The sequence below is a fragment of the Bombina bombina genome, chromosome 2 (genome assembly GCF_027579735.1).
Source record: "Bombina bombina isolate aBomBom1 chromosome 2, aBomBom1.pri, whole genome shotgun sequence".
Classification (NCBI taxonomy): domain Eukaryota; kingdom Metazoa; phylum Chordata; class Amphibia; order Anura; family Bombinatoridae; genus Bombina; species Bombina bombina.
The window spans coordinates 555,810,396-556,387,111 of NC_069500.1; the positions used below are offsets into that span (position 1 = coordinate 555,810,396).

General features: G+C 40.2%; 2 protein-coding genes across 2 annotated transcripts; one reads left to right on the forward strand and one right to left on the reverse strand.

Moving 5' to 3' along the window:
* Positions 1-53,289: 53,289 nt before the first annotated feature.
* Positions 53,290-486,438, reverse strand: ERCC6L2 (ERCC excision repair 6 like 2). The gene is given in 22 exon segments (XM_053702417.1): positions 53,290-55,777; positions 72,958-73,103; positions 101,855-102,009; positions 103,550-104,498; positions 139,038-139,118; positions 163,885-163,941; positions 163,943-164,038; positions 176,475-176,537; positions 176,539-176,575; positions 216,631-216,726; positions 250,077-250,222; positions 262,485-262,556; positions 292,666-292,785; positions 349,866-349,982; positions 350,775-350,915; positions 354,118-354,325; positions 365,309-365,470; positions 374,320-374,513; positions 448,598-448,720; positions 469,613-470,037; positions 472,065-472,131; positions 486,316-486,438. Coding segments are annotated over 21 exon segments (4,269 nt in total). The 5' UTR covers positions 472,090-472,131; positions 486,316-486,438; the 3' UTR covers positions 53,290-54,921.
* Positions 409,392-410,308, forward strand: LOC128649256 (ubiquitin-conjugating enzyme E2 variant 2). The gene has a single exon (XM_053702418.1). It carries the CDS (start codon positions 409,420-409,422, stop codon positions 409,855-409,857), a length of 438 nt encoding a protein of 145 aa, XP_053558393.1. The 5' UTR covers positions 409,392-409,419; the 3' UTR covers positions 409,858-410,308.
* Positions 486,439-576,716: the final 90,278 nt, after the last annotated feature.

A 576,716-nucleotide genomic window follows, 5' to 3' on the forward strand; every position in this document is an offset into this window, starting at 1 on the left:
ACTGACAATTCTTCATACTTATTTAAAATGGAGTATATTCGTTCCTTATTAAGAGGTGTTGATTGCATTAGATATGGAGGAGACTAGTCCTCTTGATATTAAAACTAGTAAATGTTTAAATTCGGTTTTTAAACCTCATGTAGTTATTCCAGAGGTTTTTCCAGTTCCTGATGCTATTTCAGATATGATTTCTAGGGAATGGAATAGACTGGGTACTTCTTTTACTCCTTCTTCAAGGTTTAAGAAACTGTATCCTTTGCCGACTGATTGGAGTTTTGGGAAAAGATCCCCAAAGTTGATGGGGCCATATCTACTCTTGCTAAACGTACTACTATTCCTACGGAAGATAGTACTTCTTTTAAAGATCCTTTAGACAGGAAACTTGAATCTTATCTAAGGAAGTCTTATTTATGTTCAGGTCATCTTCTTAGGCCTGCTATTTCTTTGGCTGATGTTGCTGCTGCTTCAACTTTTTGGTTGGAAACTTTAGCGCAACAAGTACCAGATCATGTGTATAGCATTGTTAAGCTAATTCAACATGCTAATAATTTCATTTGTGATGCCATTTTTGATATCATTAGAATTGATGTCAGATATATGTCTAGCTATTTTAGCTAGAAGAGCTTTATGGCTTAAATCTTGGAATGCTGATATGACTTCTAAATCAATGTTGCCATTTCTCTCTTTCCAAGGTAATAAATTATTTGGTTCTCAGTTGGATTCTATTATTTCAACTGTCACTGGGGGGGAAGGGAGCTTTTTTGCCTCAGGATAAAAAATCTAAGGGTAAATTTAAAGCTGCTAACCGTTTTCGTTCCTTTCGTCAAAATAAGGAAGAGAAACCTGATCCTTCCCCTAAGGGAACAGTTTCCAATTGGAAGCCTTCCCCAGTCTGGAATAAATCCAAGCCATTTAAAAGGTCTAAATCAGCCCCCAAGTCTGCATGAAGGTGCGGCCCTTATTCCAGCTCAGCTGGTAAGGGGCAGACTAAGATTTTTCAAGGATGTTTGGATCAATTCAATCCAAAATCATTGGATTCAGAACATTGTTTCTCAAGGGTACAGAATAGGTTTCAAAGTAAGACCGCCTGTGAGAAGTTTCTTTCTCTCACGCATTCCAGTGAACCCAGTAAAGGCTCAGGCTTTCCTGAAGTGTGTTTCAGACCTGGAGTTATCTGGGGTAATTCTGCCAGTTCCTTTTCAGGAACGGGGTCTGGGGTTTTATTCAAATCTGTTCATTGTTCCAAAGAAGGAGAATTATTTCAGACCAGTTCTGGATCTAAAAGTTTTGAATCGTTATATAAGAATACCAACTTTCAAAATGGTGACTATAAGAACTATTCTGCCTTTTGTTCAGCAAGGGCATTATATGTCTACAATAGACTTACAGGATGCATATCTTCATATTCCAATTCATCCAGATCACTATCAGTTCCTGAGATTCTCTTTTCTAGACAAGCATTACCAATTTGTTGCTCTTCCTTTTGGCCTAGCGACAGCTCCAAGGATCTTTTCAAAGGTTCTCGGTGCCCTACTCTCTGTAATCAGAGAGCGGGGTATTGCGGTGTTTTCTTATTTGGACGATATCTTGTTTCTTCAAAGACATGGTTGGAGGATCAATTTACCAAAAAGTTATTTGATTCCTCAGACAACGGTAACCTTTTTAGGTTTCCAAATATATTCAGTATCCATGACTTTGTCTCTAACAGACAAGAGATGTCTGAAATTGGTTGCAGCTTGTCGGAACCTTCAGTCTCAAATCATTCCCTTCAGTAGCTATGTGCATGGAGGTTTTAGGTCTCATGACTGCAGCATCGGACGCGATCCTCTTTGCTCGTTTCACATGAGACCTCTTCAGCTTTGTATGCTGAACCAATGGTGCAGGGATTATACAAAGATATCACAATTAATATCCTTAAATCCCAATGTTCGACTATCTCTGACATGGTGGTTAGATCACCATCGTTTAGTTCAAGGGGCCTCTTTTGTTCATCCAACCTGGACTGTGATCACAACAGATGCAAGTCTTTCAGGTTGGGGAGCTGTCTGGGGATCTCTGACAGCGCAGGGGGTTTGGAAATCTCAAGAGGCGAGATTACCAATCAATATTTTGGAACTCCATGCAATTCTGAGAGCCCTTCAGTTTTGGCCTCTTCTGAAGAGAGAACCTTTTATTTGTTTTCAGACAGACATTGTCACAACCGTGGCATATGTCAATCATCAAGGTGGGACTCACAGTCCTCAAGCTATGAAAGAAGTATCTCGGATACTTCCTTTGGCGGAATCCAGCTCCTGTCTAATTTCTGCGGCCCATATTCCAGGTATAGACAATTGGGAAACGGATTATCTCAGTCGTCAGACTTTACATCCGGGAGAGTGGTCTCTTCACCCAGATGTGTTTTTTCAAATTGTTCAGATGTGGGGGCTTCCACAAATAGATCTGATGGCATCTCATCTAAACAGGAAACTTCCCAGGTATCTGTCCAGGTCCAGGGATCCTCAGGCGGAAGCAGTGGATGCGTTGACACTTCCTTGGAATTATCAACCTGCTTATATTTTTGCGCATCTAGTTCTTCTTCCAAGAGTGATTTCCAAAATCATAATGGAGCGTTTGTTTGTACTGCTGGTGGCTCCAGCATGGCCACACAGGTTTTGGTATGTGGATCTTGTTCGGATGTCCAGTTGCCAACCTTGGCCACCTCCGTTAAGGCCAGACCTTCTATCTCAAGCCCGTTTTTCCATCATTATCGAGTTTGGAAGACTTACATTTCATGGTGTTCTTCTCATAAATTCTCTTGGCATTCTTTTAGAATTCCTAGAATTTTACAGTTTCTTCAGGATGGTTTAGATAAGGGTTTGTCTGCAAGTTCCTTGAAAGGACAAATCTCTGCTCTTTCTGTTCTGTTCCACAGAAAAATTGTTAATCTTCCTGATATTCATTGTTTTGTACAGGCTTTAGTTCGTATCAAGCCTGTCATTAAATCAATCTCTCGTCCTTTGAGTCTTAATTTGGTTTTGAAGGCTTTACAGGCTCCTCCGTTTGAGCCTATGCATTCTCTGGAAATTACTTTCTTGGAAAGTATTGTTCCTTTTGGCCATCTCTTTTGCTAGAAGAGTTTCTGAATTATCTGCTCTTTCTTGTGAGTCTCCTTTTCTGATTTTTCATCAGGATAAGGTGGTTTTGTGGACTTAATTTACATTTTTACCTGAAGTTGTGAATTCTAACAACATTAGTAGAGAAATTGTTGTTCCTTCGTTGTGTCCTAATCCGAAGAATTCTCTGGAGAGATCTTTACATTTTTTGGATGTGGTAAGAGCTTTGAAATATTATGTTGAAGCTACTAAAGATTTCAGAAAGACTTCTAGTCTATTTGTTATCTTTTCTGGTTCTAGGAAAGGTCAGAAGACTTCTGCCATTTCTTTGGCATCTTGGTTAAAGCTTTTGATTCATCATGCTTATTTGGAGTTGGTTAATTCCCCGCCTCAGAGGATTACGGCTCATTCTACTAGGTTAGTTTCTACTTCCTGGGCTTTTAAGAATGAAGCTTCTGTTGATCAGATTTGCAAAGCAGCAACTTGGTCTTCTTTGCATACTTTTACTAAATTCTACCATTTTGATGTTTTTTCTTCTTCAGAAGCAGTTTTTGGTAGAAAAGTACTTCAGGCAGCTGTTTCAGTTTGATTCTTCTGCTTATAATTTCATTTTTTTTCATTATAAAGATTAAAACTTTTTGATTTGGGTTGTGGATTAATTTTTCAGCGGAATTGGCTGTCTTTATTTTTATCCCTCCCTCTCTAGTGACTCTTGCGTGGAGTTCCACATCTTGGGTATTTGCTATCCCATACGTCACTAGCTCATGGACTCTTGCCAATTACATGAAAGAAAACATAATTTATGTAAGAATTTACCTGATAAATTCATTTCTTTCATATTGGCAAGAGTCCATGAGACCAACCCTTTTTATGGTGGTTATGATTTTTTTTGTATAAAGCACAATTATTCCAATTCCTTGTTGATGCTTTTGCTCCTTTCTTATCACCCCACTTCTTGGTTATTCGTTATTCGTTATTTCTGGTCAGGAAGACAGGAGAGAGAGGAGGAATCTGCCCTTGGGTGGCTGAGACTTGAAACCTATCTTGTAACCCTGAGCTATGACCTCCAGGACCCATGGATCCTGCACATCCCTGAACCAAGCGACTGAAAAGAGCGACAGTCTGCCCCCTACACGATCCAGAAGATGACCAGGGACCGCCCATTCATGTCGACTTAGACTTGGTGGGCTTCTTGCTCTGCTTGGATTTATTCCAGGACTGAGCCGGCTTCCAAAAACTCTTGTTTTGCTGTGGCTTAGCGGAGGACTGCTGACATGGGCTTTATTAGAACGAAAATTGTCCCTTAGACTAGTTCATATTCTCTTGCGGTAGGAGGGCACCCTTGCCCCCTGTGACCGTGGAGATAATTGAGTCCAGGCCTGGACCAAACAAAATCATTCCCTTAAAGGGGAGGGAAAGAAGGCTAGACTTAAAAGTCATATCCACAGATCATGACTTTAGCCAGAGCCCAATGGGCTTGAACAGAAAAAGCTGAAGCCATAGCATTTTGGCGAATAATCTGCTTATTAGCATCACAGATGAAAGAATTAGCAACCCTCAAGGCCTTAATTCTTTCCTGAATAATGTCAAGGGGACCCTCCCCCTCGATCAAATCCCATAAGGAGCTGCACCAGTAGGTATCTGCTCCAGCAACCGCGGCAACAGCCGCCTCCGGTTGAAACAAATATCCGGTATGCTGAATCATCTTTCTTAACAGAGTTTCCATCTTTTATCCATGGGTTCTTTAAACAAAGAGCTATCCTCAAGCGGGATAGTAGTCCATTTAGCAAGGGTGAAGATAGCGCCATCCCTTTTAGGGATGGAACCCTCACAATTCAATTGAGAGTCCATGACCGGGAACAATTAGTTAAAGGGAGAATAGGGGAAAAAGGAATCCAATCCTGTCCCATTCATTCTTAATATTGTTTGCCATCTAACAGGAGCAGGGAAGGATAAGGTACCACCCTGTCCTCAAACTCTATCCAATTTAGAAATCAAAGGTTCATCAGGCAATTAGGCCTCTGGAACCTCTGAATTCGCCAAAAACTTCCTTTAGAAGAAAGCGCACATTCCTAAAACTAAAAACTAAAGTCTGGCTCCTCCGCAGCCGGAGGTTTAGAGGCAGTAGACTCCGACCCAGAATGTTCATAACTCTGAAGTCTCAGAAGGAACTTCATCCTCGGATAACCCTATCAGTTAAATCCAATAAATAATCTGATGTACTCTGGGAAGGAGTGCAATATGTAACCTTTCGCTTGCGCTTAGCAGGGCGAGGTAAAGCATTAAAGGCCACAGACACTGTCGTCTGAACTGCGCAGTAACGTCTGGGGAAAAAAGGCCCCCTTCCAGATGGAGGATCAGCAATGTTACGGGAAACTGCATGTGTAGAGGGATAAGAATGTAGGGAACGCACCTCACTGGATGACAACTCCTTAGAGGTGGACGGCTCCGTGATATCAAACATGTTTGATATCACATTATCAAGGCATATGGAACATAATTGAGAGGGCGGATCTAAGGCCTCCTCACAATATAAACAGGAATTACTCTTTAGGAGTAGAGGGAGTTCCCTCTAAAGTAACAGAATCCTCCATCGGTAGTGCAATAACAGGAGAACTATAGAAATAAAACAATCTAATTTTATTTAAAAAAACGGCACCTTATGCCTTATTGAGACTTTGGCGACCAAAATTAGATCTAATAAAAACATACGAGGTTTGGTCGTAGGAGACGAGGAATACAAGATGTCACTCTTCGCAGATGACATCATGTTCTCCTTAACAACCCCATCCGAGTCAATTCCACATCTCCTTGTGGAACTAGAGACATTCCGGGATCTTTCCAACTACAAAATCAACCATGACAAATCCGAGATGCTAGGAGTGGCTATTAGCCCCCCTCTGGCAAACATGATCTCTAAAATATGCCCATTTAAATGGAACAAAGATTCCCTAAAGTACCTAGGGATTCATTTAGCAGACAATTTCGATTTAATGTTCAAGCTGAATTACTCAGCTATAAAAACTGCTTTAGTACGGGACCTTTCGTCATGGACAAGGAACCGTTTATCCTGGCTTCCCTAGACTGATATATATTATGCAGACCCTTCCCATTCAACTCCCTAGCACATACATACCACAGATGCAACAATTGTTTAGTTCATTCATCTGGAATAGGCGTCCCCCTAGAATAAATAAACTCGTGATGTCTCGCTCCATGACTCAGGGAGGTCTGGGGGTCCCTGACATTGACTCGTACCATAGATCAATATTTCTCCAGAGGGTTCTTGACTGGAGGATTCATGGGGGCCACAAAAGGTGGGTTTCACTAGAAGAAAAGCTTAACCCAGACTTTAATCTTCCCTCCTTGTGCTGGAACCCAGGCTTCCAAACTTCACTCAAACTAATTAAAAACCCGATCACACAAGAAACTCAGAAAATTTGGGATTCCACTAATAAGACAAACCCATATGTTTCCTCTTGTCCGGGCCCTTTAACATCACTGCATCACAATAATGAGTTCACCCTGTTACCCCTATCGGGTGATGCAGGGACACTCTACAAGAGTCATGATATCCCCCTGTGGTCTTTGACTAATAACGAACAGATAAAGACACGGGAGCTATTGCTAGATTCCGGTCAGAGCTGGGCCAATAACTGGTTTTCATACAGAAGAGTACACCATTATCTCACAACTCATCCACAACGTTTGAACATGTTGCGACCGCTTACTAATATTGAGAAACTATACACATTCTCCCCGCCGGTTAGACACAGCCTCTCCCATATTTACAACATTATCACCCAACCACCCCAGGTAACCTGCCTCGCTCCATAGAAATGTGGGAAAGGGAACTAGGAGTTATCATAACACCCCAGTCAGCAACTAACATCTTTCACAATATCAAATCTGCATCCATATCTGCCTCCATTAAAGAAATTAACTATAAGATTTTACACGGCTGGTACCTGACCCCCAGGAGAATCCACAAACTCTTTCCGCGGTCCAATAACCGCTGTTGGAGGTGTGGACACTTCGGTAGCGGAATGAGTCATATGTGGTGGTGGTGCTCCCGGATTCACTGGCTATGGCGTTCTGTGATCTCAGAGATAGAACAAATTTTTCAATTTTGCCTCCCGCTGGACCCCCTAGTCTGGCTGTTAAACAAATCTATTAAACTACCGCAGTCCCACTTTACCCCCCTGTTAAAAATTATGAGAAACAGCTTAAAGGTTTTAATTGCACTAAATTGGAGGTCTCCCGATGTCCCCTCAGTGGCCAACTGGCGCAATAAGGTCTCAGACTTGATAGAACTGGAAGATTATGGTTCCTTCTTAACAGGTAAGAGGGATCAATTTATAGAGCTTCAATTAACTTGGGAAAATTATATTAAATCCAACAAGCCCTAAAACAGGCCGCTTGACAATGTCTCGAGTTTTCTTTATATAATGCCCTGATAGACTTTATCCATGTTTGAGCGCAATCCATGAAAGATGTTTCCAGGTAGACACGAGCACACCACAGGCTGAGCATTGAGATGGTATTACTAATGTTTGCATAGGCATATTAGGTTTTTTCAGTTAAGTAAAAGTTTAAAACAAGATTCCAAGATGCACTATTCGCACACTGTATTTTTCTTGTAAGATTGACTATGTGATTATTATCATTGTAGTTTTCATGTTTTGTTGATCTATCTGTATCATGGACTCTTAATAAAAATATTTTGAAAAAAAACAAAAAACGGCACCTTATACCCCAATGGCTGGGGCACTCACCACATCCTATGATAGACACTCGGTCAGGAAAGAGGGAATGAATCACATTTGTGCACAATGCAGGACCATCCCTAATAAGAGAAAAAGCATGCTAAGCTTGTAAGCTGCACAGCTCTCAAAGTGAAAGTGAAACCTGTATATTCCATAACAGCCTATGATCCCATAATCTCACACATAAAAGCAGCATACAATCAAATAAACATATAAGATTATTCCCCACTGTTCAATAATCCCTCTCAGGAGATATTAACCCTTGATTACACTGTGACCCTGTCTTCTTGCGTTATCATACATGTATAAAAAATTAAACAATATTACCAGAATCTATGCTGTGGAACAGTAACACGGTCCTTCAAGTTTGACAGATAGTAGCGTTGCTTCTGACATGGACTTGAGTAAAGAAAGCAGGCAGTGAAACTTGTCAACACCGATTGCTTATGAAGCTGTTAATATGAGTCGGGATGGTTTCGCAGAAAGACTCTCCCTGCATCTGCACTGAGAGGCTGACAGGACTACTTAAAACTCCAGACCCATCTCGAAGAGTACTACCCTCCATAAGAGACTACTCCAAAATCTTCTAACACTTCTCTGCCAACCTCCTGTGATGAAAGGCAAAGAATGACTGGGATTATGAGGAAGTGGGGGAGGTATATAAGCCTTTGGCTGGGGTGTCTTTGCCTCCCCCTGGTGGCCAGGTTCAGTATTTCCCACAAGTAAGGAATGCAGCTGTAGACTCTTCCTATATTAAGAAGGAAATTATTAAACTGAACATAACAAAATTATTTAACTTAACTAAGTTGCCAAAACCATAATGATTTATTTAACTAATGAAAACGAAAACAGAATTTATGTTTACCTGATAAATTACTTTCTCCAACGGTGTGTCCGGTCCACGGCGTCATCCTTACTTGTGGGATATTCTCTTCCCCAACAGGAAATGGCAAAGAGCCCAGCAAAGCTGGTCACATGATCCCTCCTAGGCTCCGCCTTCCCCAGTCATTCGACCGACGTAAAGGAGGAATATTTGCATAGGAGAAATCATATGATACCGTGGTGACTGTAGTTAAAGAAAATAAATCATCAGACCTGATTAAAAAACCAGGGCGGGCCGTGGACCGGACACACCGTTGGAGAAAGTAATTTATCAGGTAAACATAAATTCTGTTTTCTCCAACATAGGTGTGTCCGGTCCACGGCGTCATCCTTACTTGTGGGAACCAATACCAAAGCTTTAGGACACGGATGATGGGAGGGGGCAAATCAGGTCACCTAGATGGAAGGCACCACGGTTTGCAAAACCTTTCTCCCAAAAATAGCCTCAGAAGAAGCAAAAGTATCAAATTTGTAAAATTTGGTAAAAGTGTGCAGTGAAGACCAAGTCGCTGCCTTACATATCTGATCAACAGAAGCCTTGTTCTTAAAGGCCCATGTGGAAGCCACGGCCCTAGTGGAATGAGCTGTGATTCTTTCAGGAGGCTGCCGTCCGGCAGTCTCATAAGCCAATCTGATGATGCTTTTAAGCCAAAAAGATAGAGAGGTAGAAGTTGCTTTTTGACCTCTCCTTTTACCAGAATAAACAACAAACAAGGAAGATGTTTGTCTGAAATCCTTTGTAGCATCTAAATAGAATTTTAGAGCACGAACTACATCCAAATTGTGCAACAAACGTTCCTTCTTTGAAACTGGATTCGGACACAAAGAAGGCACGACTATCTCCTGGTTAATGTTTTTGTTAGAAACAACTTTCGGAAGAAAACCAGGTTTAGTACGCAAAACCACCTTATCTGCATGGAACACCAGATAAGGAGGAGAACACTGCAGAGCAGATAACTCTGAAACTCTTCTAGCAGAAGAAATTGCAACCAAAAACAAAACTTTCCAAGATAATAACTTGATATCAACGGAATGTAGGGGCTCAAACGGAACCCCCTGAAGAACTGAAAGAACTAAATTGAGACTCCAAGGAGGAGTCAAAGGTTTGTAAACAGGCTTGATTCTAACCAGAGCCTGAACAAAAGCCTGAACATCTGGCACAGCCGCCAGCTTTTTGTGAAGTAAAACAGATAAAGCAGAAATCTGTCCCTTCAAAGAACTTGCAGATAATCCTTTCTCCAAACCTTCTTGAAGAAAGGATAGAATCTTAGGAATTTTTATCTTGTTCCATGGTAATCCTTTAGATTCACACCAACAGATATATTTTTTCCATATTTTATGGTAGATTTTTCTAGTTACAGGCTTTCTGGCCTGAACAAGAGTATCAATGACAGAATCTGAGAACCCTCGCTTTGATAAAATCAAGCGTTCAATCTCCAAGCAGTCAGTTGGAGTGAAACCAGATTCGGATGTTCGAACGGACCTTGAACAAGAAGGTCCTGTCTCAAAGGTAGCTTCCATGGTGGAGCCGATGACATATTCACCAGGTCTGCATACCAAGTCCTGCGTGGCCACGCAGGAGCTATCAAGATCACCGATGCCCTCTCCTGATTGATCCTGGCTACCAGCCTGGGGATGAGAGGAAACGGTGGGAATACATAAGCTAGGTTGAAGGTCCAAGGTGCTACTAGTGCATCTACTAGAGTCGCCTTGGGATCCCTGGATCTGGACCCGTAGCAAGGAACCTTGAAGTTCTGACGAGAGGCCATCAGATCCATGTCTGGAATGCCCCACAATTGAGTTATTTGGGCAAAGATTTCCGGATGGAGTTCCCACTCCCCCGGATGAAATGTCTGACGACTCAGAAAATCCGCTTCCCAATTTTCCACGCCTGGGATGTGGATTGCAGACAAGTGGCAGGAGTGAGTCTCCGCCCATTGAATGATTTTGGTCACTTCTTCCATCGCCAGGGAACTCCTTGTTCCCCCCTGATGGTTGATATACGCAACAGTCGTCATGTTGTCTGATTGAAACCGTATGAATTTGGCCTTTGCTAGCTGAGGCCAAGCCTTGAGAGCATTGAATATCGCTCTCAGTTCCAGAATGTTTATCGGGAGAAGAGATTCTTCCCGAGACCAAAGACCCTGAGCTTTCAGGGGTTCCCAGACCGCGCCCCAGCCTACCAGACTGGCGTCGGTCGTGACAATGACCCACTCTGGTCTGCGGAAGCTCATCCCCTGTGACAGGTTGTCCAGGGTCAGCCACCAACGGAGTGAATCTCTGGTCCTCTGATCTACTTGTATCGTCGGAGACAAGTCTGTATAATCCCCATTCCACTGACTGAGCATGCACAGTTGTAATGGTCTCAGATGAATTCGCGCAAAAGGAACTATGTCCATTGCCGCGACCATCAAACCTATTACTTCCATGCACTGTGCTATGGAAGGAAGAAGAACAGATTGAAGTACTTGACAAGAGCTTAGAAGTTTTGATTTTCTGGCCTCTGTCAGAAAAATCCTCATTTCTAAGGAGTCTATTATTGTTCCCAAGAAGGGAACTCTTGTTGACGGAGATAGAGAACTTTTTTCTACGTTCACTTTCCACCCGTGAGATCTGAGAAAGGCCAGGACAATGTCCGTATGAGCCTTTGCTTGTGGTAGGGACGACGCTTGAATCAGTATGTCGTCCAAGTAAGGTACTACTGCAATGCCCCTTGGTCGTAGCACCGCTAGAAGGGACCCTAGTACCTTTGTGAAAATTCTTGGAGCAGTGGCTAATCCGAATGGAAGTGCCACAAACTGGTAATGCTTGTCCAGAAAGGCGAACCTTAGGAACCGATGATGTTCCTTGTGGATAGGAATATGTAGATACGCATCCTTTAAATCCACCGTGGTCATGAATTGACCTTCCTGGATGGAAGGAAGAATTGTCCGAATGGTTTCCATTTTGAACGATGGAACCTTGAGAAACTTGTTTAGGATCTTGAGATCTAAGATTGGTCTGAATGTTCCCTCTTTTTTGGGAACTATGAACAGATTGGAGTAGAATCCCAGCACTTGTTCCAGCCTTGCATTGGCCTCCAGGCTGGCTTGGTTTGAGAAGTATTACCCTCTTGCTTAGAGGATGTAGCACTTGGGGCTGGTCCGTTTCTGCGAAAGGGACGAAAATTTGGTTTATTTTTAGCCTTGAAAGACCTATCCTGAGGAAGGGCGTGGCCCTTACCCCCAGTGATATCAGAAATAATCTCTTTCAAGTCAGGGCCAAACAGCGTTTTCCCCTTGAAAGGTATGTTAAGCAATTTGTTCTTGGAAGACGCATCTGCTGACCAAGATTTTAGCCAAAGCGCTCTGCGCGCCACAATAGCAAACCCTGAATTTTTCGCCGCTAATCTAGCCAATTGCAAAGTGGCGTCTAAAGTAAAAGAGTTAGCCAATTTGAGAGCATGAATTCTGTCCATAATCTCCTCATAAGAAGAATCTTTATTGAGCGACTTTTCTAGTTCATCGAACCAGAAACACGCTGCTGTAGTGACAGGAACAATGCATGAAATTGGTTGTAGAAGGTAACCTTGCTGAACAAACATCTTTTTAAGCAAACCCTCTAATTTTTTATCCATAGGATCTTTGAAAGCACAACTATCTTCTATAGGGATAGTAGTGCGTTTGTTTAGAGTAGAAACCGCCCCCTCGACCTTGGGGACTGTCTGCCATAAGTCCTTTCTGGGGTCGACCATAGGAAACAATTTCTTAAATATAGGGGGAGGGACAAAAGGTATGCCGGGCCTTTCCCATTCTTTGTTTACAATGTCCGCCACCCGCTTGGGTATAGGAAAAGCTTCGGGGGGCCCCGGGACCTCTAGTAACTTGTCCATCTTACATAATTTCTCTGGAATGACCAAATTCTCACAATCATCCAGAGTAGATAACACCTCCTTAAGCAGAGCGCGGAGATGTTCCAATTTAAATTTGAATGTAATCACATCAGGTTCAGCTTGTTGAGAAATTTTCCCTGAATCTGAAATTTCTCCCTCAGACAAAACCTCCCTGGCCCCCTCAGACTGGTGTAGGGGCATTTCAGAACCATTATCATCAGCGTCCTCATGCTCTTCAGTATTTTCTAAAACAGAGCAGTCGCGCTTTCGCTGATAAGTGGGCATTTTGGCTAAAATGTTTTTGATAGAATTATCCATTACAGCCGTTAATTGTTGCATAGTAAGGAGTATTGGCGCACTAGATGTACTAGGGGCCTCCTGTGTGGGCAAGACTGGCGTAGACGAAGGAGGGGATGATGCAGTACCATGCTTACTCCCCTCACTTGAGGAATCATCTTGGGCATCATTTTCTCTAAACTTTGTGTCACATAAATCACATCTATTTAAATGAGAAGGAACCTTGGCTTCCTCACATACAGAACATAGTCTATCTGATAGTTCAGACATGTTAAACAGGCATAAACTTGATAACAAAGTACAAAAAACGTTTTAAAATAAAACCGTTACTGTCACTTTAAATTTTAAACTGAACACACTTTATTACTGAAAATGTGAAAAAGTATGAAGGAATTGTTCAAAATTCACCAAAATTTCACCACAGTGTCTTAAAGCCTTAAAAGTATTGCACACCAAATTTGAAAGCTTTAACTCTTAAAATAATTTTATATTTAACCCCTATACAGTCCCTGGTATCTGCTTTGCTGAGACCCAACCAAGCCCAAAGGGGAATACGATACCAAATGACGCCTTCAGTAAGCTTTTTCTATGTATCTGAGCTCCTCACACATGCATCTGCATGCCTTGCTTCCCAAAAACAACTGCGCAATAGAGGCGCGAAAATGAGGCTCTGCCTATGATTAGAGAAGGCCCCAGTGAAAAAGGTGTCCAATAGAGTGCCTGCCGGTTATTTTACATAATTCCCAAGAATAAAATAACTCCTCAAAGCTATGAAGTATTAAAAATGCTTATAAATCAATCGTTTTAGCCCAGAAAAATGTCTACCAGTCTTTAAAGCCCTTGTGAAGCCCTTTATTCTTATTTAATAAAAATGGCTTACCGGATCCCATAGGGAAAATGACAGCTTCCAGCATTACCAAGTCTTGTTAGAAATGTGTCATACCTCAAGCAGCAAAAGTCTGCTCACTGTTTCCCCCAACTGAAGTTAATTCCTCTCAACAGTCCTGTGTGGAAACAGCCATCGATTTTAGTAACGGTTGCTAAAATCATTTTCCTCTTACAAACAGAAATCTTCATCTCTTTTCTGTTTCAGAGTAAATAGTACATACCAGCACTATTTTAAAATAACAAACTCTTGATTGAAGAATAAAAACTACATTTAAACACCAAAAAACTCTAAGTTATCTCCGTGGAGATGTTGCCTGTACAACGGCAAAGAGAATGACTGGGGAAGGCGGAGCCTAGGAGGGATCATGTGACCAGCTTTGCTGGGCTCTTTGCCATTTCCTGTTGGGGAAGAGAATATCCCACAAGTAAGGATGATGCCGTGGACCGGACACACCTATGTTGGAGAAACAAATTTTTCGCTGTGCACATGTCTAGAGTAGATTAAATTGTTGACGTGTACATGGAGGCTGCTAGGTAACCTCAGATCCCCTCCCAATCATACTACTGGGCTTGGAGCCAAATATCAATTCAGCATCTACACATTCAGTTCCCCTCATTGTCTTCTTTATTTTTATGGGTGGACTTAGATGACCATTACTGCTACTAGTTTTGGAACCGGTTGGCCCTGCATATCCTGGTGGACATGGGATTGCCTGCAAAAGCAGGTGTTGTAGATAACTCTGCTGCTGATGCCACTCTTCTAGTTATTTGAGCCAGCAGCAGATAATTGCCTTAAAATTTTTATTTAACTCTGTAAAGCAGAGGCAACAGTGCTTGTCCCACTTCTGCTCATTAGACAAGTAGAAGCAGACACAGACTTTGCAACGGTAGTGACGGTGCTGGTGGCAGTGGGACTACTGGTGGCGGCAGCTGGAAATATAGACAAATTAACAATTTTATGACTGAATATTACAATTATATATTCTTAGCTACTAGTTTTTGTCTTGTTTGTTGCCTCCACTGCAATAACAAATAAATCAATCATTTGATATATATATATATATATATATATATATATATATATATATATAAATATATATATATATATATATATATATATATATATATATATACTGATAGTGTACTAAGACTGAAACTGCCAGGTACCCATGGTCCCCCCATTGCTATAAAAATATAGTTTCAGTTAGATGAGGGGTACACCGTACTATGATATATGTAATACTGATAATATACTAGTAACAATATAGGCAACAGACATGCACTGTGTGCAGTATTGCCAGCCATTGAGAAATGGTTGTTATTAATTATTTATGTAGTATATTATACACCCAAATGAAAAGCTATGCATTGTAACTACTATGGTGCTGTAGAGAGGCGATAGCAAACTGCCAGAAACCCATGGTGCCCCCACTGCAATAACAAAACTATTGTTTCAATTAGATGAGGGGTAGTAGTAATATTTATATAATATCCCTAATTATATATATAAATAAATTATATATATTTGCTAACTAAAAAAAAAATGCATTGATGTGCACTTACTGCAACAACAAAAAAAATGATTCTATATGCAAGGTTTAAAGTAAAATGTCCCCCCCCCCCCAAAGAAAGGCAGGAGACTTACCTACCAGTCCCAGCTATTTCCCCCACTGCAATATATATTAAAAGAACAGTATACTGTAATATATATCTATACAGTCCTCCGGCACTGTTCGGTTCCTCTTCCAGTGTTCGCACACAGACTCAGGATGGAACACAAACTATGGAGGCTAAATGGGGACACTGTAGTGAGCACTGTAAGAGGAACCAAGCAGTGCCAGAGCACTGTAAACATAAGGAAAAGAAACTACACATAGTCGGTGTAAGTAAGAAAACGCACCTTCTATTTTGCAATTTGTTCTTCTTGTAAAAGGATTTTTTTCTTGCTATATATTTTACAGCGACTCTGTTTCTGTGAATTATCGCTGCTTTATAATAACACCAAGGATCTCATGTATGAACTTTCATGTTTGTTATACCGCTATAAACAGACGCCTAGATTTAGAGTTCGGCGTTAGCCGTCAAAACCAGCGTTAGGGGCTCCTAACGCTGGTTTTGGGCTACCGCTGGTATTTAGAGTCAGTCAGGAAAGGGTCTAACGCTCACTTTGCAGCCGCGACTTTTCCATACCGCAGATCCCCCTACGCCATTTGCGTATCCTATCTTTTCAATGGGATCTTTCTAACGCTGGTATTTAGAGTCTTGGCTGAAGTGAGCGTTAGAAATCTAACGACAAGACTCCAGCCGCAGAGAAAAGCCAGGAGTTTCTGGGCTAACGCCGGTTCATAAAGCTCTTAACTACTGTGCTCTAAAGTACACTAACACCCATAAATTATCTATGTACCCCTAATCCGAGGCCCCCCGACATCGCCGTCACTCTAGTAAAATTTTTTAACCCCTAATCTGCCGACCGCACACCGCCGCAACCTACGTTATCCCTATGTAACCCTAATCTGCTGCCCCTAACACCGCCGACCCCTACATATTTACTAACCCCTAATCTGCCGCCCCCAATGTCGCCGCTACCTACCTACAATTATTAACCCCTAATCTGCCGACCGGACCTCACCGCTACTATAATAAAGTTATTAACCCCTAATCCGCCTCACTCCCGCCTCAATAACCCTATAATAAATAGTATTAACCCCTAATCTGCCGACCGGACCTCACCGCTACTCTAATAAATGTATTAACCCCTAAAGCTAAGTCTAACCCTAACACTAACACCTCCGTAAGTTAAATATAATTTTTATCTAACTAAATAAATTAACTCTTATTAACCCCTTAACGACCGAGGACGTGCAGGGTACGTCCTCAGAAAAAAGGCAGTTAATGCCTGAGAACGTACCCTGCACGTCCTCGGTGTGGAAAGCAGCTGGAAGCGATCCTGCTCGCTTCCAGCTGCTTTCCGGTTATTGCAGTGATGCCTCGATATGGAGGCATCCTGCAATAACCTTAAATGGCCATCCGGTGCAGAGAGAGCCACTCTGTGGCCCTCTCTGCACCGGACATCGGTGGCCGGTAACGTTGGTGGGTGGGAGCTGACTTGGGAGGTGGGTGGGCGGCCATCGATGGGCCGGGTAATGTAGAGGGGGGCGGGATGGGGGGCGATGGGGGCGCGCACAGGCGCGCGCGCGTGCACGCCGGGCGGCGCGCGGGCGCGTGCACGGGGCGGGAGCGGGTGGGAACCGCTACACTACAGAAAAGACTGCTTTAAGTTTCAGTGTAAAGCTTTTTATTAAAAAAAAAAACAACAGTCAAAGGTATCTAGGAGGGGGTGGGGGTTTGTTCTTTGGTGGGTAGGGGAGCTACACTACAGAAAATGGGGAAAAAATAAAAAAGCAACTGTTTTTTTTATAAACTGGGTACTGGCAGACAGCTGCCAGTACCCAAGATGGCGGCCATTAAGGCAGAGGGGGAGGGTTAGACAGCTGTTTGGTGGGGGATCAGCCAGGTTGGGGGCTAAGGGGGGCTCCTACACAGCAGCATATGTAAATATGCTTAAAAAACAACAACCAAAAAGCCTAAATATATATTTTATTTTAGTACTGGCAGAGTTGCTGCCAGTACTTAAGATGGCGGGGACAATTGTGGGGTGGGGGAGGGAAGGGAGCTGTTTGGGAGGGATCAGGGGGTCTGATGTGTCAGGTGGGAGGCTGATCTCTACACTAAAGCTAAAATTAACCCTGCAAGCTCCCTACAAACTTCCTAATTAACCCCTTCACTGCTAGCTATAATACACGTGTGATGCGCAGCGGCATTTAGCGGCCTTCTAAGTACCAAAAAGCAACGCCAAAGCCATATATGTCTGCTATTTCTGAACAAAGGGGATCCCAGAGAAGCATTTAGAACAATTTGTGCCATAATTGCACAAGCTTTTTGTAAATGATTTCAGTGAGAAACCTAAAATTGTGAAAAATTTAACTTTTTTTTTAATTTGATCGCAATTGGCGGTGAAATGGTGGCATGAAATATACCAAAATGGGCCTAGATCATTACTTGGGGTTGTCTACTACACTACACTAAAGCTAAAATTACCCCAAAAAGCTCCCTACATGCTCCCTAATTAACCCCTTTACTGCTGGGCATAATACACGTGTGGTGCACAGTGGCATTTAGCATCCTTCTAATTACCAAAAAGCAACACCAAAGCCATATATGTCTGCTATTTCTGAACAAAGGGGATCCCAAAGAAAAATGTACAATCATTTATGCCATAATTGCACAAGCTGTTTGTAAATAATTTCAGTGAGAAACCAAAAGTTTGTGAAAAAATTTGTGAAAAAGTGAACGATTTTTTGTATTTGATCGCATTTGGCGGTGAAATGGTGGCATGAAATATACCAAAATTGGCCTAGATCAATACTTTAGGATGTTTACTAAAAAAAAATATATACATGTCAATAGATATTCAGGGATTCCTGAAAGATATTAGTGTTCTAATGTAACTAGCGCTAATCTTGAAAAAAAAAATGGTTTGGAAATAGCAAAGTGCTACTTGTATTTATGGCCCTATAACTTACAAAAAAAGCAAAGAACATGTAAACATTGGGTATTTCTAAACTCAGGACAAAATTTAGAAACTATTTAGCATGGGTGTTTTTTGGTGGTTGCAGATGTATAACAGATTTTGGGGGTCAAAGTTAGAAAAAGTGTGTTTTTTTCCATTTTTTTCTCATATTTTATAATTTTTTTTAAAGTAAATTATAAGATATGATGAAAATAATGGTATCTTTGGAAAGTCCATTTAATGGCGAGAAAAACGGTATATAATATATGTGGGTACAGTAAATGAGTAAGAGGAAAATTACAGCTAAACACAAACACCGCAAAAATGTAAAAATAGCCTTGGTCCCAAATGGACAGAAAATGGAAAAGTGATGTGGTCATTAAGGGGTTAAATAAATTATTCCTATTTAAAGCTAAATACTTACCTGTAAAATAAACCCTAATATAGCTACAATATAAATAATAATTATATTGTAGCTATTTTAGGATTTATATTTATTTTACAGGCAACTTTGTATTTATTTTAACCAGGTACAATAGCTATTAAATAGTTACCTAGTTAGTTACCTAGTTAAAATAATTACAAAATTACCTGTAAATTAAATCCTAACATAAGTTACAATTACACCTAACACTAATTAAATAAAATACCTACAATTATCTACAATTAAACCTAACACTACACTATCAATAAATAAATTAAATACAAATAAATACACTAACTAAAGTACAAAAAATAAAAAAAGAACTAAGTTACAAAAAATAAAAAAAGAACTAAGTTACAAAAAATAAAAAAATATTTACAAACATTATAAAAATATTACAACAATTTTAACCCCTTAGTGACCGGACCACTTTTCCATTTGTTGACCAAGGCTATTTTTGCATTTCTGCGGTGTTTGTGTTTAGCTGTAATTTTTCTCTTACTCATTTACTGTACCCAAACATATTATATACCGTTTTTCTCACCATTAAATGGACTTTCTAAAAATACCATTATTTTCATAAAATCTTATAATTTAATATAAAAAAATATATAAAATATGAGGAAAAAATGGAAAAAAACACACTTTTTCTAACTTTGACCCTCAAAATCTCTTACACATCTACAACCACCATAAAACACCAATGCTAAATAGTTTCTAAATTTTCTCCTGAGTTTAGAAATACCCAATGTTTATATGTTCTTTGCTTTTTTAGCAAGTTATAGGGCAATAAGTACAAGTAGCACTTTGCTATTTCCAAACCACTTTTTTTCAAAATTAGCGCTAGTTACATTTGAACACTGATATCTGTCAGGAATCCCTGAATATTCATTCAAATGTATATATTTTTTAAAAGAAGACAACCTAAGGTATTAAACTTGGGGTATTTTGACTTTTTTCATGCAACCAATTTACCACCAATCTATGCTAAATTTTGAGAATTTTTTTTTTTTGACAAAATAGCAATTTAAGAATACATTTACTGAAAATTGTAAGGGTTACTGCCAAATAACACCCCAATATGTCTTCAGCAGCATCTCCTTAGTACAGAAACAGTCCCCAATGCAGAGTGCAGGCTGTCCAGGGCAATCAGGACAGTGATATATGGTGTCCCTTCTCTTCCACCTCTTGGTACAGGCTCTGCATTTTTTTTGTGGTTTCTGCTTTGCGGCAGTAGGGGGGATTTTAAAAATAAAATGGGTAGCCCCAACTCTGCTCTCTCCCATCACCGCCCGGGGAGCAGGTGCATCATGGTACAAAATCCCCGAAATGATCTGGAGCTGAAACTGTAAAAAAGTCTGTTTCATTCTGGGGTTTGCTTTTTTGAACAACAAAAAAGCAATGTGGGTTGCAATCTGCATTAGGTAAATTGCAACCTTTTTGTACCAGGCCCTTGTCTTCCGCATAATTAGGTAAGGCTGCAGCAGCTGATCTGCCAGATCAACCCCACCCATATGCCGGTTACAAGACTTGATGCACGCTGGCTTCCTTATGATCTCAGCTCTGCCACGTACAGAGACCGCCACTGTCCTCTCATTGTGGATGGTGGTAAGAAGGTATACATCCTTCTTGTCTCTGTACTTAAGTGCCAACAGCTCCTCTTGGCGCAGAGCTGAGGTCTCCCCCCTTTGTAGCCGGGTGCGTACAAGTTGTCCTGGGAAACCTGTGCGGTTCTTTTTAATTGTACCGCAAGCTACTGTATCAAAGCAATACAGTAGCTTGAACAAAAGGACACTTGTATAAAAATTGTCTAAGTACAAGTGATACCCTTTGTTCATTAGGGGTAATATCAGGTCCCAGACAATCTTGCCAGTGGTTCCCATATGTTCTGGGCAACCTGGAGGGTCAAGGTGGCTATCCTTTCCCTCATACACCCAGAAGGCCTGAGTATACCCACTGTCGCTCTCACAGAGCTTATACACCTTTACCCCATACCTGGAACGCTTGGAAGGAATATACTGCTTGAATCCCAGCCTTCCCTTATACTTCATCAGGGATTCATCAATGCATATATTCCTTCCAGGTGTATAAGCCTCTGCAAACCTGGCAGAAAAGTGGGTAATCAGGGGGCGGATTTTATACAGCCTGTCAAATTGGGGATGCTCCCTAGGGGGGCACAGGCTGTTGTCGCTGAAGTGCATGAAATGCAGAATCATTTCATACCTCTGCCTCGACATACTCTGGGAGAAAATGGGGGTAGAGCAGATGGGGCTACTGCTCCAGTAGGAGCGAACAGAGGGTTTCTTTATGATGCCCATCAGCATAGTCAATGCCCAGAATTTTTTAAATTCTGTCACATCGACGGGGGCCCATTGCTGCTTTGCCAAATATGTTTCAGGCTTTGCAGCACTGTACTGATGGGCATATAAATTAGTTTGGGCGACAATGTTCCCCAATACATCATCGCCCAGAAACACCTCCAAAAACTGTTGGGGGCTAAAACCTGCCACATCTATATTTATTCCAGCATTTGCTGTGAAGGGTGGGATATCTGGCCTCTGGAGATGAGGCATTACACACTCTTCAGCGGCAATGGCAGCAACACGCCTCCTTCTGGCAGGGGGGCTAGAGGGGGGCTGGTAGGGGGGGTAGCAGCCACAGATACATCACTATCAGTTGAGACTGCATCTAGTGATGTATCTGAGCATATGGCAGGGTCAAAATTGGGGTCTGAGTCAGACATAGAGACATCTGACTCTGACGCAAGGATGGCATACGCCTCCTCAACACTATATGTTTTCTGTGACATTATTGTATCTGTCACAGAAAAACAAATTAAATTAAATTAATTAGCTAAATGGCAAGCTAGGGGTTAATGGCTCTGAAAATTAAATTAACTAAATGGCCTTTGGGTTTTTAAAAAATTCTAACAAAAAAATGAACCCCTAAAAAAATGCAGACAGCAAAAAAGTACAGCTATGCTACTGCCAGTGATTTATAGCAATCACTGGCAAGCTAGGGGTTAATGACTCTGGAAAATAAATTAAATTAACTAAATGGCTCTGAAAAGGCCCTTTGGTTTTTTAAAAATTACAACAACAAAATTAACCCCTAAATAATGCACAGACAGCAAAAAAGTACAGCTATGCTACTGCCAGTGATTTATAGCGATCACTGGCAAGCTAGGGGTTAATGACTCTGGAAATTAAATTAATGAAATTAACTAAATGGCTCTGAAAAGAGCCTTTGGCTTTTCTAAAAAAAATTACAACAAAAAAATTAACCCCTAAAAAAATGCACAGACACCAAAAAAAGTGCAGCTATGCTAATGCCAGTGATTTATAGTGATCACTGGCAAGCTAGGGGTTAATGGCTCTGAAAAGAGCCTTTGGATCTCAATTTTTTTTAACAAATATAATAAATATAGCTCTCTCTGCTAAATACAGGTCTCTCTCTCTCTCCAACAAAATCGCAAGTGAGGAGAGGGAGGGAGATCCACACTGATCAGTGTCAATATTTACAAATATTGACCTGATCAGACAAATGGGAGATTTTATTTTTTTATGGGTGGGAGGCTCAGATTGGGTGACCCTAGCTTGCCCCTATGATGAGGCAGGCTAGGGACACCCCCAGAGGCCCCATGATGCACTTGGATGCCCTGTGAAGGGGGAGGGGGGCTATTTAGGGCTGTTTTTTATTTTCTGCCGTTTTTTTTTTTATATTTTTATTTTTTATTTTATAACTAAGTGCCTCGACCCACCGAGGCACTTAGCACACAAGCAGAGCATCGGAAGCGTGTCCGATCGCTTCCGATGCTCTGCTGAACTGCCGGGCTCCACGTGGAGCAAAACCGGAAGTGATCACTCGTGGGGAAGTGATCAATCCGGTCCCGGTACTCGTAAACAGTATTGCAGGGATGCCTAGACATCGAGGCATCCCTGCAATACTGTAAGAGCGTCTGGAAGTGATCTTGATCGCTTCCAGGGCTCAGTTTAGCCAACGACGTACGCCATACGTCCTCAGGCGTTAACTGTATTTTTTTGCAGGACGTATGGCGTACGTCGTTGGTCACTAAGGGGTTAAGCTAATTACACCTACTCTAAGCCCCCTAATAAAATAACAAAGCCCCCCAAAATAATAAAATGCCCTACCCTATTCTAAAATAAAAATAGAAAAACTCTTTTACCTTACCACCGTTTTTTAAGCTGGCCGTGTCCGTAAGCACCGCTGGTATTGAGAGTTGCAGTGACGGTAAATATGCTCTATGCTCCCTTTTTGGAGCCTAACGCAGCCCTTCTGTGAACTCTAAATACAAGCGGTATTTAAAAGGTGCGGGGAAAAAAAAGCACGCGTAGCTAACGCACCCCTTTGGCCGCAGAACTCTAAATCTAGCGGAGAGAGAAGTCATTTATTTTTAATGTAATTTATTTTTAATGTAATATACTAATGCAATATATTGTTTTTTCTTTGTGTTTTTATCACCAAATATGTTTTTTAACTAATGTCAATTAAATATAACTTATTTGAAAATTTTTAGTCTTTTAGTTCTCAGCCAGATACTATACTATATATTCAGCTGCAGCGTAGTAGCATTTGTTCGAAAATATCTTTGTATATTTAGATACTTTGTATTTAGAGCATATATTCTGTTTGATAATATTTTATTAAGGGTTCGGGAAATCCCTTAATTTATGCTACAGTTTTAAATAGTGTATTTGCTTATAGCGCTGTGACATACAATTTTTTTTGTCCAGAATCAATTAGTAATGCATTGTCATGATTGGACAGGGAAGTTGTACACATGAATTGTCAAACCACCTGTACATCACTGCAAACAAATTAGCTGATTTGTCAAATGATCTAAGCTCCGCCTCCTTTCCTGTGTTTTCTGCCCTTTTTTGTGACAAATGTGATGAACGAAAACACAACTAATGCTACTAATAAAAATGTTGTTACTCATTTCGGTCCCTGGTCCATTCATCTACTCGTTATCCGGACTAATGAGCCAAAATGCACATCTCTATTAAATAGTCACTTCACATAACAGTTAAAAAAAGTGATTGGCAAACAGAGGCCTAGATTTGGAGTTTGGCGGTAGCCGTGAAAACCAGCGTTAGAGGCTCCTAACGCTGGTTTTAGGCTACCGCCGGTATTTGGAGTCACTTAAAATAGGGTCTAACGCTCACTTTCCAGCCGCGACTTTTCCATACCGCAGATCCCCTTACGTAAATTGCGTATCCTATCTTTTCAATGGGATTTTTATAACTCCGGTATTTAGAGTCGTTTCTGAAGTGAGCGTTAGACATCTAACGACAAAACTCCAGCCGCAGGAAAAAAGTCAGTAGTTAAGAGCTTTCTGGGCTAACGCCGGTTTATAAAGCTCTTAACTACTGTACTCTAAAGTACACTAACACCCATAAACTACCTATGTACCCCTAAACCGAGGTCCCCCCACATCGCCGACACTCTAAAAAATTTTTTTAACCCCTAATCTGCCGACCGCCACCTACGTTATACTTATGTACCCCTAATCTGCTGCCCCTAACACCGCCGAACCCCTGTATTATATTTATTAACCCCTAACCTGCCCCCCACGTCGCCTCCACCTGCCTACACTTATTAACCCCTAATCTGCCGACCGCAAAGCGCCGCCACCTACGTTATCCTTATGTACCCCTAATCTGCTGCCCCTAACACCACCGACCCCTATATTATATTTATTAACCCCTAATCTGCCCCCCACAACGTCGCCTCCACCTGCCTACACTTATTAACCCCTAATCTGCCGACCGGACCTGAGCGCTACTATAATAAAGTTATTAACCCCTAATCCGCCTCACTAACCCTATCATAAATAGTATTAACCCCTAATCTGCCCTAACTAACATCGCCGACACCTAACTTCAAACATTAACCCCTAATCTGCTGACTGGAGCTCACCGCTATTCTAATAAATGTATTAACCCCTAAAGCTAAGTCTAACCCTAACACTAACACCCCCCGAAGTTAAATATAATTTAAATCTAACGAAATTAATTAACTCTTATTAAATAAATTATTCCTATTTAAAGCTAAATACTTACCTGTAAAATAAATCCTAATATAGCTACAATATAAATTATAATTATATTATAGCTATTTTAGGATTAATATTTATTTTACAGGTAACTTTGTATTTATTTTAACCATGTACAATAGCTATTAAATAGTTAAGAACTATTTAATAGCTAAAATAGTTAAAATAATTACAAATTTACCTGTAAAAGAAATCCTAACCTAAGTTACAAATAAACCTAACACTAGACTATCAATAAATTAATTAAATAAACTACCTACAATTAACCTAACACTACACTATCAATAAATTAATTAAATACAATTGCTACAAATAAATACAATTAAATAAACTAGCTAAAGTACAAAAAATAAAAAAGAACTAAGTTACAAAAAATAAAAAAATATTTACAAACATAAGAAAAATATTACAACAATTTTAAACTAATTACACCTACTCTAAGCCCCCTAATAAAATAACAAAGCCCCCCAAAATAAAAAAATGCCCTACCCTATTCTAAATTACTAAAGTTCAAAGCTCTTTTACCTTACCAGCCCTGAACAGGGCCCTTTGCGGGGAATGCCCCAAGAAATACAGCTCTTTTGCCTGTAAAAAAAAACATACAATACCCAAGCCCCCCAACATTACAACCCACCACCCACATACCCCTAATCTAACCCAAACCCCCCTTAAATAAACCTAACACTAAGCCCCTGAAGATCATCCTACCTTGTCTTCACCTCACCGGGTTCACCGATCGGTCCTGAAGAGCTCCTCCGATGTCCTGATCCAAGCCCAAGCGGGGGGCTGAAGAGGTCCATGATCCTGCTGAAGTCTTCATCCAAGCGGGGCAGAAGAGGTCTTCCATCCGATTGAAGTCTTCATCCAAGCGGCATCCATCCGGAGCGAAGCGGCAGCATCCTGAAGACCTCCACCGCGGAACATCCATCCTGGCCGACGACTGAACGATGAATGACGGTTCCTTTAAATGACGTCATCCAAGATGGCGTCCCTCGAATTCCAATTGGCTGATAGGATTCTATCAGCCAATCGGAATTAAGGTAGGAATATTCTGATTGGTTGATGGAATCAGCCAATCAGAATCAAGTTCAATCCGATTGGCTGATCCGATCAGCCAATCAGATTGAGCTTGCATTCTATTGGCTGTTCCGATCAGCCAATAGAATGCAAGCTCAATCTGATTGGCTGATTGGATCAGCCAATCGGATTGAACTTGATTCTGATTGGCTGATTCCATCAGCCAATCAGAATATTCCTACCTTAATTCCGATTGGCTGATAGAATCCTATCAGCCAATCGGAATTCGAGGGACGCCATCTTGGATGACGTCATTTAAAGGAACCGTCATTCGTCGTTCAGTCGTCGGCCAGGATGGATGTTCCGCGGTGGAGGTCTTCAGGATGCTGCCGCTTCGCTCCGGATGGATGCCGCTTGGATGAAGACTTCAATCGGATGGAAGACCTCTTCTGCCCCGCTTGGATGAAGACTTCAGCAGGATCATGGACCTCTTCAGCCCCCCGCTTGGGCTTGGATCAGGACATCGGAGGAGCTCTTCAGGACCGATCAGTGAACCCGGTGAGATGAAGACAAGGTAGGATGATCTTCAGGGGCTTAGTGTTAGGTTTATTTAAGGGGGGTTTGGGTTAGATTAGGGGTATGTGGGTGGTGGGTTGTAATGTTGGGGGGCTTGGGTATTGTATGTTTTTTTTTACAGGCAAAAGAGCTGTATTTCTTGGGGCATGCCCCGCAAAGGGCCCTGTTCAGGGCTGGTAAGGTAAAAGAGCTTTGAACTTTAGTAATTTAGAATAGGGTAGGGCATTTTTTTATTTTGGGGGGCTTTGTTATTTTATTAGGGGGCTTAGAGTAGGTGTAATTAGTTTAAAATTGTTGTAATATTTTTCTTATGTTTGTAAATATTTTTGTATTTTTTGTAACTTAGTTCTTTTTTATTTTTTGTACTTTAGCTAGTTTATTTAATTGTATTTATTTGTAGCAATTGTATTTAATTAATTTATTGATAGTGTAGTGTTAGGTTAATTGTAGATAATTGTAGGTAGTTTAATTAATTTATTGATAGTCTAGTGTTAGGTTTATTTGTAACTTAGGTTAGGATTTCTTTTACAGGTAAATTTGTAATTATTTTAACTATTTTAGCTATTAAATAGTTCTTAACTATTTAATAGCTATTGTACATGGTTAAAATAAATACAAAGTTACCTGTAAAATAAATATTAATCCTAAAATAGCTATAATATAATTATAATTTATATTGTAGCTATATTAGGATTTATTTTACAGGTAAGTTTTTAGCTTTAAATAGGAATAATTTATTTAATAAGAGTTAATTAATTTCGTTAGATTTAAATTATATTTAACTTCGGGGGGTGTTAGTGTTAGGGTTAGACTTAGCTTTAGGGGTTAATGCATTTATTAGAATAGCGGTGAGCTCCAGTCGGCAGATTAGGGGTTAATGTTTGAAGTTAGGTGTCGGCGATGTTAGGGAGGGCAGATTAGGGGTTAATACTATTTATGATAGGGTTAGTGAGGCGGATTAGGGGTTAATAACTTTATTATAGTAGCGCTCAGGTCCGGTCGGCAGATTAGGGGTTAATAAGTGTAGGCAGGTGGAGGCAACGTTGTGGGGGGCAGATTAGGGGTTAATAAATATAATATAGGGGTCGGCGATGTTAGGGCAGCAGATTAGGGGTACATAGGGATAATGTAAGTAGCGGCGGTTTACGGAGCGGCAGATTAGGGGTTAATAATAATATGCAGGGGTCAGCGATAGCGGGGGCGGCAGATTAGGGGTTAATAAGTGTAAGGTTAGGGGTGTTTAGACTCGGGGTACATGTTAGAGTGTTAAGTGCAGACGTAGGAAGGGTTACCGCATAGGAAACAATGGGGCTGCGTTAGGAGCTGAACACGGCTTTTTTGCAGGTGTTTGGTTTTTTTTCAGCTCAAACAGCCCCATTGTTTCCTATGGGGGAATCGTGCACGAGCACGTTTTTGAGGCTGGCCGCGTCCGTAAGCAACTCTGGTATCGAGAGTTGAAGCTGCGTTAAAAATGCTCTACGCTCCTTTTTTGGAGCCTAACGCAGCCTTTATGTGGACTCTCAATACCAGAGTTATTTTTATGGTGCGGCCAGAAAAAAGCCGGCGTTAGTTTTTCGGGTCGTTATCGACAAAACTCCAAATCTAGGCCAGAGGTTTTACTGATCATGTCTACATAAAAAATCACCACCTAATGCTTACTGAAATTCCTAGGTAGCCAATATAAAGCCAGCTTGGTACATACATCTGTTTTTTTTAGTGCGCACTGGATTTTTTACATTTATTTCTCATTTTGCAAGTTGTATTTTTTAGGGATTATGATACCTCCAAATTTCATAAAAACAAACACAACAATTCCCCCTATTTTTTCTTGATTCGAAGCTTACCCCTGGATAAGTTAGGTTTGCCTATCTTTTTAGTATTTAGGGGTAACCTTAAATCCACTTACATAGGCCTAGATTTGGAGTTTGGCGTTAGCCGTGAAAACCAGCGTTAGAGGCTCCTAACGCTGGTTTTAGGCTAACTCCGGTATTTGGAGTCATTCATAAAAGGGTCTAACGCTCACTTTTCAGCCGCGACTTTTCCATACCGCAGATCCCCTTACGTCAATTGTGTATCCTATCTTTTCAATGGGATCTTTCTAACTCCGGTATTTAGAGTCGTGTCTGAAGTGAGCGTTAGAAATCTAACGACAAAACTCCAGCCGCAGAAAAAAGTCAGTAGTTAAGAGCTTTTTGGGCTAACGCCGGTTCATAAAGCTCTTAACTACTGTACTCTAAAGTACACTAACACCCATAAACTACCTATGTACCCCTAAACCGAGGCCTCCCCCACATCGCTGCCACTCGATTAAATTTTTTTAACCCCTAATCTGCTGACCGCCACCTACGTTATACTTATGTACCCCTAATCTGCTGCCCCTAACACCGCCGACCCCTGTATTATATTTATTAACCCCTAATCTGCCCCCCACAACGTCGCCGCCAGCTACCTACAATAATTAACCCCTAATCTGCCGACCGCAAAGCGCCGCCACCTACATTATAGCTATGTACCCCTAATCTGTTGCCCCTAACACCGCCGACCCCTATATTATATTTATTAACCCCTAATCTGCCCCCCTCAACGTCGCCTCCACCTGCCTACACTTATTAACCCCTAATCTGCCGAGCGGACCGCACCGCTACTATAATAAAGTTATTAACCCCTAATCCGCCTCACTAACCCTATAATAAATAGTATTAACCCCTAATCTGCCCTCCCTAACATCGCCGACACCTAACTTCAATTATTAACCCCTAATCTGCCGACCGGAGCTCACCGCTATTCTAATAAATGTATTAACCTCTAAAGCTAAGTCTAACCCTAACACTAACACCCCCCTAAATTAAATATAATTTTAATCTAATGAAATAAATTAACTCTTATTAAATAAATTATTCCTATTTAAAGCTAAATACTTACCTGTAAAATAAATCCTAATATAGCTACAATACAAATTATAATTACATTGTAGCTATTTTAGGATTAATATTTATTTTACAGGCAACTTTGTAATTATTTTAACCAGGTACAATAGCTATTAAATAGTTAAGAACTATTTAATAGTTACCTAGTTAAAATAATTACAAAATTACCTGTCAAATAAATCCTAACCTAAGTTACAATTAAACCTAACACTATACTATCATTAAATTAATTAAATAAAATACCTATAATTACCTACAATTAAACTTAACACTACACTATCAATACATTAATTAAATACAATATCTACAAATAACTACAATGAAATAAACTAACTAAAGTACAAAAAATAAAAAAGAACTAAGTTACAAAAAATAAAAAAATATTTACAAACATAAGAAAAATATTACAACAATTTTAAACTAATTAGACCTACTCTAAGCCCCCTAATAAAATAACAAAGACCCCCAAAATAAAAAATGCCCTACCCTATTCTAAATTACTAAAGTTCAAAGCTCTTTTACCTTACCAGCCCTGAACAGGGCCCTTTGCGGGGCATGCCCCAAGAAGTTCAGCTCTTTTGCCTGTAAAAAAAACCATACAATACCCCCCCCAACATTACAACCCACCACCCACATACCCCTAATCTAACCCAAAACCCCCTTAAATAAACCTAACACTAAGCCCCTGAAGATCATCCTACCTTGTCTTCACCTCACCAGGTATCACCGATCCGTCCTGGCTCCAAAATCTTCATGCAACCCAAGCGGGGGCTGGCGATCCATCATCCGGTGGCTGAAGAGGTCCAGAAGAGGCTCCAAAGTCTTCATCCTATCCGGGAAGAAGAGGCGATCCGGACCGGCAACCATCTTGATCCAAGCGGCATCTTCTATCTTCATCAGATGACGACCGGCTCCATCCTGAAGACCTCCACCGCGGACCCATCTTCTTCCGGCGACGTCCAACTGAAGAATGACGGTTCCTTTAAGGGACGTCATCCAAGATGGCGTCCCTCGAATTCCGATTGGCTGATAGGATTCTATCAGCCAATCGGAATTAAAGTAGGAATATTCTGATTGGCTGATGGAATCAGCCAATCAGAATCAAGTTCAATCCGATTGGCTGATCCAATCAGCCAATCAGATTGAGCTCGCATTCTATTGGCTGTTCCGATCAGCCAATAGAATGCGAGCTCAATCTGATTGGCTGATTGGATCAGCCAATCGGATTGAACTTGATTCTGATTGGCTGATTCCATCAGCCAATCTGAATATTCCTACCTTAATTCCGATTGGCTGATAGAATCCTATCAGCCAATCGGAATTCGAGGGACGCCATCTTGGATGACGTCCCTTAAAGGAACCGTCATTCTTCAGTTGGACGTCGCCGGAAGAAGATGGGTCCGCGGTGGAGGTCTTCAGTATGGAGCCGGTCGTCATCGGATGAAGATAGAAGATGCCGCTTGGATCAAGATGGTTGCCGGTCCGGATCGCCTCTTCTTCCCGGATAGGATGAAGACTTTGGAGCCTCTTCTGGACCTCTTCAGCCACCGGATGATGGATCGCCAGCCCCCGCTTGGGTTGGATGAAGATTTTGGAGCCAGGACGGATCGGTGATACCTGGTGAGGTGAAGACAAGGTAGGATGATCTTCAGGGGCTTAGTGTTAGGTTTATTTAAGGGGGGTTTGGGTTAGATTAGGGGTATGTGGGTGGTGGGTTGTAATGTTGGGGGGGGTATTGTATGTTTTTTTTTACAGGCAAAAGAGCTGAACTTCTTGGGGCATGCCCCGCAAAGGGCCCTGTTCAGGGCTGGTAAGGTAAAAGAGCTTTGAACTTTAGTAATTTAGAATAGGGTAGGGCATTTTTTATTTTGGGGGTCTTTGTTATTTTATTACGGGGCTTAGAGTAGGTCTAATTAGTTTAAAATTGTTGTAATATTTTTCTTATGTTTGTAAATATTTTTTTATTTTTTGTAACTTAGTTCTTTTTTATTTTTTGTACTTTAGTTAGTTTATTTCATTGTAGTTATTTGTAGGAATTGTATTTAATTTATTTATTGATCGTGTAGTGTTAGGTTTAATTGTAGGTATTTTATTTAATTAATTTAATGATAGTATAGTGTTAGGTTTAATTCTAACTTAGGTTAGGATTTATTTTACAGGTAATTTTGTAATTATTTTAACTAGGTAACTATTAAATAGTTCTTAACTATTTAATAGCTATTGTACATGGTTAAAATAATTACAAAGTTGCCTGTAAAAACGTAATTTATGCTTACCTGATAAATTTATTTCTCTTGTAGTGTGTTCAGTCCACGGGTCATCCATTACTTATGGGATATATTCTCCTTCCCAACAGGAAGTTGCAAGAGGATCACCCAAGCAGAGCTGCTATATAGCTCCTCCCCTCACATGTCATATCCAGTCATTCGACCGAAACAAGACGAGAAAGGAGAAACTATAGGGTGCAGTGGTGACTGGAGTTATAATTTAAAATTTAGAACCTGCCTCAAAAAGACAGGGCGGGCCGTGGACTGAACACACTACAAGAGAAATAAATTTATCAGGTAAGCATAAATTATGTTTTCTCTTGTTAAGTGTGTTCAGTCCACGGGTCATCCATTACTTATGGGATACCAATACCAAAGCTAAAGTACACGGATGATGGGAGGGACAAGGCAGGAACATTAAACAGAAGGAACCTTTCTCCCAAAAACAGCCTCCGAAAAAGCAAAAGTGTCAAATTTGTAAAATTTGGAAAAAGTATGAAGTGAAGACCAAGTTGCAGCCTTGCAAATCTGTTCAACAGAGGCCTCATTCTTAAAGGCCCAGGTGGAAGCCACAGCTCTAGTGGAATGAGCTGTAATTTTTTCAGGAGGCTGCTGTCCAGCAGTCTCATAGGCTAAGCGTATTATGCTACGAAGACAAAAAGAGAGAGAGGTAGCCGAAGCCTTTTGACCTCTCCTCTGTCCAGAGTAAACGACAAACAGAGAAGAAGTTTGTCGAAAATCTTTAGTTGCTTGTAAGTAGAACTTCAGGGCACGGACCACGTCTAGATTATGCAAAAGACGTTCCTTCTTTGAAGAAGGATTAGGGCATCACGATGGAACAACAATCTCTTGATTGATATTCCTGTTAGAAACAACCTTAGGTAAAAACCCAGGTTTAGTACGCAGGACTACCTTGTCTGAATGAAAGATCAGATAAGGAGAATCACAATGTAAGGCAGATAACTCAGAGACTCTTCGAGCCGAGGAAATAGCCATCAAAAACAGAACTTTCCAAGATAAAAGCTTAATATCAATGGAATGAAGGGGTTCAAACGGAACACCCTGAAGAACTTTAAGAACCAAGTTTAAGCTCCACGGAGGAGCAACAGTTTTAAACACAGGCTTAATCCTAGCCAAAGCCTGACAAAAAGCCTGGACATCTGGATTCTCTGCCAGACGCTTGTGTAAAAGAATAGACAGAGCAGAAATCTGTCCCTTTAGTGAACTAGCGGATAAGCCCTTTTCTAAACCCTCTTGTAGAAAAGACAATATCCTAGGAATCCTAACCTTACTCAATGAGTAACTCTTAGATTCACACCAATATAAATATTTACGCCATATCTTGTGGTAAATTTTTCTGGTAACAGGTTTCCGAGCCTGTATTAATGTATCAATAACCGAATCCGAAAACCCACGCTTTGATAGAATCAAGCGTTCAATTTCCAAGCAGTCAGCCTCAGAGAAATTAGGTTTGGATGGTTGAAAGGACCCTGAATTAGAAGGTCCTGCCTCAGGGGTAGAGACCATGGTGGACAGGACGACATGTCCACTAGGTCTGCATACCAGGTCCTGCGTGGCCACGCAGGCGCTATCAGAATCACCTATGCTCTCTCCTGTTTGATCCTGGCAATCAGTCGAGGTAGCAACGGAAAAGGTGGAAACACATAAGCTATGTTGAAAACCCAAGGGGCTGCTAGTGCATCTACCAGCACCGCACCCGGGTCCCTGGACCTGGATCCGTAACAAGGAAGCTTGGCGTTCTGGCGAGATGCCATGAGATCCAGATCCGGTTTGCCCCAATGACAAATCAGTTGAGCAAATACCTCCGGGTGGAGTTCCCACTCCCCCGGATGAAAGGTCTGGCGACTTAGAAAATCCGCCTCCCAGTTCTCCACGCCTGGGATGTAGATCACTGACAGGTGGCAAGAGTGAGACTCTGCCCAGCGAATTATCTTCGAGACTTCCAACATCGCTAGGGAACTCCTGGTTCCCCCTTGATGATTGATGTAAGCCACAGTCGTGATGTTGTCCGACTGAAATCTGATGAACCTCAGTGTTGCTAACTGAGGCCAAGCTAGAAGAGCATTGAATATTGCTCTTAATTCTAGAATGTTTATCGGGAGGAGTCTCTCCTCCTGAGTCCACAATCCCTGAGCCTTCAGGGAGTTCCAAACTGCTCCCCAGCCTAGTAGGCTGGCATCTGTTGTTACAATCGTCCAATCTGGTCTGCGAAAAGTCATTCCTTTGGACAGATGAACCCGTGACAACCACCAGAGAAGAGAATCTCTGGTCTCCTGGTCCAGATTTAGCAAAGGGGACAGATCTGAGTAATCCCCGTTCCATTGACTTAGCATGCATAGTTGCAGCGGTCTGAAATGTAGGCGCGCAAATGGCACTATGTCCATTGCCGCGACCATTAAGCCGATTACTTCCATGCACTGAGCTACTGATGGGCTTGGAATGGAGTGAAGGACATGGCAAGCATTGAGAATCTTTGATAACCTGGACTCCATCAGGTAAATCTTCATCTCTACAGAATCTATAAGAGTCCCTAGAAAAGGGACCCTTGTGAGTGGTAACAGAGAACTCTTTTCCACGTTCACTTTCCACCCATGCAACCTCAGAAATGCTAGAACTATCTCTGTATGAGACTTTGCATTTTGAAAACTTGACGCTTGTATCAGAATGTCGTCTATGTACGGAGCCACCGCTATGCCTCGTGGTCTTAGTACCGCCAGAAGTGAGCCCAGAACCTTTGTAAAAATTCTCGGGGCCGTAGCTAACCCGAAGGGAAGAGCTACAAACTGGTAATGCCTGTCTAGAAAGGCAAACCTTAGGTACCGATAATGATCTTTGTGAATCGGTATGTGAAGGTAGGCATCCTTTAAGTCCACTGTGGTCATATATTGACCCTCTTGGATCATGGGTAGGATGGTCCGAATGGTTTCCATCTTGAACGATGGAACCCTTAGGAATTTGTTTAAGATTTTTAAGTCTAAGATTGGTCTGAAGGTTCCCTCTTTCTTGGGAACCACAAACAGATTTGAATAAAACCCTTGCCCCTGTTCCGTTCGCGGAACTGGGTGGATCACTCCCATCACTAAGAGGTCTTGTACACATCGTAGAAATGCCTCTTTCTTTACTAGGTTTGTTGATAACCTTGACAGATGAAACCTCCCTTGTGGAGGAGAAGTTTTGAAATCCAGAAGGTATCCCTGAGATATAATCTCCAACGTCCAGGGATCCCGTACATCTCTTGCCCAAGCCTGGGCGAAGAGAGAAAGTCTGCCCCCCACTAGATCCGTCTCCGGAAAGGGGGCCCTGTCTTCATGCTGTCTTAGGGGCGGAAGTAGGCTTTCTGGCCTGCTTGCCCTTGTTCCATGACTGGTTGCCTTTCCAACCCTGTCTGTAACGAGCAGTAGTTCCTTCCTGTTTTGGAGCGGAGGAAGTTGATGCTGCTCCTGCCTTGAAATTATGAAAGGCACGAAAATTAGACTGTTTGGCCTTTGATTTGGCCCTGTCCTGAGGAAGGGTGTGGCCCTTACCACCAGTAATGTCAGCAATAATTTCCTTCAAGCCGGGCCCGAATAAGGTCTGCCCTTTGAAAGGAATGTTTAGTAGTTTAGACTTAGAAGTTACATTTGCTGACCAGGATTTAAGCCATAGCGCTCTGCGCGCCTGTATGGCGAATCCGGAATTCTTAGCCGTAAGTTTGGTTAAATGCACTACGGCATCCGAAACAAACGCATTAGCCAGCTTAAGGGTTCTAATCTTGCTCAAAGATTCATCCAATGGTGCTGTGCGAATCGCCTCTTCCAGAGACTCAAACCAGAATGCCGCTGCAGCAGTGACAGGCGCAATGCATGCAAGAGGCTGTAATATAAAACCTTGTTGAACAAACATTTTCTTAAGGTAACCCTCTAATTTTTTATCCATTGGATCTGAGAAAGCACAGCTATCCTCCACCGGGATTGTGGTACGCTTGGCTAAAGTAGAAACTGCTCCCTCCACCTTAGGGACCGTCTGCCATAAGTCTTGTGTGGTGGCGTCTATAGGGAACATTTTTCTAAATATCGGAGGAGGGGAAAAAGGCACACCGGGTCTATCCCACTCCTTGCTAATAATCTCTGTAAGCCTCTTTGGTATAGGAAAAACGTCAGTACACACCGGTACCGCATAGTATTTATCCAGCCTACATAATTTCTCTGGGATTGCCACCGTGTCACAATCATTCAGAGCCTCTAACACCTCCCCTAGCAACACGCGGAGGTTCTCAAGCTTAAATTTAAAATTTTAAATTTCTGAATCCGGTTTCCCCGAATCAGAACCGTCACCCACAGAATGAAGCTCTCCGTCCTCATGTTCTGCAAATTGTGACGCAGTATCAGACATGGCTCTCGTGTCATCGGCGCGCACTGTCCTTAACCCAGAGCTGTCGCGCTTGCCTCTTAACTCGGGCATATTGTATAATACTTCTTTCATAACATTACCCATATCATGTAAATTGATTTGTAAGGGCCTTGATGTACTTGGCGCCTCAATCTTACGCACCTCCAGAGCGGGAGACGAAGGTACTGACACGGCATAACTTCCCCCTCGTTGTCTGGTGATAATTTCTTTATCGGTACAGATTGACTTTTATTCAAAGTAATATCAATACAATTGGTACACATATTTCTATTGGGCTCCACATCGGCTTTTAAACATAATGAACAAGCAGATTCCTCTGTATCAGACATGTTTAAACAGACTAGCAATGAAGCTAGCAAGCTTGGAAATTACTTTCAATAAGTTTACAAGCAATATAAAAAACGCTGCAGCGCTTTTTTTTTTTTAAAAAAACACAGTTGAATAACAAAGAACTAATTCAGTTATAGTCAACAATTCTTTAAATGTATTAATTAGCAGAGGATTGCACCCATTAGCAAAAGGATGATTAACCCCTCAGTACCCAAAAACGGATATCAAATTAAGATTTAACGCTTTTATCACAGTCAAACACACTGTCACAGGTCTGCTGTGACTGATTAACTCCCTCAAAAATGACTTTTGAAGATCCCTGAGCTCTCTGGAGACGTCCTGGATCAAAGAGGAAGAAGCAGGAAGACTGTGCTAGAATTCTAACTGCGCAACAAGGCGCTAAAAAAAGGTCCCTCCCACTCCTATTACAACAGTGGGAGACCTGATATAACGGTTTCTATGCAGAAATATACGTTAGCCATGTGGAAAAAAATCATGCCCAAAAAGATTTATCACCAAAGTACCTCACAAAACGATTAACATGCCAGTAAACATTTGAAAAAACAACATTTCAGATGCTGTGTAAAGTTATTACTAAGCCTGCTACCAGTCGCTTCTACTGCAGTTAAGGCTCACACATTATATCAGTATTAACAGTATTTTTTCAGTCAAATTCTAGTCCCTAGAAAATAACTCTACTGTGCATACATTTATCAGCCTGATACCAGTCACTACTACTGCATTTAAGGCTGTACTTACATCATACAGGTAACAGCAGTGTTTTCTTAGTCAATTCCATTCCGAGAAAATATTGTACTGCATATACCTCATTTGCGGGAGACCCCGCATGCTATTCCCATTTTCTGAAGTTACCCCACTCCTCAGAATGTCGAGAACAGCCAGTGGATCTTAGTTACGCCTGCTAAGATCATAGAAAACGCAGGCAGTTTCTTCTTCCAAATACTGCCTGAGATAGAAAAAACAGCACACTCCGGTGCCATTTAAAATAAACTTTTGATTGAAGAATAATTAAGTAAAAACTCCAACTCCTCTCGCGACCTCCTTCTTTGTTGAGGGTTGCAAGAGAATGACTGGATATGACATGTGAGGGGAGGAGCTATATAGCAGCTCTGCTTGGGTGATCCTCTTGCAACTTCCTGTTGGGAAGGAGAATATATCCCATAAGTAATGGATGACCCGTGGACTGAACACACTTAACAAGAGAAATAAATATTAATCCTAAAATAGCTACAATATAATTATAATTTATATTGTAGCTATATTAGGGTTTATTTTACAGGTAAGTATTTAGCTTTAAATAGGAATAATTTATTTAATAAGAGATAATTAATTTCGTTAGATGTAAATTATATTTAACTTAGGGGGGTGTTAGTGTTAGGGTTAGACTTAGCTTTAGAGGTTAATACATTTATTAGAATAGCGGTGAGCTCCAGTCGGCAGATTAGGGGTTAATAATTGAAGTTAGGTGTCGGCGATGTTAGGGAGGGCAGATTAGGGGTTAATACTATTTATTATAGGGTTAGTGAGGCGGATTAGGGGTTAATAACTTTATTATAGTAGCGCTCAGGTCCGCTCGGCAGATTAGGGGTTAATAAGTGTAGGCAGGTGGAGGCGACGTTGTGGGGGGCAGATTAGTGGTTAATAAATATAATATAGCGGTCGGCGATGTTAGGGCAGCAGATTAGGGGTACATAGGGATAATGTAAGTAGCGGCGGTTTACGGAGCTGCAGATTAGGGGTTAATAATAATATGCAGGGGTCAGCGATAGCGGGGCGGCAGATTAGGGGTTAATAAGTGTAAGGTTAGGGGTGTTTAGACTTGGGGTACATGTTAGAGTGTTAGGTGCAGACGTAGGAAGTGTTTCCGCATAGCAAACAATGGGGCTGCGTTAGGAGCTGAACGCGGCTTTTTTGCAGGTGTTAGGTTTTTTTTCAGCTCAAACAGCCCCATTGTTTCCTATGGGGGAATCGTGCACGAGCACGTTTTTGAGGCTGGCCGCTTGCGTAAGCAACTCTGGTATCGAGAGTTGAAGCTGCGTTAAATATACTCAACGCTCCTTTTTTGGAGCCTAACGCAGCCTTTATGTGGACTCTCAATACCAGAGTTATTTTTATGGTGCGGCCAGAAAAAAGCCGGCGTTAGCTTTTCGGGTCGTTACCGACAAAACTCCAAATCTAGCCGTAAGTTTGCCAAATAGGATAGACATGTCTGCTACGATTACAAACTCCTGCTTAGGCTGTGTATATAGGAACAACCTGTTCTACTACAACTATTTGGGTTTGGGCTCATAATACAAATACAAACATAAGCATCACTGCTTACTGATTTACTGAGCTGTCGCGGCCGAGGCAGCATAACATGACTTATATTATGTGAAGTGTCCGTGATGTTTAGACAGTATTGGAAAACCGCAAAGAGTTTCTTATCAAATGTGTAACCTTTCCTATATATGCTTTAAACCTAATCCCAGTGTTAGGAAATTGACAAGCCATGTTTTCCGATACTGATAAGTTAAGTGATACCTGATAGTAATCCACATACATAGTAATACCTGATGCTACCTATTGTGACCATAGCCTTATTTTTGATTGTCTTCTATCTGTGCTGCTTATGAGCAAATTTGATTGCGATTCCCAGCTGGTTAGAGTACTGATAGAATATAAATCTCATATCTCTGCACCTAATACACCATGCTTATAAGGCACTGAATTCCGGTATTTTACCTTAATTTGCTTGGAATGCCCAACTTACAAAATTCCTAGTTTTTCTGAGAGGGGCAACTTTTTGTATAATATCTTCCCTCTCGTTACGTTAAATTGGTATTACGGGACTATAGGGTCTATTAAGATTGTTCATTACCCTGGTTAAATGTTCCGTTAACTTTCTTACTCAAGCATCTCTGCGTTCTCCCCCCCCCCCCCCCACTCCCTTGGTTTTACATCGTAAGCGTAAGAAAATAAATCCTATAGCGATTTCACTTCTATATGCCTTTATGTGTTATATACCCCCTATTATACCCTCAAGTCATTATATAATAATACTAGAGGTCCAAGTGCGACCACTACCTTCTACATGAGGTATAACTTTTTCTAGTTTATCTTTTCATTCTACACTAGGGGGAACTGATAAGATCTACATTATTTTGAAAACTGTGACCAAAAATAATTGGAAAGAGGTTTGACTGAGAGCATATAAGTTACCTACCTAACAATGATTATGTTTGCGTGTTAAAATGTCATATTTTACCTATAAGATATGCACTTTGGTGACAGTTTGTACCATTGAGATGTTAATACTTGGACATATGCTTATGTCACTGATTATATTGTAACCTTATTGCTGTGTACATATTATATAACCTCAAATAAAAACTTTTTTGGGAAAAAAATATATATATTATTTGTTCTCAGTCATCTTTTTTGCACAGTTTATAATAGGGTGTTGACTATATGCTAAAGCCTTTATGTTATTGAGCAAATTGCTTAAAGAGTAAAAGTGTGCACATCAAACAACACTTCTTTGCAATATCTCTTGTAAATGGGACACAAATAAAAGGAATCAAAGGCAAAAAAAATAAAAAAAAAAAACAATGCAGCACAGATAGGTATAATTTACCCATTATAGAAACATAGATTTTGACGGCAGATAAGAGCCATAAGCCCAGCAAGTCTGCCCGATATTTCCTAAAAGTATAAACTTATCTAGTTTGTAGAATAGCCTTATTCTTGTCTCTGGCATTCTGAATCCTGTGAGTATCTTGTCTTTATTGCACATATGTCTCTATTAAATATTGTTTTGTTTGATTCACAGTTTGTGATATCCTGTTTTAGACAGGTTGAAATAAAGCAGTATTCATTTATAATAGGGTGTGTGTTGCTCTTTAAATGTCTAAACCAGGCAGCAAGGATTATGTGTTACCTGTTCTGACACAAGTGAGACAGTTATCGGCAGGTTGATGACTGCACTTATTATGGTCAGTAACTTATGATACAAGACCAAAAATAAGATTACAGAGAGTACTGGTTAGAAACTTTTGGCAAATATCAGAGTTCACATATCAGTAATGCAAGCAGATAATCAGATTGGAGATTCAGAGAGTTTGTCCCTTTAAATGTCTTTTATCTGGTTTTCACGCACTCACACACTCTCACATAAAATATATACAGTTCTCACACAAACGATTAGCTCCCCATATATGGATGCACAGCAAGAAGATATGCCCCAATTCATTACATCAATACGGTTCGTTTGTAGGAAGTCAAGTAATAATACCAGCGTTTGTAGATAAGAGAATATAAATTACCATAAGCGAGAATTGAAACCATGGTGCAGTGATAGAGCTTGGAGCATTTACTTACACGTCAGACTGAGACCTCCGTGTAGCGGTGTGAATGTGACTTACTTCTGGGAACGCTGGGTATGTAGATCCGGCGGCTCCGGGATACAGCAACGAAGTTGCAGAGAGGATATGTACTAGAGATCAGCAGGTAACAGAAAGGTGTTATGAAGTGCTGCAAGGACAAAACAAGTTAGGGTAGATGAAAAGGAGGATGATTGTAGAGTAAATCCTTAGATTTAGACCGGAGTCCAGGGAAGAACTTGTTAACCAACAGGTCTAATATTCCACAAGAAAAACTTAAATTTCCAGACAAGGAATAATTGCCACTAGCTGCCTTAAATAGGGAGGATCAGTTACCTGGGCGGGGATATACCTTAACGGTATATCACATACTCCCTTCCTCAAGGATACACCCTTAAAGTGTCGAGAGAAGGTTTCATAGGATACCTACAATGAAAAGAGCGAATCAATCGGGGAGCATGCACATCAGATTGTAAATGCCAGGAGTTTTCCTCAGGACCAAATCCTTTCCAATTCAGTAGGTATTCAAGTTTATTCCTCCAAATTCTAGAGTCTAGAATGCGTTCCACTTCAAACTCCTCTTGATCGTCGATAGTCATAGCCGGTGGATTTATAAGGTTTGATTAGGGATACATGAAATGTGGGGTGGAATCTGTAATCGTCTGGTAAGGTCAACCTCACAGTAGTAGGGTTAACAATTGTATTGATCACAAATAGTCCTATGAATTGGTTTGCTAATTTTTTGGTGGGCACATGAAGTTTAAGGTTTTTTATAGATAGGAGTACCCGATCTCCAATTTTGTATACAGGGCTAGGTCTATGACGCAAGTCATAGTAATGTTTTTGATATTCCTTTGCTTCTGAGAGATGTGTTTTGACTAATGACAGCCTTTCTTGTAATTTAACTGAGAAATCTTTGGCATTGGCTGAATTAACCTCCAAGTTTGACAATGATATAGTGCTAGGATGATACCCTTATGTTACATAAAAAGGTGTCATCTTAGTTGATGAGGATACTGAGTTGTTGTATGAGAACTCCGCCATAGGAAGGTAATCAATCCCATCATCCTGGAGATGTGATATATAGCACCGTAGGTACTGCTCTAGGGTTTGGTTTAGTTTTTCGGTCATCCCGTTAGTTTGGGGGTGAAAGGCTGTGGAATACCTAGAATTTACCTTCAGTAGTTTGCATAATGACCTCCAGAAAGCAGAGGTAAATTGTGTGCCCCGGTCAGTGATTATGTTAGTAGGGAGTCCATGTAAACTTACTATGTGATTCAGAAATACATTGGTAGTTGTGTAAGCTGTCGGAAGTCCTTTTAAAGGTATGAAGTGTCCTAGTTTTGTTAAGTGGTCTACCACCACGAGTATTGTATTGTAGTGTTGTGAGTCCGGTAACTCAACTATAAAATCCATCGAAATCGTGGACCAAGGCTTATCAGGAACAGGAAGGGGAGTTAACAGTCCTATGGGTCTTTTGTGGTCTATTTTATTCCTGGCACAGATGTCACAGGCAGTGACATATTCATAGATAGTGTGATCCATTTGAGGCCACCAAAAGTTCCTTCGTGTTTTTTCTATGGTTTTCTGGATGCCAATATGCCCAGAAAGTGGTTCATCATGAGTATGTTTTAGAATCTGGTTCCTTAGTAAGTTTGGTATATATAATTGGTCCTTATGATATAAGAGACCGGTCTTTGGATATTCTTTGCATGACTTTGGATGTATGCTTTCCTTCCTTAAGACTTTTCTAACCTCCTATTCCAGAGGTGAAAGTACACCGATGAATTTCTCTAAGGGTATGATTGGATTTAAAGTCTCCTGATATGATTGTTCTTGAAGCCTTGAGAGGGCATCTGCCTTGATGTTCTGATATCCAGGCCTATATGTTATAAGGAAATTAAAGCGGTCTAGAAAAAGTGACCATCTTACTTGACGGGCTGTTAGGGTCTTACTTCTTTTTAAGTATTCAAGATTCTTATGATCAGTGAATACTATGAATGGATCTTGGGTACCTTCTAATAAGTGTCTCCACTGTTCCAATGAGGTTTTTATAGCTAGTAGTTCTTTGTCACCTATGCTGTAGTTGTTTTCAGCTGTGGTGAGCATTCTGGAATAGAATGCTACTGGGTGTATCTCTGTCTTATCTTTGTTATACTGTGATAAGACTGCTCCAATTCCTGAGTTGGAGGCATCTACTTCCAAAATGAACTGCAGGTTTGAATCCGGCATGAGCAACACAGGTGCTGTAGTGAATTGTTCTTTTAAGTGGTTAAAAGCTAATTGAGCTTGTTCAGACCACTTGAATCTTTTTTTTTTTACTGGTGAGTTGAGTTAATGGTTTTACTATAGTGGAAAAATTTCTAATGAACTTTCTATAGTAATTCGCAAAACCTATAAATCTCTGTAAAGATCGTATAGAAGTTGGAACTGGCCATTTCGTTATTGCAGAGATTTTTTTCTGAATCCATTTGGATCCTATTAGGAGTTATGATGTATCCAAGAAACTTGATTTTATCCACATGGAAGTGACATTTTTCTAATTTAGCATATAGTTTATGCTCTTTTAGCCTAGTAAGGACCCAGCGTACATGTTTCTCATGCTCATGTGGAGTTTTGGAGTAGATTAAAATGTCATTGAGGTATATGATGACACAAATGTCCATAAGATCACAGAATATTTCGTTTATGAAATGTTGGAATGTTGCTGGGGCATTGCTTAGACCGAATGGCATAACATTATATTGGAAAAGTCCATATCTGGTCCTAAAGGAGGTTTTCCACTCGTCCCCTTGTTTCATTCGAATCAGATTATAAGCCCCCTTTAAATCCAACTTTGTGTATATAGTAGCTCCATTAAGACGTTCGATCAACTCCGGTATGAGGGGTAATGGGTATCTGTTTTTTACAGTTATGGTGTTTAAAGCCCTGTAATCAATTATTGGCCTTAATGTGCCATCTTTATTTTTTTTTTTTTCAAAAGAGCTTTATTGTTTAAATCACAGGTTTACAATCTTTACATCAAATTTTTCATTACATCGGTGAATAACATATAGTTGTGCAAACCTATTTATACATAAATATGACACTCTTTTTTTCTTTTCTTTTAACAATTTTTTTGCTTTGTAGAATTAAATAAATTGAACTATAATCTTCAAGAATCATAAGGTTTTAAATGTGTAATGTATACAACATATGTGGTGATACCTATATTGTTACCATGGCCACAAACTCAGCTGATGCACGTGAAGAAAGCTATATGCGACAGAATAGAAAGATTAAATTAGAAAAAAGAAAAAAAAAAAGGTGGGGGGGAGGGAAGGGGGTGTAGGATATATTTTTTTTAAATAGTACCGTTCCAGATTGCCTGGATCATCTCATGTGTGTCAAGCTTATTTATTTTAAGGTAATGATATCTCTCTAAAGTAATAAGATCCCGGACCTCCCTTCTCCACTCATCCACCGTTGGGACAGTTTGGGTTTGCCATCTTTTGGGTATAAGTTTTTTAGCGCCTGTAATTATTTTTAACAGGAGAGCCAATTTAGCCGGTTCTTTGATAGTGGGTAGAGAGCAAAACAGTATACCTTCTAGGGTATTTGGTACGGGATTTTCAGAACATTTGATATGATAGGAAAAATTTTTGCCCAATAATTACCCAGTATGGGGCATGACCACCATATATGTGACAAAGAGCCTTCTCCGCCGCAACCTCTCCAACAAGAACTGCTCAAGGAGGGGAAAATTCTATGAAGCCTAACCGGAGTGAGGTACCAGCGACTCAAGAGTTTAAAGTGTGTCTCCTGTATGGTGGCTGAGACCGAAGAACGCTTTGTGAGTTCAAAGGCCTTCGACCATGTGTCTGCCTCTAATTCTCGGGGTAACTCCTTATTCCAAGCTAGAGTATAAGTGGGAAGAGGTGTCTCAGCGTCAGAGGATATTATTTTATATAAAATGGATATGAGATGTCCTGGTATGTTCGGGAGGGTGCAAAGACCCTCAAAGGTTGTGGGTTCTCTGCCCAAGTCTTCCCTGTTTTTGTGGTGGGAGATGTAGTGAAGCAATCTGTTAAAATTGAGCCAAGAGGTAAAAATCTCCTTATGGGCCTCTGCTACCTGTACCTGCGATTTAAATATATTATTTTCCTTAAGGAATTGCATGGATCCTACTCTTAGACTATAGGGGTGTTTAATACGATAGCCCAACTTCCAGTATGGGAGGTCAGGGTTTTCAATAATCGGTGTGAGAGGCGAGTTTCTGGATGAAATATGAGTGCTTGTTGCCAGTGTTTTATCCCATTCCGCTAGCGTTTCTGCGGTTATAAGGTATTTAGAAAGATGCTTCGGCCTACCTACAGGAGGGATCCATGCCATCGTCCCTACGTTATTCAGTGTGAATATTTGCCTCTCTAGGTGTATCCAAGCTTTGTCCGTGTTGTTATGCGACCATTCTATAACCCTTTGTAAAAAATCGCTTTTCTGTACGCCACTAAATTTGGCAACCCCAAGCCCCCTCTATTCCTAGGTAAGTACATTGTTTTCCTCGGGACCCTGGGTCTGATGTTTGCCCAAATGTAGCGCTCTATTGTGGTTTGCAACTGTTTAATGTACCCCTCATGAAATGGTATTGGTAGAGCTTGAAGGAAGTAAAGAATTCTGGGAAGGATATTCATCTTAAATACCCCTATCCTCCCCAACCAAGAGATAGGCTTATTCTTCCAACTGCATAGGTCTCTAACGATATCCTCCTTTAAGGGAATATAGTTATACCTAAAAAGATCCTGTACACATGGCGTAAGATGTATCCCCAAATACTTAAGTTTATGTCGAGCTATTGGAATCAAGTATTTTTCAGGTAGGGCAGTTATGTGTTGTGGGGGGGTGTTAATGTTCATAAGTTCGGATTTATTTAAATTGAGGAGAAAGTTGGATACTGCATAAGAGTCTAGTTCTTTCAGTAATTCTGGGATAGATGTTTCGGCCCTAGTTAGGGTAAAAAGTACATCGTCTGCATATAGCACTTGTTTATTCTCCAGGTCTCTGACCCTTATACCTGATATTTTGTCATTGAGCCTAATTTTTTGGGCTAGGACCTCTATAGAAATGGCGAAAAGTAAGGGCGAGAGTGGGCACCCCTGCCTTGTTCCATTGCTAATGTAAAAAGTGTCGGAAAGCGTCCCGTTTACCCGGACCCGTGCATTCGGGGCCGAATACAGTGCCATTGCCATATTCGAAAAAGCTGGCGGTATACCCATCTCGCTCATTGCCTTCCGAAGGAAGGTCCAGCTCACCCTATCGAAGTCCTTCTCCGCATCTGTTGCGAACAAGACCATGGGAGTACCAGACACCTTTGCGTAATTGATCAGTTGGATTACTTTGGTGATGTTATCTCTCGCCTCTCTGCCTGGGATAAATCCTACTTGATCCCTATCAATCAAATCTGGGAGAATTTTGTTCAATCTATTAGCTAGAATCTTGGCCAGTATTTTCATATCTGTATTAATTAGAGAAATGGGTCTGAAGTTACCTGGGCTTGTGGCTTGTTTACCTGGTTTAGTTAGTACTGTTATATGTGCTTCTAATAGTGTTCTAGTCAAAGTGGGGTCGTCCCTCAGTTTATTGAACAGCTGTAACATATGTGCGGCTAAAACTCCCTCACATTTTTTGTAGTATGTGGACGTAAGTCCATCAGGGCCAGGGCTTTTCCCAGAGGGGATATCTTTTATAGCCTGTTGGAGTTCTTCTACAGTTATATGAGCAGCCAGGGAGTCAGCTGTTTGTTTATCTACTGTTGGGAGTTGTAATGTTTGAAAATATTGATTCAAACCTTCTTCAGATGTGGGATTATCTTGGGCGCTATCACCTCCCAGATTATAAAGTTTGTTGTAATAATTTCGGAAGGTTTCAGCAATTTTGGAGTTATCTTTCACTGTTTTACCCTCTGTGTTCGCAAGGGAGTGTACGTATGTGTTCAGTTGTTTTCCGTTTTAAGTTTCTAGCTAAAATTTTCCCTGGTTTGTTTCCCCCCTCGAAGTAATATTGTTTGAGAAATAATGCCTTACGCTGGCAAGTCTCAGTTAAGTGTTGTTTGAGCTGTTGTCTAGTATCTGAGAGTTCAGACAAGATGTGTTCATTGTTTGGATGTTGTTTATGGGCCGTTTCTAAAGAAGATCGTTTGTAAGACTGCAGTATGTTTATCCCTGGCTAACCGATTTAGTTTAGACTTTTGTTTAATTAATATACCTCTTATCACGGATTTGTGGGCTTCCCATTCTAGTTGTCTAGACTAGAGGATGAAGAGCATTGGTTTAGGGAGAAGTATTCGGTGATTTCCTTTTGAATTGAGTCTAAGAATACTGGATCGTTCTGTAAAGAGTCCTCCAACCTCCAAATTTTGTGAGATATTGGGATATCCGGCCAAAGTATTCTACACGTTACAGGGGCATGGTCAGACCAAGTGATAGGGCCAATGGAACAATCTCCTGTGATAGAGAGGCCCTGGGAATCAGTATATATATGGTCAATTCTTGTGTAGCAAGTATGTGGATTAGAATAAAAGGTGTAATCCCTATCTAGGGGGTGCAGAGTCCTCCATATATCATGGAGTGTAAGGCCGTGTAGTATATTTTTAATGACTTTAAGTTTCTTAGATGCCACGCAGGAAGTCCCTCTTGATGAGTCTAAGTGGGGTTCCAAAGAGAGATTAAAATCTCCCGCCATAAATACTATTCCTTGGGAATGATCGAGGATTAGGTTAGCTATTTTTTTGAAAAATCCGATTTGCTCCTGATTTGGAGCATAAATATTAATCAATGTTATATGATGACCATACAAAGAACCCTTCAGCAAAATGTATCTGCCTGCAGTGTCCCTTTCTACATGTAGAATTTGTATGGGTAAAGTTCTATGAAATAGAACCCCCACTCCCGCTTTTTTGTTTGGCCCGGAGGCAAAGTACGCAGGGGGGTATTGTTTGTTATACCATTTAGGTTCTTTGCCCTTCTGAAAGTGAGTTTCTTGTAGCATAAGTATGTGGCTGTTAATTTTATTCAGTTCTCGGAAAGCTATAGAACGTTTCCCGGGATTATTTAACCCCTTAGCATTAATTGTGGTTATCTGTAGTGTATGATTTTGAAATTTACTGATTTTGGGAGACATCTTGGTACTATGAGGAAGGGGGGAGTGAGCGGAGAGAAAAAAAAAAGGGGGGGATTAGGGAAGATCGATAAAGGGAGGGAGAAAGAGTAGTGGAAGGGAGTTTAACGGAGAGTCGTAGAGAGGAAAAGGAGCTGAAGAATAGGTAAGTATAAGAGGTGAAGCTGAGGCTTTCTTTCTAATATAGACTATGCAAATTAGTGGTACAAGTAACTGAGAGTTCCTTAGGAACAAACACAACAAGTGTGGCAACAACAATGAGAACGAAAGCAAATGGTAAATGGGGGTAATACACCCATGCACAGCAAACAATAAACATAGTTATGTCTCGCAACAGGAAGTGGAGTCCCACTTTAAAACCCAACCTGTAAAGCAGCCAAGGAGGGAAAACGACGGGAATCGGAGCTATGGGTTTCGGGGCCATCCAGAGGGAATAGATAGGGTTCACAGAATTGAGGCAGGGAAGCAGGGGAGTCAGGGAGTTGGAGGGGAAGGAAGGGAGAGAGAAGTTGGGAAGGGGAGCAAATAAGGAAAAGCAATACTATAGGATAAGAGGAGAGGTGAAACACTTGGAACCAAAATATAGCGAAAACATTTTTCTGGGAAGATATGCATCTCCTATGACACCCTTTTTATCTATTAGACTTTGACACTAGACCAGCATGTAAGGGCGTGAATAACATCTGAAGGTCACATAGAAGTCCCAGAAGGGTCATGGCGGGGTTGGGGGGGGGGAGAATGGGAAGAAAAGGAAGGATGGGGGATAGGGGTAGTGGTTAGTAAGGGGGAGGAGAGGTGAGGTGCAGGAAAGAAGAGGGGAGGAAAAAAGGTATAAGGCAGGGGAAGGATAAGAGAGAATGAAAGGGTGTGGGGGAGAGGGAGATTAGGGAAGAGGGGAGGTTAGGGAGGATGTGGAATGGAGGGAAGGAGGGGAGGGAGGGGGTACATAATGAATGAAGAGGGACAAATGGTTACTTAGTAAAATCACATGACAATTAGATTTAACAACCCAAAACATAATATGCAGCCACACAACAAGTGAATATACAATATTAGGTAGATAACTGTTATGAGTCTCTGCAGGTCCAATATGTGACTTTGTCCTATCACTCCTATGAAATGGACAAAGTACAGTAACATACTGCAGAGTGAGGTTGCTTTAGGACTGGTATTATAGTGATTAAAATGTGCCTCACTCTACTTAGTGCCTCATGTGAATGGGGCACTGCCACAGCGAGATCCATACCACTCCTTGTTCCCTTTAGAGAACAGTGCCATGTTGTACGCTAACACAATTCCCATATCATCATAACCGGCAATAGGCTTATCCGCACATCTGAGGTAGTTTTGTCCCAGGGGTGATGGGCGGTGAGGGGGAGGGGGGTTATGGTAAGGGAGGAATTGAGGGAGGGAGAAGGTATGAGGGAGGGTAGGGATAGGGAGGAGAGAAAAGGAAAAATAGAGAGGGAAGGTGGGAAAAGGGAGAATTGGGGAGAAAGGGGAAGGGGAGAGAGGGAGGGGTGCATATGGAATTAAGGGGAGTATTTGCTTACTTAGTGGTTTCACTCGACAACTAAATGTAACAGTCGATAACAAAAAATGCAATCATACAACAAGTGAATTTACAATATAAGATGGTTAACTGTTTTAAGTCTCTGTGAGTCCAGCACGTTTATACGCCCTATCACTCCTATGAAATGGAAAAAGAACAATAACCTACTACTAACTATAGAAGCTGTAGGAATGAAAAGTTGGTGAGAGATAAGTCCCAAGCTTTATATAGTCCCTCGTGTGAATGGGGCACTGTAAAAGAGAGATCCATAGCAGTCCGTATTCCCCTGAAATAACAGTCCCGTAATAACAGCTAACATAATTTCTATACCAACATAACAGATAACAGGATTATCTACTCATCTGTGGTGGATATGTCCGTGGAGGCAGCGGGTCTTGTGATGTCTCCTTTGGGTGGGAGGTGAGGAGCATGGTCTTTGCTTCCCTGTAAACCTAGTTCCTTGTAGAACAGCTGTGGATCAGATCCCGGTCTGTATATCAATGCTTTATTATTGTGAGTCACAATGATAGAAACTGTGAAGCCCCAGCGGTACGGAATTTTGTTCCTGCGGAGGTGTGTGGTAATATGAGAGAGCTCCTGTCGCTTCTGCACTGTGACCGGAGAAAGGTCAGATAATATTTGTATTTCTTTCCCTGCATGAGAAATAGGGTGTTTAGCCCTAGCGCCTCTGAGGATGTCCTCCTTATCTTTATAACTTAGAAATTTAACTATGATGTCTCTGGGTGGAGCCTTTGGAGGTGGTTTGGGCCTGAGTGCCCTGTGGGCTCTTTCTATCTGGATCTCCTTCGCAGAGGGGGTATCCTTTATCACCCTAAAAAGGGCCTGCAGGTAGCCTTCTATTGCAGGGGGGTGAACAGACTCAGAAATCCCGCTAAACCTGAGGTTGTTGCGCCTGCAGCGGTTATCAAGTCCTCCATTTTATCCGTTAAATAAAAGATTTGTTCAGACTGACTCCTTAAATCTTCTTCATTGGGTTTGACTTTATCTGTGATGGATCCCTGTTGCTCTTCTATCTTTAGCACCCTATTATCTAAAGTGCCAATGTCTTTCCTAAGATCCACAAAGAGTGATCTCATCTCCCTGAGCACACCCTGTATTTCTTCTTTTGATGACAGATTTTGTAAGTCATTTTTTGTAATGTAAGGTGTCTGGGAAGCATCAGCCTGTATAGCCTGCGGCATTGTGACATTCTGCTTGTTAGACATATTTTCACTAGTAGTTTCAGACCTGGGTTCAACTGGTTTTAGGTATTGGCTTAGGGGATTAGAAGACCCAGATTGTCCTGTTTTATTCTGTTTTTTACAAGGCATCACATAAGGCAAAGGCACCTATGGTAAACAAAGATGAATTTGATGAATTTATGCTTCTTGCATAAAGCGCTTCCAGGCCAGAGGAAAAAGAAAAAAGAAGAAGGGGATTAGTTATTTCACTCCCCTTATTCTAGCTGCCTGTTTGACACAGTGAGGGGAGACCAGAAAGAAAGGAAATATGCAGGGGTTTGTTAAATATATTATATCAGAAGGAGCTAGATGGACTCAGTTCGTGTAAGGAGTTTTTCTGTTACCCACGTGGGCGCTGGGCCTCTACTATGACTGTCTCCTCCGCTCTCTGGTCTAATGAGTAAGCTCCTATACTTTGAGACACACTGGGTTAGATTAATTTTTTTTGGGACAGTGAGCCATTAGCTTGAGCTCTAATTTTGCTTGGGTCTTACATGCCGGTCCACAGAGCCTCTCTGACGGCTGATCTTTGGAGCGCTCTTACCTCAGCAAGTATATCTTCCTTTGCGCTATAAGCATCCCAACGCTGGCCGAGGCCCGCTTGAAAATGAATCCGATCTTACCAGAGATCCGTCCAGACGGTTAAACAGGCTAGTCCGCGGTGGGTCCGGGTGAGGTCTGTATGTGGAGCGACCCTCCTGTATAGAGATCCGTGCTCTTTTTCTCTTGTTCTTGCGGCCTACCGGCCCTGCAGATTGTAATAGATCTCCTGCTGAGTTGTTCGCCTCACATCAAATCTTTGTTTAAGTTTCGGGAGATGCGTCCCGGTTTCTGCCCTCCTCGGCCACTATTAAAAATTAGAGTTGCGAGGTTTGAGGTAGTAATTGTGCTGTTTTTGCTGGCATGGGAGTTTGGAGCTCTTTCAGTGTGCGGCCATCTCCCTGTGTGGCCAGGATCCGCACCAACATCTTTATTTTTAACCAGAAACATCCCGGCTGCAGCAGGTGATGTTGAGTGAGAAATTAAACCCTTTCTCAAGTTGTCATCCAAATATGACCTTAAATATGTTAATTCATTTTGAGAAAGTGGGTACATTTTCCCATGTGGAATTTGTGACCCTGGAATTAGATCTATAGGACAATCGAATTTTCTATGGGGAGGAAGACTTTCAGCCTCCTTCATGTCAGTACTTTTTGCAGACATGCAGTCGTTGACTATAGCTTTTAATGCAGAGTTCTCAGCTTGAACTTCTGTTAGTCCATGAGCCAGATAATCCAATTTTTGGTGAATATTACTAAATTCATTCTTTATTTCATTAGGATCCATTTTCAAAAATGGAAGAAGGTATACTCCCCTATATTATGTGTGGTCTGGAAATTATGTGATATCCTGTTTTAGACAGGTTGAAAAAAGCAGTATTTATTTATAATAGGGGGTGTGTTGCTCTTTAAATGTCTAAACCAGGCAGCAAGGAGTATGTGTTACCTGTTCTGACACAAGTGAGACAGTTATTGGCAGGTTGATGACTGCACTTATTATGGTCAGTAATTTATGATACAAGACCAAAAATAAGATTACAGAGAGTACTGGTTAGAAACTTTTGGCAAATATCAGAGTTCACATATCAGTAATGCAAGCAGATAATTAGATTGGAGATTCAGAGAGTTTGTCCCTTTAAATGTCTTTTATCCAGTTTTCACGCACTCACACACTCTCACATAAAATATATACAGTTCTCACACAAACGATTAGCTCCCCATATATGGATGCACAGCAAGAAGATATGCCCCAATTCATTACATCAATACGGTTCGTTTGTAGGAAGTCAAGTAATAATACCAGCGTTTGTAGATAAGAGAATATAAATTACCATAAGCGAGGATTGAAACCGTGGTGCAGTGATAGAGCTTGGAGCATTTACTTACACGTCCGACTGAGACCTCCGTGTAGCGGTGTGAGTGTGACTTACTTCCGGGAACTCTGGGTATGTAGATCCGGCGGCTCCGGGATACGGCAACGAAGTTGCAGAGAGGATATGTACTAGAGATCAGCAGGTAACAGAAAGGTGTTACGAAGTGCTGCAAGGACAAAACAAGTTAGGGTAGATGAAAAAGAGGATGATTGTAGAGTAAATCCTTAGATTTAGACCGGAGTCCAGGGAAGAACTTGTTAACCAACAGGTCTAATATTCCACAAGAAAGACTTCAATTTCCAGGCAAGGAATAATTGCCACTAGCTGCCTTAAATAGGGAGGATCAGTTACCTGGGTGGGGATATACCTTAACGGTATATCACACAGTTGCACTCTCTCTACTTTCTTTATGTTACTGACTTTGCTGTATTTCTTGGAACAAATCTGTTCCTATATTGATTAAGGCTTTTATTGGCATTAGATGTAAAATACACTGACATTAAAGGAGCTAATGTATTCAAAGTAAAGGGTTGCTGGGGGTTCTGGGTACATTTTGCAAATCAGAAAAATAATTTTGAATTAATGGGAAGACTGGAGTCTACTCCACAGTAGTTTATCAGCAACAAATTGCATAATAAATCAATTTCACACACATAACCCACTTTAAAGTTTATTCATAAAAACGTTTATTTACAAACATACTATTCACAAATAAAACTAAGGTTAACACAACTAACACAAATAGTGCCAAATATATATAATATTTGTCAGCACAATGTCAGCATTCCTTATTATTATTATACAAAATCCAGTTAGCTTAAAATGAAAGAACAGTAAAAACACATTAATTACAAGTAAAGAAACCTTATATAAATTTAGATTTTACTAACTGCAAAATAATGAACGATGAGTCTAATATCAGTGGGCATAAGATCAGGTAAAATTTTAACTAAATACATAATAAATAACTGTCCATACTGTATCAATGTGATACATTTAAAAACATTAAATGGATATTCTAATGAAAAAATGACATGTTCTAATTAAATTATATAAATGTACAGTACTAATCCTAGATAACAATGCGTTTAACCCCCTACAGGGGTTTAATGTATATGTAAATTCCTGCTCAGCAGGACATAGACAGTAACTGGTCGGGTGGTGAGACTGATGTTCCTGCTTTGCTGACTGTCTGACAAGGTTTGCAGCTCTCATTCAGGACGTCAGTAATACAATAATTACATGCTATAGTGAACTAGAGCATGTCAATTTGCACTGGAATATCCCTTTAAATCATCAATCAAATCATAGTAAACATATTTCAAATAGCTTAAGTACCAGAAAACTAATACAGTATGGTCGCAATATAGTAAAATAAATTAAAAAAACATATATAAAAGGAATTTTGAAGTAGAATGCAAACCAATGGTTTATATATAATTCTACAGAGAATGAATGGTCCTTATTTTAACAAAGATAATATTCAGCAGGAACATTAAATACACAGCCACAAGTATTAGAGAGGTATAAATGAAGTATATATTATGGCTAGCAAAAAAACGGCAGTAACTCAGCCGTAAAGATCATGCTAATTACTGCTGCTGTTAGCAGAACTGTAAACAGGCATATATGCAATGCCAACAGCTTCTAAGACATTACTTGGTTAGTATTTGGAGATACAGCTGAATTATTAGTGGAGGGAGTTTCCATATCAATTCAAATTTAAATTGTGAGCAGATTATTACCATCTCTATTTAAAGCACAGGTTAATGGCAATCAAATTGGATAATTTACCGCCAGCATTTTGGATTTCACCATTCCTATATGTTGCCAGAGTCAAATATTATACAATGTTTATATAAAGTAGAGATTAATGGATCTATCCATTTAGAAAAAAAACTCAACATTTCATAAGTACTTAATTATATATTATGATTTTTTTGTGTGGGATCTCTAAGCAATATCTTTCTTTTGCCATTTTCATACCTAAAAATTGTAATTTGTACTATGATTCCTAAATGGTAGAATTTTGTTTTTTTATATTCCCTGATCTTGGAGCTGCTCATTGTGTAAAGGTTGCCATTAATTTGATGCCAAAATGGTCTTTTAAGAATTTGTTAGTGTGAAAATACTAGAGTGTAGAATTCAAGATCTTATTTTTTTTAACATACCTGTTCACTTATCAAAACATAATCAACAAATGTCTGATACTGTAAAGAACTGTAATTTGTCATTAATTTTGAGAGTGAATATTTATACATCAGGTGATTTGACTGGTACAGTATACATTTAATCGTGATTTTGGTAATGTTTTCGCCATAAAAATTTGTCATTCTTCATCCAAAGCGTATTATCCCAATTGGCTTTCTCCTTTGATGATGATGATGATGATGATGATGATAATACTGTACTTTCACACACTTTTTCTATTACAGACAAGTCAGTGAGCCGGCTGAGACTATCATCATTTTGTTCATTGAGAATATCCCAAAAATCTTTAGAACGATGTTTCACCTTGGTTACTGGTACTTCACATTGATGCCTCGCTGGTTGTTCTATATGACGATTCGTCTGACTACTAAACAGGTCATCAAGAATAGATGTATCTCCAAGCAAGTCTGTAACACAGTCTGTCTCTTTAGCCAGCTTTTTAGTTGTAGAGATTTCCTCTTTAAATAACCGGTGTTCCATTGTTTGTTTTTGTATATTAACAGCTTTATATTCTTCAGTATTTATCACACTACTTTTCACAAGATCTTGATGATTTTTAGTGACATTCTCTTGCTTGGCTAAATTTGCACACTTGTTCACATTGTTATTTATACAACAATAATTACTATCAGTTTCTGGGGACTGTATAATGTTTAAGTATTTTTTATGTTCTGTTTTTTCAGAATATCTATTTCTTCTTTTTTTCACCGGTGACGTGTGTTTTGCTTTTTTAAGTGCTGTTTCTCTTTCATGCTTTACTGGCAATAGAACTGGAACAGTCACTGGATATAGATCTTTAACATCGGAATACTGGCTGCTATAGAATTCTCTTAGCATATCCTGCCGAACGTCTGACTTTGCAGTTAAGACATAACGAGCAAATTCTTCAGTTGAATCCATATTAAAGTGCTTAACCATTTCTTCAAAATGCTTCCTACGAAATAAACACACACAGATAAAAAATGCTTAAATATTATGACCTAGATTACAACTGGAGCCCAAACACGTTCATGAGGTTGCAATTTTTTACTGCTGGAACCAACATTACAAGTAACACATTTAAAAAATGTTGTGACCTCGCTAGCTAGCAGTAACTAATGCCCCCTATACTTTCAATAACAGAACTGAAACTCACTCTTGTATTACAAATCCATGGTTAAAGAGACATAAACCACTAAATACTTTTAATAGACCCCCCCCCCTCTAATTATGCTGCCATTTTGGAACCTAGGTTACACAGCAGGTATCCGAAGGACAGCTACTACACATGTGCAAACACGTCACCACTGAAATGCAGTGAAAAGGAAATTTATGCTTACCTGATAAATTTATCTATTTTACGATATGATGAGTCCACGGATTTCATCCTTACTTATGGGATTACGCCTCCTGGTCAGCAGGAGGAGGCAAAGAGCACCACAGCAGAGCTGTATATATAGCTCCTCCCTTCCCTCCCACTCCAGTCATTCGACCAAAGTTAGGAAGAGAAAGGAAAAGCCAAAGGTGCAGAGGTGACTGAAGTTTAACAAAAAAATACCTGTCTTAGAAATGACAGGGTGGACCGTGTACTCGTCATATCGTAAAAGAAATAAATTTATCAGGTAAGCATAAATTTCCTTTTCTTTTATAAGATATGACGAGTCCACGGATTTCATCCTTACTTATGGGATACAATACCAAAGCTATAGGACACGGATGAAAGGGAGGGTCAAGACAGGAACCTAAACAGAAGGCACCATTGCTTGAAGAACCTTTCTCCCAAAAACAGCCTCGGACGAGGCAAAAGTATCAAATTTGAAAAATTTGGAAAAAGTGTGAAGAGACGACCAAGTTGCAGCCTTGCAAATTTGATCAACAGAAGCATAATTTTTAAATGCCCATGAGGAAGCCACAGCCCTAGCAGAATGAGCCATAAATCTTTCAGGAGGCTGCTGTCCAGCAGTCTCATATGCAAAACGGATGAGAGGTAGCCGTACCTTTCTGGCCCCTACGTTTTCCAGAAAAAACAACAAATAATGAAGATGATTGACGGAATTCCTTAGTTGCCTGCAAGTAAAACTTCAGGGCACGGACCACGTCCAAGTTATGTAACAGACGCTCCTTCCTAGAAGAAGGATTAGGACACAATGAAGGAACAACAATTTCCTGATTAATATTCTTATTAGAAACAACCTTAGGAAGGAAACCAGGTTTGGTACGTAACACCACCTTATCAAAATGGAAAATAAGATAAGGAGAATTACATTGTAAAGCTGAAAGCTCAGAAACTCTGCGAGCAGAAGAAATAGCAAGCAAAAATAAAACTTTCCAAGATAACAACTTAATATCTATGGAATGCATGGGTTCAAACGGAACCCCTTGAAGAACATTAAGAACTAAATTCAAACTCCAAGGTGGAGCAATTGGTCTAAACAGAGGCTTGATTCTAGTCAGAGCCTGACAAAATGATTGAACGTCAGGAACATCTGCCAGACGTTTGTGTAGCAAAATAGACAAAGCAGAAATCTGTCCCTTTAAGGAACTCGCTGACAATCCTTTCTCCAATCCTTCTTGGAGAAAAGATAAAATCCTGGGAATCCTAACCCTACTCATGAGTAGCCCTTGGATTCGCACCAATAAAGGTATTTATGCCATATCTTATGGTATATTTTTCTAGTAACAGGCTTGCGCGCCTGAATCAAGGTATCAATGACCGCATCAGAGAACCCCCGTTTAGATAAAATCAAGCGTTCAATCTCCAAGCAGTCAGCTGCAGAGAAATTAGATTTGGATGATGGAAGGGTCCCTGAATGAGAAGGTCCTGTCTCAATGGAAGCTTCCACGGTGGCAGAGATGACATGTCCACCAGATCGGCATACCAAGTTCTGCGAGGCCATGCAGGAGCGATGAGAATCACCAAGGCCTTCTCCTGTTTGACTCGAGCAATCACCCGAGGAAGGAGAGCAAACGGAGGAAACACATAAGCTAGGTTGAACGACCAAGGCACTGCCAAGGCATCTATCAGTTCGGCCTGAGGATCCCTGGACCTGGATTCGTATCTTGGAAGCTTGGCATTCTGATGAGACGCCACCAGATCCAATTCTGGTCTGCCCCATCTGAGAATCAGTGTGTCAAAGACCTCCGGATGAAGTTCCCATTCCCCCGGATGAAATGTCTGTCTGCTCAAAAAATCCGCCTCTCAGTTGTCCACTCCTGGGATGTAGATTACTGACAGATGACAAGAGTGAGCCTCCGCCCACCGATTTATCTTGGATACTTCTGTCATCGCTAAGGAACTCCTTGTTCCTCCCTGATGATTGATGTAAGCCACAGTCGTGATGTTGTCCGACTTAAACCGGATGAATTTGGCCGAAGCCAACTGAGGCCAAGCCTGAAGCGCATTGAATAGTGCTCTCAATTCCAGAATATTGATTGGAAGTAGAGACTCCGACCGAGTCCACACATGCTGAGCCTTCAGGGAATTCCAGACTGCACCCCATCCTAGTAGACTGGCATCCGTTGTCACTATCACCCATGAGGGTCTGCGGAAACCAAGTCCCTTGGGACAGATGATCCCGCGACAACCACCAAAGAAGAGAGTCCCTTGTCTCCTGATCCAGATATATCGGAGGAGACAAATCTGCATAATCTCCATTCCACTGTCTGAGCAGGCTCAGTTGTAGAGGTCTGAGATGAAAGCGAGCAAATGGAATGATGTCCATTGCCGCCACCATCAATCCATGGTGGCGGCAATGGACATCAATAACATTCTGACTTCCGTCAAGAAAATTTTCATGGATACAGAATCTATTAGAGTTCCCAGGAAAGGAACCATTGTCTGTGGAATTAGTGAACTCTTTTCTAGATTCACCTTCCACCCATGAGCCCTTAGAAAGGACAGAACCATGTTGGTATGAGACTGTCAGTTGGTAAGACGACGCCTGGATTAGAATATTGTCCAGATAAGGCGCCACTGCAATGCCCCGTGGTCTGAGAACCGCTAGCAAAGACCCTAGAACCTTCGTGAAGATCCTGGGTGCCGTGGCCAGCCCCGAAAAGGAAGAGCCACAAACTGAAAATGTTTGTTCAGGAAGGCAAACCTTAGAAACTGGTGATGATCTCTGTGGAAAGAAATGTGTAGATATGCATCCTTTAAGTCCACGGTAGTCATATATTGACCCTCCTGGATCAATGGAAGAATTGTCTGAATCGTCTCCATCTTGAAGAATGGGACTCTGAGAAACTTGTTTAGACTCTTGAGATCTAAAATGGGTCTGAACGTTCCCTCTTTTTTGGGAACCACGAAAAGATTTGAGTAAAACCCCTGCCCCTGTTCCTGTATTGGAACGGGACGAATTACTCCCATAGTGGAGAGGTCTTTTACACAACGTAAGAACGCCTCTCTTTTTATCTGGTCTACAGACAATCGTGAAAGAAGAAACCTTTCCCCTGGGAGGGGATTTTTGAACTCCAGTTGATACCCCTGGGACACGATTTCTAGTGTCCAGGGATCCTGAACGTCTCTTATCCAAGCCTGGGCAAAGAGAGAAAGTCTGCCCCCTACTAGATCCGGATCCGGATCGGGGGCCGCCCCTTCATGCTGACTTGGGAGCAGCAGCGGGCTTCTTGGGTTGTTTACCCTTGTTCCAAGACTGGTTGGGTCTCCAGGCGGAATTGGCTTGTGCAAAATTCCCTTCCTGTTTAGCGGAAGAAAAAGAAGGGACTCCCTTGAAATTTCGAAAGGAACAAAAATGACTCTGTCTACCCCTCTGCTTAGATGCTTTATCCTGAGGTAGGAGATGACCCTTACCTCCCGTAATGTCAGAAATGATCTCTTTCAAGTCAGGCCCGAATAGAGTCTTCCCCTTGAAAGGAATAGCCAAAAGCTTGGATTAGAGGACACATCTGCAGACCAAGACTTTAACCATAAGGCTCTGCGTGCTAGAATGGAAAATCCTGCATTCTTAGCCGCCAATTTGGCGATCTGAAAGGCGGCATCCGTAACAAAAGAATTAGCCAGTCTAAGGGCCTTATTTCTATCCATTATTTCCTCTAAAGAAGTCTCAGTCTTAAGAGACTCCTCTAAGGCGTCAAACCAAAAGGCAGCCACAGTTGTTACTGGTACAATGCATGCCATCGGTTGTAATAGAAACCCTTGATGAATAAATAGCTTTTTTAGAAGACCCTACAACTTTTTGTCCATAGGGTCCTTGAAAGCACAGCTGTCCTCAATAGGGATAGCCGTACGCTTAGCCAGGGTAGAGATAGCTCCCTCCACCTTAGGGACCGTCTGCCAGGAGTCCCGAACGGTGTCAGCTATAAAATTAGGGGAAGGTGAGAACGGGATACCTGGTCTTTCCCACTCCCGAGAAACAATGTCCGAAATTCTCTTAGGAACCGGAAAGACATCAGAATAAGAAGGAACTTCTAAGTATTTGTCCATCTTACACAATTTCTCTGGCGGGTACCACGATAGAGTCACAGTTGTCCAGAGTCATCAAAACCTCCCACAGCAACAGACGGAGGTGTTCAAGTTTAAATCTGAAGGATATGACATCCAAATCTGTCTGGGGCAAAGCACTCCCTGAGTTAGATAGTTCCCCCTCGGACAGGATCTCCCTACCCCCCAACTCAGAGCCCTGAGAGGGTACATCGGATAGTCATCAAGGCATCAGAAGTCGCAGGGACCACATGGGTTTCTGCCATGCTACGCTTGCCTTGTAACACTGGCAACTTAGATAACACTTCTGTAAGGGTGGATAACATAACTGCAGCCATGTCCTGCAGGGTGAATGAAGTGGACGCCGTTGAAGAACACAGCGTCGCTTGGGCGGGTGTTAGGGGTTGTGACGCTTGGGGTGACCCTGAGTCTCATCAGTCTGAGAAATATCTTAAGATAATTTTGAATTAAAAAATATCTGGTCTTTAAACTGTAAAGCCCTCTCAGTACATGAGAGACAAATAGTAAGAGGGGATTCCAGAGTGGCATCTAAACACATAGAGCATGTGACCTCCAATAGATCAGCCATGACAAGGCAAATTGGTCCTGGTATTCAATTTAAAAAATAAAAAATAACGTTTGAAAAATAATTTTGTAAACGAGTGTACTGTGTCTTTAAATTTTAAAACTCTTAGAATTTTATGGTCTATAAACCAACTTATGCAATACTAGCAATCACTATAGGGGACTTTCCTCCCCTTATAAAAGTACACTCTAACTTTCTTTTGCCTTTACACCTATGACAAAATAAAACAAAAAAATTACTGCACCACGCCACAGCTCTGCTGTGGCACCTACCTGCCTCCACGTGCCAACCAAGGATACCTCGTGACTGCGTGCCTAAGACCGCTTGTCAACTCTGTTGAAATACAACAAGCGGACCTAGGGACACCATAGCCTCGATGAGCACTGACGGGACCTGGATACCAACTGCGTGGGCGGTAGTCTAACTCCCAACAAGGAGAACCACATGGCCTGCACCTGTCGTAGTAAAAAACGACTAAGGCAGTAAAACGGTACACAAAAAAATGACCCCCTTGTCTTTTTGTTACGGAATAAACAAATAAGCCCCAATTGACCCCAGCGCACAGCACAACAATGTACCCCGCAATGTGACCGGGCAAGTGATTAAAAGCCTGCGAAGTCTCACAACTGAATACAGCTAATATATCACAGGGGGAAAAATGATCATGCACACCATCACACTTGCAGGTCGATTACCCCTTCCTGTTGCAGCACAGTATGGCCAGTCTGTTCTGAGCTTGCATCGCATCCCCAGAAAACAGTAAAAAACTGCACATACCTCAATGCTGGTGCAGTCTGCACTGGTCCCACACGAATAAGAGGTCCTTCTTTCATCTCCTCTTGCACATCTGTGGGGACAAATAGGGTCTCAGATAACAGTCGCTAAGACCATCAGTAGGGCAGCAACAGAATGGGAGACACGGAACACAGCAGCCTCTATCTCTGTGGATAGGTCTCAATTCCCATCGTTGAAAAGCTTGTAGCTTTGCCCCTGAGTAAAATAGTATTCACTGGTACCACTGTAAAATAATAAACTCTTGATTGAAGAATCAAAATTAACACCTCACTTTACCTCACTCCTATTACTAACACAGGCAAAGAGAATGACTGGGATGGGAGGGAAGGGAGGAGCTATATATACAGCTCTGCTGTGGTGCTCTTTGCCTCCTCCTGCTGACCAGGACGCGTAATCCCATAAGTAAGGATGAAATCCGTGGACTAGTCATATCTTGTAAAAGAAAACTAGATTCAAACATGAAGGCAACCATGACAAGAGGTAGGTGGAGAGTAACTTCAAAAATATACTTATAAATTTGTATTTAGTGTTTAATGTCCTTTTATTCCTTGCACTCGAGCAATCATTACATTAATGCCTGAAAAATTAACCAAAGTAAATAGCTCTGGTAAAGGCATTGGGGGGTAGTTATCAAGCCGTCTACTTTTCTGCCTTCGCCGGCCCAATACGCCGCCTAAGCTCGCCTACCTTCGCCGCCGCGGACCTTGAATACGTTCGCCTAAGTTATCAAATAAAGCTGTCAAAAAGCCGCGGGGCGATGAGCAGCGGACTGTGAGAGTTATCACTCATCCGATCTCGCTGCTCTTCGGCTTTTTCCCAGCTTTATTGCTAGCTCTCACTAAGCACCCACACTAAACTACACTGTTCTATCCCTATACCGGCGCCCTCGGAGCCTCCCGCAACTCAATAAAGTTACTAACCCCTAAACCGCCGCTCCTAGACCCTGCCGCAACTCTTATAAATGTATTAACCCCTAAACCGCCGCTCCTAGACCCTGCCGCAACTCTTATAAATGTATTAACCCCTAAACCGCCACTCCCGGACACCGCTGCCACCTACAGTATACCTAGTAACCCCTATCCTGCCCCCCCTATACCGTCGCCCTCTATAATAAAATTATTAACCCCTATCCTGCTGATCCCGCACCTCGCCACAACTAAATAAATTGTTTAACCCCTAAACCGCCGCTCCCTGAACCCGCCGCAACCTATATTAAACCTATTAACCCCTATCCAGCCCCCCCTACACCGTCGTCACCTATAATAAATTTATTAACCCCTATCCTGCCCCCCACTACACCCCCGCCACTGTAATAAAATTATTAACCCCTAAACCTAAGTCTAACCCAAACCCTAACGCCCCCCTAACTTAAATATTAATTAAATAAATCTAAATAATATTTCTATTGTTAACTAAATGAATCCTATTTAAAATTAAATACTTACCTTTAAAATAAACCCTAATATAGCTACAATATAAATAATAATTATATTGTAGCTATTTTAGGATTTATTTTTATTTTGCAGGCAACTTTCAATTTATTTTAACTAGGTACAATAGCTATTAAATAGTTATTAACTATTTAATAGCTTACCTAGCTAAAATAAATTGGAATTTACCTGTAAAATAAATCCTAACCTAAGTTATAATTACACCTAACACTACACTATACTTAAATAAATTATTCCTATTTAAAACTAAATACTTACCTGTAAAATAAACCCTAATATAGCTACAATATAAATAATAATTATATTGTAGCTATCTTAGGCCTAGATTTAGAGTTCGGCGGTAAAAGGGCTGTTAACGCTCCGCGGGCTTTTTTCTGGCCGCACCATAAATTTAACTCTGGTATCGAGAGTTCAAACAAATGCTGCGTTAGGCTCCAAAAAAGGAGCGTAGAGCATTTTTACCGCAAATGCAACTCTCGATACCAGAGTTGCTTACGGACGCGGCCGGCCTCAAAAACGTGCTCGTGCACGATTCTCCCATAGGAAACAATGGGGCTGTTTGAGCTGAAAAAAAACCTAACACCTGCAAAAAAGCAGCGTTCAGCTCCTAACGCAGCCCCATTGTTTCCTATGGGGAAACACTTCCTACGTCTGCACCTAACACTCTAACATGTACCCCGAGTCTAAACACCCCTAACCTTACACTTATTAACTCCTAATCTGCCGCCCCCGCTATCGCTGACCCCTGCATTACACTTTTAACCCCTAATCTGCCGCTCCGTAAACCGCCGCCACCTACGTTATCCCTATGTACCCCTAATCTGCTGCCCTAACATCGCCGACCCCTATGTTATATTTATTAACCCCTAATCTGCCCCCCACAACGTCGCCGACACCTACCTACACTTATTAACCCCTAATCTGCCGACCGGACCGCACCTCTATTATTATAAAGTTATTAACCCCTAATCCGCCTCACTAACCCTATAATAAATAGTATTAACCCCTAATCTGCCCTCCCTAACATCGCCGACACCTACCTTCAATTATTAACCCCTAATCTGCCGACTGGAGCTCACCGCTATTCTAATAAATGTATTAACCCCTAAAGCTAAGTCTAACCCTAACACTAACACCCCCCTAACTTAAATATAATTTACATCTAACGAAATAAATTAACTCGTATTAAATAACTTATTCCTATTTAAAGCTAAATACTTACCTGTAAAATAAATCCTAATATAGCTACAATATAAATTACATTTATATTATAGCTATTTTAGGATTAATATTTATTTTACAGGCAACTTTGTAATTATTTTAACCAGGTACAATAGCTATTAAATAGTTAAGAACTATTTAATAGTTACCTAGTTAAAATAATTACAAATTTACCTGTAAAATAAATCCTAACCTAAGATATAATTAAACCTAACACTACCCTATCAATAAAATAATTAAATAAACTACCTACAATTAACCTAACACTACACTATCAATAAATTAATTAAACACAATTGCTACAAAGAAATACAATTAAATAAACTATCTAAAGTACAAAAAATAAAAAAGAACTAAGTTACAGAAAATAAAAAAATATTTACAAACATAAGAAAAATATTACAACAATTTTAAACTAATTACACCTACTCTAAGCCCCCTAATAAAATAACAAAGACCCCCAAAATAAAAAATTCCCTACCCTATTCTAAAATACAAAAATTACAAGCTCTTTTACCTTACCAGCCCTGAACAGGGCCCTTTGCGGGGCATGCCCCAAGAAGTTCAGCTCTTTTGCCTGTAAAAGAAAACATACAATACCCCCCCCCCCAACATTACAACCCACCACCCACATACCCCTAATCTAACCCAAACCCCCCTTAAATAAACCTAACACTAATCCCCTGAAGATCTTCCTACCTTGTCTTCACCATACCAGGTTCACCGATCCGTCCTGGCTCCAAGATCTTCATCCAACCCAAGCGGGGGTTGGCGATCCATAATCCGGTGCTGAAGAGGTCCAGAAGAGGCTCCAAAGTCTTCATCCTATCCGGCAAGAAGAGGACATCCGGACCGGCAAACATCTTCTCCAAGCCGCATCTTCTATCTTCTTCCATCCGGTGCGGAGCGGGTCCATCTTGAAGCAGGCGACGCGGATCCATCCTCTTCTTCCGATGTCTCCCGACGAATGACGGTTCCTTTAAGGGACGTCATCCAAGATGGCGTCCCTCGAATTCCGATTGGCTGATAGGATTCTATCAGCCAATCGGAATTAAGGTAGGAATTTTCTGATTGGCTGATGGAATCAGCCAATCAGAATCTAGTTCAATCCGATTGGCCGATCCAATCAGCCAATCAGATTGAGCTCGCATTCTATTGGCTGTTCCGATCAGCCAATAGAATGCGAGCTCAATCTGATTGGCTGATTGGATCGGCCAATCGGATTGAACTAGATTCTGATTGGCTGATTCCATCAGCCAATCAGAAAATTCCTACCTTAATTCCGATTGGCTGATAGAATCCTATCAGCCAATCGGAATTCGAGGGACGCCATCTTGGATGACGTCCCTTAAAGGAACCGTCATTCGTCGGGAGACATCGGAAGAAGAGGATGGATCCACGTCGCCTGCTTCAAGATGGACCCGCTCCGCACCGGATGGAAGAAGATAGAAGATGCGGCTTGGAGAAGATGTTTGCCGGTCCGGATGTCCTCTTCTTGCCGGATAGGATGAAGACTTTGGAGCCTCTTCTGGACCTCTTCAGCACCGGATTATGGATCGCCAACCCCCGCTTGGGTTGGATGAAGATCTTGGAGCCAGGACGGATCGGTGAACCTGGTATGGTGAAGACAAGGTAGGAAGATCTTCAGGGGATTAGTGTTAGGTTTATTTAAGGGGGGTTTGGGTTAGATTAGGGGTATGTGGGTGGTGGGGTGTAATGTTGGGGGGGGGTATTGTATGTTTTCTTTTACAGGCAAAAGAGCTGAACTTCTTGGGGCATGCCCCGCAAAGGGCCCTGTTCAGGGCTGGTAAGGTAAAAGAGCTTGTAATTTTTGTATTTTAGAATAGGGTAGGGAATTTTTTATTTTGGGGGTCTTTGTTATTTTATTAGGGGGCTTAGAGTAGGTGTAATTAGTTTAAAATTGTTGTAATATTTTTCTTATGTTTGTAAATATTTTTTTATTTTCTGTAACTTAGTTCTTTTTTATTTTTTGTACTTTAGATAGTTTATTTAATTGTATTTCTTTGTAGCAATTGTGTTTAATTAATTTATTGATAGTGTAGTGTTAGGTTAATTGTAGGTAATTGTAGGTAGTTTATTTAATTATTTTATTGATAGGGTAGTGTTAGGTTTAATTATAACTTAGGTTAGGATTTATTTTACAGGTAAATTTGTAATTATTTTAACTAGGTAGCTATTAAATAGTTCTTAACTATTTAATAGCTATTGTACCTGGTTAAAATAATTACAAAGTTGCCTGTAAAATAAATATTAATCCTAAAATAGCTATAATATAAATGTAATTTATATTGTAGCTATATTAGGATTTATTTTACAGGTAAGTATTTAGCTTTAAATAGGAATAAGTTATTTAATAAGAGTTAATTTATTTCGTTAGATGTAAATTATATTTAAGTTAGGGGGGTGTTAGTGTTAGGGTTAGACTTAGCTTTAGGGGTTAATACATTTATTAGAATAGCGGTGAGCTCCGGTCGGCAGATTAGGGGTTAATAATTGAAGTTAGGTGTCGGCGATGTTAGGGAGGGCAGATTAGGGGTTAATACTATTTATGATAGGGTTAGTGAGGCGGATTAAGGGTTAATACATTTATTATAGTAGCGCTCAGGTCCGCTCGGCAGATTAGGGGTTAATAAGTTAGGCAGGTGTCGGCGACGTTGTGGGGGGCAGATTAGGGGTTAATAAATATAACATAGGGGTCGGCGATGTTAGGGGCAGCAGATTAGGGGTACATAGGGATAACGTAGGTGGCGGCGATTTGCGGTCGGAAGATTAGGGGTTAATTATTTTAAGTAGCTTGCGGCGACGTTGTGGGGGGCAAGTTAGGGGTTAATAAATATAATATAGGGGTCGGCGGGGTTAGGGGCAGCAGATTAGGGGTACATAAGTATAACGTAGGTGGCGGTCGGCAGATTAGGGGTTAAAAATTTTAATCGAGTGGCGGCGATGTGGGGGGACCTCGGTTTAGGGGTACATAGGTAGTTTATGGGTGTTAGTGTACTTTAGGGTACAGTAGTTAAGAGCTTTATAAACCGGCGTTAGCCAGAAAGCTCTTAACTCCTGCTATTTTCAGGCGGCTGGAATCTTGTCGTTAGAGCTCTAACGCTCACTGCAGAAACGACTCTAAATACCGGCGTTAGGAAGATCCCATTGAAAAGATAGGCTACGCAAATGGCGTAGGGGGATCTGCGGTATGGAAAAGTCGCGGCTGAAAAGTGAGCGTTAGACCCTTTAATCACTGACTCCAAATACCAGCGGGCGCCAAAAACCAGCGTTAGGAGCCTCTAACGCTGGTTTTGACGGCTACCGCCGAACTCTAAATCTAGGCCTTAGGATTTATATTTATTTTACAGGTAACTTTGTATTTATTTTAGCTAGTTAGAATAGTTATTAAATAGTTATTAACTATTTAATAACTACCTAGCTAAAAGAAATACAAAATTACCTGTAAAATAAATCCTAACCTAAGTTACAATTAAACCTAATACTACACTATCATTAAATTAATTAAATAAACTACCTACAAATAACTACAATTAAATACAATTACATAAACTAACTAAAGTACAAAAAATAAAAAAAGCTAAGTTACAAAAAATAAAAAAATAAGTTACAAACATTTTAAAAATATTACAAAAATTTTAAGCTACTTACACCTAATCTAAGCCCCCTAATAAAGTAACAACCCCCACCAAAATAAAAAAAATGCCCTACCCTATTCTAAATTAAATAAAGTTCAAAGCTCTTTTACCTTACCAGCCCTTAAAAGGGCCATTTGTGGGGGCATGCCCCAAAAAGTTCAGCTCTTTTGCCTGTAAAAGAAAAATACAACCCCCGCCAACATTAAAACCCACCACCCACATACCCCTAATCTAACCCAAACCCCCCTTACAAAAACCTAACACTAATCCCCTGAAGATCATCCTACCTTGAGTCGTCTTCACTCAGCCGAGCAGCGATGGAACCAAAGTGGACATCCGGAGCGGAAGAAGTTAATCCTCCAAGCGGCGCTGAAGAAATCTTCCATCCGATGAAGTCATCATCCAGGCGGCGCTGAAGAAGTCTTCAATCCGGGCGATGTCATCTTCCAAGAGGCGCTGAAGAGGTCTTCTATCCGGGGCGATGTCATCTTCCAAGCCGGGTCTTGAATCTTCCTTCCGCCGACGCGGAACATCCTTCTTCACCGACGGACTACGACGAATGAAGGCTCCTTTAAGGGACGTCATCCAAGATGGCGTCCCCTCAATTCCGATTGGCTGATAGGATTCTATCAGCCAATCGGAATTCAGGTAGGAAAAATCTGATTGGCTGTTCCGATCAGCCAATAGAATGCGAGCTCAATCTGATTGGCTGATTGGATCAGCCAATCGGATTGAACTTGAATCTGATTGGCTGATTCCATCAGCCAATCAGATTTTTCCTACCTTAATTCTGATTGGCTGATAGAATCCTATCAGCCAATCGGAATTGAGGGGACGCCATCTTGGATGACGTCCCTTAAAGGAGCCTTCATTCGTCGTAGTCCGTCGGTGAAGAAGGATGTTCCGCGTCGGCGGGAGGAAGATTCAAGACCCGGCTTGGAAGATGACATCGCCCGGATAGAAGACCTCTTCAGCGCCTCTTGGAAGATGACATCGCCCGGATCGAAGACTTCTTCAGCGCCGCCTGGATGATGACTTCATCGGATGGAAGATTTCTTCAGCGCCGCTTGGAGGATTAACTTCTTCCGCTCCGGATGTCCACTTCGGTTCCATCGCTGCTCGGCTGAGTGAAGACGACTCAAGGTAGGATGATCTTCAGGGGATTAGTGTTAGGTTTTTGTAAGGGGGGTTTGGGTTAGATTAGGGGTATGTGGGTGGTGGGTTTTAATGTTGGGGGGGGTTGTATTTTTCTTTTACAGGCAAAAGAGCTGAACTTTTTGGGGCATGCCCCCACAAATGGCCCTTTTAAGGGCTGGTAAGGTAAAAGAGCTTTGAACTTTATTTAATTTAGAATAGGGTAGGGCATTTTTTTATTTTGGGGGGGGTTTGTTATTTTATTAGGGGGCTTAAATTAGGTGTAAGTAGCTTAAAATTGTAATATTTTTAAAATGTTTGTAACTTAGCTTTTTTTATTTTTTGTACTTTAGTTAGATTATGTAATTGTATTTAATTGTAGTTATTTGTAGGTAGTTTATTTAATTAATTTAATGATAGTGTAGTATTAGGTTTAATTGTAACTTAGGTTAGGATTTATTTTACAGGTAATTTTGTATTTCTTTTAGCTAGGTAGTTATTAAATAGTTAATAACTATTTAATAACTATTCTAACTAGCTAAAATAAATACAAAGTTACCTGTAAAATAAATATAAATCCTAAGATAGCTACAATATAATTATTTATATTGTAGCTATATTAGGGTTTATTTTACAGGTAAGTATTTAGTTTTAAATAGGAATAATTTATTAAAGTATAGTGTAGTGTTAGGTGTAATTGTAACTTAGGTTAGGATTGATTTTACAGGTAAATTTCAGTTTATTTTAGCTAGGTAGCTATTAAATAGTTAATAACTATTGAATAGCTATTGTACCTAGTTAAAATAAATTGAAAGTTGCCTGTAAAATAAAAATAAATCCTAAGATAGCTACAATATAATTATTATTTATATTGTAGCTATATTAGGGTTTATTTTAAAGGTAAGTATTTAGTTTTAAATAGGATTAATTTAGTTAATAATAGAAATATTATTTAGATTTATTTAATTAATATTTAAGTTAGGGGGGCGTAAGGGTTAGTGTTAGACTTAGGTTTAGGGGTTAATAATTTTATTACAGTGGCGGCGGCGTAGTGGGGGGCAGGATAGGGGTTAATAAATTTATTATAGGTGGCGACGGTGTAGGGGGGGGCAGATTAGGGGTTAATAAGTTTAATATAGGTTGCAGCAGGTTCAGGGAGTGGCGGTTTAGGGGTTAATACATTTATTATAGTTGCGTTGGGCTCCGGTTGTTTAGGGGGTAATAACTTTATTTAGTTGCGGCGGTGTAGGGGGGACAGATTAGGGGTGTTTAGACTCGGGGTACATGTTAGGGTGTTAGGTGCAGACAGCTCCCATAGAAATCAATGGGATGTCTGTCAGCAGCGAACTTGTACTTTCGCTATGGTCAGACTCCCATTGATTCCTATGGGATCCGCCGCCTCCAGGGGTGGCGGTTTGAAAACCAGGTACGCTGGGCCGTAAAAGTGCCGAGTGTACCTGCTAGTCATTTGATAACTAGCAAAAGTAGTGAGATTGTGCCGCACTTGTGTGCGGAACATCTGGAGTGACGTAAGAATCGATCTGTGTCGGACTGAGTCCGGCGGATCGAAGTTTACGTCACAAAATTCTACTTTTGCCGGTCTCGAGCCTTTGATAACTAAGGCGAATCAGCCTCGCCACAAATACGCTGCGGAATTCCAGCATATTTGAGGTTGACGGCTTGATAACTACCCCCCTTAGTGACTGCTCTTACAGGACTCTTAGGTTTCATTTTCACACTTTTTAAATATTTATTTTTTACAAAGAACATTGCTTTTGTGCATAGACACACTAATGTCATGAACTGAAAGGGACAGTGTACTGTTAAATTAGTTTCCCCTTGATGTGTTTACAATGACTTGTTATACCAGCTGCAGAGTTAAAAGCGATGGGAAATTGCTGATTTAGGTATATTTTCAATATGAAATAGTTGTCTTTGCTTATTCAAACCACAACATAACCTAACTGGCTGAGCTTGGAAGGAACGTTTCTCTCTATATTTACCTGAAATTCTTCTATTTTTTTCTCTTACTGTATACACAGTGAGATCAGTACTTGGAACAATTGAAGAATTAACATTTTACTATATCTGTTCTAAATATTCTATACTTGTCTATTATCAGTACATAAGTATTGAAATGAACAGTATAGAAAGGGATATAATAGGCAAGGACACCTATTTCAAATGAAAAAAAACCCAAAACAAATTAAAACAATTAAAAACACTCCAGCTGATAAAGTGGATCATTGGAAACACATTAAAGGGGAGAAAAAAATGGTGTACACTGTCCCTTTGATAAACACTGGTCTAGATTCAATAAGGCTATTTCTGAAAGATTAGTATGTCTTGTTGTGAAGTTGAGACAATAACATATATATTTAGAGGTTGTAAGATCAATGGTATTTGTTTATTAAAGGGACACTAAACCCAAATTTTTTATTTTGTGATTCAGATAGAGCATGCAATTGTAAGCAACTTTCTAATTTACTCCTATTATCAAATGTTCTTCATTCTCTTTGTATCTTTATTTGAAAAGCAAGAATGTAAGTTTAGATGCCGGCCCATTATTTGTGAACCACCTAGGTTGTTCTTGCTGATTGCTGGATTAATTTAACCGACCAATAAACAAGTTCTGTCCAGGGTCTGAACCGAAAAATAGCGTAGATGCCTTCTTTTTCAAATAAAGATAGCAAGAGAAAGAAGAAAAAATGATAATAGGAGTAAATTAGAAAGTTGCTTAAAATTACATGCTCTATCTGAACCACAAAAGAAAAAATTTGGATTCAGTGTCCCTTTAAAGTAAAAATAAACAACACTACTGTTAAATCCATTTAAGCTGGGGCATGATTGGTACACAGTACATGTGTGTATGAAGTATAATATATATTAGAGTTCTTCATAGGACCTTTTTAATGGGTGCCCCCCTCAGCCTGATTTTAGTGGCACTGGCAACCTGGCTGAAATATAAGTCAATATTAAGCTAAAATGAACTAATACTAAAACTGTTCAATGCTTATTGAACAAATTCATTATATACATTTATGTTAAATTATGCAATGAATTTGTAATTTGGATAGCAGAAAATGTTAAAATATTACAAAGTAGTACACTGCCCTACCCTGCTACTTCATAATGTCACCCGGCTGGCAACATTTTCTGTGGAGTTCACTGTATGAGTTACACTGTAAAAATGTTACTTATAAGTTTTCAGAAAGTCGTTTATTGTAAAAAGATGTATTTTGTATTTTAGTGTTTTTGGTTTAGCAGGAAGATTAAAACATAGTCACGGCTGGACACTTAAATTTCAATTTTTTTTTTAAATCCTTCAGGGTTAACTAAATATAAAAGGTGTCCTATTCGTAAGTGCATTACAATATGGAGAAGATAGAAGTGAGGGGCAGTCAAGGGAATTAAATTACTTATGTTTATATGTTTTACTTTCAACCAGAGGTACAATTATTAATGTATATGTTACTGCCAGCCAAGGGGTAAAATTACTTCTGTTTATATGTGTTACTGGCAACCAGAGGTACAATTATTATTGTATATGTTACTGCCAGCCAAGGGGTAGAATTACTACATAGTTGTGAAAAATATACATTGTGGGATAAAGAGTGGGGGCTTTTTTTTGGGGGGTGGGGGTGGTTGTGTGACTCCATCTACAATTAAGTCCAGTCACCGGCTAATTGTACAGTAGAACCACTGGCAAACCTTATGACAGTAGGTTCTAATGGAAATGATAAAGGCTAATTCATAAAACCCAGATAAATTGATACAAAATCTTGTGATAACCTTTGCAGTGAGATTTTACATTGGGTAAAAGAGAATATAAGAGAGTTTTCTCGTTACCTTTGCATTGCTTTTGGAGTCTCTCCAATCAGATAAGTTATTTCATTAGTGTGATGAACCTTCTTTTGTTTCTGAGTTACAGGATCCTGTAACAGGTTGGAACTTGTTGTTGCTGCATCTTCTGTTGGGTTTTTATGTTTAAATGTCTATGATGAAAAACACAAGTAGTGAAACAAGTTATTTTTAGTTCCCATTAGATGATAAGTGTAATATACACTCAATTTTAATCTATGTTAAATGTGTGCAACTTACAGCTTGCAAAGGATATAAAAGTCAAAATTACATTTTTGTTATGATTTAGATCAAGCATTTAAATTTAAAACATTTGAAATAACATATCAAATTGACTTTGTTCTTGGTAACCTTTGTTAAAAAGCATATGTACATATGCTCAGTAGCACAAATTCACTGCTGGGAGATAGCTGGTGATTGGTGCCTTTTCATTCGCTCACCAGATGTGTTCAGTTAGCTCAAGGTAGTGCCATTGCTTTTCTGAAGCTGACTTTAACTATGTGCTTAAACATTTTGAAAGGGTTAAATACTCACTGTACATTACTAAATTAGCTTTGCTATGAATAAAAGGAGGAACAACTAATGATTTTAATGGGGAATTTAAGAAGTGGACTAAAGCAAGCAGAAACCATGGAAAGTAATGATCTCTGACGCATACCCCAGTCTGCTTATCAAAGATAAGCTATCCACAGGGATCCTTATTAACACCACCACAGTGAAACTGCACCTTAGGGACATTGTTCACTAGATTTTTCTTTGCATAAATGTTTTGTAGATGATCCATTTATATAGCCGAACTGGGAGTATTTTTTTTTATTTGTAAATAACATTGTCCTAACCAAGCCCCAAAGTTTTAGCTGTATACTGATGTTCAGACTCCTGCTGGCTCCTGTTTGTCTGTCTTTTCATATGCAGGGAAAGGGGGAGGTATCTGCTCATCCTGATTTCCCAGCCCCTTTCAGTGTGTGTCCCAGGCTAACCTCAACAGTGCTAAACTGGGAGCTTCTAAGGAATTTTGTAAAAGGTTTTATAGTGGATTTTTATATCAGCATCTGTGCATATTATTCTTTATAGCAGTGTCTATTACATGCAGTTATATGAAAATTGGTGTATACTGTCCCTTGAAGGATACTCAGAAAAAGAAAATAAACAATTAAAGAAGAGGAACAGAACCTTTGACCAGCTTGCGATTCATTTTTGAAAAAGGTTGTAACAGACTGGTTAAAGCCTTACTCCTTTAGACTTGACATAAAAAACCTAAAGGGTATTTAAAGCTGACACCATCAGATTTAAGGTAAAAATAGCTGCTTGTATCATGATCACACTACAGCATTGTGCCAAGATGACTTGTAGTGTAGTCTGTATATGTCACTGGCATGGGGTGGCTATCTAGGCTGGGCATTACAGATGAAGTAGATGCCACTTTATGTTACACATTTTACTATTTGTAGATTTATAGTTCTTAATAAGATAGCATTACTGAATATTATAACAAGCTCCCTCAGTGATTTCACAAGATTGCTACACCCTTATCCCATTTCTTTATACATCTGTTTGGCAAAGAAAGGTACAAGCTGAGGTTAGCTCTACACAGGCAGTAATCATGTAAATGTATTCATATAAACCCAGACCAACAATTTACTGCAAGGAGTTCTATCATATCACCAGTCTATAGATTTTATCTTCTTAATCTTAGTCAAAATTAGACTTTCCCAATTCAGATAGAGCATGCAATTTTAAGCAACTTTTGAATATACTCCTATAATCAATTTTTATTCGCTGTCTTGGTATCTTTATTTAAAAAAGCAAGAATGTAAGGCTTAGGAGCCGGACAATTTTTGTTTAAATGTAGCCACCTATCAGCTAACGCAACCCAGGTGCTGAACCAAAAATGTGCCAGCTCCTAAGTTTTACATTCTTGCTTTTTCAAATAAAGATACCAAAAGAATGAAGAAAAACTGATAATAGGAGTAAATTACAAAGTTGCTTAAATTTGTATACTCTATCTAAATCATGAAAGTTTAATTTTAAGTAGACTATTCCTTTAAGAATATTTTATCTTCACCCTTATGCTAAAAGTACTGTGAAGTGCACTAGACAACAATGAATCTGTTTACACATCTGCTAAAATTCAAAAGATAAAAACAAAGTTGCTGGGATACATCCAGATAATCTTGTAAAGGTTACTCTCTTTTTTTTTGCAAAGCAAAAGAACCAAAAACAAAAACAAGTCAGCACAGATGACACAAATAACTCAAAACACCAAAACATGTTTTAATTGTATTTGTAAAAACGTTTAAAAAAAAAATCTTTTTAAATTGGCTGTTCAAGGATTTTGCCTGGCGGCATGAAACGTTACAGTAAATACTATTTTCTGAGATTCAACTATAAATTACAGTATCCTTGAATTGTCTAAAATCAGCATCCTGGGAGCTGTGCCAATCAGTTATAAGACCTACCGCACGCTGAAACTGAAAGAGAGCTTGTTTAACTGTCTAAATTGTTCAGTGTAAAATAGATGTTCCCAATATCTTCATTTTCCATTACAAAACTTAAAATTGTCTGTAGTGTAATTAAGAGTTTCAAACATATTTGGACTACATTCTTGGGAAATAAGGATTGAAAATATCCTTTTTGTAGTTTAATAGAACAATCTTATTCTGTCATGTGATATTTTCTTATTTCAGTGGATTTAATAAAATATGCAAACTATTTTTGCGCTACATTACAAAGAAGAATCATATCCTAGATATCCATCTTACTTTTTAATGACTAAATAAGCCTGATTTAGAACTACTGTTGCTAAACTATTAGGATTACTAACTGAAAAGAGCAGCAATGTTACAGTATTTTGTTGCCTAAAATTATTTGCCAAAAATTTAAACAGACTCCAAATATTTAAGTCATTATGTGAAAGAGCAGCGGCCAAATATATATATATATATATATATATATATATATATATATATATATATATATATATACAGTATATATATATGCAGTTTTTTTTTAAATGTATAACAGATACAATATCATGGTTTAAAACAAATTAAAAGCCCATTGTAAGATGCAGGATTGTAGAACGTAACTCTTTTTCTCATGGTATAGATGTGCTCAACACACACGCAAAAAGATTTCCCCTCCATGCCCTTCACAGATATAAAATACACACCACTGCTCTCTGAGCTTAAATACTGGTGCATGGACCCTCACAGCATATGTGCGTATGCTGCTTAAATATGGTAATAACAATGGAAGCAAAATATATACAATTATCTCTAGAATACTGTAATGAAGACTTCAATGAAATTTGGCAATTGAGCGGAGCATTTTTTCCTATCATTAAAAGAGGAGCATCTGCTGTTTCCAACAGACACTGCATAGCTCTTTTACATGCAGCAGTGCAGCAACAAGTGATCCCAATTTCATGAGGGAGAATTTTTTTTTTCAAACCATAGTTAATTTTCTCCTAGGATACAGATGAACACAGTGTTAAACATGGCGAACAGCTGACCAACAGGACATCAGGCAGATTATCTAGGGAGGCAGGGCTATTTCTGAGCCCCTATCTTTTCCTATGATTTAATTAGAGTGCAAAGAGATCCGTCATTTGAATAAGGGGTTACATACAGCTCTATAGCTTTGTAGGTTATCACTATGTTCATCTGTGTCAGCTGAAATCTCTGAAGCACAAAAAAAGAGTTCATGGTCAACTATAAGTTTAAGCATGTCTTTATTATAAATAAGGTTAAAATAGCAAACACATGAGCGGACACATAGCACTACGAGTACACTGACGCTGGACCCACCCCCAGGTGGGCGGTACCTTACACGTTTCGGCTTAGCGCTGTAATCATAAGCACTAAACCGAAATTCGTCAAGTACCGCCCACCTTGAGGCATTTTCAGCATCAATGTATTAGTAGTGCTATGTGTCCGCTAAATTTTTAATTTTTTTACAATAAAGACTTGCTTTTACTTATAATTGTCCGTGAATACTTTTTGTGCTTGGGGCCCTACTGCTGCAGTTAAGTGATACGTCAAGTTGGATCATCTGATTATCAGATGCTGCTGTCAATCACCTTTCTGCATTTTCTGGAGTTTGCTACCAGAAGCAGTTAACCTGACCTCACATTCATTATCGCAGTAGGTAGAAAGGAGGCTTGGAACAGCATTTCGGCCACATAGAAAGTGAAGCACCATTATACACTATTGTGTTTAGTCCTCATACTATTGATTTAACTTTTTTTGTGACAATGAGGAGAGGTGTCTATACGTTACAATCTAACACATTTGAGCAGGTTCATCAACTGTGGCCCTCCAGAGGTTTTGGCACTACATTTCCATGATGCTCAGCCAGCATTTCCCATGATGCTCAGCTTAAATGCTGGCTGAGCATCATGGGAAATGTATTTCCAAAACCTCTGGAAGTCCACAATTGATAGCCCCTGTTCTAATGCATTTGCTATGTTTATTTGAAGCAATTGTTATTTTTGTATTATATTTTTATTTTAAAGGGACAGTATACTCTGAAATTTAAACTTAAAATTTACATTAGCATGATGTATTTAACCTAAGTTTCATTCATCACTTTTTCAATAACTTTTTTTTATTATTTATTCAATCTCAAAACTTAGCCCCCTTGTAGTGTTACTGTTTGCCTACCAATCTGCCGCATTTTTTTTAAGATTCACAAGAATTTGCCATCCACCTATAGTTATAATACCTGTTGCTCTATGTAAAAGATTACTGAACGCGCACACAGTGACATCATTAACTCCTGATTTTTTTCTTTACATAGGTATGCGCATGCGCAACATTCGTCGTTCACGTGAAGCGACCGATGCTTAAAAGCTCATATATAATAGAGCTACGATACTGACGCATGCACTACAGTAATTTCATACAAAGCCGCTCTGTAGAGACATAAGCGTGAGTGAGCTTCAGTGGGAGGAAATCTGGGCGTTACATAATTAGCATGTGGGAAGAACAGATTTGATCTATGCCGCCCATATTAGAGATGTCATTGAGGGGTTGGAGAACGAACAGCCATCAACAGTTAAACTGCAAAAAGTAAGATTAAATAAAATATTTCTTTAAAATAAATAATGCGGTTCAAATGTAGTGTTAAAGAGGAACATTGCCGTAGATTTTAGATACTGTGAATTTACTGACCCTTTAACTGTTTTCTTTATAATACAATGTCATAAAACATTGGCTTGGAGAAGCAAATCATTTAGGGGCAAAGGTTGACAACATCAGACTCTTAGAGATCGTAGAGGTGGTTTATAAGAGCTCACTTCACACAACTGGAAACGGTATTAAGGAGACTTAAGGAGTTGTACATTTCATTATTTAGGGAGTCTTATCAATTTACAAATTGATCTATGTTATGGATATCTAGTCCACTACAACTATTGTATTTTTCTCTCCTATTACATGTAATATTACATGTCCTATTACATGTAATATCTTTATTGTTTGATTTTTTTCCTCTATATGTAATAAATGTCAATAAACATAATAAAAAGGGAGAATATATATATATATATATATATATATATATATATATATACACTGTATATGTATATATAAATATGTATAAATAAAAAGAGAGAAGCGCTCAACCTGGGAACGAACAATAGCATAATAGCTTGTTCTATGGCTAGTTACCACCCTAGAAGCAGCCTCTTTTTGCTCAATATGTGCCTTTCACAGAGAAGAACTTTCCTGAAGCATATCAGTCTGATCCTGACTTAACAGTGCAGTCCAGCCCCGAAATACCAGGCAATCCCTCTCTGAACGAGATAAAGGCACATATTGAGCAAAAAGAGGCTGCTTCTTGGGTGGTAACTAGCCATAGAACAAGCTATTATGCTATTGTTCGTTCCCAGTTTGAGCGCTTCTCTCTTTTTATTTATGCAAATTATGACACTTAGGGAAGTCTCCCTAAGTGTGATGCGGGAATCCAGACGTGGACCCATTGCTCAGTGTGCCAAGAGGGATATGGCTGCACCTCACTAACGAGGCCCACAATAGGCCGAAACGTACGTCTGGGGTTTTGCCGTTTCTCTCGTTCAGAGATGGATTGCCTGGTATTTCGGGGCTGGACTGCACTGTTGAGTCAGGATCAGACTGATATGCTTCAGGAAAGTTCTTCTCTGTGAAAGGCACATATTGAGCAAAAAGAGGCTGCTTCTAGGGTGGTAACTAGCCATAGAACAAGCTATTATGCTATTGTTCGTTCCCAGGTTGAGCGCTTCTCTCTTTTTATTTATATATAAATATGTGTGTGTGTGTGTGTGTTACATTTTAATTTTCTGTTTTAAAACTATAGTTATTGTAACAAATTGCGCAAACAAAATTACAATCCACAATATTGAAAAAAAGCCTTTTTGAGTTTTTCTTAGACAAATATGTTATAAAGGTTTTCTTGATTCCTAAATAGTTGTATTTACAGTATTTAGTGCTGCACTTTATATACAATGCTGACAGAAAGCTTAGGACTCTCATTTACACTACATTGCAATAACATAAAGAGGGCTTTACAATTAATCCGGGTTTTAATACAAAGCATCCTGTTCTGCCTCTGTCAAATATCACAAAGTGTGCCAAGTGTCTGTCATCTTATGTGAGGGATTAAGCTCTTCTTTTATAGTGTAATACTTGTACCAATTTATAAAAAATATAGATATGGTTTCTTAGTGCTGATACCCGTCTCTATTTTGTCTCAGACTCTTGCCACAGAGGTTGTTTGTGACAGCTGGTAGGAAACTGAAAGGAGCAGAACCTTCCCCTTCTCAGTCACCACATTTCAGTTGCTATAGTGACTAATCCAGAAGTGAATAGATGTCTTTGTGAACTTCTTTACAGCAAAACTTTATGTAAAACTGATTGAAAAATCTGCCTATATGTAACAGGTATAGTACTAGACAATTTTTACACAAAAAAAAGAGAATCAAGAATCATATCCGCTTTTTTAAAAAAAAAAAAAATCTAAATTCTGAGATTTATTATTCAGTGGAAACCTATTTTGAGGCTGAATCAACACACTTCCAAAAGTTTCATCAATTTTTCAATCAGTAAGACAAACTTTGAGAAATGTAAGCAGGGGAATGAAACTGTCATATACCTACTAGTGTTTATTAATTGAAATGATATAAACGTCTGTTTATCAGTCATACAGTGCTTTAAGGAGCATAAGATTGCAAGCATGATTTAAGCAATGGTAAACTCAGCGCACTAGCTACAACAAAAGTGCCATATGGGGAGAGCGCTGATTGGCGTACAGTTCAAACCTTTAGCTCACAGAAAAATTGACTTATGAAGTGAGCGGTAGAGCGCGGGGTATATCAATTTTATATCTATATTATTAAGTGAGTTATAGTGCATCTTCATAACAACTGATGAATTAAACTCCATCTAAAAAACAAAATATATGCTAACCCGATAAATGTCTTTCTTTCCGGATATGGTGAGTCCACGGCTTGAGTAATTACTGTTGGGAATATCACTCCTGGCTAGCAGGAGGCGGCAAAAAGCACCACGGTTAAACTGCAAAGTATCACTCCCTTACCCACAACCCCCAGTCATTCGACTGAAGGGAAATGGAGAAAAAGGAGTAACACAAGGTGTAGAGGTACTTAAAATAAAGGGTGGGGCCGTGGACTCACCATATCCGGAAATAAATAAATGTATCTTTCCTAAGATATGGTAAGTCCACGGCTTGAGTAATTACTGTTGGGAACCAATTCCTAAGCTAGAGGACACAGATAAATAGGGAGGGACAAGACAGGCAGTCCTAAACAAAAGGCACCACCACTTGAAGAACCTTTCTCCCAAAAGAAGACTCAACCGAGGCAAAAGTATCAAATTTGGAAAAAGTATGTAGAGAAGACCAAGTTGCAGCCTTGCAAATTTGTTCCACAGAAGCTTCATTTTTGAAAGCCCAAGAAGAGGAAACAGCTCTTATGGAATGAGCTGTAATTCTCTCAGGAGGCTGCTGTCCAGCAGACTCAGAAGCCAAACAATTATACTTCGTAACAAAAAAGAAAGAGTAGTAGCAGTAGCTTTCTGACCTTTACGTTTCCCAGAGAAACAGAGAAAGAGGGCAGAGGACTGGCGAAAATCCTTAGTCGCCTGTAAGTAGAATTTAAGAGAACGTACAACATCCAAATTGTGTAACAAACATTCTCTGGTAGAAGTATTAGGACACAGAGAGGGAACAACAATTTCCTGATTAATATTTCTATTAGAAACAACCTTAGGAAGGAAACCTAACTTAGTACGAAGAACCGACTTATCGGCATGAAAAATAAGATAAGGGGAATCACACTGCAGAGCTGAGAGTTCCATGACTCTTCGAGCAGAAGAGATAGCAACAAGAAATAAAACCTTCCAAGATAACAACTTAATGTCTATAGAATGCAACGGCTCAAACGGAGCCAGCTGTAAAACTTTAAGAACAAGGTTAAGGCTCCAAGGAGGTGCAAATTTAGCGCTGCGGAATCTGTTGGCGCTCTACAAATAACCGATAATAATAATAACAGACTTAAAGGGATAAGAAAGTCAAAATTAAACTTGCATGATTCAGATAGAGCATGTCATTTTAATACACTTTTAATTTCACTTCTATTTTCAAATGTGCTTCGTTCTCTTAGTATCCCTTGTTAAAAAATGAATATGCACATATCATACACTAGTGGGAGCTGCTGCTAATTGGTGCCTGCACACATTTGTCTCTTGTGATTGGCTAAACAGATATTTTCAGCTTCCTGTCAGTAGTGCAATGCTGGCCCTTCAGCAATGGATAACAAGAGAATGAAGAAAAATGTATAATAGAATTAAATTGGAAAGTTGTTTAAAATTGTATGTTCTATCTGAATCATAAAAGAAAATGTATGTAGTAAAACTGATAAAGCAGAAATCTGACCCTTCAGGGTACTGACTAACTATCCCTTCTCCAGGCCTTCCTGAAGAAAAGATAAAATTCTAGGAATTCTAATTCTACTCCAAGAGTAGCCCTTGGATTCACACCAATAAAGATATTTACGCCATATCTTATGGTAAATCTTTTTAGTAACAGGCTTGCGAGCCTGAATCATGGTCTCAATGAACGACTAACCACACTTAGACAGAATAAAGCGTTCAATCGCCAAGCAGTCAGCTTCAGAGAAACGAGATTTGGATGAAGGAAGGGACCCTGAATCAGGAGGTCCTTCCTCAGAGGTAGTCTCCAAGGTGGGAGAGATGACATTTCCATAAGGTCTGCAAGCCAGATCCTACGAGGCCACGCAGGGGCTATTAGAATCACTGACGCCATCCCCTGTTTGATATGAGCAATGACTCGTGAAAGGAGAGCAAACGGAGGAAACGGGTATGCCAACTTGAAAACCAAGGAACCGCCAGAGCATCTATCAGAACGGCCTGCGGATCTCTTGACCTTGAAACGTACCTTGGAAGCTTGGCGTTCTGACGGGACGCCATCAGATCTAACTCCGGCACCCCCCATTTGAGGACTAAGCTGGAAAACACCTCCAGATAGAGTTCCCACTCCCCAGGATGAAAAGTCTGTCTGCTCAGAAAATCCGCTTCCCAGTTGTCTACTCCTGGAATGTGGATGGCAGATAGACAGCAATTGTGGGTCTCTGCCCACTAAAGAATCCGAGTAACCTCCTTCATGGCTAAGGAACTCCGAGTTCCTACCTGGTGATTGATGTAAGTCACAGAGGTTATGTTGTCTGACTGGAACCTGACAAGTGAGACCAAGCCAATAGAGCATTGTAAATAGCCCTCAACTCCAAGATGTTGATGGGAAGAGCAGACTACTCCTGAACCCTGAGCATTTAACAAGTTCAAGACTGCTCCCCAGCCCAGCAGGCTGGCGTCTGTGGTCACGATCACCCAGGAAGGTCTGCGAAAACATGTGCCCTGAGAGAGATGTTCCTGAGAAATCCACCATGGGAGAGAATCCCTTGACGACTGATCTAACTCTACTCTCTGAGATAGATCAGCATGGTCGCCATTCCATTGTTTGAGCATGCACAACTGGAGAGCTCTCAAATGGAATTGAGCAAAAGGAATGATGTCCATGGAAGCCACCATCAGACCGATTACCTCCATACATTGAGCTACTGAAGGATGAGCAGTAGCCTGAAGAGAGAGGCAAGAGGAAATAATTTTGTTTTTCCTGTTCTCTGTCAGAAAAATCTTCATCAATAGAGAATGTATTATGGTTCCCTAAGAACACTACTCTTGTAGCAGGGGAAAGGGAGCTTTTTTCCAGATTCACATTCCATCCATGGGAACAAAGAAAAACAGAATTTATGTTTACCTGATAAATTACTTTCTCCAACGGTGTGTCCGGTCCACGGCGTCATCCTTACTTGTGGGATATTCTCTTCCCCAACAGGAAATGGCAAAGAGCCCAGCAAAGCTGGTCACATGATCCCTCCTAGGCTCCGTCTTCCCCAGTCATTCGACCGACGTAAAGGAGGAATATTTGCATAGGAGAAACCATATGATACCGTGGTGACTGTAGTTAAAGAAAATAAATTATCAGACCTGATTAAAAAACCAGGGCGGGCCGTGGACCGGACACACCGTTGGAGAAAGTAATTTATCAGGTAAACATAAATTCTGTTTTCTCCAACATAGGTGTGTCCGGTCCACGGCGTCATCCTTACTTGTGGGAACCAATACCAAAGCTTTAGGACACGGATGAAGGGAGGGATCAAATCAGGTCACCTAGATGGAAGGCACCACGGCTTGCAAAACCTTTCTCCCAAAAATAGCCTCAGAAGAAGCAAAAGTATCAAACTTATAAAATTTAGTAAAAGTGTGCAGTGAAGACCAAGTCGCTGCCTTACATATCTGATCAACAGAAGCCTCGTTCTTGAAGGCCCATGTGGAAGCCACAGCCCTAGTGGAATGAGCTGTGATTCTGTCAGGAGGCTGCCGTCCGGCAGTCTCGTAAGCCAATCTGATGATGCTTTTAATCCAAAAAGAGAGAGAGGTAGAAGTTGCTTTTTGACCTCTCCTTTTACCAGAATAAACAACAAACAAGGAAGATGTTTGTCTAAAATCCTTTGTAGCATCTAAATAGAATTTTAGAGCACGAACAACATCCAAATTGTGCAACAAACGTTCCTTCTTTGAAACTGGATTCGGACACAAAGAAGGCACGACTATCTCCTGGTTAATGTTTTTGTTAGAAACAACTTTCGGAAGAAAACCAGGTTTAGTACGTAAAACCACCTTATCTGCATGGAACACCAGATAAGGAGGAGAACACTGCAGAGCAGATAATTCTGAAACTCTTCTAGCAGAAGAAATTGCAACCAAAAACAAAACTTTCCAAGATAATAACTTAATATCAACGGAATGTAAGGGTTCAAACGGAACCCCCTGAAGAACTGAAAGAACTAAATTGAGACTCCAAGGAGGAATCAAAGGTTTGTAAACAGGCTTGATTCTAACCAGAGCCTGAACAAAGGCTTGAACATCTGGCACAGCTGCCAGCTTTTTGTGAAGTAACACAGACAAGGCAGAAATCTGTCCCTTCAAGGAACTTGCAGATAATCCTTTCTCCAAACCTTCTTGAAGAAAGGATAGAATCTTAGGAATTTTTACCTTGTCCCAAGGGAATCCTTTAGATTCACACCAACAGATATATTTTTTCCATATTTTGTGGTAAATTTTTCTAGTTACAGGCTTTCTGGCCTGAACAAGAGTATCAATGACAGAATCTGAGAATCCTCGCTTTGATAAGATCAAGCGTTCAATCTCCAAGCAGTCAGTTGGAGTGAGACCAGATTCGGATGTTCGAACGGACCTTGAACAAGAAGGTCTCGTCTCAAAGGTAGCTTCCATGGTGGAGCCGATGACATATTCACCAGGTCTGCATACCAAGTCCTGCGTGGCCACGCAGGAGCTATCAAGATCACCGATGCCCTCTCCTGATTGATCCTGGCTACCAGCCTGGGGATGAGAGGAAACGGCGGGAATACATAAGCTAGTTTGAAGGTCCAAGGTGCTACTAGTGCATCTACTAGAGTCGCCTTGGGATCCCTGGATCTGGACCCGTAGCAAGGAACCTTGAAGTTCTGACGAGAGGCCATCAGATCCATGTCTGGAATGCCCCACAGTTGAGTAATTTGGGCAAAGATTTCCGGATGGAGTTCCCACTCCCCCGGATGAAATGTCTGACGACTCAGAAAATCTGCTTCCCAATTTTCCACTCCTGGGATGTGGATTGCAGACAAGTGGCAGGAGTGAGTCTCCGCCCATTGAATGATTTTGGTCACTTCTTCCATCGCCAGGGAACTCCTTGTTCCCCCCCCTGATGGTTGATGTACGCAACAGTTGTCATGTTGTCTGATTGAAACCGTATGAACTTGGCCTTTGCTAGCTGAGGCCAAGCCTTGAGAGCATTGAATATCGCTCTCAGTTCCAGAATATTTATCGGTAGAAGAGATTCTTCCCGAGACCAAAGACCCTGAGCTTTCAGGGGTCTCCAGACCGCGCCCCAGCCCACCAGACTGGCGTCGGTCGTGACAATGACCCACTCTGGTCTGCGGAAGCTCATCCCCTGTGACAGGTTGTCCAGGGACAGCCACCAACGGAGTGAATCTCTGGTCCTCTGATTTACTTGTATCGTCGGAGACAAGTCTGTATAGTCCCCATTCCACTGACTGAGCATGCACAGTTGTAATGGTCTTAGATGAATGCGCGCAAAAGGAACTATGTCCATTGCCGCTACCATCAAACCTATTACTTCCATGCACTGCGCTATGGAAGGAAGAGGAACAGAATGAAATATTTGACAAGAGTTTAGAAGTTTTGTTTTTCTGGCCTCTGTCAGAAAAATCCTCATTTCTAAGGAGTCTATTATTGTTCCCAAGAAGGGAACCCTTGTTGACGGAGATAGAGAACTCTTTTCTACGTTCACTTTCCATCCGTGAGATCTGAGAAAGGCCAGGACAATGTCCGTGTGAGCCTTTGCTTGAGGAAGGGACGACGCTTGAATCAGAATGTCGTCCAAGTAAGGTACTACTGCAATGCCCCTTGGTCTTAGCACCGCTAGAAGGGACCCTAGTACCTTTGTGAAAATCCTTGGAGCAGTGGCTAATCCGAACGGAAGTGCCACAAACTGGTAATGCTTGTCCAGGAATGCGAACCTTAGGAACCGATGATGTTCCTTGTGGATAGGAATATGTAGATACGCATCCTTTAAATACACCGTGGTCATGAATTGACCTTCCTGGATGGAAGGAAGAATTGTTCGAATGGTTTCCATTTTGAACGATGGAACCTTGAGAAACTTGTTTAGGATCTTGAGATCTAAGATTGGTCTGAATGTTCCCTCTTTTTTGGGAACTACGAACAGATTGGAGTAGAACCCCATCCCTTGTTCTCCTAATGGAACAGGATGAATCACTCCCATTTTTAACAGGTCTTCTACACAATGTAAGAATGCCTGTTTTTTTATGTGGTCTGAAGACAATTGAGACCTGTGGAACCTCCCCCTTGGGGGAAGCCCCTTGAATTCCAGAAGATAACCTTGGGAGACTATTTCTAGTGCCCAAGGATCCAGAACATCTCTTGCCCAAGCCTGAGCGAAGAGAGAGAGTCTGCCCCCCACCAGATCCAGTCCCGGATCGGGGGCCAACATCTCATGCTGTCTTGGTAGCAGTGGCAGGTTTCTTGGCCTGCTTTCCTTTGTTCCAGCCTTGCATTGGTCTCCAGGCTGGCTTGGCTTGAGAAGTATTACCCTCTTGCTTAGAGGACGTAGCACTTGGGGCTGGTCCGTTTCTGCGAAAGGGACGAAAATTAGGTTTATTTTTGGCCTTGAAAGACCTATCCTGAGGAAGGGCGTGGCCCTTGCCCCCAGTGATATCAGAGATAATCTCTTTCAAGTCAGGGCCAAACAGCGTTTTCCCCTTGAAAGGAATGTTAAGCAATTTGTTCTTGGAAGACGCATCCGCTGACCAAGATTTTAACCAAAGCGCTCTGCGCGCCACAATAGCAAAACCAGAATTTTTCGCCGCTAACCTAGCCAATTGCAAAGTGCCGTCTAGGGTGAAAGAATTAGCCAATTTGAGAGCACGAATTCTGTCCATAATCTCCTCATAAGAAGAAGAATTATTATTGATCGCCTTTTCTAGCTCATCGAACCAGAAACACGCGGCTGTAGTGACAGGAACAATGCATGAAATTGGTTGTAGAAGGTAACCTTGCTGAACAAACATCTTTTTAAGCAAACCTTCTAATTTTTTATCCATAGGATCTTTGAAAGCACAACTATCTTCTATGGGTATAGTGGTGCGTTTGTTTAGAGTAGAAACCGCCCCCTCGACCTTGGGGACTGTCTGCCATAAGTCCTTTCTGGGGTCGACCATAGGAAACAATTTTTTAAATATGGGGGGAGGGACGAAAGGTATACCGGGCCTTTCCCATTCTTTATTTACAATGTCCGCCACCCGCTTGGGTATAGGAAAAGCTTCGAGGGGCCCCGGGACCTCTAGGAACTTGTCCATTTTACATAGTTTCTCTGGAATGACCAAATTCTCACAATCATCCAGAGTGGATAACACCTCCTTAAGCAGAGCGCGGAGATGTTCCAATTTAAATTTAAATGTAATCACATCAGGTTCAGCTTGTTGAGAAATTTTCCCTGAATCTGAAATTTCTCCCTCAGACAAAACCTCCCTGGCCCCCTCAGACTGGTGTAGGGGCCCTTCAGAACCAATATCATCAGCGTCCTCATGCTCTTCAGAATTTTCTAAAACAGAGCAGTCGCGCTTTCGCTGATAAGTGGGCATTTTGGCTAAAATGTTTTTGATAGAATTATCCATTACAGCCGTTAATTGTTGCATAGTAAGGAGTATTGGCGCGCTAGATGTACTAGGGGTCTCCTGTGTGGGCAAGACTGGTGTAGACGAAGGAGGGGATGATGCAGTACCATGCTTACTCCCCTCACTTGAGGAATCATCTTGGGCATCATTTTCTCTAAATTTTGTGTCACATAAATCACATCTATTTAAATGAGAAGGAACCTTGGCTTCCCCACATTCAGAACACAGTCTATCTGGTAGTTCAGACATGTTAAACAGGCATAAACTTGATAACAAAGTACAAAAAACGTTTTAAAATAAAACCGTTACTGTCACTTTAACTTTTAAACTGAACACACTTTATTACTGCAATTGCGAAAAAGTATGAAGGAATTGTTCAAAATTCACCAAAATTTCACCACAGTGTCTTAAAGCCTTAAAAGTATTGCACACCAAATTTGGAAGCTTTAACCCTTAAAATAACGGAACCGGAGCCGTTTTTATATTTAACCCCTTTACAGTCCCTGGTATCTGCTTTGCTGAGACCCAACCAAGCCCAAAGGGGAATACGATACCAAATGACGCCTTCAGAAAGTCTTTTCTATGTATCAGAGCTCCTCACACATGCATCTGCATGTCATGCTTCTCAAAAACAAGTGCGCAATACAGGCGCGAAAATGAGACCCCTAGAGAATAAGGTGTCCAATACAGTGCCTGCCGGTTATTTTACAAAATTCCCAAGATTAAAATAATTCCTCAAGGCTATGGAGTATAAAATATGTTTATATATAAATCGATTTAGCCCAGAAAATATCTACAGTCTTAAAAGCCCTTGTGAAGCCCTTTTTTTCTGTCTGTAATAAAAATGGCTTACCGGATCCCATAGGGAAAATGACAGCTTCCAGCATTACATCGTCTTGTTAGAACGTGTCATACCTCAAGCAGCAAAAGTCTGCTCACTGTTCCCCCAACTGAAGTTAATTCCTCTCAACAGTCCTGTGTGGAAACAGCCATCGATTTTAGTAACGGTTGCTAAAATCATTTTCCTCTTACAAACAGAAATCTTCATCTCTTTTCTGTTTCAGAGTAAATAGTACATACCAGCACTATTTTAAAATAACAAACTCTTGATTGAATAATAAAAACTACAGTTAAACACTAAAAAACTCTAAGCCATCTCCGTGGAGATGTTGCCTGTACAACGGCAAAGAGAATGACTGGGGAAGGCGGAGCCTAGGAGGGATCATGTGACCAGCTTTGCTGGGCTCTTTGCCATTTCCTGTTGGGGAAGAGAATATCCCACAAGTAAGGATGACGCCGTGGACCGGACACACCTATGTTGGAGAAATCTGTGTGAGATTTTGCTTGTTGAAAAGATGGCACCTGAACCAGTATGTTGTCCAGGTAGGGTGCCACAGCAATTCCACGAGAACGGATCACTGCCAAAAGAGCCCCTAGAACCTTTGAAAAAATTCTGGGAGCTGTGGCTAGACCAAATAGAAGGGCCATGAACTGGAAATGTTTGTCCAGAAAGGCAAATCATGGTCCCTGTGAATAGGAACATGAAAATATGCATCCTTTAGGTCTATGGTTGTCATGAACTGACCCTCTTGTACTAAAGGAAGAATGGAGCGTATAGTCTCCATCTTGAGGGGTGGAACTTTGAGAAACTTGTTTAGACACTTCAAGTCTAGAATGGGACAGAAAGTTCCCTCTTTTTTGGGAACCACAAATAGGTTGGAGTAGAACCCGAGACCCTGTTCCTGCACTGGAACTATTACTCCCAGGGAGTTGTTGTATACATTTCAAGAGTGCCTCTCTCTTTATCTAGTCTGCAGATAATCTTGAGAGATAGAATTTGCCTTTGGGAGGAAAAGTCTTGAATTCCAATTTGTAACCCTGGAATACTATGTCCACAGTCCAGGGATCTGGGACATCTCGTATCCAGGCTTGAGAGAACTGAGAAGTCTACAAAGAAAAATGTATATCTGGCAGCGCTTGACCTAGAGTCCTGTAGCTCCTAAAGGGATTGGGTCCCTAGCCACCCAAGAGATAGATACAGAGAGATAAGATCTGAAGGAGCGCCTATAGTAGGCAAGGACTTATCATATATGATAAGTCCTTGCCTACTATAGGCGCTCATTCAGATCTTATCTCTCTAGAACTGAGAAGTCTGCCCCCACCTGATCCTATCCCGGATTGGGGGCAAACCCTTCATGCTGATTTGGAAACAGCTGCAGGTTTCTTTGATTGTTTCCCCTTGTTCCAAGACAATTGATTGTGTTTCCAAGAAGACTTGGATTGTTCCTGCTTGGAAGAAGAAGGGGAAGGCTTTCCTCTGAAGTTACGAAAGGAATGAAAATTTCTCTGACGTCCTTTAGGCCTATTCTTCTTATCTTTGAGGTAGAAAAGACCCTTTTCCACCTGTAATATCAGAGATAATTTCTGCCAAACCGGATCCAAACAAGGTTTTCCCCTTGTAAGGAATCGCCAGAAGCTTGACTTTAGAGGAAACATTCGCAGACCAGGATTCCAACCATAACGCCCTGCGGGCTAGGACAGCAAATATAGAAGTTTTAGCTCCTAGTCTAACAACCTGTAAAATGGCATCTGCAATAAAGGAATTCGCCAACTTAAGACATTTAATCCTATCCTGAATTTCATCCAAGGAAGTCTCTACTTGAAGAGAATCGGACAAGGCGTTAAACCAATAAGATGCCGCACTTGTCACGGTGGCAATACACACCGTAGGTTGCCATTGGAGACCTTGATGAACATAATTCTTTTTCAAATAAGCCTTCAGCTTCTTGTCCATCGGATCCTTAAAAGAGCAGCTATCCTCAATAGGAATAGTGGTTCTTTTAGCCAGAGTGGAAATGGCCCCTTCAACTTTGGGTATAGTATACCAAGGGTCTTTAATGGAGTCCTCGACAGGAAACATTTTCTTAAAAATGGGAGACGGGGAAAAAGACACCCCTGGTTTCTCCCATTCCTGTGAGATAATCTCCCTAGCACGGTCTGTGGAAGGTTCATCAAATAAACTATTAAGTTTACTAGATTTCTTAGGAGTGACAACGACATGGGTATCGGAGTCATCTAAAATAGCTAAAACCTCCTTTAACAATACACAATGGTGTTCAAGCTTAAATCTGGAGAATACCACCTCAGTCTCAGAAGAAGGAATTATACTGTCCGAATCTGAGATTTCACCCTCAGAAAGTCCCCATGTATCTTCCGTATCAGACTTATGAGAAAGGGCAACTTGGGAAGCAGAACTGAGGACAGGCACCTTACTTTCTGAATTTCTAGATTTCCTCTTGCGTTTTCCCTGTAATCTGGGAATGGCAGCTAATGCTGCAGAAACAACTGAAGATACTTGGGCAGCAATTTCTGCTTTTAAATAAACTTCACTATGAGTTATAGATGGCACCGCAGGGCACTGCATGTGACGCCATTGAGGCTTGGAACGTAGCAGGAGAAAGCTGAGGTATTATTTTAACAGCATCATCCTGAGAGACATTAGGCTCAAAAATGTTACCTTTATTTTGCAAGGTTTTCTTGACACATGAAAAACGAAATTGCATAGGAGCTGCAATTTGTGCATCTAAATATAATAAGCATGATTTCATGAGAGCATGAATTTAAATACAGTTTAAATTTTAACCCAAATTTGGATCGATCCCCAGCTAAAATTATGTGAGAAAAGTTAAGAAAAAACTTTTAAGAAACATCAAATAAACTTCTAAAATACCCCTCAGGCAACCCCACACCTCAATTACTGAGGTGCCTTACCGCTACCAATTTAGACCGGATCACCCAGAAATGGAGAAAAACAACTTTTTCCTCAGAAAAGTATGAAGTAAAGCCAGTCATGTGACTGCAACTGCCGAGCTCAAATTACTGCTGCGACACAGAGAGGCACTAAAAATAGCTTCTTGGTACACTGAGTACCAGAAATAACCATTTTTTCAAACCGGACAGTTTAAAATTTTGCATCATTTCATTTTAAAGCAAATTCAGCCTTACTTTCAGTTTAAACTTGAATTGTTTTATCAAGTAAATATGTGTCAGAAAATAAAGCCTAATAAAAACATTTTACCCTTTCATTTTAAAAGAGTTTAAAATGTTAGTCTCACACATGCTACAGTGCCTGCTTCATGCCCCAGTGTAACCATACAACAGGATTATCTATGTCCCAATAAAAAAGCAGTGTCTTAATTTTTCACGTGCATGGTCTCCCTAACTGGAAGAAAAAGCACTTACCTGCTCCGCTGTCCGTCATGTAGACAGTTACAAGGTACGAGAAGACACAGTTCTTCACAGAGACCTTTGAAAAAAGTAAATTTATGCTTACCTTATAAATTAATTTCTTCTACGATACGACGAGTCCACGGATTTCATCCTTACTTGTGGGATATTAACCTCCTGCTAACCACAGCAGAGCTGTATATATAGCTCCTCCCTTCCCTCCACCCCCAGTCATTTGACCGAAGGTTTAGGAAGAGAAAGGAAAAGCTAAAAGGTGCAAAGGTGACTGAAGTTATAAAAAGAAAATATAATTTAAATCTGTCTGAAAAAACGACAGGAAGGGCCGTGGACTCGTCGTATCGTAGAAGAAATTAATTTATCAGGTAAGCATAAATTTACTTTTCTTCTACAAGATATGACGAGTCCACGGATTTCATCCTTACTTGTGGGATACAATACCAAAGCTACAGGACACGGATGAAATGGGAGGGACAAAACAGAGACCTAAACGGAAGGCACCACTGCTTGAAGAACCTTTCTCCCCGAAACAGCCTCAGAAGAAGCAAAAGTATCAAATTTGTAAAATTTGGAAAAAGTATGAAGAGACGACCAAGTCGCAGCCTTGCAAATCTGCTCAACAAAAGCATCGTTTTTAAAAGCCCATGTGGAAGCCACAGCCCTAGTAGAATGAGCCGTAATTCTTTCAGGAGGCTGCTGTCCAGCAATCTCATATGCCAGGTGGATCATACGCCTTAGCCAAAAAGAAAGGGAGGTAGCCGTAGCTTTCTGACCCCTACGCTTTCCGGAATAAACAATGAAGATGATTGACGGAAATCCTTAGTTGCCTGTACGTAGAATTTCAAGGCACGGACCACGTCCAGATTATGTAACAGACGCTCCTTCTTAAAAGAAGGATTAGGACACAATGAAGGAACAACAATTTCCTGATTAATATTCTTATTTGAAACAACCTTAGGAAGGAATCCAGGTTTGGTACGCAAAATCACCTTATCAGAATGAAATATAAGATAAGGCGAATCACACTGTAACGCTGAAAGCTCAGAAACTCTATGAGCTGAAGAAATAGCAACCAAGAACAAAACTTTCCAAGATAATAATTTAATATCCATGGAATGCATGGGCTCAAACGGAACCCCTTGAAGAACTCTAAGAACTAAATTCAAACTCCAGGGAGGAGTAATTGGTCTAAATACAGGCTTAATACTGGTTAGAGCCTGACAAAAAGACTGAACATCTGGAACATCTGCCAAACGTTTGTGAAGCAAAATTGACAAAGCAGAAATCTGTCCCTTTAAGGAACTCGCTGATAACCCTTTCTCCAATCCTTCTTGGAGAAAAGACAGAATCCTGGGAATCCTAAATTTACTCCATGAGTAACCCTTGGATTCACACCAAAAAAGATATTTACGCCATATCTTATGATAGATCTTTGTAGTGACAGGCTTACGTGCCTGTATCAAAGTATCAATGACTGAATCTGAGAATCCCCGCTTAGATAAAGTCAAGCGTTCAATCTCCAAGCAGTCAGCTGCAGAAAATTTAGATTTGGATATTGGAAAGGTCCTTGAATGAGAAGGTCCTGTCTCAATGGAAGTTTCCACGGTGGCAGAGAGGACATGTCCACTAGATCCGCATACCAAGTCCTGCTTGGCCACGCAGGCACGATCAGGATTACTGAAGCTCTCTCCTGTTTGATCCGAGCAATCACGTGTGGAAGTAGAGGAAACCGTGGAAACACATAAGCTAGGCTGAACGACCAAGGCACTGCTAAGGCATCTATCAGTTCTGCCTGGGGATCCCTTGACCTGGATCCGTATCTTGGAAGCTTGGCATTCTGACGAGACGCCATCAGATCCAATTCCGGTCTGCCCCATCGGAGAATCAGAGAGGCAAACACCTCCGGGTGGAGTTCCCACTCCCCCAGATGAAAAGTTTGCCGACTTAGAAAATCCGCTTCCCAGTTCTCTACTCCTGGGATGTAGATTGCCGACAGATAACAAGCGTGGGCGTCCGCCCATCGAATTATCTTGGATACTTATATCATCGCTAAGGAACTCCTCGTTCCCCCTTGATGATTGATATAAGCTACAGTCGTGATATTGTGCGACTGGAATCTGATGAATTTGGCCGAAACCAACTGAGGCCACGCCTGAAGCGCATTGAATATTGCTCTCAATTCCAGAATATTGATTGGAAGTAGAGACTCCACCTGAGTCCATAAACCCTGAGCCTTCAGGGAATTCCAGACTGCACCCCAGCCCAGGAGGCTAGCATCCTTTGTCACTATCACCCACGAGGGTCTGCGGAAACACGTCCCCTGGGACAGATGATCCATTGACAACCACCAAAGAAGAGAGTCTCTGGTCTCTTAATCCAGATTTATCTGAGGAGATAAATTTGCATAGTCCCCATTCCACTGTCTGAGCATGCACAGCTGCAGTGGTCTGAGATGAAAACGAGCAAATGGAATGATGTCCATTGCCGCTACCATTAATCCAATTACCTCCATACACTGAGCCACTGATGGCCGTGGAATGGACTGAAGGGCTTGGCAAATATGTAGGATCTTTGATTTTCTGATCTCCGTCAGAAATATCTTCATGTCTACAGAGTCTATCAGAGTTCCCAAGAAGGGAACCCTTGTCCGTGGAACTAGTGAACTCTTTTCTAGGTTCACCTTCCACCCGTGAGTTCTCAGAAAGGACAACACTGTGTCTGTATGAGATTTCGTCAGATGATAAGTCGACGCCTGAATTAAAATATCGTCCAGATAAGGCGCCACTGCTATGCCCCGCGGTCAGAGAACCGCCAGAAGGGACCCTAGAACCTTTGTGAAGATCCTGGGTGTTGTGGCCAACCCGAAGGGAAGAGCCACGAACTTAAAATGTTTGTTAAGGAAGGCAAACCTTAGGAACTGATGATGATCCTTGTGAATAGGGATATGAAGGTATGCATCCTTCAAGTCAACGGTAGTCATATATTGACCCTCCTGGATCATTGGTAAGATTGTTCATATAGTCTCCATCTTGAACAATGGGACTCTGAGAAACTTGTTTAGACACTTGAGATCTAAAATGGGTCTGAAAGTTCCCTCTTTTTTGGGAACCACGAAAAGATTTGAGTAAAAACCCTGTCCCTGTTCCAGTTTTGGAACGGGACAAATTACTCCCATGGTAGAGAGGTCTTTTACACAGCGTAAGAACGCCTCTCTTTTTATTTGGTCTACAGACAATCGTGAAAGATGAATTCTCCCTCTTGGGAGAAAATCCTTGAATTCCAGTTAATACCCGTGGGTCACGATTGCCAATGCCCAGGGGTCCTGAACATCTTTTGCCCAAGCCTGGGCAAAGAAAGAAAGTTTTCCCCCCTACTAGAACCGGTCCCGGATCGGGGGCTGCCCCTTCATGCTGTCTTTGTAGCAGCAGCGGGCTTCTTGGGTTGTTTACCTTTGTTCCAAGCCTGGTTGGGTCTCCAGACGGATTTGGATTGAGAAAAATTCCCTTCCTGCTTTGTGGAGGAAGAGGAAACAGAGGGTACTCATTTAAAATTTCGAAAGGAACGAAAATTATTTTGTCTTCCTCTCATCTTAACAGACTTATCCTGAGGTAGGGCATGATCTTTACCTCCCGTAATGTCAGAAATGATTTCCTTCAACTCAGGCCCGTATAGGGTCTTACCCTTGAAAGGAATAGCTAAAAGCTTAGATTTTGATGACACATCAGCAGACCATGATTTTAACCATAATGGTCTACGCGCTAAAATGGCAATTCCTGCATTTTTCGCCGCCAATTTAGCAATTTGAAAGGCGGCATCTGTAATAAAAGAATTAGCTAGCTTGAGAGCCTTAATTCTATCCAAAATGTCCTCTAAAGGGGTCTCAACTTTTAGAGACTCTTCTAGAGCATCAAACCAAAAAGCTGCTGCAGTAGTAACTGGAACAATGCAAGCTGTTGGTTGTAAAAGAAAACCCTGATGAATAAATAATTTCTTTAGAAGACCCTCCAACTTCTTATCCATAGGGTCTTTAAAAGCACAACTGTCTTCAATAGGTATAGTTGTACGCTTAGCCAGGGTAGAAATAGCTCCCTCCACCTTAGGGACCGACTGCCAAGAGTCCCGAATGGTGTCTGATATGGGATACATTTTCTTAAAATTAGGAGGAGGAGAGAACGGTATACCTGGTCTATCCCATTCCTTTTTTATAATTTCCGAAATTCTTTTAGGAAAAGGAAAAACATAAGTGTAAGTAGGTACCTCTAGATATTTGTCCATTTTACACAATTTTTCTGGAGGAATCACAATAGAAATAACAAATATATATATAATGTCAAGCTGCCTCTCCCAGTGTCCAGCCCTAAGCAGATATAAGTAATATGCATGCAATACAAGGATAGTCAGTAACACCCTCAGTGATACAGGTCTACTGCTTACCCCTTCCCTTGCAGGGAAATAAATAAGGATCCTCAGTAACACCCTCGGTGATACAGGTCTACTGCTTACCCCTTCCCTTGCAGGGAAAAAATGTCAGCCAATTCTGATATAACAAGTCTCCTCAGAAATAAAGGACTGAACATACCTCAATGATGCTTGTAGCATGACACCGTTCTCCACACTGAAGATTTCTCTTGCACTACCTTCAGAAGCTCTGTGGGAACCAAAATGGATCTTAGTTACAACTGATAAGTTCATCAACCTCAGGGCAGAAATCTTCTTCCATATCTCCCTGAGGAAAATAGTACACACCGGTACCATTTAAAAATAAAAAACTTCTTGATTGAAGAATCTAAAACTAACACCTCACTTTACCTCTTCCTATTACTAACACAGGCAAAGAGAATGACTGTGGGTGGAGGGAAGGGAGGAGCTATATATACAGCTCTGCTGTGGTGCTCTTTGCCACTCCTGTTAGCAGGAGGTTAATATCCCACAAGTAAGGATGAACTCCGTGGACTCGTCGTATCTTGTAGAAGAAAGAAAGAACAGAGTAGCAAACTCTGGCTTGCTAAACTAGGGCAGCAATTGTTAGGAAAACGCAGTAAGTACCTCTTTACAAGTTCCTAACTGCTTTAAAGCCACCACTAACCGACTGCAAGGAATGACGTGGAATACGGCTATACCCCAAGAGTGATATTCCCAACAGTAATTACTCAAGCCGTGGACTCACCATATCTTAGGAAAGAAATATCAACAATATTCCGGTTTCCATCACTTTAATTGACTTGCAGCTGTGAAAACTCCACCAGAGCGTGGATTTAAAGTGCTGAAGACACTGCTGCCTTAGGTGATTCTGGTGCCCTAACAGGATACCCTCCCATTTCACAACTGATAGGGAGTTATGCATTTTATGGCAACTGGAAGCCGCTGGAGTCAGACAAAGCATTTGAGGAGTATTCATAACAGCAAGTACAATGTTCATACTTGCAAAAGTATGTTCAAGAACAGCCCAGACTTTTATGTCCCCTTTGTTAGAAACAATAAGAATGTGTGATTTTCAACAAGGAACAAACCAACAGCAATTGTACAATCCAAGCATTTTATTTTAGAGTTTTTTTTTAAACCATAAAACTTTTTACAATTGTAATAACACAATACTTATCACAAGCAGGGCCTTAGAAGGACTGGCTATTGGTGAGAGGCAAATGAGGAAACCATTAAAAAGGCATAATCACACAAATGCACCTGACCCATTATATGGTACTACAATCACAAAGCACCATATTCAGGACTGGTGGGTAATTTAAAAACCAACCCATAGGAAGGCAGGAGTGGGGGGAAAAATTGACTCTAAGAATCAAAGTTCTATATACAGAGCTGAAAACTTCACAAGCATGTATTACCAATTCATTAGGAAATATGAAATATTACAATAGAAAAAAAAAAGAGAGACCTTGGAACCGGATGATAGAAAAATAAAATCCAATTTATTAAACGTAGGCTAATATATATATATATATATACGCCAAGTCAGAAAAACATAGGACAAACAGATCATACACGTTTCGACAGATGCCGTACTCATAGATCTGTTTAAGCATTGTACAGTGCCAGTTTAATAAACACCTCCTTCACAGCTATTGGCGGAAATGACAATTAAAATACACTCCCACATTAACTCCTAACACCCTGAAAATACAAACAGCAAATTAGAGGGCAATATAGACAGCTAAATGAACCTAACATAGAATATATACCACAATATACGTTGACTAATAACATCATAATCCGCTAAAAGATATATAATATAAAATATATATAATACATAATATATAATATAAGCTAAATTAGAGAACAGTCACAGAATATAAGTACATGATTAGACAAACAATATTATTGTGTATATACATATATTTTCAATATTTGTCAATTTATTAGTTAAGGAAGAGTATTCAGTTCAAGTACTGCAACCAATGATGATATAGACTATTAGCCATCAGGAATATAAACATGGAATGCAGTTATAAACAGGACAAATTCCCAGAAGTGGGAGTACCAAATCACCAAGTATATATATATATATATATATATATATATATATATATATATATAAAATGTATAGCTTTTTATATAGTTTTACTTCCTTGGCTTGTCCAGGCCAGGCAACAATACAATATAATAAAAGAAAAGAAACCATTATGAGTAAGCAGGCTACTGTCACACATTATATAACTTAATACCAATGGTTAATAATATTGAATTCCGAGGTATAACCATTGGGAAACTGGGTTTGCAATTTGTGTATCCAGTAGATTTCCTGCTTAGCCAGAAGGCCTTCTTTATTCCCTCCTCTTAGAGGTTGTCTGATTGCTTTAATGGCTCACCATCTGAATGCACTGACGTCTTTGTTAAGGACCTCCAAAAAGTGACGTGAAAGGGAAGAACATGGTTTATCATTTTTGATATACCATAAATGTTCCCGTATCCGGGTACGTACGTCTCTAGTTGTCATGCCCACATATTGACAACGATGAACAGTGCAATCAATGAGATATATCACATATGAGGTAGATCATTTTATGCAACCTCTGATTTGAAACGACTGTTGGGTAACATGGGACATAAATTCTCTCCTCTCTGTCAGATACTCACATGCTTTACATCTCGAAACTCCACACTTAAATGTACCATTAACACTTAACCATGTCGTGAGGGGTTCTTTGCGAGGTAGCTGACTGGGAGAGAGTATGTTCCCTAAGGTAACATTTTTTGAATATACACATTTGAAACCTTGTTCAACAATACTATTCAGATCCCTGTCGCCGTGTAACAATGGAAAATATTTCTTCAAAATATGGCAAATAGAACAGAAATCCGAAGAGTACTGTGTAATGAACAAGATACAATTGTCTTCTTGAGTAGATTTACATTTAGGTTGCAAAGTATCCTTTCTGTCCAAATCAGATACCGCTCTGGCTATTCTATCCAACATTTGAGGGGAATAGCCCCTGGAAATAAGTCTCTCTTTGATCACTGATTTTTCCTTTTGAAAGTCAGTAGTAGTGCTACAGATTCTTCTAGCTCTGACAAACTGACCCTTAGTGATACCCTTAAAAACATGTTGTGGGTGAGCACTTTTGTGGTGAAGCAAAGTGTTACCTGATATAGCTTTCCGATACAATTTTGTCTGGATACTTTGGCAGTCAATGTGTCCTGTTAATGTAATGTCAAGAAAATTAGTTTCTGTCTGATGCCAATCATAAGTAAACTTAACCCCATTGTCCGCATCATTAAGATATTGGATAAAAATTTCTGGGCTCTTTGTTTGTCTGAGTTCCATATAAGCAGCAAATCGTCAATGAGTCGACGATAAAAAAGAATATGATGTGAATAGAGATTACTATCCGCATAGACAAAGGACCGCTCCAACCATCCCAAAAAGATGCTCCCATGGCGGTCCCCTGTCTCTGCAGAGACTAAATACCCTCAAAGAAAAAATAATTGTGCTGTAATAAAAACCAAGAGACCCTTATAATGTATTCCACAGTCTGGGCATCCAAATAATCCTGTTGCTCCAAAAAATATTTGAGAGCCTTGATGCCCAAATCATGTGGAATACTGGAATGAAGTGACACTACATAGATTGTGAGCCAACTACAAAGTGTAGTCCAGGATAAATTACTAACTAATTGCAAAACATGTGTGGTATCCTTGATGTAAGAGGAAAGTCTAAGTACCATAGGTTGAAGGACTGCTCTAAAAGTGAGCCAATTCCTAACACAAATGGACGTCCGACCACATTGTGTAAACTCTCAACATTTACAATAGAAATACTATACAAAAACAACTTTACAACACATAAAGAAAGAGAAGAAGTCTGCCAGGAGTGAACAACAGCTCAGCGGCTTGCTGGAAGTAGCTTCACTTAGTCTAATTGTGCTTTTAATAGAGAAAAACTTTCCTGAAGTACATCAGATCCTGCCTAACAAAGTAATTCCAGCCCCTAAATACCAGGAAATTCTCCTACGAATAAAGAAAATGACAACCCCAGACGATCGTTTCGGCCTCCTTTGGGCCTCCTCAGTTAGGTGCAGCCGTATGCCTCTAAGCACACTATGCAAGGAGTCCACGTCTGGTTTTGCCCATCACCCTTAGGGAGACTTTCCCCAGGGTCATAATACAAATACATAAAGAAAGAGCAGTCTGCCAGGAACAAACAACTTCTCAGTGGCCCGGTTACCACCTGGGAGTAGCTTGTTTTAGCCCAGTTGTGCTTTTCATAGAGGAAAACTTTCCTGAAGTATATTAGTCTCATCCCGCCAAACAAGGTCAGTACAGCCACAAAATACCAGGCAGTTCTCCTCTGAATAAGGGGAATGACAATCCCAGACAATCATTTTGGCCTCCTTTGGGACTCGTCAGTGAGGTGCAACCATATACCTCCAAGAACACTGGGCAAGGAGTCCACGTCTGGTTTTGTGCATCACCCTAAGGGAGACTTTCCCCAGGATCATAACACAAATACATAAAGAAAGAGAATCAGTCTGCTGGGAACCAACAACAGTTCAGTGGCTTGTTCTATGGCCTGGTTACCACCTGGGAATAGCTTCTTTTATTCTGGGGTTGCCATGTCCCTTGTTCAGAGGAGGATTGGCTGGTGTTTCAGGGCTGGACATACCTTACTAGGCAGCATCAGACTGATATACTGCAGGAAAATTCTGTGAAAAGCACAATTGGGATAAAGAGTTTCCTCCAAGGTGGCAACTTGCCATAGAAAAAGCTACTGAGCTGTGGTACGTTCTTAGTAGAGCGCTTCTCTTTCAGAATGCATTTCAACTTTACAACCCAGATGACACATTGATCTTGATTTATCAAGCTAAGGAGGACTGAATTCCCCTGGTGGAATTTAACATTGCACACAAGCGCTATTTTGCGCTCGCGTGCAATGCGGACCCCTGCCTGTGCACAGCCAATCACGCGCGGACAGGAGCTGTCAATCTACCCGGTCGAACGAGACCGGGGAGATTGAAATTCTCTACCTAAGAGGTGGAGAAGAGGCTAGGTCTGATGACTGCTGCTTGATAAATTGTTACTGCAGGTTCTCTTGTAAGAACCTTGCATTGCAGAGAGGCGAAGGGCTTGATAAATCGAGCCCATTGGGTCGTTCCAAAGAAGAATACAAAAGAGACTAAAATGTTAAAATGTTAGCGATAACATTGTTTAGCATTAGTATAAAATAAAATCAACAATTAAAAAGAACTGAGAGTTAACCCAATTAAAAATGAAACAGAGGAGATAGGGCAACATCCAATAAAAGAATCTTTAAAATGTAAAATGATTTAATCTTACCTTAGCTCTATTGACCATAATATTAGCTGGTAGCTGGGAGAATTGATTTAATTCAAAAACATCACGTACTGCCCATCGACTCATGTCATTTTCTGCTTTGCTTGAACCAACAACATTTTGATTTGAGTGAACATAAGCAACTTCCTTAACTCCATCTAAAGTATAAAGCGGACATTGCAAATTAATTCTAAAAACACATTCACTGCTGAAATTTTTGTTTAAAATATTAAATTACTACAGCTGTATAAAAGAAGAAAGTCATGCCACACATTGCATTTTTAAATGTCTCTGATATCCCACATACTAATGTACTACAATTTGACAAACAGACTTATACTTGTGTAAAAAAATATCTTTATTGTATTCAGTAAACTGCTTTACTCATTTCAGGAATATGATATTTAGAACCTTGCAAGAAAAGCTAATTGTCCTGGCTAAATGTGCTTTTGGCCCTTTGGTTTTTATGGATTTATCTACTTTTCACCTGTGTTCTCAACCCCAGTGTGAGCTAATACTCCAACCTAACTGTGGGCCCTAAGTACAACCCAGCTGCACCCTTAGTCTCTGCTCTATGGTAGGTTTCTCTAAGCCTCTTATCTAGATTCCTGGTGGGCAGAGTTTAATGCAACACTTTTTGGATATTTTAGCCAATAAATTAACTCAAGTTTTTCCTGGTTATCACACATTTGAGTGAGCACTTAAGTCATGACTTTAACATAAATTAAAGATCTCAACTTAAAAAAAAAATAAAGCATGCTTTAATCTAGAAATCTTCTCGACATAAGTGAACATGACTTATTGGGCTACTTCTAGAGTTTATGAGAATGTTAGGACATTATAGCATGCATCCAAGCAACGGATTATTCAAATAAAAAATAATATACGTTCACCAGGTTTTCAATTGACAATGTTGCTTACAGAGCTCATTCATTTCATCCTAGGCTTCAAGTTCACTATAGATGAACTCATTTTAAATGTATTCAAGTATGCAAACAAAGAAATGAGCATTAGAGTACAAATATCAAATTAAAAAGAAAAGCTTGATACAGGGCTGAAATGTAAGAATTTTCAATTTGTAACAGGGGCGGACTGAGACCAATCAAGGCCCCGGACAAAAATTCAGGAAGGGAACCCACTGTCTCACACTGACCCAAATTTATACAAATGAACATAGTAGCCTCCCTGACCTGCCCCCACTAGGTCCCCCAAACACCAAGACCTGCCAATTTTTTTCTTTCATGATTCAGATAGAGCATGAAATTTCAAGCAACTTTCTAATTTACTCCTATTATCAATTTTTCTTCGTTCACTTGCTATCTTTATTTAAAAAGCAGGAATGTGATGCAAAGGAGCCGGCCCATTTTTGGTTGAGAACTTGGGCTATGCTTGCATATTGGTGGGTAGATGTAAGACTCCAATAAGCAAGCGCTATCCACGGTGCTGAACCTAAAATGGGCTGGCTGCTAAGATTTACATTCCTGCTTTTAAAATAAAGATAGCAAGAGAATGAAGAAAAATTGATAACAGGAGTAAATTAGAAAGTTGCTTAAAAATCCATGCTCTATATGAATCATGAAAGAAAACATTTGGGTTCAGTGTCCCTTTAATACACATACAATTTGGAAATAGAAGACAGAGTTGAGAACATGACATTATCAATATCATTATCAATAATAAAAAAATGAAAGCAATTACCTAAAACTCTATCCAAAGAACCATAAGTCTCTCCATTTTTGACACCTCTTTCATTATCCATATCCTCTTCTTGCTTTCTGAAAAGGTTTCTCTCAGCAACTGAACACTTTTTCTTTATTGGCCTATGCAATTGTGGTCTTATTTTGATTCTACCCTTCACAGATGTGTATTTCCGATCTTGCTTATTAATTTGAATATTTTTTCTTTGAAGATTGTCATCATCAGATGAAGAAAAAGCATCAATAGTCTGAGAATTTTTATCAATATCGCTTATTGTATTAAGTAAATGTTTTTCAAGGGCCTTAGTTTGTTTCAAATGATCAACACTCAGATTTTTCTTTGGTATTTCAATGTCATCTGATTCATCACTAATAAGGTCACTAGAGTTACATTGTTTTTGTCTGTTCTTTCTAGCAGGTACATCATCATCCAATTCTGACTCTTCAGAATGATTTGATTCTGTCTTGTGCCTTGAACTCTCTGCAGATCTGTCTAGTATTTGCGTTGAATATACAATGTTTTCACCATCCTCTGAGCTGATTTCTGTCTCCATAATAGAAATGTCTTTTGATGTTGGATATTTACAGTTTCTCATATTGACAGATTCCTCTTCTGAGTCAGTTGAAATGTTCCAATCTAAAATAACCAATTTTTGCTTTTCATTAACTGGTCGTGGAGCCTTCTTAACCTTATCATGACTCACTTCTTCTTTAAACACTTCTTTAGAGATATGAGCTGAAGGCTCCCTCTCCAGCAATTTAGAAAATCCACAATGTTGTAATGTCAGTTGCTTTCGAGAGTCTGTAGTTGCATTAGATTTGTTGGATAGTAGCCTTGAGCTCCCGTTTCCATCTCCATCACTATCACTGCTAAAATCAAAGGTTTCTTTTGGAAATTTTTGTTTCTGTTTTACATCAGCTGAGCTCTCATCATTGTCAGTATCAGCAGCCTAAGTATGGAATGAGAATACCACCAAGTTAGATGCATACACATTTACGTAGAAAAACAAATAAATGTTCCTTTGTTGAGTAATAGATTGGAAATAGAAAAAAAATTGAGGGTATAATCATTTAAGATCTATTAATGTTTGCTAGTATATACTATGGCATCTAAAGATAAGATTACAAGTGTTTGGATTGATTCAGTTGTGCAGTGTGCAAGACAAATAGTTCTCTAAAGAGAACATTACAGGTTGGATTAATCACTTTGTACAGTGCGCTTATAAAAGGCTTTAACTGCGAACAACTTTCTAATTAAAAAACTTACAAAAATGTGTTTTTGGTAGCGAAGTTCTTGTTATAAGGATTGAAACAAAACTGTCAAATACAATGGCGGCCATCAGGCACCTCTAAAGAGAACATTACAGGTGTTCGGAGTGAGCACTCTGTACAATATGTAAGGGATTTAATCATTTAAATATTTGACATTAACCCCTTAACGACCAACGACGTATGGGGTATGTCCTGCAAAAAAATGCAGTTAATGACCAAGGACGTACCCCGTACGTCGTTGGTCTTTGAAAGCAGTGGAAGCGATCCTGATCACTTCCAACTGCTTTCATGTTATAGCAGTGATGCCTCGATATTGAGGCATCCTGCTATAACATTTTTTAGCCGTCCGATGCAGAGAGAGCCACCCTGTGGCCCTCTCTGCATCGGCCATCGATGGCTATGTTCGTTGGTGGGTGGGAGCTGATCCAGGGAGGCGGGTGGGTGGCCATCGGTGGGAAGGGGGGCGGGATCGAGTGCACGCGCGTGCACGTGAGCTTGTGTGCGCGCGCGCGGGAGTGGGAACCCTACACTATGGAACAACAAGTAAAGTGGTACTTGGTGGGAGAGAGGGTGGGAACATTATACATTTTAAGGATCTGGGAGGGTGGGAGGTAGGGGGTTGAGGGGGGGCAGCTACACTACAGAAAATAGTAGTTTTAAAATAATAAAATAAAACATTTGATAAAAAACATTTGATTTAAAACTGGGTACTGGCAGACAGCTGCCAGTACCCAATATGGCGCATAATAAGGCAGAGAGGGGGGTTAGAGAGCTGTTTGGGGGGGGGGGATCAGGGAGGTTGGGGGCTAAGGGGGGATCCTACAGAGCAGAATTATTTTTTTTTTTTTAAATCCCCCAAAAACTCTTATTTTAGTACTGGCAGACTTACTGCCAGTACTTAAGATGGCGGGGACAATTGTGGGGTGGGGGAGGGAAGAGAGCTGTTTGGGAGGGATCAGGGGGTGTGATGTGTCATGTGGGAGGTTGATACCTACACTAAAGCTAAAATTAACCCTACAAGCTCCCTAATTAACCCCTTCAATGCTGGGCATTATACACGTGTGGTGCGCAGTGGCATTTAGCGGCCTTCTAATTACCAAAAAGCAAAGCCAAAGCCATAAATGTCTGCTATTTCTGAACAAAGGGGATCCCAGAGAAGCTTTTACAACAATTTATGCCATAATTGCACAAGCTGTTTGTAAATAATTTCAGTGAGAAACCTAAAATTGTGAAAAATGTAACGCTTTTTTTTATTTGTTCGCATTTGGCGGTGAAATGGTGGCATGAAATATACCAAAATGGACCTAGATCAATACTTTGGGTTGTCTACTACACTATACTAAAGCTAAAATTAACCCTACAAGCTCCCTACAAGCTCCCTAATTAACCCCTCCAATGCTGGGCATAATACACGTGTGGTGCGCAGTGGCATTTAGCGGCCTTCTAAATACCAAAAAGCAATGCCAAAGCCATATATGTCTGCTATTTCTGACAAAGGGGATCCCAGAGAAGCATTTACAACCATTTATGCCATAATTGCACAAGTTGTTTGTAAATAATTTCAGTGAGAAACCTAAAGTTTGTGAAACAATTTGTGAAAAAGTGAACAATTTTTTTTATTTGATCGCATTTGGTAGTGAGATGGTTGCATGAAATATACTAAAATGGGCCTAGATCAATACTTTGGGATGTCTTCTAAAAAAAATATATACATGTCAAGGGATATTCAGGTATTCCTGAAAGATATCAGTGTCCCAATGTAACTAGCGCTAATTTTGAAAAAAAGTGGTTTGGAAATAGCAAAGTGCTACTTGTATTTATTTCCCTATAACTTGCAAAAAAACCCAAAGAACATGTAAACATTGGGTATTTCTAAACTCAGGACAAAATTTAGAAACTATTTAGCATGGGTGTTTTTTGGTAGTTGTAGATGTGTAACAGATTTTGGGGTTCAAAGTTAGAAAAAGTGTGTTTTTTTCCATTTTTTCCTAATATTTTATAATTTTTTTATAGTAAATTATAAGATATGATGAAAATAATGGTATCTTTAGAAAGTCCATTTAATGACGAGAAAAACGGTATATAATATGTGTGGGTACAGTAAATGAGTAAGAGGAAAATTACAGCTAAACACAAACACTGCAGAAATGTAAAAATAGCCTTGGTCCCAAACGGACAGAAAATGGAAAAGTGCTGTGGTCCTTAAGGGGTTAAAGGTATAGTATAGTCAAAATTAAAGTTTTATAATTCTAATAGAGCATGCAATTTTAAGCAACTTTCTAATTTACTCCAATTATCAATTTTTTTTTGTTCTCTTGGTATCTTTATTTGAATGTAAGCTTAGGAGCCGGCCCATTTTTGGTTCAGGACCTGGGTAGCGCTTGCTGATTGGTGGCTACATTTAGACACCAATCAGAAAGTGATAACCAGGCACTGAACCAAAAATGGGCAGTCTTTTATGCTTACATTCTTACCTTTTCAAATAAAGATACTAAGAGAATGAAGAAAAATTGATAATAGGATTAAATTAGAAAGTTGCTTAAAATTGCAAGCTCTATCTGAATCATGAAAGTTTAATTTTGACTAGACTATTCCTTTAACCTTTAGTGTTTCAAATCCATCCAGATAAGGGTTAAGCAATCTAAATGCCATTTGTATGTAGGCATGATGGCTATACAGGGCATGTTTGCTCAATCATTTTCTTTTATTAACTTTCATTCTTTCAATATTTGAAAAGTAATTAAAAACAAATAATAATCATTGATTGAGAAAAACAGAATTTATGCTTACCTGATAAATTACTTTCTCCAACGGTGTGTCCGGTCCACGGCGTCATCCTTACTTGTGGGGATATTCTCTTCCCCAACAGGAAATGGCAAAGAGGCAAGCAAAGCTGGTCACATGATCCCTCCTAGGCTCCGCCTACCCCAGTCATTCGACCGACGTACAGGAGGAAATATGCATAGGAGAAACCATATGATACCGTGGTGACTGTAGTTAGAAAAAATAATTCAACAGACCTGATTAAAAAAACCAGGGCGGGCCGTGGACCGGACACACCGTTGGAGAAAGTAATTTATCAGGTAAGCATAAATTCTGTTTTCTCCAACATAGGTGTGTCCGGTCCACGGCGTCATCCTTACTTGTGGGAACCAATACCAAAGCTTTAGGACACGGATGAAGGGAGGGAGCAAATCAGGTCACCTAAATGGAAGGCACCCCGGCTTGCAAAACCTTTCTCCCAAAAATAGCCTCCGAAGAAGCAAAAGTATCAAATTTGTAAAATTTGGCAAAAGTGTGCAGTGAAGACCAAGTCGCTGCCTTACATATCTGGTCAACAGAAGCCTCGTTCTTGAAGGCCCATGTGGAAGCCACAGCCCTAGTGGAATGAGCTGTGATTCTTTCAGGAGGCTGCCGTCCGGCAGTCTCATAAGCCAATCGGATAATGCTTTTAAGCCAAAAAGAAAGAGAGGTAGAAGTTGCTTTTTGACCTCTCCTTTTACCAGAATAAACAACAAACAAAGAAGATGTTTGTCTGAAATCTTTAGTGGCCTCTAAATAGAATTTTAGAGCACGGACTACGTCCAAATTGTGTAACAAACGTTCCTTCTTTGAAACTGGATTCGGAAACAAAGAAGGTACAACTATCTCCTGGTTAATATTTTTGTTGGAAACAACTTTCGGAAGAAAACCAGGCTTAGAACGCAAAACCACCTTATCTGCATGGAACACCAGATAGGGTGGAGAACACTGCAGAGCAGATAACTCAGAAACTCTTCTAGCAGAAGAAATTGCAACCAAAAACAAAACTTTCCAAGATAATAACTTAATATCTACGGAATGTAAGGGTTCAAACGGAACCCCTTGAAGAACTGAAAGAACTAGATTAAGACTCCAGGGAGGAGTCAAAGGTCTGTAGACAGGCTTGATTCTAACCAGAGCCTGAACAAACGCTTGAACGTCTGGCACAGCTGCCAGCCTTTTGTGAAGTAAAACAGATAAAGCAGAGATCTGTTCCTTCAGAGAACTTGCAGATAATCCTTTCTCCAAACCTTCTTGTAGAAAGGATAGAATCTTAGGAATTTTTATCTTGTTCCATGGGAATCCTTTAGATTCACACCAACAGATATATTTTTTCCATATTTTATGGTAAATTTTTCTAGTTACAGGCTTTCTAGCCTGAATCAGAGTATCTATTACAGAATCTGAAAACCCACGCTTTGATAAAATCAAGCGTTCAATCTCCAAGCAGTCAGTTGGAGGGAAACCAGATTCGGATGTTCGAATGGACCTTGAACAAGAAGGTCCTGTCTCAAAGGTAGCTTCCATGGTGGAGCCGATGACATATTCACCAGGTCTGCATACCAAGTCCTGCGTGGCCACGCAGGAGCTATCAAGATCACCGAAGCCCTCTCCTGATTGATCCTGGCTACCAGCCTGGGAATGAGAGGAAACGGTGGGAATACATAAGCTAGGTTGAAGGTCCAAGGTGCTACTAGTGCATCTACTAGAGTCGCCTTGGGATCCCTGGATCTGGACCCGTAACAAGGAACCTTGAAGTTCTGACGAGAGGCCATCAGATCCATGTCTGGAATGCCCCATAATTGAGTTATTTGGGCAAAGATTTCCGGATGGAGTTCCCACTCCCCCGGATGGAATGTCTGACGACTCAGAAAATCCGCTTCCCAATTTTCCACTCCTGGGATGTGGATTGCAGACAAGTGGCAGGAGTGATCCTCCGCCCATTGAATTATCTTGGTCACTTCCTCCATCGCCAGGGAACTCCTTGTTCCCCCCTGATGGTTGATATATGCAACAGTCGTCATGTTGTCTGATTGAAACCTTATGAATTTGGCCTTTGCTAGATGAGGCCAAGCTTTGAGAGCATTGAATATCGCTCTCAGTTCCAGAATGTTTATCGGGAGAAGAGATTCTTCCCGAGACCATAGACCCTGAGCTTTCAGGGGTTCCCAGACCGCGCCCCAGCCCACCAGACTGGCGTCGGTCGTGACAATGACCCACTCTGGTCTGCGGAAGCTCATTCCCTGCGACAGGTTTTCCAGGATCAGCCACCAACGGAGTGAATCTCTGGTCCTTTGATCTACTTGAATCGTCGGAGACAAGTCTGTATAATCCCCATTCCACTGTCTGAGCATGCACAGTTGTAATGGTCTTAGATGAATTCGTGCAAAAGGAACTATGTCCATTGCTGCAACCATCAATCCTATTACTTCCATGCACTGCGCTATGGAAGGACGAAGAACAGAATGAAGTACTTGACAAGAGCTTAGAAGTTTTGATTTTCTGACCTCTGTCAGAAAAATCCTCATTTCTAAGGAATCTATTATTGTTCCCAAGAAGGGAACTCTTGTTGACGGGGACAGAGAACTTTTTTCTATGTTCACTTTCCATCCGTGAGATCTGAGAAAGGCTAGGACGATGTCCGTATGAGCATTTGCTTTTGACAGAGACGACGCTTGAATCAGGATGTCGTCCAAGTACGGTACTACTGCAATGCCCCTTGGTCTTAGAACCGCTAGAAGGGACCCTAGTACCTTTGTGAAAATTCTCGGAGCAGTGGCTAATCCGAATGGAAGTGCCACAAACTGGTAATGCTTGTCCAGAAAAGCGAACCTTAGGAACTGATGATGTTCCTTGTGGATAGAAATATGTAGGTACGCATCCTTTAAATCCACCGTGGTCATAAATTGACCTTCCTGGATGGTAGGAAGGATCGTTCGAATGGTTTCCATTTTGAACGATGGAACCCTGAGAAATTTGTTTAGGATCTTGAGATCTAAAATTGGACTGAATGTTCCCTCTTTTTTGGGAACTATGAACAGGTTGGAGTAAAACCCCATCCCTTGTTCTCCTATTGGAACTGGATGAATTACTCCCATCTTTAACAGGTCTTCTACACAATGTAAGAATGCCTGTCTTTTTATTTGGTTTGAAGATAATTGAGACCTGTGGAACCTTCCCCTTGGGGGTAGTTCCTTGAATTCCAGGAGATAACCCTGAGAAACTATTTCTAGTGCCCAAGGATCCTGAACATCTCTTGCCCAAGCCTGAGCAAAGAGAGAAAGTCTGCCCCCCACCAGATCCGGTCCCGGATCGGGGGCCATCCCTTCATGCAGTTTTGGTAGCAGTGGCAGGCTTCTTGGCCTGCTTACCCTTGTTCCAGCCTTGCATCGGTCTCCAGGCTGGTTTGGGTTGAGAAGTATTACCCTCTTGCTTAGAGGATGTAGAATTAGAGGCTGGTCCGTTTCTCCGAAAGGGACGAAAATTAGGCTTATTTTTAGCCTTAAAAGACCTATCCTGAGGAAGGGCGTGGCCCTTTCCCCCGGTGATGTCTGAAATAATCTCTTTCAAATCAGGACCAAACAGTGTTTTACCCTTGAAAGGGATGTTAAGCAATTTTGTCTTGGAAGACACATCCGCTGACCAAGACTTTAGCCAAAGCGCTCTGCGCGCCACGATAGCAAACCCTGAATTTTTCGCCGCTAATCTAGCTAATTGCAAAGCGGCATCTAAAATAAAAGAGTTAGCCAATTTAAGTGCTTGAACTCTGTCCATAACCTCCTCATACGAAGATTCTTTATTGAGCGACTTTTCTAGTTCTTCGAACCAGAAACACGCTGCCGTAGTGACAGGAACAATGCATGAAATTGGTTGTAGAAGGTAACCTTGCTGAACAAACATCTTTTTAAGCAAACCCTCTAATTTTTTGTCCATAGGATCTTTGAAAGCACAACTATCTTCTATGGGAATAGTAGTGCGTTTGTTTAGAGTAGAGACCGCCCCCTCGACCTTGGGGACTGTCTGCCATAAGTCCTTTCTGGGGTCGACTATAGGAAATAATTTCTTAAATATAGGGGGAGGAACAAAAGGTATGCCGGGCCTTTCCCACTCCTTATTTACTATGTCCGCCACCCGCTTGGGTATAGGAAAAGCATCGGGGGGCACCGGAACCTCTAGGAACTTGTCCATCTTACATAATTTCTCTGGAATGACCAAATTGTCACAATCATCCAGAGTAGATAATACCTCCTTAAGCAGTGCGCGGAGATGTTCTAATTTAAATTTAAATGTTACAACATCAGGTTCAGCTTGTTGAGAAATTTTTCCTGAATCTGAAATTTCTCCCTCAGACAAAACCTCCCTCCTGGCCCCTTCAGATTGGTGTGAGGGTATGTCAGAACCGTTATCATCAGCGTCCTCTTGCTCTTCAGTGTTTAAAACAGAGCAATCGCGCTTTCTCTGATAAGTAGGCATTTTAGATAAAATGTTTGCAATAGAATTATCCATAACAGCCGTTAATTGTTGCATGGTAATAAGTATTGGCGCACTAGATGTACTAGGGGCCTCTTGTGTGGGCAAAACTGGTGTAGACACAGAAGGGGATGATGCAGTACCATGATTACTCCCCTCATTTGAGGAATCATCTTGGGCAATATCATTATCTGTGGCATCATTGTCCCTACTTTGTTTGGACACTATGTCACAATCATCACATATATTTAAATGGGGAGAAACCTTGGCTTTCATACATATAGAACATCGCTTATCTGATGGTTCAGACATGTTAAACAGGCTTAAACTAGTCAACAAAGCACAAAAAACGTTTTAAAATAAAACCGTTACTGTCACTTTAAATTTTAAACAGAACACACTTTATTACTGAATATGTGAAAAAGCATGAAGGAATTGTTCAAAATTCACCAAAATTTCACCACAGTGTCTTAAAGCCTTAAAAGTATTGCACACCAAATTTGAAAGCTTTAACCCTTAAAATAACGGAACCGGAGCCGTTTTTACATTTAACCCCTATACAGTCCCAGGTATCAGCTTTGCTGAGACCCAACCAAGCCCAGAGGGGAATACGATACCAAATGACGCCTTCTATAAGCTTTTTCAGTGGTTCTTAGCTCCTCACACATGCATCTGCATGCCTTGCTTTCCAAAAACAACTGCGCATTAGTGGCGCGAAAATGAGGCTCTGCCTATGACTAGAAAAGGCCCCCATCTGAAAAAGGTGTCCAATACAGTGCCTGCCGTTTTTTAACAACAATCCCCAAGATTATAATAACTATTAAGAGTTATAATCTGCCAAGAAAAATGTCTACCAGTTTTTTAAGCCCTTATAAAGCCCTTTATTCTTTTACTTAATCTAAGAAAATGGCTTACCGGTCCCCATAGGGGAAATGACAGCCTTCCAGCATTACAAAGTCTTGTTAGAAATGTGGCCAGTCATACCTCAAGCAGAAAAGTCTGCCAACTGTTTCCCCCAACTGAAGTTACTTCATCTCAACAGTCCTGTGTGGAAACAGCAATCGATTTTAGTAACGTTTGCTAAAATCATCTTCCTCTTACAAACAGAAATATTCATCTCTTTTCTGTTTCAGAGTAAATAGTACATACCAGCACTATTTTAAAATAACAAACACTTGATTGAAGGATAAAAACTACATTTAAACACCAAAAAACTCGTAACCATCTCCGTGGAGATGTTGCCGGTGCAACGGCAAAGAGAATGACTGGGGTAGGCGGAGCCTAGGAGGGATCATGTGACCAGCTTTGCTGGGCTCTTTGCCATTTCCTGTTGGGGAAGAGAATATCCCCACAAGTAAGGATGACGCCGTGGACCGGACACACCTATGTTGGAGAAATACTGTTTTACAACTTGCCATTATTTTCATCTGAAGAACAGTGCAGGAAACATATATCTTCTATAACAGGATTTTAACAGTTCTCATTCTGTAAATCGTGAAATCACTGTTACTAGATTTTGGTTTTAAAAAACCCCCCAAAACTATTTAAAATCACCTAGTGTGACAGATTTAATATGTGATCAAGGCCAAGGTTAGCTGGCTATTAAAATGGTTTTCACTAGATAGAGCATTTTCCTCACAAATAAAACCACAGGAAATGTGGAAGACTGAAATTTAGAAGAACCTAATAGAGAATTAAATTATTTATAGTTTTAGAAAAAATAAAATTGCAGATACACAGACAAAATCATTTTTTACATTCCACCCGCCTGTCTATAATGGTCAAACGTCTACTTCTCTATTTGATCTCTTTCCAAAATTATGAACAATGAGATTACCAAGTGTCCAAACAGCACAGGAGATGGAGCACCATTCAAGTCAATTAGTAGTTTAAAGTTTTCTTTTCTCTCTCTCTTTCTTTTCTCTTTTTCTTTTTTACTAAAAGTCATGTATTAAGGCTCAGATTGAAATTTCCTAAACAAGTGACTAGATTACAAGTGCAGTACTAATAGTGCAGGGGGAGCTATCAATACCGCTGGACCACTCTAGGATTAGCACAAATCTGGTACTACAAGTTATTGGTAAAACTGAATAGCCAGACACTGTTTAGGGTGCCCAATACTTTCAATGGATATTGCGACCACGCAAAACATCACTCATATTAAATGTTGAAAATTATGTGTTGCGCTTGAGCAATATGCGCAATGTTTAGCATGGTTGCAATATACCTTGAAAGTATATAAAGTATTACACATATATATATAACATAATTTATGCTTACCTGATACATTTATTTCTCTTGTAGTGTATTCAGTCCACGGATCATCCATTACTTATGGAATATATTCTCTTCCCAACAGGAAATTGCAAGAGGATCACCCAAGCAGAGCTGCTACATAGCTCCTCCCCTCACATGTCATATTCAGTCATTCGACCAAAACAAGACGAGAAAGGAGGAACCATAGGGTGCAGTGGTGACTGAAGTATTAATTAAAATTTAGATCTGCCTTAAAAAGACAGGGCGGGCCGTGGACTGAATACACTACAAGAGAAATAAATTTATCAGGTAAGCATAAATTATGTTTTCTCTTGTTAAGTGTATTCAGTCCACGGATCATCCATTACTTATGGGATACCAATACCAAAGCTAAGTACACGGATGATGGGAGGGACAAGGCAGGCACTTAAACGGAAGGAACCACTGCCTGTAGAACCTTTCTCCCAAAAACAGCCTCCGAAGAAGCAAAAGTGTCAAATTTGTAAAATTTTGAAAAAGTGTGAAGCGAAGACCAAGTCGCAGCCTTGCAAATCTGTTCAACAGAGGCCTCATTCTTAAAGGCCCAGGTGGAAGCCACAGCTCTAGTGGAATGAGCTGTAATTCTTTCAGGGGGCTGCTGTCCAGCAGTCTCATAGGCTAAACGTATTATGCTACGAAGCCAAAAGGAGAGAGAGGTTGCCGAAGCTTTTTGACCTCTCCTCTGTCCAGAGTAAACGACAAACAGGGAAGAAGTTTGACGAAAATCTTTAGTTGCCTGTAAATAGAATTTCAGGGCACGGACTACGTCCAGATTATGCAAAAGTCGTTCCTTCCTTGAAGAAGGATTAGGACATAATGACGGAACAACAATCTCCTGATTGATATTCCTGTTAGAGACTACCTTAGGTAAAAACCCAGGTTTAGTACACAGAACTACCTTGTCTGAATAGAAAATCAGATAAGGAGAATCACAGTGTAAGGCAGACAATTCCGAGACTCTTCGAGCCGAGGAAATAGCCATCAAAAATAGAACTTTCCAAGATAAAAGTTTAATATCAACGGAATGAAGGGGTTCAAACGGAACTCCTTGAAGAACTTTAAGAACCAAGTTTAAGCTCCACGGAGGAGCAACAGCTTTAAATACAGGCTTAATCCTAGCTAAAGCTTGACAAAAGGCCTGGACGTCTGGAACTTCTGCCAGACGCTTGTGCAAAAGAATAGACAGAGCAGAAATCTGTCCCTTTAAAGAACTAGCTGATAAGCCTTTTTCCAAGCCCTCTTGGAGAAAAGACAATATCCTCGGAATCCTAACCTTACTCCACGAGTAACTCTTGGATTCGCACCAATACAGGTATTTACGCCATATCTTATGGTAGATTTTTCTGGTAACAGGCTTTCGTGCCTTTATCAAAGTATCAATAACTGACTCGGAGAAGCCACGCTTTGATAGGATCAAGCGTTCAATCTCCACGCAGTCAGCCTCAGAGAAATTAGATTTGGATGATTGAAGGGACCTTGTATTAGAAGGTCTTTCCTCAAAGGTAGAGTCCATGGAGGACAGGACGACATGACCACTAGGTCTGCATACCAGGTCCTGCGTGGCCACGCAGGCGCTATCAGAATCACTGATGCTCTCTCCTGTTTGATCTTGGCAATCAGTCGAGGGAGCAGAGGAAACGGTGGAAACACATAAGCCATGTTGAAAAACCAAGGAGCTGCTAGAGCATCTATCAGCTTCGCTCCCGGGTCCCTGGACCTGGAACCGTAAAGAGGAAGTTTGGCGTTCTGGCGAGACGCCATGAGATCCAGATCTGGTTTGCCCCAACGATGGACCAGTTGAGCAAATACCTCCGGATGGAGTTCCCACTCCCCCGGATGAAAAGTCTGACGACTTAGAAAGTCCGCCTCCCAGTTCTCCACTCCTGGGATGTGGATCGCTGACAAGTGGCAAGAATGAGACTCTGCCCAGCGAATTATCTTTGAGACTTCCAACATCGCTAGGGAGCTCCTGGTTCCCCCTTGATGGTTGATATAAGCCACAGTCGTGATGTTGTCCGACTGAAATCTGATGAACCTCAGAGTTGCTAGCTGAGACTAAGCTAGAAGAGCGTTGAATATTGCCCTTAGCTCTAGAATATTTATTGGGAGGAGTTTCTCCTCCTGAGTCCAGGATCCCTGAGCCTTCAGGGAATTCCAGACTGCGCCCCAGCCTAGGAGGCTGGCATCTGTTGTTACAATCGTCCAATCTGGCCTGCGAAAGGTCATGCCCCTGGACAGATGGACACGAGATAACCACCAGAGAAGAGAATCTCTGGTCTCTTGATCCAGATTTAGTAGAGGGGACAAATCTGAGTAATCCCCATTCCACTGACTTAGCATGCATAATTGCAGCGGTCTGAAATGCAGGCACGCAAATGGCACTATGTCCATTGCCGCTATCATTAAGCCGATTACTTCCATGCACTGAGCCACTGACGGGCGTGGAATGGAATGAAGGACCCGGCAAGCATTTAAGAGTTTTGATAACCTGGCCTCCGTCAGGTAAATTTTCATTTTTACAGAATCTATCAGAGTCCCTAGGAAGGAGACTCTTGTGAGTGGTGATAGAGAACTCTTTTCCACGTTCACCTTCCACCCATGCGACCTTAGAAATGCCAGAACTATCTCTGTATGAGACTTTGCAATTTGCAAGCTTATCGCCTGTATCAGGATGTCGTCTAGATACGGAGCCACCGCTATGCCTCGCGGTCTTAGAACCGCCAGAAGAGAGCCCAGCACCTTTGTAAAGATTCTCAGGGCCGTAGCCAACCGAAGGGAAGAGCTACAAACTGGTAATGCCTGTCTAGGAAGACAAATCTTAGGAACCGATGATGATCTTTGTGAATCGGTATGTGAAGGTAGGCATCCTTTAAATCCACCATGGTCATGTACTGACCCTCTTGGATCATGGGTAGGATAGTCCGAATAGTTTCCATTTTGAATGATGGAACTCTTAGGAATTTGTTTAAAATCTTTAGGTCCAAAATTGGCCTGAAGGTACCCTCTTTCTTGGGAACCACGAACAGATTTGAATAAAATCCCTGTCCTTGTTCCGTCCGCGGAACTGGGTGGATCACTCCCATTACTAGGAGGTCTTGTACGCAACATAGGAATGCCTCTTTCTTTATTTGGTTTTCTGATAACCTTGAAAGATGAAATCTCCCTAGAGGAGGAGAAGCCTTGAAGTCCAGAAGATATCCCTGAGATATGATCTCCAACGCCCAGGGATCCTGGACATCTCTTGCCCACGCCTGGGCGAAGAGAGAAAGTCTGCCCCCCACTAGATCCGTTTCCGGATAGGGGGCCATCCCTTCATGCTGTCTTAGGGGCAGTAGCAGGTTTTCTGGCCTGCTTGCCCTTGTTCCAGGACTGGTTAGTTTTCCAGGCCTGTCTGTAACGAGCAATAGTTCCTTCCTGTTTTGGGGTGGAGGAAGTTGACGTTGCTCCTGCCTTGAAGTTTCGAAAGGCACGAAAATTAGACTGTTTGGCCTTTGATTTGGCCTTGTCCTGAGGAAGGGTATGACCCTTACCTCCCGTAATGTCAGCGATAATTTCTTTCAAGCCGGGCCCGAATAAGGTTTGCCCCTTGAAAGGAATATTAAGTAATTTAGATTTAGAAGTCACATTAGCTGACCAGGATTTAAGCCATAACGCTCTGCGCGCTTGAATGGCAAAACCGGAATTCTTAGCCGTTAGTTTAGTTAGATGTACAATGGCATCAGAAACAAATGCATTAGCTAGCTTAAGTGCTTTAAGCTTGTCCATAATTTCATCCAATGGAGCTGAGTGAATGGCCTCTTCTAGAGACTCAAACCAAAATGCCGCAGCAGCAGTGACAGGCGCAATGCATGCATGGGGCTGTAAGATAAAACCTTGTTGAACAAACATTTTCTTAAGGTAACTCTCCAATTTTTTATCCATTGGATCCGAAAAAGCACAACTATCTTCCACCGGGATAGTGGTACGCTTAGCTAAAGTAGAAACTGCTCCCTCCACCTTAGGGACCGTCTGCCATAAGTCCCGTGTAGTGGCGTCTATTGGAAACATTTTTCTAAATATAGGAGATGGGGAAAAGGGCACACCAGGTCTATCCCACTCCTTGCTAATAATTTCTGTAAGCCTTTTAGGTATAGGAAAAACGTCGGTACACACCGGTACTGCATAGTATCTATCCAGCCTACATAATTTCTCTGGAATCGCAACTGTGTTACAGTCATTCAGAGCCGCTAAAACCTCCCCTAGCAATACACGGAGGTTCTCAAGCTTAAATTTAAAATTAGAGATCTCTGAATCCGGTTTCCCTGGATCAGATCCGTCACCTACAGAATGAAGCTCTCCGTCCTCATGTTCTGCAAACTGTGACGCAGTATCGGACATGGCTCTTGTAGCACCAGCGCGCTCTATTCTTACCCTAGAGCAATCGCGCTTGCCTCTTAATTCTGGCAATTTAGATAATACTTCTGTCAGGGTATTATTCATAATATTAGCCATGTCTTGTAAGGTGATTTGTATGGCCGTCCCTGATGCACTTGGCGCCACAATATCACGCGCCTCCTGAGCGGGAGGCGAAGGTACTGACACGTGAGGAGAGTTAGTCGGCATAACTTCCCCCTCGTTGTCTGGTGATAATTCCTTTATAGATAAAGACTGACCTTTATTATTTAAAGTGAAATCAATACATTTAGTACACATGTTTCTGTGGGGCTCCACAGTGGCCTTTAAACATAGTGAACAAACAGATTCATCTGTGTCAGACATGTTTAAACAGACTAGCAATAAGACTAGCAGACTTGGAAAACACTGTAAATAATTTTACAAGTAATAAAGAAAAACGCTACTGTGCCTTTAAGAAGCACAGAAAACTGTCACAGTTGAAATAACAATGAACCAAATCAGTTATAGCAAACAAATTTTCACAGTAAATGTATTAAGTTAGCAGAGCATTGCACCCACTTGCAAATGGATGATTAACCCCTGAAAACCCAAACGGTTTTTATAAGCAAAAAAACGTTTTTTAATACAGTCAAAAAACCACTGTCACAGGTCTGCTGTGACTGATTACCTCCCTCAAAATGACTTTTGAAGTCCCTTAAGCTGTCTGGAGACGACCCGGGTCAAGCAGAAGGAAGCAGGAAGACAGAGCCTGAATTTTTTACTGCGTCAAAAGAGCGCTAAAATAGGCCCCTTCTACTCAATATTACAATATTGGGAGTTTCAGTTAATTGTTTCTATGCAGAAATATTGTCAGCCATGTGGAAAAATGTTATGCCCCAACAAGTTTTATCACCAATGTACCTCACAAAACGATTAAACATGCCAGTAAAATCGTTTTAAACATCCCTTTTTTAATGAGCATGTATCTCTATTGATAAGCCTGATACCAGTCTTCCTACTGCATTTAAGGCTTATAACATCACTTCAGTATTAATAGCATTTTCTCAGTCAAATTCCATTCCTTAGAAAATTACTTTACTGTATATATTTAAATCAGCCTGTTAACAGTCGCTCTCACTGTATTAAAGGCTTTTACTTACATTACATCGGTATCAGTAGTATTTTCTTAGTCAATTCCATTCCTTAGAAAAATAATTTACTGCACATACCTTGTTTGCAGGGTTCCCCGCACGCTATTCCCTTTCTGAAAGTTACCTCACTCCTCAGAATATGCGAGAACAGCCAGTGGATCTTAGTTACTGCCGCTAAGATCATAGAAAACGCAGGCAGATTCTTCTTCCAAATACTGCCTGAGAATAAACAACACACTCCGGTGTCATTTTAAAATAACAAACTTTTGATTGAAGAAATAAACTAAGTATAAAAACACCACAGACCTCTCACAACGTCCTATCTTTTAAGTTGCAAGAGAATGACTGAATATGACATGTGAGGGGAGGAGCTATGTAGCAGCTCTGCTTGGGTGATCCTCTTGCAATTTCCTGTTGGGAAGAGAATATATTCCATAAGTAATGGATGATCCGTGTACTGAATACACTTAACAAGAGAAATATATATATATACATATTAAATGTAAGATATATGTTTATTATTAAAATAAATGTATAAAATGGTTTAAAAGGGATAGAGTATATGACAAGGTGTTTGACTGGGAAGGGCTCAAGTGTGTATATATATAATATATATATATATATATATATATATATATATATATATATATATATATATGTGTGTGTGTGTATAGATGTGTCTATATATATATAAACACACACACATACAAATATATACACATATATGTACACTTTTCAGCACTTCCCAGTCAAATATCTTGATTTATAAAATATCCATTATATACAAATATTTTTTTTTTTCATAATATGAAAAAATAAAATAAATATATATATATATATATACACACACACACACATAATAGTTTGCACTATCTGGCCTCCAGATGCTAGGTCTTTTGCGTGCTTTTTACATGCAGCTTGTAATACGTGCACAAGAATAGAAGTGCTATTGATTTCATTTGAGCACAGTTAATTAGATTAGAAGTGGAGCGCTAATATTTTTGCACTCCACTTCTAATCTAGGCCAAAAAAGAGATTCACTACTGATTTTTTGGGCATGGAAAAAGGAAAAGCTAATGTTCAGTGGAAATAATTTGCACAGACAAATGGCTTGTAAACCCATTGAATCTGACAGACAAAATGTTTATTGCTGTATGTTTTGTCAATAATAAAGGCCTTGTCAAAAGTCAAGATTACTCAATTATTAATCCTCTCAGAATGAATCGAACCTTCCTACTTTGCACTTTGGTTATTAAGTTTGTCCAGGTACCATTATGGATAACAGAATTTATGCTTACCTGATAAATTACTTTCTCTTACAGGTGTATTCAGTCCACGGATTCATCCTTACTTGTGGGATATTCTGAATCCCTACAGGAAGTGGCAAAGAGAGCACACAGCAAAGCTGTCCATATAGCTCCCCTCAGGCTCCGCCCCCCCAGTCATTCGACCGACGGTTAGGAGAAAAAGGAGAACCATAGGGTGCAGTGGTGACTGTAGTTATTGTAAACTAAATTTGAACCTGACTTAAATATCAGGGCGGGCCGTGGACTGAATACACCTGTAAGAGAAAGTAATTTATCAGGTAAGCATAAATTCAGTTTTCACTTACTTGGTGTATTCAGTCCACGGATTCATCCTTACTTGTGGGATACCAATACCAAAGCAATAGGACACGGATGAAGGGAGGGAACAAGTCAGGTAACCTAAACAGAAGGCACCACTGCTTGCAAAACCTTTCTCCCAAAAATAGCCTCCGCAGAAGCAAAAGTATCGAATTTATAAAATTTGGCAAATGTATGCAGTGAAGACCAAGTCGCTGCCTTACAAATCTGTTCAACAGAAGCCTCATTCTTGAAAGCCCATGTGGAAGCCACAGCTCTGGTGGAATGAGCTGTAATTCGTTCAGGAGGCTGCTTACCAGCAGTCTCATAAGCCAATCGGATGATGCTTTTCAGCCAGAATGACAGAGAGGTAGCAGTCGCTTTCTGACCTCTCCTCTTACCAGAATACACAACAAACAAGGATGATGTTTGTCTGAAATCTTTAGTTGCTTTTAAATAGAACTTTAAAGCACGAACCACATCAAGATTGTGCAACAGTCGTTCCGTCTTAGAAACTGGATTAGGGCACAGAGAAGGAACAATAATTTCCTGGTTAATATTCCTATTAGAAACCACCTTTGGAAGGAAACCAGGTTTAGTACGCAAAACGACCTTATCTGCATGGAACACCAGATAGGGTGAATCACACTGCAAAGCAGACAATTCTGAAAGTCTTCGAGCAGAAGAAATAGCTACTAAAAACAAAACTTTCCAAGATAATAACTTGATATCTATGGAATGCAAAGGTTCAAACGGAACCCCTTGAAGAACTGAAAGAACTAAATTTAGACTCCATGGAGGAGCCACAGGTCTGTAGACAGGCTTGATTCTAACTAGGGCCTGTACAAACGCCTGAATGTCTGGTACAGCTGCCAGACGCTTGTGTAACAGAATAGACAGAGCAGATAGGAACTAGCTGACAAGACCTTTCTCCAAACCTTCTTGGAGAAAAGACAATATCCTTGGAATCCTAACCTTACTCCACGAGTAACCCTTGGATTCACACCAACAAAGATATTTCCGCCATATCTTATGGTAAATTTTCCTGGTGACAGGCTTTCTGGCCTGTATCAGAGTATCTATAACTGAATCAGAGAAACCCCGCTTAGCTAGGATTAAGCGTTCAATCTCCAAGCAGTCAGTTGCAGAGAAACTAGATTTGAATGCTTGAAAGGACCTTGGATTAGAAGATCCTGCCTCGATGGCAGTTTCCATGGTGGGACCGATGACATGTCCACTAGGTCTGCATACCAAGTCCTGCGTGGCCACGCAGGCGCTATCAGAATTACCGAAGCCTTCTCCTGTTTGATTCTGGCTATTAGCCGAGGGAGAAGAGGAAACGGTGGAAAGACATAAGCTAGACTGAATGACCAAGGCGCTATTAATGCATCTATCAATGCCGCCTTGGGATCCCTGGATCTGGATCCGTAAAGGGGAAGTTTGGTGTTCTGACGGGACGCCATCAGATCCAACTCTGGAATGCCCCAAAGCTGGGTCAGCTGAGCAAAAACCTCCAGGTGGAGTTCCCACTCCCCCGGATGGAAAGTCTGACGACTTAGAAAATCCGCCTCCCAGTTGTATACCCCTGGGATGTGAATTGCAGATAGATGGCAGGAGTGATCCTCCGCCCATTTGATGATCTTGGTTACTTCCTTCATCGCTAGGGAACTCTTTGTTCCTCCCTGATGATTAATGTACGCCACAGTCGTGTTGTTGTCCGACTGAAACCTGATGAATTTGGCCTCTGCTAGTTGAGACCACGCCTGGAGCGTGTTGAATATCGCTCTCAGTTCCAAAATGTTTATCGGGAGAAGAGATTCTTCCCGAGACCATAGTCCCTGAGCCTTCAGTGAGTTCCAGACCGCACCCCAGCCTACCAGACTGGCATCGGTCGTGACAATGATCCACTCCGGTCTGCGGAAACTCATTCCCTGAGACAGGTGAACACCACATACTCTTTACCCTCCCGTGGAGATGCTACTTGTTAGAGCGGCAAAGAGAATGACTGGGGGGGGCGGAGCCTGAGGGGAGCTATATGGACAGCTTTGCTGTGTGCTCTCTTTGCCACTTCCTGTAGGGATTGAGAATATCCCACAAGTAAGGATGAATCAGTGGACTGAATACACCAAGTAAGAGAAAAAACATAATTTATGCTTACCTGATAAATTCCTTTCTTCTGTAGTGTGATCAGTCCACGGGTCATCATTACTTCTGGGATATTACTCCTCCCCAACAGGAAGTGCAAGAGGATTCACCCAGCAGAGCTGCATATAGCTCCTCCCCTCTACGTCACTCCCAGTCATTCGACCAAGGACCAACGAGAAAGGAAAAGCCAAGGGTGAAGTGGTGACTGGAGTATAAATTAAAAAATATTTACCTGCCTTAAAAACAGGGCGGGCCGTGGACTGATCACACTACAGAAGAAAGGAATTTATCAGGTAAGCATAAATTATGTTTTCTTCTGTTAAGTGTGATCAGTCCACGGGTCATCATTACTTCTGGGATACCAATACCAAAGCAAAAGTACACGGATGACGGGAGGGATAGGCAGGCTCTTTATACAGAAGGAACCACTGCCTGAAGAACCTTTCTCCCAAAAATAGCCTCCGATGAAGCAAAAGTGTCAAATTTGTAAAACTTGGAAAAAGTATGAAGCGAAGACCAAGTTGCAGCCTTGCAAATCTGTTCAACAGAGGCCTCATTCTTGAAGGCCCAAGTGGAAGCCACAGCTCTAGTAGAATGAGCTGTAATTCTTTCAGGAGGCTGCTGTCCAGCAGTCTCATAAGCTAAACGAATTATGCTACGAAGCCAAAAAGAAAGAGAGGTAGCGGAAGCTTTTTGACCTCTCCTCTGCCCAGAGTAAATGACAAACAGAGAAGACGTTTGTCGAAATTCCTTAGTTGCCTGTAAGTAAAATTTTAGAGCACGGACTACATCCAGGTTGTGCAGTAGACGTTCCTTCTTTGAAGAAGGATTTGGGCATAAAGAAGGAACAACAATCTCTTGATTGATATTCCTGTTAGTAACTACCTTAGGTAAGAACCCAGGTTTAGTACGCAGGACTACCTTATCCGAATGAAAAATCAAATAAGGAGAATCACAATGTAAGGCTGATAATTCAGAGACTCTTCGAGCCGAGGAAATAGCCATTAAAAATAGAACTTTCCAAGATAACAACTTTATATCAATGGAATGAAGGGGTTCAAACGGAACGCCCTGTAAAACATTAAGAAGAAGGTTTAAACTCCATGGTGGAGCAACAGTTTTAAACACAGGCTTAATCCTGGTCAAAGCCTGACAAAAAGCCTGGACGTCAGGAACTTCTGACAGACGTTTGTGTAACAGAATGGACAGAGCTGAGATCTGTCCCTTTAATGAACTAGCAGATAAACCCTTTTCTAAACCTTCTTGTAGAAAAGACAATATCCTAGGAATCCTAACCTTACTCCAAGAGTAACCTTTGGATTCACACCAATATAGGTATTTACGCCATATCTTATGGTAAATCTTTCTGGTAACAGGTTTCCTAGCCTGTATTAAGCTATCAATAACTGACTCAGAAAACCCACGTCTTGATAAAATCAAGCGTTCAATTTCCAAGCAGTCAGCTTCAGAGAAGTTAGATTTTGATGTTTGAAGGGACCCTGTATCAGAAGGTCCTGCTTCAGAGGTAGAGACCAAGGTGGACAGGATGACATGTCCACCAGGTCTGCATACCAAGTCCTGCGTGGCCACGCAGGTGCTATTAGAATCACTGATGCTGTCTCTTGTTTGATTCTGGCAATCAATCGAGGAAGCAACGGGAAGGGTGGAAACACGTAAGCCATCCTGAAGTCCCAAGGTGCTGTCAGAGCATCTATCAGAACTGCTCCTGGATCCCTGGATCTGGACCCGTAACGAGGAAGCTTGGCGTTCTGTCGAGACGCCATGAGATCTATCTCTGGTTTGCCCCAACGTCGCAGTATTTGGGCAAAGACCTCCGGATGAAGTTCCCACTCCCCCGGATGAAAAGTCTGACGACTTAAGAAATCCGCCTCCCAGTTCTCCACTCCCGGGATGTGGATTGCTGACAGGTGGCAAGAGTGAGACTCTGCCCAGAGAATTATCTTTGATACTTCCATCATAGCTAGGGAGCTTCTTGTCCCTCCCTGATGGTTGATGTAAGCAACAGTCGTGATGTTGTCCGACTGAAACCTGATGAACCCCCGAGTTGTCAACTGGGGCCAAGCCAGGAGGGCATTGAGAACTGCTCTCAATTCCAGAATGTTTATTGGCAGGAGACTCTCCTCCTGACTCCATTGTCCCTGAGCCTTCAGAGAATTCCAGACGGCACCCCAACCTAGAAGGCTGGCGTCTGTTGTTACAATTGTCCAGTCTGGTCCGCTGAATGGCATCCCCCTGGACAGATGTGGCCGAGAAAGCCACCGTAGAAGAGAATTTCTGGTCTCCTGATCCAGATTCAGAGAAGGGGATAAGTCTGAGTAATCCCCATTCCACTGACTTAGCATGCACAGTTGCAGTGGTCTGAGGTGTAAGCGTGCAAAGGGTACTATGTCCATTGCCGCTACCATTAAGCCGATTACCTCCATGCATTGAGCCACTGACGGGTGTTGAATGGAATGTAGGGTGCGGCAAGCACTTTGAAGTCTTGTTAGCCTGTCCTCTGTCAGGTAAATCTTCATTTCTACAGAATCTATAAGAGTCCCCAGGAAGGGAACTCTTGTGAGTGGAACGAGTGAACTTTTCTTTTCGTTCACCTTCCATCCATGTGACCTTAGAAATGCCAGCACTAACTCTGTATGAGACTTGGCAGTTTGAAAGCTTGAAGCTTGTATCAGAATGTCGTCTAGGTATGGAGCTACCGAGATTCCCCGCGGTCTTAGTACCGCCAGAAGAGCACCCAGAACCTTTGTGAAGATTCTTGGAGCTGTAGCCAATCCGAATGGAAGAGCCACAAACTGGTAATGCCTGTCTAGGAAGGCAAACCTTAGGTACCGATAATGATCTTTGTGAATCGGTATGTGAAGGTAAGCATCTTTTAAATCTACAGTGGTCATGTACTGACCCTCTTGGATCATAGGTAAAATTGTCCGAATAGTCTCCATCTTGAACGATGGAACTCTTAGGAATTTGTTTAGGATCTTTAAGTCCAGGATTGGTCTGAAAGTTCCCTCTTTTTTGGGAACCACAAACAGATTTGAGTAAAACCCCTGTCCCTGTTCCGATCGTGGAACTGGATGGATTACTCCCATTAACAAGAGCTCTTGTACGCAGCGTAGAAACGCCTCTTTCTTTGTCTGGATTGTTGACAATCTTGACAGATGAAATCTCTCTCTTGGAGGAGAGTATTTGAAGTCCAGAAGGTATCCCTGAGATATTATCTCTAGCGCCCAGGGATCCTGGACATCTCTTGCCCAAGCCTGGGCGAAGAGAGAAAGTCTGCCCCCCACTAGATCCGATCCCGGATCGGGGGCCCTCAATTCATGCTGTTTTAGGGGCAGCAGCAGGTTTCCTGGCCTGCTTGCCCTTGTTCCAGGACTGGTTAGGTTTCCAGCCTTGTCTGTAGCGAGCAACAGCTCCTTCCTGTTTTGGTGCAGAGGAAGTTGATGCTGCTCCTGCTTTGAAATTACGAAAGGAACGAAAATTAGACTGTCTAGCCTTAACTTTGGCTTTGTCCTGAGGCAGGGCATGGCCTTTACCTCCTGTAATGTCAGCGATAATCTCTTTCAACCCGGGCCCGAATAAGGTCTGCCCTTTGAAAGGTATATTAAGCAATTTAGACTTAGAAGTAACATCAGCTGACCAGGATTTTAGCCACAGCGCCCTGCGTGCCTGAATGGCGAATCCTGAATTCTTCGCCGTAAGTTTAGTAAGATGTACTACGGCCTCCGAAATGAATGAATTAGCTAGTTTAAGGACTCTAAGCCTGTCCGTAATGTCATCCAGAGTAGCTGAACCAATGTTCTCTTCCAGAGACTCAATCCAGAATGCCGCTGCAGCCGTGATCGGCGCAATGCATGCAAGGGGTTGCAATATAAAACCTTGTTGAACAAACATTTTCTTAAGGTAACCCTCTAACTTTTTATCCATTGGATCTGAAAAAGCACATCTATCCTCCACCGGGATAGTGGTACGCTTAGCTAAGGTAGAAACTGCTCCCTCCACCTTAGGGACCGTTTGCCATAAGTCCCTTGTGGTGGCGTCTATTGGAAACATTTTTCTAAATATCGGAGGGGGTGAGAACGGCACACCGGGTCTATCCCACTCCTTAGTAACAATTTCAGTAAGTCTCTTAGGTATAGGAAAAACCTCAGTACTCGTCGGTACCGCAAAATATTTATCCAACCTGAACCTACACATTTTCTCTGGTATTGCAACTGTGTTACAATCATTCAGAGCCGCTAACACCTCCCCTAGTAATACACGGAGGTTTTCCAGTTTAAATTTAAAATTTGAAATATCTGAATCCAGTCTGTTTGGATCAGAACCGTCACCCACAGAATGAAGTTCTCCGTCCTCATGTTCTGCCACCTGTGACGCAGTGTCTGACATGGCCCTAATATTATCAGCGCACTCTGTTCTCACCCCAGAGTGATCACGCTTACCTCTTAGTTCTGGTAATTTAGCCAAAACCTCAGTCATAACAGTAGCCATATCCTGTAATGTGATTTGTAATGGCCGCCCAGATGTACTCGGCGCTACAATATCACGCACCTCCCTCTGAGCGGGAGATGTAGGTACTGACACGTGAGGCGAGTTAGTCGGCATAACTCTCCCCTCGTTGTTTGGTGAAATTTGTTCAATTTGTACAGATTGACTTTTATTTAAAGTAGCATCAATACAGTTAGTACATAAATTTCTATTGGGCTCCACTTTGGCATTGCAACAAATGACACAGGTATCATCCTCTGAATCAGACATGTTTAACACACTAGCAAATAAACTTGCAACTTGGAAATACAATTCAATTAGAATAATATTAAAACGTACTGTGCCTTTAAGAAGCACAGAAGATCTATGACAGTTGAAAATTAATAAATTGAAACAGTTATAGCCTCAATCCTTGTAAACAACACAACTTTAGCAAAGGTTTAATCCCATTAGCAAAGATAACAAATTCTGAAAGCAGGAAACAAATTACAGAATAAACGTTTTTTATCTCAGTCAAACTACAATTCTCACAGCTCTGCTGAGAGAAATTACCTCCCTCAAAATAAGTTTTGAAGACCCCTGAGCTCTGTAGAGATGAACCGGATCATGCAGGGAATACAATGAGTTGCTGACTGAAATATTTGATGTGTAGTAAAAGCGCCAAAAAACGGCCCCTCCCCCTCACACACAGCAGTGAGGGAGAACAGAAACTGTCAGAAAACAGATTAAGCAACTGCCAAGTGGAAAAATAGTGCCCAAACATTTATTCACTCAGTACCTCAGTAAATGAAAACGATTTTACATTCCAGCAAAAACGTTAAACATAATCTCTAGTTATTAAACAGCTTTATGTATTTCTTACAGTGTAATTCTAGTGAAGTACCATTCCCCAGAATACTGAAGTGTAAAGTATACATACATGACATTATATCGGTATGGCAGGATTTTCTCATCAATTCCATTATCAGAAAATAAAAGCTGCTACATACCTCTATGCAGATTCATCTGCCCGCTGTCCCCTGATCTGAAGTTTACCTCTCCTCAGATGGCCGAGAAACAGCAATATGATCTTAACTACTCCGGCTAAAATCATAACAAAAACTCTGGTAGATTCTTCTTCAAACTCTGCCAGAGAGATAATAACACACTCCGGTGCTATTTTAAAATAACAAACTCTTGATTGAAGATAAAAACTAAGTATAATCACCATAGTCCTCTCACACATCCTATCTAGTCGTTGGGTGCAAGAGAATGACTGGGAGTGACGTAGAGGGGAGGAGCTATATGCAGCTCTGCTGGGTGAATCCTCTTGCACTTCCTGTTGGGGAGGAGTAATATCCCAGAAGTAATGATGACCCGTGGACTGATCACACTTAACAGAAGAAATTGTTATTTGGAAGGAAAGGATACGTTAAGGTTACATACAATGAATGGATTAAGAAAATAGTGATTGTGGATGATAATCTTCACTGTGGCAGTTGGGAGGGGTCTGGTGCAGTTCACGTTAAGTGAGGTGGTGCACTGAGGGATAACAGAGGTTAGGGTTAAGAACGGTAGGGCTATTGTTTTATAGGAAAGCCTCTGTGGTTAGGGTTGATTGCATGAGCAGGAATTGCACTTAAGCATTATTTGCATGTGTCATTTTATATCACATATATAGTATAGTACAATTCTGAACCTCAATCAACCTTTATAGACCCAAAAGGCAACATTTTAAGTATTTCCCTTCTAGGACTACTCAGTAGCTCAATTGTTGAAGCAGGGACATCATTTAAATCTGGTCTGATAGGGTTCTTGGTGGACTGAAGTTGAGAAGCACTGCTATAGTCTAACATTAATAACACTTGATTATACCATCAAGGAATCATCCCACCTCAATCCTGATTGGTTAACCAATCAGATTTCATTTGCAAATATATCTGCTCATTTATGATCCTTAGTAACCTTTGTAAATTACAGTACAAAATAATTTATTTGGCATACAGACTTTTCAAATTAGTCTAAATTATTCTATTCAAATTATTATATTATTATCTATTAAATTATCAATTAAATTAGTATTATTATACATTTTTCTAAATTATTCTATTCAGAATTCTAAACAATCAAGTTATTTTGAAGAAAAACCTACAACAATTGTAGTCAAACGCATCAGTTCAGACATTCTTTCTAAGTAACTAAAGGGCTAGTTTTTATCCTAGCATCAACTGTATTAAAGTGAAGGTCCATTTTGATGAATTAGTGCCAGTTTTTAAAAAAAAACTATTAAAAACAAGGGCACTTTAATTAATCAAAATTGACATTTCACAAGACTTGTCGGGTAACAGATACACACACCGGCTGCCTACTTTAGTGTGCAGGATATTTTACAACGATCCTGGCCACCGGGACCCCTAGATCGCAAAAGGCTCTAGGCGCCATCTTGGATTTCTTCCGGCCGTGGTTTGCCCTACAGAAGCTACATCCTAGGGCAGCAGAGAGCAGATTGCTCAAAGATGGGGCCCCATACTTGTGAGTTGCGAAGCACAGGGATCATTGCCGAATCTGGTCACGAGGGAGCGGGGGGGTCACACCAGTCACGAACCACCGCTTGTGGGCTAACTACACACTAGAGGCCCAAATATACACAGAAGAGACACTGCAGCAAGTGTTATCACTGTCTGTGTGTATAACAGCACTCATACTGATGGTTGTTGAGGAATAGGGTGTCCATTAACCGGGCTGTATATCACAGTAATCACACCAACCCACGTGGCCTAGGCATTAGCCCTGCATAACTTAATAAAAAGCAAAGCTAACTGGCAACAGTACACTTAGTGACCACATCTCACCAGACAACTGAGATTGCACAGAAACTCTAGAATAAAAGTAAAGAGACTGTTTATTTTTTTTTTTATCACTCCGTAGTCAAAACTTTTGCCATCGGTTTCCATATTGCAGAGGCTCCATCTTGTTAAAAGTTTCCAACTAGAAAGGTGAGAGAGTGTGAGAGAGACGGAGCTTCACTTTTACGCCTTGCCAAAAGACAACAGAGTGTCTGCTTAGCCTCAGCTTGCATTACTGTCACTGCAGTTTCAGCTATCTAAACCGTTGCTGAGCGCCTTCTGTAGCCACGAACAGAAAAAGTACAACTAATAGTATTCCCTATGAAAGTCGACAAATACTTTAAGGTTTCAGCATCACAGGCTATACCCATCATGGCTGGCAAACAAAAAGCATCTGATAAGGGTAAGAAACACGCTGCAGAAATACATACAGCACCTGCCTCCCCTACCCAGAGAGACACCAACTCCGAACCACCCCCTGATTTACTCCAAGATCTAAAGGCCTTCTTCTTACCCAAGATGGATACACTACAGGCGGGAATGGATACTCTCACTACCGAGATTCGCCAATACTCCGCTAGGCTGCAACATGCAGAACAAAGGATATCCGACGTGGAAGATTCCCAACACACGTCTACCGTAGCGATGCAGCGCCTAGAACGTCACAATTCACTTCTGCAGGAAAAGTTAGAAGACTTGGAGAATCGTTCCTGCCGCAAATAACCTGAAGGTTGTGGGGGTCCCAGAGTCGGTTAAAAACAAAGACCTCATGGAATTCACAGCTTACACTTTACCTAAACTGCTGAAGATGGACCAAGAAACAATGCCATTAGATATCGAGAGGGCGCATAGAATAGGCCCAGAACCGCTGCCAGCCAAAACTAACCAAAGACCAAGGCAAGTCATCTTCAAGCTACTCAGATATCAGGAGAAGTTAGCAGTCTTAAAGGCATACAGATCTCAACCTGACCTACTATATGAAGGACATAAGCTGCTTATTTTTCAGGACTTCTCAGCAGAGGTGGCTAGAAAACGGAAAGAGTTTGCCCCCCTCTGCTCCAAGTTACACTCTATGGGCCGACAAGCCTCACTTCTCTATCCTGCCAAGCTGAGGCTGATGACACCTGGAGGCCCCAAGTTCTTCCTGAACCCGCAAAAGCTGCAAGAGTTTCTAAATGCTGACATCCGTAATGGAGGGGGCTGAGGGACATGCACAGTGCACACCCACTTTCTCACTCTATCCATTTTACAGAATGGGTACTTTTTTTTCAAAGACTGCTACCACCACCTAAATCAAGGACTAAGTATCTGCTCTTGTGCATGCTAGTTTTTGTTCATGTTGTCACTGCAATGTTGAAACTGTTTATACTCGGATCCCCTGTGATCCTGCTGTTATTGAGTTTCTTTTCGCCCCATAGGCCTCACTGCACATCCATTTTCCCACCCTATCCATTTTACAGAATGGGTACTTTGTCTCCAAAACTGCTACTAATACCTAAATTAAGGACTAAGTATCTGCTCTTGTGCATGCCAGTTTTTGTTCACACTGTCACTGTAATATTGAAATTGTTTACGTTCGGATCCCTTGTGGTCCCCCCAGCCCCACACTGAATGTCAGGTTGTCATTTATTCACATCTATGTTCTTTTCTCTCTCTAGGCTGTAGGAGGAGCGCCCAGAATCCGCCCAGATCACTGACTTTAGATACCTCAAACTGTAAGTTACTAATGCATCAGACGCTTACCCACAAACTCATTGACCTTACCTATCAATCATCATACACGTCAAAAGGGAAACATGCCACCCCCCACTGCTTTAACCTGAGACAGTATGGACTCAGACTCCATCCACGCATCATACGATACTCACCAAACTTATCTCTCACCTCACAACACCATGGCACACCACCTTAAGATAGTATCCTGGAATGTGGGAGGCATTACCTCCCCGGCCAAACGCAGCATTATTCTACAACACCTAAGGCGCTTGCAAACAGACATTGCCCTCTTGCAAGAGACGCATCTCACAGAAGTGGAACATGAGAAGTTGAAATGTAGGTGGGTAGAGCGGGTTTACTACACCCCCACTGAGGGACGTAAGAGAGGTGTGGCCATTCTGGTTAGAAAGGGTCTGTCAGCCCAAATCACCCCTATTACAATAGACCCAAGAGGTAGATACATTATAGCTAGCCTGCAACTAGATAACCAATCATTCGTTATATGTAACATTTACGGCCCCAACCATCTAAGGCCCCCATTCTGGCATACCTTGCAAATCACTCTAGCCTCACTTGCTGATAAGCCACTGTTAATTGGCGGCGACTTTAACTTAGCACAGGACTTACCGCTAGACCGCAGGGTTGATGCGCACACACAGAGACAAGAAAGAACTCATGCTAAAAAACGTAAAAAAGAAACTGCGACTATGGCTGCTTTCAAAGACTCCTTAAGCCTTATCGACCCATTGCGCGCGCGTCACCCGACCAGGAGAGACTTCCCGTGTGCTTCTAAAACGCACGGGACACTCTCACGCATTGACTATTTCCTGTGCTCTAAACAACTGCATGTACAGATCCCGCAAATAGACATCTCGGATATAATAATTTCAGACCATGCGCCCATATGGCTGCATCTTGGGCTTCGGCCTAGTGCCCCCACCCAAGGAAACTGGAGATTCCCTACTTAACTATACCATAATATTGAGTTCAGGAAACACTTAAAAGCTCAGTGGGCAGAATACTACAACTTCAATGCCCACAATTTCAATAACCCTGGCACTTTTTGGGGCGCATCCAAGGCAGTTATGAGGGGGCAAATTACTAGTTTCACTGCTCACTACAATGCCCAACGGAAAAAGACAGAAACCATAACAACCGCAGAAGTAACAAATGCGTATAACCAATACCTAGCCCATCCCTCCGCCCAAAATAGGAATACGTTTTACGAGAAAAAGAAACTAAGAGAGAATGCCCTGGCCCAACAGGATTATTGTTTTCAGACACATAGAAAAGGTTGATTCTATAGATTTGGGGATAAGACTGGAAAACTACTGGCCAACATGGTAAAATTGGCCAACCCTAAATCTGTAATTCCTTCCATCCAATCACAAGGGGTACTCCATTCAGGCACCAAGTCAATCATGACAGAATTCTTAAACTATTACTCCGCACTTTACACTGCACAACCATGCTCACAACAGGTCAGGGATCAGTTTTGGAACCAGGTTGTTCCTCCCTCCCTTAGTCCAGACAGTCTGTAGCGACTCAATGCTCCAATCCTTGCGACGGAAGTCACAAAAGCTATCAAATCAACCAAACTAGGCAAGACCCCAGGCCCTGACAGGATACCAAACGAATATTATAAACTCATGCAAACAGAGCTAAGCCCCTTACTGGCTCGAACATTCACAGCATATTTGAAGGGCACGGCAACACCCCCAGTTGACTTTGCTGACGCGCACATGTGCTTAATACCGAATCTAGACAGAGACCCGACTATCCCTGCCTCCTATAGACCAATAGCACTCTTAAACAGTGAATATAAACTCTTTACAGCTATATTGGCAAGCAGGTTAGCTACTGTATTGGGATCTGTCATCCATACAGACCAGACAAGTTTCATGAAACATCGTTCCTCAGTCACCAACATACGTAAGACGCTGGCGGTCATAGACTACTATTGGCAGAGTAGGACTCAAGACAGTAATCAAAACAAGACTGATACACTTCCAGAGGCATGCCTTTTCTCTGTCGATGCGGAAAAGGCGTTCGACAGGGTAGAGTGGGATCACCTCATGACCACCCTGGAAAAATTTGGCATCACAGGAGACTTCCATAATCTATTACAAAAGTTATACCACAACCCACGCACCTCCATAATAGTGAATGGCGAGGTGTCCCAACCGTTCTTTCTCAGGAGAGGTACTAGGCAGGGATGTCCTTTGTCGCCCCTCCTGTTCAACCTGGCCATAGAACCCCTAGCCATTTACATAAGAAACACGATACCGGGGACACAAGTAGGGTCTCACTCAATGCACCTATCATTATATGTGGACGATTTACTCCTATATATAACCAACCCAAATATAACCATACCCAAAATTGTCTCCATATTCAGTCAGTTTGGAGCAATCTCAGGCTATAAAGTTAATTTAGACAAATCGGAGCTGACATACCTCACCAAACCATGAACCTCTGCCCCTACACAAACCATGCTTAAGGTCACTGACGGTTATTTTAACTATCTAGGCATCCGCTTGCACATTAACCCACACCTAATATACAAATTGAACATACCACCGGTGATTGCGCAGATCCGTGCACTGTTGACGAGCTGGTCCAAGCTACCAATGTCGCTATCAGGCCGAGTGAGCCAAGTTAAAATGATTGCGATGCTCAAAATATTGTACCCTCTCCAATTACTCCCCCTATTACTAACACAAAAGGACCTGAAGAGCATCTCTAGCGCCTTTAGTGACTTTGCGTGGAATTCGAGGAAACATAGAATTAGTAGAACGAAACTAGCTTTGCCAACTGACAAAGGGGGATTGAAACTCCCAAATGTCGAGTGGTATAATTGGGCGACACTGACAAAAATAGTTTTTGACTGGCTGGCGCGCACTTCAGTCTTTAATGACGAAAAACTTGAGAAATCGTTGGCTCACCCACTTCATTTGGCCTTTCTGCCTCATGCTCCCATTCACACACTTCCTGCGCAAGTTAAAGACAACATCCTATTCAGAGATCCACTCAGGGCATGGGTAAAATTGTGCAAGTGGTGGAAGCTTTCCAACAAGACCACTAAACATCTCCCGTTGCAGGGTAACCCCAACTTTATTCCAGGAATGACCACTCGAATCTTCGCCCTTTGGGAGGAGAAGGGGCTAAATCCAATTTCGCACTTGCTGGATCCCCTCACCGGTAAATTATTTTCGTTGGTACACATACAGAATAAATTTGACCTCCCCAGACATAGCACATTCGCATACCTCCAATCCACTCACTACGCACGTAAATTGTTGTCTGAGGGGCTTAGCAGTGGGACCACTACTCCAATAGACATTATTTGTTCTTTAACCAAACAAGGGTCACACTCTATCTCACATATATATGGCCTTATTATGGAGCGCAAATCCACTGAGATTTTACATCAGCTGAGTGCAAAATGGAAGCGAAATACAGGCCTTGATGTTAGTGAGGATACCATTTCAGACAGCTTTAAACTGGTAGCTAACAGTATACTAGCGATGCACTATAGAGAGATGCACCTTAAATGTATACACCTAAGCTATCACTCCTCACCTGAGGGCCAAATGGATCCCGGGCGCGCTGGACACATGCCTCAAGTGCTCCTCACCCAGCCCAGACACCATGCACCTGTTCTGGAGCTGTCCCAAAATAGCTCAGTACTGGAGCAAGATTAATTACTGGTTGGAAAAGGTGTATGGCACCACATTGGCTTTATCAATCCAGGATGCGTTCTTTCTCAAGGGACATGAGCAGGGTGCCCCACAAGACCGCTTTTTGAACACTGCCATCTTAATAGCCAGAAAACTAATACTAAAACAATGGATCTCTAGCAAACCACCACACATAGCACAATTCACTAATCTCTTGCACACACAACTGTTGATTGAACAGGCGGATGTTAAGGGAGACTTGGAGAAAAGAATCAAAACTTTCTATTTAAAATGGGAAACTTACTTAATGACTTTGCCTGCAAACATTTATTCACAGATATTATTACCCTTCACTAACAGCACGTACATTATGACAGAACGACTGAGAGGCAATAGATCCACAGGAAATCAAAGTGACCCCTAACCACACCAGCACTAATACTTACTAAAGACTAATACACACAAAGAGACGTATTGCACTTATAGGGGCGGACTGGGTGTCTCCTCCTCAGTGAATTCAGGGCTTTTCCCCCTTTTAAGGGTCTGGAAGCTAAACCTTGCAGCCTAAACACTTGTTGGTATATTGATTTGTTTAAATTTTGTGGCCTCTTCCCTTTCCCTCCCCTTCCCTCTTCCGCCCCTTCCCTCCATCCCTTTCCCCCCCTCTTCTCTTTTTTGTCCTGTTATAGGATTCCCCCTTCCCCCTCCTTTCCCTACTTCTGCACCCCAGACCACCTCGGTTTATCCAGAAAATGTAAAAATCAACTGGACGAGTGTTAACCACTTCGAGCTTGCACCCAACCTACACTGTTCACATGATGTAAGTTTCTCATTCTGATATCATTTTTGTGTATACTGAATTGAATTGTTGCCATCTCATGTATGTTGACTCTCTTCTCGTTGTGGTGCACCCGTTTGGGTTTCCACTAAATAAAGATATTTAAAAAAAAAAAAAAATTGACATGTCACTGTTTTCTTAAAAAACTTACGTTTTAATCCTGAATGCCGCTCCAGCGATTCCCCCGGCCGTCAGAAGCCTCTGCAGACGTCAGAAATGACGAATCAGGCTTCCTCCAATCATAGCTCCCCCCCGGGGAATCTTGGCCTGATGCAACGCTGTGATTGGAGGAAGCCGGATTAGTCATTTTGGACCTGCGAAGACGGCTTGCGACGGGCGGAGGAAGTGCTGGAGCGGCTGCCAGGATTAAAAGGTAAGTTTTTGAAGAAAACAGTGAAATGTCAATTTTGATGAATTAAAGTGCCCTTGTTTTTAATAGGTTTATTTAAAACCGGGCACTAATTCATTAAAATGGACCTTCACTTTAACCACAAGATACAGAAAAGTATCAAAGGCCTATATACAAGTTACGTACATTGTTAGAAACATACTACAGGTCTCCCTGTCATTTGAGTGGTTAAATAAATGTAACAATTTAAATTAAAAGCCATCAGCAATAACAAATAAATGACAGCCTACAGCTTTTTTTGTAAATAGAGCACATTATGTAACTCATCTAAGTCATTACATCAGAGAAATACATTCTGCGAGTTACATTTGGATAAAAACAGTCTACAAAAGTTCTTTCACTTTTCTCTTAAAGTTTCAAGCATCATATTTAAAAAAGATTTTTTTTTAAAAAAAGCAGAAGTAAATTACAATATCATTAGACGTATAAGGTATTAAATAAATATTTTTTATATAATTCAATTGTAACCAAAAAATATAAGAGGCCCATGACCCATCCGTGCTATGGATGTGACTCACCCGGGTGAGTTGGTAAAACCTCTGTGAAACAAAACTAGACAGACATCCACAAACATCTGCAAAACTGGCATAATGTTCATTTGTAGCATACTGCTGCTATAGTCACATCTATTTTCATTACCAGTGGGCCACATAAAACGTATATTTAGATTGTGGTGCAGACACAACGTAATGACCCGCAGGCGGCAGGATATGTTATGAATATGACATATTGATTAAAATAAGAAAATGTACTATTATTGTGCCATCAATTAATACCACAAGATGTTCCACATTTCCTTAATGACTTTTTTTATGAAAGCACAAACACATCTCTAATCTCCTAGGACCTAAAGACTTGAATAGCCCTTTTCAGTGAAGAGTCAAAGATCATGGTTTAAACCCTTTGTAAATTACTTATAGTTATTGCTTTATATTATTATAAAGTAAACCAAAGAGATTTATTAAATTTGGGTTAAAAAGTCTGTTTATTAATCCAACAGCCATAATAACTACAGAAAAAAATAAAAAAAATAAAATCATATTAAACACAGCTAAACCAAATATGGACATTGTAAAATAATTCTCAGGATGACAAGAATTTTTTTCTCCAAAACAAGGAAATTTCTAACAGCTATTTTCCTCCACATTCCTAAAATGCATATGTTTTTTGTTAAAAAAATACAATTTTTTCACACCTAACCAAATTTATTAAATTATGGAGAACTTTAAAAAAAAAACATTTTTATGACTCTTTCATCTTGTCAGTCACAGCATAACTGTATCATATTGTCCCTGAGTGATGTGCTACAGTTCTGTCAGATAGCTAATTATCTAGCACAACAGAAAGAAATATACTTAGCCTATATTCTTAATAATTTTATTTAAGAAAAAAACATTCTTACCAATTCTGTATTATTTGCTAAACTCCTTTGATCAATACACATGGCAGAACTTACAGCTCCAGCTTCCACATGACCTTCCCGCTATAAAAAAAAAGAAAAAAAAAAAAAGAGGAAGAATGTATAGAAGAAATATTATTATATTAATAGGACATTGTAATGCAAAGAGGTTAAACAAAAACTCCCACTTGGGAGCCACAAATGTTGCTGCTTCAGTGCTGAATACAGATGGTGACCGGAGGGGCTGTGAGACTGCCGCAGGTGACCGGCACACTGGCTGTAGCCATGCTCAAGATCTGCAATTCTCCATGGTTTTCAAGTAGGTATTTACCTTTTTTACAGGGCTTAAGCGCAGTGTTTCAGGGTCAGTAGTGCAAAAATGCCACACTATTAACAAATTAGAACATGCAATTTTTGCATGAGAATATATCTTTTAAAATAATGAATTTATTCATAAATATTAGTAAACAATAAGAACTATAAAATGTGATAAAAAACCTTTCTAAATCAGAAAAAAATGACATAAAACCAACATACAACTTCTACAAAGTTGCTTTACAGAGGAATATGGACATTTTGTGCTAGATTACAAGTGGCCCGCTAAAAAAATTTTCCCACTTGCAAACACAGTTCAAAGTATTTTTTGAATGTGGGTAGGTTAGCGCTCATATTACAAGTTCCCCTTAGACTTCAATGGAGCGTGCTTTTTTTAAAAAACAAAAAACTAACACTTTTCACTCGTGAGCATTAGACCTACATCGCTAAACTCGAAGGTAGTTATGAATATTTTAAATTCAAATATTTTTCACATAGAAGAAAATGTTATTTATTTTTAAATATATATATATATATATATATATATATATATATATATATATATATATATATATATACACACACACACATACACAAACACATACAAAGTGCCCTCCATTAATATTGGTAAATATGAACAAAAACACTGTGAAAAATTGTCTTTATTGTTTAAACTTTTGGACTTTTGTTCAAAACATACACAAAAATACTCTGCTCTCATGGATATCAAACAATTACAAACACAACACAGGTTTTTTTAAAAAAGAAAAAAACTAAAAATGTTGTTAAATACAGGCAGTCCCCGGGTTACAGACATCCGACTTAAGTACAACTTGTACTTATAAACGGAGAAAATAGAGCTTTATCACCAATCCTTCTTTCCAAGATAACCCAAAATACTCAAAATCCAATTGTCACAAGGACAGAAAGTGAAATTGTCTGAACAGGGGCACAGATAGCAAAACAAACTTCTCCCTATGCTATTCAAAACTAAAAAAATGTTTGGCTAGAGTTTCACCTAAAAAAAGTGCCTGCGCCAACTTACATACAAATTCAACTTAAGAACAAACCTACAGAACCTATCTTGTTTGTAACCTGGGGACTGCCTCTGTATGTGTGGCACAATTATTGTCACTCCTATGAATTCCCATGAGAAAAATATATTTTAAGTATTTTCCCATTGATATTTTACATTTTTTAGTATACATGGGTGACAAGGAACAGGAAATTGTTCAACCATGACTTCCTGTTTCACAGGGGTTTAAATATAAGGTATCACACGGGCCAAATTCCCTTTAGTCATTCATCACAATGGGTAAGACCAAGGAATATAGCTGTGATGTGCGGCAAAAGGTTGTTGAGCTTCACAAAATGGGATGTGGCTATAAGAAAATAGCAAAAAGTTCAAGTCAACTGGAAATGTTATAAATCAACCATGTGTCTATATTGTTTCAATGCACCGTGAAGAGTATGGTTAGAGTGGCCAAAATATCTCCAAGGATCACAGCTGGAGAATTACAATGGGATCAGGTTCTATGGTCATATGAAACCAAAATAGAGCTTTCTGACAATAAACACCAGAGGTGGGTTTGATGTACACAGAGAGGTAGCCATATGGAGAATTACCTCATGGCCATAGTTAAATATGGTGGTGGCTCTTTAATGTTTTGGGGCTGTTTTTCTGCCGGAGGACCTAGATATTTTGTTAGGATACATGGCATCATGGACTCAACAAATATCAACACCTCTGCCAGAAAGCTTAAAATGGGTCGTGGTTGGATCTTCCAGCAGGACGATGATCCAAAACCTACATCAAAATCAACACAAAAATGGTTTACTGACCACAAAATCAAGGACCACCTAAGTCCCCTGACTTGAACCACATAGAAAACCTGTGCTGTGGGGTGAACTTAGGAGAAGAGTCCACCAGCATCAACCTCAAAATTTGAAGGATTTGGAGAGATTCTGTATGGAGGAATGGTCTCAAATCTCTTGCCATGTATTCTCCAACCTCATCAGGCATTATAGGAGAAGAGTCAGAGCTGATATTTTGGCAAAGGGAAGTAGCACAAAGTATTGACTAAAAGAGTGCCAATAATTCTGCCATACATATATTTACAAAGAGGTTTTTTTTTCTTTTTCAGATAAACCTGCTTTGTGTTTGCAATTGTTTGATATCCATGAGAGCAGAGTATTTCTGGGTATTTTTTGAACAAAAGATCAAAAGGTTAAACCATAAAGACAAATTTTCACAGCCTCCTTTGCTAATATTTACCAAGGGTGCCAATATTAGTGGAAGGCACTGAATATGTATATATATATATATATATATATATATATATATATATATATATATATATATATATATATATATATATATATATATATACATATAATATATATATACATACACACACACACACACATACAGGTACAGATATATACAGATATATAGAAATATATATTTAAAAATACAAAAAGGTATGTATAAAGTAAGTTGTTCTTTTTAAAGGTACTGTTAGGTTGTTTTTTTTTTTTTTTTTAACAGGTAAGATTAGTCTGTTTTGGGGTAACTTAGGGGGTGTTAGGTAAGGGGGCTTAAGTGTTATTGGGTTACTTTGAGATGGGGGTTGTGGCAGTTTAGGGGTAAATAGTGTAGTGGGTTACTTTGCGATGTGGGGGGTGGTGGCAGTTTAGGAGTTAATAGTGTAGTGGGTTACTTTGTGATGGGGTTGTGTCTGTTTAGGGGTTAATAGAGTAGTGGGGACTTTGCGGTGGGCTATGTGGCGAGTTAGGAGTTAATAGTGTAGGGGGGACATTGCTGTGGGCTATGTGGTGGGTTAGGGATTATTACAGTATGTGGCTTACAGCGATTTTGGTTAGCACGCAAGTATGGGTGTTAGATTCCCCCCACCACCACTTTTCTCTCTACATTGAAGTCAATGGAAGAGTACATTAACGTGGCCACGATATTGTAACTTCTGATCTTTGCGTGCGTCCGGTTAGTGCATGAGCAAAAAAGATTTACTTTCAACGTGTTATATAGATGCGGAGTTAGCGTGTTAACGATAATTACAAAGATCTGATAGAAAGCCTCATAAAAAACTGACGGGGGATGTAAGTGGAGTTACTTTAGGACAGATTCTCAACTCACTTCAATGAATGGAACAATCTTGAATAATCTTACTGGTTAATGGTATGGAAGCTCTGACATGCCTTCCTTTTTTCCTGGGTCCTCTTTATCAAATGGAGATATTCTTTATATTTTTAAAGATATCTGAAGATCTCTATACCTTCTACTATGTAATGGAGAAGGGGAACAGACTGCCTATGATCTCTCAAAACCATAGGAAAAAGTTTGCTTCTAGATAAATCAATATTTGCAAGAGGAATTGTTCTGTACCTTATTAAAACCTAAGAAAACATAATTTATGTAAGAACTTACCTGATAAATTAATTTCTTTCATATTGGCAAGAGTCCATGAGCTAGTGACATATGGAATATACAATCCTACCAGGAGGGGCAAAGTTTCCCAAACCTCAAAATGCCCATAAATACACCCCCCACCACACCCACAATTCCGTTTAACGAATAGCCAAGCAGTGGGGTGATAAAGAAAGGAGTAGAAAGCATCAACAAAGGAAATTTGGAAATAATTGTGCTCATGGACTCTTGCCAATATGAAAGAAATGAATTTATCAGGTAAGTTTTTACATAAATTATGTTTTCTTTCATGTAATTGGCAAGAGTCCATGAGCTAGTGACATATGGGATATCAATACCCAAGATGTGGAGTCTTCCACTCAAGAGTCACTAGAGAGGGAGGGAATAAAAACAGCCATATTCCGCTGAAAAAATTAATCCACAACCCAAAAAAATAAGTTTATTTCATTTTTGAAAACAAAAGCAGAAGAATCAAACTGAAACAGCTGCCTGAAGAACTTTTCTACCAAAAACTGCTTCAGAAGAAGTAAATACATCAAAACGGTAGAATTTAGTAAATGTATGTAAATAGGACCAAGTCGCCGCTTTGCAAATCTGATCAACTGAAGCTTCATTCTTAAAAGCCCACAAAGTGGAGACTGATCTAGTAGAATGAGCTATAATTCTCTGAGGCGGGGCCTGACTCGACTCCAAATAAGGTTGATGAATCAAAAGTTTCAACCAAGAAGCCAAGGAAATAGCAGAAGCCTTCTGACCTTTCCTAGGACCAGAAAATAAAACAAATAGACTGGAAGTCTTCCTGAAATCTTTAGTAGCTTCCACATAATATTTCAAAGCTCTTACCACATCCAAAGAATGTAAGGATCTTTCCAAAGAATTCTAAGGATTAGGACACAAGGAAGGGACAACAATTTCTCTATTAATATTGTTAGAATTCACAACCTTAGGTAAAAATTGAAAAGAAGTCCGCAAAACTGCCTTATCCTGATGAAAAATCAGAAAAGGAGACTCACAAAAAAGAGCAGATAGCTCAGAAACTCTTCTAGCAGAAGAGATAGCCAAAAGGAACAACACTTTCCAAGAAAGTAGTTTAATGTCCAAAGAATGCATAGGCTCAAATGGAGGAGCCTGTAAAGCCTTCAGAACCAAATTAAGACTCCAAGGAGGAGAAATTGATTTATTGACAGGCTTAATACGAACTAAAGCCTGTACAAAACAGTGAATATCAGGAAGTATAGCAATCTTTCTGTGAAATAAAACAGAAAGAGCGGAGATTTGACCTTTCAAGGAACTTGCAGACAAACCCTTATCCAAACCATCCTGAAGGAACTGTAAAATTCTAGGAATTCTAAAAGAATGCCAGGAGAATTTATGAGAACACCATGAAATGTAAGTCTTCCAAACTCTATAATAAATCTTTCTAGAGACAGATTTACGACCTTGTAACATAGTATTAATCACTGAGTCGGAGAAAACTCTAAGACTTAGAACTAAGCGTTCAATTTCCATACCTTAAAATTTAATGATTTGAGATCCTGATGGAAAAAACGGACCTTGAGATAGTAGGTCCGGCCGTAACGGAAGTGGCCAAGGCGGGCAACTGGACATCCAAACCAGATCCGCATACCAAAACCTTTGTGGCCATGCTGGAGCCACCAGCAACACAAAAGACTGTTCCATGATGATTTTGGAGATCACTCTTGGAAGGAGAACTAGAGGCGGGAAGATGTAAGCAGAAGACCCCACATCCGAACAATCTGAGAAAACACATCTGGATGGAGAGACCACTCCCCTGGATGTAAAGTCTGGCGGCTGAGATAATTCGCCTCCCAATTGTCTACACCTGGGATATGCACCGCAGAGATTAGACAGGAGCTGGATTCCGCCCAAGCAAGTATCCGAGATACTTCTTTCATAGCTTGGGGACTGTGAGTCCCACCCTGATGATTGACATAAGCCACAGTTGTGATATTGTCTGTCTGAAAACAAATGAACGGTTCTCTCTTTAGCAGAGGCCAAAACTGAAGAGCCCTGATAATTGCACAGAGTTCTAAAATATTTATTGGTAATCTCGCCTCTTGAGATTTCCAAACCCCTTGTGCTGTCAGAGATCCCCAAACAGCTCCCCAACCTGAAAGACTCGCATCTGTTGAGATCACAGTCCAGGTTGGCCGAACAAAATAAGCCCCTTGAACCAAACAATGGTGATCTATCCACCATATCAGAGAGTGTCGTATAATGGGATTCAAGGATATTAATTGTGATATCTTTGTATAATCCCTGCACCATTGATTCAGCATGCAAAGCTGTAGAGGTCTCATGTGAAAACGAGCAAAGGGGATCGCGTCCGATGCTGCAGTCATGAGACCTAAAACTTCCATGCACATAGCCACTGAAGGGAATGACTGAGACTGAAGGTGCCGGCATGCTGCGGCCAATTTTAAACGTCTCTTGTCTGTTAGAGACAGAGTCATGGACACTGAATCTATCTGGAAGTCTAAAAAGGTGACCCTTGTCTGAGGAATCAAGAAACTTTTTGGTAAATTGATCCTCCAACCATGTTTCCGAAGAAACAACACTAGTTGATTTGTGTGAGATTCTGCAGTATGTAAAGACTGAGCTAGTACCAAGATATCGTCCAAATAAGGAAACAACGCAATACCCTGTTCTCTGATTACAGATAGTAGGGCACCCAGAACCTTTGAAAAGATTATTGGAGCTGTTGCTAGGCCAAATGGAAGAGCAACAAATTGGTAATGCTTGTCTAGAAAAGAGAATCTCAGAAACTGATAGTGTTCTGGATGAATCGGAATATAAAAGGTATGCATCCTGCAAGTCAATTGTGGACATATAATGTCCTTGCTGAACAAAAGGCAGAATAGTCCTTATAGTCACCATCTTGAAAGTTGGTACTCTTACATAACGATTCAAAATTTTCAGATCCAGAACTGGTCTGAATAAATTTTCTTTCTTTGGTACAATGAATAGGTTTGAATAAAACCCCAAACCTTGTTCCTGAGGAGGAACTGGCATGATTACCCCTGAAGACTCCAGGTCTGAAACACACTTCAGAAAAGCCTGAGCTTTTACTGGATTTACAGGGATGCGTGAGAGAAAAAAATCTTCTCACAGGAGGTCTTACTTTGAATCCTATTCGATACCCCTGAGAAACAATGCTCTGAATGCAATGATTTTGGACAGAGTTTATCCAAAAATCCTTGAAAAACCTTAATCTGTCCCCTACCAGTTGAGCTGGAATGAGGGCCGTACCTTCATGCGGACTTAGGGGCTGACTTTGGTTTCCTAAATGGCTTGGATTTATTCCAATTTGAGGAAGGCTTCCAATTGGAAGCAGATTCCTTGGGGGGAGGATTGAGTTTTTGTTCCTTATTCTGACGAAAGGAACGAAAACGGTTAGAAGCCTTAGATTTACCCTTAGGTTTTTTTATCCTGAGGCAAAAAAACTCAATTTCCCCCAGTGATAGTTGAAATAATAGAATCCAACTGAGAACCAAAATTATTATCTTGGAAAGAAAGAGATAGTAATCTAGATTTAGATGTCATATCAGCATTCCAAGATTTAAGCCACAAAGCTCTTCTAGCTAATACAGCTAAAGACATGGATCTAACATCAATTTTGATAATATAAAAATGGCATAAAAAATAAAATGATTAGCATGTTGCAGTAAGCGAATAACGCTAGATATATCAGAATCCAATTCATGTTGCACTAAATTTTCCAACCAGAAAGTTGATGCAGCCGCAACATCAGCCAAAGAAATAGCAGGTCTGAGAAGATGACCTGAATATAAATAGGCCTTCCTTAGATAAGATTCAAGCTTCCTATCTAAAGGATCCTTAAAGGAAGTACTATCTTCCATAGGAATAGTGATACGTTTAGCAAGAGTAGAAATAGCCCCCATCAACTTTGGGGATTTTTCCCCAAAACTCTATAGATTTTGCTGGTAAAGGATACAATTTTTTTAAACCTTGAAGAAGGAATAAAAGAAGTACCTGGCTTATTCCATTCCCTAGAAATCATATCAGAAATAGCCTCAGGAATGGGAAAAACCCCTGGAGAAACCACAGGAGGTTTAAAAACAGCATTTAAACGTTTATTAGACTGAACGTCAATTAGGACTGGTTACCTCAATATCCAAAGTAATTAACACTTCTTTTAATAAAGAACGCATATACTCTATTTTAAATAAATAAGTAGATTTGTCAGTGTCAATGTCTGAGGAAGGATCTTCTGAATCAGATAGATCCTCATCAGAAGAGGATAAATTATTATGTTGTTGGTCATTTGAAATTTCATCAGCTAAATGAGAAGTTTTAAAAGACCTTTTACGTTTATTAGAAGGTGGAAATGCAGACAAAGCCTACATAATAGAATCAGAAACAAATTCTTTAAAATTTACAGGTATATCATGCACATTAGAAGTTGAAGGAACTGCAACTGGTAATGTACTATTACTAATGGAAACACTATCTGCATGTAAAAGTTTATCATGACAACTTACAAATGACATTCGGTGGAATAATTTCTACAATTTTACAACAAATGCACTTAGCTTTGGTAGAACTGATGTCAGACAGCAATGTTTCAGCAGAAACGTCTGAGGCAGGATCAGATTGGGACATCTTGCACAATGTAAGAGAAAAAACAAGATATAAAGCAAAATTATCTATTTCCTTATATGACAGTTTCAGGAATGGGAAAAAATGCAATAGCATAGGCCTCTGATAGCAAAAAGCAAGAGGCAAACATACAAGGGGTATTGAAATAATGAAAAAAAATTGGCGCCAAGTATGACGCACAACGTAACGTAAAAATAACCGGAAATGACACACTCGCGTCACTAATGACGCCGTCGTGTGAAAGGTCTTGGTGTCACGTATGACGCTGGAAATGACAAAGTTGCGGCATAAACGTCTTTTTTCGCGCCGAAAAAAATTTCGCGCCAAGAATGACGCAATAAAGTTTAGCATTTGACGCACCCGCAGGCCTAATACCCGCAATAGCAAGAAGTAGTCAATTGAAAAAAAGACTAAACCCCAGGTAAGAAATACATTTCTTAAAATGTTTAAATTCCCCAAATATGAAACTGACAGTCTGCTGAAGGAAATACATGAACCTGACTCATGGCAAATATAAGTACAATACATATATTTACAACTTTATATAAATGCATAAAGTGCCATACCATAGCTGAGGTGTCTTAAGTAATAAAAAACATAATTACCCAAAGACACCCATCCACATATAGCAGATAGCCAAACCAGTACTAAAACAGCTATTAGTAGAGGTAATGGTAAATTGAGAGTATATCGTCGATCTGAAAAGGGAGGTAGGAGATGAATCTCTACGACCGATAACAGAGAACCTATGAAATAGACCCCCGTTAGGGAAATCATCGTATTGAAATAAGTGATACTCCCTTCACGTCCTCTGACATTCACTGTACTCTGAGAGGAATCGGGCTTCAACAATGCTGAGAAGCGCATATCAACGTAGAAATCTTAGCACAAACTTACTTCACCACCTCCATAGGAGGCAAAGTTTGTAAAACTGAATTGTGGGTGTGGTGGGGGGTGTATTTATAGGCATTTTGAGGTTTGGGAAACTTTGCCCCTCCTGGTAGGATTGTATATCCCATATGTCACTAGCTCATGGACTCTTGCCAATTACATGAAAGAAATACAATGTAAGTGGGGCATCAGTGATTAAGGCTGAATGTGTCAGCATCCTGTGATGCAAATTTACTTTAATTTTGGCTTGCATTTGTGGTGTTTCTCACCGCTTCTAACTATCCATTTGTTTTCAGAAGTACTCTAGTAGTCTCTCATTGTTGAATTTACTTCTATTGGGAGAGAAGAGATGAGGAATTTTCTTACCAAGTTCTATTTCTTCATTCACAAACCATTTACTGATCCCCCATACCAGTTGTGTTTGCTTAAAACTTCTATTCTATGATTCTAGTCATTTCTGATCTGCATTCTGGAAACGTGGTCCTCATCTGCCTACTATACATTCTGTCAATTCCAGTAGTGTATCCATTGGCCATAATCCCCTTACTATGTCTCTATCTCAGTTGATCCTTACTCATCTATGTACTGTTATCTGCCTCCTGCCTCGTGTGGCCTCATATCTCTGATCTACCAAAATTTGTAAACTGGAAACCATTATCACGCCACCTAATACTACTAACTATATTTTACCTCTGGCCCCAAGTCTATATTATTCTTTGCATGTCCAGTCTAAGACTTGTTACCCGTCCCTTGAAACTTGCTACTTCTGCTTGTATTCTGTCCAACTGCTATCCGCAACATAGAAAAAATATGTGATATCTACATTTAGTAGTTGAACATTAACTTGAATTCTTCTACTCTACTAGATTACGTTTTTGAATTACTGAGTTTACCTCATGTTTAATTCCTGGAGTAAATGTTATAACTTATGTTTTTACTTTGCAAAGATTTCCTATAAAGGTAGAATATATAGAATTATATAGAAATGTAATGTTTATATTCATACCATACTGGAGACAGCAAATTGGTATCAATATCTAAGTTTATAAACACATTAACAAAGTCTGAATTGCACAGGTTTTAGTAGAGCTAAGTAATCATATAAACATTAGCAAAATATCTAAATAGAAAGAAATTGAATAAGACAATGACAGAAAGAGAAAAAAGGTCTAGATTATGAGTGAAGTGTTATTTATCGCTCCCGCTAGCGTGGTAGCTCTTCTATAAGTAAGCTTTTTGCACGAGTCGGGTATTAAAAGCTAAAAGTAAAAAGATTTTGCTTATGCACAAAAACTAACTTCTAACATTGCAACCGCATGAACAGTTTCCCCCATAGACTTCAATAAAGCACGAAAAGTGAAAAAAAAAACAAATAATGAATACCCTATTTGCATTTTCTCAAGTGCACTAACTCGACATGAAAATATTAATATTTCACATTCCAATGTTCTTCACATAGAAGAATAAGTTATATTTATTCCTAAATATATATATATATATATATATATATATATATATATATATAATATATATATATATATATATATATAATGATATAGATATAGATATATACAGATATATATAGGAATATCTATTTAAAAATACATAGAACATATTCCCCTATGTGAAGAAATTGGAATGGTAAATATTTATTAAATATGGATATTGCATAAATATGTTTTTACATGTTTTCATCTACTTAACTGCAATACACATATATATGTATATATATATATATATATATATGTGTGACATATGTATTTATATGTATATGTTTTCTAACACCTGAGACCTCATATATTTCAGCCTTTATAACCAAAACAAAACTTTCCAAGATAACAAACTTAATATCTATGGAATGTAAATGTTCAAACGGAACCCCCTTGAAGAACTGAAAGAACTAGATTTAAACTCCAGGGAGGAGTCAAAGGTCTGTAAACAGGCTTGATCCTAACCAAAGCCTGAACAAATGCTTGAACATCTGGCACAACTGCCAGTCGTTTGTGTAGTAGGACAGATAAAGCAGAAATCTGTCCCTTTAGAGAACTCGCAGATAATCCTTTATCCAAACCTTCTTGTAGAAAGGACAGAATCCTAGGAATCTTTATCTTATTCCATGGGAATCCCTTGGATTCACACCAGCAGATTATATCTTTTCCATATTTTATGGTAAATCTTTCTAGTTACCGGTTTTCTGGCTTGAACCAGAGTATCTATCACGGAATCTGAAAACCCACGCTTTGATAGAATCAAGCGTTCAATCTCCAAGCCGTCAGCTGGAGGGAGACCAGATTTGGATGTTCGAATGGACCCTGAACAAGAAGGTCCTGTCTCAAAGGTAGCTTCCATGGTGGAACCGATGACATATTCACCAGGTCTGCATACCAAGTCCTGCGTGGCCACGCAGGAGCTATCAAGATCACGAGGCCCTCTCCTGTTTGATCCTGGCTACCAGCCTGGGAATGAGAGGAAATGGTGGAAACACTAAGCTAGGTTGAAGGTCCAAGGCGCTACTAGTGCATCCACTAGAGTCGCCTTGGGATCCCTGGATCTGGACCCCGTAGCAAGGAACCTTGAAGTTCTGACGAGACGCCATCAGATCCATATCTGGAATGCCCCATAGTTGCGTCAACTGGGCAAAGATCTCCGGGTGGAGTTCCCACTCCCCCGGATGGAATGTCTAACGACTCAAATAATCCGCTTCCCAGTTTTCCACACCTGGAATGTGGATCGCAGATAGGTGGCAGGAGTGATTCTCCGCCCATTGTATTATTTTGGTCACTTCTTTCATCGCCAGGAACTCCTTGTTCCCCCCTGATGATTGAGATACGCAACAGTCGTCATGTTGTCTGATTGGAATCTTATTAATCTGGCTTTGCTAGCTAAGGCCAAGCCCTGAGAGCATTGAATATCGCTCTTAGTTTGAGAATGTTTATCGGGAGAAGAGACTCTTCCCGAGACCACAGTCCCTGAGCTTTCAGGGATTCCAGACCGCGCCCCAGCCCACTAGGCTGGCGGTCGGTCGTGACGATGACCCACTCTGGACTGCGGAAGCTCATTCCCTGGGATAGGTGATCCTGGGTTAGCCACCAACGGAGTGAGTCTCTGGTCTTCTGATCTACTTGAATCACTGGAGACAAGTCTGTATAGTCCCCCATTCCACTGTTTCAGCATGCACAGTTGTAATGGTCTTAGATGAATTCGCGCAAAAGGAACTATGTCCATTGCTGCAACCATCAATCCTACTACTTCATGCACTGAGCTACGGAAGGACGAGGAATAGAATGAAGAACTTGACAAGCGTTTAGAAGTTTTGACTTTCTGACTTCTGTCAAGAAAATCCACATTTCTAAGGAATCTATTATTGTTCCCAAGAAGGAAACTCTTGTCGACGGAGACAGGGAACTTTTTTCTATGTTCACCTTCCATCCGTGAGATCTGAGAAAGGCCCAGAACGATGTCTGAGTGAGCCTTTGCCTTTGAAAGAGACGACGCCTTGTACTAGAATGTCGTCCAAGTACGGTACTACTGCAATGCCCCTTGGTCTTAGAACCGCTATAGAAGGGATCCGAGTACCTTTGTGAAAATCCTTGGAGCAGTGGCTAACCCGAATGGGAGGGCCACAAACTGGTAATGTTTGTCCAGAAAGGCGAACCTTAGGAACTGATGATGTTCTTTGTGGATAGGGATATGTAGATACGCATCCTTTAGATCCACGGTAGTCATAAATTGACCTTCCTGAATTGTGGGTAGAATCGTTCGAATGGTTTCCATCTTGAACGATGGTACTCTGAGAAAATTTGTTTAGGATCTTAAATCCAGGATTGGTCTGAAAGTTCCCTCTTTTTTGGGAACTACAAACAGATTTGAGTAAAATCCCATTCCTTGTTCCGCCGTTGGAACTGGGTGTATCACTCCCATCTTTAAACAGGTCTTCTACACAATGTAAGAATGCCTGTCTCTTTATTTGGTTGAGGATAAGTGAGACATGTGGAACCTTCAAGTTCCTTGAATTCCAGAAGATAACCCTGAGAAACTATTTCTAGCGTCCAGGGATCCTGAACATCTCTTGCCCAAGCCTGAGCAAAGATAGAGAGTCTGCCCCCACTAGATCCGGACCCGGATCGGGGGCTACTCCTTCATGCTGTTTTGTTAGCAGCGGCAGGCTTCTTGGCCTGCTTACCCGTGTTCCAGCCTTGCATCGGTTTCCAGGCTGGTTTGGTCTGTGAGGTATTACCCTCTTGCGTAGAGGATGCAGAATTAGAGCCCGGTCCGTGCCTGAAATTACGAAAGGAACAAAAATTAGACTTATTCTTGGCTTTGAAAGGCCTATCTTGTGGGAGGGGCGTGGTCCTTTCCCCCAGTGATGTCTGAGATAATCTCTTTCAATTCTGGCCCAAAGAGAGTTTTACCCTTGAAGGGGATATTAAGCAATTTTGTCTTGGATGATACATCCGCTGACCAAGACTTTAGCCAAAGCGCTCTGCGCGCCCACAATTGCAAACCCTGAATTTTTTCGCCGCTAATCTAGCTATTTGCAAAGCGGCATCTAAAATAAAAGAGTTAGCCAACTTAAGTGCATGAACTCTGTCCATAACCTCCTCATATGGAGTCTCTCTACTGAGCGACTTTTCTAGTTCCTCGAACCAGAACCACGCTGCTGTAGTGACAGGAAAAATGCACGAAATGGGTTGAAGAAGGTACCTTGCTGTATAAAAATCTTTTTAAGCAAACCCTCCAATTTTTTATCCATAGGATCTTTGAAAGCACAATTATCCTCGATAGGAATAGTAGTGCGCTTGTTTAGAGTAGAAACTGCCCCCCTCGAAATAGGAGGGGGAACAAAAGGTATACCGGGCTTCTCCCATTCCTTATTCACTAATGTCCGCCACCCGCTTGGGTATAGGAAAAGCGTCGGGGTGCACCGGAACCTCTAGGAACTTGTCCATCTTGCATAATTTTTCTGGAATGACCAGGTTGTCACAATCATCCAGAGTAGATAAACACCTCCTTAAGCAGTGCGCGGAGATGTTCTAATTTAAATTTAAAATGTTCACAACATCAGGTTCAGCCTGTTGGGAAATTTTTCCAGAATCTGAAATTTCCCCAACTGACAAAACCTCCCTCCATGGCCCCTTCAGATTGGTGTGAGGGAATGACAGAACAATTATCATCAGCGCCCTCCTGCTCTTCAGTGTTTTAAAACAGAGCAATCGCGCTTTCTCTGATATGCAGGCATTTTGGATAAAATATTTGCTATGGAGTTATCCATTACAGCCGTCAATTGTTGCATGGTAATAAGCATTGGCGCGCTAGAAGTACTAGGGGCCTCCTGCATGGGCAAAAACTGGTGTAGACACAGAAGGAGATGATGTAGAACCATGGTCTACTCCCTTCATCTGATGAATCATCTTGGGCAACTTCATTATCTGTGACAGTACTGTCCTTACTTTGTTTGGACGCTTTGGCACAATTATCACATAATTTAGAAGGGGAGACACATTGACTTTCATACATATAGAACATAGCTTATCTGAAGGCACAGACATGTTAAACAGGCTTAAACTTGGTCAGTAAAACACAAAAACCGTTTTAAAACAAAACCGTTACTGTCTCTTTAAATTTTAAACAGAGCACACTTTATTACTGAATATGTGAAAAAACTATGAAGGAATTGTTTCAAAATTTACCAAAATTTCACCACAGTGTCTTAAAGCATTAAAAGTATTGCACACCAATTTTCAGAGCTTTAAACCCTTAAAATAACGAAACCGGAGCCGGTTACAGTTTTAACCCCTCTACAGTCCCCAGCTACAGCCTTTGCCTGCGACTCTACCAAGCCAGAGGGAATACGATACCAAATGACCCCTTCTAGGAACTTTTCCAACTATTTTCAGGTCCTCACACATGTATCAGCATGGTCTTGCTCTCAAAAACAAACTGCGCAATAATGGCGCGAAAATGAGGCTCAGCTACAACTGGGAAGGCCCTTCCTGACTGGAAAAGGTGTCTAACATGGTGCCTGACGTTAGAAAACGTTCCCCAAGTTTATAATGTGAAATACCAGCATAAACATGTATAAAATGCCCAAATAAAGCAATCGATTTTGCCCATAAAAGTGTCTACCAGTTTTATAGCCCATATTAAGCCCTTTATTCTGCTTGAGACTAAGAAATGGCTTACCGGTCCCCATGAGGGGGAAATGACAGCCTTCCAGCATTACACAGTCTTGTTAGAAATATGGCTAGTCATACCTTAAGCAGAAAAGTCTGCTAACTGTTTCCCCCAACTGAAGTTATTTCATCTCAACAGTCCTATGTGGAAACAGCAAAGGATTTTAGTTACTGTCTGCTAAAATCATCTTCCTCTCACAAACAGAATTCTTCATCTCTTTCTGTTTCAGAGTAAATAGTACATACCAGCACTATTTTAAAATAACAAACTCTTGATAGTAGAATAAAAAACTACAACTAAACACCACATACTCTTAACCATCTCCGTGGAGATGTTGCCTGTGCAACGGCAAAGAGAATGAGCTGGGGTGGGCGGAGCCTAGGAGGGACTATAATGGCCAGCTTTGCTGGGACTCTGTGCCATTTCCTGTTGGGGAAGAGATATTCCCACAAGTAAGGATGACGCCGTGGACCGGACACACCAATGTTGGGAGAAATTAAAGTTTAACTTTAAATTAATATTATTACTTTTTCTATTATAAAGTTTAAAGTTTTCTGGTTATTTCCTGTTTTAATATAAAGTTAAAAATTGTAGCTTAAAGTAAATGTTCAATTTTCATAGTTTTGAAGGCACTTATTAATTCCTTATGTGTCTATTAGTTAAACTGCCACTTTTTTTTTATTATAAAAAAATAATTCTTGTTTATATATTTATTATTACCAATTTGCTGCTGTTTTAAAGCCCAGCTCCTCCCACCCCGCTACTTCCTTCTTTTCCTCCCTGTGACGTATAGAGCGGTCCCACCCCGCTCTATACGTATTCTCCAAGCGCGCTCCCGTCTACTCCAGCAACAGCGCATGCGTTACAAGGCGATTTCGTAGACTAGTTCATAATATTCAATGAATGAATACATTCATAGAATACTATTGTGGCATCGAGAGGGCACTCTATTGTGGCATCAAATATACTCGAAGGATTAATCCATGAAGGAATGGAGTAACCATAACAACACTGATAAGTTGTTTAGATAAGAAAACCTATTGTGTATATATTATAATCCTTTATTTTCTATATCTGAATGACTCTTTATTGAAGTATCAAAGAGTTCAAATTTTTGCTTTTTAAAACTTACACATATAATTTATTAAAATAAAATATAATTCAAACAAATGGTACCCTTTTTGTAATAAAATTATGATATCAATTCATTGAATAATACTTGTAATCAATATATCGTTGGTCTTTTTACTATAATAGTATATGTTAATATATTTTATTGCACTAATCGATGTTTGCAATATTTTGAACTAATTGAATTTATAAATTATATTACTTTAGTTAATTTAATATTAAATTATTGATTAATACTAATGACATTATATAGCTACTATAATAATAAAATTTAAAGATTTGCATTAATCTTATTCTTTTTTTTATATGCATTTGAATTATATTACCCATTTTATACATCTGTTACAAAGTCATAATAAATGTTTTAAATCAGAGCTGCTACGCATCGCTACTTACCTGCCTGTAGACAACGATGAATATTTTTTTCACACCAAAAATAAGGCTATAGCGCATGCGGGACGCGTGATCGAAATAGAAGATTTCAGGTATAACGCAGGCGCATTCAAAACAAGTGACGTTACAAAAAGGGGTTTGCCCCCCCCCGGAGGAATCAATGATTGGTAGATGCAATTTAGGAGAATCTGTCACTCAAACAGCCAAGATGACAGGTGGAGGAACAATAATTAAAAAAAAGGCTACTACAGTAAAGTATAGAAAAAGAAAAAGTAATTCTGTAAAAATGATGAATTAAAGTTCATCTGTTTTTTCAATAAGGATTACTGTGGCGTTCCCGAGAGAAAACTGACTTTACATTCACTTTAAATCACTTTTAAAGTATGCCATGTGTAGACTATTAAAATCCAGTCATCTGGATATAATTTATTACTGCAAGTGTTTGTTGCGTCACAAAATTTACAATGCAATTACCTAAATTATGAGAAATGACACATTATTAAAGGCAGTAAAGTCAAAATTAAAACTTTCATGATTTAAATAGAACAAATTTGCTTCAATCCCCTGTCCCCCCCCAGATCGCCCTCTGGCAGACAGCAATCTGCTACCAGAATTTAAAATTACACACAAGCGTTATTTTGCACTCTCGTGCAAATCCCCGCCCCCCTGCCCGTGCACAGCCAATCATGCGCGGCAGGAGCTGTCAATCTCCCCCGGAAATATGTGACTGGGGAGTTTAAAATTCTCCACCAAAGAGGTGGAGAAGTGGCTACGTTCTCATGTGAGAACCTGCAGTCACAGAGAGGTGAAGGCTTGATAAATCGAGCTCTTAATATCCTATGTTGACAGTAAAACGCAAGTGGCTGATAGGAGCTTCGGAGTGTTCACCATGTCTTTATTACTCTAAAGAAGGAGTTTTCAACAGTTTATAAACACTACTATAAAAAATTAGGGATACCAAGAGAACAAAGCAAATTTCATAACAGAAGTAAAATTGGAAAGTTGTTTAAAAGTGCATGTTCTGCCTAGCATGAATGTTTAAAGGGATACTGAAACACACATTTTTTTCTTTCGTAATTCAGATAGAGCATGCAATTTTAAGCAACTTTCTAATTTACTCCTATTATCATTTTATTTATTTGACTTCGTTCTCTTGCTATCTTTATTTTGAAAAAGAAAGTTCAGTACCCTGGACAGCACTTGTTTATTGGTTAATGAATATATCCCACCAATCAGCAAGGATTTCATCCTTACTTGTGGGATTTATCCTCCTGCTCCCTCCCTTCCCCTCCACCTCCAGTCCTTCGACCCGAAGTTAGGAAGAGAAAGGAAAAGCCAAAGGTGCAGAGGTGACTGAAGTTTATAAAAAATATAATATAATCTAAACCTGTCTTAAAAATGACAGGGTGGGACCACTGGACTCGTACTATCGTAGAAGAAATACATTTATCAGGTAAGCATAAATTTCCTTTTCTTCTACAAGATTATGGACGAGGTCCACGGATTTTCATCCTTACTTGTGGGGGATACAATACAAAAGCTACAGACACCGGATGAAAGGGATGGACAAGACAGGAACCTAAACGGAATGCCTCACTGCTTGAAGAACCTTTCTCCCAAAACCAGCCTCAGAAGAAGCAAAAGTATCACATTTCTAAAATTTGTAAAAAGTGTGAAGAGGCTACCAAGTCGCAGCCTTTGCATATCTGTTCAACAGAAGCATAATTTTTAAATGCCCATGAGGAAAGCCACAGCCCTAGTAGAATGAGCCATAATTCCTTTCAGGAGGCTGTCCAGCCAAAAAGAAAGAGAGGTAGCCGTAGCTTTCAGACCCCTACGCTTTCCAGAAAAAACAATGAATAATGACAGATGATTGACGGAAATCCTTAGTCGCCTGCAAGTAAAACTTCAGGGAACGGACCACGTCCAAGTTATGCAACATACGCTCCTTCTTAGAAGAAGGGTTAGGACATAATGAAGGAACCACAATTTCCTGATTACATATTCTTATTAGAAACAACCTTAGGAAGGAACCAAGTTTGGAACATAAAAACCACCTTATCAAAATGGAAATAAGATAAGGCGAGTCAACATTGTAACGCTTGAAAGCTCAGAAACTCTACGAGCAGAAGAAATAAGCAACCAAAACAAAACATTCCAAGATAACAACTTAATATCTATGGACTGTATGGGTTCAAACGGAACCCCTTGAAGAACATTTAGAACTAAATTCAAACTCCAGGGTGGAGCAATTGGTCTAAACACAGGCTTGATTCTGGTCAGAGCCTGACAAAAGAGACTGAACGTCTGGAACATCTGCCAAACGTTTTGTGTAGTAAATCGACAAAGCAGAAATTTGTCCCTTTAAGGAACTTGCTGCTAACCCCTTCTCCATCCCCTCTTGGAGAAAAGATAAAATCCTGGGAATCTTAACTCTACTCCATGAGTAGCCCTTGGATTCGCACCAATAAAGATATTTATGCCATATCTTATGGTAGATCTTTCTAGTAACAGGTTCTACGTGCCTGAATCAAGTATCAATGACCGAATCAGAGGAACCCCTGCTTAGATAAAATCAAGCGTTCAATCTCCAAGCAGTCAGTTGCAGAGAAACTAGATTTGGGTGTTGGAAGGGTCCCTGAATGAGAAGGTCCTGCCTCAATGGAAGCTTCCATAGCGGCAGAGAGGACATGTCCACTAGATCGGCATACCAAGTCCTGCGAGGCCACGCAGGCGAGATTAGAATTACTGAAGCCCTCTCCTGTTTGATCCTGAGACCAATCACCCGGGGCAGGAGACAAACGGTGGAAACCACATAAGCTAGGGTAGAACGACCAAGGCACTGCCAAGGCATCTAACAGTTTGGCCTGAGGATCCCTTATCCTGGATCCGTATCTTGGAAGCTTGGGCATTCTGACCGAGATGTCATCAGATCCAACTCCGGACTGCCCCATCTGCGATCAGAGAGGCAAAGACCCTAGGATGGAGTTCCAACTCCCCCAGATGAAACCGTCTGTCTGCTTAAAAAGTCCGCTTCCCAGTTGTCCACTCCTGGGATGTAGATTGCTGACAGATAACAAGAGTGGGCCTCCGCCCACCGAATTATCTTGGATACTTCTGTCATCGCTAAGGAACTCCTTGTTCCTCCCTGATGATTGATGTAAGCCACAGTCGTGATGTTGCTCCGACTGAAAGCCGAATGAATTTGGCCGAATCCAACTGAGGCCACGCCTGAAGCGCATTGAAATATTGCTCTCAATTCCAGAATATTGATTGGAAGAAGTGACTCCGACTGAGTCCACACACCCTGAGCCTTCAGCGAATTCCAGACTGGCACCCCAACCTAGAAGCGCTGGGCGTCCGTCGTCACTATCACCCATGAGGGTCTGCGGAAGCACGTCCCTTGGGACAGATGATCCTGAGACAACCACCAAAGAAGAGAGTCTCTTCTCTCCTGATCCAGATCAATTCTGAGGAGACAAATTTGCATAATCTCCATTCCACTGCCTGAGCATGCTCAGCTGTAGTGGTCTGAGATGAAAACGAGCAAACGGGAATGATGTCCATTGCCGCCACCCATCAATCCAATTACCTCCATGCGCTGGGCACTGCTGATGGCCGAGGATCTGGACTGAAGGGCTCGGCATGTATTCAGAATCTTTAAACTTTCTGACCCCTGTCAAGAAAATTTTCATGGATATGGAATCTATTAGAGTCCCAGGAAGGGAACCTTGGTCTGTGGAATTATTACCTCTTTTCTAGATTCACCTTCCACCCGTGAGTCTCAGAAAGGGACAGAACCATGTCTGTATGAGACTTTGTCAGATGGTAAGACGACGCCTGGATCAGAATATCATCCAGATAAGGCGCCACTGCAATACCCCGCCAGAAGGACCCTAAAACCTTCGTGAAGATCCTGGGTGCTGTGGCCAACCCGAGGGAACAGCCACGAACTGAAATGTTTGTCCAGGAAGGCAAAGTTAGGAAATGATGATGATCCCTTGTGGATAGGAACTATGAAGGTATGCATCCTTCAAGTCCACGGTAGTCATATATTGACCCTCCTGGATCAATGGTAGAATTGTTCGAACAGTCTCCATTTTTGAGGATGGACTCTGAGAAACTTGTTTAGACTTTTCAGATCTAAAAATAGGTCGAAACCGTGCCCTCTTTTTTGGGGACCACGAAAAGATTTGAGTAAAACCCCTGCCCCCTGTTCCAGAATTGGAACCGGGACGAAATTACTCCCCATAGTAGAGAGGTATTTTACACAACGTAAAGAACGCCTCTCTTTTTATCTCGGTCTATAGACAATCGTGAAAGAAGAAACCTCCCCCTTGGGAGAGAATTTGTGAATTCCAGTTGATACCCTTGGGACACGATTTCCAGCGTCCAGAGGTCCTGAACATCTCTCACCCAAGGCCTGGGCAAAGAGAGAAAGTCTGCCCCCCCGGATCGGGGGCTGCCCCTTCATGCTGTCTTGTAGCAGCAGTGGGCTTCTTGGGTTGTTTACCCTTGTTCCAAGTCTGGTTAGGTCTCCAGACGGACTTGGTCTGGGCAAAATTCCCTTCCTGCTTGGCGGAAGACGAGGAAAAAAGAGGGGACTCCCTTTAAAATTCCGAAGAGAACGAAAATTATTTTTGTTTACCCCTCAGTTTAGTAGCTCCTATCCTGAGGAAGGAGATGACCCTTACCTCCCGTAATGTCAGAAATGATTTCCTTCAGTCAGGCCCGAATAGGGTTTCCCCTTGAAAGGAATAGCCAAAAGTTTAGACTTAGATGACACATCAGCAGACCAAGATTTTAACCATAACGCTCTACGCACTAAAATAGCAAATCCAGCATTCATAGCCGCCAATTCAGCAATCTGAAAGGAGGCATCTGTAATAAAAGAATTAGCCAGCTTAAGGGCCTTAATTCTATCTAAGATATCCTCTAAAGGAGTCTCAGTCTTAAGAGACTCTTCCAAAGCATCAAACCAGAAGGCTGGCGCAGTGGTAACTGGAACAAGTGAGGCTGCTTGGTTGTAAGAGGAAACCCTGATGAATAAACAATTTCTTCAGAAGACCCTCCAATTTCTTATCCATAGGTCTTTAAAAGCACAACTGTCTTCAATAGGAATAGTTGTACGCTTCGCCAGGGTAGATATAGCTCCCTTCCACCCTTAGGAACTGATTGCCACGAGTCCGAACAGCGTCAGATATGGGATACATCTTCTTGAATTAGGAGAGCGTTGAGAACGGAATACCCGGTCTGTCCCATTCCCTTATAATAATCTCTGTGATTTTCTTAGGAACCGGACAAACATCAGTGTAGGCAGGTACCTCTAAGTATTTGTCCATCTTACACAATTTCTCTGGTGGGTACTACAATAGGGTCACAGTCATCCAGAGTCGCTAAAACCTCCCGAAGCAACAGGCGGAGGTGTTCAAGCTTAAATTTAAAGGACATGACGGTCTGAGTCTGTTTTAGGTAACGCACTTCCCGAATCGGAAAGTTCCCCCCTCATACAAAAGTTCCCTGACCCCCGAAATCAGATCCCTGTGAGGGTACATCGGAAATAGCTAACAACGCATCAGATGGGCTCAGCATTCAAATTGACCTCTGTCCTACTGCGTTTACCCTGTAACACTGGCAACTTAGATAATACCTCTGTAAGGGGTAGTTGACATAACTGCAGACATATCCTTGCAGAGTAAATGAATTAGACACGGTTGAGGAACCCAGCGTCACTTGGGGTGGGCGTTTAAAAGTTGTGACGCTTGGGGAGAATTTGGCCGCATATCCTGATTCTTCTCAGACCCCCCCCCTGAGAATCATCCTTAGCGCACACTTCTAGCACATAAAATATGGTCTTTACATTGTAAGGCCCTAAGACACATAGAACAAGTAGTTTCCTCAATGTCAGACATGTTAAAATACTAGCAATAGCAATAATAGTTGTTAATACCCAAAATATTGCACACAGAAGTCAAGATCTAATAAGATTTTTAAACAATGTACTGTGCCTTTAAATAATAAAGCATAAACCCCTTATTTATTTATTTTTTTCAATCTATATAAGAACAAAATAACGTTTTCCTGTTAACCAAAAAACTCCTTATAAGTCCTGAAAGCTAAATAATATTGCACCCATAGATAAGAAATATACATATCAGTTTTAAGTCAATCTTGACCAAACAACGTTACACAAGGCTATGAAAATATAATCAAAAACAGTCTCTGCACCTCGCCACAGAACTGCTGCGGCGCCTACCTGCCCCTATGTATATTCAAGCACGAGAGAATGATCTATTCCCCAACGGAGCCTCAAAACCTAGCTGCGTACTCAGAACTACACTGCGCAATGAGCGCGTGAAACTAGGCCCCGCCCACCGTGGGCGTAATATCATCCTAAGTAAGACTCGCATGGGTAGACGAAAAGAAAACATAACATGTCGGCACAGAAAAACCATGTGTAAACACACACCCAGCCTGGAAGCGCATCAGCCTTGTGAAGCACCCTTCCCCATACAAAACGCATCTCCCAGCATTAGCCCATAAATAAAGGTTTTAACCATTTTTAAGGTGATATGCTTGTACATCTTGTAAAACAAAAACACTTGTCATCATACAACCGCATCTCCCAGCGTCAGCCCACAAATAAAGGTTCAACATTTTTAAAAGTGATGTAACTGTACACTTTTATAAATAATTAGAAAATTACAAAATTAGGGAATACCAGGTACACCATTTTCTCTCTATAGTGTATACTGCTTACCCCTTTCCCAGATAGGGAATATTGTCAGCCTGTTCTGATTTAACAAGTCCTCCCCAGAAACAAAAGACTGAAACATACCTCAATGCTGCTTGTAGCATGACACGGTTCTCCACAATGAAGATATTTTCTGTACACTACCTTCAACCATTATGTGGGAACCAGCAGGACCTTAGATACTGATTGCTAAGATCATCAACATCAGGGCAGAAATAAAATGTCTCCCTGAGAAAAATAGTACTCACTGGCACCATCTTAAATAAAAAATTCTTTGATTGAAGAAAATAAAACTAACACCTCACTTTACCTCTTCCTAGTTCTAACACAGGCAAAGAGAATGACTGGGGGGTGGAGGGAAGGGAGGAGCTATATATACAGCTCTGCTGTGGTGCTCTTTGCCACTTCCCTGTTAAACAGGAGGTTAATATCCCACAAGTACGGATAAAATCCGTGGACTCGTCATATCTTGTAGAAGAAATATCTTCCCCCTTTTTATATAGAGTAGTTCAGGTGATATATTCTAGTCAGATTTTTGCCAGATATGCTGCATCACTTTCAAGTGATTTAACATTTGAGTATTATGTCCCTTTAAGTAATTCAAACAGTAGCTATTCAAAATTGAAGTGTACTGTTTTAGTAAAGAAAGCTCAAATACAGCAGAATTGCATAATTGACAAATACACAACAAAAAGACAATGCAATAGCACTTAGTTTGAATTTGAAATGAGCAGTAGAATATTTTCTGGCAAATTTCACAAATAATCCTATTCCCCCCCATATCATGTGACAGCAATTAGCCAATCACAAAATTCATATACGTATATCCTGTGCACTTTAACACATGCTCAGTAGAAGCATATAAAAAAATTGTGAATGTTTTGATATGTAAGTATATTGGATTATTTTTAAATTGCATGCTTTATCTGAATATGATACTTTCATTTTGACTTTAGTGGCTCCTTTAAGTATCACACAAGAAGCATATTATGTTTTTCGCATGGCAAAATTTAAGATTTAAGTGGAGATTTTTTGGTGTTTATTAATTAATCTCAGAACACACAATACTCCAGATAATAACAACTACAATGTATCAGTGGCTTCACCTCTAAGATCTCTCTGGTCAAGCAGGTTCCCTGTGTTCTCAGTTTGAACAGGTTTTTTGATACCAAATAATTCTCCTTTATGCTCTTTTGACCCTTGCACAGCTTCAAAGTAGCGCTTGGCATTCTCATCTCCAACAACCGCACAGTGAAGTTGCTGAAAAACATAAACATATTTTTTTTTAAAAGTCAACAGTCAGTATCAATCAACATAAAGTATTACACTGGATACTAGAAGAAATAATAGAGAGAAATTAAATGTACAGAAAATCTTGTTATCTTGATCACATCCCATAAATACTCACACCTGTTACATACTCCTCCTATAAGGGGGTGGACAGAAAAGACCATTCCTGCCATTACCATTATAAAGGTAACTCCTCTTCTCCATCCTTCCGATTTTAGTGGAATTGTCCATAACAGAATGTAAAATAAATACCAAGTGAAGGGATCCTGGAAAGCAATGTCTAGAGCAGCAGATTTCCGCTGGTGTGCCTAACTAGAAGTGTGCCACAAGCACATTGAAATGATCATGGTCGAGTTCCTATAATTTGATTTCCATTTTACCTTTTTTCACCACTTAAATTGTCACAAATTTTAATTGCACATGTTTAGTATGGACTCTGCCCCTTTAAGTTTCTTTGGCTGATTTATATGACATACACATACAACGATCAATTCTCTTCTTCGTTACAGTGAAAGAGAGATAATAGTTCCCAGAAGTAATGACTGATGAGCCAGGTTCTCAATCTCTGTACAAAAACTTTAGAGGAAGCTTTGAATATGTTTTTTTTTTATACAAAACAGGACCAACGTAAGGAAAACACTAAATGACTAACGCCTAAATTTATAGTTCTTGTTGGTAAAAACTTGCGGGGCTAACCGCTCCTTTTTTTTTTTCAGCGCACCCCGTAAGCCAACGCTGGTATTACGAGTTTTCTGAAATGGCTGCGTTAGCCCTCAGAAAAGTGAGCGTTGAGCCAAATTTAGCTCCACTTCAACCCTCAATACCCAGCGTTGCTTACGGTAGCGGTAAGCTGGAAAAACGTGCTTGTGCACGATTTCCCCATAGGATACTATGGGGCTGACCCTGGCTGAAAAAAAACCTAACACCTGCAAAAAAGCAGCGTTCAGCTCCCTAACGCAGCCCCATTGTTTCCTATGGGGAAACCACCTTTCGTAAGTCTTCACCTAACACCCTAACATGAACCCCTAGTCTGAACACACCCAAACCTTACACTTATTAACCCCTAATCTTTCGCCCCCGAAATCGCTGACACCTGCATTATACTATTAACCCCTAATCTGCGCCCACCTACATTATCCCTATGAACCCCTAATCTGCTGCCCCCAACATCGCCGACACCTATATTATATTTATTAACCCCTAATCTTCCGCCACCCAACGTCGCCCGCCACCCCTACCTACACTTATTAACCCTAATCTGCCGACTGGACATCGCCGCCACTATAATAAATGTATTAACCCCTAAACTGCCACAATCCCGCCTCGCAAACACTATAAAAAATGTTATTAAACCCCTAATCTGCCCCCCCCCAACGTTGCGCTACTATAATAAGTTATTAACCCCTAGAACCCTAAGTCTAACCCTAACCCCCCCTAACTTAAAAGTAAATTTAATGCTTACCTGATAAATTAATTTCTTCTATGGTACGACAAGTCCACGGATTCATCCTTTACTTGTGGGATATTATCCCTCCTGCTAACAGGAAGTGGCAAAGAGCACCACAGCAGAGCTGTCCTATATAGCTCCTTCCTTAGCTCCACCCCCCAGTCATTCGAACCGAAGGTATAGGAAGAAAAAGGAGAAACTAAAAGGTGCAGGAGGTGACTTAAGTTTAAATAAAAAAATATAATCTGTCCTTAAAATGACAGGGCGGGCCGTGGACTCGTCGTACCAAAGAAGAAATTAATTTATCAGGTAAGCATAAATTTACTTTTCTTCTATAGGTACGACGAGTCCACAAATTCATCCCTTTACTTGTGGGATAACAATACCAAAGCTACAGGACACGGATGAACGGGAGGGACAAGACAGATGGTTAAACGGAAGGCACCACTGCTTGAAGAACTTTTCTCCCAAAAATAGCCTCAGAAGAAGCAAAAGTATCAAATTTGGAAAATTTGGAAAAAGTATGAAGCAAAGACCAAGTCGCAGCCTTACAAATCTGTTCAACAGAAGCATCATTTTTAAAAGCCCATGTGGAAGCCACCGCTCTAGTAGAGTGAGCTGTAATCCTTTCAGGAGGCTGCTATCCAGCAGTCTCGTATGCCAAACGGATGATGCTTTTCAGCCAAAAAGAAAGAGAGGTAGCCGTAGCTTTTTGACCTCTACGTTTTCCAGAATAGACAAAAAACAAAGAAGATGTTTGACGGAAATCTTTGGTTGCTTGCAAATAAAACTTCAAAGCACGAACCACGTCCAAGTTGTGCAACAGACGCTCCTTCTTAGAGGAAGGATTAGGACACAGAGAAGGAACAACAATTTCCTGATTGATATTCCTATGAGTAACAACCTTAGGAAGGAATCCAGGTTTGGTACGCAAAACCACCTTATCAGCATGGAAAACAAGATAAGGCAAGTCGCATTGCAATGCAGATAGTTCAGAAACTCTTTGAGCCGAAGTGATAGCAACTAAAAACAGAACTTTCCAAGATAGAAGCTTAATATCTATGGAATGCATAGGTTCAAACGGAACCCCTTGAAGAACTTTAAGAATTAATTCAAACTCCATGGCGGAGCAACAGGTTTAAACACAGGCTTGATTCTAACTAAAGCCTGACAGAACGACTGAACGTCTGGAACATCTGCCAGACGTTTGTGCAGTAGAATTGATAAAGCAGATATCTGTCCCTTTAAGGAACTAGCTGATAGCCCCTTCTCCAATCCTTCGTGGAGAAAGGACAAAATCCTAGGAATCCTGATCTTACTCCATGAGTAGCCTTTGGATTCGCACCAATAAAGATATTTACGCCATATCTTATGATAAATTTTCCTAGTGACAGGCTTTCGAGCCTGAATCAAGGTATCTATGACCGACTCAGAGAAACCCTGCTTGGATAAAATCAAGCGTTCAATCTCCAAGCAGTCAGCCGCAGAGAAAGTAGATTTGGATGCTGGAACGGACCTTAAATCAGAAGGTCCTGTCTCAGTGGCAGAGTCCATGGGGGAAGAGATGACATGTTCACCAGGTCTGCATACCAAGTCCTGCATGGCCACGCAGGTGCTATCAAAATCACAGAAGCTCTCTCCTGTTTGATTCTGGCAATCAAACGAGGAAGCAGAGGAAATGGTGGAAACACATAAGCCAGGTTGAACGACCAGGGTACTGCTAGAGCATCTATCAGTATTGCCTGAGGATCCCTTGACCTAGACCCGTAACAAGGAAGTTTGGCGTTCTGACAAAACACCATCAGATCCAATTCTGGTGTGCCCCATTGCTGAATCAATTGTGCAAACACCTCCGGATGGAGTTCCCACTCCCCCAGGATGAAAAGTCTGACGACTTTAAAAATCCGCTTCCCAGTTCTCCACTCCTGGGATATAGATTGCTGATAGATGGCAAGAGTGAGTCTCTGCCCATCGAATTATTTTGGTAACCTTTATCATCGCTAGTGAACTCTTTGTTCCCCCCTGATGATTGATATATGCTACAGTCATGATATTGTCTGACTGGAATCTTATGAATCTGGCTGAAGCCAGCTGAGGCCACGCCTGAAGCGCGTTGAATATCACTCTCAGTTCTAGAATATTTATCGAGAGGAGAGCCTCCTCCTGAGTCCACAAACCCTGTGCTTTCAGGGAATTCCAGACTGCACCCCAGCCCAATAGGCTGGCGTCCGTCGTCACTATGACCCAGGCTGACCTGCGGAAACACATTTCCTGGGACAGATGATCCTGTGACAACCACCAAAGAAGAGAGTCTCTGGTCTCTTGATCCAGATTTTTCTGAGGAGATAAATCTGCATAATCCCCATTCCACTGTTTGAGCATGCATAGTTGCAGTGGTCTGAGATGCAAGCGAGCAAACAGCACTATGTCCATTGCCGCTACCATCAGTCCGATTACCTCGATACACTGAGCCATTGAGGGCCGAGGAATGGAATGAAGAGCTTGGCAAGTGGTTAATATCTTTGATTTCCTGACCTCCGTCCCAGGAATGAAACTCTTGTGAGAGGGATAAGTGAACTCTTTTTTACGTTCACCTTCCACCCGTGAGATCTGAGAAAAGCCAACACGATGTCCGTGTGAGACTTGGCTAGTTGGTAAGTCGACGCCTGAATTAAGATATCGTCCAGATAAGGCGCCACTGATATGCCCTGCGGCCTTAGAACCGCCAGAAGGGACCCTAGCACTTTTGTGAAAATTCTGGGAGCTGTGACCAACCCGAAGGGAAGAGCCACAAACTGGTAATGCTTGTCCAGAAAGGCAAACCTGAGGAACTGGTGAAGATCTTTGTGGATAGGGATGTGTAGATACGCATCCTTTAAGTCCGCGGTGGTCATATATTGACCCTCCTGGATCATTGGTAAAATAGTTTGAATGGTCTCCATCTTAAAAGATGGGACTCTGAGGAATTTGTTTAGGATCTTGAAATCTAAAATTGGTCTGAAGGTTCCCTCTTTTTTGGGAACCACAAACAGATTGGAGTAAAATCCCTGCCCCTGTTCTGCTTTCGGAACTGGGCGGATCACTCCCATGGTATATAGGTCTTCTACACAGCGTAAGAACGCCTCTCTTTTTGTCTGGTTTGCAGACAATTATGAAAGATGGAATTTCCCCCTTGGAGGAGAATCTTTGAAATCTAGAAGATGCCCCTGGGTTACGATTTCTAAAGCACAGGAGTCCTGAACGTCTCTTGCCCAAGCCTGAGCAAAGAGAGAAAGTCTGCCCCCTACTAGATCCGGTCCTGGATCAGGGGCTACCCCTTCATGCTGTCTTGGTGGCAGCAGCGGGCTTCTTGGCCTGTTTACCTTTGTTCCAAGTCTGGTTAGGTCTCCAGACTGACTTGGATTGAGCAAAATTCCCCTCTTGTTTTGCAGTAGGGGAAGAGGTAGAGGGACCACCTTTGAAGTTTCGAAAGGAACGAAAATTATTTTGTTTGGTCCTCATCCTATTTGCCTTATTCCGAGGAAGGGCGTGGCCTTTCCCTCCAGTGATGTCTGAAATTATCTCTTTCAGTTCAGGCCCGAATAGGGTCTTACCTTTGAAAGTAATAGCTAAAAGCTTAGATTTTGATGACACATCAGCAGACCAGGACTTAAGCCATAATGCTCTACTCGCTAAAATGGCAAAACCTGAATTATTTGTCGCTAATTTAGCCAGTTGAAAGGCAGGAACCTCTAGAAATCTGTCCATTTTACACAATTTCTCTGGAACTACAATAGGGTCACAATCACCCAGAGTCGCTAAAACCTCCCTGAGCAATAAGCAGAGGTGTTCTAGTTTAAATTTAAAAGCCGTCATATCTGAGTCTGTCCAAGGGAACATCTTTCCTGAATCAGAAATCTCTCCCTCAGACAGCAAATCCCTCACCCCCAACTCAGAACATTGTGAGGGTACATCAGATATGGCTAATAAAGCGTCAGAGGGCTCAGCATTTGTTCTCACACCAGACCTACTGCGCTTCCCCTGCAACCCAGGCAGCTTAGATAAAACGTCTGTGAGGGTAGTATTCATAACTGCGGCCATATCTTATAGGGTGAAAGAATTAGACACACTAGAAGTACTTAGCGTCGCTTGTGCGGGCGTTAATGTTTGTGACAATTGGGGAGAATTAGATGGCATAACCTGATTCCCTTCTGACTGAGAATCATCCTGCTACATACTTTTAGTAGCTAAAATATGTTCTCTGCAATTTATTGACCTTTCAGTGCATGAGGGACACATTCTAAGTGGGGGTTCCACAATGGCTTGTGAACATATTGAACAATGACTTTCCTCAATGTCAGACATGTTGAACAGGCTAGTAATGACTACAAACAAGCTTGAAAACACTTTATTTAGTGAAAAAACAACAATCTTAAAAAACGGTACTGCGCCTTTAAGAGAAAAAAAGCATACACGTTCTGCAAAACTGCTTTAAAATACACCAAACATTTCAAATTTTTGATAGCAGACTCAATTTGTGTAGTTAAGTTTGCCCCACAAGAAAAACAAACATTTAACCCTTTATTGTGCAAACCGGATTGATAAGGCCTAAATCCGGAAAAAAAACACCCCCAGCACCTCGCCACAGCCCTGCTATGGCGCCTACCTGCCCTCAGGGATAGTAAATATGGGGTTAAAGCTTCGATTTGGCCCAAAACTTCCACAAGGGCCCTCAAGAGTTGGAGCTTGCTGCTTGCTGAGTGAAAACAACTGCGCATCTGAGGCGCAAAAATAGGCCCCGCCCATCTCACTCGATGTCTTTACAGCCTCAAAGAACCGCACCAGAGCAGTTTTAAACTAGCCATGTGGGTTCTGAGACCCAAAAAATAAGTCAAGTGTACCCTCAATAAAGTTGCCAAAAAAAACGTTATTGCCCACAAAACGTTTACAGCACTCCCAGTTCATAAAACGTGTGCCCACAAACATTCAAAAACCAGTGTCAACCATTTTTTAATTAGCCCCTTATGCAAGCTTAGTAATGCCCTTCTAAAGCTCTTGGGATTACTGCTTACCCTTACCCTCATGGGGATACTGTCAGCCTTTCTGAAATACACAGTCTCTCCAGAAAAAATGACTGAACATACCTCACTGCTATATAGCATGAAAACGTTCCTCACACTGAAGTTTCCTGTACTCCTCAGTCTCTGTGGGAACTGCACTGGATCTTAGTGACAAATGCTAAGATCATTATCCTCCAGGCAGAAGTCTTCATCCATCTGCTGCCTGAGAGTAAATAGTACACACCGGTACCATTTAAAACAAAAAACTCTTGCTTGAAGAAATTAAAAACTAATATTTTATCACCTCTTTCACTTTACCCTTCCTAGTACTTAGAGTAGGCAAAGAGAATGACTGGGGGGTTGGAGCTAAGGGAAGAGCTATATAGACAGCTCTGCTGTGGTGCTCTTTGCCACTTCCTGTTAGCAGGAGGATAATATCCCACAAGTAAAGGATGAATCCGTGGACTCGTCATACCTTATAAAAGAAATATAATTTAAATCAATCTAAATAAATTTACTATAATTAAATAAATTATTCCTATTTAAAAATACTACCTATTAAAATAAACCCTAATATACCTACAATATAACTACTAGTTACATTGTAGCTATTTTAGGATTTATATTTATTTTACAGGCAACTTTGTATTTATTTTAACTAGGTACAATAGCTATTAAATAGTTAATAACTATTAATAGCTACCTAGTTAAAATAATTGACAAAATTACCTGTAAAATAAATCCTAACCTAAGTTACAAATACACCTACACACTACACTATCAATAAATTAATTAAATTAACTACAATGATCTAAACTAAAATACAATTAAATAAACTAAACTATCTTACCAAAAAAAAACCATTAAATTACAAAAAATTAAAAAATATTACAAGAATTTAATCTAATTACACCTAATCTAAGCCCCCTAATAAAATAATATACACTATACTAAATTACAAAAGTAATCAGCTCTTTTACCAGCCCTTAAAAGGGCTTTTTGTGGGGCACTGCCCCATAGTAATCAGCTCTTTTACATGTAAAAAAAAATACAAGACCCCCCCAACATTTTAAAACCCACCACCCACACAACCCCTTAAAAAACCTAACGCTACCCCATTGAAGATACCCCTACCTTGAGCCGTGTTCACCCAGCGGGTACCGATGGGCCAGAATAGGACATCCGGAGCGGGCAGAAGTCTTCATCCGATCGGAGGCAGAAGAGGTCATCCATCAAGCAGAGGTCTTCATCCAAGCGGCATCTTCTATCTTCATCCATCCGGCGTGGGTCCATCTTCCAGACATCCGACGCGGAGCATCCTCTTCTTCCCGACGACTAACGATGAATGAAGGTTCCTTTAAATGATGTCATCCAAGATGGCGTCCCTCGAATTCCGATTGGCTGATAGGATTCTATCAGCCAATCGGAATTAAGGTAGGAAAAATCTGATTGCTGATGTAATCAGCCAATCGGATTGAAGTTCTGTCCGATTGGCTGATTGGATCAGCCAATAGAATGCAAGGTCAATTCTATTGGCTGATCCAATCAGCCAATCGGACAGAACTTCAATTCGATTGGCTAATTACATCAGCCAATCGGATTTTTCCTACCTTAATTCCGATTGGCTGATAGAATCCTATCAGCCAATCGGAATTCGGGGAACCGCCATCTTGGATGACGTCATTTAAAGGAACCTTCATTCGCCGTTAGTCGTCGGGAAGAAAAGGATGCTCCGCATCGGATGTCTTGAAGATGGATCTGCTTTGCGTCGGATGGATGAAGATAGAAGATACCGCTTGGATGAAGACTCCTGCTGGATGGAGGACCTCTTCTGCCCCGATCGGATGAAGACTTCTGCCGCTCCGGATGTCCTATTCTAGCCCATCGGTGCCCGGCTGGGTGAACATGGCTCAAGGTAGGGGGATCTTCAATGGGGTAGTGTTAGGTTTTTTTTAAGGGGGGGTCGGGTGGGTTTTAGAGTAGGGGTGTGTAAGGGCTGGTAAAAGAGCTGATTACTTTTGTAATTTAGTATAGGGTAGGGCATTTTATTATTTGGGGGGCTTTTTTATTTTATTAGGGGGCTTAGATTAGGTGTAATTAGATTAAAATTCTTGTAATCTTTTTTTATCTTTTGTAATTTAGTGTTTTTTTTTTGTTTTTTTGTAATATAGTTTAGTTTATTTAATTGTATTTTAGTTTAGATCATTGTAGTTTATTTAATTAATTTATTGATAGTGTAGTGTTAGGTGTATTTGTAACTTAGGTTAGGATTTATTTTACAGGAAATTTTGTCTTTATTTTAACTAGGTAGCTATTAAATAGTCATTAACTATTTAATAGCTATTGTACCTAGTTAAAATAAATACAAAGTTGCCTGTAAAATAAATATAAATCCTAAAATAGCTACAATGTAACTATTAGTTATATTGTAGCTATATAAGGGTTTATTTTATAAGTAAGTATTTATTTTTAAATAGGAATAATTTATTTAATCATAGTAAATTTATTTAGATTTATTAAAATTTTATTTAACTTAGGGGGGTGTTAGGGTTAGACTTAGGTTTAGGGGTTAATAACTTTATTATAGTCAGCGGGCGACGTTGGTGGGCGGCAGATTAGGGGTAATAATTGTAGGTAGGTTGCGGCAACATTGGGGGGGGGGCAGATTAAGGGGTTAATAAAATTTATTATAGTGCTTGCGGGGCGGGATTGCGGCGGGTTAGGGGTTAATACATTTATTATAGGTGGCGGCGATGTTCGGCTGGCAGATTAGGGGTTAATAAGTGTAGGTAGGTGGCGGCGACGTTGGGGGGGGGGGGGCAGATTAGGGGTTAATAAATATAATATAGGTGTGCGGCGATGTTAGGGACAGCAGATTAGGGGTTCATAGCTATAATGTAGGTGATGGCGGTGTCCAGCTCGGCAGATTAGGGGTTAAATAATTTTATATAGTGTTTGCGATGTGGGGGCCTCGGTTTAGGGGTTCATAGGTAGTTTATGGGTGGTTTAGTGTACTTTGTAGGACTGTAGTTAAGAGCTTTATGTTCCGGCGTTAGCCCATAAAACCTCTTAAACTACTGACTTTTTAATGCGGTTTGTAGTCTTGGAGGTTAGAGGCTGTACCGCTCACTTCTTCCAAGACTCGTAATACCGGCGTTAGGCAAATCCCATTTAAAAGATAGGATACGCAATTGAGTCTAAGGGGATTTGTGGGTAGCCAAAAGTCGCAGAAGAAAAGTGAGCGGTACACCTGTACCTGCCATACTCGTAATAACCAGCGGGGCGTTAAAAAGCACGGTTAGAGCCCCCTTAACGCTGCTTTTTAAGGGACATTAAACACTTTGAGATGGTAATATTAAAATGATAAATTGTTTATATAAAACAACTCTGCAATATACTTTCATTATTTATTTTGTCCCTCTTTGCCTGTAATTCCATTCTGAAAATTGTGAGCTTTTCAGTTCTTGTTAGAAATGGAAGTGCAGAACACTGTAAAAATCCAGCCACAGCCATTGGCTGCACAGTCTACGTGACCTATTTATAACTGTTACTAATTGGCCACAGCAGAGAAGGTAACACAAGTTACAACATGGCAGCCTCCCAGTGTTTTATAGACACTAAAACTTTACACTTATTTTGTCACTTTTTAAAACAACTAATGAAATTTTAAAAAATACATCTACATTTAATCATGGGACCAATCTTTTCTTTGAATGCATCATTCTATCTAGCATGTATCGAGTGTTTAATTTCCCTTTAAGGCTAACGCAGAAACTCTAAAATCTAGGTGTATATTTTTTTTTAAAAAATCCTCCATAATTGAAGAATTTATCAGCCAATAAACTAGCTCCTACAAGAACAAAAACATGTTGATAAGATAAGCGAGCGGTATGAGGTCTTTATTTTTTGCCGGTAAGCTGTATTTCAGTAGCAGTTCTTACGTTTCTTCACAGTGCACACTATAGGCTCGGTTTATCAAGCCCTTCTCTCCCCTTTAGCCTGAGGAAACAGGCCTGTGGGTGGCTGAGAAACATGTCACTGTTTTTAAAATAAAAGTTTTTAAATATCTAACTTGCTTTATCACAATTATTCTGCTCCCTGTTTGGGGGCAGAGTGTGGTGTGCTAGTTCTATCTTCCAAAGTGGTGATTTTCTGCATCCTGCAAATTGGATTCCACAGTCCACTGGGCGGCTGAGAGGTCCCAGTACTGCTGATATTGCACACTGGTGGTGCTTGTTTCCTGTAAGTACAACCTTGAATCCCTTTTTTATCTGGTGGTACAAACGTTACTGGGCTATGTGTGTGCCTTTTTTGCCCTTATAGGCAATCATAGGATAGGCCCTCGCCAAGGATCATCTCTATCTGGCTGGAGACACCAGTGAGCTGGACCACTGTTTGATGTTCCAGGCTGCCACAATAGCACCATTTGGTGCGCTACGCTTGTGATTATATTTTCTATCCTGCTGATGTTTTGTATCTGACTGCCGTGACGTTACTAGGCCATGTTGGCGCCTCTGTGCTTCTTTCTCTTCTCTCCCCTTTGACTGCAGCTTCGCACAAGCCAACACTATGCTATGCTACAAAATCCTTTATAAAGGAAATGCAGTTATTTTTCTTGCTTTGGGATACAGATCAAGATTGGGAGATAAAATATGTGTCTGTGTTTTTCAAAATAGTTCTCAGCAATATGAATGGAATTGAGTTTGATGAATAGGATGCCATAAATATAAATCTATGTCACCATTAGTTTCCTCAGCTTCATCAATAGCCATCCCACCGAGACATGTAATTCTTACTTTTTTTTTCAAAGTAAAACAACAGAAAACCAGGGGTTGAGTTGTTTGAACACAAAAAATACAGCCCCTGAATATTGTTCTCCTAAACAGTTAAAAATTAAAAACCTCACATATAATGGGGGCGAACTAAAAACTCTTCCCTGTATGTATGATATGATTATATATAGAGAATATTTTATGCCACAAATTAAGATGTAATAAATTGTGGTTTTATACCTATTTTGTGGTATGATCATTATAAGCTGTTTTTAATGCTCCACCTTTTTAGTGTAAGTTTTTAATTTTCCTTGCTCTCAAGTCTTCCATTAATCTTACCCCAAAGTCTTAATTCCGTATCCCAAATATTCACACTTCTTGTACACTGACTCTGTTACTTTTAATTTCTACTTTACCACTACCTCTAAACTGGTATCACTATCTATTCTCTTCCATGACAGCTATATCTATCTTGTTCAGTACAGTTGCTTTAATCCCATAGTCTCACACTGTTGTTTTATTTTAATTCCACAATTTAATCATGACTCGTCTACTCCTATGTTTTCTACTTGTGATCTTTTCTCTAATTTATATAATTTTTTTTAATGTGTTTTCATATGTTATGTGATTATTTGTCACACTGATTTAAAGGGGACATTCTACACCTTCATCATCTTAAAGTCTTACCTTAGAATTAAGCTCTAAATATCCTCCTGCACCCATTCTATATCATGTTGCAGGAACAGTAAACTGTTATTTTAAATGAATAGTGTTTCTGGCCATGGCTGCCCAAGTTCAGCCCACTGACATGATCTGGGCTTCATATGGCATTCAATCACAAAAAGCTCACTTTTTGGATTCAACAGACTGTCAATGCCATTCAGCAGAGTGCCTAGCTGCAGCCAGATCGTGATGTCAATCAGTGGGCTGAGCTTGGCAGCCATTTCAAACTGGCCAGAAACAATATTCATTTTAAAATAACTTTAAGATGACTAAGGTGTAGACTGTCCCTTTAAGCACTGAAAATTTCAATAGTCAAACAATTATTAGTCTTCTTTACAATCTGTTTGTGCTCATTTGCATAATACATCACATGTTAAACATTACTTGTCTTTGTATTATGTTTTTTAGGAATATAACAATCTTACCTGTTTGTAAAGTTGTCTTAAATAGATCATTTCTTCCACAGTGCCCAAAGATATTAGCCGAAAAAACTTTCACATCTCTGCACTGTCCTATTCTGTAGGCTCTATAAAATAAAAAAAAATAAAATATTTTTTAAACATAGTAACATACCTTTTGAGATTTATTTTCTGAAAATCTACTTTATCAAAAGCAAAGCATGCAACAATCCAATCAATTAATTTGCATGAAGGAAAGGTGAATATGAAACTTTAAAAACTTAAACCACCAAAAGGGACATATTACTTTTTATTATATAGACAAAAAGACCATCAGTGAAACATATTAAAAATATTTTGTCTGCATTAAAACATGAATGTTGCTTAATTTTTAATTTTCTCTTGCAAGATGTATTGAGTCCACGGATTCATCCAATATTCTCCTTCCCAACAGGGAGTGGCAAAGAGAGCACCCACAGCAGAGCTGTCTATACTAGCTCCTCCCCTAACTCCACCCCCCAGTCATTCTCTTTGCAGGCTCTAAGCAATAAGGAAGGGTAAAGTGATGTGGTGACAAAAATGCTAGTTTTATTATTTCTCAAGCAAGAGTTTGTTATTTTAAATGGTACCGGTGCTGTACTATTTGCTCTCAGGCAGAAAGGAGATGACAGATTTCTGCATGGAGGATGATAATTTTAGCACTTTGTAACCTAAGATTCACTGCTGTTCCCACAGAGGCTGAGGAGTACAGGAAACTTCAGTTGGGGGAACGGTTTGCATGCTAAGCTGCATTGAGGTATGTTCAGTCATTTTTTTCTAGGACAGACTGTGATAATTCTAGAAAAGGCTGACAATATCCCCATGAGGGAAGGGTAAGCTGTATTCAGCAGACTTAGTGGGGAATTACCAGCTTACATAAAGGGCTAAGTTAATACTGGTTGACACTTATAAGAAAGGTCTAACGTTCTATATTAAGTTAAACGTTTTTTGAGGGATTTTGGACTTACTTAAGGGTTATTAACCCACTCATGGCTAGCTTAGAAACACTTTGGTGTGTTTCTTTTAGGCCCCACCAGACATCAAGCTGCTACACCGGAGGGTCCTGCTGTAATTTGAGGGCCTAAAGGAAGTATTTTTCCCACAAAATCTATCCCTAAGGGCAGGTAGGTAGCAGAGCTGTGGCAACATGCTGATCGTTTTTTTTTCCGTTTTTTGACGTTTTGTCAATCCGGTTTTTGCAATAAAGGGGTTAAATGTTTATTTTGCTGGTGGGGCAATCTTATTAAAGCTTAAGAATACACCTGTAACAATTTCGAAAAGTTTACTGCTTTTTTACACTGTTTGGCAGAATGTGTGCACTTTTTTTCTCTTAAAGGCACAGTACTGTTTTTTCTAAGTGTTGTTTTTACTTTGAATAAAGTGTTTTCCAAGCTTGCTTGTTTCATTACTAGCCTGTTACACATGTCCGACATCAAGGAAACTCCTTGTTCAATGTGTTTAGAAGCCATTGTGGAACCCCCTCTTAGAATGTATCTATACATTTTAAAGAGCATATTGTAGCACTTAAAAACTATAGCCCTAGATGATTTCTCAGACAGAAAGAAATGAGGTTATGCCATCTAGCTCTCCCCCAAGTGTCACAACCAGTAACGCCCCGCCACAAGTGACGCCAAGTACCTCTAGTGCGTTCTACTTCATTTTACCTTACAAGACATGACCGCATTTATGAATACTACCCTCACAGAGGTTTTATCTAAACTGCCTGGGTTGCAAGGAAAGCCTGATCAGCTCTGGGTTAAGAACAAATGCTGAGCCTTCTGACACTTTAGTAGCCGTATCCAATATACCCTCACAATGCTCTGAAGTAAGGGTAAGGGATTTGCTATCTGAGGGAGAGATTTCTGTTTCAGGGTAAGACGCTCCCTCAGACAGATTCTGATATGACAGCGTTTAAATTTAAGCTAGAACACCTCCGCTTGTTGCTCAGGGAGGTATTAGCGACTCTGGATGATTGTGACCCTATTGTGGTTCCAGAGAAATTGTGTAAAATGGACAAATACCTAGAGGTTCCAGTTTACACTGATGTTTTTCCGGTCCCTAAGAGGATTGCGAACATTGTCACTAGGGAGTGGGATAGACCAAGTATTCCGTTCACTCCCCCTCCTGTTTTTAAGAAAATGTTTCCCATATCAGACACCATGCGGGACTCGTGGCAGACGGTCCCTAAGGTGGAGGGAGCTATTTCTACACTCTCCAAGCGTACAACTATACCTATTGAGGACAGTTGTGCTTTCAAAGATCCTATGGATAAAAAAATTAGAGGGTCTCCTAAAGAAAAATTTTGTTCATCAAGGTTTTCTTCTCCAACCCATTGCGTGCATTGTTCCTGTAAACACTGCAGCTGCTTTCTGGTTCGAGGCTCTGGAAGAGGCCTCTTCAGACGGAGACCCCATTAGAGGATATTATGGATAGACTTAAGGCTCTTAAGATGGATAAATCTTTCATTACTGACTGCCGCTTTCAAGTGGCTAAATTAGCGGCAAAGAATTCAGGTTTTGCCATTTTAGGTCGCAGAGCGTTATGGCTTAAGTCCCTGGTCAGCGGATGGTCCATCACATCTAAACTTTTGAACATCCCTTTCAAAGGAAAGACCCTCTTCGGGCCTGAAACTGAAGGAGATTATTTCAGACATCACTGGAGGGGAAAGGCCATGCCCTCCCTCAGGATAAATCAAATTAAAATAAGGACCAAACAAACTAATTTTGTTCCTTTTGAAACTTCAAGGGTGGTCCCTGCTTCCTCTTCCCCTGCTGCAAAGCAAGAGGGTAACTTTGCTCAATCCAAGTCAGTCTGGAGACCTAACCAGGCTTGGAAACAAGAGGTAAACAGGCCAAGAAGCCTGCAGCTGTCTCCAAGACAGCATGAAGGGGTAGCCCCCGATCCGGGACCGGGATCTAGTAGGGGGCAGACTCTCTCTCTTCGCTCAGGCTTGGGCAAGAGATGTTCAGGATTCCTGGGTTTTAGAAATTGTTTCCCAGGGTTATCTTCTGGACTTCAAAGATTCCCCCCCAAGGGGGATATTTCACATTTCTCAATTGTCTGCAACCAGACAAAGAGAGAGGCATTCTTACTCTGTGTAGAAGACCTACATAACCATGGAGTGATTTCACCCAGTTCCAAAAGCGGAACAGGAGCTAGGGTTTTACTCAAACCTGTTGGTGGTTCCAAAAAAGGAAGTTTCAGACCAATATTGGATCTCAAGAATCTTAAACAAATTCCTCAGAGTTCCATCTTTCAAGATGGAGACGATTCGGACTATTCTGCCACTAATCTAGGAAGGTCAATATATGGACCACCGTGGACTTAAAGGATTGTCAGGCTTACACAAGAGATTCCTGTAATAAGAATGAGTTTCATAAGAAAAGGACCACAACCTGCAGATATTATGATATGTTTGAATGGGGGAATGTTGAACACTGTATATCAACAAGATTTGCTTTCTAATTGCTACAGTGTATATACATTCTCTTCCTTATAATTTTAGGCAATGCTGACTTAACAACTGAGATGGTAGACTTTAAATCTATGCACAGAGTAAGTTCAGCTAACCATGAAAAGGTAAGGTAAAAAAGTAACATGCAGCTGTTTACACTTTAGAAAAGACAGCGCTGTGATAAATAAACCGGTATTTGAGGGGTTAATCCCTATAAACATTGGTCAGGGTAACATAAGAAATTGCTGATGATGTGAATAAATTTAATGAGCTTTATTCGCATTGTTGCAAGCCTTTCCTGTAAGTAATAGGACATGAATGGTTCTTAGGTGAAAAGTTCAGTTTTTATAAATAGCCCCCTTGCGGTTGTTATGAATTTCCTTATAAGTCTATATGCAGTGGGCACTTACCGGTGTAAGCACTCCAATTGCAGGTTGGAGGAGAGGAAGGCTGCTGTAAACTTCCAACAAGCGGTTGTGCTTTGCACGGCTGAGCTTTCCCGATGTCGGGGCGAGGTTCCGGTGGCGTGTGACGTCACAGCCGAAAACTGTTACAGCCGGGAGCTGCAGAGATGCGTTCAGAGTGTAGCTTGGGGAGATGCTTGTGAGCAGGAGTAGAAAGTAGGCTGGCACAAGAATTCCAAGCAGGTGTGGATGAGTGCAGTAATCATTTATAGGGTAAGGAGGAAATGGCTTGCTATAAGGTGCAAGGATATAGAGGCCAAAGGATATATGTAGAAACAAGGGTCCGCAAGAAATATGACAGGATCCCCCCCAAATGATCAACTCCGGAGATCAGGACCAGGACGGTCAGGATTCCGTCCATGAAACTGAGCCAGCAGCCGGGGCGCAGCCAAATTAGAAGCAGGTTCCCAGGAATCCTCAGAGGCAGGGGTAACCCTTCCAATGAATCAAATACTGCAAAGGCCCCGCGGTGGATGCGGGAGTCAAGGATCTGTTGAACCTCATAAACATCCTGCGGGACTGGAAGAGTAGGTAGATGAAGATCCTGGGACGGTGTGTGGGTGACGCAAAGTTCTATAAGGTTTCAGAAGAGAGACATGAAACGTGGGGATGAATCTTCATGTGAGCAGGTAGAGTAAGAGTTACGTCATTCGGATTTACTATGTTGGTTATCGGGAATGGACCGACATAAGTAGAGGACATTTTTTGGTCGGGAAAGGCAAATCGTAGGTTACGAGTGGAGAGCCAAACATAATACCCCCACCTGGTAGTTTGGAGGATGGCAAGCGTTTTCTATCGTAGTGACCCTTTATATCTCTCCTTAGCGAGATTGATGTTTTCGGTGGCTACAACGAAAGCATCAGTGATGGTTTTTAATCAATTCGTTCACGACTGGATGGGTGTTTAGAATGCTACTCTGCCATTGGAACGAGGGGTGAAATCCATAGTTGATGTAGAAAGGAGAAGTTTTAGTGGTGTTGTGGCATGTATTATTGAAAGCGAATTCTGCTGTGGGCAGGAGATCAACCCAATCGTCCTGACGGGCCGATAAGAAGCAGCGAAGGTACTGTTCTATCCACTGGTTGGTCCCTTTCTGTTTGGCAGTTGGTCTGTGGATGGAATGAAGTGCTGAGTCGCCTTGTGATGTTGAGACTAAGGCATCATTTTTCCAGAGCTTACTAGTGAACCTGAGTTCCTCTATCCGAGGTGATGGAATGAGGAAGGCCATGAAGTTTGAAGACATGGTTCAGTAGCAGGGTAACCGTCTCCATAGTAGTGGGTAACTTTATGGAACGGGATAAAATGAGCCATCTTACTAAAAAGATCGACCACCACCAAGATAGTATTTTGTTTCTTTCGAAAGGGGTAAGTCTACAATGAAGTCCACTGCTATATCCGTCCATGGTCTATCAGGAGTGGGAAGTGGTATCAATTTACCCGTAGGTGAAGTTCTGGTGGTCTTTGATACGGCACATACTTTACAAGATTTCACGAATAACGCTGTTTCATTCAAAATAGTCGGGCCACCAAAAGAATCGAGCAACCAATTCTTGTGTCTTGTTTATACCCGGATGACCAGCTAGAACTGAGTCATGGAGGGTAGCAAGTACTTGCTGTCTGAGAGATGGTGGTACGTAAACCTGATGTTGGTGGTAGTACAACCCATTGTGATGTTGAGCCAAATCCTTTTTTTGGTAAGGTTGTATCCCGCGTTTGTTCTATCTTGAATGTGTCGACCTGGTCTAAAGAGAGACCTAAGAAGTTTTCTAGAGGTATGAGTGAACTTTCTTCAGGGATAGACTCCGGGGGTGAGAGTTGACGTGACAGTGCATCTGCCTTCTTGTTCTTTGAAGCAGGCCTGTAGGTGATAAGGTAGTTGAAATGTGACAAGAACAAGTTCCATCGTACCTGTCGTGAGGAGAGAGTACGATTACTTTTGAGATATTCCAGGTTTTTGTGGTCTGTGTATATCAGGACAGGTATGTTAGTTCCTTCGAGTAAATTGTCTCCAGTGCTCTAAAGAGGCCTTGATGGCCAAGAGTTCCTGTCCCCTATGGGGTAGTTAATTTCAGGAGTGGTCAAAAGTCTGGAATAATAAGCTATTGGATGAAGAGGTTCTGTTGGGGTTTGTCTTTGGGACAATATGGCCCCTAGTGCATAATTAGAAGCATCCACCTCTAATACATATTGATGGTTGGGCTCCGGGAAACGTAGAATGGGAGCAGATGTGAATGCAGACTTCAAATAGTCGAAAATATATTGCAAGTCATGAGTCCAAATGAATCTACCCTCCTTTTTAGTGAGGTTGCTAAGGAGGTCTAGTTAAAGCGGCAAAGTTCTTAATAAATTTACGATAGTAATTTGCAAATCCCCATGAACCTTTGGACATCCTTCTTAGTCTTGGGAGGTGGCCAGTCAAGGATAGCCAATACTCTTGTTTCCTTCCATTTGAATACCCTTTGGTGTGATTTCATAGCCAAGAAACTTAGGCCTAGATTTAGAGTTCGGCGGTAGCCGACAAAACCAGCGTTAGAGGCTCCTAACGCTGGTTTTGGGCCGCCCGCTGGTATTTGGAGTCAGTGATTAAAGGGTCTAACGCTCACTTTGCAGCCCGCGACTTTTCCATACCGCAGGATCCCCCTACGCCATTTGCGGTATCCTATCTTTTCAATGGGATCTTTCTAACGCCGGTATTTAGAGTCGTTTCTGCAGTGAGCGTTAGAGCTCTAAGCGACAAGATTCCAGCCGCCTGAAAATAGCAGGAGTTAAGAGCTTTCTGGCTAACGCCGGTTTATAAAGCTCTTAAACTAACTGTACCCTAAAGTACACTAAACACCCATAAACTACTCTGTACCCCTAAACCGAGCTCCCCCCACATCGCCGCCACGTCGATTAAAAATTTTAACCCCTAATCTGCCGACCGCCACCTACGTTATACTTAATGTACCCCTAATCTGCTGCCCCTAACCCCCGCCGACCCCTATATTACATTTATTAACCCCTAATCTGCCCCCCACAACATCGCCGCCAGCTACTTACAATAATTAACCCCTAATCTTCCGACCGCAAAGCGCCGCCAACCTACGTTATCCCTATGTACCCTAATCTGCTGCCCCTAACACCGCCGACCCCTATATTATATTTATTAACCCCTAATCTGCCCCCTCAACGTCGCCCGACACCTACCTACACTTATTAACTCCCTAATCTGCCGAGCGGACCTGAGCGCTACTATAATAAAGTTATTAACCCCGAATCCGCCTCACTAACCCTATCATAAATAGTATTAACCCCTAATCTGCCCTCCCTAACATCGCCGACACCTAACTTCAATTATTAACCCCTAATCTTCCGATCGGAGCTCACCGCTATTCTAATAAATGGATTAACCCCTAAAGCTAAGTCTAACCCTAACACTAACACCCCCCCTAACTTAAATATAATTTTAATCTAACGAAATAAATTAACTCTTATTAAATAAATTATTCCTATTTAAAGCTAAATACTTACCTGTAAAATAAATCCTAATATAGCTACAATATAAATTTATAATTATATTATAGCTATTTTAGGATTTATATTTATTTTACAGGTAACTTTGTATTTATTTTAACCAGGTACAATAGCTATTAAATAGTTAAGAACTATTTAATAGTTACCTAGTTAAAATAATAACAAATTTACCTGTAAAATAAATCCTAACCTAAGTTATAATTAAACCTAACACTACCCTATCAATAAAATAATTAAATAAACTACCTACAATTACCTACAATTAACCTAACACTACACTATCAATAAATTAAATAAACACAATTGCTACAAATAAATACAATTAAATAAACTAGCTAAAGTACAAAAAATAAAAAAGAACTAAGTTACAGAAAATAAAAAAATATTTACAAACATAAGAAAAAATATTACAACAATTTTAAACTAATTACACCTACTCTAAGCCCCCTAATAAAATAACAAAGCCCCCCAAAATAATAAATTCCCTACCCTATTCTAAATTAAAAAAGTTACAAGCTCTTTTACCTTACCAGCCCTGAACAGGGCCCTTTGCGGGGCATGCCCCAAGAAGTTCAGCTCTTTTGCCTGTAAAAAAAAACATACAATACCCCCCCCCCCCAAACATTACAACCCACCACCCACATACCCCTAATCTAACCCAAACCCCCCTTAAATAAACCTAACACTAATCCCCTGAAGATCTTCCTACCTTGTCTTCACCATCCAGGTATCACCGATCCGTCCTGGCTCCAAGATCTTCATCCAACCCAAGCGGGGGTTGGCGATCCATAATCCGGTGCTGAAGAGGTCCAGAAGAGGCTCCAAAGTCTTCATCCTATCCGGCAAGAAGAGGACATCCGGACCGGCAAACATCTTCTCCAAGCCGCATCTTCTATCTTCTTTCAACCGGTGCGGAGCGGGTCCATCTTGAAGCAGGCGACGCGGATCCATCCTCTTCTTCCGATGTCTCCCCGACTAATTGACGGTTCCTTTAAGGGACGTCATCCAAGATGGCGTCCCTCGAATTCCGATTGGCTGATCAGCCAATCGGAAATTAAGGTAGGAATATTCTGATTGGCTGATGGAATCAGCCAATCAGAATCAAGTTCAATCCGATTGGCTGATCCAATCAGCCAATCAGATTGAGCTCGCATTCTATTGGCTGTTCCGATCAGCCAATAGAATGGCGAGCTCAATCTGATTGGCTGATTGGATCAGCCAATCGGATTGAACTTGATTCTGATTGCTGATTCCATCAGCCAATCAGAATATTCCTACCTTAATTCCGATTGGCTGATAGAATCCTATCAGCCAATCGGAATTCGAGGGACGCCATCTTGGATGACGTCCCTTAAAGGAACCGTCATTAGTCGGGAGACATCGGAAGAAGAGGATGGATCCGCGTCGCCTGCTTCAAGATGGACCCGCTCCGCACCAGATGGAAGAAGATAGAAGATGCGGCTTGGAGAAGATGTTTGCCGGTCCGGATGTCCTCTTCTTGCCGGATAGGATGAAGACTTTGGAGCCTCTTCTGGACCTCTTCAGCACCGGATTATGGATCGCCAACCCCCGCTTGGGTTGGATGAAGATCTTGGAGCCAGGACGGATCGGTGATACCTGGATGGTGAAGACAAGGTAGGAAGATCTTCAGGGGATTAGTGTTAGGTTTATTTAAGGGGGGTTTGGGTTAGATTAGGGTATGTGGGTGGTGGGTTGTAATGTTGGGGGGGGGGGTATTGTATGTTTTATTTTACAGGCAAAAGAGCTGAACTTCTTGGGGCATGCCCCGCAAAGGGCCCTGTTCAGGGCTGGTAAGGTAAAAGAGCTTGTAACTTTTTTAATTTAGAATAGGGTAGGGAATTTATTATTTTGGGGGGCTTTGTTATTTTTATTAGGGGGCTTAGAGTAGGTGTAATTAGTTTAAAATTGTTGTAATATTTTTCTTATGTTTGTAAATATTTTTTTATTTTCTGTAACTTAGTTCTTTTTTATTTTTTGTACTTTAGCTAGTTTATTTAATTGTATTTATTTGTAGCAATTGTGTTTATTTAATTTATTGATAGTGTAGTGTTAGGTTAATTGTATGTAATTGTAGGTAGTTTATTTAATTATTTTATTGATAGGGTAGTGTTAGGTTTAATTATATCTTAGGTTAGGATTTATTTTACAGGTAAATTTGTTATTATTTTCACTAGGTAACTATTAAATAGTTCTTAACTATTTAATAGCTATTGTACCTAGTTAAAATAAATACAAAGTTGCCTGTAAAATAAATATTAATCCTAAAATAGCTATAATATAATTAAAATTTATATTGTAGCTATATTAGGATTTATTTTACAGGTAAGTATTTAGCTTTAAATAGATTAATTTATTTAATAAGAGTTAATTTATTTTGTTAGATTAAAATTATATTTAAGTTAGGAGGGTGTTAGTGTTAGGGTTAGACTTAAGCTTTAGGGGTTAATACATTTATTAGAATAGCGGTGAGCTCCGATCGGAAGATTAGGGGTTAATAATTGAAGTTAGGTGTCGGCGATGTTAGGGGAGGGCAGATTAGGGGTTAATACTATTTATGATAGGGTTAGTGAGGCGGATTAGGGGTTAATAACTTTATTATAGTAGCGCTCAGGTCCGCTCGGCAGATTAGGGGTTAATAAGGGTAGGTAGGTGTCGGCGACGGTGTGGGGGGCAGATTAGGGGTTAATAAATATAACATAGGGGTCGGCGATGTTAGGGCAGCAGATTAGGGGTACATAGGGATAACGTAGGTTGCGGCGGTTTACGGAGCGGAAGATTAGGGGTTAATAATAATATGCAGGGGTCAGCGATAGCGGGGGCGGCAGATTAGGGGTTAATAAGGTGTAAGGTTAGGGGTGTTTAGACTCGGGGGGTACATGTTAAAGTGTTAGGTGCAGACGTAGGAAGTGTTTCCCCATAGGAAACAATGGGGCTGCGTTAGGAGCTGAACGCTGCTTTTTTGCAGGTGTTAGGTTTTTTTTCAGCTCAAACAGTCCCATTGTTTCCCTATGGGGGAATCGTGCACGAGCACGTTTTTGATGCCGGCCGCGTCCGTAAGCAACTCTGGTATCGAGAGTTGCATTTGCGGTAAAAATGCTCTACGCTCCTTTTTTGGAGCCTAACGCAGCATTTGTTTGAACTCTCGATACCAGAGTTAAATTTATGGTGCGGCCAGAAAAAAGCCGCCGCGGAGCGTTAACAGCCCTTTTACCGCCGAACTCTAAATCTAGGCCTTAATGTGTTTGGAATGGAAGATACATTTCTCTAATTTCACATAGAGAGAATATCTCTTAATCGTGTGAGAATAATCTTTACATGTTTTATGTGTTTCTCAAGAGTGGAAGAGAAAATAAGAATGTCATCCAAATAGATAACAACAAAAAGGTCGAGTAAGTCCCTGAATATATCATTAATAAAATACTGGAAGGTGGCAGGGGCGTTACAAAGGCCGAATGGCATTACAGTATACTCATATAACCCATAACGGGGTGCGAAAAGCTGTAAGCCATTCATGTCCAGGTTTTATGCGTACTAGATTGTAGGCGCCCCTTAAATCTAGTTTAGTATAGTAGTTTGCATCTTTTAGCCTGTCTATCAGTTGGGGTATTAACGGTAAGGGTATCTGTTTTTTATGGTACGTTTGTTCAATTCCCCTATAATCTATAATTGGCCTAAGAGACTGGTCTTTGTTTTTAACAAAAGAAGATTCCAGCCCCTGCAGGAGAAGTCGAGGGTCGTATAAAGCCTTTTTGTAAATTTTCCTTTAGGTATGTCTTTAAATGTTCTAATTCGGGTTCAGATAAGGGGAAGATATGGCCATAAGGTATGTCCCACGCCTGGTAGGAGGTCTATGGGACAGTCCATACACCCTGTGTGGTGGCAATGTTTCAGAAATCCTTTTTACTGAATACATCAGAAAATGCTGTATATTCCTCGGGTATTGTGAGAGGATCTACAACAAGTAGTTGTTCGTGGTATAAACAGTTGTCCTTACAATAAGAGGAGTTAAAAGTAACTTCAGAAAGTTGACCATAGAATACTGGGGTCATGCTTTTTGAACCATTGTATACCTAAGATTACAGGGTAGAGAGGTGATGGAATCACATCAAAAGTTACAAATTCAGTATGATGAGTGTTAGTGGTAACACGTATAGGGATAGTATGGTATAGTATTGGACCAGAGGAGATCTCATTGCCATCAACAAAACGAAGGAGACTTGGTTTGAACTTTTTAATTAATGGTATTTTATTTATCCGTACATAATCTTCATCAATGTAGTTGTGGCTAGCACCGGAATCAAGTATTGCTTGACAGTCTAGTCTGAGGTGTTCCCCCACTGTAACAAAAACAGGTAGGGAGCAATGGGTTAATTTGTAACATGTTTTGATGAAAAGCAAATCTCAAATTTCCCTGTGCTTACCAGTCTTGCGTTGAAGTTGAGTGCACTCCTCTGATGGTATGGTCTAAACCTCCACAGTACATGCACAATTCATTTGCCTTGCGCCCTAAGCTTCTCCTGTGGAGTTAAGGTCCTCGGATGAAACCCAGTTCCATAGGGACTGTAGAAAGTCTTGGGTGCAGATTTATTAGTGGAGGAGGAAGCCGTATAGACTTGTGGAAATCTTTGTGTAGAGTCAGAGTAACGTCTTTCAGTACGTCGCTCTCTAATGCGTCGGTCTAAAGTGATAGAAAGATCAATAAGCTGGTCTAGTGTATCTGGTAAAGGTTGTCTGGCTAACTCGTCCTTTAAAGCATCCGATAGGCCCAAGCGGAACTGGTTACGCAAGGACAAATCGTTCCAGAGGGTATCAGAGGACCACTTCTTAAAGTCGGTTATATACTCCTCAACCTGTCTTTTATTTTGTCGAAGAGATCGCATGGCCTGTCTCAGCTGAAAGCTGTTTAAAGGGATCGTCGTAAAGCTGAGTCATCTGACTCAAAGAAGAGATTGGCCCAAATCCGTGGTTCACCACGCAAATAAGATATAGTGGTAAGGACTTTTAAATGGTCATTTAGGGTAGGTCTTAGGTTTTAACTGAAAATATAAATAACACGAATTCTTAAATTCCCTGAATTCGTTCCTTTGCCCTGTAAAAGGTAGAGGTGGGTTAGGTTGTGGTTCATGGGTGCTTAAAGTAATCTTAAGGGTATCAATTTTTTCATTGATATACTGTTTTAGGGAAGTATTTTCTGTCTGCAGGGCTGTCATTCCCTTTGCTAAGTTGTCAACAGTCTGAGTAAGAGCTTCCACATGGAGATTAGAGCTGCTGGTCCATTGGTATGGGCTTGGAATTAATGTCAGGCTTTACACAAGAGATTCCTGTAATAAGAATGAGTTTCATAAGAAAAGGACCACAACTGCAGATATTATGATATGTTTGAATGGGGGAATGTTGAACACTGTATATCAACAAGATTTTGCTTTCTAATTGCTACAGTGTATATACATTCTCCTTCCTTATAATTTTTAGGCAATGCTGACTTAACAACTGAGATGGTAGACTTTAAATCTATGCACAGAGTAAGTTCAGCTAACCATGAAAAGGTAAGGTAAAAAGTAACATGCAGCTGTTTACCACTTTAGAAAAGACAGCGCTGTGATAAATAAACCGGTATTTGAGGGGTTAATCCCTATAAACATTGGTCAGGGAAACATAAGATATTGCTGATGATGTAAATAAATTTAATGAGCTTTATTCGCATTGTTGCAAGCCTTTCCTGTAAGTAATAGGACATGAATGGTTCTTAGGTGAAAAGTTCCGTTTTTAAATAGCCCCTTGCGGTTGTTATGCATTTCCTTATAAGTCTGTATGCAGTGGGCACTTACCGGTAAACACTGCAATTGCAGGTTGGAGGAGAGGAAGGCTGCTGTAAATTTCCAACAAGCGGTTGTGCTTTGCACGGCTGAGCTTTCCGATGTCGGGCGAGGTTCCGGTGGCATGTGACGTCACAGCCGAAACTGTTACAGTCGGGAGCTGCAGAGATGCGTTCAGAGTGTAGCTTGGGGAGATGCTTGTGAGCAGGAGTAGAAAGTAGGTGGCACAAGAATTCCAAGCAGGTGTGGATGAGTGCAGTAATCATTTATAGGGTAAGGAGGAAATGGCTTACTATAAGGTGCAAGGATTTAGAGGCCAAAGGATATATGAAGAACAAGGTCCGCAAGAAATATGACAAGGATGCAGCCTCTGTGGGAACAGCATTGAATCTTAGACGCTCCCTCAGACAGATTCTGATATGACAGCGTTTAAATTTAAGCTAGAACACCTCCGCTTGTTGCTCAGGGAGGTATTAGCGACTCTGGATGATTGTGACCCTATTGTGGTTCCAGAGAAATTGTGTAAAATGGACAAATACCTAGAGGTTCCAGTTTACACTGATGTTTTTCCGGTCCCTAAGAGGATTGCGAACATTGTCACTAGGGAGTGGGATAGACCAAGTATTCCGTTCACTCCCCCTCCTGTTTTTAAGAAAATGTTTCCCATATCAGACACCATGCGGGACTCGTGGCAGACGGTCCCTAAGGTGGAGGGGAGCTATTTCTACACTCTCCAAGCGTACAACTATACCTATTGAGGACAGTTGTGCTTTCAAAGATCCTATAGATAAAAAAATTAGAGGGTCTCCTAAAGAAAAATTTTGTTCATCAAGGTTTTCTTCTCCAACCCATTGCGTGCATTGTTCCTGTAACCACTGCAGCTGCTTTCTGGTTCGAGGCTCTGGAAGAGGCTCTTCAGACGGAGACCCCATTAGAGGATATTATGGATAGACTTAAGGCTCTTAAGCTGGATAAATCTTTCATTACTGATGCCGCTTTCAAGTGGCTAAATTAGCGGCAAAGAATTCAGGTTTTGCCATTTTAGCGCGCAGAGCGTTATGGCTTAAGTCCTGTTCAGCCGGATGGTCCATCAAAATCTAAAACTTTTGAACATCCCTTTCAAAGGAAAGACCCTCTTCGGGCCTGAACTGAAGGAGATTATTTCAGACATCACTGGAGGGAAAGGCCATGCCCTCCCTCAGGATAAATCAAATAAAATAAGGACCAAACAAAATAATTTTCGTTCCTTTTGAAACTTCAAGGGTGGTCCCGCTTCCTATTCCCCTGCTGCAAAGCAAGAGGGTAACTTTGCTCAATCCAAGTCAGTCTGGAGACCTAACCAGGCTTGGAACAAGAGTAAACAGGCCAAGAAGCCTGCAGCTGTCTCCAAGACAGCATGAAGGGGTAGCCCCCGATCCGGGACCGGATCTAGTAGGGGGCAGACTCTCTCTCTTCGCTCAGGCTTGGGCAAGAGATGTTCAGGATTCCTGGGTTTTAGAAATTGTTTCCCAGGGTTATCTTCTGGACTTCAAAGATTCCCCCCCAAGGGGGATATTTCACATTTCTCAATTGTCTGCAAACCAGACAAAGAGAGAGGCATTCTTACGCTGTGTAGAAGACCTACATACCATGGGAGTGATTCACCGAGTTCCAAAAGCGGAACAGGAGCTAGGGTTTTACTCAAACCTGTTGGTGGTTCCCAAAAAAGGAAGTTTCAGACCAATATTGGATCTCAAGATCTTAAACAAATTCCTCAGAGTTCCATCTTTCAAGATGGAGACTATTCAGACTATTCTGCACTAATCCAGGAAGGTCAATATATGACCACCGTGGACTTAAAGGATGCATATCTGCACATCCCTATTCACAGAGATCATCACCAATTTCTCAGGTTCGCCTTTCTGGACAGGAATTACCAGTTTGTGGCCCTTCCCTTTGGGTTGGCCACGGCTTCCAGAATTTTCACAAAGGTGCTAGGGTCCCTTCTGGCTGTTCTAAGACCACGGGGCATAGCAGTAGCGCCTTATCTAGACGACATCTTAATTCAAGCGTCGACTTTCCAACTAGCCAAGTCTCACACGGACATCATGTTGGCTTTTCTGAGATCTCATGGGTGAAAGGTGAACATAAAAAGAGTTCTCTCTTCCCTCTCACAAGAGTTTCCTTCCTAGGGACTTTGATAGATTCGGTAGAAATGAAAATATTTCTGATGGAGGTCAGGAAATGAAAACTTGTAACAACCCTGCCGAGCTCTTCACTCAATTCCTCGGCCATCAGTAGCTCAGTGTATGGAGGTAATCGGACTAATGGTAGCGGCAATGGACATAGTTCCATTTGCTCGTCTACACCTCAGACCACTGCAACTGTGCATGCTCGAACAGTGGAATGGGGAATATGCAGATTTATCTCCTCAGATACATCTGAATCAGGAGACCAGAGATTATCTTCTCTGGTGGTTGTCACAGGTTCACCTGTCCCGGGGAATGTGTTTCGACAGGCCAGAGTGGGTCATAGTAACGATAGATGCCAGCCTACTGGGCTGGGGCGCAGTCACTCCCGATAAATATTCTAGAACTGAGAGCGATATTCAATGCGCTTCAGGCGTGGCCTCAACTAGCTGCGGCCAAATTCATCCGATTTCAGTCGGACAACATCACGACTGTAGCTTATATCAATCATCAAGGAGGAACACGGAGTTCTCTAGCGATGATAGAGGTGATCAAAATAATCAGATGGGCAGAGACTCACTCTTGCCATCTTTCAGCAATCCATATCCAGGGGTAGAGAACTGGGAGGCGGATTTCCTAAATCGTCAGACTTTTCATCTGGGGGAGTGGGAGCTCCATCTGGAAGTATTTGCCAAACTGATTCAGCTATGGGGCACACCAGAATTAGATCTGATGGCGTCTCGTCAGAACGCCAAGCTTAATATCAAAGCGTGGTTTCTCTGAGTCGGTCATTGATACCTTGATTCAGGCTAGAAAGCCTGTCACCAGGAAAATCTATCATAAGATATGGCGTAAATATCTTTATTGGTGTGAATCCAAGGGTTAATCATGGAGTAAGATTAGGATTCCTAGGATATTGTCTTTTCTCCAGAAGGATTGGAGAAGGGATTATCAGCTAGTTTCTTAAAGGGACTGCTTTTTCTATTCTTTTACACAAAGTCTGGCAGATGTTCCAGACGTTCAAGGCGATTAGTCAGGCTTTAGTTAGAATCAAGCCTGTGTTTAAACCTGTTGCTCCGCCATGGAGTTTAAATTTAGTTCTTAAATGTCTTCAAGGGGTTCCGTTTGAACCTATGCATTCCATAGATATTAAGCTTCTATCTTCGAAAGTTCTGTTTTTAGTAGCTATCTCTTCGGCTCAAAGAGTTTCTGAATTATCTGCTTTACAGTGTGACTGACCTTATCTTGTTTTGCATGCGGATAAGGTGGTTTTGCATACCAAACCTGGATTCCTTCCTAAGGTTGTTTCTAATAGGAATATCAATCAGGAAATTGTTGTTCCTTCTCTGTGTCCTAATCCTTCTTTCAAGAAGGAACGTCTGTTGCACAACCTAGATGTGGTTCGTGCTTTAAAGTTCTACTTACAAGCAACTAAAGATTTCTGTCAAACATCTTCATTGTTTGTTGTCTATTCTGGAAAGCAGAGAGGCCAAAAGGCTACGGCAACCTCTCTTTCTTTTTGGCTGAAAAGCATCATCCGTTTGGCTTATGAGACTGCTGGCCAGCAGCCTTCTGAAAGGATTACTGCTCACTCTACTAGAGCAGTGGCTTCCACATGGGCTTTAAAAATGAGGCTTCCTGTTGAACAGATTTGTAAGGTGGCGACTTGGTCTTTGCTTCATACTTTTTCCAACTTTTACAAATTTGATACTTTTGCTTCTTCGGAGGCTATTTTTGGGAGAAAGGTTCTACAAGCAGTGGTGCCCTCCGTTTAGGTACCTGTCTTGTCCCTCCCTCCATCCGTGCCCTAAAGCTTTGGTATTGGTATCCCACAAGTATTGGATGAATCCGTGGACTCGATACATCTTGCAAGAGAAAACAAAATTTATGCTTACCTGATAAATTTCTTTCTCTTGCGATGTATCGAGTCCACGGCCCGCCCTGTCTATTTAAGACAGGTAATATATTTTATTAATAAACTTCAGTCACCTCTGCACCCTATAGTTTCTCCTTTTCTTCCTTACCTTCGGTCGAATGACTGGGGGGTGGAGTTAGGGGAGGAGCTATATAGACAACTCTGCTGTGGGTGCTCTCTTTGCCACTTCCTGTTGGGAAGGAGAATATCCCACAAGTATTGGATGAATCCGTGGACTCGATACATCGCAAGAGAAAGAAATTTATCAGGTAAGCATAAATTTTGTTTTTAGACTAAAAGTAAGTGTATCATAACGTACAACTTATGCACAACTTAGTCCTGAAGCTCTACTATTCACTGGCTGTAATACATTTTTTTAATGCATAATTTTTTTTTAATTTAACAAATTTTCAGAAGAAAAAAACAGTAAATTAATAACACAGTATATAACATTCTGTTCCTTTAAACTAAATATTACTGCTTATATCTTATATATAAAACATAATTTATGCTTACCTGATAAATTTATTTCTCTTGTAGTGTATCCAGTCCACGGATCATCCATTACTTGTGGGATATTCTCCTTCCCAACAGGAAGTTGCAAGAGGATCACCCACAGCAGAGCTGCTATATAGCTCCTCCCCTCACTGCCATATCCAGTCATTCGACCGAAACAAGCCGATAATTTAGATTAAATTTAGACCTGCCTTAAAAGGCTGTGGACTGGATACACTACAAGAGAAATACATTTATCAGGTAAGCATAAATTATGTTTTCTCTTGTTAAGTGTATCCAGTCCACGTATCATCCATCACTTGTGGGATACCAAGCTAAAGTACACGGATGATGGGAGGGACAAGGCAGGAACTTAAATGGAAGGAACCACTACCTGTAGAACCTTTCTCCCAAAAACAGCCTCCGAAGAAGCAAAAGTATCAAATTTGTAAAATTTGGAAAAAGTATGAAGCGAAGACCAAGTCGCAGCCTTGCAAATCTGTTCAACAGAGGCCTCATTTTTAAAGGCCCAGGTGGAAGCCACAGCTCTAGTGGAATGAGCTGTAATCCTTTCAGGAGGCTGCTGTCCAGCAGCCTCATAAGCTAAACGGATTATACTCCCGAAGCCAAAAAGAAAGAGAGGTTGCCGAGGCCTTTTGACCTCTCCTCTGTCCAGAGTAAACGACAAACAGGTTAGATGTTTGGCGAAAATCTTTAGTAGCCTGTAAGTAAAACTTCAAGGCACGGACTACATCTAGATTATGCAAAAGACGTTCCTTCTTTGAAGAAGGATTAGGACATAATGATGGAACAACAATCTCTTGATTGATATTCTTGTTAGAAACCACCTTAGGTAAAAAACCCAGGTTTTGTACGCAGAACAACTTTATCTGAATGAAAAATCAGATAAGGAGAATCACAATGTAAGGCCGATAACTTCGAGAGTCTTCGAGCCGAGGAAATAGCCATCAGAAAAAGAACTTTCCATGATAGAAGTTTGATATCAATAGAATGAAGGGGTTCAAACGGAACCCCTTGAAGAACTTTAAGAACCAAGTTTAAGCTCCATGGAGGAGCAACAGGTTTTAAACACAGGCTTAATTCTAACTAAAGCCTGACAAAATGCCTGAACGTCTGGAACTTCTGCCAGACGCTTGTGTAAAAGAATAGACAAGAGCAGAAATCTGTCCCTTTAAAGAACTAGCTGATAATCCTTTGTCCAAACCCTCTTGGAGAAAGGACAATATCCTAGGAATCCAAACCCTACTCCATGAGTAATTCTTGGATTCACACCAATGAAGATATTTACGCCATATCTTGTGGTAAATTTTCCTGGTAACAGGCTTTCGTGCCTGTATTAAGGTATCAATTACTGACTCGGAGAAGCCACGCTTTGATAGGATCAAGCGTTCAATCTCCATGCAGTCAGTCTCAGAGAAAGTAGATTTGGATGATTGAAAGGACCTTGTATTAGAAGGTCTTGTCTCAGAGGCAGAGTCCATGGTGGAAAGGATGACATGTCCACTAGGTCTGCATACCAGGTCCTGCGTGGCCACGCAGGCGCTATCAATATCACTGATGCTCTCTCCTGTTTGATTTTTGGCAATCAGACGAGGGAGCAGAGGAAACGGTGGAAACACATAAGCCAGGTTGAAGAACCAAGGCGCTGCTAGAGCATCTATCTGTGCCGCTTCTGGGTCCCTGGACCTGGATCCGTAACAAGGAAGCTTGGCGTTCTGGCGAGACGCCATGAGATCCAATTCTGGTTTGCCCCAACGGAGAACCAATTTAGCAAACACCTCCGGATGGAGTTCCCACTCCCCCGGATGAAAAGTCTGACGACTTAGAAAATCCGCCTCCCAGTTCTCTACACCTGGGATATGGATCGCTGACAAGTGGCAAGAGTGAGTCTCTGCCCAGTGAATTATCTTGGAGACTTCTGACATCGCTAGGGAACTCCTGGTTCCCCGTTGATGGTTGATGTAAGCCACAGTCGTGATGTTGTCCGACTGAAATCTGATGAACCGCAGTGTTGCTAACTGAGGCCAAGCTAGAAGAGCATTGAATATTGCTCTTAACTCCAGAATATTTATTGGGAGGAGTTTCTCCTCCTGAGTCCATGAACCCTGAGCCTTCAGGGAGTTCCAGACTGCACCCCAGCCTAGAAGGCTGGCATCTGTTGTTACAATTGTCCAATCTGGTCTGAGAAAGGTCATACCCTTGGATAGATGGACCAGAGATAACCACCAGAGAAGAGAATCTCTGGTTTCCTGATCCAGATTTAGTAGAGGGGACAAATCTGTGTAATCCCCATTCCACTGACTGAGCATTGCATAATTGCAGCGGTCTGAGATGCAGGCGCGCAAATGGCACTGTGTCCATCGCCGCTACCATTAAGTCGATTAATTCCATGCACTGAGCCACCGTGGGGCCCGGAATGGAGTGAAGAACACTGCAAGCATTTAGAAGTTTTGATAACCTGGACTCCGTCAGGTAAATTTTCATTTCTATAGAATCTATTAGAGTCCCTAGGAAGGAAACCCTTGTGAGAGGAGATAGAGAACTCTTTTCTTCGTTCACTTTCCACCCATGCGACCTCAGGAATGCCAGAACTATCTCTGTATGAGATTTGGCAATTTGAAAGCTTGACGCCTGTATCAGGATGTCGTCTAGGTAAGGAGCTACCGCTATGCCTCGCGGCCTTAGGACCGCCAGGAGTGAGCCCAGAACCTTTGTAAAAATTCTTGGGGCTGTAGCCAACCCGAATGGAAGAGCTACAAATTGGTAATGCCTGTCTAGAAAGGCAAACCTCAGGAACCGATGATGATTCTTGTGAATCAAAATGTGAAGGTAGGCATCCTTTAAGTCCACTGTGGTCATGTACTGACCCTCTTGGATCATGGGTAAAATGGTTCGACTAGTTTCCATCTTGAATGACGGAACTCTGAGGAATTTGTTTAGGATCATTAGATCCAAAATTGGTCTGAAGGTTCCCTCTTTTTTGGGAACCACAAACAGATTTGAATAAAACCCCTGTCCTTGTTCCGTCCGCGGAACTGGATGGATCACTCCCATTACAAGGAGGTCTTGTACACAGCTTAGGAATGCCTCTTTCTTTATCTGGTTTGCAGATAATCTTGAAAGGTGAAATCTCCCTTGTGGAGGAGAAGCTTTAAGGTCCAGAAGATATCCTTGAGATATGATCTCCAACGCCCACGCCTGGGCGAAGAGAGAGAGTCTGCCCCCTACTAGATCCGTTGTCGGATAGGGGGCCGCTCCTTCATGCTGTCTTAGAGGCAGCAGCAGGCTTTCTGGCCTGCTTGCCCTTGTTCCAGGACTGGTTAGGTTTCCAGGCCTGCTTGGATTGAGCAAAAGTTCCCTCTTGTTTTGAAGCAGAGGAAGTTGATGCTGCACCTGCCTTGAAATTTCGAAAGGCACGAAAATTAGACTGTTTGGCCTTTGATTTGGCCCTGTCCTGAGGAAGGGTATGACCCTTACCTCCAGTAATGTCAGCAATAATTTCTTTCAAACCAGGCCCGAATAAGGTCTGCCCCTTGAAAGGAATGTTGAGTAATTTAGACTTTGAAGTCACATCAGCTGACCCGGATTTGAGCCATAGCGCCCTACGCGCCTGGATGGCGAATCCGGAATTCTTAGCCGTTAGTTTAGTCAAATGAACAATGGCATCAGAAACAAATGAGTTAGCTAGCTTAAGAGTTCTAAGCTTGTCAATAATTTCAGTCAATGGAGCTGTATGGATGGCCTCTTCCAGGGCCTCAAACCAGAACGCCGCCTCAGCAGTGACAGGCGCAATGCATGCAAGGGGCTGTAAAATAAAACCTTGTTGAATAAACATTTTCTTAAGGTAACCCTCTAATTTTTTATCCATTGGATCTGAAAAAGCACAACTGTCCTCAACCAGGATAGTGATACGCTTTGCTAAAGTAGAAACTGCTCCCTCCACCTTAGGGACTGTCTGCCATAAGTCCCGTGCAGTGGCATCTATTGGAAACATTTTTCTAAATATAGGAGGTGGGGAAAAGGGCACACTGGGTCTATCCCACTCCTTACTAATAATTTCTGTAAGCCTTTTAGGTATTGGAAAAACATCAGTACTCACCGGCACTGCATAGTATTTATCCAGCCTACACAATTTCTCTGGCACTGCAATTGTGTCACAGTCATTCAGAGCAGCTTTGTGTCAGAGTGAAAAAAATCAGAGATGAAGTTATTCAAAAAAAGACAAAAAAACTCTTGAGAGAACTGGAAAGTAAGGAAATAACTGTTGAGGAACACACGAATACTGTGACAACAGAAACTACAGATACTAACACAGAGGGAGATATAATAAACAAAATTACGCCTGTAGAATACACTAATGAACACACACAGAACTTAGACTATAACTACGAATATAAAAAACAAACAAAGAGACACCATGGACCCAAAAATCAGGAACAATACACACCATATCGAAGACGATTTACACGACAAAATTACTATATTCAAACACCTTATGCGAACAATAGGTTCAGATCTTATCATGATAACAGGTGGCAAAACAATAACTACCGAAGGGACTATGAGGATGAAAGGGATTTTAGACATAGGGAGGAATACAGACCTGAGAGAAGGAGAGATACTGGGTATAACAGATGGGATTATACACGAGACAGAAGACCAGAGTACCCAGAAAATAGGGGAGAGTACCTACACCAAGACTCATCGAGAGGACACTACTACGAGAGGGGATCGAACCATCACAGACAGAACGAACCTAGACCCAATTATGGGATCTATAGAGCAAACGCACCTTTTGAAAGATATAACAAAAGGGACGAATTTTACCAAAACAATGCGCACAAAACACCAAAGAGGAAAGAAGGACAGATCCCTCACAAGAATATTGAGGATGATAAGAAGGATGAATGGAAAATCCAACAACGCCCCAGAAAAATGGAGCCATATAAGGATCAACACAAAGATTACCTTATATCAACATCTGCTACAAACACACCATCATCATCGTCTTTTTTAGGACCAGATCTCCCACACAACAGGGAGAGAGACAGATCTGCCAAACAACAGAGAGAGATAGGCCCATGAAGACTGATGATACCAACAAGAAGAAGAAACATCGAGGAAGACGAGGAGGAGCAAAAGTAAACAAAAGAAATAAAAACAAAGACGAGGAGACCACTATGGAAGACAACAAGGGTATATTTAACCTCAGTTCTCACACATTGACCAAGGAAGAAAACTCCATATTGAAACTGGGCCTCTCATTTGCTCCAAGTAGAAGCCTGGACAAGTTCCAAACCTTCATCAATACCAAAGAATTTATACGAAAGTTGACATTAAAGAGATTCTTCGCCAAATCAGCAATCGAGAGAACCGTATATAAATCATACGAATACGATGATGTCTACAGACACACAGACTTGAAGCCTAAGTCTACATTTAACCCCACAAACAGCAAAGGAGTAGCCATAGAGGCCTTTGAAACAATTGTATGCAAAGAAATCAAAGATCTACACTCTAAGAAATTGAGACTAAAAACGCAGAATCTCTCTAAACAACAAATTGCAACCATAAAAAATTTGGAAGAAAACCATAACTTGATCATCAAACCGGCTGATAAGGGGGGCGGGATCGTCATCATGGACAAAAGGGATTACAAATCCGAAAACTCCAGAATCCTGAATGACCAAGAAACATATCGAAAACTACCTTCAAATCCAGTAGAGATTTATAAAAAGGAATTATTACAAATATTGGATCCAGCCAAAGAACAAGGAATACTAACCACTAAGGAATATAACTACATTAACATCAGTTATCCAATCACACCGGTACTATACCATCTGCCAAAGATTCATAAATCTCTACAGAAACCACCAGGTAGGCCGATTATTTCAGGTATCGGCTCTTTGAGCAGCAACCTATCTGAATACATTGACCTTAACCTCCAGAGATATGTGAAACAATTACCCTCATACCTCAAGGACTCTACCCAGATATTACATCTCTTACAAGAAACCCCATGGGAAGATGGCTATATTTTAGCAACATGTGACGTGATGTCACTATATACATGCATCCCCCATGAGGACGGACTAGAAGCAGTAAAATTCTTCCTTGATAAAGATCTGGAAATACCTGAGGCTCAGAAAGACTTCATTTTGGATGGAATCAAATACATCTTGACCCACAATTACTTCCATGATGATGGAAACTTCTACCAACAGATTTGCGGTACGGCGATGGGGACCAGGTTCGCGCCCAGCTATGCAAACCTATTCATGGGAAAATGGGAAAACATCTTCTGGGACTCATGCCCGGCAAGCGCGGACCTGGTCCTCTATCGCCGCTATATAGATGACATCATTATCATCTGGAAAGGGACCCAGGAGGACCTGAACTACACCATTGAAGTCATGAACAGAAGCACCAACAGTCTGAAATTCACTCATTCATGGAGTAAAACTGAACTCATCTTCCTGGATCTAAAAATAGAGGTCATAGACGGTAAGATCGAAACCTCTACTCACTTCAAAACAGTAGACAGTAACACATACATCAACAACATGAGCTGTCACCATAGAAATTGGAAGGAGAACATACCAAAAGGACAACTGGTAAGGATTAAGAAGAACTGCTCGACAGAAGAAAAATGGAATGAGCAAGCCAAAATCATCAAAACAAAGTTCCTGGAGAGAGGTTACAAGGAGAGTCTATTGGAACAGAAAAGTGAAGAAGTAAATAACATCGATAGAAATGAACTTTTGAAATATAAAGAAAAAACACCACGGACAGAAGATGACTCCCTCAATGTATTAATGATTACAGAATACAGCGAGAATAAGAGCATCATCGAAAAAATATTTCAAAAACACTGGTCAATTTTAAAAGAAGATGACCTGATTGGTGATAAAATTCCAGAAAGACCCAAATTTGTATACAGGAAAACCAGGAACTTACAGAATAGACTAGCTCCCAGTATAGAAAAAAAGAAGAATCTGGGTATCAGAGACACATTCGGAAAAGAAGTGAAAGGCTTCTTCCCTTGCGGATCTTGTAAAGCCTGCAAAAACGGTAGTAAATCCAACACATTTTACAGTTTCAACACAAAACAAAGATATAAAATACATGAACTGATCAGATGTCAGGACAGCGGAGTGATTTACATACTGCAATGTTCATGTGGTCTACAATACGTGGGCCAAACCTCGAGGTCCTTGAGAGAAAGGATACGTGAACATCTACGACTTATCGAAAAACTAAACACAGATACCGCTTTATATAGACACTTTACAAGCAAACACAAGGGAAATATAAAGGACTTGACATATATGGGCATACAGAAGGTACGAAAAAATTGGAGAGGCGGCAATTACACAAAAAAATTACTAACCGCCGAGTCAAAGTGGATCTTTAATCTGGACTGTCTGTACCCTAAGGGGTTAAACAATAAAGAAGACCTCTCTCATTTATTTAATATGATATAACATCTCTACACCCACAAAAGAATCCTATCCCCTCGGGGTACTTTTCCCTAAGGCTGACTCTCCACTATTTTTCCTGTCTGAATGTCTGAATGTCCACCACCAAGGTTCCTCTCCCCATAATGAAGGAGATAAACTCTGTTGATCTAAAAGCACAGAAGCTTTTATCAGAAACTATCTACTAAAGACTCCAACCTCATTATAATCCTTACCCTTCAATCTCCTTCTCTAAGGCACTGGTCCCCATATGGAATCAATTTATATTAAGAAGAATAACAACAATCTTCTATATGAAGTTTCAAAACTCAAGTTAACGCAATTTGATGCAATCAAATCCCTCAACCAAGTATAGGAAACCGAGCCATACACTAGATACCAGGCCTCCTTTTATTATTTCATTCCTCCCACAGTCCCTGAAAACAATTAGCAATATTTTGTGTAAATACAAAGATACGCTAACAAAATCCGCTTTCCCTGCATGCTCAGCCAATTTGATCACGTTGATATTTCAACCAGCATCGCACACAAGTCTATACTTCAGTCTATGAAAATAGCTAGAAATAGCACAAATTCTCAAAAGATAGGAACATTTTCATATCTGACTAACATTCAATCCAACATATTCCATCCAGTACACTGGTATTAAAAATTTCGTTAACCTATCATATCTCTGAGATCCAATAAACAAAGATTTTCCCCAAGTCCACACCAACCCCCTAAATGATGATTCACTATATCTAAAACATAATTAAAATACACGACAAGCATAAAAGTCCAGTTTAGTTTATTTTAGTTTATATATATATGGTCAATTTCTATTTTAATTTATTTTATTTTTAATTTTTGTACCTAACTAATTCAAATAACATTCAACCTTATGAGGGATTACACATAATATACAAGACTGAAACTACTCTAAAGATCTGAACTATTTGGTGTTTAACCTTTTACCCTTTTGCTCCAACCCTCTATGGAGATATTATCCAATCCAGTTATATAGTAGTCCCCAGATCAGCATATAACTTTAACACAGTTATAAAATACACTGATCATTAAAGGCTCATCGCCAACTCCCTAGGGATAAATTTAGCGCATAAATGATTCGAAAGAAATACTCATCAAGTACACTGGAATTTATTGATGTCATATTTTTATTAAACAAACAGACTTATATTGACAATAGGAAGTGACGCCATAGATAATAAGGAGGATTCATACACAAACGACAGATCACATCTATCGATCAAACTGCCATAATAAAAATAAGATAGATCATTTATCTATCTATTAACTGCTATAATAATAAAAAGGCTAGTAGACTTATTTACTTATTTACATCTTGTGACCAATACAAATAACGTCAAACCGGATATAGTTAAACCGGAAGTTACGTCATAAACAAACAAGACGTATTTACACATATGAGAAAAAGTATAAATAAAGACCTTTGAAATGCCAACAACACAAAACATCAACCTCTAATATATTAGGTATGATAAAAAATAACCTATCTGATTTAGTTCTACTACTTAGGATAAAAATGAAAATCGGCAAACCGGAAGTACCCAAACCGGAAGTGACGTCACAAACAAATATAGCGCATTTACAAACACATAATCAAACTGTAAACAAGGACCTTTCAAAATACTAATAATAGAATACAGCAGCAACTTTTCATGTACCAACCAAGTTAAGGAATAACATATTTGATTAATTTGGTGAGAAATACAAAAATAGTCAAACCGGAAGTAGCTAAACCAAAGCACTTCCGGTCACAATTACACATCCCCTATATAAGGCCATCAGTAAGCAACATACACCAGTCTTGATAAAGGCCCAGAGAAGGCCGAAACGCGTAGACAACACTGGTAAGCCTTATTTCATTTGAGGAATATATTGTGATTATTCTACACATTGTTTTTATCTTTCTTTCCACAGGTTTTATACATTTTTTTTCCCCCTGATTTTTTAATATTTTTTTTTTTTTATTTTATTTTTGTAATTGTCTGCACTGTGTCATTCAGTGTGCTCTTACCTTCACCACCCCAGCCACTCCAGGCTGGCCACATCTACACTAACATTCTACATTTTTTCTATCCCTTTCTTTTGGAAGCACACCAAAGAGGAGTATCACATTGGATTTATTTTGGATCAAGGTATAAATTTTTGAAAATTTTGGAAATTTTCTCACATATTGACTACCTCTTGCACTGACTTTTTAAGGACACATTTTTTCACTTTGGACATTTTGATATTTGATTTTTTGAATTTTTTATCTTTTGAAAGATTTTTTCACTGTTTTTATAGGCCTTCCATATTGCAACCTTTGATGTAATCACCCCAGTTTTAGCTTACTTGGAGTATCACCCCAAGTCACTGTGTAGCACTACTGTTTATATTTTATTGTATACTGTTATTTTCGACTATTAATATCTTTTATTATATAGCGTGGATCCATGCTTTTTAGCCTTGTATTTCAACTACATTTTTAACATTACATGACGAGCTGTATTAAACATTTTTAACACTTTAAACCTTAGCCATTTATTGGCGCCTGGGATTTACCTTCATATTTGCTAAAGTAGAAACTGCTCCCTCCACCTTAGGGACTGTCTGCCATAAGTCCCGTGCAGTGGCATCTATTGGAAACATTTTTCTAAATATAGGAGGTGGGGAAAAGGGCACACTGGGTCTATCCCACTCCTTACTAATAATTTCTGTAAGCCTTTTAGGTATTGGAAAAACATCAGTACTCACCGGCACTGCATAGTATTTATCCAGCCTACACAATTTCTCTGGCACTGCAATTGTGTCACAGTCATTCAGAGCAGCTAATACCTCCCCAAGCAATACACGGAGGTTCTCAAGCTTAAATTTAAAATGAGAAATCTCTGAATCAGGTCTCCCTGATTCAGAGACGTCACCCACAGACTGAAGCTCTCCGTCCTCAGGTTCTGCATATTGTGACGCAGTATCAGACATGGCTCTTACAGCATCTACGCGCTCTGTATCTCGTCTAACCCCAGAGCTATCGCGCTTGCCTCTCAATTCAGGCAATCTGGATAATACCTCTGACAGGGTATTATTCATTATTGCAGCCATGTCCTGCAAAGTAATCGCTATGGGCGTCCCTGATGTACTTGGCGCCATATTAGTGAGCATCCCTTGAGCGGGAGGCGAAGGGTCCGACACGTGGGGAGAGTTAGTCGGCATAACTTCCCCCTTGACAGACCCCTCTGGTGACAATTCTTTTATAGATAAAGACTGATCTTTACTGTTTAAGGTGAAATCAATACATTTAGTACACATTCTCCTATGGGGCTCCACCATGGCTTTTAAACATAATGAACAAGTAGTTTCCTCTGTGTCAGACATGTTTATACAGACTAGCAATGAGACTAGCAAGCTTGGAAAACACTTTAAACCAAGTTAACAAGCAATATAAAAAACGTTACTGTGCCTTTAAGAGAAACAAATTTTGACAAAATTTGAAATAACAGTGAAAAAAGGCAGTTACACTAACGAAATTTTTACAGTGTATGTAACAAGTTAGCAGAGCATTGCACCCACTTGCAAATGGATGATTAACCCCTTAATACCAAAAACGGAATAATAAATGACAAAAACGTTTTTAAACACAGTCACAACAACTGCCACAGGTCTACTGTGGTTGTTACCCTCCTCAAAAACGACTTTTGAAGCCTTTTGAGCCCTTCAGAGATGTCCTGTATCATGCAGAAGGAAGCTGAATGTCTCTGTCTGTAATTTTAGCTGTGCAGAAAAACGCTAAAATAGGCCCCTCCCACTCATATTACAACAGTGGAAAGCCTCAGGAAACTGTTTCTAGGCAAAAAATCAAGCCAGCCATGTGGAAAAAAACTAGGCCCCAATAGGTTTTGTCAACAAACATATATAAAAACGATTAACATGCCAGCAAACGTTTTATATTACACTTTTATAAGAGTATGTATCTCTGTTAATAAGCCTGATACCAGTCACTGCATTTAGGCTTAACTTACATTAATCCGGTATCAGCAGCATTTTTCTAGCAAATTCCATCCCTAGAAATATGTTAACTGCACATACCTTATTGCAGGAAAACCTGCACGCCATTCCCCCTCTGAAGTTACCTCACTCTTCAGAATATGTGAGAACGGCAGTGGATCTTAGTTACTTCTGCTAAGATCATAGAAATCACAGGCAGATTCTTCTTCTAATGCTGTCTGTGATAAAACAGTACACTCCGGTACCATTTAAAAATAACAAACTTTTGATTGAAGTTAAAAAAACTAACTATAATACACCACTCTCCTCTTACTACCTCCGTCTTTGTTGAGAGTTGCAAGAGAATGACTGGATATGGCAGTGAGGGGAGGAGCTATATAGCAGCTCTGCTGTGGGTGATCCTCTTGCAACTTGGGAAGGAGAATATCCCACAAGTAATGGATGATCCGTGGACTGGATACACTTAACAAGAGAAAATTCCTTTTATACCTTTTTTTAAATGTCCCCATACAGAACAAAAAGAGGACCAAGGGAGAGGTTCTTATTCAAAGCTATATTCTCCCACTAATACTAAATGTTGCACATATTTGGATTTATGGAAGGGGGCAAATAATTTTGTCTGTGCCTCTTTTGGAAGGGAGTGTATTATTCCATCCCATTGTTTAAAAAATTATGTTATCCCTTTTGTCTGAAGCAGTAGACATATCATATTGTTCTATTGTCAAAAGGGTTTCCATTTTTATTTATTTTTAGCAAAAAGAGCTATAATAAGAGGCTTCCGTGATTTCCACAGGCTAAGAATAATATTACATCTTATCGAAATAGCAAGGTTAATCAATTAGTACAATATCTTGTTGTTTAACTAAGAATAAAATAGATTTTTTAATATTTTAAATTTGTTTTCTACCTTTTTATTTATCCAAATATTTACTTGGGACCAAAAAGCATTTCCAGATCTACCTTACCTGCACAATATATGGGACATATAACATAATTAGTTCTATTCTAGTTATTTAATATATATAAGGAGTAATATAAGATTTTTTTCTGTAATCGTACATGCAATTCTCTAAAAGCCCTGAATCTAGTTGCTTTTTCTACCAAGTTAAAACTCAGCTCCAATTCCTATATATTTATATTATTCCATAATACTGTTTTCCCAGCCAGTCTGAAGCTCTTGTGAGTCTGCCCTTGTTTAGGCAGGAGGAGTCTATACCAAGCTGCAATTTTATGTTTCTCGGCTTTGTATGCCAATATACGGGGATCTAGCTCTGACCAATTCCATATTGTGCTATATATATATTTTATAAGAACAGACAAGAAATGTCGGATCTGTAAGTATGCATAAAATTCTTTATTCTGTAACGAAAATTCAGTCTTAAAGCTCTCAAGTGATTTAGCTAAGCCATTTTCCTCTAATTTGCTCTATAAATATCAAACATTTACCCCTCTATTTTTTTTAAATACTTTAGAATAGAGTCCTTCTAAAAATTCAGAATTACCAACTATGGGAAGAAATTGGGAGACTTTGCTCATTTTCTGCCATTATAGCATTACTGATGACGCTCATATTTTTCATTTCCATGGGAATGTAATCAAATGATCTATGTAATAAAGCTTTAGGAGAAAATGGATAGAATAACTTATTTTTAAATTCAAACTAAGACATATATTTTGCTTCTGTTAACCAGTCTATTGTGATTAACCTAGTGCACACTCTATTAAGTTCTGACAAATCCTTCTGTGTGATAAGTAAGTGGTAAGTTCATCATCAGATATAAAAGGCTGGGTAAAATTTTATTCATATTAAAGGGATATGAAACCCAATTTTTTTCTTTTATGATTCATATATGGGTTGGCTCCTAAGCTGAACATTCCTTCTTTTCAAATAAAGATAATAGGAGTAAATTAGAAAGTTGCTTAAAATTGTATGCTCTCAGTGTTTCCCAAACACGGTCCTCACTTACCCCCAACAGACCTGGTTTTCATTATAGCTGAACAAGTGCACAGGTGAAGTAATCAGCTGATCAGTAACCATGGTTACTAACCTGCTCTCACCCATCAGCTGATTATTTCAACTGTGCACTAGTTCAGCTATAATGAAAACCAGGCCTGTTGGGGGTTTGTGAGGACCGCGTTTGGGAAACACTGCTCTATCTGAATCATGAAAGAAAAAATTGGGATTCATATCCCTTTAACCCTTGAGGATAATGAAAAGGCAAACCATTTATTAAGATCTGATTTAATTTTAGTAAGAAGAGAAGAATAGTTTATTCTATACCATTCATTATGATTCTTCCCCAACTTGAGACCTAGATAGGTAATTTGCTCTTTGGCTCTTTCTTTACACTATTTGAATCTTTAAAAATCTTTAATCGCATTACCAGCAAAAGAGCTGAAATCTTCTATTATTTGTAAGCATAAAGAAATGTTGAATTTAGAATTACACATGTATACCAAAAGATCATTGGTGTACAATGAAAGATTTAATTTTCCCCTCCTAACTTTACTCCTTCTAATTTTTCTCTAATACATAACACAAAGGTTTTATGATTAGATTGAAGAACAAGGGTGAAAGGGGGCAACCTTGTCTTGTACCTTTAAATATATGAATTTTAGGAGAGGGGACTCATTTAATCAGAATTTATATAGGAGGATTATTATATAAAAATCTAAGAAATTGGTTAAAATGACCTGTAAATCCAAAATTACTAAATTATGTAAAAAGGTGGTCCCATAAGATGGAGTTGAATGTCTTTTCAGTATATATCGTTATCATTGACAGATCTGCCTTGATCTTATTTTTCTGCCAAAAAATATTCTAGTAATAGTAAAACTTTCCTAACATTTAAAGTGGCCTTCCAACCACACATAAAGCCAGTTTGATCTGCATGTATTACAAAATGTAATATAATTTTAAGTCTGTTTTCGATAATACTAGTTTATAAGCTTATAATCACTATTGAGAAGTGAGATAGGCCTATAAGAATAAATATTTTCAGGATCTTTTTTTAGGAATAATTGTGATTAAAGATGTAGTAAAGAAGTTGGACTGCTAATCTCTTCTGTTGTAATTTCCGAGTTCAGAAATTTTAAACTCTCTGTTGGAATTTTAGGGATTGTAAAATAATTCCAAAATCTCTGTTTGATAACCTCATTCACCTATTTGGACATATACTCTTTTTAACAATTCAAGTATTTACTTACTTATTTTGCATTGTTTTATAATTCTTGTATTAGAAATTTGGAATGCTCCTATAGTATTCTTGCTTATGCAAATTTTACTATGTATTTACTATTTTTTGCCCCAAATTTATCATTTAAATCTCATATATTCTTGTGCTATTTTTTGTCCTAAAACAAATTCTCTTTCTTTTTAGCATTAACTTATTTTTCAAAATTATCTTTACTTGGAATATTTATGTAGCGACTGTATCTATTTCTTAATTGATTTGAAAATTGTATTTCTCTAAACAGAACTTTCCTCTTTAAATTAACCAGATATGCTTTAATTTCCCCTTGCAATACTGCCTTCACCGCTTCCCAAAATATTTCTGTTTTTTGAGAATGATTAAATTTATCATATTCTTTCAATTTCTCCTTAAGCCAATGTTTGAAATTAATATTATTGATTAGATATCTAGGGAAAACAAAATTTATGCTAACCTGATACATTTCTTTCTTTCTGTAAACTATTAAAACTTAAAGACCCATGCAGATTGTAAAATCCCAACCATAGAATATTTTTGTGTGTTTCTAAATCATGTAATACTATGTCTAGAATAGATTATTTTCTTATTGAAGTGAAAAACATAATTTATGCTTACCAGATAAATTCCTTTCCTTCCGGATAGGGAGACCACGGCTTCAAAGATTTAAATATCCCTCCCACTTCCTCATTACCCCAGTCATTCTGCCAAGGGAACAAGGAAAAGTAGGAGAAACATTAGGGTATAAATGGTGCCAGAAGATAAAATAAATAATTGGGGAACGCCCATAGAAAAAAAAAAAAAAAGCGGGGGCCGTGGACTCTCCCTATCCGTAAGAAAAGGAACTTATCTGGTAAGCATAAATTATGTTTTCCTTCCTAAGATAGGGGGAGTCCACGGCTTCATTCCTTACGTTGGGAAAACTATACCCAAGCTGCAGAGGACACTGAATGAATAACGGGAGGGAACAAAAAGGAATAGGCGGACCCTATTCTGAAGGCACCACAGCCTGCAAAACTTTTCTCTCAAAAGCTTCTTCACCCAAAGCAAAAACATCAAACTAAAATTTTGAAAAAGTATGTAAGGAGGACCAGGTAGCCGCATTACAAATCTGATCCATAGAGGCCTCATTCTTAAAGGCCCAAGAGGAAGCCACTGCTCTAGTGGAATGAGCTGTTATCCTCTCAGGAGGACAATGTCCCGCTGTCTTGTAAGCTAAGCAGATGACACTCCTTAACCAAAAAGATAGGGAAGTCGAAGTAGCCTTCTGCCCCTCCCACTTCCCCGAAAAGACAACAAACAAAGAGGAAGAATGTCTAAATTTCTTAGTAGCCTGAACATAGAACTTCAAAGCGCGAACCACATCCAAATTGTGAAGTAAGCGTTCCTTCGATGAAGAAGGATTAGGACACAAGGAAGGAACCACAATCTCCTGATTGATGTTGCGATCTGACACAACCTTAGGAAGAAAACCTAATTTAGTACGTAAAACTGCCTTATCTGCATGAAAAATCAGATAAGGGGGCTCACATTGCAAAGCAGAGATCTCAAAAACTCTGCATGCAGAGGCAATAGCCAATAAAAAGAGAACCTTCCAAGATAACAATTTAATGTCAATGGAATGCAGAGGCTCAAACGAAACCTGTTGCAAAACCCGAAGAACAAGATTTAGGCTAGAAGAAAGAGCCCCAGATCTAAACACAGGTTTGATCCTAATCAGAGCCTTAACAAAGGACTGCACGTCTGGAAGCTCAGCCAGTCTCTTGTGCAATAAAACCGACAGGGTCTAAATCTGTCCCCTCAGGGAACAAGCAGGAAGGCCCTTCTACAGCCCATCCTGGAGAAAAGATAAGATCCTGGCAACCTTAACTCTGTGCCAGGAAAAACCATGCTCTTCACACCAGAATAAGTAAGTCTTTCACACCTTGTGGTAGATAAGTCGAGTAACTGGTTTACGAGCTTGAATAAGAGTATCAATGACACTCTCAGAGAAACCTCTCTTGGCTAAGACTAAGCGTTCAATCTCAACGCAGTCAGCCTCAGAGAATCTAGATTTTGATGAACAAATGGACCTTGTATCAGCAGGTCTCTGCGACAAGGTAACTTACACAGAGGAGATGAGGACATCCCCACTAGATCCGCGAACCACATCCTTCGCGGCCACGATGGAGCAATCAGGATTACTGATACCCGCTCCTGCTTGATACGGGCCACCAATCGAGGAAGAAGTGGTAATAGAGGAAAAAGATATATGAGTTTGAACCTCTAGGGCACTGCTAGTGCATCTATTAGATCCGCTTGGGGATCCCTCAACCTGTACCTGGGTAGCTTGGCATTGAGACGGGACGCCATGAGATCTATCTCCAGCGTCCCCCACTTGCTGCATATCTTTGCTAACACCTCGGGATGGAGAGACCATCCCCCTGTATAGAAGTATTGACTGCTGAGAAAATCCGCCTCCCAGTTGTCCACACCCGGAATGTGGATCACTGACAGCAAACCGCTGTGGGCATGCCCACTACAGGATCTGAGATACTTCCTTCATCGCCAAGGAACTTCCCGTTCCCCCTGATGGTTAATGTAAGCCACCAAGGTTATATTGTGTGATCGGAATCTGATCAACTGGGATGAACCCGGAAGTGGCCAAGCCTTCAAGGCATTGAAAATTGCCTGTAGTTCCAAAATATTGATCAGGAAGGAGAACTCCTCCGGAGTGCACAACCCCTGTGCCTTCCTGGCACCCCAAACGCTCCCCATCTGTATAGGCTTGCGTCCGTAGTCACAAGCTCCCAGGATGATCTTAAGAAGCATGTCCCTTGGGACAGATGATCTGGACAGAGCCACCAAGAGAGCGATTCTCTCGACCGGCTATCTAATACAATCTGTTGAGACAGATCTGAATGATCGCCATTCCACTGCCTCAGCATGCACAGTTGTAAAAGTCTGAGACGGAATCTGGCAAAGGGAATGATGTCCATGCAGGACACCATGAGACCAATCACCTCCATACACTGAGCCACAGACGGACTCAAGGAGGTCCGGAGGGCAAGACATGCCAAAGTAAGCTTGCAACATCTCTGGTCTGTTAGAAATATCCTTATGGATATGGAGTCTATTATACAGGGAGTGCAGAATTATTAGGCAAATGAGTATTTTGACCACATCATCCTCTTTATGCATGTTGTCTTACTCCAAGCTGTATAGGCTCGAAAGCCTACTACCAATTAAGCATATTAGGTGATGTGCATCTCTGTAATGAGAAGGGGTGTGGTCTAATGACATCAACACCCTATATCAGGTGTGCATAATTATTAGGCAACTTCCTTTCCTTTGGCAAAATGGGTCAAAAGAAGGACTTGACAGGCTCAGAAAAGTCAAAAATAGTGAGATATCTTGCAGAGGGATGCAGCACTCTTAAAATTGCAAAGCTTCTGAAGCGTGATCATCGAACAATCAAGCGTTTCATTCAAAATAGTCAACAGGGTCGCAAGAAGCGTGTGGAAAAACCAAGGCGCAAAATAACTGCCCATGAACTGAGAAAAGTCAAGCGTGCAGCTGTCAAGATGCCACTTGCCACCAGTTTGGCCATATTTCAGAGCTGCAACATCACTGGAGTGCCCAAAAGCACAAGGTGTGCAATACTCAGAGACATGGCCAAGGTAAGAAAGGCTGAAAGACGACCACCACTGAACAAGACACACAAGCTGAAACGTCAAGACTGGGCCAAGAAATATCTCAAGACTGATTTTTCTAAGGTTTTATGGACTGATGAAATGAGAGTGAGTCTTGATGGGCCAGATGGATGGGCCCGTGGCTGGATTGGTAAAGGGCAGAGAGCTCCAGTCCGACTCAGACGCCAGCAAGGTGGAGGTGGAGTACTGGTTTGGGCTGGTATCATCAAAGATGAGCTTGTGGGGCCTTTTCGGGTTGAGGATGGAGTCAAGCTCAACTCCCAGTCGTACTGCAAGTTTCTGGAAGACACCTTCTTCAAGCAGTGGTACAGGAAGAAGTCTGCATCCTTCAAGAAAAACATGATTTTAATGCAGGACAATGCTCCATCACACGCGTCCAAGTACTCCACAGTGTGGCTGGCAAGAAAGGGTATAAAAGAAGAAAATCTAATAATATGGCCTCCTTGTTCACCTGATCTGAACCCCATTGAGAACCTGTGGTCCATCATCAAATGTGAGATTTACAAGGAGGGAAAACAGTACACCTCTCTGAACAGTGTCTGGGAGGCTGTGGTTGCTGCTGCACGCAATGTTGATGGTGAACAGATCAAAACACTGACAGAATCCATGGATGGCAGGCTTTTGAGTGTCCTTGCAAAGAAAGGTGGCTATATTGGTCACTGATTTGTTTTTGTTTTGTTTTTGAATGTCAGAAATGTATATTTGTGAATGTTGAGATGTTATATTGGTTTCACTGGTAAAAATAAATAATTGAAATGGGTATATATTTGTTTATTGTTAAGTTGCCTAATAATTATGCACAGTAATAGTCACCTGCACACACAGATATCCCCCTAAAATAGCTAAAACTAAAAACAAACTAAAAACTACTTCCAAAAATATTCAGCTTTGATATTAATGAGTTTTTTGGGTTCATTGAGAACATGGTTGTTGTTCAATAATAAAATAAATCCTCAAAAATACAACTTGCCTAATAATTCTGCACTCCCTGTAGTACCAAGGAATTTCACCCTGGTACTTGGGATAAGAGAACTCTTTTCCAAGTTTATCTTCCATCCATGTGATCGAAGAAGACTGAGAAGAGACTCTGAGAATTCTTCCGCAAGACGAAAGGATGTTGCTTGCACTAGAATATCACCCAAGTATGGGGCTACTGCAATACCCTGAGTTCTGGCAACGGCTAGAAGAGCCCCCAGAACCTTTGTAAAGATTCTTGGATCAGTAGCTAGGCCAAACGGAAGGGCAATGAACTGGAAGTGCTGGTCCAAGAATGCAAAACTCAGGAACTGAAAGTGTTCCCTGTGGATTGGAACATGAAGGTAAGCGTCTTTCAAATCTATAGTGGTCATAAACTGGCCTTCCTGAATTAAAAGGAAGGATGGACCTTATTGTCTCCATCTTGAAGGAAGGGACACTGAGAAATTTGTTTAAGCACTTTAGGTCCAGAATTGGGCGGAAAGTTCCCTCCTTCTTTGGGACCTCGAAAAGGTTTGAATAAAACCACAAACCTCTTTCTTCGGTAGGTACCAGGACAACAATTCCTAAGGAGGATAGATCCCAAACGCACCCTAGAAAGGCATCCCTCTTTTCTGGTCTTGTAGACAGATTTGAGAAAAGGAATCTGCCACTTGGTGGATGATATTTGAAGCCTATCTTGTATCCCTGAGATACCACATCCAGGACCCACAGAACCTGTAAGTCCTTGAACCAGGCATCTGAAAAAAGAGGCCGCCCCTTCATGCCGATTTGTTTTAGGCGGGCTTCTTATGCTGCTTGGATTTATTCCAGGACTGAGTCGGCTTCCAAGTACTCTTGGGATGCTCGGGCTTGGAGGAGGATTGTTGTCGTTGGGATTTGTCAGAACGAAAATTAGAAGATTGTCGTCCCTTATACTTGTTCTTCTTATCTTGTGGTAGGAAGGCACTCCTTTGGTAGAAATACGGACCAAATAAAATCTTTCCCTTGAAGGGAAGAGAAAGGAGTCTGGACTTAGAAGTCATATCCGCAGACCAAGACTTCAACCAGAGCGCCTAGTGTGCTAGGACCACAAGGCATTTAGGCAAATAATTTGCACGTTCGCATCACAGATAAAGGAATTAGCAATTCTCAGAGCTTTAACTCTAAAACATAGTATTTATATTTTCATCTCGATCAAAGGAATTTTTATGTTTTGAATTTAAAGGGACAGTATACAGCAATTTACATATAACTGCATGTAATAGACATCACTATAAAAAGGAATATGCACAAACACTGATCTAAAAATCCAGTATAAAACCTTTTTAAAAACTTACTTAGAAGCTACCAGTTTACCAGTTTAGCTCTCTTGATGAGGTTAGGCTGGGACACCCACTGAAAGGGGCTGAGAAGGCATGAAAGCAGACCCCTCCCCTGCATATGAAAAGACTCATTACACAAACAGGAGCAAGCAGGAGTCTGTAGATTTGGTTCTACATTTGATACTTTGGGGCTTAGGAGTCTGAAAATAAGCACCATGTAAATAAAAAATAATCAAAACTATACATTGTTACAAAAAAAACTCCCAGATGGGCTATATAAATGGATCTTTTTCAAAACATTTATGCAAAGAAAAATCTAGTGTACAATGTCCCTTTAAAGAGGGAATTCAAAATTGAGATATGCTGTTGAATAGGAAAGTCAAAAGGAGTTTAAGAAATATTTGATATTTTGATTCTGAACATTTAAATTTCAAATTTTTTCAAATGGTATAAAAAATATATTGATATTGCAGGCTGATTCTATTTTATTTAGTCATTTTGGTTTATAGATCCTGAAAATAACACAGATGTTGACTGGCTGATATATGTGACTGCCTCTCGTTATTGGTTATATCAATTATAAGCATTTAAATAATATGTCACTAATGAATCAAAAAATACAAATATTTTGGCGTTGGACTATTTAGATCAGGCAATGCTTTACTGTAGTGTTGCATCTATAACAAAAGGTGCTTGGTAATGGTCATGGGCAAAAAGGTGTATCTATTAGACAGCTGCTATATGAAGATTAAAGGGACACGGAAACCAACAATTTTCATTTGTGATTCAGACAGAGCATGTCATTTTAAAAAAAGTTTCCAATTTACTTCTATTATAAAATTTGCTTTGTTCCCATAATATTCTGTGTTGAAGAGATACCTAGTTAGGTCTCTGGAGCACTACATTGCAGCTGCTCTTGCAACTTGATAACATTCCTGCTGTTGTTTAAAATCAAATGCTCTATCTGAATCATGAAATACATTTTTGGGTTTCATATCCCTTTAAGCAGGGTTTATTCAGAAACTGTTAAACTACAGTATCAGTACTGGTGATCCTGGTCTGTGATTGGTAATAATTGTCAACAGCAGAAGGACATGTTTTGGTTGTGTTGCAGCTTGATCTAACGTAATTATATGTAACTATGTTATTGTAAGTGTAATGCGTTTTGCTATTTATGAAGATGTATAATGTAATCAGCTAAGCCCATGTAGAGAGGGGACTTTCCATCTGTTTATGTGTTTGAGTGACCATATAAATCATACATTTCCTGGCTTCTGTTCATTAAGCTGTATGAACCAAATGCTTTTCAAACAGAGGAATGTATTTATTGGTAGATCTACTAAGGTCTGAGCAAAAAGTCAGTGACGCTGGAAAAATAGTTGTGTGAATCATCAAAATATTGTAAATGTTTATAAATCATTCACATTAGGCAGACTAGGGTGTCTCTATAAAGGATTATATTAATATAACACTGTGGCAGATATATACGTCCACACTATTATATTACTTGATCTATAATCTTTCATAAATGTTTACTTTATTATTTTATTGTGGCCATTTACGGTGTTATGTATATTAAAAATATTAACACTGTAAACTATACAATACCTGTCAATGGCTTGAAGATCATTAGCAGGATTCCACGTAGGATCAAAGACAACTACAACATTAGCACCAACAAAATTGAGCCCTAGTCCACCAGCCCTAAAAAAGCAACAACAAAAAACCCTTATATTTTGTTTAACAATGAGAAACATCACATTACATTTAATCACAGCTGCACAGTGTCTGGTTACTGAAACTACGTAACAAAATCCTGGTGCCTCCTTTTCAAAATTTGAAGATATATTTTTATTCTCAGGATAAAATGCATTAAATCGATATACCAAACATATCTATACTTTATTTATAGATTACTTTTTTGTAAACTCAAATATATTTTTTCACCTATGGGGCACTGAATTGCCATGGTCCTTCCAACCTCGTCTTAGTGGATAACCTTATTTAGGACTAGATTACGTATGGATCGCTATAAAAAAATATATAGATATGTTTGGTATATCATAAAACTTCATAAAAATTAATTCCTTACTGTTGGGAAATACTGAGCCTGGCCACTAGAAGGAGGCAAAGACACCCCAGCCAAAGGCTTAAATACTCACCTTACTTCCCTCATATCCCAGTCATTCTGCCAAGGGAACAAGTGACAGTAGGAGAAATATCAGGGTATAAATGGTGCCAGAAGATAAAACCTAATTTTGGTCCGCCCATCGGAGTATACGGGCGTCGGCAGTGGACTCTCCTCATACAAAAGGAAATGAAATTATCAGGTAAGCATAAATTATGTTTTCCTTCTTAATATGAGGAAAGTCCAGGGCATCATTCCTTACTGTTGGGAAAACTATACCCAAGCTCTAGAGGACACTGAATGATAACGGGAGGGTAAAAGAAAGGCGGACCCTAATCTGAGGGCACCACAGCCTGCAAAACCTTTCTCCCAAAAGCTGCTTCGGCCAAAGCTAAAACGTCAAACTTGTAAAATTTAGAAAAAGTATGTAAGGAGGACCAGGTAGGACCAGGTAGCCGCCTTACAAATCTGATCCATAGAGGCCTCATTCTTAAAGGCCCAAGAGGAAGCCACCGCTCTAGTGGAATAAGCCGTAATCCTCTGAGGAGGTCTAAATCCCGCTGACTCATAAGCTAATCATATAACACTCTTCAACCAAAAAGATAAGGAAGTCGAAGAAGCCTTCAGACCCTTACGCTTCCCAGAGTAGATAATAAACAAGGAAGACATTTGTCTAAAATCCTTAGAAGCTTGAAGATAAAACTTCAAAGCTTGAACCACATCCAGATTATGAAGTAAACGTTATGAAGTAAAAAGGATTAAGACACAAGGAAGGAACCACAATCTCCTGATTAATGTTGCGATCAGACACAACCTTAGGGAGAAAACACAAGCTGATACCTAGGACAGCCTTATCAATGTGGAACACCAGATAAGGAGGCTCACATTGCAAGGCAGCTATTTCAGAAATCTGCATGCCGATGCAATAGCCAATATAAAAAGAACCTTCCAGGACAACAACTTGATGTCAACCGAATTCATAGGCTCAAACGGAGCCCGCTGCAAAAACTTAAAAGGATAGAAAACCCCAAAATTTTCTTTCATGATTCAGATAGAACATACAATATTAAAAAAACATTTCAATTTGCTTCTATTATCAAATTTACTTAATTCTCTTGTTATTCTTTGCTGAAGGAGCATCATTGCACTACTGGCATCTAGCTGAATACATCTAGTTAGCCAATCACAAGAGACAAATATGTGCAGGCACCACTCAGCAGCTAGCTCCCACTAGTGAAGGATATGTGCATATTCATTTTCAACAAGGGATAACAAGAGAACGAAGCACATTTGAAAATAGAAGTGAATTTAAAAGTGTCTTAAAATTGCATTCTCTATCTGAATTATGCAAGTTTAATTTGGACTTTTCTATCCCTTTAAGAACAAGATTAAAGAAAAGGTGGAGCATTATATCTAAACACAGGTCTGATCCTAATCAGAGCCTTACTATTATTATACTTTATTTATGAAGCGCCATCATATTCCACAGCGCTGTCCATGGATACAGTTAATTTAAATAAAACAATAATATAAAACTTCTAAGAGACAGGACAATATTTACAAACACATAAAGGAGGAATTGAGGGCCCTATTCCCGTGGGAACTTACAATCTAGAAGGGTAGGAGGTTGAGAAACAGGAGGTGAGGACTGCAAGATTGAGTAAGATGTTAATGCAGAGTTAGATAAGGGAAATGTTGTTAGGTAAGAGAAATATTATTGAGTTGGGTGGTAGGCTTCTCTGAACAGAGAGCATTTAAAGGAAGAAAGATTAGGGCAAAGCCTGACAGCACGAGGGAGAGTGTTCCAGAGGGTAGGTGCTGCACGACAGAAGTCCTGCAGCCTAGCATGAGAGGAGATGATAGTTGCAGATGAAAGGAGCAGGTCATTGTTGGATCTTAGTGGGCGGGCTGGAGTATACTTGTTGATTAGAGAGGATAGGTAGAGGGGAGCGGTGTTGGTGAGCGCTTTGTATGCAAGGGTGAGAATTTTTAATTTAATTCTGCTGTGAATGGGGAGCCAATGAAGGGACTCGCAGAGAGGTGCAGCAGATACAGAGCGATGGGAAAGGTGGATCAGCCTGGCAGGCATTTAGGATGGATTGAAGGGGGGAGAGGCAGGAAAAAAGAAGGCTAGTAAGTAGGTTATTGCAGTAGTCAAGTCGGGAAATAACAAAGGAGTGGGTTATTTGCTTTGTGGTGTTAGCGCACAGAAAAGGTAGAATCTTGGAAATATTGCGGCAGGATGTAGAAAACCATTGGATATGGGGGGCGAAGGATAGATTTGAGTCAAGTGTAGCCCCGAGGCAGCGGACTTGGTGCGATGGGGAAATGGTGATGCCGTCAACAGGGATAGATAAGTCCCAAGTCGGCGTAGAGCTTGAGGGGGGGATAAGAATGAGCTCAGTCTTCGACATGTTAATCTTTAGGTGGTGAGAGGCCATCCGGGAAGAAATACCAGATAAGCAGTCGCTGACATGAGAAAGGACAGAGGGAGAGAGAGCAGGGGTGGAGAGGTAGATATGGGTGTCATCAGCATAGAGGTGATATTTGAAGCCATAACTGTTGATAAGTTTACCCAGCAAAGAAGTATAAATGGAGAAGAGTAGAGGACCCAGAACAGATCCTTGAGGTACTCCAACAGACAGAGGCATTGGAGAGAAGGAGTCGCACATGACACAGAAAAAGACCTGTGAGAAAGATAAGAGTAAATCTAAGAGCAGTGTCACAGAGGCCAAAAGAGCTAAGGGTCTGTAGGAGGAGGGGGTGGTCAACTGTGTCAAAAGGCAGCTGAGAGGTCAAGTAAGATGAGTAAAGAGTAGTGGCAAATATTTTTAGCAGAGAGAAGATTGTTAGTAACCTTAACGAAAGATTGCACGTCAGGGAGCTCTGCGAACCTCTTGTGCAGCAAAACAGATAGGGCCAAAATCTGTCCCCTCAGGGCAGAAAGGTCCTTCTCCAGACCCTCCTGGAGAAAAGAAAGTATCCTGGCAGCTTTAACCTTATGCCAGGCTAAACCACGCTCTTCACACCTTTTGATAGATGCGACGAGTAACAGGCTTACGAGCCTAAATGAGAGTATCAATAACCCTCTCAGAGAAACCTCTCTTGGCTAGGACTAAGCGTTCAATCTCCATGCAGTCAGCCTCAGGGAATCTAGATTTTGATGAACAAAAGGACCCTGTTCCAGCAGATCCCTGCGACAAGGTAACTTCCACGGAGGAGATGAGGACATCCCCACCAGGTCCGTGAAACCCCATTATTCGCGGCCACGATGGAGCAATCAGTATCGCTGATGTCTGCTCCTGCTTGATGCGGGCCACTACACAAGGAAGAAGTGGTAACGGCGGGAAAATGTAAATCAGGTTGAACCTCCAAGGGCACTGCTAATGCATCTATTAGCTCCGCTTGAGGATCCCTGGACCACATCCCATATCTGGGTAACTTGGAATTGAGCCGGGACGCCATGAGATCTATCTTCGGCCTCCCCCAATTGTTGCAAATCTCCGCAAACACCTCGTGATCAAGAGACCATTCCTCAGAATGAAAGGATTGTTTGCTGAGGAAATCCGCTTCCCATTTGTCCACACCAGGAATGTGGATCTCTGACAGCGAGCAGTTGTGGGTCTCTGCCCACTCCAGAATCCGAGAGACTTCCCTTATTGCTAGGGAGCTTCTCGTTTACCCCTGATGGTTGATGTAAGCCACCGAGGTTATGTTGTCTGATTGGAATCTGATAAACTGGGACGCACCCAGAAGAGGCCAAGCCTTCAGAGCATTGAAGATTGCCCGAAGTTCCAGAATGTTCATCGGGAGGAAGGATTCCTCTCGAGTCCACAGGCCCTGTGCCTTCCTGGAACCCCAAACAGCTCTCCATCTTGATAGACTTGCATCCGTAGTCACAATCACCCAGGATGGTCTCAAGAAGGATGTCCCTTGGGACATGTGATCTGGACAGAGCCAACAGGAGAGCGATTCTCTCAACCGGTTGTCCAGAGAAATTTGTTGAGACAGATCCGAATGATCGCTGTTCCACTGTCTCAGCATGCACAGCTGTAGTGGTCTGAGATGGAATCTGGCAAAAGGAATGATGTCCATGCTGGACACCATGAGACTAATCACATCCATACACCGAGCCACAGAGGGCCTTAAGGAGGTCTGGAGGGCAAGACAAGCGGAAGTTAGCTTGTAACGTCTTTGGTCTGTAAGGAATATCCTCATGGATATGGAGTCTATTACAGTACCCAGGAATTCGACCCTGGTACTTGAAATAAGAGAACTCTTTTCTAAGTTTATCTTCCATCCATGAGATCGAAGAAGAAACAGAAGAGATTTTGAATGGTCCTCTGCCAGACGACAAGACAGTGCTTGAACCAGAATGTCATCCAAGTATGGAGCTACTGCTATACCCCTGGTTCTGGCAACTGCAAGCAGAGCCCCTAGAAACTTCGTAAAAACTCTTGGAGCAGTAGCTAAACCAAACGGAAGTGCAATAAACTGGAAGTGCTGGTCCAGGAATGTTTCTTGTGGGTTGGAAAGTGAAGGTAAGCATCCTTCAGATCTATAGTGGTCATGAACTGTCCTTCCTGAACTAAGTATCAGAAGTATCAGAGGCGCCTTCATCATCGGATAATCTTGTATCAGATAAATCCAACAAACTAGTTGATGACCCCTGGGAAGGATAGCAATATTTGACCTTTCACTTGCGCTTAGCAGGGAGAGGTAAAGCACTAAAGGCCGCAGACACCGCCGTTTGTAATTGTGCAGTAAAGTCTGGCGGCAAAAGGTCCCCTCCAGATGGAGGATTAAGAGTGCTACGGGAATCTGCATGTGTATTAGGAGATGACTGTAGGGTGCGCACCTCACGGGATGGAGACTCCTCAGAGGTGGATGGCTCAGTGGTATCAAACATATTAACCTTCTTTGACATGATTACTTTATCAAGGCATGTGGAACATAGTTGAGTGGGCGGGAATCCCACTGCCGCCTCACAATATAGACAGGTATTCGACTTAGGTAAAGAGGGAGTACCCTCTAACGCATCAGAATCCTCCATAGCTTGCGCTTACAAAGCAGACTATTGATTAATAAGAAAAAACGTCACCATTATACCCCCAATGGCTGGGGCACTCACCACCTCCTATGACCCAGGCCAAACAGAGAAACCGCTTCTTCTCCTCTAAACCGCACGGTCAGGAAAGAGGAAATAAGTGTGACTAAACCCGGTCACATGGTGCGCAATGCAGGACCACCCCTGCTATACTAGCAAAAAAAAAGCACCCAGCCTTTCAGGTTGCACAGCGCACAAAAACGAAAGCAAAAACCTGTACGTTCCAACAACTGCCTGAGCCCAAAAACATGTCGCATCATAGGCAAATAAACTTATGTTATTAATCCCCACTGTTCAATAATCCCCCTCCAGAGAAATTAACCATTGATTCCATACAGATAAAAGGAGCCACACTGTGACCCTGTCTTCTGGCGTTATCATATGTATTAAAAAAATTAAATGATCTTACTGGAATCTATGCCGTGGAACAGTAACACAGCCTCTCAAGTCTTGTAGCATCGCTCCTGACATGGACTTGAGTGATGGAAGCAGGCAGTGAAACTCGTCAACACTGATTGCTTAGGAGCTGTTAATACAAGTCTGGATGGGTTAGTAGAAAGACTCTCCCTGCATCTCCAGACTCTAACTTTCATCAATGCTCTCACTGAGAGACTGACAAGACTACTTAAAACTCCAGTCCCATTTCGAAGGGTAGATACCCATCATAAGGAACTACTCCGAATCTTCTGACACTTCTCTGCCAACCTCCTGTGACGAAAGGCAAAGAATGACTGGGATATGAGGGAAGTAGGGGGAGTATTTAAGTCTTTGGCTGGGGTGTCTTTGCCTCCTCCTGGTAGCCAGGTTCAGTATTTCCCAACAGTAAGGAATGATGCCAAGGACTCTCCTCATATTAAGAAGGAAATGTTCTATTTATTCTTAAATAAATATTCCTATATTTATCTGTAGACAGCAATCAGCAAACGCTATCCAGGGTGCTGAACAAAAATGGGCCGGCTCCTAAGCTATCATTTCTGCTTTTTCATATAAAGATACCAAGAGAAGAAAGAAAAATTGATAATAGGAGAAAATTAGAAAGTTTCTTAAAATTGCCTGCCTGCAGAATCATAAAAGAAAACAATAGGGTTTGGTATCCCTTTTAAAGTGGGTGTGAGTAAGGGACCCTATAAGGAAAAAGGAGCCCATGACTTACAGTACCTATGTGTAAAGCTTGGAGTAAGGTATAGGAGGGAGGAGTTTGAGAGAGCATGAAAGGATAGGTGAAACAGGAAATAGGTATCACTAACCTTTTTTCTTTTTACTCCCTTCCTCTATAGAATCAATAGGAATCATTGACGAGAACACCGGAGGGTTCACGGCGAGAGATGGAGCGATCATTGCATGGCTATGGGCTAGAGGTTGGCTATTTAGTCATATCTTTGTAAGACTGCCCGTTCTGCCCCTTAAGGGCCTGTAGCAACTGCTGCTGACAACAGCTGGTGATCTTTGGTCAAAGCTGTTGATTTTTTTTTTTAGCAAGTAATTGGAAGTAGTTGCTAGGTAATTGGGGTCTGGCGCGTAGGTGCAGTGGTGTGGGGAGGATCCCGCGGCATACCTTGAACAAGCTGGTGCATTTATTGTGGTGTTTGTGAAAAAATAATGAAAAATTGAGCTGTGATGTTGGGTCACTAAAAAATGTTTCAGCCATAAAGGCTTAATGTTTACATTCATTAAAACCGTGACCTTTCCATTTTTACACCCAAGAACTGTATCTGTGTGGTTATTGGGGTGTTAAGCGAGGTAAGAGGTAATTTGAACACGTGAGAGTAGTTTTTTGCGGGTAAGCAAGATGGTTTATATAGTGTTTTTTTTTATTTGTTGGACTTTAGGAGCTCCAGACCTTAACATTCTATTTTGTAACGCTACATGCACACCCATAGAACATATTACCAATCACCGGCACTACACACTTGTAAATGCCGCTGATTTTTTATTTTTTTATTTTATAAACACTGTATTATAGAAGCTGCTTCTAGGTAGTATGCTGGGGATGTACTGTCCCAGTTAGCAACCAACTTTTTTGAATTGCTTTAAAAAACTTATGCTTCTTGTGCTGTGCCAGACATACTTGAAAGAAAAGCAGGGGTTAATATATTTTTTTTTTTTTTTTTTCAAATAGTTTTTATTTGTTTTTTAGCAATATATAACAATAAATGGGGACTCGCAGGACCCCTGCAAATTTCAGTGCAAAACATGTAAAAAGGTGTTAAAGAAAAATTACAACTGAGGTATTCAAGACTCAGAAATGATGCCAGTACATTTTCCAAACAGCTGTAAAAGATGGATAAAAGGGAGGGGGGGGGTGGGGTTCATCTGAGAGGATGGGAGGGAGAGGGGAGGGGAGGAGGGGCGGGGGGGGGTATACTACAGGGAGTCGCTAGGAGCACCTGGTGCAAGGAATCTTAATCTCTAACCTGGGGGAGCCATGAGGTGTTATGTATATCTGTCCAGTCCGCCCAAACCATTTCAAAAAGGTCACTTTTATCCAGACTGTAAAATATGTCCTTTTCCATGGCGTGTAAGTAAGCCATTGTTTTGAGGGTATCAGGCCAGCTGGGGGGGGATATTTGTTTCCAGTGCCTGGCGATGTTAGTTTTGACCGACGACAGGAGATAAACGCAGAGAATCTGCTGGTGTTTAGGAAGGGCCTGTAAGTTTAGGTGCAGAAGTGCAGTGGCAGGGTTTTTTGGCAGCTGAATCCCTAGAGAAGACAGAGTACGAAAGCAGATATTCCACAGGGGGATCAATTTGGGGCAATCCCACCATATATGAAGCATATTTCCGTGGGAGCCACATTTTCTCCAGCAATGCGGAGAAGATGTCGAGAACAACTTAGATAACCGAGCAGGGACCAAATACCATTGGGAAATGACTTTATAATAGGTTTCGAACATTGTCACACAATGTAATGATTTTTTAGTTAAGGTAAGGGACCTCTGCCAGGCATCTGCCGGGATTCGGGAGTGAAGAATAGTGTCCCACTTACGTAAATGTGGGGCCAAGTCTGGGGGCATATTACCGTCCAGCAAGCAATAGTGTCTTGAAAGAGGTTTGTGGAGTCTGCGTCCACTTTTCCAAACAGTCTCCCATGGGGTAAGCTGACGCGGAGCGGAGGGAAAGAAACCCCAGCTAGAGAGGAAACTCTTGATCCTTGTGAACTCAAATAAGAGGTAGGGTGGGATGTCTTCGCCTGATCTGTCTTTAGACAACGATAGATATCCGTCCTCATTAGTCTCTGACCAAAAGTCTGAAACAAGTTTTACACCCAGCCTAGCCCACGTATTGGGGTGTGTTTCTGCTAGACCTGTAAAGAGGCCTGGAATGGAAGTAATCGGGGAGGGGTGCGGCGCTATTAGTTTACGGTGCCGGATCTTATCCCATACTGCCAGGCATTCCAAAACTACAAAGTTATGTATCTGTAGGGTTCTGCGGCTATGGACCGGAGTCCAGATGAGGTCTTTTAGGTAGATATCGAATGGTAATGAGGCTTGCTCAATGTCTCTCCACCTGTCTTGCGAGTGAAGCACTCCCCACTGGGAGATGTGCGTGAGCATGGCACCCTCATAGTACTTTACTATGGATGGGGAAGCCAGACCACCAAGTTGGACAGGGAACTGCAGAGTTCCGTGGGCTATTCTAGGTGTTTTATTTTGCCAAATAAATTTTGTGCATTCACTTTGAAACTGCAACAAAAGATGGGTGGGAATTCTGATTGGGAGGCATCTGAAGATATAGGTGAGCCGAGGGAGAAACGACATCTTAAGGGACGCTATGCGGCCCATCCAAGAGATGTTCTTATGATCCCAAACATGCTTTAGCCCTCTCAAGTCCGCCAAGAGGGGTAAATAGTTATCCTTCACCATCTGCTTCAAGTCGTTATAGATTCGGACTCCCAGGTGAGTAATCCCTTTTCTAGACCATTTAAAGTCAAACTGACTTTGGAGGGCTGAAACATATGTTTGTGGGAAGCCCCATAAGTAAATTTCCGTTTTGGGGGTGTTCAGCTTGTAGAAGGAAAGGGAGCCAAAGACCTCAAGAATCTTCAGGAGTCTAGGTATTGTGCGGAGCGGATCTGCAGAGAATACGGTCACATCATCCGCAAACAGGGCGATGTTATGTTTGGAGCCCGAGAGTGTGATTCCTACTATGTCCCTATCAGTACGTATTGTTTCCGCTAGCGGCTCGATTGCCAATGCAAACAGGAGCGGAGAAAGTGGGCAGCCTTGCCTCGTGCCATTAAAAATGGGGAACGAGGACGAGTGGAACCCTACTCCCCTGACCGTTGCCGTGGGGTTGGAGTATAAAGCTTGGATCGCGAGGCAGATGTCTGATGGGAATTTAAAGGCGACAAGAGTTTCCCACAGGTAACTCCATCTAACCCTATCAAAAGCCTTCTCGGCATCCAGAGAGATAACCGAGAAGGGCTTGTTCATTCTTGTCGATTCGCAGGTGATATTGATAAGGCATATAAAAAGAAATTCCTGAGGAGGAAAAAACTTAAGAGGATGCGCTTGGAACACAGGTTATCAAAGTGGGACCTACCACTTTATGATTGGGTTTGTACCCGTATGCATAAATAAAAAAAAATATTTTTATAAACAGCACAGTGTTTGGTATGTGTAAAAAATTTATAATAATGACGAAAATAAATTGTGTGTAAAACAAGTGCTCAGGACAATTTGTGTATAATATTAGTGATACATTGAAATAATCAGATATCACAGATAAACAATGATATTTGTGGCGATTAGTAAAATATATAAAAAAAGTACTTATCAATGTCCCAAAAATTGCTGTGATGTAAAAAATAAGTGTCCAATCCTAATATGTGAACGGTGATGTGTTCAGGTGTTTGGCGTGCTCCTCTTGTGTCCCGCGGTGCGATGGGTCAGGGTGTCTAGAATGGAAGATAAACAAGGGGCGCCAACATAGTGTGAATCGTTCAAACAACAAATATAAAAGTGATGTGCAAAAAACTACTCACAAGGAAAGTGGCACCTTAAATGAATAAGGTGCGATAAAGCAGGCTGACATTCAAATTCCAGCAGTCAGTACGCTGGAGGTCTCACCCAGAGGACCTGTGGAATCCAGATAGGCGTCTAGAAAGTAGCACCCACGTTTTTTAGGGCCAATGGCCGGACCAGGTGAGCTGCAAGCTGATAGGTGTTCTCCTGCTGCACTCACGCCACCGAGACTTTTCTCCAAAAACGACAGTGTCAGTGTATGAAAGGTTCCGTGGTAAAAGTCCTGTTTCAAAAACAAGTGGATCGTGGAAAGAAGCAAAAATACCGGGTCGTGGTATAAAACAAACAGTATTTATTTTGCAACGCGTTTCTCAGTCTATTCCAGACCGTTTCATCAGGCATAATCATAGTTAACAATAGAGATCTATTTAAACCCACAGTGACCCGGAATTGAAACAAAAGGTCAACTCTATTAACAATGTTGCAATTGCAAAAACATTTAACTTTTGATACATTGTATAAATTGGTTTGAACAATTGTGACCACACAGATAACACTTAAATAAAAAGTATATAAAAAACCCTATTCGCAATTACCAAATATATCTGGAAAAAAATAAAATATCTCATAGTAAACTGGACATATATTAACATGTGTGTATATGTATATCTCATCTCCTGGTTGGATTCGAACCCAGGACCTAATGTGTGCTAGGCAATGGAAAAATCAAAAGGCTACCTTTATGTCTTGTTTGAATTTCTTGCAAAAAGGATTAGTATTGATACAAAATATATAAATTGATCTACATGTCTCACAATGTCTAGAAGATAATCTTATTTGGTCTTTTTAATAAATGACTCTAATTTTTAAAACCAAACTAAAAGGAATTTTCTTATAAATATAAAACTAAAAAAGAAATGTTCGTGACAAATGCTTACTATAAATAAGTGACATATAAAAATTGTAAAAAATATATATGTATATATATATTTTATTTTATGGCTCCACTGGACTTGAACTTGGGACCTTCTGTATGTTAAGCGAGCATGAAATTGATAAGGCTATCTTGAAGGGCTATTTTTATGTTATATATTGGAGCAGAAATATGTTAGGAATTATGTGATTAATAATATGTATATATATATTTGGGACTCCACTGGACTCGAACTTGGGACCTTTTGTATGTTAGGCGAACAAGAAATTGGTAAAGCTATCTTGAAAGTTTATGTTATATATTGGGGCGGAAATATATTTGGGAATTATGTTATTAATTGTTTCCAATCATATACAACAACCAAATAGACTAAAAAGTGTATCCAGAATGTATATAAACAATTGTAGGTGTATGTATTGATGAATAATCAAACATTCAAAAAGATGAAATGTGCAAAATAGTGTATCGTAGAAAATAATATAAATCAGGTATGTAAAATATAATATAATATGAAACTATATAGGTGCTTGGACTATTAGGTTTAGAACCGGATAGACAAGTGCATACATATACACAACTATGTGGACATGCTCATCATGGGCATATACACATAAATATAAGTGTATGGAAACATAACATATTCTATATGTGTCTAAATTGCATTAATGCAATATATTATTGAAGACTGACAAAGAAGAGAAAAAGAAATAAGAGAGATATAATGTAGTGGTATCAACATATGGTAGTGTTTGTTAATGTATATCAAAAAATATAAGAAAATATGATGTACTAGACCCTAAAAGCTAAATCTCATATTAGATATAAATGTAACCTGTATAAAAGTGATAATTTATGTGAAGGCTGCCAAATCTACATTGGCGTTTAAGCCTAATGGATACAAGGTTTTGAGTTTGTGTATCCAATATGTTTCTAATTGCCTGAGTTTAATCAGACGATCATAATCTGTGGAAGGTGGTACATGATCAATAGGGATAATTTTATAGATATCTGAACTCCCGTCGTGTATCGTTTCACAATGGTTGGGGACACTATGGTTGGTTTTAGTTTTTTTACAATTTTTACAATTTCGATGATGTTCACCCCAACGGGTACGGAGATTTCTAATAGTGCGCCCTACATACTGGACGCCACAAATACAATTAAGGAGATACACTATATATTTAGATTCGCAATTGAGACGATGTGTGATTTGATAAGTTAAACCAGTAATATTGGATTTAAAAGATTTTTGTGAAATTGTAAATTTGCACATGTTGCAACCTCTTTTGCCACATTTAAATGATCCATGGGAAGCTAAAAAGTTTAAAGTTTTGGTTTGTTTATTGGACCGAAATTGGCAATGTTTTACTCTTTTACTGGGGGCTAATTGATTCCTTAAAGTGGGAGCTCGTCTATATACAATTTTGGGTTTTTCACCGACTATATCTTTAAGGAAAGGATCCTTTTGGATAATGTTCCAATGTTTATGTAGTATGTTTCGAATTTTGTAGTGGTTGTTATTGTATTGTGTAATGAAAAGTGGTTCACAAACAACGTTGTTTGTGGATTTCTTTTTGGTTTGATTGTTGGTGCTATTTTGGACTTTTTCAAAGATTAATTCTCTATCTAGATTGCGTGCTTTTTTAAGACATTGATTTAGTAGATCTATAGGATAACCTTTGTCTACAAAGCGTTGGTAAAGAACCTTGCTTTGAATGTCAAAAGATTCTAAATTGGAGGAATTCCTGCGTATTCTCTTAAATTGGCTGTATGGGATGTTTCTTTTCCACCCTATATGGTGGTTACTAGAGAAGTCTAGATAGCTGTTGCTATCGACTTTTTTGAAAAAAGTTTGAGAAATGATGTTACCTTGATTATCCCAACTTAGTAATAGATCCAAGAATTCTATTGAAGATTTTTGTATATTAGCTGTGAAGGTTAAACCCATCTGATTCTGATTTAAATGTTCTATTAGTGTGTTAGCTAGCTCGTGGCTCCCTCTTAAAATAAAAATCAGGTCATCTATATAGCGGCCATAGTATACCAGGTTCGCCCAAAAGCTTGAGGAATAAATATATCGGTCTTCAAAGATTCCCATAAACAAATTTGCAAAGCTCGGGGCGAACCTGGTACCCATGGCCGTCCCCTTGACCTGTAGAAAAAATCTATCTTGAAAAATAAAATAATTGTGCTTGAGGATGTATTCTATTCCTTCCAATATAAATTCTTTTTGGATGTCTGGCATATATAGGTCCTTTTCCAAAAAGATGGAAACTGCATTAATACCCATGTTATGGCCAATGTTAGAATAAAGGGAGCCAACATCACAAGTGATCCAAATTAGATCATCGTTAGTAGAAATGTTTTTAAGTTGATATAGTAAATGTGTGCTATCTCTGATATAGGAGGGTAAAGTAACAACATATTTTTGTAAAAATTGATCTAAATAAAAAGATAAATTGTATGTGAGGTTACCAATGCCTGCTATAATGGGGCGTCCAGGTGGATTAACTTGATCTTTGTGGATTTTGGGCAGGTGGTAATAGTGTGCCACACTAGGATTTGTGACTTTGAGAAATTCTTTCTCTTCTTTATTTAGAATACCTGTGGATATGCCCTTTTGTATTAGTGTACTGTACCCTTTTAGGAAAATACTTGTTGGATTGAAAGAGATTTCCCTATAATATTCAGTGTCTGTTAAAATTCTATTGGCCTCTTTGAGATAATCTCCTAGATCTTGTAGGACAATACCACCGCCCTTATCTGCATCCTTGATTATCAGATTTTTATTGTTGGCTAGCATACGTAAAGCTGTTTGTTCGCTTTTGTGTAAATGGTACTGTTTTTTGTGATCTTTTGAAAGTTTTTCAAGATCCTCAATGACTGATCTTTGATATAATTCTATATAGTGGTTTGTTGAAAAAGATGGTGTAAATTGGGATTTTACCTTAATATCTGTATGAATATAATCATCAAATAAATGGGTAGTTAAGCTTTCTGTTTCTGCAAATATGACCTTCATATTCTTATTAGGGGTCATATTATTGACTAGTATAGTCTGTGTATTTTCAGGTTGTATATATTTTTGTTGTTTTAGTTTCTTTTGTGCAAAGAATTTCTGCAAGGATAGTTTCCTTGTAAATTTATTAACATCCACAAATAGATGATATAAGTTGTGAGGATTGGGTGGGCAGTATGAAAGGCCTTTGTGGAGTACTCTTTTCTCATTAGTTGTTAGAATGTGCGATGATAAATTGAATATACCTTGTTCTAATTTGGATAATTTTTCTTTTTTGGCTGATAAACCCCTTCCTCTAGACCAGTGCTTTCCAAACTGTGTGTCGGGACACACTAGTGTGTCGGCAGCAGTGTGTAGGTGTGTCCCTGCTTCAGCACAAATTTTTTTAAATTTATTTATTTTTTTGGTTTCTGACTTTCTGCCTGCCTGCTACGCATATCACATGGTTGACACGTGATTGATACCTTATGGGTCACAGATCATCTTAACCAATTGGCGCAGCTCAATGGGAACTGAAACTATTCCCATTGGCGGCTTTGGCGGCACATTGGCTCCTGACTGCACGTGTAGTCTCCTTAATTGGCTTGTGACTGCATGTGTAGTCATTGAGTGGGACAGCAGTGTGTTTGAAGCACGGGCAGTAGTCAATAGGACTCGCCGAGGGCGGCAGCTTAAACGCTGAGCTGAAGTCAGAAGTCAGTGGGGTTTTTTTGCAACAAACTCCCAGTAGTGCATTGCTGCTCTAGCTCTTGATATATGGATAGGAAGTGGAAACTTAAAAATGCTTGATGATGAAATGTGAGTGTCTTTATCTAATATTCCACCAAATATTCAGAAATTGTGTTCATCCCATCAACCTCATACATCACATTAAAATAGTGAGTAGCTATTGGTGTTATTAAACTTTTTTTAAATTCTTGCACATGCATACTGTTACTTGTAAATTTCATTATTATATAATTTATGTATGTGTCCGTATCTCTTAAAACAAGCTAGTTTAACCTCCTTTTTGCTAGTACAACTGAATTAATTACTGTGTCGCAAAATTATGTAGGTCTAAAAAGTGTGTCACCAACATGAAAAGTTTGGAAAGCTCTGCTCTAGACCCTCTTGGTCTGAAGTGTACGGTCTTTTTCGTTGTTTTTCTACACTTAGGTTGCTGTTTGGAAAGGGATGTCTGTTGTGATTTTGGCCATTCTCTAAAAAAGAAGAGGAATGTTCATATGAGGTGCCTGGTGTGTTTTCTTGATCTGGCAAAGATGCTAAAATATTGAATCTATTTGTGTGTTCTAATGGATTGTTTGGTTTGAGTATATGCCCATGGGGTCTCTCCAAAAGTGTTCTATTAGGTTGTTGTGTATGATAATTTGTTGTAACCTGATTGTGAGAAGTAGGATGATTGGAATGAGGCCTGAAGCCATGCTGGGGTGAAAAATGTTGTTGATATGTGTTAGAATGGTTATCACGCTTTGTAGACAAAGGTTATCCTATAGATCTACTAAATCAATGTCTTAAAAAAGCACGCAATCTAGATAGAGAATTAATCTTTGAAAAAGTCCAAAATAGCACCAACAATCAAACCAAAAAGAAATCCACAAACAACGTTGTTTGTGAACCACTTTTCATTACACAATACAATAACAACCACTACAAAATTCGAAACATACTACATAAACATTGGAACATTATCCAAAAGGATCCTTTCCTTAAAGATATAGTCGGTGAAAAACCCAAAATTGTATATAGACGAGCTCCCACTTTAAGGAATCAATTAGCCCCCAGTAAAAGAGTAAAACATTGCCAATTTCGGTCCAATAAACAAACCAAAACTTTAAACTTTTTAGCTTCCCATGGATCATTTAAATGTGGCAAAAGAGGTTGCAACATGTGCAAATTTACAATTTCACAAAAATCTTTTAAATCCAATATTACTGGTTTAACTTATCAAATCACACATCGTCTCAATTGCGAATCTAAATATATAGTGTATCTCCTTAATTGTATTTGTGGCGTCCAGTATGTAGGGCGCACTATTAGAAATCTCCGTACCCGTTGGGGTGAACATCATCGAAATTGTAAAAATTGTAAAAAAACTAAAACCAACCATAGTGTCCCCAACCATTGTGAAACGATACACGACGGGAGTTCAGATATCTATAAAATTATCCCTATTGATCATGTACCACCTTCCACAGATTATGATCGTCTGATTAAACTCAGGCAATTAGAAACATATTGGATACACAAACTCAAAACCTTGTATCCATTAGGCTTAAACGCCAATGTAGATTTGGCAGCCTTCACATAAATTATCACTTTTATACAGGTTACATTTATATCTAATATGAGATTTAGCTTTTAGGGTCTAGTACATCATATTTTCTTATATTTTTTGATATACATTAACAAACACTACCATATGTTGATACCACTACATTATATCTCTCTTATTTCTTTTTCTCTTCTTTGTCAGTCTTCAATAATATATTGCATTAATGCAATTTAGACACATATAGAATATGTTATGTTTCCATACACTTATATTTATGTGTATATGCCCATGATGAGCATGTCCACATAGTTGTGTATATGTATGCACTTGTCTATCCGGTTCTAAACCTAATAGTCCAAGCACCTATATAGTTTCATATTATATTATATTTTACATACCTGATTTATATTATTTTCTACGATACACTATTTTGCACATTTCATCTTTTTGAATGTTTGATTATTCATCAATACATACACCTACAATTGTTTATATACATTCTGGATACACTTTTTAGTCTATTTGGTTGTTGTATATGATTGGAAACAATTAATAACATAATTCCCAAATATATTTCCGCCCCAATATATAACATAAACTTTCAAGATAGCTTTACCAATTTCTTGTTCGCCTAACATACAAAAGGTCCCAAGTTCGAGTCCAGTGGAGTCCCAAATATATATATACATATTATTAATCACATAATTCCTAACATATTTCTGCTCCAATATATAACATAAAAATAGCCCTTCAAGATAGCCTTATCAATTTCATGCTCGCTTAACATACAGAAGGTCCCAAGTTCAAGTCCAGTGGAGCCATAAAATAAAATATATATATACATATACCCAGGAGCAGAACTTTTGTTTACTTTCTGCGATGAGTTTTTTTTTAGTTCAAAATTTTCTGCAGGTCATTTTGAAATAGAAATCGGTTTTAAATCGTTCATAAACAATATTTATTTCAAACATAATGAACAAAATTGTTTTTATTTTTTTTAAACGAACTTTAACTTATGTAATGTAACATCAGAAATCTTTCATACAACTTAGATTAAACATACATGGATGGTAAAAAACACTTACATGTAGCAGCTGCATCACAAATTTTACATGTGTGTCTTAAAAAAAACAAAACAAAAAAACATTCACATGTAGCATCAGCATTGCATCACAAATTTTGAATATATATGACTTAAGTTATGTAAAACATGGTAAACATTCACATGAACCATCACGAATTTTACATACAACTTTTGATGTCACATTTTCAGAAATTTTTTTACAAGATGCAGATTTAAAGTGTCTGTAGTAAGATGGACCATATTTGCTTAGGAGGGCTGCTTTCAGAAATTTACGTGTTCCTTTGTATCCAGATGGGGGACCATTTAAAATGATGAATGTTCTTTGATCAGTTGTGCCGATTTCATCCCAGCTTCCATCACTTGCTCCTGGTCTGCTTGCCATTACTCTGGTAATTGTTGATCCCCAACTCTCGCATACTGCTTCAGATACTGGAATGGTTAATACAAAGGTTAGCAACTTTATGGCAAGAGCATACTTGTTTTTGCATTGTGCCACAATCATTTTAAACAGATTTTTCAGCTCATGAATGTTATGTTCTTTTCTCGAAGCAGTGATGATATTTATCATGCAGCTTAGAAGTTGTCTATATTCAAAAAGCAGTTGATCTTTATTGACCGTTTTTAAAAACTGAAACGAGAACACACTGACATAATATAAAAAACTGGCTGAACTGGTGAAGTATTTTTCTGCCTGTTCAAGTGAAACTTTTGTGCTTGGAAATGTTAAATAATCTAGGTTGAACAGGAATTCTGCCCTATCAATCATAGTTTTTAAGCCCACTGTAGCAGATTCATTAGATTCATCATAAACTTCAATCTGTTCTAAAAGGGACGCTAGAAATAGTTGAAAATCACTGCAAATGTTTGAAAGCAGTACACAATCATTCTCCTGTTGTGAACTTGTTTTTGCAAATGATCTTAAAAGCTTTGAACTAACAGGAAGCTCAGTCAATGGAACTCCTTTAAAAACACCTTTTTTAAATACTTCAGTACTCATTTTTATATTTCTGAAATAATCATCAGGAAGAGCATCTATTTTAGTGCACAGTTCTTCTTTTGTCTGCACGTTTGACATCAGATTTAATAAAAGGTCTTTCTGGATGTCTAAACCATTTTTCAGACTACTCATATAATGGAAAGTGTCCCATGGTAGATTATAGCTGGATTGCACAAGCTTTGAAATACTAGAAATAAAGGAATATATATCGCTCAACAAAAGCACTGTGAAAATGTTTGATTTTAATATAAGTCTGTCTCTTAAGGCAAACAGATCTGGGCTTTTTTCACAGGCACTAACAAATGATCTGTAATCAGCAAGAAATGTTTTAAAAACCGAATCGGAGTAACTGGCAAACTTCATTGTCTTGAAAACTTTTGGTTTGTAAAAATAATCAGAAAATTCAGCAGATGACTGCAGCAACAGCTCATACTTTTTACCAGTTGAAAATTCTTTCATACTTTCAGCAACAAGACTGTGTCCTTTGTAAATAAGGTCTGGAACAGTAGCGTGCTTTTGTATAATTTCTATGCGGTGCATAGGATCCCACGATACAGGAACTTTATCCAAGGCTAGTTCCTGCCTAATATGATCTGCTACTCCAAGTTTTATGTACTGACCATCGACTGCCAGACCAACAAAATTGTTTCTCAAGAAATGCGCATCAAAACCAAACTTACTACAGGTGTTAATTATGCTGTTAGCTAAACCTTTTCCTGTGAAGTTCTGTACAAAATTATGCTCCAAGTACACAGTGTTGTACAAATATTTATTGTCCATTTCAAAAACTGGTATACGTAATCCAACTATATGTCTACTTCGATGATTTACTGTAATTTTGTCTGCCACAATGCCCACAGGAAGGTCACTAGTTATTATGAAGGAGGCTATTTCTTTTTTTAGACTAGAATGAACAAATGGAAGAAACAACCTTGGAAATTCTTTAGAATGATTACTTACTCCTATACTACAACCACTGTTGTACATTTCTGCCACAATCGTTTCATAAGCCTTGTATGAAAGATTTAATTTGTAGGTCATATATGCTGAAGCTGCACAATTAAGAGCATTATCTTTCCCTGATCTCATTAACTCTTCATTTTCTTTTTTTCTCTTTTCACTAACGTTTACATTTTCAATATGTTTTTCTAGCAAAATGTGTCTTTTAACACTGTACTTTAGATGGCAAAATGCAGAGGGCAACGACTCCTCGGTAAAGGACTCACCAAGTCTGAAATCATATTGCAGAGTAGTCCCGCACGCTGTGCACAGAATGCCAGCTTCACTTCTCACAAAAGTGAAACTGGATGCCCATTTAAGTAACCCTTCAATTGATCGGGCACTTGTTATGAGGTCAAGCTTCTCTTCAATTGTTACATCAACAGGTCCACTGTTCCTTACTGGTAGCTCTTTTACACTTAAAGATTTTTGCTGGGCTGTTTCAATTAATGCTGAAAAAGAGAAAAAGCCATGATTAGGTACAAGACAGAGTAGCTGACATGTAAAAGCGTTATCTACATTCTATTATCCATTATAATTGATACTTACATTTCATTTTGGATAATACATCCTGTAAAACATGTTGTTGTTGTTGATGTCCAGATGTGCTGACGGAGGAACCAGAGGCTGACGAGTGAGTGGTTAGTGCTGCTGCTGCACTGCTTGTTTCTTGAACTTCTAACATAGGCGCCGGCGGTATATCAAACATTGTCACGTTATATTCAATTGTTTGTTCTTTTGCGCTTGTTGTTGAAGTATTTTCATTATCAATCTCTGCTCCTGCAAGGGGCTGAATATGCACCTGTGCACTTTCTATATTTTCACTCTGTCTCTTTTTTTTTGGCGGCACGGGCCCACTTAAAAAGCTCTTTATCAAATTACTTGTAGTGGATGTGTATTTCACAGTATGTCCTGGATGATGACGTGAAAAATGAGTTTTTAAGTTTTTTAAAATAATTCGTTCTTCACACAAGCTACAACTCACGCGTTCACTGGAGGTCGCCATGTGGAAGAATTTCTCTCTTTCTATCTTGTTCTTCAGTAACGCACTACACCTTTCAACTGTTAAATATACGCCTGAAAAATTTAAAGAAGTTTCCTTTCTATTTAACATGAAAACACAAGTTAGCAAAAATAATATCCTCTTAAATGACGACACAGCGCCTTTTGCACAGAAATCAAAAGTAACAAACGTGCACGGTGCATGACCTTTCTGAATCATGAAAGTTTAATTTTGACTTTACTATCCCGTTAAGAAATTTAAATTATTTTTTATCATGAAATAAAGTTTGTTCTTTTGACCACCTTTTTTGAAAATCATATGTTCATATCGGCATGAAATGCAGTTGTCTGAACTAGCAGAGGTGACTGATGTGATGTGTGGGTGGCTAATGTCACACTGTCTCTTGTCAATGGCTCACCACAGCAGTGCATGCAGTAATAGAAAAGCTAGTACACTTACAGGAGGGAGGGGTGTGTAAATTTAAAAAAAAAAAAACTACTTGTCCAAGGAGGGACTAAAGTACGAGCCATATCTACTTGTCTTTGTCTCTCGTGACAATCTACTTGTCCTGATTTGCCAAAAAAATGTTTATTACCAAGTTTTTCTCTAAGGGACGGTGTCTGACAGACAGTATTACAGTCAGGGATAGGCACACAGTCAGACAAAGGCTGTGGCGGACATTTTCCAAAGTACAGACCTTAGTGAAGGACAATCTACAGCCTACATGTGAATGTTTTTTTTTTTTTTTTTTTTTTGTCACATGTAAAATTTAAAAAAAAATATTTTATAGTGCACTGCTTGGTGTACTGTTTTATACTGATGCTGCGATGCAGATACCACTGATCCTATAACCAGCCCTCCTCTGGCTATACGCATGAGCCAGTGTCACTACTGTGTCATTATATAGCGCCGGGTGTTATTATACTGATGCTGCAGATACCACTGATCCTATAACAAGCCCTCCTCTGGCTATACCCATGAGTCAGTGTCACTACTGTGTCATTATACAGTGCTGGGTGTTATTATACTGATGCAGATACCACTGATTCTATAACCAGCCCTCCTCTGGCTATACGCATGAGCCAGTGTCACTACTGTGTCATTATATAGCGCCGGGTGTTATTATACTGATGCAGATACCATTGACCCTATAACCAGCCTTTGTCTGGCTATACCCATGTGCCAGTGTCACTACTGTGTCTGTATAGAGCTGGGTGTTATTATACTGATGCTGCAGATACCACTGATCCTATAACAAGCCCTCCTCTGGCTATACCCATGTGCCAGTGTCACTACTGTGTCATTATACAGTGCTGGGTGTTATTATACTGATGCAGATACCACTGAATCTATAACCAGCCCTCCTCTGGCTATACGCATGAGCCAGTGTCACTACTGTGTCATTATATAGCGCCGGGTGTTATTATACTGATGCAGATACCACTGATCCTATAACAAGCCCTCCTCTGGCTATACCCATGTGCCAGTGTCACTACTGTGTCATTATACAGTGCTGGGTGTTATTATACTGATGCAGATACCACTGATTCTATAACCAGCCCTCCTCTGGCTATACGCATGAGCCAGTGTCACTACTGTGTCATTATATAGCGCCGGGTGTTATTATACTGATGCAGATACCACTGATCCTATAACCAGCCCTCCTCTGGCTATACCAATGTGCCAGTGTCACTAGTCTACTGTGTCATTATATAGTGCTGGGTGTTATTATACTGATGCAGATACCACTGATCCTATATAACCAGCCCTCCTCTGGCAATACCCCTGTGCCAGTGTCACTACTGTGTCATTATGTAGTGCTGGGTGTTATTATACTGATGCAGATACCACTGATCCTATAACCAGCCCTCCTCTGGCTATACCCACGTGCCAGTGTCACTACTGTGTGTCATTATATAGCGCTGAGTGTTATTATACGGTCGGTCGGTGATGCAGATACCACTCCTATAACCAGCCCTCCTCTGGCTACCTATACCCATGTGCCAGTCACTAGCACACTACTGTGTCATATAGTAGTGCTTGCTTGGTGTTATTATACTGGTGATGCAGATATACCACTGATTGTATACTAGCCCGAGCCTGAGCCCTCCTCTGGCTATACCATCTGTACCAGGCAGTGCAGTGCTGTGTCACTCACTACTGTGTCATATATAGTGCTAATACAGTATATAGACAGACACACATATAGATTATAGCTTGAGATTTGCTAATATATCTATCTAACTATCTCTAACATAAGGATCATGGGCAGGAAAATATATGAACCGCCGGAATAAATACTGGCATCACACCTTGTAAAAGTAAAATATTGAGGGGAAAAATATGGGGAAGTGATACAAAAAGAGCAGAGGGAGAATTAGCAGGTTACAAGAGAATGATGAAAAAGGGGAAAGAGGTGTAACAAAGAATGGAGCTAACTTAAAAAGAGAGTGGGTGAAAATGGGAAGAGATGAGTGAGGGGGAGATAGAGCTGAGGCAGATAAAGAAAGATAAGTGAGAAAGATGAGAAAGGCAGAAAGAGAAATTAGTTGCATGAGAGATGTGAGACAGATAATGAGAATGAGAGAGTGAACATACAGATGAGAAATTCATGTTTTGTTTCATTATATATCAGGAGGTCATATCATGTTTCTTTATTCAGACTTCCTCATTGACTTGCCAAATACCAGCAAGGGGTCAGGTTCCTTGCCCAATGCCCACTAAACTAATATACCAGTGTTGTACTTAACAATAATATTATATAACTAAACTGCAATTTAAATATAAAGTCTCTGTTTCTGATGATGCTTTGCTCTGACTTTGGCATCATTTCATTATAGTTGTATCATGTATGTTTTAACCATTACAAACAGCCCCAGGGGGTATATAATACATCTGCTGCCTGTGACTTTATATGGTTTATGATATCACAGAAAACATAGCCCTCCAGTGTCGCGCTATGGAGGGAGGGGCGAGTGTCAGTGTGCAGGTCTGCAGGAGCAGAACACCAGTACATAAGAGACGTTTAGAGATCCCCCCAGCTGCCTTTTCTGCAAACTCTTGTAACCCTTCTGCTCCCCGGCTCAAAGTGTTAATAGCACCGCACAGGTGAAAAAAATGTTATCCCTGCTGCGGTCTGCTTGTGCAGACTGTTAGATTAAAAGTGATGTGTGTGGGCGGAGTTTTGGGAATAGCCGATTCCCACTTTTGAAAATCAATCACAATTGAGAAATTAGACTTATAGACACACAATCAACCGGTATTAGCTTTCACAGTAGTGTTGTACAAAAAAGAACATGAAGGCTGAAGCTAGCACTGCTTAAAACTGAGGCGGTCCCCCCCCCCGTCCCCCCCCCTCTCTACTGAAGCCCGCACCCAGGCTGTAAACATTTTTTTGTGAATGTGAGCGCAGCCTTCATGTTCTTTTTTGTACAACACTACTGTGAAAGCTAATACCGGTTGATTGTGTGTCTATAAGTCTAATTTCTCAATTGTGATTGATTTTCAAAAGTGGGAATCGGCTATTCCCAAAACTCCGCCCACACACATCACTTTTAATCTAACAGTCTGCACAAGCAGACCGCAGCAGGGATAACATTTTTTTCCCCTGTGCGGTGCTATTAACACTTTGAGCCGGGGAGCAGAAGGGTTACAAGAGTTTGCAGAAAAGGCAGCTGGGGGGATCTCTAAACGTCTCTTATGTACTGGTGTTCTGCTCCTGCAGACCTGCACACTGACACTCGCCCCTCCCTCCATAGCGCGACACTGGAGGGCTATGTTTTCTGTGATATCATAAACCATATAAAGTCACAGGCAGCAGATGTATTATATACCCCCTGGGGCTGTTTGTATGTTTTAACCTTTACAAACAGCCCCAGGGGGTATATAATACATCTGCTGCCTGTGACTTTATATGCTTTTATGATACCACACAGAAAACATAGCCCTCCAGTGTCGCGCTATGGACAACCGCTGTAGTGTAACCCTTCTCCTCCCCGGCTCAAAGTGTTAATAGCACCGCACAGGGGAAAAAAATGTTATCCCTGCTGCGGTCTGCTTGTGCAGACTGTTAGATTAAAAGTGATGTGTGTGGGCGGAGTTTTGGGAATAGCCGATTCCCACTTTTGAAAATCAATCACAATTGAGAAATTAGACTTATAGACACACAATCAACCGGTATTAGCTTTCACAGTAGTGTTGTACAAAAAAGAACATGAAGGCTGCGCTCACATTCACAAAAAAATGTTTACAGCCTGGGTGCGGGCTTCAGTAGAGAGGGGGGGGGGACGGGGGGGGACCGCCTCAGTTTTAAGCAGTGCTAGCTTCAGCCTTCATGTTCTTTTTTGTACAACACTACTGTGAAAGCTAATACCGGTTGATTGTGTGTCTATAAATCTAATTTCTCAATTGTGATTGATTATCAAAAGTGGGAATCGGCTATTCCCAAAACTCCGCCCACACACATCACTTTTAATCTAACAGTCTGCACAAGCAGACCGCAGCAGGGATAACATTTTTTTCCCCTGTGCGGTGCTATTAAGACTTTGAGCCGGGGAGCAGAAGGGTTACACTACAAGGGGTTTTCTGCTATTATTAACGCGCATCCCTGGCTGCACACTTACCTCAGCCGCAGAAGAAGCAGTTCTGGCGGCTAAAGTAACAAATTTAAGTTATAAGCAAAGCATCTAATAAAATGTAGCAATTTGATGAGCAGCAGCCAATAATTTGAAAGTAAAAATGTGCTGGTTGCTATGCGCAATAATAATTATTTAAAAAAAAAAACTGTTGAAGAAAATGAAAAGCTTAACAGAACTGGCCATTCTTTCTGCAGGCAGGCTCCACTTTCTGCGATATTATCGCAGATCGCACTATGTTCTGCCTTGGGGTACATATATATTTTTTACAATTTTTATATGTCACTTATTTATAGTAAGCATTTGTCACGAACATTTCTTTTTTAGTTTTATATTTATAAGAAAATTCCTTTTAGTTTGGTTTTAAAAATTAGAGTCATTTATTAAAAAGACCAAATAAGATTATCTTCTAGACATTGTGAGACATGTAGATCAATTTATATATTTTGTATCAATACTAATCCTTTTTGCAAGAAATTCAAACAAGACATAAAGGTAGCCTTTTGATTTTTCCATTGCCTAGCACACATTAGGTCCTGGGTTCGAATCCAACCAGGAGATGAGATATACATATACACACATGTTAATATATGTCCAGTTTACTATGAGATATTTTATTTTTTTCCAGATATATTTGGTAATTGCGAATAGGGTTTTTTATATACTTTTTATTTAAGTGTTATCTGTGTGGTCACAATTGTTCAAACCAATTTATACAATGTATCAAAAGTTAAATGTTTTTGCAATTGCAACATTGTTAATAGAGTTGACCTTTTGTTTCAATTCCGGGTCACTGTGGGTTTAAATAGATCTCTATTGTTAACTATGATTATGCCTGATGAAACGGTCTGGAATAGACTGAGAAACGCGTTGCAAAATAAATACTGTTTGTTTTATACCACGACCCGGTATTTTTGCTTCTTTCCACGATCCACTTGTTTTTGAAACAGGACTTTTACCACGGAACCTTTCATACACTGACACTGTCGTTTTTGGAGAAAAGTCTCGGTGGCGTGAGTGCAGCAGGAGAACACCTATCAGCTTGCAGCTCACCTGGTCCGGCCATTGGCCCTAAAAAACGTGGGTGCTACTTTCTAGACGCCTATCTGGATTCCACAGGTCCTCTGGGTGAGACCTCCAGCGTACTGACTGCTGGAATTTGAATGTCAGCCTGCTTTATCGCACCTTATTCATTTAAGGTGCCACTTTCCTTGTGAGTAGTTTTTTGCACATCACTTTTATATTTGTTGTTTGAACGATTCACACTATGTTGGCGCCCCTTGTTTATCTTCCATTCTCGATATTGATAAGGCGTCTAGTGTTATCCGGGCCTTCACGATTAAGTACAAATTCCACCTGGTCTGGGTTGACTAGGATGGGCAGAAGTTTGCATAATCGATTAGCGAGAAGTTTGGAATAAATTTTTATATCAACATTTATAAGCGAGATGGGCCTATAATTGGGGCAGAAGGAGGGGTCCCTATTTGGCTTGGGAATCATGATGATTTCAGCCTCCAAGAATTCACGATTGAAACTACCCTCTTGCCTGGCAGTGTTAAAAAATCTAAGAAGAAGCGGGATTAGTTCTTGACTATAAGTTTTGTAGAACTGTGCGGGGAACCCGTCTGGGCCGGGGGCCTTAAGAGGTTTAAGGCGCTGGATGACCTGCTTGATTTCCAGCTGGGTAAATGGGTTGGACAGTGACTCTTGTTGTTCCGTGGTTAAGGACGGCAACTTTAGGGACTCTAGAAATGTTTTAATCTGTTGAGTGGAGGCAGGGGCTTTAATTTCATTGCCCTCAAGATTGTAGAGTTTAGAATAATAGTCTGAGAAACATTCCCCTATCTGTGAGGGTAGTTTATGAGTCTTGTTGTTGTGAATGATTTGGTGTATGCGGGAAGAGCTATTCCGCTGACGCAATTTGTGTGCTAACAGAGTGTCGGCCCTATTGCCCTTATAATAAAATAATTGCTTAAGTTTTGTAAGGTTCTCTTGGGTGCGCCTCAACTCTAGCTGGTTAATATGTGCACGTACGGCTGAGATCTGGGAGGTCAGTACTTCCGAGACTTTAGCTCTATTGGAGGATTCAAGTAGCCGAAGCTTGCAGTGGGCTTGGGCTAAGGAGAGTCCAGCAATTTTCCTAAGGCGAGCTTGCTTGCGGATAATATAACCTCTGGAGACCGCCTTGATGGCGCCCCAGAGGGTATCATCAGATGTCTGACCATTGTCATTAAGTCGGATAAGTTCTATAAGATCTCTGCGTAGTTCTTCCCTGAAGGGGATGTCTGTTAGGATGTTGTGTGGAAGAGACCACCTACTTTTATGAAGACAGGGTTCACTAGTGTGAAGATCTACAAGCACAGGGTCATGATCTGACCAAGAGCAGAGGGGAATACTAGATTGGAGTACTGAGTCCAGGGTCGTTGCCGAACAGAAAATATGGTCTAACCTAGAATAGGTTTTGTGTACCTGGGAGAAGTGGGTGAAGTCCCTGTCTGTGGTGTGTAATGATCGCCAGATGTCAAAATAACCAAATTCAGACATGATGGATTTAAAGCGTGTGGAGAGGAGAGTTAGTTGGGGGGTGATCTTGGTTGGGGATAACGTCTTGCGGTCAAGTTTAGTGTCCCAAATCATGTTGTAGTCTCCCGCAATTATAACTCTGCCCTGTTTGTGGTGGTCAATTAATCTCAGGATTTTTCTAAGGCAAGCAGGCTGTTGGGTATTGGGAAGGTATATAGAAACTAGGGTGTGCATGACGTGATCAAGCTTGCAGATTACTATGGTGTATCTAGCCTGGGGGTCCCTTATTACCTCAATTTCCTCATAAGCTACCCTTCTGTGAATCAGGACCGCAGTCCCTCGAGCTTTTTTTGTAAATGAAGAGCATTCTATTGTCGTGTATGAGCGAGAATGAAATCTATGGGGAGCATCTAACAGCCAGTGCGTTTCTTGAAGAAACACTATATCGGGGTTATGATGATTAAGCATGCGAGTGAGTAAGCTCCTTTTGAAGGGAGAGTTTAAGCCCCTGGAATTATGTGTGCATACTCGTAGTCGGGACATAGTTCACTTCTAGCCCAGGGGGGTGGGTGGGCAGCGGGGGTATCTGGAAGGTTTAGGCTAAAGGTTTGGACAAAGGTATATAGGGAGAATGGGAGGGGGGGAGGGTTATTCAGAATGTGAGGTGGAAATGTACTGACAACACAGGTGGAAATAGTCCACCTAGGCGGAACCCTGGTGTGGGTTAACCTATGGGGGGGGGGGGCTAAGAGCAAATGTGTGAGAGGAGCTGGAAGGTCCAGCCCCACTCCGCTGACTAAGTAACTAGATAATGAGGAATGAAACAAGGTGCAATAAAATGTAAACCTGTGGGCCCCAAAAGGGGGCGTGACAAAAGCGTAATTAACTAAAATGAGTACAGGAACCTGATAGGAATCATTGGATACAATAAGCTAACAACATGTACATGCCACCACAGAGCAAAATAATCTGGTTTCATATAATTAAAGATTGCATAATTTGGATAATGCGGACCCCGTTCAAAGGCACAACATAATAACAACAAAGGGTGAGAAGATTGGGGTGAGGGCATTTTGTCCAGTCGTACCTGTAGAAATATATAGCATAGTGAGCTCAGAGGGCTGACATGAAACGACAGAATGTGACAAACGAGATGGAACTCGTATTTGCAGTTAATGCAGGTCTCACTCAGTAACACGTCTGCGTGTCAGCATAAAAAAAGGATGAGCAGAGGTGAGGACATTATATCGTGTCACGTCAGTATTATGTAAGACTAGGTGGGCTGAAAGAGCTAACATGAGACATCAGGAGGCAATGGACAGTGAAAACACATAAATCAAACATGAAACACTAGCAAGTGGGGATATATGAGTGAGAAGTCACAATTTTCAGACACTATGGCTCCTACTCCGTTACTTGTTAACACATCAATACGAGGCAATGAGAGTAGGGGAGGCATATCGTATCCTATCAGACCTGTAAAATATAACAGAAGTTGTCTCATGTTCAGGTGGGTGAAGACTCTAGTTGGGTTTCATCGGTAGATTGCTGAGTTCTCATCCTCTTAGGTCTTTGTTCCTTAACCGACCATTCGGGGGCTGTGACTCTCAGCTTAGATTGTACAACTGGAGGTCCCCGTGGGTCTATTGCCATGAGGCCCCATTGGCCAAGGAGGGAAGTCCCTTGAGAAAGAGAGGTCACGGTGATTGACTTGTTGTCTTTTGTGATTATTAGTTTAGTAGGGTAGCCCCACCTGTACTTGATGTTCTCCCTGCGAAGAATCTGTGTGACTGGCTGGAAATATCTCCGGTGTTGGAGGGTGTGTGCGGATAGATCGGGCAGCAGTTGTATGTCCTTAAATCTTTCTGATGTTTGCGGCTTCTGAAAGGCCGCCTGCATGAGTCTGTCCTTAAAGATAAAACTGTGGAAACAGACTATGACATCTCTCGGCTTCTCCTGAGAAACAGTTCTAGGGCGAAGGGCTCTATGGGCCCTTTCCATGGTGTCTGTCAGCCCCTCTGTTGAACCCAGCAGTTCTTTAAAAAGATCTTTCAGGAAACTTTGTATCTCTGCCGGTTGGATATCCTCAGGTATTCCTCTAAACCTTATGTTGTTTCTGCGTGCCCTATCCTCCACATCGGCCAGTTTGAACTCCAGCTGGCTGATTTGATCCGCAAGAGATTCTGAGTAGGACAATAAATTTGTATGGTCAGTGGCAAGATCGTCCTGTTTTCTTTCCAGGGAGTCTACTCTGTCCCCTATCTCAGAGATGTCTTTACGGAGTTCAGCATGATTGCGTTGGATTTCTTTGGTTATGGAGATAGTTTGGTTTGCAAGCATTTTTTTAAGTGTTGCTTCCGTTATTAGGTGTTGTGATTTCACTTGAGGCGTGAGGTCGGGTTGGGAACCATCTCCCAGAGACTCCGACTCACTCAGACCTTCGTTGGAGTCCTCATTCTGGTCTTTGGGGTGTTGCGTGAAATGATCCAGGACTGTTTTTTTCACAGAACCTGGCGGCTTCGAGTGCCTCCTGGCGTTGCGTGGCATTTTCATAAGAGGAGAGAGAGCCTCTGGTTGAACCAGTGAGCCCGAATTGGGGATAAATGAGAGGGCTATTGGACCCCACAGGCTAATAAGAATAAAAAGAGGATAATACACATGCACAGTAGTGTTACGTAACAGAGTAGGGCCAGCCGTCCACCCGTAACCTCTATCTCCCCATAGCGGCGTTTATGGGCCACATACTGCCCCACAAGACTTTGTATGTATCAAAAGATGCCGACTAAGGTGGAGAGAGAGGCCAGGCAGGCGTCTTATTAATATTACCCTTATACTTATAAAGAGATGCTGCTGAAATTCTGAAGGGGGGGGTAAGCCCCCCGGACTCGGGGAAGGAGGGATACGACCCGGAGGAAGGGGAAAAGGAGAGTGGTGGTGACCGGCCCGCGTAAGCAGGCCGGAAAGGAAGAGTCCGAGAGGAGGGGGTCAGTGGTAGAAATTGAAAACAACACACATATGGGCGACTAAGCCCAGAGTACCTAAAACAGTTATTTCTGTCAGTCAGCGCACAGGGTGAGAAGCAAAATATACTCTCACTATTATTCAAAGGGTTACATAAGTGCGGCAAACGGGCAGGAACAACTGGATCCAAACAAGTTAGATATCAAACGTCCTGTGAAAGGAAAAGAGTAAGTTAAGCAAGGTCACCACACTAAATAGTACACAACAAGACACTCCACTCTGAGCTGGGCTGCAGAGAAACAATAGCTGACGCAGCAGCACAGTAAGACACAATTCAACAGCAGTGGCCTCAGTTCGTGAGAACAGCATTAATTAAGATCAAGGTTTGTCACCTAGTAGGTTCTGTGCTTTAAGGGACTTGAAAAGAGTCCTGGGGTGAAGCCTTGCAATTGTGATCTTGGATAAAACCTCCAGGCCACACTTTAGAAAGTAGATCCAAATACAGGTTCTTTAGAGCCAGCAGGCTGCTTGAAATAACCACAAACAGGGTTCAAATAGAGGAAAATATGTAAGATTTATCTTTGGTATTGCTTCTCAATAAAAGTTTGTGTTAGATACCTGCCCTCTTGCCAGTGTGTTGCTCCTTCCTTAGGTAGGATCGCTAAGATGTGGAATTAGCAATGTGAGGTAGGCTGATAGGGAGATTATTGATCCAGTTTGCTGTCACGTGTGAGTAAAACTGCCCTGAGTGGGATATCTGGCTTCCAAAATTAGACAGAAAAAACTTAGTTGTGTGGTAACTAGCTAGAGTAGGAGAGATCACAATATATCCTAGATTGTTTTTGTACGCAGCTAAAGTCTGTATTGGGCTATGCTGCCTGTGCTAGTAACAGGCTGTTGAAAATTCTACTGCAGTTTCTTAAGTTTTTTTTTTTTTTTTTAATCTAGTCGATGGCAAACCAAATGTCCTTTTCCAGAGAAAAAAGAACTCTCCATGCTGCAATTTTAAAAGTTGAGCGGCTTATGTTTCAGTTTAATCTGATTGAGTCATGCTGTGTTGTAGTGGTGCGCTAAAATGGCGTTTCGCGCCACAACCTAAAAAGTCTATCTCTTCTCATGTACCTTCTGCTTAGTTTAGGGTGGCCACAGCAATTGAAAAGAGAAAGTGTTCGTGCAGATTGATAATTGTGTTAAGTCAGTGCCTACTCACTGTGTCCCAGTTGCTTGGTCAATTTGAGAAAGACTCTCCCTGCAGCGTGTCCCGCAGCTCTCCAGTGTTTGCCGTGAGCTGAATTGCTGTGTTGCTGCTGCGCTTGGTTAGCTGGGCACCGGAGCGGATCCCCGACCCTCCGGTGCTGATGGAGATTGAACGTCTCAGTTGTTGTGAGCTGGAGTGCTGCAGGAAGTACACGAGACTATCAGGCAAGGTCTCTGTGTGATCCCAGTAGTTAGGCCTCCAAACCGGACTGGCGAGCCAAAGTGCCCTAGTAAGTCACGGAAGTTTCGTTCTCCAGCCACTAAGTGAGGATAATACTCAGAGAGCCTTCCCTAATAGAAAAAGCCAACTTTTTTGGCAGATATTAGTAGCTGTTATGTAAATTATATATTGATTACGGAGGAGCTCCGTTATGCTGCGACTGATCTGTGCGGCTGCTAGCTCCGCCCCCCGGGTTAATATATTTTTGTTGTTTCACTTTTACTTTTCCAAACTGGCAGAAACATGAAAATTAAACCTTCATGGTTCACAGACAGCATATAATTTAACAAAAAAGGATTTTCAATTTACTTCCATTATCAAATTAACTACTATTAATACCCTTTGCTAAGAAGCATATCTAGGTAGGCTCATGAGCAGCAATGCACTACTGGGAGCTAAATGGTGATTGGTGGCTATTCACATATACCTCTTGTCATTTGCTCACCCTTTTCAGAGGTTAAACTTAGATATATGCAAGCAGCAGTCCAATAAAAAAATGCAATGCTCTAACACATTTCTTTTTACATTTTTATATCCCTTTAAGTCCACAGATATAATTAATATCTTAAAAAAAAGGGGTATCATTAGATGTGATTGACAGTAGAACCACTAGACTAACCAGAGGGTATTGCAATAATTCTGGCAATTCAATATATTGAATAAAAGGGACATGGAACACAAAATATTTTCAACTTTTCATTTTACTTCTGTTATCTAATTTGTTTTGTTCTCTTGGTATCCTTTGTTGAAAAGGATACCTAGGTAGACCCAGGAGCTGCTGATTGGTGGCTGCACATACAGTATATACATGTTATCATTGGCTTACAGATGTGTTCTGCTAGCTCCTAGTAGTTAATTACTGCTCCATCAATAAAGGACACAAAGTGATAATAGAAGTAAATTGGAAAGTTGTTTAAAAGTGAATAATATAAGAACATTTGTTGGAACTTACATTGTAGAAACAAGGCAGATGTTTACATCTTGTAATCTGTTAAATTCCTTTACAATTTTAACTCTTTCTTCTGCTTTAGTGGCTCCATCAAGTCTTCGATAATCCAGCCCAGATGCCATACAGTATCTCTCTAAAACATCCAGCAACTGTAACGACAAATAGACATAATTAACTGATTATGGCTGACAAGGCAGATTGCTAAAATCTATAAGACATTTGATGTACTGCTGTATACAGAACATTAGAGAAATGTTGCATCTAAGGGGTGGCATATTAAAATACATTACACAATTAGAATTTTTTAAAATAGATGTTGCTGCACTGAGAAAAAAAAACACATTTATTTTTTTGATGGTGATGTGTCCCGGCTTCACCAGTAAAGCAGTGGGGTCCTGCTTATCACCTAGTGAGCATCCGGCCTTTACAAGAATATATATATTATTCACTCCTTGAATATAAACTTCAGAAATCAGACAACAATTTGGCTTCAGAAATCAGACAACAAAAATATGAGACACTTCCCTCATGGCTAGGGAACTGTGAGTTCCCCTTGATAATTGATGTAGGCCACCACTGTGACATTGTCTGAATGAATACGGAGATGAAAATTCCTTTTCAGTAGAGGCCAATTCTGAAGGGCAGTGAACATAGCATGTAGTTCTAGAACATTTAATTGGCAATCTCACCTGCCGAGGAGATTAAACCCCTTATGTCTTAAGACCCCCCCAAACCTGAAAGACTTGCACCTGTAGATGACAGTCCAAATAGGATGAGCAAAAGAAGCACCCTAGATAAATCATTTGGGACAGCTGAGTATGATCCCTGCACCATTGCCAAAGCATACCAAGCTAAGGAGGCCTTATGTGGAAACAAGCATCCGAAGCAGCAATCATTAGACCTAACACCTCCATGCAACGAGCAACTGAGGGAAAATGAAAGAGACTGAAGGTTTAGACAAGCTGACACTAGCTTTAACTTCTTAGATCTGTTAAAGAAAGTCTAATGGAAACAATATTTCTGAACCCCCAGAAAAACAACTCTTGTCTGAGGAACTAAAAAATCTCTTTGGAAAATTGATCTTCCAACCATGTTGTTAAAGAAACAACAACAGTATGTTGGTGTGAGATTCTGCTAAATGTAAAAATGGAACTTGAACCAAGATATAGTCCAGGTAAACACAAACAGATCACAAACAAAAGCATACCCAGAATTTTTGAAAATATTCTAGCCAGATTAAACTGTAGAGCAACCAACTGAAAGTGATTGTCTAGAAAAGCAAACCTTAGAAATTGATAATGTTCCCTGTGAATAGGAACATAAAGATAAGCATCCTTTAAATCTATTGTGGACATAAGCTGACCTTGCTGAACAGATGGAAGCATAGGCTGAATAGTCTCCATTTTGAAAGTGGGAACTCTGAGACTCTTGTTTAGTGTTTTTCAATCCAGAACTGGTCTGAAAGTTCCTTCCTTCTTTGGAACAATTAAGAGATTTGAATAAAACCCCATCCACTTTTCCTACAAAGGGATAAAAACAATCACTCCCATAGTTTCCATACTTGAAACTGACTGAAAAAAAGGCTTTTGCCTTCACTGGCTTTTTCAGAACATTGGACAGAATAAACATCCCTCTGGGAGGCCTTGTTCTGAAACCAATTTAGTATCCCTGAGAAACTATATTTAGAACCTCTGGATCGGGGGACATTCCTTAATGCAGACTTGTATGAGGGAGTGATTTTTTTGTATTGATTAGACCTGTTCCAGTTTGAACTTGGCTTCCAGGCAGAGCCCGAAGAACCTTGTTTCTGAGAGGAGGAATCAGATTTTTGTTCCCTGTTCTGACGAAAGGAATAAAAATTATTAGAAGGTTTAGATTTACCTTTGGACTTCTTGTCCTCAGGAAAAAAAGTTCCCTTACCTCCAGTCACAGTAGAGATAATAGATTTCAACTAGATCCAAAACAACATCTTTACATGAAAAGAAAGAGATAAAATCCTGGATTTAGAAACCATATCAGCAGACCAATAATTCATCCATAAAGTCTTTCTGAAAAGTACTGCCAAAGACATAATTTTAGAAGTAATCTTAATAATGTCAAGGACAGCATCACAAAAAAGAGCATTAGCACATTTAAGTAATTCCAAAAGGTTAAAAAAAAATCTTCACTAGCAGAATCATCAGACTAGTACCAGAGCCAGCCCTCCTGACATCCAACAAGCAAGGGGGAAGAAAAGAATCCTCGAACGAGAAGATAAGGACCCACAGGGTCTCCATGGAAACTATATACTTCCAAATCCTCCCCAAAAGGACAAAAGCCAAGGGGACCACTTCCCCAGCCGTAGGCAAGGAGAAGAAACAAAAAAGAATGGTAAAACACTACCATTGAGTAATGACCCAACAGTCATTACTACCAGCTCAGTTGAGACAACCTCGAGCCCGCCTTAAATGCAAAAGTTGCCACTGGCGACAACCGCAGATCCACCTGAAAGGCAGCAAACAAACCTTCAGGCCGATACCAAATCTCCCATAAGAGATAAAAACCAACCCCTGAAGGGACAAGCGGACGTTCTAAACCCTAAAGTTTGAAAGAGAACCGCTTAGGACCCCAAAATCTCAGACAAGAGACATGGCCCTAAGCCAGACCCTCCCGAAACCCAGGACAGGCCGTATGTCCTGAGGAACCACCAAGTTGCCCTATACGGAGAAGGGCACTCTAGGTAGTGCATTCCACACCCCAATAGTCTTAAACATTGGAGGCTGGCAAGAGACTCTGACCAATATAAAAGAAGACATCTAGACAGGCCTCAGAGATGGCAAGTCGCACCCGTAGGTGGAGCTGAACCCTGGACCCTCCGCTTGCAGCCCCAGAAACCAAGAGCTCCTAGAGGTTCTAGTGCAACACTCCAAGCCCAGGGACCCTGGAGTTTACCAGGGACAGGGCTCCATATAACGGCGACAATAGTGGGATTCAACACGCAACCTTAACCATGTGGCCCACTAGGCGACCCACTAGGCTACGTATCAAGCCTCTTAGATGGTGAGTCAAAGATCCTCACAGGATCAGCCTCCCAGAAATCCCTGTACCGGGAATAACATAGACAACCCCACAATCCCGTTGAGAAGCGAACCAGAGGCGGTTGCCGAGGAAAAGAGAGGAATAATCCAACCCCTGTGCTCCCACTTATGAGAGTGTGCAATAAATTGAAAAAAAGAGAAGACAGACATACCCGAACCCCCGGACTCAGATGACCAGACCCTCAAGAAGGGAGAAACCAGTCCCAGCTACCTCAAGGGGTACCTGCGACTAGGCCACAAGAAAAAACAGCCACCCCGAAAATACCAAGATTGAAACAAAATCATCATCCAAACTGGTACCCCAACTGTCCTGCAGTCATCCAGACCTCCAAACCCCTTGGGAATGGAGAACCTCAGTTCTGAGGCCAAAAACCTCCAGAACCCAAGAGGAGTCATAGACAGATCCCCACATAAGGGACGGCAGAGGTCGGACACTCCATTCATCGAGGACGAGGAGCCAGTTGACGTATAATAAACGCAAACAACCCCTCAAATAATGGATAATTAAACATAAAACGCTCCTCATAATAACACTCCAACAAGTGAACGACTCAACACCCAACAGGATAACAAGCACACCAACACCACGTGGGTGACATGAACCCAAAGGAACAGTAGCTATCACCCGACCAGTACCTGCCTGGTACCAGAAACACCTGAACTGTCCAAGGTCCAAGAAAAATCGAATCCCCAAAGGGATCAAAAACAAGCTATAATCATAACTGAGTTCAGATATAGAAAACGTGCAGCTTCCAACGAAGTGTGCATGCGACTATAAAATCGTAAGTATCAGTTCCAGAGAAGAAATGTTCCCAAATGGAAAATTAGAGCAGACATGAGCTTCCTAAAACAAATCAAATATATCCTAACCGGATTTAAATAAAATGAAGGCAGCACCCGAAGGTGAATGCACAAGGAAAATGGCACGCCAACCGGACCAGCGGATTAGAGGCCCAAGCTCAGAACTGGAACAGATACTAAGGAAAAGAAAAACGGAGACATTAAAGAGATTACTTCATCCCCACACGTCTAATCCAGTTCGCCGTCCGGCACAGAAGACCGAGATTCCCTCGGCCCAGTAGGGCTGGAATCCTCCAGCACCGCCAAAACATGCCTCAATAAAACACGAACACATGCCAGTCTATAAAGGAAGACAAAATGTTACCCCGCCAGATCAATGGGGGACCCCGGCTCCGAGGGTGGGGCCCCTGAAGCCTCAGAGGCCATCACTTCCCCAGAAAGTCTAACTGACTAAGGCAATCCCATGCCCGACGAACCCCAGTTAACAGAACACGGACAGTATCTTAAAAATACCTCTCTAGGAAGATATAAATGTGCCAGCGCCATAGATATGGCCATGTGGAACCGTGCTGTAACCTCTGGAGTAAACAAGCCGCCTTCAAGAGAAGGAGTAACGGCCATAGGGACACCTGCTTGCGTAGCACAAGAAGGTTCTGGGGCACGCACCTCACGGGACATGGAATCCTCAGGGGCGGATGGCTCAACGCACTCTAAATTCCCTGATTCGGGGGAAGAGTACTCTAGAACAGCAATCGGAACATAACTGATGGGCATGGATAACCCTGGTCATTTCATACTCTTCGCAAGACGTATACTCCGAGTAGGAGATATCCATCTCCAAAAAATCAGAATCCTCCATAACTTGGAGATTGCAATTATGAACAAACACTAACGGCACCTTACACCTCCAATGGCTGGGGCATTCACCACCTCCTCCTGTGAACCAGACAACTAACGAACAGACTCTCTCCGTTGCCACTCGGTCAAGGTGCAGAAATGGAGTACAACATGACCACACCCGGTCACAAGGCGCATCGTGTAAGCCAAAAAAACACGCCAGTCCCTAGGACCACGCAAAATCATGAAATAAGGCCGTTATGTCTGAATAGCCATGAGCCCAAGTATCCCTACACAAAAGCAGACAAAATCACATAGCAAACATGATTAAAGTCCCCCCTGTTCAATAACCCCCATCAGAAGATATTAACCCTTGATTCCATAAGATAAAGGAGTCCCACTGGAGCCCTGACTTCTTTAGTTTAACATTATATTCACATATCGAAATAAAATTAAATAATCTTACCGGAATCCACGCCGTGGAACAGGAACACGGCCCTTCAAGTGTGACAGATAGTAGCATTGCTTCTGACATAAAAGACAGGCAGCAAAAATTGTCAACGCTGATTGCCCAGGAGCTGTTAATATGAGTCGGGATGGTTTCTCAGAAAGACTTTCCCTACAACTCCGGACTCTAACTTTAACCCATGCTCTCACTGAGAGGCTGACAGGATTACATAAAACTCCAGTCCCATTTCAAAGAGTACTACCCTCCATTAGATACTATCTTCAATCTTCTGACACTTCTCTGTCAACCTTCTGAGACGAAAGGCAAAGAACGGCTGGGGGATGAGGGAAGTGGGGGAGGTATTTAAGCCTTTAGCTGGGGTGTCTTTGCCTCCTCCTGGTGGCCAGGTTCTGAATTCCCAAAAGTAATGAATGCAGATGTGGACTCTTCCAGTTTAAGAAGAATGTATATATATATATATATATATATATATATATATACATATAGTATATAAATATATCTATATATACAAAACACGGAAGGGGAATGCACTCTCATACCGGACTGGATACACATCCCATTACCCTGCAACATGCTCAGCCCTGGGTGCTCACGGGCACACACAGGAAGCTGTGCTGTCCACAGAGTCACTCAAAAAGTTTGGAAAACAGCACACCTTTATCTTTTTCTTTGTGGGGCACGGAATAAAAGGACCTGCCAAGTCCCAATGTACAATCCAAAAACAAAAAGTATTCCAGCCTCCAAAATTATTTAAAAGAACCTTTAGTTCCACATGGGGTCCTCAGAAACAAACATACAACGTTTCAAGCCTATTAAAGGCTCTTAGTCACAGGTAGTTAACCCCAGACAGGTCTGGGTGCAAGAAACATAGGGAAAATTACAAAACAAATTAATATAACACACAGAGAAAGTCCAGCACTCGCTTACAAGCTCTCAGCTAAGATTTAAAAGCAAAAATGGAAAGGTTAGTTACCGCATTTGGCAAAATGGGACAAGCCCAGGTACCACATCAAGGTCCTTTCCAATACCTGGGACCCTAAAACTGGCACACAATGCAAGCTCTCAAATCCAAACAAACTGGGAACAAGGGAAGGGTGCACAGGCTTATGTAATCACCCCAGACATATACAAAACACGGAAGGGGACTGCACTCTCATACCGGACCGGGTACACATCCCATGACCCTGCAACATGCTCAGCCCTGGGTGTTCACAGGCACTCACAGGAAGCTGTGCTGTCCCCAGAGTCACAGGCAGTTAACCCCAGACAGGTCTGGGTGCAAGAACCATAGGAAAAATTACAAAACAAATTAATACAACACACAGAGAAAGTCCAGCACTCACTTACAAGCTCTCAGCTAAGATTTAAAAGCAAAAATGGAAAGGTTAATTACTGCATTTGGCCAAATGGGACAAGCCCAGGTACCACATCAAGGTCCTTTCCAATACCTGGGACCCTAAAACTGGCACACAATGCAAGCTCTCAAATTCAAACAAACTGGGAACAAGGGAAGGGTGCACAGGCTTATGTAATCCCCCTAGACATATACAAAACACGGAAGGGGACTGCACTCTCATACCGGACCGGGTACACATCCCATGACCCTGCAATATGCTCTGTCTAGATTTGTTTTTGTTGATTTTTTCAATACAGTGATTATTTCTGACATACTTTTATATATATATATATATATATATATATATATATATATATATATATATATATATATAAATATATAAAAATCAGACCTATTTAATGAGCACACCACCCAGCTGATTTTACTGACCACCCAGCTTAAAATTAAGCCAATATTACATTTCCTCAATGTTTGTTACACATATTATCATTATCAGTTTATGTAAAAGTTAATGAAACTCATTCTTCTTGTATTATTCAGATAGAGCGTACAGTTTTAAATATCTTTCCAATTTACTTCTATTATCAAATAGAAGTGCACTTCTAGAAGCTAGCTAAACACATTATTTGAGCCAGAGACAAGAGGCATGTATGTGCAGCCACCAATCAGCAGCTAGCTCCTTGTAATAAATTGCTGATCCGGAGCATACCTATGTTTTCTTTCAATAAAGGATACAAAGAGAACAAATTAAATTATATAGTGTAAGTAAATTGAAAAGTTTTTTGATTAAAAATGCATGCTCTATCTGAATCTTGAAAGAAAAAAAAACTTAAAATATGCTTACCTGATAATTTTCTTTTCTTCAGATGGAAAGAGTCCACAGCTGCATTCATTACTTTTGGGAATTCAGAACCTGGCCACCAGGAGGAGGCAAAGACACCCCAGCCAAAAGCTTAAATACCTCCCCCACTTCCCTCATCCCCCAGTCATTCTGCCGAGGGAACAAGGAACAGTAGAAGAAATATCAGGGTGAAAAGGTGCCAGAAGAACAAAGATAACAGACGCCCCACAGAACAATACGGGGAGTTGTGGACTCGTTCCATCTGAAGAAAAGAAAATTATCAGGTAAGCATAATTAAAAAATTTCTTCGTAAATGGAAAAAGTCTACAGCTGCATTCATTACTTTTGGGAAAACAATACCCAAGCTATAGAGGACATTGAATGCAAACGGGAGGGTACAAGAGGCGGCCCATTCTGAGGGCACCAGGCCTGAAAACCCCTACCCAACAACATCCCGCTTCGTCAAAAGCCGAGAACAAGTTTGAAAAAGAAAAGGAAAAGGCCCAAGGACCCTGACCGTAGATAGTCCACAAGCCTTGCTAGAGACCGCACTCGACTGAGTCAACAGCCTCCAGGAGACACCGTCGCCCAGTAGTCGGTCTCCAAACAACACTCCCCTTACTAAAGAAAGGGCACAAGCTACAGTTTTCTTCCACAAAAAAGAAAAGACACGGAGACAACATGAATGTTTTGGTAAAGCACGGCTAATCCCCCTTAAGGGACTCAAGGCGCTGTTTATCTTATCAACCTCAAAAGGAGGAAGGCTGAGTAGACCTCGCCGGGGATTGAACTTGCAACCCTCGGTTTGCTACAGTGCATTAGTATGCTGAGCTAGATGTCCAGCTAGCATAAGGAACTCCAGACCAACAGAGACCCACCAGTCTCATAGAAACAAGGGGAGGCAACGCCCAGAAAAATATAGAAACCACGGGATAAGGCCGGGAGTCTGAAACAGAGAGGATCTTCCTCTAACACTGTGCAACCACACTCTAAAAAGCAACTGAAGATGAAGGTTCCCAAGTCGCAAAAAGGTAGCTCAGAATACCGAAATATTAAGAAACGAAACCTCATACAGCAAGCTCAGATAGGTCTGACGAACAACACCTGAAGCAAAAACACTGTATGCTGCAGTCATGTAAAAATTACTCTGAAACTTAAATAGTTGCAGGGCAACCAGAAAGCAGCTGAAGATAGGATCCTTTAGATTGCCAACTATTCACTAACCAGCAGATAATGTCGCAGAGCCACCAGTCCTTCCCACAAACCTTGAACATAAGGAAACCTCAAGAGGCTTACCGTACCTCAAATGCTCCGAGGACGAATTTAGCAGAGCAACAGATCTTAGATCCTGCTCCAACACTGGACCAGCCCAAGCGACAAACATGTCTGTTAGACAGAAGGGACAGAAAGACCCCCACCACCAGTCCTCAGGGAATGGAAAGAACAAGGGGGAACTCACAAACCCCAACAGAGCTCGGGTGCCAACCCAATCCGCTCCTCCAAAATAAGGCACTCCCAAGGAGAACCCCCTGGGACCTGGAACAGAGAAAAGTGCAATAGATCCGTAGGAAGACCTGTCACAGCTCTCTAAAACAGTATTTAGGAAGAGAGATCAAATTCCAAAAGGTGGAATAGAGCCCATAGAGCAGCAGATGCTGCCCCTTACAGAAATAAGCCACCTGATCCAACCTCCTACACACAGGGCAGGGCAAAGACCCTCCAGAGAGAGGAAACCCCAGCTCATAAGGAAGACAAAATATCCCCTCAAAAGGGAAGGGCACAGATAAGAACAGCGTACATGTCCACAAGACATGAAGCCATAGTATGATCAAAACACAGACCGAATGAAAAAATCATCCAAACACCACTGTTGACCTAACAGAGAAAAAACTCCCCATGAAGAGGAGCACACTCCATCCGAAGGACAAGTCATGCCTTAAAGTTTATAACCAGTATCCGAAGGTGGATGTAAACTCTGGCCTTCCTGCTTGCAAGCCCAATGAGCTAGCCCCTTTGTTGCAACATAGGGTCTCTGAAATAACTGGGTCGTCCCGAACCAGTCCACAGGATCATAAGTCTCCAGACATCCAAGAAAAATCCAAGACAAGAACCCTGGACCCAGAATTGTCCTAGAACGACACCCCCAGGGAACACAAGATACCCCGTCTGAAGCAATCAGACTCACAGGGGATGAAAACCGGGAAACCCGGAGAATGGGTACAAGACTTACTCGTAATTCCCAGCCCAAAGGGAAGAAAACCTGAGGTTGACACCCCCCCAACAAGGTTCTAGGCCGTGACAAAGTCACGCAATTTCTCTAGAGCTCAAAGGACCCAAGGGCAACACTAAGGGAAATGAGAACGAGAACAGTCACCCGAAAGAGAGTAAAAAGAAAGGCTAGTCTCTATAATCCTTTCAGATTAACGTTCCAGAGGTCCACACCCAAGGGAGAAGAATGCAAAGCATCCCGAACTCAGAAAGAAAAACATCCCCTTGAGCAAAAAGTTTGGAAAAAGAGAAAAACACCTCCTATCTCCCCTGATATGGAGACGACTAACTCCAGAAGGAAGACAGAGCCTCACGGCCTTCACTTCCTAATTAAGTGGCCAAAGCCGCCAGAAAAACCGGACAAAGTCCAGAAAATCTCGACTCAAAGGAAGAAAACCTCTAAAAGGAACAAGTCCTAAAAGGACACTTCCAAAGAGACAATGAAAGGCAAAACCGTAAGAACGGCGGTATGAAGGACCTAAATCCTCCAAGCCTCCAACCCACAATGGAAAGGAACACTCTAGTTCCCGGAAAAAAAACGACTGAGCATGTCGCTACAGGACAGAGTCCCGTCCCACTAGCTTGAAAGGCGAATGAGGACTGAACTAACCCCCCATGCCCCTAAGCAACCACGGACCCTCAAGTCCTCTCAGGATGCTAGTTGAAGCTTGTAAAATAAAACAAGTAAACACAAATCATATTGTGATCACTAGGCACCCTCACTGGACCAACCATACATAAAAAGGCGCCACCTGTCTGAACTATGCCTCAAAGACAGAAGGATTTGTACCCAGTCAGGACCAGCCTGAAACCAAGGGCCCCATAGAGTCTCCACCGAGATGAAGGGATAAAGAACAGCCAGACAGACTTTTGTAAACAGTGCAACCACAAAATCGGGAGTAACAATTCCAGAGAAGAAATTTCCCGAAGGAAACATCACACCACAACATGAGCTTTAGACCAAATAAAAATCATCCTCACCGGATGAAAATAAAAGGTAAGGCAACCTGTAGGTTATCGCCCAGGAAGAACGGACAGACCCGCAGGACAAGCCCAACAGGGGTCCGAGACTTCCAAGCTCAGAACTGGAAAAGGATACAAAAATAACAAAGACTATAAGAAGATTACTTCATCCCCTTATGTCTATGCATGCAAGCCAGTCGAAGATTAAGACAGAATCCCCAGACCCAGTGGGATCCTCTAGCAAAGGCCAAAAACGTTCCTTAGTAGAACACGAAGGCTCGCCAGTCTATAACGAAAGGCGCAACATACAGTACCTCTGCCAGGACCAAAGAAAACACCGGCCCCAAAGGTTGACCCCTGAGGCCTCAGGGGCAGTCGCTCCCCTGAGGCCTCAGGGGCAGTCGCTCCCCCGGAGAGCTGAACTGGACCAGGAAAACGGACAATATCGTAAGCACACTCCCGGGAGGTGCAGATGCGCCAGCACCAAAGATATGGCCATGCGGAACCGTGTCATAACCTCTGGTGGGAACAGGCTACACTCCCTAGAAGGATAAGTAGCATTTGGGTTACCTGCATGTGTAGTAAGAGTTGGAGGTAGGGAACTCGTCTTGTGAGAAATAGAATCCCCAGAGACGGATGGCTCAGTGGGCACCTGATTCCCCGATCCTGAGGAACAGAGCACTCTAAAACGGCATTCGGAACATAACTGATGGGCATGTATCACCCAGGCCAAATCATATTCTTTGCAAGAAGTAGAGTCTGAATCAGAGACTTCCGTCTCCAAAAAAATCAGAATCCTCCATAACTGGAACACTGAATAAAAATTGGACCAATAAGACAAATATAAACGGCACCTTACACCCCCAATAGCTGGGGCACTTACCACCTCCAGAGAACCAGACACCAGGGGACCAGGATTTCTCCGTCTCCACACGGTCAGGAAAGCGTGCAGTCCATGCAAAAGCATGCCCGAATGTAAAGGCCTCTTCACTAGACATAGGCCGTTATGTTCCAAAATAGCCATGAGCCGAAGCAACACTACACAGTAGTAGATAGAATCACATAACAAACATGATTATAAACCCCCCTCATTAATAACCCCCCTCAGGAGATATTGATTCCTAGATACAAAAAGGAGCCTCACTGAGACCCTATGTTAAAGTTATCCCCGAAAGGTTGTAGCCCCTCTCGGATAAACAGTTGTAATTACAATACATCCATGATGAAAGTAAAATTAAACGATCTTACCAGAATCTATGCCGTGGAACAGGAACACAGCCCTTCAAGTGTGATAGATAGTAGCGTCGCTTTTGTCATGGATTTGAGAGAAAAAAGCAGGCAGCTAAACTCGTCAACGCTGATTGCTTGTGGAGCTGTTAATATGAGTCGGGATGGTTTCACAGAAAGACTCTCCCTGCATCTCCGGACTCTAACTTCTACCCAATGCTCTCACTGAGAGGCTGACAGGACTACTTAAAACTATAGTCCCATGCCGAATTATTACATTGCAAATTATTACATTGTCCACAACCGGCTACTTTATAATGTCCACTAATAATGTCTTGCCTAAAGATTAAATATACAATACAATTAATTATTTTATTTTAAAAAAAAAAAAAACACTATACATAAATCTATTAAAGAAGATGGAGTATGATTTTATGGTAATGTAGATGCTTATGTGAATGACAGTTTTCAAACTGTGTTTACAATTCTGAAAAAAATGTGTTGCACATCTGTTGAAGGAGAATCTTTTGCTGTATTGCTCAGTTAAGCATGAACGGCATACAGAACTCACCTTTGTAGAGAAGGAGAAAAGAAGAACCTTATCCTTGTTTTTTCTGCAATGATTTAGAAGCTGTTGAAGGACCTGGAAATGAACCACAGTACAGCAATGAACCAATCTATCCAGCCATTGTTGATATAACTAGAAAATATTACGTAAGACCAGAGGCATAGGCAATGATGCAAGAAAAAAAGGCAGAAAGATTATAAAACAGTTTAAAAGCACTGAATATTTTTTTACAAATCATCTAGAATCAAACTCTATTAAACCACTGAATTATTTCCTACAAATAAAAAAAGAAAGAAAAGAGTAGTTCATAGAGATCAATAGTATCAAAAACATATATGACAAAAAACATACAGTTAGAAATACAAATTAATGCTACTATGTGATATTAAAAACATATATGGGAAAAATAATGTATGGCAAATATCTTTTTTTCACTTATTCATTAATTAGATAGACACACTCCATTGAGAGGTAATCTTATTTCAATCCATCAGGATACCCTTTTCAGACATCTTTTCACATGACTTATATAGTCTTCTATTTCAATTGACTTGACCTCTTAAAATATCAGCTTGCCTTTGTCCAATGTTCAAGGGGAGTGAACAGTGCAAGAAAGGGGATTGCGTAGTGCAATGAAGTGGAGAAAAACAAAATGATCTACAAACACAAATTTTTGCATATGTCGTATATACCATGATAATAAACAGAGTCCTAGGATTTTAATAGACCATACACATCTTCATACTTTTATCCAAAATGTATCATCTTTCAATTACAATGAATAGTGCAGAGTACAAGGACAGGGCTTGTGGACTCTTATCATCATAAAATTAATTTTATCAGGTAAGCATAAAATGAGTAGAGTCTACAAACACATTGCATGTGAGTTCCAATAGTAAAGCAAGTCCACAAGACAACCATCAAATATGGTGAGAAAATACAGGTAAGCAGGTGTGTTACTGATCCATAATTCTTTCCTGCCAAAGGCCCCCTAAATAGAGGCATAACATCAAAATGACATAATTTGGCAAGCAAGACTAAGTAGCTACCTTTTAGATTCAATACAGAGAAGCATCATTAGGAAAGGACCAAAACGTAGCCACTGCTGTGGTGGAAAGTGAAGTTATATGCTCAAGAGGGTTTATTTCCTGCTACCAAGAAAAAAAGGGCTAGCAGATAAAGAAGCTTCTACAACAAAAGTTGAAGGCATACTCCATGCATTGGTTCAAATGGAGGAGCTCAAATTACCCTCAGAACCAAACTGACACTCCAAGGAGGAGTAGCTGGACCAATAAACGTTTTGAGTCTTATCAACGCCTTTAGCTATCTTTCAGTGATACAGAACACATAAGAGGTGAATCTAAACCTTAAAGAATTAGCTGACAAACTGTTCTCCAATCTGTACTGGAGAAATTCTAGGACACTAAAATCTTTCCAACAGTACAGGCTTTATAGCTTGAATCAATGACAATGTCAGACAACACTTTTAGAAAAAATCAGGCAATCAATCACCAGGCCATCAAACCTCGAGTTCCTGATAAAAAAAGGGATCCTGGGAAGATCATTTCTGAGAGGAAGACACAATGGTAAGGACATCTGAATGAGGTTTGCAAGGTCACACTGGAGCAATCAAAAGCAATAAAGCCTGTTATTGCTTGATTCAGGTTATTACTCTGAGCAGCATTAAATATTAAAGATGTACATCAGACTGAACACGCATGGCACCCCTAAGGCATCCATTATATTCGCTTGAGGATCTTGAGATCTGGCACAATAAACGAAAGCTTGTGATTTTGGGGACTGGTGGTGTTCTGTCTACCTGATTACAGCTGTTACATTGTCCAATTGAAATCAGATAAACAGCTCCTGTCTTAGGCTAGACAAACTCTGAAGAGCCTTAAATATAGGTAAATGTTTATTAGTAACCCCATGTTCTGAGAATACTAAATAGCCCCATAGGCTGGCATTTATAATGATCACTGCCAAGACTGGACGATAAACTATGTCCCATGAACAATGTAGTGGTGATTCTGCCACCAAGGAACTTGCTTGTCTTCAGATCCAAAAGGATTAACTGAAACAGATCTTCATAATTTCAGTTCCACTGATATAGAAGAGACAGCTTCAGAGGTCTCAGATAAAAATGGGCAAAGGGTATTGTATTTAAAGTAGCAACCATTAACCCAATATTTCCAAGCGCTGAGCAAAAGTAGGAAGAAAGGTGTGCTATAGAGGAGTACACAATTTCTGTAGCTTGATCTTGCAGATAGTCTAATGAAAGCCAAGTCTATAATAGACACAAGAAAAAAACTCAAATTTGAGGAACAATAGAGCTCTTTGGCAAATGTATGGGTTAGATTACAAGTGCAGCGCTAATGATAGCACAAAATGCGATATAGATGGACCGCGCTTACATTAACATGCAACTTGATAGTCCATGTTTAACCAGAGAAGGATATTGTAAATGGATATTGTAAACTCACTAACTCATGCTCATAATACAAGTTGAAAGTTATAGTTTGTGCTCGAGCAAAAGTGCTTGAATATTTAGCTTGACTTAAGATCTGAAGTAAACTGTAAGGGTTAAAAAATATATAATAATATATAATAAAAAATATATAATTTAAATATTAATAGAAAGGTTTTAAAAGGGTTAAATATGTCTAAATATATGTATGTTTATGTCTGTATATATATATATATATGTGTGTGTATACATGTGTACCTGTTTATATGTGTAAATATATATGTGCACACATACATACATATAAACAAATATACACACACATATATATATATATATAAGAACATATAAATGTAAAGTATTCCTAACACTTTCGGCTGTAGCGTAGTTGGTCTAGTGCAGTGGTGAGTTAGCACACATGCAAAAAAAATTGTTTTTGTAGCGTGCCCCATAGAAGTCTATGGGAAGAGGTAGCTAGCGCGGCCGCGATATCCGAAGTCCTGTAGTTAGCGTGGCTCAGTCTTCTGCTAGCGTGCTAACATTTTAACTTGCAATATGTGCACTAATGCAGCCGCGTGGTTATTACACAAACGGGAAGGGGGTGGATAGCTTGCCACTTGTAATCTGGCCCTATATCTGCTAAGCAAATGTAGCAAGGCCTGCTGAAAAGGTGATATCACATGAATATTGTCCAGATAAGGTGCAACTGAGATGCCCAGAGCCACCATCAATAGGGCTCTGAGTACCAGAATCTGAATAGAAAGGCAAACTGAAAAACTCCACATAGTATTTTTCTATTGTGAAATAATTATCTTTTAAATCTATTGTAGATATAAACTGACCCTCCTGCACAAATGGAAAAATAGTGCAAATTGTTTCTAGTCTTAAGGCCGGAACCTTTTCAAAATTGTTGAGAGACTTGGGATATAACATAGATACAAAAGAATACTGGAGGAGAACCCCTGACCCTGTTTTGGTACAGGAAAAAGGGTGATTACTCCTTTACCTCTAGGTCCGCAAGTATGCCAAAGTGAAGAACTATCCAAAATGGTTCAAAAATATTGGCATATTTTAATGGGGGATGACCAACTAAGATCACTATTACCAGATAGACCTTTGTACACTTTTAAAAGAGCAAGAAACCTCAATGATCGCCTCACTACGAGCCACTTCAATAGGAATGCTAAAAAAACACCTTTATTTAGGGTTCCATCCCATGTGGGGACTGTAAAGTGTGCCAATACATGGTTAAAAAGGAAGTCATGACTGATAGATTTAATAAAAATTGGAAAATAAATACACACATTATTTAATTGCCAGAGTACAAATGTCATCTACTGTATATCATGTTTATGTGACCGCTTTTATGTGGGTATGACCACTAGGAAGTTGGGTACAAAAATAACTGAACATCTAAGCAATATCCGTAATGCACTTAAAGATCTTGACAAAGGCAAACAAATAACGAGTGTGGCAAGACATTTTATACAACACCATGATGGCAAAACTGGGGCATTCAAATGTTGGGGTTTGGAAAAGGTCAAACCTGGGATCAGAGGAGGGGTGTGTGAACAACTATTGCTTTAAAAAGAAACCAACTGGATATTTAGACTAAATACAGTCATGCCATATGGAATGAATGAAGCTAATAATTACTTGGTCTATCTATAAACAAGTAATCGTAAATACATGTGATCATACTTGTAAATAAATCTCTGTATCTAAATGGGTATATGATCACCATATTAAGGGATATATTATTTGTAGCTAATAGTGGTATCAATCCATACAATATTGCAATGAGAAGTATGATATATATATATATATATATATATATATATATATATATATATATATATATATATATATATATATATCTCATGTGAGTACACACGTGATATTATGCAGATATCACATCTTTCAAAATTTTGACCTAAGTAGATATATTATAATACATAATTACTCAATATATCAGTATCATTTATTGGATAAGTCCACTTATGTGTGTAACATAAAACATACATATATTTTGATGCAATATGTTTACTCTGTTGTTTCTGGTTCTTTCTCGGAAAACGTCCTAGTAATTAATTCCTCTTCTGATACAGATATTGAGGAAATAGAAAATGGTAACAAACCTTTTGTGCTAAACTCAGTACAGGTAGCCCTCAGTTTACGCCGGGGTTAGGTTCCAGAAGGAATGGTTGTAAATTGAAACTGTTGTAAATTGAAACCCAGTTTATAATGTAAGTCAATGGGAAGTGAGGGAGTTAGGTTCCAGGCCCCTCTCAAAATTGTAATAAGTAACACCTAATACATTATTTTTAAAGCTTTGAAATGAAGACTTTAAATGCTAAACAGCATTATAAACCTAATAAAATATTCACACAACACAGAATATATCATTAAACTAAGTTAAATGAACAAAAACATTTGCTAAACAGCATTATAAACCTAATAAAATAATCACACAACACAGACTTCACTTGCATTTTTCTGCAAACAGTTCTTTCTATGTATTCCAATCTGGACTGATTTATAGACAGGAAGATCTTGTTCCTTTTAAATCTGCTCAATAGCTCAGGTCTGGTTAAACTGAATAATTTCAGCTTGCTTGGCTTTGCTACAACACAAGCGGATAGCTCCACCTACTATCTATTTTAATAAATGCACTGCTTCTCAATGCTTTTCAATAGCAGTCACATGACTGGAAAAAAAGGTTGTTATTCTGAAACGGTGTAAATTGAACCGTTGTAAAACGAGGGCCACCTGTACTTAATGCCATTCCAAGTTAGGACTACTACACACAATATTCAAATATGCGCAACTCAGAACCCCAAACATTCCATTCATCACATCATTAGGCACCAAGTATGCTTGCATTATCCCTATACAATACATACTATGATCTTACCCATTTATAACTGCCGCCCAGTACATTTTAGTTGATTACCGTCCTAACCGATTACTGTTAGAAGGAGATTCATGTAATATTGTAAAATGTTCATGATCAGTTGGTATATTGTAGCATGTGCCATTATGGGCATCAACACTATACATAGTATAAAGACTATAATATGAGTACCAACACACATAGCTCTCTAACATGATGATATACAGATGATTATATTTTAGAGATTCTTTTAGGCATGCCATCTTAGTGTGCAGTACGTGTGACTAAGGTGCTCTTGTTTCACAATGTATATTTTGATTAGACTCCGTATTTTACTGTGTGTTGACCATGCATTGATATCATCATGGAAAGTGATTGGTTTTGGAGAGACTGGAAGTTTTGTTGTCATTTTCATTGAATGTGTTCTGTGGCTGATCTTTTGTTGCATATCGTGGTGATGGACTTGATGTGTGCGATCACTCGGTGCGCTCAGCTGTCAGACCTCAGCCTGGACCATCCCACTTTCTGACATCATAGATGAAGTTCAGCCAACGATAATCCAGGTGCATTATACGCCCACACCAATACTACATGATCAGTTTTGATTGGTTCTGTGGTGGGCTTGCATACCTTTGAATAGTGATTGGAGGATTAAGGTCTTAACAGACAGTACTTAAAAGGGTGGCACTTGGGCTTCGGCTTGTCCTCATTTACATTGAAAAAGGCCACTAGTAAGGCCAAAACGCGTTTGTGTGTCATTTTAATACTTGGTTCATGTATATCACCCCTGGCACCTGATGCCGACGACTGCAGATATCGGCCAGGAAACAGGGGGGTGATTTCATGAGTTGATTTTAGTATTTGTTGGCTAAATAGGTACTATTTACTTCATAGAGGGATTTCCCTCATTTATCTTAAATATATATAATTAAAGTTATTGTGTTTTAAATTAATTCACTCAATTCTAGGAAATAGTGCTAACTGAACCCCCTTTGTTCTCTTTTTTGTTGTTGTTTAATGTTAAATGTATTTGTGGTATCACCAGATTGATATTTTGTATCAGTTCATTTTTTCCTATGCTCACTAGGTCCTAGTGCCAGTATATTTGTTTTTGTCAATTAGAGTTAGCACACGTGCAATAAAAAATTGTTTTTGTAGCGTGCCCAATAGAAGTCTATGGGGAGAGGTAGCTAGCTTGGTCGCGATATCCGTTGTCCTGAAGTTAGAGTGGCTCAGTCTTCTGCTAGCGTGCTAACATTTTAACTTGCAATATGTGCACTAATGCAGCCGCGTAGTTATTACACAAGCGGGAAGGGGGCGGGGGGATACCTTGCCACTTGTAATCTGGCCCTATATCTGCTAAGCACCTGTAGCAAGGCCTGCTGAAAAGGTGATTTCACATGAATATTGTCCAGATAAGGTGCAACTGAGATGCCCAGAGCCACCATCAATAGGGCTCTGAGTACCAGAATCTGAATAGAAAGGCAAACTGAAAAACTCCACATAGTATTTTTCTATTGTGAAATAATTATCTTTTAAATCTATTGTAGATATAAACTGACCCTCCTGCTCAAATGGAAAAATAGTGCAAATTGTTTCTAGTCTAAAGGTTGAAACTTTTACAAAATTGCTTAGAGATTTGGGATATAACATAGATACAAAAGAATACTGGAGGAGAACCCCTGACCCTGTTTTGGTACAGGAAAAACGGTGATTACTCCTTTACCTCTAGGTCCATAAGTCCCTTGCACATGATAAGATAAATCTGTTTAGATGAGATCTGGATCAAAAACTGATTCTGTATTCTTTAGACAAAATCTCTTAGATAATCAAGGGTTTGAAATTGACTTTCCCACACCTACCAAAATAGTTGTAATCTGCCTCCCACTGAAACTATGTACAGGTTTGGGGGGACACCTTTATGCTAACTTAGAAGTGTGAGTATTCTTCTTTGCCTGTTTGGTCTTAGACAATGATGATTTAGGCCTCCAGGAAGTCCTGGGTGAACCCACTTACAGGGTTGTAGCAGAACTGTTCTTTTGGAACTAGATTGCGGAAAAGGAATGAAAGTCTAATAGGCCTATTCTTGCCATTAAACTTCTTGTCCTGCAGCAGAGAAAAACCCTTACTACCAGTGGCTGTAGCAATAATAACATCGAGTCCCCAGCCAAATAGGGTTTTAACCCTAAAAAAGAATCGCCAACAGTCTGCTCTTGGAAACCATATTAGTAAAGCCATAAGGCACATCTGGCTAGAACAGGGATAATTACGCTCTCAGCATTAATGTTAACCATCTCCACAGCAGCATCACAAATGACGCTGTTAGCAGTTAGCTGAACACACTCCTGGATATCTTCAAATGATGTAGCTCCAGCCACGCACGCAACATGCCAGATGAATAGTGTCATTAAATGCCCTTAAGATTTGTGCCCATTGGCTCTTTAAAAAGGTACTGTCCTCTAAAGGAATTGTAGTTTTGTCTAGCTAATGTGGAAATGGCCCTGTCCATTTTAGCTTACTTCCAAAATGTATTCTAACCTGACATGTAAAGACACATCTTATTCCATGGCACTTAATGGGGGTCCTAAGACTGAGAAAGCAAGTCCTCAGTGGACGAACAGCTTGAATCTAATGTAATCTTCCTTGTTAAAGGAAAACTAGTTAAAGGTGAACTAGAAAGATAACTCAGCAGTACATAATGTGTTAGTTATACTAGTACAAAAGACAAGTTGCAAAAACTGCTTATAAGCACATAAAGAGAAATAGAAAAACAAGAGAAATAGAGAGCGAGAGAGAGAGAGAGAGAGGGGGAGGAAAAAGAGAGGGAATAGAGAAAGAAAGAGAGTGAGTTTTAAGTTTTAATAACATATTTAACCCCTTGAATATGACACATCATTGATATAACCTTTAACTGCCCGGAACACACTAGGCAACAGTTAAAGTTTTTTTGCTTTACATTTAACGACTTATCAATAAAAGAATTTGACTTTCTAGATTTTTGCTTTAATTGGATATATTTAATACTTGTCCTTGGAAAATGTTTGATTGGTAGAGAACTAAATAATCTGTGGAATAATACATATAATACTAGTTCTGTTTATTTTAAGAAAAAGCATATCGACATCTGGCAATGTAAGTTCCAAGCTATTTTGCTAATGTAATGCACCAAGGGAAAAAATGGAATTTCACACACAAACTCTACTGGTTGCTCCCTTGTGGCAATAAATATTTGAACAATTTTATTTAGTAATAAATATTTAAAACATCAATGCTGCAGCCTAATAACTTATATAACTTATAGCGTACAATGTACAATATAAGCAATAAAAATCAAGTGTTAACAACAGTTTAACAACAAAAATAAGCCAATGCAACAGATAAGTCATTTATCACAAGTTTTACAAAAGCACTTGTGGCAAAAAATGTTATACCTTACACAATGTAGACAATTCAAAAGCAGTATTTTAATCTATTAGAAAATAATCCAAAAGCCATGATCTATTGAATACCTTTTTCTGTCAGTTTTGAGCAACATTTATGTGTATGCACTCCAGCAACACTAATTTCTAGTAAAAGGAAGTAAATTCAAACTTGTTTGCATAATTTAAAGAGTCTTGGAGTACCAATAAAAGCATAAACAATAACCAATGTTAACAGTTATTTATGAAGGGGAGAGATTTAGTCTGACCTGTCACTATGACCAGCAAACCCTGTTGATATTTACACCTACATTAAAAAAATTAGTACAGACAGTTCAGACATAATATATCAGCTGCACTGAATGAATATTCTAACGCGGTACTAGTATATTCCTTACATTAGGTTATACTCTTATTGATGTGGGAGTCTGGAGCATCAAATCATCAAATCAAATCAAGACCCCTCTAACCACAGTAAATGCCAACTGAAAAACCTCCAAAAACGATAATCTTTACAACTAAACCATACCTTCCACCCCAGTTCTATTATCCCTAAACAACCTCCCTACACACAATTATCACTTTTAACCTCTGCAGTTAAAGGGCCACTAAACCCAAAATCTTTCTTTCAGGATTCAGATAGAACATACAAATTTAAACAACATTACAATTTACTTTTTATATTATTTATTTTGCTTCATTTTTTAGATATCCTTATTTGAAGAAAAAGCAATGCACATGGGTTTGCCAATCACATGAGGCTTCTATGTGCAGCAACCAATCAGCAGCTAGAATATTAAGAGAATAAAACAAATTAGAATAATAGAATTAAATTAGAAAGATGTTTAAAAACACCTTGTCTTTCTAAATCATGAAAGAAAAAAAATGTGGGTTTCTTGTCCCTTTAACTAGAACTGTGCAATTACACTTATTGTGACACACCCAACCACAATAAAGCCAAATAACTTGAGCCCCCACTAACATCTCCAGTTCCATTATCGTTACAAAACCCCTCCAGCACAGCACCACCATATCACCCAGGGGACCACCAATACATAACTAAGCAGAAACATATCTACTATACAAGGGAGCCATCTATATAATAATAATTTGCGATTTATATAGCGCTTTTCTCCCTGTGAGACTCAAAGCACTTTACAAATATACCAACATAAGACATAAAAGTTAGGAGTTTCTGAAGGTCAGATAAGCGGACTGAATGCCTGATGGAAGAGGTGAGTCTTTAGCTTTTTTTTTAAAGTCTGTAAGGACGGTGCCTCTCTGATTGCGCATGGTAAAGAGTTCCAGAAAGTAGGGGCAGCGTGGCAGAATGCTCTGGAGCCTGAGTTTGTCCTTATTCTTGGCACTGAGAGGAGGGATGTGTTGGCTGACCTAAGTGAACGTGATGGGATGTAGGGTTTCAGGAGCTCTTTCAGGTACTGTGGGCCTTGGTTGTTTAAGGCTTTGAAGGTCAGCGGGCCAATTTTAAAATATGTTCGCCATTTAATTGGAAGCCAATGGATATGATATACTTCAGCTTAATCTCCTTTAGGAAACCCCTTAAGCTCATAAGACCTCTACAAAAATTACTATTATATTGCAATGTCAATGCCTTTCCTGATGTCACTCCAGGTTCTCCTTCTAACCTCATATTAACAACTCTCCTTTGTCAAGTTTGATTCCTCATCCACACTCTTGTTATGTCCTCAACTGGCTATAAAAGCTTTCTACTAACTAAAACCCCTAACCATCCACCTCTCCTCTCTGCAACCCTAAGTTGTTATCATCACATCTCGCATATCATCTGCTGCACCTCTTTGCAAATTACCTCCCCCTCTCTTTTACAATTGTTTCCAATGTATTTGTTCTTACGTTTAAAGCCCTCTACAAGCAAGAAAGCTACATTTAACTCGCTATTTTCATCTGAGCCATCTGCTTCTATACCAGGAACTCTGTTCTATAATAAGACTCTCTTCCGTTCATTCCTTATTGTTCAGGTACGTCCCTCGTTCCTTTCAACTAAAAAGCATTTATTGTTCAAAGTTCTATTTAACTTCACATTACTCTGCCTTGTATTTAATACAAAATTCTGTATTCTAGGTAATCCAGTACTTTGTATCCCGTTGCTACTTTATAGTGAAGCGATAAAAACATAAATTATGCTTACCTGATCAGTTAATTTCCATCGTGGGGAGGAGAGTCCACAGCTTCATTCATTACTTATGGGAATTAAAGGACCTGGTCAACAGGAGGAGGCAAAGACACCCCAGCCAAGGGCTTAAATACCTCCCCCACTCCCCTAGTAATTCTGCCGAGGGAACAAGGAACAGTAGGATAAATATCAGGGTATAAATGGTGCCAGAAGAAAATATTAAATGTAGGGCCGCCCACCGGAGATACGGGCGGGAGCTGTGGACTCTCCTCCCCACAATGGAAATTAAATTATCAGGTAAGCATACTTTATGTTTTCCATCTAAAGGGGAGGAGAGTCCACGGCTTCATTCATTACTTATGGGAAACATATACAGTTGTGCTCATAAGTTTACATACCCTGGCAGAATTTATGATTTCTTGGCCATTTTTCAGAGAATATGAATGATAACGCAAAAACTTTTCTTTCACTAATGGTAAGTGTTAGGGTGAAGCCATTTATTATCAATCAACTGTGTTTACTCTTTTTAAATCATAATGACAACAGAAACTACCCAAATGACCCTGATCAAAAGTTTACATACCCTGGTAATTTTGGCCTGATAACATGCACACAAGTTGACACAAAGGGGTTTGAATGGCTATTAAAGGTAACCATCCTCACCTGTGATCTGTTTTCTTGTAATTAGTGTGTGTGTATAAAAGGTCAATGCGTTTCTGGACTCCTGACAGACCCTTGCATCTTTCATCCAGTGCTGCAGTGCCAATTCTGGATTCTGAGTCATGGGGAAAACAAAAGAATTGTGAAAGGATCTGCGGGAAAAGAAAGTTGAACTGTATAAAACAGGAAAGGGATATAAAAAGATATCCAAGGAATTGAGAATGCAAATCAGCAGTGTTCAAACTCTAATAAAGAAATGGAAAATGAGGGGTTCTGTTGAAACCAAACCACGGTCAGGTAGACCAACTAAAATTTCAGCCACAACTGCCAGGAAAATTGTTCGGGATGCAAAGACAAACCCACAAATAACTTCAGGTGAAATACAGGACATGTGGTGTGGCTGTTTCAAGATGCACAATAAGGAGGCACTTGAAGAAAGATGGGCTGCATGGTCGAGTCACCAGAAGAAAGCCATTACTATGCAAATGCCACAAAGTATCCAGCTTACAATACACCAAACAGCACAGAGACAAGCCTCAAACCTTCTGGCACAAAGTCATTTGAAGTGATGAGACCAAAATTTAGCTTTTTGGCCACAACCATAAACGCTACATTTGGAAAGGAGTCAACAAGGCCCATGATGAAAGGTACACCATTCCTACTGTGAAACACGGAGGTGGATTGCTGATGTTTTGCGGATGTGTGAGCTACAGAGGCACAGGAAATTTGGTCAGAATTGATGGCAAGATGAATTCAGTATGTTATCAAACAGAACGCCTCATTTTCCACTTCCTGATTAGAGTTTGAACACTGCTGATTTGCATTCTCAATTCCTTGGATATCTTTTTATATCCCTTTCCTGTTTTATACAGTACAACTACCTTTTTCCCACAGATCCTTTGACAATTCTTTTTCTTTCCCCATGACTCAGAATCCAGAAACATCAGTACTGGATGAAAGATGCAAGGGTCTGTCAGGAGTCCAGAAACTCACTGACCTTTTACACACACACATTAATTACAAGCAAACAGATCACAGGTGAGGATGGTTATCTTTAATAGCCATTCAAACCCCTTTGTGTCAACTTGTGTGGATGTTATCAGGCCAAAATCACAAGGGTATGTAAACTTTTGATCAGGGTCATTTGGATAGTTTCTGTTGTCATTATGATTTAAAAAGAGTAAACACAGTTGATTGATAAAAAATGGCTTCAGGAGGCGGAGCTTGGCTGCGCAAGTGAATGGCCGCAAATTAGTAAGGCTCCAAACCCTGGACTTGTTGCAACGAATATAGATGGCCCCAGAGACCCCAAACAACATCTACACCAAAGAATAAGGGGTCTGAAGCAACCTAGCATTCATCTAATAACTCGCCTGACACGATCTGCAGGGAATGCTGTGCATAGCAGACACGCTACCAAGAAGGCCCTGCTCGCCGCTGCACCGGGCGCCATTTACAGCGCATTTCCCGCCGATGAAGCAACAGAGAGGCTGAACAGCTTTAATCTAAAGCGCCACATACCTTCCCAGCTCCTCTCACACCGCAAGACCTAGCAGTGGACTCCGGAGCAGATTACCGCCCATCCTCAGATCCCTCTCGGTGTTCCGGCGGACATCAGCCATAGACACGTGAGTGCAGTGTCTCATCTCCCCCTTCTATCCCCCTCCGCAGCAAACAAATTACATAGAGGGGGGCACAGACCTTAGAGTGCATTAGATAAAGCGCCTCACAACACGCACTGTAATCAAAATAAGCAGTAAAAGCCTGTGACCTCTGACCTGGTGGTGGCTGCACAAAGCGCATATAAACTGTGAGCGCAGCGCTTCCTTAACCCTCTTACTCTGGCAGCAGTTTCTACAGTACCGCAATTACCACTTTACAAAGTAAAAAGCACAGACAACAAGGCGCTCCATAATAAGAGACTAACAGCAGAAATAGCAAATAATAAAGTTGGGGGTAGAGGCCTGTGGATCCAGACTGGGTGGTGGGTTGCATATACTATACACAAATTGGGAATTCCTGTCCTATGGTAGTGACACCCGGATTATAAGGGCAGTACTGAACTCACATCAGATGCTGAATTATTTACCTATTAATGCAGGGAATGCCTAATATAAAGCAGTCAAGATCAGAAAAAGGATCAGCCCAAAAACCCCTGAACAAATTCCTAAGGCCCATAGAACAGCATTCCACCCAAGATAAAGGGAACATGGAGGCACATCTATCTGCGCCTATCACCCAGAACCCCCTTGATGAATCACATCTAAGAGCAAATGTCACTAAAGGGGACCTCCAGAACCTCTCTTCCAAAGAAGACATACAAAATGTACTATTGGAAATGCGCAGTTTATTTCAAGATCTTCGCAAGGACATTAGCTCCCTAGAAGGAAGAGTGTCAGTAGTAGAAGAAAAACAGGCCTCCACTAACGCCAACTTACAGTCCAACACCATTGAACTACAGGAGCACAGGGCGTTGATACAATCTATGTCAGACAAATTGGAAGACTTAGACAATCGGGGACGCCGAAACAATTTGAGAGTCAGGGGGGTCCCTGAGACCGTGTACCCTCCTGCTATAGAGGGCTACTTACAAAGCTTGTTTCGCACGGTTAAAGGTACACCAACATCTGCCGAGGTCGTAATGGAACGTGCACACAGAGCTTTGAGGCCTAGACCCCCTCCTAAGGCGCCCCCACGAGATATTATAATTAAATTTCTCAATTTTAAAGATAAGGAAGAACTCTTACGCTGTGCTAGAACTAAGGGCCTTATCCATCACGCAAGTAATGAAATACAGCTGTTTTCTGACTTATCTCCAACCACACTGCAGAAGAGGCGCGACATGGCTCCCATCACAGTGCAATTGAGAAATCGCAAGATCCCTTACCGGTGGGGATTCCCGGTATCCTTAATAGTCAACCACGGACACAGGTCACTGATCTATAGGCCAGGGGCAGACCTGCAGGCGTTCCTAACAGACCTGGACGAGATACAGGCCTCCTCACAAAGGGGCAATACTGCGGATTCTGCTAATCCCGGGAACTCCCAGGACTCTTCAAGGAATAGCTTCACAAACTAAAAATTACTTGAGACACCTGACTTTTCTTGCCTGGCGAGAGCTGGGACTCCATTTTCTAGAGTCCACATCCTCTTCTAAGCAAAATGAGGGGATTCGATAGCCAAGACTTACACTCAGTTAGTCACTTCCATGCAAAAAATTTGGCTCACTCTGTTGCCCTACCTGAACAGAACTTTTGTCTGCACAGCTTGCTACAGAATCTTGGGCCCTAAGTGACTCATATCCTCAGTAAAAATCATCCTGCTACATTTGAATAGATGCAGGACAGGCAATGACATTGTTACAGTTTTCTGTTTATTAGTTCATGTTTCCTGTGGTCACTGTTTTCTATGTATCCCAGTTTGCTGTTGATTGGCGAGAGCTGGGACCCCATTTCCTAGAGTCCACGTCCTCTTCTAAGCAAAAATGAGGGGATTTGAAAGCCAAGACTATTACTCAGTTATTCACTTCCATGCAAAAGACTTGAACAGAACATCTGACTGCACAGCGTGCTACAGAATCTTGGGCCCTATGTGATTCATGTCCACAGTAAAAATCAACCTGTTACATTTGATTAGATGTAGGACATGCAATGTCATTGTTACAGTTTTATGTTTATTGGTTTATGTTTTTCGAGGTAACCGTTTTCTTTGTGTCCCAGTTTGCTGTTAATTACCTCATTGTTTACTATAATCTTCAAGCCTCGCCGCAGGATGGGGCTTCATCCATTCTGAGGTACTTGCCCCTAGAACGATGCCCAATTATGATAATCGCCTTCTTCAGAGGAACTGCCGCCCCCTGCCCAACTTTACCAAAATACAAAGAATCTAACTAATCAGAATTTCAATATAATCCCCTGTCGCCTTGACCTTGGCGCCCCCCCCCCTTTCACGGCCTGGTAATCATGGTATACACACTTGACCTAACCCCCCCTCCCGGTACTCCCACCTGGGCAATTAATTAAACTTAAGAAACGGGCCCTTGGTCTATAAGACCTTATATGACTGCCTAAATGAATATTCCCTTAATTATTGAACAACTATATTCCCAAACCCCCCCCACCACTACATATCTCGGTCCCTGGGGCCACTCCATCGCCTGGATCCTCTATAAGAGGATTTACAGGTTCAGTAATACTCCTTGTCGTTGCTCCATTTCCAGGGTTACTAACCTCAAAGTCACCTTCTAGAACTTTTAATTCCTGTTCTTGGTTTCTCTTTTTTCTTTTTCCTGTTTAACACTTTGTCTTTTTATTTTTCAATCTTGCAGAATTATTGTTGAATTTTGTGTACTACTCAACTTGCTTATATAAAGTATTGTGTTTGCTTAGAGTGTTAGGCAACAGTTTAATTTTTTTTTTTTTTTTTTTTTTCTTCCCCCTCAATTCCCCTAAAACCCCACCTTCCCCTGACTCATTTCCAACCCTATACCCTCCCTTCTCTATCAGCAAGATGTGTGGACGAGCCAACAAATTCCACACCCATAGCCTCATCTTTACCACAATTAACGCTAAGGGGCTTAATAGTCCGGGTAAGCGCTCTATCGCCTTTAGAGATCTCCAAAATTTACACAGCCATGTTTTGTTCTTGCAGGAAACACACTTCCAGAGAGGCAAGGAACCTAAATGGTATAATAGACAATATCCCACTGCCTTTCTGGCGTCCGGCACGACAAAGAGAAATGGGGTAGGCATACTGCTACATCACACCATCCCTTTTAAACCTACACACATAGAAAGGGACCCGGAGGGGCGCTTTCTGATACTGACAGGTACCCTCTTTGAACACCCGATCACTCTTGTATCGGTGTATGCGCCAAACACGAATCAGCATTTATTTTTTAAGCGATTGTCAAAGTCCCTATTGGACAATGCAAAAGGCCCTATCTTTATGTCAGGAGACATCAATGTTCCTTTGGAACCACTACTTGATACTTCTAATGGCAGTACAAGCATAGGTGGCAAAACACTTAAATCAATTAGAAAAACACTTATGGACTTACATCTCCATGATACGTGGCGGGTGATGAATCCAACATCAAAAGACTTTACCTACTACTCCCACCCTTTCGCCAAATACTCGCGCCTAGATTACATATTTACAGACTCAGTGGGTCTAGACATGATAGGTAGCTGCAAAATAGGACACATCACTTGGTCAGACCATGCCCCGGTCACGTGTGAGGTACTCTGGCCAGACATCCCACCCACATCATTCATCTGGAAATTAGACGACGCTCTCCTAGAAAACCCTATAGTTAAGGCAGAACTACACAAATCACTAGCTGAATACTTCTTACATAATCCTCCTGATCTCACATCAGCAAACACTACATGGGACGCTCATAAGTGCGTAATACGCGGTGAATTCCTAAAACACGCTGCTAGACTGCGCAAACAGTACAGAGCCAAACACATAGCCCTTCTGGAGGAGATATCAGAACTAGAATCCCGACATAAACAAAACACTACACATGACGAGACGATACAGAGACTTAATAGCGTCAGGGCAGACCTTAAACAGCTACTTACCGGAGCTTATCAGAATAAGATGCTATCCATTAAGCAACGCTACCATGAAAATAGCAACAAACCAGGGAAGCTCCTGGCCCGCTCTATAAGACGGCAACAACTCCGCTCCCACATCCACAGTATAACGAGTAGAGATGGTACCAAACTAAAAAGCAGCAGGCAGATAGCGGGTGCATTTCACACCTACTATACAGCCCTATATAACATTAATAAAAATTATGACACCTCAGCTCAAGTGTTAGAGAGGGAGAGGCAAATAGATGACTACCTAGCCCCTTTAAACATACCTTGTTTATCTAACGAGGACTCAGACAGACTTGACCTTCCTATAACTTTAGAAGAACTTTCACATGCTATCAAAGATCTCCCCAATGGAAAGAGTCGGGGCCCAGACGGGCTCACCATTAAATACTATAAAACCTTCCTCAGTATACTCGCCCCAAATCTGATCCAACTCTTTAATAGCTTGATTGAATCTCCTCAACTGTCTTGTTCAATGCTAGAGGCACACATCACTGTAATACCTAAACCTGGCAAGTCCCTTTCTTCGCCAGAACACTTCAGACCGATATCGCTGTTAAATGCCGATGTAAAGATACTGGCCAAAGTGCTTTCCCAGCGCCTCAACAAATATCTCCCAGCCCTTGTCTCCACTGACCAGGTGGGATTTGTCCCAGGAAGGGAGGCAAGGGATAACACCTGTAAAATCTTGCAATTGACTCAATACGCCCGTAATGAGGGGATACCCATGGTGCTTTTTTCGACCGACGCGGAGAAGGCCTTCGACAGGGTCGACTGGCTTTTTCTGCGTCGGGTCCTGAAGGTCATGAACTTCGGGAGCGTTTTTACGAACCTGGTGTTCTCCTTATACTCGGAACCAAATGCGAAAGTAAGAATTAACGGCACACTCTCTGATACTTTCTTTATATCAAATGGGACGAGACAGGGGTGCCCCCTTTCCCCATTGCTATTTGCCCTCTCTATAGAGGCGCTGGCTCAAAAAATTCGAAACAACCATAGAGTCTCGGGCATAAAATTAGGGGGGTCCGAGTACAAGCAAGCCTTGTACGCGGACGACATTTTATACACACTGACCAACATAGACACCTTTATCCCAGCACTTCTGCGGGAACTAAAGACATACGGCTCCCTGTCAAACTTCCATCTCAATATCACGAAATCGGAAGTCCTAAACATTACTGCCCCAGATGACCACCTGCAGACATTATGCGAGGCTTTTTCAATACCTTGTGCGCAAAAAAGCCTACGATATTTAGGGGTTTCTCTTACTAAAGACCCTCGTGACCTATTTAAGCTAAACTATGTCACACTGAAAGAAGAAATAGTTAAAGATCTTTCCTCCTGGAGGAACAAGCCTTTATCATGGTTGGGTAAAATTGGGATTATTAAAATGAATATCCTCCCCCGCATTTTATACATCCTACAGACACTCCCAATCCCCATCCCAAAGGACTACCTTCAACAGCTCCAAAAGCTACTAGAGCAATTTATTTGGAACAACATCAAACCACGCATAGCCAGAAAAACTCTTTACATGTCAAGAGACAAGGGGGGTTTGGGTTTCCCGGAGTTAGCAACATACAGACGAGCTATTTTTCTTCAAAGGATTGTAGAATGGGCACACAACTCCCCTCACAAAGCATGGGTACGTCTTGATGGGCAAATACTCAATCTCAACAATGTAGGCACACTGGCATTTATGTCCCCATTGCACCGACCAAAAATTATAGGCAGGTTTGGCTGCCTTGCAGAAACACTCAGGGTGTGGGATGGTGCAATTAATACTTGTACACATATATCCCCGGGGCAATCCCCCCTTTTACCTATAATTGAAAACCCGGAACTCCCATATTCGTGCTTAGGCACTCAGTTGAGCAAACCTTACCCTTTGAGAGAAGGCACCCTATGCTCCGCAGTAGTGAATGGTAAACTACTACCCCTGCACGAAATGGTAGAGAAATTTGGAAACCTGTTCCAATCATGGATGAGATATAACCAACTACAACATTACCTTACATACCACAAGAGCAGAGCACATTTCATGCGAGAACTCACGTCCTTTGAGAGTTTGTGCACGACTCATAACCCATCCAGGCATCTAATATCACTGATATATAGGCTCCTTACCACCCCTCCCGACGCAACCCTCCCCTCCTACACCTCGGCCTGGAACAGTGAGCTAGGCAGGGATATAGATGATGACACCTGGCTCAGATCTTTTTCCCTCACTAAACGTTCTTCTATATCTGCCAACGTGCAGGAAATTCACATAAAATTGACAAGTAGATGGTATCTGACACCTACTGGACTGCATAGGTGCTTCCGTGCAGTCAGCCCTGTGTGCTGGAGGGGCTGTGGCGAGCTTGGCACGCTCTTGCACATCTGGTGGGCTTGCCCAAAAATATTAGACTTCTGGCGAGTTGTCATCAGTACCATATCAGACAAGTTGCAACTAGCAATCCCACACACTCCAGAAGCTATCCTTCTTTTTCATTTGCCCAAGGTCAAAGCTGCGCACACCCAGGCACTACTGCTCTTAATGCTCACGGGAGCCAAAAAACTGATACCAAGGAGGTGGAAATCGGGAGTAGTACCGACAATTGAGGAGTGGGTGCACACGGTAGAAGAGTTGCTTGCACTAGAAAGATTTCATTACTACAAAACTAACAAGTTAGGTACACATGAGATGATGCTGGCAGTCTGGAGAGGTCTAGAAATTTAACAAATTGAGACTAACCTGAAGGGACAACCACAGTTCCCCCAGCCCTTCCCTCCTTACCCTATGAGTGATCCCTTCCCCCCCCCATTTTTTTTTTTTTCTGTATTGTTTTGTTTTGTTTTGCTTTGCTTGTTGACACACAACATTACAATATTCATTTCCTATCTTGTTTGGGAGAGAGAGGAGTAAAGAAAGAAAAATTCAAAAACACCACAAGCTCAAAGTTTATCAAGACGTACAGCGAAGTCCCAAAGATGGGAGTTTGTATAGATTGGAGTAGCATACACTGTTTTATGTGAACTATACACTTTTCTTAATGTCTGCTATGTAAAGATTATTTAAAGTTTATCACTGTATGTATGGAACTTAATTTTATTTTGATTTAATAAAGCTTGTTTGAAAATAAAAAAAATAAAAAAAAAATGGCTTCAGCCAAACACTAACCATGAGTGAAAGAAAACAGAATTTATGTTTACCTGATAAATTACTTTCTCCAACGGTGTGTCCGGTCCACGGCGTCATCCTTACTTGTGGGATATTCTCTTCCCCAACAGGAAATGGCAAAGAGCCCAGCAAAGCTGGTCACATGATCCCTCCTAGGCTCCGCCTACCCCAGTCATTCGACCGACGTTAAGGAGGAATATTTGCATAGGAGAAACCATATGATACCGTGGTGACTGTAGTTAAAGAAAATAAATTATCAGACCTGATTAAAAAAACCAGGGCGGGCCGTGGACCGGACACACCGTTGGAGAAAGTAATTTATCAGGTAAACATAAATTCTGTTTTCTCCAACATAGGTGTGTCCGGTCCACGGCGTCATCCTTACTTGTGGGAACCAATACCAAAGCTTTAGGACACGGATGAAGGGAGGGAGCAAATCAGGTCACCTAAATGGAAGGCACCACGGCTTGCAAAACCTTTCTCCCAAAAATAGCCTCAGAAGAAGCAAAAGTATCAAACTTGTAAAATTTGGTAAAAGTGTGCAGTGAAGACCAAGTCGCTGCCCTACATATCTGATCAACAGAAGCCTCGTTCTTGAAGGCCCATGTGCAAGCCACAGCCCTAGTGGAATGAGCTGTGATTCTTTCGGGAGGCTGCCTTCCGGCAGTCTCGTAAGCCAATCTGATGATGCTTTTAATCCAAAAAGAGAGAGAGGTAGAAGTTGCTTTTTGACCTCTCCTTTTACCGGAATAAACAACAAACAAGGAAGATGTTTGTCTAAAATCCTTTGTAGCATCTAAATAGAATTTTAGAGCGCGAACAACATCCAAGTTGTGTAACAAACGTTCCTTCTTCGAAACTGGTTTCGGACACAGAGAAGGTACGATAATCTCCTGGTTAATGTTTTTGTTAGAAACAACTTTTGGAAGAAAACCAGGTTTAGTACGTAAAACCACCTTATCTGCATGGAACACCAGATAAGGAGGAGAACACTGCAGAGCAGATAGTTCCGAAACTCTTCTAGCAGAAGAAATTGCAACCAAAAACAAAACTTTCCAAGATAATAACTTAATATCAACGGAATGTAAGGGTTCAAACGGAACCCCCTGAAGAACTGAAAGAACTAAGTTGAGACTCCAAGGAGGAGTCAAAGGTTTGTAAACAGGCTTGATTCTAACCAGAGCCTGAACAAAGGCTTGAACATCTGGCACAGCTGCCAGCTTTTTGTGAAGTAACACAGACAAGGCAGAAATCTGTCCCTTCAGGGAACTTGCAGATAAACCTTTTTCCAATCCTTCTTGAAGGAAGGATAGAATCTCAGGAATCTTAACCTTGTCCCAAGGGAATCCTTTAGATTCACACCAACAGATATATTTTTTCCAAATTTTGTGGTAAATCTTTCTAGTTACAGGCTTTCTGGCCTGAACAAGAGTATCGATAACAGAATCTGAGAACCCTCGCTTCGATAAGATCAAGCGTTCAATCTCCAAGCAGTTAGCTGGAGTGAAACCAGATTTGGATGTTCGAACGGACCCTGAACAAGAAGGTCTCGTCTCAAAGGTAGCTTCCAAGGTGGAGCCGATGACATATTCACCAGATCTGCATACCAAGTCCTGCGTGGCCACGCAGGAGCTATCAAGATCACCGACGCCCTCTCCTGATTGATCCTGGCTACCAGCCTGGGGATGAGAGGAAACGGCGGGAACACATAAGCTAGTTTGAAGGTCCAAGGTGCTACTAGTGCATCCACTAGAGCCGCCTTGGGATCCCTGGATCTGGACCCGTAGCAAGGAACTTTGAAGTTCTGACGAGAGGCCATCAGATCCATGTCTGGAATGCCCCACAGCTGAGTGACTTGGGCAAAGATTTCCGGATGGAGTTCCCACTCCCCCGGATGCAATGTCTGACGACTCAGAAAATCCGCTTCCCAATTTTCCACTCCTGGGATGTGGATAGCAGACAGGTGGCAGGAGTGAGACTCCGCCCATAGAATGATTTTGGTCACTTCTTCCATCGCTAGGGAACTCCTTGTTCCCCCCTGATGGTTGATGTACGCAACAGTTGTCATGTTGTCTGACTGAAACCGTATGAACTTGGCCCTCGCTAGCTGAGGCCAAGCCTTGAGAGCATTGAATATCGCTCTCAGTTCCAGAATATTTATCGGTAGAAGAGATTCTTCCCGAGACCAAAGACCCTGAGCTTTCAGGGATCCCCAGACCGCGCCCCAGCCCATCAGACTGGCGTCGGTCGTGACAATGACCCACTCTGGTCTGCGGAATGTCATCCCTTGTGACAGGTTGTCCAGGGACAGCCACCAACGGAGTGAGTCTCTGGTCCTCTGATTTACTTGTATCTTCGGAGACAAGTCTGTATAGTCCCCATTCCACTGACTGAGCATGCACAGTTGTAATGGTCTTAGATGAATGCGCGCAAAAGGAACTATGTCCATTGCCGCTACCATCAAACCTATCACTTCCATGCACTGCGCTATGGAAGGAAGAGGAACGGAATGAAGTATCCGACAAGAGTCTAGAAGTTTTGTTTTTCTGGCCTCTGTCAGAAAAATCCTCATTTCTAAGGAGTCTATTATTGTTCCCAAGAAGGGAACCCTTGTTGACGGAGATAGAGAACTCTTTTCCACGTTCACTTTCCATCCGTGAGATCTGAGAAAGGCCAGGACAATGTCCGTGTGAGCCTTTGCTTGAGGAAGGGACGACGCTTGAATCAGAATGTCGTCCAAGTAAGGTACTACAGCAATGCCCCTTGGTCTTAGCACAGCTAGAAGGGACCCTAGTACCTTTGTGAAAATCCTTGGAGCAGTGGCTAATCCGAAAGGAAGCGCCACGAACTGGTAATGCTTGTCCAGGAATGCGAACCTTAGGAACCGATGATGTTCCTTGTGGATAGGAATATGTAGATACGCATCCTTTAAATCCACCGTGGTCATGAATTGACCTTCCTGGATGGAAGGAAGAATAGTTCGAATGGTTTCCATCTTGAACGATGGAACCTTGAGAAACTTGTTTAAGATCTTGAGATCTAAGATTGGTCTGAACGTTCCCTCTTTTTTGGGAACTATGAACAGATTGGAGTAGAACCCCATCCCTTGTTCTCCTAATGGAACAGGATGAATCACTCCCATTTTTAACAGGTCTTCTACACAATGTAAGAATGCCTGTCTTTTTATGTGGTCTGAAGACAACTGAGACCTGTGGAACCTCCCCCTTGGGGGAAGCCCCTTGAATTCCAGAAGATAACCTTGGGAGACTATTTCTAGCGCCCAAGGATCCAGAACATCTCTTGCCCAAGCCTGAGCGAAGAGAGAGAGTCTGCCCCCCACCAGATCCGGTCCCGGATCGGGGGCCAACATTTCATGCTGTCTTGGTAGCAGTGGCAGGTTTCTTGGCCTGCTTTCCCTTGTTCCAGCCTTGCATTGGTCTCCAAGCTGGCTTGGCTTGAGAAGTATTACCCTCTTGCTTAGAGGACGTAGCACTTTGGGCTGGTCCGTTTCTACGAAAGGGACGAAAATTAGGTTTATTTTTTGCCTTGAAAGGCCGATCCTGAGGAAGGGCGTGGCCCTTACCCCCAGTGATATCAGAGATAATCTCTTTCAAGTCAGGGCCAAACAGCGTTTTCCCCTTGAAAGGAATGTTAAGTAGCTTGTTCTTGGAAGACGCATCAGCTGACCAAGATTTCAACCAAAGCGCTCTGCGCGCCACAATAGCAAACCCAGAATTCTTAGCCGCTAACCTAGCCAATTGCAAAGTGGCGTCTAGGGTGAAAGAATTAGCCAATTTGAGAGCATTGATTCTGTCCATAATCTCCTCATAAGGAGGAGAATCACTATCGACCGCCTTTATCAGCTCATCGAACCAGAAACACGCGGCTGTAGCGACAGGGACAATGCATGAAATTGGTTGTAGAAGGTAACCCTGCTGAACAAACATCTTTTTAAGTAAACCTTCTAATTTTTTATCCATAGGATCTTTGAAAGCACAACTATCCTCTATGGGTATAGTGGTGCGTTTGTTTAAAGTGGAAACCGCTCCCTCGACCTTGGGGACTGTCTGCCATAAGTCCTTTCTGGGGTCGACCATAGGAAACAATTTTTTAAATATGGGGGGAGGGACGAAAGGAATACCAGGCCTTTCCCATTCTTTATTAACAATGTCCGCTACCCGCTTGGGTATAGGAAAAGCTTCTGGGAGCCCCGGGACCTCTAGGAACTTGTCCATTTTACATAGTTTCTCTGGGATGACCAACTTGTCACAATCATCCAGAGTGGATAATACCTCCTTAAGCAGAATGCGGAGATGTTCCAACTTAAATTTAAACGTAATCACATCAGGTTCAGCTTGTTGAGAAATGTTCCCTGAATCAGTAATTTCTCCCTCAGACAAAACCTCCCTGGCCCCATCAGACTGGTTTAGGGGCCCTTCAGAACCATTATTATCAGCGTCGTCATGCTCTTCAGTATCTAAAACAGAGCAGTCGCGCTTACGCTGATAAGTGTTCATTTTGGCTAAAATGTTTTTGACAGAATTATCCATTACAGCCGTTAATTGTTGCATAGTAAGGAGTATTGGCGCGCTAGATGTACTAGGGGCCTCCTGAGTGGGCAAGACTCGTGTAGACGAAGGAGGGAATGATGCAGTACCATGCTTACTCCCCTCACTTGAGGAATCATCTTGGGCATCATTGTCATTGTCACATAAATCACATTTATTTAAATGAATAGGAATTCTGGCTTCCCCACATTCAGAACACAGTCTATCTGGTAGTTCAGACATGTTAAACAGGCATAAACTTGATAACAAAGTACAAAAAACGTTTTAAAATTAAACCGTTACTGTCACTTTAAATTTTAACTGAACACACTTTATTACTGCAATTGCGAAAAAATATGAAGGAATTGTTCAAAATTCACCAAATTTTCACCACAGTGTCTTAAAGCCTTAAAAGTATTGCACACCAAATTTGGAAGCTTTAACCCTTAAAATAACGGAACCGGAGCCGTTTTTAACTTTAACCCCTTTACAGTCCCTGGTATCTGCTTTGCTGAGACCCAACCAAGCCCAAAGGGGAATACGATACCAAATGACGCCTTCAGAAAGTCTTTTCTAAGTATCAGAGCTCCTCTCACATGCGACTGCATGTCATGCCTCTCAAAAACAAGTGCGCAACACCGGCGCGAAAATGAGGCTCTGCCTATGATTTGGGAAAGCCCCTAAAGAATAAGGTGTCTAAAACAGTGCCTGTCGATATTATTATATCAAAATACCCAGATTAAATGATTCCTCAAGGCTAAATATGTGTTAAAAATGAATCGATTTAGCCCAGAAAAGTCTACAGACTTAATAAGCCCTTGTGAAGCCCTTATTTACGATCTTAATAAACATGGCTTACCGGATCCCATAGGGAAAATGACAGCTTCCAGCATTACATCGTCTTGTTAGAATGTGTCATACCTCAAGCAGCAAGAGACTGCTCACTGTTCCCCCAACTGAAGTTAATTGCTCTCAACAGTCCTGTGTGGAACAGCCATGGATTTTAGTGACGGTTGCTAAAATCATTTTCCTCATACAAACAGAAATCTTCATCTCTTTTCTGTTTCTGAGTAAATAGTACATACCAGCACTATTTCAAAATAACAAACTCTTGATTGAATAATAAAAACTACAGTTAAACACTAAAAAACTCTAAGCCATCTCCGTGGAGATGTTGCCTGTACAACGGCAAAGAGAATGACTGGGGTAGGCGGAGCCTAGGAGGGATCATGTGACCAGCTTTGCTGGGCTCTTTGCCATTTCCTGTTGGGGAAGAGAATATCCCACAAGTAAGGATGACGCCGTGGACCGGACACACCTATGTTGGAGAAAAGTATTTGTGTTCTCATTTAAATTCTCTGAAAAATGGCCAAGAAATCATAAATTCTGCCAGGGTATGTAAACTTATGAGCACAACTGTACCCAAGCTCTAGAGGACACTGAATGAAACCGGGAGGGTAAAGGCAGACCCTTAAAAACAGCTTCCGAAGAAACAAAGACGTCAAATTTGTAAAACTTTCTGAAAGTATGCAAGGAGGACCAGGTAGCCGCCTTACAAATCTGCTCCATAAAAGCCTCATTTTTGAAGGCCCAAGATGAAGCTACTGCTCTAGTGGAATGAGCCGTAATCCTCTGAGGGGGCTTGTGTCCCGCCGTCTCATAGGCGAGGCGTATCAAGCTCCTCAGTCAAAAAGACAAAGAAGTAGCAGAAGCCCGCTAACCCCTGCGCTTCCCTGAATAGACTACAAAAAGAGAGTTAGATTGTCTGAAATACCTAGTCGTCTGAAGATAGAACTTCAAGGCACGAATCACATCCAGATTATGAAGCAGTCTCTCCTTAGAAGAAGAGGGGCTAGGACACAGAGAAGGAACAACTATATAGTTTTGGTCAGACACCACCTTGGGAAGAAATCCCAAACCGGTGGAAGAACCGGTGGAAGAACAAGGCTGCCAGTTCGGAAATTCTGCGGGCCGATACAATGGCTAACAAGAACAGCACCTTCCAAGACAGGACCATTATGTCAAGAAAATGCATAGGCTCAAACGGAGCCCTTTGTAAAACTTTAAGAACCAAATTCAAGCTCCACGGGGGAGCAGACTGCCTAAACACAGGCCTGATTCTAGACAGGGCCTGAACAAAGGATTGAATGTCAGGGAGCTCAGCGAGCTTCCTATGCAACAACAATGATAGAGCCGAGATCTGTCCCTTCAAGGAACTAGCGGCAAGACCCTTCTGCAAACCCTCTTGTAGAAAAGACAAAATCCTGGATACCTTCACCTTGTGCCAAGGATATCCATGTCTCTCACACCAGCACAAGTAAACTCTCCACACCTTATATGGTAGATGCGTCGATTGACTGGCTTCCTTGCCTGAACTAGAGTGTAAATCACGGTTTCAGAAAAACCTCTCTTGGCTAAGACTAAGCGTTCAATCTACACGCAGTCAGCCTCAGAGAATCTAGATTCTGATGTTGAAAAGGACCCTGTTCCAGCAGATCCCTGCGACAGGGTAACCTCCACGGCGGAGAGGATGACATCTCCACCAGATCCGCAAACCACGTCCTCCGTGGCCACGAAGGAGCAATCAGAATGGACGACGCTCTCCTCTGCTTTATGTATGCCACTATACGAGGTAGAAGTGGTAATGGAGGGAAAATGTACACTAGACTGAACTCCTAAGGTACCACCAACGCATCTATCAGCTCCGCTTAGGGGTCCCTCGACCTCGATCTGTATCGGGGAAGTTTGCAATTTAATCGGGATGCCATGAGATCGATCTCTGGCGTCCCCCATCTGAGACAAATCTCCGCAAACACCTCAGGGTGAAGAGACCATTCTCCCGGATGAAATGTTTGCCTGCTGAGAAAGTCCGCTTCCTAGTTGTCCACTCCAGGGATGTGGATCGCTAAGAGCGAACAGCCATGGAGCCGTGGGTCTCCGCCCACTCCAGAATCTGAGACACCTCCCTCATCGCAAGGGAGCTCCTCGTACCCCCCTGGTGAATGATGTAAGCCACCGAGGTAATGTTGTCCATCAGGAACCTGATGAAGTTGCATTCACCCAGACAGGGCCACACCTTCAGAGCGTTGTAGATTGCTTGCAGTTCCAGAATATTTATCGGAAGAAGAGACTCCAGCCGAGACCATTTTCCCTGTGCCATCCTGGCACCCCAAACAGCTTCCCATCCCGTCAGACTCGCGTCCGTGGTCACAATTTCCCAGGACGGTCTCAAGAAGGATGTCCCCATGGACAACTGGACCGGACGGATCCACCAAGAGAGGGAAGACCGAGTCCATGCATATCAGCTGTGACAGATCAGAATGATCGCCGTTCCACTGCCTCAACATGTACAGTTGAAGAGGTCTGAGATGAAATCTTGCGAATGGAATGACGTCTATGCTGGAGATCATGAGCCCAATCACCTCCATACACTGAGCCACTGAGGGACTCCTTGAGGACTGAAGGGCAAGAGAGGCGGACGCAATCTTTCTGTGTAGCTGATCTGTGAGGAATATCTTCATGGACACAGAGTCTCGTATCATGCCCAGAAACTCCACCATGGTGCTGGGAACCAGGGAGCTCTTTCTGGAGTTGATCTTCCAACAGTGAGATTGAAGTAACAGAAGCAGAGCCCTTGAGTTGACCTCTGCCAGGTGAAAGGACGGCGCCTGAACCAGAATGTCGTCCAGGTAGGGCGCCACTACAATACCCCTGGATCTGGCCACTGCAAGCAGTGTCCCCAGAACCTTCGTGAAGACTCTCTGAGCCATTGCCAGACCAAAGGGAAGGGCCACAAATTGAAAAATTTTGGTGCAGAAACGCAAATCTGAGAAACTTGAAGTGGTCCCTGTGAATTGGAACATGCATATTTTAAACCTCTAGCCAGGCTCCTCAGCCGGAGGTCTGGATGACACAGACTCTGAACCAGAAGGAACCCCCTCCGAAGCGTCGGAGTGGGCCTCATCGTCGAATTACTCCACAGGAGTTTCCGACATGGATGAATCCTGAGTCGGGCCGCTCTGGAAAGCTCTACGCTTGCGTTTAGCAGAACGCGGTAAAGCATGGATCACTTTAGAGACTGCCGTTTGAAGTTGGTCCGCAAAATCTGGAAGCCAGCAAATCTCCCCCGAAGGGCTCAGTAGTACTAGACATTCTCTTATTTTTAGATGTCATAGCTCTTTCAAGGCATGTGGAACATAGTTGCGCAGGTTGGTCTACCGTAACCTCACAATAAACACAGGTAAAAGACTTAGATAAAGAGGGAGTACCCTCCAACGCATCTGAATCATCCATAGCTTTTATCTTAATTAGCAAAATTAAAAACAGACACCTTTATAACCGCCAATGGCCGGGGCACTCGCCACCTCCTCAGACCCAGACTAGAGAAACCGCTTTGTCTCCTCCGTCGCAGATCAAACCGGAAGTGAAGCCCTAACAGGACCGCCCCTGCCTAAAGGAGAAAACACACCAAAAAAAGGGCGCGCAAAAACTCCCGGAAATGAACCTGTCAGTTCCACCACATTGCCAGAGCCTCATCCCACACATAACACAGCAATGAAACAATAAACTGAATGTATAAACCCCCCCTGTTCAATAATCCCCTTACCAGGAATATTAACCCTTGATTCTATAAAGATAAAAGGTGCCATACTGTGGCCCTGTCTTCTGTGTTTTAAAAAGAATAAAAAATGAAACGATCTTACCAGAATCCACGCCGTGGAACAGGAACATGGCCCTTCAAGTTTGACAGGTCGTATTATCGCTCCTGACATGGACTTGAAAGAAGAAAGCAGTCTGCGAAACTCGTCAATGCCGATTGCTGTAGGAGGTGTCGTAGAGGAGAGCTCTCCCTGCATCTCTGGACTTTAACTTTCACCCATGCCCTCAACTGAAAGGCTTGTTAGGGCTACTTAAACTCCTGTCCCATAGCTGAGAGTAGAACTCCATAAGAGACCTCCAAAACTTCTGCACCTCTCTGCCATCCTCCTGTGACGAAAGGCAAAGAATGACTGGGGGATGAGGGGAGTGGGGGAGGTATTTAAGCCTTTGGCTGGGGTGTCTTTGCCTCCTCTTGGTGGCCAGGTCCTTAATTCCCATGAGTGATGAATGAAGCCGTGGACTCTCCTCCCCTTTAGATGGAAAGTAATATTAATCATACTGGTTCCTCTTCAATCGGCACTAATTAAAAACCATATACTCAGAATGTGAAGTTGTTAATAATCATAATAATAATCATAATAAAAATTGTGTGAAATTAAATCAAGTTTTAATATTTACCTTCATTTTTCCGCTATATTTTGGATCAGAAATAGTTTCAAATGCAGCATCCTTGCTCTGCTGGACAAATTCTGGAAACTTTGAAAATACTTCACTGCAAACACGATTGATGTGAGCTTTCTAAACATAAAGAACAGAAGAAATAATTTATGTATCACTATACATCGTAATCGTCAAATAAAACTACTATTATTGATTTTCTTCATATTCTCAAGATGACAGAGATACAGAATGTTGTGGCACTATATAAAAAAATTATAATAAAAATGATGTCATATTCAGTATAAGTGCATATTGTGTGTCTTTTTTTCTAGTAGATAGAACCTCCCACTCCTTAGACTGCCACACTTTTCTATATATAACCCTTTTCCCCAGCACAAACTAATACCATTCAAAAATTATTATTGGTGGTCAGGGATTATCCAATAACGAGAACCCAGTTACTGTATACATAATAAACATTTTGTTATATTCAATACATAATAAAATTAATAATTATGAATTATTCCCTACACAGACAACAAATGTTTACCAATAGACAGTCTCTGCTTAAATAAATGCCACGGTAATCCCAAAGAAAATGTTCCAATAGTTACCATGAAAAAGTAATTCCTTATTAGATGTCACAATTTGTTCGATGATTACTTGAATTGGGTACCCTTATATTTAGCAGAAATCCACAATGGCCCTGTATGCAATGTAACAATACATCTCTCAGAAAGTCTTCCTAGAGTACCACTATGGTGTCTTCTTTGTCATGTTCTGCTGATAACCGAACTGTGCTGAGCAATGGTCGGGAGTGACATCTTACTCAACCTTACATTCCCTATATAAGTTGCTGCATTTAACGATCCTCATAGAGCTTGTACACTGACCGGATAGCATATTTCATTTTGTTGTCTGTTTTGCACATAAGCAAACAGGGCTCATACTGGGTTGTCCTTACTACAAACACCACTCTCACGGCACTCCAGTAGGAGTGGCTAGATACTAGACTGCTACACGTGTTTCACCCACAATGGCTTCTCATTTGGCTTTCTCAGGCAAGTGATCATTCAATGCATTCTATTGTTTTTATATTTACTACTCTGAGTGAAATGCTAACTGTTTTCTGTCTGTGACACTCTTTCTTAAATCCTTAAAACTTTTTTTACATTCTATATATGACAACAGTTTTCTATTTATCTATCTACATATATTTATTTATTTACTTAGAAACACTATGTGGCCCAAAGTATGTGGATACTTGACCACTGTACCTTGTGAGCTTGTTGGACATCCCATTCTGAAACCATGGCCATTAATATGAAGTTGCATCCCCCCCTCTGCGGCTATAACAGCCATCACTCTTCTTTGTCTGTGGAAATTTGTGCCCATTCAGCCAAAAGAGCATTTGTGAGGTCAGACACTGATTTTGGATGAGAAGGTCTGGCTCGCAATCTGTTTTCAATTTATCCCAAAAATATAGCTAGTTGCTGCAAGATATTTCAGTACTCTGGGTATATTGGAGTTTTCCATCTTGGAGTAGGTAGAGATGTGCACCACTCCTTTTTCTTTCATGGTTCAGATAGAGAATACAATTTCAAACAACTTTCCCAGTTCATATATGTTATCTAATTTGCTTCATTCTCTTGGTATCCTTTGTTGAAGAAACAGTGATGAACATGGATTAGCAAATAACATGAGGCACCTCTGTGCAGCAACCAATCAGCAGCTCTTAAGCAACCTAGGTATTCTTTTTAACAAAGGATACAAAAAGAACAAAACAAATTAGATAATAGAAGTAAATTAGAATGTTGTTTAAAATTACATGCTCCATCGGAATCATGAAAGACAGACATTTTGAGGTGCAAAGACATTTTAATACAAAAAATAGGTAAAACCACAGCATCATGACACACAAATATAAATAATCATAAATATAAAACTCCCACATAAAGATGCAAAAAAAGAAAATTTATGCTTACCTGATAAATGTATTTCTTCTTAGACACGATGAGTCCACGGATCATCTTCATTACTTATGGGATATTCACTTCCTGGTCAAGAGGCAAAGAGCACCACAGCAGAGCTGTTAAATAGCTCCTCCCTTCCCTCCCACTCCAGTCATTCAACTGAAGTTAGGAAGAGAAAGGAAAAGCCAAGGTGCAGAGGTGACTGAAGTTTACAATAAAAAACATCCTGTATAAAAATGACAGGGCGGGCCGTGGACTCATCGGGTCTAAGAAGAAATAAATTTATCAGGTAAGCATAAATTTTCTTTTCTTCTTAAAGACACGATGAGTCCACGGATCATCTTCATTACTTATGGGATTCAATACCCAAGCTAGAGTACACGGATGATACGGGAGGGACATGACAGGATACCTAAACGGAAGGCACCACTGCATGAAGAGCCTTTCTCCCAAAGGCCGCCTCAGCCGAGGCAAAAGTATCAAATTTGTAAAATTTTGTAAAGGTGTGAAAAGACCAAGTTGCAGCCTTGCAAATCTGTTCCACAGAAGCTTCATTTTTGAATGCCCATGAGGCAGCAACAGCCCTAGTGGAATGAGCCGTAATCCTCTCAGGAGGCTGCTGTCCAGCAGTTTCGTAAGCCAAACGTATAATACTCTTCAGCCAAAAAGAAAGAGAAACAGCCGTAGCTTTCTGTCCCCTACGTTTGCCTGAAAATACCACAAACAAAGAGGAAAACTGGCGAAAGTCTTTATTCGCCTGTAAATAAAACTTTAGAAAGAAGAAAGATTAGGACACAAGGAAGGTACAACAATTTCCTGATTAATGTTCCAATCAGAAACAACCTTGGGAAGAAATCCAAATTTCGTACGTAAGACAACCTTATCCGCATGAAAAATAAGGTAAGGGGGCTCACAATGTAATGCTGAAAGCTCAGACACTCTACGAGCAGAATAAATTGCTACCAAAAATAAAACCTTCCAAGATAACAACTTGATATCTAAGGAATGCATAGGTTCAAACGGTACTCCTTGAAGAACCTTGAGAACTAAATTAAGACTCCATGGAGGAGTAACTGGTCTAAACACATCTGTAAAGGAAGGTACCTCATAATATCTGTCTAATTTGCAAGACCTTGGGGGGACAACCATCACTGTGGAGTCACTATCATCTAGGATAATTAAAACCTCTTTAATTAAGAGACGAAGATGTTCCAGTTTAAACCTGAAAGATACCACTTCTGAGTCGGTCAAAGGTAGCACCTCCTCCGAATCTGAGATTTCTCCTTCAGATGCCAGAGCAGGAACCTCTTCCTCAGATCTGTGAGACTTCTGAGATAGCTACCACAGCATCAGAAACCTCGCTAACTGCAGAAATGGACTTTCTCTTGCGATGGCCCTGCAACATTGGAAAGGCAGAGCATCAGAGATAGTAGTAGACATAAGAGAAGCTATGTCCTGTAGTGAAATTCCAGAAGGAACTACAGTAGACGTGCAGGGCACTGCTGGTGAGGGCGATCATTTTTGGGACACTTGGGGAGAAAGTTGCTGCAGAAATTGACCCTCATCAGAGGACTCTTGGACAACATCTGTCTGAGAGGAGATTGGCTCAGCAAAAATGTTATCCCTAAAATTAACAGTCCTTTCAATACATGTAGGACAGAAAGGGATTGGTGAAAATAAACTTAGCAACATAACTCCAGCCCCAGTGCCTGCACCTAATCACTGCCCAAGTAAGACTTATTTTCTGAAAGTCTGAAACTGTCCCCACATAAGTAAGGTTTACCATTAACCCCTTATGTACCGTAGTGCTAATGAAACAAACACTGAGACTCCTTAGATCCCAGAAAAAGGTAGCACTTACCTCAAACACTGCCTGGCAGTAGGGCAGTTCCCAAGCTTGAGAGGTCCTCTCCCTCACATTGGCCTGAGAGATAATCAATGCTGAGTCAGTAATAATCTCAGGCTGAAGGATATGGGGCAGCTGAAAATGGGAGGCGCAGTGAGAATTATGTCCCACCAGTTCCCATAGCTCTAAAGCCTCCAGAGCTCTACTGTAGAGACTGATATTTACTAGGCTACACCCCAGAACAAAGTAGCACTCTCTGGCACTACTCATAAAACAAAAAAACTCTTGATTGAAGAATCTAAACTAACACCTCATTTTACCTGCTGCCTATCACTAACGTAGGCAAAGAGAATGACTGGAGTGGGAGGGAAGGAAGGAGCTATTTAACAGCTCTACTGTGGTGCTCTTTGCCTCTTCCTGCTGACCAGGAAGTGAATATCCCATAAGTAATGAAGATGATCCGTGGACTCATTGTGTCTTTAAGAAGAAACATATTTATCTACATGGTAATATCACATCCTTTAAAAATCCACAAAAATTCTAATCATGTAACAAATTACACCTTATAGACATCACATGTCTTAGTTTAACGGTCACTATATAACTGGAATAATAGCAAAATAATTAACTATGGCTTAATAATCTCAAATAAACAGGGACAATAATATACAATGATACTTTTTATTTAGGCTAAATATACAGTCCTCATACTTAAAAAAAAAATTTTAAAAAATGTAAGTCCTTTCCATAGAACTTAAAACCGAAATAGGAAATTTGGTTAAACATAAACAAAAGAAATAGTCGATTGACTTCATTAAGGTGAAGGGTAATAGAATATCAGACATACAAAAGATAAGTAATTATATAAGAGACTATTTTGTTCAAGTCTTCTCTGCTACCTCGATTAACCATCAGGCTAAACAAACTTTTTGGGATAAACTTGAAATACCACAAATTCCCAATGAACATCTGACCAAGATTAATGCCCCAATTACGGAGGAATAAAGCCCCTGGCCCAGACCAATTGCCCATAGAATTATATAAACTACTAGGGGAAGATATTCACCCAGTTCTAGAGAAATTATTTAACCATTATTATAGTTTAGGTATAATGCATTCTCCATTTTTTACATCCTCCCTAGTCTCTTTAATACTTAAGAAAGACAAGGACCCGGAACAAATTGATTCTTATAGGCCCATTTCATTGTTAAACAATGATTACAAACTCCTAACAGGAATAATAGCACAGCGATTAAAACCCTTTATGCATTTACTGATCCATAAAGACCAAACTGGGTTCATGACAGGGAGAAATTCAACTAATAATTTGAGGAAATTGCAGAACGTAATAGAATTCTTCTGGGAAAAACAGGGAAAAGAGAGTGTAAAATTATCAACTGATTATGCTATTTTAACGATCGATGCAGAAAAAGCGTTCGATACGGTTACATGGGATCATTTGACATTCTCGTTAGAAAGATTCGGACTAAAGGGTGCATTCCTGAATTTTATATGACTGATCTATAAACAACTCTAAAGCCTCTTTCCTAGTTAATGGACTCCCAACAGAACCTATTCTTCTTCAAAAAGGGACTAGGCAGGGTTGTCCACTCTCCCCCTACCTATTTAATCTTGCTATTGAACCCCTGGCAATACTTTTAAGAAAAGAACTAGAAGGAATCTGTATAGGGCTTACTCAAGTAGTACTCTCATTGTATGCAGATGACCTATTGATTTTTTTAAAAGATTCAAAAAAGAATATCCCACTTATTTTAAAAATCTTTGAGGATTTTGGCTCGTTTTCGGGCTATAAGGTCAATCGCAAAAAGTCTGAAATATTATGGCTAAACAAACATAACAATGGTTTACAGGAAATTCCCTTTTCAACAGCAAGTAACTATATTAAATACTTACGCCTAGATTTAGAGTTTTGCGGCCAAAGGGGTGCGTTAGCTACGCATGCTTTTTTCTGGCTGCACCTTTTAAATACCGCTGGTATTTAGAGATCACAGAATGGCTGCGTTAGGCTCCAAAAAAGGAGCGTACAGGCATATTTACCGCCACTGCAACTCTCGATACCAGCGGTGCTTACGGACGCGGCCAGCTTCAAAAACGTGCTCGTGCACAATTCCCCCATAGGAAACAATGGGGCAGTTTGAGCTGAAAAAAAATCTAACACCTGCAAAAAAGCAGCGTTCAGCTCCTAACGCGGCCCCATTGTTTCCTATGGGGAAACACTTCCTAAGTCTGCACCTAACACTCTAACATGAACCCCGAGTCTAAACACCCCTAACCTTACACTTATTAACCCCTAATCTGCCGCCCCCGCTATCGCTGACCCCTGCATATTTTTTTAACCCCTAATCTGCCGCTCCATACAGCGCCGCCACCTACATTATCCCTATGTACCCCTAATCTGCTGCCCCTAACACCGCCGACCCCTATATTATATTTATTAACCCCTAATATGCCGCCCCCAACGTCGCCGCTACCTAACTACACTTATTAACGCCTAATCTGCCGACCGCATCTCACCGCTACTATAATAAAGTTATTAACCCCTAATCCGCCTCACTCCCGCCTCAATAACCCTAAAATAAATAGTATTAACCCCTAATCTGCCCTCCCTAACATCGCCGACACCTAACTTCAATTATTAACCCCTAATCTGCCGATCGCACCTCACCGCTACTATAAAAAATGTATTTATTTTAACCAGGTACAATAGCTAAAATAGTTAAAATTACAAAATTACCTGTAAAATAAATCCTAACCTAAGTTACAATTAAACCTAACACTACACTATCAATAAATTAATTAAATAAAATACCTACAATTATCTACAATTAAACCTAACACTACACTATCAATAAATTAATTAAATAAAATACCTACAATTATCTACAATTAAACCTAACACTACACTATCAATAAATTAATTAAATAAAATACCTACAATTATCTACAATTAATTACAAAAAATAAAAAAATATTTACAAACATTAGAAAAATATTACAACAATTTTAAACTAATTACACCTACTCCAAGCCCCCTAATAAAATAACAAAGACCCCCAAAATAAAAAAATGCCCTACCCTATTCTAAATTTAAAAAGTTCAAAGCTCTTTTACCTTACCAGCCCTGAACAGGGCCCTTTGCAGGGCATGCCCCAAAGAATTCAGCTCTTTTGCCTGTAAAAAAAAACACATACAATACCCCCCCCAACATTACAACCCACCACCCACATACCCCTAATCTAACCCAAACCCCCTTAAATAAACCTAACACTAAGCCCCTGAAGATCTTCCTACCTTATCTTCACTATGCCAGGTTCACCGATCCGTCCTCGGAAGTCTTGATCCAAGCCTCGGAAGTGTTGATCCAAGCCCAAGCGGGGGGGGCTGAAGAGTGACGTCCATCCTCGGGCTGAAGTCTGGATCCAAGCGGCGGCTGAAGAAATCCATCATCGGGCTGAAGTCGGAAGTCCATCATCGGGATGAAGTCTTCTATCAAGCAGCATCTTCAATCTTCTTTCTTCCGGAGCGGAGCCATCTTCTTCCCAGCCGACGCGGATCCATCCTCTTCTAACGACGCCTACTAGCCGAATGACGGTTCCTTTAAATGACGTCATCCAAGATGGCGTCCGTTGAATTCCGATTGGCTGATAGGATTCTATCAGCCAATCGGAATTAAGGTAGGAAAATTCTGATTGGCTGATGGAATCAGCCAATCAGATTGAGCTCGCATTCTATTGGCTGATCGGAACAGCCAATAGAATGCAAGCTCAATCTGATTGGCTGATCGGATCAGCCAATCGGATTGAACTTGAACCTGATTGGCTGATTCCATCAGCCAATCAGAATTTTCCTACCTTAATTCCGATTGGCTGATAGAATCCTATCAGCCAATCGGAATTCGACGGACGCCATCTTGGATGACATCATTTAAAGGAACCGTCATTCGGCTAGTAGGCGTCGTTAGAAGAGGATGGATCCGCTCCGCTCCGGAAGAAAGAAGATTGAAGATGCTGCTTGATAGAAGACTTCATCCCGATGATGGACTTCCGACTTCAGCCGCCGCTTGGATCCAGACTTCAGCCCGAGGATGGACGTCACTCTTCAGCCCCCCGCTTGGGCTTGGATCAACACTTCCGAGGCTTGGATCAAGACTTCCGAGGACGGATCGGTGAACCTGGCATGGTGAAGATAAGGTAGGAAGATCTTCAGGGGCTTAGTGTTAGGTTTATTTAAGGGGGGTTTGGGTTAGATTAGGGGTATGTGGGTGGTGGGTTGTAATGTTGGGGGGGGGGTATTGTATGTGTTTTTTTTACAGGCAAAAGAGCTGAATTCTTTGGGGCATGCCCCGCAAAGGGCCCTGTTCAGGGCTGGTAAGGTAAAAGAGCTTTGAACTTTTTTAATTTAGAATAGGGTAGGGCATTTTTTTATTTTGGGGTCTTTGTTATTTTATTAGGGGGCTTAGAGTAGGTGTAATTAGTTTAAAATTGTTGTAATATTTTTCTAATGTTTGTAAATATTTTTTTATTTTTTGTAACTTAGTTCTTTTTTATTTTTTGTACTTTAGTTAGTTTATTTCATTGTATTTATTTGTAGATATTGTATTTAATTCATTAATTGATAGTGTAGTGTTAGGTTTAATTGTAGATAATTGTAGGTATTTTATTTAATTCATTTATTGATAGTGTAGTGTTAGGTTTAATTGTAACTTAGGTTAAATAATTTTGTAATTATTTTAACTATTTTAGCTATTAAATAGTTATTAACTATTTAATAGCTATTGTACCTGATTAAAATAAATACAAAGTTGTCTGTAAAACAAATATTAATCCTAAAATAGCTACAATATAATTATTATTTATATTGTAGCTATATTAGGGTTTATTTTACAGGTAAGTATTTAGCTTTAAATAGGAATAATTTATATAATAAGAGTTAATTTATTTCGTTAGATTTAAATTATATTTAACTTAGGGGGGTGTTAGTGTTAGGGTTAGACTTAGCTTTAGGGGTTAAAAAATTTATTAGAATAGCGGTGAGCTCCGGTCGGCAGATTAGGGGTTAATGTTTGAAGTTAGATGTCGGCGATGTTAGGGAGGGCAGATTAGGGGTTAATACTATTTATTATAGGGTTATTGAGGCGGGAGTGAGGCGGATTAGGGGTTAATAACTTTATTATAGTAGCGGTGTGGTCCGCTCGGCAGATTAGGGGTTAATAAGTGTAGGTAGGTGACGGCGACGTTGGGGGGGCAGATTAGGGGTTAATAAATATAATATAGGGGTCGGCGGTGTTAGGGGCAGCAGATTAGGGGTACATAGGGATAACTTAGCTGGCGGCGCTTTGCGGTCGGCAGATTGGGGTTAATTATTGTAGGCAGCTGGCGGCGACGTTGTGGGGGGCAGATTAGAGGTTAATAAATATAATATAGGGGTCGGCGGTGTTAGGGGCAGCAGATTAGGGGTACATAAGTATAACGTAGGTGGAGGTCGGCAGATTAGGGGTTAAAAAAATGTAATCGAGTGGCGGCGATGTGGGGGGGCCTCGGTTTAGGGGTACATAGGTAGTTTATGGGTGTTAGTGTACTGTAGAGCACAGTAGTTAAGAGCTTTATGAACCGGCGTTAGCCCAAAAAGCTCTTAACTACTGACTTTTTTCTGCGGCTGGAGTTTGGTCGTTAGATTTCTAACGCTTACTTCAGCCAATACTCTAAATACCTGTGTTAGAAAGATCCCATTAAAAAGATAGGATACGCAAATGGCGTAGCGGGATCTGCGGTATGGAAAAGTCGCGGCTGGAAAGTGAGTGTTAGACCCTTTCCTGACTGACTCCAAATACCAGCGGGCGGTAAAAACCAGCGTTAGGAGCCTCTAACGCTGGTTTTCACGGCTACCGCCCAACTCTAAATCTAGGCCTTAGGTATTAAAATATCTAGAAATCCCAATGAGTGGTACAAACTAAATTATACACAACTATGGACCGAAATACATAAAGATCTTGTCAACTGGTCGAAATTCCCTCTATCCCTTATAGGGAAGGTTAATCTAATAAAGATGATGATTTTTCCTAAAATCCTTTATGTAATGCAGAGTATTGCCCTATTTATTACTAGGAAGGATCTTGTATTTTTTAGACGAATTTGTACAAAGTTTCTTTGGAATAATAAGAGGACAGCTTTATCCCACCGCAGACTAACGCTACCAAGAGATAAAGGTGGGTTAGCACTCCCGGATATCGAAACTTATAATTGGGTCTGTATGGGTAAGATCGCTCTCGACTGGATTACGGATTCTGATTATTATACGCCCTTGTCTCTGGACCAGCAATTAATTAAACCTTATTCGTTGAAAGCTTTGCTTCATCTGAAAAGGAATAATTTTCCAGAAAAAATTAAAAAATTCCTAACCAAAAAAATATCATTACTGCCTGGGGGAAAATATGTAACTGTCTGGAGATTGACTCTTCCTTTTCCAATTTCCTGCCGATTATCGGAAACACTGAATTTTCGTATGCCCTAAATTCTAAAATTTTTCAAAGCTGGCAAGAAAATGGTCTGGTTTATATTTCCCAACTACAAGATGCTGAGATGGTTTGCAAATCTTTCACCGAGCTTAAAGAGGAATTTAATATCCCTAATAAACAATTTTTTGCGTACTTACAGGTAAGACACTATCTCAATGAGTTAATGAAAAACCAATCTAATCTTGAAGCTTGGGACAAATTATCCCCTATTATCAAATTTTATAGAAATGGGAGAAAAGCGATATCCATTTTATATAGAACGATAAAGGATTATCAAGTTATGGATAATTTAAGTAGAATTACAGATAAGTGGCACTTTTTAAGTGTAACCCCCAAATAGATACAATTCAGACCAGCTTTGCCATGGTAGATTCTTCTACGACTTCTATCTCCTGGAGAGAATCACATGTAAAGATTGTGAATAAGCTATATGTTACACCAGCAATAGTAAATAAATGGGAGAAAAGATAGATAAATGTCTGTGTCAAGTGCGGGTTTCCTGCGGCTGATATATATATATATATATATATATATATATATCATTATTTCTGGAAATGCGCCAAAATTCAAAAATTCTGGCTTAAGGTCAACTTCTGGCTCGAAAAATTATGCCAGTGCATATTTAAACTCCAAGATGTTCATATATTTTTCCTTGTGGATAATTCTGGTCCAATACTTGCTAATGTTTTTTTAAACATCATAATCTTAACAGGCAGGAACTTAATCCTGAAACATTGGATTTCTAAGAAAAATCCACAATTGTCAGAGTCCAAAAATATATTGTTAAATCAAATGACCCTAGAACAATATGACACTACCTGTAACTTAGAAAAAAAAGTAAGCGTTTTTTCCATAAATGGTTGCCCCTAATTTCCTCTCTGCCTAAAGAAAGCCAATTTCAGATAATGTACCCTTTTCGTGGCTCATTATTTTTGAAGGAAGCCATGTTAAGAGGCGATTTACCCAGTTTATATAGCTAGGAAGGGAGGGATAGAGGAGTGTGGGAGATGGGGGCTTGATCGTCTGTTGTCGGTGGTAATTTTTTTGCCCTTTTTCCTTGTCTTGTTTTGTTTTGCTTGGTTTTGCTTTATTGTGTTTCATTCTGTTTCATTATGTTCTGCTGATGGATTGGAGATATTCTATTGATGGAACTGTAATATGACTTATGCAATTGATTATTTTTTATGTTGTTGTTATAAGATGGAAATTTAATAAAAAGATATATATATATATATAAAAAAAAAAAAACGAAATAGGTATGGTCGACTATACCAACTACTCATATTTTACATAAATATGTGACGTAAAACTAGATTATGGTTCTTCTAAATTCATAAAATTAAAGTGAAATATGATAAGATGATTAAGATCTAAAATATACTCCATCTGGTAGCTACTTTGAAAAATTATATAAAACAAAATTGATGAGGTGATTTAAAAACTACCCAACCAGGAAATTCTACAAAATGAGCGGTAGTGCTATATTGAGAAGTCCAATGTACACAGAATCACAAGACCCACAGTCTTTCTAATGTAGAGTTCTTAAAGGGACATGAAGACCAAAATGTTTCTTTCATGACTCTGACAGAACATGCGGTTTAAAAAAACTTTCCAATTTACTTCCATTATTTAATTTGCTTTGTTCCTTTGGTACCTAGGTAGGCTCAGGAGCCGATATGCACTACTGGGAGCTAGCTGCTGATTGTTGGCTGACCATATGTGTCCCTTCTCATTGGCTCACTCAATGTGCTCAGTTAGCTCCCAGTAGTGAATTGCTGCTCTTTCAAAAAAAGGAAACCAAGAGAATGAAGCAAATTTGATCATAGTAAAGTTCTCGAAAATTGTATGCTTTATCCGAATAACGAAAGAAAAATGTGGGGTTGAATATCCCTTTAAGTATACAGCATATTTAGGCTATGAAGATAGTTTAATTAAATGTGCCCAATAATAAACAGACTTGTAAATGGTTTCTAGAAAATGCATTAAATCATGAAATTGCACATGCACTGCTCCGGTAACAACTGAATAATCAACTCACTCTAGCTCTCCATCTCAGTGTCAGAGGTCTGTGGTGCAGATCTTCCTTTGGGTGGAGCAAGAGTCAGAGCTCAAAAAGCATACAACTTATGGAATATTTTACTCTCCTCCTAGCACAATCACTTCTAATCAGGATCTCATCTTTCAGCATATCTTCAAGATCCTAAATTAACTTTATACAGACAAGAAGCCCTCCTGGGGCATAAGTGAAGTTATTTGCAGGCTAGGAAGAATCTCTCCATACCTATCAAAGCACTGTAGACTGGAGATTGCAAGCAAACACTTTGAAGCAAGGCACCTTGTAGACCAGACTTCAGTCATGATACTGATGAGGATTGGAATGTGCAGCTGCCGAGTGACTAAGAAATCTTTCTTCTGCCTCATAAAGACCAAGTTCCCCTTACTCCATAACCACCAACGTTCACCAATGGGTTACATCCAAGCAACCACTTATAAAAGGCCTTAACAGGAAACCCCATGAAGCCATTATGCACATCCACACAGTCAAGAAGATCCAATGGGTAGTATCAGTCCATTTATGATTTCCGCGTACACTATCTCTTGAATCAGCAGTAAGTGCTAGTATCCAGAATATGGCAGAACTACTATTATTCTGAGCAGCCACTTGTAACTAAGAGGTCTGACCATGATCTCAAAGATATGTCCCCTACAAATTCAGGGATGATAAGCTGGGTTGCAATTGCAACTGTCACTGGAGCTGCACAACACATAGAATCCCAGGTCGGAGATTCTCCAAACAGCCAGGAGGTCTTTTAGTACAGCCATAAAGTCCTAACTAACAATGGCCATAGTGATCAGACTTACATTTTGTAAACTAAAAGCCACAGTAAAAAGCCATTTTCCGTTTAAAACACCTTCAGGGCAAAAGCAACAATGGAGAGCAGTAGTAAAATGAATTACAGTTGAAGCACACACTGAGAAACAACAGAGATCTTGGTGTACTTTGCAGAATAGTATGGCTGAAGGCCTGTGCCTCAAGAAGTTCTCTGGAATACTGAGGCTGACAGCAGTAACCATAACTATACAATAACTTAAGAACTAAGTATTAGCACAATTAAATTTAGTTATCATAGCAGAGATGAGGGGAGTAGAGCTGAGGGGATAATGAGGGAAGCTGCAGCAGGGAAAATAGAGAAGCACAAAGAAAAAACATAATTTATGCTTACCTGATAAATTCCTTTCTTCTGTTGTGTGATCAGTCCACGGGTCATCATTACTTCTGGGATATAACTCCTCCCCAACAGGAAATGCAAGAGGATTCACCCAGCAGAGCTGCATATAGCTCCTCCCCTCTACGTCAGTCCCAGTCATTCGACCAAGAATCAACGAGAAAGGAGTAACCAAGGGTGAAGTGGTGACTGGAGTATAATTTAAAAAATATTTACCTGCCTTAAAACAGGGCGGGCCGTGGACTGATCACACAACAGAAGAAAGGAATTTATCAGGTAAGCATAAATTATGTTTTCTTCTGTTATGTGTGATCAGTCCACGGGTCATCATTACTTCTGGGATACCAATACCAAAGCAAAAGTACACGGATGACGGGAGGGATAGGCAGGCTCATTATACAGAAGGAACCACTGCCTGAAGAACCTTTCTCCCAAAAATAGCCTCCGAAGAAGCAAAAGTGTCAAATTTGTAAAATTTGGAAAAAGTATGAAGCGAAGACCAAGTTGCAGCCTTGCAAATCTGTTCAACAGAGGCCTCATTCTTAAAGGCCCAAGTGGAAGCCACAGCTCTAGTGGAGTGAGCTGTAATTCTTTCAGGAGGCTGCTGTCCAGCAGTCTCATAGGCTAAACGTATTATGCTACGAAGCCAAAAAGAGAGAGAGGTAGCAGAAGCTTTTTGACCTCTCCTCTGTCCAGAATAAACGACAAACAGGGAAGAAGTTTGGCGAAAATCTTTAGTTGCCTGCAAGTAGAACTTGAGGGCACGAACTACATCCAGATTGTGTAGAAGACGTTCCTTCTTTGAAGAAGGATTTGGACACAAGGATGGAACAACAATCTCTTGATTGATATTCCTGTTAGTGACTACCTTAGGTAAGAACCCAGGTTTAGTACGCAGAACTACCTTGTCTGAGTGAAAAATCAGATAAGGAGAATCACAATGTAAGGCTGATAACTCAGAGACTCTTCGAGCCGAGGAAATAGCCATTAAAAACAGAACTTTCCAAGATAACAATTTTATATCAATGGAATGAAGGGGTTCAAACGGAACACCCTGTAAAACGTTAAGAACTAAGTTTAAACTCCATGGCGGAGCAACAGCTTTAAACACAGGCTTGATCCTAGCTAAAGCCTGACAAAAGGCCTGGACGTCTGGATTTTCTGACAGACGCCTGTGTAACAAGATGGACAGAGCTGAAATCTGTCCCTTTAAAGAACTAGCTGATAGACCCTTTTCTAAACCTTCTTGTAGAAAGGACAATATCCTAGCGATCCTAACCTTACTCCAAGAGTAACCTTTGGATTCGCACCAGTATAGGTATTTACGCCATATTTTATGGTAAATCCTTCTGGTAACAGGCTTCCTAGCCTGTATCAGGGTATCAATAACCGACTCAGAAAAACCACGTTTTGATAAAATCAAGCGTTCAATTTCCAAGCAGTCAGCTTCAGAGAAGTTAGATTTTGATGTTTGAATGGACCCTGTATCAGAAGGTCCTGTCTTAGAGGTAGAGACCAAGGCGGACAGGATGACATGTCCACTAGATCTGCATACCAAGTCCTGCGTGGCCATGCAGGCGCTATTAGAATTACTGATGCTCTCTCCTGTTTGATTTTGGCAATCAATCGAGGAAGCAGCGGGAAGGGTGGAAACACATAAGCCACCCCGAAGTTCCAAGGTGCTGTCAAAGCATCTATCAGAACTGCTTCCGGATCCCTGGATCTGGACCCGTAGCGAGGAAGTTTGGCGTTCTGGCGAGACGCCATGAGATCTATCTCTGGTTTGCCCCAACGCCGAAGTATTTGGGCAAAGACCTCCGGATGAAGTTCCCACTCCCCCGGATGAAAAGTCTGGCGACTCAAGAAATCCGCCTCCCAGTTCTCCACTCCCGGGATGTGGATTGCTGACAGGTGGCAAGAGTGAGACTCTGCCCAGCGAATTATCTTTGATACTTCCATCATTGCTAGGGAGCTTCTTGTCCCTCCCTGATGGTTGATGTAAGCTACAGTCGTGATGTTGTCCGACTGAAACCTGATGAACCCCCGAGTTGTTAACTGGGGCCAAGCCAGAAGGGCATTGAGAACCGCTCTCAATTCCAGAATGTTTATTGGCAGGAGACTCTCCTCCTGATTCCATAGTCCCTGAGCCTTCAGAGAATTCCAGACAGCGCCCCAACCTAGTAGGCTGGCGTCTGTTGTTACAATTGTCCAGTCTGGCCTGCTGAATGGCATCCCCCTGGACAGGTGTGGCCGATAAAGCCACCATAGAAGAGAATTTCTGGTCTCTTGGTTTAGATTCAGAGTAGGGGACAAATCTGAGTAATCCCCGTTCCACTGACTTAGCATGCATAATTGCAGCGGTCTGAGATGTAGGCGTGCAAAAGGTACTATGTCCATTGCCGCTACCATTAAGCCGATCACCTCCATGCATTGAGCTACTGACGGGTGTTGAATGGAATGAAGGACACGGCATGCATTTTGAAGCTTTGTTAACCTGTCTTCTGTCAGGTAAATCTTCATTTCTACGGAATCTATAAGAGTCCCCAAGAATGGAACTCTTGTGAGAGGAAAGAGAGAACTCTTCTTTTCGTTCACTTTCCATCCATGCGACCTTAGAAATGCCAGAACTAACTCTGTATGAGACTTGGCAGTTTGAAAGCTTGAAGCTTGTATTAGAATGTCGTCTAGGTACGGAGCTACCGAAATCCCTCGCGGTCTTAGTACCGCCAGAAGGGCACCCAGAACCTTTGTGAAGATTCTTGGAGCCGTAGCCAATCCGAATGGAAGAGCTACAAACTGGTAGTGCCTGTCTAAGAAGGCAAACCTTAGATACCGGTGATGATCTTTGTGGATCGGAATGTGAAGGTAAGCATCCTTTAAATCCACAGTGGTCATGTACTGACCCTCTTGGATCATGGGTAAAATTGTCCGAATAGTTTCCATTTTGAACGATGGAACTCTTAGGAATTTGTTTAGAATCTTTAAATCTAAGATTGGCCTGAAAGTTCCCTCTTTTTTGGGAACCACAAACAGGTTTGAGTAGAACCCTTGTCCTTGTTCCGACCGCGGAACCGGATGGATCACTCCCATTAATAACAGATCTTGTACGCAGCGTAGAAACGCTTCTTTCTTTATCTGGTTTGTTGACAACCTTGACAGATGAAATCTCCCTCTTGGGGGAGATAATTTGAAGTCTAGAAGGTATCCCTGAGATATGATCTCTAGTGCCCAGGGATCCTGAACATCTCTTGCCCAGGCCTGGGCGAAGAGAGAGAGCCTGCCCCCCACTAGATCCGGTCCCGGATCGGGGGCTCTCGGTTCATGCTGTCTTTGAGGCAGCAGCAGGTTTCCTGGCCTGCTTGCTCTTGTTCCAGGCCTGGTTAGGCTTCCAGCCTTGCCTGTAACGAGCAACAGCTCCTTCCTGTTTTGGTGCAGTGGAGGTTGATGCTGCTCCTGTTTTGAAATTCCGAAAGGGACGAAAATTAGACTGTCTAGCCTTAGCTTTGGCTTTGTCTTGGGGTAGGGCGTGGCCCTTACCTCCTGTAATGTCAGCGATAATTTCTTTCAAACCGGGCCCGAATAAGGTCTGCCCTTTGAAAGGTATATTAAGTAATTTGGACTTAGAAGTAACATCTGCTGACCAGGATTTTAGCCACAGCGCCCTACGTGCCTGTATGGCGAATCCTGAGTTCTTAGCCGTAAGTTTGGTTAAATGTACTACGGCCTCCGAAATGAAAGAATTAGCTAGTTTAAGGACTCTAAGCCTGTCCGTAATGTCGTCTAGCGTAGATGAACTAAGGTTCTCTTCCAGCGACTCAATCCAAAATGCTGCCGCAGCCGTAATCGGCGCGATACATGCAAGGGGTTGCAATATAAAACCTTGTTGAACAAACATTTTCTTAAGGTAACCCTCTAATTTTTTATCCATTGGATCTGAGAAAGCACAGCTATCCTCCACCGGGATAGTGGTACGCTTAGCTAAAGTAGAAACTGCTCCCTCCACCTTGGGGACCGTTTGCCATAAGTCCCGAGTGGTGGCGTCTATTGGAAACATCTTTCTAAATATTGGAGGGGGTGAGAACGGCACACCGGGTCTATCCCACTCCTTAGTAACAATTTCAGTTAGTCTCTTAGGTATAGGAAAAACTTCAGTACTCGCCGGTACCGCAAAGTATTTATCCAACCTGCACAGTTTCTCTGGTATTGCAACGGTGTTACAATCGTTGAGAGCTGCTAAGACCTCCCCTAGTAATACACGGAGGTTCTCCAATTTAAATTTAAAATTTGAAATATCTGAGTCCAATCTGTTTGGATCAGAACCGTCACCCACAGAATGAAGCTCTCCGTCCTCATGCTCTGCGAGCTGTGACGCAGTATCAGACATGGCCCTAGCATTGTCTGCGTACTCTGTTCTCACCCCAGAGTGATCACGCTTGCCTCTTAGTTCTGGTAATTTAGACAAAACTTCAGTCATAACAGTAGCCATATCTTGTAATGTTATCTGTAATGGCCGCCCAGATGTACTAGGCGCCATAATATCACGCACCTCCCGGGACGGGAGATGCAGGTACTGCCGCGTGAGGCGAGTTAGTCGGCATAACTCTCCCCTCGCTGTTTGGTGAAATTTGTTCACATTGTACAGATTGACTTTTATTTAAAGTAGCATCAATACAGTTAGTACATAAATTTCTCCAATCCCACAAAAGACAGCGCAATCTGTGAAGGCAAACAGATAGACTCCAATAGTGCAATATTGTATGTAAAAAAACAGCACTTTATTGACAAACACTTTAGCCAGAATACTCACAATATGCGAGATAAAAACATGCACAAAAAGGTATCTTTGTGTAGCGATATAGCCCGGTGATTGTGTGGTCAAAGGAAGCTTGGGAGAAAAGCAGCAGATTTTCCGGTCGGCGTGTGACGTCAACACCCGACAAACAGCTGATCGATGTTTCCCTTAGTCCCAATACACACAGGCTTGCCGAGCTTGCAGAGCTTGTTGCCTCAACGCGTTTCTCGCCCCCTACTGGGCGCTTTCTCAAGAGGAATAGTGATCTACCGGACTGTCTCTTCCTTGTTAATTTATATCCAGTGCAACAGCACCATCTATCTAAAGAATCAATTATTGCACTTAATATTGGAATAATATTAGATGAAAATTTGTAACCACTCAATATATTATCCTATTCTAATATCCAAAACAGTTAGTAGTCTAAATTTTTTTAAAAGTAATAATTTAACATGAGTAGACATATATTCTTATATACACAAGATTAATAAATACATGATTAGTTGGGTCCTAAAAACAGTATATTATACTTATTACTAACTTAATTAAAAAAAAAAAAAATTTTAAAATACATTTTTTTAAAAATAAATACATAATACATTAATATAAAAAATTATTCTTTTATATCCATTTTCAATTCTAAAAGTTAAATTAAATTGCTTGAAAACCTTTATTATTATTAATAATATTATTAATTGTTCACTAATGTTACAATTTATGTTATGTATGCTGCCACATCTAAGTCGACATTTAGACCCCTAGGCGCAAGAGTTCCCAATTTGTATATCCAGAATGTCTCTCTGCGCCTAAGGGCCAAAAGTCTGTCACCACCCCTGGAACTTGGTTTAATCATTTCTATGCCCATCACAGTAAGGCATTTCGGATCACAAGCATGTTTTTGAGAGTAGTGAATTGGTACACTATGTTTTAAGATAGGCTTCTTTATATTATAAATATGTTCACTAAATCTCTTGGATAGGCATCTCTTCGTACGACCTACATATTTCAATCCACAGCTACACTCTAAAAGATATACTACATAAGAGGTTTTACACGTAATAAATTGTTTGACTGTATATTCCTGTCCTGATGTTGATGTGAAAGCTGATCTTTCTTTATTAATACATTTACACATGGGGCACCTAGCTTTGTGACATCTATAGGTACCTTTTAAATTTAAAAAATTGATATTATGCTTGACTGGTTTTAGTTCCTTCAACTTACTTGGGGCCAGTATGTTTTTCAAATTAGTATTTTTTCTATATACAACATTTGGCTTTGTATCTAATTCATTTTTTATCAGAGGGTCCCCTTTTAGAATAGGCCAAAATGTATTAAGTATTTTTTTAACATTCATAATACCTTCTCCATATGTAGTAATAAATTTAACTGTTTGTGTATTTGATTTTAAAGCTATTTCTTTTTGTTTGTTTAATAAGCATTCTCTATCTATCTGATCCACTTCATTCATAATATGTGTTAAATGATCTCTATTATGTGATTTGCATATCAATTTTTCTTTTAAAATTTCTGCCTCACTATTATAGTCATCTATTTTCGAACAATTTCTTTTTATCCTAACAAATTGACTTTTGGGGATATTTTTAACCCATTTTTTATAATGGCCACTAGTGGCGTGTAATAGACTATTGCTGTCTACCGATTTTCTATAATTTTTGGTGTATATATTATTGTCCTCTATAAACACCAATAGGTCCAAAAATTCAATTTTCTGCTGTTGGATATTGCCCACAAACTTTACATTAAAATCATTGGTGTTAATAAATTCAATAAAATTGATTGCTTCAGTTTCAGGGCCCTCCCAAATAATAAAAACATCATCTATAAAACGTCTATAAAAAATTAAATTGTTTTTGAAATGGCTGTCTTTCCAAATAAAATTCTCTTCAAAAAGACCCATAAATAAATTGGCATACGATGGGGCAAATTTCGTCCCCATCGCCGTGCCACATATTTGGTGAAAAAAATCCTTCTCAAAAACAAAATAATTATGTTCTAACACAAATTTAATACAATATTCTAAAAATCGTATTTGATTGTCTGGAAACATCCCCTTTTCCTTTAAAAAATGAGAACAAGCTTTAATTCCAACTTTATGTTGGATAATTGTATACAGTGAGGTTACATCACAAGTGATGAACCTCATCTGACTGTTCCATTTGATATTTTGAAGTTCATGTATTAGGTGTACCCCATCTTTTAAGTAAGATTTTAATTTCACAACAAGGGGTTGAAGGAAGTAATCAATATAACTCGACAGATTTGCTGTCAATGAGTCGATACCCGAAATAATGGGTCTTCCTGGTGGGTTTGAGATCGACTTGTGTATTTTTGGCAAGTGATACATGATTGCCAGTTTGGGATGTTCATTATATAGGAATTTATACTCATCTTTAGTTAGAATATTCTCTTCCATCCCTACATTCAACATATTTTTTAACTCATGTAAAAAGATCTTAGTTGGATCACCTTTTAATTTAATATAAGTAGATGAATCACTTAATAATCTCAATGCCTCATTTATATACACTTCTCTGTCTTGAATTACTATGCCTCCACCTTTATCCGCTTGGCGAATAGTAATATTATTATTATTAGTTAAAGAATTCAACGCTTTTCTTTCAAAGGTGTTGAGATTATCTTTAAAATCAATATTAGCAGGTAATGTTTCTAATTCTTTTTCAACCAAATTCTTAAAACTTTTAATATATTCTCCCTGTGCACTGATCGGATAAAAGGTAGATTTGACTTTCTTGTTACTATGTATATAGATATCATTTAATGTATGTGAGTCATCATCATCTAGTAGAGAATTCATATTTTCCAGAGCTTCAAGATCATCAATTTGTAATACACTCTTCTGTCTATTCCCTGATTGTTTTTCATTGGAAGCAAAAAACCTTTTTAAAGTTAGATTTCTAATAAATCTTTGGAAATCTATAAACACTTGAAATTTATCTAAATTCTTTTTAGGGGCAAAGGATAGACCTTTACTCAATAGTGCCAGGCTTCCACTATCAATTACATATGATGATAAATTGTAAATGCTTGCCTCATTTTTCTCTCTTATTGAATTCTTGCACTTTTGTAATTGCTTTCTCTTCCCTGATCTGCATCCTCTCTTTCGCTGAATCTTCTTTTCCGTTGATTGTACCCCTCCACTGGCATTTGTGGTTCCCTCTCTATTCTCCAGTTCTGATTCCACCTCTGGTTCCTGTCTTCCCTCTCTATTGAGTGGGGTTTCCATCTCGTTTGTCTCCATGGAGATTCTAAAAAATTAGGTTCAGAAGCTCTACAATGATCATTCTCAAAAGAATTTCTTGATAATGATTGGTCAGAAGGAACCTTCGGTCTAGCTCCTTCAATTCTTGGATCTCTCTCTCTAATTTCTAATACTTCATACCTATTTGTATGATTGTAATTTGAATGTTCTTTATGTTTATTTTCTCTTTCAAATCTATCATAATAATAGTCATCTTTACTCTTTTTTGTTTCAATAAATTTTCTATTATTAGAATTAAAGTTATTAATACCTTTACTTTTATTATAAGGTTGCGGTTGATAATGGGCTTCTACATCATTCTTGTTGGTACTTAAACTATTATTGGATTTTGGATCTTTCTTATCGTTATTGTTATTACTTTCAATAGCATAATATTGATTAACTTTCCTATTATAGAAAGTTCTAGGCTTCCAATTGTATTTCTGTTCATTCTTGTAGTCTAACTTATCTCTTCTTAATTTATTTGATTTACTTATACTTAATTCCTTTGTTAGTTTTTCAACACCTTTAATAATGTTATCATAAAGTTTTTTATATTCTTCATTTATTAAGAAACTATTAACTTTAGTTTCAATTTTTTCAATCGCAATCTGAGTTGTTTCTAATCTTCCTTCCCTGTATTTGATTAATAACTTAATTAATTTGAAGGAGCAATCATCTAGAGCTGCCTCCCACTCTGTCATAAACTCCACCTCATCTAAAGCAAAGGCTGGCTTTTTTAATAACCTTAACCCTCTAGGAATAATTTTATGCTTGATATAATTTTCTAATAATATTATGTCCTGCCAATCCTTAGCATCCAAAATTAATAACTTTTCATATTCCCTTAGGGTATCCTGTGGGTTCTCATCACATGCACCCTCCATAGTGTCAACTTCTAATAAATCAAAGGATCTTCTCCTATTTGTTCTGAAATTCAAACTACTCATAATTGCCAAGTGGTTAGTGCAGCTGATCTAAAACAATTACTACTAGCACACAAATCACCAAAAACAATCAGCGCAACAGTCACTCAGCAAATATATGAATATGTGTATGGGAGATATTAACTAAAGATATATATAGCAATAGAATGGACACAGCACTAAAATAGCACAAAAAATGGCAATAAATATGGATCTAAATATTACTTAATAAAGGCGTTATATCGGTAGCGAATAGTCCAAAATAATAAAAGTCCAAAACAGGTTATAAACTCAAATTGAGAACAGTCTTACTAATACTGAAAGATGGTGTCTGGAGAATTCTTTTTGAAAACGCAGTTGCAGCTGCTTGAAAAACACTGCTTGTCCTGCAGCTGATACACAGTAACTCCAATCCCACAAAAGACAGCGCAATCTGTGAAGGCAAACAGATAGACTCCAATAGTGCAATATTGTATGTAAAAAAACAGCACTTTATTGACAAACACTTTAGCCAGAATACTCACAATATGCGAGATAAAAACATGCACAAAAAGGTATCTTTGTGTAGCGATATAGCCCGGTGATTGTGTGGTCAAAGGAAGCTTGGGAGAAAAGCAGCAGATTTTCCGGTCGGCGTGTGACGTCAACACCCGACAAACAGCTGATCGATGTTTCCCTTAGTCCCAATACACACAGGCTTGCCGAGCTTGCAGAGCTTGTTGCCTCAACGCGTTTCTCGCCCCCTACTGGGCGCTTTCTCAAGAGGAATAGTGATCTACCGGACTGTCTCTTCCTTGTTAATTTATATCCAGTGCAACAGCACCATCTATCTAAAGAATCAATTATTGCACTTAATATTGGAATAATATTAGATGAAAATTTGTAACCACTCAATATATTATCCTATTCTAATATCCAAAACAGTTAGTAGTCTAAATTTTTTTAAAAGTAATAATTTAACATGAGTAGACATATATTCTTATATACACAAGATTAATAAATACATGATTAGTTGGGTCCTAAAAACAGTATATTATACTTATTACTAACTTAATTAAAAAAAAAAAAAAAATTTAAAATACATTTTTTTAAAAATAAATACATAATACATTAATATAAAAAATTATTCTTTTATATCCATTTTCAATTCTAAAAGTTAAATTAAATTGCTTGAAAACCTTTATTATTATTAATAATATTATTAATTGTTCACTAATGTTACAATTTATGTTATGTATGCTGCCACATCTAAGTCGACATTTAGACCCCTAGGCGCAAGAGTTCCCAATTTGTATATCCAGAATGTCTCTCTGCGCCTAAGGGCCAAAAGTCTGTCACCACCCCTGGAACTTGGTTTAATCATTTCTATGCCCATCACAGTAAGGCATTTCGGATCACAAGCATGTTTTTGAGAGTAGTGAATTGGTACACTATGTTTTAAGATAGGCTTCTTTATATTATAAATATGTTCACTAAATCTCTTGGATAGGCATCTCTTCGTACGACCTACATATTTCAATCCACAGCTACACTCTAAAAGATATACTACATAAGAGGTTTTACACGTAATAAATTGTTTGACTGTATATTCCTGTCCTGATGTTGATGTGAAAGCTGATCTTTCTTTATTAATACATTTACACATGGGGCACCTAGCTTTGTGACATCTATAGGTACCTTTTAAATTTAAAAAATTGATATTATGCTTGACTGGTTTTAGTTCCTTCAACTTACTTGGGGCCAGTATGTTTTTCAAATTAGTATTTTTTCTATATACAACATTTGGCTTTGTATCTAATTCATTTTTTATCAGAGGGTCCCCTTTTAGAATAGGCCAAAATTTATTAAGTATTTTTTTAACATTCATAATACCTTCTCCATATGTAGTAATAAATTTAACTGTTTGTGTATTTGATTTTAAAGCTATTTCTTTTTGTTTGTTTAATAAGCATTCTCTATCTATCTGATCCACTTCATTCATAATATGTGTTAAATGATCTCTATTATGTGATTTGCATATCAATTTTTCTTTTAAAATTTCTGCCTCACTATTATAGTCATCTATTTTCGAACAATTTCTTTTTATCCTAACAAATTGACTTTTGGGGATATTTTTAACCCATTTTTTATAATGGCCACTAGTGGCGTGTAAATTTCTATTGGGCTCCACCTTGGCATTGGAACAAATGACACAGATATCTTCCTCTGAGTCAGACATGTTTAACACACTAGCAAAAAACTTACAACTTGGTTATAATCTTTTTAGCAAAAACGTACTGTGCCTCAAAGAGGTACTAAACGGTTAAATGACAGTTGAATAAGGAACTGAAAAACAGTTATAGCATCAAACTTTAAAACAACACAACTTTTAGCAAAGGTTTGTTCCCATTAGTAAAATAACAATAATTAAATTTGACATAAAAAATACAAAGCAACGTTTTTATTCCCAGTCACTATAAGAATTCTCACAGCTCTGCTGAGAGAATTTACCTCCCTTCAAAGAAGTTTGAAGACCCCTGAGATCTGTCAGAGATGAACCGGATCATGCAGGAAAAATAAAAGTAACTGACTGGAATTTTTTGATGCGTAGCAAAGAGCGCCAAAAACGGCCCCTCCCTCTCCCACACAGCAGTGAAGAGAAACGAAACTGTCACAAATAAAAACAAAAAAGGCTGCCAAGTGGAAAATAATGCCCAAATATTTATTCACACAGTACCTCAGCAATGTAAACGATTCTACATTCCAGCAAAAACGTTTAACATGATAAATAGTTATTAAAAGGATTAGTGACCTTTAACAGAGTAGTTCCGGTGAAATACCATCCCCAGAATACTGAAGTGTATACATACATGTCATTTTAACGGTATGGCAGGATTTTCTCATCAATTCCATTCAGAAAATAAAAACTGCTACATACCTCAATGCAGATTCATCTGCCCGCTGTCCCCTGATCTGAAGCCTTTACCTCCCTCAGATGGCCGAGAACAGCAATATGATCTTAACAACTCCGGTTAAAATCATAGTAAAAAACTCTGGCAGATTCTTCCTCAAACTCTGCCAGAGAAGTAATAACACGCTCCGGTGCTATTGTAAAATAACAAACTTTTGATTGAAGTCATAAAAACTAAGTATAATCACCATAGTCCTCTCACACATCCTATCTAGTCGTTGGGTGCAAGAGAATGACTGGGACTGACGTAGAGGGGAGGAGCTATATGCAGCTCTGCTGGGTGAATCCTCTTGCATTTCCTGTTGGGGAGGAGTTATATCCCAGAAGTAATGATGACCCGTGGACTGATCACACATAACAGAAGAAACATAATTTATGCTTACCTGATAAATTTATTTCTCTTGTAGTGTGTTCAGTCCACGGGTCATCCATTACTTATGGGATATATTCTCCTTCCCAACAGGAAGTTGCAAGAGGATCACCCAAGCAGATCTGCTATATAGCTCCTCCCCTCACAAGTCATATCCAGTCATTCGACCGAAACAAGACGAGAAAGGAGAAACTATAAGGTGCAGTGGTGACTGGAGTTATAAGTTTAAAATTTAGAACCTGCCTTAAAAAGACAGGGCTGGCCGTGGACTGAACACACTACAAGAGAAATAAATTTATCAGGTAAGCATAAATTATGTTTTCTCTTGTTAAGTGTGTTCAGTCCACGGGTCATCCATTACTTATGGGATACCCATACCAAAGCTAAGTACACGGATAATGGGAGGGACAAGGCAGGAACATTAAACAGAAGGAACCACTGCCTGTAGAACCTTTCTCCCAAAACCAACCTCCGAAGAAGCGAAAGTGTCAAATTTGTAAAATTTGGAAAAAGTATGAAGTGAAGACCAAGTTGCAGCCTTGCAAATCTGTTCAACAGAGGCCTCATTCTTAAAGGCCCAGGTGGAAGCCACAGCTCTAGTGGAATGAGCTGTAATTCTTTCAGGAGGCTGCTGTCCAGCAGTCTCATAGGCTAAACGTATTATGCTACGAAGCCAAAAAGAGAGAGAGGTAGCCGAAGCCTTTTGACCTCTCCTCTGTCCAGAGTAAACGACAAACAGAGAAGAAGTTTGTCTAAAATCTTTAGTTGCCTGTAAGTAGAACTTCAGAGCACGGACCACGTCTAGATTATGCAAAAGACGTTCCTTCTTTGAAGAAGGATTAGGACATAATGATGGAACAACAATCTCTTGATTGATATTCCTGTTAGAAACAACCTTAGGTAAAAACCCAGGTTTAGTAAGCAGTACTACCTTGTCTGAATGAAAGATCAGATAAGGAGAATCACAATGTAAGGCAGATAACTCAGAGACTCTTCGAGCCGAGGAAATAGCCATTAAAAACAAAACTTTCCAAGATAAAAGCTTAATATCAATGGAATGAAGGGGTTCAAACGGAACACCCTGAAGAACTTTAAGAACCAAGTTTAAGCTCCACGGAGGAGCAACAGCTTTAAACACAGGCTTAATTCTAGCCAAAGCCTGACAAAAGGCCTGGACGTCTGGATTCTCTGCCAGACGTTTGTGTAAAAGAATAGACAGAGCTGAAATCTGTCCCTTTAGCGAACTAGCGGACAAACCTTTTTCTAAACCCTCTTGTAGAAAAGCCAATATCCTAGGAATCCTAACTTTACTCCATGAGTAACTCTTGGATTCGCACAAATATATATATTTACGCCATATCTTATGGTAAATTTTTCTGGTCACAGGTTTCCGAGCCTGTATTAATGTATCAATAACCGAATCCGAAAACCCCCGCTTAGATAGAATCAAGCGTTCAATTTCCAGGCAGTCAGCCTCAGAGAAATTAGGTTTGGATGGTTGAAAGGACCCTGAATTAGAAGGTCCTGCCTCAGAGGAAGAGACCATGGTGGACAGGACAACATGTCCACTAGGTCTGCATACCAGATCCTGCGTGGCCACGCAGGCGCTATCAGAATTACCGATGCCCTCTCCTGTTTGATCCTGGCAATCAGTCGAGGTAGCAACGGAAATGGTGGAAACACATAAGCTATGTTGAAAACCCAAGGGGCTGCTAATGCATCTACCAGCACCGCTCCCGGGCCCCTGGACCTGGATCCGTAACAAGGAAGCTTCGCTTTCTGGCGAGATGCCATGAGATCCAGATCCGGTTTGCCCCAACGAAGAATCAGTTGAGCAAATACCTCCGGGTGAAGTTCCCACTCTCCCGGATGAAAAGTCTGGCGACTTAGGAAATCCGCCTCCCAGTTCTCTACGCCTGGGATGTAAATCGCTGACAGGTGGCAAGAGTGAGACTCTGCCCAGCGAATTATCTTCGAGACTTCCAACATCGCTAGGGAACTCCTGGTTCCCCCTTGATGATTGATGTAAGCCACAGTCGTGATATTGTCCGACTGAAATCTGATGAACCTCAGTCTTGCTAACTGAGGCCAAGCTAGAAGAGCATTGAATATTGCTCTTAATTCTAGAATGTTTATTGGAAGGAGTTTCTCCTCCTGAGTCCACGAACCCTGAGCCTTCAGGGAATTCCAGACTGCTCCCCAGCCTAGAAGGCTGGCATCCGTTGTTACAATCGTCCAATCTGGTCTGCGAAAAGTCATTCCATTGGACAGATGAACCGGTGACAACCACCAGAGAAGAGAATCTCTGGTCTCCTGGTCCAGATTTAGCAAAGGGGACAGATCTGAGTAATCCCCGTTCCATTGACTGAGCATGCATAGTTGCAGCGGTCTGAGATGCAGGCGCGCAAATGGCACTATGTCCATTGCCGCGACCATTAAGCCGATTACCTCCATGCACTGAGCTACTGATGGGCTTGGAATGGAATAAAGGACACGGCAAGCATTGAGAATCTTTGATAACCTGGACTCCGTCAGGTAAATCTTCATCTCTACAGAATCTATAAGAGTCCCTAGAAAAGGAACCCTTGTGAGTGGTAACAGAGAACTCTTTTCCACGTTCACTTTCCACCCATGCGACCTCAGAAAAGCAAGAACTATCTCTGTATGAGACTTTGCATTCTGAAAACTTGACGCTTGTATCAGAATGTCGTCTAGGTACGGAGCCACCGCTATGCCTCATGGTCTTAGTACCGCCAGAAGTGAGCCCAGAACCTTCGTAAAAATTCTCTGGGCCGTGGCTAACCTGAAGGGAAGAGCCACAAACTGGTAATGCCTGTCTAGAAAGGTAAACCTTAGGTACCGATAATGATCTTTCTTTGTTGAGGGTTGCAAGAGAATGACTGGATATGACATGTGAGGGGAGGAGCTATATAGCAGATCTGCTTGGGTGATCCTCTTGCAACTTCCTGTTGGGAAGGAGAATATATCCCATAAGTAATGGATGACCCGTGGACTGAACACACTTAACAAGAGAAATAAATGTAGTTATATTCTTCAGATAAAATATTAAGAACTAAGCCACAGCTTTGCAAGTGGATGTTTGCAAATCAGATTAAGGGTCCGATGATCAAAACTCGCCGACATGGGGAAAAATCACATTAATCTTTGGGTTATTTTTAGCATTATATTGTAATGTAGGTGTTTCTCCTTCAGAACAGTGCATAGTGAGAGTACCCTTAGATAATCTGAGATCTTTAGATCATTAGGCACTAAGTGGCTAACTTGTACAGTTCTTCATTATATCTAACGCATGCTGAATCAATAGCCATGATAAAATGTGCTCTCAACTTATATGTTATAGACTTGTCCTTAGCTGAAAAGCCATAAGGATCCCACAGCAAAACTAGGAGGCCAAACATGTTTTAGGAAGTGTCTGAATCATCTAGGAACCACAGTAAAGAATAAAGATATATTCAAATTTCCTGACACCCTTAAAGGGACACAACCCAAATTTTTTCATTCGTGATTCAGATAGAACATGCAATTTTAAGCAACTTTCTAATTTACTCCTAGTATAAAATTTTCTTCATTCTCTTGGTATCTTTATTTGAAAAGCAAGAATGTAAGTTTAGATGCCGGCCCATTTTTGGTGAACAACCTGGGTTGTTCTTGCTGATTGGTGGATAAATTCAAATACACAAGCAAGGAACCACAATCTCTTGATTGATGTTGCGGTCTGACACGACCTTAGGAAGAAAACCTAACTTAGTATGTAGGACAGCCTTATCAGAATGGAACACCAGACAAGGAGGCACACATTACAAGGCAGCAATCTCAGATACTCTGCGCGCAGAAGCAATAGCCAGTAGAAAAAGAACCTTCCAGACAACAATTTAATGTCAATTTCATGCATAGGCTCATGAACAAGGTTTAGACTACAAGGAGAAGCCTTAGATCTAAACACAGGTCTGATCCTAGTTTGAGCCTTAACAAAGGACTGTACATCTGGAAGCTCCAAGAGCCTCTTGTGCACTACAACAGACAGGGTCGAAATCTGTCCCCTCAGGGAACAGGCAGAAAGGCCCTTCTCCAGTCCATCCTGGAGAAACGACAGGATCCTGGCAACCTTAACTTTATGCCAGGAAAATCCAGGCTCTTCACACCAGAATAAGTAGGATCTCCACACCTTATGATAGATGCGACGAGTAACCGGCTTACTAGCTTGAATGAGAGTATCAATAACTCTCTCAGAAAAACTTCTCTTGGCTAGAACTAAGCGTTCAATCTCCACGCAGTCAGCCTCAGAGAATCTAGATTTTGATGAACAAAAGGACCTTGCAGATCCCTGCAAAAAAGTAACTTCCACGGAGGAGATGATGACATCCCCACCAGATTCGTGAACCACATCAATCGCGGCCACGATGGAGCAATCATTATCACTGATGCCAGCTCCTGCTTGATGCGAGCCACTACACAAGGAAGGAGTGTTAACGGCCGGAAAAGGTCAATTAGACTGAACCTCCAAGGCACTGTTAATCCATCTATTAGCTCCGCCTGAGGATCCCTGGACCTCGACCCATATCTGGGTAGCTTGGTATTGAGACGGGACACAATGAGATCTATCTCCGGTGTCCCCCCACCTGTTGCATATCTCACTTCGGGATGGAGAGACCATTCCCCCAGATGAAAGGATTATCTGCTGAGAAAATCCGCTTCCCAGTTGTCCACACCCGGAATGTGGATCACTGACAGCGAACAGAATCCGAGATACTTATCTCATTGCTAGGGAACTTCTTGTTCCCCCCTGGTGGTTGATGTAAGCCACCAAGGTTATATTGTCTGATTGGAATCTGATAAACTGGAACGAACCCAGAAGGGGCCAAGCCTTCAGAGCATTGAAGATTGCTCGAAGTTCCAGAATGTTGATCGGGAGGGAGCATTCCTCCTCAGTCCACAGGCCCTGTGCCTTCTTGGCACCCCAAACAGCTCCCCATCCTGATAGACTTGCGTCCGTAGTTACAATCTCCCAGGATGGTCTTAAGAAGGATGTCCCTCGGGGCAGATGATCTGGACAGAGCCACCAAGAGAGTGATTCTCTCGACCGGTTGTCCAGAGATATCTGTTGAGATAGATCTGAATGATCGCCGTTCAACTGCCTCAGCATGCACAGTTGCAACGGTCTGAGACGGAACTTGGCAAAGGGAATGATGTCCATGCTGGACACCATAAGACCAATCACCTCCATACACTGAGCCACAGAGGGCCTTAAGGAGGTCCGGATTGCAAGACATGATGAAGCTAGCTTGCAACGTCTCTGGTCTGTTAGAAATATCCTCATGAATATAGAGTCTATTATAGTACCCAGGAATTCCACCCTGGTGCTTGGAATAAAATAACTCTTTTCTAGGTTTATCTTCCATCCATGGGATGCAAGAAGAGGGGGAAGAGATTCCGAATGGCCCTCCGCCAGACGAAAAGATGGTGCTTGTACCAGAATCTCGTCCAGGTCTGTTAGAAATCTCCACATGGATATGGAATCTATTATAGTCCCCAGGAATTCCACCCTGGTGCTTGGAATAAAATAACTATTTTCTAGGTTTATCTTCCATCCATGGGATCGAAGAAGAGAGAGAAGAGATTCCGAATGGCCCTCCGCCAGACAAAAAAAATGGTGGTGCTTGTACCAGAATCTGGTCCAAGTAGGGAGCTACTGCTATATCCTGGGTTCTGGCAACGGCTAGAAGAGCCCCTAGAACCTTAGTAAAAATCCTTAGAGCAGTAGCTAGACCAAACGGAAGTGCAATGAACTGGAAGAGCTGGTCCAGGAACGCAAACCTTAGGAACTGGAAGTGATCCTTGTGGATTGCAACGTGAAGGTAAGCATCCTTCAGATCTATAGTGGTCATGAACGGTCCTTCCTGAGCTAAGGGAAGGATGGACCTTAACATCTCCATCTTGAATGAGGGTACATTTAGAAATTTGTTTAAGCACTTTAGGTCCAGAATCGGACGGAAAGTTACCTCCTTCTTTGGGACTACGAAAAGGTTTGAATAGTATTCCAAACCTCTTTCTGCAATAGGTACCGGGACAATGACCCCTAAAGAGGACAGATCCCGCACACACCCCAGAAAGGCTTCCCTCCTTTCTGGAGAGAGGAGAAATCTGCCCTTGGGTGGATGAGACTTGAAACCTATCTTGTATCCCTGAGCTATGACCTCCAGGTCCCATGGATCCTGCATGTCCCTGAACCAAGCATTTGAAAAGAGCAAGAGTCTGCCCCCTACACAATTCAGCGCCCGATTGGGGGCCGCCCCTTCATGCCGGTTTAGTCTCAGCGGGCTTCTTGCTCTGCTTGGATTTATTCTAGGACTGAGTCGGCTTCCAAGTACTCTTGGTTTGCTCGGGCTTAGCGGAGGGTTGCTGTCTTTGGGATTTATCATAACGAAAGGAAAGAAAATTAAAAACTTGCCCCTTCGACTTGTTCGTTTTATCTTGCGGTAGGAAGGCACCCTTGCCCCCTGTAACCGTTGAGATAATGGAGTCCAGGCCTGGACCAAATAAAATCTTTCCCCTAGGGGAGGGAAAGAAGTCTGGACTTAGAAGTATATCCACAGACCAGGACTTCAGCCAGAGCGCCTGACGGGCCTGAACCGAAAAGCCAGAAGCCTTAGCATTTAGGAGAATAATCTGCATGTTTGCATCACAGATAAAAGAATTAGCAATTCTCAAGGCTTTATGTCTTTCCTGAATAACGTCAAGGGGACCCTCCACCTTGATCAATTCCGACAAGGAGTGACACCAGTAGGTAGCTGCTCCAGCAACCGCGGCAACGGCCGCTGACGGTTGAAATAAATATCCGTATGTTGAAACATATTTCTTAGAAGAGTTTCCATCTTCTTATCCATCGGCTCTCTGAACGACGAGCTATCCTCAAGCGGGATAGTAGTACGTTTGGCAAGCGTGGAGATAGCGCCATCCGCCTTAGGGACGGAACCCCACAACTCCAATTGAGAGTCCGGGACCGGGAATAATTTTTTAAAGGAAGACGAAGGGGAAAAGATCCAATTCTGTCCCATTCGTTCTTAATAATATTCGCCATTTTTACAGGGACAGGAAAACTTAAAGGCACTACCCTGTCCTTGTAAACTCTGTCTAATTTAGGAATCAAAGGTTCATCAGGCAGCTTGGCCTCTGGAATCTCTAATGTAGACAGGACTTCCTTTAGAAGAAAACATAAGTGTTCAATCTTAAATCTAAAGGCTGGTTCCTTCGCAGCATGAGACTTAGAGGCAGCAGACTCCGTCCCAGAAAGTTCACCCTCTGAAGCCTCAGAGTGTGACTCATCCTCAGATAACTGAGACAGAGCAGAGAAATCCAATAAATTACATGATGACCCCGGGGCAGGAGAGCTATGTTTAACCTTTCGCTTGCGTATAGCAGGGCGAGGTAAAGCACTGAGGTCCTCAGACACCGCCGTTTTTTAACTGCATGGTAAAATCTGATGGTAAAATGCCCCCTCCAGATGGAGGATTAAGCATGCTACTGGAAGCTGCGTGTGTAGACGGAGATGAATGCTGGGTATGCACCTCATGGGGCGGCGAGTCCTCAGAGATGGACGGCTCAGTGGTACTAAACGGGTTGACCTTCTTTGACCGAATAACATTGTCAAGGCATGTGGAACATAGTTGAGAGGGCGGGCATACCAAGGCCCCCTCACAATATAAACAGGTATTACTATTTGGAATAGAGGGAGTACCCTCTAATATCTCAGAATCCTCCATAGCTTAAGCTAATGACAGCAGGACACAGAAAATAAACAATCTTTATTTCTCAAAAAAAACAGCACCTTTATACTCCCAATGGCTGTGGCACTCACCACCTCCTAAACCCAGACAATGTAGAGAAATAGTGTCTTATCCGACAGCCATCTCGGTCAGAAAAGAGGAAAAGAAAGCGAGACCACTCCCGGTCACATGGTGTGCAAGGCAGGACCGCCCCTGCTATGTGAAAAAGCGCACCAAGCTACAAGCTGTGCAGCACTCAAAGTGAAAGTAAAAACCTGTGTGTTCCAGCCACATAACAAACAGCCTATGAGCCCAATAAAATTTCACACATCAAGCAGCATAAAATCAAAGCATCACATTTGATTAATCCCACCTGTTCAATAATCCCCCTAAGGAGATATTAACCCATGATTCTATTAAGATAAAAGGAACCACACTGTGACCCTCTACAAAGACAAGAGAAGACAGATGCGCCACATGGCCCAATATTGTTTGGTCCAGATACAAATTGATAGGTGTACAGGGATTGAACTCACATTTGTGAAAGCACCTCAATTAGTGCTATGGAGACAGTCTGGGATCTCTTACAGTCACCCAGGGGACCAACCTCCGGTATTGGTATGATGTCTGTATCAAAACGACATAAAGAAACACAGGTGCCTATATGGCCTAGTATTGTCTTGACACAGGTAATCAATGTGATAAAGTGAAATGGTACTCACAATAGTTGTAGCATCTCCTTTGATGCTATAGAGGCAGGATGGGATCAATATAGTCACCCACCAGACTTATACAGAGGCCCACTGGATACAGATGAAAGTCAGGAACCATCAGTTGTCAAAAGGACCCCGGAAAAAACTCCCCTCTCAACCAGAGGGATAGAAGACAAGCGTACAGGATGATAGCAAGTGTTCAGGATATAAAATAGTTTTATTAAAATAGTAAAAACAAGGCAACGCGTTTCATCTATTCTCTGAGGTCCAAGAATAAATTGAGGGACTGCCAGTGAAGCAAGCTTAAACTAGGTGAGTTACCAGTCACTTTTTAATTGCTGCATTCAGCTGTGGATTCCACATCAAGTTGTGAGCTCATGCTGGTTATGCAGTAGAATCACTTGGTTTGGCATGTGTGTTTACATAAAGTTGAAAAGATCTGTAATCTTGCTGAAGGTGTCACATCAAGTATGACATACATTTTGTCGTCATGTACCATCTGCTCATTTACCAGGACATTTCCTATAAATACTTGAACTACAACTACTTTCCTGTCTACTTCCGTAGGCACTGAGTTTGACGGCTACTTTTACTTCAGTCCCATATCTATACTGTCTATGGAGAGCTTGGATCCATTCTGCTAAGAGATACACGCAAAGGTGAGCTAAAACCTGCAGATTTGGTTTCTGCTATTAAATAAAGGTAACCATGTACCTTTGTTGACACAAAGATCTCTAAATACAAATGCTATTAAAAGCTTGCCAATTTAAGTATTAAAAAACCCCCATAAATTATGCTTACCTGATAATTTCCTTTTCTTCTGATGAAAAGAGTCCAAAGCGGCATTCATTACTTTTGGGAAATAAGAACCTGGCCATAAGGAGGAGGCAAAGACAACCCAGCCAAAGGCTTAAATACTCCTCCAACTCCCCTCATCCCCCAGTCATTCTGCAGAGGAACAAGGAGTAGAAATATCAGGGTGAAAGGTGCCAGAAGAATATAAGGACGCCCCACATAAAATTACGGGTGGGAAGCTGTGGACTCTTTCCATCAGAAGAAAAGGAAATTATCAAGTAAGCATAATTTATGTTTTTCTTCTTAAATGGAAAGAGTCCACAGCTGCATTCATTACTTTTGGGAAAACAATACCCAAGCTATAGAGGACACAGAATGCCAAGACGGGAGGGTACAATAGGTGGCCCATACTGAGGGCACCAGACCTGAACCTCAACCCAATAAAAAAACTTGCTTCGTCCTAAGCCTAGAACATTTTAAGAGGAAAAGCCCTAATGGCACCGACTCACAGTTAGTCCAGAAGCCAAACCAGAGACCGCAAACGGACTCGACTGAGCCAACAGTCCTCCAGAAGAAACCGTCGTCCAACAAACGGTCCCCCACCGGTCATCTCAACAAATGGAGGAGACATCAGCCGAAACCCCCAGGGAAACAAGGCAAAGGAGAACCAAGGTAAACGAAAGGTCCCCTTATACAAAAAAGAACACCTCCACGAGTGAGCCCCGCTCACAGAGACCCAAAGGGGCCCAAACAGGGAAAGGAGGCCACGCCTATACCAAGCGAAACCCGTGATAAGACCGGGCACAGAGACAGAACAGACGTCTCTCTCCAACATCCTGCAAGCATGGAATGCAACTGAAGAGGCAAAGTCCTCCCAGTGTCTGACTCTAGAATGCCAAAGTATTTAACTATGAAAAAGTGTGTATTACACCCAGGAGAAAAACCCCAAGTTTGAGAACACAGAGACCATAACAGGACGACACAGAGGGTACATGCGAGGAAGAAGCAGTCAAGCAAGAAACAGACCGCAAAAGCAACCCCCAGACAAAGGGCACACTCCAGGCAACCTAAGTCGCTGGACCTACACACAGGTCCCTAAAAAGGGCAACACAAAACCTCAATCGAGGCCCCCCGAGAAGGAGAGTATACCCTCAGAACCCAAAGGAAGATTAAACCCTCTTCTAATCGATGGAGCAAGTTGAAAAGAAAATCTATACCAGATTAAGCTAACAGGATAGACTCAACAAAGCTCACACATCCAGAGGAAACTGCGACCCGAACGCAGCGCCTAAGACCGCTCGGCCATCCTGACCTGCAGACCCACACCCAGCTGGACCAACCCAGCCTCAGGGATCCAAGTCAGGGGAACAAAAGAATCCCGAAACAGGTACAGGAAAGAGCGTAAGGATAGCACAGCCATCCCCACAGAGTACAAGTACAACCCGACTCTGTAACCAGACAACAAGGCCATAGACCTACGGATCTATCAAATAACGTCCCCACAAGTCTGCTTGGAGCCAGCAAGACCCCAGGAGGAACACCCACCTTTCAGCCTCCCATCCAGGAGAAGCCCCAAGCAAGGACTCTATCTCCAAAAGGAGGAGACTATCCCCTAAAGAAAAGGGATGATGCGGAAGGGCAACAACTGTCCTCAAGGCCCGAAATCATTGGTTAATGGGGAAAAAAATTCCCAACACAGATGTCCTAGAAAAGTACCCCCTACAAGTAGCTTGCCAGGCAGAGGCACAGCCAACCCATTAGAACACTGGCAAGCTGACCAGGGGAGTGCAACCCTAAGGCGCACCAGAAATTGGATAACCAACGCCAGCAGCTGGGTATGAACCAACCACCCTTGAGTCTCAAGCCACATGGCTAACCACCAGATGACATGGGCTACTCTGTGGCAAAGAGTAAAAAATACTCTGAAAACCTGGCCAACCCTGACCAGGTTAGGTAGATGGAGCAAGGACATAGCCCAAGTTCCCACTACCGTGGAACACCCCGACCAGCCCTGAGATCCAAGATTCCAAAATCACCCAAGACTGGGTCAGGAAAAAGGCCAAGCGAAGCTTCAGCAACAGGAAGTCTCAGGGAGAAAAACAGCTCTGGGCACCTAATAGTTCAGGTAAAACTTACCCTAGAACTAAACACCCCAACTGGCCAAAAAGCCAGACACAAGGGTATGGATGCATATCCAGAGAATCCGGATAGGGAGAACTCGAAAGCCCCGACCAAAGGAAGGAACCACCCCTAGCTAAAGTTCAACGCTCCAAGTCGCATGAAGATACTTCTCAGAGCCTCGGGATATCCAAGGGATACCGCGAGGTAAAAAAAAAACCCAACCTACTAGCAGGACTAGTCTCCCTATCACCTCCGCACAAGCAGAGGACACAAGGAAGAGAAAGGCACTAAGGCTACCCAGCTCCGGAAAACCCAGAGCTAAACAAAGTCCCCGCATCGAACAACCATCATCCGGAAACACAGATCCCTAAAAAGGAGATCCACTCACCCGGAGACAATAGAAGAAGACCCAAAGGTCTCTTATAACTCAGACAGACAGTACTCGTCAAAGAGTAAGAGCTGCATCTAGATACACTATAAACAGCTTACGCGTACACCTGAAAGGTGTCAAGAGCTGCAACTTGTTTCAAACTACAAACCTTCCGCATGCAAGACAGCTATCCTGTACAAGCTGTTGGATCGAGTCCAAAAGGACAAATCCAGAGGCCAAAAAAAAATAATTAAAGGCCGCTCAATTGCGGTAAGGGGCATTAAGCCCTCCAACCCTCCACCACATGGGGGAGGAAAACTCTAAGTTCTGATAAAATCAGATGTCAGATAGAGTGAAACAGTGGAAAAACTCCCCTGCCCGGCCATCTATGACTGAAGGCTATAAGGACTGAAACAATCCTTCCCGCCTCACGGACCCATAGGTCCTCTTGAATGCTTAGTTGAACATGAAAAACAATGTTAACCTGAGCACTCCTCGCTTCTACCGAACCAGCTGAGCAGAACAGCGCCACGTGTCTGAACAGCCACAAGACCGAACGAACCCGACAGGACCAGCCTGCACCTAGGGTCCTAACCGGCAAGTTGCATAAATTCTCCCTCACAAGGGAAAAAACAGATAACAGACATCTTTAACATAGGACTAACATGTCCAAAACAACTTCCAAAGAAGAAGTAACATTGAGAATTAATCCCAGAAGGTTCCCGAAGGAAACCAAAACAAATAAAAGACATCCCATCGGATATAAATAAAATATAAGGCAACCCGGAGGTTAACGCCCAAAAAGACACAGGCCTACCCACAGGACCAGCCAAACAGAGCCCTATCTTTCAAAAACTGGGAAAGATCTCAAACAAATGACAATCAGGAGATTACTTCATCCCCACATGTCTAATGAGGTGCACCATTCGAATTAGCAGACTGAAAATCCCCGTATCTAATAACGATAGGGTCATTCAATAACTGAAAAACGTGTCTGAGCAATACCCGAAGGCGCGCAATCCTGTAACGAAAGGCACAACACTCAGGGACAGTCACACCCACGGGAAACTGTAGAGGCCCTTCCCAATGTGGAAAGCCCGGGACAATAGGGCATGAGCACATTCTCAAAGAAACGTCTGGATTCTGCAGACAAACAATCGCCAACATTATGTGGAAGTGAAAACGTGCTGCAACCTTTGGGGATCCCACGCCACCCTGCATGGAGGAATCAGAAATTGGAAATGAGGACAGGACCCCCAGAAGCGGATGGCTCATCAGTCCCTTGATTCCCCGAGCCCGAGGAACCAGGCGAAATGGCATACGGAACAAGACATGTGTCAACGAGGCCAATCCGATTTGTCACCGGACACAGAATCTGAAATCAAAATAGTCTCGGTATCAGAATGCTCCGTAACTGAATCTGAAATGGGCACAGTCTCAGCATCAGAATCCTCCATAACTGGATAGAGGAAATATCAATATGGACTAAAGTATGAAAACAAAAACGGCACCTGACACCCACAATGGCTGGGGCACTCACCACCTCCTATGACCAGACCCCTGCAGACTCTAATATCTCCTTCGCCACATGGTCAGGAATGCGGAAACTGGGAACGGAACCACGCCCGAACACAAAGTGAACCGAATAGTAAAAAAAAGCGCGCCCAACCAAAAGGCTGTGTCACTTCCAAAGGCCTCAAAGTTCCAACCACGAGCCCATAAACATAACACATAAGCAAGTTGAATCACATAACTAACATGATTATAAACCCCCCTGTTCAATAACCCCCCTCAGGAAATATTAACCCTTGATTCCAAGATACTACAAGATACTCACTGAGACCCTTATGTTATAAGTTACACCCGCAAGGTGGTAGCCTCTCGGGAAACATTCACATTACAGTACATTGCGAATAAAGTAAAATGAAACGATCTTACCGTAATCTACTCCGTGGAACAGGAACACGGCCCTTCAAGTGTGATGGATAGTAGCATCGCCTCCGCCATGGACTCGAGAGAAGAATGCAGGCAGCAGAGCGAAGTTCAACAAGGCTGATTGCTTGAGGAGCTGTTAATATGAGTCAGGGTGGTTTCACAGAAATACTCTACCTGCATCTCCGGACTCTAACTTTCATCCAAGCCCTCACTGAGAGACTGACAATACTACTTAAAACTCCTGTCCCATGTCGAAGAGTACTACCCTCCATAAGATACAAAAAACAAAAATTTAAAAATTCTGACACGTCTCTACCAAACTCCTGGGACAAAAGGCAAAGAATGACTGGGGGATGAGGGGAGTGGGAGGAGTGTTTAAGCCTTTGGCTGGGTTGTCTTTGCCTCCTCCTGGTGGCCAGGTTCTTATTTCCCAAAAGTAATGAATGCAGCTGTGGACTCTTTCCATTTAAGAAGAAAACATGCTTTAAGAGAACAGTGGAAAGTATATTCAACAACTACAGTGATAAACTTTTGACTGGTAAGTGCTTTCACTTTTCTACACTCAAACTGTTAAAGGGACATGAAACTCAATTTTTTTCTTTCGTGATTCAGAAAGAGCATACAATTTTAATCAACTTTCCAATTTACTACTAATTGGTTTAATTCTCTTGATATCCTTTGTTGAAAAGTATATATAAATTGGTTCAGGAGCTGTTGATTTGTGGCTGCACATAGATGCCTTTTGCTATTGGCTTACCCATGTGCATTGCTAGTTCTTCAACAAAGGATACCTAAAGAATGAAGTAAATTAGATAATATAAGTAAATTGGAATGTTGTGTAAAATTGGATTTTCTATCTGAATCATGAAACAAACATTTTGGGTTTCCTGTCCCTATAAGTTTAAATAACACTAGTCAAAATTAAACTTTCATGATTCAGATAGAGCATGCAATTTTACGCAACTTTCTAATTTACTCCTATTAGAAATTTTTCTTTGTTCTCTTGGTATCTTTATTTGAAAAAGCAAGAATGTAAGTTTAGGAGCTGGCCCATTTTTAGTTCAGCACCTGGGTAGCCACCAATCAGCAAGCCCTACCCAGGTGCTGAATGAAACATGGGCTGCCTCCTACGCTTACATTCTTGCTTTTTTTAAATAAAGATCCCAAAAGAACAAAGAAAATTTGATAAATGGAGTAAATTAGAAAGTTGCTTAAAATTGTATGCTGTATCTGAATAATGAAAGTTTAATTTTAACTAGACTACAATTCAAATAATATTCAGATTCAGAGGTTGTGCTCAAAGTTAACTGGAGAGTCCGAGAGTTAAAGTGAATGAAACTTTCACGAATTAGTGCCCGTTTTTTAAAAATACTATTAAAAACAGGGGCACTTTCATTCATGAAAGTTTACATTGTACCGTATTTTTACAAATACTTACTTTTATCTTCAGCAAAGCCGGGCACTAATTCCTGAAAATGTACATTCATTTTAAGGGATTAATGTGCTTGGGGTTACAGTGGAGGTGAGTAGCTTTACGTAATTGCTGTAAGAAGGACCTTACGGATAGTTTTTATGTTCAACGTTAAAGGAGCAATTGAAACTGCATTATTAGTGCACCCTCACAAGTTCATTACAAAGAAGTCTTTGTATCCGCTGTATTTGCCATTGATATGACTAAAACTGCTTCAAATTAGTGAATGGTTTAAAAGGAAAATATAGTACAACAAAATAAAACAAAAACAATCAAAACAAAACATTTTATTGTAGATTTTTTTTTTTACAAACCTTCATAGAAGCAAATGATTGTGCAAAGCAAAAAGTAAAACAGTATAATTAAATAATTCAATAATAAAGTGTCTAGAAGTGATGGAATGCTGTAACCAATATCAATTCATGATGCTTACAATTATGACATTTTCATATGTAGGGTACATTTTTGAATATCCAAACAAATTAAGTGAACATTCTAATGTGCAAATTTAAGCCGCATTCTTGAAGTAAGCTAAAATAGATTTTTTCTCAAAATCCAGAGTAAAGGTTCTGGAAAAGCGTTTCTAATGTATTGGAATACTAGTGTCAAATTGCAGGGATATTGCTGTGGAGCAAATGCATTTAAAGAGCCTGCGATTACTGGGTTATCATGAGGTTTTTAAATAGGCCTGTATTTCACATGGGAATTCTGACTGACTTGCACAGACTCTCAGAATGTCTGTATTTTCTAATATTGTTTATCAAGTGATAGTAAATTCAAAAGATTTTTATAAAGCTGTAAAGCCGAAGAGCAACATAATAAGTTTATTATAGACATTTCCTCAAAAAATGTATATAAGTAGTTATTATAACTATGATAAGTATCATATAAGGTTATTATATATGTAACATGTTTTGAGGAAAATGACTACAACAGACTTAAAGGGAATGGAAGATAAACAAGGGGCGCCAACATAGTGTGAATCGTTAAAACAACAAATATAAAAGTGATGTGCAAAAAACTACTCACAAGGAAAGTGGCACCTAAATGAAGAAGGTGCGATAAAGCAGGCTGACATTCAAATTCCAGCAGTCAGTACGCTGGAGGTCTCACCCAGAGGACCAGTGGAATCCAGATGGGCGTCTAGAAAGTAGCACCCACGTTTTTTAGGGCCAATGGCCGGACCAGGTGAGCTGCAAGCTGATAGGTGTTCTCCTGCTGCACTCACGCCACCGAGACTTTTCTCCAAAACTGACAGTGTCAGTGTATGAAAGGTTCCGTGGTAAAAGTCCTGTTTCAAAAACAGTATTTATTTTGCAACACGTTTCTCAGTCTATTCCAGACCGTTTCATCAGGCATCGGTCTGGAATAGACTGAGAAACGCGTTGCAAAATAAATACTGTTTGTTTTATACCACGACCCGGTATTTTTGCTTCTTTCCACGATCCACTTGTTTTTGAAACAGGACTTTTACCACGGAACCTTTCATACACTGACACTGTCAGTTTTGGAGAAAAGTCTCGGTGGCGTGAGTGCAGCAGGAGAACACCTATCAGCTTGCAGCTCACCTGGTCCGGCCATTGGCCCTAAAAAACGTGGGTGCTACTTTCTAGACGCCTATCTGGATTCCACAGGTCCTCTGGGTGAGACCTCCAGCGTACTGACTGCTGGAATTTGAATGTCAGCCTGCTTTATCGCACCTTATTCATTTAAGGTGCCACTTTCCTTGTGAGTAGTTTTTTGCACATCACTTTTATATTTGTTGTTTTAACAATTCACACTATATTGGCGCTCCTTGTTTATCTTCCATTCTAGACACCCTGACCCATCGCACCGCGGGACACAAGAGGAGCACGCCAAACACCTGAACACATCACCGTTCACATATTAGGATTGGACACTTATTTTTTACATCACAGCATTTTTTGGGACATTGATAAGTACTTTTTATAGATTTTACTTATCGCCACAAATATCATTGGTTATCTGTGATATCTGATTATTTCAATGTATCACTAATATTATACACAAATTGTCCTGAGCACTTGTTTTGCTCACAATTTATTTTTGTCATTATTATTTATTTTTCACACATACCAAACACTGTGCTGTTTATATTTATATATGCATACAGGTACAAACCCAATCATAAAGTGTTAGGTCCTACTTTGATAACCTGTGTTCCAAGCGCATCCTCTTAGGTTTTTCCTCCTCAGGAATTTCTTTTTATAGACTTAAAGGGACATTAAACCCAAAATGTTTCTTTCATGATTCAGGTAGAGAATACAATTTTAAACAACATTCCAATTTACTTCTATTATCTAATTTGCTTCATTCTTTAGATATTGTTACAGAAGCATTAGTTATTTTGTTGTGAAGAGCTTATTTCTCAGCAGCAATGCCTGAACCAGCCAAGCCAGCGCCTAAGAAGGGCTCCAAGAAAACCGTAACAAGTATCATTTCATAAAGAGTTAACTTTTTTTCAGCTTTTAGAAACTATTTTCTAAATGCAAGTTTGCTGGCCTCAGCTCTAATTAAGTTTAGTGATAAAACATTCCCATTGTCTAATCACCTCCGGAGTCAGACTGCTAATTGATAAGATGGACTGCATTGTTTTTTTATGTGTAACTTGTTATCTGAAGTACTGTAATCCTATTGTGGCCTGTCAAAGGACATTGTCTCTCTATCTAAATGTGTGATGGGGGATTTTATGCTTCCCCCCCTGGGAGTGCCCTGTGTGCATGTAACCTCAATAAAAAGCAGGCTGGGCATCGCAGTCCTGAGTTCTTGGTTGACCCTCAATCGCAGCGTTGACTCGTTTTTGTGGGCAGAAGGGTATCCTAGCTGTACTACAGCTAAGGGGGATTATTCTACATTTGCGAGACTCATATAGAATACTATGGAAAGCAGCTTCTCCCCTCTTCAGCAATAGGGATGCAGGCTACTAAGCGGTCCATCTCTCAGCGAGACTAAGGGTAACCGTAACATTTGGCGGCAGCGGTGGGATTTTCCTGGATTTCCTAGGAGAGGTACAGAACGGATGGAGAGCGCTTACGAAAAATTGAAGCGTACAACCCTAAAGGATTTACTTGAAAGCAGAGGGGGGTACGCCAGCAACCGGCCGAGGAGAGAGCTGATCGCAGAATTGACCGAACTGGATCAGAGCTTCACAATGGCGGAAACACCGACCACGATTAGTGACGAAAAAACCAGGATTGTTCGGGAGAGGCTCTCACTGTACGGGCCGATCCCCTCCATGGAATTGGTACAGCAGTTGATGGCGGAAGCGGACGAGGATATACGAGAGACTCGAGCCCACGAACTCAACCTAGCAAACGCACACCGCAATGCTGAAGCCCCGCAGGTAATCATCCCTGTCGGAAATGCTGGGAGGCCCAAGATACCCTATGCGGCATTTCGACCCTTCCTAGAGAGCGAGACAGGGATTGATGAATATTTGGCAGACTTCGAAAGGCAATGTGCCCTGCACCAGATTCCCAACAGAGAGTGGCCCACGATATTGTCTGGGAAACTATCCAGGCGAGCCCTGGAAGCCTTTCGTACTCTGGGTGCTGAGGAAGTGACACAGTATGAGCTAGTTAAGGAGACACTGTTGCGACGGTACGCTGTAACTCCGGACACGTATCGCCGACAGTTTCGGGGCACGAAAAAGAAGCCTAACGATACCCATATGGAATGGGCGCACCGAATGCGGAGAGCGGCAAATCACTGGATGAGCGGAAGTAAAGCAGTGACTGGTGAGGAAATTTTACAATTGTTTCTCTTAGAACATTTTTATAATGGCATGGAACAGCAAGGGAAGGAATGGCTGCGAGACAGGCGGCCTTCTACCTTAGAAGAAGCAGCCAAATTGGCCGATGAACATTATGACTCCCGTCTTCACGAACCCACGAACTACCGAGCTCCAGCACGGGTCGAACCCAGAGAGGTTTACCGTGCACCCCCTCGTGCTGAATTCCGAGCCCCGGTGCCCGCAGGGCCCGCCCGACACTCAGGACCACCCAATAACAGCTCTGAGCGTCCCAGACCGACTTGCCACCGATGTAAGCAACCAGGGCATTTCATGGCTAGCTGCCCCCTTAATACGCACCAGACACCCAGGAATTACAATTACCCCTCTGGGTCATATCGTCCGGCCCAGACCCTCTGTGTTAACCAAGAGGCCCCTATGGAGGAATATTTGGGGCCGCTTCACGAGGCGGACCCTGTATATGCTGCCTCAGATAACCGCCAGCAGCATCGGCAGAAGGTATGGCTCGAGGGGCGATCTACCGAGGGATTGAGAGACACAGGGGCTACTATCACGCTGGTACAGAGTCATTTGGTGCCGGAGCACAAGCGATCCGGACAGACTGTGGCCGTTAGAGTGGCGGGGGGGATGTGTACAAAATTCCAAAAGCTAAAGTGCATCTTGATTGGGGAGCGGTAAAGGGGGCTGTGAACGTGAGCATAATGGATAATTTACCTGCCGAAGTACTACTGGGCAACGATTTGGGCCCCATGACTTCTGCCTATGCTCCAGTATGCAACAACGAGGCGGACCCAGTGACTACACGGGCCCAAACCCGGACAGAGCGAGAGCTTTCACCAGTGGGGGAGACACAGGTAAGACCTACCCCGACCTTGCCTGACATGTTAGGCCCCATACCCTGGGACACCCCAGATGCTTTCGAGACAGAGTCTAAGACTGACCCGACCTTACAAAAGTACCGGGAACGAGCAGAGACCGGAGAGGGCGGGGCAGATAACGAAACATTCTTATGGGAAAAAGGGAAACTATTCCGCTGGACAGAGAAAAGGGGACAGCGTAGGCGACAGCTGGTAGTGCCCCACAAATATCGTCAAGAAATCCTCAAGATAGGCCACGACATCCCCTTAGCAGGCCACCTAGCCGTAACCCGTACCCTACACCGCATTACTCACACGTTCTTTTGGCCAGGGGTACACGCTGACGTTAGAACTTACTGTAACACTTGCGATGTGTGTCAACGAGTAGGAAGGCGAGGCGATCACCCTAAAGACCATCTAGTAAATATGCCCATTGTAGAGGAACCCTTCAGCCGGGTTGCTATTGACCTAGTGGGACCACTGGCTACCCCTAGTCCCTCCGGTAAGCGCTACATTCTTACCGTAGTGGACTACGCTACCAGGTACCCAGAGGCTGTCGCCCTATCCAACATGCAAGCGGATACGGTAGCGAATGCACTAGTACAGGTGTTCTCCCGGGTAGGATTTCCAAAAGAAATCCTATCCAACGAGGCACCCAATTTACGGCTGAATTGACCCAACAACTCTGGCAGGTTTGCAAAATTAAGTCCCTCTTGAGCTCCCCATACCACCCCCAGACGAACGGGCTGTGTGAGAGGTTCAATGGGACCCTCAAGCAAATGCTCAAGACGTTCACTCAGGAATACCGAGACTGGGAACGCTTCCTGCTGCACCTCCTATTTGCTTATCGGGAGGTGCCCCAGGAAACGACAGGGTTCTCTCCCTTCGAGTTGCTCTACGGAAGAAAGGTACGGGGACCCCTAAACCTGATCCGGGAGCACTGGGAGGGAGAGATGGACACTGACGGTGTCCCCATTGTGCCATACGTGCTGGAACTCAGGGATCGAATGGAGCAATTAGCCAAATCCGTGCGGGCTAATCTCCAGTCGGCCCAGAGAAGACAGAAAGTATGGTACGATCGGGGGGCCCGAAAGAGAATCTTCACCATAGGACAAAAGGTGTTAGTACTTAAGCCGGTGAAGACAGACAAATTGCAGGCGTCCTGGCAGGGTCCCTACCAGATCGTAGAGAAAAGAGGAGACACCACTTATGTGATAGCTAGCTGCCACGACAACAATCTTAGAAAGACATTCCATGTAAACATGCTCAAGGAATATTTTGAGCGACCAGAGAACGTGACGGCCGTATGTTGTTCCCCTCAGGAAGACCCCGACAGTCTACCCATTCCAGACCTATTAGAAAAGAGTCTCCCCACAGGTATAGTGGCTCAGGTTCAGATAGGAGACCGACTTAGCCCCACTGAAAGGGAGCAGCTCAACCAACTCCTACAGTCCAAACACCTCACCTTCTCCCCGAAGCCAGGGTACACTACTTTAACCACCCACCAGGTAGATACTCCGGGACAAGCTCCCTTGCGCCAGGCTCCGTACCGAATCCCCGAAGCAGTTAGGACAGGAATGAAGAAGGAGATCAATGAGATGCTCCAACTCAGGGTAATTGAGCCCTCCGATAGTCCCTGGGCCTCCCCAGTTGTCTTGGTGCCCAAGAGGCTCAATGAAAAAACCGTGACGGACGCTTACCCTATGCCCAGGGTAGACGAGCTACTCGATCGTATAGCCAGGGGAAATTACCTGACCACTATTGACCTCTGCAAAGGTTACTGGCAGATTCCCCTGGCCCCGGAGGCTATCCCCAAGTCGGCATTCGACACCCCATTCGGCTTATATCAGTTTAGGGTAATGCCGTTTGGGATGAAGAATGCCCCAGCTACATTCCAGCGCTTGGTGGATAGGCTCCTGGATGGCTTCCAGAGTTTTGCTTGCGCCTACCTGGACGACATAGCGATCCACAGTGAGTCCTGGGAGGACCACTTAGCTCACGTAGGAATGGTTCTGGATCAGATCCGGGCTGCTGGCCTGACTCTGAAGCCAGAAAAATGCCACTTTGGGATGGCCGAGGTACAGTACCTGGGTCACCGGGTGGGGTGTGGAAAGCAGCGACCAGAGCCGGCCAAGATAGAAGCTATCACCAATTGGCCCACCCCCATCACTAAGACTCAGGTCCTAGCCTTCCTTGGCACGGCACTATAGACGGTTCGTACCAGACTACAGCACACTTGCCAAACCCCTGACTGACTTGACCAAGAAGAACTTACCTCGACAGGTCCTGTGGTCTCCCCACTGTGAAACGGCTTTCCAGGCTCTCAAAAATGCTCTAATTAACGCTCCTGTCTTGGCGGCCCCAGCCCTTAACAAACGTTTTATCGTCCATACAGATGCTTCCATGTTCGGGCTGGGAGCCGTCCTCAGCCAAGTAGGCGAAGATGGAGGGGAGCATCCAGTTGCCTACATCAGCCGGAAGCTCCTGCCCTGCGAAGTCAGCTATGCAGCGGTCGAAAAACATAATTTATGCTTACCTGATAAATTTATTTCTCTTGTAGTGTAGTCAGTCCACGGGTCATCCATTACTTATGGGATTATATCTCTCCCCAACAAGAAGTTGCAAGAGGATCACCCAAGCAGAGCTGCTATATAGCTCCTCCCCTCACATGTCATATCCAGTCATTCGACCGAAACAAGACGAGAAAGGAGAAACCATAGGGTGCAGTGGTGACTGGAGTTTAATTAAAATTTAGGTCTGCCTTAAAAGACAGGGCGGGCCGTGGACTGACTACACTACAAGAGAAATTTATCAGGTAAGCATAAATTATGTTTTCTCTTGTTAAGTGTAGTCAGTCCACGGGTCATCCATTACTTATGGGATACCAATACCAAAGCTAAAGTACACGGATGATGGGAGGGACAAGGCAGGAACTTTAAACGGAAGGAACCACTGCCTGAAGCACCTTTCTCCCAAAAATAGCCTCCGAAGAAGCAAAAGTGTCAAATTTGTAAAATTTTGAAAAAGTGTGAAGTGAAGACCAAGTTGCAGCCTTGCAAATCTGTTCAACAGAGGCCTCATTTTTAAAGGCCCAGGTGGAAGCCACAGCTCTAGTGGAATGAGCTGTAATTCTTTCAGGAGGCTGCTGTCCAGCAGTCTCATAGGCTAAACGTATTATGCTACGAAGCCAAAAGGAGAGAGAGGTAGCCGAAGCCTTTTGACCTCTCCTCTGTCCCGAGTAAACGACAAACAGGGAAGAAGTTTGACGAAAATCTTTAGTTGCCTGTAAATAGAACTTCAGGGCACGGACTACGTCCAGATTATGCAAAAGTCGTTCCTTCTTTGAAGAAGGGTTAGGACATAATGATGGAACAACAATCTCTTGATTGATATTCCTGTTAGAAACCACCTTAGGTAAAAACCCAGGTTTAGTACGCAGAACTACCTTGTCTGAATGGAAAATCAGATAAGGAGAATCACAGTGTAGGGCAGATAACTCAGAGACTCTTCAAGCCGAGGAAATAGCCATCAAAAACAGAACTTTCCAAGATAACAGCTTAATATCAATGGAATGGAGGGGTTCAAACGGAACACCTTGAAGAACTTTAAGAACTAAGTTTAAGCTCCACGGCGGAGCAACAGTCTTAAACACAGGCTTAATCCTAGCCAAAGCCTGACAAAAAGCCTGAACGTCTGGAACATCTGCCAGACGTTTGTGTAACAGAATAGACAGAGCAGAAATCTGTCCCTTTAATGAACTAGCAGATAAACTTTTTTCTAAACCCTCTTGTAGAAAGGACAAAATCCTAGGAATCCTAACTTTACTCCATGAGTAACTCTTGGATTCACACCAATATAAGTATTTACGCCATATTTTATGGTAAATTTTTCTGGTAACAGGTTTCCGAGCCTGTATTAAGGTATCAATAACTGACTCCGAGATGCCACGCTTTGATAGAATCAAGCGTTCAATCTCCATGCAGTCAGCCTCAGAGAAATTAGATCTGGATGGTTGAAAGGACCCTGAATTAGAAGGTCCTGTCTCAGAGGTAGAGACCATGGTGGACAGGACGACATGCCCACTAGATCTGCATACCAGGTCCTGCGTGGCCACGCAGGTGCTATCAGAATCACCGATGCTCTCTCCTGTTTGATCTTGGCAATCAGCCGAGGAAGCAGCGGAAATGGTGGAAACACATAAGCCATGTTGAAACCCCAAGGGGCTGCTAGAGCATCTATCAGCGCCGCTCCCGGGTCCCTGGACCTGGATCCATAGCAAGGAAGTTTGGCATTCTGTCGAGAAGCCATGAGATCCAGTTCCGGTTTGCCCCAACGATTAATTAGTTGAGCAAAGACCTCCGGATGAAGTTCCCACTCCCCCGGATGAAAAGTCTGACGACTTAGGAAGTCCACCTCCCAGTTCTCCACGCCTGGGATATAGATCGCCGACAGGTGGCAAGAGTTGGACTCTGCCCAGCGAATTATCTTTGATACTTCCAACATCGCTAGGGAACTCCTGGTTCCCCCTTGATGGTTGATGTAAGCCACAGTCGTGATATTGTCCGACTGAAATCTGATGAACCTCAGTGTTGCCAACTGAGGCCAAGCTAGAAGAGCATTGAATATCGCTCTTAATTCCAGAATATTTATTGGGAGGAGTTTCTCCTCCTGAGTCACCGATCCCTGAGCCTTCAGGGAGTTCCAGACTGCGCCCCAACCTAGAAGGCTGGCATCTGTTGTTACAATCGTCCAATCTGGCCTGCGAAAGGTCATCCCTTTGGACAGATGGAGTCGAGAAAGCCACCAAAGAAGAGAATCCCTGGTCTCTTGATCCAGATTTATTAGAGGGGACAAATCTGAGTAATCCCCATTCCACTGACTGAGCATGCATAATTGCAGCGGTCTGAGATGCAGGCGTGCAAATGGTACTATGTCCATTGCTGCTACCATTGAGCCGATTACTTCCATGCACTGGGCTACTGACGGGTGTGGAATGGAATGAAGGGGACGGCAAGCATTTAGAAGTTTTGATAACCTGGCCTCCGTCAGGTAAATTTTCATCTCTACAGAATCTATAAGAGTCCCTAAGAAGGGAACCCTTGTGAGTGGTAATAGAGAACTCTTTTCCACTTTCACCTTCCACCCATGCGACCTCAGAAATGCCAGAACTATCTCTGTATGAGACTTGGCAGTTTGAAAACTTGACGCTTGTATCAGAATGTCGTCTAGGTACGGAGCCACCGCTATGCCTCGCGGTCTTAGTACCACCAGAAGTGAGCCCAGAACCTTTGTAAAGATTCTTGGGGCCGTAGCTAATCCGAAGGGAAGAGCTACAAACTGGTAATGCCTGTTTAGGAAGGCAAATCTTAGATACCGATAATGATCCTTGTGAATCGGTATGTGAAGGTAGGCATCCTTTAAGTCCACTGTGGTCATGTACTGACCCTCTTGGATCATGGGTAGGATGGTTCGAATAGTTTCCATTTTGAATGATGGAACTCTTAGGAACTTGTTTAGGATCTTTAAGTCCAAGATTGGTCTGAAGGTTCCCTCTTTCTTGGGAACCACAAACAGATTTGAATAAAATCCTTGCCCTTGTTCCGACCGCGGAACTGGGTGGATCACCCCCATTAATAAGAGGTCTTGTACACAGCATAGAAACGCCTCTTTCTTTATTTGGTTTGCTGATAACCTTGAAAAATGAAATCTCTCTTGTGGAGGAGAAGCTTTGAAGTCCAGAAGATATCCCTGAGATATGATCTCCAACGCCCAGGGATCCTGGACATCTCTTGGCCAAGCTTGGGCAAAGAGAGAAAGTCTGCCCCCCACTAGATCCGTTTCCGGACAGGGGGCCCTTACTTCATGCTGTCTTAGGGGCAGCAGCAGGTTTTCTGGCCTGCTTGCCCTTGTTCCAAGACTGGTTGCCTTTCCAACCCTGTCTGTAACGAGTAGCAGTCCCGTCCTGTTTTGGGGCGGAGGAAGTTGATGCTGCTCCTGCCTTGAAATTACGAAAGGCACGAAAATTAGATTGTTTGGCCTTTGATTTGGCCCTGTCCTGAGGAAGGGAGTGACCCTTACCTCCAGTAATGTCAGCAATAATTTCTTTCAAGCCGGGCCCGAATAAGGTTTGCCCTTTGAAAGGAATATTAAGCAATTTAGATTTAGAAGTTACATCTGCTGACCAGGATTTAAGCCATAGCGCTCTGCGCGCCTGGATGGCGAATCCGGAGTTCTTAGCCGTTAGTTTGGTTAAATGCACCACGGCATCCGAAACAAATGCATTAGCTAGCTTAAGGGCTTTAAGCTTGTTCATAATCTCATCCAATGGAGCTGTGTGAATAGCCTCTTCCAGAGACTCAAACCAGAATGCCGCCGCAGCAGTGACGGGCGCAATGCATGCAAGGGGCTGTAATATAAAACCTTGTTGAACAAACATTTTCTTAAGGTAACCTTCTAATTTTTTATCCATTGGATCTGAGAAAGCACAACTATCCTCCACCGGGATAGTGGTACGCTTGGCTAAAGTAGAAACTGCTCCCTCCACCTTAGGGACCGTCTGCCATAAGTCTCGTGTGGTGGCGTCTATTGGGAACATTTTTCTAAATATCGGAGGAGGGGAAAAAGGCACACCGGGTCTATCCCACTCCTTGCTAATAATCTCTGTAAGCCTTTTAGGTATAGGAAAAACGTCAGTACACACCGGTACCGCATAGTATTTATCCAGCCTACATAATTTCTCTGGGATTGCCACCGTGTCACAATCATTCAGAGCCGCTAACACCTCCCCTAGCAATACACGGAGGTTCTCAAGCTTAAATTTAAAATTTGAAATTTCTGAATCCGGTCTCCCCGGATCAGATCGTCACCCACAGAATGAAGCTCTCCGTCCTCATGTTCTGCAAATTGTGACGCAGTATCGGACATGGCTCTCGTGTCATCGGCGCGCTCTGTCCTAAACCCAGAGCTATCGCGCTTGCCTCTTAACTCAGGCAAATTAGATAATACTTCTTTCATAACATTAGCCATATCATGCAAAGTGATTTGTAAGGGCCTTGATGTACTTGGCGCCACAATCTCACGCACCTCCTGAGCGGGAGGCGAAGGTACTGACACGTGAGGAGAGTTCGACGGCATAACTTCCCCCTCGATGTCTGGTGATAATTTCTTTACCGGTAAAGACTGACTTTTATTTAAAGTAACATCAATACAATTGGTACACAAATTTCTATTGGGCTCCACATTGGCTTTTAAACATAATGAACAAGTAGATTCATCTGCATCAGACATGTTTAACAGACTAGCAATGAAGGCTAGCAAGCTTGGAAAAAAAAAACTGTCTCAGTTGAAATAACAATGAACTAATTCAGTTATAGCCAACAATTTTAACAATAAATGTATGAATTTAGCAGAGGATTGCACCCACTAGCAAACGGATGATTAACCCCTCAATACCCACAACCGGATAATTCATTTTAGATTTAACGTTTTTCTCACAGTCAAACACACTGTCACAGGTCTGCTGTGACTGATTACCTCCCTCAAAATTGAATTTTGAAGACCCCTGAGCTCTCTGGAGACGTCCTGGATCAAGGAGGAAAAGGCAGGAAGACTGTGCTAGAATTTTATCTGCGCAACAAGGCGCTAAAAAAAGGCCCCTCCCACTCATATTACAACAGTGGGAGACCTGTTACAACGGTTTCTATGCAGAAATAAACGTTAGCCATGTGGAAAAAAATCATGCCCAAAAAGATTTATCAACAAAGTACCTCACAAAACGAATAACATGCCAGTAAACGTTTTAAAAACAACTTTTCCAGTGTTATGTAAAGTTATCACTAAGCCTGCTACCAGTCGCTTCTACTGCAGTTAAGGCTTATACATTTATTTCAGTATTAACAGTATTTTCTCAGTCACATTCTAGTCCCTAGAAAATAACTCAACTGTGCATACATTTAACAGCCTGATACCAGTCGCTACTACTGCATTAAAGGCTGTACTTACATCATATGGGTAACAGCAATGTTTTCTTAGTCAATTCCATTCCTAGAAAATATTATACTGCACATACCTCATTTGCGGAGGACCCCGCATGCTATTCCCCTTTCTGAAGTTACCCCTCCTCAGAATGCGCGAGAACAGCCAGTGGATCTTAGTTACGTCTGCTAAGATCATAGAAAACGCAGGCAGATCTTCTTCTTCTAAATACTGCCTGAGAGAAAAAACAGCACACTCCGGTGCCATTTTAAAATAACAAACTTTTGATTGAAGAATTAAGTAAAAAACTCCTGTCTCCTCTCACAACCTCCTTTGTTGAGACTTGCAAGAGAATGACTGGTTATGACATGTGAGGGGAGGAGCTATATAGCAGCTCTGCTTGGGTGATCCTCTTGCAACTTCCTGTTGGGGAGAGATATAATCCCATAAGTAATGGATGACCCGTGGACTGACTACACTTAACAAGAGAAAGGAGTGTTTGGCTTTGGTGTGGGCATTAAAGAAATTGACTCCCTATTTATATGGGCAGGAGTTCACTCTGGTCACCGACCATAACCCGTTGGTGTGGCTGAACCGGGTCTCTGGAGATAACGGCAGGCTATTACGTTTATCGTTGCAACCCTTCAATTTCACCATTACTTACAGACCTGGGAAACAGAATGGCAACGCCAACGGGTTGTCCAGACAAACCGACCTCAGCCCCGCATAACCAGCAGTCTGGACAGCCTTAGTCTGCCCCGAAAAGGGGTCAGACCGTGTCTGCCAGAGTGTTCCACAGAAAGGGAGCACTGTTACAGAAGCATTAGTTATTTTGTTGTGAAGAGCTTATTTCCCAGCAGCAATGCCTGAACCAGCCAAGCCAGCGCCTAAGAAGGGCTCCAAGAAAACCGTAACAAGTATCATTTCATAAAGAGTTAACTTTTTTTCAGGTTTTAGAAACTATTTTCTAAATACAAGTTTGCTGGCCTCAGCTCTAATTAAGTTTAGTGATAAAACATTCCCATTGTCTAATCACCTCCGGAGTCAGACTGCTAATTGATAAGATGGACTGCATTGTTTTTTTATGTGTAACTTGTTATCTGAAGTACTGTAATCCTATTGTGGCCTGTCAAAGGACATTGTCTCTCTATCTAAATGTGTGATGGGGGATTTTATGCTTCCCCCCCCTGGGAGTGCCCTGTGTGCATGTAACCTCAATAAAAAGCAGGCTGGGCATCCCAGTCCTGAGTTCTTGGTTGACCCTCAATCGCAGCGTTGACTCGTTTTTGTGGGCAGAAGGGTATCCTAGCTGTACTACAGCTAAGGGGGATTATTCTACATTTGCGAGACTCATATAGAATACTATGGAAAGCAGCTTCTCCCCTCTTCAGCAATAGGGATCCAGGCTACTAAGCGGTCCATCTCTCAGCGAGACTAAGGGTAACCGTAACAGATATCATTTGCTGAAGAAATAACAATGCACATGGGTGAGCCAATCACGAGGCATCTATGTGCAGTCACCAATCAGCAACTATTAAGCATATTTAGATATGCTTTTCAGCAAAGGATATCAAGAGAATGGAGCAAAATAGATCATAGAAGTAAATTAGAAAATTGTTTAAAATGGCATGCAATTTCTAAATAATGAAAGAAAAAATTTGGGTTTCATGTCCCTTTAAAGGAAAAGTTAACTATCACGCTCCGCTATTCAGATTTAAAAAATAAACATAAAATTAGTGTAAGTTTAAGTCAACATTTTTCTAACATCATTATTATTAAACCTAAAAATTACCTTTTACAACGCTCGGTTCTATCGCCGTAACTCTGCCTTGCTATAAAAAAAAAATTGTTTTTGAATGACCAATACTTTGTAAAGCATTTTGATTGGTCCCCCGCTGGCGTCCCAACAGACTAGATAAAGGCCTACAATGCTATATACGCATGCGTGTCTTATTTATTTTTCGGCCGCAACATATGCGCGTTCATAAGACACGTATGCGCATTTTCGGCTAGTCTTTGATGTTATGTTAGCTTGTAATGTTGGATCTGGATAATTTGCAGAGAATAAAAGATCTATCACTGCTACGATACACAATAATGAATCTACTGATTCATTCTTTCAATGTGTATCACAGCAGCGATGTTTTCTGTGCATATGCAATGGACTACGCCTCACCAGAACGCGCAGGATTGTACACGTAAAAGCGGGTAGGACCGGTCTTACGTGTAAAGGAGATAAAACAGGAAATGATCGGGTGGGCGGAGGAACCACGGAAAAAGGTATAAGATTTACCATATAAATAACTACTAAATTTTTTTTTTTTTTTTAAAGTTAGCGACTAGACTAATCTATTGGACATTAATGGATGGCATTAATGTGGAGGCTCCAAGTTTACTTTCACTTTAAAACATTGCTCTTCAGCTAAACTATTATGTAAAAAAAATATTTTGACTTAGCAGCAGGAGTGTGTAAAAGAAGACCATCTCTGGGGTAAATTTATTCAGAAACCTTTTATTTATTTATTTTTTTTTAAAGAAAAAGAAACCTGAAAAAACATTTCTGTGATTACAGCTGTAATACCAAATGGCCCATACTATCTTATGCCCCTTTAAAGGGACATTATACACTCATTTTTTCTCTGCATATATGTTTTGTAGATGATCCATTTATATAGCCCATAAAGTTTTATTTTAAAAAAAAATGTATAGTTTTGCTTATTTTTAAATAACATTGCTCTGATTGTTTTTAGGAGAATACCGTCAGCTACCTTCTCCAGCTTGCTCCTGTTTGTGTAAATGGTCTTTTCATATGCAAAAGAAGGGGGAGGGGGGTCTTATTTCCCACTTGCAGTGGGCTTTCCAACTACCTTTTCAACAGAGCTAAACTGAAAGCTTCTAAGTAAGTCTTTATACAGTTTTATACTGGATTTTTATATCAGTATCTGGGCATCTTGTTCTTTATAGTAGTGTCTATTACATGCAGTTATATGAAAATGAGTGTATACTGTCCCTTTAACTCTGAAATTGTTCACAACACTGATATTCAAATCTACCTGTCTTTACCCATTTTAATGTAAATTAATTAAAAAATCATAAAGTCTTCTATTATGTTAAAAGGTTTTATGAAACAGACAAATTCACTTAATTCAGTATAATTAAAGGTTTGCAATATGAGTTAATCATTACTCTGACATTTATTTTCAGAATGTTCTAAAGCAGAAGCTGGCATTAAAGCTTGATGGCTATAGTGAACCAATAGACAAAGTTATTTCATGTGATCATGACATCAGTTACTAGCTCCCAGAAGCTCATAATAATAGCCTCTAGAAAACCTCTTTAGTGTAAGGCATATTATTTCTTAAGAGGGAGAAGAATAGCACCAAATAGTATCTTGTAGACTGCTACCCATTTGCAAAATGGTCATCTTCATTTATAAATCAATCTTTAAAACCTAAACCAGCCTATTAAACAAAAGTCCTATGAATGTACTACAGTTTGTACATATTACAGCACGTAATCCCTACCTGCTTTTTGCTGGTGCTGGTGTTGGACTGTAGAAGGGCAGCATGATTTGCTACTTTCCGCAGGATAGCTAGGTAACTGAAATACAGGTCCTTCACTTTTTCACCATGTTTATTTACCTACAAAATACATGGCATTTATTTATTTTTGACCCAACTACAAGACTGTAAAAGCTATATACAAATATATAAACACATGAATTAAATACATTAAAAGTTCCAGTGATTATATGTAGAAAAGTAGTAATTGGAAGAAAAAATGTCCTTCATCTTACAATCCCAATTCCGAAAAATTTGGGAGAGTATGGAAAATGCAAAAACACAAACAAAACGTACCAAGTGCTCTTTTAGAAAACGTCTGCATTGCCCAATAGCAAAATTCCTAGCTAAATGTTAAAACTGTCAGTGGAGTGAGAACAATGACTGATAAAACAATGAGCTTTCTGAAGACCTTTAATTTGGGAATATTTACCCATTGGTAAATAATCTTAGCTACACAAGCGATATTATGGTAAATCAAATAATATTCATACACACTTTAAAGCTATAACAACATTATGGTTTTGATGTTTACCCACCCACTAAGGCACATAAAACACTACTCACACCTACTAGTGCTGGCTAATTTGTCCCTGCATGCCCATCTGCAAGCACATCCTATATGGTTAAGTTTCCTTCTAAGCACACAGAAATGGGAATTCCTGTTTCCCACCTTAGCTTCTCCTATGTGCTTCTATCTACTTTTGGTGAAATTTAAGATGCATTTTCACCCTTTCTGGATGAGCGTACTGGGCTTTAGAGTACTCATGACAAGTCCAGCAGCCCTTCTACATAACAATAAAAATATTTAAAAAAAAAAAAAAAGGTTTTAATAGCACAAAAAGTAAATCAATGTAACAGCAGACGCCTTACTCTGTAGCAGCATTTTCTTCGTTTTTTCCCACTATTACAACTGCAAGGGTCACTACTTTGAAGAACCATGTTGACATCTTCAGTTTCTAACACTGTTTGGTAAACAGCTTTCTGGAACTCTGACAGTGAACAGTAGACAATCTTTAAATAAAAATATATAAATTATGGTTAATGTACATCTTAAATACATTAATAATTAGTTCAAATATGCATTTTTTTCCTCTAGACAACTTTACTAAAATTGTCTGTTTCAATGCAATTTTTTTATTAAAGGGAGATGAAACCCCACATTTTTCTCTCATGACTCAGATAGAGCATGCAATGTTAAACAACTTTCTCATTTACTTCTATTATCAAATTTTCTCAGTTCTCTTGGTATCTTTTGTTGAAAACCAGGGAGGTAAGCTCAGGTGTGTGCACGTCTGGAACACTATATGGCAGCAGTTTTGCTAGAATGTAATCCATATGCAAGAGCACTAGATATCAGCACTATTTCCTGTCTTGTAGTGCTCCAGACACCTACCTAGGTATCTCTCTTCAACAAAGAATAACATGAGTACAAAGTAAATTGTAAACTTTTTGTGAATTGCAATGGTCTGTCTGAATCACAAAATACATTTATTGGTGTTTCATATCGTTTTAATTATGTTAATGTGACCAGATAAATCTTTCCTTTTCAAAAAAATAAATAAAACAGATCAGTTGCGCTCACAGCATATCAATATTCACACTCTAGAATGATAACACATATGAAATATTCAATTTTTAATAAGAGGAAACTTAAAAGCCATATGAAAAAAACTTTCTACCACTGGGGTACACATAATATATTAAGTAAAAATGTCTATGTTATAAAAGTCAGTTTATAACATTTAAAACATGAAGGTTAATATAGAAAAAAACAGTTAATCATACAAATTAGCTGCTGAATTTAGTAAAAAAAAAAAGCTTAATGAGTTAATGAGAATGTAAATAAAATCCAGTATTTGTTCCAAACACTGCTGCTAGTATTAGTGAAAATCAATCCAGTTTTGGTTTATCAACATATGATCCAAGATGAAAGTGTAATCAAGACTTACCCCTGCCAAGCTAGACTTGTTTCGTACATGAATGGCCTTAAAGGGACAATCTATTCAAAATTAAACTTGCATGATTAAGATAGGGCATGCAATTTTAAACAACTATCCAACTTACTTTTATCATCAAATTTGCTTTGTTCCCTTGGTATTATTTGCTGAAAGCTAAACCTAGGTAGGCTCATATGCTAATTTGTAAATCCATGAAGGCCGCCTCTTATGTCAATGCAGTTTGACAGTTTTTCAGAGCTAGACAGTACTAGTTTGTGTGTGCCATATAGATAACACTGTGCTCACTCCCGTGGAGTTATTTATGAGCCAGTACTGATTGGCTAAAATGCAAGTCTGTCAAAAGTACTGAGATAAGGGGGCAGTTTGCAGAGGCTTAGAGACAAGGTAATCACAGAGGTAAAAAGTAAATTATAACAGTGTTGGTTATGCAAAATTTAGGAATGGGTAATAAAGGGATAATCTATCTTGTCAAACAAACATTTTCAAGTATACTGTCCCTTTAAGCACACACTGTTCCACGGCCTCCTCAGCTACTGCTAGCTTAGTACCTGACTGTTTTGAGATTCCTGGTTCTTGGCCGCAGACTTTGCTGTCTCAGCGTCTCCCTGCTACAGCTCCTCATCGCGGCACAGAATGGAACAAGAGAACAGAGTGTCACTTTTCTTCAGATTGTGGGACCAGTGAAGATTGAAGCCATTAAGGCAGCTCACCTATGTTGTTGACACCCATGAACAGCAGTGCTGGATCCATATACAGCCTAAGAATGTTATTTTCATAGCCTGTGTTCAACCTCTGATCCTTCATGGTTTCCTAAGGAGGAAGTGTTGGGAATGGGGTATCTTGAGAAAGGCATCCGCTGAAACGCATTGCTTATACTGATCAATACTCATTACAACGGACACAGAGAGCTCTGTCATCATTTGCGATCCATATCAGCCTTCCCACTGACAATTGGCTCACGTGATTTTGACGAAGCTGTGATGTAGTAAGGATCTGTAGCGGGGAGACGCCTGGGCAGCGAGATCTGTAGCCAAGGACCAGGAATCCCATAACAGCTGGAGCTACTAAGCTAGCAATAAATGATGAGGATGTGGAACAGTGTGTGAGTTGTACCCCGCGTTAGACCATCCATGTAAGAAATGAGTCCAGCGTGGCAGGGGTAAGTGTTGATTACAATTTAATTTTGTTTCATAATGATAAACCAACATTGGATTGATTTTCACTAATACCAGCAGCAGTGTTTGGAACAAATACTGGATTTTATTTACATGCTCATTTGGAGCATATTTTTTACTAAATCCAGCAGCTAATTTAGATGATTAATAGTTTTTTTCCACATTAATCTTAATGTTTTAAATGTTATAAACAGACTTTTATAACAGACATTTTATCAATATTTCATATGTGTTATCATCATTCTAGCGTGTGAATATTGATATTGTATTGCTTCAAATGAATGTTAAAACATAATGTGTAGTATTTGCATTAAAGGGACACTCAAGTCAAAATTAAACTTTCATGATTCAGATAGAGCATGTAATTTTAAACAACTTTCCAATTTACTTCCATTAACAAAATGTGCACAGTCTTTTTATATTTACACATATTTTTTTATAGCTCCTACTGAGCATGTGCAAGAATTCACAGAATATACGTATATGCATTTGTGATTGGCTTATGGCTGTCACATAATGTAGTAGGTGCGGAAATATACATAACTTTGAAATTTGAAAAAAATCTTCTACTCATTTAAAGTTAAGACTAAGTGCTATTGTATTATCATTTTATCATGCATTTGTTGATTATGCAAATCTACTGTATTTACTGGTCCTTTAAACATTCTTCTTGAGCAAAACTCAAATGTAAATGGAATTAAATGGATATTTAAGTTTCTAACACTGTGGTTCTGTATCCTGTCATTAATAATGAACTACAAAATCAATCATAATAAAAAACATACAGTGTAATCTAAACCTGAATATTAGATATTATTCAATCACTTAAAACTTGTATTATAGGGACAGAAGAGGGTTTTTATAATATCCACTAAAATTTAAGTACTGTATTTCACAGAAGGGATGTTGTCTGTTGAAAGAAAAACAAACTCAGATACTGACCTGGTTACAATCATTATCCCTTTTTTGTACTTTGAAAACTTGAAATTATAATGTAATTTGTCCATACAATTGTTGTATTTGTATTTCTTGTTGAAGTCTACTAAGTACTTGTTGCAAAGAATAAATAAAATTAAATACCCTATCTTCCTTTTTCGGTAACTGGCTACTTATAAGTGCCTTGGTACGTCGAAGGAAGAACTGAGACATATTCCTTGCCAGCTTTTGCATGATTTTTCGTCCTGTAGCCAACTCTCGCTTAGTTGCATTGTGCCGTTGCCCATATTCAACTGGATTTGAATATTCTTCTTTGAATTTATTTTTGCTTCCTAAACATCTTGGTACAGCCCTTAAGAGAGTAAAATCTGTATTATAGCTTTATTCATGTTATAAGGCATATATATATATATATATATATACATATTACGGGTAAAGTAAGATTTCTGGGTAATCTTAGGATTACCTGGGTAAAATGGACATTACCCAAGCAGCTGTGGGTAAAGCCTGGTGTACTGTAATGCCCCCATCTACACTATTTTTATTTTGCCTCCGCCTGGGGGTTCAAGGAAGGCACCTCGACGATCATCTGGCATCCACCCCCCTTGAACCACCCAGATGGAGGCAAAAAAAATATAGTGAAGATGGGGGAATTACAGTGCATCGTATATATGTTTGATGCAGTGACTCAATAAAGCGCATGCACTCTGAGGGGATTTATGATCTTACATCGGGACATCTTACATCCTAGGATTACCCAATATCTGACTTTACCCATAACATATATATATATATATATATATATATATATATATAAATAATTCTAAAGTGTAGATGGATTATAATTGTTATTTCAAATAATAAATGTTACAAATATCAGAAACAATGCAGCTACAGCATCACAGATGTTTTAAGATATTGACTATGAGTGTTGAAATTCACACTTGTGAAAATACCCAATTATCAACATGGCTATGTTAAAGGGATAGAAAGTTCAAAATGTATATGTACATGGGTGCATTACAATTTTAAATACAAGCATTTGTTCATTATATTTCCAGAAGTAGAAATGCTTTAATTAAAACTACTGTTTCAGCGGCATACACACATATACTAAAGGACTAGTGCATCTGGATACAAACATCATGTCTCCTGAGAAAGTTGGCGGTGCTGTGTATTGTATCAGTGAAGAGTTAATTTGAGTCATACAAGTTACTGCTGACTGAGGAGGTGTGGTGTTTTAATGCTGGTGCATAGGGCACTCACAGCATATGTGCATATACCACTGAAAAAGAACTAGAATCATTTTTTCTATTCTAAGTATACTGTAAAAATGCTTATATTTAAAACTGAAATGCACCCAAGCACATTTCAATCCCTTTCTATCCCTTAAAAAAAAAAAAAGATTAACTGTACCAAAAACTTTTCAGACATTTACACAATAACAATTAAAAACAATACAAACTTATATAAAACTAGGTGTAAAAAGCAGATTGTGAAATAATGAATTTATGCTGTTAGAGTAAATGGAAGTACTGTCAATTGGGCTTGTGAGTTTATCATCTTTTGGCCAACATCTGTAATCAAATCATCCATTTTGTTTTTAGCATTTGTTGTTTTCGGTCTATTTTGGAGTGTTTGTTTATAATTGGTTTTATCTTTGTGGATTTTGCACTAACGGTATTTTTTAACATTGCATCACTGCTGTTCTGTTTTAGAACTTAGATATCAGACCACAATAATATAAAAACACATATTAAATTGCACAGTATGTTAAAATTTCATAAAAAAATCCATTCTTTTCAAAAATGTAACCAATTCATTAGATATTAGACAAAATATACAGTGCATTGCCTTGATAATAGATAGATAGATAGATAGATAGATAGATAGATAGATAGATAGATAGATAGATAGATATAGATAGACAAGAAAAAGGGTTAAATAATTAAGTGCAAAATACACATTGACCATGTCTGAGATTTTAAAACCACCCTTCACAGCAAAGGTCAAGTAACTGATGTTTCCAGTAAGTTCATATATATTTTCCCAATATTGAACTGGGAGAGCTCTAATAATGACAGTATTTAGAATGTTATAAGCCCTGCTTACATCTAGTTAAGGTAAATATAAATCTATTTAAATCCATGTCTGTTCATAGCTTATAGTTACAGTATCCCTGCTATCCACGATTGGCTGTTTGTAGCACATGTGCTAACAGCTGCTAATTCATTTTTCACAAGCTTTCATTTCTATGAAATCCCATCCTCACAATTTCCATATTAGGTCTAATTCCTCCACACAGCACATCCATTCTACACATTCTATATACTCATAATCTCTATAATATTTTTATAGCTCATCTTTTGCTAACCACAGTTTTATAACCATGGGTTTTGAACCAAGATTAAATACCTAGCTAACTGAGCTTAAATGGACACAAAAAAACAACTTACCAATTAGCTTCTATAATCAAATTATGCATAGTAATTGTATATGCACACTTTCTGAGGCACCAACTCTACTGAGTATGTGCAAGAGATAACAGCATATACATATACAAGTCTGTGATTTACTGATGGCTGTCACATGATACAGTAGAGGCAGGGAAATGTTAGAAATTTTAAACGTGTCATTAAAAAAAGTTTTATTTGCATTGTCTTTTAATTATGCATTTGTTGATTATGAAACTCTATTTAATGGTAACACTGCTGAGCATTAGTGATGTTTAGGCTGAAAATGTTTGCACTTAAAGGGACTTTAAACACTAAATAAATTTCCTGCACATCTCTCTTATTATGGGTGACGTCATTTTGGAACCTAGGTTACAGGTAAATGAGAGTTGCTGCAAATGTGCAAACACGTCTGCATTGGAATACAGCGAAAGCTTGATTTCAACGTGACAGCACCCATGGCTAGAGTGAGGTGGGGAATAACCTCAATACTTTTCTTATAAAATTATTTTAATGTTTAATGTCCAATAAAAACACACTATATGAGTTTTCTATATCAATAAAACCTGCCCTGCTGTAAAAAAGAATTCTCTCACAGTGTCAATAAGGACCAAGACATATTAACATTTTTTATCAGCCATTCATTTTCTACACCTAAAGCAAAAGGGACAAACTTAAAATGTATATCATTATCTGCTAAAAAGTCCAACAAAGTGATGAAAATATGAAAGATAAAATACTTTATTCAACAAGCTATACATAACAAAAACCATCAAAACAAAGCAAGAGCTCTAAGAAAGACCTTTACAATTGTATAGGAAGGTTCTCTCTGCTCCCTTCCATCTCCTCCTCTTCCTGCCCTGACCAATCTATCTGTCACTACAACTCCACTCTTACATTGGTTTTGACAACTTAGCACCTCCTACCATAGCTCGGAAGTCACGTACTCATCCTCAGCCCTGGCATACTCCTATGGCACGCTATCTACGCAGATGTTCCTGCAATGCTGAGCGACAATCCAACCCCTCAACCATTTACAAATGTCCTAAACCCACAAAGCCACAAACTCATCTCTTTGCCTCTGTTACTGAGTAAGAAGTTTTAGCAATTATATCTTCCTCTTACCTCACAACCTGTCCCCTTGATCCCATTCATTTACAACTACTGCCCTCCATCTCTCCTACTCTTATTCTAATCCTCACGCATATTTTCAATTTCTCCCTCAGCAAAGGTATACTTCCCTCATCCCTTAAACATGTACTAGTCACAACTATGCTCAAAAAAGCCTTTACTTGATCCAACATCCCCATCCAACAACTCCCCTATTTCCCTACTCCCACTTGCCTCAAAACTTCTGAAAAACATAATTTATGTAAGAACTTACCTGATAAATTAATTTCTTTCATATTAGCAAGAGTCCATGAGCTAGTGACGTATGGGATATACATTCCTACCAGGAGGGGCAAAGTTTCCCAAACCTCAAAATGCCTATAAATACACCCCTCACCACACCCACAATTCAGTTTAACGAATAGCCAAGAAGTGGGGTGATAAAAAAAGTGCGAAAGCATATAAAATAAGGAATTGGAATAATTGTGCTTTATACAAAATCATAACCACCACAAAAAAAGGGCGGGCCTCATGGACTCTTGCTAATATGAAAGAAATGAATTTATCAGGTAAGTTCTTACATAAATTATGTTTTCTTTCATGTAATTAGCAAGAGTCCATGAGCTAGTGACGTATGGGATAATGATTACCCAAGATGTGGATCTTTCCACACAAGAGTCACTAGAGAGGGAGGGATAAAATAATGACAGCCAATTCCTGCTGAAAATAATCCACACCCAAAATAAAGTTTAATGAAAAACATAAGCAGAAGATTCAAACTGAAACCGCTGCCTGAAGTACTTTTCTACCAAAAACTGCTTCAGAAGAAGAAAATACATCAAAATGGTAGAATTTAGTAAAAGTATGCAAAGAGGACCAAGTTGCTGCTTTGCAAATCTGATCAACCGAAGCTTCATTCCTAAACGCCCAGTAAGTAGAAACTGACCTAGTAGAATGAGCTGTAATCCTCTGAGGCGGAGTTTTACCCGACTCAACATAGGCAAGATGAATTAAAGATTTCAACCAAGATGCCAAAGAAATGGCAGAAGCTTTCTGGCCTTTTCTAGCACCGGAAAAAATAACAAATAGACTAGAAGTCTTTCGGAAAGACTTAGTAGCTTCAACATAATATTTCAAAGCTCTAACAACATCCAAAGAATGCAACGATTTCTCCTTAGAATTCTTAGGATTAGGACATAATGAAGGAACCACAATTTCTCTACTAATGTTGTTGGAATTCACAACTTTAGGTAAAAATTCAAAAGAAGTTCGCAACACCGCCTTATCCTGATGAAAAATCAGAAAAGGAGACTCACAAGAAAGAGCAGATAATTCAGAAACTCTTCTGGCAGAAGAGATGGCCAAAAGGAACAAAACTTTCCAAGAAAGTAATTTAATGTCCAATGAATGCATAGGTTCAAACGGAGGAGCTTGAAGAGCTCCCAGAACCAAATTCAAACTCCAAGGAGGAGAAATTGACTTAATGACAGGTTTTATACGAACCAAAGCTTGTACAAAACAATGAATATCAGGAAGAATAGCAATCTTTCTGTGAAAAAGAACAGAAAGAGCAGAGATTTGACCTTTCAAGGAACTTGCGGACAAACCCTTATCTAAACCATCCTGAAGAAACTGTAAAATTCTCGGTATTCTAAAAGAATGCCAAGAAAAATAATGAGAAAGACACCAAAAAATATAAGTCCAGACTCTATAATATATCTCTCTAGATACAGATTTACGAGCCTGTAACATAGTATTAATCACAGAGTCAGAGAAACCTCTTTGACCAAGAATCAAGCGTTAAATCTCCATACCTTTAAATTTAAGGATTTCAGATCCTGATGGAAAAAAGGACCTTGTGACAGAAGGTCTGGTCTTAACGGAAGAGTCCACGGTTGGCAAGAGGCCATCCGGACAAGATCCGCATACCAAAACCTGTGAGGCCATGCCGGAGCTACCAGCAGAACAAACGAGCATTCCTTCAGAATCTTGGAGATTACTCTTGGAAGAAGAACTAGAGGCGGAAAGATATAAGCAGGATGATACTTCCAAGGAAGTGATAATGCATCCACTGCTTCCGCCTGAGGATCCCGAGATCTGGACAGATACCTGGGAAGTTTCTTGTTCAGATGAGACACCATCAGATCTATTTCTGGAAGTTCCCACATCTGAACAATCTGAAGAAATACCTCTGGGTGAAGAGACCATTCGTCCGGATGCAACGTTTGGCGACTGAGATAATCCGCTTCCCAATTGTCCATACCTGGGATATGAACCGCAGAGATTAGACAGGAGCTGGATTCCGCCCAAACCAAAATTCGAGATACTTCTTTCATAGCCAGAGGACTGTGAGTCCCTCCTTGATGATTGATGTATGCCACAGTTGTGACATTGTCTGTCTGAAAACAAATGAACGATTCTCTCTTCAGAAGAGGCCAAAACTGAAGAGCTCTGAAAATTGCACGGAGTTCCAAAATATTGATCGGTAATCTCACCTCCTGAGATTCCCAAACTCCTTGTGCCGTCAGAGATCCCCACACAGCTCCCCAACCTGTGAGACTTGCATCTGTTGAAATTACAGTCCAGGTCGGAAGCACAAAAGAAGCCCCCTGAATTAAACGATGGTGATCTGTCCACCACGTTAGAGAGTGTCGAACAATCGGTTTTAAAGATATTATTTGAGATATCTTTGTGTAATCCTTGCACCATTGATTCAGCATACAGAGCTGAAGAGGTCGCATGTGAAAACGAGCAAAGGGGATCGCGTCCGATGCAGCAGTCATAAGACCTAGAATTTCCATGCATAAGGCTACCGAAGGGAATGATTGTGACTGAAGGTTTCGACAAGCTGAAATCAATTTTAGACGTCTCTTGTCTGTTAAAGACAGAGTCATGGACACTGAATCTATCTGGAAACCCAGAAAAGTTACCCTTGTCTGAGGAATCAATGAACTTTTTGGTAAATTGATCCTCCAACCATGATCTTGAAGAAACAACACAAGTCGATTCGTATGAGATTCTGCTAAATGTAAAGACTGAGCAAGTACCAAGATATCGTCCAAATAAGGAAATACCACAATACCCTGTTCTCTGATTACAGACAGAAGGGCACCGAGAACCTTTGTAAAAATTCTTGGAGCTGTAGCTAGGCCAAACGGCAGAGCCACAAACTGGTACTGCTTGTCCAGAAAAGAGAATCTCAGGAACTGATAATGATCTGGATGAATCGGAATATGCAGATATGCATCCTGTAAATCTATTGTGGACATATAATGCCCTTGCTGAACAAAAGGCAAGATAGTCCTTACAGTTACCATCTTGAACGTTGGTATCCTTACATAACGATTCAATATTTTTAGATCCAGAACTGGTCTGAAGGAATTCTCCTTCTTTGGTACAATGAAGAGATTTGAATAAAACCCCATCCCCTGTTCCGGAACTGGAACTGGCATAATTACTCCAGCCAACTCTAGATCTGAAACACAATTCAGAAATGCTTGAGCTTTCACTGGATTTACTGGGACACGGGAAAGAAAAAATCTCTTTGCAGGAGGTCTCATCTTGAAACCAATTCTGTACCCTTCTGAAACAATGTTCTGAATCCAAAGATTGTGAACAGAATTGATCCAAATTTCTTTGAAAAAACGTAACCTGCCCCCTACCAGCTGAGCTGGAATGAGGGCCGCACCTTCATGTGGACTTAGAAGCAGGCTTTGCCTTTCTAGCAGGCTTGGATTTATTCCAGACCGGAGATGGTTTCCAAACTGAAACTGCTCCTGAGGATGAAGGATTAGGCTTTTGTTCTTTGTTGAAACGAAAGGAACGAAAACGATTATTAGCCCTGTTTTTACCCTTAGATTTTTTATCCTGTGGTAAAAAAGTTCCTTTCCCACCAGTAACCGTTGAGATAATAGAATCCAACTGAGAACCAAATAATTTGTTACCCTGGAAAGAAATGGAAAGTAGAGTTGATTTAGAAGCCATATCAGCATTCCAAGTCTTAAGCCATAAAGCTCTTCTAGCTAAAATAGCTAGAGACATAAACCTGACATCAACTCTGATAATATCAAAAATGGCATCACAGATAAAATTATTAGCATGCTGAAGAAGAATAATAATATCATGAGAATCATGATCTGTTACTTGTTGCGCTAAAGTTTCCAACCAAAAAGTTGAAGCTGCAGCAACATCAGCCAATGATATAGCAGGTCTAAGAAGATTACCTGAACACAGATAAGCTTTTCTTAGAAAGGATTCAATTTTCCTATCTAAAGGATCCTTAAACGAAGTACCATCTGACGTAGGAATAGTAGTACGTTTAGCAAGGGTAGAAATAGCCCCATCAACTTTAGGGATTTTGTCCCAAAATTCTAATCTGTCAGACGGCACAGGATATAATTGCTTAAAACGTTTAGAAGGAGTAAATGAATTACCCAATTTATCCCATTCTTTGGAAATTACTGCAGAAATAGCATTAGGAACAGGAAAAACTTCTGGAATAACCACAGGAGATTTAAATACCTTATCTAAACGTTTAGAATTAGTATCAAGAGGACCAGAATCCTCTATTTCTAAAGCAATTAGTACTTCTTTAAGTAAAGAACGAATAAATTCCATTTTAAATAAATATGAAGATTTATCAGCATCAATCTCTGAGACAGAATCCTCTGAACCAGAAGAGTCATCAGAATCAGAATGATGATGTTCATTTAAAAATTCATCTGTAGGGAGAGAAGTTTTAAAATAATTTTTACGTTTACTAGAAGGAGAAATAACAGACATAGCCTTCTTTATGGATTCAGAAACAAAATCTCTTATGTTATCAGGAACATTCTGCACCTTAGATGTTGAAGGAACTGCAACAGGCAATGGTACTTTACTAAAGGAAATATTATCTGCATTAACAAGTTTGTCATGACAATTAATACAAACAACAGCCGGAGGAATAGCTACCAAAAGTTTACAGCAGATACACTTAGCTTTGGTAGATCCAGCACTAGACAGCGATTTTCCTGTAGTATCTTCTGACTCAGATGCAACGTGAGACATCTTGCAATATGTAAGAGAAAAAACAACATATAAAGCAAAATTGATCAAATTCCTTAAATGACAGTTTCAGGAATGGGAAAAAATGCCAAAGAACAAGCTTCTAGCAACCAGAAGCAATGAAAAAAATGAGACTGAAATAATGTGGAGACAAAAGCGACGCCCATATTTTTTAGCGCCAAATCAGACGCCCACATTATTTGGCGCCTAAATGCTTTTGGCGCCAAAAATGATGCCACATCCGGAACGCCGACATTTTTGCCGCAAAATAACGTCAAAAAATGACGCAACTTAACGTCAAAAAACGGAAAAGAATTTTTTGCGCCAAAAAAGTCCGCGCCAAGAATGACGCAATAAAATGAAGCATTTTCAGCCCCCGCGAGCCTAACAGCCCACAGGGAAAAAGAGTCAAATTTTTGAAGGTAAGAAAAAAATGATTAATTCAAGTGCATTATCCCAAATATGAAACTGACTGTCTGAAAAATAAGGAATATTGAACATTCTGAGTCAAGGCAAATAAATGTTTGAATACATATATTTAGAACTTTATAAACAAAGTGCCCAACCATAGCTTAGAGTGTCACAGAAAATAAGATTTACTTACCCCAGGACACTCATCTACATGTTTGTAGAAAGCCAAACCAGTACTGAAACGAGAATCAGCAGAGGTAATGGTATATATAAGAGTATATCGTCGATCTGAAAAGGGAGGTAAGAGATGAATCTCTACGACCGATAACAGAGAACCTATGAAATAGACCCCGTAGAAGGAGATCACTGCATTCAAATAGGCAATACTCTCCTCACATCCCTCTGACATTCACTGCACGCTGAGAGGAAAACCGGGCTCCAACTTGCTGCGGAGCGCATATCAACGTAGAATCTAGCACAAACTTACTTCACCACCTCCATCGGAGGCAAAGTTTGTAAAACTGAATTGTGGGTGTGGTGAGGGGTGTATTTATAGGCATTTTGAGGTTTGGGAAACTTTGCCCCTCCTGGTAGGAATGTATATACCATACGTCACTAGCTCATGGACTCTTGCTAATTACATGAAAGAAAAGGCTTGTATATATACATTTCCTCACATTAAACTCCCTGCTTGATCCATTGCAATCTGGATTTCGCCCCAACACTCCACAGAGACAGCAATTATAAAGGTTACTAATTACCTAATTGCAACAAAATCAAAAGGCCACTTCTCTTTGTTAATCCTACTTGATCAGTCTTCAGCCTTTGATACTGTTGACTACCACACCCTCCAATTCTCTGCATCAGCGACACAGCCCTCTTGTGGTTCTCCTCCAACCTGTCTAACAGCACCTTTAGTGTAGCCTTCTCTGGCGCATCCTCTGCCCCTTTACCACTTTCTGCTGGAGTACCACAAGGCTCTGTCCTTGGTCCCCTTCTCTTCTCAATTTATATGTCATCCTTATGTTCCTTAAAAAAGTCCCATATATTTCAGTATCATTTGTATGCTGATGATACCCAAATCTATCTCTCTGCACCAGACCTATCCCCTTCCTTGCTAACTTGTGCCACTAACTGTCTTGGCTCAGACCGTTCTTTCACTCCCCACACCCAGTCTTTGGCAAATTCCTGCCGTTTCCATCTTAAAAACATCTACAAACTTTGCCACTTCCTCAAAGGCACAACTAAGATTTTAATTAACTCTCTCATCATTTCTCGCCTTGACTATTGCAACTCTATCCTCTCTGGTCACCCTAGCTGCCTTCTATCTCCTTTGCAATCCATAATGAATTCCTCTGCCTGGCCGATCTTCCTTACATGTTGTTCCTCATCTGCTTTACCTCCCTGCCAATCCCTTTACTTACCTCCAGACTATGACATACAAGTCTCAATAACATGGCTCCCTCCTTTATCTCAGACCTCATCTCTAGATACCCTACCTCCCGTTGCCTTGGCTCTGATGACCTCCTTCTCTCCTCCTGGCTAGTTAACTCTTTACATTCCCATCTACAGGACTTTTCCAGATTGGCCGTATCTTCTGGAACTCACTGCCTCACTCCACAAGACTCACCACTAGTTTTCATAGTTTCAAGTGTTCTTAAAGACTCCACTGTTCAGGGATGCATACAAGACACACTAACATTTTCTTACCTCTGTTTCTCTCCTTTTTTCCTCTCCTGAACACCCTTAGAATGTAAGCCTACGAGCCCAGCTGTTTTGTAAATCCCCTTCATGAAAGTTGATTTACAACAGTGCATCTCTTGGCAGGGCCCTCTGCCCATTTGTCTACAATTAATGCTACCTTGCATATCATACTTATGTTTACAGCGTTGTGGAATCTGTTGGCGCTCTACAAATAACTGATAATAACAATAATAAAGACTTTGAGATTGAAGATGGAACTGTACTAACAATTAGGAGTGGAGAATGCTGGGAGAATTAATTAAATCAGAAATATTCTGTGTTTAATTACGATTAGTTTTTTTGAATAAGTATAATATCAATGTTTTTAAACGTATTACAGACTACTTGTTTGTACCCCTGATGAATTAAAAGTTAATTTAAGCTTCTATGGTTTTAAAACAATATATTATGTACCTGATTGATTTCACCTTCGACTCTATCTTCTAGCTATGTCAAATAACTGAAATAATAAACATTTGAGGTAAACAAGGGGTTGCAAGGTAGTTCAGATGAATATCTAATACCATAGAGACCTAGCACATACAGTATGTGCATGTGAATTCTACACTCACCAGTCCATAACACACCACAGCTCCTCCATATTATTTTGCAGTATAGTTCCTGTAAGTCCAATACGAACTTGGCATCGTAAATCCTTCATAACCTGTGTTACTCTAGTTTTTGGATTTTTGACTCTATGTACTTCATCTACAATCACAGCTGACCAGTCTATGCTGAAAAAAGAAAAGCTGTTATTATATACACAATGTGCTGATTTTTCATATGAAGTAGAAATTGTTCAAGAAAGAGAAAAGGCTTTAATGAAAGTATCCACAAAGTTATTCAATACTCTTGCATATAGTTACTACATATATATCACCAAACAGTGGGGTTTTTGTATAACCAGTGGGTCTCTGCATCCTGGGAACTACAAAAATGTCCTCGTAATTATTTGCATATGGGAATCAATTGTATATCATTAAATCATTAATAATTATTTAACATTATTTTGGAGTTAAAACATTTAAAATATTGATCCTTGTTTACTTTATTATATGCACTGTGATTATGCTGATTATTTTTCTAATAAGAGTACAGTGAACTCAGGCTACTAGGAAACAGAGATCTACAAAACAAATGTCTAAGTACAAAATAAAGTAAGAAGTGAAAAATAAAAAAGCTTTCACACAATTGGCTAAAGCTTTTAGAATTTTCCTTCTGGCTCTTACTTTTTTGGATTGTTCTACGTAGGTTTGAACATAAACATCTTTGTCCTCATCCTCAAAATTCAAGTTGCCATCTAAATGTTTAATATATCTTACAATCCCTGTTTTATAAGACCAAAAAAAAGAGCTAACAGTTTAACCTGGACTGCAGCAATTTAGTGTTTATGGTTCATATTTTATTAAACAATTTATAAAAAAACATAATTTATGCTTACCTGATAAATTCCTTTCTCCTGTAGTTTAGTCAGTCCACGGGTCATCCATTACTTATGGGATATTAACTCCTCCCTAACAGGAAGTGCAAGAGGATCACCCAAGCAGAGCTGCTATATAGCTCCTCCCCTCTACGTCACACCCAGTCATTCGACCGAAAACCAAACGAGAAAGGAGAAACTATAGGGTGCAGTGGTGACTGGAGTATAATTTAAAATTTAGACCTGCCATAAAAAACAGGGCGGGCCGTGGACTGACTACACTACAGGAGAAAGGAAATTATCAGGTAAGCATAAATTATGTTTTCTCCTGTTAAGTGTAGTCAGTCCACGGGTCATCCATTACTTATGGGATACCAATACCAAAGCTAAAAGTACACGGATGACGGGAGGGACAGGCAGGACCTTTACACGGAAGGAACCACTGCCTGAAGAACCTTTCTCCCAAAAACAGCCTCCGAAGAAGCAAAAGTGTCAAATTTGTAAAATTTTGAAAAAGTGTGAAGTGAAGACCAAGTCACAGCCTTGCAAATCTGTTCAACAGAGGCCTCATTTTTAAAGGCCCAAGTGGAAGCCACAGCTCTGGTAGAATGAGCTGTAATTCTTTCAGGAGGCTGCTGTCCAGCAGTCTCATAGGCTAAACGTATTATACTACGAAGCCAGAAGGAGAGAGAGGTAGCCGAAGCCTTTTGACCTCTCCTCTGTCCAGAATAGACGACAAACAGGGAAGAAGTTTGTCGAAAATCTTTAGTTGCCTGTAAATAAAACTTCAGGGCACGGACAACGTCCAGATTGTGTAGAAGTCGTTCCTTCTTTGAGGAAGGATTAGGGCACAATGAAGGAACAACAATCTCTTGATTGATATTCCTGTTGGTGAATACCTTAGGTAAGAACCCAGGTTTAGTACGCAGAACTACCTTGTCTGAATGGAAAATCAGATAAGGAGAATCACAATGTAAGGCAGATAACTCAGAGACTCTTCGAGCCGAGGAAATAGCCATTAAAAACAGAACTTTCCAAGATAACAGCTTGATATCAATGGAATGAAGGGGTTCAAACGGAACACCATGTAAAACGTTAAGAACTAAGTTTAAGCTCCATGGTGGAGCAACAGTTTTAAACACAGGCTTAATCCTGGCCAAAGCCTGACAAAAAGCCTGAACGTCTGGAACTTCTGACAGACGTTTGTGTAAAAGGATGGACAAAGCTGAGATCTGTCCCTTTAATGAACTAGCGGATAAGCCCTTTTCTAAACCCTCTTGTAGAAAAGACAATATCCTAGGAATCCTAACCTTACTCCATGAGTATCTCTTGGATTCGCACCAATGCAAGTATTTGCGCCATATTTTATGGTAAATTTTCCTGGTAACAGGCTTCCTAGCCTGTATCAAGGTATCAATAACTGACTCCGAGAATCCACGCTTTGATAGGATCAAGCGTTCAATCTCCATGCAGTCAGCCTCAGAGAAATTAGATTTGGATGCTTGAAAGGACCCTGCACCAGAAGGTCCTGTCTCAGAGGCAGAGACCATGGTGGACAGGACGACATGTCCACTAGATCTGCATACCAGGTCCTGCGTGGCCACGCAGGCGCTATTAGAATCACCGATGCTCTCTCCTGTTTGATCCTGGCAATCAATCGAGGAAGCATCGGGAAGGGTGGAAACACATAAGCCATGTTGAAGACCCAAGGTGCTGTCAGAGCATCTATCAGAACCGCTCCCGGGTCTCTGGACCTGGATCCGTAATAAGGAAGTTTGGCGTCCTGGCGAGACGCCATGAGATCCAGATCTGGTTTGCCCCAATGCCGAAGTATTTGGGCAAAGACCTCCGGATGAAGTTCCCACTCCCCCGGATGAAAAGTTTGGCGACTTAGATAATCCGCTTCCCAGTTCTCCACGCCTGGGATGTGGATCGCTGATAGGTGGCAAGAGTGAGACTCTGCCCAGTGAATTATCTTTGAGACTTCCATCATTGCTAGGGAACTCCTTGTCCCTCCCTGATAGTTGATGTAAGCCACAGTCATGATGTTGTCCGACTGGAACCTGATGAACCTCAGAGTTGCTAACTGAGGCCAAGCCAGAAGGGCATTGAAAACTGCTCTTAATTCCAGAATATTTATGGGAAGGAGACTCTCCTCCTGAGTCCAAGATCCCTGAGTCTTCAGGGAATTCCAGACAGCGCCCCAACCTATCAGGCTGGCGTCTGTTGTTACAATCGTCCAATCTGGCCTGCTGAAGGGCATCCCCTTGGATAGATGTGGCCGAGAGAACCACCATAGAAGAGAATTTCTGGTCTCTTGATCCAGATTCAGCATAGGGGACAAATCTGAGTAATCCCCATTCCACTGACTTAGCATGCACAATTGCAGTGGTCTGAGATGCAGGCGTGCAAAGGGTACTATGTCCATTGCCGCTACCATTAAGCCGATTACCTCCATGCATTGAGCCACTGACGGGTGTGGAATGGAATGAAGGATCCGGCAAGCATCTAGAGTTTTGTTAACCTGACCTCTGTCAGATAAATCTTCATTTCTTACAGAATCTATGAGAGTCCCTAAGAAGGGAACTCTTGTGAGTGGTAATAGAGAACTCTTTTCTTCGTTCACTTTCCACCCATGTGACCTTAGAAATGCCAGTACTAACTCTGTATGAGACTTGGCAGTTTGGAAACTTGACGCTTGTATCAGAATGTCGTCTAGGTACGGAGCTACCGATATTCCTCGCGGTCTTAGTACCGCCAGAAGAGACCCCAGAACCTTTGTAAAGATTCTTGGAGCCGTAGCTAACCCGAAGGGAAGAGCTACAAACTGGTAATGCCTGTCTAGGAAGGCAAACCTTAGATACCGGTAATGATCCTTGTGAATCGGTATGTGAAGGTAGGCATCCTTTAAATCCACTGTGGTCATGTACTGACCCCTTTGGATCATGGGTAAGATTGTCCGAATAGTTTCCATTTTGAATGATGGAACTCTTAGGAATTTGTTTAGGATCTTTAAATCCAATATTGGTCTGAAGGTTCCTTCTTTCTTGGGAACCACAAACAGATTTGAGTAAAACCCTTGTCCGTGTTCCTACCGCGGAACCGGATGGATCACTCCCATTAGTAAAAGATCTTGTACACAGCATAGAAACGCCTCTTTCTTTATCTGGTTTGTTGACAACCTTGAAAGATGAAATCTCCCTTGTGGAGGAGAAGCTTTGAAGTCCAGAAGATATCCCTGAGATATGATCTCCAACGCCCAGGGATCCTGGACATCTCTTGCCCAAGCCTGGGCGAAGAGAGAGAGTCTGCCCCCCACTAGATCCGTTTCCGGATCGGGGGCCCTCACTTCATGCTGTCTTAGGGGCAGCAGCAGGTTTTCTGGCCTGCTTGCCCTTGTTCCAGGTCTGGTTAGGTTTCCAGCCTTGTCTGTAGCGAGCAACAGTTCCTTCCTGTTTTGGAGCAGAGGAAGTTGATGCTGCTCCTGCCTTGAAGTTACGAAAGGCATGAAAATTAGACTGTCTAGCCCTTGGTTTGGCTCTGTCTTGAGGCAGGGCATGGCCCTTACCTCCCGTAATATCAGCGATAATTTCTTTCAAACCGGGCCCGAATAATGTTTGCCCCTTGAAAGGTATGTTAAGCAATTTAGATTTAGAAGTCACATCAGCTGACCAGGATTTTAGCCACAGCGCTCTGCGCGCCCGAATGGCAAATCCGGAATTCTTAGCCGTAAGTTTAGTTAAGTGTACTACGGCATCAGAAATAAATGAATTAGCTAGCTTAAGGGCTTTAAGCTTGTGTGTAATCTCATCCAATGGAGCTGTGTCAAGGGTCTCTTCCAGAGACTCAAACCAAAATGCCGCCGCCGCAGCCGTGACAGGCGCAATGCATGCAAGGGGTTGCAATATAAAACCTTGTTGAACAAACATTTTCTTAAGGTAACCCTCTAACTTTTTATCCATTGGATCTGAAAAGGCACAGCTATCCTCCACCGGGATAGTGGTACGCTTAGCTAAAGTAGAAACTGCTCCCTCCACCTTAGGGACCGTTTGCCATAAGTCCCGTGTGGTGGCGTCTATTGGAAACATCTTTCTGAATATAGGAGGGGGTGAGAAAGGCACACCGGGTCTATCCCACTCCTTAGTAACAATTTCAGTAAGTCTCTTAGGTATAGGAAAAACGTCAGTACTCGTCGGTACCGCAAAATATTTATCCAACCTACACATTTTCTCTGGGATTGCAACCGTGTTACAATCATTCAGAGCCGCTAACACCTCCCCTAGCAATACACGGAGGTTTTCCAGCTTAAATTTAAAATTTGAAATGTCTGAATCCAGTTTATTTGGCTCAGAACCGTCACCCACAGAATGAAGCTCTCCGTCTTCATGTTCTGCAAATTGTGACGCAGTATCAGACATGGCCCTAGCATTATCAGCGCACTCTGTTCTCACCCCAGAGTGGTCTCGTTTACCCCTAAGTTCTGGTAATTTAGATAAAACTTCAGTCATAACATTAGCCATGTCTTGTAAAGTGATTTGTAATGGCCGCCCTGATGTACTTGGCGTTACAATATCACGCACCTCCTGAGCGGGAGATGCAGGTACTGACACGTGAGGCAAGTTAGTCGGCATAACTTCCCCCTCGTTGTCTGGTGAATTTTGCTTAACATGTACAGATTGGCTTTTATTTAAAGTAGCATCAATGCAATTAGTACATAAATTTCTATTGGGCTCCACCTTGGCCTTTGAACATATTGCACAAAGAGATTCCTCTGTGTCAGACATGTTTAAACAAACTAGCAATTAGACTAGCAAGCTTGGAAAATACTTTTCAAATGAATTTACAAGCAATATAAAAAACGTTACTGTGCCTTTAAGAAGCACACAAAAAAACTGTCACTTTTGATATAACAATGAACCGGTTTAGTTATAGCAATCAATTTTTCATATGAAATGCATTAATTTAGCAAAGGATAGCACCCATCAGCAAATGGACTATTAACCCCTTAATACCAAAAAACGATTGACAAATAAATACGTTTTTTATCACAGTCAAAGCACAGTCTCACAGGTCTGCTGTGAGTGATTACCTCCCTCAAACTAGTTTTGGAGACCCCTGAGCTCTGTAGAGACGTCCTGGATCATGCAGGGAGAATAAGGAAGACTGTGACTGAATTTTTAATGCGTAGCAAAAGCGCCAAAATAGGCCCCTCCCACTCATAATACAGCAGTGGGGAAGCTCAGTAACTGATTTTATTCAAAATAAACGACAGCCAAGTGGAAAATAATGCCCATAAATTTTCACCAAGTACCTCAGAGAGAAAAACGATTAACCTGCCAGTAAACGTTTTAAATATATGAACTAAGAATAAAAGCCTGTTGCTAGTCGCTATCACTGCAAAAAGGCTAGAGTTATATGTATACAGTATTTTCTTAGTGAAGTGCCATTCCCCAGAAATACTTTAGTGCCAACATACATACATAACAGCCTGATACCAGTTGCTACTACTGCATTTAAGGCTGTACTTACATTATATCGGTATTAGCAGTATTTTCTCAGTCAATTCCATTCCTTAGAAAATAATATACTGCAACATACCTCTTTGCAGGTGAACCCTGCCCGCTGTCCCCTGTTCTGAAGTTACCTCGCTCCTCAGAATGGCCGAGAACAGCAAATGGATCTTAGTTACGTCCGCTAAGATCATACACAAACTCAGGTAGATTCTTCTTCTAATACTGCCTGAGAAGAAACAACACACTCCGGTGCTGTTTAAAACAACAAACTTTTGATTGAAGTAATAAAAAACTAAATTTAATAACCACACTCCTCTCACACATCCTATCTATTAGTTAGGTGCAAGAGAATGACTGGGTGTGACGTAGAGGGGAGGAGCTATATAGCAGCTCTGCTTGGGTGATCCTCTTGCACTTCCTGTTAGGGAGGAGTTAATATCCCATAAGTAATGGATGACCCGTGGACTGACTACACTTAACAGGAGAAAAAACAGATAATGCATCCCTCTAGTGAACAGAAGAAAAATGAGCTTAGTATGTGAACAATCAGTAATCTAATAGAGAGAAGGTCATTATTTGTGGGGAAAGACAGGTATTGGCTTTGCACATAATGACAATTCTTTATAGGTGAGAAAGCTCAGTTAAAGGGACACTCAAGTCAAAATAAACTTTTATAATTCAGAAAGAGCATGCAGTTTTAAGACACTATCCAATTTACTTCCATTGTCAAATGTGCACAAGCTCACACAGGGTATACGTATACTAGTCTGTGATTGTCTGATGTCTGTCACATGATACTGGGGGCCGAATACTGGGAGAAAAATAATTTGGCAGAAAAAAAAGTCTACTACTTATTTCAAATTCAGAGTAGGTGCTTTTGCATTGTCTTTTTAATATGTACTTGTTAATTATGCAAGTCTACTGCATTTAGTGGTCCTTTAAAACACATGAAGGATAACACTTTGAGGACTTGAGCTATATAGCAAATTACTGAAGTAGATTTAATTTCTTGTTGAAAAAACCAACTCTAATATCCAACTGTTACACGGACAAGGTTTTAAATCAAGTTAAAGCACAGTTAATGTTTAAAATGCAAAGCCAAACAGAATTAAAAATAGAAATGAAAAATGTTGACAACTTATTTATTTTCACTTTATGCTTCGTTGTAATCTGGTCCATAAGAAAAAATAAATTGGTTAAAGCATATAATTATATTTATTGTGCCAAAATATCATTATTTTCTTGTTAAAAAAGTTTAAATGTCAAAGCATTTTCATGAGCATAAAATGATATCATCAGTCTTCAGCATACTTTAGAGATTACAATAAAACTTTTCCCATAGTAAGCTAAAAATGTAAATAAAGCAAATAAACTGACCTTACAATAAAATAACATTCCGCTAGATCACGAGTTTTGTCGGTAGAGCCGTGCGGTGCTAACGAGCCTTTTATTTTCACCGCTCACTTAAAACAACGCTGGTATTACGAGTTTTCTGAATGGCTGCGTTAGCCGCAGAAAAATGAGCGTTGAGCAAAATTTAGCTCTAATAACTATTTATAACTATTGTACCTAGTTAAAATAAATACAAAGTTGCCAGTAAAATAAAAATAAATCCTAAAATAGCTATAATGTAACTATTAGTTATATTGTAGCTATAATAGGGTTTATTTTATAGGTAAGTATTTAGTTTAAAATAGGAATAATGTAGTTAATGATAGTAATTTTATTTATCTAAATTATATTTAAGTTAGGGGGGTTAAGGTTAGGGTTAGACTTAGGTTTAGGGGTTAATACATTTAATATAGTAGCGGCGACGTTGGGTGCGGCAGATTAGGGGTTAATAAATGTAGGTATGTGTTGGCGATGTTAGGGACGGCAGATTAGGGGTTAATAAAATTTAACTAGTGTTTGCGAGGCGGGAGTGTGGTGGTTTAGGGGTTAATACATTTATTAAAGTGGTGGCAATGTCCAGTCGGCAGATTAGGGGTTAAAAAAAATTATTTTAGTGTTTGCGATGTGGGGGGGCCTCGGATTAGGGGTTAATAGGTAGTTTATGGGTGTTAGTGTACTTTTTAGCACTTTAGTTAAGAGCTTTATGTTCCGGCGTTAGCCCATAAAACTCTTAACTACTGACTTTCACTTGACAGGAGAGGGTCTACCGCTCACTTCTTCCAAGACTCGTAATACCAGCGTAAGGCAAATCCCATTCAAAAGATAGGATACGCAATTGACGTAAGGGGATTTGCGGTAGCCTCGAGACGCGGAAGAAAAGTGAGCGGTACATCTGTACCTGCAGGACTCGTAATACCAGCGGGCATTAAAAAGCAGCGTTGGGACCTCTCAATGCTGCTTTTTAAAGGGACACTCAGGTTAAATTAAATTTTCAGAATTTAGATACAGTATGTAATTTTAAACAACTTTCCAATTTACTTCCATTAAAAAAAATGTACACAGCCTTTTATATTTACACTTTTTGAGTCACCAGATCCTACTGAGCATGTTCAAGAATTCACAGACTATACGTATATGCATTTGTGATTGGCTGATTGCTATCACATGGTACAAGGGGAGGCTAACGCAGAACTCATGATCTAGCCGATTGTTACTATAACAGACATCTCTCATTAAATGAATGTAGATTTAAATTTACCTGTTAAGTTCATCTAGACACAAGCGAAGGGTCTCATAGGTAGTGAGAGCAATTTCATATTTTCCCTGTTTTAATCGGGAAAGTTCAAAATCCTTTTTGCTTCCGTGTATGATGGTAACTTTAAAATATCCCCACACCTGTAACTCATCCCTCCAGTTGAATAGAACAGAGAGAGGTGACACAATCAGAAACATCTGCATCAAAAGAAAGAAAAAAAATTCAATACAGTAAATACATTATTTGCTGCAAATGAAGATTCATCTGTTGGAGATTTCATAGCAGCTTTCTGAAATTCCAACAGAAGTCAACTTCACAAATATAGAACATGTCACTCTGTTTTAAATTGATTTAGTTTATTTTATTATACAAGTACATAACTAGGTTTAAGATGGATCTTCCCCTGATGAAGCAGTGTTATCCCCAGAACCTTTTTAATGAGCGCACAACCCGGGTGATTTTACCGACCACCCAGCTAAAATGTAAAATTAGCTAATATTAAAATGTTGCAATGTTTATTGCACAAATTATCATTAAATACATTTTTGTTAAATTATGCAGTTAAAAGGGACACAAAACCCAAATATATATACATTTTAAAGGGATAGTCTATTAAAAATTAAAGTTATCATGATTTAGATAGAGCATGCAATTTTAAGCAACTTTCTAATTTACTCCTATTATATTTTTTTCTTTGTTCTCTTGGTATCTTTATTAGAAATAGCAAGAATCTAAGCATAGGTACTGGCCCATTTTTTGTTCAGCACCTGGGTAGCGCTTGCCGATTGGTGGGTAAATGTAGCCACCAATCAGCAAGCGCTACCCAGGTGCTGAACCAAAAATAGTCCGGCTCTAAGATTAGATTCCTGTTTTGTTTTTTTCAAATAAAGATACCAAGAGAACGCAGAAAAAAATATAATAGTAGTAGATTACAAAGTTGATTAAGATTGCATGCTCTACCTGAATCATGAAAGAAAATAATTGGGTTTTGTGTCCCTATAATATGTGTTAAGTGTTACACTGTCCCCATCCATCTACTTCATATTGCTACCCGGCTAGCAAAATTTCCTCTAGAGAACACTATGAAGGTTCAAACATCACCAAAAAACAAGCAAAGAGTGTCATTAATTCCTATATTTGTTAATCCCATAGCAACATCAACATGGAGAAACTACATGGTCTGCGGTAATGACAGGAAATTAGAATTGTGAAAAAATTTGTTTTGGTTATTATTTTAAAGAACGAGTAACAAATTTGAACTAATTTTGTCAGAAATGTCTGGATTAACTAAGGGAACTAATGAATGAATGCAAAATTAGTTCCTTAAGTTTTTCCATTTGATAAAGGAAACTAAATGATATAATGAACCAATTTTGTAGTCATTCATTAGTTTGTTTAATTAACACATTTTGGACACAGGAACCCTTCAAGAACTAATTGGCCCAACCGGGTAATGGGACATGTTCGTAACTCGTCTAAAATTGAGGTTGAAATTGCATTAGAGTCATGGATTCAGTGACCAAGCCATCTGTGTAGGTACTATAAATATACCCGTCATGCCAGAGGAACAGGCCTGAAAAACAGATTACTCTTGTAAACGTAAAACTCTAGAAGTGATTACTACTGTTTTTTTTTTTTGGTTTTTTTTTCTATCATACAAAGAAGCAAAAAAAATCTTGGAGGAACCAAGCAATCCTTTGTTACCAAACAACTGTAAATGCTGATTTAAGCAACCATTTCCATCTTGTTTGTGCGAGAAACATAGAAAAATATAATGACAGCAGAAACAAATGGTACATCAAGTCTGCCCTAACTTTCTTCTGAAATTTAATCTGAAATTGGTGTTGCCAGATTAAATCCCAATGTCACATTAGAACAAGAAGCCTCATGTTTTTAGAGCAAGAAAGAACACTGCGTTTCAGAATGTTTATCAGAATAAATGACCGTCAGACTAAAGGGACAGTAAACCTAAAAAATAATGTTATATAATTCTGCACATAGTGCAGAATTATATAACATTATTTTAGTGTATCGTTATAAACCCTTTTATTCCCTTTTAATTTTTTTAAAATATGTCAGTTTTTCAGACCCGCTCTCTGTACTCTGCTGAGCGGGTCTGGTTTTTTTACACAGCGCATCGGGCCAGCTGTATAGTTACAGCCCGGCCCGACCGCACCATAACACTAAGTGCAGCTCGCTCCTGCTCTGTCTGACAGCAGGAGCGAGCTGCACTTAGTGTTATGGAGCGGTCGGGCCGGCTGTGACTATACAGCTGGCCCGATGCGCTGTGTAAAAAAAACAGACCCGCTCAGCAGAGTACAGAGAGCGGGTTTGAAAAACGGACATATTTTAAAAAAATTAAAAGGCATCCTCAGCAGGTCTGCAAACCAGATCCTGCAAGGCCATGCAGGAACTATCAGAATTGCAGATGCTCTCTCCTGTTTGATACAAGCAATGACTCGTGGAAGGAGAGCAAACGGAGGAAACAGGTATGCTAGACCGAAATCCCAAGGAACCATCAGAGCATCTATCAGGGCGGCCTGAGGATCTCTTGACCTTGAACCATACCTTGGAAGTTTGGAGTTATGACGAGACGCCATCAGATCCAACTCCGGCACCCTCCACGTGAGGGTTAACCTGGAGAACACCTCTGGATGGAGAGCCCACTCCCCGGAATGAAAGGTCTGTCTGCTCAGAAAATCTGACTCCCAGTTTTCCACTCCTGGAATGTGGATAGCAGATAGGAGACAATCGTGAGCTTCCGCCCACTGAATAATCCGAGCCACCTCCTTCATGGCCAAGGAACTCTGAGTTCCTCCCTGGTGGTTAATGTAAGCCATTGAGGTGATGTTGTCCGACTGGAATCTGATAAACCAGGTTAAGGACAACGGAGGCCAAGCCATCAGGGCATTGAAGATGTCCCAGACTGCTCCCCAGCCTAGCAGGCTGGCGTCCATGGTCACAATCACCCAGGAGGGTCTCAAGAAGCATGTGCCCTGAGACAGATGATCCTGAGAAATCACCTCCATGCATTAAGACAATGATGGCCGAACAGTAGACTGTAGAGAGAGGCAAGAGGAGATACAGGGAATCTATGATGGTCCCTAAGAAACACACCCTTGTAGCTGAAACAAGGGAACTTTTCTCCAGATTCAGTTTCCATCCATGGGAACGGAGAAAAGACAAGATCTCTGTATGAGAGTTTGCTAGTTAAAAAGATGGCGCCTGAACCAATATGTCATCCAGGTAAGGCGCCACTGCAATTCCCTGAGACCTGACAACTGCCAAGAGAGCCCCCAGAATCTTTGTGAAAATTCTGGGAGCTGTGGCAAGGCCAAAAGGGAGAGCAACAAATTGAAAGTGCTTGTCTAGAAAAGCGAATCTCAGAAACTGGTGATGATCGCTGTGGATGGGAACATGAAGATATGCGTCCTTCAGGTCTATGGTCGTCATGAACTGACCCTCTTGGACCAAAGGAAGAATGGAACATATGGTTTCCATTTTGAATGACAGTACCCTGAGAAATTTGTTGAGACACTTTAGGTCTAAAATGGGTCGAAAAGTTCCCTCTTTTTTTGGGAACCACAAACAGATTTGAATATAATCCTAGACCCTGTTCCCTTAATGGGACTGGAACAATCACTCCCAGGGAGGAAAGGTCCTGAATGCAGCTTAAGAATGCCTCTCTTTTTACCTGATCCACAGATAATCTTGAGAGGAGGAATCTGCCCCTGGGAGGACGAGTCTTGAATTCTATTTTGTAACCCTGAGATACTATGTCCACAGCCCAAGAGTCTGGGACATTGCATACATATCAAAGCTTGTCGTAACAAGGAAAGTCTGCCCCCCACTTGATCCTATCCCGGACTGGGGGCAGACCCTTCATGCTGAATTAGTCTCCGATGAAGGCTTCTCTGATTGCTTCCCCTTATTCCAAGTCTGATTGGGTCTCCAAAAGGACTTGGACTGCTCTGGCTTGGAGGAGGGAGAGGAAGACTTTTGAACTTTGAAGTTACGAAAGGAGCGAAAATTAGAACTTATGTCTATTCTTCTTATCTTGTGGTAGAAAGGACCCCTTTTCACCCATAATTTCAGAAATTATCTCTGCCAGACCAGGATCTTACCCTTATAAGGTAGCAACAGGAGCTTGGACTTGAAGGTAACATCTGCTGACTAAGATTTAAGCCACAGAGCCCTGCGGACTAGAACAGTGAAGCCAGACATCTTGGCTGCTAGTCTAATGACTTGCATGTTAGCATCAGAGATAAAGGAATTGGTCAGTTTGAGAGCCTTAATCCGATCTTGGATCTCCTCTAACAGAGTCTCCTCTAAAATCAAGTCAAAGCATCACACCAATAAGATGCTGCACTTGTTAAAGTAGCAATACAAACTGCAGGTTGCCATTGTAGACCCTGATAAACATACATTTTCTTTAAATAAGCCTCCAGCTTTCTGTCCATAGGATCCTTAAAAGAACAGCTATCCTCTATAGGAATGGTGGTTCTCTTGGCCAGAGCAGAAATAGCACCTTCTACCTTTGGCACAGTGCGCCATGAGTCCCGAATGGAGTCAGAAAAAGGAAACATATTTTTAAAGACAGAGGATGGGGAAAAAGGAATCCCTGGCTTATCCTATTCCTGTGCAATGATCTCTGACACACGGTCTGGAACAGAGAACACTTCCACAGAGGGAGGAACATCATAGTATTTGATAGTGTTTGTTAAGCTTACTAGTTTTTTTAGGGTTGACAGCGACAGAAGAATCAGAGTCGTCCAAAGAAGCCAGTACCTCCTTTAGAAGTAAACAAAGGTGTTCAACCTTAAATCTGACGTTTACTTCTTCAGAATCAGACAAAGGATTTATACTGTCAGAATCTGAGATTTCACCCTCAGAAGCTACCGAGGTATCCTCCTCATCAGACTTATGTGGGGGGTCAACCTTCGCAGCAGCAGATAGGACAGACATCTTACTATAAGAAAAATGTTTTGATTTCCTCTTGCGCTTCCCCATCATGGGAAAAGCAGATAAAGCCGCAGATACTGCAGAAGATATCTGAGCAGCAAAATCTATTGGCAAATACACTCCTCCAGGAGTCTGAGAGGAACTGCAGAACACTGTATGTGAAGTCGTTGAGGCTTGGGACGTTTGAGGAGAAAGCTGTGGCATTGCCTGAACAGCATCATCCTGAGAGACATTAGGCTCAGAAACAAGTAATTTATCTTTACATTTTAAGGTCTTTTCTAAACATGAGGAACAAAATAGCATAGGCAAGACAATTTGTGCCTCCAAACATAATAAGCATTTATCAAAAGGAACAAACGCCTGTTCATTATCCATAGCTGATAAAATACCCAAAAAGTAAGGAATGTCGCTTTAAGAAGGATAGTCCTTCAAAGAGTTAAACAAATTGAAAAAAGAAATACACCCCTACACCTCAGAAGCTGAGGTGCCCTACCGTAACCTGCACAAATTTAGGACTCTCTAATCGGCCAGGCGATAACCCCACAGCCGCAACTGAAGAGAAACTCACAGGAATGACACTGCTCCACTCAAAGCCGAAGAGCGGGAGGTCACATGAGCGGCATCAAAAGAAACTGTGCATTAAAGAAAAAGCACGCAATTCTACTTTGAAGCAAAAAAAAACGGAAAGTAGCCGTTTAAACATTACCTCAAAAAAGATCTTTGCGATAAATACACATAGCCATAGGGTCATTAACCATCCCATAAAACTAATGAAAGCTGTTAACCCCTAGTCTCCTCACATACAAATAGTACCTGCATACTGCCCCAAATGAATCCTCCCTAAAGGATTATAATGCCCCATTACAATTAATGCAGAATTAAATTAGATAGTGCAAGTCTCCAGTACCTAGAAGACAAAAGCACTTATCTGCAAATCTAGCTGTCGGGCAGGAAGACAGCTCACAAAGTATGAAAGGACACTCCTTACAGAGACCTGTAGAAAAAGAAAGAACAAAGTAACCAACTCTGGCTTTCTATAGCGAGGGAAGCAAATATGTTAGAAAACAAAGCAAGGACAACCTCACCACTTTCTAACTGCTTAAAAGCCACCACTACTCTTACTCAAGAGATTGATGTGGACACAGCTAAACCCAAATCCTTGCTTGCAGGGAAAAAAAAGTACCCAAAAAAGGAAAAAAATCTTCAGACACCAACTTCACGTCCTCCATTAACAGAGGCAAAGAGAATGTCTGGGGGTTATGGGTAAGGGAAGTGACACAACAGCTTTGCTGGGGTGCTCTTTGCCTCCTCCTGCTGGCCAGGAGTGAATATCCCACTAGTAATTGGAATGACGTTGTGGACTCTCCATGTCTTAGGAAAGAAAAATGCTAAATAGAATGATGCATTCAAAGAAAAGATTAGACTGAGAATAACGTGTAGAGGTATTTTTTTAAAGTTTCATCATCTGTTTAAATATTGACAAAATAAGTGTAAAGTTTTAGTGTCTTTAAAAAAAAAGGGGAGCTGCCAGTTACCTTCTCTGCTGTGGCCAATTAAGGAAAGTTATAAATAGGTCACTATAGTGTGCAGCCAATGGCTGTGTGTAATATAACAGTGCTCAGCACTTCCATTTCTTACAGGAACTGAAAAGCTCACAATTTTAGAATGGAATCACAGCAAAAGGGGACAAAATATATAATGAAAGTATATTGCAGAGCTTTTTTATATATACAATTTATCATTTTAAATGACCATTTAAAGTGTTTAATGTCCCTTTAAAGTTGTAGGCATGGGACCCATTGGTGGAAAATGTAATTTTAGGATAACTGATAGAGTAATAGATTAACTCTGATTTCAAGACCTTTACTACTTCCAACTTTAGTAGATTTATGCCAATTTCACAGGGTTTATAGTTTTACCTTTCCAAATGTTGTCAAATTCTGTTCATAAAACACAAATTCTCAGTTCCCATTTACAATTATTCAATGTTTATAATTGAATAATGCAATGCACGTTGGTGACTGTGACCAAAATATTGTATTTTAGATTTCAATACCAACCACCTGTAAGGAAAAAAATAAACATACAGTATATCGATTCTAACATTAAACTACAAATATTTTATTTTAATGTTATATTTTTTATTTTTATGGTAAAGTTTCTTTTTTGAATATTGTGTTGATTTAAAATATATACTGTGGTGTACAGGATGAAAAAGAAGAAAGTCATATATAATTCTGTAGATACCTTGGAAATAGCATAAGTGGTTCCATGCATTTAATTAAAAACTGCTTGAGTTAAGTGTTTAAAAGGATTAGCTCTAAAATATAACAGACTAAACCACACAAGATAGTCTGTATATATCAGTAGAAAGAAAGCGTCACACAAGCATATTTTAAACTATAAGCATTAGTTAATATAGTGGAAGAAACACAGGGCATTATACAGACATTGCAGGAAAAGAATTATATTTATTATTCTATCCATGGTAAAAACATAAACTCTGTGAACTAGACGTATATAATATTGTGGGGTGGTCTATGGCTTCTGAAATTATATATACAAAAATGGCAAAGCATATGAGGTTAGGAATGACGAGACAAGTCATATCCATAGCAGGAAAAAACTGCTAGAGACAGCTATTTTTTAATGATTCCCGCTACCACAAGTTTTCACGTGCCTAGTAGTACTAATGTATATGAGTGCTACAATAAACCACTCTGCCACACACCTATAAGGAAAAACTGCTATAAAGAGACATAGACCCCAACCTTTTTCTTTTATGATTCAAAGAGTTTACAGTTTTAAATAACTTTCCAATTTACTTATTTTATAAATTTTGCTTCATTCTATTTGCATTGTTTGTTGAAGGAGCCTCAATGTTCTACTGGGAGCTAGCTGAACACATGAGGTGAGCCAATTACAAGAAGTATATATGTGCAGCCATCAATCAGTAGGCTATTGGCCGGTAATGTATTTTTGCTTCTGAGTCTACCTAAATAAGTAAAAAAAATAAACGAAAAGCCTTTGGAAAGGGAACTATATATATATATATATATATATATATATATATATATATATATATATATATATATATATATATATATATATATCTCAACTGAGGTTCAAGTATTTTTATTACTTAAAATATAAAAATATACATAATATGTGGCATGGGAGAAAAAGTTTTCGTTTTGGGGTCAGCCCAAAAAAATGAAGAGTCAGAATATTTTTTTGTTTCTGCGTATCTATCTTCCAAATCAAACAAATTATTTCTGACCACTGGAGAGGTAGCCTCTGAACTCCCACCAGTACCAATACCCATCACCTGCTTGTGTCACATCACTTATAGCCAAACAAGTCTTGACTAAACAGCATGAGAGGCATAAGCACACCAAACCAATGGTTGTACTTTGAGAGTGGAGACGTGATTATTGATAAGTATAAATCAGGCTTTTTATCCCAGACAATCCAAAGGCTAGGGAAGGAAGAAAACCCTCTGCAAAAGATTGAAGAAGCTCAGTCTGTAAGAACTTTTACCAAATGCTAGTTGCACCAAAACAAAAAAACATTAAACTGGAGGTTTATCCAGGGAATGAAATAGGTCTTTTTAGGTGCAGAATGGAACTCCCTCCTCCTGCTCACTTTCTCTGCACCCTTTACACCTGGTCTTTTTCATCACCAACCTTCTCCCCCCTACTGCCTATATTATTTCTGTATCACTTATTTACCTGGCTCTATCTAGTCTTGAGACCACAGGAATCCCTTTGAGAGGGAGAGGCTGCCTCAGTGAATTTATTACTTGCTGTAATCTATATTATTTACAGCTTTTGGAGAGTGTAACCAAGCCTATAGTTTCAGTATCTGTTAGTCATAAGTGCAACTCCTGAGATGAATACATTTACTAGGACTATGTTGGCTCCGGCCAACTATCTCATTTCCCAGGCTGCACAAAACAAAAAGACATGACATCCGCTTACAGAGTCCAGACTCTTATTAAGGGGCAATTTACTTTTTATTAGAAGTTAAAAACACTGCACACATACATACATACATAAACATAGTTCTTCCCAGTCCTATCTATATCAGAAATATGTATTTGAATAATAAACCTTGATTTTGCATTTACTATCTTTAAATATAAAGTAAGTGAAATAAATAAGTTTAATAGTTTAAGTGCTTTATTATGCATTGTTAACACTTTACTTAAGGTGTCCGAAAGTGTTCAATTTTTCTGCGCAACACCTAACCTATCCCTTGTAATATGAGTGCTGATAGTGTTCCCTGCGCAATCCAGTAAAAGTATAGGGTGCACTAAGCAAATGTCAATCATGTTAAGATTCTCTTATAAAACTTTTTTACCATCCCCTTTTAAAACTAGATTGTGCTCTATTCTAAGCGCAAGGTCACCCAAAGGATAACGAAACCTGCGCTACTAATTGCACTCCACTAGTAATTTAGGCCTTTGTTGTTTTACAGGGTCTATGGATGATACTAAAGAACCTGCAGAATGATGGTTCATTGAGGATAAGACATTATTTACGCGGCTTAAACTAATGTCACAACATCAGGATGGAAGAAGAACTGAACTTTCCGATACCCAAACTTTCATAGAACGAAAGTATAATTTAATTGTCATGCCACTGTGTTGTAAATCTGAAGTCTGAAAAAAAGATTCTGAATTACAAGGCTGTTACAGGTTTGGACGTTTCAGAAATGCATTAACTACTTTTTCTGAGCAACCTGTATTACGTTACTTTTAAAAAACAGAAAAAAAACAAAGGAATATTCTTGATTTTTTTAATGAACCAACCTTTTTATACAGGTCTCTTCTTCAGATATTACCAGGTCTTGAGATATAAATACCTTGATTCACTGAATGGTATCACAATTTAATAAATATACTCTCTATGGAACTAATAAATCACAAACCTCTTTAATTAATTTGACTAGGAGTGACAAATATAGACATTTTAATTACCTTGTCTAGTGCTGGAAAACACTGTAGTTCAATAGTTTAATAAACAATTGTAATGGATTTAAACATATATGAAATATGGCATTTTTCATTAGCTCATAAATCTCACTTTTTATTCATTTCGAAACACATGTCCAAAACGCTAATATCAGCTAAAACTGATCTAATTACCTTGTCAGATCAAGGCCAAACACACAAATGCTTCCTTCTCAAATGTCAGAATAGTACAGTTGCGTTTTGGGAATAATTTACTTGACACTACAGTGCTGTCATGATCCTTTATTTCAGGAAATGTTGATTTATCTACCCCAAGATCCAAGCACTTGAAAATTATGATAAATTATGTGAGCTCCATTCAAGTTTAAACTAGTGTTTGTGTGTGTGTGTGTGTGTGTGTGTGTGTGTGTGTGTGTGTGTGTGTGTGTGTGTGTGTATGTATGTATGTATGTATGTATGTATATATATATATATATATGTGTGTGTGTATATATATATATATATATATACACATACATACAGACACACACACATATATATAATATATATATATATGTTACGTATATATGTGTGTGTGTATGCATGTATGTATGTATGTGTGTGCATATTTATGTATGTATGTATCCGTGTCTGTGTTTGTCTGTTTGTACTGTATGTGTGTGTGCGCGCGCGCGCGCATGTATGTGTGTGTGTGTGTATGTGTGTGTGTAAATGTACTCACTGTATGTGTGTATGTGCACACGTATGTATGTGTGCATGTAGGTGTGTGTGTATGTATGTGTGTGTATATATGTGTCTCTCTGTTGGTACTGTATGTGTGCATGTATAAATATATATATATATGTGAATGTATGTAGGTCTGTGTGTATTTATGTATGTATATGTTTGTATGTATGTAGGTGTGTGTATGTATGTATGTATGCAGGTGTGTGTGTGTATGTATGTATGTATGTAAGTGTGGCTACAGATATATATATATATATATATATATATATGAAGGTGTGTGTGTGTGTATGTATGTAGGTGTGAATGTGCGTGCGTATGTATGTAGGTGTGAGTGTGTGTATATATATATATATATATATATATATATATATATATATATATATATTTGCAGAGGATGTAGCAGCACTCCAGCTCTAATTAGCTTTGTTAAGCTCACCTTGCCCTGGGTGAACTTCAATAGTACATAAAGACAGCATCAAAGGAAGTCACTCACAGGGTCTTGTATAAAATACACCAAGTATTTATTTTGACGTTTCGGGTGTCACCCCTTTTTCAAAAACAGCATAATAATCAACAGTGTACTTAACCCCTTTAATACCCCTGCACAGCAAACAATTAGTGCGGCATTCACCCCGGCACCCGGAAGTCAACCGCCGTCACGTGACGCAACGTCACACGCGTCGGCATAGCAACCAGACGCTCAGCTGTGAGTGCCGAGTGTCAATTTTAAAAACATCAGTAAACATAGTAACAGGAGCAATACACTACACGATAAGGATATGATACAGTTAATGGAGGCATACAGAGGGAAATGTAAGGAGCCGTAATGCACGAGCGGATACTTATGTACAATACTCAAACAAGTGGTCTAAAACATCTTAATAGTGACCGTAACCGGCATAAAATATAACAACCTGGCCGGCATAATCAATAAGGTGTAAATAGCTACATAATGGTTGTAGGCAAATGGGGCAATACATAAAGCCTATAGAAATATACACATCTTATGTAATCAATTATTACCTTAAATAACTGCACATGTGCAAAACAACCTCCGGTATAAGTGCATAGTTAAAGACCATCCATATAAACTAGGACACTATCCCAAACTATAACAACCTAGCAAGCATAATAGTGTTAGGAACCTTTTCAGGTAACAGTTGCACATACACTTCTTCCCCTTTAATTTATTTCCCAGGTGACTTCTGCAGCCTATTTATCCAGCCCTCACCCTGCCACCTGTGCTTGGTAATTTGTTCCTGTTGGATATTTTCCTGCTCCTGTATGATGAAACAAGCGTCTTTCTAAAGAATCTAATCTGCATGACAAACGCCTTATTGCTACTCACTCAACTTACTTATTTGTTTGTCTCCTCTGTAAGGCACCCCCATCTCTTTAACGGAGCTCCGGGGAATTTGGACAGAATCTGTTTTACTATACGCCGCAGCGTGTGACGTCACCCTGCAGAGCGACACAGGAGAACCCGACGGCTTCATGTGCAGTTTACTCTGCTGAATGTTTTCCGGGTAAGATAGAGCTGCTCCCACGCTAATCTTCCATTGGATTCAACTCATACCTCTCACGGTAACCTGCCTTATCATCTGGATAATTGCAGGAGGTTCCATTTCACGGTAATGTGTGATCTCTGACGTTAATCTGTCTACACTGCCTACTCACGCTGCTTATGTCTAACAAACTAACTTTATGCTTCCCTGCTAACTCCGGACTCCTGCTGTGCAGTCAGTCAAATCTGAATAACGCTTCTGCCTTACAATATGCTTTTTCCAGTTGTTGCACACTACACCTTTTGCTAAAGCATTACCATCAAGCTTTCACATCTGTTGAATCATAACTTATGAAAAGTGTTACAGTGTGTATTTAAGTTATATCCTTGTTTACACTGATATATACTGAATTGCTTTCAGCTCTCCTGTTATCCAACCTACAGTTCATAAACTATAACCATCAGCTTAGACCTATCTTACCTCTGTGATTTATTTCACAAGTATTAACATCTAAATAACCTAATTCTGGTCACCCTCAGATCTATGAGCAAACCAGGTTATATCATCCAAGATTTAACCGCAGTGTGGTGTGAGACTGAGTGGAATATATTTTAAGTATAGTAAGGTATTTCTACAATATCCTTACATATTACCAAGCCAGTAAAGAATTTACCTTACATATATAAATATGGAGATAACTGAGCTGACTGTGTGGGAGCTTTAGCCCAAAACATGGATCTCATGATTCAGGGACTCAGAGATATGCAATCTGAAAACCAGGAGCTACGCAAGTATATACGCGAGCAAGCAGCTCTCAATCCTCCTGTAACAGAGATTCCAGTACCTGAACCACAAATTCTCTGGGGACCGTACACAGTTTTGTGACTTTAAGAATTCATGCACACTTTTTTTTTTTCGCTCAAACCTCGAAGCTACACTACAGAAAAGATTAAAGTGCTAACTGTCATTTCTTACTTGAGGGGTGAGCTAAAAAGCTGGGCTAATGCCTACTATGAAGCAGATGACCCTATTCTGAATTCTCTCGGTTAATTTTTTGACGCCATGTCTTTGCTATATGAGGATCAAGATAAACAGAGTACAGCAGAGACTGCTATTAGGTCCCTTAAACAAGCAAGACAGCCTGTGGAACAGTACATCACTGAGTTCAAAAGATGGGCACCCAATACTCTCTGGAACACACCAGCACTAAGAAATCAGTTCCGCATTGGGTTGTCTGACCCCCTTAAGGATGAGCTAGCTTGAATCTTTAATGTCTTTAGCCATCTCCATAAAAACGCCGCCTCAGGGAGAGGAAGCATGAAAGAGGTATGGTTGATCCCACATACAAAAGGTCATACACACCTGCTTCCTCATCCTCCTTGAAGGTATCAGATGAGCCTACGGATATAGCGTTTGTACGCGGTCCTCTTAAACCTGAAGAAAAGACGATGAAGACTAAATAATCTGTGTCTCTATTGTGCTGCCAAAGAACTACCGTGAAAGAATGTCCCAGTCTTCTTAAGTTAAAAAAGGGTAAGAACTCTAAATCTTTACTTGAAAACCAAATTCCTATACAGTCTTCCTCACATTTTACTCTCTCTGTCTCTCTGCAGTGGGATCATCAACGGGTGACTACACAGGTCGTGATTGACTCGGGAGCCACGAATAATTTAATTGACACTACTTTTGTTCATTCACATATGTTACCACTTATTAAAAAACATATTTCACTCCCTATTCGTGTTGTGGATGGTTCTTTGGTCAATTCTGAACCTATAACACACCATACAGCACCTATAACACTAACGTTCCAAACTGGACATGTTGAATCATGTTCCTTTGAGGTTATACACTCTCCTATATTCCCTGTCATATTAGGGTTAAATTGTTTGAAAACACATGAACGCACTATACATTGGCATTAAGGGTCTATTACCTTCAATTCCGACTACTCTCGCTCAAATTGTTTCAGCATCCCACCTCTACTTCATATTGAATTACAACATGACTTCATCGATGTATTTGACAAGAAACAGGCACAAACTCTACCCCCTCATAGGTCTTTTGACTGTCCGATCGATCTCATACCTGGTTCCAAGATACCTTTCGGTCATGTTTACCCTCTCTCCGAACCTGAGCTCTCTCATCTCAAACAATATCTCGATGAGAACATAGAAAAAGGCTTTATTCGCCCTTTCACCTCGCCTGCAGGCATGTTTTTTGTTAGGAACAAAGACAACAGTCTTAGGCCTATCATTGACTACAGGGAACTGAATAAACGCACAATCAAGAACAGGTATCCTCTACCGCTCATACCTGAATTAATCGAACGCCTACAGGGGGCCAAGATATACACAAAACTTGACTTAAGAGGTGCGTACAATCTTATCAGGGTCAGAAAAGGCGGCAAATGGCTCACAGCATTTCGCACCCGTTATGGTGTCTATGAATATGTTGTGATGCCATTTGGCTTGTGCAATGGTCCTGCAACTTTTCAGTATTTCGTGAATGACCTGTTCAGAGACCTCCTTGATTCCTGTATAGTAATCTATTTGGACGACATCCTGATATACTCGGATACTTTGGATAACCATATTAAACACGTAAGAACTGTACTTCTAAGACTCAGAGAGAACCAACTATACGTCAAACCGGAAAAATGTATATTTCATACACAGTCCATCTCATTTCTCGGATATCATATATCTCCTATCGGTATTTATATGGAACACAACAAGGTTGATGCAATAACTAAATGGCCTATATCCACTTCTAAGAAGGAGGTACAAAGATTTCTTGGGTTTTCAAATTTCTGCAGGAAATTTCTACAGAATTTTTCATCTATTGTCAAACCTCTCACCGCTCTCACTAGGAATTCTACCAAGTTTAACTGGAATCCTCAAACCAACATATCCTTCAACATCCTTAAGAAAAAATTTGTCACTGCACCCATCCTTCAGTTCCCAGACCCTGAGAAACAATATTACTTAGAGGTAGATGCCTCCGATTATGCTCTTGGGGCAGTACTGTCTCAGAAACATTCATCTGAAGACCCACTACACCCAGTCGCTTATTTCTCCAAAACAATGAACACAGCTGAACTCAACTATCCCATTGGCGAAAAGGAGTTACTAGCTATCAAAGCAGCCCTTGAATTTTGGAGACATCTCCTCGAAGGTGCTAAACATCCGATCATCATTTACACTGACCATCGAAATTTACAGTACTTGAAAACGAGTAAATGCTTATCAGCTCGCCAAGTACACTGGAGTCTTTTTTTTTACCAGATTTGATTTCATAATCACCTACCGACCGGCCTTAAAGAATACTAAGGTGGATGCCCTCTCCAGGTATGCTCCTAAACCTCATAATACTCCAAAACTAGAATCGGTGATACCACCCCATAAATTTATAGGTCTCACTATTGATAAAGTAACCAGTTTCAGCAAACATCAATCTTCTGATCCAGCACTCAAACAATTGAAATTGAATAAGGGCTCTAATGGTTTAGTCTATTATGGCCTTAAGTTATACGTACCTTCCACACTGAGAGACAAGGTACTTCATAATGCACACGATTCACCCTTATCTGGACACCCAGGATTCCGAAAGACCTTAAATTTAATTCAAAGGGATTTTTGGTGGTCTCGTTTACCCAACAGTGTTAAGAAATATGTACAGACTTGCACTACTTGTGCTAAAAACAAATCCTCACGTTCACATCCTTATGGTTATCTTTTATCTTTACCGATTGCTGACAGACCTTGGAAACACATTATCGATATATACACACAATGTAAGTCCAAGCACCAAAAGACTATCTTTATTTTTATTTTTCAACCAGCCTGTGGTCCAGGATATTCCCAAAACTTAATACAGTTCAAATGTGCCAGTGTTGCTTTACAAACGTATTCCCAATCGTTAGCTTGTAACAATATCAGTCTGCTGTGGCAAGCAATACAGTTAATGTGTTTAACATATACTTTCTTACCCGCTCCTTGCGGAAATCACTCGTCTTTTCTTACTGCTGCTTGTGCTGAATGTTGCGTCCCGTCTGTGTGTGCCGGTCCACAGGAGCCTCCTCTCCGATTGTGTTTTTATGTAACTCCGTTCTGTATGGGCCACAAATAGCCCGGGCTCCCTCCTCGATCACACCAATGACGGTTGTTAGCGCTTCAGCTCTTGCACCACGTCCTGTTGATAACCGTATGTGCCACAGCGCTTCATGGGAAATCCTTCTTCCGACCCAGGGTTTGTCACTGTTTTCTTTGGTGCCTGTGCTCACTCCAAATTCCTGTATAGTACTTTTTCACACAACGATCTTGCGATCAAGAAAGAGGAGCACTAGGCAAATTCCAATAAAATAAAACTTAGCTTTTATTTGGCTTTTAGCTCATCTTAAAAACTTTAACAATCAAACAACATTGTAACAGATAGCGTAGCACTCTCTATTGCTTACACGTTTCAGCGATAGCCGTAGTCATAGCATGAGAGATTCACATACAGAGCTTCCTTTTAAAACCCCAATACCTTTTGATTGGATAATTAAAATTTTGAATTCTGACTGCTTGCTATCTGATTGGTTGATATTTCCTGACTATGTCTTACTCTTTCAGGTACTGAACAGGTGTATGTATACCCTGATAGGGGAGGGGGTGTGTTTGTACGTTGTGGTTCTAACGTGCATGTGTTCTTCGTTACCTATGTTAACTATAGTATAATATGTTGACAACGAAGTGCGGCACAATATGTCCTCTCTAAATTCATCTGTATACACATAACTAAAATCTTTCAATACGAAAAATTATGTTACTTATATGTTTGAAAACTATTGAATAGATCATAACTTCTTAATTCTCTACTTTAATTTTTACATATGCTCAGATTAAAATAAATCTTTCTTGGTTCAAATGAGCGTGTTTACATATAAATGTTTGTAATAAAGAGAGCATTACTGAGAACTTGTTATGATGTGTTGACAGATTCAAAGTCAATTTGTTATATCTAATCTGCTCATTAACCCCGGACCGCTCTACTATAAGTTGCTGTGGGTCGGGCTGAGTGTCTTAGAAGTGTGCATACAGTGAACGTAACCACAAATCCATACACGGTGCATGTCTTCTGCACTCTGATTTTGGTAATCAATTTAAAAATTGTTATCATTATTATCTGTCTTGTGCCTTCTAAACATATCTTAAGCACAACAATATAGTGTGTTATTTTCCAAAATTTGTTTTGACTTTTTCTTTTTCTTATCCTTTTATACCCTGTGGTAATTTCAGGGGAAAGATAGGGATAAAAATAGGGGAGAAGTAGGAACTGATCCTACATGGTTAACGCTAAATTTTCGCTAGATTTTCTTATCATGTGATGACCCTACTTTACGAATGTGTCTATGCATAATAGTGACAACCTCTTAGACCTTTCTATTCATTTATTTAGTTTCATTCAAATTACAAGCATGTTTTGTTGTTCTTCTTGGTATTCTATGTTGCATATTCCAAACATTTTACCATTCTTTTGATTCAGCCTTTTGATTCAATCCTTATAAATTTATTTCTATCTTAAAGGGACCTTTTAATCATTAATTTTTCATTTTTGTTAGAAACGATTTTTACATTCATTTATTTAGTTTCATTTAAATTACAAGCATGTTTTGTTGTTCTCCTTGGTATTCTATATTGCATATTCCAAACATTTTGCCATTCTTTTAATTCGGCCTTTTAGTTCAATCCTTATAAATTTATTTCTGTCTTAAAGGGACCTTTTAATCATTAATTTTTCATTCTTGTTAGAAACAATTTTTACATGTGTATATAACACCAATCAGCCTATGTAAAGGTTAATGTCCCTATGTTCCAATCTTAAAGGGATATTTTATAGTTAAATGATTTAAAGAGACAATCTCACAATGCATACATAAATGTAAATCTCAATCATTGGTGTTTTATGATTATTTTCGTTCTTATTTGGCCATTATATCAAATTCATCTGCTATACTTTCCTATGTTATTGTTAATGAGTTATTAGTTATAATTAACAAAACTTCAGTAGTTTCGTTTTCTGATTCCCTATTAAACTTCAGCAAATTTGCATTCATTTCTGTAAATAGTCTAAATAGACTAAAAAGGAAATATTATATATTTCCGTTCTTTATATTTGTTTTTTATTTTTAATTTAGTTCTGCCAGCAATTGATTAAGTCAAATTCTGAATTCAAACCTAGTGGTATTCTGGTCTTGAGCTTATGTATCCAGAATACCTCTCTTAATGCTAGGTTGTTTTCTATATTCCAATTCCCTTTCTTTGGTTTCTCTATAATTGTCCATTTAAGTGAAGATGGATCACTATCATGTTCGGTCTTGAAGTGTTGCACTAGTGGTGTTGTCAATGTGCCATTTTTAATATTAGTGACATGTTCCCTTATTCTCTCACGTACTTCTCTCGTCGTGAGACCTACATATTGTAGGTTACAAAGTATACATGTTAATAGATAAACCACACCACTCTCTCTACAATTCAAACACATGTCATGATTGTATATTTGGCCTGTGACTGAACATTTAAAGATGTTACCTGGTTGCAAATATTCACATGGTTACTGCAGTGGAATGTACCCTTGCATGTTAACCATGAACTTTTTTTCACTTCTTTCTTTTTTAGCCTTGATGTTGCTATTCTATTGCCTATAGATTTTCCCTTTTTATAGGAAAACCTGCATCCCTGTTTCACTGTGTCTAGCAATTTATCATCCGCTTGTAACATGGGTAGATGCTTTTGAATGATGTTACAAATTTGATGGAACTGATTGCTATACTTAGTTACAAAAGTAACTCTTTCATCTTTTGCTCCATATTTCTTGTCAATTTTGGTCTTTAATAAATCGCTTCTCTTAGTTTTTGAAACTAAATCCTTAGTCTCAGTTAGTAATCTGTTAGGATAGCCCCTGTCTTTCAATTTATCTGTTAAGATTTTCACATGTTTCTCAAATAAATGGTCTGTGCTGCAATTTCTTTTAATCTAGTGTACTGTCCTTTAGCTACAGAACTGAATACCCTTTTGGGATGGTTGCTTTTTGCATGCAATAGTGTATTACCACTTATTGGTTTCACATAAACTTCTGTTTCTATCTGTTCTTTGTCTGTACCTCTCAATATCAGGGTATACATACACCTGTTCAGTACCTAAAAGAGTAAGAAATAGTCAGGAAATATCAACCAATCAGATAGCAAGCAGTCAGAATTCAAAATTTTAATTATCCAATCAAAAGGTATTGGGGTTTTAAAAGGAAGCTCTGTATGTGAATCTCTCATGCTATGACTACGGCTATCGCTGAAACGTGTAAGCAATAGAGAGTGCTACGCTATCTGTTACAATGTTGTTTGATTGTTAAAGTTTTTAAGATGAGCTAAAAGCCAAATAAAAGCTAAGTTTTATTTTATTGGAATTTGCCTAGTGCTCCTCTTTCTTGATCGCAAGATCGTTGTGTGAAAAAGTACTATACTTGGAAACACATTGCCATGGACTTTATCGCTGAATTACCCTCCTCCTTAAATAACAATACTATTTTGGTCGTTGTTGACCTCTTCTCCAAGATGGCACACCTTGTACCATTTCATGGTTTACCAACTGCTTCGGAAACAGCTGATCTCTTTCTAAAACATATTGTACGCTTACATGGTCTTCCAGACTCTGTTACCACCGATAGGGGTTCACAGTTCACCTCTAGGTTTTGGGTTCAACTTTGCAAAAGTTTGGGTATTGAACAACATCTATCTTCGGCCTATCATCCCCAGTCCAATGGGCAAATGGAGAGGACGAACCAGAACCTGGAACAATATTTATGTTGTTTTTGTAACTATCAACAAGATAATTGGGTTTCGCTTCTTCCTACTGCGGAATTCTCTTTCAATAATACAGTGAACACTTCGACTAAATTAACACCTTTTTATGTCAACTATGGATACCATCCATCCTATCACATTCTGCAACGAGATGAGTCTGCTTCACCTCTTGTTAATGATACTATCAATAGTATCAGTCAAGCCTTCACCTTGCTACAGGAAATTCTAAAAGCAGCCCAAACTAAGCAAAAACTATATTATGACCGGAAAAGATCTAAACCTCCTGCCTATAAACCAGGTGAATTAGTCTGTGTCAGGAATGCCTCAGGATTCAGCTGAGAAAGGGTTAATTCTGTTCAGCTTGTGAGCTAAAAACAGTTGTTTGTTTTTTAAAAATAGCGGTGTACTGGGTTTGTTTGTGTTTTCTTTGATGTGCCAGAACCCCTCATAAATAGTTTCTAAAAAACCCTTCCTCCAAATGTTATTGTGTATGCACTGAGTCAATCTGTCAGCTCCAGAGATACCACAGTGCTTCTCCCCCATATCCTGATGAGGTCAATAAAAGGACATTGGTCTAATGCCTATATGTGTTTAAAGACAGGGGGGTTTCTTAGCCCGCCCAGGAGGGTGTGGTCAGGCAACCTGATCTATGGAAAATAGGTATAAGAATCTTATTTTTCAGCTATGAGATGTCATTCTTACAAGGGAGGCTGTGACAACACAGAGTAAGGACCCAATTGCTTCATGCCATATCTCTGGTAACAGATTCCAAAGACTAGTACAGTGTAAGGTTTCTAATTTTCTTCTTTATATTTTTTGAAAAACTGTTTGCTAATATGTAATTTTATTTGTAACAACGTTTTATTAATAATGCATTGTGCATAAAATTTTTGGCATAATAAATAATTATTTTATTAAGTATGGCCTTTGTCTAATAAGTGAACCACGTTACTGAAAGAGACTGGAATATTAGAACTGTATAATTTAGGTTATTTTCTGCTAAATTGTACTCAGAAAGTTAATGTGCAAGGCTGGGTTTTTCCTTAGGATTTTCCCTTTAATAAATCATAAGTGATGGCAGTATTGTTAGTTTAGTGTGGGTGGCATTAAAGGGGAGTTTGGGAATTTCTTTTAAGTCTAGTACAGACTAGAGAGTGTTGTTAACCCTTGCACCCACTGAACTAAATCACAAGCTGGTCTGGTGTGGCTTGATTATGACATATTAGTGAGAGTAGAAGGGTTCTGATAACCCTTTCTGTGCCAAATAATTGACTGGCACATGGTTGGATAACCTTGGTTCGTCACAGTCTGGCTCTCCACCAAACATCTCAGACTACAGATTCCCAGCAAAAAACTTGGAAATCTGTTCATCGGTCCTTTCAAAATCCTCAGAATTGTCAACTCCAATGCAATTACATTAGATCTGCCTTCATCATATAGGATTCACCCCACCTTTCATGTCTCCCTACTCAAACCATTCCGCGCTACTGGTCTTTCAACTGACTCACATTGTAATCCCGTACCTCTGCCCGATGACACCAGTTTTGAGGTAGCCAGTATTCTTGATTCCAGAATGTATCGGCAAACCCTGCAGTATTTGGTTCGCTGGAAGGACTACAGACCAGAGAAAGACTCCTGGTAACCCTCTTCCAACATTTCGGCTCCCAGGCTTGTTTCCTTGTTTCATCGTCATCATCCTGACAGACCCCGACCTTGAGTTGGGGGAGGACTTTTGGAGGGGGTGTACTGTTAGGAACATTTTCAGGTAACAGTTGCACATACACTTCTTCCCCTTTAATTCATTTCCCATGTGACTTCTGCAGCCTATTTATCCAGCCCTCACCCTGCCACCAGTGCTTGGTAATGTGTTCCTGTTGGATATTTTCCTGCTCCTGTATGCTGAAACAAGCATCTTTCTAAAGAACCTAATCTGCATGACAAACGCCTTATTGCTATTCACTCAACTAACTTATTTGTTTGTCTCCTCTGTAAGGCACCCCCATCTCTTTAACGGAGCTCCGGGAAATATGGACAGAATCTGTTTTACTATACGCCGCAGCGTGTGACGTCCCCCTGCAGAGCGACACAGGAGAACCCAACGGCTTCATGTGCAGTTTACTCTGCTGAATGTTCCGGGTAAGATAGAGCTGCTCCCACGCTAATCTTCTATTGGATTCAACTCATACCTCTCACGGTAACCTGCCTTATCATCTGGATAATTGCAGGAGGTTCCATTTCACGGTAATGTGTGATCTCTGACGTTAATCTGTCTACACTGCCTACTCATGCTGCTTGTGTCTAACAAACTAACTTTATGCTTCCCTGCTAACTCCGGACTCCTGCTGTGCAGTCAGTCAAATCTGAATAACGCTTCTGCCGTACAATATGCTTTTTCCAGTTGTTGCACACTACACCTTTTGCTAAAGCATTACCATCAAGCTTTCACATCTGTTGAATCAGAACTTATGAAAAGTGTTACAGTGTGTATTTAAGTTATATCCTTGTTTACACTGATATATACTGAATTGCTTTCAGCTCTCCTGTTATCCAACCTACAGTTCATAAACTATAACTATCAGCTTAGACCTATCTTACCTCTGTGATTTATTTCACAAGTATTAACATCTAAATGACTTAATTCTGGTCACCCTCAGATCTATGAGCAAACCAGGTTATATCATCCAATATTTAACCGCAGTTTGGTGTGAGACTGAGTGGAATATATTTTATGTTTAGTAAGGTATTCCTACAATATCCTTACAAATAGTTAAGGGGGATACTTCATAATAGCAGAAGGCAAACTGGCACTACATATAGCCTACAGAAATATAAACACCTTATGACCATCTAATGTGTTTATTTTTTAACCAAATATCCGTACATGAGCAAACATCCATAGGTATAAGCGCATAGTTAAACTTAGTCAGTATAGAATAGGACAATATCACACAGAACTGTGTACTAGCATAATGCACAGGGCCATCAGAGAGAGATAATTCCCTTACAGACAACAGTGCCAGTCAAGGTGGACATTCAGACCCCGGGGGTCATAGTCCCAAGGTTGAAAATACATCTTGATTCTCGTTGCAGGAGAGTTTTGGCCCTATCACCCCCCTAGCCAGTGGGGGGATGTGATCAATAATAATGTACTTAAGATCAGTCACTCTGTGCCCAGCCTCAGTGAAGTGCCGAGCCACCGGCTGATCCGACATACCTTTATCCAATGCTAAACATATTGCAGACCGGTGGCTGGCCATTCTGGTCCTCAGGTCATCCACCATTTTTCCTACGTAAAACATTCCACACACACAGTGTAGAAGGTAAACAATGCACTTCGTGGTACAAGTTACTCTATGTCTGATTTTGATTTTTTTGTGGAGTATGGATGGCTGAAGAAACTGCCAGTTGTCAGGCCCCCACAGGTAGTGCATCCCAGACACCGAAAACATCCTGTTTTAGTTTTTAGCCAGGTATCACTGCTGTAACATCCCCTGGGGTCCGTTTTAATTAGATGATCTCTCAGGGAGGTCGCTCTGCGGTACCCAATTCTGGGTGGCGGCATTGATTTGAAGGGTAGTTCACTGTCAGAAGTTAACAGTCCCCAATTGTTCTTCAGGGTATCAGTGATCCCCTCTTTAAACCTTGGTGTAAGTGGTGGTGAATTTGAGTTTATCTTCCAGTGTTCTATTCCTGGAGCCATATAGAAGATCTTTTTGTGATGTGCCCACCACAGCTTCCTTGCTGGTCAACAGAATTTTCTGATTATAGCCCCTCTGTCTGAATTTTGTCATCATATCAGTCAGTTGTAAGTCCCTCCGTAGAGTTGTTCCTGGCCACCCTCTTAAATTGAGACATTGGGAGTGCCTTCTTGAGGCTAGGTGGATGGCAACTGGTGGCATGCAAGATGGAGTTCTTGTCTGTTGGTTTCCTGTAGAGGATAGTGTCCAAAACCTCTCCACATTTGAAAATTCTTAGGTCAAGAAAGTCAATTGTGTCTTTGTCATACACTAGCTTAAATTTGACAGTAGGATGCACCTTATTCAGTTCCTCAAACCAATCCAGCAGTTGCTCCTCTGTTCCTGTCCATAGGAGGAACAATTTGTCAATATACCGCTTGAAAAGTTGTATCCTGTGATCTTTAAACAGTTGAGTAACCTCATTCTCGAATTCTGCCATAAACAGGTTGGTGTATGATGGGGCCATATTTGACCCCATCAAGGATCTTTAAAAGCGGAAGTAATTGAGCTCCAAGCATAGCCTCAGCATTTCACATATGGCATCAGCAGGTGGCCCTACATATGGGTACTTGGGTAATTGTCTTCTTGTGGCCGCTATTCCCTCTTGACGGGGAATGACCGTATACAGGCTGGTCACATCTAGTGTGACCAGCCACGAGTTCTCAGTTAAATGAGGTAAATCTAAAACAAGTTTTAACATGGATGCTGAATCCAAGAGGAAAGAAGGTATATTGCGGACAATTGATTGGAGTATGTAATCTATGTACGTCGCTATTGCAAGACTACACTGATTACAAAAAAGAAGTGATGGGACAATTAGAGGATAAGGACACGTATTGCTTAATGCGGGGCGATCCAAGCAAACAATTCAAAACTATGTTGGATGAAATGATACAATTGTTACTCAAGAACAACTACATTGATACAAACACCAGTGAATACATGACTGTGAAGTTCCCTAGGACACCTGTTCTTTACATGCTGCCTAAGGTGCATAAGAGCTTAGATGCCCCCCCTGGGAGACCTATTGTGTCAGCTGTTGGCTCCCTGCTACAACCAATAGCGACATAGATTACATACTCCAACCAATTGTCCACAATATACCTTCTTTCCTCTTGGATTCAGCATCCATGTTAAAACTTGTTTTGGATTTACCTCCTTTAACTGAGAACGCGTGGCTGGTCACACTAGATGTGAACAGCCTGTATACGGTCATTCCCCATCAAGAGGGAATAGCGGCCACAAGAAGACAATTTCTCAAGTACCCATATGTAGGGCCACCTGCTGATGCCATATGTGAAATGCTGAGGCTATGTTTGGAGCTCAATTACTTCCGCTTTTAAAGATCCTTTTACTTACAGTTTGCAGGTACTGCGATGGGGTTGAATATGGCCCCATCATACGCTAACCTGTTTATGGCAGAATTCGAGAATGAGGTTACTCAACTGTTTAAAGATCACAGGATACAACTTTTCAAGCGGTATATTGACGACTTTTTCCTCCTATGGACAGGAACAGAGGAGCAACTGCTGGATTGGTTTGAGGAACTGAATAAGGTGCATCCTACTGTTAAATTTAAGCTAGTGTATGACAAAGACACAATTGACTTTCTTGACCTAAGAATTTTCAAATGTGGAGAGGTTTTGAACACTACCTACAGCAAACCAACAGACAAGAACTCCATCTTGCATGCCACCAGCTGCCATCCACCTAGCCTCAATAAGGCACTCCCAAGGTCTCAATTTAAGAGGGTGGCCAGGAACAACTCTACGGAGGGACTTAGGGAATTACAACTGACTGATATGATGACAAAATTCAGACAGAGGGGCTATAATCAGAAAATAATGTTGACCAGCAAGGAAGTTGTGGTGGGCACATCATAAAAAGATCTTCTAGGGGGGCGGAGTTAACCGCTGAACTGAGCAGCAGCGCGAGTTGGGAGCTCCGTCAGTGTTATTAATTAAAAAGACATTTAATTAGTTAAAAGCTCTGCTAAAACAGTACCCAACTTATATATAGGATCACCGGATCCAGTCCTGTATCAGTCTAAGAACTTTGGCTGCAAAATTACACGGAGATCTGATTACTGATCCGGCGCAGCAAAGCTGGTTGCTGTAGCGCAGGGAACTTGCGGCACAACATCTTCTACAGTCTCCCTAGCTTCGGAGAGCCGGGGCACCGCTCCGAAGCACTGGGGGAATTTACTACATCCAGGAGGAAGTGGAGCGATAGATCCCCGACCAAGGCTTCTCAAAGGTAACAGCCACCGCATCAGTGGCGACAGTGACAGCACCTTTAGCTACGGGGATAAAATTAGGCCCCTTACATAGAGAACGAGAGCCTCACTGAGCCATTGACCCTAATTAAGGCTGCCATTCTACTTACCGCAGCAAAGACTTTTGCAGAGACGCCACGGAATAGAGTGGCGCGAACGGCCGCCATCTTAAGCCCTTCCGACCTGAGTGACAGTGAACGCTCCCTCTAATCCCCAGGCTCCGATAATAAACTTCCACTCACTATACCTTAACAGGGCTTCCACTACACCACCCAATAAAGCCTGGCAAGGGGTTTACACCGGGAGTCCCTGCAGTGTAACTTCACCCAGTGTTATACAGGTTGATTCTGGGGAATCTCACGTGGGGGACTAGGGCCTATTGTTCCCGGCCTAGCAGGAGGGACTCTTCCCCCTCATCATTCATCGCCCAGCTTGGGACTTCATTATCCACAGCCTTATTGACGGGAGGGACCCCCATCCACCTTGTGCCTCTCTGGGTAGTGGCCCACTCCTCCTTCCATAGGCCCTCAAGTGCCTTGCATTACCTACGTTTTTGCCCCACTTGTTAAATCAAACTACGGCGGAGGGGCCCATACACCTAAGTAGGCGCTGCAACAAATGTAAAATTGAGTGAAGGCATTCACTTGCAATCCACCCCCACCTAATACTCAGTGAGTGCTTGTGACCACCATCCTGGGCCTACACACCCTTCCTATCTGGTTGCCCATCTCACTGGCTCCTATTCCCACACCGGCCTACAGTGACTGGAGGAGGATACTCTGGGTACTGGGGTGGCTCAGCTCATAGGCGCTCAGGACCCCCTCAAGCCCCAGCTTTATCCCCATCCTGAAAGCTATATTTTGTACAGCTGCCCTTAGTCCCTGCACCTGAGGGACTCGCAGAAAGTCTCAGGAAACTGCACTTACGAGTACACATCTTCTGTTTGCCTTTTGGCACCTGTCCTAAGACCTGCACAAGGAGATTGACCCGGCCTAATATCATGCCCTCTGCATTAAAGAGAGTTTTAACAAAGCCTTCCACGGGCTCCGTCTCCCCTCTTTCCCACTGGTACAAAGAACTGGTCCCTCTCCCTCCTTTCCCGCCGGCCCACTTGCCTGCGGGTCATATCCCAGACACCTTTTTCCAGCATCGCCCAGAGGGGGCAACTCCCCAGGAGAGGGGCCCAAACGCTCAAGAGTCCCTGCTTACTGTATCCTGAGAGAGCAATAAACGGACTTCCTAAGAAGGCATAGAGACTTGAGCCCCTCTTTTACTCGAAGTGTACCTCTCTTCTCTTCCTATCTCCTTTTAATGGGACTCCCTGGTGCACCACAACATGTAATCTAACCCCACAAGGTGTGCACCCCCGCCAGTCAATGAAACTCTGGTAGCATACCAAATATAAGCAGGTTCTCATCAATATAAAACAAAATCATCTGTGCTCTGAGCCGCTATCCTCTCTTTCAAGATGTCTCAACCTCAAAAAAGGAAGCAAAAACCGCACAACACGCCAAAGAGAACAGTGGTGGACCATTTCCAACACCTGGGTAAGCAGACACAGGACAGATCTGAAGATGAATGCTCGGACACAGGAAGCCTCTCAGATAATCAGCCTGACAAATCTCTCTCGCATCAGATGTCCAGACTGCCAGCTATGGACGGCAGCTCCAACAATCTGATGGACTCTATTGAATCACTGTTGAAGTCCCATCATGACTCACTGTCAAAGAAATTTGAGAGGTCTCATGCTGACTTAAAGAGGGATATTGGTCTCATTGGAGAACGCACAGATGCTCTAGAACGCAGACAAGAAGATCTCACTGTAGACCACTCCAATCTTCTGGCCTATTCGCAAAGTTTGGCAGTTCAAATCTCTGATCTCGAGCTTAAACTTGCGGATCTAGAAGACCGCTCACGCTGCAACAATATTAGGATCAAAGGGATTCCAGAGGCGGTCACCCCTCAGGACCTGGAAGAATACCTGCAGGAACTATTCAAGGAAATACTGGGCCCTGAACAGACAAGTGATGCCCTCATTGATAGAGTACATAGAGAACTCCGGCCCAGGTCGGCAGATGAGGGGAAGCCTAGAGATGTTGTGGCCAGACTACACTATTACACGTTCAGAGAAAAGATCCTTAGAGCTCTAGCTAGAGTGTAGTCCTTACCAGGTAAATTTACGGAGCTACAGATATACCCAGATCTCTCACCTCACACGCTACAGCTGCGAAGACATTACCAACCATACACCACATTGCTAAGAGAAAACAGAATTTATGCTTACCTGATAAATTACTTTCTCTTACGGTGTATCCAGTCCACGGATTCATCCTTACTTGTGGGATATTCTCATTCCCTACAGGAAGTGGCAAAGAGAGCACACAGCAGAGCTGTCCATATAGCTCCCCCTCACTCCGCCCCCCCCCAGTCATTCGACCAACGGTTAGGAGAAAAAGGAGAAACCATAGGGTGCAGTGGTGACTGTAGTTTTAAACAAAAAAATTTTTATCCTGACATATAAAAATAATAAATAATATATAAGAAATATATATATAAAAAATAAGAAATATATATATATATAAAATATGAACAACTTGCATATGCATCAAAGTCAGAATTTACATATTCAGTATGATTTTAAACCATATAATACAATAGAGATATTACGCATCAAGAAAAGACAAACTCATGTAGCTACTAGGATTGTACTTGCACTTCTTTTTGGTTATTCTACATATGATGTTACACAAAACATCTATGTCTGCCGTCTAATAAGAGTTTGATGATACCACAATATTACTGCATACTTGTCTCCTAATTTGAAATACATTACTAAATCCAATGTATACATGAAATCCAAAAACACTTTCTGCTATACTGGACCAAAATTGCCCTCCTGTACATTATGTTAGTAATAAATGATTTTACAATTTTTTATGTTTGTTCCATGTTTGCAAAATGCCTTTGTTTATATATTTGTATTCAAGGTGAACAGTGTTTGAAGAGGTGTTAAAATGGGATCCTAGCTTTTGGACGTTGGCCCAGTGGTTTCTAAATATACTAGTAAATTAGAGCTCTCTAAATTTCCCTTTGAAGATTTAGAATTTTATTATTCTCTACAAATGTTCTTTTATTAGATGTCAAGCTACAAATAGATCTTTAGTACTACCATTTTGGCTTTTGAGGAAGAACATTAAACGAGAAAAACTCTACAGTGACCAGATGAAATTCAAACAATGTTTATGAAAAACAGTAACTATTTTGATAGATAACATGCATAAAGGGCCTATTGGATATAGAAATAAAATATCCAGAAAGGTGCTAATCAAGCAATTTTTCAGGGTAGCTCAAAAATATAAACTAAGAAATAAATAACTGGCACACGTGAGACTGGCATCACTGGAAAGCAAACTTCAACACTGCTAAATAAAAAGTAAACCCCCAACTGTTTTAATACCTAAAAAGAGTCCCATTCCTTCACTGCCAAGACCACATGCTTGTGAACAATAACATAGTACATGCTGGGCAGTTATTTGGTACAGGTTCATCTGAATCCTCTGTTGCTGAGATAAATGCTATCAGCATTATGAGGACAAAGTAAATGCACTAACAATGACTCCATATGCAATGAACTGTAAAAAGCACTGGCACCGCTTCAAAGGGAACACACAGAGAAAGATTGGCTGACCAGAAGAAAAAGGCCACAGGAACTGGCAAGAAAACCACTGTACTCTTCAGCAGGACTTATTCGCCAGAGAGAAGGCTATTACAAAGCGACACAGGTCTCTGGTGCCAACAGAGGTCATTTCAGGTAAATCCAAAATGAATAAGTAACAAAAAACACAAACAAAAGCACATATATACCAATGTCCCTGATTATTGAGATTATCAAACTATCACAAAGCTATTTACATTACTAAATTATCTAACCTCTTATAACAATTACAGTCAATAGTTTACATATATCTTTAAATAAATACATTGTGAAACAATTCTAAAGGAAATGCCTTTATTTCACTAATGTATCATCTTGGCTCAAAATCTTAAAGGGACAGTAAACACCTGAGGTAACTTAAGGCCATACCATAGATCCGGAATATAAGATGCAGCTACACCGCATCAATGTAAATGAGCTCTAATGGTATTTGAGTAATCACCGAAAATACATAGGTTTATTCCTTGAAAATATGGCTGCCAAACTCCCCCCACTATTATGTATAAACCTTCTTTTTAATTGAATCCTCCAATCACAATGACATCCTCGGTCGGTTTGCGAGCGTGCAGAAGATAATGCGCATGCGCATTATCAAACAGAACCATCTTCCTTTGAAAAATGAACGAGCATCTGAAAACATCAGAGAAGGGGACGAAGGAGGAGGGGGAGGAGTTTGGCAGCCATATTTTCAAGGAATAAGCCTATGTATTTTCGGTGATTACTTAAATACAGTTAGAGGCCATCAACATAGATGCGGTGTAGCTGCATCTTCTATTCCGGATCTATAGTAAAGCCTTAAGTTACCACAGATGTTGACTGTCCCTTTAAATCACAAAGTGCTGACTAACCACCCATATATCACCTATTTACACTAGGCAAATTGACTAAACATTTTTTTTTTCAAAAAAACAAAAGTAGTAGTGTGAAACACATCCCTACTTAAACCATTTATTGAGAGTAATAGGCTTGCAAGAATCTAACTTATTACAGGCTATATTGTAGTTTTAAAGATGATCATAATCATATAAAATGTTCTCACAGTATAGAAAAAATAAATATACAATTGAAACAAAATGTAAATTTACTGATAATTTATTTTCTTTACATGCAGTGTCAACAAATGAATCTCAACAGATTTATGAGCAGTTCCACATCCCCATAAGGACCATTGGAAGTCTAGATCACAAAACTAAGCAAACAGAAAAATATGATAGCCCTCAGAATTCACATAGATGATCATGATTCCTGAACAAGTATGATGTGTCAAATCAACATGTTAAAAGGGACAGTCGTCTCCAGAATTTCTATTGATTAAAAAGATAGATAATCCCTATATTACTCATTTCCCAGTTCTGAATAACCAACACGGTTATATTAATATACTTTTTACCTCTGTGATTACCTTGTATCAAAGCCTCTGCAGACAGCCCCCTTATTTTATTTCTTTTGACAGACTTGTATTTTAGCCAATCAGTGCCCTCTCATAAGTAACTTCACGGGCGTGAGCACAATATTATCTATATGGCACACAATAACTAATGCCCTCTAGCTGTGAAAAACTGTCAAATGCATTTGAATAAGAGGCAGCCTTCAAGGGCTTGGAAAATAGCACATGAGCCTACCTAGCTTTACCTTTCAACAAATAATACCAAGAGAACAAAGCAAATTTGATTATAAAAGTGAATTGGAAAGTTGTTTAAAATGCCCTATCTGAATCATGAAAGTTTATTATTGACTAGACTGTCTCTTTAAAGATTGGCAAGGCAACCATTTTACGGCCCAAAAAAAGACCAATATACTTTAAGAAAACAGAGACAAACACAAAAGCACAAAAGAGCATGTAAGTTGACAATGTCATTTTGGCCTAATTTAAATATATATATATATATATATATATATATATATCCACAGAAAATAAATTATAATAGGCAGTCCTGTATGACATTATTATTAGGGGTAACAGAATGGTACAATTCTGACATAGCTGACAAGGGGCAAGGGAAAGTACCTAAATTAATTAAAAAGAAAGCAGATAGTGTCTCCTAAGCCTTCTGCGAAAACAATATTATCCATAAAGATTCACAAGATATCTACAATGAACATGTCAAGGTAATTGTGGGGTCTACTTCCTGAACACAGTTTTCCTCAGAATGAGTAGCCAACTTTGTTTGGGATCCTTAGTAGCTTCAAGAAATATATGGAACTCTCTAGAGGATTCAAACCATTTCCTGTTTAAAATTTTCTGCAAAAACAATATTGGAGAAAAATCATACTGGGTAAGAAGAACAGTCTAAAGACAATAGAAAGAATCTCCAGGACAAAATATTAAAATATAAGCTGAACATAAGTTCAAAGGGAGGACCTTGGAGAACAGAAAAACTAAATACAATTCCATGGAGGAAGAATAGGTCTAGCAACTGGCCTATTACTCTCCAAATCTTGAACAAACATATAAACATTAGGAAGACAACATTCTTGTGCAAAAGAGCTGGGGAAAAAAAATTGGCCCATCAAGGAGTTAACTGACAATCCCTTCTAGCAGAAACTAAATAATCTAATAGATCCTAAAGAAATGCCAGGAAAACCCTCAACAACAAAAAAAACCTGTTTGGGAAACTGGTTTCCCAGTTTGCAAGATAGAGACAATGACCCAATCTGAGAAACCGCAACGCATCAGAATTAGGCATTCAATCTCAAAGCGTTAAGATTTTCTTTATAATAGTAGTTTCAGTCCAAAAAATCATATTCTTACAAATGGGAATCTATGCCCAAGCTGTGGAGTCCAACATCAAAAAGGGGCGGGATAATAGGCAAGGAAGTTACCTAAACCCTATGCACTATCACCTGTAGAATCCTTCTGTGAATAGAGACCTCTACAGAGGTAAGGGAGCATCAAAAAGGAAATTTATGCTTACCTGATAAATTGATTTCTTCTACGATATGACGAGTCCACGGATGCATCCTTACTTGTGGGATATTATCCTCCTGCTAACAGGAAGTGGCAAAGAGCACCACAGCAGATCTGTATATATAGCTCCTCCCTTCTCTACACCCCCAGTCATTCGACCGAAGGTATAGGAAGAGAAAGGAAAAGCTAAAAGGTGCAGAGGTGACTGAAGTTTTGAAAATAAAATAAATTCTGTCTTAAAAAGACAGGGCGGGCCGTATCGTAGAAGAAATCAATTTATCAGGTAAGCATAAATTTCCTTTTCTTCTACAAAATACGACGAGTCCACGGATTCATCCTTACTTGTGGGATACAATACCAAAGCAACAGGATACGGATGAACGGGAGGGACAAGACAGATACCTAAACGGAAGGCACCACTGCTTGAAGAACCTTTCTCCCAAAAATAGCCTCCGAAAAAGCAAAAGTTTCAAATTTGTAAAATTTGGAAAAAGTATGAAGGGAGGACCAAGTCACAGCCTTACAAATCTGTTCAACAGATTTATCGCTCTAGTAGAATGAGCCGTAATTTTTTCAGGAGGCTGCTGTCCAGCAGTCTCGTATGCCAGGCGGATGATGCTTTTCAGCCAAAAAGAAAGAGAGGTAGCCGTAGCTTTTTGACCCCTATGCTTTGAAGAATAAACAATGAATAGAGAAAATATAGTTGACGGAAATCCTTGGTCGCTTGTAAGTAAAACTTCAAGGCACGAATCACGTCCAAATTATGTAACAGACGTTCCTTCTTAGACGAAGGATTAGGACACAAGGAAGGAACAACAATTTCCTGATTAATATTCTTATTTGAAACAACCTTATGAAGGAATCCAGGTTTAGTATGCAGAACCACCTTATCAGAATGGAATATAAGATAAGGCGAATCACATTGTAACGCAGAAAGCTCAGAAACTCTTCGAGCAGAAGAGATAGCAACTAAGAACAAAACTTTCCAAGATAAAAGCTTAATATCTATGGAATGCATGGGTTCAAACGGAACCCCTTGAAGAACATTGAGAACTAAATTCAAACTCCATGGTGGAGCAATAGGTTTAAACAAAGGCTTGATTCTGATTAAAGCCTGACAAAAAGACTGAACGTCTGGGACATCCGCCAGACGCTTGTGTAGTAAAATTGAGAAAGCAGAAATGTGTCCCTTTAAGGAACTAGCTGATAATCCCTTCTCCAATCCTTCTTGGAGAAAGGACAAAATCCTAGGAATCCTAACCCTACTCCATGAGTGGCCCTTGGATTCGCACCAATAAAGATATTTACGCCATATCTTATGGTAAATCTTTCTAGTGACAGGCTTTCGAGCCTGAATCAAAGTATCAATGACCGACTCAGAGAATCCCCGCTTAGATAAAATCAAGCGTTCAATCTCCAGGCAGTTAGCTGAAGAGAATTTAGATTTGGATGTTGGAATGGACCTCGAATGAGAAGTTCCCGTCTCAATGGAAGTTTCCACGGTGACAGAGAGGACATGTCCACTAGATCCGAATACCAAGTCCTGCGTGGCCATGCAGGCGCTATTAGAATCACCGAAGCTCTCTCCTGTTTGATTCTTGCAATCACACGAGGCAGGAGAGGAAATGGTGGAAACACATAAGCCAGGTTGAACGACCAAGGTACTGCTAGAGCATCTATCAGTACAGCTTGGGGATCCCTTAATCTGGACCCGTAACGAGGAAGTTTGGCATTCTGACGAGATGCCATCAGTTCCAATTCCGGTGTGCCCCATTGATGAATCAATGATGCAAACACCTCCGGATGGAGTTCCCACTCCCCTGGATGAAAAGTCTGACAACTCAGAAAATCCGTTTCCCAGTTCTCTACTCCTGGGATATAGATTGCTGATAGATGGCAAGAGTGAGCCTCCGCCCATCGGATTATCTTTGAAACCTCTATCATCGCTAGAGAACTCCTTGTTCCCCCTTGATGATTGATATATGCTACAGTCGTGATATTGTCCGACTGGAATCTTATGAATTTGGCCAAAGCCAACTGAGGCCATGCCTTAAGCGCATTGAATATTGCACTCAGTTCCAGAATATTGATTGGCAGTAGTGATGCACCGAAATGGAAATTCTGGACCGAAACCGAATCCGAAAATCCGTGATGCACTTGGCCGAAAACCGAAACGGATACCGAAAATGTATTTTTTCAAAAAAAAAATTTTTAGGTTTTTTTGCATAATTAGAGTCAATAAAAAATCCCACACTTTTATTGAAAGTAACACTAAAATTGGACAAAAATATCTTAAAACAATAATATGCTACACAATAATTTTACCAAGAAAAAAAAAACAGGCAAACAATGCCATTTTCGGCCAAAATGTTTCTGCAACCAAAATTTTGGTGCATCCCTACTTAAAACAATTATAAATATCGAGTGCGTGGGCTCCGGTCCAGGGCGGCGGAGAACATGGCGGTTTGTACAGGAATTAAGGTTCCTCGTAATTTTCGATTATTGGAAGAACTTGAAGAAGGGCAGAAAGGTGTAGGAGATGGCACAGTCAGCTGGGGCCTTGAAGACGACGAAGATATGACTCTCACTAGGTGGACAGGAATGATAATTGGGCCACCCCGGACAAACTTTGAAAATAGAATTTACAGCTTGAAAATAGAATGTGGACCTAAATATCCAGAAGCCCCTCCAACAGTTAGATTTGTAACAAAAATGAATATGAATGGAATAAATAATTCAAATGGAGTGGTGGATACACGAAGCATACCTGTTTTATCTAAGTGGCAAAATTCTTATAGCATTAAAGTTGTTCTTCAGGAACTTAGACGCCTGATGATGGCCAAAGAAAATATGAAGCTTCCACAACCTCCAGAAGGACAATCTTACAATAATTAATTAACAAAGGAAAATGTCCATTCTTCTTCCTTAGCCCCCTCCCAACACACACAAATTTTATAGGGGCTTGTAATGTTTAAAGTTGCATGCCTCTTCCACTTTGAGAGGGTTAACCCTTTCAACCCTGACCAGCCTCTTTTGGCACAATTTGCACATGACTCATTCTATGTCAGAACGTGTCCACCAGTTATGAAGACTTATTGAATGGCTGTTCATCATGGATTCTTTATACATCTGTTACTAAGTCTACAACTCTTATTGCAACCTGACTATACTGTGTCCCCAAGACACAGATACAAGTATAAAAAAATAGAGTCAGGGGTGAAGGGGTTGCAAATTCATATTATAATAGGGATTGTCTTTCACAGAGTATTTACACATGGGCATTTCTAAAGAGCAGCAGTTCATGTTCTGATATTAACTGAAAAATAAAGTCCCTCTGTTTACTTTATTATACTTTGAGATGTAGCCAATTATAAATAGAGGCCTGTTGAACATGGGATTGTTCTTACAACAATCTTATTGCTTACATTTTCTGCTCTTCACTATCTTTATTTTAAATATACTTCAGAACAATTTATTCATGAAAGCTCCAAAATGATGCATTAACCTAAATTGGTCACTTCCAGTCCATTGTGTATCATTCACAGACTATGCACACACGCAAACACACTTTTTTTTTAATCACCTAAATGTGTTTACTGTAGTAGCAGGTTCTCAAGGCTGGTCTTTGCCTAGGGAGAGATCAACACAGTGCTGTATCTAGATAATTGGCAAGAAGTAGCTTTTGGGAGCAAGTGTCTGTGCTCATATTGGCTTAAGCAGTACAGTCATTACATTTGTTACATGTAGATATACATTATCTAGGTGTAAACATGGACTGGAGGTAATAAACTGACGAGTACATCAATTCCTTTTAAGGAACACAAAATATACAGTAAACATTCAAACATAAGCATTTATTATGTCAGAATGCCTGCTCCTACACAGTCAAAGGGTTTTTTAGCATGTTTCACTCACCTACAACTCTGGATGTGTCATCTTGTATTTAAATATCAATTTGTTGTTATTTATTTTTTTTCTTTTTAGCTAGTAAACTTGATTTTGTATTTTAATTTAATTGGTTAGTGAAACATGACATTGTTTTAATATAGAAGTGATTCCACAAAACCAAGTTACTTAAAATAATATTGATCCTATGCTGAAAAGGCACACTTGCCTGGTGTGTTCTTTTTTGCAACCACAAGGGGGCTTTCTTGGTTTATCAGTCATACTTTTTTCAAAAGAGAGAAAATCATATTGTGTAGTGTCATTTGGTTCACTCAGTGTTGCAGGAACTTCAATCAGAGGATAGCAAGAACAGCGTATCTCAGTCATAATTGTGTTGATATTAATCATCTGTTTCACACACCTGTATATTCAGGCACAGGACAAAGTGGAAGGCTGTTAAACACCCTTGTGTTTCTTTACACAAAATGCCTTTTTTTTTTTTTTTTTTTTTTGTATGTCTGTCGTATAAAGGTTTCACAACATAAAGGCATGGAAGTTAGTTTGCTTTTGAGTAATTTTATGTTTCATAAAGAACTAAAAATGTAAAAAAAAAAAAAAAAAAAAAAAAACCAATTATAAATATCAATATACTGTATTATTCTTCATTTAGTTCTATGTAATAGAATCAGATTTAACAGTTTTTTTTTTACTAATTATCCAAATAAAGTATAGTCCTAGAAAACTCATTATATGCAGAACAGTAAGTCAAGTAATAAACTTAAACAGCAGCTCTAGGCTAGCATCAAATTTGAAACATGCTACACAATAATTTTACCGAAAATAACAGGCTAAAAAAACGAAAACCGAAATAGCCAAAAATGCCATTTTCGGCCGAAACTTTCTGCGGCCGAAATTTCGGTGCATCCCTAATTGGCAGTAAGGACTCCAAACACCCTGAGCTTTCAGGGAATTCCAGACTGCACCCCAGCCCAAGAGACTGGCGTCCGTCGTCACTATTAGCCATGCTGGCCTGCGGAAGCACATTCCCTGGGACAGATGATCCTGTGACAACCACCAAAGAAGAGAGTCTCTGGTCTCTTGATCCAGATTTATCTGAGGAGATAAATTCGCATAATCCCCATTCCACTGTCTGAGCATGCACAGCTGCAGTGGTCTGAGATGAAAGCGAGCAAACGGAACTATGTCCATTGCCGCTACCATTAATCCAATGACCTCCATACACTGAGCCACTGATGGCCGAGGAATGGACTGAAGTGCTCGGCAAGTATTTAGAATCTTTGATTTTCTGACCTCAGTCAAAAATATTTTCATGTCTACCAAGTCTATCAGAGTTCCCAAGAATGGAACTCTTGTTAGTGGAACTAGTGAACTCTTTTCTATATTCACTTTCCAACCGTGAGTTCTTAGAAATGCCAACACGATGTCCGTGTGAGATTTGGTCAGATGATAAGTTGACTCCTGGATCAAAATATCGTCCAGATAGGGCGCCCCGCGGTCTGAGAACCGCTAGAATGGACCATAGCACATTTGTGAAGATTCTGGGAGCTGTGGCCAACCCGAAAGGAAGGGCCACAAACTAATAATGTTCGTCCAGAAAGGCGAACCTTAGAAACTGATGATGATCCTTGTGGATAGGAATGTGAAGATACGCATCCTTCAGGTCCACGGTGGTCATATATTGACCCTCCTGGATCATTGGTAAAATTTGTTCATAAAGTCTCCATCTTGAACGATGGGACTCTGAGAAATTTGTTTAGACATTTGAGATCTAAAATCGGTCTGAAAGTACCCTCTTTTTTGGGAACCACAAACAGATTTGAGTAAAACCCCTGTCCCTGTTCTAGTTTTGGAACTGGGCAAATTAATCCCATGGTATAGAGGTCTTCTACACAGCGTAAGAACGCCTCTCTTTTTGTCTGGTCTACAGACAAACGTGAAAGATGAAATCTCCCTCTTGGGAGCAAATCCTTGAATTCTAGCTGATATCCCTGGTTCACAATTTCCAATCCCCAAGGATCCTGAACATCCCTTGCCCAAGCCTGAGCCAAGAGAGAAAGTCTGCCCCCTACTAAATCCGGTCCCGGATCGGGGGCTGCCCCTTCATGCTGTCTTGGTAGCAGCAGTGGGCTTCTTGGCTTGTTTATTTTTATTCCAGGCCTGGTTAGGTCTCCAGACTGACTTGGATTGAGCAAAATTCCCTTCCTGCTTTGTGGAGGAAGAGGAAGCAGAGGGTCCTCCTTTAAAGTTTCGAAAGGAACGAAAATTATTTTGTTTACCCCTCATCTTAACAAACTTATCCTGAGGCAGGGAATGACCTTTACCTCCAGTAATGTCAGAAATGATTTCCTTCAATTCAGGCCCAAATAGGGTCTTACCCTTAAAAGGAATAGCTAAAAGCTTAGATTTTGATGACACATCAGCAGACCAAGATTTGAGCCATAACGCTCTACGCACTAAAATGGCAAAACCTGCATTTTTCGCTGCTTATTTAGCCATTTGAAAAGCGGCATCAGTAATAAAAGAATTAGCTAGCTTGAGAGCCTTAATTCTATCCAAAATGTCATCTAATGGGCTCTCAACCTTAAGAGACTCTTCTAGAGCATCAAACCAAAAAGCTGCTGCAGTAGTAACTGGAACAATGCAAGCTATAGGCTGTAAAAGAAAACCCTGATGAATAAATAATTTCTTTAGAAGACCCTCTAACTTTTTATCCATAGGGTCTTTGAAAGCACAACTGTCCTCAATAGGTATAGTAGAAATAGCTCCCTCCACCTTAGGGACCGTTTGCCAAGAATCCCGAATGGTGTCAGATATGGGAAACATTTTCTTAAAATTAGGAGGGGGAGAGAACGGTATACCTGGTCTATCCCATTCCTTTGTAACAATGTCCGAAATTCTTTTGGGAACTGGAAAAACATCAGTGTAAGTAGGCACCTCTAAATATTTGTCCATTTTACACAATTTCTCTGGTGGTATCACAATAGGGTCACAATCATCCAGTAACAGGCGGAGGTGTTCAAGCCTAAATTTAAAGGACATCACTTCCGAATCTATCTTGGGGCAACACATTTCCTGAGTCTGAAAGTTCCCCCTCAGACAGCAATTCCCCAACCCCCAAATCAGAGCACTGTGAGGGTACATCGGAAATGGCCAATAAGGCCTCAGAGGGTTCAGTATTTACCTTAATACCTGGCCTACTGCGTTTCCCCTGTAAAACTGGCAGTTTAGATAATACCTCTGTAAGGGTAGTAGACATAACTGCAGCCATATCTTGCAGAGTAAAAGAATTAGACGCACTAGAATTACTTGGCGTCGCTTGAGTGGGCATTAAAGGTTGTGACACTTGGGGAGAATTGGATGGCATATCCTGATTCTCTTCAGATTGAGAACCATCCTTAGACATACTTTTATCACCTAAAATACGGTATGTTCTTTACAGTGTAAGGCCCTTTCAGTACAAGAAGGACATAATGTAAAAGGGGGTTCCACAATGGCTTCTAAACACATAGAGCATTGACTTTCCTCAATGTCAGACATGTTGAACAGGCTAGTAATAACCACAAAGGTCGTTAAACACTTTATTTATTGAGTAAAACAAAATTTTTGAAAAACGAGTACTGCGCCTTTAAGAATATAAAAGCGCACAATTTTTTCAAATCTGCTTAAAAATGATAACAAACGTTCAATTTTAAGGTATTCCTATCCTAAATTGCAGTTGGATATTGAACCACAAGCAAGGGCAAATTAAACCTCCTAAATGATTAATTTAACACAAAACCGTTAATGAAAAAACTTAAACAAATCCCTGCACCTCGCCACAGCTCTGCTGTGGCGCCTACCTGTCCCCAGGGATCTGACAAACTGATCAATATCACTCCGGTAGACAATCACTCAGTATGGGCCCAAACGAAGCTGAAGTTTGCTGTTCTTCATGACAACTAACTGCACATCTGAGGCGCGAAAATTAGGCCCCGCCCATCATGTACGATGTACTCTCAGCCTAAACAACCGTATGTAAAGCGGTGTAAAACTAGCCATGTGGATAAGCATTCATAAAATGTATGATTAACGCCATTTGAACCCCCAGCACAATGTACAACAACCAGCTATATAAAAGTTTTGCAATAAAAACCGTTAAGCTGTCCCAGTGTCTTAAACATGCATTTAGCCCTGATAAAAAATAAATACACAGGATTTCAGTAATGCCCTTTCTTATGTCTATAGGATTAATGCTTACCCCTTCCCTCTTTGGGAACTATGTCAGCCAGTTCTGATATATCACAGTCTCCTAAGAAATAAATGACTGAACATACCTCAATGCTTGTAGCATGAAAACGTTCCCCACACTGAAGATTTCTCTAGTATTCCTCAGCCATTCTGTGGGAACCCACATGGATCTTAGTGACAACTGCTAAGATCATCAACCTCAGGGCAGAAATCTTCTTCTATATGCTGCCTGAGGAAAATAGAATTCACAGGTACCATTTAAAATAAAAAACTTTTTGATTGAAGAAACTAAAAACTATCATTTTAACACCTCTTACTAGTATAGGCAAAGAGAATTACTGGGGGTGGAGAGAAGGGAGGAGCTATATATACAGCTCTGCTGTTGTGCTCTTTGCCACTTCCTGTTAGCAGGAGGATAATATCCCACAAGTAAGGATGAATCCGTGGACTCGTCGTATCTTGTAGAAGAAAACTGTTACGACTTTAAAAACGTATGCAAGAAGAATAGGGGGGATATTTATCAAAGGTCTGGTGGACCTGATCCGACAGTGCGGATCAGGTCCGCCAGACCTCGCTGAATGAGGAGAGCAATACGCTCTCTGTATTCAGCATTGCACCAGCAGCTCTTGTGAGCTGCTGGTGCAATGGCGACCCCTGCAGATTCGCGGCCAGCCAGCAGGGAGGTATCAATCAACCCGATCGTACTCGATCGGGTTGATTTTTGGCGATGTGTGTCCGCCTGCTCAGAGCAGGCAGACAGGGTTATAGAGCAGCAGTCTTTAGACCGCTGCTTCATAACTGCTGTTTCTGGCGAGCTTGCAGGCTTGCCAGAAACACGGCCTATCAAGTTCCATCCGGAGCTTGATTAATGGGCCCCTAGGTAGCAGCTGGCAGATCTGTTCTACCAAAACCCTATTCATGGAGACCCAAGATGCAGATACTGAACGTGAGGGAAAGACCATGATAGGTGCCGAAAGCTGCTACCATGCAAGTCCTCCGATAATAATCCTGCATCAAAAAAAAAAAGAAGTAGCTTTCTGACCCTCACAATAACCAGAGAAAAGAGCAAACAAGCTTGCAACTTATGAAAAACCTCAGTAGCAAGAAGGCAAACTTCATGCTCTTACCTGTACCTCTTAACATGCAAAGGCCTCACTGTAGAGTAGGGATATCAAACTCATTGTATCCGGGGGGGGGGGGGGGGCACTGGCCAAGTGCTCTTCTCCCACGGGGGCCACTTGACCAGAGTGAGTGCTCTGGAACTGGATATACTAGAAACTGGAAGTGACATTTACCCCTGTAGTCCACAATAGACATATACAGGGCATATTTATCTTGTGAGTGCCAAGTGAAGGGATCATTCTGGAACTGAATAAAAACATAATTTATGCTTACCTGATAAATTTATTTCTCTTGTAGTGTATCCAGTCCACGGATCATCCATTACTTGTGGGATATTCTCCTTCCCAACAGGAAGTTGCAAGAGGATCACCCACAGCAGAGCTGCTATATAGCTCCTCCCCTCACTGCCATATCCAGTCATTCGACCGAAACAAGCCGAGAAAAGGAGAAACCATAGGGTGCTGTGGTGACTGTAGTTTAATTAAAATATAGACCTGCCTGAAAAGCACAGGGCGGGCCGTGGACTGGATACACTACAAGAGAAATAAATGTATCAGGTAAGCATAAATTATGTTTTCTCTTGTTAAGTGTATCCAGTCCACGGATCATCCATTACTTGTGGGATACCAATACCAAAGCTAAAGTACACGGATGATGGGAGGGACAAGGCAGGAACTTAAACGGAAGGAACCACTGCCTGTAGAACCTTTCTCCCAAAAACAGCCTCCGAAGAAGCAAAAGTATCAAATTTGTAAAATTTGGAAAAAGTATGAAGGGAAGACCAAGTTGCAGCCTTGCAAATCTGTTCAACAGAGGCCTCATTTTTAAAGGCCCAGGTGGAAGCCACAGCTCTAGTAGAATGAGCTGTAATCCTTTCAGGAGGTTGCTGTCCAGCAGTCTCATAGGCTAAACGGATTATACTCCGAAGCCAAAAAGAAAGAGAGGTTGCCGAGGCCTTCTGACCTCTCCTCTGTCCAGAGTAAACAACAAACAGGTTAGATGTTTGGCGAAAATCTTTAGTAGCCTGTAAGTAAAACTTCAAGGCACGGACTACGTCTAGATTATGCAAAAGACGTTCCTTCTTTGAAGAAGGATTAGGACATAATGATGGAACAACAATCTCTTGATTGATATTCTTGTTAGAAACCACCTTAGGTAAAAACCCAGGTTTTGTACGCAGAACAACTTTATCTGAATGAAAGATCAGATAAGGAGAATCACAATGTAAGGCAGATAACTCCGAGACTCTTCGTGACGAGGAAATAGCCATCAGAAAAAGAACTTTCCATGAAAGAAGTTTGATATCAATAGAATGAAGGGGTTCAAACGGAACCCCTTGAAGAACTTTAAGAACCAAGTTTAAGCTCCATGGAGGAGCAACAGGTTTAAACACAGGCTTAATTCTAACTAAAGCCTGACAAAATGCCTGAACATCTGGAACTTCTGCCAGACGCTTGTGTAAAAGAATAGACAGAGCAGAAATCTGTCCCTTTAAAGAACTAGCTGATAATCCTTTGTCAAAACCCTCTTGGAGGAAGGACAATATCCTAGGAATCCTAACCCTACTCCATGAGTAATTCTTGGATTCACACCAATGAAGATATTTACGCCATATCTTGTGGTAAATTTTCCTGGTGACAGGCTTTCGTGCCTGTATTAAGGTATCAATTACTGACTCGGAGAAGCCACGCTTTGATAGGATCAAGCGTTCAATCTCCATGCAGTCAGTCTCAGAGAAAGTAGATTCGGATGATTGAAAGGACCTTGTATTAGAAGGTCTTGTCTCAGAGGCAGAGTCCATTGTGGAAAGGATGACATGTCCACTAGGTCTGCATACCAGGTCCTGCGTGGCCACGCAGGCGCTATCAATATCACCGATGCTCTTTCCTGTATGATTTTGGCAATCAGACGAGGGAGCAGAGGAAACGGTGGAAACACATAAGCCAGGTTGAAGAACCAAGGCGCTGCTAGAGCATCTATCAGTGCCGCTTCTGGGTCCCTGGACCTGGATCCGTAACAAGGAAGCTTGGCGTTCTGGCGAGACGCCATGAGATCCAATTCTGGTTTGCCCAACTGAGAACCAATTGAGCAAACACCTCCGGATGGAGCTCCCATTCCCCCGGATGAAAAGTCTGACGACTTAGAAAATCCGCCTCCCAGTTCTCTACACCTGGGATATGGATCGCTGACAGGTGGCAAGAGTGAGTCTCTGCCCAGCGAATTATCTTGGAGACTTCTGACATCGCTAGGGAACTCCTGGTTCCCCCTTGATGGTTGATGTAAGCCACAGTCGTGATGTTGTCCGACTGAAATCTGATGAACCTCAGTGTTGCTAGCTGAGGCCAAGCCAGAAGAGCATTGAATATTGCTCTTAACTCCAGAATATTTATTGGGAGGAGTTTCTCCTCCTGAGTCCATGAACCCTGAGCCTTCAGGGAGTTCCAGACTGCACCCCAACCTAGAAGGCTGGCATCTGTTGTTACAATTGTCCAATCTGGTCTGCGAAAGGTCATACCCTTGGACAGATGGGCCCGAGATAACCACCAGAGAAGAGAATCTCTGGTTTCCTGATCCAGATTTAGAAGAGGGGACAAATCTGTGTAATCCCCATTCTACTGACTGAGCATGCATAATTCCAGCGGTCTGAGATGCAGGCGCGCGAATGGCACTATGTCCATCGCCGCTACCATTAAGCCGATTACTTCCATGCACTGAGCCACCGTGGGGCGCGGAATGGAGTGAAGAACACGGCAAGCATTTAGAAGTTTTGATAACCTGGACTCCATCAGGTAAATTTTCATTTCTACAGAATCTATTAGAGTCCCTAGGAAGGAAACCCTTGTGAGAGGAGATAGAGAACTCTTTTCTTCGTTCACTTTCCACCCATGCGACCTCAGGAATGCCAGAACTATCTCTGTATGAGATTTGGCAATTTGAAAGCTTGATGCCTGTATCAGGATATCGTCCAGGTAAGGAGCCACCGCTATGCCTCGCGGTCTTAGGACAGCCAGAAGTGAGCCCAGAACATTTGTAAAAATTCTTGGGGCTGTAGCCAACCCGAATGGAAGAGCTACAAATTGGTAATGCCTGTCTAGAAAGGCAAACCTCAGGAACTGATGATGATTCTTGTGAATCGGAATGTGAAGGTAGGCATCCTTTAAGTCCACTGTGGTCATGTACTGACCCTCTTGGATCATGGGTAAAATGCTTCGAATAGTTTCCATCTTGAATGACGGAACTCTGAGGAATTTGTTTAGGATCTTTAAATCCAAAATTGGTCTGAAGGTTCCCTCTTTTTTGGGAACCACAAACAGATTTGAATAAAACCCCTGTCCTTTTCCTGTCCGCGGAACTGGATGGATCACTCCCATTACAAGGAGATCTTGTACGCAGCTTAGGAATGCCTCTTTCTTTATCTGGTTTGCAGATAATCTTGAAAGGTGAAATCTCCCTTGTGGAGGAGAAGCTTTGAAGTCCAGAAGATATCCCTGAGATATGAGCTCCAACGCCCAGGGATCCTGAACATCTCTTGCCCACGCCTGGGCGAAGAGAGAGAGTCTGCCCCCTACTAGATCCGTTGTCGGATAGGGGGCCACTCCTTCATGCTGTCTTAGAGGCAGCAGCAGGCTTTCTGGCCTGCTTGCCCTTGTTCCAGGATTGGTTAGGTTTCCAGGCCTGCTTGGATTGAGCAAAAGTTCCCTCTTGTTTTGAAGCAGAGGAAGTTGATGCTGCACCTGCCTTGAAATTTCGAAAGGCACGAAAATTAGACTGTTTGGCCTTTGATTTGGCCCTGTCCTGAGGAAGGGTATGACCCTTACCTCCAGTAATGTCAGTAATAATTTCTTTCAAACCAGGCCCGAATAAGGTCTGCCCCTTGAAAGGAATGTTGAGTAATTTAGACTTTGAAGTCACATCAGCTGACCAGGATTTGAGCCATAGCGCCCTACACGCCTGGATGGCGAATCCGGAATTCTTAGCCGTTAGTTTATTCAAATGAACAATGGCATCAGAAACAAATGAGTTAGCTAGCTTAAGAGTTCTAAGCTTGTCAACAATTTCAGTCAATGGAGCTGTATGGATGGCCTCTTCTAGGGCCTCAAACCAGAATGCCACCGCAGCAGTAACAGGCGCAATGCATGCAAGGGGCTGTAAAATAAAACCTTGTTGAATAAACATTTTCTTAAGGTAACCCTCTAATTTTTTATCCATTGGATCTGAAAAAGCACAACTGTCCTCAACCGGGATAGTGGTACGCTTTGCTAAAGTAGAAACTGCTCCCTCCACCTTAGGGACAGTCTGCCATAAGTCCCGTGTAGTGGCATCTATTGGAAACATTTTTCTAAATATAGGAGGTGGGGAAAAGGGCACACCGGGCCTATCCCACTCCTTACTAATAATTTCTGTAAGCCTTTTAGGTATTGGAAAAACATCAGTACTCACCGGCACTGAATAGTATTTATCCAGCCTACACAATTTCTCTGGCACTGCAATTGTGTCACAGTCATTCAGAGCAGCCAATACCTCCCCAAGCAATACACGGAGGTTCTCAAGCTTAAATTTAAAATTAGAAATCTCTGAATCAGGTCTCCCCGATTCAGAGACGTCACCCACAGACTGAAGCTCTCCGTCCTCAGGTTCTGCATATTGTGACGCAGTATCAGACATGGCTCTTACAGCATCTACGCGCTCTGTATCTCGTCTAACCCCAGAGCTATCGCGCTTGCCTCAATTCAGGCAATCTGGATAATACCTCTGACAGGGTATTATTCATGATTGCAGCCATGTCCTGCAAAGTAATCGCTATGGGCGTCCCTGATGTACTTGGCGCCATATTAGTGTGCGTCCCTTGAGCGGGAGGCGAAGGGTCCGACACGTGGGGAGAGTTAGTTGGCATAACTTCCCCCTCGACAGACCCCTCTGGTGACAATTCTTTTATAGATAAAGACTGATCTTTACTGTTTAAGGTGAAATCAATACATTTAGTACACATTCTCCTATGGGGCTCCACCATGGCTTTTAAACATAATGAACAAGTATCCTCTGTTTCAGACATGTTTGTACAGACTAGCAATGAAACTAGCAAGCTTGGAAAACACTTTAAAGCAAGTTAACAAGCAATATAAAAAAATGTTACTGTGCCTTTAAGAGAAACAAATTTTGACAAAATTTGAAATAACAGTGAAAAAAGGCAGTTACACTAACAAAATTTTTACAGTGTATGTAACAAGTCAGCAGAGCATTGCACCCACTTGCAAATGGATGATTAACCCCTTAATAACAAAAACAGAATAATAAATGACAAAAACGTTTTTTAAACACAGTCACAACAACTGCCACAGTCTACTGTGATAGTTACCCTCCTCAAACACGACTTTGAAGCCTTTTGAGCCCTCCAGAGATGTCCTGTATCATGCAGAGGGAAGCTGAATGTCTCTGTCAGTATTTTTATCTGCACAGAAAAGCACTAAAATAGGCCCTTCCCACTCATATTGCAACAGTGGAAAGCTTCAGGAAACTGTTTCTAGGCAAAAATCAAGCCAGCCATGTGGAAAAAAACTAGGCCCCAATACGTTTTGTCACCAAACATATATAAAAACGATTAACATGCCAGCAAACGTTTTATATTACACTTTTATAAGAGTATGTATCTCTGTTAATAAGCCTGATACCAGTCGCTATCACTGCATTTAAGGCTTAACTTACATTAATCCGGTATCAGCAGCATTTTTCTAGCAAATTCCATCCCTAGAAATATATTAACTGCACATACCTTATTGCAGGAAAACCTGCACGCCATTCCCCCTCTGAAGTTGCCTCACTTCCCAGAATATGTGAGAACGGCAGTGGATCTTAGTTACTTCTGCTAAGATCATAGAAATCACAGGCAGATTCTTCTTCTAATGCTGCCTGAGATGAAACAGTACACTCCGGTACCATTTAAAAATAACAAACTTTTGATTGAAGTTAAAAAACTAACTATAATACACCACTCTCCTCTTACTACGTCCATCTTTATTGAGAGTTGAAAGAGAATGACTGGATATGGCAGTGAGGGGAGGAGCTATATAGCAGCTCTGCTGTGGGTGATCCTCTTGCAACTTCCTGTTGGGAAGGAGAATATCCCACAAGTAATGGATGATCCGTGGACTGGATACACTTAACAAGAGAAAAGTGACATTTATCCAAGCAGTGCATAATGGGAGTCTACAATGGACAATACATGCTTTCTTTATATTTAGTGCCTAAATATTGTACAGGAACAAGGATACAACATAAAGATGGCACTACAATCTCCTGATTTATGACATCAGACGGACCTACCTTAAACAAAGAACCTGATTTGGATTTTAAAACTGCTTTTTCCAGGAAACACTCCGGAACTCCACAGGCAGAAGAGACTGTTAACAAGAAAACACTTTCCAGGAAAGAAAGCTATGACTTAGGTTAACCTTTCACACCTTAAATAAATACATTTGGTGAAAGGTTTACACACCTGGTCAGGAGAGTCAAACACAGACTCAGAGAATCTTCTCTGAGCCAGAGGAGCCGTTAAAACTTCATGCACACAGCCACAGAGAATCTAGGTCTTTATAAAAGAAAAGACCATGAGCTAAAATATCGACTCACTGAAAACCGCCTTGTAGGAGTGGACGCCATTCGCCGAGATCTGTATACCAAGTCCTGTGAGGACACATATCACAATTGCTGATGCTCTCTCCTGTAAGATCCTTGCCATGACTCGATAAGTAGCACTATCTGAGGAAAGGATAAACCAGACTATAGAGCCATGGAACCGCCAAAGCATCCACAACCTCCGCCTGAGGTCCCATGATCAAGATCTGAAACTTGGAGCCTGCAATTGAGACGTGACATTAATAGAAATATTTAGCATAAGATACACACTGTACCTTGAAGAATGCTTCGACAAACTCACCCCCCTTAACTCATCCTTGTCTCTCTCTCTCATTATGATTTTCCGGCTTTCAACATTAGCTCAGTGTGTGCACGTTTGGTTATCAACCTCCTGTCATTATGAATTTTTCTGCTGACTTCCATATATAAACCCTTTTTTTCTAATTCTTATAGATATTTGACCTTTTGCTAACTATTGTGTGTGTTTGAGGGCTGGTTAATCGTGTTGTGATACAACTTCTGCCCATAGTAGTCTCCTTGTCAAATGTTTGTCTATGTGTAGAACAGTCTCCTGTAAGTGTGTATGTGTACTCCGATTTGTAACAGTGTGCCTGCGCTATACCTAACTTGGGCATTTCTAAGATATGTTGCTATAGCATGTGTTTGGATGTCTCTGTCAGTGAGTATATATGTCCTGATTTATACTGTTAGTAGACACCACTTTTGGAAGAAAAATTGATTTTGTCAGTTACACAGAGTTTATGCTGTTGGAAGACCAAATAAGGCATTTCCCAAGAAAGCACTGATAGTTCTGACACTCTACAAGCAGAAGAAATAGCCAACAGAAAAATAACCTTCCATGAAAGAAGCTTGATATCCAATTGATGCATAGGTTCAAAAGGTGAATGTTGTAAAACCTTCAGAACTAGATTAAAACTCCATGGAAGAGAAGAAGACTTGATCACTACTCTAATTCTGAGAAAGGTCTGAACTAAAAATTGAATGTCAAACAAGCAAGACAATTTCCTGTGTAACAAAAGAGACAAAGCAGAAATTTGAACTGTTAAGGAACTAGCTGCAAGTCCCTTATTTAGAACTGCCTGTAAAAATTGGAGAATAAGAGGGATTCGCACCGAATAACAAGAATATCCCTGTTTAGAACACCAGTAGAAATAAGCTTTCCACACCTTATGGTAAATCTTCCTAGTAACAGGTTTACAAGTCTGAATTAAATTATTTATTACCAAGTCAGAAAAATCTCTTTGCGAGAGTATCAAAATTCAATCTCCAAGCAGTTAAATTGAGTGACTGAAGATTTTGATAAAAGAATGGCCCCTGAGACACAAGATCTGGCCTTGGAGGTAAATGCCAAGGTGGATCGCTGGACATCCTCACAAGGTCCGCGTACCAAGTCCTGTGAGGCCATGCTGGAGCTATAAGGATAGCTGAAACACATTCCTGCTTGAGCTGCGCCACCACCCGTGGAAGAACAACAATCACAGGGAACAGATACACTAGATTGTACCACAAGGTAGTGGTTAACATTAACTCGGCTTGAACATCCCTGAACCTCGAGCCGTACCTTGATAATTTGTGATTTAGGCGGAAAACCATGAGATCTATATCTAGCATTCACCACCTTTACAACAAATAATTGAAAACCTCCTGAGTAAGTGACCATTCACCGAATTTAAGGGTTTGACGACTTAAGTAATGCACTTCCCAGTTCTTTACTCTTGTGATGTGAATGGCTGAAATGTTGCACTTATAAGTTTCTGCCCAGGACAGAATAGGAGATACACCTGCATTGCTAAGGAACTACTCGTTTGTCTCTGGTGATTGATGTTCGCCACCGTCGTTATAGTGTCCTATTGAAAAGGATAAAAGGAACCGAGCGAAGAAGTGGCCACGCTTGTAGGCCATTGAAAATCACTCTGAGCTCTAAAATATTTATGGGTAATGAACTCTCTGGAGGAGACCAGACACCCTGGGCCCTCTGAAGACCCCAAACTGCGCCCCATCCCATAAGGCTGGCATCAGGGGTGATTATATGCAACTCTGGACAATTGAAAACAATGCCTAAAAAATTAGAAGAGGATTCAGCCACAAGCTCAGAGACTACCTGGGGAACTGATCCAATATTATTTGTTGCAATAGATCTAAATGATCCAAGCATGCACAACTGCAGAGGTCTCCTGCCAAATGGAATGGAGTCGGAGACTACTAACATGAGGCCCACTACTTCCATACTCTGGGCAACTGATGGTAAAGGAGTCTCCTGAAGGACCCTTCAACCTGCGCTGGTCTGTCAAAAACACTCTCATTGTGACTATAATCACCCCAAGAAACACACCCTTGTTTGAAGTGTGAGAGAACTTTTTGGGACGTTGATTATCCAACCATGTTTGTGAAGAAACCAGAGAAACTACTCGGTACGGATTGCAAAAAAATAAATAAATAAATACAGCGCCACTTGTAATCTTGCACAAAGTGTTTAAAAGTAAAAACAATTATAACAGTTAAAACTGTTTGAAAACAAAAATAACCCCTCAGTAACGTCCCCTTTGTGTTGCTTCCGCAACTACTGTGTTTCTGAGGGGACGGCTGACTGCTGTGAGCAGTTAAATGGCCATACAATTTTCAAAACTGAGTAAAAAAGTGAATAAAAATGCTGATGGATATTTGATATGGGTCCCAGTTCTGTCAAAGTATCCCCTAATAAAGGATTAGATCCTTTATTATGAGAAATTACCTCACAAAGTGTGTCTGCAGTATGTTGCTGTATCCATTATAGAGCCCATTCAGTGCTTGTACATATAGAGCAGGGACATGTCACGTGATGCCAGAGGGTATTTATGGCTGAAATCCCATAGGGAGATGCTGCGCACATAACAAGGCATTCCTATGCCTCTGTCTCAGTCAGTGTGCTGACATTTTCTGCCAGCTGATCTCTTCTTACTGAATGAATCTGCGCAGAGGCGTAACAAGAAACCACAGGGCCTGGCCCAGGTGCAAGAATCTAAGAAGATCCCCCCCACCCCCAAAAAAGTGAATTTGATACATATTTTTATTTATTTTTTTAACATTTAACACAGAAAAGAAAATGTGAATCAGATTACATGTCTGCAAAAGGAGGTACCCTGTGCCCACAGTCTGTGAGATGGTCTGTCCCCCTATTACTGTATATAGTGACACTGTTCAACCCACGAGTACTGTATATAGAGAGTCAGTGACACAGTCTGTATTCTGCCGGTGAGATGGCTGGCCTGACCCTACCCACCCAGTACTTTATAAAGTGACCAAAGTAGTCTGTGACATGGTCCAGCTCCCCCCCCCCATACTGTATATAGTGGTACTGTATAGTGACACTGTTTACCCCCACCCCCCATGCTGTAGTAACAAGGTCTGTAATTTGCTAGTTCCACAACACAAACATACACACATACATGCATAAATGCACACACATTCACATACACAAATACACACAAACTTACATAAACACCAATGAGTAAAACAGAAAGACTAACTCCTGTAGTCAGAAACACTAGTGAAGAATCATGTCACAATCACATGATATCAGTGCTGGCAGTGGTAGGTCAACAGCTAGCAGTGAACAAGTGCGCATGCACACGAAACATGTCTGCAGGAGGATCAGTTCACTAACCTGACTGCTCTGAGTCATTGCTGGCTTTTTATTAGGACTTTTTGTACTTGGTCCTTATTTCTATTTTTAACGTATGCTACAATAAATTTTGTTTTTTATCTAACCACCTGCCTGGGCTCATTCTACTTGGATTATACCTCAAGCTCATTGAGCGCATATCTCAGTTTTTGACTTCTACATTTGCTGTTTGCGTGTGTGGCAGACACGCTTGGAGTTGCAGCCAATCAGAGGATCCGTTAAGGGGGTGTGTCCCCCGCCCACTCTCCATTGTGCCGGGTACGTGTTACAGAGAAGACGCTCAGGGAGAGCGCAACTTCCAGCGAAACTTCCTTGTATCAGTATATATATATATATATTTAATTTTTGTAGCTATTGCGAACTCTGCACCCCCTGTAGTTTTGCCCCTGAATCTGCACTAATTTAAGGGTCTCAGATTGGTTTGAGCTCCCATAAAATCCATTTAAAAAAAATCAAATAGCTGAAGCACCTCGTTCTTCAGCCTTACCTCCTTTGAAGGCCGAGAACAAAAAGAGAAGGGAGGTAGGAAGGGATTAAAGCTCGTGTGGGCTCTCGGCCTCCTCCTAGTGGGGGGAAGTATATCCCATATGTTATGTTATAGAATTGCTTTGGACCCTTATTATTAGAAAGAAAGTACCTTTTTTACTTTCTCTGTTATACCTACAGCCATCCAAGACAAAATTCATTTTGCTCAATGAGGTGACATTTCAACCTCTATGGTGCTAGCCATATGGCACAGTGCTGCATGGCTAGCCTGTTCCAAACAAACAGTAACCACGACCCAGACCAGATAAAGAGAGTATTTACAAAAACTACATGTCATCATAATATCGTGACAAATTCCAAAACTGTCAACCTGAAGAAAATGCTTCAAACGATGCAAATAAATGGGCAAGAGGCAACAAGGAAAGAAACAGAAAGGTAGAGTTCTAGCAGAACAACTTGAAAAGGTTTATGCATGTTTTTATGAGATTTTGCACTGTCAAGCTGTGTGAGAACTTTGAGGGGCCAAAGCTATAACACTGTTATAACTTTGGGGTTTTATTTCCCTTTAAAGCTAGAGATAGAACTATGCATATACAGAGTTATGTGAAAGTGTGCATACAAAAAGAAGGTTCTGTATAACAGACTATAACTTACATGTCAGAACAGTGTTCTCCCCAGGACCTTTTTAGCAGGTGCACCACCCGGCTGATTTTACTGACCACCCAGCTAAAACTTTAGCCATATTAAGCTATTAGCTAATGTCATGAATGAATACCTCATAGATGATAATGGGTTAATTTTCTTTAGCTTGTGTGCTAAAAAACATAATTTATGCTTACCTGATAAATTCCTTTCTTCTGTAGTGTGATCAGTCCACGGGTCATCATTACTTCTGGGATATTACTCCTCCCCAACAGGAAGTGCAAGAGGATTCACCCAGCAGAGCTGCATATAGCTCCTCCCCTCTACGTCACTCCCAGTCATTCGACCAAGGACCAACGAGAAAGGAAAAGCCAAGGGTGAAGTGGTGACTGGAGTATAATTAAAAAATATTTACCTGCCTTAAAAACAGGGCGGGCCGTGGACTGATCACACTACAGAAGAAAGGAATTTATCAGGTAAGCATAAATTATGTTTTCTTCTGTTAAGTGTGATCAGTCCACGGGTCATCATTACTTCTGGGATACCAATACCAAAGCAAAAGTACACGGATGACGGGAGGGATAGGCAGGCTCTTTATACAGAAGGAACCACTGCCTGAAGAACCTTTCTCCCAAAAATAGCCTCCGATGAAGCAAAAGTGTCAAATTTGTAAAATTTGGAAAAAGTATGAAGCGAAGACCAAGTTGCAGCCTTGCAAATCTGTTCAACAGAGGCCTCATTCTTGAAGGCCCAAGTGGAAGCCACAGCTCTAGTAGAATGAGCTGTAATTCTTTCAGGAGGCTGCTGTCCAGCAGTCTCATAAGCTAAACGAATTATGCTACGAAGCCAAAAAGAAAGAGAGGTAGCGGAAGCTTTTTGACCTCTCCTCTGCCCAGAGTAAATGACAAACAGAGAAGACGTTTGTCGAAATTCCTTAGTTGCCTGTAAGTAAAATTTTAGAGCACGGACTACATCCAGGTTGTGCAGTAGACGTTCCTTCTTTAAAGAAGGATTTGGGCATAAAGAAGGAACAACAATCTCTTGATTGATATTCCTGTTAGTAACTACCTTAGGTAAGAACCCAGGTTTAGTACGCAGGACTACCTTATCCGAATGAAAAATCAAATAAGGAGAATCACAATGTAAGGCTGATAATTCAGAGACTCTTCGAGCCGAGGAAATAGCCATTAAAAATAGAACTTTCCAAGATAACAACTTTATATCAATGGAATGAAGGGGTTCAAACGGAACGCCCTGTAAAACATTAAGAACAAGGTTTAAACTCCATGGTGGAGCAACAGTTTTAAACACAGGCTTAATTCTGGCCAAAGCCTGACAAAAAGCCTGGACGTCAGGAACTTCTGACAGACGTTTGTGTAACAGAATGGACAGAGCTGAGATCTGTCCCTTTAATGAACTAGCAGCTAAACCCTTTTCTAAACCTTCTTGTAGAAAAGACAATATCCTAGGAATCCTAACCTTACTCCAAGAGTAACCTTTGGATTCACACCAATATAGGTATTTACGCCATATCTTATGGTAAATCTTTCTGGTAACAGGTTTCCTAGCCTGCATTAAGGTATCAATAACTGACTCAGAAAATCCACGTCTTGATAAAATCAAGCGTTCAATTTCCAAGCAGTCAGCTTCAGAGAAGTTAGATTTTGATGTTTGAAGGGACCCTGTATCAGAAGGTCCTGTTTCAGAGGTAGAGACCAAGGTGGACAGGATGACATGTCCACCAGGTCTGCATACCAAGTCCTGCGTGGCCACGCAGGTGCTATTAGAATCACTGATGCTCTCTCTTGTTTGATTCTGGCAATCAATCGAGGAAGCAACGGGAAGGGTGGAAACACGTAAGCCATCCTGAAGTCCCAAGGTGCTGTCAGAGCATCTATCAGGACTGCTCCTGGATCCCTGGATCTGGACCCGTAACGAGGAAGCTTGGCGTTCTGTCGAGACGCCATGAGATCTATCTCTGGTTTGCCCCAACGTCGAAGTATTTGGGCAAAGACCTCCGGATGAAGTTCCCACTCCCCCGGATGAAAAGTCTGACGACTTAAGAAATCCGCCTCCCAGTTCTCCACTCCCGGGCTGTGGATTGCTGACAGGTGGCAAGAGTGAGACTCTGCCCAGCGAATTATCTTTGATACTTCCATCATAGCTAGGGAGCTTCTTGTCCCTCCCTGATGGTTGATGTAAGCTACAGTCGTGATGTTGTCCGACTGAAACCTGATGAACCCCCGAGTTGTCAACTGGGGCCAAGCCAGGAGGGCATTGAGAACTGCTCTCAATTCCAGAATGTTTATTGGCAGGAGACTCTCCTCCTGACTCCATTGTCCCTGAGCCTTCAGAGAATTCCAGACGGCACCCCAACCTAGAAGGCTGGCGTCTGTTGTTACAATTGTCCAGTCTGGTCTGCTGAATGGCATCCCCCTGGACAGATGTGGCCGAGAAAGCCACCATAGAAGAGAATTTCTGGTCTCTTGATCCAGATTCAGAGAAGGGGATAAGTCTGAGTAATCCCCATTCCACTGACTTAGCATGCACAGTTGCAGTGGTCTGAGGTGTAAGCGTGCAAAGGGTACTATGTCCATTGCCGCTACCATTAAGCCGATTACCTCCATGCATTGAGCCACTGACGGGTGTTGAATGGAATGAAGGGTGCGGCAAGCACTTTGAAGTCTTGTTAGCCTGTCCTCTGTCAGGTAAATCTTCATTTCTACAGAATCTATAAGAGTCCCCAGGAAGGGAACTCTTGTGAGTGGAACGAGTGAACTTTTCTTTTCGTTCACCTTCCATCCATGTGACCTTAGAAATGCCAGCACTAACTCTGTATGAGACTTGGCAGTTTGAAAGCTTAAAGCTTGTATCAGAATGTCGTCTAGGTATGGAGCTACCGAGATTCCCCGCGGTCTTAGTACCGCCAGAAGAGCACCCAGAACCTTTGTGAAGATTCTTGGAGCTGTAGCCAATCCGAATGGAAGAGCCACAAACTGGTAATGCCTGTCTAGGAAGGCAAACCTTAGGTACCGATAATGATCTTTGTGAATCGGTATGTGAAGGTAAGCATCTTTTAAATCTACAGTGGTCATGTACTGACCCTCTTGGATCATAGGTAAAATTGTCCGAATAGTCTCCATCTTGAACGATGGAACTCTTAGGAATTTGTTTAGGATCTTTAAGTCCAGGATTGGTCTGAAAGTTCGCTCTTTTTTGGGAACCACAAACAGATTTGAGTAAAACCCCTGTCCCTGTTCCGATCGTGGAACTGGATGGATTACTCCCATTAACAAGAGCTCTTGTACGCAGCGTAGAAACGCCTCTTTCTTTGTCTGGATTGTTGACAATCTTGACAGATGAAATCTCTCTCTTGGAGGAGAGTATTTGAAGTCCAGAAGGTATCCCTGAGATATTATCTCTAGCGCCCAGGGATCCTGAACATCTCTTGCCCAAGCCTGGGCGAAGAGAGAAAGTCTGCCCCCCACTAGATCCGATCCCGGATCGGGGGCCCTCAATTCATGCTGTTTTAGGGGCAGCAGCAGGTTTCCTAGTCTGCTTGCACTTGTTCCAGGACTGGTTAGGTTTCCAGCCTTGTCTGTAGCGAGCAACAGCTCCTTCCTGTTTTGGTGCAGAGGAAGTTGATGCTGCTCCTGCTTTGAAATTACGAAAGGAACGAAAATTAGACTGTCTAGTCTTGGCTTTGGCTTTGTCCTGAGGCAGGGCATGGCCTTTACCTCCTGTAATGTCAGCGATAATCTCTTTCAACCCGGGCCCGAATAAGGTCTGCCCTTTGAAAGGTATATTAAGCAATTTAGACTTAGAAGTAACATCAGCTGACCAGGATTTTAGCCACAGCGCCCTGCGTGCCTGAATGGCGAATCCTGAATTCTTCGCCGTAAGTTTAGTAAGATGTACTACGGCCTCCGAAATGAATGAATTAGCTAGTTTAAGGACTCTAAGCCTGTCCGTAATGTCGTCCAGAGTAGCTGAACCAATGTTCTCTTCCAGAGACTCAATCCAGAATGCCGCTGCAGCCGTGATCGGCGCAATGCATGCAAGGGGTTGCAATATAAAACCTTGTTGAACAAACATTTTCTTAAGGTAACCCTCTAACTTTTTATCCATTGGATCTGAAAAAGCACAGCTATCCTCCACCGGGATAGTGGTACGCTTAGCTAAGGTAGAAACTGCTCCCTCCACCTTAGGGACCGTTTGCCATAAGTCCCTTGTGGTGGCGTCTATTGGAAACATTTTTCTAAATATCGGAGGGGGTGAGAACGGCACACCGGGTCTATCCCACTCCTTAGTAACAATTTCAGTAAGTCTCTTAGGTATAGGAAAAACCTCAGTACTCGTCGGTACCGCAAAATATTTATCCAACCTACACATTTTCTCTGGTATTGCAACTGTGTTACAATCATTCAGAGCCGCTAACACCTCCCCTAGTAATACACGGAGGTTTTCCAGTTTAAATTTAAAATTTGAAATATCTGAATCCAGTCTGTTTGGATCAGAACCGTCACCCACAGAATGAAGTTCTCCGTCCTCATGTTCTGCCACCTGTGACGCAGTGTCTGACATGGCCCTAATATTATCAGCGCACTCTGTTCTCACCCCAGAGTGATCACGCTTACCTCTTAGTTCTGGTAATTTAGCCAAAACCTCAGTCATAACAGTAGCCATATCCTGTAATGTGATTTGTAATGGCCGCCCAGATGTACTCGGCGCTACAATATCACGCACCTCCCTCTGAGCGGGAGATGTAGGTACTGACACGTGAGGCGAGTTAGTCTGCATAACTCTCCCCTCGTTGTTTGGTGAAATTTGTTCAATTTGTACAGATTGACTTTTATTTAAAGTAGCATCAATACAGTTAGTACATAAATTTCTATTGGGCTCCACTTTGGCATTGCAACAAATGACACAGGTATCATCCTCTGAATCAGACATGTTTAACACACTAGCAAATAAACTTGCAACTTGGAAATACAATTCAATTAGAATAATATTAAAACGTACTGTGCCTTTAAGAAGCACAGAAGATCTATGACAGTTGAAAATTAATAAATTGAAACAGTTATAGCCTCAATCCTTGTAAACAACACAACTTTAGCAAAGGTTTAATCCCATTAGCAAGGATAACAAATTCTGAAAGCAGGAAACAAATTACAGAATAAACGTTTTTTATCTCAGTCAAACTATAATTCTCACAGCTCTGCTGAGAGAAATTACCTCCCTCAAAATAAGTTTTGAAGACCCCTGAGCTCTGTAGAGATGAACCGGATCATGCAGGGAATACAATGAGTTGCTGACTGAAATATTTGATGCATAGTAAAAGCGCCAAAAAACGGCCCCTCCCCCTCACACACAGCAGTGAGGGAGAACAGAAACTGTCAGAAAAACAGATTAAGCAACTGCCAAGTGGAAAAATAGTGCCCAAACATTTATTCACACAGTACCTCAGCAAATGAAAACGATTTTACATTCCAGCAAAAACGTTAAACATAATCTCTAGTTATTAAACAGCTTTATGTATTTCTTACAGTGTAATTCTAGTGAAGTACCATTCCCCAGAATACTGAAGTGTAAAGTATACATACATGACATTATATCGGTATGGCAGGATTTTCTCATCAATTCCATTGTCAGAAAATAAAAACTGCTACATACCTCTATGCAGATTCATCTGCCCGCTGTCCCCTGATCTGAAGTTTACCTCACTCCTCAGATGGCCGAGAACAGCAATATGATCTTAACTACTCCAGCTAAAATCATAGCAAAACTCTGGTAGATTCTTCTTCAAACTCTGCCAGAGAGGTAATAACACACTCCGGTGCTATTTTAAAATAACAAACTTTTGATTGAAGATATAAAACTAAGTATAATCACCATAGTCCTCTCACACATCCTATCTAGTCGTTGGGTGCAAGAGAATGACTGGGAGTGACGTAGAGGGGAGGAGCTATATGCAGCTCTGCTGGGTGAATCCTCTTGCACTTCCTGTTGGGGAGGAGTAATATCCCAGAAGTAATGATGACCCGTGGACTGATCACACTTAACAGAAGAAACATTTGTTTTTTTCAGAAGAAATGTGTTGCTGTGTTTTCCTTTAGATAAGCCAGAACCCCTAATAAATAGTTTCTAAGTCCCTTTTTACCAAAAGTTATTGCATATCTATTGATGCATGAAGTAAAAATGTCAGCACAAGAGACAAAAAGCAGTGCCCTCTACCCAGAGCTAGAGATGGTTGATCAGAGGACACTAGTACAACTTGAGACATGCTTTTAACCATATTATGACACTAGATGATGAAAATATTACAACCATGTCATATTTGGTACCAAACTAATTATCATGATGTCACTGGGAAATTGCTAATATAGGTGTATGTGCTGAATATGTAAAACAGAAGTTATAAGGTGTTCTATAATTGGGGGCAAAATTTGCCCCCTACTACGCTAATCTGTTTATGGGCAAGGTCGGAGCGGTCCCACATCTATGGAGATAATAAATCCTTTAGGTCTCGAATCCAGGTATATAAATGTTTTATTAATAACCTGCTTTTCTTCTGGCATGTTGATCTTTGGTCTGCACAGTGCTTTTTAGATTGGATAAATGATGAGTCGGGCTTGCGATTCACCTTTGAATTCAATAAAGAAACTATCAATTTCTTGGACTTAACTTTACACGGACAATAGGCAATATTGTAAAGGAGGTGTATAGCAAGCCCATTTCAGGTAATTCACTTTTGAGAGCCAATAGCTGTCACCCCAGACATGTTCCTTATGGAGTGGCTAAAGGCCAATTTATCAGATTAAAAAGGAATTGTTCGGAACGTAGTCCCTTTGAAAAGGAGGCACAAGATTTGGCTAAATGTCTGTCCGAGAGGGGTTATTCTCACTCAGTTATCACTAAAGCTAGGAGAGAGGTTCAGGGAATAGATATATCTGTTCTTTTGAAGGATAAGGTACCGAATGATAGAGGGAATTTCAAGGGGGTCACTTTTGTAACTAAATATAGCGCCCAGTATGATTAAGTGTGCGCTATAGTCAGGAAACATTTTGCTCTTTTGGCCACTGATGACCATTTAGTGGCCACTGTTGATAGTGGTATCAGATGCTCATATCGTAGAGCTAAGACCATAGCTAACTATGTTGCTCCCTTTCAGCTACCTAACCAAATAGAGAAATTCCTCATGGTTATCCTACAAAGGTATGTTTAAGCGTGGCCATTCACGCTGTAGACCCTGTGAGTTTGTATCCATCACGGATACCTTTATATCCACAGTCACCCAAGAAACGTTTCCCCTCAAGAGTTGCCTGAATTGCAAGTCTGACTATGTAATATATCTTATTATTTGCAGTTCTTTTTCCCTGCAGTAGGTGGGTCTTACCACCAGGGATCTGAATACGAAGATACACGAACATCTATCCACTATTACTCTGGGAAAGGCTAAGACTTCACTTGTACAGCATTTTGCAAATCTGCATAACAAAAATGTTGACACACTGAATTGGTGTGCCATTGAAAGAATAAGCACTCCAAAGCGGGGAGGTGATAGAGTCAAATTATTAGGTAGGCAGGAGATGTTCTAGATCTTTAGATTGAGAACCCGTGCCCCTCATGGTTTGAATTCCAAATATGACCTCATCAACTATTGTCATTAAAGGGACACTGTACCCAAATTTTTTCTTTTGTAATTCAGAAAGCGCATGCAATTTTAAGCAACTTTCTAATTTACTCCTATTATCAATTTTTCTTCGTTCTCTTGCTATCATTTTTTGAAAAAGAAGGCATCTAAGCTTTTGTTTGGTTTCAGTACTCTGGACAGCACTTTTTTATTGGTGGATGAATTTATCCACCAATCAGCAAGGACAACCCAGGTTGTTCACCAAAAATGGGCCGGAATCTAAACTTACATTCTTGCATTTCAAATAAATATACCAAGAGAATGAAGAAAATTTGATAATAGGAGTAAATTAGAAAGTTGCCTAAAATTGCATGCTCAATCTGAATCACGAAAGAAAATTTTTGGGTACAGTGTCCCTTTAATCTGTGCCACCAATATTACTGAGTGTAATAGGTGTATATATGAAATAGAGTCATCTAAGCTTTTGCGAATAACAATGGGAATATGTAAATAATAAATATTTCTACACTCCATAAGTGAATGTTAAGTAACATGATCAGTATATCGTGGAGTGTTAGTTTGGTATTCAATTCAATAGCTTTGTTGCTGCACTAAGATGTACATTTATATATAAAGCATAAGTTGTACATATATGGATTAGGTTTATAATATTGCTTAAAGATTTTGGGTTTATAGATATTGCACTTAACAATGTTTGAAATATGTTTGTTATATTTCTAACCATCTATGGGATGTATAGCCCTTTAAGGTGGCTGAAGAAGGTGTGTATATTCTTAATCGTTTTTAGCCAATGAGAAAACAATTGTGTGCATAAATTGTATCTGTGCATTAGTTGTGTTAGGCTATGATTACAGCTCAGGCCGAAATGCGTAAGCCATCCTGATACACAGAACCTTCTCTTTTTGAAATGTCCTCCATATGGATGTATTCCTATTTTTAATTTGAAAATAAAAGATACTTTTTAGGACATAACTTTTTCTATTATTTATTCTATTACGGACTGTCGGTGTCAGTCCATACTCTCACAAGGGTAGCCAGCTGACCTGGGATTGGTTCTCCTCGACCATGTGACCTGACGTCATTATTCTATTGTAGACTGTGGCGGTCAACCATGGAGCGGCTGAGGTATAACCCGGGAGCAAGTGTAAAAGCTGGTAAGGCTCCACTGTAGAAGGATCACGGGACACGCCAGATGACACGAGGAGGGTGAGCGTTACTATTGATGTGACCGAGTGCTGTGTTTATCGCTGGCTTGAATGACAGAAAGGCTAAAGTGTGCTCGCAAGAACGCCATATTTCACACAGGTCTGCTAAGTGTACATTTACACATTTGGTTTGCTTGGACATTTGGTTATCCCCATTTTTTTGTTCTGTTCTATAATTTCAGCCACAGACTCTGAACTTTATGACATGTCGTAAAAAGAGGGGAGTGGATATGTCTGGCCCCTCTGTAAGAAGGTTGGGTCAAGCAATTTGATATCAGAGAAACAGGTATAAAATTATGTGTCTCTCAATACAAGTTCTTCATTCTACATAGGAGGCTGTGTATCAACAGAGTGAGTGACCATCTTTTCCTGCCGATCTCCAAGGTGCAGATACCTAAGCTAGGAAAGTATAGGTTTTCTGTTATTTCTCCTTTTTATTTTAAAAACTGTTTGCTTGTGTATAATTTTATTTCTTAACATCTTTTTATTAATAATGCACTGTGCATAATTTTTTGCATAATACATCATTCCTTTATTAAACTTTTGCCTTTGTTTAATATTTGAACCACGTTACTGAAAGAGACTGGTAGTATTATTACTGTGATTTTAGATTATTGTTTGCTAAATTGTATTCTGGGATTTAATTTGTTAGTCTAAGTTCCTTAAGATTTCCAATATAATAAATCTTTAGTGGTGGCAGCTTAGAGATAGTTTAGTGTGGGTGGCATTAAAGGGGAGTTTGGGCATTTTTTCTAAGTCTGGGACAGACTAGAGAGTGTTGTTAATCCTTCCACCCACTGATCTAAGTCACAGGCTTGCCTGGAGTGGCTAGACTGTGACAGATTGGTTAAAGTGGAAAGGGTATGTTAACCCTTTCTGTGCCAAACAAGTGACTGGTACAGGGTTGGTTAACCCTGGTCGTCACAGCTAATATTAAAAATGTTAAATTTTTATTGCACAAATTATCATTAATTTATGTTATATTATGCAATTAACTTGTGCTTTGCATAGCAGGAAATTATATAATATTAGAAAATAATCCACTGCCCCAACCAGCTAATAATGCCACACAGCTAGCAAAATGTTCTGTGGAGAACACTGCAGAAGAATGTAAATGACTACCACAAGATTCAAAAAGATCCTCCTAATGTATTGCATGCCCAGGTCAAGCTATATATGTATATGTATATATATATATATATATATATATATATATATATATATATATATATATATATATATGTATATGTATATATATATATATATATATATATATATATATATATATATATATATATATATATATATATATACATATATACCTATGCAAAAAGAAAAAACAAACCGTATTTTATTCATATAGATGTGTATCACACACAAACACAAAATTTGGTGTTATGCGTAAAACAATATAAAAGTTTATCTTCACATAACAACCACTTAAAAGTTTCTAATTTTCCATTAAAAGGATATAAAAGCATGCCTTTACAAACTTATAGACACACAATACTACCTGTATGGCAACAAGCCGGACAAAATGCTGGCAAATAAACTGAAAGACATCACTCGACATTCCTCAATCCCACAAATACAACAAGCTGATGGTTCAGCCACGAATGATACATTAAAGATAGCCAAATCGTTTGCCGACTTTTATAGTGACTTATACAGTATTCCTCCCTCTATGGGGAAATCTGAGCAAGAGAATAGAATTAGACAAATTTTTAGAGACATCTCAGTTACCAACTGTAACAACTACAGATAGAGACTTTTTGAATGCACCAATAACTCCTCAGGAAGTCCATTCAGCAATTAAGGAGATTTAAGAGAAATAAAACCCCAGGCCCGGATGGTTTTCCAGATCCTTTTACAAGGATCTCCAACAGATCCTGGTTCCAAAGCTAGTGAAGTTGTTTAACCTAATTATGCAAGGAAAGGAAATACCCCCGGATATGCTACTAGCTTGTATTTCAGTAGTACCTAAATCTGATAAAAGCCCCCAATATTGTCAAAAGTATAGGCCCATATCACTTATTAACCAAGATATCAAAATTTTCACCAAGATACTAGCAAACCGGTTAAATTTAGTCATCACAAAATTAGTGCATAGAGTCCAAGTAGGATTTAAAAAATGGAAATTTGGAAGCCCCAGACAATACTCGCAAGATCATAGATCTTTTGAATTATACGCAGAATAAATCTATGCCTTCTCTGTTCCTGGCCCTGGATGCAGAGAAGGCATTTGATAGGATCAATTGGGACTATCTACATGCCACCCTATATAAAGTTGGTATAATTGGCCCGTTTCATAAAGCAATATCGAAACTATACTCAAATGCAGAAGCATTTATATGGGTGGCAGGATATCAGTCTAAAACCATAAAAATCCAAAATGGTACAAGACAGGGGTGTCCTCTGTCTCCCCTCCTTTTCACCCTCAGTATAGAGCCATTATCGACTAGAATTAGAGATAATTCAGATATTGCAGCAATCCTGATTGGTTCACAAGATTATAAAATATCACTATTTGCAGATGACATTATACTAACGCTCACTAAGCCACTTCTATCACTACCACACCTATACTCCACTATTCAAAAATTTGGAACAAAGTCAGGATATAAGATCAATGAGGACAAATGTGAAGCAATAGGCGTACAGATACCATCCCAGACAAGAAAACTATTGGAGATCAATTTCTCATTCAAGTGGCCTAAAAAAACGCTAACATACTTCGGAATTAACCTGACAGCTAGGACACATAACGTATATGATGAAAACTACAATACAATGTTTAAACATATTAGAAAATGAATGGATAAATGGACTCAATTTAAAATTTCCAAGATGTCAGTTTTGCCCAAAATACTATATCTGTTTCGGTCCTTGCCAGTAACAGTACCGATACTTGAACTATGTAAAATACAGAAAGACATATTACATTTTATATGGCAGGGCAAGAGGGCACGCATAAATAAACAAGTATTGTCTTGAAATCGGAGGGAGGGAGGTATAGGTGTACCAAACATGATGATATATTATTACGCCGCCCGGATGACTGAAACGCTAAATTGGGGTAAATCTATGGGAGAGAAACAATGGGTTTAGCTAGAATCAAATCTCATTGGTACTGATCGGATAGATAGATTCTTATGGGCTTTTAAGATAGAGAGACCGCAAAGAAAGGACAGCTTTATAGCCATAGAGCATACTATACGATTATGGCACATGCTTACACACAAATTCCCCTTACTCAATCGAAAATCCACGCTAACGCCTCTAATTATTATAGGGTTATCAATGGAGGAAGCCATTGGCACAAAATAGTCAAACAAAGGCGGCCTATACAGAATAGCAGATGTGTTAGTACACAATAAACCTATATCTTATGAACATTACATAAACCTAGATAATGCAGTAGGATATCAATGGTTCCACTATTTGCAACTACTATCGAGAATAAGGGAGGTGTTGGGAGGGGAAAAAGGTTGTCCAGACACTGCGTTCGAGGGAATTTACCTATCTAAAAATAATATTAAATGTACAATCTCCAAGCTTTATTCAATATTCAACGCCTCTAGCAAATCTGACAAGCCAGCCTTTATGATAAAATGGGAAAATTAATTAAACAATAGTTGGTGATTAGACCAATGGGAAGCAAAGCTACATAGAGGTATGGCATTCTCAGTGAATGTGGCCCTAAAGGAAAATTACTTGAAGGTGGCCTTCAAATGGTATATATACCCAACAAGGTTTCATAACACACCAGACGCAAAAAGCAATCATTGTTACAGGGGTTGCGGGGAGATAAGCACATATCTTCATATGTGGTGGAGTTGCCCTAAAATTAGGGGAATATGGGAGGAATCCTCTAGATTCTCTCAAAAGACATAACACTTAAGAACAAGTACTTCTACACTTCCCGAATGAAGAAATCCTTGAACACCATCACAAATTAGTGGAAATGATCTATACTATAACTAGATTGGGTATTGCTAAAAATTGGAAGTCAGAGCCCCCTCCCTTTGCATATATCTTACGTAAGTTAGAATACCACTACCATAGAACGGCACTTACATCAAAAATATTATATAGAGAAAGCCAATTTATTGCAGCTTGGGAACCCTACATTATGTTTTATGAGAAAACTAGAAATGAACATAGAGAGGGAGGTTTTAGAACATTTGATTGGGATATCTCATGGTTTGTGAAAATAGAGGGTTTTGAAGCAAGAACTATGATTGATTATTCTATTATTATATGTCTGGATTACTGGAATTTTTCATAATTACGCAACATACCCTGTATAACTGTGCACTGTAATGTTATATTTATTTTTTGTTTGTATTTGTTCATTTTTTATTCTTAAAAATAAAAATGATTTCAGCAAAAAAAGGAAATTTATGCTTACCTGGTAAATGTATTTCTTTTACGATACGACGAATCCACGGATTTCATCCTTACTTATGGGATATTGCCTCCTGGTCAGCAGGAGGAGGCAAAGAGCACCCAGCAGAGCTGTATATATATCTCCTCCCTTCCCTCCCACTCCAGTCATTCGACCAAAGTTAGGAAGAGAAAGGAAAAGCCAAGGTGCAGAGGTGACTGAAGTTTAACAAAAATAAAAACCTGTCTTAGAAAAAACAGGGTGGGCCGTGGACTCGTCGTATCGTAAAAGAAATAAATTTATCAGGTAAGCATAAATTTACTTTTCCTTTACAAGATACGACGAGTCATCCTTACTTATGGGATACAATACGAAAGCTATAGGACACGGATGAAAGGGAGGGTAAGACAGGAACCTAAACGGAAGGCACCACTGCTTGAAGAACCTTTCTCCCAAAAACAGCCTTGGACGAGGCAAAAGTATCAAATTTGGAAAATTTGGAAAAAGTGTGAAGAGACGACCAAGTTGCAGCCTTGCAAATCTGTTCAGCATCATTTTTAAATGCCCATGAGGAAGCCACAGCCCAAGTGGAATGAGCCGTAATTCTTTCAGGAGGCTGCTGTCCAGCAGTCTCATATGCAAAACGGATGATACTCTTCAGCCAAAAAGAAAGAGAGGTAGCCGTAACTTTCTGACCCCTACGTCTCCCTGAAAAAACAATAAACAAGGAAGACGATTGACGAAAATCCTTAGTCGCCTGTAAGTAAAACTTCAAAGCACGGACCACGTCCAAATTATGTAACAGACGCTCCTTCTTAGAAGAAGGATTAGGACACAAGGAAGGAACAACAATTTCCTGATTAATATTCTTATTGGAAACAACCTTAGGCAGAACACCAGGTTTGGTACACAACACTACCTTATCTGCATGGAAAACAAGATAAGGAGAATCGCAATGCCGAAAGCTCAGAAACTCTGCAAGCAGAAGAAATAGCAACCAAAAATAAAACTTTCCAAGATAATAACTTAACATCTATGGAATGCATAGGTTCAAACGGAACCCCTTGAAGAACATTAAGAACTAAATTCAAACTCCAATTAGGAGCAATTGGTCTAAACACAGGCCTGATTCTAGTCAGAGCCTGACAAAAAGATTGAACATCTGGAACATCTGCCAGACGCTTGTGTAGCAAAATAGACAAAGCAGAAATCTGTCCCTTTAAAGAACTTGCTGATAACACTTTCTCCAATCCTTCTTGGAGAAAATATAAAATCCTAGGAATCCTAACCTTACTCCATGAGTATCCCTTGGATTCGCACCAATAAAGATATTTACGCCATATCTTATGGTAAATTTTTCTAGTAACAGGCTTGCGTGCCTGAATCAAGGTATCAATGACCGAATCAGAGAATCCTCAGATAAAAGTTTCTACTCATTTTTGTGTGCACAAGTTTGATACACTGCATGAGCCGAAACGTCGACTTTTGTGATGCTACTATGTTAATAAAAATATCACTTTAATTCAACAAAGACCTGTGAGTGCCCTCCAATCTACGTTTGACTATATATTATGGCTGCACGATTAATCGCGGATGCGGTTTCAAACCGCGATTAATTGCCGTTTGTGGGAGTCATCTGGGAGTGGTGTGAGGGTGGTCAAGAGGTGGTGTGGAGGTGGGACAGCTCAAAGTTGTGAGCAATAAAGTGAGTATTGTACAAATACTTTATAGTGTCTTACTGACTTTTTTTTTTAACTTCTTTTGTGGTATTCTTTTGTGGTATTGGTACATGTACAGTAAGATTCTGTAGTGTACAGTTACATAAACATTTCTACTATGTAACCACAGCTCAGGTAGCACTAGCTAATTTTATTTTAACTATTTTGTGGTTTGTATTTTTATGCTCCAAGAGTGTATTGGACATTGAGAAACATGTACAGTAAGAGTCTGTAGTGTTAAATAAATGTTTTATTGGAAAATTGAGGTGTTATAGTAATTTTTAATAAAATCGCAATCGATTTTTTTTTGTTCACCCATATCGCCCAGCCCTAATATATATATATATATATATATATATATATATATATATATATATATATATATATATAAATGCAAGCATACGTATTTAAATACAAAAACACACACACACATGCATATGTATGTGTATGCATATACATATTGGTCTATGAATATACTAATAAATGGATTAGAAATGTCCTTGTTTTCGAAAGAAAAGCAAATTTTTTGTGTCCATTAAAATAACATCAATTTGATCAGAAATACAGTACAGAAATTGTAAATGTTGTAAATAATGATTGTAGCTGGGAACAATGATTTTTAATGGAATATCTACATAGGCGTACAGAGGCCCATAATCGGCAACCTTCTGTCCTGTGTTCCAATGGCATGTTGTGTTTGCTAATCCAAGTTTATAATTTTAAAAGTGTAACTGATCATTAGAAAACCCTTTTCCAATTATGTTAGCACAGCTGAAAACTGATTTAAAAAGCAATAAAACTTGCCTTCCATAGAGTAGTTGAGTATCTGGAGCATCAGCAATTATGGGTTCGATTACAGGCCAGAAACAAAGAACTTTCTTTTGAAAATCGTCAGTCTATTCTTGTTCTGAGAAATGAAGGCTATTCCATGCAAGAAACTGACAAGAAACTAAAGATCTTTTACAGTGCTGTGTGCTACTCCCTTCACAGAACAGCGCAAACTGTCTCTAACCAGAATAGAAAGAGGAGTGGGAGGCTCCGGTGCACAACTGAGCAAGAGGTCAAATACATTAGTGTGTTTTGGTTAAAAACACGCCTCACAGGTCCTCAGCTGACAGCGTTATTAAATAGTACCCACAATACACCAGTCTCAACATCAATAGTGAAGATGCGACTCCGAGATGCTGGCCTTCTAGGCAGAGTTCCAAAGAAAAGCCATATCTAAGAATGGCCAATAAAAAGAAAAGATTAAGATGGGCAAAAGAACACAGAAACTGGACAGTATAAGATTGGAGTAGTGCTTGGCAACATCTGTCAAGCATAGTGGAGGCAATGTGATGGTCTGGGGTGCATTGGTTGTGGTAAAGTGGAAGATTTATACTGTGTAAAAGGGACCTTGAAGGAAGGCTATTACTCCATTTTGCGACGCCATGCCATACCCCGATTGGAGCCAATTTCCTCCTACACCAGGACAATGACCCAAAGCACAGATCCAAACTATGCAAAAACTATTTAGGGAAGAAGCAGTCATCTGGTATTCTGTCTTTAATGGAGTGGCCAGCACAGTCACCAGATCTCAACCCTATTGAGTTGTTGTGGGAGCAACTTGACCATATGGTACGTAATCCAGCTTGTGGGAGGTGCTTCAGGAAGCATGGGGTGAAATTCCTTCAGATTACCTTAAATTGACAACTAGAATGCCAAACTCTACAAAGCTGTAATTACTGCACATGGATGATTCTTTCAAAGCTTATGGGACACTCATCTTATTTCACTTAAAATTCATTATTTCTAACCTTGTCAATTAATATAATTCTTACACCAGTGTGCGTGTTTGCTATATATATATATATATATATATATATATATATATATATATATATATATATATATATATATATATATATATATAAAATAAAGAGAAAATAACTCATTGTGTAAACCATTTACAAATCTAAACAAGTCAGAAGACTTGCTTTAAACTCAGTAACTCTCTGACTACACTGTTTCCAATGCAGCAAAGGAATCTGGGTAAGATATGCAAATGAGGTTCACAATGACTCACCTTTTTACATTTAGTGGAGGATTTTAAACTCACTTTTCGCCTCCCCATAATTTTAATTGTTGTTTTATATATATATATATATATATATATATATATATATATATAAATGTAGGAGACAGCACTCTCTGGTCTTAATATAACAAAAGATTTATTTCAGTGGGTCTGATGAAGGGGAGCATTCCCCGAAACGTCACTGAAATAAATCTTTGCTGTATTATTACCCATATTCTAGCAACCTGGCATTTGTGGAACCGTTAGTGAGAGTGCACTTGTCTCCTTTTATATATATATATATATATACACACACACACACATATGTGTGTGTGTGTAATACATCTACCAGAGATGGCCAAAAGTAAGCCTTAAATTTATGGGCTGGATTTTAAATAAATTTGTTAATGACAAAACAATGAAAGAATGCAAAGGAAAAAAAAAAGGTTTTATTTGTTCATGCTGTTAAAACCGTTCCTCTTAAGGCAGGAAATGCATTTCTGCAAGTGGAAAGATTTACAGTTCTTTACTAATCAATAGCAATCCAGCAATGTCATTGACAGTTGATTGATTCCTGGGCCAGCAAATAAGAAAATAAGACTAATTTTGGGTATTGAAAATTCTGGCCCTATTAAAAAAGAAAAGTAATTTAAATCTATGCACTGCTGTTTGCTGTTGGAAATAACACTATGTATTACTATTTATGTTAAAATGTTTTTATTTGTTTCCATGAAGCAGTTATACAACCGTACATACATCCTGAGAGCAATAAACACATTGTTCCATACGATGTAACATCTCTATTGATTACAGAAACATTTTGTACATATTAAATGTTAAACAAAAATTCCAATTAACTTTGCAAGTATATAAAATCATGATAATAAAAATAAAGGAGGAAAAAAAAAAAACACAAGTAGGTAGCAAATAAATAATTTGTGGTCAGTGCTTATGTTCTAATTTATATATCTTTGTATCGCTTCTAAAAATCGTCTTCCAATTCTATTGTCTAGTATCCAGGGAAGTAATGCCTTATCAGTCCCTCTGTGTATAGCACCTATTACTTATTTTTTGAAGAGCTGTGTATTATCCAGTAAAACCATATGTTATTAAATTGTTCTATCTCCCCTTGAATCCATGCTACCCTTTCAGACATTAGATAAATATCATTAACCTTATCTAGTACTTCTTGCCATGTCGGAGGGCCTGTCTTCCAATGTCTCGCTATGCATACTCTAGTAGCCGTGCATATGATTTTGATGAGTCTATTGGTTTTAGAGTTCAAATGGGGAATCTCTCTATTCAGGAGTGCTTGAGTTATAGTTAAGACTATCTTTTCATCTAAAACCTTACTAAGCAGAACATCAACCTGCCGCCAGATATTTCTATGTATTATTATTTAAAGGGACACTAAACCCAATTTATCTCTTTCATTGTTCAGATAGAGCATGCAATTTTAAGCAACTTTCTAATTTACTCCTATTATCATTTTTTCTTCGTTCTATTGCTATCTTTATTATAAAAGCAGGAATGTGATGCATAGGAGCCGGACCATTTTTGGCTGAGAAGCTGGGTTATGCTTGCTTATTGGTGGGTAAATGTAAGCCTCCAATAAGCAAGCGCTATCCATGGTGCTGAACCTAAAATGGTCTGGCTGCTAAGATTTACATTCCTGCTTTTAAAATAAAGATATCAAGATAATGAAGAAAAATTGATAATAGGAGTAAATTAGAAAGTTGCTTAAAATTTCATGCGCTATCTGAATCATGAAATAAAAAATTTGGGTTCAGAGCCCCTTTACGATTAAGATGTTTTCAATAAACAATTCATCCAAAAAATGTTTAGTTTGTGCCAGTGTCTAGTGTTACCCATGCACAACATCTATACTATAATGGCGTGCGTTACGCGTCTGTCGCCGTCGGCTGTGCATCCTCAAAGGAATGTTGGCAGCGCGAGGCAGGTGGATTCTTTCACCACCCTGCCATTTTCGGAATCCACCGGGATGCAGTGAAGGCAAACGGCACATTACAAAAAAATAACGAAAAAAGCAGCAAAAATTATTTAAAAAGATAAAAAATAACCGCCGGAACGAAGTATTAAGAAAAAAAAAGAAAAAAATACCCAATAAAATTATTAACCCCTAAATCCACCAACCACAACATTGCAAACTACCTAATACATCTATTAACCCCTAATCCGCAACCCCCACAACGCATTAAACATAATTTACCTATTAACTCCTAAACCGCCAACCCCCACAATGCAAAAAACTAATTTAATGACTAAGCCCCCTAACCTAACACCCCCTAAATTGACCCCTTAATTATATTTAAAAAAAATACTACATTACAATTAAATTACATTAATCTAACATTACAGAAAATAAAAAAGGCTAACATTACAAAAAATAATAAACAACACTATCCAAAATAAAAATGCCCCCTCAAAATAAAAACACGCCCTAATCTAAGAATAAACTACCAATAGCCCCTAAAGGGGCATTTGTATGGGCATTGCCCTTTAAAGGGCATTCAGCTCTTTTTCATTGCCCTTAAAAGGGCATTCGGCTCTTTTGCAAATTGCCTTATAAACCCTAATCTAAAAAAACAAACACACCCCAAAAAATAAAAATAAAACTAATGCTAAAGCCCCAAATATGTACTCACGGTTTCAGAAGTTAGGCGGAGGAGGTCTTCTTCCAGACGGGTCCATCATCTTCATCCCAGATGTGTGCAAAGCGGAGGTCCGGAGCAGTCTTCCCAGATGTGGCGATCCTCAGCGGCGGTCCTCGGCGAAGGTGTGGAGGTTCCTCTTCATTCGAACGTCCACCGCACACTGAAGATTGGATTCAAGGTACCCCATATTTATTGGGGTACCTTGCATTCCTTTTGGCTGAAATGTCAGCCAATAGGATCAGAGCTACTGAAATCTTATTGGCTGATTTGAACAGCCAATAGGATTTCAGTAGCTCTAATCCTATTGGCTGTTTTGAAAAATTCAGCCAATAGGAATACAAGGTACCCCAAATTGATTGTGGTACCTTGCATTCAATATTCAGTATACAATGGACATCGGATAAAGAGGAGCCTCCATGCCGCCTAGGACCACCAACGGCACCACAGATGACCACCGCAGAGGATCACCACATCTGGGAAGTCCGCTCCGCCTTCGCTGTGGATAAAGATGATGGACCCGCCTGGAAGAAAACCTTCTTTGGGGCTTTAGTGTTAGGTTTTTTTTTTTTTGGGAGGGGGGGTTATTTTTTTAGATTAGGTTTTTTTTGGGCAATATCAAAAAGAGCTGAATGCCCTTTTAAGGGCAGTGAAAAAGAGCTGATTGCCCTTTAAAAGGCAATGCCCATACAAATGCCCGTTTAAGAGCAAAGGGTAGTTTAGGTTTATTAGTGTTAGTTTTTTTTTTTTTGGGGGGGGTTTGGTGGGTGGGGGGTTTTACTGTTAGGGGGGACTTTGTTTATTTTTAATCTAAAAGAGCTGATTTATTTAGGACAATGCCCTACAAAAAGCCCTTTTAAGGGCTATTGGTAGTTTAGTATTAGAATAGGGGGTGTTTTTATTTTGGGGTGTTTTTTTATTTTTATAGGGGTATTAGTTTAGGTTTAATTTTATTATTTTGGATAGCTTTGTTTATTTTTTTCTGTATTTTTACTTCTTTATTTTTTGTAGCTTGGGGGGTTGCATTTTTAACAAATAGACTGCTCTTTGGGCAGGCTTATCAACTAGTTCTGTATAAACTTTACATTAAACTTAACATTTCTCAGACTTTAATGTATCACATTATTTAGCGTTAATTATCATGATGATTTTTTTCACTGAAATTAAAAATAGTTATACCTTGCCAGACTGTTCTCCTAATAACATTTTATTATTTCAGAAAGGAAATATAGAAAAAAAACATACCTTTTTGGGAGCTATTGATGAGCGCTCTTTCTTCATTTTTCTCAGTAGAAATTCAGGCATATTGTTTTCAATATCCTCTCGTGTCCCCTTTTTATGTAAAACAGCAGCTAGGAATGATATAACCTAGGAGATAAAAGAAAGAAGTAAATAAAGGTATTATATACATATTACTGTGGAGAGTGCATTTTTTGGAATTGTGTAAAGCTAATATTGCTAAAAAAGGGACCCTATAATAAAGTTAAAAAAACAGCCAGTATCTATACGTAAAGTTGTACTCTAGAAAAGCTAAATCACAAAGCTAAATGATTATATACATAAGAAAGTGATGGTAGCAGCACTGTATAAAGAATACTGTATAAAAGCAGGGAGGAGAAAAAACAGATAAATGGATACCCCAAACAAACTAAATGTAAGTTTCTATACCTATGTATAAATTAGTAATTAAAAATTAGAAGATACATTTTTTTAAACTTCCTGCATTATGCAGAAATTGAGTAGAAATGAAATACACTATATGGTCAAAAGTATACAAATACCTATACTGATTTTTGAGTTCAGGTGTTTCAGCCACACCCATTGCTAACAAGCAAATAAATTCCAGTACATAGCCATGAAATCTCCAATGACAAATATTGTTGTAAAATGTCTGCTCTATTAGATCTTCCCTGGTTAACTGTAAGTGATATTATTGTGTGTAATTAAAATGTCTAAGAGCAACAGCAGCCCAGCCACAAAGTGGTAGCCCAAGCAAACTCATAAATAGGGATCACCAACTGCTGAAGCTCATAAACATCGCATATCATCTGTAACATCTATCACTGCAGAGTTCCAAACTGCCTTTGGAAGCATCATCAGCATAATAACTGTGCATCAGAAGCTTCATGAGAATGGGTTTACATGGCTAAGCAGCTGTACCCAAGCCTGCATAAATACCAAGAGTTAGAGTGGTGTAAGCACCCTGATATTAGACTCTGGAGTGACGATTAATGCTTCACTATGTGTCAGTTTGATGGAAGAATCTGGGTGCGGCAGATACAAGGAGAATTCTACCTACCGGAATGCATAGTGCCTACTGTAAGTTTGGTGGAAAGGGGATAATGGTCTGGGGTTGTTTTTTCAGGGTTTGGGCTAAACCTCTTAGTTCCAGTGCATGGTCATATTAATTCTACAGAATACAAAGACATTTGAAGCAATTTGGTGCTTCCAACTTTTTGGCAACAGTTTAGGTAAGGTCTTTTACTGTTCCAGCATGACTGTATCCCTGTGCAGGAAACAAACTCCACTAAACACCTTTGGGATGAATTGTAATGCAGACTGTGAGCCAGACCTTCTTGCCTGACCTCACAAATACTCTTTTGGCTGAATGGGCACAAATTCCTACAAAAAATCCAAAATCTCATGAAAAGCATTCCTAGGAGAGTTGTGGCAGTTATAGCTGCAAAGGAAGGGGTTCTATTTAATCCACATGGTTTTGGAAAGGGGTGTCCAACAAGCTCATACAGATGTGATGGTCAAATTCTCACATACTTTTGGCCATATAGTGTTTCAAACCATAATTATATTAGACAAACTTTTGACTTCACAGAGGAGAGGCTTAAATGCCTTTGACTATGTTGCATGCACTTACACCTATCTAAACTAATTCTGGAGCACATATCTTCCCATAATATTGATATATTAAGTATGTCACATTGCCATTAAGTTATGTGCCCCAGACGTACTACATATATCAACTATTGTAGCCAATTGTAAACGGGGCACTTTACGATTGGCTACAGCGTGATTTGTCATTTTACACAGAAAAAGACTATGCGCTGCGGGCAGAGGAACGGCGGAATGTATAAGAAAATGAAAAAGTAATAATAAGGAAAAAAAACATAAGACAGGCAAGAATTCAAGTGTGCGCACAGAGCTCTACTGCACCCTAGAAATTTGGAAGTAGACTCAGGATAACTGCAAAAAAGGCCTGTGAACTTTGATGCCAAAGTGGACAAAGCTGATTAATAAATCAATAAATAAATCTGTCAGATTTCCTGGGGGAAAGTTTCAGAGGACAAGTAGGAATCTTTACTTTTAGTTTAATCTTCAAAGTCAGTTTCAACATTTATAAACTAAAGAAGAAAATGGGTACATAAATCTCTGCCATTGCCTGTTACTTATTAATACTGAAAAAATAATTTAGTGTCCATTTATGGCTAGATTACAAGTGGTGCATTATTTAGCGCTCCCACTCGTGCGTTAAATTCAATAGAAGAAAGTGTTTTGCGTATCGGGTAGCGCACCTATTACAAGTTGAAAGTAAACAAATTTCACACAAGCTCTAAACTGACGCACACAAAAAGGTGAACTTCGAACATTGCGACGGTATTAACATATTCCCCCATAGACTTCAATGAAGAGTGAAAAGTGTAAAAAACATTCTCACTGAAATTATTTACATACCGCGTATGCAGTGATTACACATATGGATGTATAAGCTTCTCTGGGATCTCCTTTCTTCAGAAATAGCAGACATGTATGGCTTTGCTGTTGCTATTTGGCAGTAAGAAGGCCGCTAATTGCAGCTGTGCACCACACTTCTGAAATTCCTGGCAGTAAAGGGATTAATCAGGTAGCTTGTAAGGTTAAAGGGACATTAAACCCAAAAATGTCCTTTCATGATTCAGATAGAGAATACAATTTTTAAAAAGTTTCCAATTTATTTCTATTATCAAATTTATTTCATTCTCATGTTACTCTTTGTTAAAGAGATACCTAGGTTTTAAAGAGATACCTAGGTAGGTAGCGTGCACATGCCTGAAGCCCTACATGACAGGAAATAGTGCTGCCAGCTAGTGCTCCTGCTAATGTATAACATTGTTGACATACTGCTGCTATATAGTGCTGCAGACACGTGGACATTCTTGAGCTTACTGTTCTGCTTTTCAAATAAGAATAACAAGAAAACAAAGAAAATATGATAATAGAAGTAAATAAGAAAGTTGTTTAAAATTGTATGTTCTACCTCAATCATAAAAGAAAAAAACATAATTTATGCTTACCTGATAAATTCCTTTCTTCTGTAGTGTGATCAGTCCACGGGTCATCATTACTTCTGGGATATTACTCCTCCCCAACAGGAAGTGCAAGAGGATTCACCCAGCAGAGCTGCATATAGCTCCTCCCCTCTACGTCACTCCCAGTCATTCGACCAAGGACCAACGAGAAAGGAGAAACCAAGGGTGTAGTGGTGACTGGAGTATAATTTAAAAAATATTTACCTGCCTTAAAAAACAGGGCGGGCCGTGGACTGATCACACTACAGAAGAAAGGAATTTATCAGGTAAGCATAAATTATGTTTTCTTCTGTTAAGTGTGATCAGTCCACGGGTCATCATTACTTCTGGGATACCAATACCAAAGCAAAAGTACACGGATGACGGGAGGGATAGGCAGGCTCTTTATACAGAAGGAACCACTGCCTGAAGAACCTTTCTCCCAAAAATAGCCTCAGAGGAAGCAAAAGTGTCAAATTTGTAAAATTTGGAAAAAGTATGAAGCGAAGACCAAGTTGCAGCCTTGCAAATCTGTTCAACAGAGGCCTCATTCTTAAAGGCCCAAGTGGAAGCCACAGCTCTAGTAGAATGAGCTGTAATTCTTTCAGGAGGCTGCTGTCCAGCAGTCTCATAGGCTAAACGAATTATGCTACGAAGCCAAAAAGAAAGAGAGGTAGCAGAAGCCTTTTGACCTCTCCTCTGACCAGAGTAAACGACAAACAGGGAAGACGTTTGTCGAAATTCCTTAGTTGCCTGTAAGTAAAACTTTAGGGCACGAACTACATCCAGATTGTGCAGAAGACGTTCCTTCTTCGAAGAAGGATTTGGACACAAAGAAGGAACAACAATCTCTTGATTGATATTCCTGTTAGTGACTACCTTAGGTAAAAACCCAGGTTTAGTGCGCAGAACTACCTTATCCAAATGAAAAATCAAATAAGGAGAATCACAATGTAAGGCTGATAACTCAGAGACTCTTCGAGCCGAGGAAATAGCCATTAAAAATAGAACTTTCCAAGATAACAACTTTATATCAATGGAATGGAGGGGTTCAAACGGAACACCCTGTAAAACGTTAAGAACAAGGTTTAAACTCCATGGCGGAGCAACAGTTTTAAACACAGGCTTAATCCTGGCCAAAGCCTGACAAAAAGCCTGAACGTCTGGCACTTCTGACAGACGTTTCTGTAACAGAATGGACAGAGCTGAGATCTGTCCCTTTAATGAACTAGCAGATAAACCCTTTTCTAAACCTTCTTGTAGAAAAGACAATATCCTAGGAATCCTAACCTTACTCCAAGAGTAACCTTTGGATTCACACCAATATAGGTATTTACGCCATATCTTATGGTAAATCTTTCTGGTAACAGGCTTCCTAGCCTGTATTAAGGTGTCAATAACTGACTCAGAAAACCCACGTCTTGATAAAATCAAACGTTCAATTTCCAAGCAGTCAGCTTCAGAGAAGTTAGATTTTGATGTTTGAAAGGGCCCTGTATCAGGAGGTCCTGTTTCAGAGGTAGAGACCAAGGTGGACAGGATGACATCTCCACCAGGTCTGCATACCAAGTCCTGCGTGGCCATGCAGGCGCTATTAGAATCACTGATGCTCTCTCCTGTTTGATTCTGGCAATCAATCGAGGAAGCATCGGGAAGGGTGGAAACACATAAGCCATCCTGAAGTCCCAAGGTGCTGTCAGGGCATCTATTAGGACTGCTCCTGGATCCCTGGATCTGGACCCGTAACGAGGAAGCTTGGCGTTCTGTCGAGACGCCATGAGATCTATCTCTGGTTTGCCCCAACGTCGAAGTATTTGGGCAAAGACCTCCGGATGAAGTTCCCACTCCCCCGGATGAAAAGTCTGACGACTTAAGAAATCCGCCTCCCAGTTCTCCACTCCCGGGATGTGGATTGCTGACAGGTGGCAAGAGTGAGACTCTGCCCAGCGAATTATCTTTGATACTTCCATCATTGCTAGGGAGCTTCTTGTCCCTCCCTGATGGTTGATGTAAGCTACAGTCGTGATGTTGTCCGACTGAAACCTGATGAACCTCCGAGTTGTCAACTGGGGCCAAGCCAGGAGGGCATTGAGAACTGCTCTCAATTCCAGAATGTTTATTGGCAGGAGACTCTCCTCCTGACTCCATTGTCCCTGAGCCTTCAGAGAATTCCAGACGGCGCCCCAACCTAGAAGGCTGGCGTCTGTTGTTACAATTGTCCAGTCTGGTCTGCTGAATGGCACCCCCCTGGACAGATGTGGCCGAGAAAGCCACCATAGAAGAGAATTTCTGGTCTCTTGATCCAGATTCAGAGAAGGGGACAAGTCTGAGTAATCCCCATTCCACTGACTTAGCATGCATAGTTGCAGTGGTCTGAGGTGTAAGCGAGCAAATGGTACTATGTCCATTGCCGCTACCATTAAGCCGATTACCTCCATGCATTGAGCCACTGACGGGTGTTGAATGGAATGAAGGGTGCGGCAAGCACTTTGAAGTCTTGTTAACCTGTCCTCTGTCAGGTAAATCTTCATTTCTACAGAATCTATAAGAGTCCCCAGGAAGGGAACTCTTGTGAATGGAACGAGTGAACTTTTCTTTTCGTTCACCTTCCATCCATGTGACCTTAGAAAAGCCAGTACTAACTCTGTATGAGACTTGGCAGTTTGAAAGCTTGAAGCTTGTATCAGAATGTCGTCTAGGTACGGAGCTACCGAAATTCCCCGCGGTCTTAGTACCGCCAGAAGAGCACCTAGAACCTTTGTGAAGATTCTTGGAGCTGTAGCCAATCCGAATGGAAGAGCTACAAACTGGTAATGCCTGTCTAGAAAGGCAAACCTTAGATACCGGTAATGATCTTTGTGGATCGGTATGTGAAGGTAAGCATCCTTTAAATCCACTTTGGTCATGTATTGACCTTCTTGGATCATGGGTAAAATTGTCCGAATAGTCTCCATTTTGAACGATGGAACTCTTAGGAATATGATTAGGATCTTTAAATCCAGGATTGGTCTGAAAGTTCCCTCTTTTTTGGGAACCACAAACAGATTTGAGTAAAACCCTTGTCCCTGTTCCGATCGTGGAACTGGATGGATTACTCCCATTAACAACAGCTCTTGTACGCAGCGTAGAAACGCTTCTTTCTTTGTTTGGTTTGTTGACAACCTTGACAGATGAAATCTCTCTCTTGGAGGACAGTATTTGAAGTCCAGAAGGTATCCCTGAGAAATTATCTCTTAGGTATAGGAAAAACGTCAGTACTTGTTGGTACAGCAAAATATTTATCCAACCTACACATTTTCTCTGGTATTGCAACTGTGTTACAATCATTCAGAGCCGCTAACACCTCCCCTAGTAATACACGGAGGTTTTCCAGCTTAAATTTAAAATTTGAAATATCTGAATCCAATCTGTTTGGATCAGAACCGTCAGCCGCAGAATGAAGCTCTCCGTCCTCATGCTCTGCAAGTTGTGACGCAGTATCTGACATGGCCCTAGCATTATCAGCGCACTCTGTTCTCACCCCAGAGTGATCACGCTTGCCTCTTAGTTCTGGTAATTTAGCCAAAACTTCCGTCATAACAGTAGCCATATCTTGTAATGTTATTTGTAATGGCCGCCCAGATGTACTGGGTGCCACCATATCGCGCACCTCCCGGGCGGGAGATGCAGGTACTGTCACGTGAGGCGAGTTAGTCGGCATAACTCTCCCCTCGTTGTTTGGTGAAATTTGTTCAATTTGTACAGATTGACTTTTATTTAAAGTAGCATCAATACAGTTAGTACATAAATTTCTATTGGGCTCCACTTTGGCGTTATTACAAATAGTACAGGTCTCATCCTCTGAATCAGACATGTTTAACACACTAGCAACTAAACTTGCAACTTGGAAATATTATTCAAATAAATACAATGAAAAAGTTAAAGAATAAACGTTTCTTTATCACAGTCAACTACAATCTCACAGCTCTGTTAGGTTACTTCCCTCAAACAAGCTTTGAAGACCCCTGAGTTCTGTAGAGATAAACCGGAACATGCAGGAAAAAACAATGAGCTTCTGACTGAAATTTTTGATGCGTAGCAAAAGCGCCAAAAAAAGGTCCCTCCCCCTCACACACAACAGTGAGAGAGATCAGTAAACTGTCATAATTAGATAAAGCAACTGCCAAGTGGAAAAATAGTGCCCAAACATTTTATTCACCCAGTACCTCAGAAAATGAAAACGATTTTACATTCCAGCAAAAACGTTTAACATAAATTAGTAAAAAACCAAATAGGCTAGAGATTATATACACAGTGTAATTCTAGTGAAGTACCATTCCCCAGAATACTCAAATGTAAAAAATACATACATGATATTATGTCGGTATGGCAGGATTTTCTCATCAATTCCATTGTCAGAAAATAAAAACTGCTACATACCTCTTTGCAGATTAAACTGCCCGCTGTCCCCTGATCTGAAGTTTACCTCTCCTCAGATGGCCGAGAAACAGCAATATGATCTTAACTACTCCGGCTAAAATCATAGTAAAAAACTCTGGTAGATTCTTCTTCAAATTCTACCAGAGAAGGAATAACACACTCCGGTGCTATTAAAAAATAACAAACTTTTGATTGAAGAAATAAAACTAAATAAAATCACCATAGTCCTCTCACACATCCTATCTAGTCGTTGGGTGCAAGAGAATGACTGGGAGTGACGTAGAGGGGAGGAGCTATATGCAGCTCTGCTGGGTGAATCCTCTTGCACTTCCTGTTGGGGAGGAGTAATATCCCAGAAGTAATGATGACCCGTGGACTGATCACACTTAACAGAAGAAAAATGGGTTTTATATCCCTTTAAGTTTACCTGTAATGTAGAGATTACCCTCCCACCCCCTGATCCCTACCTGATCACTCCTAAACAGATATGTTCCTTCCCTCACACACACCCCACCCCAATCTAAGGTACTGGCATACAATCTGCCAATGTGAAGTTTTAGTGCTTTTTTTATTAATATTATTTTTTTTAAATTTCCTACAGTGTAGGATCCCCCCCTTACCCTCCCACCTCCCTGATCACTCCAAAATAGCTCTCTAACCCTCCCCCTCTAACTAGATTTCACCATCTTAGGTACTGGCAGCTGCCTATATAAAAAAAATTTTTTTTCAAAAAACAAATTAAAAAAAAAAAAAAAACAATTTTCTGTTGTGTAGCGGACCCCTCACCCTACCCACTCCCCCTATCCAAGAAATCCTCCCCCCCCCCACACTCTAATGTGTTTCTCCTTCTCTCCTGTTCTCTGTGGAAATCATTTTCTATTTTTCTTCAGTTAGTGATCGGCACCACCACTTCAGGAAGCAGAGAGGAACACAACGTGTCTCCCTCTGCATCAGTTTCTCTGCATTGTTATCTCTGCGCTGCCCCACTCCTGGGGCATGCAAAAGTAGCGAGATTTTGCCACTGCTAGCAAGATTGCGGCAGAAAGAGGCACAGGATAGCAACACCATTTACATTCAACTTGTAATAGGCGCACCACTTCAAACTAGCGCAAAGCGCCGCGATCAACCCCTTATCACTTGCACGCAACAGTTAGTGAGCCACTCATAATCTAGCCCTTAATCGTTTCATTTTCAAAATTGTCATAAGACTATTTTTGTAGCACTAGTGCTGCAACTTTGTGATGCTCTCTTTCTCCATACAAGAATTATGCTGGCTTTAATGAGTCTATAATTGGTAAAAGATACATAGGAATGAACATGTGTTGAATTCTGTTAAATCATCCTACATGTCACTACTGGAAGCTAGCTAAATACATTAGTAAGCCAACGACAAGAGGCTTATATGTGCAGCCACCACTCAGCAGCTAGCTCCCAGCTCTTGAGCCGACCTAGGTATGCTTTTAACTAAGGATACCAAGAGAATTAAGCAAATTAAATAATAAAAGAAAAACTGAATCACCAAAGAAAATGTGTGGGTTTCATGTCCCTTTAAGACTTAAATAGCCTAAGAGTACATGCAATACATAAGCCTTGGGCACATAATTATAATGATGACCAGGTCTATATAGTCAAAACAATTAGGGTCAGATTATGACTGGAGTGCTAACAGTTGCGTGCAAGTAATATTGGGTTTATCGAGCCTGCTTGTGCGCATCTGAAGTAGCGCGCATATTTTAAGTTGAAAGTTAACACGATCGATTGTGCACAATTGAATTTAACGTGCATCAGGTTAGTGCGAACTCAGAGCTCTGGTTAACTGTTGTGCTTGAATAAAAAGTTGCACAAAACACCAGATATATATATATATATATATACTTATATATAATCATCTATATTTAGGTATAGATATATATTGTACCAAAATACCATCAGATATATGTAGAAATATATTATTAATAAATTATGAATAAATAGAAAATATTCTGCTATCTGAAGAACATTGGAATGTGACATTCCTATTTTCATGTCGGTTGAGCGCACTTGAGAATATGTGATTGGGTTAGTGCACTAGTAAGGGTTTTTTTTCCATTTTTTGCACCATTGACTTCTATGGGGGGATAGGATAAAGCACACCATAATCTAAGTACAACTTTTTGCGCGCATTGGGTTAGCCTGGGAGCTATAACTTTTTACTTCCAACTTGTAAAACGCGCACTACCTGATTCCAGCAAAAAGCTTACTTTTAGCGCAGTTAGTGCCCTCGTAACCTGGCCCTTAACCAGGTTGATGGAACTGAGCACTGTCTTGGGCAGACATGTATGATCAGAACAATGCAAACAATGCATATTTTTAGAACTTATCAGTAACCATAGATTTTTCTTTTTAATAAAATTAATTTATTGTAAGAAGATTTTTAAACTTTTATTTCTAGATCAGTTAGAAGCTAAAGTCTTTGCAGCGAGTGGTCCAACCCATGAGAAGGCTGCAGCCTGCCCCTTTAGCTCACTCATGACCCCCTGTTTAGATTGCTGTGCGTTTCCTTAAAGCTACTGTGTATGCTAGGCAGACAGTGTAAAAGCAGGAGCAAGCCTTCAATACAAGCTGTGGAGCTATCGGTAGCCATGCAATGGTCTAAACAGTCTGCTGCAGAAAAAAATTTAAAAAAAAAATGTTCAGAGCTGGGGATGACTGGCATGGGCCATCGATGTGGCATTTATAAAGATATTTTTTAAGTGCATTGCAATAATAGAAGTGTGACATATGTACAGCATATACTATTTTATTATTTGTAATGTTAATCTGTAAAAAAAACATTCCTGTGTTGTCCCTTAAACATGAGTTTATTTCATGCTCTAATGGGCTAGATTTATCATTAGCTGTAAATACTGTACTGATCGGTTGCAGGGTCCCTCATTTGAGCCTGCAACTGATATTTATGAAGCAGCGGTTTAAAACACTGCTTTATAACCCCCCTCTCTGCAAACTTAGAGCTGGCAGATTAAAAAAAAAAAAAAAAACGGTTTCATTAGACCGGGGTGGTTGACAAACCCTACTCTCACGCAATTGGTAGCATGAGGGTAGAGGGCAGCATTGTATGGGCATTTGCTCATGAAATGGTAATTATAGGGAACAAATGTGTCCCACAATTTGCGATCAAATGTTGACACGGGAATCTTGTCTGTGCGTAAATTGAGATACCTTGCTCTACGAGTGCTGCCTAATAAAATACACATACTTAATCTATACAATTATGTAAAGTAAATGTCAAAATCTGACTGGAATAATTATTTCTGTAATTTACTCCTTAAAACTGTGTCTTACTGCCTTTTGCAGCAATCTGTTTGTGACAGATATAAACGAGCTCCTGCACTGATCTAACAATCAATGTGAACATGTTAGTTTTAAAGTGTTCAGAATCTACTATTATTTTTAACCATCACCTCCGCTCTTTAATAATTATACAGGCAGAAAACTCTTTATCCAAACTGCTTAGGACCACAAAAGGTTTTGAAATTCAGAATAATTTGGAATATTTGCATTTGTAAAATGGGAAGGGGGATGGAACAAAGTGTCATGTCACTTAGCCAATTTTGCTATGTCATAACACTACTTATACATGCAAGCTAAAGGTAGTGTTCTCCCCAGAACCTTTTTAGTGGGAGCACCACCCGGCTAAAATTTTAGCCAATATTACAGGGACATTCCAGTCAAAATTTAAATGCACATAGCAGAATTACATCTTTGAATAGAAACATATTTGCAATATATATGTATTGGCAAATGTGCTTCTAGTATACCCATTATAGCATTTTCATGTTTACACTTTCATGTCCTTTTAATTATTATTCTCTGAGTTTTTGACAAGAAAATGTTTAATTATGGTTCTGTTAGTGAAAATCAAGGGGTTATTTACAGATCTGAGTGTTAGTGCCACCCAAGAGATAAATGTTCTATGTACTAGGGGTTCACGATTAATAGCATATGCGATTTAAAACCGCAATTAATAACCTTGATTTCAAAACCGCGAGAGTACGCAATTTTTTGCTAAAAAAAATAAATCCTCAGATGTGACTGTACTGCATTGATTTGAATGTGATTTCTTGCAAATCATCGCCATCTAGTGGTGGCTTTTAGCACACATTTGTAAAATGGCTGTTTCACTTTCACTTTCTGTTTGTGAAGTCAAAAAGCAGAGCCCATGCAGAAGATGTGAAAAAGGAGGGAAAGCCACTCACTTATATTTCCCCCTAGGGACGTTTGCAGTCTGAAACTTAGCGTATGTAATCATTATGGAACCTCCCACACAAACTCCTGTTCTACGAGAAACGGCCCAAATACATAGCAGATGCAGTTAACCCCACGGCTGCCAAAAAGGCTAAAACTGCAGTCCCCTCTGCTAGCTAGCTGCTGGGTTAACTGCATCTACAATGTATTTGATATCAGCAAAGCACATCATTTCTGAAAGGAGCAGCCCCCCACCCCTACTGCTATATGCCTGTATTGGATTCCTGGACAGGAGCAGGGCTCATTTTCAGTCCAGATAAAATGTTTTAAAAAAAAAAAAGAAAGATAAATATATTATATATATATATATATATATATATATATATACACACACACACACATACACATATGTGTGTGTAACTGTGTATATGGTTGTGTATATATATATATATATATGTGTGTGTGTGCGTGCGTGCGTATGTATATATATATATATATATATATATATATATATATATATATATATATATATATATATATATATATATATATATATATATATATACAGACACACACATACACACACATACACACACACACACATATGTGTTTTGTATTTGTATGCTCCCAGAGTGTATTGGACATTCATAAACATGTACATTAAGATTCTGTAGTCTTAAATTAATTTTTTATTGAAAAATGAAGGTGTTATAGTCATTTATAAGAAAATTGCGATTAAATCGCAATCGTGTTTTTTTTGGGGGTCCAAAATCCCGATTTTAATTTTTGCCTATATCGCCCAGCCCTACTATGTACCCATGGCCACAACTCTGCTGCTGCCTTTTGCTAAAAGAAAACAGTAGTTACCCTATTTTGGATGTTGATTCAGTAATGCTGTTTTAAGTCCATTTAATTATTTCCAAAGCTAAAGTATACATTTATTATATTTATATTTCAGCAAACAAGAAAAGCTGTGTAAATAACTAACTTTTTTTCTATGGCATTTACATGTATTGAATCAATTGTATACACATAATTCATGAGCTTTTGCTACTCTGACTTTTCCTACTTCTGTGTGCAAACATTAAACAATAATTAATAATATACATGACTGAAACATTTCAAGAAAGAAATAGAGCAGTGTTTCCACAAGGGAATGCAAGAAAATATTACGTTATAGATAGGGTTGCAGATTCATGGTAAAGACTATTAGAAGGGGTACTAGAGGTTACAAAAATAGACTGGTGAAAAAGTGCAAAATAGAGGCAGGATGAGCAAGAGAAACCAGAGGAAAGTAAAATTAAAGAAGTGACCCATTCATTTTAAAGTAAATGTAAAGTTAAATGAATGAATGTCCGGTTTTTAAAAATACTTTACATAAATACATTAAACTTTACACTGCAGCGGTTTTTTTTAAATACTTACCTTTTTCTTTAGCAAACCCGGACTGGCAATCCTCCGCCCGCCTCTCCTGTTGTACTTAGCACCTCAATGACGAAACCGGCATCCTCCAATCACGGCGTGGCCTCACAAGATGGATGCTCTGGGGTGCACGCCATGATTGGAGGATGCCGGTTTCGTCAATGCTAAGGTAAGTACAGAGGAGCTACGGGCGGAGGATTGCCCGTCCGGGTTTGCTAAAGAGAAAGGTAAGCATTTTTAAAAAAACGCTGCAATGTAAAGTTTAATGAATGAAAGTGCCCAGTTTTAAATAGTATCTTTAAAATCCGGGCACTCATTCATTCAACTTTACATTCACTTTAAAGTGATATTGTACTGCAAGAATGACATGATATGCTATTGCGAAGTGGAACATTTTATTTAAAGAACTGCTCAGGAGCCTCAGAAAACTGTCTTTCCCTAGCAGAAACAGCTGGCTGCAACTAACGATTATTTTCATAATCGATTAAATCGGCCGATATTTTTTCCGATTAATCGACTAATCGGATAAAAAAATAAATTGATTCATTTTTCCTATATTTTAAATAAAATCCACATACTGAGTGTTATAAATATAAACTTCCGATTAAAACAACTGTTGGCAGTTTATCTGGCATCGGGAAAGGAAAAAAGTGTGGAGTAGGGATCTTATTCCGTAACTCAGTTAACTTCACACCGTCTCACATGATCAAATTCCCAAACGGGAGGTACATTATACTATCTGGCCTTATGTTCAATAGCCCAGTGACATTCGCTAACATCTACCTACCAAACACGGGTCAGCATACAGCTTTCAAACAAATCTCCCATTTATTACTTGAAGACATGAAAGGCATACTATTTTTAGGGGGCGACTTTAATTTGCCACTGGACCCTACATTTGACACATCCTCTGGAACGTCCTGCACATTGAAACAAACTATTAAGACTTTAAATACACAGATCCAGCTCATGAGGCTGCATGATGTATGGAGACACATAAACCCGAACTCACAAGACTACACTTTTTACTCCCACCCACACCACACATACTCTAGGATAGACTATATCCTTTGTGACCAACTGGGCCTAACTATGATAGACAGTTCTACGATCTTGCCACTCACTTGGTCTGACCATGCCCCGGTACAATGTAAAATCCTATGGCCATCCACGCCCATAACACCTTTTCTCTGGAGGCTAGACGAATCTATGCTGGATAACCAACTGATTAAGTCAGACATTGACACCACGTTAGAACACTATTTCCGTGAGAATATGAGAGACGCCACACAACGATATGGGAAGCCCACAAATGTATGGTAAGAGGGGAACTTATAAAACACAAAGCGAGAGACAACAGGAACAACAGACAGTTTCTAAATTCTACATTAGCCCAGATTAGATATTGGGAGAGGGAACACAAACAGCATCCTACTTCCACCCCAGTATTGAAGGCTCTTTCACAAGCCTGAAATGACTTAAACACCCATCTCACAAAAATATATCAAAGAAAGGCTGCCCTCCTGAAACAGAAACATTTTGATCTCAATGACAAGGCAGGCTCATCACTAGCGAAAGCCCTCAAACGAAAGCAACTGAACACATATGTACACACTGTAGTAGATAGGGCGGGTACGACACATAAAGATAGCAAGAACATTGCTGAGACCTTTAGGCTTTATTATAAAAAGTTATACAACCTAGACAATGACAGCAGAGAGGAGGATATTGACTCCTACCTAGGCAACCTGTCTACCCGGACTGACCAAGGAAGACTCAGAATCACTAGACACACCAATCACCACTGAAGAAATTAAATTGGCTATTAAAAGCTTGCCTAATGGGAAGAGCCCAGGACCTGACGGCTTAAGCGTAAAATATTACAAAACATTTATACACCAGCTCCTGCAACCTCTTGCCCTTCTTTTTAACTCAGTTCTAAAGGAGGGAGGCTTTACAGAGCGCTTGCTAGAGGCACATATAAAAGTACTCCCAAAGCAAGGTAAGACCCCTGACAGACCAGAGAATTTTAGGCCCATTTCATTATTCAACTCGGACATAAAGATATACGCCAAGATTTGACAGGGTACGCTGGCAATTTCTGTGAGCAACCCTGTCTAAGATGAACTTCAGCAATACATTCACAGCACAAATCTTTTCCCTTTATAGCAAACCAACAGCCCAGATTAAGGTAAATGGCATCCTCTCTGACAAATTTAGCATACGGAATGGGACGAGGCAGGGATGCCCGCTGTCACCTGTGTTATTTGCTATTACCATCGAGGCCCTAGCACAAGCAATTCGATCAAACGATAGTACTAAAGGTATCCGCACTACATCTCGGGAACACAAACTGGCATTATATGCTGATGATGTCTTACTCACCCTCACTGACATCAGTGAATCTATCCTCTCGGCCCTGGAGTCATTCACAGAGTTTGGCAGGGTCTCAAACTTTCATCTTAACCTAAGTAAGTCAGAATTTCTAAATGTCACCCACAATCCCGAGACTTTGCCTAACCTGCTACAAAACTGCCCTCTAAAGATACAACAGATAAAGATGAAATATCTTGGCGTATATCTGTCACCGGACCCCCAAGAAATGTTCCTCGCCAACTACAAAAAATTAGAAAATTAACTAGTCACAGACTTGTCCAGCTGGAGAAACAAATCGATTTCCTGACTGGGACGTATCAATGTGGTGAAGATGAACATTCTCCCCAGACTGCTCTATTTGCTCCAAACTACACCTATACCCCTACCAATACACTATCTAGACCGAATACAGCAATTTATAGACCAATACATTTGGAGAGAAGTCAAACCTAGAGTGCGCAAGACGTACATTGTGCCTCCCTAAGGATGATGGAGGGCTGGGGGTACCACACATTGGCACATACAAACAGGCGGTTACTTTGCACAGATTACTAGACTGGTGTCAAAATGATCCAAATAAAGAATGGGTTCAGCTGGACTGTGATATAATGAACACAAATAATGCGGGCTTGATAGCCTGGTTAAATGCGAAACACAGACCAAAGGTGGTGGTGGAATATCCCTTATTACAGGACCTTTTTCAGAATTGGGACAAGATTCTAAACACGTCAACACACATCTCTAGTATCCCCTCACCACTTACACCTATATGCAACAACCCTGAGATTACTGGCGGCCTCAGAGAATCCAGACTGAGTAGAAACGTATGTATGGGAGAGAGAGTGATCTCGGCAATTACAGAAGGCCACAACCTCAAGACAATTGAGGACATACAGGAACACATACCTGCGTTCACAATAAATTGGTTTGTACACGCTCAGTTGACTCACTATATGGCCACACATCCACATAAACATCACCTTGTCAGAACAAAAACACCTTTTGAAACAATATGTTCACAAACGACAAAAACACAACATGCAATTTCGATACTATATAAGCTCCTCCTATCTGGGGGCGCAGGATCGCCCCCCCTCTACACCAAAACATGGGAGAGGGAATTGAACTCACATCCCAGGAGTGGCAGACAGCCTTCCAAAACACAAAAAAATCATCCATCTTTGCCAGGGTCCAAGAGTCAAACTATAAATTCCTTTCCAGGTGGTATCTCACCCCAATCAGACTACAACACATATATAAATCAACTTCAGGGAAATGCTGGAGGGATTGTGGTGGGGAGGGCTCATTTGTTCACATCTGGTGGGACTGCCCCAAGTTAGACACATACTGGACTGAAATCCTATCTCACATGAAAGACACCCTCGGCCACACTATACCTAATGACCCTAAAATCCTTTTGTACCTCTCCCTACCTAAATTTGACAAACAAGAGTACGGAGCATTACTAATGATCATGTTGAACAGCGCAAAGATGCTGATCCCTAGAAATTGGAAATCTAGAATGGTTCCAACATTAGCAGATTGGAAGCAACAGGTCACCTTACTACTCCACTTGGAAAGATACCACCATATAGTACAGGGCACTATTGATTTACACGAACTAATGCTATCAGTCTGGGCGGAAGGGGTCACACATCCTTCAAAATAGGGGGCCCTGAGACAGATTGCACACATACCCCACATGGCCTAATGCTTCATAGCTGTACCTCTGTTTTTTTTTTTCATATATATGCTTACATATATGTTAATGTTATGTTTTTGTACCCAGCCTTGGACGATGTTGTCCTCTGCCCCCTAGGGCAGTAGTCTTGGAGAAGGAACGCCTTATTTGCATTGGAAAAGTATTTTGCAGTCTCTGTTATGTTGACTACTATGATTACTATGTATACTATATTTTTGTTTTCAATAAAGCTTTTGAAATCTTTAAAAAAAAAAAAAAAAAAAACAACAACTGTTGGTCCAATTTTTTAAGCAGCAGAACACAGTTTTATAATTAAGCAAAACAAAACCACAAACTGTTTGAAAAGAGGTAGAACTAGACAGAGGTAAATTATCACCGTTTATAACATTCTATTATTCACTCTTTCAGAAACTTTGCATTTAAATGCAAAAATGTCACCATGTCCACATGCTCCTGGCTGAGGCTGGCTCTCTTTTTGCAAGCTATTTTGCCTGAAGCAGAGAAAAGGCGCTCAGATGGTGTTGAGGTGCCCGAGATGCAAAAGTAGGGTTTTGCCAATTTCACCAAGGTGGGCTATTTATCTTTGTTAGTTCTCCACCAATGCAAGGGGCCTCTCAACAAAGTAAGCCTGGACTTAATTTTAACATAAAAATATCAATCACCATCTATAAGGTTAGGGGGGAAAATATCTAGTCCACTCTTAAAATAACAGATATATACTTTCAGTTGTTGAATTTGGCACATTTATCTATAGAGTACATATATCAGCAATAGCAAGCGATCCACTAAAAATGGTCTAAACAGGTAATAGTGACATCAATTCATATAACAAATGCCATCAATCTAGGGCTAGGTGTAAATAACAAGCTTGGCACTATATCATGCAAAGCATAGTCCCAAATCACCTGATTTTATATAAACAATTTAAATGATGACTCCTATTTTATTTCTGGGTTGCACATAAGCCAGGAGTAGTTGTAAACTTAAAAATAAACTTATACTGTCCTAAAAAAGTGAAAAGTAAAATGTCTGTAGACGTCCTTTAGGCTAAGGGCATAACCATAAAACACAATACCATGTGCAGGAGCTCATTTGAGTAAAGCAGCTGGTGCTGTGCACAGACCAACTAATTGCAAACCAACTAATCGATTATGAGATTCGTTGACAACTATTTTCATAATCGATTATTATCGATCATACTATAATTAAATAAATTTACTAAATTAAATACAATTAAATAAATGACATACAATTAGCTAAATTAAATTAGCTAAAGTACAAAAAACAAACACTAAATTACAGAAAATAATAAACAAATTACAGATATTTAAACTAATTACACCTAATCTAATAGCCCTATTAAAATAAAAAAAGCCCCCCCCAAATAAAAAAAAAAACCTAGCCTAAACTAAACTACCAATAGCCCTTAAAAGGGCCTTTTGCGGGGCATTGCCCCAAAGTAATCAGCTCTTTTACCTGTAAAAAAAAAATACAAACAACCCCCCCCCAACAGTAAAACCCATCACCCACACAACCAACCCCCCAAATAAAATACTATCTAAAAAAACCTAAGCTCCCCATTGCCCTGAAAAGGGCATTTGGATGGGCATTGCCCTTAAAAGGGCAGTTAGCTCTTTTGTCCCTATTGCATCAGCCAATAGGATTTTTTCTACCTTAATTCCGATTGGCTGATAGAATTCTATCAGCCAATCGGAATCTAAGGGACGCCATCTTGGATGACGTTACTTAAAGGTACCTTCATTCTTCGTTAGTCTGTCGGCAGAAGAGGATGCTCCGCGTCGGATGTCTTGAAGATGGACCCGCTCCGCGCCGGATGGATGAAGATAGAAGATGCCGTCTGGATGAAGACTTCTGCCCATCTGGAGGACCACTTTGGCCGGCTTGGATGAAGACTTCTCCCGGCTTCTTTGAGTACTTCGGCCCAGCTTGGATGAAGACGTCTCCCGGTAAGTCGATCTTCAGGAAGTTAGTGTTAGGTTTTTTTAAGGGTGTATTGGGTGGGTTTTATTTTTAGGTTAGGGACTTTGGACGGCAAAAGCGCTAACTGCCCTTTTAAGGGCAATGCCCATCCAAATGCCCTTTTCAGGGCAATGGGGAGCGTATTTTTATTTAGATAGTATTTTATTTGGGGGGTTGGTTGTGTGGGTGGTGGGTTTTACTGTTGGGGGGGTTATTTGTATTTTTTTTTTACAGGTAAAAGAGCTGATTACTTTGGGGCAATGCCCTGCAAAAGGCCCTTTTAAGGGCTATTGGTAGTTTAGTTTAGGCTAGGGTTTTTTTTTATTTTGGGGGGCTTTTTTTATTTTAATAGGGCTATTAGATTAGGTGTAATTAGTTTAAATAGCTGTAATTTGTTTATTATTTTCTGTAATTTAGTGTTTGTTTTTTTTGTACTTTAGCTAATTGTATGTAATTTATTTAATTGTATTTAATTTAGTAAATTTATTTAATTATAGTGTAGTGTTAGGTGTTATTGTAACTTAGGTTAGGTTTTATTTTACAGGTACTTTTGTATTTATTTTAGCTAGGTAGTTATTAAATAGTTAATAACTATTCTACCTAGTTAAAATAAATACAAACTTGCCTGTAAAATAAAAATAAACCCTAAGACAGATACAATGTAACTATTAGTTATATTGTAGCTAGCTTAGGGTTTATTTTATAGGTAAGTATTTAGTTTTAAATAGGAATACAGTAATTTAGTTAATGATAGTAATATTTATTTAGATTTATTTAAATTATATTTAAGTTAGTGGGTGTTAGGTTTAGGGGTTAATAACTTTAATATAGTGGCGGCGACGTTGAGGGCGGCAGATTAGGGGTTAATAAATATAATATAGGTGTCGGCAACATTGTAAAAGGCAGATTAGTGGTTAATAAATATAATGTAGGTGTCGGCGACATTGGGGGCGGCAGATTAGGGGTTAATAAATATAATGTAGGTGTCTGCGACATTGGGGGTGGCAGATTAGGAGTTCATAAATATAATGTAGGTGTTGGCGATGTTGGGGGCAGCAGATTAAGGGTTCATAAATATAATGTAGGTGGCGGCGGTGTCCAGAACGGCAGATTAGGGGTTAACATTTTTATTATAGTGTTTGCGATGCAGGAGGGCCTCGGTTTAGGGGTTAATAGGTAGTTTATGGGTGTTAGTGTACTTTTTAGCACTTTAGTTATGAGTTTTATGCTACAGCGTTGTAGTATAAAACTCATAACTACTGACTTTTAAATGCGTTAGGGATCTTGACAGGGTAGGGTGTACCGCTCATTTTTTGGCCTCCCAGGAAAGACTCGTAATATCAGCGCTATGGAAGTCCCATAGAAAAAAGCCTTTACGAAGTTTTCGTAAGTCGTTTTGCGGTAAGGCCAAACAAGTGTGCAGTGCCCCTAAACCTTCAAGACTCGTAATAGGACCTCTTAACGCTGCTTTTTTTACCCTAACGCACAACTCGTAATCTAGCCGTATGTGTTAAACCAACACAAAGGGGTTAACCTTTAACCATATAACTAAAAATCCACCCAGAACCCCAACACACTGCAGACTCTGAACACAGCATGGTGATTGGAAGCTATATGCATATGCCAATTCTTCATGACTCCCCACCTGTGTCCCTGTAAAGGATATGCAGCGCTTTGCAGGGATTAAACAAATAGTGAGAAAAGGACATTAGTCAAAAGCTAGAACACTTTTAATTACAGCTTTAGAATGCCCCTTTACAGAAATTCAATATATACTCTATTTAATATTCTAGATATGGCAGCACAGACATAGTGTATATAAATAGGCATTTTTAAATAAAATTGTTAAATAAATACCTGTATTGTCTTTCCAAGTCCCATGTCATCTCCAAGGATACAGCCTGATGACTGAATAAAGTGCTGATACAGGAACTGGACCCCAACTCTTTGATAGTCACGTAAATATCTATTAATGGTGTAAGGGATAGAAACACCAGTATCTGATAATGGAAAATCAGCCGATGGTCCCAGTGGTCTCCTGTCTGGAAAAAAGGGTTTCTCCAGGTCTTCATCATCAAACATAGATGTGTTCCAAGGGATAACACAGTCAGTGACTTTACAGAGCTGTGACAGTGATATTTTCTTTTCTTTTAGATCCGAAAATGAAACAACTGCATAAAACACACCAGTCTCACTCTGTTCAATGTATTTCACGACTGCTTCACAAAGCTCATCATTCTCAGAATAAGGTGCTAGGCACTTCTCTCCAGCCTGCCACTCAGCTACATATTGACACAAAAGGAAATATGTAAATAAGCAGCATTAGTGAAATCCCATTATTTGTCATAAATTACTAAAATGTGCTGCAGAAGGTTAGCCCATAAAGATATGCTATAAAATACTGTAACTACATAACACTAACCCTAAGGTTTACAGATTTGTTTGCATACGATCTGTGTTTCCAAAAAAGTGACCATTACTCTCTTATTTTAAAATATTCATTCCTTATTTATTGTTACATACCTTTTTAAACTGGCACAGATATGTGGCTAATCCTGCAGATACAATCCATACTCAATGTGTTAAGGGATCCTAAACCCAATTTTTTATTTCATGATTTAGATAGAGCATGCAATTTTAAGCAACTTTCTACTTTACTCCTATTATAATTTTTTTATTTGTTATCTTGGTATCTTTATTTAAACAGCAGGTATGTAAAGCTTAGGAGCCGGCCCATTTTTGGTTCAGCACCTGTGTAGCGCTTGCTGATTGGTGGCTAAATGTAGCCCAAACACTACCCAGGTGCTAATGTAATCACTAGCAACGCTGCAATGCTATGTGTTTAAGCTCCACAAAGGGTTTAAAGGGACAGTCTACATGAAAATTGTTAGTGCTTAAAAAGATATATAATCCTAATACATAATCAACACAGTTATATTAATATACTTTTTACCTCTGTGATAACCTTGTATTTAAGCCTCTGCAGACTTCCCCCTTATTTCAGTGCTATTTACAGACTTGCATTTTAAACAATTAGTGCTGCTTAATAAATAACTCTATGGGATTGAGCAGAATGTTATCTATATGCCACATGAACCAGCACTGTCTGGCTGTGAAAAGCTATAAAAATGCAGTGAGATAAAGGTGGCCTGCAGAGTCTTAGGGGTAAATTTAACATGGTGCGGACAGACATGAACCGCTATAGCGAATCATGTCCGTCACATACGCTGTCGGTATTTATCATTGCACCAACAGTTCTTGCAAACTGCTGGTGCAATACCGCCCCCTGCCGATTTGCGGGGATGTCAATCAGCCCGATCGTATTCGATCTGGCTGATTGCTGTCCGCCACCTCAGAGGTGGTGGACGAGTTAAGGAGCAGCGGTCTTAGGACCGCTGCTTCTTAACTTCCGCTTCAATCAGAACTGAAGCGGAGAGGGTCGGAAGCAGCATCCGCTGCTTCATAAATCGACCTCATAAAAACAGTCAGAAATTTAGAGGTTTAAAGATTATAAAATATTTTAATAAAACAATGTAGGTTGTGCAAAGCTGGGGAATGCATAGTAAAGGCGTTATCTATCTTTTTAAACAATAAAAAATCAAGTAGACTATCCCTTTATAGAAAAGTATGTAAATGTAATTAACAATTGGAGTGCATTCAAACCAATGCAGCATGTTGAGGCAAAAGGTCCCTGGCACCCTATCAAAAAAATAATGATAACATGCAGTTTAGCACCCAGTTAGGTGTAGTCGTAGCAGCACTGCCAGCTGCCCTTGTCTTTGAGCAGTTTTTTTAAGCTGGGGGTGTGCAGTTGAAACAACTTATTAGATGCTGTACCTTTGGCCACTGGCTCCTAGAATTCTACCCCTGGGTAAAGGCTGTGACACACTGCAAGCGATGCGGCACGAGGCGAAGCAGCTGCTTCGCTCTGCGTCGCATCGCTTCTGAAGATCAAATATTTCATCTCTGAGCACTCAGCTACGCAACCTGAGGCAGCAGAGTGCTCAGAGATGAAAAGGCAGGACACACTGAGCGCACACAGCAGCATGTACACGCTGCGCGCCGCTCCGCTTGCAGTATGTCACAGCCTTTATTCTCCATATATTTATATACAAATACAAATGCCTGGCTCCTAAAAGTATGTCTGGCTCCTACATTTTAAACAGATTTGTCAACCATTGTATCTGAACCACGAAAGTTACATTTTGAGTTTTATGTCCCTTTAAAATTAGATTGCATATTAATATATGTAAATGTTCTAGGAACTACAAATTGTAATATATCCAGAAATAAAAAAATAAATACTTACCTTGATCATCATTTCTCCAATCCATTATACAAGATTATCAACTAAAATCTAGCACCATAATTAGAGTCTGAAAATAAACCATATAATGGCAGTTATTAGTTGAGAATATACAAAGTGATTTATTTATAGTCTTACATTTTTGCAACAACATAATACATTACAAAATCAATATTACTCTTAAGAATTGCATTTGTATATTCTATTGATTATTGCATTATTAATATATATAAATGTTGTAAAAAAATTAATCTTATCTTAGAATTACAATTTATTTGTAGTTAATGCACATCCCACCTTGTTCTTTTTCAGCATATAGTCATGGTTCAGTATTAAAAATCTAAAATGTCAAAATTGTCAGCTAATCCTACATAATAAAAGGCCAAGTATGTTTGTCCGACACAGTCATGCTCAATAGAGACTGTGCGAGACAAACATACCTGGCCTTAACCCCTTAACGACCAGTGCCAATACGTTAAGGACCTGGCCTCTCTCTGCCGCAATCTCACTAAAAGTAACGAGATTGCGCTATTTCTGCATGCCCCATGAGGCAGTGCAGAAATAGTCTGGCAGAGGTACCGAAGCGTGTCCCTCTCTGCATCGGGCAGCGGTGGTGCTGATCGTTGGTGGCATAGAAGGGTTAGGAGGGAGGCGGGTGGGCGGCCCATTGCTGGAGGGGGGGGGCTGGAACAGTAGGGAACGCTACACTACAGAAAAAATGTATGTTAAAAAGCATCAGGGAGGTGGAAGGAGAGAGGGGGCGGGGGGAGGATGTACAGGGGGATCCTAGAGTGAAGGTGGGGAATAAAGGCTAGGGAAAGGATCTTGGAGGGGACATTTTGGCCTGTGTACACGGGCTTTAACACTAATAGATTTTATAATGAAACATCCATTAAAAAAGCAACAATATAAAAAACTAGAAAATAACAAATATAAGCAATTTTTATATCTTGGCTCATAGTATCCCTGGGTAATTGGGTAATGCTTACCAGAGAGAAGCCCTCTCCCAAAAGGGCGTGGACAGTAATGACCACTACCCTGAATACCTATAATGGTAATCCCATTCCCCCTATACAGTGGGGAAAAAAAGTATTTAGTCAGCCACCAATTGTGCAAGTTCTCCCACTTAAGAAGATGAGAGAGGCCTGTAATTTTCATCATAGGTATACCTCAACTATGAGAGACAAAATGTGGAAACAAATCCAGACAGACAATCACATTGTCTGATTTGGAAAGAATTTATTTGCATATTATGGTGGAAAATAAGTATTTGGTCACCTACAAACAAGCAAGATTTCTGGCTCTCACATACCTGTATCTTCTTCTTTAAGAGGCTCCTCTGTCCTCCACTCATTACCTGTATTAATGGCACCTGTTTGAACTTGTTATCAGTATAAAAGACACCTGTCCACAGCCTCAAACAGTCACACTCCAAACTCCACTATGGTGAAGATCAAAGAGCTGTCGAAGGAGACCAGAAACAAAATTGTAGACCTGCACCAGGCTGGGAAAACTGAATCTGCAATAGGCAAGCAGCTTGGTGTGAAGAAATCAACTGTGGGAGCAATAATTAGAAAATGGAAGACATACAAGACCACTGATAATCTCCCTCGATCTGGGGCTCCATGCAAGATCTCACCCCGTGGGGTCAAATGATCACAAGAACGGTGAGCAAACATCCCAGAACCACACAGGGGGACCTAGTGAATGACCTGCAGAGAGCTGTACCAACGTAACAAAGGCTACCATCAGTAACACACTACGCTGCCAGGGACTCAGATCCTGCAGTACCAGACGAGTCCCCCTGCTTAAGCCAGTACATGTCCGGGCCCGTCTGAAGTATGCTAGAGAGCATTTGGATGATCCAGAAGCAGATTGGGAGAATGTCATATGGTCAGATGAAACCAAAGTAGAACTGTTTGGTAGAAACACAACTTGTCGTGTTTGGAGGAGAGAGAACACCATACCTACTGTGAAACATGGGGGTGGCAACATCATGCTTTGGGGCTGTTTCTCTGCAAAGGGAACAGGACGACTGATCCGTGTACATGAAAGAATGAATGGGGCCATGTATCGTGAGATTTTGAGTGCAAACCTCCTTCCATCAGCAAGGGCATTGAAGATGAAATGTGGCTGGGTCTTTCAGCATGACAATGATCCCAAACACACCACCCGGGCAATGAAGGAGTGGCTTCGTAAGAAGCATTTCAAGGTCCTGGAGTGGCCTAGACAGTGTCCAGATCTCAACCCCATAGAAAACCTTTGGAGGGAATTGAAAGTCCTTGTTGCCCAGTGACAGCCCCAAAACATCACTGCTCTAGAGGAGATCTGCATGCAGGAATGGGCCAACATACCAGCAACAGTGTGTGACAACCTTGTGAAGACTTACAGAAAACGTTTGACCTCTGTCATTGCCAACAAAGTATTGAGATGAACTTTTGATATTGACTAAATACTTATTTTCCACCATAATTTGCAAATAAATTCTTTCCAAATCAGACAATGTGATTATCTGGATTTGTTTCCACATTTTGTCTCTCATAGTTGAGGTATACCTTTGATGAAAATTACAGGCCTCTCTCATCTTCTTAAGTGGGAGAACTTTCACAATTGGTGGCTGACTAAATACTTTTTTTCCCCACTGTACTCCTAGTGATGTCCAGCCTTAAAAGTGGAAAAGGTAAAATGAAAAGAGGGAAGGGAGCATGGTAAGCATTATATAGAAAATGCTTATATTTGTTTGTTAATTTCTAGTTATCTTGGCCCTTCCTGGCAATGCTTACCAGTGAGAAGAGAATAAAGCAATAAAAAACGGTAAAAATCAGGTGGGAAAAATTTCAGTCAAACAAAGGAAATGCTGCAAGAAGTATAAAGAAGTTTATTAAGAAAACCACAGAAAATAAGACTTTTCGACCAAACATAGCTGAACAGGATTGTCGCACATCCAACTTATAATGGTAGACAAAGGTATGAGGAGAATTCCAGACCACCACTTGACATATCTCCATAGGTGTAGCATCTGCTTCCAAAGCTCATGATGTTGACACTGCTGTGTAGAATGTACCTTAAGCCCAACTGAAACAGGTTGATTCTTCTGTTTATAGGCTTGTGAAAATGCATGTACTATCCAACTGGCCAAGAGCTTGGCCTTGTCGTAAACCCCTTGGTACCACAAACAAACTGATCTGTCTTTCTAATAGACTTAGTTCTTGTAACATATGTGTGTAGACAACGCACCGTGTAAAGGGCTAGATTACAAGTGGAGAGCTAATTTATCACACGTCCATAAACGGGCAAATTTGCCTGTTTACGAACGCACGATAAATAACCAGTCAGCATTACACGTGGCTGGATATTGATACCGCAAGCTTGCGGTAGCAATTAGTGCTCAGAAAATATACCAGAGATCAGATCTCTGGTTATTTTTTAAAAGTGTCACAATTGTCCCCAAAGTTTAGTCCTTTCAAAAAAAAATAATAATAATTAGCATTTTTATTTGCTGCCCATCGCTGCGTGACTCACCCCCTTTGCTGCGCTAGGTTCTCATGTGGTGTCTCACAGTATGAGAATAAGGCTCCCTTTGGAGCCTATGGAGGCGAGCTCTCGTTAGTGCAATGTTTCCCTGCAATGTGAACGCGAGGTCACTTTGGCATTGCACTCAACTAGGGCTGCAACTAACAATTATTTTCATAATCGAATAGTTGGTCGATTATTTTTTCGATTAAATTAAAAATTTTAGAGCAGATGTGGACTGGTTTCAAGTTCAACCGCTCTTTCCACTGCCAGTTCCAGAAAACCAAAAACTAAATGACTTATTTTTCCCAAAATTATTTTAAAAAATAGTTTAGGTTTACATGGGATGTCATCATGATTATGCTCCCAGTGGGGTTGTAACATAAACAGAGAGGTACTAAAATGTTCCTTTTCAATTTTCTGATTTTCTCTACTCTAAGTATTGGTCTTTGCAAGTAAACGGTGAGAAATAAAATAAGGATCCTCTTGGTCCGCTCTCTCTAAAAGCTAAGCACATTTTATTGGGTTGTGGGTATAATTAACAGGAACTGCTATATACAAATATAAACCTAATGTATAATCTTCCTTCCTTACATGTTAAACTCTGCAGCTGGTATTAGTAATTGGAAATACATGGAAAACTACTACTTTTTACAGTACATTGCCCCCTTAAGGCAGTTTATTTGGTGCTTTAAAACAATTATGAATATCTGGCTCAATCAGGGAGATATTTTTTCCCCTAACAGATGTGGGACAGAAAATGGAATGGACATTATTTCTGTGTATGTGTCTCTGTGAGAGCTGGAAATTGGAGTAGCAATTAGTATAGTTGGTCTGTAGAGTACCAGACAAATGTGCAGACCAAGTGCTCCCCCACTAGACTACCAGGGAGGGAATATTACTTTTTTTAAAATATATTGCAGGATCTGCAAGCCATTCAGCCAAGACCAATATATATTTATTTGAAACAAAAAAGGTAACTTCCAGTATGCCCTAAGAAGGCTTCCTAAGCGCTGGAATAAATTAATGGTGACTGTCCCTGATGCCTCTGCCCACACAGCCCTTCCCAACACACGGCCGCATGGCCTGTTTTTATCTCCCTATGATAAAGAGCTGTGTGAGAGGGAAAGGCACACTCTGTTAAAAGCTTAGGCCTAAACATAGGAAAAAGTTTGCTAACTTAGTGACCGGCATCTGCAGGCACCATGTTATATTTTTCAGAGATAAATAAACATGGTACCTGCAGATGCCGGTCACTAAGTTAGCACATAAGTTCACAAACGTTTTCCTATGTTTAGGCCTAAGCTTTTAACACAGCATGTGCCGTTCCCTCACACAGCTTTTTACCTTGACAGCACTCCCAAGTCTCGCTGCCGTGTGCTAGCAAGCACTATAAGCTTCCTGAGCCGCCCTGCGGGCTGCGCGTATTCTAAGTCGACTTGAGTGTGCAGGATAAGTCACTGATGCCCCCACCTACATAGCCCTTCTCAACAAATGGCTGCACTCTTACAGGGCCGATCTGACACGCTGCAGCCTGCATGTGTATTAAACATGTAAACTAAGTTAGATAACCGGGAGGGGGAGACCTACCTTACTACAGCGCAGCGTGAGCAAAGTGAACTGTCGCACGGCGCATCTTCCTCACTCTACACACAAGCAAGCAGCCCAACTAATCGACTGACCAACTAATCGATAATGAAAAACGTTGACAACAATTTTCATTAACAATTATTATCGATTTAGTCGATTAGTTGTTTCAGCCCTACACTCAACTTTTAATACCAGCACACATTTGCGTGCGCTGTTATTACTAAGTGTAGCGCAAATATCGTTCTCCCATAAAATAACTTTCCTGCTGATTCTTGCATCTCTGGACATCTATGGTAACACAATGTCTTGGGATTTATGAAAATCAGAGACAACCTTTGGTAGAAAGTCAGAAACTGTCCGCAAACAACATTATCTTTATGAAAAGTGAGAAAAGGCTCCTTGACAGAAAGGGCTTACAATTCAGAGACTCGTCTTGCAGAAGTAACAACAACCAGAAAAATGGTATTCAATGTAAGAAACCAGAGTAAAATCTCCCTAATAGGTTTAAAAGGTATTCCCATCAAAACTTCCAAAATTAAAGGAAGATCCCACGTTCGAATGGCAGATTTGGTAGAAGTTTGGATATGAGACAAGGCCTAAAAGAATTGATGAACCAAAGGTTTCTGTGCCCACTTGACCCCAGTAATGGCAGAGATAGCAGACACCTGAACCTTCAGTGTTCTAACACAATGACCACTTACAAAACCTTCATAAAGAAAATCCAATAAATTATGTTTTTCTGTTTTGGCTGTAGAAGCACTATGTTGAGTCATCCAGGCTGCAAAAGAATTCCATATTCTTTAATAGGTTGAAGTTATCTACTTTCTAGCCTGAAGCAAAGTTTGAATTACTGAATCTGATATATTCAGTTACCTTATACTTGTGATCTCAGCAACCATACCGTCAAGTTCAAGTGTTGTGGGGTAGGATGCATGATTGGACCCTGAAACAACATAACTGTAGAAGGAGCCACAGAGGTTCCACTGAAAAATGTAACAGCAGAGGAAACTATAGTCGGCAAGGCCAAAAGGGAATAACTGTCATAAACGTTGCTTTCTCCCTTCAAATTCTTTGAAATAGATGAGGAATAAGATGGAGTGGAAAGACATATCAGGTTGAATCTCCATACCTGAGGGAAAGCATCCGTTCCCAAAGCTTGTGGTGTTAGCAGACAACTGTAAAACAGAGGCAACTGGTGATTGTGGTTGAAAGCCATCAGATCTATTTTCAGCAATCCCCATCTTGCGACAATCATCCTGAAATTGTTTCTGTTCAACTGCGACTCTGTTTGTGAAAGAAGAACTCGGGTCAGATAATCTGCCTGAACATTCTGCAGACTGGGAAAATAAGGTAAGGAGCGGATAACCCCTTTAGATGCTTCTGTGACAAAATGAAAATGGGCAACACCTCCTTGAGAGCTTGTAGACTTCTAGTTCCTCCTTGAAAATAAACATAGGACCTTGCCATTGTGATATCGGTTGAAACTTTGACTGAATTTCCCTGAAAGTAAAGCAGTGCCTGAAAGAAAACTGCCTTTATTTGCAGGAAGAGACTGAAGACTTCTGTGCCAGGAACCCTGAGCATATTTTCCATGGCACATAGATTCCAGCAATCTCGGTTGGGGAGCTGTCTGTATGATTATCCAATCTGGCTCCACCAGAGAAAACCTCCCGAAACCACCAATGTAGGCATCTTCTTAGCTCCAATGAAAAATGGATTTGCTTACTAAGTCCCTAGGTAACATCTTCAAAAATGTTATTTGCCTCTCCTGACAATCTGTAAGACCCATTTGTCCGAAATGACCTCTGTCCAGATGTCTCTAAACCTGGAAAGCCTTCCTCCCAAAGGTATGTGGGCAGGTGTACCTTCATTGGTTTCTGTTCTGGCGAAAATTTGTTGTCCTGGTACGACCTCTACCACTTTCTTGTAAAAGTGTTTTCCAGTCTGGAAGGGTAAATGACTCCCTTTTCAAAGAGCTCTTAAAATTCTGATATTGATTTTTCTTTATGTGGGCATAAGATAAAGATTCAGCCAACAGATTTGAATCAGCCAATAGAATGAGAGCTGCTTAAATCCTATTGGCCGATTCAAAATTTTCAGCCAATAGGAATGCAAGGGACGCCATCTTAAATTGCGTACCTTGCATTGAAGATTCGGTGTACGGCAGCAACCATATGAAGAGGATGCTCTGTGCCGGATGTCTTCGGGATGAACTCGCTCCGTGGTACCGGGATCAAGATAGAAGATGCCGCATAGATGAAGATTGAAGAGGCTGCTTGGATGAGGACTTCGCCGCCAGGAAGAAGATTGAAGAGGCCGTCTGGATGAAGACTTCTCGCCGCCTGGATGAAGATCGTTCAAGCGGGACTTCAAAAACTGTAAGTGGATCGTCATGGGTTAGTGTTTTAAGGGTCTTTTGGGTGGGTTTTTATTTTAGTTTAGGGTTTGGGCTTGTAAAAGAGCTAAATGTCCTTTTAAGGGCAATGCCCATCCAAATGCCCTTTTCAGGGCAATGGGTAGCTTAGGTTTTTTAGATAGTTTTTTTTTTATTTTGTGGGTTTGAGGAGAGGTGGGGGTTTGTATTTTTTTTTTTCAGAAAAAGAGCTGTTTAACTTAGGGCAATGCCCTACAAAAGGCCCATTAAAGGGCCATTGGTAGTTTATTCTAGATTAGGCTTTTTTATTTTGGGGGTGTTTTTTTTTTTTTTTTTTTTTTTTAAAGGGTATTAGAATAGAAATAATTTTTATTTTTTTGGATAATTTCGGGGGGGTTTAATGGTAGGTTTTTTTATTTTTTGTGATTTTAGGGTTTTTTTTTTTTATTTTAGGTTTTAGTGTAAGGTAGTTTAGGATTTATTTCACAGGTAAGTTTGTATTTATTTTAACTAAGTAGTTAGTAAATAGTTAATAACTATTTACTAACTAGTCTACCTAGTTAAAATAGATACAAAAACTTTGTGAAAACCTGTGAAATAAAAATAAAACCTAACCTAGCTACAATATAACTATTAGTTATATTGTAGCTAGCTTAGGTTTTATTTCCCAGGTAAGTATTTAGTTTTAAATAGGTATTATTTAGTTAATAATTGTAAGTTTAATTTAGCTCTATTGTAATTATGTTCAATTTAGGAGGTGTTAGGGTTAGGTGTAGTGGTTATTAATTTAATTTAGATTTTTTTTAATGTGGGGGGCTGGCGGTTTAGGGGTTAATAGATTTATTTAGTGGTAGTGATGTGAGAGGCCAGAGGTTTAGGGGTTAATAGCTTTATTTTGTTGCGGCGATGTCGGGGAGCGGCGGAATAGGAGTTAATATATTTATTATAGTGGAGCGATGTTGGGGTGCAGGGGAATAGGGGTTAATAACTTTAGTATAGTGGCAGATTAGGGGTTAATAGTTTTATTTAGGTGGCGGCAAAATCAGGGGTGGCAGATTAGGGGTTAATAACTGTAGGTAGGTGGCAGCGATGACAATGGGGGGCAGATTAGGGGTGTTTAGATGTGGGGTTTATATCAGGGTGTTAGGTTTAAACGTCATTTTTTTTCCCCATAGACATCAATGGGGCTGCGTTACAGAGCTTTTCTTTACGCAATCGCAGGTGTTAAGACTTTTTTCTGACCCACTTTCCCCATTGATGTCTATGGGGGAAGCGTGCACGAGCACGTCAAACCAGCGCTTGTTTTTTGTGCGCTATGGAGCTTAAAAGCACCATATCGCACGCACAAGCCGGGTTTTTGAAAAACTTGTAATGGCTGCGCTATAGGGGGTTAAATAACGCTACTTTTCTTGCATTCGTTAATTTCCCTATAGTGCGCATAACTCGTAATCTAGCTGAAAGTTTCTTAGGTTTATGCTCCATCTTTTTATCCATTACATCCTTAAAAGCTCCAGCGTCATCTATAGGGAAAATCATTTTCTAAATTAATCTATGTATAATATATGTAATGCAGTGGTTTAGGTAAAGGAAAACTTTTCAATAATTTCTCAGAAACATTAAAGGGTTTTTTTCATTCTTTGAAAATTCCTACAAATAAATATGTTTTTTAGACTCAGTCACTGGAAAGGTTTCAACAGAATCTTAGATTTATACCAGTCTAAAGACACAGAAGGTTGTTCTTCCTCAACACCTCTTTGATACATTTAATAAATGCACATAATCAAGCAGTAGCAGCGGGATCATTTGAATGTATTAAAGAAGCCTTGCCCTCAGAATCAGTGTCAGATAGTTAAACCCCCTCAAAACCATGTTCACCAGAAATGTGGCTGCAGTAGCACTTCCACCAAAAAGTTGAAAAGGGCAATCTTTACATATTTTATTATACTGCCAACAGGGCTTATCACACAATGCACAGGCCCCATAAGAAAAAAATGGTATAAAAAAACATTCTGTACACATCATCAACAAAACATACAGAAAAAAACAAGCATACATTTTTAAAAGAACCACATCTCCCTGGGCAGTGTCAGGATCAAAAACAAACTCTGGCTCCATGATGATAGGTCAAACATCATTCATAACTATGGAAAATAGAGGAGCCCAATATTGATAGAGCATACTAAGGTGAATAAATAAATGTGCAGCACAACAGGCACATAGCCAGGGACTCACAGTGGGATATAAAATTATTAGCCCGGAACAACCAACAAACGAAATGGCAACTCCATAGTTAGTCCCATGCCAAGATCAATTTGAAGTGTGCATGTGCGTGCTTCAGATTAATCTCAGATGGAACACCTGTGATGTCATAAAACATAGCGGCTCTCACTAAAGGCCTCTCTAGAGAAGACCTATACAGCTGTACCCACCAGCCAGGATCTATATGCTGCAGGGGGGAAGCAAACCCTCAAGGTAAGTCATGCAACCTACCACTGACCGGGATCAAATTGAGGGTCTCTTAGTCCTGTCCACCGTGAAGGCTGGTCAGAACTAGGAGGATAGGGGGAATGGGTTCAGATGATCTTTATAGGTAATCAGGGGAATGGTCATTTCTGTATTTCTGTCCACGCCCCATTGGGAGAGGGTTTCTCATCGGTAAGTATTAACAGGGAGGGCCAAGATTTTATATATATATATATATATATATATATATATATATATATATATATATATATATATATATATATATATATATATATACACACACATACATATATGTGTATGTATATACTGTATATATATATATATATATATATATATATATATATATATATATATATATACACACACATATACATATATATATATATATATATATATATATATACACATATACATATATATATATATATATATATATACACATATACATATATGTGTATGTATATACTGTATATATATATATATATATATATATATATATATATACACATATATACACACATACATATATGTGTATGTATATACTGTATATATATATATATATATATATTTATATATATATATATACACATATACATATACATATATATATATATATACATATATATATATATATATATATATATATATATATATATATATATATATATATATATATATATATATATATATATATATACACATACATATTTACAGTCATGTGAAAAAGAAAGTACACACTCTTGGAATTATATTGTCTTACATATAAGGACATAATAAAAATCTATCTGGCCCTTAGCAGGTCTTAAAATTATTTAAATACAAACTCAGATGAACAACAACACATGACATATTACACTGTGTCATTATTTATCTAACAAAAAAAGCCAAAATGAAGAAGCCATGTGTGAAAAACTAAGTACACCTTATGATTCAATAGACTGTAGAAACAAGTTTAGCAGCAATAACTTGAAGTAAATGTTTTCGGTATGACTTTATCAGTCGCTCACTTCATTGAGGTTTGCGGGCAATCATTTTTGCACAGCTCTCTTAAGGTTCTGTACTTTGACTGGGCCATTGCAAATACCTTGATGCTTTTCTTTTTCAGCTGTTGTAGATTTACTGGTGTAGTTGGGATCATTGTCCTGTGGCATGACCCAATTTCGGCAGAGCTTTAGCTTTTGGACAGATGGCCTCACATTAGACTCTAGAATACTTTGGTATACAGAGGAGTTCATGATCGATTTAATGACTCGAAGATGCCCAGGTTCTGTGGCTGCAAAACAAGCCCAAATAATAGCCCCTCCACCACCATGCTTGACAGTTGGTAGGAGGTGTTTGTGCTGACATGCTGTGTTCGGTTTTCGCCAAACGTGACACTGTGCATTATGACCAAACATCCCCACTTTGGGCTCATCTGTCCAAAGGACATTGTTCCAGAAGTCTTGTGGTTTGTTCAGATGCAACTTTGCAAACCTAAGCCATGCTGCCATGTTCTGTTTAGAGAGAAGAGGCTTTCTCCTGGCAACCCTTCCATACAAATCATACTTGTTCAGTCTTTTTCTAATTGTACGGTCATGAAATGTAACATGCTAACTGAGGTCTGTAGAGTCTGAGATGTAACTCTTGCATTTTTTGCAATTTCTCTGAGCATTGCACAGTCTTACCTTGGGGTTACTTTGCTGGGATGTCCACTACTGGGAAGATTGGCAACTGTCTTGAATGTTTTCCACTTGTGAATAATCTTTCTCACTATAGAATGATGGAATTTAAATTGTTTGGAAATGGCCTTATAACCCTTCCCAGATTGATGGGCAGCAACAATTCCTTCTCTAAGATTATTGCTGATGTCTGTCCTCCTTGGCATTGTGTTAACACACACCTGAATTCTCCAGACCTGCAAACTGCTAAAACTTCAGTTTTTATAGAGATGGTCACAGTTGCGGATGATCAATTTATCAATGGCATTTGATTAGCAGCACCTGGCTGCTACATAGCCTCCTAATTCCTATGGAAGCAGTAAGGGTGTACTTTGGTTTCCTCACACGGCTTCTCCATTTTGGCTTTATTTTTGTTAAATAAATAATGACACGGTGTAATATGTCATGTGTTGTTGTTCATTTAAGGTTGTATTTATCTAATTTTAAGACATGCTAAGGACAAGATGATTTTGATTATGTCCTGGTACGTAAAACCATAGCATTCAAAGAGGGTGTACTTTCTATTTCACGTGTGTGTGTGTGTGTGTGTGTGTGTTGATCTCCCTAGGACCATTTCAGTGGGTGCACCACCCAGCTAAAATGTTAGCCAATAATAATTGCTAATATTAAAAATGCTCAATTTGTAATGCACAAATTATCATTAAATATATTTATGTTAAATTATGCAATTCATTTGTGCTTTGGATAGCAGAAAATGATAAAATATTAGAAAATATTAAACTGCTCCCACCCGGCTACTTCAATAAACTGAAGATGAAGACAAGTAAACATAGAAAAACAAGTGTTCAGTATCATGGAGTCAGGTTGTTTGGTCAATGTTCTTTGTATACAGTATGGAAAATATATGAATTACAATATTTGTTATGTTCATATGTTAAAAAGAATGAAACGAATGTGTGCCCGGTTTTTAAAAATCCTATTAAAAACAGGAGCACTTTCATTTATCATACTTTACATTTTACTGGTTTTATTAAAATACTTACCTTTTCTTGTTGAAAGCCGCTCCAGCGCTTCCCCCGCCCATCTCAAGTCTCTTCATACATCACCAATGATGAATCCAGCTTCCTCCAATCACGGCTTCCCCCCCAGAGCAAACATTGCCTGAGGCCACGCCGTGATTGGAGGAAGCCGGAATCATCATTGCTGACGTATGAAGAGGCTTGCAGCAGGTGGGGGAAGCGCTGGAGCAGCTTTCAAGAAGAAAAGGTAAGTATATTAACAAAACCAGTGAAATGTAAAGTTTGATGAATGAAAGTTCCACTGTTTTTAATAGGATTTTTTAAAACCAGGGACACATTCGTCAAACTTTACATTCACTTTAATATAAGGGGTATTAAAACTCAGTCCTCTAAAATGAGGAGAAATCTAAGATCACACTAACAGACATCCTAACTCTCCCTGAAGTTCAGGGAGTCTCCCTGATTGTAATAGCGATTAGCGACTCCCTGATCCCAGCAAATGGAATGCAAACAACCGGAAACTCCAAGTACCATGATCCAATGTGGCCCAAATCTGGAAAAGTGTTTCTTTAAGGAATGCCTTTAGTTGCTGGGACGTTATAGAACCCTCAAAGCATGCATCAGTAACCAAAAAGCCCCCACTGATTTTAATAAACTAAAACACAAATACTACCTTATTTACTGCACGTAATTAAACTTCGTATTTTCAAATATTTAACCATTCAACAAGGGTACGGTCACTGGAAAATATGTTTGTGGTTGTGCAATAAAACTACTTTTTTTTTAATGTGACTTTAGTGGGAAGCTACTTCAATGATAAGTCTATCTTATTTAGGGTTTCAAGGTGTCCAATATATAACAGGGAGGGGGGGGGCGCAGTAGCGGGAGAAGCCACCTCCCTGAAATGGGTTTTTGCAGGTTGGGGTGTCTGCACTAAACACAATAAAAGATCCAAACTGCATACCCCCACAAAATACAATAAATTAATATAGTCCATAATTACAGAAATTAACTTCATATATGCAAACATTCCCTTACTAGATGATAATAAACCATGTCATATTAAAATATGTACCTGACCAAATCTTGTCTAAGCATATCTAACAGTTAAAGGGACATGAAACCCAAATGTTTTCTTTCATGATATAGAAAGAACATGCAATGTTAATCAACTTTCTAATTTACTTCTATTATCTAATATGTTTCATTCTCTTGATATCCTTTGCTGAAAAGCATATCTAGATATACTCAAAAGCTGCTGATTGATGGTGGCTGTACATAGATGCCTTGTGTGATTGGCTCACCCATGTGCATTGCTTTTTCTTCAACAAGGGATATTTAAAGAATGAAGCAAATTAGATGATAGAAGTAAATTGGAATGTTATTTAAAATTGTATTCTCTACCTGAATCATGAAAGAAAAAAATTGGGTTTAGTGTCCCTTTAAGATTAAAAACAACAAAAAATAAAAAAGATAAACATACCTGCAATTTAATATACAAAGGCAGCATAAAAACATATTGCAGGTTCAAAAAGAAACACTCATGATAAAGTAAATTACACAAAAAGGAAATAATTATAATCTAACACTATACTACAAAGAATAAACTTTTTTACCTAATAATGCTTCTAATGAATCCACATGTAGTGTTCTAAATTCGAGATTCGCCAGAAGAACATAGTAAAACAGGAAAACAGGAAAAGTAAACACTGTGACATAATCACATGGTGCAAGCTGGCCTATCCGTTGAGAGAAAAAGAGGCATCATCGATCTGTAGGAACCAGCCGTTTCCACCAGGAGAGTCACATGGATAAAACTAGCCTATCCAAAGAGAGAAAACCCGGCACCACAGATCTTTAGGAACTGGCTGCTCACTGTGATGTCTTTTTCTCATACAAGGTCTGGGCAGACATGTCTCGTTTCGTCTCAGGCGTATAAATAGATTGTTAAAAAAACATCGAAAGGGAAATAGAAAATCCCTTTAAATAGTCATATACCTAATTCAAATACAAAAATAATTTATGTTTAGTAGAATTTAACTATTTATATATCTGAACCAAGGCATTGTTTTGATGTTAGTGTATGTGAGTGAGATAGCGTTATTTGCGCTGCTTTAAATATATAAATCTGAAGTAAAACTATATTACCACTTTATATTACTTTATTAATTTATATTACTATCACTCACCAACTACAACACACACCTATATTTTCGACGTTACTTTTTCAGCTAGGAGTTAGTGTTTGCAACCCCCCTCCCCCTTTCTAAATTATATGTGATCTTTTTTAAAACAAGCTATATGATTATCTAATCATTACAAAAGTATATACAAAATTAAAGGGACATTAAACCCAATTTTTTCCTTTCATGATTCAGATAGAGAATACAATTTTAAACAACTTTCTAATTTACTTCTATTATCTAATTTGCTTCATTCTCTTGATATTCTTTCCTGAAAAGCATATCTAGATATGCTCAGTAGCTTCTGATTGGTGGCTGCACATAGATGCCTCATGTGATTGGCTCACCAATGTGCATTGCTATTTATTTAACAAAGGATATCTAAAGATTGCAGTAAATTATATAATAGAAGTAAATTGGAATGTTGTTTAAAATTGTATTCTCTATCTGAATCATGAAAGAAAAATTTGGGGTTTAGTGGCCCTTTTATTATATACTTCAAGCATAAAATATCAGCCTCACCCAGCATGCAGACCTTCGTGTATAAATAAATAGAGATAACTATACATTAGATTCTAATGTAATAGTTGTCTCTAATTCTCTATACACGAAGGTCTGCATGCTGGGTGAGGCTGATATTTTATGCTTAAAGTATATAATTTAATGTTGTACTGTGTTCACTTGTGACAGTGAAGTATTTTAAAGAAGACATGAATATCACAAATTAATCATTAGCCTGTTGCTGTTACAGAAGCAATTATGGAAGACTAGGTGATAAGCCTGCCCAGAGGGCAGTCTATGTTGAAAAAATACAAACCCCCAAGCTAAATTTACAAAAATAAAACAAGTAAAATGACAGAAAAAAAGTAACAAAGCTATTCAAAATAAAAAATGTAAACCTAAACTAATAGCCCTATAAAAATAATAAAAAAACTAATCTAATACTAAACTACCAATAGCCCTTAAAAGGGCCTTTTGTAGGGCATTGTCCTAAGTTAAACAGCTCTTTTACCTTTAAAAAATACTAAGTCCCCCCTAACAGTAACCCCCCCCCCACCAAACTCTCCAAAATAAAAAAACTAACACTAAAAAAAACTAAACTACCCATTGCCCCTAAAGGGGCATTGCCTTTAAAAGGGCATTCAGCTCTTTTATTGCCCTTAAAAGAACAATCAGCTCTTTTCCTAGCCTAAAAAAAACCCTTATCTAAAAAAAAAACACCCCAAAAAGTAAAAAAAGCCGAAACCTAAGCCCCAAATAGGTACTCACTGTTCCTGAAGTCCGGCGGAGAAGGTCTTCCAGATGGATCCATCATCTTCGATCTTCATCCGGAGTGAAGGCAGCGTGGAGCGGAAGTGCTGAGCTGTGTTCCCGATGCCTGGATCCTCAGCGGCGGTCCTCAGCGCCGGTGTTGCTCGGCGGCATGGAGGCTCCTCTTAATCCAATGTTCGTCGTAGACTGAAGATTGAATGCAAGGTACCGCAATCAATTTGGGGTACCTTGCAATCCTATTGGCTGAAATTTTGAAATCAGCCAATAGGATTACAGCTACTGAAATCCTATTGGCTGTTCAAATCAGCCAATACGATTTCAGTAGCTCTTATCCTATTGGCTGATTTAAAATTTTTCAGCCAATAGAATTGCAAGGTACCCCAATAAATATGGGGTACCTTGCATTCAATCTTCAGTGTGTGGTGGACGATCGCATGAAGAGGAGCGTCCACTGCCACCGCTGAGGATCGCCACATCTGGGAACACACCTCCGCTCTGCGCCGCCTTTGCTGTGGATGAAGATAGAAGATGATGGACCCGCATGGAAGAAGACCTCCGCCGGACTTCAGAAACCGTGAGTACCTATTTGGGGCTTTAGTGTCAGGCTTTTTGGGCAATTGAAAAAGAACTGAATGCCCTTTTAAGGGCAGTGAAAAAGAGCTGAATGCCCTTTAAAGGGCAATGCACATACAAATGCCCCATTATGGACAATGGGTAGTTTAGGTTTTTTAGCGTTAGTTTTTTTATTTTGGTGGGGGGGGGTTTACTGTTAGAGGGGGGATTTAGTATCTTTTTAAGGAAAAGAGCTGTTTAACTTAGGTCAATTCTTAGATTAGGGGGTTATTTTGGGGGGGCTTTTTTATTTTCATAGGGATTAGTTTTTTTGTTTTGGATAATGTGGTTTATTATTTTCTGTAATGTTAGCTTTTTTATTTTGTGTAATTTTAGATTAATTTAATGGAGTACAGTTAGGATTTTTTATTTTAATTGTAATGTAGTATTTTATTGTTTTATGTAATTAAGGGGTTAATTTGGGGGTGTTGGGTTAAGGGGTTTAGTCATGAAATTAGTTATTTGCGTTGTGGGAGTTGGCAGTTTAGGATTTAATAGGCAAATTAGGTTTAATGCGTTGTAGGGGGTTGGCAGATTAGGGGTTAATATGTTAGTTACATTTATTGCGTTGGTGGTGGGTTGTGGTTTAGGGGTTACTAAATTAATTATTTAATTTGCGATGTGGGGGAATGGTGGATCAGGGGTTAATAGATGTATTAGGTAGTTTGCGATGTTGGGGTTGGCGGATTTAGGGGTTAATAATTTTATTAGGTAGTTTGTTGTTTTTTTCTCTTCTGAATACTTAGTGCGGGCGGTTAGTTTTTTGTTTTTTTTTAATACTTATTACGGGTGCTTAGTTTTTTTTTTTTTTAATACTTATTGCGGGTGGTTAGTTTTTTTTTAATATTTATTGCGGGTGGTTAGGGTTTTGTTTTTTTAATCACTAAAAACAACAAAAGGAATCCCCTAGCAGCGCTCAGTGCTTTAATACCAGACAAGGCTGTATTTGTAAGGTGATCCTTTACTGTACTTAACATGAGTAAGGTACGTCACTGCAGTAGTATTCCCTTATGTAGGCATATGACACATATATGAGCGGTAAAAAATAGAGAGTATAACGGTCCTCTCCTTCTGTGACCACCGTTCCGTGTTCCTTCTCTTCCAGGGAAAACAGCTGCTGTAATGTTTTTTGAGACAGAGCGCCTTGCACTAGAAAGTTTCGGCACACACAGCTCACAGGCTCCTCCTCCAACTTACTCCTGTCCCCAGCAAACCACCAATGGAATCCCTGTATTCCAAGCAAATGCACCAATCCAAACGTAGAAAAAGAGAGGCAGTGGGACAGGTATAAAATTTAAAAAATCACTTATTTGAGGGGTAAAAGATAAGTATCACAATTATAACATTGCATATAAAGAAAACCAGTTTAGCAGAGGTCTTACATGTTTCTGCCATTTTTGGACTCCACCGGGATGCAGCTTCGCTGCATCCAGGTGAATTATTTTGGCTGTGCACGCAGCCAACATTCTTTTGGCTGCCTCGCACATCCAACATTCCTTTGAGGATGCATGCGCAACTGGCAACGGGATCAGACCCGTTACAAATGAGATTATAGTATATTTAGAAATGTAGGAGACTGTTTCAGGAGGATTATATATGCATGACAATAATATGATAGTATGTCAGTATGAGCCTATGTAAAGTGTATCTCATAGTACTGGCTAAGAGATTGAATAACGTGTTCCCTTGTGAATTATAAATTTTGTACATTTTTGTAAAAATTGTAAATTTCAACTGCTGAGTTTGACTCAAATAAACATTTTTATGTTTTCAATATAATTTGTAATTAAATGTCATATGCTGTGGATGTTGGTATTTTCAGTCTTTGTGGCCGAATTATCAAGCTCCTGTTTCCGTGTGAGCCTTTAGGCTCGCCAGAAATAGTAGTTATGAAGCAGCGGTCTAAAGACCGCTGCTCCTTAACTGGTTCGCTGCCTCTGAGGCTGCGGTCTTCAATCCGCCCAATCCTATACGATCGGGCTGATTGACACCCCCTGCTAGCGGCTGATTGGACGCAAATCTGCAGGGGGCAGCATTGCACAAGCAGTCCACAAGAACTGGTTGTGTAAGGATAAATGCCAACAGGGTATGCTGTCTGCTTTTATCGATGTGCAGCGGACATAATACGCTACATCATATCATGTCTGCTCGCACATTAATAAATAGGCCCCTTTGTATCTACCTATTTAAAAAATATACTGCAGTCCTGGATGTCCTGAGATGTATGTACAGGACAGTGTTAATTTTGACGGCAAATTTCAATTTAGTCTTAGTTTTAGTCTTTTGACTAAAATGCCATTTTTTTTTTAGTCGTATTTTAGTTATCTGAATTGTTTTAGTTTTAGTCGACTGAATCTCCAGTAGATTTTAGTCAGCTAAAATCTAAGGGGTTTAGTTAAAGTGTAATGCATTATTTAAGCATTTCTCTATAATTTGCAAACTGATTATATACTCCAGGAGTAAACATAACACCTGTTAATATTTATGGTATTAAGGTTTAAACATGCAATACAGACACAGATTTAGCCGTTGTGATATGTAACATCTTTATTAAACTTAAAATTAAATAAAACAAAGTTTCATAAACAAACAGAAGTGCAACTTTAAAATATAAAAAAACAAAACTGTAAACTGTATTAGCTGTAACGCCTTTGCACATATTACCCAATATAAAATCTTTCAGTTCTCTGTTAATAATTAAAACAAGTATCAAGTAACTCAACACAACAAAAAGTTTCTGCAGATAGCACAGGCACAGCATAACAAACCCATATTCGTGGGTTATGCTTATTTCTATAGGAAGAATCAATTGATTGTTCACAGATATTAGCACTGCTCTAGAACTTCCAAACTCATTATATACTCCTGGAGTAAAGGTTTATTAACCTGTTTTTATTTATGGTATTAAGGTTTGAACATGCAATACAGATATAACAGATTTAATTGTTGTGGTATAGAACATGTCTTTATTTATCTTAAAATTTAATAAAAGTTTGAAAATAAAGTTTTAAAAAGTTGACAAAAGAGCAGTAATTAGATATGAATTGATTATAACACCTTGAATAAAATGGTTTTGTCAGCACATTTTAATTTAGTTTTAGTCATAGTCTTTTGACTAAAATGCCATTTTAGTTTTTGTCGTATTTTAGTCATCAGAATTTCTTTAGTTTTATAGGCATTTTAGTCTAGTTTTAGTGGACGAAATTAACACTGGTACAGGATAAAGGGCATGAAGCTCCATTAGTTTCTATCCTCACAATTCACAGGTACTGCAAAGTGAAACCCCTTCTCTTTATCAATATCACAGTTTACTGGTAAATTAAAGGGACATAGAAACCACAAATTGTCTTTTATGATTCAGAAAGAGTGTAAAATTTACACACACAAAAATACTTTACTTTTGTTACCAAGTTTACTTTGTTCTCTTGGTATCCTTTATTGAAAAGTAGGTAGAAAGGTGTAGGAGCGTGCATATTGACTGGATCAATATATGGCAGTGGTTTTATAATTATTATACATTTGCATGGACTCTAGGTGGCAGCAGTGTTTTCTGTCATGTACTCCTCTAGAAACTAGCACCCTACCTCCCTAAGTATCTCTCAACAAAGAATATCACAACAAAGAAGTAAATGGGATAATAAATGTAAATTGGAAACTTTTTTTTAAAACATTTATGCTTTTTGTGACTCACAAAAGAAAAAAAATGGGTTTCATGTTGCTTTAAGTTGTTCTCGCCAGAACTGTGAGTTTTATTGAATCTAACTGACTGCCTTCGAGAATGGACCTTATTTGCACCATCAACTGATCATATGGAACATAGTGACTTTGTATGAGGTCCAGTAACAAAATGCAAACACACACTGATTTTCTCAGTTCTCTAAATGCACTTTAGGCTCGCCAGAAACTGAGGTTATTAAAGACCGCTGCTCCATAACCTGTCCGCCTGCTCTGAGGCGGCGGACAGAAATCAACCCGATCGAATACGATCGGGTTGATTGACACCCCCTGTTAGCGGGCGATTGGCCGTGAATCTTCAGGGGGCGGCATATGCTGTCGGCATTTATCGATGTGCGATGGACATGATAGGCTACATCTTATCATGTCTGTTCGCGCTGTAATATATTGACCCCCATACCTATGTCTCTATATTGCACCACACCAGATAATACAATGCAACCCATTTATAAAAAAAGTATTTGTCAGCTTCTCTGAGATGCATGTTATTAGCATATAAATTATAAACATCTGCATCTCAAGAAGCAAGTAAATATAGATGAAAGAAAGGAAATATCAGATATTAAGGTTGTATGTTTTTATTGGACATTAATGCATGTATATAGGGAAGAATATCAAAACAGAAAACAGGAAATCAATTCAACTAGAGTGGCCAGGTGTGATGGGAAAAAGGGCATTTAACAACATACTCAAAACAAAAAGGATGAATTATTAGACTAGGTTTTGGTTGTAGCATTTTAAGCCATATTTTAAACTAGTTTACACGGGCCAAAATGTTCCCCTCCAAGATCTTTTCCCTAGCCTTTATTCCCGTCTCCACTCTAGGATCCCCCTGTATCTTCTTCTCTCTCCTCCCCCCCTCCCTCCTTCCACCTCCCTGCCGCTCTTAGCATATATTTTTTCAGTAGTGTAGTTGTCCCACCTGTTCCAGCCCCCTCCAGCGATGGGATGCCCACCCGCCTCCCTCCTAACCCTCCCACGCCACCAACGATCGGCACCACTGCTGCCCATTGCAGAGAGGGACACAGAGTTTCCCTCTCTTTTTTCGGTACCTCTGCAAAACTATTTCTGCACTGCCCCACTCGTGGGGCATGCAGAAATAGCGCAATCTCGCTACTTTTATCAAGATCGCGGCAGAGAGAGGCCAGGTCCTTAAGGGCTTAGCGACCAGCAGCATCCTTGCGCTTGTCTTAAGGAGTATCTACTGCGCATCAGTGCTAGTCGTTAAGGGGTTAGGGCCAGGTTTGTTTGTCTCGCGCAGTCTACTGCGCATGACTGCGTCGGACAAACATACTTGGCCTTTTATTATATAGGATTTAACAATCAATGAAAATAATAGCTGACACAATTATCACTGTCTTAACCTTTACCCAACGTTAGGACGTTCCATGCAGTCCTAACTGCGCTGGGCTTTAGCGCCCTTAGAACAGCATGGAACGTCCTAGCCGTTCTGCCGTACTGAAGCCAACTGTGCTTCCTGAATGGGATCGGGACATGGTGGGCATGCCTAGTGCTGTAGGCTCGCCCCCCTAGCCCAATCCCATCATTGATATCCCACGATCGCAAGATTTCAATTTGTTTACAATAGACAAATCAAATCAGTATCGAAAGGGTTAATAAGCAACTTCACATGCAGCATTGCTAAAACCAAACAGATAATAACTGTATTTCCTACTGATCAAATCTGTTGATTTAGTTGGTTATGGCCCTTTTTAATTTTATATTTTGAAAGGCATTTCTTCTGCCTCTCACACACACAGGTTGATTGACACCCCCTGGTAGCGGCTGCGAATCTGCAGGGGGTGGCATTGCCCAAGCAGTAATGCCAACAGCGTATGCTGTCAGCATTCAGCAATGTCTGTCGGACATAAAACGCCACAGCGTATCATGTCCGCCAGACATTGGTAAATCGGCCCCATGGAGTTAACTAGGAGTCAGTACTGAGGGGGCAGTCTGCAGAGGCTTAAATATAAGGTAATCACAGAGGTAAAAAGTATATTAATATAACGGTGTTGGTTATGCAAAACTGGTGAATGGGTAATAAAGGGATTATCTATCTTTTTAAACAATAAACATTCAAGAGTAGACTGTCCTTTTAAGTTAATATTTCACACATTACTCCTCTTTAGAGGCTAAGCTAGCGGACCTGGAGGACAGGTCCAGAAGGAATAACTTGCGAATCAGAGGAGTCCCAGAGTCTGTCTCCCATCAGGAGTTAGAGAGCTACCTCAAGGAACTTTTTAAAGAAATTATTCTGGAGGCCAAGGAGTCCGACCTCCTGATGGACAGAGCCCACGGAGTTGCGCGCCCACGCGGCTGGCAGACGATAAACCAAGAGATGCAGTGACCAGATTGCACTACTTCTCATTCAAAAACCAACTTATCAATATTGACATGAGGTCTAAACCTCTCCTTGGAAAATTAGATAAAATCCAAATATTTCCTGATTTCTCAGCTCATATGCTTTACCTACAGAGAACATATACTGACTACACCAAAATCCTTTGTGCTCAAGGCATTAGATACCGGTGGGGATTCCCGGTCAAGCTGCTAGTAACTAAGGACAATCATCAATTCATGATTAATACTCCTGATGATGCCCGACTTCTTCTATGAAAATGGGGACTTCTTCTGGAACATCAAGAAGAACAAGAGTCTACCTCCTCACGGCCACCTCCCCTTAGAGCTGGCGCTCCAGAATGGAAGCCTCTTCCTCGTAGACCTGCACCGCCTTCTAGATCACAATCTGATACTCGACGCAATCCTCCATGATGGGCGATTTCCTGCAACTGGATTTCTCTCAACGGGACAAGTTGAGTCTCTAAGATCTCCAGCTGGAACCCAAGTGCAAGTCCTGCACAAAGTTATACACTTGTCTACAGTATCCTTTATAGTTTACTCTCCCCAGTGAGAGAGAACTTTTGAAGCAAAATTGCTTCATGACTGTTTAACAAGCTGGTTGATGTTTGTAAATGTTTATAGTTTATTAGTTAATGACTTATCTCTATACTGCGTGGCCAGGTGCCAAGCGGTACACCCACTCTCATTGACTAAAAGATGGACAGAGCCCCTGAGGGAGGCATTGGACTTCCTATTATAACCAATTTTTTTTTCTTGTTTGTGTGTTCTTTTCCTGTACTCTTTCTTTTTTACAGGTAACTTCTTTAAGTGTTTTCATAGTTTTACTTGCATCTAGGAAATATGTAACTATTGGGTATGTAATATGTTACCTCTCAAGTCTACATATACCTTGTGTGTCAGCTGTTGCACCTATAATAATTGGCTCCTTCCCCGCCCATGGGCTTTCACACACCCTTATTTAGCCACGCAAAGGCTGGGCGGAACTATCAGGAGATAGACTAGGAGACCCTTTAGATTAATGAGGATCCTATGTAGCCATCACTGAGATCTTCAATTCTAGTCCTCATTCTTACCCCCTTTGCATAGTACCTTTAGTAGTCAGCATAGTAGGTCCCCCTAGGTCTAGTTATGTCACTTTGTCTCCGTTCTACAATTTTAGTAATTTGAGACATAACTCTGAATCTACAGAAATAGTAATATTTTTTGCTCCCTTAAGGTTACCTTAGCTAGTATAGAGAAATTGCCACTCATCTGAACTAGTTTAGGGCTAGAAGCCTTAGTCCTAATTTTCCCCCCAACGTGGGCCCTTCCCATCTCCTCCACTCTCCCCCCCCCCCCCACTTTATAGGTACCGAGTAGTGCCTATACTAGAGCAACTCTGGACCTCCACATATGGAGGTTTTAGAGAAGCCGTGGAAAGTGCTTCTATGCACTATTGGATATCTCCTTTTTCAACACAACAAGGAACAGCAAAATATGACTTCTTTCTCTCTTTTCACCTTTTTTTCTACTTCTTTACTTTACCCTTTTGCTCCCTCCCCCTTCCTTTTCCCCTCCTCAGCAGCAGGTCTATAAACGAGACTTTGTCTATGCACCTACACAGACATCTTACGACTGAGTTGACATTCTCCACCTTGAATGCCAAGGGGCTAAATACACCCACGAAAAGGAGCCTGCTGGTAAGACAACTAAAAAAATATAAGGTAACAATTGCATATATCCAGGAGACACACTGGACTGACCTGTCTCCCCACACCCTGAGATCTACTTTATACCCAACATGCGAGACTGCTTCGTACACTAATAAAAAAAGGGGAGTAGCTATTCTCATTAGACAAGACATTAAATATGCCCCCATCACGATAGAGAGAGACCCTGAGGGCAGATTTCTGATTATTGTATGTACTTTAAACGATGCCACATTCACTCTAGTCAATCTATATGCCCCTAATACCCAACAGTCTTCATTCCTAGGGAAGCTACTAGAGAGAGTAGATCAGTTAAAAAGAAGATCTGTACTCTTGGGAGGAGACTTTAATGCTACCTGGGACCACATAATCGATAAGCGCTCACACAAGGACATCGACCCAGATAAAGCTGCAGGTCTCCTATCTAGGAGATTCCGTAACGTACTAATGAGACACAATTACTTTGACATCTAGAGATGCCTACACACAACAGAAAGAGATTACAGATTTTACTCTGCTGCACACCATTCGTACTGCCGCATAGATTATCTGCTTACGGATCCTTGGACCCTAGACAGATTGAGTTTAGCTAAGATAGTGATCTGCCCTTAGTCAGATCATGACATGGTGACAGCTACCATCAACCCGCTTCCCCCGGAGGGCTGTCTGAGATCCTGGCGGCTAACGGATTCCCTGATCAAAAACCCTTGGTCCCAACAAACTGCATCCGACATACAAGACTTCCTTAAACTCAGTGACACCAAACAAACTTCTGACACTGTTCTATGGGTCACTTTAAAAGCCTATCTCAGGGGGACTTTTCTAAAACGGGCATCACATCTTAGGCGGGAGAGAGGGGCCACTCTGGCTCAACTCTTTGGGGAACTTAGACCCTTAGAAATATTAAACAAACGTCATCCTAACCCAGCACTAGCCACACGTATAGGCCAAATTAGATCAGAAATTACTTCCAGGGAAACGATTAGGGTGCAGGAATCTCTATTGCACTTCCAGAAGCTTTTCTACTACCAGGGTAATAGAGCAGATAGACTCCTAGCTACCAAACTTAGAGCCAGAACAAAGGCCACACGGATCAAAATGATCTACTACTCCGGACAAATGTTACACTCCCCCCGGGATATAGGAAAGGCCTTTATGTCCTACTACAGTGAGCTATACAACTTGGACTCCAGCTCTTCTACACATAAAGTAGACTCCCATGCCATTAACAACTTTCTGTCTTCCCTACGCCTTCCTAAGTTAGAGACAGACAAGTCGGACAATTTAGCTCTTCCCATAACAATCTCGGAAATAAAAGAAGCCATCAAATCCCTAAAATTGCACAAGGCCCCGGGCCCAGATGGATTTACCCCCCTGTTCTTTAAATCATATGCCCCCCTTTTGATACCATATTTACAGCGGTTGTATTCAGAAATCCTCCAGACAGGTTCCCTACCACAGGAATACTTAGAAGCCTCCATATTGACCATTCCTAAAGAGGGAAAGGACCCAATGCTTTGCCAAAGCTATAGACCAATCTCACTCATTAACCTAGATATTAAGATCTTCTCCAAAATCCTAGCCACTAGATTGGGCCAACTACTTCCTAGACTCATCCATAGAGATCAGGAGGGTTTTGTTCTGAATCGGCAGGGTACTGATAGTACACGCCGCCTTCTGAATGTGTTTGCGGAGGCTAATAGTACAAAGAGACCCCTTCTTGCCCTGTCGTTTGACGCCGAGAAGGCGTTCGACAGGGTGCGCTGGGAGTATCTGTTTGCAGTTCTCAAAACTGCAGGCTTACCCGAGGTCTTCTGTAGAGCAGTGGGAGCCCTATACTCTAAGCCGACAGCCAGGGTGAGAGGCTTGGGGTTTTGTTCCGAGCCCTTCGCCCTCGGGAATGGCACCCGTCAGGGATGTCCATTATCCCCTCTCCTTTTTGTCCTTGCCATCGAACCACTTGCCGAGGCTATTCGCACAAATAGGGACATTAAGGGCGTGTATATCCAGGGGACCTATCAAAAACTTAATCTCTTTGCAGACAATCTTACGGTCTTTCTGTCCGACCCGGTTCAATCGCTACCCCATCTTTTTGAGCTATTTGACCTTTTTGGTGGGATATCGTTCTACAAGCTGAATGTCTCAAAAACGGAGGCTTACCCGATACATATTCCCAATGCTCAACTCCAAGCCCTTAAAGCTACCCACAATTTTAAATGGAATCTAACGGGTCTACGACATTTAGGTGTTTTCTTGTCACATGACTTTAAAAGGGTAATGATGACTAACTATAACCGCTTTCTTTGGGATCTTAGACAGACGCTCCTGCTCCCTAGATATAAGGAGATCTCTTGGATGGGTAGGATCTCTGCCTTCAAAATGATGGTTCTCCCAAAACTCACTTACCTGTTTAGATGCCTCCCCCTCCAGCTCCCATGTACCTACCTAGACAGCTTCCAATCGCTCCTCAATAGATATGTCTGGGCTGACACTCATCCCAGAGTAGCAAGGAAGATCCTACAGGCCCCGATAGATAAAGGAGGCCTAGGCCTCCATAATCTTAGAATGTACTATGAGGCTGCCATGTTAACCCACGTATCGAGTTGGGGCCCCAACAAGGAATACCCCCAATGGTACGAAATAGAGCAGGCCTCTCTGCCCTACGACGTACTACTTCGAGACCTAGTTTGGATCCCGCAGCATTGTAAACCACTCTCCCTCACTTCCAATCCCATCATAAAACATTGCCTTGGTCTCTTGCATAAACTACGCCACTCCCCTAGGGTGGCCCCCCATCCATCCCCTATCCTCCTAAGAGGGCTCCCAGACTCAAACACCTCAGGCTGGTCTTCTCTCCCCATAGAGATCATCAAAGATATCTATCTGGATAACGTTTGGGTGACAGGACCCACTCTCATAACACATTTTTCAATCCCATGCAAAATGCATTTTGAGGTCACGCAACTTCGGTCGTTGCTACATAGCTGGAACTTTTTGAAATCTGCACCACGAGCGCTCACACTATGGGAGTCCAGGTACCAAATGGGTATGCAGGGACTTCGGCCCCTGCCGATTCACTACCAATGCATCCAGTATATCCCGGCACTCCAGAAAACACATAACATTTTAGCTTGGGAGAGAGATCTAGATAGGGTTTATGATTCTCAGGAATGGATGAGAGCTATAGCACACACTAGACAAGCCATACACAGCGTAACTCTCTTTGAACTGTTTTACAAACTGTTGACGAGGTGGCACTGGGTGCCCAGCCGGCTACGTAGATTCTCGACCGATACCTCTGACAGGTGTTGGAGAGGTTGTAATCAAAAAGGGGACGACCTGCGTATCTGGTGGGGTTGCCCTGAAGTTCAGAAACTATGGACTAGAGTCCTTGCCCTGGGCGGACTCCTGGCCCTCCAGATGGATAGGGGCCCAGACACCTATTTACTCCACCTTAACATCCCCAAACTCCCTAAGCAACTAAAACATATTTTTATATATTTACTGATGTCCACCAAACTTTCTATCGCAAGACACTGGAAACAACCCAATGCATCCAATCTGGGGAAAGTAATAGAGATACTCTCAACAGTACGAACGATGGAGGAAGCAGTATACATAAACAGGGGACTCATTGACTTACACTCAAACACGTGGTCCATATGGGATGCGCTCCCACAAAGCATGCGGACCACAGCCCAAACCTGAACTTAGGCCTGCTGCCCCCCCCCCTCTGACTGTCTACCTCCCCCCTTACTCCTATACCTTTTCTTAAATACGCTCTTTTTTTCTCTTTCGATCTCTCTTTTGACATTTCTAACTTACTTGGTGTTCTTCTTATTGCACAGTACAAAGATACCCCCAAATTGATATATGTTGATGTTCACCAATGTTACCATATAGTTTCCTTGAATGCTGTTTCTCTGCTTATTTCTCTCCTTATCTTTGTTTATGTTCATTGAGATGAGATCCACAGCTCTAGCATGCTCATTAAGGCCATCTGATACAAAGGTCTTTTGATTAGTAAATTACACCAACTTTTGTTAGATGCCTTACATTGTATGTTTTGTTATAATGAAAAAGAGGTCCCACTATAGGAGCTGGACGTCTCAAGGCGTTTGGCCGCTACTTATAAATGCAGGATGTTTGAATTACGATGTTTAGATCACTATGTAATATGTATAGACTCACCTAATAATGTCCTGCAAATGTACTCCTATACTTGACGTAACCTCAATAAAAAAAAATTATATAAAAAAATAATAATAAAAAAGCTGTATTAGCAGAACATCACACTTGGTTTTGAATGTAACTAGGAATAAGAGCAGTTATCTCGGTGATAATAAACTCAGTTTTAGATCATTTGTCATACCATAATACTTAGACTATCCATTGAATTTTATCTATTAACCTATGAACCAGTAGAAAAGGCATTATACAGAATACAAGGCTTGTGACATTAACAGACAAGACATGGTTATTTTTAAATACTAGTCATATGATTTTTATCTTCCTCACCGCTATCTGCAGCATATTATATCCTCTGCATTATAGTAAACCAGCATAAAATATAGAACTGCACTGAGGGCCAAAATGGATTTGGGTATCTAGAGGAGCAGTCAAACTACAAGCACAATACCTTCTAATATAAAGCAAAGGGTCTCATATATAATCAATACTGAACAATATTGGAAGTTTATGTAGGCTTAGAGCTAAGATATAGCCATAATATAGTATGAAAAAAAAAATTGTTGTCTATTATTCCATATCAGTGTGGAAAGGTGATAACTAAGCGCCAACTATAACGCAACAGACCTCCAGCTCTAATAAATTGGCACCTAGTTGCCAAGGGTGGATTCAATTTTAAGATTGGATATCAGAGCGCCAAACAACGTAGGCAGGGTCTATGGGCAGATAGTCAAATACCAAAGGTAACAATAGGTTGAAATAATATGATTTAATACATAAGATAAAAAAGTTGGTACATTTAAAATTATACAACAATTAGTCATGGATCCATGTTACACTTTAAAATATATATTGAAACAATAGGAACAATTTAAAAATGCTTGTAGAACAATAAATAACAAAAAAAAACAAAAAAAAACTAACAAATAATGTCTATTGCTTAAAACTTAAATTCTAATATGTGAATGCTAGGAGCGCTTATGCACACTCTATTTATAAAAACAATGGGTTACAATGCACAGGTGGATAGATTCCAGGTTGCTTGAAACCGGTGGATGTGAAATGTAAGTGGCTCCAAATTGGGGTTTTGCCTATGTGTTTATCCAAAATTGTGTAACTCCTAACAGGTGGCCAAAAAATGTTACAGGAATGTCTAGAACCTGAATTCAAAATATAAGACCTGAGGTTGTGCCTATGTGTTTATCCAAAAAGGGTGTAAATCCTAACAAGTGAAAAAATGTGAGAAAAATATTGCAGGGGTGTCTGAACCTTATTTTCAAAATAAACAATGAATTCAAAATAAAACGATATACAAGTGAATTTTTGACAAATCAACTAATGCAAACATAAAGCATAAATAGAACCAAAAAAAACAAAAAACAACAGCACAACTTTAACGTGTGTTCAAATGTGTTTCTGCTTGCAAACTGTGATGTGATGTGAACAAATATCTGTTATAAACACTGAATAGTGGCAAAACTTTGTGATTGGATTAAAATTGAACACAGGCTCTAAATTGATACCCTAAAATACAAATCTAAAGGGCTCAGAGTTGCTGAGCTAGATATAAGGGACTTGCTCGAAGAGCCTCGAGATGTTAATTAAAAGAGACCATATAACAACAGTGGGTTAAAAAACGGATGATATAACATAAAATACTTAAAAGTCCAAATAAATATTCAAATTGGATAATAAGAATCTTGCTATAGTCTGTCTCAATATGGATCCCAACTGCTGATTATGTAGAAATCTTCTTGGGCAGTAGTTAACAAATAATTCCAACTTGCAATGTTGTCCCTTACCTGCCAAAAAAGGAAAGACAAACAATAGTGCAGATGGCTTCTTAATGTGATCACAATTAAAATACTCCTTACCAGTCAACCGGTTTCGGTCTCCACTGACCTTTCTCAAGACTTCTTTTTTTTTTTTTTTTTTTTTTTTTTGTTATTTATTGTTCTACAAGCATTTTTAAATTGTTCCTATTGTTTCAATATATATTTTAAAGTGTAACATGGATCCATGACTAATTGTTGTATAATTTTAAATGTACCAACTTTTTTATCTTATGTATTAAATCATATTATTTCAACCTATTGTTACCTTTGGTATTTGACTATCTGCCCATAGACCCTGCCTACGTTGTTTGGCGCTCTGATATCCAATCTTATTATTCCATATCAGTAGACCTTATCCCCCGGTATGGGCTCTATACCCAGACGGCAGTTGAATTAACTATATTAGTAATCAGAGTTTAGAGAGGTAATGGGCAATAGAGCTCAACATTAAGTTATGCTCGAGGCAAAGCCAGGTTGGCATTATCTTTCCAAAGGTCCTACATACCACCATTGAATTTGAAAAAAATCACATTTGTGATGTTAATATGATAAAACAAAAATTAAGAACCAGTGCAGCTGAATACGTTAAAAGCTAACTAACCCTATCATTAGGACATTAATAGCTATAATAGAGAATGGAGGTAGTCAGTTAGAAAGGTCAACTTCCTCAATGCGTACAACACTTATTGCAGATACAGATAGTATTAATATCAAAATGTGAGGGCTATAACAAGATAAGGTGCATATACATTCTTAACCAGGAGAGAGTGTAGAGAACGTTATGTGTCCTTGTCAAAGCTGGAAAAATTTTGCATGTAGGGACTTCTACTGCAGTAAGGCACACCCTTCAACTAGTGTATATATATAGAAAATTAGGCAACAGTGTGAAGTGTTAGGACATCTCCTCTAAAAATTAACTCTTCTCTGTATATAATATTTTAAACGGCAAATGTCAATAGAATAATGAGATACAAAAATACATAAAAGCTTAGAATAAGTGTCTAGACATATAAGCAGGGAGATACTCAGAAATATCTGTCAACAGCAAAATATTGGTTCAGCATTGCTGTGATAAAGAGAGAAAATTACACAGTAAACATATAGGAAGAGATTAAGAGCGCAAAGGAGCTACATGTGGTATATTACACATTTACCACTCCAATCTTTAGTAAAAGGTAGCAGCTCTCTGCTATGACTAATAGATCTCCAAAGTCCCAGCAGGAGAAAAATTAGTCCCTGTAGTGGAGGGGGCTTGACGGAAGAGAGGTGTCTGGAAGAAATTCTCTTTGGAGCTGTATCTCCTCTTGTCTCTCCAGCTTGTTAAGATTTACACCACACAGAACATCAGTGTCCCAGACAAAATGCAGCAACTCCACGTAGTGAGAAGCACTGGGGAGTAAACAGGTTGTAGCAGTATGTGCTGCTTGCGACCATGCTTCCTCTTGACTATCCAGCTTGTTGAGATGTACGGCACACAGATCACCAGTGTCCCAGCCAAACTGTAGTAACTCCATGTAGTAAAAAGCACTGGGAACTAAACAGATTGTATAAGTGTATGCTGTTTGAGGCCATGCTTCTTCTTGTCTTGCGACTAGATTGTTGTCAATGATTTTTGATTGTTAAAAACTCCCAGCCGTAAAAGCAATCATAGTGGGCGATTGGAGCTCACCTATGACCTGTTTATTATGTCTCATGGCAGTTGACAAGCGCTGGGGCCCCAAAACCCATCCTCCACACATTCTATTTGCTTAGATTTCGGCTGAGTAGATAGCTGTGTTGCACATAAGCCGCTTGTGTTAAGCGCCATGCGTATGGTCTCATCGAAGGCAGCATGGTGTTTCGCCAGTATACGGTCAAACTCCTCTATGATGTTGCTGGCACTCACAATTTCGATCCACAGTATAAGATATTTAAGTAAAGTAGTGAAGCCGGTCTCTATGGGCATATGCTGGTTGCTCCGGTGTCTCAATAAGCCGTTCTGTTAATGTCAAAGCCCGCACATGAATGTTCCACTTTGCAGGATCATAAATTTATTTTCCACCCGTTCGCAATCGGTATAAAACCTCAGGCACCTTTGAAATAGTAGTGTTTATGTTATCTGAGCTATTATAAGTAGATATGATGCTTCAGAATCATTAATTTTGTAAAACATTATGCAAGCTCCTAGCTGGGGGCGGAGTTAGCCAGCCTAGGAGATGGCTGCTGTCTGACAGAGCTCTTAGGCCCCAACTAGGTGAAAATGTAACTGGCACTAGCCACCCTGCACTTTAGGACCATACACTACTAGCCATGTAAATAGTTGAGCTCAGGCACCGGAATGATCATGCTTTATGCTGACAGCTGCAAGAGACTGCCTGATATCTAATGCACACGCTGTGTGCATGGAAGCACCTCATCATAGATCCGGTTGGAGCCTAACCAGAAAGCTCCGGTGACCGGAGTCACCTTCACCGCGGGGCAATCAGAGAGATACCCCTCGAGAAACAATCAAACTCACCCGCATACTGGTCAGTTGAAACCCGGAGTGAGCCGCACCGGAAAATAGGAGCCGACGCGGGCCGCAGCCTGAGCTGGAGTTCAGCTGCGCACTTACATTTGTAGACGGAGTGTTAACGCTGCAGCAGAGGGGAACACCTAACGAAAGGGTAAGAGTGCCAAATTACACAAAGACATTAAGGCAATTAATATTGAGGTGGCCATAAACGAGGGAATAAACCCTATACCCACAACAGTGACAAAGGTATCACTTGCTAAACAGAGCATCAGAGCCTAATAGCCAGCCTTCAATCAGCCAGCATACAAGCGCTTGTTCATTCCCTCATACTTGGGATTTTATATCTGGCACTTTTGTACACTAAAATATAGTACACTGCTCAGGGGGCCAAACTTTCGATCTGAAGTCTTTTAATAAACGACTGCAACAGCAGCAAAAACTCAAAGAACTCCCCCACCCAACAACAGCCTTCCTGCCGGCTTATTGAAGAAACAGTGAGGTTGAAGAAACAATAGTCACGCAAATATGTCTCCCAAAAAAATAAATAAACCAGGCAAAACTGCCAAAACACTAAAGACATCTGCACACTCAGTCAGCAGCTTTTTTAACCCCTTAATGACCGGACCTTTTTTCAATTTTCTTACCCTTAATGACAATGGCTATTTTTACATTTCTGCAGTGTTTGCGTTTAGCTGTAATTTTCCTCTTACTCGTTTACTGTACCCACACATATTATATACCGTTTTTCTCGTCATTAAATGGACTTTCTAAAGATACCATTATTTTCATCATATCTTATAATTTACTAAAAAAAAATGATAAAATATGAGGAAAAGGGGGGCGGAGCTAACCGCCGAGCAGGAAAGCTGTGTTTTTCTCGAGCTCCTGAGTATAGGGAGATATTAGCCTTCAAATCATAGATTTTCCTCAGCATACATACAGACAAAAGTAGTATTTGCCCTCGGACATTACTCCGGTTGAGGTTGAGGCTGTTTTGGAACCAGGAGACCTGCTGCACAGGATCAGTGCAAAAGCTAACGGCTTCTACAGCGGCGTGTGCATACAGGACCGCAACACATCAGACTTGTAGCTGCATCTACTGTCCCTCTGGAGGGTCGGGGCTCCGCTCCAGAGGTAATCTAACAGCTAGCGGACACCTTGTTTGACTACCCTGTCTCCTACCTGGAGAACTTCCATTGACTGCGACCCAACGACACGCAAGTAGCTTACCGATCTGTGGGTAAATTTACCCTGACCTCAGGGACGCATTGGGTACCTTCGTTACTGGGGAATACCTTGCCTACTAAAGCGGGATAATTACCTACCCCAAAAACTGCGGCCGCCCTTGAAGATTATTTTGGCGCGAATAGCCGCCATCTTAGACTGTCAGCGCATCAAGCTGCCGCGCATAACATAATACTGCACAGCAGCACAAACAGGCGCAGCGACACTAAGTCTCCACGGCACCTCGCCCAAGCTCCCTAGACTTGACCCGGACTTGGGGTTGGATACACTGTCCCTCTGGCCCCATAAGTCTGATCCGGACCTCACGATAGCTGTATGGAAGTTTGAGGCCCTGCTCCGCTGCTTGTACAGGACACATTGCACTGCTGAGAAGAGCCAGAGGACATTTATTTGCAGCCACAGCACGCCACAGCTCACTTGGAGGGTAAAAGTTCCACAATTACCTGTTTGCAGGCTAACATACCCGCACATTAATATAAACAAAAGCTTTGAGACTGAACCTAATCAAATCACTGCTATAAACTTTGTCACTATCCAGTAAGCATTTGTCCCTCTTGGCCAGTTTCTCCTCCCTTCCCTCTGTTTCTTATTATTGGGTCATTTGACTGTAAACAACACACCAGTCTAAATATTCTTGCTGTAAGGAGACAACAGTGAAAGGTCATCACCATATCTGAAAACCAAGTACTAAGGCCCAGAAAGCTGCTTACTACCTAGAGTATTGTTTTGAGGAACAGGCTACGATTTCAGCCTCTCACCACCACACCTCTTCTTGTTATATCAGTCCCTCCTCGCCCTTTCCCGCCGGCCCTAATTGCCTGCGGGTCATATCCCCATACCTGATCCCACATCGTCCTAAGGGGACAATCCCCCTGAGGAGGGACTTGCAACTTGAAATATATATAAGGGCTTTAACTACCTACAATAATAAGAATTGATCTCCTATCTGAATTGATTTGACTCAGCCAAACCTGAAGATGTACTAGCTCCACTAATGCCACAGCCCCAGTCGGCCATATAAAAGCTTTCCTAATAGTGCTATATTCTCTTCTCAACTGCTCTAGCACTCACCACTTTGTTAAATCTTACAGTCGCACATGATGCCTCAATCTTTTAAGAGAAAACAAAAGCCCCATAATACGCCTAAAAGGACGGTAGCGGATCATTTTGGACAGCCAGCCTCTAGGCAACAGTCTGGCTCAGAGGATGAAGCCTCAGACGCAAGTAGCCTTAACGATGCACACATTAGAACAACATTAACTCAAGCCACAGGCCGTCTCCAGCATAAAGAAGCATCTGCTGACAACAACATGATGGACTCTATCAGGGCACTCTTAGCCTCTCATCATGACTCCCTATCTAAAAAGTTTGACAAGGGGCACGCTGATCTAAAAAGGGATATCGCCTTGATAGGAGAAAGAACAGATGCGCTAGAGCGTAAACAAGAGGATTTGAGGATAGATCACTCCAATCTACTAGACTACTCACAAGGACTAGCAGAACAGATCACTGATCTGGAGCTCAAACTGGCAGACCTTGAGGACAGAACTCGACGAAACAATATCAGAGTTAAAGGCATCCCTGAGTCAGTACCTCCACAAGATCTGGAAAAGTTCCTGCAGGACTTGTTTGTAGCTGTTCTAGGTAAAGATATGGAGAAAGAGATGTTGATTGATAGAGTCCATAGAGCCTTGAGGCCACGGATGGCCGAGGGAGACAAACCTAGAGATGTCATCGCCTGGCTCCACTATTATACTTTCCGAGAGAAACTACTTAAGACCTTGGCTGGAGACAGACCACTCCCGGAACAATACGCCGCTATCCAAATATTTCAGGACCTCTCCCCTCACACCCTCCAACAAAGAAGGCTCTACCAACCCTATACAAAAATACTAAGGGACAAAGCTATCAAATACAGGTGGGGCTTCCCGGTTAAGCTCTACATCAACAAAGATGGACAGCAATTTGCAGCTTCCTCTCCACAACAAGCAAGGGAATTGCTACAAAGATGGGGACTGCTACCTCAAGATCCACCTGTGCCTCCCCAGGCGATTGTGCCTCGAAGAGGCTTGAGAGCATCAGCCCCTGACTGGGGTCCCCTCCCACAGAGACCTAGAAGCCGTCAGAGGTCAGCTTCAACGTCTAGAGACAGAGACCCTGCCTCAAGAAATGTCAACAATTAGAGATTTGATTGATCCGCACTTTGTTATTTCTCCATTGTTTGGACTTTTGATTCATAGACTTTTGATTGAGAGACTATTCTTCACTACAGAGACTGACTCCTGTGTACCAAGGGTACATAAAGATTGGTGAGATGAATATATTATCCAAAATTTACTTGCTATGTTAATAACGATTGTTCTCCCTTCTCTTGTTCTCTCTCTTCTTTTGCCTGCTGTTCTCCCGCTCTTTAACTCCTTTCTCCTTCTTTCTTTTTCTTCCTTTCTGTCACACTTTGTGTCCAACAATAAGCTAGGTCTTGTATGGTACAGATGTAATTGTACAAGTCCCCTCTCCCTCTCTGGTACTAGATGTTCATAACTATGATAGCCCAGACAATTAAGAATTTGTTCGCTCACAGATAGGATGCTAACCAGACACCTCCTAGTTTGGGGCCCATAGAGGTAATAGAACTGTATCTCTACATCTAGACTACTCAATATGGATATCATTATTGTGCTTTGTAATTATTCTTGTTATTCTTGTTACTTGTATTTTTGTTCCTTGTTATATTGTTTATGCAAATCTGCAAGTTTAACTCTACAGTATATTATAAATATGACCTTCTAATCTAGGAAACCCTTAGAGGGCCCCCCCGAGGACATGGGTAGAAAGGTTTGGTTATAGTATACCTTGCAGCCCACACTTTAATAACACCCTCTTACTCTAGCCTCGTTGGAAGAACACTTTCCCCTTATAGGTGAGCTCACAATGGCTGTTAAGTACCCTGAAACTATGTTCGCACATTCTTCCTCCTTTCTACCCCCTTGAGGTTTACCATACCTGTGTCCGCCCTTAAGTTTAGACACATGTTACTTTTAGGATGAGATACCAACTAGGTTCCTATCAAGGATTAACCCCTGCAGCACCGCTAATGGTGCCCCCAACCTAGGCTTATTGCTCCTAGGGAGATAGCTGTTATGCACTGTTATTGTTCCTGATATAATTATTTCCTATGTTTTTGTTGCTGGCTTCGCTGTTTTAACGCAAATGTAAGCAGACCTACAGCCTACCTGGCACAATGTTTTTTCTGTGTGACAATTTAACTTGAAGAAGTACTAAAAGGTTCCCCTGAGGACTGAGACAGAAATGACTAACCATAGACCATGACAGGAGACTTTTTATTAACCCGTGATACTGATCTTCTATGAAGAAGCATTACCCTACCCCCTTACTTCTTGCCCTGAGACTTAAAATCTATTAGGCGTTGGCCCTACGTCGCTCCTTTTGATTCTCTTTAAGAGGAATAACATATAGCATATCCCAAAACAGCCGACTGGGGCTGGGCTAATTATGCCGGCCTCTCCCCCCCGCCACATTAAAATAGTTGTGTTCTCTTATTTACATTTGAGAGATCACTCATTGTGATAGTGTTCTACATACATCGATACACGCTAGTTAGTCCCCATCACAGTAAAATCTTTGCTATCAGACTGAAGTGTCCCCAATAGCTCCTCCCTCTTGTACCTGCCCCCCTCTTGTTCCTCCCCTTTGTAGCGTCACTCAACTGAATAGGAAGTACCCCCCTCTACCATGACCCCTATATCAGTGTCTACCCTGAATGTACAGGGACTTAATTCCCCAACTAAGCGGAGCCTCTTGAGTAAGTACTTAGTTACACATAAACTACACCTAGTATTCTTGCAAGAGACGCACTGGGAAAAGAACTCTGCATTGCCCAAAAACTCTCCCCTATACCCCGTATGTGAAACTGCCTCCTTTACGAAAAAAAAGGGGTGTTGCAATAATGATCCACCGTGATGTTTGCTGTAAGATAGAGCATATTGACCGAGATCCAGAAGGTAGATACCTTATTCTGATCTGCTCCCTAAATGGAGTTCTATGTACGCTGGCTTTGATCTACACCCCAAACACTGGACAGATCCCCTTTCTTCGAAAATTTCTCAATAAGCTAGACCTCGTCAAAAGGGGACATGTCCTTTTGGGGGGAGATTTGAACTTGGTTTGGGATCCGATGCTAGATAAGAAAACGAGTAAAACCCACCCGATAGACCAAAACCTAGCAACCCAATCTTACGCTTTCCGTAGACTCATGTTTCAGTTTGGACTGTTTGATGTTTGGCGATGTTTAGCCCCTACTGAACTTGATTACACGCATCATTCGATACCACATAATTCCTTCTCGCGGATAGACTACATCCTATGCGACTCTTGGAAACTAGACAAATTTTCTTCCTCAAGGATTAAACCCTGTCTTTGGTCAGACCATGATTTAGTTAGTGCTCAACTTTCGATTTTACAGATCCCCAACTGCAGACCGCCCTGGAGACTCCCTGACCAGTGTCTTGCGGAATCGGAGATCCCGCAATTGACTGAGTTAATATCTGACTTTCTGAAATTTAATGACACGGGTGATACCAAACTTGAAATTGTTTGGGCCGCGCTTAAAGCCTACTTGAGAGGTAATTTTATTAAAAAAAAGGCTCAGTGGAAGGCAACCCATCAGGTTCCATTGGCAAAATTGTATGCTGATTTGAGACCCCTTGAAATGGCTAACAAAAAAACACCTGATCCTGCTCTGGCCGCACAGGTAGGACTCATAAGAACTGAGATCAACAAACGGGAACTACTAAAGGTCCAAGATAATCTGTTTAAATTAAAGCAGATTTACTATTGTAAAGGAAACAAAGCTGATAGACTCTTAGCCCGTAAGCTTAGAAACCGAACGGCTAACAGCAGGATCCCGGCAATAAAGTCGGCTCGAGGAATAGTTCGCTCCCCCAAAGACATTGGTACCGCTTTCTCGGAGTACTATGCTGCCCTCTATGATTTAGAGGGCGACTCTGGTAAGCCGCCACCGAGTGGGGAGGAATTGAGACGGTTCCTAACAAGTTTGCAATTACCAAAACTGAGCGAAGACTCTATGGAAGACCTAGGGAAGCCCTTTTCTATTGAAGAAGTAAAAGCAGCCATTCTGTCGTTGAAATCCCACAAGGCCCCTGGCCCGGATGGGTTCACATCACTATTTTACCGGTCCTTTGCCTCACTTCTCTCCCCTCTGCTTCTTCGGTTATTCAGTGGAATTGCCGAGTGGGGTAAGACCCTTCAAGAATTCCTAGAGGCCAACATTTTGACTATCCCAAAAGAGGGCAAGGATCCAACAGAATGTGGGAGCTATAGACCCATATCCCTTATCAATGTGGATATCAAGATATATTCCAAGGTCCTGGCGACCAGATTAGGGAAGCACTTGCCCTATATTCTGTCAGAAACTCATGATATGGGTCTACCCCTTCTCACCCTGTCTCTAGACGCCGAAAAAGCGTTTGACAGGGTGAGATGGGAATATATGTTTGAGACCTTAAAGATATTTGGGATCCCACACTCATTCTGTACAGCAATTAAGGCACTATACGTACTTCCCACGGCAGTAGTTAAGGGGCTGGGCTTTAGCTCTCCCAAGATACATATTCGGAACGGTACTCGACAGGGTTGTCCCCTGTCTCCGCTCCTCTTTGCGATGGTAATGGAACCACTGGCCGAAGCGATTAGAAGCGATACTCTGATTCAGGGCCTACTACTACATGACTCGATCCAAAAGGTGGTGCTGTTTGCAGATGACCTTACCCTCTTCATTACAGAGCCAACACATTCACTTCCGCCCTTATTTGCTTTAATTGACAAGTTCGGAAAGCTTTCCAATTACAAAATTAACGTCTCCAAAACGGAGGCATACATGATACACCTTGATCAGGCAGAGCTGCGTGCCTTACAGAAGCAATACTCATTTAAATGGACTGATAAGGGTATTCGACATCTTGGGGTCTTTCTATCTTCTGACAAGGATGTAGTTCTCCACGAGAACTATCAAGCTCTTCTGAAGGAGATTGCTGCATCATTAAAAACCAAAAGATACGATGAACTATATTGGATGGGGAGAATTGCAGCCTTAAAAATGATGCTGCTACCTAAATTAACATATATCATGCGATGTATCCCAATACCAGTCCCTGAAACACTCCTAAAAAACTTCCAGACTCTCTTCAACTCTTATGTTTGGAATAGCAAACGACTCAGAGTTGCTGCAGCAATCTTATACTCCCCCCTTGACCAGGGAGGACTGGGCCTACCTAGTGTTAGGCACTATTATGAAGCGGCAATGATTTCCCATGCTTCGGCGTGGGGAAGAGACCTTCCGCCTACGAGATGGAGGGAACTTGAGCAGGCTTCTCTCCCAGCATACTTGGATCTTTCTGACCTATTATGGCTCCCCCCCCCATCTTTCCTCCACATATACCATTTCTAACCACATAATCAGAGGATGTCAGCTACTTTGGTACAGATTTCGACATAGCTCCCAGATCGCCCCCTGCCCTTCTCCCATCCAACCGATTATTCCTTTACTTCAGACTCTCCCTAACTTCAGACTGAGCTTATGGAAACAACTAGACATAAAGACGATAGGAGATTTCTATGCCAACGGACACCCCCTAACGCATGACGAGATGATAGCTAGATATGAGATTCCGTGGCACCTGCAATTCGAATTAATGAGACTACGTTCCTTCTTGAGGGCGTGGGGACTTCTCGTGGATTCACCGCAGGCCCCCACAGCCTGGGAGTTGAGATGGAAAATGGGACTCCAAACCTATAAACCTCTTACGGCGCACTATAAATGCCTTATAGTGTCCCCTGCGCTAATAAAAACGAGACACCTTCTCTCCTGGGAGACAGACTTAAAAGTGACGTTTACTCCCCAGAAATGGACAGAAGCTATCATTAAGACCAAGGCGGTGTTGCACTGCACAACAATGTACGAGCTCTACTTTAAGATGCTCACTAGATGGCACCTGGTCCCGACCAAACTTCAGTCTCTTTACCCTACCCACTCTCCGTCTTGCTGGAGGGACTGTGGTGGCCTTGGTACCCCGTTGCATATATGGTGGTCCTGCCCTAGACTCAAACCACTTTGGAACAAGCTCTGCACGGTATGTAGAGCAATGGCTCTTCCAGAGGTCTGTGACCCTGCACTTGCGCTCCTGCACCTAAATCTAGAGAAAACACCTCCACAGCAGAGATCTCTCTTGATATACATGCTCACCTCAGCCAAGATGACAATTGCTAGGAACTGGAAGAAAGTGCACCCCCCCCCAGGTGGCAAAGTGTGGTGGAGCATCTAAACTATGTGAAGTCCATGGAAGACTTTGTTTACCGAATAAGACGCCAATCAGATATCTTTAGCCTCATTTGGGATCCCTGGGATTCCTACTTGCAGCAAAACAACTCCCAACCTGTGAACCCTCTGAGATAAATATAACAGTGAGGGCAACAGTACTTCAAATACCCAGATACAGTATTCCCCTCCCTCCCCTCGCCCCTTCCCCTTCTGTCCAAAGATGAACCCCCCCTACCCTTCCTCCCATCCGACTATCAGATTTGCTTTAGCACAAGTACCCTTTCCCCCCCCAATGGGGACACTTCGGCCTGACTAAGTACAATAAGGACACACAGAATGAGCAGTGGACCCCGCCGCGTACCCGTGGTAGGGTCCACTAGATTACCTTTTGACTCCTTTCCTTAGGTTACTAATCTACATTTGAATCGCATCAGCACTGCTAGCGCTAATATTACATACTAGGTTAGGCGACTCTCGCCACACCTTACAGACAATATACGATTTACGACTTTAACTCACCTCTGACGCAACCACTCACCCCACTTGCTAATAATAAGATGAAGCTAACATGTATCATTGTTTCTTTGTACTGATGCGGTTTGCGATTTCTGTACCAAGTCAATTTTTGTAATGTTTACAATAATAAGTTGTAATGTCTTTTGCATTTCATTTAAATAAAAATAAAAAACTTTTTCAAAAAAAAAAAATATGAGGAAAATATGGAAAAAAACACACTTTTTCTAACTTTGACCCCCAAAATCTGTTACACATCTACAATCACCAAAAAACACCCATGCTAAATAGCTTATAAATTTTGTCCTGAGTTTAGAAATACCCAATGTTTACATGTTCTTTGCTTTTTTTGCAATTTATGGGGCAATAAATACAAGTAGCACTTTGCTATTTCCAAACCACTTTTTTTCAAAATTAGCGCTAGTTACTTTGGAACCCTGATAACTGTCAGGAATACCTGAATATCCCTTGACATGTATATATTTTGTTTTAGAAGACATCCCAAAGTATTGATCTAGGCCCATTTTGGTATATTTCATGCCACCATTTCACCGCCAAATGCGATAAAAAAAAAAAAAAGTTCACTTTTTCACAAATTTTGTCACAAACTTTAGGTTTCCCACTGAAATTATTTACAAACAGCTTCTGCAATTATGGCACAAATGGTTGTAAATGCTTCTCTGGGATCCCCTTTTCAGAAATAACAGACTTATATGGCTTTGTGGTTGCTTTTTGGTAATTAGAAGGCCGCTAAATGCCGCTGCGCACCACACATGTTTTATGCCCAGGAGTGAAGGGGTTAATTAGGGAGCTTGTAGGGAGCTTGTAGGGTTAATTTTAGGTTTAGTGTAGTGTAGTAGACAACCCCAAGTATTGATCTAGGCCAATTTTGGTATATTTTATGCCACCATTTCACCGCCAAATGCGAGCAAATAAAAAAAAATTTTTTTACATTTTTCACAATTTTAGGTTTCTCACTGAAATTATTTACAAACAGCTTGTGCTATTATGGCAGAAATTGTTGTAAAAGCTTCTCTGGGATCCCCTTTGTTCAGAAATAGCAGATTTATATGGCTTTGGCGTTGCTTTTTGGTAATTAGAAGGCCGCTAAATGCTGCTGCGCACCACACGTGAATTATGCCCAGCAGTGAAGGGGTTAAATTAGGTAGCTTGTAGGGAGCTTGCAGGGTTAATTTTAGAGATCAGCCTCCCACCTGACACATCCCACCCCCTGATCCCTCCCAAACAGCTCTCTTCCCTCCCCCACCCCACAATTGTTACCGCCATCTTAAGTACTGCCAGAAAGTCTGCCAGTACTAAATAAAAGAGTTTTGTTTTTTTTAAATAAAAATTATAAAATATTTTAGTTGTGATGGACCCCTGCCTTAGCACCAACCTCCCTGATCCCCCCCTCCAGCTCTCTAACCCTCTCCCCTACCTAATTACCGCCATCTTGGGTACTGGCAGCTGTCTGCCAGTACCCAGTTTGGCCCCACAAACCAAACTATTTTAATTTTATTTATAACTTTTATTTGTATGTTTAATTATTTCTGTAGTGTAGCAGCCCCCCCACAATACCCCCACCCCCTCCCCCTCCCAGATCCTTTTAAATGTAAAAAAAAAACAAAAAACATTTTTTCCCCTTCCTTTTTCATTTTGTCAGTGTGGCTAATGCGCGCATGTGCACATGCACGCGCGCCCACGTGCACACGCACACCTGTGCACATGCACGCGCGCAGCGTGCACGTGCGCGCACACGCTCCCTCCTCCCACCGGACAAAGGCACCATCGGCACCATCACTACCGGTGCAGAGAGGGCCACAGAGTGGCTCTCTCTGCATCGGAGTCTTGTAAAGGGGTATTGCAGGATGCCTCCATATCGAGGCATCACTGCAATACCCTCAGAGCTGCTGGAAGTGATTGTGATCACTTCCAGCACTCTGTTAGACAACTGACGTACCAGGTACGTCCATTGTCATTAACTGCTTGTTAATGCATGACATACCTGGTACGTCAGTTGTCATTAAGGGGTTAAAGCATCTGAGGCTAAAAATTTAACTCCAACAGAAGAATCAATTCCAGACCCAAGGTCAGACCACAGCTCATCAGAATCTGACAGTGACCATATGTCAGAAAATATCACTATTCCCACAGCTCTTTTTAAAACAATCCCATCTAAAAAGGAGTTTTCCTCTCTTATATCACAAGTCAAGCAATGCATCAAAGAGGAAATCTCAGACCACAAAAAAGACATCTCTGACATTGGTCACAGAGTAGAATCACTCGAAAACAGCCAAGATATTCACTCAGAAGCTATCTCAGACCTCCAGGACACCATTCAGAAACAAGACATAACTATCTCTGAGCTAGAAGACAAGATAGACGACGTTGAAAATCGCAGCAGGTGACATAATATCAGGTTGCGAGGCATCCCTGAAACTATACTCCCACCAGATATTGAACAATATCTTCAAGATTTCTTTAGCACATTAAAAAAAAGAAGAAAACCCTTCCAAAATTTCTTTAGACAGAGCTCACAGAGCTTTACGCCCCAAACCTCTGGCTGGACAAGCACCAAGAGATATTATAGTTCGTATTACAAACTTTCAAGAAAAGGAAGAACTAATGAAACTAGCAAGAGAACAACAACCCATTAAGTATGAAAACAGACATACAAATGTTTACTGATTTGTCTCAGAGAACCCTCACAAAAAGAAGGGAACTCAAACCGCTTACACAGTTATTGAGGAAACAAAATATCCTATACAGGTGGGGATTCCCCTTTCATCTGCTAATTCTATGGAAAGGAAGACGTATCACCTGCTCATCTGCCAGAGAAATTCCAGATATCTGCAAAGAGTTAGATATACCAACCCCTCAAATGGAAGAAAATGCCACATCTCAAGAAAGACGCACAAGCCCAAGTAAACCAACTCCCCTACCACAAAGAAAAGAGTGGAATCAGGTCTCTCAAAAGAAACCCAGTAAATCTACACAACCTGCTTCTTCATCACCTGGTGATAAAGGATGACAACTTCTTGCTGCACACAAGAACACTTCCTACCAATTAGGTTGCGGCCAACAGAGACTTCTTACTGCAAGTATTATCTACTTTCCGGTATACATGTGGCCCACAGGCCCTTAGAGTTGCTAATATAAAAAAAAAAAAAAAAAGAGAAAGAGTCTTAAAGGTTAAATTGTTAACAGTTAACTGATGTTGACTTTGTTTTTTGTTGTTTTCACCTAGTCGGGAGATCTTCTCCCTAGAACAGAAATATGTTGTTTAAATTTAAATCTGTGTTAAAAATATTATGTTTTAATATTTTTCTTATCTGCCTTTTTCTTTCTTTTTCTTTCTTCTCTCTACTTTACTGTCTTCTTTTAGAGCATAGGCCGTTACATACAAACTCATTAATATACGAATGTGTTATTGCTTCTTAGATCCACCAACATCTATATACCAGTATGACTAATCACACACCACAAGACTTAAACATTTTCACGCAAAATGCCAAGGGACTCAATTGCCCAAATAAAAGAAGAATGGCCATTTTAGACCTTCAAACAAAAGGTGGACACATACTAATGTTACATGAGACCCACTTCAAAGGGAAAAATGTCCCTAAATATTTTTCCACACACTACCCTTTACATTTCCACAGCACTAACCCGCACAAAAAAATCAACGGGGTTAGCATTTTAATCCACAAATCTATCCCCTTTGTTAAGACACATGCTATAGGGGACAAGGAAGGCAGATACTTATGTCTAAAGGGCCTCCTATATGGGAAACCAGTAACAATAATGAATATCTACACCCCAAATTCCCATCAGGATAAATTCTTAACCTCTGTTGTAGATTTACTTCTTAAAGAAGCAAAGGGATCCTTAATATTATCAGGGGATCTGAATCTCCCCCTAGACCCCACAGTTGACTGTTCAAACCCTACCACTAGAACCAAAATCCCAAACCTTCATAATATATGGCAAAAATTCAAGCTTCTTGGCTTACATGATACATGGAGATACTTCAACCCACAAAAAATAGATTTCACCTTCTTCTCCCATCCCAACCGTAATTATTCTAGACTAGATTATATTTTAGTGGATCATCTAGTACTATCCCACACTATACATTCTTTCATACACCATACAACATGGTCAGATCACTCCTTAGTAGTTTGCACTATAAAATGGCCAACAGCACCTTTAAGAGCCTTCCAGTGGAGACTGGAGGACTCATTATTGTTAGATACAAAGCAGAAGGAGTTATTCTCAGAACATATAAGCTCATACTTCTCTATAAATAAGACACCAGATGTTAGTATAGCCACCCTTTGGGAAGCTCACAAGTGTACTATAAGAGGCGAGTTTATCAAAACTGCCGCCCAAATCAAAAGGAAAAGTCGCGAGGAAATAAATCTTTTAGCCACAGACATATCAGACTTGGATTATAAACACAAATCTCACCCCGCTGACACCACTATTCTAAGCCAATTGCAATCCAAAAGAGAAAAAATGAACCTTCTCTTACATATCAAATCACAAAAACAACTCCTCCATATCCAGCAAAACTTCTATAGGGAAGGTAATAAGTCAGGAAGACTCTTAGCTAGAGCATTAAAACAACAACAGCAGAAAACTTATATTCACACCATAAAAAGGTCAACAGGTACACAATTAGAAGATACAAAATCGATAGCTAAAGAGTTCAAAAACTTCTACCATAAACTTTATAATCTATTTCCACTCAGAGACCCTCAAAATCATACATTTCACTGTAATCAATATCTAGATAACCTACCCATCCCCAAATTAGATCAGGATCAACGCACCCAATTAGACCGGCCTATTCAGCCAACGGAAGTACTAGAGGCAATAAAACAAATAAAACAAAACAAGGCACCGGGCCCTGATGGATTCACAGGGCTGTATTATAAAACTTTTGCTTCTCTACTAGTACCGCACTTAACATCCCTATTTAATTCCATACCAGAAAAACACCCATTTCCTGATACCATGTTACAAGCTAACATCTCAGTTATAGCTAAACCGGGTAAACCGCCAAACACTCATTTTCGACCAATCTCTTTGTTAAATCTAGACCTCAAATTGTATGCGAAAATTCTAGCGGCCCGTCTTAATCAAATTCTCCCCTCTATAATCCATCAGGACCAGGTGGGATTTGTCCCACGTAGAGAGGCAAAGGATAATACAGTTAAAGTCTTAAATTTATTGGAATATATCACGCAAACCAAAACCCCGACTGTTTTCGTTTCGACAGATGCTGAGAAAGCTTTTGGCCGACTGGACTGGACATACCTACGCACGACCCTACAACACTTCCACTTCCCAGACTCCTTCATTCAAAAAATCTTTGCTCTATATTCCAACCCCACAGCTCAGGTCAGAATTAATGGAGCCCTTTCGGAACCTTTTGAAATCTGAAACGGTCCAGACAAGGCTGCCCACTATCACCACTTCTTTTTGTTTTATCCCTAGAACCCCTAGCTATCAAAATACGATTGAATAACCAAATTCAAGGAATTTCTATTGCCAATCAGACACATAAACTAGCCATATTTGCAGACGACATTCTCCTGACACTCACAAACCCCAAAATATCCCTCCAACAAGTGACTAATGAACTGACAAAATTTGGGACAGTATCAAATTTTTTGGTAAACATGACCAAATCGGAATATCTCCCTATAAACTTATCTACTCACACCCTTACCAATCTTAAATCTACATGCCCCTTAAAGCAACAGACAAAATATCTAAAATACCTTGGTATTCACATTACCCCATATATATCAGACCTACGTAAATACAATTACGGAAATCTAATCACAGAACTTTTAACTCTAACATCTCATTGGCTTCCTAAAAATATATCGTGGACAGGTAGAATACAAGCAACAAAAATGATCTTGCTTCCAAAAGTGCTATACATTCTACAGACAGTCCCTATCCCAGGCATACAAAAAGACCTAGCCCACATGCAAAAGATAATAAATGAGTATATTTGGAGACGTAGGCCTCCGCGGATTAACAGTAATACTCTCTTTAAACCCCCAACAGAAGGAGGCTTAGGTGTTCCGCATCTCCCATCTTATAAAATTGCCATATCTTTACAGAGAATTCAGGAGTGGTTCCGATTTGACACATCTGACTATAAAAGTTGGGTGAAAATAGAAACTGACCTTGCCTTTAACCACGACCTAAACACTGCGAGCTGGAACCCTGCATATTTTAACAGATACACTATCTCAACATCTTCAATCTCCAATGAGACTTGGACTGATTGGAGATATATTTGTAGGGTACCAAATAAAATTTCCTCTAGGTACTCACCCCTTACTACACTATTAAACAATCCGGAATTCAAACCTGGTAAAATCACAGATCATAACTCTCTCAAGCTTCCACAAACACTCATACCCATGTATACTATCGCAGATGCGGCTAGGTTTATTAAAGATAAGTCCCAACTTGACTTAATAGAACACCCGTTCCTATCTTCATGGCTCCAAATACACCAGACGAGGCACTACATAATGTCACATAAATATAGAAAAGACCTAACTCGATCTCCTACAGTATTTGAACAAATGTGTATAACTAAAGAAGAGATAAAAGGAGTCATCTCCAAAATATATAAGATTATTTTAACACACACCTTTCAGGGACTCCCTACATACACTAAAAGATGGGATAATGAGTTGCAACAAACTACCCCGGCAAAAACATGGCTACACAGATTTTCTACCCTTCTACACTCCGGTCATTCCGCCCAGGCAAAAGAAACCAATATTAAATTAATGATGCGGTGGTATCTAACACCAGCTAGAATCAAATATATATATTCACAAGCCTCAGGTTCATGCTGGAGGAGATGTCCGGAGGAGGGTCATCTATCCCACATTTGGTGGATCTGCGACCATATTAAACCTTATTGGTCTGATATTTTCTCAAATATCAATAAAATACTAAATACTCAAATAACACCTAGCCCAGAAATAATAATGCTGAGACAACCGCCAGCAATCACATGTAAAATAAGACTACATTTATATCACATCATGCCAAATGCAGCCAACCAGATCATTCCAAGAAAATGGAAAACGGCAGTGGTGCCTATCACACCAGAATGGATAGATTTAGTCAACAGAAACTTGCTGCTAGAAAGATTCTATTACCTCAAACTAGATCAGCTTTCACTACATCAGGAGATGATGTTCTTGTGGGAATCATTTAGGTATAGAAAATAAGTTATATAAGCAGGCCCACGAGTAAACATGTAGGATTTATGAGGAAAACATTCTCAAACTTTATTAACTGACCTATGCTCTTATTCTCTTCTTATTTCTTATTTTCTTCTTCTTTCTCTTTTCCTTCTCTTTTCTTTCTCTTCAATCTCAGTTTAATTTTTGTAAGACAATTGACAAGATTTAGAATTCATACTAGAAACAGAAGGAATTAGATTTCTGGAGTCCTCCCTTAACTGACAGTTGGAAGGCTTTTATGTCACATACCTCACCCTAGATTCTATGAGCCTACCACAACCACAGCGATACTATGAAGAGAATTTTAAGCACGGGACAATCCAGAAAGACTTTAAGTAATATGTTTTGCATCATATTGTAACAACTTCCTACTCTTGTGTAGGAACTTTGAAATGTTTTTTGTCTTATTGTTAAAGTTTTATGGTAAACTTAAATAAAAAATAATATATACAAAAAAAAAAACCCTAGCCTACAATAAACTACCATTCGTATTGGCTGAAATATTTCAATCAGCCATTAGGATTAGAGCTGCTAAAATCCCATTGGCTGTTCCAATCAGCCAATAGGATTTGAGCAGCTCTCATCCTATTGGCTGTTCCAATCAGCCAATACGATTGAGCTCTCATCCTATTGGCTGGTTGGAACAGCCAATAAGATGAGAGCTCAATCCTATTGGCTAATTGGAACAGCCAATAGGATTTTAGCAGCTATAAGAACTGTAAGTGGATCGTCGGGGGTTAGTGTTAGGTTTTTTAAAGTTTTTTTGGGGTGGGTTTTATTTTTAGTTTAGGGTCTGGGCATGTAAAAGAGCTAAATGCTGTTTTAAGGGCAATGCCCATACAAATGCCCTTTTCAGGGCAATGGGGAGCTTAGTTTTTTTAGATAGTTATTTTATTTGGGGGGTTGGTTGTGGGGGTGGTGGGTTTTACTGTTGGGGGGGTGTTTGTATTTTTCTTACAGGTAAAAGAGCTGATTTCTTTGGGGCAATGCCCCACAACAGGCCCTTTTAAGGGCCATTGGTAGTTTATTGTAGGCTAGAGTTTTTTTTTATTTTGGGGGGCTATTAGTTTTTATTTTTGATAATTTGTTTCTTATTTTTTGTAATCTAGTGTTTGTTTTTTTATGTAATTTAGTTATTTTTATTTTTAGTAATTTTAGTGTTTATTTTTTTTTGTAATGTTAGGTTTTAGTGTAAGACAGGTTAGGTTTTATTTGACAGGTAAGTTTGTATTTATTTTAACTAGGTAGTTAGTTTACTAACTAGTCTACCTAGTTAAAATAAATACAAACTTACCTGTTAAATAAAAATAAAACCTAAGCTAGCTACAATATAACTATTAGTTATTTTGTAGCTAGCTTAGGTTTTATTTCATAGGTAAGTATGTGTTTAGTTGTAAATATGTATTATTTAGTTAATAATTGTAACTTTAGTTTAGCTGTATGTTAATAACTGTATGTAGGTGGCGGTGATGTCGGGGGTGGCAGATTAGGGGTGTTTAGACTCGGGGTTTATGTTAGGGTTTAAACGTAACTTTTTCTTTCCCCATAGACATCAATGGGGCTGCGTTACGGAGCTTTTCATTCCGTGATCGCAGGTGTTAGGCTTTTTTTTTGCCGGCTCTCCCCATTGATGTCTATGGGGAAATCGTGCACAAGCACATCAAAGCAGCGTTAGATTTTGGTGCGGTATGGAGCTCAAAGCAACCATATCGCCCGCACAAGCCTGCTTTTTTAAAACTTGTAATAGCAGCGCTATAGGTAGGTGAAATAACGCTGCTTTTGTGGCGGTCGTTAAAATCCCTATAGCGCTCAAAACTCGTAATCTATCTGATACAAATTTGTGAAATCATACAGCATGCATGATTTCCATTTTTGCTCATATGACAATTTGAGATTAATAACTTTTATTTGTTACAATTGGGGTAAATAGGAAATCACTGCAGGGGTACTTGCTACAAATAGGATGAAGATGACTGATTTAGAGAGTGCTACAACCAATGTTGCATTAACTAAAACTGAATATAACTTTAGGATCAATATAAAAAGGGATTGAAATATTCATTTAATGCAACAATAAAACAAAAAAAGACAAGAAATATACATTATCAAAATTCTTTATCCTTAGCGATTTATTCTAACATAATAATTACTTTCAGAAGTTAAGTATTGTAAATGTTGTTTGAATATACACATCTGATAAAAATAAAACAGAATACAAAATAAATCTTTGTTTTGCCAAGCATCAAAAAAGAATGACCAACTAAACAACATATAAAGCATTCATATAAATCATACTTTTGGGCAATAACTGAAGCAAGAGTTCTCAAGAGTATATGATTTGTATAGTTTCAACCTTTTGCAGAATAACAGAAACTGGATAGCATTTACACACTTCATAACCAATAGTTTTTCATTATGCTAGACTCATGTCTAATTTAGAATACTTTTGTGTAAACCAAATGTCCACATAACTTTGTTTAATGTGTTAAAAGTTGCCCTTGTAACGTCTAACAAAATCAGTATTATTTGGTATGGCAAAATTACAAATGTTATATAAATAAAATGTTTAACAAAACATTTTCAGCTCTAAACAGTTTTATGCAAATATGTGTGTCTGTTTCCTGTTTTTACTCCCATGAAATCTATTAAATTAGTCAATTTTGTTTCAGTTCCTTTAGATTTTTTTTGTTTGTTTTAACACTTTTTGTTTTTCCTGGTGCTGTAAAATACTTTTTCAGTTTAATCATATATAAATATTCCCAGAACTCAACAGTGAAGTTGGCTGTAAAGGCTTTTGTACACAAGTTGATTTTAATAAAATATATATATTTTTAAATCAGATATTCCTACTCTGAATTAATCTTTTTTAGCTTTTGACATCATATCCCTCTCCCCTACAGAACAGTGTTTTTGTACTTGTTAGCCCAGACCAATCAATTCCTAGGGACCACTTGTGCCCAAACATGAATTTCATGTAAGTTAAAGGGACATGAGACCCAAACTTTATCATGATTCAGTTAGTGTCTGACATTAAAAAATAAACTTTCCAATGTATTAATATTATTAAAATTACTTCTTTCTCTTGGCATAATTTCTAGAAAGGCAAGAAGGTAGGCTCAGGTGCATGCATGGCAGCTGTTTTGCAAGAATGTTATACATTTACAAGAGCAATAGATAGGAGCAGTGGTTCGAGCCATGTAATGCTCCAGAAACTTGCATGTTACTTACCTAGGTATACCTAGGTATTCTCTTCAACAAAAAATATTTTGATAACAAAGCAAATTTGTTAGTAGAAGTAAATAGAAAACTTTAAAAAAATGTATGCTGGGGGACTTCCGGTGGGCGGTGTTGTATATCCTAGGTTACAATATTATTTATTATTATCTCGGCAGTAACCTCCAATTATGTTGCTACGTCTCAGGAATGTCTTCTAACGTGTTACGTATTGTAATAATGAATATTAATAATTAATAGCAGTATAAAACTATTGTCAGAGATATCTACAATTAATATAGCAGAACTTTGTCAATACGCTTCAGTGAGATCTCTGTAGTGTACTCCAAAATATCACTATCGAGATATCTATAAATTTGACAATAATATTATTATTAAAAATTAATATTTAATCCTTTTGTTCTGATTAGTTATCTTTATAGACACAATGATTATATTTACGTAGTAAATATTGTATTACTTATGGCCAATATAAGTATGTCTATGCTGTTACAACTATTCTGTACAAAGCCAGCTATAAAGATATTTCTACACATTAACCTTATTCACAATGAATCGCTTATTAAAATATCACAAATGAGAATACCAGAACAGTCTATAATTATACAGCAATATTTACTCCAATACCAAAATATGGACTGCTAACTTAACAGTTCTTAGTTAACAATATAACAAGATACTTCACACAAATCTTACTAAATCTCAATACATCTAAGGGAACGTTCAGAAAAGTATAATTAAACTATTTAGCCCACAAATGGTTATATATAACTTTAATTAAACCACCAGAAATTTAAATACAATAATAAATGCATTTTTTTATAATATATCACAGTAGCTCCAATGACTTAATAAATATTAATGTCTGACTCTTTTCTCAATAGTAATTATCTTAGCACTAGTATGCTTAATATATGAAATATACTGGTCTATTTAATACTAGCGACGTGACTATAAAATAGCCCTTCAAATATCAGTTACAATTTGACTATAGCTTTAGAATACCTAGATTTAAATATTAAATATACTTAACAATTGCTTATACATTATCAGAACCATATGAGAGGTCAGCTTTTTCCAATACATTTTTCACTGTCATATATGAGGTTATACACATCTGGAAGTGAATATCAGGTCCAAATTTGCTTTATAGTGACTAGAATCCGAGGCAGCAGGTCAATTCAGCAGTCAGTATAAACAGCATTCAGCTGCCCTGTTCACTTGTTGTGTAAAGGTTTATATCAGGCGATTAAAACCCACCTCCATTTTATAATCATTGGTGAAAACTGGGAACGCCCTTATCGAAACCCTCTCTCATTGGCCCTCTGGGAATGCATGTCTTTTAACAGTCAACCCAATTGGCTGCTATACTAGTTTTAGACCATTAGGGGGCAGCAGACATAGAAAAATTGTTTTATTATCAATACTGTTACAGAAAATATTTCCTGATATTAATAAATTCATCTGGTCCACATATATGGGACTATCTGATACTACTGAAGATGTGTGTATCAATATCAAACACGAGTATATTCCACTTCATTAATGCACTTAAAAGGATTTTTAATATTTTCAGCATGAATTTAATTAGTATTTTAGTTCATATCCTGATATAATGTTTCCACCTTTTCCAGTTATCATTTTAATATCACATACATACTTGTGAGTAACAGTTTGATGTAATTACATATAGCTATATTTACATTTGATTATTATACCATATTAATATAAATACAGTATATTTCATATTCAGTATATCTCTTGCTGAGTGTATAAAAACATATGATATAATTTACAGCACCAATTACACATGCACTTATTAGATGTCTGAAATAAAAAAATCAGTGTTATTATTCTGAGATTTTGGAACACATTTTAAATTTATCAATGTAACTAATTATTCAGTACAGCAGACATTTATCCAATATAAAAGGAAAATAACAAACAAGGTCCAGGAGTGTTGATTAAAAACAGTAATCCTTTATTTGATTAAAAAAAAAAGTCACGGTATACAAAAAGCACACATAGGTAGGCTGTGGCTGTGAGGTCTGCTGACGCGTTTCGGCAGTTATGCCGTAGTTATAGCTAATGATCTCACAGTCACACCCTATTTGCATAGCCCTACCAGAACTGTGATTGGGTAAAACACTTGTTAAAACAAAGTATTGGCCACGCCTACTGGATTTAGTTTCAGGTATAGTAACAGCCTCTATATGGGGATTCTATAACATATAGCCTTTCTAGCATGTCTTACAATAATGTATACATACATAAATAGATATGGTGGGATCCCTTCAACGAATACATGTTTAGTATTATTATGTATACAAACAATTACTTGTTATATATTCCTTATGGAGTCTGTCTAATTCATACTGGTTGGTTACATGTAAATGTTCATTTCAATTTGTTAACACATTACTCTAATCTTATTTCGTTCCATTCAAGACACATAATAGCAGTGATAATAAAGGCAACATTAGTGAATGTCAGTGGATTAGTAAACCCACTATATTATCAGATCCTGTTGTTCAGATGAATTAATCTAATTTCTAACATCATGTTATGTATTGTATTATTAATTTATTATACATACAAGCATATGTGCAATGTCAGGACTGAACCAACCTTCCTTTACACTCAGTCCCTTGTTTTGTCTTAATGCCTTGTTTAAACAGCATGAGCCAGATATGTTCATAGCACTGCATGTACCTATATACACACGGGCCAGGTTAGTATAAAAAGCACAAGCCAGGTACGCTCATGGCATTGCTCTTAAAAGCTTGGGCCCTAGAATCTGCCCCAGAATGCCCTTATATTCCTTTCCTTATGTCCCATTATTAGCAGTTTATGAGTATATAGGTACATGCACACACATATACGCCAATGTATAGAATGTATAAAATACATAGACGTACACCCCTCCTAAACCAGGTGCCCCATCCTAACCCCCACTACTTCTAATTAATCATTGTTAGATTCTACCACCATACATGGTTAATGCTTCTTGTTGTGGGGGGGGGGGGGGAATATACTAAAAGAGAAAAAAATTCAATTTTAGATTTTTAGAGAATCCTTCCTAGAAAAAGATCCAATCAAGTTCTGAGTTAGTACATGGAATCAAATCCACATATATTTCAAGACAGATTATTCCCAGAAGATGATCAGATCAAATTCTGAGATTAGACCATTTGGTGTCCTTGTTTTCAGTTTAAAGATCCAAAAAATCTCCTGCCTTGCAAGTGTCTGATCTCTGTCTCCTCCTCTGCTGCCAAATTGGACTTGTTTCACTATTGTCCACCTGAGTGTATCTGGTCTTTTTTGAAGAAAATCCCTAAAGTGTCTGACTAACGGTGTAGACAGGGTGCCCGATTTAATTTTACCAACATGTTCCCTTATCCTGGTTCTGGTGTTCCTTGTAGTCATACCTACATATTGAATTTTGAATTCTACACATGTTAACAGGTATACCACGTATGACATTCTACAATTGTAGCACTTGTTGTGGGAGAACCTCTCTCCTGTCATTTCACACTTAAATCCACCCCCTAATGACACATATTCACATGCTTTGCATGTGTGATTGTGGCATCTATACACGCCTTTCATTGTTAGCCATGAACTGGTTACAGGTGCTGTTGTCTTTAGGGCTGTTGGTGAAACCATGTTCTCTATTGTGGCACCCCTTCTATATGAACATTTACACCCCCTTTCCACTAGGCCTGTCAGATCTTCATCGGCAGCTAACATTTTAAAATGTTTGTTAACTTAATTAGGCCTAGATTTAGAGTTCGGCGGTAGCCGTGAAAACCAGCGTTAGAGGCTCCTAACGCTGGTTTTAGGCTACCGCCGGTATTTGGAGTCAGTGATTAAAGGGTCTAACGCTCACTTTTCAGCCGCGACTTTTCCATACCGCAGATCCCCTTACGTCAATTGCGTATCCTATCTTTTCAATGGGATCTTTCTAACTCCGGTATTTAGAGTCGTGTCTGAAGTGAGCGTTAGACATCTAACGACAAAACTCCAGCTGCAGGAAAAAAGCAGGAGTTAAGAGCTTTCTGGGCTAACGCCGGTTCATAAAGCTCTTAACTACTGTACCCTAAAGTACACTAACACCTATAAACTACCTATGTACCCCTAAACCGAGGTCCCCCCACATCGCCGCCACTCGATTAAATTTTTTTAACCCCTAATCTGCCGACCCCCACCTACGTTATACTTATGTACCCCTAATCTGCTGCCCCTAACACCGCCGACCCCTGTATTATATTTATTAACCCCTAACCTGCCCCCCACAACGTCGCCGCCAGCTACTTACAATAATTAACCCCTAATCTGCCGACCGCAAAGCGCCGCCACTTACGTTATCCTTATGTACCCCTAATCTGCTGCCCCTAACACCGCCGACCCCTATATTATATTTATTAACCCCTAATCTGCCCCCCTCAACGTCGCCGACACCTGCCTACACTTATTAACCCCTAATCTGCCGAGCGGACCTGAGCGCTACTATAATAAAGTTATTAACCCCTAATCCGCCTCACTAACCCTATCATAAATAGTATTAACCCCTAATCTGCCCTCCCTAACATCGCCGACACCTAACTTCAATTATTAACCCCTAATCTGCCGAGCGGACCTGAGCGCTACTATAATAAAGTTATTAACCCCTAATCCGCCTCACTAACCCTATCATAAATAGTATTAACCCCTAATCTGCCCTCCCTAACATCGCCGACACCTAACTTCAATTATTAACCCCTAATCTGACGACCGGAGCTCATCGCTACTATAATTAATGGATTAACCCCTAAAGCTAAGTCTAACCCTAACACTAACACCCCCCTAACTTAAATATAATTTAAATCTAACGAAATTAATTAACTCTTATTAAATAAATTATTCCTATTTAAAGCTAAATACTTACCTGTAAAATACATCCTAATATAGCTACAATATAAATTATAATTATATTGTAGCTATTTTAGGATTAATATTTATTTTACAGGCAACTTGGTAATTATTTTAACCAGGTACAATAGCTATTAAATAGTTAAGAACTATTTAATAGTTACCTAGTTAAAATAATAACAAAATTACCTGTAAAATAAATCCTAACCTAAGTTATAATTAAACTTAACACTACCCTATCAATAAATTAATTAAATAAAATACCTACAATTACCTACAATTAACCTAACACTACACTATCAATAAATAAATTAAATACAATTGCTACAAATAACTACAATTACATAAACTAACTAAAGTACAAAAAATAAAAAATAACTAAGTTACAAAAAATAAAAAAATATTTACAAACATAAGAAAAATATTACAACAATTTTAAACTAATTACACCTACTCTAAGCCCCCTAATAAAATAACAAAGACCCCCAAAATAACAAAATGCCCTACCCTATTCTAAATTAATAGAGTTAAAAGCTCTTTTACCTTACCAGCCCTGAACAGGGCCCTTTGCGGGGCATGCCCCAAGAAAATCAGCTCTTTTGCCTGTAAACAAAAACATACAATACCCCCCCCCAACATTACAACCCACCACCCACATACCCCTAATCTAACCCAAACCCCCCTTAAATAAACCTAACACTATGCCCCTGAAGATCTTCCTACCTTGTCTTCACCATCCAGGTATCACCGATCCGTCCTGGCATCCGGTGCTGAAGAGGTCCAGAAGAGGCTCCAAAGTCTTCCTCCTATCCGGCAAGAAGAGGACATCCGGACCGGCAAACATCTTCTCCAAGCGGCATCTTCGATCTTCTTCCATCCGGTGCGGAGCGGGTCCATCTTGAATCAGCCAACGCGGATCCATCCTCTTCTTCCGGCGTCTCCCGACGAATGACGGTTCCTTTAAGGGATGTCATCCAAGATGGCGTCCCTCGAATTCCGATTGGCTGATAGGATTCTATCAGCCAATCGGAATTAAGGTAGGAATATTCTGATTGGCTGATGGAATCAGCCAATCAGAATCAAGTTCAATCCGATTGGCTGATCCAATCAGCCAATCAGATTGAGCTTGCATTCTATTGGCTGATCGGAACAGCCAATAGAATGCGAGCTCAATCTGATTGGCTGATTGGATCAGCCAATAGGATTGAACTTGATTCTGATTGGCTGATTCCATCAGCCAATCAGAATATTCCTACCTTAATTCCAATTGGCTGATAGGATCCTATCAGCCAATCGGAATTCGAGGGACGCCATCTTGGATGACGTCCCTTAAAGGAACCGTCATTCGTCGGGAGACGCCGGAAGAAGAGGATGGATCCGCGTCGGCTGATTCAAGATGGACCCGCTCCGCACCGGATGGAAGAAGATCGAAGATGCCGCTTGGAGAAGATGTTTGCCGGTCCGGATGTCCTCTTCTTGCCGGATAGGAGGAAGACTTTGGAGCCTCTTCTGGACCTCTTCAGCACCGGATGCCAGGACGGATCGGTGATACCTGGATGGTGAAGACAAGGTAGGAAGATCTTCAGGGGCTTAGTGTTAGGTTTATTTAAGGGGGGTTTGGGTTAGATTAGGGGTATGTGGGTGGTGGGTTGTAATGTTGGGGGGGGGTATTGTATGTTTTCTTTTACAGGCAAAAGAGCTGATTTTCTTGGGGCATGCCCCGCAAAGGGCCCTGTTCAGGGCTGGTAAGGTAAAAGAGCTTTTAACTCTATTAATTTAGAATAGGGTAGGGCATTTTGTTATTTTGGGGGTCTTTGTTATTTTATTAGGGGGCTTAGAGTAGGTGTAATTAGTTTAAAATTGTTGTAATATTTTTCTTATGTTTGTAAATATTTTTTTATTTTTTGTAACTTAGTTATTTTTTATTTTTTGTACTTTAGTTAGTTTATGTAATTGTAGTTATTTGTAGCAATTGTATTTAATTTATTTATTGATAGTGTAGTGTTAGGTTAATTGTAGGTAATTGTAGGTATTTTATTTAATTAATTTATTGATAGGGTAGTGTTAAGTTTAATTATAACTTAGGTTAGGATTTATTTTACAGGTAATTTTGTTATTATTTTAACTAGGTAACTATTAAATAGTTCTTAACTATTTAATAGCTATTGTACCTGGTTAAAATAATTACCAAGTTGCCTGTAAAATAAATATTAATCCTAAAATAGCTACAATATAATTATAATTTATATTGTAGCTATATTAGGATGTATTTTACAGGTAAGTATTTAGCTTTAAATAGGAATAATTTATTTAATAAGAGTTAATTAATTTCGTTAGATTTAAATTATATTTAAGTTAGGGGGGTGTTAGTGTTAGGGTTAGACTTAGCTTTAGGGGTTAATCCATTTATTATAGTAGCGATGAGCTCCGGTCGTCAGATTAGGGGTTAATAATTGAAGTTAGGTGTCGGCGATGTTAGGGAGGGCAGATTAGGGGTTAATACTATTTATGATAGGGTTAGTGAGGCGGATTAGGGGTTAATAACTTTATTATAGTAGCGCTCAGGTCCGCTCGGCAGATTAGGGGTTAATTATTGTAAGTAGCTGGCGGCGACGTTGTGGGGGGCAGGTTAGGGGTTAATAAATATAATATAGGGGTCGGCGGTGTTAGGGGCAGCAGATTAGGGGTACATAGGGATAATGTAAGTTGCGGCGGTTTACGGAGCGGAAGATTAGGGGTTAATAATATAATGCAGGGGTCAGCGATAGCGGGGGCGGCAGATTAGGGGTTAATAAGTGTAAGGTTAGGGGTGTTTAGACTCGGGGTACATGTTAGAGTGTTAGGTGCAGACGTAGGAAGTGTTTCCCCATAGAAAACAATGGGGCTGCGTTAGGAGCTGAACGCTGCTTTTTTGCAGGTGTTAGGTTTTTTTTCAGCTCAAACAGCCCCATTGTTTCCTATGGGAGAATCGTGCACGAGCACGTTTTTGAGGCTGGCCGCGTCCGTAAGCAACTCTGGTATCGAGAGTTGCATTTGCGGTAAAAATGCTCTACGCTCCTTTTTTGGAGCCTAACGCAGCATTTTTTTGAACTCTCGATACCAGAGTTAATTTTATGGTGCGGCCAGAGAAAAGCCCGCGTAGCGTTAACAGCCCATCTACCGCCAAACTCCAAATCTAGGCCTTAGTATTTTAGTTCATATCCTGATATAATGTTTCCACCTTTTCCAGTTATCATTTTAATATCACATACATACCTTGTGAGTAACAGTTTGATGTAATTTCATATAGCTATATTTACATTTGATTATTATTCCATATTAATATAAATACAGTATATTCCATCCAAAAAAGATAGTGGATAAAGAGTTATCCACTGAAAGAATGCACCTAAGCACTCTATGCCCAGACTAGAGGTGGTAGGTTCCAAATATTTAAAACATAACTTTTAATTGATTATAGATAAAAAAAACTAACAAAATAGGTTCAAATATACACTCTGGTGTACTCCAGGTACAAATAAACCAAAGGGTGACTATATCAGTAATATGTTCAAAAAGAGGTTAACTGCAAGGAGAACAGAAACAGAGGCGCCACATGTGTGGATCAATCAAAACAGACAATATCCAAGTGAGATGAGATACAGGATACTCACAAACGTAAAGGCACTCTCTTGTGCCTGTAGGGGCGGGCTGGTATTTAAACAGCAAACCAGCTGGCTGTACCAAGGGATCCCCGTCAGGATATCCTACAGTTATGGTTGATCTCGCAACAGCAACCCTTCACTAGATTGCTTCCAGCAAAAAGGAAAAAATGTCCAGAGGGGAGGAAGGCTAAGCAGCCTTATGGTTACTGGCAAGGGAAATGCCACACGAACACCAGATTTGTTAAAAAAGTATCAAGTGTTTTATTTTTCAAAAGATAAAAAATACCATCAATAACAAATTACAGCTTGGTGTATTTAATGGCAAATCTCCTTGTATATGTAGAGATATCAGTAATATGGTATGGCCTGATTCTAGGTACGTGTCCCCACATTAGGTTATAAACATAAAATTGGAGTAACTAGCAGTAGTAATAATTAAGTATTCTACTGTCTAAAATCGTGGGGGCATAGTTCAAACTCTGAGTACTACGTGCACTATAGTACCAAGATAGAGAGATAGGTCGTGTTCAATAATGATTATAAGATGGTATATGGGAATAATGGTAGCTATCACCTTCCTGACTGTATATGAAAGGTGTCATAGGTACCTGTTGTAATAACGCTGATCATTATATATAAAGAGGGTATTTATAATGTGGACTTTCCATGTAATAATAAAGAGAAAGGAATAAAACTTGATCTTATTTATCAGATCTGTATTGTTATCTCTCTTTATGTCTAATAAGGAAACATAAGTAAGATCCACTTATTATATGTGACCCAGGCGTAGTTTGTGCCACTGCATGTGTGGAGTAATGTCTGTTTTGTTTCACCTGTGTGGCAAACGATTACTTGTGAATTTATAGAACAGGATTAGTTATCTTGTTTATCAATAACCAACAGTGATTCTGTTTATATCTATGCTGGTTGCGATTCCAACCTTACATAGTACAGGTAGTTCTCAGTTTACGCCGGGGTTAGGTTCCAGAAGGAATGGTTGTAAATCGAAACCGTTGTAAATTGAAACCCAGTTTATAATGTAAGTCAATGGGAAGTGAGGGAGTTAGGTTCCAGGCCCCTCTCAAAATTGACATAAGTAACACCTAATACATTATTTTTAAAGCTTTGAAATGAAGACTTTAAATGTGAAACAGCATTATTAACCTAATAAAATAGATTGTATCATCATCAAACTAAGTTTAATGAACAAAAACATTTGCTAAACCACACCTAATAAAATTATCACACAAACACAGTCTGTATCATCATCATCAATCTAAGTTTAATGAACAAAAACAAAATAATCACACAACAGACTGTATCATCATCAAACTAAGTTTAATGAAGAAAAATGTTTTTTTACTTGCATTTTTCTACAGCTAAGGGAAGTGGCTGCTAGATCTTGTTCCTTTAAAAACGGCTCCATTGCTCAGGTCTGGTTATACACTGATTTCAGCCTGCCTGTGTTTAATCACACAACAGACTTGTATCATCATCAAACTAAGTTTAATGAACAAAAACGTTTTTTACTTGCCTTTTTCTGCAAACAGTTCTCTGCATTAAGTCTGCAGCTAAGGGAAGTGGCTGCTAGATCTTGTTCCTTTGAAAGCTGATCCATTGATCATGTCTGGCTTGCTTTTCTTTGCATGTGTTTGCTGCAACACAAGCGGACAGCTCCACCTACTGGCTATTTTAATGTATGCATGTGCTAATGCTTTCAATAGCAGTCAATGCTTTTCAATAGCAAAAAAAAGGGCGTTATTCTGAAACGGCGCAAATTGAACCGTCGTAAACCGAGGGCCACCTGTATATTATTTGGAGAGATATCTCATCTATATCAAGATGAGTTTTTAACTTCTCTTTCTGCTATTAAGATTTAAATTCTTATATGCTTTCAGCACTCACAGGGTTAAAGATGTTTCTCTGTTTTCTCCTGCTATTTTCCATAGAGACATAAGCCTGAACTTTGTGTGTTTGAACTCAGTATGGGGTAGTTCACACTTAGATGATAAGTGCCACAATCCCTGGGAATTCTTTGTATATTCAAATATCAGTTCAGACTGGATGTCTGTTGTCTAGAGGGGGTCTGTGTCATCCTAGGGGGTTTCTGTAATTATGGGAGCAGAATATTCCATATATGGGCATTGAAACTTGAGAGTGATATATTCTAAGATTATTTTGAAGGCAATTCCTTTGAGGAATTGGGACAAAGGTTTGCAATGCGTCCTTGACAACAAGAAGGGGGGTCGACATCACTCATTTCTGTGTTGTCTACAATGTGGTTATCATACAGCAATAAAATTGATACCAATAGCTTCCTATGTGAATAAATTAATCAGTATGAAATCTGTGCACATAGCTTCCAATGATATCTCACCTTTTACATGACAGTGGGCTGCCAGGACGGTAAAGGAGAGATGGAGCTCCATGCACACTGCAGTTTTAGAATGATGTCCACTCGGTCCTGGAATCACATCCAAGTGATTCTTGGCAAGATTGTTGCCTAGAGGAGTTAGGAAAGGTGCGTGATCATCTGCTCCACTACCGGAAAGGGATTACATTAGCTGAGTGCTGCAGCGGTAAGGAGAGCCCTATTAAACCTCCATTACTGGTGTGACGCAGCTTCTCTACACACACAAACCGTCTGTGAGCACAGCAACCGACTGTAAAAGATAATTATTTTAAAGCAGACCACAGTGAATAAGCGAAGGGGATTGCAGTTGGTTATTTCTTCTAGAAAATTGATTAAATCACTACTCAAAATCCTTGTCTGAATCTGTCAACACCCTTCGTTTATCTGCTTTATCTCCTTGAAATATTCTCATCAGTTTGATTTCTAGAGCTGAAGGACTTTATGGGTAGGGCTTGCTGATTGGTGTCTAAATGTAACCACCAATCAGCAAACGCTACCCAGATGCTGAACCAAAAATGGGCCGGCTCCTAAGCTTACATTGCTGCTTTTTCAAATAAAGATACCAAGAGAATGAAGAAAATTTGATAATAGAAGTAAATTAGAAAGTTGCTTAACATTGCATGCTCTATCTGAATCATGAAATAAAAAAATGGGTTTAGTATCCCTTTAAAGTAGATATTTTTTACAAGCATCACTGAACAACCCCACTTTCAAGTTTCAGGGGACTGTGATACAATTTTTCCAAGACCTTAGCGTCAGGACCCTTCAAAGAAGAGGTTCCCTACGCCCCCAAACTACGCTCCTTCAAAAGCATCCGATCAAATACAATTGGGGATTTCCCTTTGCTTTACTTATCATGAAGGATGGCAGATCCATCACACTGAAAGAAAAGGAAGAAATACCAGAAGTGTGCAAGAAGCTAGGACTGGACTCTCCAATTATACCTACAAAGGGCTCATCTACACCAAGGTCTCACATCTCAAACACAGAAAAATGGGAGAAAGTAAAAAGAAGGAGACCTAAGAAATGACAAAATGAATGAAGGAAAGAGACAATCTTACCTGAAGGAGGGTAGGAAACCCTGACTTTTTCCTTAACATCAGTTCACATTCACATATCTGAGATTCCTGTGCAGCTGATGGATACCCGAGGGGACCCGAACTTTAAGACACTATATGGAATCCATGAGATCTGTGCTCTTTAGGGGAAGCATAGTTCTCCAAACAATTAACAAGTTGGTTAAGAGACTTTGTTTTATGTTACTGATTTACAATGTTCAATTTCAAAAAGAATTTCTACACAAAAGTGCAGCAAGCGGATGAAAGCAGTAGTTACAGGTTTACCCCACGTTAGGGGTTTTTAGTTATAAATTTAGGTTATGTTTGTTATTTAATGTTTGGTTTTTTAATTGTAGTTTTTCTAGAGATACCGAGACAATACCTATGCACCTGAAGGTTCACCATGCCCACATGCTAAGGAAGGACCCCCTAATAAGGAGAAGGTCAGTAATATCCACTAAGTCAACACACTCTATTATCCTCAAATGCTCTCATGACTTCTAGAATATATCTTATCTCACACATTGTGCGATGCGAGGTCTAAACACAGACATAAAACGTTGCACTGCTATTAATCAGTACCACAGTCTTGGTGCCAATATTGTCTTCCTCCAAGAGATGCACTTCACCAAAACAGTCATACCTAAATACTGGTCCAGATTTTACACACAACATTACCATGCAACCACAGATAAAAAAAGAGAGGGGTCTCCATCCTAATCCATTCGGCACTAGAGTTCAAACACGAATCCACAATAGCTGATGAGGAGGAGAGATATTTGATCTGCAGGATCAGATATTATACTCTGTAACATCTATGCCCCAAACAATAATCAGCATGTGTTCTTCCGTAACGTCTCTGAGTTATTGACTAACTGATCTCAGTATAAAATCATACTAGCGGGTGACTTTAATGTTACGATGACAAGAAGATCAGATCCCCAAGGTAAACTTAACCACAAAGACCAGAAACACAATAACATAGTTCATAGTATACAGGAATTTTCTTCCCCTCATATGCTCATTGACACATGGTTCACACTATATGGGACACGACAGACACAACCTGTTATTCAGCGGCCCACAAAAGCTACACCAGACTGGACTATATTTATGTAAGTCAGATTCTACAGCCACTGATTAGGTCATCATCCATCCACACCTGTGTATGGTCAGACCACTCCATATTAGACCTACATCTCGATGGGGTTATAGATGGCCAGAGGGCCAAGTCATGGATGTATGATCCAGTTCAGTTGAAGGATCCACTAAAGAGGGACAGTTTGGCGAAAGCATTAGTTGAATTTTGGTAAAAAAATGTCGGGTCCACAGATAATCCAATCATACCATGGGCAGCACACAAAGTATTCTTGAGAGGACTGCTTATTAAACACAAAACAGATGAAAAAATATAAAACACATTTAGCACAATTACATAGGGAGATATAAAAACTGGAATCACAACATAGACTTACACAAAAACCTAGCGTGTTGGTCTCCTTAGAGGCCAAACAACGTTCATTAGCGGAATTATTGAATGCACAATCCACAAGAGCTATCCAAAGAATAAAAACGCAATATTTTATATTTGTGAACAAATCTGACAAATTCCTAGCACATAGAATAAGGGAACGTAACAAAGCCTCTAACATTCCCTCTATCATACTACCTAACGGCACATTGACCACCCATCCACAGCAAATTGTAGATATGTTTGCAACATTTTATGGACAGCTATATGATGGTAAAAAGGTCAGACTTTCACCAGACCTGGCTTATCAAACCAAGAGCTTCCTAGAGAAAGCTAACCTAAAAACTATATCTAATGCCCCAATCACAAAAGCCGAAGTTTTAAAAGTTATAAAAGACCTGAAAGTAGGAAAAGCAGCAGGGTCTGATGACTTTGCTAGCAAATAATATAAAACTTTTAAAGATATCTTGGTCCCCCATCTAACATACTTCTGTAATTATATTTTAGACGAACTGTCCCCCCTGATATGTTGTAGGCAAAAATAGTAGTGATCCCAAAACCTGGGAAAAACCCCAGCTGTGCTCCAGTTATCGCCCCATCTCACTTATAAACCAAGACCTGAAAATCCTAGCTAAGATCCTAGCTAACAGATTGAAACCCATAATTCCGTCCCTGATACACCCTGATCAAGAGGGTTTTGTTAGGGATAGGGAAGCCCCGGATAATGTAAGAAGACTGGTTATTATTATAGATTATTTGGGGGAGATGCGGATGCCTTCTCTGCTTCTATCATTAGATGCAGAGAAGGCATTCAATAGGATTGACTGGGACTATATGAAAGCAGTTATGGTCACCATGGGATTTGAGGGAGCTTTTGTAAAGGCATTGCAGGTGATATATTCATCACCATGGGCACAGATAGTGGCATCAGGATACAAATCCAAACACTTCCCCATATTGAATGGGACAAGGCAGGGTTGCCCACTGTCACCCCTGATTTTTGCCCTATGCATTGCACCCTTGGCAGCCCAAATTAGAATCTCACAAGATATCACAGGGCCAAGGATCATGGAACAAGAATATAAACTAACTTTATTTGCTGATGACATATTACTAACCTTGGACAAGACCCCTTATATCATTACCAAATCTATATAAGCTGCTGAACCAGTTTTCGCAAATTTCAGGATATAAGGTTAACCTGGACAAATCGGAGGCCTTAACATTGGGTTTACCAAAACAAACCAAGAAAATTATAGAAGTCAACTTTGACTTGAAATGAGCCATACAATCTCTTAAATATTTGGGGATTCACCTGACAACTCAATTCGAACAGTTATATAAACATAACTATATACCTATGTAGTAGGTAGAGAAATTAGAAGAAATATTAATAAATGGCGTACATACACTTTTTCTTGGATGGGTAGGTTGGCAGCGTTGAAAATGAACATTCTGCCCCGTTTGCTATATCTGTTTAGAACTTTACCCATAATGGTTCCAAAAGCAGACTTACTGAAATTACAGTCGGAAATAGTGACATTCATTAGAGGGAAAAAACTGGCAAGAATCCCAACCGCAATCTTAACTAAACACAGAAGCCTAGGAGGGGTGGGAGTACCAGACCTATTAGAATATTACAAAGCTTCAAGGTTAGCACAGGCTACATTGTTGGGGGGGGGGGGGGTTTAAAGATATGCGTTGGACTCACTGGGAAGTTGGTTTGTATGGGGCTAGTCACCCAGATGAGTTATTATGGAATAAATCTAGCCAGGAGGATAGAGTAGGTAAATATAAACCGCAGACGATAGACAACACCAATGCTATGTGGGCTTTGGCATTTAAATCAAAGATCTTATTTCCCACACATTCAATACTGATACCTCTTAGATATTTGGTAGCTAAAGAAACACAAAAGACAGTAGATAAGTGGGTGAACAAAGGATTATATAGGGTTGCAGATTTTTTGGATAAGGGGAAGCTTAAAACCTTCACTCAAATACAGGAGGTGTTGGTCCCAGTGCAATTACGTTGGTACCAATATCTACAAATCTCTTCAGCAATACATCGGTATTGCAGAAATACATTAAAACCAGAACCCACAATTATAGAAGACTTGTTAAAAACTACACATAGACCCAAACAGGCCATCTACAGATTATATTTGGCACTACAAGGGGTAGATAATACTAAGTCTTCTACTACTCTGAAGTGGGAACAGGACTTGGGTATATCAAGGGAGAGAACGACGTGGGATAACATTTTTAATTCAGCATGCAAAGGACTCTGGAGTGCAAATTTAAGAGAGAACATAATCAAAACGTTTTTCAGGAAAACTTCACACACTTCACCCACAGGCAACAGATTGTGCTATAGGGGATGTGGAAATGTGGGCTCTTACCGTCATATGTGGTGGGATTGTGAACATGTTAAGCCAATATGGGATAATTTATCAACACTCCTAAATCACACACTGGAATAGAGAATCCAACTTTTTATAACTCAAGCCTTGTTACACGAATCAGACCGAAGGTTCAATAAACACATCAATAGTTTTATAAGAATAGTGTGCACAGTAACTAGGACCTGCATAGCAAATTACTGGAAATCCCAAGTACCTACATGGGACGAGATTAAGAATAAGATTACTTTAACATACAATATGTATGAATCTGCATCTAAGGTCCTGGACACACAAACACAGTTTGAACAAATATGGTTCTATTGGATACTGAGAGGGAACAGGGATACTTAGGAAATGCTGTTAGGGAAGAAGAGTGCTCTAGACCAGGGGTCGCCAACCTTTCAGACCTTAGGGACCACTAAACTCACAATTTTGAATCCCATGGACCACTAACATGAAAGGTACAAACCTCTATGTGTATGTATATATACAGTATATGTAAACCCATTTTTTGTTATCCTATCTTTTTTTCCATCCATTGTGTTAAGCTGGCGTTACATAAGGTTTGGGGTATTTTGTCACATGGATTGTAGTTGCAACAGTGAGTCAAGGCAGTTCAAGATTTATTTTGAAAAGCAGAGATGGTAAGCCTTTCTAAATAGGTGGGTTTTCAAAGAGCTTCTAAAGCTATACAAGGTTGGAGACAGTCTGATGGAGCAGGGTAGAGAGTTACAGAGACAGGTAGGGAAAATAGGAGTGGAGTGACGTAAGTAAGATGGTGTCAAGGACCACCAACATCTTCTCGTGGATCACCAGTGGTCCATGGACCACTGGTTGGCAACTGCTGCTCTAGACAACTAAAAATTGGGGGATCAATGAGGGGGTCTCGGTGTCTCTGGAAGGGTAGGTTTTAGGTAAATGCAATAAGACATTATTACAAATGTTTTGATGTCTCGATTTTTGGTTTTTTATTCTTATTTTTATTGTTTTGTTTTTCTCTGATTTTCATACCTCGGATACAGATTTTTATGTTTTATATCAGGATGCAACATGAATGCATGAAGTCATAAGGAGAGTCGCATTACATTTACCAGACCAAGTGCAGATGGTCAACTACTTTTCTAGTGAAAACGAGCGGAAAGATACCTGCTCTAGAGAATCTATCACTCTGGGCGCTATATGTTAATAAGGTGGTTATGTATGATAGAAAATGTTTAAGGCTATACCTATGCACGCTGTCCTTGTCACTTTGTCAAATAAATAACTCAATAAAAAATATTTAAACATAAAGTAGATATTTTTGTAGAGCTCATCTATTTATCTAGAGAATTGCCAGTGCTAAGGATCAATATATTGTGTACAGCTCAATTTCCGCTACTGTATCCTCTATAAACTGATTTACAACACTTCTATTTGCATGCAGAAATATTACGCCAGTTTCAATAAATCTACTGTCAAAGTGTCAACCAAACAAAAACAACAGGACAAACGAAGCAAGCATCAGGCAGAAGTTCATGCAGCCATAGATAGCAGAGACACAGGGGCTGCCTCCAGGAAACATATCACATTATCACACAGCTACAAAAACAAAATGCAATTCTATCAAACAAGCTAGATGCGTATATTTGGAATCTGTTCTTAGCTCAAGCCTTATAGACTTTGCAGAAATAATCCCGCCACAGATCTGTAACCTGCCTGAGGAAGAAATACTGTGTAGGGTAGAAAGAGCGCATAGAGTAGGAAATAGAGGTGGAGGTCGGGATATAACCAAATTGCCAAGACATGTTATGATCAAATACCTGTATTTCAGGGATAAAATAGCACTCTTAAAAGCTTATAGGCAGGCAGGTCAGGTTTATTATGAGGGTAAATGAGTCCTCATCTTTAAGGACTACTCAATTGAAGTTACAAGGAGAAGAAGAGAATGTGCCCCCTTTTGCAAGAGATTGATAGAACAGTGGAAATCGAATGCTTTCTTCTACCCTGCTAAGCTTAGGTTAAATACAGTGTCAGGACCAAAGTTCTTTGATGCATCAAAGAAAATACAGCTCTTTATGGAGAAAGAGGAAGCCAGACAAGCTGTAGACCAATGAGATGAACAAGATGGCAGCAATGTTTCCTATCATGCAGTGCTCCAGACATGTGCACACCACTTATCTATATATCTCTTCAACAAAGAACTATTTTATAATCTATGTAATCTGGAAACTTTTTTAAAATTGTATTCTCTATCTGAATCATGAAAGAAAAATATTGGGTTTTATGTCCCTTAAAGTGACTGGACAGGTGACATCATCATTGACTCACGGTACTGGTCCTTTACACAATTCTTTATTTTTTACATCTAATACACCACACCCCATTGCAAGCAGGATTATAAATAGTCATGGAAGAGAATAAGCTTACCATACTTGCATGGAATGTAGGGGACATTACGTCCCCTATTAAATGAAAACATAATTTATGTAAGAACTTACCTGATAAATTAATTTCTTTCATAGTGGCAAAAGTGCATTAGCTAGTGTCGTATGGGATATACATTCCTACCAGGAGGGGGCAAAGTTTCCCAAACGTCAAAATACCTATAAATACACATCCTACCTCACACATACCTTAGCTTAACGTGTAGCCAAGAAGTGAGGTGAAAAAAGGAGTAAAAAGCATAAAAAAGAGGAACTGGAAAAAATAAAGTGATTTATACAAAAAATCATAACCACCAAAAATAGGGTGCATCTCATGGACTCTTGCCACTACGAAAGAAATTAATTTATCAGGTAATTTCTTACATAAATTATGTTTTCTTTTATGTAAGTGGCAAAAGTCCATGAGCTAGTGACGTATGGGATATAATACCCAAGATGTGGAAATCCACGAGTCACTAGTGAGGGAGGGATAAAATAAACAACAGCTAAATCTGCTGAGAAATTAAATCCAAAAATATAATGTTTTCTTTAAAAAATTTCAAAAAACTCAATTCGAAGGCACTAGAATCAAACTGAGAAAACTGCCTGAAGAACGTTTCTACCAAAAGGCTGCTTCCAAAGAAGCAAACACATCAAAATGGTAAAATTTAGTAAAAGTATGCAAAGAAGATTAAGTGCAGCTTTGCAAATTTGATCAACTGAAGCTTCATTCTTGAAATCCAAGAAAAGGCAACTAATCTAGTAGAATGAGCTGTAATATTTTGAGGCGGAGACTGTCCCGCCTCCAAATAAGCTTTGTGAATCAAAAGTTTCAACCAAGATCCCAGAGAAATGACGAATGCTTTCTGACCTTTTCTGGAGTCAGAAAAAATAATAGAAGTCTTTCTGAAATCTTTAGTAGTTTCAACATAATATTTTCAAGCGCTTACTACATCCAAAGAATGTAAAGATCTTTCAAAAGTATTCTTAGGATTAGGACACAAAGAAGGAACAACAATTTCCCTATTGATGTTGTTAGAATGCATAACTTTAGGCAACAATTTAAATGAAGTCTGCAAAACTGATGGAAAATCAGATAAGGGAGAAGGGGAGAAGAGATAGCCAAAAGAAATAACACTTTCCAAGAAAGTAATTAATATCTAGAAAATGCATAGGCTCAAAAGGAGGAGCCTGTAAAATCTTCAAAACCAAATTGAGACTCAAAGCAGGTTTGACACGGATCAAAGACTAAAGAAAACAGTGAACATCAGGAAGTTTAGCAATCTTTCTATGAAATAAGAAAAAAAGAGCAGAAATTTATCCTTCAAAGTAAATACAAACAAAAACCTTATCCATACCATCCTGAAGAAACAGTAAAATCCTAAGAAGTTTAAAAGAATGATTATGAGTGCAACACCATGAAATATAGTTTATCCAAAACCAATGATACATTTTTCTTGAAACAGACTTACGAACCTGTATCATAGTGCTAATTACTGAGTCAGAAAAACCTCTATGACTAAGTACTAATTGTTCAATTTCCATGCCTTCAAAATGTAGAGATTTGAGATCCTGATGGCAAAACGGCCCTTGAGACAGAAGGTCTGGCTTAAAAGGAGGTGGCCAAGGCTGGCAACTGGACATCCGAACAGAATCCGCATACCAAAACTTGTGAGGCCATGCTGGTGCTATTAGAAACACATGAGATTGTTCCACTATAATCTTGGAGAACACCCTTGGAAGAAGAACCAGAGGCGGAAAAATATAAGCAGGTTGGTAAATACTAGAACTGCTAAGGCATCCACCATCTCCAACTGAGAATCCTTGGACCTGGAAAGGTATCTGGGAAACTTCTTGTTTAGACGAGAGGCCATCAGATCTATTTCTGGAAGACCCCACATCTGTACAAAATGAAAAAACACATCTGGATGGAGAGACCACTCCCCCGGATGTAAAATCTGACGACTGAGATAATCTGCTTCCCAATTGTCTACACCTGGTATTTGAATTGCAGAAATTAGACAAGAGTTGGATTCCACCCAAAAAAGTATCAGAGATATTTCCTTCATTACTAAAGGACTGCGAGTCCCTCCTTGACGATTGACATATGCCACTATTGTGATATTGTCTGTTTGAAAATGAATGTAAAGTTCTCTCTTTTATAGAGGCCATGCCTGAAGAGCTCTGAAAATGGCACAGAGTTCTAAAATATTGATTGGTAACCTCACCTCTTGAGGTTTCCAAACCCCTTGTGCTGTCAGAGACCCCCAGACAGCCCCACAACCTGTAATACCTGCATCTGTTGTGATCACAGTCCAGGTAGGACAAACAAATGAGGCCCCTTGACCAATAAGAGAGAGTTGAGTGTTGGGATTTAAGTATATCATTTGTGATATCTGAGTATAATCCCTGCACCATTGGTGCAACATGCAAAGCTGTAGAGGCCTCATATGAAAACAAGCAAAGGGGATCACGTCTGATGCTGCAGTCATGAGGCCTAAAACTCCCATGCACATAGCCACCAAAGGGAATGATAGAGACTGAAGGTTTAGACAAGCTAAAACTAACTTCATTCGTCTCTTGTTTGTAAGAGAAAGAGTTATAAATACTGAATCTATCTGAATACCTAAAAAGGTGACACTTGTCTTAGAAGAAACCACAGTAGTTGTTTTGTGTGAGATTCTGCTAAATGACAAGATTGAGCTAGTACCAGGATATCATCCAAATAAGGAAAAACCGCAATACCCTGCTCTCTGATTACAGATAGAAGGGCACCAAGAACCTTTGAAAAGATTCCCGGAACTGTCGCTAGGCCAAATGGAAGAGCTACAAATTGGTAATTCTTGTCTAGAAAAGAGAATCTCAGAAAATGATAGTGGTCTGGATGAATTAGAAAGTGAAGATAAGCATCCTGTAAGTCTATTTTGGACATAAAATGACCTTGCTGAACAAGAGGCAGAATAATCCTTAAAGTCACCATCTTGAAAGTTGGAACTCTTACAAAACGATTAAAAAATTTCAGATCCAGAATTGGTCTTACCGAATCTTTTTTCTTTGGGACAATTAATAGATTTGAATAAAAACCCAAACCCCGTTCCTGCAGAGAAACTGGAACAATCACCCCTGAAAGCTTTCACAGGGTTTGTTGGAACATGAGAAAGAAAGAATCTTCCCATGGGAGGTCTTATTCTGAAACCTATTCGATACCCCTGATAAACAATATTCTAAATCCACAGATTTTGAACAGAAACTGTCCAATTGTGATGAAATAAATACAATCTGCCCCCCACCAGTTGAACTGGTTTGAGGGCCGCACCTTCATGCAGTCTTAGGGTCTGAACTTGGTTTTATATAAGGCTTGGATTTATTCCAATTCAGAGATGGTCTCCAATTAGAGCCAGAGGCCTTAGGGGAAGGAGAGGCCTTTTGTTCTCTATTCTGACAAAAAGGAACAAAAACAATTGGGAGCTTAAAATTTACCCTTAGATTTCTTATCTTGGGGCAGAACAACTCCCTTTCCCCCGATTACAGTGAAGATAATAGAATCTAATTGAGAACCAAATAAATAACTACCCTGAAATGATAAAGATAGTACTCTAGATTTAGACACCATATCAGCATTCCAAGATTTAAGCCATAAAGCTCTTCTAGTAAGAATAGCTAAAGACATAGATTTAATATCAAATCTTAATGACATAAAATATAACATCACAAATAAAATTATTAGCATGTTGAAGTAAAAGAACAATGCTAGACAATTCAGGATGTGTTCTAAGGAGCGCAATACTGCAGAGGAAAGTATCTAGTATCACTCTATGGGAATAATTTTTGTAAAGTTTCTGAGCAGAAATTCTACCACAGGAGGTTACATAATATAAATATATCCCCGTTATGTTTCAATACGTCGTATAGGAATATCGCTATTATAGGCCAAAAGTTAAAAGTACAACTTAAAAAGTCTGATTATTAAATCCACAGATAAACCTTTCGTAAGGTAATCCACCATATATACTTGATAAACTGGTTCACTATGGTCAGAGTTTAGTGATGTGATTGTTCACCTTTAAGTGTTGCTGATAGGTCTCAGAGATCACGTCAATTTCATGCGTGTAATAAATGAAATTGCAAACACAAAAATAGCCAGTGGTTGACTCTGTTACCTTTACGCTTTTATGCCTTTAGATGTCTGATATTTGGGTAGTCCCACTTCCACGGTATTACCTTTAGAACGTATCTTGCTCCCCAGCCTGGATATAGTGATAATCAGGCACCACACTCACAGTGGGAGTTCTGTGTTTACTCTCGCCTTCCTCATTCTGTAACTTCTCTGTGTGCGGTCCCGGATGGGCTGTGAGGGAAGTCACCTGGTCACATGGAATGCTATACCCAATCCGTGCATCCAAATTATGGCTTTTGCGGCTTTGCAGTATTTTCAAAGTGTAAGCTGATCCAATTCAAGTAAACAGCAAAAAATCACAGCATATTTTGTTCATTCTGTGCATGTATGTATGTAACAAGTTCAATACACTGTTTAAGAGTAGTATGCCATCAACGCGCTTTGCCTGCAGACAGGCTTTATCAAGATCTAGCCAAGTATTGTGCTCCTTAGAGATTATCCCACACATTTCTCATGTTTTTAGTCATAGGGGTGACTTATTTTATCTCTGGGGAGCTGTGGGTTAGTTGAGACAAGCACAAGAGTGATTCCTTTTTTAGATTAATTCAGGATGTGTTAACTGTTGAGCTAAACTGTCCAACCAAAAAGTTAAAGCAGCAGCAACATCAGCCATAGAAATGGCAGGTCTAAGAATATAGCCAGTATGTAAATATGCTTTTCTAAGATAGGATTCAATCTTCCTATCTAAAGGATCCTTAAAGGAAGTACTATATTCCATAGGAATAGTAGTACATTTGGCAAGAGTAGAAATAGCCCCATCAACCTTAGGGACTTTTTCCCAAAACTCTAAATTAGCTGCAGGTAAAGGATATAGCTTTTTAAACCTAGAAGAAGGGTTAAAAGAAGCACCAAGTTTAGACAATTCCTTAGTAAACATATGAGAGATAGCATCTGGAATAGAAAAAACTTCAGGCGTAACATCAGAAGTTTTTAAAAAAACAGAATTCAAACGTTTGCTATTCTTGTTATCAAGAGGACTAGATTCCTCAATACCTAAAGTAAACAATACTTCCTTTACTAAAGAACGAATATATTCAATCTTAAAAAGAAAGGTTGATTTATCAATCTCAGTCTTTGAAGTAGGATCCTCTGAGACAGAGCAATCTTTATCAGCAGAAGATACTTTAGTATGCTGTTGATCAATACAAACTTCATCAGATTTATGATGTTAGGAGAGATCTTTTACGTTTATTTAAAGACGGAATAGCAATCATAGCATTCTCTATGGCTGCAGCAATATAAATGTTTGTATCTACAGGAATATCATGTACATTAGACTGTGAAGATTTAACAGTAGATGTAGATTATTAACATGTGATAATTTTTCATTACAAGTGCCACATATTTGAGCTGAAGAAGTAAGATCAGCTAATTAAAATATACACACTTAGCTTATGTAGATTTGTGTTCAGACAGCTAAGTTCCTACAGTAACATCAGAGGCAGGATCAGTCTGAGATATCTTGCAAAATGTAACAAATAAAAGAAAAAAGAACATTTAAACAAAATATCAAATTTCCACAAAATAGCAGTTTCAGGAATGGGAAAAAAAGCTTATGATAAAATCTTTTTATACAAAAGTACAAAAAAAAGCAAGCAACCTAACCCTCTATGAATCAAATGAGAGCAGAGAGCAAAAGAGGGAGAGAGTTAATATAAAAAGTTTGGTGCCAAAAAAGGCACAAAAGCAGAGAAAAAACTTTTGGTGCCAAAGCTTAAGAAGTGAAATGACGCGACTCGCATCATAACAGGTGCGACTTTGCGCCAAAAACACTTGCGTCAAGAACGTTGCAAGAAATTACGCGACTTGCATCACGGCAGGCGTGATTTTGCGTTGAAAATGTTTGCACCAAAAATGTTGCAATAAAAAATATATATTTTAAGACACTCTCAGCTATGTTTGGCATTTTATCTTATAAAGTTTTAAATGTATATTGTATATATTTGCCATGAGTCAGGTCTGGGTATTTCAGTTTCAGCATGGAAATTATGTTTATAGGAGTTTTTTAGACTTACCTGGGGTTCCAGTTACTGGTAACTTGGAGTCTGTTTTTTCAAATTCTCGTGGGCTTAGGCTCGTGATGACGCAAAATATTATATATATATATATATATATATATATATATATATATATACTTACCAGAAAACACCCATCCACATAAAGCAGACAGCCAAAACAGTACTGAAACATATCAGCAGAGGTAATGGTAGAGGAGTATAATGTTGATCTGAAAAGGGAGGCAGAGATGAATCTCTGCGATCGATTTACAGAGAGCCTTAGAATTGATTTCCCATAGGTGAAAACATGGCATCATCAGGCAACTCCCTTCACATCCCTCAGACAGACACTGTACTTTGAGAGGAACTGGGCTTCAATCTGCTTAGAAGCGCCTATCACAAGAAATCAAGCACAACTTATTTCACCACCTCCATGAGAGACAAAGGCCTAGATTTAGAGTTTTGTCGGTAAAGACCCGCGTAGCTAACGCCAGCTTTTTTCTGGCCGCACCATAAAAATAACTCTGGTATTGAGAGTCCACAAAAAGGCTGCGTTAGGCTCCAAAAAAGGAGCGTAGAGCATTTTTAACGCAGCTTCAACTCTCGATACCAGAGTTGCTTACGCAAGCGGCCAGCCTCAAAAACGTGCTCGTGCACGATTCCCCCATAGGAAACAATGGGGCTGTTTGAGCTGAAAAAAAACCTAACACCTGCAAAAAAGCCGCGTTCAGCTCCTAACGCATCCCCATTGTTTGCTATGGGGAAACACTTCCTACGTCTGCACCTAACACCCTAACATGTACCCCGAGTCTAAACACCCCTAGCCTTACACTTATTAACCCCTAATCTGCCGCCCCCGCTATCGCTGACCCCTGCATATTATTTTTAACCCCTAATCTGCCGCTCTGTAAACCGCCGCTACTTACATTATCCTTATGTACCCCTAATCTGCTGCCCCTAACACCGCCGACCCCTATATTATATTTATTAACCCCTAATCTGCCCCCCTCAACGTCGCCTCCACCTGCCTACACTTATTAACCCCTAATCTGCCGAGCGGACCTGAGCGCTACTATAATAAAGTTATTAACCCCTAATCCGCATCACTAACCCTATAATAAATAGTATTAACCCCTAATCTGCCCTCCCTAACATCGCTGACACCTAATTTCAAACATTAACCCCTAATCTGCCGACCGGAGCTCACCGCTACTATAATAAATGTATTAACCCCTAAAGCTAAGTCTAACCCTAACACTAACACCCCCCTAAATTAAATATAATTTTAATCTAACGAAATTAATTAACTCTTATTAAATAAATTATTCCTATTTAAAGCTAAATACTTACCTGTAAAATAAATCCTAATATAGCTACAATATCAATTATAATTACATTGTAGCTATTTTAGGATTAATATTTATTTTACAGGCAACTTTGTAATTATTTTAACCAGGTACAATAGCTATTAAATAGTTAAGAACTATTTAATAGTTACCTAGTTAAAATAATAACAAAATTACCTGTAAAATAAATCCTAACCTAAGTTACAATTAAACCTAACACTACACTATCAATAAATTAATTAAATAAAATACCTATAATTATGTACAATTAAACCTACCACTACACTATCAATAAATAAATTAAATACAATACCTACAAATAACTACAATGAAATAAACTATCTAAAGTACAAAAAATAAAAAAGAACTAAGTTACAAAAAATAAAAAAATATTTACAAACATAAGAAAAATATTACAACAATTTTAAACTAATTACACCTACTCTAAGCCCCCTAATAAAATAACAAAGACCCCCAAAATAACAAAATGCCCTACCCTATTCTAAATTACTACATTTCAAAGCTCTTTTACCTTACCAGCCCTGAACAGGGCCCTTTGCGGGGCATGCCCCAAGAAATTCAGCTCTTTTGCCTGTAAAAAAAAACATACAATACCCCCCCAACATTACAACCCACCACCCACATACCCCTAATCTATCCCAAACCCCCCTTAAATAAACCTAACACTAAGCCCCTGAAGATCTTCCTACCTTGTCTTCACCCTACCAGGTTCACCGATCCGTCCTGAAGAGCTCCTCCGATGTCCTGATCCAAGCCCAAGCGGGGGGCTGAAGAGGTCCATGATCCGGCTGAAGTCTTCATCCAAGCGGGAGCTGAAGAGGTCCATGATCCGGATGAAGTCTTCATCCAAGCGGGAGCTGAAGAGGTCCATGATCCGGATGAAGTCTTCTATCAACGGCATCTTCAATCTTCTTTCTTCCGGATCCATCTTGCAGACCTCCGACGCGGAACATCCTCTTCTCCCGACGCCTACTAGCCGAATGACGGTTCCTTTAAGGGACGTCATCCAAGATGGCGTCCCTCGAATTCCGATTGGCTGATTCGATCAGCCAATCAGATTGAGCTTGCATTCTATTGGCTGTTCCGATCAGCCAATAGAATGTGAGCTCAATCTGATTGGCTGAATGGATCAGCCAATCGGATTGATCTTGATTCTGATTGGCTGATTCCATCAGCCAATCAGAATATTCCTACCTTAATTCCGATTGGCTGATAGAATCCTATCAGCCAATCGGAATTCGAGGGACGCCATCTTGGATGACTTCATCCGGATCATGGACCTCTTCAGCTCCCGCTTGGATGAAGACTTCAGCCGGATCATGGACCTCTTCAGCCCCCCGCTTGGGCTTGGATCAGGACATCGGAGGAGCTCTTCAGGACGGATCGGTGAACCTGGTAGGGTGAAGACAAGGTAGGAAGATCTTCAGAGACTTAGTGTTAGGTTTATTTAAGGGGGGTTTGGGTTAGATTAGGGGTATGTGGGTGGTGGGTTGTAATGTGGGGGGGGGGGTATTGTATGTTTTTTTTTACAGGCAAAAGAGCTGAATTTCTTGGGGCATGCCCCGTAAAGGGCCCTGTTCAGGGCTGGTAAGGCAAAAGAGCTTTGAAATGTAGTAATTTAGAATAGGGTAGGGCATTTTGTTATTTTGGGGGTCTTTGTTATTTTATTAGGGGGCTTAGAGTAGGTGTAATTAGTTTAAAATTGTTGTAATATTTTTCTTATGTTTGTAAATATTTTTTATTTTTTGTAACTTAGTTCTTTTTTATTTTTTGTACTTTAGATAGTTTATTTCATTGTAGTTATTTGTAGGTATTGTATTTAATTTATTTATTGATAGTGTAGTGGTAGGTTTAATTGTAGATAATTATAGGTATTTTATTTAATTAATTTATTGATAGTGTAGTGTTAGGTTTAATTGTAACTTAGGTTAAGATTTATTTTACAGGTAAATTTGTAATTATTTTAACTATTTTAGCTATTAAATAGTTCTTAACTATTAAATAGCTATTGTACCTGGTTAAAATAATTACAAAGTTGCCTGTAAAATAAATATTAATCCTAAAATAGCTACAATGTAATTATAATTTATATTGTAGCTATATTAGGGTTTATTTTACAGGTAAGTATTTAGCTTTAAATAGGAATAATTTATTTAATAAGAGTTAATTAATTTCGTTAGATTAAAATTATATTTAATTTAGGGGGGTGTTAGTGTTAGGGTTAGACTTAGCTTTAGGGGTTAATACATTTATTAGAATAGCGGTGAGCTCCGGTCGGCAGATTAGGGGTTAATAATTGAAGTTAGGTGTCGGCGATGTTAGGGAGGGCAGATTAGGGGTTAATACTATTTATTATAGGGTTAGAGAGGCGGATTAGGGGTTAATAACTTTATTATAGTAGCGGTGCGGTCCGCTCGGCAGATTAGGGGTTAATAAGTGTAGGCAGGTGGAGGCGACATTGTGGGGGGCAGATTAGGGGTTAATAAATATAATATAGGGGTCGGCGGTGTTATGGGCAGCAGATTAGGGGTACATAGCTATAATGTAGGTGGCAGCGCTTTGCGGTCGGCAGATTAGGGGTTAATTATTGTAGGTAGCTGGCGGCGACGTTGTGGGGGGCAGATTAGGGGTTAATAAATATAATACAGGGGTCGGCGGTGTTAGGGGCAGCAGATTAGAGGTACATAAGTATAACGTAGGTGGCGGTCGGCAGATTAGGGGTTAAAAAAATTTAATCGAGTGGCGGCGATGTGGGGGGGGCCTCAGTTTAGGGGTACATAGGTAGTTTATGGGTGTTAGTGTACTTTAGAGTACAGTAGTTAAGAGCTTTATGAACCGGCGTTAGCCCAGAAAGCTCTTAACTACTGACTTTTTTCCTGCGGCTGGAGTTTTGTCGTTAGATGTCTAACGCTCACTTCAGACACGACTCTAAATACCGGAGTTAGAAAGATCCCATTGAAAAGATAGGATACGCAATTGACGTAAGGGGATCTGCGGTATGGAAAAGTCGCGGCTGAAAAGTGAGCGTTAGACCCTGTTTTGAGTGACTCCAAATACCGGAGTTAGCCTAAAACCAGCGTTAGGAGCCTCTAACGCTGTTTTTCACGGCTAACGCCAAACTCCAAATCTAGGCCCAAGTTTGTAAAACTAAGGTATGTGTGAGGTAGGAGGTGTATTGATAGTCATTTTGAGGTTTGGGAAACTTTGCCCCCTCCTGGTAGGAATGTATATCCCATACGTCACTAGCTCATGGACTCTTGCCACTTACATGAAAGAAAAGCCATTCTTAAATATCTTAAAATGAAACGTACAAACAAAGCAATCTTAGAAGAAACACAACTATCTCAGACCGAATGTCAGAAATTAATAGAGGGATGGGTATCTGAGGTTATATATACTCCATATGAGGCACACAGAGCTAGAGGAGTGGCTATTCTATTTAGGAAACAGCTACCTTATAATATAATTAAAAGAGAAATAGAGAAGGATGTTATATAATCCTGCAGCTTGAAGTATACCATTTAACATTTGTCCTATATGGACCCTTAGAAAACAAATCCAATATTTGGCCCACTCTACAAGATAGATCATTACCATACACGGACCTCCCTATTGTAATAGGAGGTGATTTTAACATTGCCCCACAAACGGCTTTAGATAGGTTTAGGAATCCTGATTCACTACAGACTACAGAAATATTCAAAACGAGATTCACGTATTTCATCTACATTCTGACTGCTTTACAATTAAGAGACATTTGGAGGGATAAGAACCTAAAAGAGAATATGTTTTTACATGTTTATCTGCTTCCAGACATACCCTATCACACATTGATTATTTTTTTATTTCTGCCACATTAATTCCCCAAATCTACGATTCAAAAATATTTAACATAACTCTATCAGAGTGCACACTAATTTATCTCCCTGAACGTGGCTTTAATAGCACATAAATCTAACAGGTGGAGATTCCCGAGCTGTTTGTACAATAATGCCAGTTTTCATACTTTTTTTTGCTGTCCTGGGAGACTGATAAAACAGTGTTAAGAAGGTCCATCACCACACACACTATAGGTCTGAAAAATAGGTATAAGGCAACTTAAGATCTGTTGTTGCGGCAGGTTAAAAATGCATATAATAATTGAAGTCTGGTCTTCCGGAATGGGGTATTTTAACATCTATGTTAATGACAGTCTGCTTTTTATACGCTCAAAACTTAACATAGTGGATCCCTTTGCTTCTCTATATTTAGACTGTGGTATGCCCTCCTATAATATTGACTTGAGTAGCCTCTATAACAGATTTTTCCATATTTTTGGTTTGAAGCCATACATTTAGTCATTGATTCATATAGTATTCAGAGCTGAAATGAGTTTTCATTATACCCATATTTCAACCCTATATTACATATTTTCCTTTTATGTGTATCACCCACTAGCTTATACTGCACTTAGCTCTCAAAGTTCATATTCACCAACTCTAGCTCCCTCCCCCCCATCTATAGTTTACTGGATAAGCTTAGGAAAATCTATCCTACACAGTTTTATATCCCCAAACTTTTTAAATGTATGTTTAACCATAGTGGTAATTGATAATCCTTTCCCTTAAAATAAGAAAAATAAGATTCACTGATTGGGACCCAAGAGTGGTCTCTTACAGTTTCTAATAGCCTTCCTTAGCATAATATATTTCTATGACAATGTGAGGTTCAAGAGAGGTCTCGTAGTCCATTTAGAGCGTGTATAGTTCGATAGACATAATCCACATATTTTGATTCTGCAAATACATTACAACCCTCTTTTTTTTTTTTTTTTTTAAGTTTGTTTATTGATTGAATGTCTTAAAACGATTTATATGTACACTTTGCAATGTCAATTCAGCTTTGTATGCATTAAAGTGAATCTTAAAAAAAAATAAAAAATGCATGTAATAAATACTTAAGATATACCAATATCCCCAACAGGAATAAGTACTATGAAGGTAAGCTAAGAAGAGAGTCATCTGCTTGAGACCTCCTTGCATACAACGAACCAGTCAAGAGGAATACACTATTGAGTTGGTAATAAAACATGGAAATATTTAGTAGCTCTGACAAAACAAGATAGGCTTTCTAATGTAATTTCTACTATCTATTACTTTCAACTTATTCGGGAATACAATCCGCTTTTGTAGATTATTGTAGTTCCCTTTACACTTTCCAAGATATTGACCCTAGTTCAATTTTGAGACAGAAAAACGTAATGAACCAATTACAATAGAATAGGTTAGGCAGGTAATTAAAAACCTACCAAAAGTAAAGACACCAGGGCAGAATGGACTACCTGGAGAGTTCTATAAAATAATGAGAGAAGACATAGTGACTTAACTGCTCTATTTAATGACCCCTTTACAGGTAAGATCGCCACAACAAACAGGTTTGCAGAAGCCTTAGAATAGATTTGGCATAGGTGAAAACATGGCATAATCAGGCAACTCCCTTCACATCCCTCAGACAGACACTGTACTTTGAGAGGAACTGGGCTTTAATATGCTTAGAAGCGCTTATCACAAGAAATCGAGCATAACTTACTTCACCACCACCATGAGAGACAAAGTTTGTAAAACTAAGGTATGTGTGAGGTAGGATGTGTATTGATAGGCATTTTGAGGTTTGGGAAACTTTGCCCCCTCCTGGTAGGAATGTATATCCCATATGTCACTAGCTCATGGACTCTTGCCACTTACATGAAAGAAAATCCATTCTTAAATATCTTAAAATGATACGTACAAACAAAGCAATCTTAGAAGAAACACAACTATCTCAGACCGAACATCAGAAATTAATAGAGGGATGGGTATCTGAGGTTATATATACTCCATATGAGGCACACAGAGCTAGAGGAGTGGCTATTCTATTTAAGAAACAGCTACCTTATAATATAATTAAAAGAGAAATAGACAGAGAAGGATGTTATATCATCCTGCAGCTTGAAGTATACCATTTAACATTTGTCCTATATGGACTCGTAGAAAACAAATCCAATATTTGGCCCACTTTACAAGATAGATCATTACCATACACGGACCTCCCTATTGTAATAGGAGGTGATTTTAACATTGCCCCACAAACCCCTTTAGATAGGTTTAGGAATCCTGATTCACTACAGACTCCGTCAATTGACATTAAATATTCAAACAAAATTCAAGATTCATTCTGACTGCTTTACAATTAAGAGACATTTGGAGGGATAAGAACCTTAAAGAGAATATGTTTTTACATGTTTATCTGCTTCTAGACATACCCTATCGCACATTGATTATTTTTTTATTTCTGCCACATTAACTCCCAAAATATACGATTCAAAAATATTTAACATAACTCTATCAGAATGCTCACTAATTTATCTCCCTGAAAGTGGCTTTAATAGCACATAAATCTAACAGGTGGAGATTCCCGAGCTCTTTGTACAATAATGCCAGTTTTCATACCTTTTTTTGCTGTCCTGGGAGACTGATAAAACAGTGTTAAGAAGGTCCATCACCACACACTATAGGTCTGAAAAATAGGTATAAGGCAACTTAAGATCTGTTGTTGTGGCAGGTTAAAAATGCATATAATAATTGAAGTCTGGTCTTCTGGAATGGGGTATTTTAACATCTATCGGCATATTTACAATGCTTCTATATTTTTACAATACTTGCAGATTGATGGTTACACACTGAGACCTTATTACAATATCTCTAATGACAGTGCTTTTTATATGCTCATACGTAACATAGTGGATCCCTTTGCTTCTCTATATTTAGACTGTGGTATGCCCTCCTATAATAATGACTTGAGTAGCCTCTATATTTAACAGATTTTTCCATCTTTTTGGTTTGAAGCCATACATTTAGTCTTTGATTCATATAGTATTCAGAGCTGAAATGAGTTTTCATTATACCCATATTTCAACCTTATATTACATATTTTCCTTTTATGTGTATCACCCACTAGCTTATACTGCACTTAGCTCTCAAAGTCCATATTCACTAAATCTAGCTCCCTCCCCCCCATCTATAGTTTACTCGATAAGCTTAGGAAAATCTATCCTACACAGTTCTATATACCCAAACTTTTTAAATGTATATTTAACCATAGTGGTAATTGATAATCCTTTCCCTTAAAATAAGAAAAATAAGATTCACTGATTGGGACCCAAGAGTGGTCTCTTACAGTTTCTAATAGCCTTCTTTAGCATAATATATTTCTATGACAATGTGAGGTACAAGAGAGATCTCGTAGTTCATTTAGAGGGTGTATAGTTCGATAGGCGTAATCCACATATTTTGATTCTACAAATGCATTACAGCCCTGCTATGTTTTTTTTTTGTTTGTTTGTTTATTGATTGAATGTCTTGAAGCGATTTATATGTACACTTTGCAATGTCAATTTAGCTTTGTATGCCTTGAAGTGAATCTAAAAAAAAATAAAAAATGCATGTAATAAATACTTAAGATATACCAATATCCCCAACAGGAATAAGTACTATAAAGCTAAGCTAAGAAGAGAGTCATCTGCTTGAGACCTCCTTGCGTACAACGAATAAGTCAAGAGGAATACACTATCGAGTTGGTAATAAAACATGGAAATATTTAGTAGCCCTAACAAAACAAGATAGGCTTTCTAATGTAATTTCTACTATCTATTACTTTCAACTTATTCAGGAATACAATCCACTTTTGTAGATTATTGTAGTTCCCTTTACACTTTCCAAGATATAGACCCTAGTTCAATTTTGAGACAGAAAAACGTAATAAACCAATTACAATAGAATAGGTTAGGCAGGTAATTAAAAACCTACCAGAAGTAAAGACACCAGGGCCGAATGGACTACCTGGAGAGTTCTATAAAATAATGAGAGAAGACATAGTGACTTAACTGCTCTATTTAATGACCCCTTTACAGGTAAGATCACCACAACAAACAGGTTTGCAGAAGCTAACATTAGCCTGATTGCTAAACTAGGCAGGGACCCCACATTGTTGAAATTATTTTCTAAAATATTTAGCAAAATATTGGCTAATAGCTTATCAAAGCTTTTACATCTCCTTATCCGGATTCATTAAGGGTTGATCTTCTGTTTCTAATATACATAAGCTACAACTGTTATCACAATTTTTGAAATTCAAATCAGAAGGCATTGTGGTCTGTTGACGGTTGATGTTGAAAAAGCAAAGTGTTATGGAATCATCCCGTTTATGTCTCTGACCAAGTTTGGGATTAGGGGTTATTTCCTGCAAACTATTAAATACCTCTATTCACGACAAACTGCTGTAATAGTGAATGGATTGATATTGTCTAGCTTTCCCTTCTTTAGAGGAACTAGACATGGATGTCCCCTATCCCCCTCCTTTTTGACCCTGTCCTTGAGCCCTTAGCAACAAAAAATTTGAAAAGAAATAGCTGGTCTACGGATTGGCTCTGAAACCCTCCATCTTTCACTTTATGTGACTATATGGTCCTGATCATCTCAAATCCAAAAACCAACATTCCCAAATTGATTTCCCTGATAGATGCCTTTGGTAAGATCTCTGGCTATCAGATAAATCATAGAAAATCATAGTTACTGTGGTTAGATCCAGAGGAAGGGGACTGTTTTTTTCTTTTTAAAAAAAAATATCAATTTAAGATTGTAAAGTCAAATTTAAATACCTAAGGATTTATCCATCCAGAAACCCTAATGAGTGGTACACACTTAATTATAAACCTGTTTTAAAGTCTATAGCTGAGCAGCTTTATTCCTGGGCTTACTTAACACTGACCTTTTTGGGTAGAATCAACATAATTACATTTATTCTTTTTCCAAAACTATTTTACATTTTCCAAATGGTACCTTTATTATTACAAATAGCTGATTTGTCATGGATAATTAAGCTATTCACTACTTTCATATGGAAACTAAAGAAGCATAAAGTTAGTTATAAAAAACTTTTATGTGTGCCTAGACAAGGAGGTCTGGGTCTGTCTAATGTGGAACTTTATAATTTGGCCGCACTAGGGAAAATAATTTTAGACTGGTTTTGGGATAAGAGTTGGTATCTCCTTGGTCATTAGCAACTCTGCCCCATCTCACAGAAAATCAGGTAGCTAAAATCAGTGGTAACTTGTTTCCAATAAGTAAACCTCTTTGAGCATGGAAAAAATATGCAAATGTATTAAAATAGAAAACCCAATGACTAGATATGTGCCGTCATAAGGAAACCTAGAATTCATTGCAGGATTTACCACTAAACCTTTTGCTTTTTGGAAGGAATGGGGGCTTAAATCATTACATCAAATAATTACAAATAATCGTGGAGAAGTTCATACTTTTCAAACTCTGAGGGAATATAACTTACCTAGACATCACTTTGCTTATTTACGGATTAAACACACTACATCTAGTGATGTCGCGAACCTAAAATTTTCGGTTCGCGAACCGCGGACTCAAACTTCCGGTATTGTTCGCGAATGCGCGAACCGCGTGAACCGCGCGAATCGCCATTGAATTCAATAGGCAGGCGAACTTTAAAACCTACAAGGACTCTTTCTGGCCACAATAGTGATGGAAAAGTTGTTTCAAGGGTCCTAACACCTGGACTGTTGCATGCTGGAGGGGGATCCCTGGCAAAACTCCCATGGAAAATTACATAGTTGATGCAGAGTCTGCTTTTAAGCCATAATGGGTCTAAATCAACTAACATTCCCAAAGTGGCTGTCTCAAAACATCCCGGACAGAAGATAGATTGATAGTGATAGATAGGATAGATAGATATACATAGATTGATAGTTAGATAGAATCGATAGAAGAGAAATAGATATATTTGTTAGATATATAATTACCCTAATAAATTCTAATAATCAAACATGCGTTCTTGGACCCAACTAGCTTGTGTCAATTAGTACTTTTCTTAGCACTTTAATCCCTGTTCCCCCCCCCCCATCATGGGAGTTCTATATGGCCTGCCAGATTACCCTGAAAAATTATAATAATAAGACATGTGGTCTGCTACCTATTTTAACGAGGTTGTGTTTTAAGTACTACCATTCTTAGCACTTTAATCTCTGTAACTCCCCCTATTTGGTGAGGTCTATACGGCCTGGATGATTACCCATACAAAATATAATAATAAGACGCCTGCTCTTGGTCTGCGACCCATGGTAACTATGTTGTGTTAATTAGTAATGTCCTTCGCATTTTAATAGCTGTTACTCATACTCACCCTATTGGTGGAGGTCTATATGGCCTGCATGATTACCCTTACAAAATATAACAACCAAACATATGTTCTGGGACCCATGGTAAGTAGGTTGTGTTATGTAGTACTGTTCTTTGCATTTTCATACCTGTTACAACACCAAATGGTGGCAGGTCTATCTGTCCTTCATGATTAGCTGCACCCAAACCCAAAAAAAAGCTGAGTGGTCTTAGACTAACACCCATGGCTAACTCTGTTGTTTCAATTAGTACTATTCTTAGCACTTTCATCCCTGTTACGGGCGGTCTACATGGCCATCATGATTAGCCGAACAAAATACTACAATCCAACCTTTGCTCAGTCTTCATAGGCCCTTCATTGTCTGTATTTTGATAGTACAGTTCTTATTATTTTTATAGCTGATACAACACAGAATGTTGTCAGCTCTATATGGCCTGCATGATTAGCTGCACCCAATACAAAAATAAATCCAAGCGGTCTTGGATTAACACCCATGGCTAACTCTGTTGTTTCAAGTAGTACTATTCTTAGCACTTTCATCTCATCATCCCTGTTACTTCCAGGACTCTCGGTGGTGGTGGTCTACATGGCCATCATGATTAGCCTAACCAAATACTACAATCCAACCTTGGCCCAGTCTTCCTAAGGCCCTTCATTGGCTGTATTTTGGTAGTACTGTTCTTATTAGTTTTATAGCTGATACGACACTGAATGTTGTCAACTCTATATGGCCTGCATGAATAGCCGCACCCAAAGCCAAAAAAAAGCCAAGCGGTTTTGCACTAACACCCATGGCTAACTCTGTTGTTTCAAGTTCTACTATTCTTAGCTTTTTCATCTCATCATCCCTGTTACTTCCAGGACTCTCGGTGGTGGTGGTGGTCTACATGGCCATCATGATTAGCCTAACCAAATACTACAATCCAACCTTGGCCCAGTCTTCCTAAGGCCCTTCTGTCACAACAAATATGATTGTAGGCCTGGCACACAGGCTTGGAAGGCTGTAGACAACTGAATTCAAAGGCACGAGCAAACTGAGGGTTAAGATCATCAACAATAAAGATTTTTTTAATTATAATTAGTAACTATACTGTGACAAAAAATTAGGATTGGTGTAAATAGTTGGCAAGACGGCCTGGCACAAAAGGATGGCAGGCAGGAGGGAGATGCAATTCAAGGACACTAGGAGACTGATTACTGACAGTCTAAACAGTGATGATTGACAATTTTTGCAATACTGTTAACAGAAATATGATTGCTGACAACAATTGGCTAGGTGGGGGCCTGGCTCACAGCAGGCTGCAAGGCAGGAGGAAAGTGCTATTCAATGGCACCAGCAAACTGAGGTTTCAAATCACAGCAACTATTACCAAAAATTGTAATTTTTAATTATTAGAATACTGTCACAACAAATATGATTGGTGTAAATATTTTTTAAGTAGGCCTGGCACACAGGCTTGGAAGGCTGTAGAAAACTGCAATTCAAAGGCACGAGCAAACTGAGGGTTAAGATCATCAACAATAAAGATTTTTTTAATTTTAATTAGTAACTATACTGTGACAAAAAATTAAGATTGGTGTAAATAGTTGGCAAGACGGCCTGGCACAAAAGGATGGCAGGCAGGAGGGAGATGCAATTCAAGGACACTAGGAGACTGATTACTGACAGTCTAAACAGTGATGATTGACAATTTTTGCAATACTGTTAACAGAAATATGATTGCTGACAACAATTGGCTAGGTGGGGGCCTGGCTCACAGCAGGCTGCAAGGCAGGAGGAAAGTGCTATTCAATGGCACCAGCAAACTGAGGTTTCAAATCACAGCAACTATTACCAAAAATTTTAATTTTTAATTATTAGAATACTGTCACAACAAATATGATTGGTGTAAATATTTTTTAAGTAGGCCTGGCACACAGGCTTGGAAGGCTGTAGAAAACTGCAATTCAAAGGCACGAGCAAACTGAGGGTTAAGATCATCAACAATAAAGATTTTTTTAATTTTAATTAGTAACTATACTGTGACAAAAAATTAAGATTGGTGTAAATAGTTGGCAAGACGGCCTGGCACAAAAGGATGGCAGGCAGGAGGGAGATGCAATTCAAGGACACTAGGAGACTGATTACTGACAGTCTAAACAGTGATGATTGACAATTTTTGCAATACTGTTAACAGAAATATGATTGCTGACAACAATAGGCTAGGTGGGGGCCTGGCTCACAGCAGGCTGCAAGGCAGCAGGAAAGTGCGTTTCAATGGCACCAGCAAACTGACGATTCAAATCACAGCAACTATTACCAAAAATTGTAATTTTTAATTATTAGAATACTGTCACAACAAATATGATTGGTGTATATATTTTTTAAGTAGGCCTGGCACACAGGCTTGGAAGGCTGTAGACAACTGAATTCAAAGGCACGAGCAAACTGAGGGTTAAGATAATCAACAATAAAGATTTTTTTAATTATAATTAGTAACTATACTGTGACAAAAAATTAGGATTGGTGTAAATAGTTGGCAAGACGGCCTGGCACAAAAGGATGGCAGGCAGGAGGGAGATGCAATTCAAGGACACTAGGAGACTGATTACTGACAGTCTAAACAGTGATGATTGACAATTTTTGCAATACTGTTAACAGAAATATGATTGCTGACAACAATTGGCTAGGTGGGGGCCTGGCTCACAGCAGGCTGCAAGGCAGCAGGAAAGTGCGTTTCAATGGCACCAGCAAACTGAGGATTCAAATCACAGCAACTATTACCAAAAATTTTAATTTTTAATTATTAGAATACTGTCACAACAAATATGATTGGTGTAAATATTTTTTAAGTAGGCCTGGCACACAGGCTTGGAAGGCTGTAGACAACTGAATTCAAAGGCACGAGCAAACTGAGGGTTAAGATCATCAACAATAAAGATTTTTTTAATTATAATTAGTAACTATACTGTGACAAAAAATTAGGATTGGTGTAAATAGTTGGCAAGACGGCCTGGCACAAAAGGATGGCAGGCAGGAGGGAGATGCAATTCAAGGACACTAGGAGACTGATTACTGACAGTCTAAACAGTGATGATTGACAATTTTTGCAATACTGTTAACAGAAATATGATTGCTGACAACAATTGGCTAGGTAGGGGCCTGGCTCACAGCAGGCTGCAAGGCAGGAGGAAAGTGCGTTTTAATGGCACCAGCAAACTGACGATTCAAATCACAGCAACTATTACCAAAAATTTAAATTTTTAATTATTAGAATACTGTCACAACAAATATGATTGGTGTAAATATTTTTTAAGTAGGCCTGGCACACAGGCTTGGAAGGCTGTAGAAAAGTGCAATTCAAAGGCACGAGCAAACTGAGGGTTAAGATCAACACTAAAAAATTTTTTTATTTAAATTAATAACTATACTGTCTGACTGTGACAACAATTATGATTGGTGTAAATAGTTGGCTAGACGGCCTGGCACAAAAGGCTGGCAGTGGCAGGCAGGAGGTAAATGAAATTCAATGCCCCTAGGAGACTGAATTTTTGCAGTCCAAAAAATTATGATTTTTTTTATTTTTATTACTGTTACAAGAATTGTGATTGGTGCCACTAAATGGCTACTTGGGCCTGGCAGACAGGCTGGCAGATATGAGTCGTGGATGGTAGGTAGGGCAGTAATTTAACACAGTATGCTGTGTAAGTGACAAAAACACAGGACTGATAGAAAATTAAGTTACATTACACTAGCAAAATATTTTAAAATTTTAGATTTTAATATTAAAATTATGTTAAGGAATCTCTTGATGCTCCCATCACTCTTGAGGAACTAGCCCAAGCCCTGACAGATCTCCCGGGTGGGAAGTGCCCCGGCCCCGATGGATTTACTCCCAAATACTATCGTGCTTTCTTTGACACTCTGGGTCCCTCCATGCTCCTACTATTTAATAACCTGATCAAATACCCCACACTCCCCACTACGTCCCTAGAGGCACACATCACTGTCATCCCTAAACAGGGCAAACCCCCTACTTTCCCAGCCAATTTCCGCCCAATTTCTCTCCTGAATACGGACATGAAAGCCTATGCGAAAGTGCTTGCAAAGAGGCTAAATAGATTTCTCCCTTCCCTGAAATCGTCGGATCAGGTGGGTTTTGTCCCTGGCAGGGAGGCACGGGATAACACTAATAAAGTGCTACAGTTGATATCCCACGCGCGGGTCAAGGGTAGGCCAATGGTCCTGCTCTCGACTGACGTGGAGAAAGCCTTTGACCGGGTGAATTGGCTTTTTCTCCGAAGGGTCATGAAGGCAATGAATTTCGGCAACCCCTTTATCAACATGACTTTTGCATTATACTCTGCGCCGAATGCTAGGATCCGGATAAATAACACCTTATCTGAGACCTTTCATATTACGAATGGCACTAGGCAGGGCTGCCCTTTATCTCCGCTCCTCTTTGCTCTCTCTATTGAAGCATTGGCACAAAAAATTAGGGAAAATCCAAAGATCTGTGGGATGCAAGTAGGTGACAATGAATTTAAACAAGCACTATATGCGGATGATATCCTCTACACCCTCACCAAAATTGACACATCGATCCCAGAGTTGCTTGGTGAATTGCAAAAATATGGTGAGCTTTCTGATTTTCATCTCAATCTATCCAAGTCAGAGCTACTGAATATTAATTCTCCCCCAGAACTTGTCCAAGAAATAGCCCAAAAATTTCACATACCTGTAGCCGCCTCCAGATTAAAATATCTGGGTGTATACCTGTCCGCAAACCCCTCTGACCTATACAAACACAACTATTTACCCCTACGCCAGGATATTATCACTGACTTATCCTCCTGGAGGAACAAGATGTTAACATGGCTAGGGAAAATAAGCTTGATTAAAATGAATGTTCTGCCGCGAATCTTGTACATCCTACAGACTGTGCCTATTGCCCTGCCTGGTGATTATTTATCACAGTTGCAACGATCTTTTGAGCAATTTATTTGGTCAGGAGTTAAACCAAGAGTGCCCCGGAAGACACTATATCTTCCTCGCGAGAAAGGAGGGCTGGGATTCCCTGATCTATCACTGTATAGAAGAGCAATTCTTTTGCAGAGAGTGGTTGAGTGGTCGCGAAATGACACACAAAAGCAATGGGTTCGCCTTGATGGCTATATTTTTAAACGACATAACATTGGAGCCCTTGCGTGGCTTCCGCCGCTGAGGCGTCCTGCCCTCGTGCGGAAATATCACTTAACACAAGGGACCCTCCAGGAGTGGGATAGGTTATTGGCTACCTCCACCCACGTTTCCTCAGTCCACTCCCCCATGATCCCAATAATTGAAAACCCTGATATTCCATATCACGTTTTGGGTACTCGATTGAGTACGTTTTACCATTTGCGAGACGGTATTCTACACTTTGCCATACATGAGGGCAGGCTGCGTACACAACTAGATATGTCGACACATTACGGTACTCTTTTTTCCTCATGGCTGCGATATCATCAGCTAGTGCACTTTCTCATGCATCATAAACACAAAGATAGGTTTAATAGGGACCTCACTCCATTTGAACAGCTGTGCACAAATACCACACCCCCCAAACGGCTGATATCAAAAGTTTATAAACTCTTACTCACTCCCCCAGATGTTCAACTCCCCTCCTTTACATTAGCTTGGTGCAGAGACCTTGACAGAACTATTGACGAAGACGTTTGGCTAAAATAATTTGCCCTTGCGCGGCGGTCGTCAGTATCGGCGACAGTACAAGAAATACACCTGAAATTATTAACCAGGTGGTATCACACCCCGGTGAGACTGCATAAGTACTTTCCCTCGGCAAGTCCATACTGCTGGAGGGGATGCGGAGAGCTTGGCTCTCTTATGCATATCTGGTGGTCCTGCCCTTTGTTGAGAGATTTCTGGTCGACAGTTCTTAAGACAATGTCACACAAGGTGCAGACTCCGATACCTGATGCCCCTGAGACCATACTCCTGTTGCAAATTCCTAAATTAAAAAATGACTTTGCTAGAGCGCTGCTTCTAATAATGATTACGGGAGCCAAGAGATTGATCCCTCGTAAATGGAAGTCCAAACAAACCCCCTCCCTGGATGAGTGGTGTGCCTCGGTTGACGACCTGCTAAACTTAGAGAGACTGCATTACTTTAAAATCAATCAGCTGACAACCCATGATATGATGCTGGCGGTATGGAAGGACACCCCAATCTGAGCCCATACCCGCTTCAATTATTGCTTAAATTGCTACATATTACCCCATGCTCTGACATTCCACCTTTCCCCTCCCCCCCCTTTTTTTTTTTTTTTCTTTCTTCTCCCTTCTCCCCCTCCTCCTTTCCCCAATGTATGTACCCTTCTCTTCTTCCCTCTATTTCTTCTCTGACTATTCCCTTCTATTTACTATGAGTCTTTATATATCCTTTTATCTCTGTAAAATCAAAAAATTTATTGGTACCATGCTTTACTGTTTCGGAGGGGTGTCTAGTTTCCCCCCCCCTCCGTTCTCATTATCATTCGGAAATGCAACTGTACGATCTTGTTCGCTCCTTTGAGTCGGGCAAGACAGACACTGTAGACGAACATATGTACTTCATTGGGTGTAGGTCTTATGCTATCTCTTGTTATGTGGAGTAATAATCCTACAACGGATAATGTTATGTTATGCTATTCCATTGTTGTATTTCTGATTCTTTTTCCTGTTTAATAAAGCTGGTTTTAAAAATTAAAAAAAATAAAATAAAAATAAAATTATGTTAAGAAGTGCAATGCACATATGACTCTATGAGTGGTCGCACTGGCTGGCTGCTACGTAGGGCAGCAATTATAACAACAGTATGCTGTGTAAGTCAGATAGACAGTTAGACACAGGCCTGATAGAAAATACAATTAGATTACACTAGCATAATGATTTAAAGACTTTTTTTTGGAAATTTTAAGAAAAAGGTTAAGCACATACATATGAGTCGTGGCTGATAGCCTTGGAAGGGCAGCTATTAAAAACAGTAGGCTATGTATGTCGGATACACACACGCCTGATAGAAAATACTATTAGATTACACTAGAAAAATGATTGAAATTATTTTTTTGGGGGGGAAATTAAAAAAAGGTTAAACACATATGAGTCGTGGCTCATAGACTAGGGAGGGCAGCAAGTAAACACAGTAGGCTCTCTATGTCAGCAAAACACACAGGCTGGATAGAAAATTAGATTTGATTACACTAGCAAACAAATTTAAACTTTTTTTTTTATATATTAAAATTAAGGTGAAAGAAAAATAGATATGAGTGCTGGGTGGCTGCCTGGCACAGACCAATTAACCAAAAGACTGAAAAAAGAGGTATATTAATGCTGAGTGAGCCTGACAGACACAGGCATGATAGTAAATGTAATTAGATTACACTAGAAAAATATTTTTTTGTGTTTTTTTTTTAAATTAAAAATAATGTTATAAACGGATATTAACACTGCTAGCTGCTGGCTGGCACAGAGCAATGAACCAGAGTATATGCTGTGTGACACTGGCCTGATAGAAAATGAAAAAAAATTACACTAGAAAAATAATTATATTTTTTGGGTTAGTTAAATTTAAACTAATGTTGTTAGGGAGATATCAGTGGTGGCAGTAGTCACAGCATATGCTGTGAGCCTTAAACACACAGCTGAAAGCCAGGCAAATGCTAAAAAAAAAAAAAAAAAAAAAAACGGCACGAAATATAGCCCTAAAAAGGGCTTTTTGGGGTGCTGTGCTTGCAGCAGAGATGAGTGGAGTCCTTCTGGACTGTAAATACACTAGCCTAGCTATGTTTTTACTATTAATGTCAGGAGCAAAAACACAACACGTCCTCTCATTAAAAAAGCAAGGTCGTTATGAGTCTAAAATGGCGGATTCCGAGTAGCTGGGAGTGTCTGTGAGGGAGTGTCTGATGTTGATTGGCTCTAATGTGTCAGGCGGCTGTGACATAAAGGGTCAAAGTTTCCACAATGATGACACATAGGGGCGGATCGAACATCGCCATGTGTTCGCCCACAAACGCGAACGCGAACAAGCTATGTTCGCTGTGAACCGTTCGCGGGCGAACAGTTCGGGACATCACTAACTACATCTACAAACTCTCAGGAATTTAAAGAACATAACAAAATTGACACATGGGTTACTTTATTTCAAAATGGTATTTGTTCTCTTTAATGTATAAAATGTTACTCCAGTATTTGGAGAGACAAAATATAGACTTCTTACCTGAGACTTGGTCACATATATTAGAAGAAAGGATTACATCTCAACATTTATTAGGCAGTTTCCTAAGAGTCAGAGAGACAAGACTTGCCTCAGAGCTATGTGAAGCGCAAACAAAAAATGTACACAAAACATAATTTATACAAAGAGTTCTTCGAAAATGGTTAAAAGACATAGCTAATATATGCCTAAAGTGCAGTTATCCTAATCCTGATTTTATACATTTTCTTAGGCACTGACCCTCTGTCAAACATTTTTGGGCAATAATAAAATATTGGCTAAGAAAAGTTTCGAAGTTATCAGTCCCATTGGGTGTCCAGGAAGCTATACTATTAAATATCTCCAAGTCACTTAGGCCTAGATTTAGAGTTGGGCGGTAGCCGTCAAAACCAGCGTTAGAGGCTCCTAACGCTGGTTTTTACTGCCCTCTGGTATTTAGAGTCAGTCAGGAAAGGGTCTAACGCTCACTTTCCAGCCGCGACTTTTCCATACCGCAGATCCCCTTACGTCAATTGCGTATCCTATCTTTTCAATGGGATCTTTCTAACTCCGGTATTTAGAGTCGTGGCTGAAGTGAGCGTTAGAAATCTAACGACAAAACTCCAGCCGCAGAAAAAAGTAAGTAGTTAAGAGCTTTCTGGGCTAACGCCGGTTCATAAAGCTCTTAACTACTGTGCTTTAAAGTACACTAACACCCATAAACTACCTATGTACCCCTAAACCGAGGTCCCTCCACATCGCCACCACTCAATTAATTTTTTTTAACCCCTAATCTGCGGACCGCCACCTACGTTATCCTTATGTACCCCTAATCTGCTGCCCCTAACACCGCCGACCCCTATATTATATTTATTAACCCCTAATCTGCCCCCCTCAACGTCGCCTCCACCTGCCTACACTTATTAACCCCTAATCTGCCGAGCGGATCTCACCGCTACTATAATAAAGTTATTAACCCCTAATCCGCCTCACTCCCGCCTCACTAACCCTATAATAAATAGTATTAACCCCTAATCTGCCCTCCCTAACATCGCCGACACCTAACTTCAATTATTAACCCCTAATCTGCCGACCGAATCTCTCCGCTACTGTAATAAATGGATTAACCCCTAAAGCTAAGTCTAACCCTAGCACTAACACCCCCCTAAGTTAAATATAATTTAAATCTAACGAAATAAATTAACTCTTATTAAATAAATTATTCCTATTTAAAGCTAAATACTTACCTGTAAAATAAACCCTAATATAGCTACAATATAAATTATAATTATATTGTAGCTATTTTAGGATTAATATTTATTTTACAGGCAACTTTGTATTTATTTTAACCAGGTACAATAGCTATTAAATAGTTAAGAACTATTTAATAGCTAAAATAGTTAAAATAATTACAAAATTACCTGTAAAATAAATCCTAACCTAAGTTACAATTAAACCTAACACTACACTATCAATAAATAAATTAAATAAACTACCTACAATTATCTACAATTAAACCTAACACTACACTATCAATAAATAAATTAAATACAATTCCTACAAATAAATACAATTAAATAAACTAACTAAAGTACAAAAAATAAAAAAGAACTAAGTTACAAAAAATAAAAAAATATTTACAAACATTAGAAAAAAATTACAACAATTTTAAACTAATTACACCTACTCTAAGCCCCCTAATAAAATAACAAAGACCCCCAAAATAAAAAAATACCCTACCCTATTCTAAATTACAAAAGTTCAAAGCTCTTTTACCTTACCAGCCCTTAAAAGGACCTTTTGTGGGGCATGCCCCAAAGAATTCAGCTCTTTTGCCTGTAAAAAAAACATACAATACCCCCCAACATTACAACCCACCACCCACATACCCCTAATCTAACCCAAACCCCCCTTAAATAAACCTAACACTAAGCCCCTGAAGATCTTCCTACCTTATCTTCATCTCGCCGGGTATCATACCAATCCGTCCTGGCTCCGATGTCTTGATCCAAGCCCAAGCGGGGGGCTTAGAGTAGGTGTAATTAGTTTAAAATTGTTGTAATTTTTTTCTAATGTTTGTAAATATTTTTTTATTTTTTGTAACTTAGTTCTTTTTTATTTTTTGTACTTTAGTTAGTTTATTTAATTGTAATAGCTATTGTACCTGGTTAAAATAATTACAAAGGTACCTGTAAAATAAATATTAATCCTAAAATAGCTACAATATAATTATAATTTATATTGTAGCTATATTAGGGTTTATTTTACAGGTAAGTATTTAGCTTTAAATAGGAATAATTTATTTAATAAGAGTTAATTTATTTCTTTAGATTTAAATTATATTTAATTTAGGGGGGTGTTAGGGTTAAAGTTAGACTTAGCTTTAGGGGTTAATAAATTTATTAGAGTAGCGGTGAGCTCCTGTCGGCAGATTAGGGGTTAATACTTGAAGTTAGGTGTCGGCAATGTTAGGGAGGGCAGATTAGGGGTTAATACTATTTATTATAGGGTTATTGAGGCGGGAGTGAGGCGGATTAGGGGTTAATACATTTATTATAGTAGCGCTCAGGTCCGGTCGGCAGATTAGGGGTTAATAAGTGTAGTTAGGTGGAGGCGACGTTGGGGGCGGCAGATTAGGGGTTAATAAATATAATATAGGGGTCGGCGATGTTAGGGCAGCAGATTAGGGGTACATAGGGATAATGTAGGTGGCGGGGGTGTACGGAGCGGCAGATTAGGGGTTAAAAATAATATGCAGGGGTCAGCGATAGCGGGGGCGGCAGATTAGGGGTTAATAAGTGTAAGGTTAGGGGTGTTTAGACTCGGGGTACATGTTAGAGTGTTAGGTGCAGACGTAGGAAGTGTTTTCCCATAGAAAACAATGGGGCTGCGTTAGATGCTGAACGCGGTTTTTTTGCAGGTGTTAGGTTTTTTTTCAGCTCAAACAGCCCCATTGTTTTCTATGGGGGAATCGTGCACGAGCACATTTTTTAAGCTGGCCGCGTCCGTAAGCACCGCTGGTATCGAGAGTTGAAGTTGCGGTAAATATGCTCTACACTCCTTTTTTGGAGCCTAACGCAGCCATTCTGTGAACTCTAATTACCAGCGGTATTTAAAAGGTGTGGCCAGAAAAAAGCATGCGTAGCTAACGCACCCCTTTGGCCGCAAAACTCTAAATCTAGGCGTTAGTAAAGTAAGACATTTCATAACCACTGTAATCTTACTGGCTAGGAGATTATTATTTAAATATTGGGCCTCTCAGCAAATACTCACATTAAGAGAATTGAAACCTAGCATATCCTCACAATTAAGCTAAATTTGCATGAAAAGTAGACATCATTTGAGTTTAATGTTCTTTTAAACATGTTAATAAAACCAGGATATCATAACATACAAAACTGGGACAAAATACATTATCAAGGCAGGACACCTTATAATGGAAGTTGTTTAATGCATAATTCAGGTCTCTTATGGTATATAAGTAGATCCACATTAAAGTCAAAGAAAACAGTTTGTCCCTCCATTCTTTTCTCCACTTAAACATTACACAGTACTTCTCTTAACCTATTTGTAACACGTATAACAGGGTTAAAAATTCTGGTTGCTGGGTCTCTAATTCGGTCACGCAGGCACTTCAACATACATTTCATGTGTATGTCCTACAAGTGGTTAATAATTCACTATGCAGAGGAGATACAGTTATATTTATTGATATGATCAATTAGAGGAACAGGGGGGTTAAACCAAAATAACAGCCTGTACCTAACATATGTTAAAGGGACAGTAAACACCTTGTAAATGCATTTTTGTTGTGTTGCTATAGAATAACAAATCAGTCAAGTTATTTTTTAAAACAAATTAACATATTTTTTACAGAGATTATTTTTCAATAGCCAAATTCCACCTGCAATTTGCCTTATTTGGAGGAGCCAGCATGGGCCAATTTAGGCCACAGACAAGAAGGCTATCCCGGTCTTAAAGTTAGTATAAAGTACTTTGTTGTGCAGTTGTTTTTCGATAAAGCAAATTTGGCACATATATGTAATAGGGTTAGCCTGGAAAGGTCAGTAAGATGCATTTCATGTTCTTCGAATTAGAAACTGCTCAATTTTCAGAGCTAAATTAAATTAAAAGGGGTACAAAGTAAATAATTAAAATATATTGCAAAGTTGTCTCATTATGTATAACTAAACATTTTATATAAAAATCTCAAGTTGTTTACTGTCAAGTGCAGTAGCGAAAACTAAGTGCTATGATGAAACATCTCTTATGAGGAAAGGTAGATCAAAAGTTACCTCTACTGCACAGTATGGGGTAGATTTATGAAATGTCGGGCAGATCTGATCTGCTGTAGCGGATCATGTCCACCCGACATTGATAAATGCAGACAGCATTCTGGTGAAATGCTTGTGCTATGCCGCCCCCTGCACTTTCGCGGGCAATCGGTCGCTAGCAGGGGCTGTCAATCATCCCGATCTTATCCGATCGGGATGATTGTTGTCCGCCACCTGAGAGATGGTGGACAAGTTAAGGAGCAGCAGTCTTACAATAAATGCTGCTTGATAACGCTACCCCTATATGTTTATTATAGCCATTAACCTTAAAAGCAGCTCACATTACAGACCAAATAAATGATTTACTTTGTTCAAGCAGTAGACACATCTTAAAGTGAAGGTAAAGTTACAGCGTTCATTTTGCAGTATTGGATTTTTAAGCATATGAAATACAGAGTCGCTAAGTTATTTTTTGGAAAATATTAATTATTTATATAATATCGGGCTTTGTTTTTTCCCTACCGTTCTGTTTGAAACTCCTCCCATTAGCCATTTCCTGAGTTTTGATATTGTGATGTATAGAGCGGTCCCACCCGCTCTATACGTGTCTACAAGGCTCGTGCACGGCGAGTATACAAACTGCGCATGCGCATCAACTCGCTGATGCTCAACAATGCGCATGCGGTAATCTCGTCCTGTGTGTTTTACAACTCAGTTTGTATTAACCATGCGCAAAGCGGGGCCGCGCTCGCCTTGTCAGTGTGATAAAAAAAAACTAACACATGCGCATATTGTCCAAGACCATGCTGACGTCAAATGACGGCCGCCTAACGGCCAGAAAGTCAATTGGCTGGTGAAAAAACGTGACCAGCATGTAGAAAAAAAAGAAAAATAACGGGCTGATTTATGAGATAGCGAGCTGCAAAATAAAAACGGAGATAACAAAGGATCAAAGTAAAAATATAAATTTTAATGAATGAAAGTGCCATTTATTTGTATTGATATGTATAGGATTTCATTCAAAACAATCGAACTTTACCTTCACTTTAATATCAACTATTTAGAAGAGACTGTGAAAATCAAACCTTCATGTAAGAATTGCTGCAAGAAACCAATACTGAAATCAAAGTACAGATTTAAATTTAAATTTTTGGTTCCTACTCCCATATGCAGGTGAATAAATGATGTGTGGTTCATGCATATTGGCTGATGATAGAGGCTGCTTATGACACTGTTGGCCATTTAGTTAGAACTAAAGGCACACTTAACCAGCATGACCTTCACAGTATTATTAGTGACATGCCACCCCTTCTGGTTTGTGCTTAGTTGAGCTGTCATTTTGTTTTTTATCAAGAGACTGATACAAAACACACCGCCAGGTTGTGTAGGGAGTTATTTGACATCATATGTGGACCCCAAAAGACCCCAAAAATCCAATAGAGATAAGTTGTAATAAGTTTAAACAGAGAGTGAAGGAAAAGCAGCCATATTTAGGGGAAGAATTAATGAGCAGCGGATGCTGCTTTCTCCGCCTGTAGTTTTCGACTCACCGGAAACATAAGTTAAGAAGCAGCAGTAAAAAGACTACTGCTCCTTAACTTGTCCGTCACCTTTTAGGTGGCGGACTGCAATCATCCCGATCCAATCCGATTGGGATGATTGACACCCCCTGCTAGCGGCCGATTGGCAATGAATGTGCAGGGGCTTCATTGCACAAGCATTTCAAAATGCTTGTGCAATGTTAAATGCAGACAGTGTATGCTTTTGGAATTTATCAATGTCGAGCGGACATGATTTCGGTAAATCTACCCCATAGTGTTCAGTATAAATGGGAACTCCTTCAGGACTTTTGGAAAAGCATCCTAGGTGGCTATCTCATAGTTGGTTGAGAGGATGCATAGCTGTAATCAAGGCAAACCATAGCTACTTTAAAGAATCTAAAATATTACAAAACGTTTTTATTTTACATTTTTCTGATCAGTGCAAAATTTTATTTGTGTTGTTTTGTAGTTTTGAATTATACAGTACAAATTTTGTAATGCTAACTGTTCGGTCAGTTTGTTCAATTATTCTTGTGATAATGTTTCGCAATTGGCATTATAGCAGTTGCCAAAATATTGCCACTGAAATGTCACCATGGCCAAGTATGGCCAAAGCAATGTAACATACAGTACGTAATGTGGAGGGGAATTTTGAATAACTAGATGGATGCCAAGGGATTCATTCTATCCCTATTCCCTAACCCGACTATAGCCCTAACCCCAATCTGCAACCTTAAACATGACTTAGATCAAGATCCTTTGCCACAGTATTTCTGCACTTGAATGTCATAGGACAGCTGATAGTTGGCCTCATAACTACTTAATTGCCATAGGACAGCTGATAGTTGGCCTCATAACTGCTTTAATTGAGGGATATAAACAATCACATCTACAATTTTAACCCTATAGCAATGCAGCTGCCATGTGTAGGAAATGTAATCTTAGATTGCCTTCCATTGCTTTTGAATTAGTATTAATATTATTGTCTGTTATTCATATAGTACCAATATTTTATGCATTGCTATATATGGATACATTACATACAAATGGTGGCGAATGTTATAAGCAAACCAGAGTAATAAAACAAGGCAAGAATATATTTTACTGACTATGGGGCCTATTTATCAAGCCAGAAACACAAGTTATGGAGCAGCGATCACAAAGACCGCTGCTTCATAACCCTGTCCGTCTGCTCTGAGCAGGCGGACAGGAATCGCTGGAATTCAACCCGATCAAGTATGATCGGATTGATTGACACCCCCTGCTGGAGGCCCATTGGCCGCGAGTCTGCAAGGGGTGGCTTTGCACCAGCAGCTCACAAGAGCTGCTGGTGCAATGCTGAATATGGAGAGCATATTGCTCTCCGCATTCAGCGATGTCTTGCGGACCTGATCCTCACTGTCGGATCAGGTCCGCAAGACATTTGATAAATAGGCCCCCATGAATTGTCTTTGAATGATCAATGCTGTTGACTAGTTATACAGATGTAATGATACAGAAATGTTTCCAGAACTCAACAGTGAAGTTGTCTGTAAGGTAGGGATGGGCGAATGTTTTGCAACATTCGAAAAACAGCACGAATTTTAACACATTCGTTCTTTCGAATCGAATTTCGAATGTTTACATAACATTCTAACATTCGATTTTCGAATGTTCGGTTTCAAATTTTACGATTACATTCGAAAATATTATTTTCGAAAAATTCTAATTTAGATTGTAATAGTATTTCTAATGATTTTTCTTTAAATGTAATATTCAAATTATGCAATATTCAAATTCGAAAAATTCTAATTTAGATTGTAATAGTATTTCTAATGCTTTTTCTTTAAATGTAATATTCGAATTATGCAATACGTGTATTCGAATTCGAAAAATTCTAATTTAGATTGTAATAGTATTTCTTTTCTTTTTTTTT

Bases quoted from the DNA above. Each gene is read 5' to 3' on its own strand.
- LOC128649256 (XM_053702418.1), top strand. From the start codon at position 409,420: ATGGCGGTTTGTACAGGAATTAAGGTTCCTCGTAATTTTCGATTATTG.